Below are 492,558 nucleotides of genomic sequence, written 5' to 3'. Positions count from 1 at the left end.
GAAGTAAACAAATTTTTCATAACCAACTATCATGGTTATTTGTATTTCCTCACAATTTGTATCCAATTCACACAATGATCTATGCACAGAGTGAGGTGGCACAGTGGTTAGCACACTGGACTCGCGTTCGGGAGGACGACGGTTCAAACCCGCGTCCATCCATCCTGATTCAGGTTTTCCATGATTTCCCTAAATCGTTTCAGGCAAATGCTGGGATGGTTCCTTTGCAAGAGCATTGGCAACTTCTTTTTCCACCCTTTCCTAATCCGATGGGACCAATGGCACTGCTATATGGTCCCCTCCCTCAAATCAACCAAACAAGCAACGATCTGTGCATCAGTTATTATTCTATCACATTAGGTGTATCTCATATATCAGCAGTTGCAGAACCATGTGTAATAGCAGTGACGACACCTACAAACTTTGCACCAACAGAGCTCTCTGTTGTTCTATAACAGCATTCTAAGAGAGCAGGTGAGGAACCATGAAGAAGCATTTTTCAGTGTGAAGCATTACTAACCTCATTACTATGCCTAATAAGTACCATATAATATTATCAGCCCAATCCTCTTCTGATAATTAGTATTAGTACATGACTCAGATAGTTAACAATAATGTAACACAACACAGTTCATTCATATTTATTATTATTAAACACATGATGAACAGCTTGCTTGTAATGTGATTTTAAAGATTTCACAACCAAGACTGGTAAGCTGCATAGACTACAACGACCTCACAAAATTGATGAACAGCAAAAACCAGTAACTAAACAACTAGGAACATAGACGTCTGGCATCGAATGCATGGCTACATCTACATCTATACTCTGCAAACCACCATGAGGTGCACAGCAGAGGGTACATCCCATTGTACCATTTATTAGGGTTTCTTCCTGTTACATTCATGTATGGAGTGCAGGAAGAATGATTGAAACTTCCTGGCAGTGGCAAGTGCTCTACCAACTGAGCTACCGAAGCACGACTCACGCCCGGTACTCACAGCCTTACTTCTGCCAGTACCTCGTCTCCTACCTTCCAAACTTTACAGAAGCTCTCCTGCAAACCTGGAAACATCCCCCAGGCTGTGGCTAAGCCATGTCTCCGCAATATCCTTTCTTTCAGGAGTGCTAGTTCTGCAAGGTTTGCAGGAGAGCTTCTGTAAAGTTTGGAAGGTAGGAGACGAGGTACTGGCAGAAGTAAGGCTGTGAGTACCGGGCGTGAGTTGTGCTCCGGTAGCTCAGTTGGTAGAGCACTTGCCCGCGAAAGGCAAAGGTCCTGAGTTCGAGTCTCGGTCGGGCACACAGTTTTAATCTGCCAGGAAGTTTCATATCAGCGCACACTCCGCTGCAGAGTGAAAATCTCATTCAGGAAGAATGATTGTTTGAATGTCTCTGTGTGTGCAGTAATTATTCTAATATTATCCTCATGATCTCTATGTGAGTGATACATAGGGGGTTGTAGTATATTCCTAGAGTAATCATTTAAAGCTGGTTCTTGAAACTTTGCTAACAAATTTTCTTGGGACAGTTTATGTCTGTCTTCAAGAGTCTTCCAGGTCAGTTCCCACACATGAAACAAATCTATGACCATTTGTGCTGCTTTTCTCTGTACACATTGAATATCCTCCACCTGTAAGGGTCCTACACACTTGAGCAATATTCTCAAATTGCTCACCCAAGAGACTTGTAAGCAATTTCCTTCATAGATTGATTGCCCTTCCCCAGTATTCTACCAACAAACTGAAGTCTACCACCTACTTTAACCATGACTGAACCTATGTGATCATTCCATTTCATATCTCTACTAACTGTTAACCCAGGTATTTGTATGAGTTGGCCAATTCCAGCAGTGACTCATTTATATTATAGTCATAGGATACTACCTTTTTCATTTCGTGAACTGCACAGTTTTATAATTTTGATCATTTAAAGCAAGCTGGCAATCTCTGCACCACTTTGATATCTTATCAGTATCAGACTGAATATTTAAGCAGATTCTTTCAGATAGTACTTCTTTACAGATAACTGAATCATCTGCAAAAAGCCTGATTTTACTATTGTCTGCAAGAACATTAATGTACAAAATGAACAGGAAGGGTCACAATACACTTTCCTGGGGTATCTCCATCTCTGAGTGACTGACATGGAAGTTTATTTAATGAATAACAGATGACATCAACTACTGCTTTGTGTATGACAACTCTACAAAAATGTACGTAGTACAGAAGTGATAAAACAGGAAAATATGAGACTGTTAAATTCAGATATTAATGAAAAAACAGAAAAAGTGAAAAATTACAAAAACAAAGTAGGCAGGGAAATGATCTTAATTAACTTTAAGCTGTATAACTAGAACATGGCAAAATAATGTGTACTATTTTATGATGTTGAAGTTTTAACATGCACTGGGAATTCAAAAACCCACTAAAATTTTTCTAGAATGTTAATTTCTGTAACTTGAATTTCATAACCTAACCTTTCATTTTAAGAAAGTCATAGATTTTTTTAATCTGAAAAATCATGGCTACAAAGCTACAACATTGTGATGTGATTTTGACAGGATTGCATTTTAAGATTCGAAAATTTTGAATACAAATAACTTTTGAAGTATCTGATATTTGTAAAAATGAAATGTATGTTTGGAAAAGGAAAATGAGGGCTTTGAACTGTTTATGAGAGTTTGGATTCCTTACTTGCTACCCGTCAGACAGCAGTATGCAGTTAATAGTCCATAGTGACCTGAATGTACATTTTCTAAGGGAATCTGATAGGAAAAATAATCTTGAAACCTTATTTGGATCGTACCATATGATCTCAATAATTTCCTTTCCAATATGGGTGCTTAAAGACAGTTAGATCATAATTGACAATGTTTTCTTCAGTGAAGCTCAAAACAGGAAAATAACTGTTTATCTAGCAACAAATGCTCTCTCTGATCATAATGCAAAATTAGGATAAATAAGATTGAGTCTCACAGTACTGATATTCCTCAGTGGAAATCAGTTTGAATAATTAATGACTCCAGAACAGTTTTCTAAAAACAGCTAACAACAGATGGCCTGGGAAGAAATTTATAATGAACCAAATGTTAACATAGAATTTAATCTATTCTATTGTAAATTCATATCATTATTTGAAAATAGGTTTCTGCATAAGGCAATAAGAAAGGACATTAAACAGCCATGTTTAAAAAAAAAAAAAAAAAAAAAAAAAAAAAAAGAGAAGTGGAGTTCTAGAGGAAAGGTTGTGAAAGGAAAAGGGCTAGAGGAAAGGATGTGAAAGGAAAAGTGAAATGTATCTCTGGGCAAGAACAAGCTAGAGATCCTGCATATTTGCATGTTACAAACACTACGCAGAGCCAATAAGAAAAGTTATTAATAAATCAAGGAACATGCACATAATGTCAGAATCAGTAATTGTAGCAACAGATTTAAGTCTATATGGAATGTAGTGAAACAAGATAGGACAACCAGCCACAGAACAGGAAGACATCACTATTGACCTGAATGGAAGGGCTATAAATAATGAGTCACATGCAGCAAATATATTTAATAATCGTTTCTTAAATATAATAGAAAGTATGTGGACAAAGAGTTCAAGAAATAAACCACAGCAGTAAGCTCAGAAAGCAGTTCCCTTAAAATTAAATCATATGACTGTATCACCAACTTCTCCTCTTGAAATGAAGGAAATTACATATTTTCTCAAAAATAAAAGCTCATCTGGATTTGATGGTGTTTCCGACAGAGTAGTAAAGATTTGTTCCTTTATAATGAGCCCTGTCTTATTTGATATATTTAATGCATCCCTTACTCAAAGCACTTTTTCAGAGAACTGAAATAAGCTGTTGTTAAATCCCTCTCTAAGAAGGGTGACAGGAGAGGTGTCAATAATTACTAATTTCACTAAAGGTATTGTTTTTTTAAATTTTTGAGAAGGTGATGTTTTCTAGAATAGTATCTCACCTGAGCAACAACAATATCCTGAGCAAATCGCAGTTTGGGTTTCAGGAGAGTTTCTCTACAAAGAACACATTCCAAGTTCACTCAGCAAATATTACACACATTAAATAATAAAACAACAATGGTTGGTATTTTCTGTGACCTATCAAGGGCATCTTACTGTGTGAATCTCAATATCTCCCCAGATAAATTCGAGTTTTATGGGATTGATGGTATAGCCAAGCAGTGAGTATCATATCTAACCAAAATAATATAGAAAGTTATACTTAGTAATTCTCCCAGTGTCGTCTGTGGACATTATTCTGATTGGGGAGAAATCAGGTACAGAATTCCCTATGGCTCAATCTTAGTTCTGCTATTATTCCTTGTACATGTAAATGACCTTCCATCTAATATACAACAAGCGGAATTAGTTCTTTTTGCAGATGACACTAATATTGTAATCAGTTCATGCATACATACAGCAATAGAAGAAATGGTGAACAATGTTCTTAAAAGTATCATTGACTCATTTTCTGTGAATGGTCTGATCCTCAGTTTTAAAAATACGCAATGTATTCAGTTCTGCACATCTAGGGATGGTACACCAATGATAAGTGTAACACGTGGTGAGGAAATAATAAGTAGGGTGGAAACTTCAAATTCTTAGATGACCATATTTATGAGAATTTGAACTGGAAAAAGTCACATTTTGGAACTCCTAAAACAAATTAGTCCAGCCAGATTCACACGTATTATCATTGGGAATCTTGGGAGAAACAAATCAGTAAGCTGACATATTTTACTTATTTTCATTCAATAATGTCACACGGAATAATGTTATCAGGTAATGAATCTTCAAGGAAGATATTCTTCATTGCTCAAAAAACATGCTGTATGAATATTGTGTGGTGGTCACCCATGATCATCTTGTAGACATCTGTTTAAGGAGTTAGGCATTTTGACTACTGCTTCACAGTGTGGCGATTATCGATTACCAATGACTCTGGGACTCTTGTCGTTGTTTCAAATGCTCCGCTATGTTTCATGTGATTGTGCATTAATGAAGTGTATTTGGCTATAAATGGTTGGTTATTTCTATCCATGGTATTCATTGGCATTGGCAGAAAACCCACATTGGTTACCTTGAGTCACATGAATAAACTTCAATTTGTGCATTACTTCTTATTAGTTCCATGCCAGCTCAAACAATGACTCAATCGCCAGCTTTCCTGACAGTGGAGGATGTCACTAACAAGGAAGTGACTTTCGATTGTGAAGTGAAATGTTTTTTCTGTGGGTGCTACCAACACAATGAGAATGCTTGTTTCTCAAGTGATTTCTCTGCTGGAATAGATGACTCAAGCCTCCTCTGTCACAACACACTGGTTGCCGCACACACCTGCACTGATATCTGCTACTGGATTCAACATTCACCAGAAAGTTTCATCAGTATGAGATTGTACTTTCCACCCTTCAGAGTTTCTACCTCACTCCACTATGGACCACTCAGCTATGAAGTTTCAGGGTCTACATGCATGGCTGTCCTCTCCCCATTCTGGTCGGCTATTACACATGTCACACACCTTCAATGCTGACTTTCTTGCTTACTGCACTCTGCCATTTAATGTGCCTAATTCCAAAACACTCGAGCTGTAGGGATACCCCTACAGCTACCCTACCTATCACGCTGCACAGACCTCAGGTAATGTATCAGCTGTGCTTCCACCCCACCATTCAGCACTTAGTCACAATTTCATGCCTTCCTTCAGGAATCCATTCACATTGGTCATTAATACTTCCGCAGCTTCCACATCAGGTTCTGCTCATGGTCATTTGCTGCTCCCCTCCTACACAGACCATGGACAATGGACCTCTGGCAGCAGACTTCGCACTGCTGCTTTCTTTTCACCTGCCTTGCTTCATGATTCTTCCACGCCAGCCACAGTGTGTTAATTGTATGGCCATACAGGCCCTTCTCCACATGACCTGTGAGTGCTGGGCATCATATCACATCAACACAAGTGCCAGACTTTCATAAGAACATAGTGCCTGTAGCTGTTGCACAATTGAAGCCAGTGGATGCCACTTCTCCAAAACCTCACATGGTTTGTGCCATACAGCCTCTGCTACAAGCTCTGCCTCCAAGTTGTTTTCTGAAGCTGCTGCCAATATAAATGGATAACACTGTGATGTAATATGTTGGACATAAATGGTATTGTAGATGGTGGCATTGATTATGTTTGTTTGGTGAACCATCTGCATGACCACCCAGATCTTATTAGTGACCTGTTGCAAAACCCACCCTATCATAACAAATATGCTTCTGCTCATGCAATCCTCATTGAGCGGCTTCCACATGGTGGCAGCAAATGCAATCCAGAGCATTATTTACCACCTGTGGCTACACTTACATGCTCAGGTCACATCAGAGGTCGTGCTTGACTTGGTGCAGTGGGCATTGTGGTTATCTGAACTGCCACAGGAAGTACAATTACAATTGCTTCCTCATACCCCATCATCACATGAGGATAAACTACAGTTGGCTGACCAGGCATATGCCATTATTCGGCACCACCACCTACTTCTCTCATGCAGTGCAGCATTGCTACTGAGGTTGGTATGCCAGCACCTATACTTCCTCTGTCGGCTGATAGAGGGTGGACACTGGCTTGTCTTGGGCAATACAATGAACTGCATCCATCTAGCAGCCAGCAATTGGAACCACTAGCCACTTCTCACTGAACTTTCCCAACTATAGCCGAGCTACCACTTGCCCTCCTCTGCTCCCTTCTCCCTCTGCCACGGGAGGCATAGCAGTCCCAGCTGACCCACACACAGCACCCTACCCAGTGTATCCACTATACTGGTTCCATACAACTTTTGTAGATGATGCCCCCAAGTGCCAAATCCCCTGTGCATTCCCAAATGCTTCACATGGGCTGCAGTAGGTACCACGGCTCTCGAGGATGATGAAGGGTGCCTACAGACATTGCATTCTGTTCAATCTTCTACTCCACAAGGCAGTCTGTATGCCTTGGATTTATGCTCGCATTGTCATTTCCTTGCCGACACTGGAACTGATATTAGTGTTGTTCCACTTTCATTCACTCTAGCAGTCCTGATACCAACTAAACCTTTCCTTCAAATGGCAAACAAATTCACACTTTGCATTGACAGCATGGTTATGTTACCTATTAAACTCATACCTGATGAACCATTCATGTGGTCCTTCCAAGTGGCCAAAATCGAAGACCCAGTGCTTGGAATTGATTTCCTGATTCATTTGTGCCTCTCGCCTGACCTCCTATCATCTGCTCTAGTGCACCACGCTTCAGGTACACATACTGCAAGCTCAGTCACTCCCTCAGCTACCCCACACCCTTATCTCACTCTCTCCCTTAGCCCTCCAATGATGCTGATGCAGCTCTCATCGAGTGCTCTTATCTGGCGAACTGCCTTGCTGCTTTCATCACTTGGTTCCAATCTCAGCACTCTGCAGTCAATGACCTTCATGCTCGCAATTCAGAACTGAACTGCACCATCTCGATGGCAATGCAGGCCCTTGCTGATGTGTGATGCCTCACACACTGCCTGTCTATATTGCCTTATTTCAAAATTAGCAAGGCACCTCTTAAGACTCTGGTGCACCCACCTTGTTGAACCACACTGATGGCATCTCAGGTTAGTGACTCTGGTTTGCTACTGACTCCTGCTCAAGACGTCCCCTTGTCATGTTCATTGGTTCAGATGAACACTATTATGAATGGGATGACTCACAAAATGTCACAACAGTTTTGAGAATCTCAAAATAGCTTTAAAACATGCCATCACTTTCATCCACCCTTTGCCAGATGCTTGTGTCTCTATTATGGCAGACGAAAGTGATTTTGAAATGCATGCAGTTCTTCAACAGCACATTGGTGACACAACTCAGCCACTTAATTTCTTTTCCAAAAATGTATCTATGTCTCACTGTAAATGGTTGGCTTTTGACAGGGAACTTCTTGCAGTGTACAAGGCCAGCAAATATTTCTGTGTAGACATTGTAGGAAGAAACTAAACAATGTTCATGGATCATTATCTCATTACAGATACTACTCACAATCCTGCCATTGACATTCCTCCACATAGGTTTCAGCAGATGTATCTCATCTGTCAGCACACAACAGACATGTGATATACCTGTGGCTCAGAAAATGTAGTGGCTGATTATCTGATTATCTGACACATGTCAATGCTGTTTCATCTCCTATTAATCTTGGTAAACTGTCCCAGTTACAGGACAACAATATCAGACTTTGGAACACACACCAGGCCTCTTTTATTTCTGTACAGATAGTTTCTTGCAACCTACTGGGCTTGGTCAGGCTGTTTTAGTGGGATACATCCATGGGTGTTGCTTGTTCTGTTGTCCCAGCTGCTTAAAGTCACCAAGTTTTTGCTGCTTTGCATATTCTTTCATACCCTGGCCAGGCATGAAGAAGGACTGCCATGTGAGCTCATGCCTGAGTACATTTTGTCAGTTCAGCAAAGCTGGCAGAAGATATACACAGCTCTCTCTATGGAAATTTCACACCCCAAGAGTCTGTTTCCAACATGTGCATCTAGGTCCCTTCAGGCTGTTACCACCTCTGATAGTTTCAGATATATCTTGTCCATCTTTACTTTGATATATCTTGTCCATCTTTACTTTTTACATGGTGGGTGGAAGCAATCCCTCTTGTGGTCATTATTGTGGATTCGATTCTGTAGCATGAGCATTTTTATGTTTCTGGATAGCTAGATTTGGATGCCCTACATCCATCACTACCTATCAGGGTAGGCAGTTCGAATTGCTTTTGTTTAAGAAACTCTACACACTCTGTGGTGTGGATAAATTTCACACTACAGTGTACCACTATCAGAGCAATGGGCTCATTGAGCTTTGGCACAGGACACCAAAAGCAGTCCTCATGTGCCATGGTGGTGACTGGTTTGACACCCTTCTCTATGTCATTCTAGGAATGCGCACGGCTTATAAAGCAGACCTCCAGGTATTGCTTGCTGAGGTCCTATATGGCAAGACATTAGACCTCTCAGCTGAGTTTATCTGTTACTTACCCAGTGGTATAAAATGTATGACACACAGCAAAGGAAAATCTGAAAACAAACTGAAAAATTTCTCTTCAGTTCCACAGAAGTATTCCTATTATTGTGATGTATAAAAGGTGGTGGATAGAAATTACTAACTCATTCTGATTTATTGTGAAAATGATCCATGGAACATGAAAGTAATTAACTAATAAGCTCTGGAATCTTGAAACAATTATTAGCAGTGAAGCATTGCACCAAGATGGAGTCCATACTTCATTTAATTTCATTCTGGCTTGCTAATAATTATTGAATAATTGATTTCCTGAACTAATGTGAGCTTTAATTATACAAATTCAGATACAACAATGTGATAGGAAGCCTATATTGACTATTTTATTTGCATACTATTAATTTTACGAGCTTATGTGAACTTGAATTATGCACCAGGGGACGGTATATGCACAAATTGAGTACCAACGTGGCCCACTTTATGGTGTATTTTTGATGGAAAGAGGTATGTGATTGTCAGAAAGCATCTAGACATGTTGGAAGAGTAATACTGTCACTGGTTCTGTAGCTTACGATCCAGATTTCCTCTGAGAACACACCTGCCCTCCAAGTGTGAGACCATCTGTTTTCCTGGTTGGGGGAAGATGTGAAGTAGTGTGAAGTATTCTTAGATCTTACAAACGTTCTTCTTTGAGTTAGACAGAGGAATGTGAGGCAAGGTGCAGGAATTCACTTTATTAAGCTCCCTTGATATTTATAGAAAGAGATCCAACCAAAATAATAGTTGCTCTTTTCTGAACCAAGGCTATAACTAGATTCACCTTCTGATTTCCAGGGAGAAGGCATAGTGGCTGGGCACTTGACAGAGGCCAATGTGAGTACTCAATAAAAGTGATGATGTAGCTAAAATCTTGATAAACAAAACAAAAGTTACAAAGAAGCTACCACACTATTCTGTGCATTACATGCTGTTTTAGACTAAGGGCACCTTAAGCATAAGTGTTTCATCCCAGTAGCAACTGTAACACTGTCCATTGGTGATAGTGATGGGAAAACAGCTTTGCAACTGGTGTCAAGTTTCATGTAAGTTTCCAAAACACTAACCATTTGTGTTTGCCTGTTCCTGACAATAGTATTACAAGCACAGAGGGCCACTGGGTCATGAAAAACAAAGTTCTGTTCTAAAGTGCTCTAAAATATGGTGGAATTTTGTGAGGAATGAAGCAACATGGAAAACCCTGTGGCAGGACTATGATTTGGCTCTCTCTGCTTTGTAATTGTACTTGGGGACCTGCTTTGTTCTTTGTATTGTTTTAGGATGGCACAGTGCTTCCAAGTGAAAGGTTTCCTGTTGAAAGAAAATGTATTCTGATTGTCCCAATGATAAAAACCTTTCCATAAAAACAAGTGTTTTCCCTTCTTTAACTTTGTTATGGAGAGAGTGCATTTTACACTCATGCTTTTTGTAAATGACAAACTGTTCGGTGTTGCAGGACGCCAGCTCTTCAGTTAACAGGCTGATGCACAATAGGCAAGGTAAGGGCATTTAAGAGTGGCTTGATAAGCACACTTTCTGGGCACTAACAAAACCGCATTGTTAGATGCTTTGATCACTTAGCCTACCTCACAGGATGAAGTACACTGTGGTGTAATTTGACATTTCAGCAAGCAAACACTAATTCATTGTTTTCATATTTTATGCTAACTATGAATAAATGTTTCCACACCACATGGATGCGGAATTTTGTGTCACAAATGTACAAGTCATATGAGTGAGTAATTGACTGACCCATTACCAGTGAACTGGAGATCTATTCTGATGTGGTTAAAAAAACTATAGTGAGCACTTTTAGCTATTTTTGGGAAATATAGCAAAGCAGCCACTAGGGGCTTTTGATGAGAATGAGCGAACAGGCAGCTAGCTGTGTCACAAAAAGCTATCTGTTCCTTGTCTAGCAGGCAGGGCTTGCATCAAAACATGCTGTGTCTGGGGAAATATTCACTCTCACATTCCTGAGTTACTGATTGTCACAGGTTTTTCTAGAGTGGCATCACAAAGGAACTCCAGGGGGTCTTCTAGGCCTTCATAACTGCTAGAGTATAACAGCAGCCACTGTGTTGTTACAGGCAGTTTTGCTGGTCATATCAGTGCACTATCATCCTCTACATCATTGCAAAACATCAAAGCTACCTTTTCTACTCCTGCTATGTTTTGTTGGAAAAGTTGCAGTGGCTAGCCATGATGGGCACTCCAGTGGATATGGAGCTTCCATCTTCAGAAAATGCAGATGCACTAAAGGGAATCACTGCCAGGGTTGACTATACAGAAAGACCTTACTATAAAAGGATGTACTGAAAGTGAGAATGTTGACAAATCTTTTGGATCACAGTTAGATGATACCCATGTTCTCACTGAGGAAGTATAACATAAAAAGACACAGAAGGCTTCAGTGATTGGCAAGCCAAGTTCTTTTTAATGTCAAGCAATTTTCAGATTGAACTTAAGTCTGATTCAGAACATTTTTGTTATGTGATAGCTGATTTGCAAGACGAACTAAAAGCCAGTACTGAAAAGTCTTATGAATTAGTTACTAATTTTAAAGTGAAGTCTCACAGTCATTTAGAAAATTAACCATGAGCCTAAGTAAGCAATTTTCTGAACATAAAGAGCAGTTGGAAAGCCTGATGTCTGAAAAAGTTATTGCTTCGGATAACAAGTTGTCTTCAGAAATTACTAACATAGGTGGAGACCATACATATGTAGTACAATCTTTGAACAGGAAAGTACCAAAATCTTTTGAGCCATTCAGGAACAATTACTAAACTTTCACATCAGATTGTGAATGACACCAACTCAATCATGAATTCTCTATTGCTAGTTTGATCATCAATTTGCATATGTGCTTTTGCATGATCAGAATGAAAAACTTACTTGCCATGTTTGGGGATCTCACCATTGATAACACAAATGTGAGATAATAAGACTCTCTGGTCAGTGGTTGAGTTCCTGCACGGAGAGTATCTTTGATGATGTCAGTCTGTCAAATGCTGTTGTAATGAGTACATGTATCTCTTGGTATCTCCATATTAAGCAATAAAGTGCACATGAGTTCCATTAATCTGTTCTCTGCATTTCATTACGAGCTTTCTGATCAGGAATTCTCACAATGAACAACAGCACCTACAAATGAATCCGTGTACTTTGCCTGACAGCCTTTACTATAACAATGAAGTTGTGGCACAGCTGCCACTCCTGTGAACAACAGGTACAAGAAAGTGACTATCATAGGCTGTTTAATGTTTTTCACTACCCGGATAAGCCTACATTATATGTGAAACGTGAAAGTGACACCCTACCATGTCATATGGTGGACTACACCAATGAAAAATATGTACACCAACAATGTGTAACCCCTAATGACCTCCTTATTGAATTTGGTGATGAGTTCACTGCTTTTTTGCACCTACAAGACAGTGTTACACTAACTGCTCCAGATCTTACACAGCAGTTCCTTGCACAAGTTTACCTGTTCATTCACATCAGATACAACCAAACTGAGTCCTCAGAGTCTGTTCATAAACTCAGGTGGGGCCAAAGAGATGGGTTTTGTAAGAAATATTTTTTTGTTAATATGTTATTTATAGCCGACAAAAAAAAAAAAAAAAATTAATCATTACTTTGGGGCTGGTAGGTGGTGGTGTGGAAATGCTGGACACCACATATGCAGTGCAACTCATTGAAAAATCCCATTCAGAACTGCTGCCTTCAGTCAGTGGTGACGACAGCAGGGCAGCTGAAGTAGGCTGTTCAAGTATCTGTGAAGGTTTGGGCAGTGGTTTCCACTGTAATATTGGTAACAGCTATGGCCTCCACACATCTAGTAACCCACTCAATGATGGACAATATTTAGCAGGACCCTCAGGATTTGGTTAGAGGTCTCATGGAGTCCGCATGTGCATGTAAAAAGCATCCCCTTGGAACATGCCAGAATGGATGGTAGTGTGACATCCAGTCTTGGCTTGTTGGTATGAGACACACATGTTGGCCCGTAGTTTACAGTCCCATTTGATACAGGGGTAGACAAAACATTCAGTGAAAAGAATGATGGTTGTACATACAGCTGGGTGTGCAAGGCCATGTAACTTGTCAAACACCAGGCGTTGGGACCAGAATGTGTGTCCTGTCAGTAGAAACATTGCAGAGCAGATAATCATCAGTGCATGCAGTTGTCAGCATGGAATATTAAGACTAGAAGTTGTATGCTGATCACGTCTTCTGAGAATCTGACAGTTTTTTTGAGGACGAAAACTTTTTGAAGAAGAAAACTCGCTGTCATCAATGTAGTCACTGGGTACCAGTAGTGAGATAAACACACAAATACACTTCATAACACATGCAAATTATTCTCACATATGAGACACACATCTACACAGTGAAAGTCAGAGACCAGGCTAACTAGTCATCTGTGCTGCTAGACTATGCCTTCACTGCAGAGGGGTCATTGTTGCTATAGGTCATAGTCCTTACATTCATCAAAATATTATTTCCGAAATGCTAACCATGTCTTTATTCACCTTATGCACCAGCATTTGGATATTACTTTTCCAGTGTCATTGCCTGCTGTTTTCACATTGTTCCTTTTACTCACAAGGTGACAGCAACTGGTCTTCATCACTGATTTCATCCTAATTTATGGCATACGTAGGGCTTGGCCAGAAATGAAAGTGAGGGAAATGGGACCTCCAGATGGCCAAGTGTGTAGAAAAAATAACAGTTTTGGTGTGGATTGGGGGAGAGGGGAGGGGGGGAGAGGGGGTAAGTGAGGGGGGGGGGGGGCAAAAGACATTTATGGTAGAGTAGTTTCCAGGTTATGACTGGCACAGTGGAAAGAGTACAGAATGGTAATCTGGGGGTCATGCAGTCAAATTCCTATTTTCTAGTTCTACATTACTTACACTACAAATAATATGAAATTATGCTTGCTATATTGTATTTATTAATATTTTCATGGACAGCTTGAAAAGGAAAGCCAAGGAAAATTAGAGACTGCAAATAAATTTCCAAGAAAGGTGTGTACTTAGAGTGTCCATGAGAACTCTGCTCTCAGCAGTTGCACGTGAACAATAGGTTCCCAGTGCAGGCAAAATTGGCCCATTGGCATTGGGGACTATAGAGTACATTCGCTTTCTAGCTTTGGATGGAGTAACATGAATTTTTTGGAAATATTGTGAGAACACAGTGAGAATATTGTGAAAAATATCAAGTCAAACTAAAATGTCTTGTAGTACACCTTGAAATGTTGGTGCGTCCGGAACACTGGTAGAAGAAGAACAGGAGCCACATGATGATTGCGTCCACAGCAAAGCATCGAAGTGACGATTGAAAATGGTGCTGGATTATCTTTGGGCTGGAAATGATCCGATAACATCAGAAAGTTCCACAGTAATAACTGAAGAACACATTCAAATTATAAGTAAAATACATGAGACTGTAGTGGAAGTGAAGAAGTGGAGGATGATTCTTGTGTAACGTAAAATTTGGGAAAAAGTTTTTGCATAGGAATGCAACCCCATGACCCTTAGATCACCATTCTGTACTCTTTCTGCTTTACCAACCACTGTTGGAAATTACTCTAACATAAACAGCTTGTACCTCGTATGACCCACTTCAAAAACACTACTTTTCTAAAAGCTTGGCCATCTGGAGTTCCCACTTCTGTCACGTTCATTTCTGGCCAAGACCTGCATACACCACGAAATTTGGATGAAATCAGTGATGAAGACTAGGTGCGATCACTTTGTCAGTGTACATCATCCATTCCACTGCAAGATCATTTCATATGCACATTCTTGACTGCTCATAAATTCAAGACACATTTTCACATACAATTCCTATCCAGTATACACACATGCTAATAATACACATATTGTAATTCATTTTTAACTGTGGGGCCAAAAATTTTGTGTTTTGAGGAAACTTCTACATCTCCAAAACTATAAATGTCATTGACTTGAAACTTATATGCCTTTCTATACAATTTCATTACATACAGTTTCATCAACACTGGTTCATGGAAAAGGATAAAAGTGGAATCACAATCTGACATGTGATGTAGCCATAGAATGCCAGATGACACATTTCATAGTGGGAAACAGCCACCTGGGCCTCCCTGCATACAGCACAATACTGCCTCTAATGGTTGATTTACACAGGCCACAGAAACTGTATACTGCCAGCAACTCTTCTGGTAAAATGATTTGCATCCACATGTCAGCAACATTGGTGGACCAGAAATGTTTACACGGGCCACGATACTGCCACAATATAAATGAAACCGAGATACTGGTAGTGAGTAGGCCTACTGCTCTCCTGCATTTGCATCCCACAACACAAAAATTTAACAAGGTAAGTTGGGCTTTGTGGATGCTCTCTTTTAAAAGTAAGCCATCTGCTATGGCAACATTAATTCTACAATAGATTCTGGATATGACCCTTTCTTGAGTATTGAAAACATGATTTAAATTTATCACACAAGCAGTTGGTCCACCAGCTGATAAGACTGAAACCAATATGAAAGCTCTATACCAGTTGACAACCTGATTGTCTGTCACGCTTCAGTATTTGGTTACTGGTGATTCATACACAGGTTTGATGTATTAATTTAAAGTGCACTTCTCATCGATATGCCTCTTGGTACTAGACTTTGCAATGCTTTACTGGAAATACACAAGGAATCAATCATTTATGTTAATATTTTATTGTCAGTTACCAGTACAATGGTAGAACTGTGATTTACATAAGTTTGGTACATGTATGACCAGTGTTATGGGGTGTGTAAAGTAGTGTATACTAAAACAGTAATCAATAATAGGACATATGACAAGTTGCTGCCTTTGAACACAAAATACACATGATGTTGCTTGAAAGAGTTTAACAGACTTATTCTATGTTTAACAGAATTCTGCCCACTGTTGCAGATCTGCAAGCTATTGTAGCAGCAAGAATGCCCTTTTTTCAGATTGTTATTTTTGTGTATATTAATTTCTATGTTCCACGGTGCTGGTCATAGATGTGCATTTCAAACTTACTAGCCCACTTCTACATGCCTCTAGACAACAAGTAAATTGAGTGCCTTTGTATACGCCTGCCAACTGTTCAAATTGAAATGAAATCATATTGCTTCACTGCACAGATTACACAGCTTGCCACTGCAGCACTGTTGATGTGACAGTGAGAGCGAAGTATTTACAGATATGGACAGAAATATATATGGCCTGGCCACAGTAAATATTCCCCACCCTTGGTGGAGAACAACAGCAACACATCAGCCATACCTCAACAACTACTTGCAACAGCCAGTTCTAGAAGCAGTACTGCAGGGCCATATCATAATATTGCTATGTATTGCAGCTACATTACATCATTGTTGGCAACACTACTGCAGACACACACTACCATAGCATATGGCCTATATAGACACACCTTGAAAATGAATTAGATCTTGATATTCTAAAGGCGCAGCAACTGCTATGAACCCACCTGTTGAGGTGTGAGTGGTGAAAGGTGCACCAGTAACCAGTACTGGACTAGACAACAAATACAAATATGGGTGATATGAATTGGCTGCAAGCCAGCCAAGAAAGAATGAACCTGGCAGACTAATGATGACCAGTGAGTGCTCTGTATGACTGGTCGATGGTGTGACAAGGAGCAGGAGAAATATTTGCAATTTATGCATTACCATCATGAGGACAAGCTTAATGAGAATCTAGTTAATGAATCTGAGGAAAGAATTTTAATAGCTATTAATTCCTTTTCTCATTGAAAGCCCACTGCCAAAGCAATAAATCACACTGGTGCAAACCTTAGTGTACTTTCTCTGGAGCTGTGTGGCATAATCAAGGAACTCTGGAAGGTTTTGATCACCAGTATGTGGTGTAAAGGTAGCTGGTGTGTCTGGAATGTGGAGTTAGCTTTTAAAAGAGATTTGCTTAGTTAAAGTGATAGGCAATGCTACAGTAGACAAAGCATTTTTTGGGGCCTGGTTTGGTGGTAGATTACACTGTAGAGACAGATTTTTTTGGGGGGGAAGAAAGTTTATAAAATGTGTCTAGTAAGTCATAGTATGGTAGACAATTTAACTAAATCATCACTAGTTCATAATACATTTTATAAGCAAGTTAAAGTACATGTGGTAGGTAATGAATATGGGCCGTCAGAAAACGCAGGTGGAGTAAGCTCTGCAGATTTGATTGTAGGCAATCAGTCGCAATGTCAATGAAGATAATCACTTAAGCTCTCAGAGCCATACCGAGATGGATTCCTATGTGCTCCAATATGTTGATGTTTTTAAATAAACGCCAAGTACTATAAAAAAAAAAATGAGTGACACAAATTGGTTGCAAGCTGCCTGAGAAAGAATGAACCTGGATAAATAAGTTGGTCAGTGAGCATTCTAGGTTGGCAGTGTGAGAAGGGACAGTAGCAAACATACAACTTATAAATTACCAACATGAGGACAACTTTGTCTCCAAACTGCAGATAAAACAATATGAACAGTTTTGCTGTCCTACACTGTACCACTGTCCAAATGGCTAGCTATTGAGACTATTTTGTCACTGGCAGTATTCAGTGTCGTGTGTGTGTGTGTGTGTGTGTGTGTGTGTGTGTGTGTGTGTATCACATGTTATTAGTTAATAGTTTATGTCTTATTTATAAGCTATATTCAAAAAGGAATGAGCTGGAGGCTGTAAAATGAAAACCACTGAAAGGAACTTTATATCACCGCCTGTGGAATAAGTTGCCATCTCTATACGAGTGGTGCTGTCCCTAATTCACCACTAGAGGGACACAGGTGCATACCCACATGAAGACAGAGTAAGTATATTAACATGTCGACTATCCAATGCACCGCATATCCTTCACAGTTCTGGTAGTCTCTGAGGCAATGGCTGCTGCCATGACTCATCAGTTTAGAATAATACAGATATCTACCTGCTGGACAATAGCATCAATATTGCAGCGTGTCATTTCAGAAAATGTGTATTGGCCAACAACATACATCCTTGGCTGAATTGCTTGTTTCATGCCTTGACCTCTGTAACAGACATGCAGTGATCTCTGTACACTTATGCCATTCTTTGATGAATGTCCATTTGTCGCAGTCCTCTTGCTGTTAGGAAACTCAGTACACCCATTTGCTCTTCTTTTGAAGCCTCCATTTCAATATTTTTGGCACTACTGAGTGCACTTGACCGTCAATGCATGCACATGAGAGTGCGCCAATGCCCTACTAGCAGAAACTTTAGGGCCTCTGTGCTCTTATAGTGACCACACCTTCTTCTGGAGGCAGTGATACTGTGATCCTTTTGGTGGTTTTCATTTTACAGCCTCCAGCTCATTTAGAACTACTATGAAACTGCATTCCCGATACAGAAACAGAGACTGAGGTCTAATAATAGAAACAAATCTTGGTTAGGAACTGGAACAAAGATTTAAACCAAGAAAAAGAGAAAACTATATGATTTTATAAATACACAGTAGGTAGGCAATGAATTTATGCTTATTACAGAAAACACAAGACAATACTTAAGAAAAATGTAAAGGAAGCAAAAATGAAGGCAATTGGTCTAAACATTCAGTCTGCTGGAAACAAGGCCAAAACAATGTGGAAAGTTGTGGACCAACAGACAGGTAATGTCACTACCAGAAATGCCAATATTGCACTATGTTAAGATGGAGAGAGCCAAGACAAGTAGCAAATACCTTCAAGAGCTATTTTACAAACACAAGTGGGCAACTGATCAGTGAGATTATTCTAAGTAACCAAAATACAACAGCATCACCACATACGATCAAAGGCTCTGCTACCTCATTCAATTTGCAACCAACGAATGAAGAAGAAATACTGAAGATCATAAAAACCTTAAAAATAGGAGTAGATGGTATACCTGATGAAATAATAAAAAGACATAGTGAACTCATTGTAAAACCACTAATGTATTAATGCAATAGTTCACTGGCATCAGGGACTTTCCCTTCTTGTCTAAAAATTGCAAAATTGAAACCAATATATAATAAAGGAAACACAAAAGAAGTTGGTACTTACAGGCCAACTGCCCTCTTGTCTGCCTTCTCAAAAATTCTAGAGAAGGTCTTCCGCAAAAGACTTGCAGCCTTTATGGAAAAACATCAAATCCTGTTCATAACACAACGTGGGTTTAGGAAGGAGTACTCAACCAAAAGTGCTGTCTATGAATTCCTAATCGAAACAATGTAAAATCCAGGATGGAATGTAACAATATTATGAGAAGGAAAGTTGTTACTCACCATATAGCGGAGATGCTGAGTTACAGATAGGCAGATTTTCACACTTAAAGCTTTCAGCCAATGGCCTTTGTCAACAATATACACACATACATGCACACACACTCACGCAAATGCAAATCACACACACGACTGCAGTCTCAGGCAACTAAAACCACACTGCGAGCAGCAGCATCAGTGCGTGATGGGAGGGGTGACTGGGAAGGGGAAAGGAGGAGGGGCTTTTCCACTACTTCCCCCCCCCCCTCCCCAACTCAACTCACCACTGCCCACCACCCTACCTGCAGCACTTCACTGTCCACCATCCCCACCATATTATCGGTCCCCGCCCCAGTCTCCTCCTTTCCCCCACCCAGTCGCCACACCCATCATTCACTGGTGCTGCTGCTCGCAGTGTGGTTTCAGTTACCTGAGACTGCAATCATGTGTGTGAGTTGCATTCGTGTGAGTGTGTGTGTGTGTGTGTGTGTGTGTGTGTGTGTGTATGTGTGTGTGCGTATGTGTGTCTATTGTTGACAAAGGCCATTGGCCGAAAGCTTTAAGTGTGAAAATCTTTTTGTAATTCGTAAGCAAAATTTACCACAACGTGGACTGTGATGAATATATCACTGGTGTATGCCTTGACTTGTCAAAAGCATTTGATATTATAGATCATGAAGCACTCCTACAGAAATTAAATGAACTAGGCATTAGAGGCATACCTAATGACCTTTGCAGATGGAAACCAAAAGTGGAAATACAACACACTGATTGCAATAAAGTCACGAACCATTACTCAGACTGTGACATTCACCTGCTTTATTTCTTCGTTGATAGTCCTTGGTATCGATGTACTGCACCACTATGCTGGCAGAAAAATAAAATGGGGGGGGGGGGGGGGGGGGGGGAGGAAGATGGAAGTTCAACACTGACTACTGTAAATGAGGTATCCAACAGTTGCACAATTGCGTTTCACAGTTCTTTACTTTCACTGTTCACAGCCCCCCCTCCCCGATATTACACATTTATATTGCCAGTTCACTATTGGATAATGTTGATAAGCCTCATTAATAGGTTGGAGGCAACATCAGCATACCGCTACAATAGTTTGCTGTTGAACATCTATGAGCAATACAAACCTAACCACACAGTTCACAGCTACTACAGAATAATACGGTATGTGTGACAGTATTTTCAAATAAATTAAACAGACACTGTCATTAATAATTGTTCTAACACATGGCCTATTTGTGTTACATTTATTCCACTAATAAGTTGATGCATTGTGGTTAATGTAACCAATACGTATTTCACAGCTGAAAATCTGCCGTGACTGACTGACTGACTGACTTGGGACCAAAATCGGTCCTTTATACATCTCACAATAATAGCACTGAAACTATACATTGTTCAGTGTTTAAGTTACAGAAATTACAATTAAAACATAACTCATTCAACTAACTGAATACATTGAAAAATTCCTTCTTTTTAACAGTTCCTTCTACCTCAGAGGTTAGGCTGCTGAATTATTTGTTTAAATAATGAAATTAACAGATATAGTTACACAGGCAATACTTTTGACAAACCTGGTAATTATTTTGGAATTAATTAAGGGGTGGCTTTGCTAACATGCTTTCGAATAGAGCCAAATAAATACTTTAAGAATCCTAGTAGTTCTTCTTCCAAATGTTTATAATTAGTACAGAATGTATATTTGTTTATAAGTCAACAATAGGATCTAAGACAAGAAACAATTACTGATTTCATCCTATAATTATCTGTAGCAAAAGATACTAGAAGTGTTCAAAATAAATTAGGAGTTTAGCTACATACACAAAACTAAGCAGAAAATTAGATCTAGTTCTATATTCCTTAAAACTGAGGGCCAATCTTTCTCTTTTATGGAAATGCAGATTATACTCATGCATGTTAATGGTAATTAGGTAAAAATGAAAGTAAAATTCTTCTGCCAGAAGAAGGGCCACTGGCTCCAAAAGGTTGTAAACATTAAATCTTTTTGTGTGTGTTCTCCTGCCGCCACTTGGAAAGCTGTAGATAGAATTGACCTGACAAAGTTTCTTGGGCTCTAGATCCAGGGTAACGTCATGTGGGGAACTCATATTGACAATCTCAGCAAAAATTTCAACTCACTCTGCTATATGGTGAGGATCCTTGAAAGCTGCTGTAGCAAAACTGCCTAAAAAGTGTGTACTATGCAAGTGTCCAATCAATCCTGAAGTATGGATTCATTTTCTGGAGAGCTTCTCCAAACACCTTAAAGCTATTTAGAATCCAAAAATGAATCATAAGAATCATTGAAGGTGCCAAACACAGAAAATCTTGCAAGCCACTCTTCAGAAACTTGCAAATCCTCCCACTTCTATGGCTTCATATACAGTATACGAAACCATAGCATTCACACAGCAGTAAGTGACTGAAAAGTCTGCACTCTTCCTCAGAAATGAAGATGTACACACTCACAATACAAGGCAAAAACTGGAACTCCACATTCACCATACAAAAATGAAGCTCTGCCAAAATGGAGTTCTGCACCTTGAAAAAAGTTACACACAATCAATAAACAGTATAGCAGGGTTCAGGTGCATGTAATTGATCACTGCTTCTACAGTCTGAAAGAGTTTTTTGATAAATAATAATGTGCCAGTATGAATAATAAGTTACCAGTCTTATCCAATGAAACCAAAGTAACATTGTAACCACTGAACAAATACAAATAATGTACCAATAATGAGTAGTGTTATTGTAAGAGATTAATTATGTTAAAATGATAGAAATAATATAGTGTTAAATGATGTCCATCATCTTATGTACATTCTATGTACCAACAAGGTCTCATGGACAAATAAATAAATAAATAATATCAGAGATTATTTGGAGGATAAGGGAAATGTATCATGGAAGTGTGAGCTGTGTGAAAGTGGGAGGAGAGAGATCAGCTTGGATTGAACAGAAGATTGGCTTGAGGCAGGGAAGTGCACTTTCACTATTACTCTTCACTGTAGTGATGGATGATATAATGAGTACAGTGGCACAAGTAATTGATGAAAGGAAGATGAAAGCTATGGTGTTTTCATATGATCTGATGATTTGGGGAATAAGGAGGAGGAAGTACAAGATCAGTTGGACGTATGGGAACAAACAGTACAAGAATATGTGATGAAATTTATTATGAGTGAGATGATTATCACAACAAGAAAGAAGGAGAGAAGAACAACTGGAATAACAATTGGTGGGGAACAATTGAGGAGAATGGTGAGTTTCAAGTAACTAGGAAGCCTGATACAGGAAGATAGAAAAAATGACAGGGAAATAAACAAGTGGGGGAGAAAAGCAGAAACATTTTGGAAGAGTGTCATAAACCTGATATGGAACAAGGATGTACCCCAAATCATTAAAAAGGTTATATACCAGTAATACTATGTGCCAATCCTGACATATGCATCAGAAACCTGGGTTACGAAAGGAAGAGAGAAAAGCAAAGTACAAGCTAGTGAGATGGAATTCTTGAGAAACAGTATTGGAGTGACCAAGATAGACAGGTTAAGAAATGAGAGGAGCAGAGAGATAATGAAGGTGGAACCATTACAGGAGGAGATAGAGAAATTGAGGCTGAGATAGTATAGACATGTTAAGAGAATGGAGGAGAAGAGGATACCCAGGAGGATACAAGAGAAGAATATGAAAGGAAAGAGACCAAGAGACAGATGGCTGAAAGAAGTAGAGGAATGCGTACAGATGAAAGGAGAAGACTGGACCAAGGTGAAGACGGAGAGATGGTGGGAAGACAGAGGACAATGGAGAAGCCTATGTTCCACACAGACCTGGCCAGAGGCTGGAAACTGTCCAAGATGATGATGATGAACAGAGACTAATGTGGCTCTGTGGCAAAGGGGGCTGCTCGTATTTTAGCCCATGAGTAGGGTGGAAAACTTTTTCTAAAATAAAAAAAATAAAATAAAGAAAAGGCATGTGGTTAAGCGCCAGTGCATGAGTCCAATGGTCTCAGATTTGATCCCTAATCAGCTCTTGCATTTTTATCTGTCACTTTTATCTTCTTTCATCTATAACAAAGCTTGTTAATGTGAAAAATGCAGAGTTGCAGTATGATTTTGAATCGTGTAGGTTATCCTATAACAGATGGGATAAGTAAGTTCAGAAGTTGGAGGAAGGGGATGGAATACCACCTCTAGAAAGGCCATCCCTAAATCACTATGGTGTTCCAACCAACCTTTGGGTTAGTGGCAACTTTGCCTTATCAGAGACTATAAGGTACAGATAAAATTTATTCCTCAGAGAGAGACAAAGCCCTAAAAAAACACAGCAAACTTACCATTTCTCTAGCAAAGGGTTTCCCAATCTGTGTTCTATGGAAAGCGAATAAGTGCTCCAAGGAAAGCTATTAGTAACATGATGCTTTTCTTTGACATTTTTCCGATACTAATTATTTAAAAAAAAATTTATTATGAGTTATTTGTTATTAGTTATGATTTAAAACTGAATTATTCACCGAGTAAGATTAGTTTTTCTAATTTTTTAAAATTTTACGAACCTTAAAAGTAAACAAAGTGTTCCATTAAAGTACCAGGATTCTAAAACTATTCCATCAGAGAAAAAATTTGGGAATCCTTGGTCTATGGAGTGTCAGCATTGTGCCATGCTTTCCACACAGACTGGTGGTAAGCAAAGAACCTTACACGAGTTAGTACTATTTTGTAACGTGATTTATATTTACCCAGACACTGATGTACACCTCGTTGGTGTATGGTATAAATGTACCAATGTGTGAACTGTGAGTATGTTGTGAGCACAATACAGTATCACTGCACTGAACATTGTAGCACTTTGTGCAATAAACTAAAACATTTACTACAGGAGTAATTAACTTGGCCTAAGAGCCATGGCGCAACAATGGCAACACGGAACCGACAATTTCTCAACGTAACTCTGTAGAAGATAGCAATTGTGTGAACTCAGACTGCGTATAAATAGTGAGAAACAACTAAGTATGGGCAAGTTTAAGGTCCAAACAATGCAAATGGCTGTTTGTGTGCCAGGCTGAGAGGGGTGCCAGAGGTGCTTCTGGTGCCAAGTTTGTACACACAGTGGATCACAATTTGTAGCAATGATGACCCATTTTCATCCTCACCCCATTTAGATTTATTTTTAAAGGCCTTTCCAAGAACCCAAGGAATGGCAACTAATATATGATGGAAAGGGAAGGGGGGTGCAAAATGGTATGTCATTTTCGTGGAAAAATGGATCTGAGGGAGGGGGGTGGGGACCAAATGATGTGTCATTCAGTGCAACATTTTATCGATCACAGTATTTTTGTATAACTTACCAATTTTGTTTCAAATGTCTGCTGCTCCACCTACTTCCATTACTTTGTACTAAAAGTAACCATTTTATTACCTCTGTGATTTCTAGTTAGTATTTCAGTTGTCTTTCCAACTTCGTACACGCTCTTAAGCTTGTGATTAGCCTTTAATAGCTTTGGTTGTAAAGAGAGCATCTTGCGAGTGTGATTTATGTTGAACAATGCCAGGTCATGCAAATATCTTGATATTTTCAAGTAAATCTGCAGTAATAAATTAACATTGTTTTTATTTATTATTAACACTGCATTTTCTTCTGGCATGATCTAAACTTACCCACTGCGTTAGATGCAAGAGATTTTTTTTTTTACTGGTCTCCCCATTATCCTGACTGACAGTGTATCTTTGTACTAGAATAAAAATTGGAATTTCACTCTAGAAGGGCACAGTTAGTATACATATTCACTTTTCCAAATACTCAGTAAATATAGATGTAAAATGTCATTGTGTCTGTTGCGATGTGTAGTTTACCTTGCGCCCAATATTTTCAAGAACTGATAAAAAGTGATGCTAAGTTACCCCAGTTGACTCAGGAAATGTTAGCAACAGCCCCGGACATTTGCACAAGCCCCGCCCATTTAACCCCTCTGCACCTACCCCCCCCCTGCCACACCAACCAAGAGCGCATCAATATGTGACTCAGGAAACGTTAGCGACAGCCCCGGACATTTGCACAAGCCCCGCCCATTTACCCCCTCTGCACCTACCCCCTGCCACACCAACCAAGAGTGCATCAATATGATCTTTGGCAGTCCTCGTCGCTGTCATTTTCTTGTTCGTGGTTTTTTTTTTTTTTTTTTTTTTTTTTTTTTTTTTTTTTTTTTTACCGCGGTTGTTCATACTAGCAGTGTTGTGCTGTTAGTACTTCTTGGCAGTTTGTGTAATACTGTCAAAATGAAACATAGATATGCACTCTCAATAAAGTTATCATACACAAGGTACATAATCTTGTCTGTTGTGACCAACTGCTGTCAAAACTGATATCTAACAGATATCAAAGTACGATAAGATGTGTTGGAATGACACTGACGAAATTATGTACATATTTTAACAATAGGCAGCTCTAAAGCTCTCAAACACTGAAGAAGAACTCAAAGTAATCTTGTGTCTGCTATAAGCAAGCACTCATAACAGTTCACAAGTAAAAATTCACCCATTACACAGGCAAATATTAATGAAGAATGTCACTGTATAAATATCTGACTGCTTGCATTACACATTTCTACATTATCCCACTCTTATATTCTTTAGTCTTCATGAGGTAATCAGAAACAAACCAAGACATAGGCTTTGCCTTGTTTATGCACAACATTGACTTTAGACAATCGATATAATGGACAGCATCCTTGGCAATACTACCAATTAATATTTCTCAGCAGAATTTCTTACACTACATGAGGTGACAGAAATTTTTCGCTCACTGCAGTTAACAAATATCACATTTTTTGATATAGTGCAGATGAAAGCTCATGAAATAAAAAAGACAGTGTGGATACCATTTTTATTTTTCTTTCTTATCGATGATTTTTCAACTCGCATATTAATTAACATATTTCTAATTCTTTTCACAATGGTACCGGAGAAACTGTAATTCATACTAACTACTGATTTTCTCCCTTGTTATGACTGGCATATCTGTGATACGAACAACTGATGTTGGAACATGCGGCAGACCATGGGCGCAGTTTAGGATATGAATTGGTGTGGAGGGGGGTGATTGGGTGGGACTTGTGCACCGTCCGGGGCTGTCGCTAACATTACGTAGTTGACTCTAATACTACTGTAGAATTAAAAAACAAAAACCTATTTTGTTTAAAAGACGTTCTGACTTCTAGGGATCTCGTTGACATTTCCAGAGAAGAACTGAAAAATGAGTGGGCCCAAGAAGGCATTGTTGATGTGCAAAAAAATATATAAATAATGAAAAGGGTGAGTGGCAGTGTAGTGAAATCAGACTCTTTTACACTTACGTTCAACAGCACAAAACTTCCAAAGCATGTCAAGGCAGGTTTCCTTCGCCTCTGTGTGCAGTCTCATTTCCTCAACCCAATGCACTGTTTTAAGTGTCAGCACTCTGGGGTCACTACAGTCGGATGTGAGGGGAAAAGCCACTTGTGGCAAATGTGGGAAGGCTGCCCACGAAGGAGATGGTTGTTCATCTCCTGTGCCAACTGTTCTGGGGACCACTCTGTCTGGAATAGGGACTGCAGTGTCTTTCTTGAAGAAAGGAAGGTACAGGAAATAAAGACAACTAAATGAATCTCAGATGGAGAGGCCAAAAAGATCTGTAAGGCCATGCAGTCCCCGATGTTTGTTACCTCCTTTGCTCTATTCTCAAACAGCCAGTCCCAAAAACCAATGCTACTGCACAAATGGAGGTTTCCAGTGTCAGCACTAGTATCTGGGTCTGCCAGTGCACAGTTCTGATGCAGTTATTTTGAAGCTCATACCTCCACCCAGGACTTCAGACAAGGCTCTGTTTGCCACTATTGCGGAGCTCCTGGCCCCTTCAAAGATTCAGCCTGGTCCACCAGCCAGTGCTGCTACTACCACATCCATGGTTGTGGCTCCAAAGCCCACTCAGGACAAAAAATCCAAGACAAAGTGTCAACCACTGACAGTGACGGGAAGTCAACTGTCTGGCGATGTTGAACTCATCCTGTGTGATGTATCTCTTGTATTGTATTGTATTATATTGACCCAGGCAATCATAGTATTGTACAGTTCTACATATGATATTGGATAGGTCAATACAGCATATTTGCAAGTAATTTTTACAAATTGATTTTTACATTATTTTGTAGTGAGGAAATTATCTATCTTAAACAAAATAGTCAATACAAATCATAGAATTGTATGGTTGTACATATGATACTGGACAGGTCAAGAGAACATATTTGCAAGAAATTTTTAATAAATTGATTTTACATTATTTTGTAATGAGGAAATTGTCTATCTTTAACAAAACAGTAAATACAAATATTGTATAGTAAAATGCAAACAGCCAATACAAATGTAATAGTAAAATAATCCAGTATATTTCATAGACATGCACAGTATATAATAATCCAGTATATTTAATAGACATGCACAGTATATAATTTTCAGACGTGACTGAACATTTGTTATAAAATTGTTTACAATATTAACACCTTTAAAAAAAATGATCAACTGCGTAAAAGCATTGGTCCAAGAGATATTTTTTAACTTATGTGTGAAGGCTCTTGGGTTCTTTGTTGCTTTGATTTCATTTGGTAAATTATTATACATTTGTATCCCAACATTTAAAACAATTTTTTGGTAGCAGGTAGTTCTGGACTGAATCATATGTAGGTCAGATTGCTGCCTTGTTGCATATTTATGAATATCTCCATTGAACTTTAATGTGAATTCATTGTTTAACAGATATGACTTTACAAATGAGACGATATTATAAATGTAAGCAGAGGGCAGTGTCATAATGCCATTTGTTTTGAAATGTTGTCTGCATGATTCATTATGTCTTAGGTTACATATTATGCGTATTGCCTTTTTTGCATTTTGAAAATATTTCCACCCCCAGGTGAGTTCCCCCAAAATATGATTCCATACTGTAATGTAGAGTGGAATAAGCACAATTTACATGTTTGAGAACAGATTTTGTGACTGATTTTTTGAGTATCCTTAAAATGTAACACACAATTGATAGCTTTTTTGAGATATAATTTGTGTGAGTCTCCCACTTAAGATTTTCTTCAAGCCATATGCCAAGAATCTTGACAGAGTCCACACACATAAGCTCTTGGTTATTTAGAATCACATTGGGCATTTCTTGTTTTTGGGATGAGAGTCTGAAGTTGATATACGTTGATTCTTCATCAAAGATAATGAGCCTTGATGTTGGATTGGGGCAATCATCTCCCACCAAAGCTGTACCCCCACATATGGTAGGCTCCACTCCCAGGCAGAAAGATAGGGTGAAAGTGCAACCCGCATGATAACTGGCTCCTACCCTCCTGTGGAACATTAACCAGTTCTGGACACATGTGGAGGAACTGAAGCTTCTGCACAGGAATGCCCAATGTGCATCTGTTTGCAGGAAACATATTTTAAAGTGTCTGATGCTCCTGTCCTACTTTCCTATACAATCTATCACAAGGATGACCTAACTGGGGAAAGGGCCAAGGGAAGGACTGCTGTGTTTTCAAATAACACACACCACTCCTCTTCTATCCCACTGGCTACTGACCATCAAGCAGTTGCAATTGAAATTCATACATGTTGAGAGATCACAGTTTCTTCACTGTATTTGCTTCTGCCTGATGCAATAGAGTCTGAGGCACCCAAATACCTTACAGAACATCTCCTCCCACACATTTCACCTTTGGAAGACTTCAGTGCTCGTCATGTCTTGTGGGTCTCGCCCTCTACTTGCTCTTAGGGTTGAGTATTAGAGAGCCTTGTGGCGTCTAATGAGCTGTGCTTCCTGAGCTCTAGTATTCCCACTCATTTCTGTGCTGCAATTTGGTCATTGTCAGCCATTGGCCTATCTCACTGCTCTCCAACCCTTGCAGATGGTGTTCAGTGGAAAGTCACTGACAACCTTCATTCCAATGACCACTTCCCACTTTGCATTAACCCACTGGATGGAGGATTGCTTCAAAAGAATGCACTAAAATGGATGATCAGTAAGGCTAACTGGATGCCGTTCAGGCAGCTGGCTGTCTTTGAACATCGTGACAGTGTTCAGAAATGAGTGGACCACATCATACATCACACGCTGACTTTTCCATCCCAAAGTCCATTTGTCATTTCAGAAGGCGACCTGTATCTTGGTGGACAGATGAGAGCCATTCAGCAATCCAGGACAGGCGTGCAGCTCTTTGAAGATTTAAATATCACTCTACAGCAGACACCCCCATAGCCTTTTGAGTCATGAAAGCCAAGGCTCGACATGTAATTAATGAGAGCAAGAAAAGCTCATGGCAGGCGTTCCTGTACTCAATGAACTGTCTCCTTGTTCTGCTAAAGTATGGGAAGCCATCCAGAGTATTCCAGTAAACACAGTCATTTACTAATAGCAGCAGTGCTGAAACAGGGATCTCTCCAAACAACACCTGGAGACATGGCAAAGATGCTGGCTGAGAGTTTTGCAAAAACTACTGCCAATGCAAGCTAGGATTCAGCATTTGATTGCTACTGTGCAACTGTCTACAGCGGCATGTTGGACTTCAGATTCAATAGTTCTGAGTCCTACAACTCCTCTGTCTCCATGATGGAGCTGGAATAGGCACTGTCTGAGACTCTTAACACTGCACTCGGTCATGACTAAATCCAGTACTGTGTGCTTCGACATTTGCCAGCGGCATCATAGGAAATCTTCCTCAAATGTTGTTATATGGCAGACCTGCAGCTTCACCAACTCGTGGAGGGAAGCAATTCTAGTACCTCTCCTTGAACCAGGAAAGGACCCCACATTTACCAGTAATTACAGGACTATCATCTTAATGAGTTGTGTAGCAAAGACCCTGTAGGGAATGGTTAATCAGTGTGGTCTGGTTGTTAGAGACCAGGCAACTTCTTAGCCGCTTTCAGTGGGAATTCCGGAGATTCGGTCCACTGTAGACTGCCTGACATTGCAAGAGGCGGCTGTTCAGCAGGCTTTCCTAAGTAAACATCACTGAATCAACATATCCTTTGATACCAGTAAAGTGTACGATACTACTTGGAGACTCAGTATTCTTGCACATCTGCATCAATGGGGCTTTTGTGGCCACCTCCCCATCTTCCTAAAGTCTTTTCTGTCTCAGCAGTTATTCAGAACCTACGTTGATGAGATGCTGTCCAACTGTTTTGAGCAGGAGAATGGTGTCCTCAGGGCAGTGTTTTAATTGTTACCCTCTTTGCCATATCACATCTACAGTAAGAAGTTCTGGACAGTGCTTCTTATTTGTGTTCCTCCTTCAGTGCCGCGAAGCAAGCTGTCAGTTTCAGCTTACATTACAGATGTTAGAGGTGTGGGCTGGAAAGATGGGTATTTAGTTTTCTGCAGATAAGTGTGTCATTTTAATCATTCTAGTTGTATTTTTAATCTATCTGACTTGCATATGAGGGTCACCATTCTACATCTTAGAGACTAATAGAGGTTTCTGAGCATCATTGTTAACTCCAAATTGTTGTGGTTTCCACAGCTGACAGACCTGAAAGCCAGATCTGTGGAGACACTGAACATTACAAAGTGCCTTAGCCACTTGGGGAGTGTTGCTTGTCCACCTCTGGAATGCCTTTTCTCCAACCATCCTCAAGCCACAATGCCATTTGAGATCCGTGTGTCACATCTGCTGGAGTCACTCATTGTGAAGCAAGTACAACCCCAAATCCAGGGTTTTAACTGTCGGGCACCCTGGTTGCTGCACAGGTCTAGACTAATTTTAGATTTGGTGGATTACTGGAGAGATGGCACTCTTGCTACAGCTTTTGAAATGAGCACCACAACTATGTACCTGTCTTTACAGGCAGATCTAAGCAGGATGACTCTGTTGGCTGCTCTGTTGTTTTCCCAGATCTTGTTCTCAAGGACTGACACCTTCGAGACTTCACCATCTTTGGCACAGAACTAAATGCAATCTTGAGGCACTAGATCAGATGAGACATTCTTCCAGTGCTAAATTTCTTGACTGTTCTGATTCTCAGAGAGCTCTTCACTCTCTATAAGGTTTGTACCCAGCAGATAAAGTAGTCCAGAATATCCAGGATGCTCTCCTCCAAATACAGTGACTGGGGAAGGAGGTGTCTTTCTGCTGGGCACCAGGGTTCATGGGAACTGTGGGGAATGAAAATGTGGATCTAGCAGCCAAGCAGGCATCTTGTGATCCTCAGTTATTTCAGTGGGCCAACCCCCTGCGTGCTATCACCTCACTGTTGAGGTACAAAGTCATGTGTCAATGGAAAGATGAGTGGCTGGAAGTAACAGACAATAAGCTCCATTTAGTGAAGCCCACAACATGGCCATGGCATACTTCCTGCCAGCCACGTCAGTGGGACGAGGTCCTCTTTATTCATCTTTGCATAGCTACGGCCCTATGATGCTTGGCTTCTTGTGCTAGTGCGAGGTTCCTCCAATGTTTGGTGCTTGTGGTGTCCAGATAACTACACACCATATTTTATTGGACTGGGTTTTACATTCTGACCAGCAGGCTGAAGCAGATTTATCGATGGATGTGCCCTCTATTTTAAGTAACATTCAACCAAGTATGGTTTGTGTTTTAAAGTTTATTGAATTGTCCAACATTTTTTCCAAGATTTTAGATGTTTTTAATGTGTTAACAGGGTGACTGGATCACCTGTGATTTTTGTAAGTGGCTAGCTTCTTTGTCACTTTACTTGTGTTTTTATCTCGTATATAGTTACTTTTACTTTTTCTCTGTTGTTTTAGTGCGTGTGAGATAGAATGATTTTTTAGTCAATTCGAGTGGTTGAGTGTCGAACAGTTTTGAAGATTTTAACCACATTCAATTGTTTTCGTGCTTGTAAGGGTGCTGATAACTTCACTGTTGAGTGCAATCACAAATCCAGTGATATAAAAGACCCGGCAGATAGTAAAGTTATATTTGAAAATTTGATAGAAATGTTCCCGCTGAGGAACTTCTATTCCATAAAAGAATTGTTATTTAGAAACTTATAGATTATTGAATGAAAAAATGTTACACTGGCACTGCTTATTTCTGTTATTAAACTACATAATCATTTCTGTTAGGTGAACCCACCAGTATATGGACAGTGGCTCAGTGGCTGTACTTGCTTCAGTTGTTCATATACTGAAATTTGAATGATACATGAATGGTTTAGCATGACCCCTGAAACGTGACTTGGAAAATCATGAAAAAAACATAGCACAGTGGTTGAGTGCCACACCTTGGAGACAAAGGTCTGAGGTTAAATTTCTGATCAGTTCTAGGAGTTTTATCTATCACTTATCATTCCTTTTCCACTGGTGACACGAAAAATGTTAAAATGTTGACAAGGGGACCATACCTACATGTCATCACCAATTTTGTCGAGATTTAAGGCGTAAGCTGGTCAGAAATGAAAGTGACAGAAATGAGAGCTCCAGATGATCAAGCATATATATATATATATATATATATATATATATATATATATATATATATATATATATATATGACATGCTGTCTGCTTGTGTCTGTATATGTGTGGATGGATATGTGTGTGTGTGCGAGTGTATACCCATCCTTTTTTCCCCCTAAGGTAAGTCTTACCGCTCCCGGGATTGGAATGACTCCTTACCCTCTCCCTTAAAACCCACTTCCTTTCGTCTTTTCCTCTCCTTCCCTCTTTCCTGATGAGGCAACAGTTTGTTGCGAAAGCTTGAATTTTGTGTGTATGTATGTGTCTGTTTGTGTTTCTATTGACCTGCCAGCGCTTTCGTATGGTAAGTCACATCATCTTTGTTTTTAAATATATATATATATATATATATATATATATATATATATATATATATATATATATATAGGATTTTAGACACAGGTCGGGCAAGGCATGAGCTATTCACATTAGTGTTGTTTCTAGGCAGCAGCTGGTGCAATGGGAAGAGGACAGAATGGTAATCCAAAAGTTGTGGTATTGATTTCATATGTAGAAACATTTTTATTTTCACTTTTATGTTATTTACACTTCAGATAAATTGAAACAATGTTCAACATATTCTTTTATATTAATATTTTCTCAAAAGGCATGAAAAGGAAAGGCAAAGGAAAATGTGGCATTGCAAATAAATTTTTAAGAAAGGATTGCACTTACAGTGTCCACAAGGACTCTGCAAATAACTTTCCAAGAAGAGATTGTAATTAAACTGTGAAGGAGTTCGTATTCCATTAGTTTCATTTTGACATTTGAGCAGCCCATGGCAGCTAATGCAATCCTGCAATATCTGTTTTACTACCAGCATAGCGAGTAGAAGAAAAAGTGTGCCATCTCCGCTAGTTCACAGGTTCTGCCACAAGATGTTAGTTGCTCCGCTTGTGACTCACGGAAATACGTGTTATTACACCAAACACTGCACATGAATTTATTCATTCAAAAAATTTATCTAATCATATGAAAAGTTGATGGATTTAATTAACTTACCTCAGTAAACATCAGTTGTCAGTTAGTTTGAATAGTTTCTGGGCAGTCTTGGAAGTTTTGGAAGACTTCAACTCCTTCCGAATTTGTTCAATGCCAGTGAAAAACCGGCATTTCATATAATGAAGAATCAGCTTGGGAATGATGTCCATCACGTGATCTTTGCAGTATCCAACGTTAGATATTTCAACACTTATGTGGTCCAAACTATTGAGGCAATCATAAAAAAATGTCACCCCATAAACTGTCCTCACGGAGTTTTACCGAGGCTATATTTTCCACCTGCATAAGAATACTGAAGACGCCTTTTGATGGATATGCGAGCAATGTCTTTTCTGTAGATGGGCTGTAATCTCTAATAGATGTAAGTAAAGAGAATGGGATATCAGACGAATTTCCACTTAGAAGGCATAAACACTTATGGCATTTTATGGCTTTTATTGCTTGATGCACCACATAACCTGCCAGATGATAAACTAAACATTCCTTTCCTGTGGTGCTTTCAAGACTCTCCAGAATATCTTGTGGATTGGTATGAGCCTCTGTGAAGTTATGTGGAACACACAGCGGTTTTTTAATTACATCTTCCATTTCCAGAACTCTGTCTCTGTTCTTTTGCTGCAAATGTCTGGCTAACATCTGCATTTGGGGTACGTATTACATCATTGAAAATTCACATTTATGTTCGCAGTTTCCGCCAGAAGATAGGGCTAGTTTTACAGGAATGTAAATGCACTGTAACGTGTGCAAGCTCAAGAAGTCTATTACTGACGGGTGGTCATTGCAACTCAGAGACCTTACGATACCGAAATGAAGTTTAAGAGGGTCCTGATTAAATTTTGCAGTCAAGACATAGCTGAAACCTTTTTCCCACAAATATTCAGATATCTCCAATGTACTTTCAATGGTTACTCTTAGAGACTGGAGAGTTCTTTTGGAAGCAAAGCTTCGGCGAGAATGCTTTTCGATTTCATTGATGTTTTGTGAGCCTCTGAGTTTTTGTACAATTTATCCTTAGGAAACAAAGAATTAAGTGCGTCCACTACATTGTTCATACATTTAGTAAATGATTCCGTTGATTCACTGCCTTTGAATCCTGTTGCTTTAATTGCCCTGAAGAATTTTATGCCGTTGGCTACTGAGTTATTGAATAACTGCAGGGCTAATCTTACATTCATTTGTTGAAATGACGTAAGGTTCAAGTGGATGGAAGTTAACTTGTGGCAAACTTTTAATCCGGCCAATCCTAGGATATTATCTTCTTGATAGACTCTGCAATAAAAATTATAGTTGATGATATCATTCTTTTAATTTTATTACAGAAAGTTATTTCTTACACACTTTATTGCATGAACAGCTTCTGAAAACGCCCAAATTCTTCTGGTCTTGTCGACAGGATTTGATATAGAGCAAGTTACTTTTTTTTGCCACAAATTCCAAGACATTGCTAGACCTTTTTATTTGGTTGACTGCCATCACAAGTGAATGCAATAATTTTTGTTCCGGCTTCTTCCAGCTGGATAATCCCTCGAATTGATATCTGCAAGATGACGTTGCCTGGAGTTCCATTGTGACTTGCATACACAGCAACAGGTTGGATCCAGTTATGCAACTGAGGAGCAAACATGAACATGAGAGCATGATTGACAAGATTATTCTTACAGTTGTCCAGAGTATACTCTCCTAAATTGACAAAACCATCAACTTTCAGGGAATTGTTATTAAATTGTAGTTCTTCTTGGAGCTTAATTTCATCAAAAATCAGCACACCTAAGCATTTGTTTTCATCTTGTTCTTCCCAAAAATAATTCTTAATGGCCTCCACATTATGTGTATTGATTCCATATGAGCATCTAAGACCCTTTACTAAATTTCGAAGACGTGTTTCAGAAGGAAGTGGCAACAAACCATGCTTCAAACAATGTCTGTATCCTTTGGGTGACTTAATTTTTAAGAGCATGCTGTCCAGAAGAAACGTGTCATCATACCACATTCCCTTAGTGCTTTTTAATTGGCATTTCTTTATCATAGTGTCTACTATCATTTTCTGTTTCTTACTCAGTTCAGAACAATCTAGGAGATTTGATTGAGCTGTCTTACACTTTTCGTATGAGAGCTGCTTTCACAGTAGATGGATTTCTGCATTCGCTATTCTTAGTTTATTACATAACTGTGCAACTTCTTACACTTTAATGTTCTCTTTCATGAAATGAGCACTGCACCTGGTACCTTCCATACATTTTCCTCGACAGATGAAACACTGAGAAACATTGGAACTTCTTGTCGAATATTTTCTTTACAGCGGCTACTCTTTTGTGAATATTTTACTGGTGGTGGTTTTCTTTTGTGTAATATTTTCGATAGATATTTTAGAACATTTTGAAATAAATGAGGAACTGCCCCTGATTTTAGAGACCACATTTGTCTTGGAATTTTAACTTGTTTACCCTCAATGATATACACATCAGCTTTCATAATAATTATAATAAGTTCCTCACAGAAATGTGAATCACACACCAAACAACTGTGAGTTAGAATTCTGTCTTTCCGAGGAATTGCTCTGACCCATTTTGCAAATTCTACTTCGTTTTTTTGAGGCCTAAAAAATGTTCACCTTTACTTTCTCAATAGCCAGATTTGCACTCTGGAACAAAACAAGCCAGCATTTTCTATCCTTCTTCAAATGCGAGTAACTATATCCCTAAACACCACTTATTCACCACAGACTTCAACTCTTCAAAGTTCACTCACAGCACCATAAATACACTCACAAAATAAGCACAGACAATAGTGAAACACACCTTCAGATAAAACAAAACCACATGAACTTGAGTCTCAAGTGACAGTGCTGCTCATTGTTCCCATTGTCCTATGCTGCCTGTGTTAACGGGCGGGGAGACAGCACACCTTCTCTTCTACTCGCTATGCTACCAGATAAGGAATCTGATCAAAAAGCTTAGCAACTACTTTTATCTCATTGAGAGAGAGTGAGAGAGAGACAAGAAAAGGAAGAAGAAATAACATTCTGAGAAGACTGCATCAATTATATATCACCAGCTGTCCTCACAGATATTTGGCCAAATGATGTGTTATGCAAGATTTGCTGCCAAATTGTGTGAAGAGAGAGTTCCTTCTTGAATGAAACCAAGGTTGTTTCTCTGTACAAACTCAGAAACAACCACATAACTGTAAACATGCAGCATTTATAACATGTGCAAGATGCAGAGAAAATTACTGCCTACCCTGTTTCAACCAAGAATATCACTTCCAGAATGTGTAAGTCAACTATAAAATAATAAAAGTAGCTAATTTTGCACACTAATTCTTGTGTACTCCTTACAGTTCCTTTCTGGAAATTTATTTGCAATCTCAAATGGTTCAAATGGCTCTGAGCACTATGGGACTTAACATCTGAGGTCATCAGTCCCCTAGAGCTTAGAACTACTTAAACCTAACTAACCTAAGGACATCACACACATCCATGCCCGAGGCAGGATTCGAACCTGCGACCGTAGCGGTCACTTGGTTCCAGACTGAAGCGCTTAGAACCGCTCGGCCACACTGTCCAGCGCATTTGCAATCTCGAACTTTCCTTTTACTGTGCCTTTCCTTCTCATGCTGTATGTTGTTGTTGTTGTTGTTGTTGTTGTTGTGGTCTTCAGTCCTGAGACTGGTTTGATGCAGCTCTCCATGCTTCTCTATCCTGTGCAAGCTTCTTCATCTCCCAGTACCTACTGCAACCTACATCCTTCTGTATCTGCTTAGTGTATTCATCTCTTGGTCTCCCTGTACGATTTTTACCCTCCACGCTGCCCTCCAATGCTAAATTTGTGATCCCTTGATGCCTCAAAACATGTCCTACCAACCGGCCCCTCCTTTTTGTCAAGTTGTGCCACAAACTCCTCTTCCCCCCAATTCTATTCAATACCTCCTCGTTAGTTATGTGATCTACCCACCTAATCTTCAACAATCTTCTGTAGCACCACATTTCGAAAGCTTCTATTCTCTTCTTGTCCAAACTATTTATCATCCATGTTTCACTTCCATACATAGCTACACTCCATACAAATACTTTCATAAACGACTTCCTGACACTTAAATCTATACTCGATGTTAACAAATTTCTCTTCTTCAGAAACGATTTCCTTGCCATTGCCATTCTACATTTTATATCCTCTCTACTTCGACCATCATCAGTTATTTTGCTCCCCAAATAGCAAAACTCCTTTACTACTTTAAGTGTCTCACTTCCTAATCTAATTCCCTCAGTATCACCCGATTTAATTCGACTACATTCCATTATCCTCGTTTTGCTTTTGTTGATGTTCATCTTATACCCTCCTTTCAAGACACTGTCCATTCCGCTCAACTGCTCTTCCAAGTCCTTTGCTGTCTCTGACAGAATTACAATGTCATCGGCGAACCTCAAAGTTTTTATTTCTTCTCCATGGATTTTAATACCTACTCCAAACTTTTCTTTTGTTTCCTTTATTGCTTGCTCAATATACAGATTGAATAACATCGGGGAGAGGCTACAACCCTGTCTCACTCCCTTCCCAACCACTGCTTCCGTTTCATGCCCCTTGACTCTTATAACTGCCATCTGGTTTCTGTACAAATTGTAAATAGCCTTTCGCTCCCTGTATTTTACCCCTGCCACCTTCAGAATTTGAAAGAGAGTATTCCAGTTAACATTGTCAAAAGCTTTCTCTAAGTCTACAAATGCTAGAAACGTAGGTTTGCCTTTTCTTAATCTTTCTTCTAAGATAAGTCGTAAGGTTAGTATTGCCTCACATGTTCCAACTTTTCTACAGAATCCAAACTGATCTTCCCCGAGGTCCGCTTCTACCAGTTTTTCCATTCGTCTGTAAAGAATTCGTGTTAGTATTTTGCAGCTGTGACTTATTAAACTGATAGTTCGGTAATTTTCACATCTGTCAACACCTGCTTTCTTTGGGATTGGAATTATTATATTCTTCTTGAAGTCTGAGCGTATTTTGCCTGTCTCATACATCTTGCTCATCAGATGGTAGAGTTTTGTCATGACTGGCTCTCCCAAGGCCGTCAGTAGTTCTAATAGGGAAATATTTATAAATACAGTATCTTGAATATTATTTCAGTTTACTTGCTGTGTAACTAACATAGAAAGTTAAATTAAAGAAAAAACTTTCTGTTTACAGATTTGATCCCACAGCCCTTCCACTATGTCAGCTGCTACCTGGAAATGGCTAATATAAATGGCTCACACATCACCTGACCCATGCCAAGAATACTGTTTTTTCTAAACACTTGGCCATCTGGAGCACTCACTCATGTCACTTTCATTTCTGGGAAGCCCTGCATATACCATAAATCTGAACGAAATCTGGGAAGATGAGTAGGTGTGGTCAACTATAATTGACAGAGAAGTCTTCTCAGAGATTGGAGAAAGGCAAGGGCATACCACCTTCAGTAGTCCAATAGCTAGTAAAGCACTCAATAGAAGGTAAAGCACTGTGGTGTTACAGCTTTTAGGCAAGCACATTTAAAAACATATGAAATTAGGAACCTGAAAATTGACACATTCCATGTCATTATGAAATATGATGCAACCAACCCATGGAATTTGTAACTGTGTAAGGTTTATCTGATTACTGAACAACAGTATTACTTAACTTTATGAAATGTTATAGTGTTATATTACTGTTATTTATAAAATTGAATGTAGTCTCAACAAGCTGCCACAGATCTATTCTGTGCTCAGATGAAAGGTATACTACTGTTGTTGTGGTCTTCAGTCCTGAGACTGGTTTGATGCAGCTCTCCATGCTACTCTATCCTGTGCAAGCTTCTTCATCTCCCAGTACCTACTGCAGCCTACATCCTTCTGTATCTGTTTGGTGTACTCATCTCTTGGTCTCCCTCTACGATTTTTACCCCCCATGCTGCCCTATAATACTAAATTGGTGATCCCTTGATGCCTCAGAACATGTCCTACCAACCGATCCCTTCTTCTAGTCAAGTTGTGCCACAAACTTCTCTTCTCCCCAGTCCTATTCATTAGTTATATGATCTACCCATCTAATCTTCAGCATTCTTCTATAGCACCACATTTCGAAAGCTTCTATTCTCTTCTTGACCAAACTACTGTGGTGGTTAAATTGTGCAGGTTAAGAGGAAGTCTTTATCTGAGTCTTGTTTACTCAGAGTGTTTGGAAATTCCCATTACAGACTTCTAAGACTTGTAGAGAAAAGTGAGTACATAATATTCTGAATGTTCAGAAACATACTGTTTCTGTTCTATGACATGCAAATGTTTAACTCATCCACTTCTGCTTGAAGAACTGAATTAGGCATTACTCACTATAATTATTGCATAACAGTTTGAAAGGAAACATAATGAAACATCTACTTATCACTGAAGCACATTTATTTGTTTTAACACATTACATAATTACATCATTCCAGAACAAAAGAGAATCCAGTATACTGTATGTACAGAACAGTATTGATGCATTTCAACAGCAGGTTGATATGGCAACCACCAACATTCATACAGACATTGTAACTAAAAAGCCTGTTGTTGTACACACTCTCCATCCCACCTGGTGTCTCTTCAATTTCTAGTGCAGCAGGCAGAACTTGTGACAGCAGATCTTCCTCTGTCTCTACAGGAGTCTTTGTAAAATAAACTTTGCATACAACACCACAAAAGTAGTTCATAGGAGTTAAATCCCGTGATCATGCCCTTCATCTGTTGAGATGTCTCTGAACCACATGTGAGAAGTGCAGTGGTGCACCATCATGCTGAAATCACATTTCCTGATGAACATTCAGTGGCACAGCTTCCAAGCATGGATCCAATATGATGTGTAGGAAGATCAGGTATGCAGAATCAGCTAACTCGAGTTGAAGAGGTATGGTCCAGTCACGACTGTCCAGAATACCTGCCCAGGTATTAATACCAAACCTGAACAAGCATGGCATGAGTGTCTTTGTCTGTCCAGACATGGCTGTTTCATACATTCAGAAACAGTCCCTAGTGAACTTATGATCATCTGTGAACAGAACACATCATGGAAACAGGAGTGTGTCGATGCAGTGGTGCAGGAACCACATGCACTAGGCAACGCGTTGTGGAAAATTGGCTGGACTCATAGTGTATACCCTTTGTAAGAGGTACAGATGCAATTATTGCTCACGCAGAATGTCTCAGATGATACTGTGACTAATTCATTGACAAGTTCTCTTCAACATGATGCAGTACATCTTCCTCAAATTAGGGTGTGCAGTATTTCTGTGGAGCACCACAGTTCTGCCTCCTCACAGTGGAGGTACCTGTTTCTTTGAGCTGTTATGTAATTTTGGCAAAAGGTTTGTGGGATGGTGTACTACATCGTGGAGAACATTTGTGATGCAGCCGATTGGCAGCTTTTCCATTACTGTGAGCTTCGCCATACGCAAGGGTCATATCTGTGTATTTCAAAGATGTGTACCAAACAATGTTGACTGTACTCGAGATACACAGGCACTGAACAGGTCCAGCAGCAAGGCAGATATTAAATGACACCAGGTGACCATTTGATGTAGTACACATCATTCTGTCTACGCTACTGCATCCAGGAAAAGCAACTCTGAGACTTTTCTCTTTACCTCAGTGGACGTGCACGCATTACATATCTGAACTGGAACTGCTGTAGGACAGAAAATGGTACATTTATGTACATGGGTTCCTATTCAAAATATTATGTACTCACTCCCCTCTACAAGTCCTAGAAGTTTATAGTGGGAATTCCCGAACACCCTGTAGCTGCAGTATGCCATGGTGTTGGTTCAGGCCCTTCTTGCAGTGTCATAAGGGCATGTGTGACAGAAAACTCTGAAAAGGTTCATATATGCCTTTATTGTTTGTCACTATAAAAGTCACTGTTGCAGCAAAGGGATTGCCATAATTTCTCATGAACATTGCGAAACCTAACAAATACAAATGATGCTGCTATTGCTTAAGAGAGAGTAAATGTCACTACACACTGCCAGATAACACTAGAATAGTTAACCTTGATCAGCAGATTAATTTCTTGGTTGGAAGTTCTGAGACATGGCTTTGATGTAAGTCAAAGGGCAGGTAATAGACGACACAGTCACATTGATGTGTCCACCACCTATGTTCAAGTCAATGTGCAATAATCACTTACGGAGAGCTGGTGGCAGAACTAGCTGTGGAGGGTGGATGTGGAAGACAGTGCAGTCTTCATCATAATGTGAAAATGGAATGATTTATCTGACACTGAAAAGGGCATGATCATTGGCTGCAAACATTTCCAAAATGGCTAAATTTGTGAACTGTTCACATGCTGATATGGATGAAGCATACCATGCAAGGCAAAATGGGGCTATCAAAAACTGCTGGTGAGGCAACTGTGGTGTACCATGAGCCACGGATGACTAGGGTGAATGACAGCTACAGAGATGTGTACAGGTGAATAGATGTGCAACTGATGAGCAGCTGACCACCCAGGTGACCCAAGTGACTACTGACAGCATCTCTTCAATGCCTGTTCAGCAAACATTGCTATATATGGGGCTCCACAGCAGGTGGCTGGTACCTGTACCTATGATAACAGCTGTTCATCAGCAACGAAGGCTTGAATTTGCATACCAATACTGCAACTGCATGCCAACTGAGTGGTGGCAGGTGGCTATCTCAAATGAATCATGTTCTAACCTCCTCAGACAGGTGGCCATTGGTGTGTATGGTGTCAGATGTCTGAAATCAAACACCCTGCAATGATCGTCAGAATGATCCATGCCAGAGGAGGGTGCGTTATTTTCTAGGGAATGTTTCCATGTTATTCCCTGGGTGATTTTATCATTCTGGAAGGCACAGTGAATCAATACAAGTATGCATCTATCCTTGGGGACCATGTACACCCCTACATGCAGTTTGTTTTTCCTTAGCATGATTGGGATCTATCAGCAGGACAATGCACTGTGTCACATAGCTCACAGTGTATGTGTGTGATCTGAAGAGCACTAGGATGAGTTAACCATACTCCCATAGCCACAAAGCTCCCAGAATTTAAACTTAATCAAGAATCCATGGGAGAACCTCAGTTGGGCTGTTCATGGCATGGATCCTTAAACAAGAAACCTTGTGCAGCTGGCCACAGCACTGGAATTGGTATGGCTCCAGAATATCATTGAGTCTCTTCATCCACATCTCAAAGCGGTCTACACCGCAAAAGATGGTTATTCAGGCTTTTGGCAGGTGGTCATATTAATGTGGCTGAACAGTTAGAACCCATTGAGAATAAGGTACTGAATGAAAGCAACTAGATGAGCTTCAGGTGTATCAATGTCTCTAACAGTGTATGCCTTTCTGGTGGAAAAAAAATGTTAGATTTCAGTTTCTGCTCAAGCACCTAAATAAAATTTCCAATGATATTCCATATCTGTATTCTGAATAATAGCTTAGAACACATCACCGCTTTTTATTATGTATCTATTTTGACAATTTAAAATACCACTTGTAACTAAATTATGTATAAGGAGATGGCTGTATTCAGTCTGCTGCCATTAAGTACAAATTACTTTTCTGTGGGTGATGTACTTACTTTACCTATAGTAGTATTTGGTACTGGTCTCATATAGCGTAACACATATGAGTATTTAACAAAAATGTGTTGTCTTGCTCACAAACAGTAAAACCTTATTTCCGTTTTGTGACAGTGGAGAGTGATGTACATTCACTGTCACATGTACCACTTCAGTATGTATGAACTTATTGATTTAACAATTGTCTTCTTGCAGTCATCAGTGTGAAGACTGGTTTTTGCAGCTCTCCACACTAGTCTGTCATGTTCAATATCTTCACCTCTGCATAACAGGTGGAACCTACAACCACTTGATCCCATTTGCTACAGTGAAGCTTTGGCCTCACTCTACAACTTTTATCCCCCCCCCCTCCCCCCACACACTTCACTCCACTGCCAAATTAATTCTTCATTGAAACTGCAGGGAATGTACTATCAGACTACCCCTTCGCTTTGCGAAGTTGTGACATACAGAACTTTTCTCCCCACTCAGAATCAGTACCTATTCATTAATTACCCAATCTACCCATCTAATCTTGAGCATTCTTTGATAACGCCACATATCAAAAGGTTATATTCTCTCTATGTCTGTACCATTTACTATAAAAGTTAAACTTTTGTATAATGCTCCACTATAAACAAAACTTTCATAAATGACTTCTTAATGCTGAAATTTATGTTCTGTAATGCAAGTCTCTTTCCCAGGAGAGCTCATCTTGCTATTGAGAGTCTATGTTTCATGTACTCTTTACTTTATCCATTCTTGGTTAGTTTTCTTCCCAATTTGCAAAACTCATCTGATTTCAGCAGTTCATTTCCTTATTTAATTATCTCAGTATAACCTGACTCAATTCATCTACACTACTTTACCTTTCTTTTACTTTTGTTGGCATTCAACTCATAACCTGTTTTCAAGACACTTTACATCCTGTTCAACTGATCTCCCTATCATTGCCATCTCTGACAGAAATACATCGTCTGTAAATGTTAAAGTTTTCATTTGTCCCTCTGTACTTCAATTCCTATGCTGCCTCTTCAATGCACAGACATGGAAGATAGGATACAATTCTGTCTCAGCTACTGCCTCCCTTTCATGTTATATCACTTGTAACTGCAGTCTGCTTTCTGGAATTCCCAATAACTTAAGAATCCCAGAGGCCATATTTCAGCCATCATTCATCAAATCTTTTCCTAAGTCTACAAATCTATAAATGTAGGTTTGCCTTTCTTCAATTTGCCTTCTAAGGTAAGTTATAGGCCTGTGATTACTTTGCATGTTCCTGTATTGCTCTAGAAGGAACCCAAACTGATTTCCCCTGATATCAGCTTCTGCTAGTTACTCTGCCCTTCTTTAGGCAATTCACATCAGTATTTTCCAAACATGACACAAACTGAGTTTTGTAACTCAAACCCATATGCACCTGCCTTCTTGGGTATCAGGATTACTGATTTAACAATAAATCTTAAAAAGGAAGTGGGCATGGGACACAGGGTAAAATGGTAAATATTTTGCTACTAACAGCTCTACAAAGAACTAATGACTTAAATGAACTCTCAGTAGTTCATTGTATTTCCATGTTCCATTCAATATAATGTTACACAAGCTTGAAAAACCTTGTAATATTTACTTGCAGTTGAGACAGGACAGAATTTTTGACAAAGTTTATCATTTTTACAACTATCCTTCAATCTGTTGTAATTAATTGCACAAAACATTTATGAATCAAACATTTACTTCTAAAATTTTACTAACCAGTTATTTTTTTCTTGTCAGCTATAAATAACACATTTACAAAAAAGGCTATACTTGTGAACCAAAGTGTGGAATGTTAAATAAGATTTTTAGGTATTTGATCCTGCATTTTACATCCAGTTTATTTTATTTGTTGCATTTTATAAAACATTAACGTAATGCAATCAGTTGCATATATGATTACAAAAATATTTCATTGAAAAATATTTTTATAAGTACTCCAATAATGATCATCCTTCCTTCACCAATGTCTTCAGTTCACCACATGTAAATTGTGCCTGTATACCATTCTCAAGAATAGCAACAGTTTAATTTATTAAAAAGAGCTATAACAGTGTTCATAAAATGGAACATGACAGTTTGCAACCGTAGTTAAATCTGTGAAAGTTTGGTCTTAACATCTCTTATATCACACAATTAATTATGTTACACATTCATACAAGTTTTGTGACAATGCACTTAAATCCTGAGAGTTGAGCATAAAAAAATAAGTACATAAAATATTTCATTATTATAGAGTAAAAAATACAGCTGTTACTTTGTTCAGTGCCACCATGACAGGCATGGAGTTCATAAACAGTTTCAAAAGCTAATAATATGACTTCTCAAAGCAATCAACCATCATATGATAGAAGCTTCACTGTTGAGCAGTAAAATGATTAAAACCAAAATTCTGGAAACTGGAAGTAGATTTTGGCGTAAATAATTTTCTGGAGTCAACCTTCTTATGTTAAAACTGAGTACATACAATTTCATTATAACTGAGTTTTGTATAAACAACAGCAGAAGTAAAAATGAACAAGTATTATGAACATAATAGCTCATAGGATTATCACAACACATCAACACATGAAGACATCTCTTGTATGAGATAATTCCACAAACAATCACCTCTATTGTCTTTAAAATGCCTAATAACAGTCTTCACAGTAATTGTACTTTCATTACATCAAGGAATACTGAAATATCATCCTCTCATCAGTATGGAAGTCATTCATCTCACAAGAAATCTTAGCCCAACCATTCACTTCCACTTTAAAATACATATCACTCTTGTCTCAAATTACATTCATGAATTAAAATGTAAACTCATTTAACACCTTTTAAATAAAACAAATCATTTTCACCTACTGAAAGATATACAGTCTGGTAGGAACACATTTAGACCAATGCTGTCAAGCTTTTCTCAGTGCTTTTTCAGCTTTCTTTCTTATAACATCATCTGACCTCATATCTTTCACTACTGCAAATAAATCTTACATACATTGTCCTGCCATCAGATTTCTTCATCTCATCTACATTTCTCACAAGATTTTCAATAAACCTTGCCAATTTGAGAAATATTTTACTATTGCAAATTGAGAGCAACTAAGGCTCTTTTGGTTTGTGCAACATTTCCTTCATATGTTACGTTTCTGCTACCTGAGGCTCTTCATTTTTCTTGGTTCTCGAATGAAGATATACAACTATATATTCAATCCCCCAAGCAATTATGCACAGGAAGACACAGACTGTTTGCGCATGTATACACAGTGGATAGCTTCCTGTTGCATCTCGAATAACACCTGAAACAAAAATAAGTATTTTAACTGATAGGTACTCCACTCATCTTAATTACATCATTAACAGGACAGCTTGTCTTAAAAACAAATGTCATTTTCTCACCTTAGTTTACCACTGTTGTCAAAATTATTGAGCATGCAGTATTTATATTAATGTTAACAGCACAGAACATTTCTTAGTAGTTGTCTTAAATTGTGTGCCACAGGTATAGCGGTTCTCTGGAATTTGTTTCACCCTACATACCTTTTACTTTCTGTATGTGCACAATATTTAACATAGCTTGTAAGAAAGGAACTGATTTGAACACTTAACTAATATGCAGAATTCTTTTTCATGATCTTCTCCATTATTTTAGGCGGAGATTTATTTTTGCAGGTCTGCAGTTGATGAAGTATTTACTTTGGAAATATAAATTCCATAGGTACACCTTGTTTTACATTAAATTTTTATTTGACTAAAAAGTTAAATATACATAATTAAATGAAATAAAAACAAAATTTGTCTGTGGAATATTTATTTACAAAACAAATGCAGAATTCTTGTACTAGACATCACAATACATACCCCACCCTCCCCACCACCTCTTTTCCCAGAGATATTGGATTACAATAGAATAGATACATTGATGTTAGTGAAATGACTTTGAAGAAAGTAGAAAAGTAAAAAATTAGAACTTACTTTCATTTATAAAGTAATACAATAATTGTTGTAAAGTGTCAATACTTATATATAGTAAAGCAAATACATTAACTCCCAAAATAATGAAACCATGCTAAATAAAAAAGATCAAATTTACTGGTACTGGTCAAATACTGTGTCCCTCCTAGCACTGTGACATAATGTATTTTCTGAAATGAAACAATGTGAGAAATACAATTGGCCAGGGATGTACAGAAACTGTGGTGCTGTTGCCATCCATTAAAGTCTAAATACTCTAAAAGGTATGAGGTTTAGAGCAGTTAAACCAAGTTTACCACCACTAATTGTACCTCTAGTTTTCACTTCAGTAGGAAAAACCTACATGTACCATTTAAGAAAAAATGAACTTTGTGTTGAAAGTGATGTTTGTTCAGTTTTATAGATTGTACATTCCTGCACATTGTGTGTGCCCCTTACATAGCTACATCCCTGACCCAATCTCTCTTTCACATTTTGTTTCACTTACAAAAAATGAGGGTTGCCCAGAAAGTAATGCACCCCATTTTTTTCTCAGCCAAAAACAATGATATGGATGTGAAATATTAGTTATGTATTATTTACAGTCTCCTGAGTGAGCACACCAAATTTCTGTCAATTATGACAGATAGCGTGCTGCAGGACAGTTTCAAAATGGCGTCTCTAGGTGATGTACGTTACAAGAAATGTGCTGTCATTGAATTTCTCACTACAGAAAAACAAACTGTGCAAACAAACTTGTGCAAAGTCTATGGAGAATCTGCTGTCAACAGAAGTACAGTTAGTTGTTGGGCATGGAGTATGACGTCATCAGAAGGTGGTTCGGCGGAGCTCCATGATTTGCAGCGGTTGGGGAGACCATCCACAGCTGTCATACCTGACATGTTGCAATGAGCTGATGTCATTCATGAGGATATACATTATGACTCGGCACTGCATCTGTCAATCAGCAAAGGAAGTGTGGATGGAATTATCCACACTCTTGGATATTCAAAAGTGTGTGCAAGATGGGGCCCATGGTGTCTAATGGTGGATCACAAATCACACAGAAGAAACATTTGTCTTGATTGGTTGCAATGTTTTGAAGTTGAAGTTGATGAAGAGGCCTTCTTCTCCCAGATTGTGTCAGGTGATGAAACCTGGGTTCACCATTTTGAGCCCGAACAAAAATTACAGTTGATGGCGCCAATCCCACTCCCCACAGAAGAAAAATTCAAAGCAACTTCTTGTGCCAAAAAGGTCATGATCACCGTGTTCTTGGACTTTGAAGTTTTGATTCTCATTGGTGTGATGCCAATAGGCAGTACCATTAATTCAGAAGCATATGTCAAAATGTTAACAAAACTCAAGAGGTGCTTCTGGCGACTTTGGCACCACAGCAACCAGAGGTGTTTTGCTGCAACAAGATAATGCTGGGCCCTACACAAGTCTGAGGACTGCTAAAAGCATCGCAAAACAGGGTTGGGCAGTGTTACCCCATCCACCCTACATGCCCTGACCTAGCCCCCTTGGATTACCACTTGTTTGGGCCATTAAAGGATGCCATTCATGGAGGACATTTTGAGGACAATGAGGAGGTGATTCACACAGTGAAGCACTGGCTCTGCCACCAGAACAAGGATTGGTACCAACAGGGCATACATTCCATTGTTTCACACTGGATGAAGGCCATAGAGCAGGATGGAGATTACATGGAATAATAGGGTGTGTAGATAAAATACTATTCTTTCGCGTGTGTAATTCTCATTATGTTCAATAAATAATTGTTGAAGAAAAAAATGTGGTGCATTACTTTTTGGGCAACCCTCATATATGAGATTGCAGAATAAGATGAGACACCCTGAACTATGAGCTGATGGGAGAAAAAAAACTCTATTTCCATTAAAAGCTCAAATTCTTTTCTGAACACTAATGTACTTTGTGTTTCTCCAAATTCCAAGCAATCTTCCTGGATGTTAAGCACTATTTTATTGTGATGTGGAGCCAAATACTGATCAACTTCATACTCTCCAATGAACAACACAGTGTCTTCACTTCAAAAGCTGCCATCCACTCCATGCCAATTGCTCCCTTCCCTACAGCCTAGACACTCCTGCTGAATAAACATGCTCCGACAATGAAACCCTCAGTACCTGTTTCAACAACCTCTCTCCAGTATGGTTTCCTTTTCCACAACTATGCTACTCATCTATTCAAAAACAGTCACTCCCTGCCTCACCCTTGTTAGCAGTACTTACTACTACTCGACAGGACACCCTCTTCATACCAAGTATCATCTTAGTCTTGATGTCTCAAAACATTAACCTGGCAGTGCTATTCCTTTCTCAAGTTTACTGTACTTCCCTGATCTCCTATCCACACCAACTACAGTGTACTTCTGTCTTCCTCATGCTGTTGTTGTTGTCGTATTCAGTCCAAAGAATGGTTTCATGCAGCTCCCCATGCTACCCTATCGTGTGCAAGCCTCTTTGTTGCCAAATAACTAATGAAATCTACGTCCTTCTGAATCTGCTTACTGTATTCATTTCTTGGTCTCTCTGTATTATTTTTACGCCGCCCCCCCCCCCCCCCAAACACACACACACACACACACACACACACACTCTTCCCTTCAGCACTAAATTGGTGATCCCATCAGGTCTCTGAAATTTCTATTCTCCCCAATTATATTCAGTACCTCCCCATTAGTTACATGATCTTCTCTAATCTTCAGCATTCTTCAGCATTACCACATTTCAAAAGCTTCTATTCTCTTCTTGTCTAAACCATTTATTGTCCATGTTTCGCTTCCATTCATAACTATACTACTCCATACAAATACTTTCAGAACAGTCTTCCTGACACTTAAACCTACATTCAATGTCAATAACCTTCTTTTCTTACCCTTGCCAGTTGACATTTTATATCCTCTCTGCTTCTGCCATCAGCAATTTTTTTTTTTTTTGCCCAAATAGCAAAACTCATCTACTACTTTAAGTGTCTTGTTTCGTAACCTAATTCCCCCAGCACCACCTGATTTAATTCAACTACATTCCACTGTGCTTGTTTTACTTTTGTTGATGTTCATCTTATATCCTCCTTCCAAGATCATGACCATTCTGCTCAGCTGCTCTTCCATGTCCTTTGCCATCTCTGAGAGAATTACAATGCCATCGACAAATGTCATAGTTTTTATTTCTTCTCCCTGGACTTTAACTCCTAGTCCTAATTTTTCTTTGGTTTCTTCCATTGCTGCTCAGTGTGCAGATTGAATAGCTTTGGAGATAGGCTACAACCCTGTCTCACTCCCTTCTGAACCACTGCTTCCTTTCCATGCCCCTTGACTCTTATAACTGCCATCTGGTTTCTGTGCAAGTTGTAAGTAGCCTTTCACTCCTTCTATTTTATCTCTGCTACCTTCAGAATTTCAAAGACAGTATTACACTCAACACTGACAAAAACTTTCTCTAAATCTAAGAATGCTATAAATGTAGGTTTGCCTTTCCTTGACCTATCCTCTAAAAGAAGCCTTAGGGTCAGTATTTCCTTGAATGTTTCTACATTTCTCTAGAATCCGAACTGACATTCCCTGAGGCCAGGTCCTACCAGTTTTTCCATTCTTCTGTAAAGAATTTGTGTTAGTATTTTGCAACCATGACTTATTAAACTGATAGATTGGTAGTACCCAGATCTTTCAGCCCTGCTTTCTTTGGAATCGGAATTATTATATTCTTCTTGAAGTCTGAAGGTATTTTGCATGTCTCACACATCTTACACACCAGAGGAAAGATTTTTTTCATGGCTGGCTCTCCCAAGGCTATCAGTAATTCTGACAGAATATTATCTACTCCCAGGGCCTTGTTTCGACTTAGGTGTTTCAGTGCTGTGTCAAATTCATCTCGCAGTATCATATCTCCCATATCAAGTTCATCTATGTCCTCTTCCATTTCTCTAATATTGCTCTTAAGTACATCTCCCTTGTCCAGACTCTCTATACACTCCTCCCACCTTTAACCTTTCCTGAGGTCTATGGTTCATGGTTGGGAGTCTTTCTCATAATGTTCACAAATTCCTTATCAGTCCTTATAATATTCTCTGACTGTCATTGATATCCAAATATTGCAGCCCCCTTCCTACAATTCCCACAGTGAAATCTGATCCATGAGACTACATATTGCTGCCTGCTACAGCTCAACTGCTGTCAAGGATATAACATTAAAAGCAGAAGCATATGTAAAACTACTCATATCAGTTACCAGAGCACATCTACACACTGCACAGCTTTCAGTCAGGAAGACCACCTTCAAAATGGCAGGAGATGTAACACCCCTCCTTGGTTTATCTGCTATTCTTCATTCTCCTAAACCGAATTATTTCAACTTTGGTGATCAGACATTTATGATGGGTGCATATTTTGCTGACTGTGTACCTGACAGTAACATGGTTCTCTTAATACAACTCATATTTCTGTTTGCATAGACATAAAATCATGAATGAGTGATTTGAAACAAGACAATATATACAAATAAGGTGATATACTGTTCAGCAACACATAGAGGAATTCTGCGAAGTGCACTCACTTACACTAATGGCTATTCATTGCTTAGTTTACTTCAGAGTTAACCAGTACTTTGTTATACAATATGTGTTTCTGGCCTGAAACAGCTTTAAGAATTTATTAACCATTCTTGCCTTTACAACCATTTGATCTCTTGGACACATTGGGGCAGCATCAATCTGTCTGCTCCCTGAAGTTGTGTATCGCACTGTAATGAACTCTGTTGCTCATATTTACTGAACTGAATCATAGCCTAAAGAGTGTTTCCATAAGAGCATGCAGAAATGTAACAGGACATAGAGAATGCTCCTCTGAACAATTTGAGGTAGGGAACCTGCAGTCGGAGAAGCCAACTTAAGGAGATACAGAAGTAAAGGTGCCTACTGCTTTGTCTAGCATTACCATTTTCCAGCTTATTTACAACCAACATGTGTACAAGTTTACATGTACTGTGCTGTTTATTTACAAGTAAATTCTTTATTTCCTGCAAGGAAACAAGAAGGACAAGCCTGATTACCAGGGAGTCATGATGCAGGTTTTGTTCACTTTACTTGTCCGTAAGATGTCTCTGTTGTATTTACATTGTCCCATGACAGAACATGCTATGAAACAACGGCAGACCCATTCATTACTCAGTGGCATTCAGAGGTGTACAGTACAATATGATTTAGCAGTACTGGTACAGTTTCACATAACTCACTGATATGCATGTTGTGTATGGGGAGGTATGTTGCAATGCTCTCACTGCTGAAAGGCCATACAGGGAATAATTTCCTAACTGACATCATCTGTCACAATGAGTGTTTATTTCTCTTGATCAATGAATGTGGGAGACTGGTTCATTGGAAAGAAGAAACGAGGGACCTGGCATGATGAAGACAACTCACACATCCGATTTTGAAGAGGAATTGCTGGAACGAGTTGCAGTAGACCCCACTAAAAGTGATTGTCGTACTGCATGTGAAATGGGTGCTACGCATACTAGCATGTGGCAAGCACTCCATGAACAACAATTACAACCATATCACCCACAACAAGTCCATGCAATGCTTGTGACTGACTTTGCACCAAGGGTTGCATTATGTCAATGGGTGCTCCAACAATGGATTGATCAATCAGATTTCCTCCAAATTGTGCTGTTTACTGATGAGGCCTCATTTGATCATGATGGTGTTTCAAAAAGCAGGAATAGGCATGTGTGAGATGAGGAAAACCTTCACGCTGTAGTGGAGTCACACCATCAAGTACGTTTTGCTGTGAATATCTGGGCCAGCATTGTAGGCTACAATCTCAATGGGTATATCTTCTACCTGGCTGTCTGAATGGCTACCAGTAATTGAGGTTCTACCTGAGTTGGAGAATGTACCCTCGGCTGTTCATGAGAGGGTGTGGATACAACATGACAGTGCACTGTCTCACTTCAGTGTGGAACTGCAACCATCTCAATGCTGTATTTTCTGGTTGCTGGATTAGAAGGGGAGCTACTATTCCATGGCCTGCAAGGTAAGATAACCTGAATCCCTTTGATTATTTCCTATGGGCATATCTAAAGTCAGTTATGTATGAGGCCCCAGTGCATACGGAGATGGAATTAGTTGCCAGAATTGTAGCTGCCTGTGATGTGATTCAGAACGCACCAGAATCTTGTTCACCAATGTCAGGCTTGCACTGATGTAGTTGGCCATCAGTTTCAGCACATTTTGTAAGGTACAGTGCAAATGGTACATTCATGGTGTGAGTGATGGTATTTGCAGTTAATTGCATAAATGAAACACTACAGAGTAATGTGATTTTGTTGCTATCCTCTCCTTAAGCTGGCTTCTCCAACTCAAGTTCCCTACTTCAAATTATTCAGTGGAGCATCCTCTCTGTCCTATTAAATTTTTGCACATCCTTAAGGAAACATCCGGTGTATGTAGTTTTGCATCAAGTGGGATCTTTATAATTGATTGAATCAAAAATGGATCAAGTGTATCATTGTCCAGAACATTTCTCACCAATCTCACACTGAATTACCAGGAACTCTCTGTTTCATTGGCATTACCACACTCCCTGATGGCTGCTTATACACTATTTTACCTTTTTACTTAGAACAAAAAAATTTAAGTAAATTAATACTCCACTACTAGTGCACAAGGATGTGCGCACATCCTGCCATCAAAGGTTGGTAGAGATTAGTAAGGGTTCAATTTTACCACAGCATGGCTCATTCAGTATAAGTACCTTTACAAACTCACATTCACTACCTATTTACTGAACATGATAAACAGCATAAATTGAGAGACCTCAGACCCTGCCATATGAATTGTGCCATTTGAATTCTTCCAGCCAGCACGTTTTCCTAACTCTCAAGACGTGATCTTCCTCTCCACCTTAACATCATATATTGCCACCCTCATGGACTGAACTCAAGTTAGCCTATTCCTCTCTCCTTTTAGTGTTTGATGGGATTTTTGGACTTCATTTTTTTCACTTGAGTTGTCCCCTTTTCTGCTATTTATCACACTTTATTTGTTTTATTCTCACAAATTTCCATTTTCTTTTCTTTTATATCTGTCTTTATTGCTCACCCTATATCTCCATTTTATCACCTTTGCACTGAAATTTTGCCAGCTGTTACTGGAGTACTAACTCATGTTTTGTTTTTCTCAAACACTTTTTCCATTATATTTGTCTCCTTTTGCTCCTCATAAGAAACTGTTCTCTCATAACCTTGGTTCTAAGTGATCTGTTACTGGAGTACTAACTCATGTTTTGTTTTTCTCAAACACTTTTTCCATTATATTTGTCTCCTTTTGCTCCTCATAAGAAACTGTTCTCTCATAACCTTGGTTCTAAGTGATCTATCACCTACAACATCCCCAAAGAATTTTCTGTTTCTTGTCCTTGACAAGGAAGAAGTGGCTCTGAAAGTTAGGAGTGCTGTCATTGTTTTGATTTATGTGGGTCTATTAGCTGTACTGTCTTATAAACATCCGAAATATTTTATATTAACTAATTATCAGTGTACTTATTATACATACCCAGAACTGGACCAAGAGCAACAATAAATATTCCTTTTCCAACCATATGAAGACCAAAACCTGCTGGTAATTTCTCCAGGCTGCAATACTCTGAAATAGTCAAGTTGAAGTTGATGAGAGCTGCCCCTCGCAGAAATCCATTCATTACTAGTGCCACCATTAAAGGAGCGTACTCTGTTTGCTCTGCTAGTGCTGCAAATAAGAAATACAGATATTCATTGTAATGGATATCTTGAAGTTTGATGTCTGTAATACGAGGGCTATCCACAAAGTACATTACGTTTTGGAACTAAAAATAAATAAAGTATTGGAAATTGTTTTTTATTATATACAGATGAAAGCGACACTTAAATACTACTTTTCTACATAGTTGCCATTTAAATTAAGGCACTCATCATAGCGATGGGCGAGCTTGGAAATTCCTTTGTTGTAAAATTCGGCCACCTGCGCCTTCAACCACGTGGTTACCTCTTCTTGAAGCTGTGCGTCGTCATCAAAACACTGCATAGCCAACCACTTCTTCATTGCTGGGAATAAGTGGAAGTCACTCGGTGCCAGGTTGGGACTGTACAGCGGATGAGGAAACAACTCCCACTTAAAAGATTTGAGAACTTTAAGAGTGGCATTTGCCGTGTGGGCCCGGGCGTTGTCGTGAATCAGCAAGATCTTTGAGCCCAACTTTCCCCTGCGCTTTTTTGCATTGCTCTTCTGAGGTTGTGCAGAGTTTGGCAATACCTTTGAGAGTTTATTGTAGTGCCTCTTTCCAGGAAATCCACAAAAATCACACCTTTTCTGCCCCAAAAGAAGAGGTATCCACGTGGTTAAAGGTGCAGGCGGCCGAATTTTACGACGAAGGAATTTCCAAGCTCATCCATCGCTACGATAAGTGCCTTAAATTAAATGGCAACTATGTAGAAAAGTAGTATTTAAGTGTGGCTTTCATCTGTATATAATAAAAAAAATTTCCAATACTTTATTTATTTTTAATTCCAAAACGTAATGTACTTTGTGGATAGCCCTCGTATGTACCTAAGGTTAAGCATTTCAATTGTAATTTAAGACATTTAGCTACAACGGTTTCCAAAATTAAATTAAATTTACAAGACCAACAATGACAGGCAAAATGTAAGCCAGTTGACAGGAAGGTTGGATATGTTGTTATTAAACGAATCAGAGATAAGGAAGGGACGAAGTGAAGATAGAAGCGTAAATGATATAGAAGTAGGGAAGAGTGTAGAAAAGCAGTAATAAGATGCAGACATCTAAGAAGAAGCAGCAATGGAAAGGTGTATTAATTAAAGAAACTATAAAATATCAAGGAGAGAAAGAAAGAGACAATAAATAAATGTAAAAATAGTGGCAGAAACAAGAGAAAATGGGCAAGAGAGTAAGAGGAATCACACCAAGATAGTATAGTTTGGGATGCCATCAACATGCTGTAAGGTAAGCTTCCATTTGCACAATGGTTAGGTACTAGTGTGAAGAAAGGATGCCAGTTAGCTTTGTAATGACCTAGGCACAAAGGTCAGTAGTGTTGCATAACAGAACATGCTCTGCGTGGTACACTGTGCAAGTAATGACTATCTGTCTGTGTCTACTCATGTCACTGATGGATAAAGTTATACAAACTGTCATAGCTAAAAACTCTCTTATTGGTGCTAGTTAAAAGCTGTACTGTTTGTCTAAAGGAAGAGGATGTATGAGGCTTACTCCGGTTCACTGATGCTTATAATTAAAATGTCCACACTATAATCCCATCCTCATGCTTCAGTCAGACTTTCAAAAACTCCTGACAGCTGCAGGCTTCTTCTAAGAGTTCATCTGCAAACTACTGTCCAAAACTTCTTGAATATTTTAAAAAGAGTAACCATTTTCTGCACTGACTGTAATATGAGCCCTCTCCATTTCCACTCCCCACATTAGCAGTTGTCACTGAAGTAATCTCTTTCTACATTACCATTGCACACACACAAAAAAGTACAGAACCTGTAACATACCCCTTTCATGAAACTCCATATTCCCGTCAATGACCACAGCAAAACAAAAATGTTATAGACCTTATTATTACTAAAGTATATACTGTAGCTGTAGGATCTTGTGTGCCTCCCCTTGGCATGTTTGTAATAGAAAATTAATACATATACACTAGAACTTATATACTTCATAATTTCAATTTTAAGAATGATTTTAATGCTGCACTTTTTGCTTTAGTTAATACTACCAGCTAGTTTTGACTAATATTTGGCTCAGACATCACCAATATGAGCTAACAGATCCAGCACTAATGCCATCACATTAGAGAAATACTTTTGCTTCATAGTAACATCTTCCAAGCACAGAGCACACAAATTCCTGTCCATGGGGAATCAAATGATCAATTGCATCTTGTGAACCCTTCAAACTGGCGCACAATTACTCTATCAGATTTAATCCAGGCGCCTTTGTAGGCCAACTGAGGAGATGTGTTACAATCCTGCGGAAAAAAAAAAAAAACTGGGCAAAAGGTACCTAAAGTAAAGCATCAAGTGCTCCTTCTCAACAGGTAACACTAAAATTTGTGGTGATGAAGATACCAATAGCCACTGAGGTGTGGTGTGGACAGGTGAACAGACCTACTGAAACCGGACCACACCTGATAGAGATCATAGTCTTAAATTGGTAAATTTAACCTACATTGATAAGAAACTACAAATCATTACAGTCAACTCTCTCAGGGGGCAGAAGTATAGCAACTCAGAAATAATGTTCTTTAAGAGATTTTCATGACAGTAATTCCCTTCACTCAATCATTATCAACTGTGTCACAAGGGTCAGTGAATCAAATCCAGGCTTGAAGTTGAACTTCAGTTGAGGATAGGTGCTTCACAATACTCTATATCTTTAGTTTATATTGAAACGAACCTCTACAGAGCTGGAACAGGTGCACAAGAAAGTATCAAGGAAAATTTCTCTCCATCATGAATCCAATATTTTATAAATCCACTCATGTAGTCCCATCTGACAATGGCTCCAAAGTAGTGAAAATGTGTACAATTTCAATATCGTTAAGGCAGTCACATGATTTTATGGGAGATGGAGACTATTTTTAGTTCATATAAGAACATATTTACTGCTGCAGACTGCTCTTGGAGAAAGAGTTGCTCTGTTATCTCGTAATGAGCAATATTATACCACATATTCACAAATATTGGCTGAACTGCACTAAAAATCTTAAACATGTGAACATAGGCTCTCTAATACCTATGATAACATATCCTGATAGAGAGATGTTAGGGCACATGGAAAAGACACCGATAAAAGCATTTGACCAATAAAAACTTCTTTCTGTCTGGACAAAGGGAAGTTTCTTTAGGTTGTTATTTGGATTAATTTCTTGTAGTAGTTTTAGCTTGTATATAGAGAACCGACTCGTGGAGATAACATCTTAGACCTACTGATAACAAACAGACCCGAACTTTTCGACTCTGTAAGTGCAGAACAGGAAATCAGTGATCATCAGGCCATTGCAGTGTCCATGAATATGGAAGTTAATAGGAATATAAAAAAAGGGAGGAAGGTTTATCTGTTAAGCAAGAGTAATAGAAGGCAGATTTCATACTGCCTAACAGATCAAAACGAGAATTTCTGTTCCGACACTGACAATGTTGAGTGTTTATGGAAAAAGTTCAAGGCAATCATAAAATGTGTTTTAGATAGGTATGTGCTGAGTAAAACTGTGAGGGATGGGAAAAACCCACTGTGGTTCAACAACAAAGTTAGGAAACTACTGTGAAAGCAAAGAGAGCTTCACTCCAAGTTTAAACACAGCCAAAACCTCTCAGACAAACAGAAGCTAAATGATGTCAAAGCTAGTGTAGGGAGGGCTATGCGTGAAGCGTTCAGTGAATTTGAAAGTAAAATTCTATGTACCGACTTGACAGAAAATCCTAGGAAGTTCTGGTCTTAAGTTAAATCAGTAAGTGGCTCGAAACAGCATATCCAGGATGATGATGGCATTGAAACAAAGGATGACAGGCGTAAAGCTGAAATACTAAACACCTTTTTCCAAAGCTGTTTCACAGAGGAAGACCGCACTGCAGTTCCTTCTCTAAATCCTTGCAGAAATGAAAAAATGGCTGACATCGAAATAAGTGTCCAAGGAATAGAAAAGCAACTGGAATCACTTAACAGAGGAAAGTCCACTGGACCTAACGGGATACCAGTTCGATTCTACACAGAGTACGCGAAAGAACTTGCCCCCCTTCTAACAGCCGTTTACCGCAAGTCTCTAGAGGAACGGAAGGTTCCAAATGATTAGAAAAGAGCACAGGTAGTCCCAGTCTTCAAGAAGGGTCGTCGAGCAGATGCGCAAAACCATAGACCTATATCTCTGACGTCGATCTGTTGTAGAATTTTAGAACATGTTTTTTGCTCGAGTATCATGTCGTTTTTGGAAACCCAGAATCTACTCTGTAGGAATCAACATGAATTCCGGAAACAGCAATCGTGTGAGACCCAACTCGCTTTATTTGTTCATGAGACCCAGAAAATATTAGATACAGGCTCCCAGGTTGATGCTATTTTCCTTGACTTCTGGAAGGTGTTCGATACAGTTCCACACTGTCGCCTGATAAACAAAGTAAGAGCTTACGGAATATCAGACCAGCTGTGTGGCTGGATTGAAGAGTTTTTAGCAAACAGAACACAGCATGTTGTTATGAATGGAGAGACGTCTACAGACGCTAAAGTAACCTCTGGTGTGCCACAGGGGAGTGTTATGGGACCATTGCTTTTCACAATATATATAAATGACCTAGTAGATAGTGTCAGAAGTTCCATGCGGCTTTTCGCGGATGATGCTGTAATATACAGAAAAGTGGCAGCATTAGAAAATTGTAGCGAAATGCAGGAAGATCTGCAGTGGATAGGCACTTGGTGCAGGGAGTGGCAACTGACCCTTAACATAGACAAATGTAATGTACTGCGAATACATAGAAAGAAGGATCCTTTATTGTATGACTGTATGATAGCGGAACAAACACTGGTAGCAGTTACTTCTGTAAAATATCTGGGAGTATGCGTGCAGAACGATTTGAAGTGGAATGATCATATAAAATTAATTGTTGGTAAGGCGGGTACCAGGTTGAGATTCATTGGGAGAGTCCTTAGAAAATGTAATCCATCAACAAAGGAGGTGGCTTATTTTGGTTGCATGCATTTCTTACTCTTATTTTGAACAAATACTTTAAAGTTTTGACAAAATTTACAGACTAGCCAAGGTAAAATTATCACAGGAATAAAATTATCAGTAGTAGTAATATTTATGTTCAAAACCTACTGCATAATTCTTCCATCTGATTTATGTGACTTTTTCCTCTCTTATTTTTACATTCCAAAATAACAACTGTAATGAAGCATACTATTACCACATTCTCTCATATTTCTCTATATTATATTAATTTGTGATGATGTACTCTCTAAGGGAACATAACATGTACTTTGAATTATGTTTCACTTGGTTTTAATATTTTTTACACAAATGAATAACCTATTTGTTTTTTGTCACCAAAAGAAGGCATGATGAATAAATGCTTCTGCTTGGTAAATAGGGTATGATTCCATCCTAATATATGTAGATAATAGCCAAAATTTTACTTTTCTAAGTTACTGAACTTGCATTGTTAATTTATTACACATTGCTGGGAATCTGGTGTGTTCTGTCTGGATTGCCTGCAGCCTACAATCCAGCAGTAACACTGAAAACAGAACTTAAACTTTGTAATACTCATTTAAATACTACAATATAGTATTGTGGTTGTAAGGAGTAAACAACAACGTTAATAATAATAACAATAATAATGATAATAATAATAGTAATAACATCAATACCTACCAGACCTTGCAAGTCCAAGGAAAACAGTTGCAATCATAAAGACACTTCGTCTCTGTACTTTAATCCGGTCACATATTGGTGGGAGAACCACACGTGCAAATATATCTGCCACAGCTGTCATTGATAAATAGAATGCTGTATCTGATTTGGAATATCCAAGATTTGCAAGGAAAAATGGCACAATCATTTTGAAGTTCAGTTCAGCCACATAAAATATAGACAATCCAAACAAAATGTTCAGGAATATTGGATCTTTTAGAAGATCTAAGTCCATAAAATTTATAACTCTCCTCCAGTAACTTCTCTTCTTAGTTGCCTTGATCACTTTGGGTTTTGTTGCTTCCTTTATATTCTTGTTTATATCATTCTGTTCATTTTTTTGAGTTTCAACTTTGGGCTTAAAAGTAATATAATCATCTTCATCTTCATCTTCACTTTCAAGAGGCTGTGAACAAAAATGCTTTATTGTAACTACACTTAAACTACACTGCTCTAAAGTAAAGGATCTTGCTAATGATTATAGGAAAGTAAAACCAATTTCTTAATTTCCCGATGAAGTAACAAAAATCAACATTTATCACATAAAATGATTGATTTTGTGATACACATAAATGAAAATTAACAATATTTGTGGCAGAAGAGAAGCTTTTACTGAGAGACAACTGATTATATACAGATCAGATTTCTAGAAGTCTGTAATGCTTCAGAATTCAACTATTTGTTGCTGGTTGCTACCTGTGATTATTTTTACACCATGTATCTCTCCTGTTCTTTTTTCCATTCAACGTAACAAAATTATGACAAATAATATGGTTTATGTTGCCTGAGACTGCAGTCATGTGTGTGTGTGTGTGTGTGTGTGTGTGTGTGTGTGTGTGTGTGTGTGTGTGTGCGCGCTTCTGTCATCTGTTGTTCATGAAGGCCTTACTGGCCGAAAGCTTTATTTGTGACAGTCTTTTTGTTGTGCCTATCTGCGACTCAATGTCTCCGCTATATGGCAAGTAACAACTTTCCTTTTCATAATATTTTTACATTACATCCTTGATTTTCCATTGTTTGATAACAAAATTATGAGATACACTGACTACTCACTGCTGCAGGTAGATATATATAAAATTACATGAACTATCCCGGGTTTATGAACTATTAATTCTTTCCTTAGAGGGGAGAGAGATGTAGTTTCAAAAGGTTAAGAATGTGGGGCAGGTCCCTCATGCCCCAGATTTAGAGTGGCTCTCCTGGTGTGAGGATATGAATATTAGTCTACTACTAATTTTTTCCTCCTGAAAGTAAATAGCTGGCTGCAGTTCTGTCTCAATTTTATAGCTTTCCTGATTGAATTTTTCTTTTGAAATTATAAAGAAATTCAAAAGCTGGAGATATGAAACTTCCTGGCAGATTAAAACTGTGTGCCCGACCGAGACTCGAACTCGGGACCTTTGCCTTTCGCGGGCAAGTGCTCTACCATCTGAGCTACCGAAGCACGACTCACGCCCGGTACTCACAGCTTTACTTCTGCCAGTACCTCGTCTCCTACCTTCCAAACTTTACAGAAGCTCTCCTGCGAACCTTGCAGAACTAGCACTCCTGAAAGAAAGGATATTGCAGAGACATGGCTTAGCCACAGCCTGGGGGATGTTTCCAGAATGAGATTTTCACCTGCAGCGGAGTGTGCGCTGATATGAAACTTCCTGGCAGATTAAAACTGTGTGCCCGACCGAGACTCGAACTCGGGACCTTTGCCTTTCGCGGGCAAGTGCTCTACCATCTGAGCTACCGAAGCACGACTCACGCCCGGTACTCACAGCTTTACTTCTGCCAGTACCTCGTCTCCTACCTTCCAAACTTTACAGAAGCTCTCCTGCGAACCTTGCAGAACTAGCACTCCTGAAAGAAAGGATATCTGGAAACATCCCCCAGGCTGTGGCTAAGCCATGTCTCTGCTATATCCATATCAGCGCACACTCCGCTGCAGAGTGAAAATCTCATTCTGGAAGCTGGAGATATGTTTATCTGTCACCACTGCTCCAGAAGCTCCTGTTCAATTGTGAGTCATTACATACTCTTCACCTGTCTCAAATTGCGTTGATGTTCACTTTTTTACTTTCATTTTAATCTCGAGGTTTCAAGTTTGAATAATTCGTTGGTCATGGTAAAGGGAAAGTTGGATAGGTGTTAAAAAGAAGGAAGAGTTATGTCACATTCTGGATTACATTTAGATTTCTAGACCCAAGAAAGTCTATCTATTATGCCTCTTTCATTGCTGAACCCTATTGCTGTAACATTCTCTCTGATGTCACTCTTTCATTGTTGGTCTATAGAAAAAAATCTTAATTATACTGTTGACTGATGGAAAATGCAAGAAGATGTGCAATATGTATGTGAAAATAGATTCAGTGATCACTAAATACAAAGGACCAGAAGATACTCAAAAGATAAAATCTGCCATCACTTTTTGACAAAGTCTTTCTTCAGAGCTTAAACATTCCCCCCCCCCCCCCCCCCCCCTCTCTCTCTCTCTCTCTCTCTCTGTCTTTCTCCCTCCTCTCTCTTTGTGTGTGGGTGGTGGGCATGCGTGTGTGTGTGTGTGTGTGTGTGTGTGTGTGTGTGTGTGTGTGTGTGTGTGTAGTCATGTCTGAAGAAGGACTTTGACTAAAGGCTAAACAAATTTCTGGCTTTACTACAGTTCTACCCATTGCTAAGCATTCCTCTACTTTGTGAGCAGAAGTCTATCCTCTCCCACATATTTAATATTTATAAGGAGGTATGTTAGTTAGTGAACAGATTTATTGTTAATCTATGTAACTGATTTAAGTGTATTGAAGAGAATAGCAATAATGTGTTTGAAGGATAACATTGATAGTCCAACACAAGCAGCCATCAAATCTAATTTATCCAAGAGGGGTAGGATTCTAAAATATCCATTCTTATGTAACTCATTACATGAAAGTAGGATTGATAGGGATCTACTCTGTATATTTCCTGAAAGATAGATTAAATTAACACTTTATAGCTAAACACTTTTCGTTAGTGTATCCTAAGTGAGTTTTATACTATTAATATGAATGGGGTTGCCACTTTTTTTAAATTTAACAAACAGGTATATGTTCCTATGATTAAATGCAGCATATCCACTATAAAAATGCCACTGATTAATACTCCTAAAATTGGAAAAACAGGAAAAACTTTAAAAAATAAATAAAAAGCATTTATACATTTCTTCAACACTGGTGCCAACAATAACACTACTTGGTTACAAAACATCATGTCTGATCATATTTATTGATTTATTACGTTATATTCATGCCATCTACTTTTTAATGTTGCCCGGAATAATTAAAGTTGAATGTTATATTTTTTGGGTTATTTGGGTAAAGTGTACCCAAAAGTCAGCAGTCAAACTGCCTAGCACACATTGTGCTGTGTGCCATCCCATAGAATTTTAGAAGCCCTGCAACTCTTGGAGAAGAAATGTTTTCAACTTTGAACTTTGGACTTTGTATATAACAAAAGTAAAGTAATTGGACAGAAAATAATCTACTCAGCAAGTGGCAGAAGGGGTACATACGTATAGAAGGTATTACATACGCAATCTTTTGGAGTCAGTGACTCCTTCTTCTGGCAGAAGGGTTGAAGGAGAAGGAAGAGGAGTGAAGGAAAATGACTGGTGAGGTTAAGGAAAACGGGTAGAGTTTGGAAACGTTACCCAGAACCTCCAGTGAGGGGAGACTTACCAGATGGGATGAGAAGTGCTGAGTGACTTTTACAAACTCTACCCCTTTAAACCTCATGAGTCATTTCCCTTAACCCCTCTTCATTCCCCTTCAACCCTTCTGCCAGAAGAAGGAGCCACTGGCTCCAGAAGCTTGCATATGTAATACCTTTTTTATATGTGTTCTCCTACCACTGTTTGAGTAGACTTTTTTTATTCAATTACATGTTGTGTACTGTGTGAATAAGTCATGCAGCTGAGGGGAGGGGCATCCTTATGGGAATTAGGGACAGATGTCAGGGAGTGTACAGCAGCCAAGATTAATGTATTCTGGGAGCTGGTACTGAAATCCATGCACCAGGATATTGAAACGTCTCTCTCTGCAGCTCAATAAGGCCTGCATGAGGAAGTGAAAGAGAAAAAATGAGAGATTTCATTTTGACAATGTTCTGCAAAGGACTGCATCTCCATTGATCACAGGGCAGTACTGAAATCATCTCCACACAGGAAACAATATTGCATTTCTGCGAGCAGTCTGAAAACCAAACAAATCTATTCTTCTTTAGATTGCCTTCCGCAGCTTTGATACAAGAATTTTTTTATTTTTATTCATACCATTAAAACTTTATCAGATCTCTCATGGTATACATTAAAATGAAAATGAACAAGTTATGCCACAGTTCCTAAAACCACAACATTTTCCATCATGATCAACAGACAGGAGTTGCATCAGATGTTACATGCTTCTTTAATTTAATTTTTCTTTAATTTTATTTGTACAGAAACATTTGAAAACTGTGATAGCATTTCAATTTTTGTTTTGCTAACCTCAGTTTCAGTTCATGTCTCATGAACGTCTGGAAAGTAACTTTGGTACTTATGGAAGCCATTACATGTGACTAGAATTTCTTTATGTTTTGTAAAATGTCTGTTGTTAAGATTTTGATACACTAGTCATTGGCCTTTAGACAGCCAAACACACTACATTCAGTGTTTCTGTATCTCCAACCCCATACATTGTATTCCACATATTATGAAGTAGTCAGCATTTCCTTAGAAAGTTCTTTACAGTCACTGAATACTATGGAAGGTCCCTCCCATCATGATCCATTTTACTTGGTGTGTATCTGTCCAGTGCCTGGTGGTACGAGATGTTATTACAGTTTACATATGATAAGTATCAGCATCCTCCAATTGCACATTTTTCAGAACTAGCACCTTTGTGTTTAACATCATACACACAGTTTGAGCTCATTTTCAGAAAACAAATATCTCCAACATTGTTATCTATCTCTTAAGCATGAGAGATTCCCCAGTGATACGTCAAGCTGTTTCAAACAGTACCACCTTCATTATCACACCTTGGTGTCCTCAAAAACTAGGAGACTTCCTTCAAGAGGGGAATAAAAATGTGCTGTACCTTTTTTTATTCACAACGGGACAAAATGTTTCAATGCCATGAATAAATCAGCAAGGCATAAAATATAAGTCATACACCACTAATGTTACAAACACATGATTGAAACACATTAATACAAACACAAGAATGTATACCACTAGCATTTGGCTGAAAAAAATGGAAAGTGTGGTGCCGTTCAATCTTGTGTATGGAAATTATTGTAATTTTTTTTTTTTTTACCTCAACAACTAGCAAAAACTAAAGCTACATTCTTACTTCGGCACATTCCTAGAGCTAAATTGGAACAAAACAAGGCCAACTACGAAGCTCATGATCGACATAGCAGCAAGGAGAGGTTCTCTGTTAGGCTACATTTTGCTGGGCCCATCCATCACTTATGGCCATATCAATTTCGGCTGGCCAGTCTTCAGCAACAGTATTGATAAACTGTGGGCTTACGTGGAAACTGCCAGACAGCCAATAACGCACATTGTGTAGAAGCCTCTCACATCGGGTTGTGGTATCTGCACTAATACTATTTTATAGGCTTTGGTGTCTCTGTACTGGGCTTATGAGGGAACACTGCCTCTAAGCACACTGCTATTGTGGATTTCAGGAAGACCAGGTCAGAAAGCCTAAGCAACTGCAATCTCTTCAGGTTGCAGCAAGAATGAATTAGACAAACTTGAAAGTAGAGTATTTATATTTGTCATTCCTTAATGAAGTTACACTGTTTTTGTTGTAGAAACTTTGTCTTGGACATTGGCACAATAACAAAGCTCATTAGCTGGATAGTGTTGGCATCACTGCCTGAAATGGCATGCCGTACCATTAAGTTTTCTTTCACTTAACTTGTACAAAAAATAATGAAAAGGATCAAATATAAATCAAATCAAGCAAAAGTAGCCCCCTGCTACAAATTTATCTAATGCAAATGGGAAGCATTGCTGTTGTTGGATGATTAGTCATGGAGACTGGCGGACAAGTCAGAGTGAGGATAATAATCATACAGTCTGAAGTGGCGAGCAGTTCATTATTACTGGCAGGTTGTAAATGTGGCACACCAGAGTAAGTAATTGCTAACAAAATTAAGAAAGTGAAAAATATATATACACAGTGCAGTATCAGATTTCTTCTCTCCATGAGAACTGTGACCATTTAATAGTTTAGTTGTGCTACTTTTACTCAGTTTTGGTATTATTTTCATCAGACTTTGGAATGATGACAATTTGTCACTGTCAGTTTAATAGTAGTGCCATATTTTTATTTGCAAAGCAATACACAGAACATATTATGGTTTCATAAATATCCGATGCCTTTTATGCACTAGAAAAGGAGACTTGAGTTTTGGAATATCACTACTGGTATCCAAGTTTTAATTAAATTGTTTATTAGGGTTACTATTCTGTACAGCATTCCATCTGGATATTTCTGAATGGTGACCATTTTTGATTACATGCTTACTGTAGCTACAGCTATTCAAAGTAAAATGTTGTGAAGTTGGCATCCCTGAGAGTTCCACACAGAGATCATGATTTGTTCTTCCCAATCCAATGTGGATTTAACATGGATGGGATAATAAACCTATTATGCCTTCATACGTACTCTAAGTTTTTTTTCTTCACAACTGTAGTAAATGTCATATTGAGCTATAGCGCTGACCTATAGTCCTCAGTTAACATCTATTAGCAATATTGTATCAATGCATTTTGTGAGACAGGGAGCATATTTCTTCAAACGTCTACCAGTTGAAATTGTTCTACAAACCTGTAACACCATGAATTAGATTTAAGAAATTACTTCTGTAACAGGCTTTGTTATTGTTTTCCATATGTGCTGAATACTTCTTCTAATCCCTCATAATAATGAATTGAAGCATTATTTCTGCACTTGTGAAACCAGTTTTAAGGAGTATCTCCCATAAATGGCCAAGGAAATAAAAAAACTGTGCATCGATAAAACACTGGACTCACCGTGGGACAGACCATCTTCAGGCGATTCCACATTTTTACATGTACTGGTGTACCACTTTGCAAAGATCATGCCAAGAACGAACAAAGCCACAAAAAGGAAGGAATCTGGTAGTATTCATGCATGTGCAGCCTACAGAAAGCATCGCAACTGTGATCCAATGTTGCCATTCTTCACATCCACTGGCAGAAGTTCAAATCGAAAGAAATAGGTGAAATTCTAGATGAAGCACAAAAAATCTGGTGCTTTTAGGTTAAATATAGATTAAAATCTGCACAATACAGTGAGTGAACATGATGAGTGCTTATGCTTCTGTGTGTGCATAGCGGAAATAATTGAAACAGAAAAAATATGCATTTTGTGATGAAATATTGTATAATCCTACAAATATGAATAAAAAGCAAAAAGCAGAAATATCGACAAAGTTCAAATGGAAGACAGCTACTACCACTCACCACAGAGGAAAGCGGGCGATGTCGTGGCTGCAGAAAGGTAAACAGAGAGATAAATCACAAATCTCAGCCATTCACTTTTCACTGCAGATTAGAACAGATCTCAAGCTGGTAATAGGATAAACATGTTATAATGTGAAATGTGGAAACAGAGTTTGAATGTTGGATGATGTACAGGAATAAAATTATTAGTGAGAAGCTTTAGAAAAAGTTTGCATGGAGATTTCCAGGAAGAAAACTACTGCCGGTATGTACTGGAACAATAAGGTAACCTCATACAGAAATTCGTGGGAAACAAGAAATGTAATTATAGGAAAAAGATCATTTGTTAAAAGTTAATACTGTGGCAAGCAAAACAGACCATTTTCTCTCTCACACAATTGAAATTCTTGAGTCAGTAAATAACAAAATGTCATGTATTGGAATTTTCTGTGCCTTGTCAAAGGCCTTTGACTGTGTAGATCACAACGCTTATTTGTATGATTTGTATTATTTGAATGGTAGCAAAGATAGGTGGATTGAATCATATCTACACAATATAAAGCAGAAGATGATTCTTAATGAAACTGATGGGGCACACTAAAATGTGGAGTACCACAAGGACCCATTTTGGGACCAATACTGTTTCTTACCTTCATCAACAATCTCTAACTTTGTACAAACAGTGAACTAGAAAATAAATGTAATGCTTTACTTGTAGGCATCTTCTACTGGTTTTAGTCGAATGAATTAACTCAAATATTGAAAAAACTCAACATATGAAGTTTTGTGCATCTTGACAAGAGAATGAAGTAATCCACTCTAACGTTGATAACCAAAATATATTAAATTGTGAATCCGATAAGTTTCTCAGCATTCTAATTTATGGCATGTTAAATTGGTATGGGCATATACTGGACATTCAAAAACGATTCAGTGTGGCAGTGTATGTCCTTTATGTAATTACCTCTGTTAATGATATGAATGCTATCAAAGCTGCTTATTTTGGCTATTTTCACTTGATAATGTCATATGGTATACTTTTTTGGGGTAGTCAACTTTTAGCCAAGAAATATGTTTATTGCACATAAGATAACAGTTAAAATCGTGAGTGGCACTCATCTAAGATATTCTTGTAGAAACTTGTTCCATGAGCCCAAGACATTAACGACCACATTTCAGTACTAATTTTCTTTGATGATTTTTGTCTCTAATAACTATGCTCTTTTTACATCTAATGGTGCATACCATGACCACAACAAAAGGTCAAAAATTGGTTTAGATATGGATCTAAAACATCTAACTCTTGCACAAAAAACTGTTCACTATTCTACCATGAAAGTTTTCAATTCTTTTCCATCAGGTATCAAAGTCCACAGTAATGTACCGTCTACATTTAAACCTAATTTAAGAAAATGCATTATGGATAAGTCATTCTGCTATCTTGATGAGTAAATGAAGCTTAATCAATGATTGCGTTTGTAAATTTGTATTGTTATTCATATTTGTATTTTGAGACTTTCAATTTCTAATATGCTAGCCACTATTCATCTTTCTGGCTTTATGATGGTCAATGCATAAATAATTTTTTTTCTGTACAGTATCTTAAGTTATTCTCAGTAATTTACATTTTGGTCACTGTAAATTTTTTGCTGTATTTCTATAATAAACCTGACTCATTCCACTTCCTTGTTATTCATTTCAATGTGGATTTATGGAATTAAAAATAAATAAACAATAAAATCCTTTTACCTAGTGATAACATATTGCGTGTGTAACTGTAGGCTTATGGTCTGACACAGGTGGACAATGAGTGCTTTTAAAATACATTCTTGTTTCTGAATTGTCAGCAATGATTATAGAACTAAACCACAGATAGAGTGAAAATTGACTATGACATACAGCCCATTGCTACAGAAGAGCACAAAATGGTCAGCTGGGATCAGAGTTCATATCAATACGTTCCCACATACAGGACATTATTTTTATTTGTTTCAGTTTTTATGACATTAGTATACTTTGGCCATCAGTCTGAAATAGGCTGCAATTCACACATTAATATGATTTTCAAAAGCATAGAGAGAAATAGTCGGAAAACACAGGTAGCAGTATGAGCTAAGCAAGGAGTATCTTAATTAACAGCGGAAACTGATGCAGGTGAAAGTATACAAGAGCATAATACAAAATTTTCCAGTAAACATGAACTCACAAACAAGCCATTTGAGAGGTAACTGCAAATGTGTAGTTATGACCCATCACTGACTCCAAAATGAAATACTGTATGATCCTAGTGCAAATTAGGAAGGTCTTTCTAACTGGACTGACGTTTCACATTTCGTCTACCTCAACAAGAAATACAGTACAGTGCTATTTCAGCAAGGTACATGTTTCAGTTTACACTCATGCCTTTTAAAGGAGGTGTTCCATGTTTTGTCCTCACATTTGGACACAATACTGCACTCATTTCTGCAGTGAGTCATGAATTCTTTTAAACACCTCCGGATCATCTTCAAAAGCTTGACAACACTGTACATTTTCCTGCCCCAGTTCTTTAGCCATATCAGTGGGAAGAGTGAGTCCTGAACACTTCAGTTTTGAGATGAACCCATACAGAAAAATCCAGAGGAATGAGATAAGGTGATCTTAGAGATCAAAGTAGATGCCTTGAAAGACTTAGCTGTCTTAGACCACAAGCCTTACATCAGCAGCAAGATGTTCCAATGCCCCATAGTGCATGTACCACATTCTACATCTACATCTACATGCATACTCCGCAATCCACCATACGGTGTGTGGCGGAGCGTACCTCGTACCACAACTAGCATCTTCTCTCCCTGTTCCACTCCCAAACAGAACAAGGGAAAAATTACTGCCTATATGCCTCTGTACGAGCCCTAATCTCTCTTATCTTATCTTTGTGGTCTTTCCGCGAAATGTAAATTGGCGGCAGTAAAATTGTACTGCAGTCAGACTCAAATGCTGGTTCTCTAAATTTCCTGAGTAGTGATATATGAAAAGAAAGCCTCCTTTCCTCTAGAGACTCCCACCCGAGTTCCTGAAGCATTCCCGTAACACTTGCGTGGTGACCAAACCTACCAGTAACAAATCTAGCAGCCCGCTTCTGAATTGCTTCTACGTCCTCCCTCAATCTGACCTCATAGGGATCCCAAACGCTTGAGGAGTACTCAAGAATAGGTCATATTAGTGTTTTATAAGCGGTTTCCTTTACAGATGAACCACATCTTCCCAAAATTCTACCAACGAACCGAAGACGACTATCCACCTTCCCCACAACTGCCGTTACATGCCTGTCCCACTTCATATCACTCTGCAATGTTACGCCCAAATATTTAATCAATGTGACTGTGTCAAGCGCTACACTACTAATGGAGTATTCAAACGTTACAGGATTCTTTTGCCTATTCATCTGCATTAATTTACATTTATCTATATTTAGAGTTAGCTGCCATTCTTTACACCAATCACAAATCCTGTCCAAGCCACCCTGTATCCTCCTACAGCCACTCAACGACAACACCTTCCCATACACCACAGTATCATCAGCAAACAGCCACACTCTGTTACCACCCTATCCAAAAGATCATTTATGTAGATAGAAAACAACAGCGGACCTACCACACTTCCCTGGGGCACTCCAGATGATACCCTCACCTCCAATGAACACTCACCATCGAGGAAAATGTACTGGGTTCTATTACTTAAGAAGTCTTTGAGCCCACATTGCACAAGGGGCTTGGGTAAAATTTAAGCCCAATTCAATGGGGACCTGATTGGAAGTTTACATTTCAAATACATTTGTATTAACTAGGGCTGTTTTTCATACTGTAATCAGCAGTGGCTTGTAACTGTACATTTACAATTATATTGCTAATTGCTCATTTGTGATTCCACATTTACTGGAGGGCTTTTGCTTTTATTACCATACTAGTTGAATACCAGTGTTGGCTGGGTATATATGTATTAGTCCACCTCCTCATTCTGCTTTTCCCCCCCCATCTTCTCCAACCCCCTCTCTGACCATCTCCTCCTGCCCCTCCCTCTGTCCATCTGCTCCTCCCCATCCCTCTGCCCATCTGCTTCACTCCTCCTCTGTCCATTCAATCCTTCTCCATCTCTCTGCTCATCTCCTTCTTCCCCCTCTCTATGTCCATCTCCTCCCCCCCCCTCTCTATGCCATTCTTCTCCTCTTACCTTTCTCTGTCCATTTTCTCCCCTCTTTCTGTCCATATCCTCCTCTATCCCTTTTCTGTCCATCTTCTCTACCCTCTCTGTCCATCTCTTCCTCTCCCTCTGTCTGTCCATCTCCTTCTTTACCCTTTCTCAATCCATCTCCTCCTGCCCCTCTCTCTGTCCATATCCTCCTCTTCCATTTTTCTGTCTATTTCCTCGTCCCCCTCTCTTTGTCCATCTGCTCCTCACACATTCTCTCTCCATCACCACATTGTCGTACCCACCTCACCTACACAGTATTTCTTTCTAGATACTGTAGAAAGTAGCACTTGTGGCATCTCTGGCACGGAGAACCCTATCTTTGACTCCGACCTCTTTGAACTGCTTTGTTCTCTGTGTCTCTCGGCACACAACTTGTAATGCTATGTTTTGTTCTTCTTGCTTCGTGTCTAATGAATGCATTTACTAAATTTAAAGTGTGTTATTACTGATCAGCATTATGCGATAACCACAAACTTGTACAAGTTTGGTTGAAACCGATCCAGAAGTTTAGGAGTAGCTTTTTCCCTGCAGTTTTGAAGGGGTTCTCACAAGTTCCATTTTTTTCACCTATCTTTAATGTATTTCACATATATATGTGTTTCACACGTATCTCTAGACTCTGCAGCTTTGTTTCCACGTAACTCAATGTTCGTGATGTCATACCTAAATTATGTGTTGTACAATCACATAATTTTGCAGGTATGTTCAGTAGTATATGTAAATTTGTCTTCGAAAAATGTTACAGAGAGTGTTAGTAGTAATGAAGTAATACATTAAAACATCATATCTGATGCAGCAGTCTTACTGCATGACAAGTGAAAATGTAGTATTTGACAAACTTTTTCCTTTCATCATTCTGTGGCGGTTGTAAGCGAGAAAGAGTCTCGTAAAGGTCTGAAAGTATGTTCCATTCTCAGTCAGACTTGCTTCTATGTCGACACTATATTTAGTACTTCACAGGTGGACACTTTTATTGTGATCTTCAGTTCTCCAACGCTACCTGAACACATCATGGCAGGTCTCCTCCGACTTAGGGTTCGACCCTATGTACCTAACCCTATCGATGCTGCAGATGCCAGCATTTCGGCCATACAATGCTGAGTTGCAGAGGCGAAGCAACTTGTGGGAAGTGTGGAAAGGCAGCCCATGATGCTGGGATGGACTGTCCATCTCCAGCAGTTCGTATTAACTGCTCTGGAAGCCACCCAGTCTGGAGCCGAGCCTGCCCTGTTTTTGCAGAGGAATGCAAAATTCAGGAAATCAAAGTGACCAAGCAGATCCCATACGCAGAAGCCATAAAAGGACTATCAGGTGATGAAACTCCTGTCTTTGCCACTTCTTATGCTTCGTCAGTGCAGAAACCTGTTACTAAGGACTCAGACGACATCCAGTGTTCCATTATACACATCTAGCACTTATACTGTAATTGTATGTGCCAAAGTAAAGTGAAAGACATAGCGATTCAAACAGCTACGATGGAAGAGACCAGTAATGCTTCCACAGTGCACAGCTCAAAGGCACCCCAAAAGCAGAGTGTCCCTCAACGGCAAGTTTCTTCGAAGAAAAGTGGCTCTCACTGCCCCCTATCCACCTCACCCTTTCTGGGAAAGGGAGCAGGGAAAGGATCCCAACATTTGGGTCGAAAGCTAACATGGGCGCCATCAGACGTCATTCTGGCATGTCTGACTGATGATGAGGACATCGTGGATTTTGATGCCTCATCACCAGACCCCGTCAGTTCCAAAACCCCGCCTCTCTCTACAAGCGCCCCACCACCTTGGTGCAAAGACAGGGGTAAATGAAGACCACATTGACGAAATGGCTCCCATACTTCAGTGGAATGCAAATCGATACAGGACTCATCTGGCAAAATTAAGACTTCTTGTACAGGACAGACCCTTTTGCCTCTGCCTTCATGAGACTCATTTCAAAGAGACTGTCACAGCTGTACTTGGAGGTTATCACCTTTATAGAAATGACGACCTTACTGGAGACAACGTAAAATGTGGGGTTGCAGTGTTCGTAAAGGACACTTTTCACTCCTCACCTATTCCCTACAACACTTCAAGCGGTTGCTGCTCGGATAGTGACCCATGTTGACATAACAGTGTGCTCTGTGTACTTACCACCCCATGAGCCTCTTGATAGTGGGGTCCTCACTCAACTTCTTGATGAACTACCCTGACCCTTTCACGTTTTGGGGGACTTCAATGCACACAGTGCATTATGGGGTTCTAACGCCACATGCCCAGAGGATCGAGTACTTGAAGATATGCTACACACAACAGATCTTATACCGCTGAACATGGGTCAAGCCACACATTTTAGCACCGCTACAGGTTCATATACCACCATAGACCTCTCCTTCTGCTCGCCTGCTCTTGGGGACACTGCTCAGTGGGCAGTGGACGATGATCTTCATGGTAGTGACCATTTCCCAATCTGGATCAATCTGCCTGATGGAGCAGACCCTGAAAGAAAGCTACCGAGATGGTTATTCAAGAAGGTTAACTGGATGCTTTACAGGCAGTTAGGTGTTTTCGAGCGATATGATGGCGTCCAGGACTGGGTGGATCACATTACAGCTGTGATACACCATGCTGCCGATGCATCCATCCCAAAGTCTGTGGAAGTGCCTATGAGGCGACCTGTTCCTTGCTGGAACGATGAGTATTGTTTTGCAGTCAGGCAGATGAGGGCAGCTATGCGCAGATTCAATCGATGCCCTACAGATTCGAATCTTGCATACTTTCGAATGGCGCACGCAAAGGCGAGGAGAATAATTTGGGAGAGTAAGAAGAGGTCTTGGCAAGAGTTCTTGAACTCCATCAATAAGTCCACATCCGCAAGTAAAGTATGGGAAGCTATCAGGAGGATTTCAAGGCACAACTCTCCACCGCCAATAGCAGCTGTACCAATACAGGGGTCTCTTGTAACATTGATGAGGGATATAGCTCAGACAATGGCTGAATCATATAAATCCATTATAGCCGATTCCAGCCAGAATCCCACCTTCCATCAATATCGGGAAGTCCAGGAGAAGGCTGATCTTGATTTCTGTTCCACCAACATGGAAGAATACAACCAGCCTTTCTCTCTGTGGGAGCTGGAGGCTGCATTGTCAGTTGGTTGTGATATGACCCCTGGAAACGACCTGATAACCTACAACATGTTGCAACATTTGGACCGACGGTCAAAGGATGTCCTCCTTCATCTCTTCAATAAAATTTGGATAACTGGCGACTTTCCCAACTCGTGGAAGGAATCTATTTTAATCCCAATTTTAAAACCAGTAAAGGATCTGACAGACCCTGGTAGTTATCGTAGTATTAATCTGAGAAGCTGCGTAGGAAAGACACTGGAGCGTGTGGTCAATTGACGCCTTATCGGTCGGTGTTTTCTTCGGTTTGAAAAAGGTCTACGACACTACCTGGAGGCATAATATTTTGTCGCAGCTCCATCAGTCGGTATTCGGCGGACGTCTACCGAGCTTCATACGGTCCTTTCTCTCAGACAGATATTTTAGATACAGGGTTGGGAATGCTCTGTCTGACCATTTTAAGCAGGAGAATGGTGTCCCTCAAGGGAATGTTTTAAGTGTCACAGCTTTCGCCATTGCAATCAATAGTATTACAACCACAGTGTGACGTCCAGTACTATGTTCCTTGTTTGTGGACGACTTCTCCGTCTTCTGTGCATCCTCCAGCCTCGCCACAGCTACTCGGCAATGGCAACTAACGATCAGGCGGTTGGAGGAATGGTCTTGCACAACAGGTTTTAGATTCTCATGAGAGAAAACAGTTTGTGTTGATTTTAATCGTTCCCACTATCTGTTTAATTTGCCCGTTTTAGAACTGGGGGACACTGCTCTCACTTTTAAGAAAAAGGTGAAGTATCTTGGTCTTCCCTTTGATGGGAAGTTAACATGGTTGCCAAACCTTAAAGAACTGAAACTGAGATGTCTCAAGGCGTTAAACATTCTTAAATGTGTCAGTCATAGGTCTTGGGGAGCCGACAGAGCACGTCTGCTCTAACTTTATAAGGCCTTTGTGCGACCGCGGCTTGAATACGGATGTCAGATTTATGGGTCAGCAAGGACTTCATACCTTAAAATGCTGGATGCAGTTCACCACGAGGGCATTAAGCTGTCGACAGGGGCCTATCGCACGAGCCCTGTTGCTAGTTTGTGTGCGGAGGCTGGTGAGCCTCCGCTGTCTATTCGACGTCGTCTTCTCGCGATACGCCAAGTATATAGGGAACTGTCTGTTCCTACATCGCCAGCATCCAGTTACGTTGTTCAGCCGCCACTGGAACGGCTGTTCGATCATCGACCACAGGCAACACGGCCATTTGGGATCCGTGCAAAGGAGAGCCTTGAGTTATTACAGGTGGGGGGCATTAAGGTCCTAAGCTAGGGGTAGAGTAGGGCGTCCCCTTGGCTACTACCAAGGCCCAGATTGCTTTTAGAACTGACTGCTTACAAGAAGCATTGTACCCCAGACTATGTTTTTAAAATTAAGTTTAATGAAATTTTATGTAGCCACCCAGATTTTACTATCATCTACACGGATGGTTCTAAGCAGGGAGATGTTTTCGGTTGTTCTGTTGTGTTCCCCGACACTATCCTCAGGATAGGGCTCCCAGAGCAATTTTCAGTTTATTACGCGGAACTTTTTGCTATCCTGAGGGCAATGGAGCAGATGAGAAGGCGTCGTGACAAAAAATTTATCGTCTGCTCTGATTCTCAAAGTGCCATTCTCGCTGTTGGACAGATGTACCCAGCAGATCGGATGGTGCAACAGATACAGGACGCTCTCCTGTTGCACAGACAAAACAAGGAAATCATTTTTTGCTGGGTTCTAGGGCACATAGGCATCCAGGGAAATGAACTCGCTGATGTTGCTGCTAAGGAGGCTTGCTCCCTTCCTCCTCCTGCCCGCTCTGTTCAGTCGCTCTGCGGGATGTCACTTCATTTGTGACCAAGAAGGCTTACATGTTAGTGGGAGTCCCTGTGGCTGAAAGTGAGGAACAATAACCTGCGTTCCATCAAAACTTCAGTGCGACCATGGATCAGCTCCTTCTGCCCGCGATGGTGTGAAGAAGTAGTCCTTACTCGGCTTAGAGTGGGACATTGTCCACTGAGACACGGCTTCCTCTTGCGTCGTGGGGAGCACCCAGTATGTCAGAGGTGCGGGACACAGCTGTCAGTATGACATCTTTTAACCGAGTGTGTTTTATATGACGACCTGAGGGTTGAACTGGGTCTCCCACAAGATCTTCCCTCTATTTTAACTGATAACGAGTCGAGTGTTGTTTGTGTCTTAAAATTTTATGCGATGTCCGGAATTCTTCCCAAAATACTTGGTGTGCAATCTTAATGTGTCACAGAGTGGCTGGGTCACGTTTTATTTCTAAGTCGTCATCCAGCCACGCTTATTTGTCCCTTTGTTAACAGCATCTTTACAAGTATTTTCTCCATGATTTCATTTAGTTATCCCGCTGTGTCTCGCTGGGGTTTTATTACGGGCTTTTCCGAACCTCACCTTCCTGGTGTTGCTTTACGTTTCCTGTGGTGGGATCAAACGTAGTTTTCCAGATTATTGATCTCCTTCCATAGATTATGAAAATCGTCTTCGGCATAACATTAATGCAAGGGCGCTGATGACCTAAATGTTTAGTGTCTTCCACCAAAAATCATCACACCATCATCATCATTAAAATGTAGTAAGCGATAAACTTTTTCCTTTCATCACTCTGTGGGGGTTGTAAGCGAGAAAGAGTCTCGTAGAAGTCTGAAATTATGTTACAATTCTCATTCAGTCTTGAAACTTCCTGGAAGATTAAAACTGTGTGCCCGACCAAGACTCGAACTCGGGACCTTTGCCTTTCGCGGGCAAGTGCTCTACCAACTGAGCTACCGAAGCACGACTCACGCCCGGTACTCACAGCTTTACTTCTGCCAGTACCTCGTCTCCTACCTTCCAAACTTTACAGAAGCTCTCCTGCGAACCTTGCAGAACTAGCACTCCTGAAAGAAAGGATATTGCGGAGACATGGCTTAGGCACAGCCTGGGGGATGTTTCCAGAATGAGATTTTCACTCTGCAGCGGAGTGTGCGCTGATATGAAACTTCCTCATTCAGTCTTGCTTCTATGTCAACACGATATTTAGTACATCATAGATGGCCAAGTGGACGACATACTTTCTGAATTTTGAAACAATTTGTCACTGCTTTTAAAGATATGTGGTTTGTTTTTACTGGAGTTCAGATTATTTTGTCTATTCTGGTGGAAGCCATAACCGTTTACAGCGAGTTGGTTATCGTAGTGGCCGGAGTGCGCAGATCTTAAATATTCAGAACATACCGTCCAAAAATGTTCTACGAGCGAGATCACATTGTTGCCGTTTCAGAACTACTATCTGCTTGTCTTTTAATATCCACAGTTGGCTAAGACCTAACTTGAAATTTAATGATTATAAAGAATCCGCCTCGATTGCAATCATTATAATCATTAAATTATTCACGATTGCTGACGCGCTGCAATGTTAAAAGTTCTCAAGTAACTTGAAATTGCTTTGTTCTGCTTCTTAGCCTCGTATCCACATGATAGATCAATACACGTATCGTCAAGCTCACGCCTAGTGTAATAACCGAAGAGTGGATGTGTGCAAGCATGCTGTGACTACGTTGTCACACTCCCCTACATGGCAGTACGTAGAGTGCATAGTATTTTTGTCATCTGTCCGGCTACTTCCATCTATTTTTGATCACCCACTGGATCTGTATTCTCGCATTCAGTAATTTCTTTCATGTATGAACTACCGTTCGTGCATTTCTTTATCTTCGTCAATTTCTTTTATTTTCATTTCTCCTAGAAGCTAAAAAGAGCTGTTTGATCTTCCTTTTCAGTCACTGAGTTTACTCGACACCATTCCGTGAAAATATTTGATTCGCGTGTTCTTCTGGTTAGGTCAAAATAAACTTTCCATAGTTCATTGGCAGTGTTTTTTTAATATTTGTTACATCTGCTTTGTAGTTTCGTTTAGAGATCTATGTTTTTATTTGTATTTCTAGTGTCAGCACTCGTATGCAGGCGTCATTTAATTGACAGGTAACATCACATTCAATTTTTAACGGGTGGTCGTGTTGATTTTAATCTGTGTTCTACTTTCTTGATTCATACTCTTCTCAAATTTTCAAGCATTTGCATTGTTCATTTAATGCCTGTAAAATTTCATTGTATTGTAAACAAATTCGGGCAGCTTTGAATCTTCATTTCTTCCAGTGTCTCCTCAGCGGATTTCCGTCATTTCTGGTTGTTCCATAGTTTTCTGTTTCAACTGAATTCCACAGCTGTAGCGATGCTGCACATTTTCCTCCATCCTTCTCTCTACGTGGTTCACATACCACTAAGATCAACTACGTCGGGCCATGTGCAGCTTCTGGCACCCTTGCAAACGCAAGTTTCCTTTTTGGAAGAAACCATAAATAACTGAAAATATGCAAATATGCGTAACATTGAATTAAGAAAGTATAGACTTGCGCCTTATTTGCATAGATGCTGTAGCCATTTGAAGTTGCTGGGTGAAAAGCGAAATCAACAGAGCGCCTAAACTATAGCACAATAGATGTAGTGATCGCTCACCTTATCTATGGAGACTACACTATGAAAGGTGTTGCGCATTGAGCAGAAAAATTGTTTGATTGCTGTCAGAGTCCTTATTAACTGAGAGTTGATATATCAACAACATTAAAAAATGGTTCAAATGGCTCAGAGCACTACGGGACTTAACATCTGAGATCATTAGTCCCTTACACTGAGAACTACTTAAACCTAACCAACCAAAGGACATCACAAAAAATTCAGAGCAAGTTTTTATTTTATTTCACGTAGATGATATTACGTAGTCAACCGTCTGGCATACAGTGCTGAGTAAAGGTTTCTTCTAGAATTCTCAATCGTTACTTTCTTTAGCCACAAACATCCAAGTCGCTACTACAACACGAGTTTTCTTATGTCATCTAACAGCTTTCTGTTAGGTCTTTCGTCATCTCTTGGAATCCAGCAGAGAACATCTTTGCTCGGCCGATAGGTTGTGTGTCCTTTCCACTTATGTTTTATTTTCGTTAGTTATAGTTACGTCTACAACTATGGACGATGTCTGACGATTGACGTTAGTAGTGACAGTGCATATGAGAGAACGAAAGCTCCTTTACATTTGTAAATGAGTATCGTAGCCGGTCCCTGGTTGCAGCAAGGCGTAGGACAGGTATTAATGAGTAACTAGAAGATGTTTTGCTCACTGATGGATCGAAAATACCACTCATCTCTGTAGAAGCTACATTCTGTGTTGAGGCAGATGGGCAAAGTCGACCCTTCTTGCTACCTATAGAAACGTCTGTGCTAACAGCTAAGTTATTTGCTTTGTTACAGGCTATACTGCATGCTACAGAATTAAACGTCTATAAATTCCATGGATGTATAGATTACATCAGTGCTCTGTCGTCCCTTGCAAGTGCACCTTCTGGGAAAACCACGAATTATGTAGCGCAGGGTTTTCGACTTGTTTATTTAATCGTATGGCAAGGGCCCCCGTCGGGCAGACCGTTCGCCGACTGCCGGACTTTTAATTTGACACACTTCGGCGACCTGCAGTCTGATGGGGATGATGAGGACAGCACAACGCCCAGTCCCAGGGAGGAGAAAATTCCCCGACCCAGCCGGGAATTGAACCCGGGCCCAGAGGATTGACAATCCGTCGCGCTGACCATTCAGCTACCGTGGGCAGACAGGATTTCCTACGACATCTTACGAGATCGAGACACCTCCATACATCGTTCTATTTCCAATGGATAGCGGGCCACATCGTCACAAGGGGACTATGAATGCATTGACCAGCTTACCGAAAGGAGAAACAATTCGAACCCACTATGACATCTACTCTGTACAGAAATTACTATCGGCAGGTTGCAGTTAAGGCAAAAGAGGAGTGATAAACATTATGTAACGAGCACATTAAACGGAAAAGAAAGATATGTGCTATTCAACATACCTCAAGGTTCCATAATAATGATGTTAAACTGAAGAGATTAAGAGCAGACGATATAACTACCAAAAAAAGTGAAACACCTCAAAGTTAATATCCCCTCCAAATTGCGATTATGGTACAACTGAAGATGACATCCGGGACTTTGTATTGTAATGTGTGTAATATATAAAAAAAGTAAACTGTATCTGAAGCACTGAGTATTGTTGATTAATTCTCTCGAACTAATTCCATCAGACCTGTAGATGTATTTATAAATTCTTAAAAGAAGATCTATAACGATTAGCGTGACTACTCAAAACAATTTGAAACAAAATAAATACATATACAGGGTGGTCCCGAATTCATGGTACAAACTTTAATGGTAGGTGCAGGACATTGTAACAAGGATATATTGTATAGGAATGTATAGTCCCAGGTGACGCGGTGAGGCGTAAACAGGGGAAATAACGGCCGAAAGGAAAACGAAAGATTTTATTGAAATCGTTGTTGACAAGTGTCATGTTTACAGTAAGTGTTCAAAATTGCGTCCACCATGAGCGATACATGCTTGACAGCGTCGGTGCAGCGATTGGCGTACACGTTCAAAGATGCCTGGTATTTCACGCACACCTGCAGCAGCTACAGATATGCGAGCAACGAGATCCTCATCTGAGTCAACTGGAGTCTCATAAACAAGACTCTTAAGATGTCCCCATAAAAAGTAATCGAGGCAAGAGAAATCAGGAGATCGGGGTGGCCAAGGGACTGGTCCACCACGCCCAATCCATCTAGCACCAAACGTGGCATTCAGGTAATTCCGTACAGCAGTGCTGAAGTGTGCTGGCGCTCCATCGTGCTGAAACCACATGCGGTTACGAATGGCGAGCGGAACATCTTGCAGCAGTTCTGGTAACACTTCTTGCAGAAAAATAAGATAGCTTTCGCCACAGAGTCGCGTGGGTAGTAAGTATGGCCCAATCAAAAAGTCGTTCACAATACCAGCCCACACATTAATACCGAAACGTTGTTGATACGCATGTGGACGCGTTGCATGTGGATTATCTGTTGCCCACACATGGGAATTGTGCGCATTAAAGACACCCTCGCGTGAAAATGTCGCTTCATCTGTAAATAGCACATGACCTACGAAATCCGGCTGCAACGCACATTGCTGCAACAACCACTGGCAGAAGTTCACGCGAAGAGGATAATCTGCCGGATTCAATGCTTGTACTTTTTGAAAATGGAAGGGGTGTAAGCGATTTTCATTTAACACTCTGCATACAGTCTGATGACTCACATGTACGTCACGCGCAACAGTTCTTGTGCTTGACTCGGGTCTATCAGCCACTATGTTCAAGATGCGTTCTTCCAGTCTTGGAGTGCGTACAGCTCTTAATCGACCAGCGTCATGTCTGTTGACGTCGAACGTACCTGTTTCACAAAGTTGACGATGTAACCGTTGAAAAATTCTATGATCCGGCATTCGTCGATTAGGATACTCCGCGCGATACATTCGTAACGCAGCTCTGGCGTTACCATTTGCACGGCCGTACATGTAATGCATGTCTGCTTTTTCTGCATACGTAAAGTCACACATCGTCTACGGCAGCACAATTGTGAATGGCGCTTGTCCCTACTGCGATACATCATGTTCATCTACTGCCCTCTACCGGCAGTGACACCAACCGATCACTCCATTTCTCTTTCCCCTGTTTACGCCTCACCGCGTCACCTGCGACTATACATTCCTATACAATAAATCCTTGTTACAATGTCCTGTACCTACCATTAAAGTTTGTACCATGAATTCGGGACCACCCTGTATAATAAAATGTTCGAAGTAGAGAGGATATAAAATATAGACTGGCAATGGCAAAGAAAGCGTTTCTGAAGAAGAGATATTTGTTAACATCAGGTATAGATTTAAATGTCAGGAAGTCGTTTCTGAAAGTATTTGTGTGGAGTGTAGCCATGTATGGAAGTGAAACATGGACGATAAATAGTTCGGACAAGAAGAGAATAGAAGCTTTCGAAATGTGGTGCTACAGAAGAATGCTGAAGATTAGATGGGTAGATCACATAACTAATGAGGAAGTATTGAACAGAATTGGGGAGAAGAGGAGTTTGTGGCACAACTTGACTAGAAGAAGGGATCGGTTGGTATGACATGTTCTGAGGCATCAAGGGATCACCAATTTAGTATTGGAGGGCAGCGTGGAAGGTAAAAATCGTAGAAGGAGACCAAGAGATGAATACACTCAGCAGATTCAGAAGGACGTAGCCTGCAGTAGGTACTGGGAGATGAAGCAGCTTGCCCAACATAGAGTAGCATGGAGAGCTGCATCTCAGGACTGAAGACCACAACAACAACAAATAAAATAAATAAAAACTTTGACTGGTCTTAGAATTTTAACTGAAAAAAAAACAGAATTGATGACAAATATAAATGCGTGTTGTCTAATTCAGATCAAGGCATTTTTAACTGAAAGCCTACTTGGCTTAATAGTCTTTTTGTTGTGCCTATCTGTGACTTAATATCTCCGCTGTACGGTGAGTAGCAATCTTTCCTTTTCATGACACTGACAAATATAAAAGTTGGACCAAAATACACAGAAACACAAGTAGGAAAAATAGAAGAAGTTAAGCAATTTAAATACATCAGGAAAATCATACAGCAGAATGGACTAGAAAAATTTGCAATAGACGAAAAAGTTAGTACAATGGGAAGAGTATATGGTTAAAAAATAATATCTACAACGAGAAATTCAACTCTAGAATTACAATGCTAAGACACTATACCACAGTGGTAAGACTAGAACGTTTATATGCATGTACGTGCTTAACAATGAACTATATATTGGACAGAACAGAGATAATTGCAAGTCAGATTATTTGAAAAATTAATGGGTGCAATACAAACTGAAGACTACATTTCACTGGAAAATGGGAAGTTATGAAGAAATATAGCAAAGTATACAGAAAATACTGGAGGTGAAGATTAACCTTATTTCAACTTCTCTACCGAATGAACAAGAACAATGTAGATAGAGAGGTACAAATTGACACACATGCTTGGACTGACATGGGGTTTTATTAGAACCAAACAAATACAAAAGTTCAAAAATGTCCGACAGATGGAGCTTCATCTGATCAGAATAGCAATAATTAGCATAACAAAGTAAGACAAAGCAAAGATGATGTTCTTTCCTCAACAATAACTGTAGTCGAGGAATAATGTTGTGAACAGCACTGTAAAGCATGTCCGGAGTTATGGTGAGGCATTGGCGTCGGATGTTGTCTTTCAGCATCCCTAGAGATGTCGGTTGATCACGATACACTTGCGACTTCAGGTAACCCCAAAGCCAATAATCACACGGACTGAGGTCTGGGGACCTGGGAGGCCAAGCATGACGAAAGTGGCGGCTGAGCTCACGATCATCACCAAACGACGCGCGCAAGAGGTCTTTCACGCGTCTAGCAATAGGGGGTGGAGCGCCATCCTGCATAAACATCGTACGTTCCAGCAGGTGTTTATCAGCCAGGCTGGGGATGATGCGATTCTGTAACATATCAGCGTACCTCTCACCCGTCACGGCAGCAGTTACAAAACCAGAATCACGCATTTCTTCGAAGAAAAAAGGCCCGATAACGGTAGATGTGGTAAATCCAACCCATACCGTGACTTTCTCGTCGTGAAATGGAATTTCCACGACAGTTCTAGGATGTTCGGTAGCCCAAATTCTGCAGTTGTGGGCGTTGGCAGACCCTCGGAGCGTCGGTCCACAACACGTTACTCAACCAATCGTCATCTTCCGCCATCTTTTGAAACGCCCACACTGCAAATGCCCTCCGCTTCGTTAAATCGCCAGGTAGCAGTTCATGATGCCGATGTATTTTATACGGATAGCATCGGAGTGTACGCCTCAGTGCCAACGAAACAGTAGTGTATGGAATGCCGGTGCGACGTGCGACTGCACGAGCGCTGACTTCCCCGTGCATAGACGAACCCGCTACAGTCTCCATTTCTTCCTGAACTGTCTCAGTAGCATTACGCCTTGTGCTCGGTCGGCCACTACGGGGTCTATCGTCTAAAGAACCCGTGGCTTCGAACTTCGAAATCATTCTCGCCACAGCTGCATTTGTCAACGGACCTTTACCCGTTCGAATTCCCTTCCTATGGCGATAGGAACGTAGCTCTGAACTAGCACATTCCCCATTCTGATAATACAGCGTCACTAAAAGCGCCTTTTCAGGTAACGTCAACATGCTGCGACTGCTGGCGCATCTGATTCTCTCTCTATCTTTTTTTTCTTTATTGTTATTTTTAAACCTGTTTACAGACAGGCCAGCAGGAGCATACTACGGCGCTCTTTGGCCTCAGAGAAACACAGAAGATACAAATGAAGGCAATTAGAGAAAAAAATATGGTGGACATATAAACGGAGACAAACACTTTTTAAAATACATAGAGCCGTTCACGGGCGTAGAGTCCAAGATAAAATTTGTTCAGACACTGGGACACATACATAGACGAAAATTGTCACACGTGAACGTAGGTGCACAAAACGAATAACACTGAACCACTTAAGCACAAAACGACGGCACACACAGAAACACGAGGCGTTGATCTCCGGCGCGCGAATGTTCACTAACTGTGTAAGAGTCCGAGGACCTGCCAAGAGAGGAGGAGGAGGGGGGGGTGGGAGAGGGGAGAGCAGATGCCATGGGCAGGGGGAAGCGAGGAAGGGGGAAGGGAAGCCCAGGGGAAGAGGGGTGGAGGAAGGGGATGATGGAAAAGGAAAGAGAAGGGAGGGAGGGTGCCTAAAGGAAAGGACACAGGAAGTGGGGGGGGGGATCAAAGTTGATAGGAGGGGTAGATGGAGGGGAGGAGGACATCATCAGGGAGGGGGAGCTGGCGGAAGCCACCTTGAGAGAGGGTAAGGAGGGTGGAGAGATGGAGACCGGGTGGGACGTGGGAATACAGGCGCAGCAGTGGGTGGGGGTGGGAGAGGATGGGCGAGACATGCGGGTGAGGAGGATCGAGTTTGTGGGAGGTGTACAGGGTCCGTATCCTTTCAAGGAAAAGGAGGAGGTGGGGGAACGGAAAGAGATCGTACAGGATCCGCGTGGGGGAGGGGAGACGGATGCGATAGGCGAGGCGGAGAGCATGGCGTTCAAGGATTTGAAGGGATTTATAAAAGGTAGGGGGGGGGGGCGGAGATCCAGGCCGGATGGGCGTAACAAAGGATAGGGCGGATGAGGGATTTATAGGTGTGGAGGATGGTGGAGGGGTCCAGACCCCATGTATGGCTGGAAAGGAGCTTGAGGAGACGAAGTCGGGAGCGTGCCTTGGCTTGGATTGTCCGGAGATGGGGGGTCCAAGAGAGGCGACGGTCGAGGGTGACGCCAAGGTACTTGAGGGTGGGGGTGAGGGCGATAGGATGGCCATAGACGGTGAGATAGAAATCAAGGAGGCGGAAGGAAGGGGTGGTTTTGCCTACAATGATCGCGTGGGTTTTGGAGGGATTGACCTTGAGCAACCACTGGTTGCACCAAGCGGTGAACCGGTCAAGATGGGATTGGAAAAGGTGTTGGGAGCGCTGCAGGGTGGGGACAAGGGCAAGGAAGGCGGACGGGGGGTGACGGCGGCGGCATGTCCGCCGTATACAACAGGGACATTCTCTCTCTCATTACAGCTCGTTTTATACACGATTGTCATGTGCAGTCACTGACGTTTTGCTGTCCAGCGCCATCTGTCGGACATTTTGTAAACTTTTTTTTGTTCAAATAAAACCCCATGTCATTCCATGCACGTGTGTCAATTTTTACCTCTCTATCTACATTATTCCGTGGTTTATTAGGTTTTCAAATTTATACTGACTTTTTGATCACCCGGTATAAACAACATCAAAGAATCGGAAATAACGGAAAGAAACTTCGTTAAGAATCAATTACTAAATTTTTAGGACTTTTGAGGCAGATAAAATACAAATTAGGAACAATGTGGACAGAAAAAAGACAACATGGGGAGAAGGTAAAATAGGACTGGAAAACAGGAAACAAGAAAGACGAAGAGGATTTCAGTTGGTAGAAATGTTTCGACGGCGGTGGTGTTGGCGCTTACCGTGTGTATGTGCAGGGAGCTGCCGTGGAAGTCCATGCTGGAGATGTTGGAGATGATGGAGGCCTTGCGCTTGCGCGCCGCCTCCATGTTGGTGAGCGAGGTGATGCGCGGCATCTGCGAGCGCGGCCTCACCGTGCCCCCGGCAGCCACGACCGCCGCCACGGCACGCGCCAGCTTCTCGTCCGCCTCCGACGTCACCTCGATCTTGGGCGCCGAAAGCAGCGCCGTCTGCACCTCCTCCTTCTTCTTGTCCTGCGGGACCTGCGCAACAGTTACATCGCTTTATTCAGGTCGATCCACTCCGGGTGTCAACGAAATGAAACAGTGCGGGAGGCAACGTCACTCTGCAGAGATGTTCACACAAGTGATCAGAAATGAATTCCGTGCACTCGCTCTGAATTCGCCAGCGGGTCCTATGACGTCATCACCGAACTCTCCGTCTTCGTACGTTAGGAGACACCACTTGCAAGTCTCAGCCACTGCTCATTTACAACAGTGAACTCGTCTATTGAGTTTTGTCTCGTGCAAGTGGACGCTACCAGCGTACAAGGGAGTGGGTGTACGCGAGTACAATCGAGAAATTGCGGCTTTGCCGCTATTTACGCAACTGTTATCCAAAAAGATTACCGTATGAAACTGACGAACCAAAGAAACTGGTACACCTGCCTAATATCGTGTAGGGCCTCCGCGAGAATGCAGAAGTGCCACAACACGATGTGGCATGGACTCGACTAATGTCTGAAGTAGTGGGTTGGGTTGGGTTGTTTGGGGGAAGAGACCAAACTGCGAGGTCATCGGTCTCATCGGATTAGGGAAGGACAGGGAAGGAAGTCGGCCGCACCCTTTGAAAGGTACCATCCCGGCATTTGCCTGGAGCGATTTAGGGAAATCACGGAAAACCTAAATCAGGATGGCCGGACGCGGGATTGAACCGTCGTCCTCCCGAATGCGAGTCCAGTGTGCTAACCACTGCGTCACCTCGCTCGGTCTGAAGTAGTGCTGGAGACAACTAACACCATGAATCCTGCCAGGCTGTCCATAAATCCGTAAGAATACGATGGAGTAGAGATCTCTTCTGAACAGCACGTTAAACGCATCCCAGATATTCTCTATAATGTTCATGTCTGGGGATTTTGGTGACCAGTGGAAGCGTGTTTCTGGAGCCACTTTGCAGCACTTCTCGACGTGTGGGGTGTCGCATTGTCCTGCTGGAATTGCCCAAGTCCATCGGAATGCGCAATGGACATGAATGAATGCAGGTGATCAGATACGATGCTTAAGTACGTGTCACATGTCAGAGTCGTATCTAGACGTATCAGGGGTCCAATATCACTCCAACTACATACGCCCCACACCATTACAGAGCCTCCACCAGCTTGAACAGTCCCCTGCTGACATGCAGGGTTCATGGATTCATGAGGTCGCCTCCATACCCGTACACGTCCATCCGATCGATACGATTTGAAACGAGAATTGTCGACCAGGCAACATATTTCCAGTCATCAGCAGTCCAATGTCGGTGTTTACGGGCCCAGGTGAGGCGTAAAGCTTTGTGTCGTGGAATCATCAAAGGTACACGGGTGGGCCTTCGGCTCCGAAAGCCCATATCGATAAATTTTCGTTAAATGGTCTGCACGATGACACTTGTTGATGGCCCAGCATTCAAATCTGAAGAAATTTGCGGAAGGGTTGCACTTCTGTCACGCTGAACGATTTTCTTCAGTCGTCGTTGGTCCCGTTCTTGCAAGATCTTTTTCCGACCGCACGATGTCGGAGATTTAATGTTTTACCAGATTCCTGATATTCGCGCACTCGTGAAATGGTCGTAGGCACCGACTATAACAGCACTTTCAAACTTACTTAAACTGTTGATAACCTGCCATTGTAGGAGCAGTAACCAATCTGACAGCTTATATAGGCGTTGCCGACCGCAGCGCCCTATTCTGCCTTTTTACATCTCTCTGTATTTGATTACACATGCCTATACCAGTTTATTTGACGCTACAGTGTATATACCAATATAATAAATGATCGGTTAACAGCGAATTACGCAAATATATATGTTTTAATCTTCAGAGTTTCGAAGCTGCTCACATGTTCTTTTTCTCCGTCTTTTCTTTCTCTTTCTTCAGTCCGCTTTACCCCTGGTCGATGGTATCCTCATTTTCAGGCAGTATTTCCTATCTGCTAAATTTTTGTCTGTATGAATTTCTGCTTTGAAATTCTGAAGGTAGCATAAGTAAAATACAGGGAGCGAATGGCTGGTTACAACGTGTACAAAAACCAGACAGCAGTTATAAGAGTTGAGGGGCATCAACAGTGGTTGAGAAGGCGATGAGACAGGGTTGCAGGATGTCCCGAATGTTATTCAATCTGTATATTGAGCTAACAGTAAAGAAAACCAAAGAAAAATTTGGAGTATGAATTAAAATTCAGGGGGAAGAAATAAAAGCTTTGAGTTTTGCCTATGACATTGTAATTATATAAGGGACAGCAAAGGATTTGGAAGAGCAGCTGAACGGAATGGGCAGGGTCTTGAAAGGAGAATACAAGATGAATATTAAAATATGTTCAAATGTGTGTAAAATCTTATGGGACTTAATTGCAAAGGTCATCAGTCCCTAAACTTACACACTACTTAACCTAAATTATCCTAAGAACAAACACACACACCCATGCCCGAGGGAGGACTCGAACCTCCGCCGAGACCAGCCGCACAGTCCATGACTGCAGCGCCCTCGACCGCTCGGCTAATCCGGCGCGGCGATGAATATAAAAAAAAGGATAATGGAATGCAATCGAATTAAAACAGGCGATGCTGAGGTACTTAAATTAGGAAACGAGACACTAACACTAGTAGATAAGTTTTGGTATTTGGGCAGCAAAATAACTGGTGATGGCCGAAGTAGAGTGCCTATGAAATGTAGGCCGGTAATGGCAAGAAAAGTGTTTCTGAAGAAGAGAAATTTGTTAACATCGAATATAGATTTAACTGTTGGGAAGTCTTTTCTGAAAGTATTTGTCTGGGGTGTAGTTAGGTTCGTAAGTGAAACATGGACGATAAACAGTTTAGACAGGAAGAAAATAGAACCTTTTGAAACGTGGTGCTACAGATGATGGGAGTTGCTGAAAAGAACTGACGAGAAAAGAAATTTGTGGCACAACCTGGTTAGAAGAAGGGATCGGTTGATAGAACACATTCTGAGACATCAGGCGATCACTAATTTAGTATTTAGTATTGGAGGGAAGTGTGCATGTGTGGGGGGCGGGGGGGGGGGGGGGATGAAGTCGTAGAGGGAGACCAAGCGATGATTACAGTAAGCAGATTCAGAAGAATCTAGGTTGCAGTAGTTACTACGAGATGAAGAGGCTTGCACAGAATAGAGTAGCATAGAAGTTGCAACAAACCAGTCTTTGGACTGAAGACCACAACAACAACATGAGTTTCTGCTGAAAATGTCTGATAGACTGGCAGATGCAGAGTGTGGTTGTATATATGTTTGTTTGTATGTATAAAACTTTTTCGATCATCATCATCATCATCATTTAAGACTGATTATGGCTTTCAGCGTTCAGTCTGGAACATAGTCCCCCTTATAAAATTCCTCCATGATCCCCTATTCAGTGCTAACATTGGTGCCCCTTCTGATGTTAAGCCTATTACTTCAAAATCATTCTTAAGCGAATCCAGGTACCTTCTCCTTGGTCTACCCCGACTCCTCCTACCCTCTACTGCTGAAGCCATGAGTCTCTTGGGTGACCTTGCTTCTCCCATGCGTGTAACATGACCCCACCATCTAAGCCTAACTGCTACATCTATAGAGTTCATTCCCAGTTCTTCTTTGATTTCCTCATTGTGGACACCCTCCTGCCATTGTTCCCATCTACTAGTACTTGCAATCATGCTAGCTACTTTCATATCCGTAACTTCAACCTTATTGATAAGGTAACCTGAATCCACCCAGCTTTCGCTCCCATACAACAAAGTTGGTCGAAAGATTGAACGGTGCACAGATAGCTTAGTCTTGGTACTGACTTCCTTCTTGCAGAAGAGAGTAGATCCTAGCTGAGCGCTCACTGCATTAGCTTTGCTACATCTCGCTTCCAGTTCTTTCATTATGTTGCCATCCTGTGAGAATATGCATCCTAAGTACTTGAAACCGTCCACCTGTTCTAACTTTGTTCCTCCTATTTGGCACTCAGTCCATTTATATCTCTTTCCCACTGACATTACTTTCGTTTTGGAGATGCTAACGAAAGTAATTTCAGTGGGAAAGAGATATAAACGGATTGAGTGCCAAATAGGAGGAACAAAGTTAGAACAGGTGGACTTTTTCGATGGCTACTGTAAATTTATTTTAATATTTAGTCTCTATTCAGAGAACAGCTAACAATTTCATCAATATAGACACACTTTCGTCACGTTATCGAGTATGTGGAGACAGTACAAGAAAACAGGACGTGAGGATGAAGTGTATTCTCCAGATGGTAATTAATCACTAAAATAAATTTGCAGCAGTCTTGGCCGGCCGGAGTGGCCGAACGGTTCTGGGCGCTACAGTCTGGAACCGCGCGACCGCTACGGTCGCAGGTTCGAATCCTGCCTCGGGCATGGATGTGTGTGATTTCCTTAGGTTAGTTAGTTCTAGGGGACTGATGACCTCAGAAGTTAAGTCCCATAGTGCTCAGAGCCATTTTTTTTTTTGCAGCAGTCTTCGAAAAATCTGTAAACCCGTTATTGGCCCATAAATAAAAGTTGCCTTGACCGAAAGAATAGGCGAATAGCGCACTCTAGATGGCACTTCGCATAGCACAGTTTGAATGGTGGATGCGTTGTTCTCAGATGCGGTTGTTGATACAAAAAATCAGAATATAGTAGAGGATTTAATGAACTAGGAGTGAATGAGCTTATTAATGGCTAAACTGAGTTTCTTGACAAATGTTGTACTACAAATTTTCTACACTGCTGTCAAATGAAAGAATAGGAAAAGCGACGCACAAATATTTCAAAACATCGACATTCCTTTCAGCGAGAAAATATATACTTACAAACACATCAAGATTTAGAATGCAATGCATAAAACCTTTTCACATTATGTTTTATGCATCGGTTTGTTTATTGAAGAGACTAGGCCAGTTGCTAATGAGTAATTTCACAAAACTGGACTTAGAGGATAAAATCTGCTCACTGGATAAATATTGCGTGAGGGAATTACAAGAAAAATTAATTGCATTTATTACTTGGGCGACACAGTGTTCTGTAACAGACCGGGATATTTTCCACTTGCCCAAGCTAGCACAAAAAGTAGACCGTAGCACGAAGTTGTTTTCCAACGAGTCATTTAACCAGCAGTTCGACTATGTATTGTTAAAGTTTGTGCAGCCTTTAGGATCTGTTTGCAAAGTTTTAACAGGCTGGCCATATTTCTCTATGGTTACAGTCTGTCGAGAGTTGGTACAAAACAAAGCACGCCTGTAGAAGAGTATTTGGGAGAAAATCTGTAAATCCTCCACGAAATGCGCTACAAACATTACAAGCGTTGCGCAACATGCGTCTACGTAAACGCGAAATAAGTTTTTTGGCAGTCTGCTTCGGCTTGATTACGGTCTTTTAAGCCTAACACTAATTAGTAGCTAAAGTAATGCGGGTTTTTCATTTTCAAATATATTATTTAAATTCACTGAACCGGAAAGAGTGGATCGATGAGGGTGAAATCAGTGATGATGCTATGGTATGAAGTGATACCTGTGTAAACCGTTCAGATATGCTGAATCTGCGGTATAATGTATAAACATTGACAACTGAAAATTTGCGTCAGATCAGGACTCGAAATCAGATTTCCCACTTATTGCAAGAAGTCGCCTTAACAATTATGCGATCTGGGTTTCCGTAACCACCCTGATTCCAAGACATTACCACCATGCGTTTCCCCCTGGGGTACATGAGGATAACGCTATCAGTGGAGGACTGACTCACCTCCAGCAAACATGGTACTAATACCGTGTTATGACGCTTCTAGCCTCGGCGAGCAAGGGAGTCCACAGGTTTCTTCAGGCACGCCATATAGAGCTGAAACCACTCATTCATGAAAGGATCCCATCGAGCTATCATATTGCGGAATGTCGATTTCTACGTCTCACCTACTGTACCAAAAAGTCTCAGAAATTTTTTATGGGATTAAAATAGGCGGTTTAGCGCACCGTCGATGTCTTCGCCCAACAAGGAACGTCTGCTAGCAGCCTTGTGAGTACAGCTGTGCCTACAGCACACACATAACGAGGAAGTAAAAAAAGGGGCAACATTGGTCACCAGGCATGTTTAAACATTCATCCTGGTCCACGTTCACGATAACCAGAAAGAGTGGGCCCAAGCCATGGTTCGAAAAGCCCTCCTTAAGTACATTTCCACACTATAACTGCGCAGCAATTAGATTATTTTTTATTCTCCGCTAAAACACAGTATGTTCGGAAATTTGCTATCACCTGATGTAGATTACCTTGGAACAAAGTTGGTAGAACACAAGTTGGCAGAATTGTTTTTCTACATCTACGTGATTACTCTGCTATTCACAATAAAGTGCCTGGCAGAGGGTTCAAGGAACCACCTTCAAGCTGTCTCTCTACCGTTCCACTCTCGAACGGCACGCGGGAAAACGAGCACTTAAATTTTTCTGTGCGAGCCCTGATTTCTCTTATTTTATCGTGATGATCATTTCTCCCTATGTAGGTGGGTGCCAATAGAATATTTTCGCAATCAGAGGAGAAAACTGGTGATTGAAATTTCATGATAAGATCCCATCGCAACGAAAAACGCCTTTGTTTTAATGATTGCCACTCCAATTCACGTATCATGTCTGTGACACTATCTCCCCTATTTCGCGATAATACAAATCGAGCTGCCCTTCTTTGTATTTTTTCGATGTCATCCGTCAGTCCCACCTGATGCAGATCCCACACCGCACAGCAATACTCCAGAATAGGGCGGACAAGCGTGGTGTAAGCAGTCTCTTTAGTAGATCTGTCGCACCTTCTAAGTGTTCTGCCAATGAATCGCAGTATTTGGTTTGCTCTACCCACAATATTATCTACGTGATCGTTCCAATTCAGGTTATTTGTAATTGTAATCCCTAAGTACTTAGTTGAATTTACGGCGTTCAGATTTGTGTGACTTATCGTGTAATCGAAATTTAGCTGATTTCTTTTAGTACTCACGTGAATAACTTCACACTTTTCCTTATTCAAGGTCAATTGTCACTTTTCGCACCATCCAGATATAGATGTACATAGATATGCAATTGTTTTTAATTTGTTCTACTGTTGCGTAACATTTAACTGTTAGGTCTAGTTGATGAAAGCTGTTAAATGCAAAGTATAGTGCTTCGATGTGTGACTTGCTTTTAAATTACGATTATTTCAACTGTCGAACGTATTTTTCTTGTTAAACATGTGTTTCGACAAGGCACAGACTTATTGCGGGAGGCAGTTGCTGAAAAAATTCTGGGAACATGTGCACCACATTTTAATGTGGTTCTTGGATGTATTGAGAAATTTCGAGAGACAGGATCAGTGTTACATGCCGAACGAAATGGAAGACCAGCAAAAATAAACGAACGGTAGCTGTTGGATGTTTCTGACTCTATGCAGCAAAGCAAAGCAAAATCATTGCGGAAGTTGGCACAAGAAGATTTGTCTGGCTTGCAACCGCACGTAAGGCGGTTAGAAAAAAACGTTGATATTATTGGAAATTTATGAAAGTTCCTATGGGACCAAACTGCTGAGGTCGTCGATCCCTAGGCTGCCACACTACTTAATCTAACTTAAACTAACTTACGGTAAGGACAACACACACACCCATGCCCGAGACGGGGGGGGGGGGGGGGGAGCTGCGCGAACTGTGGCAAGACGCTCCAGACCGTGCGACTATCCCTCACAGCATTGATATTGTTCCCGTGTAAACTGACAGCAGTGCAACAACTGAAGACTACCGTAGACGATTAACAGTTTCTCAAACTTTACTATGTTTGCGTAATATTTGATTGTATATGTCGCAGTTTGACGTGGGGGAGTGGCATCATCTTCCGCCGGCAGAATGTCTGCGAGGTTCGCAACACGACTAGTCCACGGCGGCGGCAGCGGGTGGCGCCTAGCGGCGTTATTGATCACCGGCGCCTAACCTTGCCTCGCGTCGGCCTGCCTAGCGCTCGCTAGCCTCACCTGCAAATCAAAAGCCCCGCACCGACAGCTCAGTCTCCCAGAAACTTCTGGCAGTCATTGAGCACACTACAGTCACAGCCCAATGTGCCGTATCACTTCAACTTAAGAAAGCTGCGCAACTGCGGATTATTTGCACCATAAACATTGTCGTACTCATTAAATTAACTAAATAACTTGCCCACTATAATGCGAACCATACAGAAGCATAAATTTTGCTTCACAGCCTGGTACTGAAACGGAATAACACACACGCTTCAAGAAAGGTAGTGGGACAAAATTTTTGGAAAAAGTAATGTACTTAAGAATGGTTGAGCAGGAGGAACGGCCAATATTCATGGATATCATAGGAACGACCAATCGAGGCAAAAAAGTCTAGTAAACCTATCAGAGTTTTTAAGAGCTGTCTAAGGCATTTGAATGTGCAAATCACAATATTCTTTTGGAGAAAGTTAAAGTTTATTATTTTCGAGGTGCAATGAGTAAATGGCTCACGTCTTATGTAACTAAAAGGGAAGAAAAAGTTCGTGTTAGGTAGCTTATTAGCTCCCATGATGAGAGAGAAGGAAGTACCTGGTATTCACCTTTTGGATCTGCAGCTCTTGTCCTTTCTTTCCGCACTTGCAGTTAAATTATAGGATATGGGTTACGCCTTTTTGCAAACGCACTGCTTTTTGTTTTTACCCAAATATGTTTCAGTTCCTCTGAGCCATCACAGGGGGTTTTTGTTTATTGAAAACCGTAAAAAGATTTGATTTAACAAAGTAAGGACTAAGGAAAGCTTTTGTTCTTTTTGGTTCTTTACCGTGATTTTACATTACCTTGTTTTGCAGGACCAACTGTACGGTGTCTGCACTCATAGCTTGTCGTCAGCAAACGATGTAAATGTAAATTTCATCAACGAGTTAACACCTCCCTTAATTCACTAAAAAAAAGTGATTTTGGCGTGTCAACAGGTTTTGCGCATGTATTTGTTACTACTTACGTTTTGTTGTGACTGATACTTCAAAGTACATTAATAGGTGTGTGCAGTGTCCTCCGAATTCAAAAGAAGAAATTCATAAATAGGACACTAGGATAAAAAATAGTCTCCACTATTCAAAACTTAAGTTTAATCCTGCGCAGAATAAAGCAAAGTGTGCAGTCAAAAATACTTGACCACCATCCTCGCGAATTAAAAGAGCTGGCAAAAAATGAATGACAATTCTTTCTACCCCACATATGTATTTCCGAATAGACAGTATGTATGTGGTTGGGCTCCGTTTTTCAAATTTTGTTGTCGATTAAGATTTTTCAAATTTGGCAACTCAGCAGGATCAGATCATCAGCGAGGTGGCTCAGCTGGATGTGGCATACCTGAAGAAACTTGCAGACTGCGTTCATCTCTGAAATGGGGCCATTATCAGTTCTAGAGGCGGAGCTCCGATGAGTTTATTTACTTCCTTCCTTACGCCGATACAACATCGTTTCACTACCTGTATTTTTGAATGTGTATCTGGGCTTCGCAAGTACCTTAACTCTGGGGAAATAAATCTCAGTTTTGCACAGCACAAAGGATGCTACTAGCGGAATCTGCCCAGCAGATTGTAAGGTGTCAGGCAAATCCAACACCTTCCATGAAAACCCTGACATGATAAGCAAATCCAGTAGTATGTCACATAGCTCCGAATAAATCGTGACATTAAATTAACCAAAGTAATACGAGTAACGAGCGAGCAAATGGAATACCACAGACTAACACAAGAATGCCTAAATGAATGTAATATCTTCCCACCGTGAGACAGACGCAGTTCCGAGGGGAGAAACGAGAACAGAAGCCGAGAGCAGAACCGTGTTAAGCGAGAAGGCCCTACGATAAGGGACGGACAGACACCCACGCCGGCCGGTGTGGCCGTGCGGTTCTAAGCGCGTCAGTTTGGAACCGCGTGACCGCTACGGTCGCAGGTTCGAATCCTGCCTAGGGCATGGATGTGTGTGATGTCCTTAGGTTAGTTAGGTTTAAGTAGTTCTAAGTTCTAGGGGACTGATGACCTCAGTAGTTAAGTCCCATAGTGCTCAGAGCCATTTGAACCATTTGAACAGACACCCACGTCGCCAGCTAACTGCTAGGACCACACCACCCGCAATTTTTTTGACGTGAGACTTTTTCGCGTCTCTGTTAAGTTAGGACCACCCCCCCCCCCCCCCCCCACCCATGTTAAAAGCTAGAGCCCTCCAGAAGAACAGTATAGATCTTACGATAACACAAAAAGGGCCACACCACCCGCAAGTTTTAGCGTGAGACTTTTACGCGTCTCTGTTACGTTAGGACCATCCCCCAGCCCATGTTAAAAGATAGAGCCCTCCAGAAGAACAGTATAGATCTTACGATAACGCTAAAAGGACCACACCAGCTGCAAGTTTTAGCGTGAGACTTTTTCGCTTCTCTGTTACGTTGCAAACTTTAAAAACATTGCCCCACCACGAAAAGTATAACGTTTCTCATTGGATGGACAGAATTTTTGTAGGCAGAGCTTAAGGTTAACATTGAGACCCTGATTGGTCAGATGAAAACACAGCCAGATAGTTTTTTTTTAAAACCAACTTCGGTAAATTATAGTAAGGAGAAGTTAGGAGAGAGTTGCTAGAGAGTTGCTTCCGAGACAGCTAGGTGAGCGGAGCTGTGCTGTCCGCCGCCCCCTGACGAACACCGACAAGGTAATGAACGCACACGATGCCGCATTTTTGAGTGCATAAGGCTTCACTCAGAACTGCAGAAGTCTCATCTGTTACATCCCCTTTACGTAATACTAGTGTCGATCGTCAATTAAAGCTCATGGTGTTCACATTTGCCACTTCAAGTAAAAATCTGAAACGTGATGATTTCTGTTATATAGTTATTGAGAAGCCACATCAGCCACTGTAATTTACGACAAGTTAGATAAGTAATTAAAGATAATTGAGGGTCACTGTAGACCATTTTGATAGTTTTCTCTTTTGTGAAACTTAATTTAAACCTAGATTATAGATGTGATATGGCATAGGTCATCCTTCAATCCATTGTAGAACTTGGAAACCCATTCAGCGAATATTCGTTCACATTTTTGTTGAACGCAGTTGGTTTTTACCATCCTGTATTAAAACATTTCCTTTTATCAATAGTGCAATTTATAAACGATGTTTTGTGAGTAGAATAAAATTTCCAATGGTAAACTTAACTGCTTTTTCGACGTTATTTTACCAGCTAACTAAAAATAGGAAAGCCCTGAACCCATTCCACTAAATTTAGTTAGTGTTAAGATTCTTTTACAGGGAGTGCAGTGGAGCTGACGCTGAAATCATTAAGTATTTGGTTATATCATCGCTAGTCTCACTGAACTCTTCTGAATTCTACATGTCATGTGTGGTCTGGCGTCTCCTTACCAGCAACAGGTCCCAGGTTCAAACTATTCAATTCCCTAAAAAACACCCTCAGAGCGTCGTTGCGCGAAAGTGGTAGGGAGACACGATATAGAACAAACAGACACCACGCAGAATGTTTAGAAGATGTAAGAAGAGACTCAGTGGAGAATTCAGTTACTGTGTGTGTGTGTGGGGGGGGGGGGGGGGGGGCATTCCTCCCGTCGGGTAGACCGGTTGACTGGTGAAATGTTTTTAGTTGACGCCTCTTCGGCCACTTGCGTGCCGATGGAGATGATACGATGATGACAACTCAACTCCCAGTCAACAACTGGGGAAAATCTCCAACGTGACCGAGAATCGAACCCGGGCTGCACTCATGGCAATCTGCCGCACTGACCAGTCAGCTATGTTGGCGAACAATTCAGTTATTGATAAGAATGGTAGCAGCAGAGTGAAATAGCGTCGTATTGAACAAATTGTAAATTAGTGACCCACAAGGCACACCATTTTCATAGTCCCAATCGAACACACAAATTTAATTCTCGTACCACTGAAAATCTGAATGAAACAAGTATCAGTGCCAGTGGTGTTGAAAAACTGTTGAAATCGTTAAAATAGAACAAAACTCCTGACCAAGATGGAATCCCTGTCAGATTCAGTACTGAATTAGCGGCTAAGTTAGCCCCTCTTCTAAATGTAATCTATTGTAGATCCCTCGAACAAGAAACGGTGCCAAGTCCTTGAAAAAAGGCAAAGTCACACCCATTTACAAGTAGGGTAGCAGAAGTGATCCGCAAAACTACCGCCCAGTATCCTTGACGTCTATTTGTAGCACAATCTTAGAACATATTCTGAGCTCAAACAAAATGAGGTACCTTGACCCCCCTAATGCCAACCAGCATGGACTTCGAAAACATCGATCATTTGAAACACAACTCGCACTTTTCTCACATGACATATGTGAAACCTTTGGATCAAGGCAACCAGGTAGATGCAGTATTCCTTGATTTCCGAAAAGCATTTGACTCAGTACCGCACCAACGCTTATTGTGAAGAGCACGATCATGGCGTATCAAGGGAAATCTGTGACTCGAGTGAGGACTTTTTGGTAGAGTGGACACAGCATGTTATCTTGGATGGAGAGTCATCCTCAGATGTAGACTTCGGTGTGCTCCAGGGAAGTGTGTTGGGACCATTACTGCCCATATTGTATATTAATGACCTCGCAGACAATATAGTAAAATCAGCCTTTTTGCAGATGACGTAGTTATCTACAATGAATTACTATCCGCAAGAAGCTGCATAAATATTCAGTAAGGTATTGACAAGGTTTCAACATGGTGTTGAGATTGGCAACTTGCTTTGTATGTTAAGAAATGTAAAATTTTGCACTTCACAAAACTAGGAAACGTAGTATCCTATGACTATAATTTCACTGAGTCACTGTTGGAATCGGCCAACCCACACAAATACCTGGGTGTAACACTTTGTAGGAATATGAAATGGAATGATCACATTTGTATATTAATGACCTCGCAGACAATATTGATAGTAAAATCAGCCTTTTTGTAGATGACGTAGCTATCTATAATGAATTAGTATCTGCAAGAAGCTGCATAAATATTCAGTCAGGTATTGACAAGGTTTCAACATGGTGCTGAGATTGGCAACTTGCTTTATATGTTAAGAAATGTAAAATTTTGCACTTCAAAAAAAGAGGAAACGTAGTATCCTATGACTATAATGTCACTGAGTCACTGTTAGAATCAGCCAACCCACACAAATACCTGGGTGTAACACTTTGAAGGAATATGAAATGGAATAATCACATAGTTTAAGTCTTGGCTAAAGCAGGTGGTAGACTTCGTTTTATTGGTAGAATACTGGGGAAGTGCAATCAGTCTACAAAGTAGATTGATTACAAATTAGTTGTGCGACCGGTTCTAGAATATTGCTCAAGTGTGTTGGTCCCGTCCAGATAGGACTAACAGGGGTATTGAACATGTACAGAGAAGGATGGTCACAAGGTTGTATAATCCGTGGGAGACTTATAAAGGTACTGAAGAAACTGAACTGGGAGACTCTCACGTAACTGTCCCGAGAAAGTCTATTAGTAAAGTTTCAAGAACAGCCTTTAAATGATTATTCTAGGAACATACTACACGTCACATAGGGGACGTGAGGATAAAATTAGAATAATTACAGCACACACAAAGGCATTCAATCATTCTTCCCGCGCTCCATACGTGAGTGGAACAGGAAGAAACCCTAATAACTGGTACAATGGGACGTAGCCTCTGCCATGCACCTCACGATGGGTTGCAGAGTACAGATGTAGATGTAGAACACATACATTCATTCTATCATAAAATTTCTCCGTGCTCTCTATTGCTTCGCGTGTTACGTCAAGCAATGTGACGTGACTGTGTAAGAAAAAAAATGGTTCAAATGGCTCTCAGCACTATGGGACTTAACATCTTAGGTCATCAGTCCCCTAGAACTTAGAACTACTTAAACCTAACTAACCTAAGGACATCACACAACACCCAGCCATCACGAGGCAGAGAAAATCCCTGGCCCCGCCGGGAATCGAACCCGGGAACCCGGGCGTGAGAAGCGGGAACGCTACCGCACGACCACGAGATGCGGGCGACTGTGTAAGAAGGGCCTGTGACATGTGGTCCTTTCAATGTGCTTGTGAATGATCTACTGCTCCCCATCGTTACCGCTAATGCCTCGTTGAAATTATATGTAATTATGACCGTCAATAACCTTTTTTTTTAAAAAAAGAAAGACACGGTGTGGTTCGTTTCACTAGTAGCAGTTAAGTTAGCGTTGTTGTTGTTGTGGTCTTCAGGTCTATGGTTTGATGCCGCTCTTCGCGGTAGCCTATCCTGTGCAATTCTCCTCATGCCTTGACAATCACTGCACCCTACATCCATTACGACCTGCTCACTCTAGTCAAGCCCTGGTTTCATTCTACAAGTTTTATCTACAATAGTTCCCGCTATTACCAAATTAACGATTCTTTACCCTGTGTCCTATCAACCAATTACTTCTTTGAATGAAGTTGTGCTGTAAATTTATTTTCTTAACCGTTAGAGTGAGTAGTTCTTCAATATTATCCGAGCTACCCATCTAGTCTTCAGCATTCATCTGTAGCACGATGTTACAAAAGCTTCTGTTCTCTTGTCAGAACTGATTATCGTCCAAGTTTCACTTCCATATAACACTGTACTCCAGGTAAATACTTCGGAAAATACTTTCTAATGCTTAAATTTATACTAGCTGTTAGAATACCACCATTTTTCGGAAGAACTCTTCTCGCTCTTACATGTCTGCATTTTATATCCTCTCTACTTTGGCCGTCGTCAGTTATTTTTCCTCAAATGCAAAACTTGTCTATTACTTTAAGTGTCTCACTTCCGAATGTAATTCGTTCAATATCAATTTCATAATTCAGTTAAGTTTGTTTTAAGTTTGATGATGTTCAAAAAAATGGTTCAAATGGCTCTGAGCACTATGGGACTTAACTTCTGCGGTCATCAGTCCCCTGGAATTTAGAACTACTTAAACCTAACTGACCTAAGGACATCACACACATCCATGCCCGAGGCAGAATTCGAACCTGCGACCGTAGCGGTCGCGCGGTTCCAGACTGTAGCGCCTAGAACCGCTCGGCCACTCCGGCCGGCTGTTGATGTTCAACTTTAACTTATATTCTAGACACTATTCATTCCGTTCAACTAAACTGCGAAGTCCTCTGCCGTCTCTGACCAACTTACAATACACTCCTTAAATCTCATACATAGATACATTAATCCTGTTGATGTTCAACTTTAACTTATATTCTAGACACTATTCATTCCGTTCAACTAAACTGCGAAGTCCTCTGCCGTCTCTGACCAACTTACAATACACTCCTTAAATCTCATACATAGATACATTAATCCTGTTGATGTTCAACTTTAACTTATATTCTAGACACTATTCATTCCGTTCAAATAAACTGCGAAGTCCTCTGCCGTCTCTGACCAACTTACAATACACTCCATAAATCTCATGCATAGATACATTAATCCTCGTTCCATAGATCATGAATACGACATTTCGTAGTGATGTGGAACGTGTTACTTTAACATAAATTTTATTTAGACAAATTAATTAATTAATTTTTTTACAGTTACTGCTTCGTATCTAAGAATTCATCTATTGAGTAGAAGGAGTTCTCATTCAGAAATTCTTTTAATTTGCTTTTAAATGATGGTTGGCTGTCTGTCAGACTTTTAATACTATTTGGCAAATGACCAAAGATTTTTGTGGCAGCATAATTTACCGCTTTCTGTACCAAAGCGAGATTTAATTCAGAATCGTGAATATCATCCTTCCTTCTAGTGTTGTAGCTATGCAGTTCGCTGTTATTTTTGAATTGGGATGGGTTATTAATGACAAATTTCATTAGTGAATATACGTATTGCAAAGGTACTGTGAATATCCCGAGTTCCTTAAATGAATGTCTGCAAGGTGATCTTGGGTGGGCTCCAGCTATTATTCTGATTACACGCTTTTGTGCAATGAATACTTTCTCTCTCAATGACGAATTGCCCCAAAATATGATGCCGTATGAAATCAGTGAATGAAAATAGGCATAGTAGGCTAATTTACTGATACGATTATCACCAAAATTTGCAATAACCCTAATAGCATAAGTAGCTGAACCTAACCGTTTCAGCAGATCATCAATGTGTTTCTTCCAATTCAATTTCTCATCAATGCAAGTTTTATTTCTTCTCCGTAAAATTTAAATGTCTCCTTGCCCATAGCAAAGACTGAATAACGTCAGGGACATACTACAGTCTTGTCACACTATCTTCTCAGCTACTGCTTCCCTTTCATATCCAACGACTCTTACGACTGTAGTCTGGTTTTGTACAATTTGTATATAACCTTTTCCTCCGTATATTTTATCTCTGCTACCTTCATAATTCTAAACAAGTTATTGCAGTCAGCATAGTCAAAAGCCTTCTCTAAATCTACAAATTATATGAACGTAGGTTTTCCTTTGTGCATTCCACCTTCTAAGATAAGTTGTAGGATCAGTATTCTATCGCGCGTTCCTACATCTCAGCAGAACGCAAACTGGTGTTACCTAGGGCTAGTTTCTGTCTACCGTTTCGCTCAACTGTAAAAGATTCGTGCCAGTATTTTGCAACTGTTATACCTATCAGCACTTGTCCTCTTTAGCAACGGCCATGAACAACCTCAAAAATTCAACAACTCGACTGTCGCACGAAAAGGAAAAGCGCCTCAGAGATGTTCTGAGACAGAATAAAAACGAATAGTAACGATGTTACTTACGGGATGGATCTGAATTTATTGCATGCTGGTGTCAATTAACGAGTAAGTATCTTCTCGTCACTGATTCCGCCGTCCTCGCATCAATGTTTACACAGATCTAATGTTCGGTTATTTGTTGGTGCAAGCGCAGGGTATTTTCCACAGCTCGTCGATTGGCTGCGAACCGAGGACCTCACGGAGAGGCCTGGGGCGCCTGCAGCGGGGAGTATCGATTTCCTGGGATTTCCAGTACGTCGTTCGTCACTTGTCGCCGCTGGCCGTTGCTTGTTGCCCGATTTACACGACAACTGAATTTAAGGCTGTCTGCTGCGCTTTCAGGCGCACAAAAACGTTTCTGCTGAAAGAAACTCTTTTAGAACTGTTGCGACAGTTTGAAGCTGGGGCTAGTATCGAGAACGCGTGATTTCGATTGAAATCATCGGCACTGACTGTAAAGTCAATTGAAGACGCATTCTCAGGTTGTAATATACTGATTATTCCTTGCTACAGTAGTGTTATCTTGAAGCTGTGAGAAAGGAGGACAGGCGCTCCAAGGCGTGGAAGCAGAGACGTTGCTGAGGGCAGACGAAAGTAGGAGAGATATTGTTACATGAAGTAAACCGTAAGGGGAGAGCCTCGCGAAAATGCAGACGCCCCAAGACGCGGTCCCAGGGCGCTAGTTACTCTTTAAGAAATTAACGTGTAACTTCATATGCCGTCTAGACACTGTGGTAGGTTGCCACCGTAGAACTTTGTAACCAACAGGCACGTACTAGTGTATAAAGCCAGCTTGATACCAGCCGCGAGAACAGCAACGTCAGCAGGCTTACAAGGGTTAGAAAGAGAGCGAAAACGCCAAAGAAAACTGTTGACCTAGCAGTCCCTACTCCGGGGAGCCCGAGGGGCGGGGCTAAATGACGTATAACAATAATGTTGCAAGCCTTATTTGGGAGAGCAGATACGTTTAGCTTTCAGCTGAACAATGTTCATACCAAATACGGACTTAGTGCAACTGCATTAACATCCCCGCCTTAGGAGCAGTACAGGGGACCTAACTAAACCGTGATTGGCAGGCGCCTGTAAGAGACCTGCAGGATTGGCTGGGTGGCTTTAAGTGGGAAAAACAGAGCCCCCACCCGACTCTTTAAAACCCCTAGAATCCGCATTTTGGCGGAGTTCTCAGTCAGACGATCTGGGCGCCGAATGCGCGTCCGTCGACTCCAGCCTCGGTCCATCTCCGTGTAAGTCTGCTCTCTCACTTGGAGTGCCTCAGTGAACAGGGTCACATTCAGTATGTTTTGTTTTGCAACTAAGTTGTTGCCATGAGATGCTGCTAGTGTTTGATACTGTGGCTAGGATCTACTCCTGGGACTTCTGCACTGCGTTCTGTTGTAACAGTGTTATTCATGCTTTTTCTAACCCTGGAACTAGCCTCCAGTGAATTAGTTAGTCCTGTCTAGAATAAACAACTATTTCAAAACCCTGTTTGTCCAAGAGTCTCCACAACGAGTTCCCTACCAAGACTCACCACCTGCATTTCTAGTACATTCCTGTTCCAGTGTTGGCTCAGATTGAAGAAAACAATCAAATGTCTTCACTGTGAATTGTCCTTCTGCCTTCTGCTCTGTATCGCTCGGGAGCGCAGGCTGACCAGTAACACATTTTCTCCCTCTCCCATCTATGTCAGGACGCAACAAGGTGATAGATTCTTTTTAACAAGCTATAGAACTACTCTTCATCATTCACGTCAGGTTATAAACAAATAGCACGCTAAAGCGATAGTGTGATTGAGCGGCAGAAGGCAAGGAAAATTGGAAATTTTTCAACTTTCGTTCAGATGGTTCAAATGGCTCTGAGCACTATGGGACTTAACTTCTGAGGTCATCAGTCCCCTAGAACTTAGAACTACTTAAACTTAATTAACCCAAGGACATCACACACATCCATGCCCGAGGCAGGATTCGAACCTGCGACCGTAGCGGTCGCGCGGTTCCAGACTGTAGCGTCTAGAACCGCTCGGCCACTCCAGCCGGCCTTTCGTTCAGAGGGCTGGGGTAAGTGGACAGGATAGTATTATGCTTATTATGGGGACCTGTTTGCAGTAGGCTACAGCTAGATACGCTGTACATGTTATTGCAGGAGCTGGATCATTCAGAGTAACAGTTATTGAACTATATGAAAAAAACGTAAATTAGTTGTAAATTACGGCGTGCACACACTTTATTCAATATGTAAACGTCACTACATATATTCGGATTTAGGATATGACATGTTATATGCCTGCCATCATTGACCCGCTGTAGTGTCGGGACATCGATACTGTCGATGATTTCCTGAATAGCTGTTTTCAGCTCAGCAAGGGTCTTGGGGTTATTGCTGTACACCTTGTCTTTAATATAGCCCCACACAAAGGAGTCGCATTTGTTCAGATCTGGAGAATCTGGTGACCAACGAGGCTCATATCAGTGGCCTCTGGGTACTCCATAGCCGGAATGCGCTACCCAAAGTTTTCCTCCAGGACATCAACACTTCTGCTTCCATGACGTCGAGCTCCGTCTTGCATGAACCACATCTTGTCGAAATCAGGGTGACTTTGGATAATGGGGACGAAATTGGCCCTTAAGACCTTCATGTACCGTTCAGTAGTCACCGTGCCATAAAGTAATATCGCACCGATTATTCCGTGACTGGAAATTGCATACCACACAGTCACTCGTCGAGGGTGAAGAGACTTATCGATCGCGAAATGCCGATTCTCAGTCCCCCCAGATGCGCCAATTTTGCTTATTGACGGACCCATCCAAATGAAAGTGGGCTTCACTACTAGGTCAAACCATGCATGCGCATACTAATTCCCATCATACCCCGCGGCCAACCGTGCAGTTTGAACCTGCTAACGCAAACCTTTCAAAAGTTATGACGATTTTATTTCGTATATTTCAATAATTGTCACCCTCTACGAGGGTATATTGGGGGAAAGTGGAATGGGACTCGATTTGGGAGTATGTGGTGGTGACATTCAGGTAAACCGCACAACGAGTAGTCAGTGTGACTTAGCCATTTGAGTTGGCGGGATATTTTGCGAACAGTTGTAGTGAAACGGATAGTGTCTTCTGTAGTGGGGTAGAACGGAGGGAGTTATTAGGAAGCACATGGGGAAAGTCGTTTCTATTTTGTGTGAGCTGATTTTGACTTGCACTTGTAGCAGCGTGGGGTACATTTCAAATATTATCCTGGGGTGGGGATTTCCAAGTTAGGACAACGCTTAAGGACGTGATTGGATTTGAAACGGGGACGGGTTAGTGGAGCAAAGACACCCCCTTGCAAATTTTCCGCGATGCTTCGTCTTGACATCCTCTCGTAATCTACTCAGGAGATTTCGGTAGTGTGCTGCTGTGAAAGGTATGCCCTTATGAAAAAAAAATATTCAGCATATAAGTGCCCGACGATTGTTGGGTCTCTGCTCACATTAGTGATGTGGATTCACACAATTCCAATGTTCACTCTGTTCCCAACCCCCGTCCATGATGATTAGGCAGTTAAAGAAAGCATCTGGTTTAGGTTGAAACATTTACAAAAAAGGTTGCGTAATGTAATTTTTTAAATATGTTCATTAAAACTTGATCTACGTCTCGAATCAGGAAACGGCCACAGAACATACATATTTACATGAAGGCTTCCAGAAAGCTAGTTAGAGGCACCTTTTTTTTATTTTTAAGTGGAACAAGACGGTGATCTTCGAATGGCCGAGTAGGTATTCATATATGGTGTAGCTACGAGGGAAACTCCACATCGCACCCTCCTCAGATTTAGTGGTACAGATAAGATGGTCCATTGGATAGCCCATCAAAAAGTGAACACAGTTGAAGCATGAAAACAGAAATACCCCGAATAACTGAAAACAGATGAAGCATGAAAACAGGAAGAACGTGTACTGAACTGCGGGAAAAAAGAAGAAAAATGGAAACAGTGAACGCTCCAACTTAAAGAGGTGCAATATCGAATGAAACTGAAGTGGAATGGCGTCTTGGTTATGTGGTCACGGTGTTGGACTGTGTTGGGGGAGATCAGGGTTCAGACCTGCGTCATTCCTTACTGTTTTTCACGAAATTACGAACTCTCTGTCTGGTTATTGACGTGTCTGCTCGCTATATTCAAAATTGTGTCCGTGTCGTGGTGTAACGTCCGTTTGCAACAGCGAGGTGTAAGGTAGGGACCTCCAGACGCACGTAGCTCCTACTTGTTCTACACAGGTACCACACGTTATGACTCTTGCGTTCCGTTTTGGGAGCTTAGAGTCTTGCATTCCTTCGTTGTAACGTAGTTCACACCTGTTTATTTTTTGTTTTCATTTCTGTGAGAGTTCTATGAGACTCCTCGACTGCTCTCACTATTCATCACGTTTACTCGCGACGGTACTATATTCTTACCACGTGACTCACATTCTATAACCAGTGCATAGTACGACAGTTGCCAAGACTATAGAAGGGGAACGGACACCTCAATGACCGGACAGAAAGTTCATAAATTTGTGAAAAAATAAATGGGGCATGCGGGAGGTTTGAACACAGATCTCCTGCTTTGCAGTCCAACACCGTGACCACACAAGCATGACGCCTCGGTTCTTGCAAGTCCCTCGATGATGCACATCTTAAGCTTGGGCCGTTTACTGTTTGTGTTTCGCTTGTTCTTTCAGAGTTCAGTACACCTTCTTCTTGTTTTCATGCTTGATCTGTGTTCAGTTTTTGACGGGATATCCACTGAGTAATTTTACCACTAGATCTGAGGGTGGTGCGATGGGGAGTTATCCCAGTTAGAAGTTTCTTTGTTATTTTACCCTGTCAGTTTTTGCACCTCCCGTGTGCCTGCGCCCATAGCAGGGGCGTACCTCACCACTCCCTCGGTACGGACTGGAACAAGTTCCCACGGTCCAAGTATAGCAGCAGTAGTGGCGCACTTTTGAGACAGCACGGAATGCCCGCCACGTGGAGGCACACACAAAGCGGCTGCACGCCAGTACCAGCGAGCTACGTCGCCACGGAATCGACCAGCTCGCCTTTTCGCTGCAGCTGGCTGCACTGCATTCCGTTTCCCTGTCTTAAAATGTCTGACTGGCACTGTTCGGCAAGGTCAAGGGCAGCGCGCCTTCTGCATCCACTAAACAAATGCTGCTGGTTCTTGCACTAAGCTACACTACTGGCCATTAAAATTGTTACACCAAGAAGAAATGCAGATGATAAACGGGTATTCATTGGACAAATATATTATACTAGAACTGACATGTGACTACATTTTCACGCAATTTGGGTGCATAGATCCTGAGAAATCAGTCCCCAGAACAACCACCGCTGGCCGTAATAACGACCTTGATACGCCGGGGCATTGAGTCAAACAGAGCTTGGATGGCGTGTACAGGTACAGCTGCCCATACAGCTTCAACACGATACCACAGTTCATCAAGAGTAGTGACTGATGTATTGTGGCGAGCCAGTTGCTCGGCCACCTTTGACCAGACGTTTTCAGTTGGTGAGAGATCTGGAGAATGTGCTGACCAGCGCAGCAGTCGAACATTTTCTGTATCCAGAAAGGCCCGTAGAGGACCGGCAACATGCGGTCGTGCATTATCATGCTGAAATGTAGGGTTTCGCAGGGATCGAATGAAGGGTACAGCCACGGGTCGTAACACATCTGAAATGTAACGTCCACTGTTCAAAGTGCCGTCAATGCGAACAAGAGGTGACCGAGACGCGTAACCAATGGCACCCCACTCCGTCACGCCGGGTGATACGCCAGTATGGCGATGACGAATACACGCTTCCAATGTGCGTTCACAGCGATGTCACCAAACACGGATGCGACCATCATGATGATGTAAACAATACCTTAATTCATCCGAAAAAATCACATTTTGCCATTCGTGCACCCTGGTTCGTCGTTGAGTACTCCATCGCAGGCGCTCCTGTCTGTGATGCTGCGTCAAGGGTAACCACAGGCATGGTCTCCAAGTTGATAGTCCATGCTGCTGTAAACGTCGTCGAACTGTTCGTGCAGATGGTTGTTGTCTTGCAAACATCCCCATCTGTTGACCCACTGATCGAGACATGGCTGCATAATCCGTTACAGCCATGCGGATAAGATGCCTGTCATCTCGACTGCTAGTGATACGAGGCCGTTGGGATCCAGCACAGCGTTCCGTATTACCCTCCTGAACCAACCGATTCCATATTCTGCTAACAGTCATTGGATCACGATCAACGCGAGCAGCAATGTCGCGATACGATAAACCACAATCGCGATAGGCTACAATCCGACCTTCATCAAAGTCGGAAACGTGATGGTACGCATTTCTCCTCCTTACACGAGGCATCACTACAACGTTTCACCAGTCAATGCCGGTCAACTGCTGTTTGTGTATGAGAAATCGGTTGGAAACTCTGCTCGTGTGAGCACGTTGTAGGTGTCGCCACCGGCGCCAACCTTGTGTGAATGCTCTGAAAAGCTGATCATTTGCATATCACAGCATCTTCTTCCTGTCGGTTAAATTTCGCGTCTGTAGCACGTCATCTCCGTGGTGTGGCAATTTTAATGGCCAGTAGTGTAAATGCCTGGCGAGGTCTTAATTCATACGGAAACGCATTTATAGCGTCCGACACGACAGTTGTTACGCGCGAGTGCGGAGGAGTTTTAAGTGTCTGCGTAGTGTGTGTACGTTGCAGCGTCGCGTGCTGTAACAGCTGAATCGCGGCTGTCAAAGAGTTCCGCACCCTGCCGCCAGGAGCGCCGTTTTCTTTTCCACACGCGTGTGCTTGTGCTTTCTCGATGCGCGATGTTTATTCCGGCGTTTTTTATGTTCCATGTTTTTGCGTTTCATATTCTGTACTGTCATTCTCGGTTACAGTTCAGGTAGCTTGCTGCACGCATTGAATTAAGAGTTGCTGTCATACTTAAGTGTTTGGCACCAGATTAATAAGTAGTCGATCAGTTTGAATTACACTGGTCCCGACTCGTTTGTTTGGATGTCTACTGTGTGAATATCAGATCCACTGAGAAACTTTCACAGGTTGTTGAGAGATTTTTTCTGAGTATTTTGGTGTAAGGAACCCTTGTCTCCGGTTGCTGGTTACACAGTGATATCTAATTACGATTTATAATTATGACTTACTTGCTGAGAAGGCCGGCATCACCAGGGTGTTCATTTTGCCAGTTTTCTATTAGAAACGGAAACAAAAGATAAGCTATGTGTGTAGTGCAATATCGAAAAAAAATCATTTCCAGGTATCCGTGAAAATACCTCTGAAGCTATGAAAAAGTCGTACAAAGAAATATGTATAATGTACAAGTGTATAAGTACAGCTGCTTCGAGTCTCCACAATGCGATTTTATAGACGTCTCTGTGGTAATGGCTCTTGATAGCTCTACAAACGGCTATTGTTTTCGCTTACAGCCATCTGCACCTCGGAGTTGTAAGCTATCAAAAGCGCTGCCAAGTTCAGGTATTTCCTTAAGTTGATTCGACTGTAGGAGTGTCTTAGTAGTAGAGAATAAATTTATTAGAACATCACGTCATATCTGTTGAACTATGTGTTGCTCAATGATGTGTTTGTGTTTGTACATTCTGCACCTGCGAAACGTGTTGCGAATAGAGTAATGAATTTAAAAGTTATGCAGAATGCGGCAGTTTGTCACTCATTTCACTGTTTATGGTGTCATATCTCCTGAAATGTGACAGATAGGTGATTCTTAGACCGACAGCAAGTGTTAGCTGACAGTAAGGAGTATGCGTACCGAGCTTCGTTGAAACCAGTGTGGTGGTTTAAGAGGAGATTTTTACACTGAAGATCCGAAGAAACTGATACACCTGCCTAATATCGTGTAGGGCCCCCGCGAGCACGCAGAAGTGCCGCAACACGACGTGGCATGGACTCGACTAATGTCTGAAGCAGTGCTGCAGGGAAGTGACAGCATGAATCCTGCAGGGCTGTCCATAAATCCGTAAGAGTACGACGGGGTGGTGATCTCTTTTGAACAACATGTTGGAAGGCATCCCAGATATTCACAATAATGTTCAGGTCTAGGGAGTTTGGTGGCTAGCGGAAGTATTTATACTCAGAAGAGTGTTTCTGGAGCCACGCTGTAGCAATTCTGGATGTGTGGAGTGTCGCAGTGCCCTGCTGGAATTGTCCAAATCCGTTGGGATCCACAGTGGACGTGAATGGATGCAGGTATGAGATAGGATGTTTTCACACGTGTCACCTGTCTGAGTCGTATCTAGACGTAACAAGGGTCCCGTATCACTCCACTGCATACGCCCCAGACCATTACAGAGCCTCCACCAGCTTGAACAGTCCCCTGCTGATATGACGTTCACAGCAGAGATCTCAGTACACTAGTGAACCCTACCAGCATTGCCCTGCTGGAACTGTCTTACTTGCTGAGGAAGCCGGCATCACCAGGGTGTTCATTTTGCAAATTTTCTATTAGAAACGGAAACAAAAGATCATCTATGTGCGTAGTGTAATATAGAAAAAAAATCATTTCCAGGTATCCGTGAAAATACCTCTGAAGCTATGAAACAGCCGTACAACGAAATATGCACAATGTACAAGTGTATGAGTATAGCTGCTTCGAGTCTCCACAATGTGATTTTATAGACGTCTCTATGGTAATGGCTCTTGATAGCTCTAAAAACGGCTATTGTTTTCGCTTACAGCCATCTGCGCCTAGGAGTCGAAAGCTATCAAAAATGCTGCTAAGTTCAGGCGTTTCCTTAAGTTGATTCGACCGTAGGAGTGTCTTAGTAGTAGAGAATAAATTTATTAGAACTTCACGCGTGACGTTTTCATGCATCCCATTGTTTATGACGTCATATCTGTTGAACTATGTGTTGCTCAATGATGTATGACGTTCACAGCAAAGAGCTCAGTACACTAGTGAACCCTTCCAGCATTGCCCTGCTGGAATTGTCCAAATCCGTTGGGATACACAGCGGACGTGAGTGGATGCATGTGATCAGAAATGATTCATACGCACGTGTCACCTGTTTGAGTCGTATCTATACGTATCAGCGGTCCCATATCACTCCACTGCATACGCCCCAGACCATTACAGAGCCTCCACCAGCTTGAACAGTCACCTGCTTATATGACGTTCTCAGCAGAGATCTCAGTACACTCATGAACCCTTCCACCATTGCCCTGCTGGAACTGTCCAAATCCGCCGGGATGCACAGTGGACATGAATGGATGCAGGTATCAGACAGGATGCTTACGCACGTGTCACCTGCCTGAGTCGTATCTAGATGTATCAGCGGTCCCATATCACTCCACTGTACACGCCCCAGACCATTTCAGAGCCTCCACTAGCTCGAACAGTCACCTGCTGATATGGCGTTCATAGCAGAGATCTCAGTACGCTAGTGATCCCTCATTGAGTGTCGTTGAATGCGTGACGTAGACAGGGCGAGGCTAAACTCGACAGCTCTCATTTGTGACTCCAACTGCGGAAGCTGGCGCGCGCTCTGCACTGACCCTGGTGACGACGATGGCGGTGGGCACTGCGCCCTTCTCGACGTCGACGGCGGCGGCGGCGGCCGGCAGCGCCAGGGGCGGCGGGTGGGCGGCGGGCCGCAGGTGCCAGCGCACGGGCTGCAGCAGGGCGGCGCCGGCCACCGAGTGCAGCGCGATGCCGCCCAGCACCAGCACGGCCCCGCGGAACTGGAACTCGGCCAGCAGCAGCTGCACCGCCTGCGGCATCAGCATCATGCCCACCGCAGTGCCCGCCATTGACAGCCCGATCGCCTGCCCGCGGTACTTGCTGAAGTAGTAGTTGAGCGACACGAACGTCGACGACCACGCGAAGCCCACGCCCAGTCCTGCGAGCAAACATTAGCGAGCTGCTTAAAAAAAGGAAAAAAAACTGCCACACGTGGCATTTAGTGGGGATTCAATATTTTTCTTAATTTATGACCAGTTTTGAGCTTGATGGATTGCTATACAGGGTGTTACAAAAAGGTACGGCCAAACTTTTAGGAAACATTCCTCACACACAAAGAACGAAAATATGTTACGTGGACATGCGTCCGGAAACGCTTACTTTCCATGTTAGAGCTCATTTTATTACTTCTCTTCAAATCACATTAATCATGGAATGGAAACACACAGCAACAGAACGTACCAGTGTGACTTCAAACATTTTGTAACAGGAAATGTTCAAAATGTCCTCCGTTAGCGAGGATACGTGCATCCACCCTCCGTCGCATGGGTCCCTGATGCGCTGATGCAGCTCTGGAGAATGGCGTCTTGTATCACAGCCGTCCACAATACGAACACGAAGAGTCTCTACATTTGGTACCTGGGTTGCGTAGACAAGAGCTTTCAAATGCCCCCATAAATGAAAGTCAAGAGGGTTGAGGTCAGGAGAGCGTGGAGGCCATGGAATTGGTCCGCCTCTACCAATCCATCGGTCACCGAATCTGTTGTTGAGAAGCGTACGAACACTTTGACTGAAATGTGCAGGAGCTCCATCGTGCATGGACCACATGTTGTGTCGTACTTGTAAAGGCACATGTTCTAGCAGCACAGGTAGAGTATCCCGTACGAAATCATGATAACGTGCTCCATTGAGCGTAGGTGGAAGAACATGGGGCCCAATCAAGACATCATCAACAATGCCTGCCCAAACGTTCACAGAAAATCTATGTTGATGATGTGATGGCACAATTGCGTGCGGATCCTCGTCAGCGCACAAATGTTGATTGTGTTAATTTTCAATTTGATCACGTTGGAATGAAACCTCATCCATAAAGAGAACATTTGCACTGAAATGAGGATTGACACATTGTTGGATGAACCATTCGCAGATGAGTACCCGTGGAGGCCAATCAGCTGCTGATAGTGCCTGCACACGCTGTACATGGTACGGAAACAACTGGTTCTCCCGTAGCACTCTCCATACAGTGACGTGGTCAACGTTACCTTGTGCAGCAGCAGCTTCTCTGACGCTGACATTAGGGTTATCGTCAACTGCACGAAGAATTGCCTCGTCCATTGCAGGTGTCCTCGTCGTTTTAGGTCTTCCCCAGTCGCAAGTCATAGGCTGGAATGTTCCGTGCTCCCTAAGACGCCGATCAATTGCTTCGAACGTCTACCTGTCGGGACACTTTCGTTCTGGAAATCTGTCTCGATACAAACGTACCGCACCACGGCTATTGAACCATGCTAATCCATACATCAAATGGGCATCTGCCAACTCCGCATTTATAAACATTGCACTGACTGCAAAACTACGTTCGTGATGAACACTAACCTGTTGATGCTACGTACTGATGTGCTTCATGCTAGTACTGTAGAGCAATGAGTCGCATGTCAACACAAGTACCAAAGTCAACATTACCTTCCTTCAATTGGGCCAACTGGCGGTGAATAGAGGAAGTACAGTACATACTGACGAAACTAAAATGAGCTCTAACATGGAAATTAAGCGTTTCCGGACACATGTCCACATAAAATATTTTCTTTATTTGTGTGTGAGGAATGTTTCCTAAAAGTCTGGCCGTACCTTTTTGTAACACTCTGTATATGCGTAATGACAAACTCTATGACCGCTACGGTCGCAGGTTCGAATCCTGCCTCGGGCATGGATGTGTATGATGTCCTTAGGTTAGTTAGGTTTAAGTAGTTCTAAGAGCTAGGGGACTGATGACCACAGCAGTTAAGTCCCATAGTGCTCAGAGCCATTTGAAACTCTATGACTTGAAAATGGTGTAAAAGGTCGAAAGCTGGCTCGTAATTAAATAAACATCAGTACAGTCAAATGGCGGTGTGTTCATTTAAAAATGATTCTATGACTCTTGCTCAGCAACATCAAAAACAGGTTAACAATAAATACGAGGGCATTCGAGCTCTGAGGTCTCCGATCTTCTACGGACTTGGAGCAGACAGAAAAGACGCATTCCTTCTGTGTGGTACCGTCCAGAGATTATGGTGTGACACAAAAGTCGTTAGTGAGGGCTCGCTGCAATCCGCATTGATGTACGGAAGGCGCTCCTGAACACCACGCCTCCCCTCTCAGCAATAGCAGCTTCCTGACACTGATGTCAATATAGAACCGAGCACGCAAGAGCCCAACCCAACTTCGAGACCTCAGCTACAGCAGTCTATGTCAACATGTTCAAATGTGTGAATTCCTAAGGGACCAAACTGCTTAGGTCATCGGTCCCTAGACTTACACACTACTTATGCTAAGAACAACAGACACACCAATGCCCTAGGGAGGACTCGGACCTCCGGAGGGGGGGCCACGCAATCCGTGACATGACGCCTCAAACCGCGCGGCCACTCCGAGCGGCAGTCTACGTCATCTCGTAGGATAATTACAGTTACAGTTTCTCATGAATTTTACTTTTGCAAACGTCAAACATTGTACGAGGGCTATTGAGAAAGTAAGATCCGATCAGTCGCGAAAAGGAAACCACAGTGAAAAACCTGACGGAACTTTGCACAGATGTCTTCGGCAATGTCTCTTGTAAGTCTGTCGATCGCGTCACATCACTCTTTACAGTTCTGAGCGCACGGTGAGCGTGTAAAGATGCCTAGACAAGTAGTGTCTCCTGCCAAGTATGGAAATGGATATGAGCGTTTGGCGTCATTGGTCGGGAGGCCCCTTGTCTACATCTACATCTACATCTACATTGATACTCCGCAAGCCACCCAACGGTGTGTGGCGGAGGGCACTTTACGTGCCACTGTCATTACCTCCCTTTCCTGTTCCAGTCGCGTATGGTTCGCGGGAAGAACGACTGTCTGAAAGCCTCCGTGCGCGCTCTAATCTCTCTAATTTTACATTCGTGATCTCCTCGGGAAGTATAAGTAGGGGGAAGCAATATATTCGATACCTCATCCAGAAACGCACCCTCTCGAAACCTGGCGAGCAAGCTACACCGCGATGCAGAGCGCCTCTCTTGCAGAGTCTGCCACTTGAGTTTATTAAACATCTCCGTAACGCTATCACGGTTACCAAATAACCCAGTGACGAAACGCGCCGCTCTTCTTTGGATCTTCTCTATCTCCTCCGTCAACCCGACCTGGTACGGATCCCACACTGATGAGCAATACTCAAGTATAGGTCGAACGAGTGTTTTGTAAGCCACCTCCTTTGTTGATGGACTACATTTTCTAAGCACTCTCCCAATGAATCTCAACCTGGTACCCGCCTTACCAACAATTAGTTTTATATGATCATTCCACTTCAAATCGTTCCGTACGCATACTCCCAGATACTTTACAGAAGTAACTGCTACCAGTGTTTGTTCCGCTATCATATAATCATACAATAAAGGATCCTTCTTTCTATGTATTCGCAATACATTACATTTGTCTATGTTAAGGGTCAGTTGCCACTCCCTGCACCAAGTGCCTATCCGCTGCAGATCTTCCTGTATTTCGCTACAATTTTCTAATGCAGCAACTTCTCTGTATACTACAGCATCATCCGCGAAAAGCCGCATGGAACTTCCGACACAATCTACTAAGTCATTTATATATATTGTGAAAAGCAATGGTCCCATAACACTCCCCTGTGGCACGCCAGAGGTTACTTTAACGTCTGTAGACGTCTCTCCATTGATAACAACATGCTGTGTTCTGTTTGCTAAAAACTCTTCAATCCAGCCACACAGCTGGTCTGATATTCCGTAGGCTCTTACTTTGTTTATCAGGCGACAGTGCGGAACTGTATCGAACGCCTTCCGGAAGTCAAGAAAAATAGCATCTACCTGGGAGCCTGTATCTAATATTTTCTGGGTCTCATGAACAAATAAGGCGAGTTGGGTCTCACACGATCGCTGTTTCCGGAATCCATGTTGATTCCTACATAGTAGATTCTGGGTTTCCAGAAATGACATGATACGCGAGCAAAAAACATGTTCTAAAATTCTACAAGAGATCGACGTAAGAGATATAGGTCTATAGTTTTGCGCATCTGCTCGACGACCCTTCTTGAAGACTGGGACTATCTGTGCTCTTTTCCAATCATTTGGAACCCTCCGTTCCTCTAGAGACTTGCGGTACACGGCTGTTAGAAGGGGGGCAAGTTCTTTCGCGTACTCTGTGTAGAATCGAATTGGTATCCCGTCAGGTCCAGTGGACTTTCCTCTATTGAGTGATTCCAGTTGCTTTTCTATTCCTTGGACACTTATTTCGATGTCAGCCATTTTTTCGTTTGTGCGAGGATTTAGAGAAGGAACTGCAGTGCGGTCTTCCTCTGTGAAACAGCTTTGGAAAAAGGTGTTTAGTATTTCAGCTTTACGCGAGTCATCCTCTGTTTCAATGCCATCATCATCCCGTAGTGTCTGGATATGCTGTTTCGAGCCACTTACTGATTTAACGTAAGACCAGAACTTCCTAGGATTTTCTGTCAAGTCGGTACATAGAATTTTACTTTCGAATTCAATGAACGCTTCACGCATAGCCCTCCTTACGCTAACTTTGACATCGTTTAGCTTCTGTTTGTCTGAGAGGTTTTGGCTGCGTTTAAACTTGGAGTGGAGCTCTCTTTGCTTTCGCAGTAGTTTCCTAACTTTGTTGTTGTACCACGGTGGGTTTTTCCCGTCCCTCACAGTTTTACTCGGCACGTACCTGTCTAAAACGCATTTTACGATTGCCTTGAACTTTTTCCATAAACACTCAACATTGTCAGTGTCGGAACAGAAATTTTCGTTTTGATCTGTTAGGTAGTCTGAAATCTGCCTTCTATTACTCTTGCTAAACAGATAAACCTTCCTCCCTTTTTTTATATTCCTATTAACTTCCATATTCAGGGATGCTGCAACGGCCTTATGATCACTGATTCCCTGCTCTGTACATACAGATTCGAAAAGTTCGGGTCTGTTTGTTATCAGTAGGTCCAATATGTTATCTCCACGAGTCGGTTCTCTGTTTAATTGCTCGAGGTAATTTTCGGATAGTGCACTCAGTATAATGTCACTCGATGCTCTGTCCCTACCACCCGTCCTAAACATCTGAGTGTCCCAGTCTATATCTGGTAAATTGAAATCTCCACCTAAGACTATAACATGCTGAGAAAATTTATGTGAAATGTATTCCAAATTTTCTCTCAGTTGTTCTGCCACTAATGCTGCTGAGTCGGGAGGTCGGTAAAAGGAGCCAATTATTAACCTAGTTCGGTTGTCTAGTGTAACCTCCACCCATAATAATTCACAGGAACTATCCACTTCTACTTCACTACAGGATAAACTACTACTTGTGGGGCAGGTCCGGCCGCCTTGGTGCAGGTCTTATTACATTCGACGCCACATTGGACGACCTGCGCGTCGGATGGGGATGAAAGGATGACGAAAACCGCACAACACCCAGTCCCTGAGCGGAGAAAATCCTCGACCCACCTGGGAATCGAACCCGGGCCAGTGGGACGGCAATCCGTCACGCTGACCACTCAGCTATCGGTGCGGACTCCTGCCAAGTATGTGTGCTTGCAACAGATTTCGCCTGATGTTATGCGACCCACATAACATAATTGTCATGCGTATCCTTCTTAATGACAATTCTCGGCCGTACACTTCAAGGGCAGTGAGGACGCTCCTGCAGCGTTTTTGATCGAAAGTGTTTGGTCACCCACCATACAGACCGGATGTGCCTCTCTCACATTTTCATCTCTGCTCGCATGAAACGAGCTATGAACACAACATTTTGGCATAGGCAACGAACTGTGGACAAGCTTAGAGAAATGGCGAAATGCACAGGCGGCTGCCTTCTATGACGAGGATATTGGGAAGTTGCTACAACGCTAAATATCTAAGTTGAAGCAGTGCCTATGTAGTTGGAAGGTGTAGCTAGCTGTTGCTGCTAAAACATTTTTGATTTTCACAGCAGTTTCCATTTCGAGACCGACTGGACCCTCTAATGGTACTTTGACTACCGCGCCTCCGCCAATACAAAGATATAATTCACGATCGCGCACGCAGAAGAGCGCTGCGACAGCGACCGACTTTTATAAATAATTTTGTTCTTTTTTTTACTTTTGCGTAGGTGTTTGTTTTTTAACAACTAATTGATGACTCTCTCTCTCTCTCTTCTCTTCAAACGAAAGACGTATGTTTTTCGCCGCTGTGTTGAATGTGCTTTTGGGTGGAAATTAAAATTATATTACAAAACGAGGTTGTTCCAATAGTGATTCGAGGTGGTTATCGCCAAATTTGTAAATTGATCATGACAGCGCAAACTTGAAGAAGTTTTCAACAGACGGAGAAAAGTGAAAGACGGGTCGTCCTACAAGAGAAATTAGGAGGACAGCCATGAAGACTATATTGTAATTAGTACTGCGTTTCTAACAAGGTTATAAGGTAAATTTCAATTAGTTTCTGATGCTATTTCCGTACAGTCGCTTTTTGTAGTGTTGCCGACCCGGTCTGCCATGCACGGTCAAATTACAGCACTATCTCAATCAATAATACGAAGTCCGCCTTATCCGTAACTTATTCCATCAAAATTCAAAACCCAATCAGATTTTCTATTTTATATTTTCCGCGGCAGAACCCCGAGGAAAGGAGACACTACAAACTTACTTTCCGAACAGCCCTCGTACCTCGAGAAAACAGTTTGTTAATAAGTGCATCGAGTGATGCTCCATAGTAATGGCAGTTGTAAATTATTAAGTAATCCTACGGAAAAGAACTGTGTCTGAGTTAAGTAAATCTTTATTCATTTATGTAGAGAAGTGAAGGAATATTTCATACGTTCTAGTGATGAACCTACTCCCAAAGCAATCAGAGAACCCACAGTTACTACCGGACGAAAGTAATTTCGTCTAGTCACAACATTCTGTATTTGTGACCCACTTGACACGTGGTACACGTCTCGCTTATCGAACGCGATGTACAACAGTTTCGACAAAGATTAACTCTAATGTGCCGAATCAACTCCGGACATAGTCGTCGATAAACGGCAGGCGAGAAACGGGCTGACCCAGTAACCCGAGCTAGTATGTGGAATAGGCAAGAGTTGTCGTACGTGATGCGGCCAGAGTGTAGGTAATAGCATCGAGCGAGGAAACACGTGAGCCTGCCCGAGCCTCGCTGTGCTGGCATAGCTATGCGCCTCTGGACACCATAGACTGTCGTCACGTGACCCACTTCGGCTCCAGAGGTTGTATCCATCGCCTGGACTGCCTCTCACGTACACTACTGGCCATTAAAATTGCTACACCAAGAAGAAATGCAGACGATAAACGGGTATTCACTAAACAAATATATTATACTAGAACTGACATGTGATTACATTTTCAGGCAATTTGGGTGCATAGATCCTGAGAAATCAGTACCCAAAACAATCACCTCTGGCCGTAATAACGGCCTTGATACGCCTGGGCATTGGGTCAAACAGTGCTTGGATGGCGTGTACAGGTACAGCTGCCCATACAGCTTCAACACGATACCACAGTTCATCAAGAGTAGTGACTGGCGTATTGTGACGAGCCAGTTGCTCGGCCACCATTGACCAGTCGTTTTCATTTGGTGAGAGATCTGGAGAATGTGCTGGCCAGGGAAGCAGTTGAACATTTTCTGTATCCGCAAAGGCCCGTACAGGCCCTGCAACATGCGGTCGTGCACTATCCTGCTGAATGTAGGGTTTCACAGGGATCGAATGGAGGGTAGAGCCACGGACCGTAACACATCTGAAATGTAACGTCCACTGTTCATAGTACCGTCAATGCGAATAAGAGGTGACAGAGACGTGTAACCAATGGCAACCCATACCATTACGCCGGGTGATACGCCAGAATGGCGATGACGAATACACGCTTCCAATGTGCGTTCACCGCGATGTCACCAAACACGGATGCGACCATCATGATGCTGTAAACAGAACCTGGATTCATGCGAAAAAATGACGTTTTGCCATTCGTGCACCCAGGTTCGTTGTGGAGAACACCATCGCAGGGGCTCCTATCTGTGATGCAGCGTCAAGGGTAACCGCAGCCATGGTCTCCGAGCTGATAGTCCACGCTGCTGCAAACTTCGTCGAACTGTTCGTGCAGATGCTTGTTGTCTTGTAAACGTCCCCACCTGTTGACTCAGGGATCGAGACGTGGCTACACGATCCGTTACAGTCATGCAGATAAGATGCCTGTCACCTCGACTGCTAGTGATACGAGGCCGTTGGGATCCAGCACGGCGGTCCGTATTACCCTCCTGAACCCACTGATTATGCTAACAGTCATTGGATCTCGACCAACGCGAGCAACAATGTCGCGATACGATAGTCCGCAATCGCGATAGGCTACTATCCTGCCTTTATCAAAGTCGGAAACGTGATGGTACGTATTTCTCCTCCTTAGACGAGGCATGACAACAACGTTTCACCAGGAAACGCCGGTCAACTGCCGTTTGTGTATGAGAAATCGTTTGGAATCTTTCCTCATGTCAGCACGTTGTAGGTGTCGCCACCGGCGCCAACCTTGTGTGAATGCTCTGAAAAGCTAATCATTTGCATATCACAGCATCTTCTTCCTGCCGGTTGAACGTCGCGTCTGTAGCACGTCATCTTCGAGGTGTAGCAATTTCAGTGGCTAGTAGTGTATATTGCAGACACAGATGACACCACTACACGGTACACAAAACTCTAGCGCACCCCTGGTCGAACAGTGCACCGGTCGCACCCGTGCCTAGCGCTCTGAGTTCAACAGGGAATGGAGATGAGGGGTGAGAAGGAACAGGAAGAGGCTGCAATCAGACGCCGCTGGATCAAGCAGTCGCCTCGTCAGACGCCAAGCACTTTGATAGCAAGGATACTTGTGTTACATTAAATTTCTATTCTGCATTAGGAATACGATGGCGTCTGCGCCATTGCCCAAAAAAGCAAAAAAGTCCAGGTGTCGCATCATTCAATGCAGAAAGGAAATTCTTTACTTTTCGCATCGTTTGAAGGCGATGCAGACTACTTAATATGCCACACGCTATTATGAGATGGAAAAACACTCACTGGAACATCATTACAACACAGCCACAAGACGATGTGACACCCTTGTCTTCTGACGAATGAGACTGAGTGCAGGATGAAGTGAAGGTGGCTATTAGGGAAGAACTGAATTCGGGGAAAGTAGAGTTGTGCCAAATCTTTTATGGTCGGCATGAACTATTATTTCAATTCATTACGTCTCTTAATTTAAGGAGAGAATCATTTGGTAACGTACAGGGTGACAGTTACTAAACTATATAAAATAAAATCGTGATAACTTTTGAACGATTTGCGTTAGGACGTTCAAACTATACGGGTGGCCGCGGGGCGTGATGGCAATTACTATGCGCATGCATGGTTTAGTTTACTGACGAAGTCCACTTTCATTTGGATAGGTTCACGAATAAACAAAATTGGCGCATTTGAGGGACTGAAAATCCGCATTTCGCGATCGTGAAGTCTCTTCACTCTCAACGGGTGACTGTGTGGTGTGTAATGTCCAGGCCGGCCGGAGTGGCCGAGCGGTTCTAGGCGCTACAGTCTGGAGCCACGCGACGGCTACTGTCGTAGGTTCGAATCCTGCCTCGGACATTGATGTCTGTGATGTACTTAGGTTAGTTAGGTTTAAGTAGTTCTAAGTTCTAGGGGACTGATGACCTCAGAAGTTAAGTCCCATAGTGCTCAGAGTCATTTGTAATGTCCAGTCACGGTATAATGGTTCAAATGGCTCTGAGCACTATGGGATTCAACTTCTGAGGTCATTAGTCCCCTAGAACTTAGATCTAGTAAAACCTAACTAACCTAAGGACATCACACACATCCATGCCCGAGGCAGGATTCGAACCTGCGACCGTAGCGATCTCGCACGGAATAATCGGTGCGATATTCTTTGATAGCACGGTGACTACCGAACGGTACTTGAAGGTTTCTGAAGATGATTTCATCCCCCATTATCCAAAGTTACCCTGATTTCCACAGGATGTGGTTCATGCAAGACGGAGTTCGACCCCATCGAAGCAGGAGAGTGTTTGATGTTCTGGAGGAGCACTTTTTGGGACCGCATTCTGCCTCTGGGGTACCCAGGGGCCGCTGGCATGGGCCTCGGTTGGCCGCCATATTCTCCGCATCTGAACACATGCTACTGCTTTTTGTGGGGCTATATCAAAGACAAGGTATACATCGATAACCCCAAAACCATTGCCGAGCTGAGAACAGCCGTTCAGGAGGCCATCGACAACATCGATGTTCAGACACTTCCGCGGGTCATGCAGAATTTCGCTATTCGTCTGTGTCACATCATCGGCAATGATGGCAATGATGGCAGGCATATCGAACAGATCATAACCTAAATCTGAATATTTGTAGTGACGTTTACATGTTGAATAAAGTGAGTGCACGCCGAAGTTTGTAAATAATTTACCTTTTTTCAAATAGTTACCCTGTATATATCACCCTGTATATGGCGGACCATATTGATGCTCTCAGACAAAAATTAATGCAGTCGAAAGTTCAGCTTCAAGTTCGTGACATGGCACAGTTGTGGACAAAACGAACGAGACCCCTCACCTTTTCGTTATGCTGATCCGCACAGCTTTAAAGTCTGCTGCACAGCATAACAGGCAAGGCGACGAAGTGCTGCCAACATACTATGCACAGGTGTGAAATTGAAAAACTGTCCGAACTTTGTCAGACTGTTTTCAATCGTGTGTAAGGCTATATTAATGGTGATTAGTGTGTTAAACACAACACGTAAATATAAGATATAAATGAAACAACAAACGCTAATTAGTATGAACTGGACAAATAAAAATGAATTTCAGCTTATCGAGATAACATAAGTGTTTTAGTAAGACGAGGTACCCCAGACAGTTACAAATTAGCAAAATATTATGCGCATTCGGCCGCGAAAAGGTCTGTGTCAACCTTCAGACCAATCATACTGGACTACCGTTGCTGACCTATCAAGAAAATGTGCAAATTTAGCAATGCGTGAAGATTCATAACGAAATTCAGTTAAAAAACATTCATTGCCACACTTAAGTCAATTCAATTATTGATAGAAGCGGAAAAGTAGGCAAGAGTTTCATATTGACATCCACAGGGCGCCAGTACAGAACACAGATAACAATAAAACGTACCGAGGGCCCAAGAATTTCTTACAATTGCTTTACTGATAGTCTATCAGCCTCCATCGACATTAGAACCGAAAATAAACCAGACCTCCCTTGCAGTAGCAAATACCTTTCACTACACTAGCAGACAACCCAGGCAAACAGCCCTCTATTATTACCCCAGATATGAATAAGCCACCAATTTCAAATGAAAATTGCAAAATGTTCTGCAGTTTCTGTTGCATAAAGCATTCTCGACTCAAAAACATGAATTTTCTACCTTTATGTCAACGCTTATGTGACAATCATTTAGGATGTTTATCGAAATAACAAAATACTGTTATTAGCGAGTAAATTTAATAGGATAATTCTGCACCACCCCAGGAAATAAACTGCGACATAGCTGCAAAACGTGTTATACAATGTTTCGAGTTCTCCATTAGACTCGGCAGAGCCTGAAAACGTTCATTAGCCCAAGTGTTTCTTAAGCTAGCTAGCAATGGGAATGCTCGCACTTCTAAAACGCGGTGGCATTAATACTGGGGTCTGAATTACCACATGTATCGGCAAATGGATTTTATTTGCATTCCTGTAAATGTGATTTGGATCGGAAGCGTAGCTACGAGTAATATGCTGATGTATCGACTGCAAATAGGATATTTCGAATAAAGAGTAGGAGGAATTATTTATGCAGCCGTCATCTTCAGTAACTGTCGTAGGTATTTTCGTGGTTAGGATTTCGTCACCTAAATCGGTAAAAATGGAACCCTACTAGTCTCACTTTCTTGACCGTCTATCTGTCTACCCAACCCTTAAAACCAGTTTACCTCGAGTACGGGTAGACATAATAAGCCGAAATGTATCGCACTTCCTGCGGTATACGGTCCCTTGGTGGTGTAAAAAAGTGAGCTCCTATGTCAACGCAATCTAAAGATATGGCCGTTTATGTAAAGAAAACTTACGCGAAAGGTCAAAGAATGGCTCTAAGAACTATGCGACAAAACTACTTATGTAGTCAGTCCCCTAGACCTAGAACTACTGAACCTACAAAACCTAACACATATCCGTACCCGGGGAAGGATTCGAACTGACCGCGCAAGCAGTCGCGCAGTCCGCGATATGACGCCTTTGAACGCACGGCTAACCCGCGCCGGCAAGCTATTAATATCATCTGGTGTTGCTAAAAAGTTATTCACTTCTGGTGAATGATTTTCTGCGTAGTTCACTTAAGATAGAATAACTAAAATATAGGCGCTGCAGTCTGGAACCGCAAGACCGCTACGGTCGCAGGTTCGAATCCTGCCTCGGGCATGGATGTTTGTGATGTCTTTAGGTTAGTTAGGTTTAACTAGTTCTAAGTTCTAGGGGACTAATGACCTCATCAGTTGAGTCCCATAGTGCTCAGAGCCATTTTGAACTAAAATATATTTGATGTTACGGAAGAGGAAGGACGCCTAATTCGTTTCCCATTGTCTTTATTTATGATGTTAGATTCGCAATCTGAGCATACGTACTATCCATAACCGCATTTTAGCGCCAAATCATAGTCACAGGTATGCGAATACAACAAGTTGGCTTATACTTGAGGTATTTCGTTTCCCACGATGCTGTGGCGTCTTCGAAGCGCGAGCTATCTCAGCACATCAGCTGAGCTAGTGTAATGGACAATGGGAACACGTAGAATACGTCTGACAACTATGTGACCATCGATTTACGTTCTTGAGTGGTTCATAATTTTGTTTGTAAAGCCACTCGATATTTTATGTCCTTTAAATTACATTTGCTACATGATTCGCCCTGAAGACGTAGGAAATGTGTATTATTTGGTTCAGGAAGCACGTTCCAAAAGAAATTGCTGCTTACAATGACATTTATGTTGCGTATTAGTCGTCTTATCCATCACATGGACAACGAGGATACTCTGTTTTGCTACAGTTGTTTCACAGCTTAGTGGTATTGTGTGTTGGTGGCGTTGCCAGTTTACATACTGCACATGTAACACACAATAAAAGTGTTGGACGCCTACAGTGACCAGTCTACTTGAAAAATGTTTGTTGTCATCGGAATTTATGTAACTTGCTCTTCGATTTCCAATCTGAGAGTTTGTGGAAAAATGTTTTACCTTACTAGTCCTAGTTTCAAATATTGTCTGACTGAGAAAACGTAGGCATGAAGGAGTCAGTGAAAGCAATTATTCGCTATTATGGCGAATCCACTGGACACTTGAATTCTCTGTATTGATTCTGAGAGTTTTGTTATTCCTCTTGTTATTTACTGTCTCAATGCCATCCGTGAGAATAAAATTAAAGGTAGTGGGATTAGGTTGGCTCTGAGCGCTATGGGACTTAACATCTATGGTCATCAGTCCCCTAGAACTTAGAACTACTTAAACCTAACTAACCTAAGGACAGCACACAACACCCAGCCATCACGAGGCAGAGAAAATCCCTGACCCCGCCGGGAATCGAACCCGGGAACCCGGACGTGGGAAGCGAGAACGCTACCGCACGACCACGAGATGCGGGCGGGATTAGGTTCCTGATCTATATACTGTGTATTAATATTCTGCGCTGCTACGTAAATTTTTTGGGGTTATATTCTTTACGTAAAACAGAGTATTCAGTCCTAGGATCGACGATAAACTTCCGACATACAATTACAGAATAGTGGCATATCGATTATGGCTCCTCACCATCAACAGTAGTTGTTACCCATAGTTTTGTATTTGCTGTTTGACCGTCGTCACCCTTTAGAGACCAACCTGATCTTTCCACAATGCCATTTTTTACTTGCTTCTTAATATGTCCTATAGCTACAGATTTGTTGAAAATATTAACTGTTAAATACGCTATTCCACAAAATGGCTCTAAGCACTATGGGACTTAACATCTGAGGTCATCAGTTCCCTAGACTTAGAACTACTTAAACTTAACTAACCTAAGGATATCACACACAGTCATGCCCGAGGCAGGATTCGAACCTGCGACCGTAGCAGCAGCCCGGTTCCGGACTGAAGTATTCCACAAATTAAAAACTTCCAGTTATTCTTTATATCTTGAAACTTATTGCCGTTCACTTTCAGTGAAGAAAAGATACGTAATAATAAAATGAAATTATAGGTTAGAGTCTCAAAGCGTGCTGTGAATGGTTAAAATGAAATGAACTAAAAGTCATCTCCTTGTCCAAAACACGTTACTGTTCCAGAGCAGTTCGGCACCTCTCAAAATTTTTTGCATCTCTGATGTTTAGCCACATGTGGGCAAATAGTGGGTCTCATGAAGCAGCACTGTTTAGCCGTCACAAAATAAAACCTAAAAAAATCAGTAAATAAAACTATTCTTCTACTGTTGCTCCGAATCGCATATACTAATGACCCTATGCTGCGACAACGACTCGAAGTCTATTGGGTATCTGATTTTTCTCTTCTTTTTCGGGCCTCCTTACCTCCCCTTCTAGCCCAACCTTCGCTCTCCAATTACGCCTTCATCGGCGAGCTTCTCCTCAATATTTTTCATTTGTCCTGAATTGATTTTTACCCTTCTTGCATATACACGTGTGCCATGTATTTTTTAGAGACTGCTTGAAGATATGTGAGTATTTCTTCTCTTACGAAATTAAATATTACATATCTTGTTGTGAATTAATTTGTTTGTCCAGATTCCACTTACTGCGTTTCCTTAAAATTATATAAAATATACATCTGTAAAAAAAAAGTAACTTGGAACATCTATTGCAGCTGATTGGTTAAGGGCTGAAAAAAAAAACACCTCTGCTGATGCTGCTTAGTATCGCGTATAGCCTCCTTCGGATTCTACAACGGCTCGAAATCTGTTGGTCATTGAGCCCACAACTCTAGCCACATAACTAGGAGATTCAAGTAACTCATTCCAAGCGTCATGAATCACATCAGAAAGCTGCCGGCGAGTCGACGTTGACTGTCCCTTTTCCCGTATTACTCTGACAATTTTTGCCCAAATATTCTCAATGGGAATCATGTCAGCTCCTTTAGGAGCCATTCCATTACAGTAATATTACTATGGTCGTCGAACCACCTCTTAAGCACACGTGCCATATGAAAGGCGAGCGATCTTGTTGGAACATGATCTGATCATCGCCAAATTTTGCTGTCACAGAAGGCAACATCACGTTCTCCAGAACTGATATGTAACTGCGCGCATCGAGCCTTCCTTCCACTTCCCACAGGAGCCCACACCCTTCGGCCGATATTCACGCCCATACCGTTACCGACTCCCTGCCACTCCTTCGGCAACTGTAAATATATTTTGGATTATACCTAGAACCTTTTGGCCGGTAAACAAGTAATTTTCCGGCTGATGCCATCGAGAAAACTTTTTCGTCCGTGAAAATCACTCGCCTCCAAAACTGGAGAGGTTTGTGGACATTTTCAGTAGCAAAAGTAAGGCTGGCTCCTCTGTGGGAAACAGTCAATGTCTCTTTCACAACAGCGCTTCTTGTTCTCAGTCCACCTTCCCTTAAGCGTCGAGTGACGGTCTTACTGCTAACATTGAGACCCAAAGTCTGCTGAATTTGTCGTGCGCTGACAAATGGGTGGTTCTCACTGAAACGGCGTATCTGCCGATCCTGAGTTGCTGTTTTTTTTAGGCGGCGGCCATGAGGCCTTCCATTTAGGTTAGCACTTTCTTTCTTTGGTCTAATCCACCTGGCTACCGTCAACTTGTGAAGACCCATAGTTCTTGCTATATAGCCATTTGAAAATCCCTCTGCAAGGAGTGCTATTATAGTGCCCCTGTCTGCCTCAGCCAGATGGGCCATTTAGCGTTGACTGAATGATTCGTCGCGATTAATATCTGTTGCGAAAACAGCGCTGAGCCACGACTGCAGCCACAACGCAATGGCCAAGTATGTGTAACACGGAAATCGATGGCATAAAAAGGAGTTCGCAAACCTGTACCCGTGTCATTACATAGTGGAGCAACTTAGAATCTGTAATTTTTCTCAGAAGGGACTGGTCCGCTCTTGTCATGTCTTATTCTGATAAATATTACATGAAATGAAATGTTTACGTTTTGCATATACGGCAGGCCTAACGCAAGAAACATTTCTGAAATATCTGAGGCAACCTAAAGAAAACTCCGTGAATTTTAGCTGTAGAAGGTTGCCTTATAAGAAGGAAAACGTGTTTATCCTCGCTCACCGTGTTTCCAAGCGGCGCAGTTTACTCTGAGGCATACATAGTTCTCGCCGGGCGTAAGAAGCGACTCGACTAACGAGGGGAACTCGCCAGGTGCCATACGTTGATTGTCCGGAAACTTTGCTCAGTGAAGGAAAGGGCGAACTAAGCGAACATGTGTTTCGGCTTATCTGCAGACACTCGACCGTTTTCGAGAAAACGACGGTCAAAGTTATCAACGCGCTGTTGCTGCAGTGTAGACACTTTTGGCGCCCGAGAATGCAATTGAAGCGGTGGCTCAGTGGCTACCGTCGTTCCTTCGTAACTTTGATTCTCTAGTTGGAGACCATACTGGTTTTTTATTATAATTTTTTCCTCCCTCTCTATCAGAATTATCTACGTATGTTTTTCCCAATTTATGTCGAAATAATGTTGTCGTTATTCGTCAGTTAACTTTCTGTGTAATTAATGAATTAAAAAGAAAATAAACGAATGAGAAAATAATGTGAAATATTTTTGAACCTCCTTACAGCCTGTAAGGTTGCAAGGACATTCACAAATATTTCACATAATTTTCTCATTCGTTTATTTTTTTAACTTCTTTCATTACACAGTAAATTAATTGACGAATAACGACAACATTGTTTCAACATAAATTTGAATAAACTTTCGTAGATAATTCAGAGAGTGGGGGATGGGGGGGGGGGGACAACCGGGTTTCGAACTCGCAGTGCAAAGTTCTGAAGTCGCGACGGTAGCCGCTGAGCCACCATTTCAAGTGAATCCTTACATGCTAGAAGGTATCTACACTATAACAATAGCGCATTGAAAACTTTGACCGTCGTTTTCTCAGAAGCGGTTGTGTGTATGCTGATAAGCCGAGACAGGTGTTCGCTTATTTTATGCTCTCTTTCACTGAGCGAAGTTTCAGCAAGATCGGGGTATGACACTTGGCGGGCCTCGTTAAGTGGCGTGCGTTGCGATTCAGTAGACAGAATGCGTCCACTTTCCTCGACTACTTATTGACATGTTTGGAAACTTTCGTTCTTGTAGTGGCAGTTTGCATTATGAGGGCTGGTTTTCCTGATAACGATCTACTAATGGACTTTGCTCCTAATTTACGTTACTGTGTAGTAGACCTATTGAAACGACTAGAACCAGAAATGTTTGTTTATTTGGATAGTCCGCTTCTTAGTTGCCATATTTCGCTATAATATTTTCCTTTATTTCAAAACGGCAACTTCAGATGACCACTGCAACTTGGTAACATCAGTAACAATTTAATGCTTTGAAACAGTACATGTGGTGTACGAGGAGTGTACTCTGTTGAATGAGCAATACATTAAACAATAATTAACTTTCGGTTACATGACAAAACACACATCGAAATAATGTCAGTTCATCTCAGTACCCCGTAAAACTTAAACTGGAACGATCACAAACATCCTTTGTGGGGAAGGCAAACGAAATACTGCGTTTCATTGGCCGCACACTAAAAATACGCAACATGTCTACTGTAACACTGCCTACACTTCATTTGTCCGTCTACTGCTATAGTATTCCTGCGCGATATGGGATCCTTGACAGACGTGATTGACGGTGCACGCCAAAAAGTCCAAGGAACGGTAGCACGATTTGTAATGTCACGAAATAGGAGCGAGAGGGTCCCAGATTTAATAAGCGAGTTGGGGTGACATCCATGAAAACAAAAGCGTTTTTCGTTGCCGCGAGATCTTTTGCGAAATTTCAATCACCAACATCTGTTCTGAATGCCAAAACATTATTTCCTCGGGAACTTGCACAGGAAGAAATGACCACAGTAATAATGTAATTCAGGGCTCGTAAGAAAATATTTAAGTGGTCCTTTTTCCCGCACGCTGTTAAAGAGTGGGACGGTAGAGAAATAGTCCGAAGGTGGTTCGATGAACCCACTGCCAGGCACATAAGTCTGGATTGCAAAGAATTGCTGTAGATGTAGTCATCTAGTTGTAACAACGAAATTATGTTGTAATTGCGACATGTGAGTTACATTTGATTTGAACAACGAAGCTGTTTGCTGTTTATTTATTTTTTGTTCATTATTTTCAGCCATAGACAAACACACAGGTGCGTTAAATTGATGCTGAAATAAAGTATCATGCATGGACCAAGAACAATAAATTCTTAACTACTTGTTATGGTACTGCAGTATCTGCCAGCGTCTTCAGAAGTGGATATCGCATACGACGTTTATAGGGTGTTTATAAACGGATATTGCAGACGACTTCCAACAAAATTTGAATGTAGCTTCTTAAAAGTTCCGTAATAAAACAATCTGAGTTGCTGGCTAATACAGTTCATCCTCACTAGACAGTATATATTATCATTATATATGAGGTGAAAAAGATTTCGCCGGGTGCGCTTCAGTCACGAACCGTTCTGCTGCTGCAGTCGCAGGTTGGAATCCTACCTCGGGCATGGATGTGTCTTAGGTTAGGTAGGTTTCAGTAGTTCTAGGTCTAGGGGACTCATGACCTAAGAAGTTTGGTCGCATAGTTCTTAGAGCCATTTGTTGTCCTTCCGCGTAAATTTTCTTTCCAAAAATTTCCGTATCTTTTAGATTGCGTTGACATAGAAGCTCACTTTTTTTCACCAAGGGACCGTATACCGCAGGATATGCGATACATTTCCGCTTATTATGTCTACCTATACGCGAAGTAAACGGGTTTTAAGGGTTGGGTAGACAGATAGACGGTCAAGAAAGTGTGACTAGTTGGGTTCCAGTTTTACTGATTTAGGTGACGAAATCCTAACCACGAAAATAGCTACGACAGTCACTGAAGATGAGGACCGCATAAATAATTCCCCCTACTCTTTATTCTAAATGTTCTCGTTGCAGGCGATACATTAGCGTATTACTCGTAGCCACGCTTCCGATCCATATCACGTTTACAGGAATGCAAATAAAATCTATTTGTCTATACACGTGGTAATTCAGATCCCAGTATTAATGCCACCGCGTTTTAGAAGTGCGAGCATTCCCATTGCCAGCTAGAAACAGTTCGGCTAATGAACATTTTCTAGCTCTGGCGAGTCTAATGGAGAATTCGCAACATTGTATAATACGTTTTGCAGCTATGTCGCAGTTTATTTCCTGGGGTGGTGCAGAATTATCCTACTAAATTTACTCGCTAATAACACTATTTTGTTATTGCCATTTTCATTGCGAAATTACCGGCTTATTCAAGTCTGGGGTAATAATAGAGGGCTGTTTGCCTGGGTTGTCTGCTAGCGTAGTGAAAGGTGTTTGCTACTGCAAGGGAGTTCCAGTTTGTTTTCGGTTCTAATCTCGATGGAGGCAGATAGACTATCAGTAAAGAAATTTCAACAAATTCTTGAGCCCCCAAATACGTTTTATTGCTACCTTTATTCTGTACTGGCGCCCTGTGGATGTCAATATGAAACTCTTGTAGAGTTTCATACTTGTTACTGCCTACTTTTTCCGTTTCTGTCAATAATTTAATTGACTTAAGTGTGGCACTGAATGATTTTTAACTGAATTTCGTTATGAATCTTCACGTATTGCTAAATTTGCACACTGTCATGGTAGGTCAGCAACGGTAATCCAGTATGATTGGTCTGAAGGTTGACACAGACCTTTTCGCGGCCGAATGCGAATAATATTTTGCTAATTCGTAACTGTCTGGGGTACCTCGTCTTACTAAAAAAACTTATCTCGATAAGCTGAAATTCATTTTTATTAGTGCAGTTCATACTAATTAGCGTTTGTTGTTTCATTTATATCTTATATTTACGTGTTGTGTTTAACACACTAATCACCATTAATATAGCCTTACACACGATTGAACAGTCTGACAAAGTTCTGATAGCTTTTCAGTTTCACGCCTGTGCATAGTATGTTGGCAGCACTTCTTCGCCTTGCCTGTTATGCTGTGCAGCAGACTTTAAAGCCGTGCGGATCAGCATAACGAAAAGGTGAGGGGTCTCGCTCGTTTTGTCCACGACTGTACATTTCCCGAAACTCAAGGCAGTCAAGTGAGTCGCTGTGTTTCAGTAATTGAAACAAATATGTCGAGTTCTCAATGAAATTTCAAGACCTTGCGTGACTGAAGCCCGATTTCGATTTATTTCTCAGACCGTACTCGCTTTTAGTTGAAACTACCTACCTCATTGCTTCCAACTTGAGCTGATATCCATACAGAGCAGCCGGCCGAAGTGGCCGCGCGGTTCTGGCGCTGCGGTCTGGAACCGCGAGACCGCTACGGTCGCAGGTTCGAATCCTGCCTCGGGCATGGATGTGTGTAATGTCCTTAGGTTAGTTAGGTTTAACTAGTTCTAAGTTCTAGGGGACTAATGACCTCAGCAGTTGAGTCCCATAGTGCTCAGAGCCATTTTGAACCATACAGAGCATCACCCGGTCCAACGAGCTGTTCATCAAGTCCAGGAGTTTTTTCCACTTTCATATAAACCCCACATTCAATGTCCTCGACTGCGCAGACAAGTCGCTAAAGTCAATTCAGTGTCTGCTTCAACATGGCGTCTGCGAAAATTTTTTTATGTTATGAAACTGACAAAATGCTGCCAACCTTGAAGTTTAACAGATATTAAACTGTGTAACGTCATGTGTTTGACTGTCTTCCGAAGCACAGCCAGATATCCTAAACTCGATAGGTGTTTAACTTTATAAACATCACAGATTAGTGTTAAAAGCCTGTACAGAAAGCTTGTTGTAGTTCTGCTCGCCGTATTAGCATTATTTAATGTGCTCATTTAATTAATTAATAACATTAATGTTTTAACAGCAAACTAAGATTGTGAAAATAAACAGTAGCGATAATATCGTACTTGTAATAGTATTCTGCCATATTCGCCTCTTAGTAGTCGCACTGTGTTGCAGACACGTGTTCCTAAATTTCCCAGCATGTGTAACCTTCATCATGTAACGGTCTCAGTCACACACCTGCTCAAAATGGCGCAGCGAGGGGGGAAACCGGGGCGCCGAGCAGCAGAAATGGGAACATTTTCGTAACAAGAACATCGGATAACCATTAGTTTTCTCCCCGAGTGTTGTGTGACACCCACAGGAATTCATCGCCAGCTGATTCGGACGAGCGGTGATATCGTCACGAATGTACATAAGTGGGTAGTAACTTCGTGTGACAGTGAACCAAAACAGTCTCGAACAAATCAGTGAAAAACCGGTCTAGATCACGATGGTACTTTATTAAAATGACGGTTTCGGCCTATACTTAGGCCATATTCAGCAAGAAGCTGACGATGCGTACAACAAACAGTTGACCAATAGAGTCGTTTCAGAGACTGAGGTTAACTGGCTGTTGTACGCATCGTCAACTTCAGCTGATGGTGTTGTCTGAAGATGGTCTAAGTATAGGCCGAAACCGGTCATTTTAACAAAGTACCATCTCGTTCTAGACCGTTTTTTCACTGATTTTATATACATTACAAGACCGCTGCCTCCCGAAAATGTTACCAAAAATTTTGCAAAAGAGCCTCGGCCTCGCAGCAGGGGGTCCCACATCATGGTCACACGAGTCGAAACAGCTCTTTTGAAGGATTACCAATCGAGTGTGAAAGGTATCGCTTCCATGGTGAGCACTCCTTCGGGATCTGTGCACACAATCCTCCATTACGACCTCAAAATGTGGGAAGTCTCCTACCGGTGGGTGCCACGAAAGCTGACGGACGGTTGCAAGAATGTGCGCCTGGAAATTAGCCAGGCGATGTTGTCACATGATGATGGCATGAATGGGGCTCTTTTTTCATCAGTTATGATAATGGATGAGACATAGATACCGTTGTCAATCTTGAAACGAAGGGTCAGTCAGCTCAGTGGAAGCACACAGATTTATCACATTAAAAAAGATTTCGGGTAAGGACTAGTGTTGCAAAATATGATGAACGTTTTTTGGGAGAGTGATGGCTTAATATGAACTCATTGTGTTCCAAAGGGCAAAGGACGCTCCAGTGACCGGTGCAAGATACAAAGATGTTTGATGAACTAGCTCCTTCGAGGATTGCGAGTATACTGTCGGAAAGCGCTGCAGTTGTGCTGGTTCACCAAGACAATTCACCAGCGCTCAGGGGGAACATATGCAGAAGTTTCTTCGTGAACACTGCCTTCAAGTAGTTTTTCATGCTCCTTACTCATCTGGACCTGCTCCTAGCCTCTATCCGAAGACAGTCGTCGCACATTCTTCACACATGCCATTATTCCATCAACGTAGTCAAAATAGACTCCTAAACAACCGGTCGCAATGACCGTGGAATTATGTCGTCGATGTTGTGGAATGTGTGTATATGACTGCAGGGAGATTGCGTTTAGAACTCTATTTTCTGAAAAAATTCATCCTAATTCCAGAAAATGTTATGCAGTTGTCTGTATATCATACAAAATTTTCTCGGTGTTCTAACCGTCTAAAACGAGATACAAATACAGATTTCGGAGGTACTCGTCATCTGCTGCGTCGGGAAGTGACTGACTGGCCTGAAAATTAGCCACGGCATAGCCTAATACTCATATAACAAGAATCATCCAGAATGTAAATACGAGCTGTGAAAGCTTGCATTGAATTACGACACAAGTGTAGTCAGATATTTAAAAATTTATGTGGTGTAATTGTGTTGCAGACTGCATAAATTTGGTCAACATGTACCAGAGGAGTAAGAACGATTGTGTTGCCACGTGAGCATCTGACGAGCTGTCAGCAGCAGCCTGATGGTCCTCATTTTGTGAAGATGTCTTCTACATAAAGCCTAAACTGGCCATTAATTAAATATTATTGCTATCTAGACCAGGGCTTCCCAACGTGTGGTCCGCGGACCCCTTAGGGGTCCGCCGGCTCTTTCTAGGGGTCCGCAGCCCTCCTTCACCAAATCGTGTAAAATAATGAGTAAAATTATTGAATAAAAACGTGAAAATTAAATTCATCACTATTTCTTTTCGTGTGAAAAACATGTGTACTTTTACTTCAGGTCGTATTCCCACGCAGCCTTAGTGCCGGAAAATGCGGCTTCTCTGATCCACTGTTTCGCAAGAATATGGGGGTCGTTTGTGCGCCGGCTCACGGCGCTAGATGCGCTGAAACCTTTTACGCATGCGCGGAGCGAGCTTTGTCGTCCAATCACAGCGCTCGCTGGCACGTATGCGGCCCCAGGCATCATTAAATGTTAAACTTGCTTTGTCAGTGCACTACCTATTTCATAAGTCGATTTTTGAACAGTTTATTACTTCTAACATGGATCCGTGGCTGAAGTCAGGATCATAGAAGAAGGGTGCGGTTTTTCCATCGCCTTCACAACAAGGGATGTTTCCAGTTGAAATGAATGATGAGGGAGGATGACCAAAGGAAGAACAATCACAAGAAGCTCCAAAGACTATTGATACTTCGGGGGGGGGGGGGGGGGGAGGGGGGGGGGGAGAGGTGGAGGTCATTGGGAACATCGCACTTGCATTAAGAAGCTTTCAGCTCCCATGGGTTTCGTCCATGGGTTTCGTTCTGAAATTTATAGGTTCTGTGCTCTTGACTGACTAGGGGTCCGCCATGGATTTTAGACTGTAGAAGGGGTCCGCCAGCTGAAAAGGTTGGGAAGCCCTGATCTAGACTATTGTTTTAACCATTTTGCGTAGTTGATGGCTCGTATTTTTCAGTCCTGCCACACTTATACAGGGTGTCTGAGAAATGTTGCGACAGATTTCTATAGGGTGTAAAGGGTGTCTCGAGGAACAAATAGAGGATGGGAAGCCGTGTCCAGAAATGTCATCCAACGACGTTATTTTGTACACTGACAGACCATACACGAAACTTCTTGCCGTGTTGTTTGTTACTGATGTGGCCGAGCTGTTCTACGCGCTTCAGTCCGGAACCGCGCTGCTGCTACGGTCGCAGGTTAGAATCCTGCCTCCGGCAGGGATGTGTGTGCTGTCCATAGGTTAGTTAGGTTTCAGTATTTCTAAGTCTAGGGGACAGATGACCTCAGATGTTAAGTCCCAAAGTGCTCAGAACCATTTGAACCATTTTTTGTTTGTTATTCATTGATGGCGACTGATTGCCACGATCGGCAGTTGGGATGAAGGAGCTAGCTATTGTGTAGACAGCCTTGTCTCCTATGAATATGATGTGTTTCCTCGGTGGATGATGGTTTCAGGAATGGATTTCCACTCTGCAATTTGCTTTTTTCCTTGAACCCTCTAAAATCTCCATCGTTTTTCGGTATATGGTAGAAATGTAGAATGCAGACGGAAACCTATGCACGAATTTGTCATTTACTGAGGCAACACAGCATCACATTCACAGGAAACAAGGCGTGCCTACGTAGTAGCTAGCTCCATCTTCTCCATATTCGATCGAGACAATCAGTCGCAATCACTGAATTACAAACAACATTGCGAGACGTTCCCCCTGCAGGCCGTCAGCGTACAAAGTCATGTTTGCCTAGTGGCAGGCGCCGGCGGCTACAGCTTCGACGCTCTGTAGCGTCGTTGGATGACGTTTCCGCACGCGGGTTTCTATCCTCGATTTGTTCCTCAAGGCACCCTTTACACCCCATCGAAGTCTGCCGCAACATTTCGGGACGACCATACGTATTAAAGCAATTATATCAATCCAATGAATTTATACACTACTGGTCATTAAAATTGCTACACCAAGAAGAAATGCAGATGATAAACGGGTATTCATTGGACAAATATATTATACTAGAACTGACATGTGATTACATTTTCACGCAATTTGGGTGCATAGAACCTGAGAAATCAGTACCCAGAACAACCACCTCTGGCCGTAACAACGGCCTTGATACGCCTGGGCGTTGAGTCAAACAGAGCTTGGATGGCGTGTACAGGTACAGCTGCCCATGCAGCTTCAACACGATACCAGGGCAGCAGTCGAACATTTTCTGTATCCAGAAAGGCCCGTACACGACCTGCAACATGCGGTTGTGCATTATCCTGCTGAAATGTAGGGTTTCGCAGGGATCGAATGGAGGGTAGAGCCACGGGTCGTAACAGATCTGAAATGTAACGACCACTGTTCAAAGTGCCGTCAATGCGAACAAGAGGTTACCGAGACGTGTAACCAATGGCACCCCATACCGTCACGCCGGGTGATACGCCAGTACGGTGATGACGAATACACGCTTCCAATGTGCGTTCACCACGATGTCGTCAAACACGGATGCGACCATCATGATGCTGTAAACAGAACCTGGATTCATCCGAAAAAATGACGTTTTGCCATTCGTGCACCCAGGTTCGTCGTTGAGTACACCATCGCAGGCGCTCCTGTCTGTGACGCAGCGTCAACGGCATCCGCAGCCATGGTCTCCGATCTGATAGTCCGTGCTGCTGCAAACGTCGTCGAACTGTTCGTGCAGATGGTTGTTGTCTTGCAAACGTCCCCATCTGTTGACTAAGGGATCGAGACGTGGCTGCTCGATCCGTTACAGTCATGCAAATAAGATGCCTGTCATCTCGACTGCTAGTGATACGAGGCCGTTGGGATCCAGCACGGCGTTCCGTATTACCCTCCTGAACCCACCGATTCCATACTCTGCTAACAGTCATTGGATCTCGACCAACGCGAGCAGCAATGTCGCGATACGATAAACCGCATTCGTGATGGGCCACAATCCTACATTTATCAAAGTCGGAAACGTGATGGTACGCATTTCTCCTCCTTACACGAGGCGTAACAACAACGTTTCACCAGACAATGCCGGTCAACTGCTGTTTGTGTATGAGAAATCGGTTGGAAACTCTGCTCATGTGAGCACGTTGTAGGTGTCGCCACCGGCGCCAACCTTGTGTGAATGCTCTGAAAAGCTAATCATTTGCATACCTCAACAGGTATGGGAAGGGGAGGTTGGCAAAACTTATAGGTGACAGCATAGGTGGGGGTGGTTGGATCACTCATGGGAAAATTCCGGTAGTTGTGGGTGTTAGAGCTGTACCTTTTTTAGATTGAAGTCAGCTGATAGGTATTCCTGCTTAAGGGAAGTCTCTCTAACAAAGAAACCACTTTCTACAAAGCTTGGGTATCCGATTAATGAGGGAATTAGTATATTTCATCAAAATATACAAGGTATTCGAGATAAAGTTAGTGAACTGCTTATAGATGTTGACTCTGAAATTATTGGTATATCTGAACACTTCTTAAATAAGGAGATAATTCAGAGGCTTCCTTTACCAGGATACAGGTTGGCTGGCAGCTTTTCTAGGAGCTCTTTGCGGTGTGGGGGAGTAGCCATGTATGTGAAAAACGGTATCCCATTTGAGTCAATTGATGTTTCAAAGTACTGCACTGAAAAGGTGTTTGAATGTTGTGCAGGTGTGGTTAAATTTAGTGGAGCTAAACTTCTTACTGTTGTTATTTATAGATCCCCAGACTCCGATTTCACAACATTTTTGCTAAAGCTAGAGGAGGTTCTTGGTTCACTTTATAGGAAATACAAAAAGTTAGTTATATGTGGTGACTTCAATATTAATTGTATAAGTGATTGTGCAAGGAAAAGGATGCTGGTAGACCTCCTTAATTCATATAATCTTATGCAAACCGTATTCTTTCCAACGAGAGTGCAAGGGAACAGTAGAACAACCATAGACAATATTTTTGTTCATTCGTCATTATTAGAAGGGCATTCTGTTAGCAAAAAAGTGAATGGCCTTTCAGATCATGATGCACAAATTTTAAGTCTAAAAGATTTTTGTGCTTCAACACATGTTAAATATAGTTACCAACTTTTTAGGAAAGCTGATCCAGTTGCTGTACAGACTTTTGTAAACCTTATCAAGGAACAAGATTGGCAAGATGTTTATAGTGCTGATACAGTAGACGATAAATATAATGCTTTCCTCAAGACTTTTCTCGTGCTCTTTGAAAGTTGCTTTCCGTTAGAACGTTTAAAACAGGGTACTAGCACAAACAGGCAGCCTGGGTGGCTGACTAAAGGGATAAGAATATCTTGTAGAACAAAGTGACAATTATATCAAAACGTTAGAAACAGTCAAAATCTAAATGCAGCAGCCCATTACAAACAGTATTGTAAGGTGCTTAAAAAAGTTATTAGGAAGGCAAAAAGTATGTGGTATGCAGATAGAATAGCTAAGTCTCAGGATAAAATTAAAACCATATGGTCAGTCGTAAAGGAAGTGGCTGGTCTGCAGAGACAGGTCGAGGATATAGAATCAGTGCGTAGTGGGGATGTCCGTGTTGCTGATAAGTCGCATATATGTACAGTACTTAATAATCACTTTCTGAATATAGCAGGTGAACTAAATAGAAACCTAGTCCCAACAGGGAATCATATAGCGCTCTTAGAAAAAAGTGTTCCGAGACTGTTACCTGAAATGCTCCTCCATGATACTGACAAGAGGGAGGTTGAGTTAATAATTAAATCACTAAAGACCAAGAACTCTCATGGATATGACGGGGTATCTAGCAGAATACTGAAGTATTGTTCCACGTATATTAGCTCAGTACTTAGCCATATCTGTAACTTTTCCTTTAGCAGTGGTCGGTTTCCTGACCGATTAAAGTACTCGGTAGTGAAGCCACTTTATAAAAAGGGAGACAGGGATAATGTTGACAATTATAGACCTATTTCTATGCCATCGGTGTTTGCTAAAGTTATCGAGAGGCTTGTATATACAAGGTTACTGCAGCATTTAAATTCACATAATTTGCTGTCAAATGTACAGTTTGGTTTTAGAAATGGCTTAACAACTGAAAATGCTATATTCTCTTTTCTCTGTGAGGTTTTGGACGGATTAAATAAAAGGTTGAGAACGTTAGGTGTTTTCTTTGATTTAACGAAGGCTTTTGACTGTGTTGACCACAAAATATTACTGCAGAAGTTGGAACATTATGGAGTAAGGGGAGTAGCTTACAATTGGTTCGCCTCCTATAAAAACAGAAAGCAGAAGGTCATCCTCCGCAATATTGAGAGTGGTAATGATGTTCAGTCCCAATGGGGCACTGTTAAATGGGGCGTTCCCCAAGGGTCGGTGCTGGGGCCACTGCTGTTCCTTATTTATGTAAATGATATGCCTTCTAGTATTACAGGTGATTCAAAAATATTTCTGTTTGCTGATGACACCACCTTGGTAGTGAAGGATCTTGTGTGTAATATTGAAACATTATCAAATAATGTAGTTCATGAAGTAAGTTCGTGGCTTGTGGAAAATAATTTGATGCTAAATCACAGTAAGACTCAGTTTTTACAGTTTCTAACCCACAATTCAACAAGAACTGACATTTTAATCAGACAGAATGGGCATGTTATAAGCGAGACGGAACAGTTCAAGTTCCTAGGCGTACGGATAGATAGTAAGCTGTTGTGGAAAGCCGATGTTCAGGATCTTGTTCAGAAACTAAATGCCGCTTTATTTACCATTAGAACAGTATCTGAAATAAGTGACATTTCAACACGAAAAGTAGTATACTTCGCATATTTTCATACGCTTATGTCATATGGTATTATTTTTTGGGGTAATTCTTCTGATTCAAAAAGGGTATTTTTGGCTCAAAAACGGGCTGTTCGAGCTATGTATGGTGTAAGTTCGAAAACCTCTTGTCGACCCCTATTCAATAGTCTGGGAATTTTGACATTGCCCTCACAGTATGTATTTTCTTTAATGTCGTTTGTTGTTAGCAATATTAGCTTATTCCCAAGAGTTAGCAGCTTTCACTCAGTTAATACTAGGCAGAAATCAAATCTGCATGTGGAATGCACTTCCTTGACTCTTGTGCAGAAAGGAGTGCAGTATTCTGCTGCATCCATTTTCAATAAGCTACCACAAGAACTCAAAAATCTTAGCAGTAGCCCAAACACTTTTAAGTCTAAACTGAAGAGTTTCCTCATGGCTCACTCCTTCTATTCTGTCGAGGAGCTCCTGGAAGAGATAAAAAATTAAGCAAATTCCAGTGTTACATTCTTGATTTTCTTTATTTAAACTAACGACTTGTTTCATTTTATCTGTTTCTACAATCGTGTTATAATTTCATGTATTGACTCGTTCCATGACCATGGAGACTTCTCCTAAATGTGGTCCCACGGAACAATAAATAAATAAATAAATAAAAAAAAAAAATCACAGCATCTTCGTCCTGTCGGTTAAATTTCGCGTCTGTAGCACGTCATCTTCGTGGTGTAGCAATTTTAATGGCCAGTAGTGTATTTTTAATAATAAGTTTAGAACGGATTAAACATGATTTTAGTATTCCCGTGTGTGTTGTTGTCATATTTAGTCCTTGCTGACTTTTTACTTTATTACTAACTCTAACCACGCTCGTCTAGTAAAACGTTTTAATACAGTGGTTAATGATTTGGATACTGGGCACTCAGACAGAAGTATCATCATTATCATGTGACTGCTGTTATGCCTATTCTGTCACGAAAGTGGAGATGGACAAAACAATACCATGGATGCTATAATGTACATGTAAAATTACGCTAGCTTTCATTTTACTTTTTTCAGTTTTTTAATTGGTATTTTTGTATCAGTTGTAGTGAATCTTATAATAAATGCTTCATGTGTGTGCCATTGTCTTTAAGGTGCAACTCAAGCCATCGAACCATCGATCACTTGATGCTGATGAATACTTAATTTTGTAAACGCTCGTCGTCAGTTTCGTAAAGGCCTCGTCGCTACTGCTGTGAAGCCCGAGTTGTCACTGCTGTCACGGTTGGCCAAGCCTGTGAGTTCGTGAAACGGCTTCTGGTGCATTACACCGCTGAGACAATTTCTCCCAGCGACTATTACACAGCTATGCACCAGGCTTAAGCTACAGAATAGGAGAACAAAGGTTCTACAACATTCCAACAAATTAGTAACGAAGTCACACAAACAAGTTAAAAGGTTTATTTATCTTTTTGACTAGTTTAATAATTAAGTCTGCAACACTGCTTGTAATATAACACAAAAAAGGCCCTCAATGGCTAAGTGCAAATAATCGAAGGTCGTGGTCCTGTTGTAGCGTTCTCGCTTCCCGCGCACGGGGTCCCGGGTTCGATTCCCGGCAGGGTCAGGGATTTTTCCTACCTCGAGAGGGCTGGGTGTTGTTGTGACGTCTTCTTCATCATCATTCATCCCCATTACAGTCGGAGGAAGGCAACGGCAAACCACCTCCGCTAGGACCTTGCCTAGTGCGGCGGTGCGGGTCTCCTGCATCGCCCCTACGCTCCTCGGACTATGGGGCATCAGCATCATCAGACCTCACATTACATAGCAAATGCAATTACAACAACTGTGTGTTCCCTGTCCAAGTCAGTCCTGGACGACGATCTATGACCAAGTGGGTTAGAGTTGCTCATCTCTCTTCCGAGTAGGCTTCCGTCCGTTGTCGTCCGAACGTTGACGTATCGGACTCGGCCGGCAATTGGCCGACGCGAAGTCGACACCTTCATCCCCAGGGCCGCTCGTGGCTCTGGTAGAACTTGCGCCAGTGGCGAGTCTCTATGGCACTGCCACCAGCTCGCATCTTCGCGCCTGTGGTGCTTCTTCCCAGGCTGTGTCTTGTTCTGACGAATCAGCACTTCACATTTGATCTTCTCTATCTCTTCCACCAGTCCAACTTGGTAACGGCCCAGAATGATGGGCAACACTCAAGAATCGGTGAAATATATGTTCTGTAAGCTACTTCCTTTATTGAATTGCATTTCCTTATTATTCTTCCAATAAATCTCAGACTGCTATCTGCTTTTCCTACAGTATGTTTCATGCGGTCTTTCCACTTTACATCGCTCTGTGTAGTTACTCCTAGATATTTTACGATAGTTACTATTTCCAGTCATATGCTGTCAATAAGTAATCGAACGGTAATGGATCTCTTCGACTGTTTATGCACAATACATTACATTTAACTATGTTCAAGGTCTAGTGCTAGATCCTGAACCAATTATCAATCCGCTTCAGATCTTCTCACAATTTGCTACAGTATTCTGTATGTGGCACTGTGCTGAGATCGCGGTGGCGCACCAAAGTCAGTAACGCGAATCGCTACCACAGACATTAGCAAGGGTTCGCTGCAATTCACGACGACATATGGAATGCGCTCCAGAAGAGCACGCCTACGTTTCAGCAATAGGAGCGCCCCCACTTCGAGGTGAGTATAGTGTGGAGAATGCAAGACCTGAGCCCAGTCCGAGAGCACACTAGAGCAGTCAACATCAGCGTCTAGGGCAGTGATAGTTAAAGTTTCTGATGAACAGTATATCCGTAATGGTTAGCTTCTGTACTGCAAGAGAACAGTTTGTTAACCTGTGCATCAAGTGGTGTTTTCGCAGTCAATGACAACTGCAAATATTCTACGTTATCCTTTGACAAAGAACTGTCGAAAGCTCAGTAAATCTTTTTATTCGTTCACGTAATGAAGTGAATTAATATTTCATCTATTGTAGTTAAAAACGAACCATCTCCCAAAGCACCCGAACAACCCACAGTTGTGGATCGACCATTGTAGTTTCGTCGGGTCACAACACTGGGACTTGCACCTTTCTACACTCCTGGAAATGGAAAAAAGAACACATTGACACCGGTGTGTCAGACCCACCATACTTGCTCCGGACACTGCGAGAGGGCTGTACAAGCAATGATCACACGCACGGCACAGCGGACACACCAGGAACCGCGGTGTTGGCCGTCGAATGGCGCTAGCTGCGCAGCATTTGTGCACCGCCGCCGTCAGTGTCAGCCAGTTTGCCGTGGCATACGGAGCTCCATCGCAGTCTTTAGCACTGGTAGCATGCCGCGACAGCGTGGACGTGAACCGTATGTGCAGTTGACGGACTTTGAGCGAGGGCGTATAGTGGGCATGCGGGAGGCCGGGTGGACGTACCACCGAATTGCTCAACACGTGGGGCGTGAGGTCTCCACAGTACATCGATGTTGTCGCCAGTGGTCGGCGGAAGGTGCACGTGCCCGTCGACCTGGGACCGGACCGCAGCGACGCACGGATGCACGCCAAGACCGTAGGATCCTACGCAGTGCCGTAGGGGACCGCACCGCCACATCCCAGCAAATTAGGGACACTGTTGCTCCTGGGGTATCGGCGAGGACCATTCGCAACCGTCTCCATGAAGCTGGGCTACGGTCCCGCACACCGTTAGGCCATCTTCCGCTCACGCCCCAACATCGTGCAGCCCGCCCCCAGTGGTGTCGCGACAGGCTTCGAATGTAGGGACGAATGGAGACGTGTCGTCTTCAGCGATGAGAGTCGCTTCTGTCTTGGTGCCAATGATGGTCGTATGCGTGTTTGGCGCCGTGCAGGTGAGCGCCACAATCAGGACTGCATACGACCGAGGCACACAGGGCCAACACCCGGCATCATGGTGTGGGGAGCGATCTCCTACACTGGCCGTACACCACTGGTGATCGTCGAGGGGACACTGAATAGCGCACGGTACATCCAAACCGTCATCGAACCCATCGTTCTACCATTCCTAGACCGGCAAGGGAACCTGCTGTTCCAACAGGACAATGCACGTCCGCATGTGTCCCGTGCCACCCAACGTGCTCTAGAAGGCGTAAGTCAACTACCCTGGCCAGCAAGATCTCCGGATCTGTCCCCCACTGAGCATGTTTGGGACTGGATGAAGCGTCGTCTCACGCGGTCTGCACGTCCAGCACGAACGCTGGTCCAACTGAGGCGCCAGGTGGAAATGGCATGGCAAGCCGTTCCACAGGACTACATCCAGCATCTGTACGATCGTCTCCATGGGAGAATAGCAGCCTGCATTGTTGCGAAAGGTGGATATACACTGTACTAGTGCCGACATTGTGCATGCTCTGTTGCCTGTGTCTATGTGCCTGTGGTTCTGTCAGTGTGATCATGTGATGTATCTGACCCCAGGAATGTGTCAATAAAGTTTCCCCTTCCTGGGACAATGAATTCACGGTGTTCTTATTTCAATTTCCAGGAGTGTATAACGATCTCCTTAGTCTGCAAACAGCCTCGCGGAGCTTTCGACGTTATCATCTAGACCATTTGTATGTGTTTTGAGGTACTGCTGAAAATACATTTACATCTGTGATTCTGTTTCGTTAAGAACGGCGTGTCAAGGTTTATTGGTAACGAAATCCTGAAGCTAACCGCAAGTCTGGTCCGATATTTGGTCAGCTCGTATTTTTTTCATTAAACGACTGTGCGGAACCCTATCAAAGGCCTTCATGAAGTCAAGGAAAGTGGCGTCAACCTGGAAGCCGATGTCTCATGGAGGAGCAAAGCGAGTTGAGTTTCGCAGTATCTCTGTTTGTGGGAAACCATTTTGATTTTTATAGGGGAAATTTTCGTTCTACGGAAATGTCATAATAAATGAGCATAAAACTGTTCCATAATTCTGCAACAGACTGACGTCAGAAACATAGGCCTATAACTATGTGCATTTTTCCTAAGGCTCTTCTTGAAAACGAGAAGGACCTGCGCCTTTTTCCAGTCGCGAGGTACCTTTTTTTCCCTCCAGCATCCTCTGATACACTACTGCTAAACGGGGAACAAATTCTTTCGCATGATGTCTGTAAGGCCTCACAGGTATCTCATCCGTTCCAGATGCCTTTTCCGCTATGGAATGATTTTAGTTAATTTTCTCAATATCTGCCATTTCAGCATTCGTCCGATGATTGAAAGGAGGATCTTCCATGGTGAAACAGTTTCGGAAGACCTATTTCAGTGGTTCGGTCTTCTGTCTGTCATCTTCCGTCCCAGTGCCAATATGATCATTGTGCGACAGAATAGATCCGTTTACTGGTTTTACACAAGCGTTTTTAATCACTCCAGTTAGCAAAATTTTACTTTAAAATTCATTGAATGCTTCTAGCATTGATCTCCTTCCGCCCGCTTCTTTCAGCTTTTGTTTGTCAACAAGGCTAAGACTTCACTTAAATCTGCGATGAATCTCTTTGCGCTTTTGTAGTATCTTATTAATACGGCTATTACACCACAGTGGGCCTTTCGATCCCTTTAAAATCTGCCCGGAACATACTGGTCTAAGGCATGCTGAACAGTACTTCTGAATTTTTTTCTTTTGTGCTCCACGTCTTCGTCCTCAGGGCAGAATATCTGATGTTCTCAGCTCAAATACTCTGCAGTGCATATCCTGTCCAAACAACTGCTGTAGTCATTGATGTTCTCATAGCCTTATGCTCACTAATGACCTCTCTACAGCAACTGGTTCGAAAAGTTTTGCTCTGTTTGCTGCTAGGAGTTCCAAGAAATTGCTGTCACGTGTTGGCACTCCTACTATCCGCCGTAAGTAAACCATTCACAACAAACTCACGCGAATCCCTGTCTTTGGCAGCAGTTTTGATCTCACGAGTCCCATTCATTAGCTGGCAAATTGAAGTAAGCCTCTGTTACAAAAGCATAATAGGAAGGTGACTCGCGATATGCTGCAAGTTCTCTCTGAAGTGCTGTGCCACCACAGCTCCTGATGCAGATGGTATTTTAAAAGTACCGTTACCGTGCTTAGTCCATCTTTGATGTTCAACTTGACCCAGTTTACATCTTATCCGGAATCCGTGATAACCTCACTAGATATACTGCCTAACACAAAAAAGTGAAGCCCGCAGAAGAAGGAGACGAAAGGGAATCAAACTTCACGGGCTGAGAGCGTGTGTGGTGTGATTTCAGTGATTACAAAGCCGAGCTAGATTTACAAAGAACTTGAGGGTATGTGCCCACTTACCAGTATGACGTTGCACACCATATGGCGTGGATGCACGCAGTGATTCGGTTGACATGTGTGTCAAAAAGCCGTTGTCTCCCTTCTTGAGGCAAGCTGGCGCACAGCTGTTGTAACTGGTCTTTCATATCCTGGATATTGGCACTGCGACACAGTTGATGTCCAACCTCTTCTCACATTTGTTCTATCGTGGACAAATCTGGGATTCTTGATAGCCACAGAAGTATCTCAACATGGCACAGAAAGTTCATAGAGAGAAGCACCATTTGTTGAAAAAGGGCACCACGATACTATCACAAGAGATGTAATAACACAGGATGGCCGTGAAGAATCGTTATGCCGTCAGAGTTCCCTCAGTTATTACCAGTCGTGATCCGAAGTTATACCTAACGTTCCCCACACCATAACGCCAGGAGTATCATCGCTGGGGACTGATGACCTCAGGTGTTAAGTCTCATAGTGCTTAGAGCCATCTGAACCATTCGAGCCATCTAGAGCCAGTATCATCGCTGTGCCTCTCCAAAACATTTGAAAAATGGGACGTCTCCCCAGGTCCCATCCATACTTGCCGACGATGTTCTTCTCCGGCAGTGTAGAACCGCAGCTCAACGCTGAACACAATGCGACGCCATTAACCGCCAGTCCATCCTTCCCGTTCATTTCACCACTCCAAACGCAGCCTTTGTGTTGTGGTGTTAACGTCAGTCTGTCTGCTGCTAGTCTCTGACGAACTGTGCCGAATGACACAGAATGCCTCACGGAGTCCATTACTTGCTCTCGTTTGGTAGCCGTTGATATGAAGGAGTTACGATGTACTTGGTCCACTATACTGCAGTCCTGTCTTGTGATGATGAAATGTGGTCAACTAGAACCTTGAGGAGGAGCATGCCTCGCTTCACGTTCCCACACCGTCCAACATTGGGCCAAAGATTAGTGAACACAGGGTTGTCACAGCGAGATTGAATATCGTAACCCCCAAATCCTCCGAAAATAAACGAAAAGTACACCTATTCAGAAAAGAAGATTAAAGTTCACTTGACACCTTCCTGAGAGACAATCTCCATTCCTTCCAAATTAACAATGTAAGTGTAGACCAGATGTGGTTTGAATTCGAAGAAATAGTATCGACAGCAATTGAAAGATTATACCAAATAAATTAACAAACGACGGAGCTGATCCTAATTGGTACACAAAACGTGCCAGAACACTGTTGCAGAAGCAGTGGAAAAGACATGCCAAGTTTAAACGAACGCAAAATCCCCAAGATTGGCGATCTTTTACAGAAGCTCGAAACTTAGCGCGGACTTCTACGGGAGATGCTTGTAGTAGTTTCCACAACGAAACTCTGTCTCGAAACCTGGCAGAAAATTCAAAGAGATTCTGATCGTATGTGAAGTATGCTAGCGGCAAGACACAACTAATGCCTTCTCGGCGCGATAGCAATGGAAATAATACAGACGACAGTGCTGCCAAAGCAGAGTTACTAAACACTGCCTTCCGAAATTCCTTCACCAAAGAAGAAATAATTATTCCAGAATTCTAATCAAGAACATCAGTCAACACGAGTAACGTACAAGTAGATATCCCCGGAGTAGTGAAGCAACTTCAATCACTTAACAATAGCAAGTCTTCCGGTCTAGATTGTATACCAATTAGGTTCCTTTCAGAGTATGCTGATACAATAGCTGCATACTTAACAATCATATACAACCGCTCTCTCAACGAAAGATCCGTACCCAAAGACTGGAAAGTTGCACAGGTCACTCCAATATTTAAGAAAGGTAGTAGGAGTAATCCACTAAACTATAGGCCAAAATCATTAACGTCGATATGCAGCAGGATTTTCGAACATATATTGTGTTCGAACATTATGAATTACCTCGAAGGAAACGGTGTACTCACACAGTCAACACGGTTTTAGAAAACATCGTTCTTATACAACATAACTAGCTCTTTACACGCACTAAGTTTTGAGTGTTATTGACAAGAGATTCCAAATTGATTCCGTATTTCTGGATTTCCTGAAGGCTTTTGACACAGTACCGCACAAGCGGCTTGTAGTGAAATTGCGTGCTTATGAAATATCGTCTCAATTATGTAACTGGATTTGTGATTTCCTGTCAGAGAGGTCACAGTTCGTAGTAATTGACGGAAAGCCATCGAGTAAAACAGCAGTCGTTCCCCAAGGTACTCTTATAGAGCCTTTGCTGTTCGTTATCTATATAAACGATTTAGGAGACAATCTGAGCAGCCTTCTTAGGATGTTTGCAGATGACGCTGTCGTTTATCGACTAGTAAAGTCGTCATAAGACCAAAACAAATTGCAAAACGATTTAGAAGTATGTATGGTGCGAAAATTGGCAGTTGACCCTAAATAACGAAAAGTAGGAACTCATCCACACGAGTGCAAAAAGGAAGCCGTTAAACTTCGGTTAGACGGTGAATCAGTCAAATCTAAGGGCCGAAAATTCAACTAAGTACTTGGGAATTTCAATGGCAAATAACTTAAATTGGAAAGAACACGTAGAATATGTTGTGCGGAAGGCTAACCGAAGACTTCGTTTAATTGGCAGGACACTTGGAAAATGTAATATATTTAGTAAAGAGAGATCTAGTAAAGAGACTGCCTATACTACGCTTGTCCGACCTCTTTTAGAATACTGCTACGCGTCGTGGGCTCCTTACCAGATGGGATTGACCGAGTACATCGAGATAGTTCAAAGAAGGTCTCACATTTTGTATTATCGCGAAACAGAGGAGAGAGTGTCACTGAAATGATACAGAATTTGCGGCGGAATCTTCTCACGAAATTCGAATCACCAAGTTTCTCTTTCGACTCCGAAAATATTTTGCTGACGACGATCTATATAGGGAGAAACGATCATCATGATAAAATAAGTGAAGTCAGAGCTAGCACGGAAAGATGCAGGTGTTCGTTTTTTCCGCTCGCTATACGAGATTGGAATAATAGAGAATTGTGAAGATAGTTCGATGAACCCTTTGCCAGGCACTCAAATGTGATTTGCAGCGTATCCATGTAGATGAAAACGTAGATGTAGACTGTCACATCTGAATGCCCCAAAAATCTGGATGTTGCACGATTCGACCAGCAGCCGAATGGCGATCCACAATTGGGCCCATTCCAAAGTCTGTCAGGTGCTGATAACGGTGTCTCACACTAGTACACAGCGCCTGTGTGACCTTCACAGTCGTCACCCAACATCTGACTTTTTTTTTCTTTATTGCCAATTTAAACCTTACACAAGGTAGGCTGGCAGTGGCAACTGTACGCCGCTCTTCAGCCACAGGTAGTACAAAGAGAGAAAAACAGTGAAGGCACAGAAGTAACATAACATAACGGTGGACAAAAAACGGTAGACACAGTAATGAAAAAACACGAAGCCATTCACATGCGAAGAAAAACAAATAAACTGTCAGCACTGTACACAAACACTGATGAGTGAGATGACACACATGAATGATGGAGCGTGGGTGGTGAAAAACACTGAAGCACAAACATGACGGCACACACACAAAACCGATGGCGATGATTTTCTGGCGCGCTATTGTTCACGCAATGTGTGCGAGTCCAGGGACCTGCCAAAAGGGGAAAAAGGTAGGGGAGGAGGGAGAGGGGAGATGCCAGTGGCAGAGGAGATGGGGGGAGGAATGAAGGTATGGGGGGGTAGGGGAAGCCCGGGGGGAGGAAGTGAGGAGGGAGAGAAGGGAGAGAGGGTGCCCTAAGGAAAAAACACAGGAAGTGAAAGGGGAGGATCAAAGTTGATAGGAGGGGTAGATGGAGGGGATGAGGGCATCATCAGGGAGGGGGAGCTGGTGGAAGCCACCTTGGGAGAGGGTAAGGAGAGTGGAGAGATGGAGAGCAAGTGGGACGTGGGAATACAGGTGCGGCAGCAGATGAGGGTGGGAGAGGATGGGAGACACAAGCGGGTGAGGGGGATCAAGTTTACGGGAGGTGTAGAGGATCCATATCCGTTCGAGGAAAAGAAGGAAGTGTGGGAACGGAATAAGGTTGTACAGGATCTGTGTGGGGGAGGGGAGATGGATGCAATAGGCGAGGCGGAGAGCATGGCGTTCGAGGATTTGAAGGGATTTGTAAAAGGTTGGAGGGGCAGAGATCCAGGCAGGGTGGGTGTAGCAGAGGATAGGGCAGATGAGGGACATATGTGAGGAGGATGGTGGAGGGGTCCAGACCCCATGTGCGGCCAGAGAGGAGCTTGAGGAGACGGAGTTGGGAGTGTGCCTTGGCTTGGATTGTCCGGAGATTGGGCGTCCAGGAGAGGCGACGGTCAAGGGTGACGCCAAGGTACTTAAGGGTGGCGGCGAGGGCGATAGGACGGCCATAAATGGTGACATAGAAGTCGAGGAGACGGAAGGAAGGTGTGGTTTTGCCTACAATGATCGCCTGGGTCTTAGAAGGATTGACCTTGAGCAACCACTGGTTGCACCAAGCGGTGAACCGGTCAAGATGGGATTGGAGAAGGTGTTGGGAGCGCTGCAGGGCGGGGGCGAGGGCAAGGAAGACGGTGTCATCGGCGTACTGGAGAAAGTGGACGGGGGGTGTAGCCGGCGTCATGTCCGCCGTATACAAAAGGTATAGAAGAGGAGAAAGGACGGAACCTTGGGGCACAGCGGCAACATCTGACTCTATTCACGCACCATTTATACCCCACCAGGTCTTATGACAACACCAATGATGTCTGGTCGCCGTTCTACCTGTCACAGTGAACTGCACCAGTAACCGTTTACATACCCAGTGATGGTAAGTACGTGTACAAAGCTACGTTCTCATTCGACCATGTCTTTCGTGGGCTTCACCATTTCCAATTCTTTGCGGCAGTAAATACGCCACCAGCGCTAGTTGTTTCTCCTCGCGCGGTCCCAGCAACTCGGCGTAAACACACGGAGCGCGCCTGTCGGCGGGACGTATCTCGCGCCGCAGCTGCCCGCGGCTTATCGCCAGGACGGCCGCCACGCGCTCCACGCTCCACTTCCGCACAAACAAGGCGGCTGCAGGCACGTGGTCGCCGGCAGGGAGCACACACCACAAGCAGAAGGCTGCCCTCTGTGTGGGACAAACCTTTCAGCTGTCCTAGCTGCGCACTCAGGTTTCAGAATAACGAAGTCACGTCTCTCTCCCTTCTTTCGCAGTGACAGTGTTCTGTCATTTGCAGCGACCAGAAAGGCTACAGGAACTTAGCTATTCCCGTTTTCTTGGCGCTCACACATCGACATCTTACAGTACAGTAATTTTACGTCTCTTCAACCGTTGTACGAGGATTAATACTTGTTTGACATCTACATTTACAGTGATGAGCCAAAGCATTATTATCACTTCCCACCGCAATTTTGAATGTCGTCTGGTGACATCGAGTACGCGTGACGCAGACAAGCAAAGTACGCGTCCCACTAGAACTAAGCCCCCCCCCCCCCCCCCCGCGAAAAAACTCGTGACGTCACACTAGGCGCCTTGTTGAATGTCAATGGAACGATACCCACTAAAGATCTCAGCTTTATCGTGTGCTATCGAGGGCTTGCGTGCGTTTAAACGCGCACTCGGGTATCATTGAACTCGTCGGAAACTGTCACTCGCTCCCCGCCGGAGACGGCCACTGACACACGTTAAGACCTGCAGTCTCACGTGCTGTGACATACGCGGTGCGGCCTGTCTTTCTCGTGGGCCTCGGGAAAGTATACAGGGTGGTCTATTGATAGTGACCGGGACAAATATCTCACGAAATAAGCATCAAACGAAAAAACTACAAAGAACGAAACTCGTCTAGCTTGAAGAGGGAAACCGGATGGCGCTATGGTTGGCCCGCTAGGTGGCTCTGCCATAGGTCAAACGGATATCAACTGCGTTTTTTTAAATAGGAACCCCCATTTTTTATTACATACTCGTGCAGTACGTAAAGAAATATGATTGTTTTAGTTGGACCACTTTTTTCGCTTTTTGATAGATGGCGCTGTAATTGTCGCAAACGTATAAGTACGTGGTATCACGTAAGATATGGTCAGAGCGGACGGTATTTTCTTCGTGATACACTACCCGTGTTAAAATGGAACGTTTACCAATTGCGGAAAAGGTCGATATCGTGTTGATATGTACTATTGTTATCAAAATACCCAACGGGCCTCTGAAATGTATGCTGCTCGGTATTCTGGACGAGAACATCCAAGTGTCCGGACCGTTAGCCAGATAGTTACGTTATTTAAGGAAACAGGAAGAGTTCAGCCACATGTGAAACGTCGGCCACGACCTGCAACAAATGATGATGCCCAAGTAGGTGTTTTAGCTGCTGTCGCGGCTAATCCGCACATCGGTAGCAGACAAATTGCGCGAGAATCGGGAATCACAAAAACGTCGGTGTTGACGATGCTACATCAACATCGATAGCACCCGTACCATATTTCTATGCACCAGGAATTGCATGGCGACGACATTGAACGTCGTGTACAGTTCTGCCACTGGGCACAAGAGAAATTACGGGACGATGATAGATTTTTTGCACGCGTTCTGTTTAGCGGCGAAGCGTCATTTACCCTCAGCGGTTACGTAAACCGGCATAATATACACTATTGGGCAACGGAAAATCCACGATGGCTGCGACAAGTGGAACATCAGCGACCTTGGCGGGTTAATGTATGGTGCGGCATTATGGGAGGAAGGATAATTGGCCCCCATTTTATCGATGGCAATCTAAATGGTGCAATGTATGCTGATTTCCTACGTAATGTTCTACCGATGTTACTGCAAGATGTTTCACTGCACGACAGAATGGCGATCTACTTCCAACATGATGGATGTCCGGCAAATAGCTCGGGTGCGGTTGAAGCGGTATTGAATAGCATATTTCATGACAGGCGGATTGGTCGTCGAAGCACCACACCATGACCCGCTCGTTCACCGGATCTGACGTCCCCGCATTTCTTTCTGTGGGGAAAGTTGAAGGATATTTGCTATCGTGATCCACCGACAACGCCTGACAACATGCGTCGGCGCATTGTCAATGCGTGTGCGAACATTACGGAAGGCGAACTATTCGCTGTTGAGAGGAATGTCGTTACACGTATTGCCAAATGCATTGAGGTTGACGGACATCATTTTGAGCATTTATTGCATTAATGTGTTATTTACAGGTAATCACGCTGTAACAGCATGCGTTCTCAGAAATGATAAGTTCACAAACGTACATGTATCACATTGGAACAACCGAAACAAGATGTTCAAATGTACTTACGTTCTGTATTTTAATTTAATTTATTTAATTTAAAAAACCTACCTGTTACCAACTGTTCGTCTAATATTGTGAGCCATATGTTTGTGAGTATTACTGTGCCATCTATCACAAAGTGGTCCAACTAAAACATTCATATTTCTTTACGTACCACACGAATATGTAATAAAAGTGGGGGTTCCTATTTAAAAAAACGCAGTTGATGTCCGTTTTACTTATGGCAGCGCCATCTAGCAGGCCAACCGTAGCGCCATCTGGTTTCCCCCTTCAAGCTAGACAAGTTTAGTTCTTTGTAGTTTTTTCGTCTGACGCTTATTTCGTGAGATATTTGGCCCGGTCACGATCAATGGAACACCCTGTATACACGAAGAGTACAGGGTGTTTGAATAAGAGCATGCAAAAATGTAACAAGACATAGAGAATGCTACACTGAACAATTTTGAGGTAGGGAATCTGGGGCCGAAGAAGCTAGTTTAAGGAGTTATGGAAGTAAACTTGCCTGCAGCTTTGTCTAGCATTACTGTTTTCCTGCTTACTTACAACTAACATGCGTATACGTTTACACTTACAGTGCTGTTTACCGACGTGGAAATTCCTTATTTCCTGCAAGGAAACGAGGAGGACGAGACTGAGCCGGCCGGGGTGGCCGAGCGGTTCTAGGCGCTACAGTCTGGAACAGCGTGACCACTACGGTCGCAGGTTCGAATCCTGCCTCGGGCATGGATGTGTGTGATGTCCTTAGGTTAGTTAGGTTGAAGTAGTTCTAAGTCCTAGGGGACTGGTGACATCAGAAGTTAAGTCCCATAGTGCTCAGAGCCATTTGAACCATTTTTTGAGGACGAGCCTGATTACTAGGAAGAATTTCCGGCTCACTGGATTGGAAGGGGAGGTCCTCTTCCATGGCCTGCGAGGTTATCTGGCCTGAATCGTCGTGATTATTACCTAAGCGGATATCTAAAGTCACTAGTGTATTAGACCCCACTGAATACAGAGATGGAATTTGTTGTTGTTGTTGTTGTTGTTGTGGCCTTCAGTCCTGAGACTGGTTTGATGCAGCTCTCCATGCTACTCTATCCTGTGCAAGCTTCTTCATCTCCCAGTACCTACTGCAGCCTACATCCTTCTGTATCTGTTTAGTGTACTCATCTCTTGGTCTCCCTCTACGATTTTTACCCTCCACGATGCCCTCCAATACTAAATTGGTGATCCCTTGATGCCTCAGAACATGTACTACCAGCCGATCTCTTCTTATAGTCAAGTTGTGCCACAAACTCCTCTTCTCCCCAATGCTATTCAATACCTCCTCATTAGTTATGTGATCTACCCATCTAATCTTCAGCATTCTTCTGTAGCACCACATTTCGAAAGCATCTATTCTCTTCTTGTCCAAACTACACTCCTGGAAATTGAAATAAGAACACCGTGAATTCATTGTCCCAGGAAGGGGAAACTTTATTGACACATTCCTGGGGTCAGATACATCACATGATCACACTGACAGAACCACAGGCACATAGACACAGGCAACAGAGCATGCACAATGTCGGCACTAGTACAGTGTATATCCACCTTTCGCAGCAATGCAGGCTGCTATTCTCCCATGGAGACGATCGTAGAGATGCTGGATGTAGTCCTGTGGAACGGCTTGCCATGCCATTTCCACCTGGCGCCTCAGTTGGACCAGCGTCCGTGCTGGACGTGCAGACCGCGTGAGACGACGCTTCATCCAGTCCCAAACATGCTCAATGGGGGACAGATCCGGAGATCTTGCTGACCAGGGTAGTTGACTTACACCTTCTAGAGCACGTTGGGTGGCACGGGATACATGCGGACGTGCATCGTCCTGTTGGAACAGCAAGTTCCCTTGCCGGTCTAGGAATGGTAGAACGATGGGTTCGATGACGGTTTGGATGTACCGTGCACTATTCAGTGTCCCCTCGACGATCACCAGTGGTGTACGGCCAGTGTAGGAGATCGCTCCCCACACCATGATGCCGGGTGTTGGCCCTGTGTGCCTCGGTCGTATGCAGTCCTGATTGTGGCGCTCACCTGCACGGCGCCAAACACGCATACGACCATCATTGGCACCAAGGCAGAAGCGACTCTCATCGCTGAAGACGACACGTCTCCATTCGTCCCTCCATTCACGCCTGTCACGACACCACTGGAGGCGGGCTGCACGATGTTGGGGCGTGAGCGGAAGACGGCCTAACGGTGTGCGGGACCGTAGCCCAGCTTCATGGAGACGGTTGCGAATGGTCCTCGCCGATACCCCAGGAGCAACAGTGTCCCTAATTTGCTGGGAAGTGGCGGTGCGGTCCCCTACGGCACTGCGTAGGATCCTACGGTCTTGGCGTGCATCCGTGCGTCGCTGCGGTCCGGTCCCAGGTCGACGGGCACGTGCACCTTCCGCCGACCACTGGCGACAACATCGATGTACTGTGGAGACCTCACGCCCCACGTGTTGAGCAATTCGGCGGTACGTCCACCCGGCCTCCCGCATGCCCACTATACGCCCTCGCTCAAAGTCCGTCAACTGCACATACGGTTCACGTCCACGCTGTCGCGGCATGCTACCAGTGTTAAAGACTGCGATGGAGCTCCGTATGCCACGGCAAACTGGCTGACACTGACGGCGGCGGTGCACAAATGCTGCGCAGCTAGCGCCATTCGACGGCCAACACCGCGGTTCCTGGTGTGTCCGCTGTGCCGTGCGTGTGATCATTGCTTGTACAGCCCCCTCGCAGTGTCTGGAGCAAGTATGGTGGGTCTGACACACCGGTGTCAATGTGTTCTTTTTTCCATTTCCAGGAGTGTATTTATTATCCATGTTTCACTTCCATACATGGCTACACTGCATACAAATGCTTTCAGAAACGACTTCCTGACTCTTAAATCTATACTCGATATTAACAAAATTCTTTTCTTCAGGAACGCTTTCCTTGCCATTGCCAGTCCACATTTCATATCCTCTCTACTCCTACCATCATCGGTTACTTTGCTCCCCAAATAGCAAACCTCCTTTACTACTTTAAGCGTCTCATTTCTTAATCTAATTCCTCAGCATCACACGACTTAATTCGACTACATTCCATTATCCTCGTTTTGCTTTTGTTGATGTTCATCTTATATCTTCCTTTCAAGACACCGTCCATTCCGTTCAACCGCTCTTCCAAGTCCTTTGCTGTCTCTGACAGAATTACAATGTCATCGGCGAACCTCAAAGTTTTTATTTCTTCTCCATGGACTTTAATACCTACTCCGAATTTTCCTTTTGTTTCCTTTACTGCTTGCTCAATATACAGATTGAACAACATCGGGGAGAGGCTACAACCCTGTCTCACTCCTTTGCCAAGCACTGCTTCCCTTTCATGTCCCTCGACTCTTATAACTGCCATCTGGTTTCTGTACAAATTGTAAATAGCCTTTCTCTCCCTGTATTTTACCCCTGCCACCTTCAGAATTTGAAAAAGAGTATTCCAATCAACATTGTCAAAAGCTTTCTCTAAGTCTACAAATGCTAGAAACGTAGGTTTGCCTTTCCTTAATCTATCTTGTAAGATAAGTCGTAGGGTCAGTATTGCCTCACGTGTTCCAATATTTCTACGGAATCCGACATGGAATTAGTTGCCACAATTATAGCTGCTGTGATGTGATTCGAAACACACCACGGATATCTGTCAGGCTGCGTCAGAATCTTGTTCGCCGATGTCATGCTTGGATTGAGGATGATGGTCGTCAGTTTCAGCACATTTTGTAAGATACAGTACAAATGGTAGGTTCATTGTGTCAGTGATGGTTGTGGCAGCTAACTAATGTAAATAAAAAAGTACACGGTAATGTGATTTCATTCCTATCATCTCCTTAAGCTAGCGTCTCCGACTCCGGGTTCCCTACCTCAAATTGTTCAGTGGAGCATCCTCTATGTCGTGTCAAAGTTTTACACGGTCTTATGGAAACACCCAGTAGATGCATGGGGAATCGTTGTAGTGACGATAGGGTCCGCAATTGTGGAAATCCACTGATATAGGCGACACTGGAAAAGGGCAGGTCGTTATCAACCGTGAACGAGCATCTCGAAAAGGAAGAAGTCGTCGAGTGTTCACATACTACTGCCGTGAGTAGTTATGGAAAGTGGTTGATACACAACAAAACCGGAGGTAGGTGGCAAGGTACTGGACGTCGAAGAATCATCAGAGAACGTGGACGCCGGAAACTTGCTCCTTCTGTATCCTAGGACACGTGATGACCATTGGCAGATATGGCGACAGAGTACAATAATAGTGCAGGGAAAAGTGTTTTGGAGCACACAGCCTAAATAGAGCACGTTGTTGAACATGAGACCACTTGCATCTCTTCATGCTTGATGTTTTCCCCAATGGCGATGCCACGTTCCAGCAGGGTGACTGTCCGTGTCACAGGATCACTATCGCGCTACAGTGGTTTCAGGAAGATCATCGGCGACTCACGTTCATGTCTTGGCCACGAAATTCTCCCGGTTTGAACCTGATGGAACACTTGTGAGACGCTTTCGCTTGACAGCTGCGGACTCACAAACCACCGACCCGTAATTTGTGGTAACTGTATAACCTGTGCCACATACGTCAGGAAACCTACTAAGGACTTGACGAAACCTCGGCACGCAGGATCGCTGCTGTATTGCGTTGCAAAGGTGGACCAACAGGATGTTAAGCAGGGGTCACATTTTATTCATCAGTGAATACACACGATATGTCGTAATTAACCGCGATTATGTCCCCATATGATTGGGCTCAATCATGCTGATCATGAGTCAACACACGACCAACATTTCTTACTGAGTGCGTGTTTAGAGGTACTAGTTGATCCGTCAATACATCACCAACATTTCTTTCAAAATGCATGTTTTGGAGAATACTAGTTGATCACCTCATTGGGTTACTCATTCAGTCTCTGCTGACGTATCTACCAGGACTGCTTGAGGACGTGTCCCTTGCGAAACATTGGGGAACGTGATACGTATCTGATGGGACACTGGTACATTTTGCTGCTCATGAAAGACGACATCTAACGCGCCAGTATTGTTCAGGATGGAGATGTCGAGCAGACCCTGTACTTTTGCCTCCAAGACCACTTGGCCACCTACGGAGTTTTCTGCCTGAGATCATCTCAAAAATTAAATATGCTGCACACGCACGGATTCAGTTGAAGAAATGGAACTGGGCAGCGCACTCAAGCTTCATAAAATGATAGGGAGGTATTTATGATAGAATGCATAAGGTACTGCAGCGACGAGTGCTGCTTTGCAACCAAATACGAACACCGCAATAAATAGGAGTATACAGTAAACTGTAGCGTGTGACGTACTGGAGTGGCCATGTATCTCTTGTAGAAGTAGACCACGGGCGAAATTTAAATCCATTTAGATTTGGACTTACTGTAATCGAAAAATTTACCTTTCAATTGCATTTTTACTGACTAGGACAATATTTCGTACATTGGCTCGTAACCACACATTCTCAGTTATCTCGGAAACTCATGTTTAATGGAACGTTTTTGCTGCTATTATTGTACACTTTCAGCTGTGCCAGTTTTCGATATTAATTGTGATACATCCAGTGTACAGGCTGTAATGGGTATAAGTGGACATATGTCAATTGGAGACTGAGGATGATGTCCTGAACGACATTATATCAGTATTAACGTCATTCGCAGACTAATAATTATAGCTAATACATTCCACATGTTTTTAGCTTGTACAGTACCTCCAAGTACATGTATTAAGAGCAACCCATTAATGCTTATTCCCTCCTGAGAAGCAGGTCAGGTGTTGAAGTGAGGACGCGTAGACGCATAACGGGTAGTCTATACTGCCAGGCATCGTTCACTTCGCTGTCCAGGTACGGCCATGCAGAAAACATCAGATCATAAAGTTTGTGATGTGTTTGTGGGAAGACTGTTCAACACAGAGAAAAAACAACCGACACACTGATGTGTGTAGATATTAAAATACAACATATAAAAATATCTGCACTTATACCCCAAATATCTTGTATATAGAATGTGATCAAAGGGACCACGAAACTTATTATTAATGTGGAATGCGTCCACCCTTCGCCTCTGTGACGACTTGAACTCGACAAGGTGTCTGAATATCTGTGAAGGAATGTTAGCCCATTCTTCCTCAAGAGCCGAAAGCAGACAAGATAGTGATACTGGTTCTGGGGTCTGGAGCAAAGTTGAGGTTCTGACACATCCCAAAGGTGTTCCATTGGGTTCAGTTTCGGACTCTAGGCAGGCCAGTCCATTTCAGGAATTTTGTTGTCCACAAACCATTGTCTCACAGGTGCTGCTTATGACAGGGTGCAGTGCATTGTCATGCTGATATAAACAGTCTCTGAAGTGTTCCTGCGTACAGTTACGCAGTACACGATACGGTAAAATGTGTTCATATCCTTCCGCATTTAGAGTTTTCTTCAGTGCAGTACGGGGACTGCACCCTAACCACGAAAAACACACTCATACCGTAACACCACGCCCGCACTTCACTATTGGCACTACGAGCGGGGCGGTCGAAGGGTTTCTATCCTAACAAATAAAGAATGACAGAAATTTAATAAAACCAATTTACTTTTCAATATAATACCCGTATAGACTAATACACTTGCGGGCACGCTCAGATAACTTCTGCAAACCATTCAAATAAAAGGTCTTCGATTTCGAGTCCAGCCAAGCGTTTACAGCATCATCACTGCATCACTGTCAAATTGCAGTCCTTTGAGGTCTGTTTTTAGGTTTGGGAAAAGAAAAAAGTCTGATAGAGCCAAATCTGGAGAATACGGCTGATGACGTAACAATTGCGTTGCCCTGATGCAAACCTCCGCGCGCTAATTTTCCGCACGTTTTTTCTTTATCTCTTATCTTAAACGGCGCAGAATGGTGCAATAGTATGATGTATTAATAGTTACGCCCTTTTACAAGTAATCCCCTTCTGCATCCCAGAAGACCGATGCCATCACCTTTCTGGCTGATTTTTGCACTCGGTTCTTTTTTTTTGGGGGGGGGGGGGAGGGGGGTAGGGGATGAAGGATGTTTCCATTGTTGTGACTGTTGTTTCGTCAGTGGAACAAAGTGATAAACCCACGTTTCGTCCATTGGCACATACCTTGCAAGAAAGCCGTCTTCATCCGCTTCAGATTGGCAGGCGATTTCTTCACAACACCGCGCACGCTACCGTCTACGATCTGCATTCAAGTCTTTGGAGCCCACCGACATGAAACTTTCCGCATTCCCCAAATATCCACAACAATGTTATGAGCACGCCCGTGGGAGATTCCAAACGTAGTTTCAATGTGCTGCAACGTTGTTAGACGATTCTGCAAAGTCGTATCGTGAATTGCAGTCACTGTTTCATCAGTGGCAACGGTGACTAGAGATGGGTCGTTCGCGAACTACCGGGTCAAAAGGAACCGTTCACCAAGATGAACGGAACGAGCAAGGTAGGAATTCTAAGGATCGGTCTTTCATAGTTCATTTCGGTCGCGGCTTCCTACTTACAGTTCCAGGGAACGGGAAACGGTCGGTCTCGTTCCCGCAACGGCGCGTCGGCCGGTCTCGTTCCAGTCGGTCTCGGTCTCGGTCTCGCTAGGCCGGATGCGTCCTTCTTCGCATTGCCGCTCGTCGCAGTTCCACTGCCGACTGGTCCTAGTTAGTTCGCTATCGAGTTGTTGCTCGTTTCGTTCACTGCGCACGCCCATTCTAGATCTGTTTCAAACCTTTTTTGAACTCTCGACTTCCGATTCTTTTCGTATTCTATTCAGCGTCCACGACCAGTAATTACACTCCTGGAAATGGAAAAAAGAACACATTGACACCGGTGTGTCAGACCCACCATACTTGCTCCGGACACTGCGAGAGGACTGTACAAGCAATGATCACACGCACGGCACAGCGGACACACCAGGAACCGCGGTGTTGGCCGTCGAATGGCGCTAGCTGCGCAGCATTTGTGCACCGTCGCCGTCAGTGTCAGCCAGTTTGCCGTGGCATACGGAGCTCCTTCGCACGCCGCGACAGCGTGGACGTGAACCGTATGTGCAGTTGACGGACTTTGAGCGAGGGCGTATAGTGGGCATGCGGGAGGCCGGGTGGACGTACCGCCGAATTGCTCAACACGTGGGGCGTGAGGTCTCCACAGTACATCGATGTTGTCGCCAGTGGTCGGCGGAAGGTGCACGTGCCCGTCGACCTGGGACCGGACCGCAGCGACGCACGGATGCACGCCAAGACCGTAGGATCCTACGCAGTGCCGTAGGGGACCGCACCGCCACTTCCCAGCAAATTAGGGACACTGTTGCTCCTGGGGTATCGGCGAGGACCATTCGCAACCGTCTCCATGAAGCTGGGCTACGGTCCCGCACACCGTTAGGCCGTCTTCCGCTCACGCCCCAACATCGTGCAGCCCGCCTCCAGTGGTGTCGCGACAGGCGTGAATGGAGGGACGAATGGAGACGTGTCGTCTTCAGCGATGAGAGTCGCTTCTGCCTTGGTGCCAATGATGGTCGTATGCGTGTTTGGCGCCGTGCAGGTGAGCGCCACAATCAGGACTGCATACGACCGAGGCACACAGGGCCAATACCCGGCATCATGGTGTGGGGAGCGATCTCCTACACTGGCCGTACACCACTGGTGATCGTCGAGGGGACACTGAATAGTGCACGGTACATCCAAACCGTCATCGAACCCATCGTTCTACCATTCCTAGACCGGCAAGGGAACTTGCTGTTCCAACAGGACAATGCACGTCCGCATGTATCCCGTGCCACCCAACGTGCTCTAGAAGGTGTAAGTCAACTACCCTGGCCAGCAAGATCTCCGGATCTGTCCCCCATTGAGCATGTTTGGGACTGGATGAAGCGTCGTCTCACGCGGTCTGCACGTCCAGCACGAACGCTGGTCCAACTGAGGCGCCAGGTGGAAATGGCATGGCAAGCCGTTCCACAGGACTACATCCAGCATCTCTACGATCGTCTCCATGGGAGAATAGCAGCCTGCATTGCTGCGAAAGGTGGACATACACTGTACTAGTGCCGACATTGTGCATGCTCTGTTGCCTGTGTCTATGTGCCTGTGGTTCTGTCAGTGTGATCATGTGATGTATCTGACCCCAGGAATGTGTCAATAAAGTTTCCCCTTCCTGGGACAATGAGTTCACGGTGTTCTTATATCAGTTTCCAGGAGTGTAAAATGTATTTTATAATTACGAATTTCAATAAACAGCAGAAGAAATACTTGTAAAGAAGCAAGATTTTGTTGTTGTTACACATGCAAAGGAAGTCGGGACGGCACACATGAGTGGCCATTTTCCGTCTTTTTTTGACCCAAGGTAAAAGAGCATGTTCATTGTTATGGAAGGCAGACCGACTTAACAACCGAATGAAGCCCGCGATCCATAATCGAGTGTCTGGTGTCACATTTTTTAAAGAGAATATGATAACTTCTTAACTATTATTTCAGTGGTACAGGGTGGTGCACGAAAAATCGGCGCCAAGTACTAGACTGCTCATAGTCGCCCACCAATCGTCATCTGTTCTTTCAAAGTTGTTGTTTGCATTAGATTATTTGTTATTTCGTCACTGCCTCATTATTACATCTTTATCTATTCTGCTCGTAGCGGTCAACAAATAGTGCGTAATTGGCGAGCAGTCTGTACTAGGGGCCGGTTTTTCGTGCGCCACCTTATATTATTTCACTGCGATCAGCCACATAACGCTACAGAGGGCTAAACTAGATGTTTTGCAGAATCAGGAAAATTAGAAGTTTGTGACAATTCTGTACTCCAGGGGGAAGGGAAGTGCCCCCTCTTGGCGCCTTCCATCTTCAGTCACCGATGCTACTAATTTTGAATTTTTCATAAGAACCATGTACCAAGCACAAATGAACGGCGAACGAGTAAAAATGAACTGTTCCCAAAAAAGAGGGATCACCAATCAACTAGTTCCCAAGGATGAACGAGTTTGCCTATCTCTAACGGTGACAGATCTTCTGCTCCTTGGCGCATCTCCCACACTCGTTCTCCCACGTTTGAAGTTGGACACCCAGGTTTTCGCTGTTGCATAAGACGGAGCACTGGCTTTAATTGTATTCCACATGTCCTCCTCAATTGCCTCGGGCGTCATTCTCTTCAAATGAAGATATTCGATCACAACACGGTTCTTGATTCTCGCGGTATTCGCCATTTCGCTTACTGTACGGCAAAATAACGAACGTGGAGCAGCTAAATTTGACTTGCATACCCACAAAGGGTCACCATAAAAGTGGGTAGTGTTGTTTGTCCGAGACATTACGGTAACCATCTCGGGCTATAAACTTTTCGACCGCGGCTCGTATACATAGTTGTTTGTCACTGACAACTCCAAATCATTCGTTTCCAGCCATCCACTGTCCAGTGCCGCAATCGTTGCTCAGCACTGACTGCAGAAATGCGTGGCCTATGAGGAACTGCTACAGCACTGCATTTCTTCTGACGCCCTATGCACAGCCATTGTGCTAGCTGGACTTCTGGTAGCACTTTGCAACTCACGTGTGGTTGCATCCGCTGATTTCATGCGAGTTATTGCAACCAACCTCCGCGATGCGTGACGGTCCCTGTTCTGCCTGATCCCGGTATACCTGTGACTGTTCCTTCGCGTTTCCACTTCGCAGTCACATTACCACCCGTCGACTTGTGTCCTTAACGGATTTGTTACACGGGTGACATGCAATCGCTAGTCCACATTCGAAGTCGCTGACCTCTCCTGATCGACTCAATCTGCTGTCACTGCTTCTTTACTGACAACAAAATACTGTCTGACTCCTGTAGTGGTTGGTCCACCTTCCGTGACATCTAACGGTCAATTCCGCATTACACACGGATCACATAGTGTTGATGCGCCCGCTAAACCCGCTGGGCAGAACAGGTGATTAGGATTGTGGAAAGGGCCAAATAAGGTTGGGGTTGATAACACATTTCCAACCAAAGCGGCACATAGCCGAACTTTTACGACTACGAGTTTCCAAAATGCAATTTTTTCACAGCTGAAGACCTCCAAACAAGAAATTTAAAAATCAACAAGATAAAAAATACAGTTGAAATAGCAAATAAAATAATTAAAATATATTTTTGTTACAGCTAGGCTGAAAGCCTCAAGGCAAAAATGGACAGACAAACATAAGCAAGATGCAATACAAACAGCTGAAAGCCCACAATCAAATTTTCAAGATTTTAAAATAAATTACCACAACCTTTCAAAGGGAGAAGGCCGCAATGTTTAAGCTTGAAAGGTAATTTTAAGAATAAGGTTCCAAGGCTGCAACGTTTAAGTTGAAAGATAATTTTATAAGTAAGGTTCCAAGGCTGAAGGATCACAATTAATTGTCCAAAATTAAAAAAAAATACAACCATATGCCTTAAGTTTTATATAGCTGAAACCGGACTAAAAGAAAAGACAACACAACGGCAATAACCTTTCAGCAAATATCCACTTGCCGGAATTCAAAAATACTTACATAAAACATAGTAAAACGAAGAATTTTTTATTTATCATTGACTACGATAGATTGTAAACAGACAATTAAACACCGGCGAGAAAGACAGTAAAGACGACAGCACTCAGATGCCTCCATGGGGGTCGGTCTACCCTTGTTGACATAGGCGAGACAGGTAGTTAGCCCAACTACACTTGATCCGTCGGAACCCAACCAAGGAACAGCCACGGACCGACCGACAAACGACTTGCTTGACACCAAACGGTACATATGAATTCAAACACAAAATATTACGGGCATGATTATCCACAATCAAATACGTATATGTATTAAGCTGTCAAAACTACACATCGCTTTGGTCAGCGACAACACATGAGGAAAGGACACTGCCTGAAATTACGTTAGTGGCCAGGGCAGGTAACCGGAACACTAAGGGCCAGAAGGCAGAAAATTCCGCTGGTGCACTTGAATTGTAGTCAACCAGAATAGTTAATTGCACAGCATGGCGGCTAAATATCGGCAATAAAAGCACTCGATGTGGCTCACAGAAAAAACCTCCCCAACAGAAACCACCGAAACGAACCACCACAACATGAACGGACGTGGCTTGGGTAGTTAAACCATTACTCAACTTTGACGTCCTGGGTCGGTGAACCACGAACCTCGCAGCGATCGAACAGCTCCACACACGCTCCGACACTGCACAGGGACCGCCAGCAGACCCAGCCGACTGCACCGCGCGGAGATAACTTTCCTGGTCCACAGCAACCGACCGACTGCCCTCAGAATGCCGATAACATCTAAAATAGTCGTCAGTGGAAATAACGCCAACTACACACACAACCTGACAAACAGTTGCACGAAGACCTGAACGAGACCCAGCAGTAATTAAGCATGCACGAAGAGAAATCGGAAGTCGATGCACATACACACAGCCGACTATGAACGATCGGCGAGCCAAAACGCGTCGTCCGGTAGGACCGTGGCCCGGCTCAAGTGATGAGTGGCAGCAATGGTCGGGCGAGCCATGTCGACGCAGACGTCACTGCTGCTCCAACCCGACTGCACAAGTGCCGCATTGCAAATCCCTGACTGGCAGGTCCTGACTGCACTCCAGACGCGTTCCAACTGACTGGCAGCCCGAACTCGCGACCCGAACTGCTTACAACAGACAATAACCGGGAAGTAATAGCAGTCGAGCAAAGATACTACGAGAGGGGATATATCGATACGCGCTGATAACGCCACTTACGGTCAGGCGAAATTAACGCAGTGAGGTGGAAGTACTTTAAAATACATGATGGCGGGAAAACGAGCCACGCACGGCTCATGTGTATTCCGCTAGCCGTTCTGTAGTCCTTGACGTAGGGTACTACACGCAAATATTAACGATTTTTTGTCCCACTCCATTCGAATACTGAATAAGCGGAAAGGACTGTCTTTAAGAGTTAGAGAAAGCCTTAATAGATTCAGTGGACTAAACTTTTAGAACGCGCCCGGCTAGCCGCGCGGGCTAATGCACTGCTTTCCGGGCGGGAAGGCGTGTCGGTCCCCGGCAAGAATCCGCCCGGCGGATTAGTGTCGAGGTCCGGTATGCCGGCCAGCCTATGGATGGTTTTTAGGCGGTTTTCCATCTGCCTCGGGCGAATGCAGGCTGGTTCCCCTTATTCCGCCTCAGTTACACAATGTCGGGGATTGCTGTGCAAACACTGTTCCACGTACGCGTACACCATAATTACTCTACCACGCAAACGTTTGGGGTTACACTCGTCTGGTACGAGGCGTTCCCGGAGGGGTCCACTGGGGGCCGAACCGCACAATAACCCTGGGTTCAGTGTGGGGCGGCGGAGGGGTGAAGTGGACTGCTGTGGGGTTGTGAACCACTGAGGCCTACGGTGGGACGAAGCCTCTCCGTCATTTCTGGGTCCCCAGTTCAATACACTGTATATAATACACACAAACTTTTAAGCGTTCTGATGAAGTCTGGAGTCAACTGGATAGGAGACATCCCACAACTATGACATAAGGCGTAAAAGTAAAAATAGGACATGAGATGACAGAAGGTATTAAAATTTTAGAAGCATTCTTTCATGCAGAGTAAATAGCGATCGCAGTAAAATATTAAAATTCGGTAAAACAGTGTCGACCGGAAACGATGTTTGCTGAACAGTTGATCTCTGAGTTCTTATGGATCTTGCTCCGCCCGCCATCATCAATCGCCGTCATGGTGTTTACGGCTTGAAGATAGTCCAAATTATAGACGCAAAGCGGTTGCCAACCAAAATAAACAACTGTTGCGATAGACACTGTTTTACTGAATGTTAAGAACAAATTAAATTTGGGAGAAGGGCCAAACAGGGCTTAATGTTAGTTGGTTGTTTATGTATCTACAGATCATTTACAGAATGATATTAAACATGTCATCTTAACTGAAAACGGAAATCATCTTAAAATAACGGCTACTTCATGTGTACAGTAACATTATCTGATGTAAGTTTAAATTAACATTTGTTGTTAATTATGTTATGTTGTGTAAAGTGTTTTAACCATAATTGGAAACAAATTTATAACTAACCTAAAAGAATACTTTTACACTATTCATTTGTGTTTAATCACTGGTCACAACCCTCACTGTTCACAAATACAGAATGCACTTCGCTATACCACGCCTCCCCCCCCCCTTCCCCACACACACACACCCTGCTGGCTGGCACTAGGGCCTTATTCAACACTGAAGAGCCAAAGAAACTGGTACACCAGCATAACATCGTGTAGGGCCCCCGCGAGCACGCACAACTGCCGCAACACGACGTGCCATAGGCTCGACTAAGTCTGAAGTACTGCAGCACGGAATCGACACTATGAATCCTACAGGGCAATCCATAAATCTATAAGAGTACGAGAGGCTTGAAATCTCTCCTGAACAGCACGTTGTGAGGCATCCCAAATATACTTAATAATGTTCACGTCTGGAGAGTTTGGTGGCCAGCGGAAGTGTTTAAATTCAGAAGACTGTTCCTGGAGCCGCTCTATAGCAATTCTCGACGTGTGGGGTGTCGCATTGTCCTGCTGGAATTGCCCAAGTCCATCAAAATGCGCAATGGATATGAATGAATGCAGGTGATCAGACAGGATGCTTAAGTACGTGTAACACGTCAGAGTCGAATCTAGACGTATCAGGGGTCCTATATCACTCCAACTGCACACGTCCCACACCATTACAGAGTCTCCACCAGCTTGAACAGTCCCTTGCTGTCATGCAGGGCCCATGGATGCATGAGTTTGTCTCCATACCCGTATATCTGCTCGATACAATTTGAAACGAGGCTGCCTGCCGGGGTGGCCGAGCGGTTCTAGGCGCTACAGTCTGGAACCGCGTGACCGCTACGGTCGGAGGTTCGAATCCTGCCTCGGGCATGGATGTGTGTGATGTCCTTAGGTTAGTTAGGTTTAAGTAGTTCTAAGTTCTAGGGGACTGATGACCTCAGAAGTTAAGTCCCCTAGTGCTCAGAGCCATTTGAACCATTTTTGAAACGAGACTCCAGGCAACATGCATGTTTGAAGTCATCAACATTCCAATGTCGGTGTAGACGGGCCCAGGTGAGGAGTAAAACTTTGTGTGGTACTGTCATCAAGGGTACCCGATTGGGCCTTCGGCTCCAAAAGACCATATCGATGATGTTTCGTTTAACGGTTCGCACGCTGACACTTGTTGATGGCACAGCATTGAAATCTCCAGCATTTTGCGGAACGGTAGCACTTCTGTCACGATGAACGATTGTCTTCGGTCGTCGTTGGCCCCGTTCTTGCAGGATCTTTTTCCGGCCGCAGCGATGTCGGAGATTTGATGTTTTACCGGATTCCTGGTATTCATGGTACACTCGTTAAATGGCCGTAAGGGAAGATCCCCACTTCATTGCTATCTCCGAGATGCTGTGTCCCATCGCTTGTGCGCCGACTATAACAGCACGTTCAAACTCGATTAAATCTCGATAACCTACCATTGTAGCAGCAGTAACCGAGCTAGCAACTGCGGCAGACAGTTGTCTTACATAGGCGTTGTCGGCCGCAGCGCCGTATTCTGCCTGTTTACATATCTGTGGATCTGAATACTCATGCTTGTACCAGTTCTTTTGGCGTTTTTGTGTATTATTATAGGATGAGACACCAGCAGCATACGGCGGCATAACTTTTACATTGCCTTTTGCGACACACTGAAATACCTCGAACTAGCACTTGAACGACAACGACAACTAATCCCATTTACTAACCATGCAATAAAAAACTACTAATCGGCCGAAGATAGTGACTGCATCGTTCTAAAATCCTCCGTACCTATAAATCAATGATACGCACCATCCTCTGCTATACCACAGCGGTATGAATTTTCGCCCGTCCAAATTTCTATCACTCCCTATTGGTGCTAGAACGCCACGCACCCCGAACAGCTATTCTTAACCACTTATCTTCCCCTACACGAATCCTTTATCAACTTATAAAATTCCCTACCCTTCTCTTCCATACTGAACACCTCCCAATATCCTACATTACCTGCTAACTTTAAGCTAATGCCCCCGCTATCCTAACCTAGCATCTGCGTCGCATACATCACCATATTCCCCCGAACACTACACCTACATACTCTCCACATCATGTCCCAATGCTCCTTTAATCACCCGCCCTTACCCGACCACGAAAACCGCAATAGTATATACGTGCCCTGTCAGATTTAGCAGCAACCGCCCTTCTCCCTTCGTCAGGGTTTCCGTGCACACCACTCACCTCCACACACATTCTAACACTCGGTTCGGAACCTCATCCTTCATGATCCTCCCAAATCCCTCAATCAAACATCAATCCTTATCAAGTCAATACTACACAAGATTCACAAGCCAACAAATCCCATAATATCCTTGCCACAAGCAGTCTACATAAACTTGACACTTCATTTATCTAGTCTATTCATTAAACAGATGTCTGTCCCCGGTAGCTGAGTGGTCAGCGCGACAGAATGTCAATCCTAAGGGCCCGGCTTCGATTCCCGGCTGCGTCGGAAATTTTCTCCACTCAGTGACTGGGTTTTGTGTTGTCCTAATCATCATCATTTCATCTCCATCGACGTGCAGGTCGCCGAAGTGGCGTCAAATCGAAAGACTTGCACCCGGCGAACGGTCTGCCCGACGGGAGGTCCTAGTCATACGACACGTAAACAAACAATAAATCAACCTTTTACCTTTTAACCAACGCATCTCATTATTTATTTATTTATTGATTTATTTAACCTGGCAAGATTAGGGCCATCAGGCCCTCTCTCACATCTAACCAGGCATTCTACTTATCTTACATTCATACGTTTTAGTAGGCATGTTAAACTACATCTAGTCCAAAAAGTGAAATAAACAATTAGAAAGGTACACCTGGAAAAATACATACATATAGAGTTTATATTCGTAGATCATAAGTACTGTTATTGTGGGGTCACCGCCAGACACCACACTTGCTAGGTGGTAGTTTTAAATCGGCCGCGGTCCATTAGTACATGTCGGACCCGCGTGTCGCCACTGTGTGATCGCAGACCGAGCGCCACCACAAGGCAGGTCTCGAGAGACTGACTAGCACTCGCCCCAGTTGTACGGACGACGTAGCTAGCGACTACACTGACGAAGCCTCGCTCCTTTGCCGAGCCGATAGTTAGAATAGCCTTCAGCTAAGTCAATGGCTACGACCTAGCAAGGTGCCATTAGTAACATTGCATGTATCTAAAGAGTCTCACTTGTATCGCCACAATCTCCAGATGTACCAAAAGGATGGATTAAAGTTAAGTATTCCATAAGCTACGTACTTTTCTTTATAGCATTCATTACGTATCCTGTTTCAGACCTCACGCCCATCTGCGTGAGCGTAGCGCGTGCCTTTCGGCTTCCTCTCATTGTGTCTAGGCTGTCTTGTCTAGACACAACAGTTATAATTAGACATTATTGAAGAGACAAATTTTAGATAGGAGTGCTGGCAGCAGGGAGTATGAGGGAGACTCATGGTTTTGTGAAAACATTCATTCTTTAAGGCCATGTAAAAAATTGTTATATGTTTTAAATTTTTTAAATCGTTTGGCTGAGGAGCGGCGAATTGTTACCGCTGACAGCCCACCATCGCCCATGTGGCGTATGGGGGATGAAATGACAATAAAGGAAGGGGGAAAAAAAAGACTCTTTACTATCAGTGTGTCAGACTAGCTCCGAAATGGACGGTCGGTTTACAACTGAAATGTTAGCAAGTGTCAAAGTGTAGTTATGGCCGAATTCCTGTAATTTTATGGATCAATTAATGCGCCATGAAAATTCGCAATACCTTAAGATATTGTTTTTGGGATCTTTCCTGTTAGATTTCTACATTAATGACTTCTCGAATTATACAAGGTGATTTTTTTTTTCCACCGTGTACAAACTCTAGGGATTGATCGATGAGACGATACGGAAACAAAAAAGGTCTAATGAACTTATGTCCGGAAATGCATGGTTTCCATGCTAGAGACCATTTATTCACTCATACATTGTTGCAGAGACTGCAGTCGAATACGCGCTGTACTGTACCATTCAGCCACAGTTACAGTATACATGGTTTCCTCCTAGAGGGTGGTTCAAAAATGGCTCAAATGGCTCTGCGCACTATGGGACTTAACATCTGAGGTCATCAGACCTCTAGAACTTACAACTACTTAAACCTAACTAACCCAAGGACATCACACACATCCATGCCCGAGGCAGGATTCGAACCTGCGAAGCCGGCCGAAGTGGCCGTGCGGTTAAAGGCGCTGCAGTCTGGAACCGCAAGACCGCTACGGTCGCAGGTTCGAATCCTGCCTCGGGCATGGATGTTTGTGATGTCCTTAGGTTAGTTAGGGTTAACTAGTTCTAAGTTCTCGGGGACTAATGACCTCAGCAGTTGAGTCCCATAGTGCTCAGAGCCATTTTTTTGAACCTGCGAACGTAGCGGTCGCGCGGTTCCAGACTGAAGCGGCTAGAACCGCTCGGCCACTCCGGCCGGCTAGAGGATGGTACTGTTCCTCGTACGTCATGCCTTAGCGCCCTGTCCTGTCATAGAAATTGGTAACGTTGTGTACGATTCACTTCTCTTGCTGACTCACCTTGTGGTGGGTGTGATACGGGGTTGTACACAACGGTTCTGTATTCGAATCGGGAGCTTGGCGACATGGCGTTTACTTACGCAAAGGCAAATGGCAACGGGCGGTTGGCAGTAAGGTTGTATCAGGAGACCTATCCCCGCTGACAACAAACACAGCATTCAATGTCTGCAACAGTGTTTCGCCGTCTGTCTGAGACAGGGTCGTTTCAGGAAGCGGGAAATCGTGAAGGAGGTACCCGAAATGTTCGGACACCAGACTTGGAGGAAATTGTGATTAACAGTGTGGAAGGCGGCCGCCGTGTCAGTACCAGGCAGTTGGCCCAGCAGTACAGGGTGGGCCAGTCGACAGTGTGGAACATTCTCCATGACAGCTGTCATTACCCTTATCGCTTATAGCGAGTGCAGGGCCTACTAGCGACAGATTTTCCACATCGGGAGCAATTTTGTCAGTGGTTTCTTTATCAGGCAACCACGATTCCGGGATTTGTGTCATCCATCCTATTCACAGATGAGGCCACATTTACGCGGAGCGATATCTTCAGTTTTCATAACAGTCGGCTTTGGGATAGTATGCAGAACCCCCATGGTACAGGGTGATTCAAAAAGAATACCACAACTTTAAAAATGTGTATTTAATAAAAGAAACATAATATAACCTTCTGTTATACATCATTACAAAGAGTATTTAAAAAGGTTTTTTTTTTCACTCAAAAACAAGTTCAGAGATGTTCAATATGGCCCCCTACAGACACACGAGCAATATCAACCAGATACTCCAACTCGTTCCACACTCTCTGTAGCATATCAGGCGTAACAGTTTGGATAGCTGCTGTTATTTCTCGTTTCAAATCATCAATGGTGGCTGGGAGAGGTGGCCGAAACACCATGTCCTTAACATACCCCCATAAGAAAAAATAGCAGGGGGTAAGATCAGGGCTTCTTGGAGGCCAGTGATGTGCTTTGTCACGGGCTGCCTGGCGGCCGATCCATCGCCTCGGGTAGTTGACGTTCAGGTAGTTACGGACAGATAAGTGCCAATGTGGTGGCGCTCCATCCTGCTGAAATATGAATTGTTGTGCTTCTTGTTCGAGCTGAGGGAACAGCCAATTCTCTAACATCTCCAGATACTGTAGTCCAGTTACAGTAGCACCTTCGAAGAAAAAGGGACCAAAAACTTTATTGGCTGAAATGGCGAACAAATGTACAACTAAATGAAACTTTATAGCTCCCTTAATTCACCGACAGACAGTGCTTAGCTCTGCCTTTTGTCGTTGCAGAGTTTTTAATTCCTAAAGTTGTGGTATTATTTTTGAATCACCCTGTATGATGACAGTGAATCATCAGTATCGGTGCAGCCGGAATGTGTGGGCCGGGGTAACTGGAGACCGTATTGTGGGACCAGTTTTCTTTCCACGCCGCCTAACAGGTCGGAGATATCGGCGTTTCTTGTTCAAATGTTCAAATGCGTGTGAATATCTAAGGGACCAAACTGCTGAGGTCATCGGTCCCTAGATTTACACACTACTTAAACTAACTTACGCTAAGGACAGCACACACATCCATGCCCGAGGGAGGACTCGAACCTCCGGCGGGAGGGGCCGCGCAATCCGTGACATAGCGCCTCTAACCGCGTGGCTAATCGCAGTATCGGCGTTTCTTTCGAGTGACTCTGCGCGCCCGGTTGAAAGAAGCGACACTGATGATTGGAAGCGTTATGTGGCTACTACACCGTAGTAGCTGCAAAATACTAACTCGAATTCTTTACAGACGAATGGAAAAACTAGTAGAAGCCGACCTTGGGGAAGATCAGTTTGGATTCCGTAGAAATACTGGAACACGTGAGGCAACACTGACATTACGACTTATCTTAGAAGAAATATTAAGATTCTAGCATTTGTAGACTTAGAGAAAGCTTTTGACAATGTTGACTGGAATACTCTCTTTCAAATTCTAAAGGTGGCAGGGGTAAAATACAGGGAGCGAAAGGGTATTTACAATTTGTACAGAAACCAGATGGCAGTTATAAGAGTCGAGGGACATGAAAGGGAAGCAGTGGTTGGGAAGGGAGTGAGACAGGGTTGTAGCCTCTCCCCGATGTGTTTCAATCTGTATATTGAGCAAGCAGTAAAGGAAACAAAAGAAAAATTCGGAGTAGGTATTAAAATTCATGGAGAAGAAATAAAAACTTTGAGGTTCGCCGATGACATTGTAATTCTGTCAGAGACAGCAAAGGACTTGGAAGAGCAGTTGAATGGAATGGACAGTGTCTTGAAAGGAGGATATAAGATGAACATCAACAAAAGCAAAACAAGGATAATGGAATGTAGTCTAATTAAGTCGGGTGATGCTGAGGAAATTAGATTAGGAAATGAGGCACTTAAAGTAGTAAAGGAGTTTTGCTATTTGGGGAGCAAAATAACTGATGGTGGTCGAAGTAGAGAGGATATAAAATTTAGGCTGGCAATGGCAAGGAAAGCGTTTCTGAAGAAGAGAAATTTGTTAACATCCAGTATTGATTTAAGTGTCAGGAAGTCATTTCTGAAAGTATTCGTATGGAGCGTAGCCATGTATGGAAGTGATACATGGACGATAAATAGTTTGGACAAGAAGAGAATAGAAGCTTTCGAAATGTGGTGCTACAGAAGAATGCTGAAGATTAGATGGGTAGATCACATAACTAATGAGGAAGTATTGAATAGGATTGGGGAGAAGAGAAGTTTGTGGCACAACTTGACCAGAAGAAGGGATCGGTTGGTAGGACATGTTCTGAGGCATCAAGGGATCACCAATTTAGTATTGGAGGGCAGCGTGGAGGGTAAAAATCGTAGGGGGAGACCAAGAGATGAATACACTAAGCAGATTCAGAAGGATGTAGGTTGCAGTAGGTACTAGGAGATGAAAAAGCTTGCACAGGATAGAGTAGCATGGAGAGCTGCATCAAACCAGTCTCAGGACTGAAGACCACAACAACAACAACACCGTGATGCTCCAGCCCACTTCGCCGTTAGCGTCCGGTCGCACCCCAATTGTGCCTTCGCTGGTCGATGATGGATCGGACGAAGGGATCCAGTTGCGTGACCTGCTCATTTACCCGTGCGATTTCTGGTTATGGGGCCATCCCAAAAGTATCGTGTATGCAGAGCCCCTATCAGATCTGGAGACATTGGGGCAGCGTATTCATGCTGCCTTTGACATTGTTCGGATGTAGTCTGGCAGACGTGAGCGTATGAGTCAGAACATGCTACAGGGTGCATACGCATGTGTTGAGGCACATGGAAACCATTATTAACACATACTGTAACTGTGGCTGCATGGTACAGCGCGTATTAGACCGCAGTCTCTGTAACAATGTGTGACTCAATAAATGGTCTCTAGCGTGGAAACCACGCATTTCCGGGCATAAGTTCATGAGACCTTTTTTGTTCCGTATCGTCTCAGCGATCAGTCCCTAGAGTTCGTATACTGTCGTTAAAATCACCCTAGTATACCATATAAGACAGTACTATATGTCAATGATAAGACACTAATAATTGCAGTAGGGAATTTAGAGAGTGTACTACAATAGGTAATATCAGACAATGAAGCAAATGACTAGTCATTGGTGTCAGTCAAAACAGCTGAAGAAAAAACTATTAATCGCAAGATAGCTGAAAACACCGAACTCACTTGGACTGATCGCTGATCAGAATTCTCTTGAGAAGGACACATAAATTATGTGTTCAGCAAACTAGCTCGTGTAATAGTTTATTCCACAAATTAAGAGCAAACAGTTGTTACTTTACTCATACTTTGCTTTTTTCCATTCTTATCTGCAGCGTGGAATATTGCTACGGGGTAATTACCAGGAGCTAAGAGAATATCAGGTGGTAGAAGCAAGCAGTCATTTGTGTTGGGATTAGCACCAATGGGGACTTGCAGAAGCTACTTTAAATATCTTCGCATAATGAAGGTGCGTAGCTTGTGCATATGTAACTGTTTAATATATGCTAGAGAAAATGTGGTGAAATCCAGCGTGCTATGTGATGTGGATGTACACAGTACAAGGAACAGTCACTTGGATTTTCCTTCTTCAAGCTTTTTCTTAAGTGATAACCAAAACGTGCTTTTAGTTTTTATTTAAGCTTTTTTACTTTCTGTGAGGCCATATGTAACTGATTATTCCGCGAAATGCAAGTCCACTGTGTAGTTCGACAGAGCTAATTGTTTGAAAAATGCTGAAAGGCGAATTAAGATTCTGATTCTTATACAAGACTAGCAAATATTAAAGAAATGGGGGACTGGAAAATTGTATGAACACATTTGACATCAACGAGAATAATAATGTGTTGTGTGACAAACTCACAGTTAACTATAGTTCTACTAAATTAATTTGTGTAAGTTCCTTGAATACTCCTGTACCCTGGGGAGCACATAGAATCAGAAAATCATGCAAAGTAAGCATTAATGAACACGAGTGGTATGTGGTTAATTCAGAGTACGGATTGAATTATAAAATTTTGAGCAAATTCAAAGGGTCATCAAAACACACGTATTTTCAACACAAAAACGTTACTCTAACATAGAAAAATTGGAAAAATGAATCAGGAAATGATTCAAATGGCTCTGAGCACTATGCGACTTAACTTCTGAGGTCATCAGTCGCCTGGAACTTAGAACTAATTAAACCTAACTAACCTAAGGACATCACACACATCCATGCCCGAGGCAGGATTCGAACTTGCGACCGTACCGGTCACGCGGTTCCAGACTGAAGCGCCTAGAACCGCACGGCCACACCGGCCGGCGAATCAGGAAACTAAGAAAATTTCTTCAGAGTGGAATAATGAACTGATCAAAGACAGCTATAAAATTCCAAACAGTTTCAACTTGTTTTTGGTAGCAAGTTATCAGTTTGTGGTCGTGTGGTTAGCAATACTGACTCTAGATCATGGGGAACCGGTTTGATTCCTAGCAGGGTCGAGGTTTTTCTCCGCCTGGTGCTGTGTATGTGTTGGTGTGCTTACATCATCATCATCATCATCATCGAGGCACAATCGCCGAAATGGCGTCGGAGTAGAAGACTTGCTCCAGGCTCCCGAACTCTCCAGAAGGGAATTTTTTAATATGCAGGCGATTATTTGGGTCTGAAAACTGTTGGTGGATAGCTACACTTCCCAGGGAAAGCATTCCATAACAAGTCCGATAAATTTCAACTTCCGTTTTAGCTTTGTGCTTAATTTATTTTTTACACGTTTTTGTCCACATAAGCAGATCAGTTGCTACCGCTGCTTTACATATTAGTTCATTTTCCGAACCAGAACTTCGTAACACACTGGCGTTCGAAATACTAGGTGAAATTGCTTGGTAAATGACTCGTGTGTAGCGGGCTCGAAAAATCGACTGCAGGTGTCATCTCTGTCGATCGAGATCGTCGGCGATTATTGCTCGTGTGTAGGGCGTCTCTTCACAGGAGACGGCGGTTGCCAGGAACGCTCCGCGCTTGCGTCAGCGAGGCATGCTGGGAGCTTTGCATGGCGCGATCAGCTGGTCGCCACGTGCGCGCATGCGCGTGGGCGAGGTCAGTGCGGAGTCGGGCCGTCTGGCTCCGACAGTGGCGGTCGCGTCACGTGACCTTGACTCGGACGCGGCTGTCAGCTGTTCCAGCTGCTGGCACCATCACGGGCGGGGTGTTGGTTTTGCGGGGGGGGGGGGGGGGGGGGGAAGGGGGGGGGCGGACCGTGCCCCGCGGGCGGCCTACTTGCCAGCATCTGGATCGCGCCAGCCCGGCTGGTGATTTGCGAAAAGCGGTGCGGGTGATTTTCCATGCGCTTTCATTACCCGCTCGAGGGGCACTGGTACCTAAATACCTCGTTTACATCCAAAAGAATGAAAGCGAATACAGTCTAGCGAGCGTTCGTAGAATGTCTTGCTGGCGCATCTCTGTAATATCAGTGTGAAAGTTTAGTTTGCGATGGAGAAAGAGAGTAATGGGCACCTTAGTTTTCAGTCCTGAAAGACCTAAACCGAAACTAGGCACCTGGAGTAGATAATATTCTGCCAGAATTACTGAAGTCCTTGGGAGAGTTAGTCATGATAAAATCATACCAACTGCTATATGAGACAGGCGAAATACCCTCCAACTCAAGAAAAGTGCAGTGACTTCAACTGCAAAGAAATCAGATGCTGACAGGTGCGAATATTATCGAACCATCAGAACCCATGAAAGCTGCCTTATTGTTATTATTATTATTTTAACTGATAATCGATACACACATTTCACTTCATACAACGCTAGTTACAATCATGAATGAAGCGAGTACGTCATTTTGACAAAGCAAACAAAATGACTTAGGAAATTTTTTTTAGCAAACGTGGAACTTCGCACGGAATTAACTCCCCCCTTTAGGATTACTCTAAAACCTTGCATGTACGTCGGTTGACGCTATTAGCTGGCTTCGCATTGTAGCTAAGGGAGAAATTTATAAACGGGACAATCTGTCGAATGGCCAGCATTTAAATTCTGCTTATTTGCAACTGGAGACATTCATGTTAGGTTCTGTTTTGTGTTTCAATGGCTGTTAAATCTCATATGTTTCCTGATGTCTGGAGCGACAAGTGAAGCACTTAAAGATTTTATTCAAGTACGTCTAAGGAAGAAGCCTCCATAAAGTACGAATAATGTAATGTAACACACACATACGATTACTTAATAAAGTGTATTTGGTCTGCTGAAATGGATGTAGCATAATCAAGGGAAAAGTTTATTTAATTATTAAGGTGTTACATTGAAAGCTCTTAAAATAACACCGATAATTCTATGGAGTAGTTACAATTACCTTGAACGCAGTCCACAAAAGCAGGTCTTTTGTATATGTTTGGTCAACTTTAATCAGCATAATAATGCATATTCGTATTTATTTAGCCTGAAAGAGGTTATCCTGCTGTTCATTTTTAAGAAAAATAAGTACAAAGGCTTTTGCATCTTCATTCCGTTCCTACCTGACAGAGGCAACGATGTAATGAAATTATCCTCTTTCTCGCATGAACTAAAATCCACCTGATGATTAAGGCACACCCTTCGAAATGCATTGTGCAAAAGGAAAAAAAAAATGTCACAGTGATTAAACAGGTTTTCTTAATCCAAATATTCATTCGAGCACACTCGCAACACAAGCACCATCAGTGAGCAAATTGATATTTCTCTTTGTTCGGTACTTTGTGCGCTGAATCTGAAGTGCCTATTCTATCAGCGAAAGCACGTCCACTCCTGTCGACTTCACCGCTCCCGCAAACACGTCGATAACAACAGCAGTTCGCATACTAAACGGCAGGTGAATGTCCTCTTCACTTCGAGGTCTGAAGCGAAGCGCACGAGAACTTCCTTTGACGGTTCACTGAAAGCTCCAGAATCAGTGAAACTCTAGTGAGCACCTGCGCATACGAAATGAACACGCGCAGATGGAAATGAATTGCGCCTTGTGAACCCGAAACGGCGAAACGCCTTTTGTTGTTGTGGTCACGTTACCTCGACGCGCAAGGGGTAATAAGAGCAGCGAGCGAATTTAAGGGATGGCACTGAGGTAGACTTTTAGTTTGAATGCGTAAATTGAAATTTACTCGAAGTTTTTATCTTCGTCTACCTCTACATGATTACTGTGCAATTCATAATTAAGTGCCTAGCAGAGGTTTTACTGAACCACCTCTAAGATACTTCTCTACCGTTCCACTCTTGAACAGCGCGCGGGAGAAACGAACGCTTAAATCTTTCCGTGCGAGCTTAGATTATTACTTTTATTTTATTACGATCATAATTCCACCCTATGTAGGAGTGCGCCAACAAAATATTTTCACTCTGAGGAGAAAGTTAGTGTCTGAAATTCCACGAAAAGATCTTGCCGCAAGGAAAAGCGCCTTTCTTTTGATGATTGCCACCCCGATTCGCGTATCGTATCCATAGCATCCTCTCACCTATTTCGCAGTAATACATACATCAAAAAAAGTTTTGCATCACTTCGGTTCCGAGAGTTCCGGAACCTGTACAGAAAACTGGAACGGACGTCAACATAAACATCGTTTCGGCCCTTTTTATTGCTAATGAAAACCACACAATGCATGTTGTACCACCATACAGCGAGACCTTCAGAGATGGTGGTCCAGACTGCTGTACACGCCGGTATCTCTAATACCCAGTAGCACGTCCTCTTGCATTGATGCATGCCTGTATTCGATTCGGCGTAGATCCCTCAGAGTGGTTGATAGGCCACGTCGTCCATAAACAGCCCTTTTCTATCTATCTCAGGCTTGTTCGATATAGTTTATGTCTGGAGAACATGCTGGCCACTCTAGTCGAGCGATGTCGTTATCCTGAAGGAAGTCATTCACAAGATGTGCACGATGGGGGTGCGAATTTTCGTCCATGAAGACGAATGCCTCGCCAATACGCTGCCGATATGGTTGCACTAACGGCCGGAGGATGGCAGTCACGTATCGTACAGTCGTTACGGCGCCCTCCATGACCACCAGCGGCATACGTCGGCCCCACACAATGTCACCCCAAAACAGCAGGGAAGCTCCACCTTGCTGCACTCGGTGGACAATGTGTCCAAGATGTTCAGCCTGACCGGGTTGCCTCCAAACACGTCTGCGACGATTGTCTGGTTGAAGGCATATACGACTCTCACCGGTGAAGAGAACGCGATGTCAATCCTGAGCGGTCCATTCGGCATGTCGTTGGGCCCATCTGAATCTCGCCGCATGGTGTTGTGGCTGCAAACGTGATCCTCGCCATGGACGTCGGGAGTGAAGTTGCGCATCATGCAGCCTATTGCGCACAGTCTGAGTCGTAACACGAGGTCCTGTGGCTGCACGAAAAGCATTATTCAACATAGTGGCGTTGCTCTCAGGGTTCCTCCGAGCCATAATCCGTAGGTCCCGGTCATCCACTGCTGTAGTAGCCCTTGGGCGGCCTGAGCGAGGCATGTCATCGACAGTTCCTGTCACTCTGTATCACCTCCTTGTCCGAACAACATCCCTTGGGTTCATTCCGAGACGCCTGGACTCTTCTCTTGTTGAGAGCCCTTCCTGGCATAAAGTAACAATGCGGAGGTGATCGAATAGCGGTAATGACAGTCTAGGGATGGTTGAACTACAGACGACACGAGGAGTGTACCTCCTTCCTGGTGGAATGACTGGAACTGATCGGCTGTTGGACCCCTTCCATCCCATAGGCGCTGCTCACGCATGGTTGTTTACATCTTTGAGCGGGTTTAGTGACATCTCTGAACAGTCGAAGGGACTGTGTCTGTGATACAATATCCACAGTCAACGTCTATCTTAGGTTCTGGGAACTGGGGTGATGCAAAACTTTTTTTGATGTGTGTACAAAACGAGCTGCTCTTCTTTGTAGTTTTTCGATGTCCTCCGTTGTTCCTATCTGATTAGGATTCCACACCGCACAGCAGAATAGGGCGGACAAGCGTGGAGTAAAGCAGTCTCTTTAGCAGACCTATTGCATTTTCTAAGTGTTTTCCCAATAAATCGCAGTCTCTGGTTTACTTTCGCCATAACATTATTTATATGGTCGTTCCAATTTAAGTTATTCGTGATTGTAATCCCTGAGTATTTAGTTGAACTGAGCGACTTTAGATTTGTGCGTTTTATCCTGTAACCGAAATTTAGCGGATTATCATTAGTGCTCATGTAGATGACTTCATACTTTTCATTATTTAGAGTCAAGTGTAATTTGTTGCACAATACAGATACACTGTATAAATCGTTTTGCAGTTTGTTTTGACCGTCTGATAACAGCATCATCTGCAGGCAATCAAAGACGGCTGCTCAGATTGTCTCCTAAATCGTTTACACAGATCAGGAACAACAGAGGGCCCGTAAAACTTCCCTGTAGAACGTAAGATATTACACTTGTTTTACTGTACGACTTTTCGTCTGTTACGGCGGACTGTGACCTTTCAGACAGGAAATCACGAATCCTGTCGCACGACTGCGGCGATACCCGATAGGGGTGCAATTTGATTAGAAGTCCCTTTTGAGGCACGGTGTCAAAAGCCTTCTGGAAATATGAAAATATGGAATCAGTTTGACATCCCCAATCGATAGCACTCCTCATTTCGCGAGTATAAAGAGCTAGCTGTGTTACACAAGAACGATTTTTCTGAATCTGTGTTCACGTTTTGTCAATAAATCGTTTTCTTCGATATAATTCATAGTGTCCGACACAGTACATGTTCCAAAATCCTACTGCAAATCGAGGTTCGGGATGTGGGTCTGTAATTCAGCTGATTGCTCCTAGTTCCTTACTTGGTGTGACTTGAGCTACTTTCCAGTCTTTTGGTACGGATCTTTCTGTGAGCGAGCGGTTGTATATGATTGCTAAGTATGGAGCTACTGTATCAGCATACTCTGAAAGGAACCTGACTGGTATACCTGCAACCTCAGGTCTTGCCTTTATTAAGAGATTTAAGCTTTTTCGCTGCATCGAGGATGTCTACTTCTATCATCAATCAAATAGGAGATATACTCCAGTGAAATTGGATGTCTCTGTTTGAAACACCGCGTAATTATTGTGTAAAGGGTACACGTTCTGCCTTTCCAGTCCCACCAATAGGGGCAACGCTGCAGAAAATTTTACGTAAAACAACTTTTATGTCGAGTTGAAAGAACCAGCGAAAGCAGTTAATGAATAAGATTTTGACTTTGAGAAGAGTGACGCAAAAACACTCTCAGACAAAAAAGTGATGCGTCCAGAGGACAGGAACGGATGCAAATGTAAGTCGCTACACATACACGCCATCGGCGGGTACGTAACTGATTAGGAAAGCAATTCTCTGCGACAGGTAGAACGGAAACTGGAGCGCATCAGTAATGTTGGTGTTTAGTGTTGTTACCAAGCCTGGTAGTGTGTATAAGAGGTGTGGTCAGTGTCAGACGTTAAGTGATCACTGAAGGACGTGGAGTTGAAGCGTACTGGTGTGAGTCAGCGTTTTTAGCACTTGAAGAGTTTGAAAAGGGCCTCATTGTGCGTCTCCATTCGCCGACTGGTCAAATCTTGCAATACCCAGATGTGTGTGTGGTGGCAGTGGTCCGATATTGTAGGACATGGGAATGTGAGCGCAGGCATACTCGCTGTCAAGCCTCCGATCCACCACATCTGACCATTACATTACATTTATACTTGTTCCATAGAACATGAATATTACATTTCGTAATGATGTGGAACGTGTCAGTTTAACATAAGTTTTCTGTACACAATACTTTTTTTTACGGTTACTGCTACAGATCTAAAAATTCACCTATTGAGTAGATGGAGCTGTCATAAAGAAATTCTATTAATTTCTTTTTAAATTTTGGTTGGCTATCTGTCAGACTTTTAACGCCATTTGGAAAATGACCAAAGATTTTTATGGGACCATAATTGACCCCTTTCTGTGCCAAAGTCAGGTTTAACCCAGAATAATGAAGATCATCCTATCTTCTAGTATTGTAACTATGCACTAATGTAATATTTTTGAACTGGGACAATAACAAATTTCATAAGTGAATATATATATTGCGAAGGTACTGTGAATATCCCGAGTTCCTTAAATAAACGTCTGCATGGTGATCTTGGGTGGTCTCCAGCTATTATTCTCATTACACTGTTTTGTGCAATGCATATTTTTTCTCCTAATGATGAATTACCCTAACATATGACGCCGTATGAAAGCAGTGAATGAAAATAGGCGCAGTAGGCTCATTTACTGATACGTTTATCTTCAAAATTTGCAATAACCCTAACAGCATAAGTAACTGAACCTAACATTTTCGGTATATCATCAATGCGTTTCTTCCAATTCAATTTCTCATCAGTGAACACACCCATAAATTTTGAATATTCTGCTTTAGCAACAGACTTCTCAATGTCTATATTTATCAATGGCGTTATGTCATTTATTGTACATAATTGCATGAACTGTGTTTTCTCAAAATTTAGTGAGAGTCCATTTGCAGAGAACCACCTAATAATTTTCAGAAAGACATTATTTACAATTTACTCAGCTAATTCTTGTTTGTTGGATGTGATTACTTCACTTGTATCATCAGCAAAAAGAACTAGCTTTATGTCTTCACAAATATAGAGTGGCAATTCATTAATATGTATTAAGAAGAACAATAAGGGACCCAAGACTGAACCCTGTGGGACACAGTTCTTGATACTTCCGCATTTAGAGGACTCTGTTGATTTTTGCAGACTATCTGTACTGTTAATTTCAACCTTCTGCATTCTTCCAGTTAAATATGAATTAAACCATTTGTGCACTGTCCCACTCATACCACAATACTTAAGCTTACCTAGAAGAATTTCTTGATTGACATAGTCAAAAGCCTTTCAGAGATGCAAAATATCCCAATGGGCGATGTTCGGTTATTCAGAGCATTTAATATTTTATCAGTGAAAGCATATAAAGCAGTTTCTGTTGAAAAGCTGAGAGGATCGTTGAATAATCCACCAAGCGTGATGTAACCCCTTCATACATTTGCTTGTCATCTGAGAACAACTCCAGACAACATTCTGTCTCATCCAGCACCATTAGCCGGAGACTAGCTGCAGCTGGACTAGTGAATTGCCGTCGCATACGTAGGTGAACGTTAACACCACAACGCGAACGACTGCGTTTGAAGTGGTCCCATGTCTAGATGGAGTGCTGATGAATGGTAAGCTATCGGGTATGATTTCAGCTCACAGCCGGTAGTGATTGAGGCAGCCCTGATGCCACAATGGTACATCACACGCATCCTGCGTCCTTATGTGTTAGCTACCGTGCGACGCTATCATGAAGATATTTTTCAACAGGACAGTGCTGGTCTACTTCTACATCTACATACACACTCCGCAAGCTACCGTACGGTGCATGGTCAAGGGTATCTTGTACCACTGCTAGTTTGTGCTTTCCTGTTCCACTTGCAAATAGACCGACGGAAACACGACTGTCTATATGGTCCACACGTCTCCGCACGAACTTTAATTTCTCGTATCTTATCTTCGCGGTCCTTACACGAAATTTACGTTATCGGCAGGAGACTCGTTCTGCAGTCTGCCACAAATATATGTTCGCTAAGTTTTCTCCATAGTGTACGGCGAAAAAAAGTCATCTCCCGTCAGGGCATTCTGATTTGAATTCGCGAAGCATCTCCGTAGCACTTGGTAGAGCAGACCTACCAGTAAAAAATCTAGAGTCTCGCCTCTGAACTGTTTCGACATCTTCCTTTAATCCGATCTCCTGGGGATCCCAAACACTCGAGCAGTACTCAAGAATTTATCTCATTTACAGGTGAGCTACGCTTTCCTAAAATAATTGCAGTAAACCAAAGTCGACCAATCGTTTCCCCACTACTGCCCTTATGTGCTCATTCCATTTGATATCGCTTTGCAGCGTTACACCCAGATATTTAAACAAAATGACTGTCTCAAGGTAGCAAACCACCAATGCTGTGTCGGAACATTACCGGGTTATTTTACTCTCTCATCTGCCTTAACTTACATTTTCTACGTTTAAAGCAACCTTCTATTCACCACACCAACTAAAAATTCTGTCCAGATCATCTGGTACCCTCCTACAGTCACTCTACGACACCTTCCAAAAATGGTTCAAATGGCTCTGAGCACTATGGGACTATGGGACATCTGAGGTCATCAGTCCCCTAGAACTTAGAACTACTTAAACCTAACTAACCTAAGGACATCACACACATCCATGCCCGAGGCAGGATTCGAACCTGCGACCATAGCGGTCGCGCGGTTCCAGACTGAAGCGCCTAGAACCGCTCGGCCACAACGGCCGGCTCGACACCTTCCCATACATCACAGTGACACCAGCAAAAAGCCACAGACTGCTGCTCACGGTGCGTCAGATCATTAATTCATATAGAGAAAACTCTCACATGGCACGTGTCTCTGAGAACTGCCTGCGTGATGTTGAGGTACTTCCATTTCTAGCAAGATCCCCAGATATATCTCCAATACGAAGAGTGTACGACCAGCTCAGACGCCAAATCCGTCCCATTGCCAGTATTCAGGATATCATGCACCATTTACGACATTTATGCGCCGACTTGCCTCAGAAGAGGTTGGAACTGCTTTATGACACCATTCTCAACTAAATCAGCGCACACATCCACGCCAGTGCGGGTGCAACGTCTTACTGATGTGGGCTCATGCTGTCAAGTTCTGTATGTAAAATCGACTCCACTTTGTAGCCACTGAAATGACGTCACGTACCCTCTGAGCCCATGAAGTGTCATTTCGTTTCGCCCTCCCATTCTGAATTCTCAACGTTTTTGTCAGGTAGCGCATAACAGTAAATTGTGTCACGCTGCTTTGCTTCAGCTTTGTTTTCTGAGTGAGCAGGAGTTAGCGGGTACTACACGGCTGGGGCTTACCTCCCACGATGGAGTAGGTGGCGAGGATGTGCGCCATGCTGTTGGCGGGTGCGGTCAGGATGAGCCCCACGGCGCTCAGCACGCAGCCCACGAGCGCCACCTTGCGGTACGAGTAGATCTTGATCAGCGGGCCCACGAACAGGCCTGAAACACAACGAGAAAGTGTCCGTGGGTCAGTACCTGGAGCTGCGCTGCTGACGGCGGCGTCTTGTACCTGTGGGAACTGACTGGGGCGTGACTGCAGAGGATGTTGTGTGGAGAAGGATGTGGGACGACTATGTGGGATGGAAATTATAAATAGCATGTACTTGTTACGTGATGCGTGAGATCGCAGCCGGAGCGAGAAAATGGGGAGTTCGTGCCTTGTTTGGGATGAGATGGGATGAATGGGTCAAGGTTGGAACGAAGGGTAGGTATCAATGGATTATTTCATTGTCTGGGGCATGGAAAATATTGGCGAGGAGGTTACATTGAGAAGGTTGTAAGATGACTATATGAGATGCAGCTGGTGGATAGGGATGTTGTGGTAGGAGGCCAATGCCAGCTGAGCAAGGGGTGTTTGTTTGCCACAGAATGGGTAGGGTAGGTCATGGTAATAACAAAGACTAGAGTTCAGGAATGTGCCCATTGTCTTGGGTGTGAGACGTAATGAAGTTATATGGAGAATGGTGTGGAATGACTGTATGGTATGGAACTGATGGGCAGGATATAAATTTTAGGAGATGAGAGGGACTCCAGCTAGGCACGGAGATGATGGGTTCGAGCCTTCATCTGGGATGAGATGAGAAGAATGGGTCAGAGTTGGATCGATGGGTGGATTTCATGGATGAGTTCATGGTCTGAGGTGTGGAAAGTATTGTAGAGGAGGTTATATTGAGAAGGTTGTGAGGTGACTAGGCGAGACGAAGCTGGTGGGTCGGGATGTTGATGCTAGGAGATCGATGCCAGCTGAGCAATGGGTGTTGGTTTGGCATGGGATCGGTATGCTAGGTCATAGTAATGACGAAGACTAGAGTTCAGGAATGCGCCCGTTGTCTTGGGTGTGAGACGTAACGAAGTTATATGGAGAAGGGTGTGCAATGACTGTGTGGGATGCAAGTGATGGACAGTATATAAGTGTTAGGAGATAAGTCGTGTTCGAGCCTTCGTTTGGGGTGATATGGGTAGAATGGTTTAGGGTGGGAAGGAAGCGTAGATTTCATAGATGAGCCCGTGGTCTTGAACGTGGGAAGTATTGGAGAGAAGACTATGTGGAGAAGAATACAGGATTTATTTATTTATCGTATGGCATTATTAGAAATCACACTAATGAACATAAGCAAAGAGTAAATCCATAAAGAGACATATAGCTTACAAATTGAGTTAACGGAACAATCAGTCTTACTCAGAAAGTCTTCAAATTGTCCCGTGTAGGCACACAGTGGAGGTGTCTGCACTATATGCTGGATTGTCTATCATTCTGCTATCTGTCGTACGTCGGAGGTGTGTTCAGATTTCGTTTATACAATGAGTAGCACGTTTTTCGTGGTTGGTTCTAATTCGTTTCAGAATTACTCTGGAATATCTTGCGAGGTCAAAGCAAGTCGTTCTTTTCAGCGGTACATCGAAATTTCTTCAGATCCGCAGTTATAGTACCTTCCCAGCCTACTGCAGTATTGCTCAATATCAAAGTTCTTATTTTCTAAGCATTTAACTTCCACAAATGGTGGTTTTATGGAGCGGAATCGTTTGATTTTTATGTTATCAGAAAACGAATGAAAACAAAGTTGTTGTTTGTATTGATTTTTTTAAAAATTCTCTAAGTGTTCATTGTCTTCGGAGTTGTAGTGGAGGTATTTGACTTAGGACTGGTAGCCAGACCGTGGGAGTACTCTCATTCGTGGCCTAAATCATTAGCATTGTGTGGTTTAGTTCGATATCTATTTTCTTGGTACGGGTGCTGATAACTCAGATGGGGCAGCAGTATTTTGCTACTGAGAAAACCAGACCTAAAGCTGTTACTCGTAACGCGGGTGCCGAAGAGCCCCATGTCGTGCCACATACCTTATGTATCATATTATTTTGCAGCTCTGATTATCAGGCGCCACTGATAGCTTAACGTTCCTTGTAGACTTAGTAGTTTTATACTGCGATTTAAGGTGACATTGCTGAAAGGAATTTTAAGTTCCAAGTGTGCAAGTTTATTGTTCAGGAGGAAGCACGAAACCTCTGTCTTAAACTGAATGGAATGGAGCCTCCTTTTACACAGAAAGTTACTCGTTTCAGCCAAGTCATTTATTAGAACATCCTCCGCTTTCTTAATTTTTTTGTGTTCTGTCGCTAGTGCCCAATTATCAGCGCATCCAAATTTAAGAGATGTTGTTGAAGGCATACTAGCATTATAAATGGTAAAGAACACAGGACCTAAAACAGAGTCTTGAGGAAGATCATTATTCAACTTCATTTGCTTGTTCCATTTAGTACAAATAGTCAGTTGGAATCTTCTATTGCAAGGCATATTTTCTAGCAGTCTTGCAATCACACGACGGGGAATAATATGAAGGAAGTTACGTGTAAATAATTTTGTTTAAGGACATCATATTCACCGTTGACTGTAGAGATAATTTATTTCACAGCTGAGATTTCAGCCTTAAGATCATTATAAGGTGGTATTACAAATGATTTTGGTTCAACAGACGTCAAACATTAAGATGCGCCTCAGCCAACGGCGAATATGATGTCGTTTAGAAAAGTCTGCGTGACTCTTTACCCCAGGCATGAGAAGCTAATCAGTATTAACTCTTGTTCCCAATCTCCATACCGTGTCTTAAATCTAAAAATTAACAAATGATTCAGTTGGTCCTGAAGCCCGCCTTCAGTGTAAGTAGTTAAAGAGAGAACACGGAGTGAGCAACTTCTGTTTGGTAGCAAGCCGGCTTTCCCAAGGGGAATTGATTCCAACATTTCATGGCTAATCTGTTGAGGGTGATACCTTCTAAAACTTTGTAAATTTTGTACGCTATGCTGAGTATGACAAATAGACAACAGCCAGGTTATGATTTAATCGGCCCCACATACCATAAAACATGTGGTACAGCAATATATGTATGGAAGATGGGGGATGGTTATGTGGGGAGGAACTCATGTGTCAGATGTAGGTGTTAGGAGATAGGTACCAGCTGAGCAAGGAAATTGTGGTTCAAATGGCTCTGAGCACTATGGGACTTAACATCTGAGGTTATCAGTCCCCTAGAACTTATAACTACCTAAACCTAACTAACCTAAGGACATCACACACATCTATGCCCGAGGCAGGATTCGAACCTGCGACTGTAGTGGTCGCGCGGTTCCAAGGAAAGAGTGGGTTGGAGGCTTCATCTGATAAAGGTTGGGTACGTTACGGTTAGAAGGAAGGGTAGATTTCATGGATGACTTCATGGTCTGGGAGAGCAAGCAAGCGAAATTACATTGGGAAGGGATATGGAATGTTTGGAGATGTTGACAGAGGCGCAAGGATGGAGGACACTGACTAAACTGAAATTCACCTCAATTTTGTATATCTACATCTATGCCCTATAAACTAATGTGAAGTACGTGGCAGAGGGTACTCCCTGCTGTCTCACGAATTAAATTACTGCCTGTTCCATTTGCGTACATGTGCATGTAAATAGATGTATACTACTCCTTTTGGCAAGACAAATAGGAAAAGACCTTCCATTAAGAGAAGTACAGTAGAAATACATACTTCCCTTAATGTAGGCTAAGTGACAACAACGAATCTCAGTTTAGACCATTGTATAGCCATAGTTTGCAAGTACGTCTTCACAGTCGCAGTGCTAAGTCATATACTAATAATGGTGTGTGCACACTTCGGTTTTATATTATGCCAAGTATGACATCAAAATTGTATGAGTTTTTTGCTACTATAGCTGTTGAATCAACAGCCTGACAGATGTACTTGTGGAGTTTTTGTTAGAATGCTGTTCAAATGATTATTCCAGTGAGCTGGAATTTCTTGGAAGTTATTCTTAAGTAATGCACTAGGAAATTGTGTAAATAAATTATTATAATTATTATTATGATTATGTTAAAACGTTTTATAAATACTGCTAATGTTCATGTTCAGCATTTTAAAAGCGGAGATGACGAAAACTAAGGTTTGGAGGGGACGGGGAAACGATAACAACCCGTAACCCCCTACCAGATCAGAACCCTGGATCAGCACCTGCTCCCATTTCGTCTAAATGCTCGATTTTGCAACGAGACATGGGACACGGAGAAGCAATTCGTCGTCTGTATGAGGTGCATGTTCTGCCGCGACATGATCACATAGGTGGTGATGGCGATAAAGAAATGCATGAGACACTACTGCATAGGATCTGTCTTTGAGTCTTTTCTATCGTATGCTATTCCCTACGTAATTTCACTGCACGTCTTCGAGCGGCGCTTATGCCGTGCGCACTGTGAATACTGCACGTCGCCGGACATTCATGCGTGGTGGGTGGCCTACATTTCAGTGAACGCTTCTCTCGCTCTATTGCCCGCGTCTGACCGGTATTGCGTCAGCCGTAGGCGGCGTTTCACTGCCGACAGCAGAAATCAGGACGTTTAAGCGAACACTTTGTGCTGCGACCCAGTTTTTCTTCCATCTGTCAAAGCAGCCGGCAACAGAAGCCATATTGTCAACGCAACTCAATACACTAGCGTCGGCGCGTCAGTGACGGCCACGTTAAATCTGCCTTCACAGAATTACCGATCGAGGTGGCACTGAGGATAAAACAAAGACTCGCATTCGGGATTACGTTGCTTCAGATCCCCCGGTCGACTATCCTGGTATAATTTTCCACTGTTTCACTAAATCACTTAGAGTAAATTCCACCCTATTTTCTTTCACACCTTTCACTGAACCAAGCTTATTGTCCGGTCTCTAGTGACACCGTCGTAGGCAGGACTCTAAATCGCAATATTCCTACCTATCTCGTTCTGTTGTGTACAAAAACTGCCCGCGATGTTAACATTATGATCCAAAATCTTGGAGAAAGTGACTAGTTCCTATGTTATAAAAACAACGTATGCTTGAGCAACTGCAACAAAATTCCGAGAAATCCCCACAGTTGATGACTTTATAAATAAAAAGTGAAATGTTTCTGGGATAAGCACAGATCAGATTTCTTAGTTTGACAGCTATAACTCAATGATTTATTTTGTGACAGTGTAATCAAGGAAGCTATAGATATCCTAAGTACGTGATAACAACCTCGATAAAGACGGCAGTTTGCAGCTGTGTGAAAGTGGAACCCAGCCGTCACCAGGCTAAAGCAGCGAGCGCGGCAGACGCAAGGAAAAAACCATTGCCTTGTATGGGGATGCACTGAGCACCAGTGACGTCGGTATTACGGTTGCAAGAGGACGAGGCCTGCAGCCACACGGCTGTCGAGTACCACTTGACAGTGGCGAGGGGCATTCTGGCGGGAGATCGTGGATGGATTACCACATGACGATGCCGGAAACTGTGACTAGCAGAAAAGGACCTGCTTCGCTTGGTCTTTTACTCCATCTGTTTTCTGAATTGGAAAAAAATAAATTAATCATCTCATTCGTATATCATGAAACTTATTCGAAGTGTATGCTTATGAACTACATCTGGCGCTATGCTTTCGCGAACATAAGGAATAAGTTTTGCCGTTGCCCAACAAGCGAAGAGGGTACGTAGAGCTGTCCGTGTGATAAATAATATTCTTTTAAATTCGCTTCACAACATTGGGATGTTTGCCCTTGTGCATTATTGATAGCCATACTCCACACTAATCTTACCAGAAATAGAAGGCTTTAAAAGCTACGTGGTACGTTAGTTGAAATAAGTGTAATCGTGGTATTGCTCTTTTCCGGTTAGTATTTCCGCCTCTTTATTGTTTAGAGGCTTATGTGATAGGTTATACCGACAATACTGAGCGAATTTAGGAATTCTCTTGGTAAGTTTACACTTTCGTCTTGGTTCATCATTGTATCAATGGATTTAAATATTTTTTCCCCCTTGGTATCATGTTCTGTATCCGCTGATTTATTTGTTGAACTATGTTTTTCGTTCCTAAAATTGTTCGCTTACATAATATTCTTTGTTTACATAATTTCTCTCCACAAGCGAATTTACTTTCTCTATGAGTTGTTCCTCTGTCTGTACTGCGTTTCACAACTCATATTTTGAGACGATTTTGCCAGAGCGGATCAATGGGACATGTGCCGTTTCCAAGTTTTATGTTAGAACATCGTTAACATTTGAGAACATTCGCAAAAACTTGAGAGCCTTATAGAAAAATCTCGAAGTTTTCCACTTGAAAATTATGTTGATGCGATTTATATGAAAATCTTGTATTTTCGGTGCTCCACCTTATCTGATAGAGACATCTTGTTGAGCACCATGACCTGCATTCATTTGCGAGACCGATATTCAGGCGTATATCCCACCTATCATCAGTGCCATATGCTGTCTACAACACATCAAACGACCTATCCATCACGTACAAAATCTTTTTAATGGTTATAGATTTTGAAGTGCAGCTCATAGAATACAAAAAGGTTTATACACATATATATTCTCGATTATTGCTCTTTGGGAGAGAGTGTGATCTTGACTCAATCACAGCTTCACTTCCTTTCCTTCTTTTTTTTCTCCTCAAGACTTCTTCATTAATTCATTGTATTTTTGTCTTTCTTTCGTTCGTCTGTTTTTTCCCTGTTGTTTCTTCCGTTGAGACTTATTCAAGTGTCCTGTTTTTTATTTTACTTCTGAATTGTTTTCTGTGCTCTATTTCTCCTTCTAAATATCTCAATTGTTAAAGGCCTTTGTGTTTCTTTCAGCCAATTAATATTTCATTTGCTTGCATTAACGACGTTAATATTTTTCTTTGAGATTCTGTTTTAGAGTTCCTTGGCGGGTCATTGGACCAAGTGCCGTCTCTTAGGACACCGTCATCACCCGTGCGTCTTTTGTCTCGTAGTCATTACGTTAATCAGTGTGTATGCCTTATTCCTTGATTTTATTGACAACTTCGGAGTCTTTCTGAAAGTAATGTAAAGTCAGTGACTGAATCTGAGACGGGCTTGTGAACCGCAAAACCTGCGCCAAATTTTTTCGGTCCTGTGTTGATATACACTGCAAGTTTTCCTCAATAGAACTCCTAATTCTCGGAGTCGAAATTATTTTCATCTGTAGACCGGGTTTCTTGCAGTGTCATAATTTTGATGCTAAATCTATCCAGGGTATCCCTTAGCTGTTTCAGTTTCCCTGGTTTCTATAAAGTTTTTACATTCAGTACCAAAATGGTTCAAATGGCTCTGAGCACTATGGGACTTAACATCTATGGTCATCAGTCCCCTAGAACTTAGAACTACTTAAACCTAACTAACCTAAGGACAGCACACAACACCCAGCCGTCACGAGGCAGAGAAAATCCCTGACCCCGCCGGGAATCGAACCCGGGAACCCGGGCGTGGGAAGCGAGAACGCTACCGCACGACCACGAGATGCGGGCACATTCAGTACCCCTATGAAAAATTTTTGTTTTCTTCGAAAACGTTTTGTGAAGCTCCGATACGTCTCTACTTGGCATGTCTGGTCCCCTATGAGAGGAACTGGAATCCTATCGTTTGACTCGGGCCAGGAGTAGTGGAATTCCTTCTTGTTGGTCTGCCTTGACCGCTTCAAGTTGAAGATTGTTTTTGAGCCGTATGCGCCTAGCTTATAGTAAATCGTTTTGGCGATGGTTTTGCTGCGTCTTTTACCACCTCGGTTAGCTCGATTGCTCTCTCGACACTTCCCGTCAGAGGGATTCTTGTGCAGAGAGCTGGAGGCTACTTGAGCGCGTGCTCGCTGATGCGGAGCGTGGTGGCAGGGACTGGAGCAGTCGGCTGTGGTGAGTTCAGTGTTGCCGTCACTGGAGTAATAGTGTGGGACGCTTTGCGATTGCAAGAGGCAGGTGTGCCTCGAAGAGCTCTGTCAGCATGGTGAAGAACAGGTCAAGGTGTTGTTACGTGGTATTCTGGAGTTCTCTGGCGCGAAGCCTTGTGGAGCCCGCAGTGAGTCGGTGACACTGTGGCTTTCTTCTGCCGGGGTCTCCAGAAACAAGTGAGAATTATTGCGCTGTTTCCGCCGGCCGCGGTGGCCGAACGATTCTAGGCGCTTCAGTCCGGAACCACGCGGCTGCTACGGTCGCAGGTTCGAAACCTGCCTCGGTCATGCATGTGTGTGATGTCCTTAAGTTAGTTAGTTTTAAGTTGTTCTAAGTCTAGTGCACTGATGACCTCAGGTGTTAAGTCCCATAGTGCTCAGAGCCATTTGAACCATACTGTTTCCGCGTTCGGGTTACATCTGGAATCCGACTAATGTATTTATTCTCCCGTCAAATTTTGTATAGTGTTGGTCGCGTACTGTTAAGCTGTAAATCAGCAGCTATTGTGTGTAACACATACCACCAATTTGATCCTTGTTTAGCGTATACGATGGCTACTCGCAAAAAAGTTCCGATCGATCATGAAATTTAAACCACTGTGAAAATTCGATGAAGCTTTTCACATATATGTTGGTTAGTGTCTCTAGTATTCCAGTCGATCGCGTCATGTCGCTCTTTTCAGTTCTGAGCGCACAGTGAGCACGTAAAGATGCCTACAGAACGGTGCCCCGCGCTTAATACACTGCTGGCCATTAAAATTGCTACACCAAGAAGAACTGCAGATGATAAACGGGTATTGATTGGACAAATATATTATACTAGAACTGACATGTGATTACATTTTCACGCAATTTGGGTGCATAGACCCTGAGAAATCAGTACCCAGAACAACCACATCTGGCCGTAATAACGGCCTTGCTACGCCTGGGCATTGAGTCAAACAGAACTTGGATGGCGTGTACAGGTACAGCTGCGCATGCAGTTCAACACGATACCACAGTTCACCAAGAGTAGTGACTGGCGTATTGTGACGAGTCAGTTGCTCGGCCACCATTGACCAGTCGTTTTCAATTGGTGAGAGATCTGGAGAATGTGTGGCCAGGGCAGCGGTCGAACATTTTCTGTATCCAGAAAGGCCGGTACAGGATCTCCAACATGCGGTCGTGCACAGTCCTGCTGAAATATAGGGTCGTAACATATCTGAAGAGCCACGGGTCGTAACATATCTGAAATGTAACTTCCACTGTTCAAAGTGCCGTCAATGCTAACAAGAGGTGATCGAGACGTGTAGCCAGTGGCACCCCATACCATCACGCCGGAGGTTACGCCAGCTTCCAATGCGCCTTCACCGCGATTTCGCCAAACACGGATGCGACCATCGTGATAATGTAAACAGAACCTGCATCCATCCGAAAAAATGACGTTTTGCCGTTCGTGCACCCAGGTTCGTCGCTGAGTACTCCATCGCAAGCGCTCCTGTCTGTGATGCAGCGTCAAGGGTAACCGCAGCCATGGTATCCGAACTGATAGTCCATGCTGCTGCAAACGTCGTCGAACTGCTTATGCAGATGGTTGTTACCTTGCAAACGTCCCCATCTGTTGACTCAGGGATCGAGACGTGGCTGCACGATCCGTTACAGCCATGCGGATAAAATACCTGTCATCTCGACTGCTAGTGATACGAGGCCGTTGGGATCCAGCACGGCGTTCCGTATTACCCTCCGGAACCCACCGATTCCATTGGATCTCGACCAACTCGAGCAGCAATGTCGCGTACGATAAACCGCAATCGCGATAGGCTACAATCCGACCTTTATCAAAGTCGGAAACGTGATGGTACGCATTTCTCCTCCTTACACGAGACATCACAACAACGTTTCACCAGGCAACGCCGGTCAACTGCTGTTTGTGTATGAGAAATCGGTTGGAAACTTTCCTCATGTCAGCACGTTGTAGGTGTCGCCACCGGCGCCAACCTTGTGTGAATGCTCTGAAAAGCTAATCATTTGCATATCACAGCATGTTCTACCTGTCGGTTGAAATTTGCGTCTGTAGCACGTCATCTTTTTGGTGTAGCAATTTTAATGGCTAGTAGTGTATGAGGGCCTAGTGAGATATTTCGTCTAATGTCTTGCAGCCCATATAACGTAACTGTCATACAGTTCCTTCTTCGTAACAATTCTCAGCCGCATTCTGCACGAGCATCAATGAAGATGCTCCTGCAGCGTTTAGGATGGGAAATGTTTCATCACCCACAATACATCCCGTAATTGGCTTCCGCTGAGTTTCAACTATGCTCACATGAACCGCTGCCCATGATGACAACGCTTGGCGCAGACAACGAGCTGTAGATAAGCTTAAAAAATTGGCGGAAAACACAGGTGCCTGCATTCTATGACGAGGCTATTGGTAAGTTGGTACAACGCTACGACAAATGTCTAAGTCTGAGCGTTGACAATTCCACTTCGGTTTTACAAAGAGTACTCTACTTCATTGGTTCCTTACTTAGCTTACATTTATCATGAATACCTTTCCCAACGTAAAGTCCCGAGCGACTGAAAAGAAGCGCAGGTGACGCCTGTATATAAGAAGCGTAGTAGGATGGATCCTCAAAATTACAGACCAATATCCTTAACATCGGTTTGTTGCAGGATTCTCGAACATATTCTCAGTTCGAATATAATGAATTTCCTTGAGACAGAGAAGTTGCAGTCCATGCATCAGCACGGCTTTAGAAAGCATCGCTCCTGCGACACGGAACTCGCTCTTTTTTCACATGATATCTTGCGAACCATGGATGAAGGGTATCAGACGGCTGCCATATTCCTTGGCTTCCGGAAAGCGTTTGACTCGGTGCCCCACTGCGACTCCTAACTAAGGTGCGAGCATATGGGATTGGTTCCCAAATATGTGAGTGGCTCGAAGACTTCTTAAGTAATAGAACCCAGTACGTTGTCCTCGATGGTGAGTGTTGGTTGGTTGGTTGTTTCGGGGAAGGAGACCAGACAGCGAGGTCATCGGTCTTATCGGGTTAGGGAAGGACGGGGAAGGAAGTCGGCCGTGCCCTTTGAAGGGAACCATCCCGGCATTTGCCTGGAGCGATTTAGGGAAATCACGGAAAGCCTAAATCAGGATGGCCGGACGCGGGATTGAACCGTCGTCCTCCCGAATGCGAGGCCAGTGTCTAACCACTGCGCCACCTCGCTCGGTGATGGTGAGTGTTCATCGGAGGTGAGGGTATCATCTGGAGTGCCCCAGGGAAGTGTGGTAGGTCCGCTGTTGTTTTCTACCTACATAAATGATCTTTTGGATAGGGTGGATAGCAATGTGCGGCTGTTTTGTGATGATGTTGTGGTGTACGGGAGGGTGTCGTGGTTGAGTGACTGTAGGAGGATACAAGATGACTTGGACAGGATTTGTGATTGGTGTAAAGAATGGCAGCTAACTCTAAGTATAGATAAATGTAAATTAATGCAGATGAATAGGAAAAAGAATCCCGTAATGTTTGAATACTCCATTAGTAGTGTAGTGCTTGCCACAGTCACGTCGATTAAATATTTTGGCGTAACATTGCAGAGCATGTAATGGCAGTTGTGGGGAAGGCAGATAGTCGTCTTCGGTTCATTGGTAGTATTTTGGAAAGGTGTGGTTCATCTGTAAAGGAGACCGCTTATAGAACGCTGGTGCGACCTGTACTTGAGTACTGCTCGAGCGTTTGGGATCCCTATCACGTCGGGTTGAGGGAGGACATAGAAGCAGTTCAGAGGCGGGCTGCTAGATTTGTTATGGTAGGTTTGATCATCACGCGAGTGTTACGGAAATGCTTCAGGAACTCGGGTGGGAGTCTCTAGAGGAAAGGAGGCGTTCTTTTCGTGAATCGCTACTGAGGAAATTTAGAGAACTAGCATTTGAGGCTGACTGCAGTACAATTTTACTGCCGCCATCTTACATTTCGCGGAAAGACCACAAAGATAAGATAAGAGAGATTAGGCCTCGTACAGAGGCATATAGGCATTTTTCCCTCGTTCTGTTTGGCAGTGGAACAGGGAGAGAAGATGCTAGTTGTGGTAGGAGGTACCCTCCGCCACGCACCGTAGGGTGTATTACGGAGTATGTATGTAAATGTAGATGTAGAGAAGTGGGTGGAAGGTGTAGCTTACTGTCGTAAAGAAAACGTTTCTGGTTTTCAGAGGGATTTCCATTTTGCGAGCGATCGTTCCTCACTTTCCGAATAGCCCTCGTTTAAGTGCCGTTCCTTACTTTTTTATGTGTAGTTTTGTAGTAACAAATTTAAGTTTCAGGTTTTTCCATCGATATTTTCTACTATGTATAATGCACTGTAGATGCCATTTTGGTGACTGATGTTTTTAAAAAAAAGGTACGGAGCAACCATTTGACAATGGGGATTGTACGTGAGTGTTATTGTTTGGATCAGGCTTTTACATTAAGTAATATGGTTTTCTTAATTTGTCAACCCGTTGTACGTTAGCCAATTGTAATTATTATTTCGCTATTCAAGTTCTGTGTACTGTAGGGACTGTTAGTTACAGAAATTTGATGTTTAGTTCAAAGATGCCATTACTATTTTTTGAACTGTCTGACTGTATTGAGTTCCTTGTAATGCAGCAAACCTGCTTGTGTAGGCAGATACCATTTCGAAAAGGCACTGTGCCTGCGATTAACGTTATTTTGCATTTTTGTACTCAGGCTTTAAATTTTAAGAACTCTCCACTAATTGAAATTATGTAATTACTACTGCATTTTTTCACAATCTGTTCACTGCATTGAATTTTGGCAAAAAGCCATTAACAGGGTCTAATAATTTGAGTTATATTTGCTATTTAATATTAACTTGATCAGGTGGAAATACAGTAATTACATTACGTCAAAATTTCGTAAGTACAGTTACGTTGCTCTTCTCAGGACTCAACTTGTATATCAAATAGATCTATCATTTTATAGTTGTTATCTAAAGTCTTTGAAACTCAGTTAGGTTCTGACACCTCTTTTGCTGATCTGAAGTCAGTGTGTGAAATTTGTGGTTACAGCTTGGTTTCTCATGTGGATCACCATCGAACTGTTGTTTCTTGCAGCATGATGTCATCAGAAATTGTAATATGAAGTACAGAGCATGTGTAATTGATACGTGAAAGTTAAAACAAGATCTTTGGGTTTTAATACTGAAGTCTGATTTTATGTGTAACATATTATTTTCCGCAAAATGTGTAATGTAATACCGGCTCAGCGCCTTACCGCTTACTCCCCACCCCCCGCTCCTACCACTTTAATTTTTTGGTGATGTGGTGATGTCCGATGAAGATCACAAGATTGTAAAACGTAATTGCTGAGATCAAGCCGTATGTCTAACAGGCGCACCAACTAGATGAACAAACGCTGATCAACAGTCGCTGGCATATCAGATCAGACACTGATAGGTTTTGTGATAGCATTTAGTCCGTCCTGGAGATTTAATTTCTTCTGTACCACCCACATATGGGAGGCTTTCTCCTATCCGACAGCGTGGGAGGCACCCAATGGGGGATGGAACAAAAAAAAAAATGGCTCTGAGCACTATGGGACTCAACATCTGAGGTCATCAGTCCCCTAGAACTTAGAACTACTTAAACCTAACTAACCTAAGGACAGCACACACATCCATGCCCGAGGTAGGATCCGAACCTGCGACCGTAGCGGTCGCGCGGTTCCAGACTGTAGCGCCTAGAACCGCTCGGCCACCAAGGCCGGCGGGGATGGAACAGCCTCACAGGAACAGTACATGTTTGGGCTGATTTCGTGCACACATTACAAAAACGAAATTGCGGATATATGCCGAAACACTAAATTAAAAGTGCCTGATGACTCTTAGGAGAGACACATGTATTCTTCTTCGTTTTGTTTTAGCGATGTGAGGACCACGTAAACTTGGGACACCTTTATATTTCTTCTGGTCTATATCCTGTGCAACATTCTTACTTCACAGTCTTCTTCGCTCTTCTGTAGATGTTTTTCTCCTGTGTTTAATTCTGTCCTATAAACCCATGACAGCCCAGATTTTTGATTCGAAAGTCACCGTGTTGTAAATCTCTGTTTCCTGTGCTCCTGTTTCTTCCAGACTGTTTTCTACCTATGGGATCCAGTACACTTTGGTCCTCTTGTTCACAAGAAACTTCAATAACTGACGTGTCACCCTGCCTTGGGCGATTATAAGGATGTGTCCGAAGAAGATAGTGCTTTCCCAGATGATATCTGAATTCCTCTCTACTGTGGTATGCTGTTTTTGGTTCGCTCACCTTCTGTATTTACCGTCTCGTCTTCTTCGAGATCCAACTATCCTCCTGAGAATCGCTTGTTCCACAAGTCCTAGTCTCATTTGCAACTCTGTTCTTATGAGCTTTAGACTTGTTGCTGTATGTACGGCTTCAGGGTGTAGCAGTGACCGGTAATGTTTTAATTTTGCATTAGTCGAAAAGTTCTTCTTGTTGTAGGCATTCATAGTGAGTTTGTACGCAAAACTATTTTTTTCTTCATTTCTGTGGCCATAGTGCCCGTAGCTGCATTCCTATTATTAAGAATATTTAAAATCCGTTCCTGCAACCACTAAAAAAATTCATATTTCTACCTTTGGCATTTCATTTTACTGGTAAAACGAAACGTGCGTGGTAATATAAATATGAATTTTTTAGTAGCTGCAAAGATGAATTTTTAAGTACTTTCCATTATTTTCAAATTCGTATTCCTATAGCTCCTATATGAGCTTGTTACTTGATATTAATGTTATTTTGGAATTTCTTTCCATCATAAATGTTAGTGTTATCAATAAAATATAACTGCTTTCGTTGCATTTTTGTTAGCATCACTATCTAAATATCTTGTTATTTTCTTCTGTGACAAAATATATTTCATTGTGGAACGTCATATGAGAAATGTTAAAAAAATAATGTATTTTTTGAGCGAGTTTTATGTATTCATCTATAACAACTTTATCCCCTACAAAATAGCCCCATTAGGTATTATAAACTTATAGCAGTGCTTTTTCAAAGGCCCAAAACAGATCTGGAGCTCTATCCTTGGGATAGCATTAAGCTCTCTCAGTGTCTAGTCTCTGCTTGTGAAACGACAGCACTTTTAGATTTGCTTCATTTTTGGGAACGGGAAAAAGTCACATGGGAAGACGTCTGACGAATATGGAGTCCGAGGCGTCATTATAGTATTGTTTTTGGCCAGAAATTAAAGAAACAAGCAACAAAGTGTGATCAGGGTCAGCATCGTTGTGCCAAAGCCGTGAATTGTTTCGTCACAAATCCGGGTGTTTTTTCAGACCGCTTCATGAAAGCGGAGGTGAACGAACTCGTTGTTCGTTAGATCTCGTGGCAAGAACTCAAGTTGCAGTATGCCGGTGAAATCGAAAAATACAGTGGATATATCCTTCCCATCTAATGGCACTTGTCGAACTTCTTTCGGCTTTGGCGATTCAGAATGCTTTCACCTGGACATGGAGCTTTAGTTTCGACGTTATATATACGTAAACCCATGTTTCATCACGTGTTACGACGCGTGTAAGTAGTTCTGCATTGTCACTGACTTCGTTCAGAAACTCTTGGACGACTTGCCTTCGCGCTGCTTTTCTTCGAAATTCAAAAAATTTTTCTCTCAAATGTTTTATACCCTTAACCACGAAAACCGACAGCCTACCTTTAATCTGGTCTACGCTTCGCAACGCCATGAGAAGTCCCCTGGAAATACATATGATTCGAATTTCAAGTTAAACTGTAAGTCTCTCTCCCCCGTACGATAACTACGGCAGATTAGGGGAGTGGATTAGGGACACGCAAGTCTCTAAAGTAGTGTCCAATAGAAAGACTTTCACGAGGTGAGCCACAGGAAACATCGTGGATTCTACCAGGAAGCATGTAATCTGTTTTGACAAATGGCAGCAGATTAAATGTCCGATATGGCTAACACTGTGTAGGTAATTCTCAGGCATATTTACCAACACAACCACGAAAAAAATCTCGCGAATCGGACTATGTTATTGTTCTTGTTGGTGGTGGTGGTGGTGGTGTTGTGATCTTCAGTCCAGAGACTGGTTTGATGCAGCTCTCGATGCTACTCTATCCTCTGCAAGTCTTTTCATCTCCGAGTAACTACTGCAACCTACATCCTTCTGAATCTGCTTAGTGTATTCATCTCTTGGTCTCCCTCTACGATTTTTAATCTCCTTGCTTCCCTCCAGTACCAAATTGGTGATCCCCTGATGCCTCAGAACGTGTCCTACCAACCGATCCCTTCTTCTAATCGTGCCACAAATTCCTCTTCTCCCCAATTCTGTCCAGTACCACCTTGTTAGTTGCGTGATCTACCCATGTCATCTTCAGCATTCTTCTGTAGTAACATATTTCGAAATCTTGTATTCTCTTCTTGCCTAAACTATTTATCGTCCATGTTTCACTTCCATACATGGCTACAATCCATACAAATACTTTCAGAAAAGACTTCCTGACACATCTGTACTCGATGTTAACAAATTTCTGTTCTTCAGAAACGCATTCCTTACCATAGCCACTCTACGTTTTGTATCTCCTGTACTTCCACCATCATCAGCTGATTTGCTGCCCAAATAGCAAAACTCATGAACTACTTTAAGTGTCTTATTTCCTAATCTAATTCCTTCAGCATCACCTGATTTAATTCGACTACATTCCGTTACCCTCGCTTTGCTTTTGTTGGCGCTTTGCTTTTGTTGATGTTCCTCTCCTATCCTCCTTTCAAGACACTGTCCACTCCGTTCAACTGCTGTTCCAAGTCCTTTGCTGTCACTGACAGAATTACAAACATTATAAAATTCCCATTACTTTTCAAGCATACCTCGTACATCTTTGGATACGCCATTTAGAGATTCAACGTTGACTTTTAATCATCGGCGTGTCATTACTTGCCTCCATAAAATTAACATGAATGGTTTTCTCTATAAAGCGTCGCAGGTGGACACCCTCCCTTGGGAGCGAGACTTTGCCCACCCCTGCGGGTTGGAGACTGGGAGGGATGCGGTCCCACTATACACCTGGAGGGCCGGATCGCCAGGTATAAGCGGGCAGGGAATAGGGAGAGCGAAACATCGCCGACGTTTGACAAAACGGGACACGGTGCTTTCGGCAATATGCTCAGTGCGTCGCCGGGTATTTTGTTCAGTTCAAACAAGTTGCGGTAGACGTTTAACAAAATCAAATAATCAGATAGAATTTTGCATTTTCGATTTCGTTTGTTTTTTATGTTTTCCCTTACACTAATGATTCGAAAACAACAGTGCTGGCTTTGAAAATCAAGAAGCTTTGCAGTACGAATGAATACGTGTAAATCATTTGAAGTTTTTAATTCTTAAATGATTTTTTTATCCGTTTACTCTCCTGATTTAACTTTCGAAAGCTCATAAAGGCTACGCTTCGGAAACTGGTATAAGCATGCGTATTCAAATACAGAGATATGTAAACAGGCAGAATACGGTGTTGCGGTCAGCAACACATATATAAGACAACAAGTGTCGGACATATTTGGTAGATCGGTTACTGGTGCTACAATACAGTATCTCCGAGGTAACGATAAAGTGGGTATTTTTCCGTGTGAGCATGTCACGAATGTACGCGAATATCAGGAATCCAGCAAACAATCAGATCTCCGACACAGCTGCGGCGGGAAAAAGACCCTGCAAGAACGGGACCAACTACGACTGAAGAGAATCGTTCAACGTGACAGGAGTGCAACCCTTCCGCAAACTGCTGCAGATTTCAATGCTGGCTCATCAACAAGTGTCAGCGTGCGAACCATTCAACGAAATCATCGACATGGGCTTTCGGGGCAGAAGGCCCACTCGTGTACGCTTGATGACAGCACGACACAAAGCCTTATGCTTTGCTTGGGCCCGTAAACGTACGAGTCTTGTTTCAGATTGTATCGAGCGGATGGACTTGTACGGGTTTGGAGACAACCTCATACATCCATGCACTCTGCATGTCAGCAGGGGACTGTTCAAGCTGGTGGAGGCTCTGTAATGGTGTGGGGAGTGTGATACGTCTAGATATGACTCTGACAGGTGGCACGTACGTAAGCATCCTGTCTGATCACCTGCATCCATTCATGTCCATTGTACATTCCGACTGACTTGGGAAATTCCAGCGACTCCTCACACGATCAGAATTGCTACAGAATGGCTCCAGGAACACCCTTCAGAGTTCAAACATTTACGATGGCCACCAAACTCCCCAGATATGAACATTTGAGTATATCTGGGATGCCTTGCAACGTGCTGTTCGGAAGAGATTTCTACCCCCTTGTGCTCTTACGGATTTATGGACAGCCCCCGAGGATTCATGGTATCTGTTCCCTCCAGCACTACTGTAGACATGCCACGTCATGTTGCGGCACTTCTGCGTGCTCGTGGTGGCTCTACACGATATTAGGCAGGTGCACCAGTTTCTTTGTCTCTTTAGTGTAAATTTATAGAAAATTTTGAAGGATATTTCTTAGATATAAGAGGAGAAACAAGACAGAAAAATTTCTAGGTAACATGTTCGCAGATAACTTTCGAGAGCGTCAGCTGAAATGTATTATCCACGGTAAGCTGTCACCTTCATTTATCTCGTCGGTAGGCGTTTCAGTAGGTTACATCAGTGTCATCAAGTGAGCTTGTACAGAATAACGTGAGAGACCGTTCGCCCATACGTTTCACTGCGCAACATGCGACACAGAAATTTTTTTGTGTGTCAAAAAAATGTTCAAATGTGTGTGAAATCTTATGGGACTTAACTGCTAAGGTCATCAGTCCCTAAGCTTACACACTACCTAACCTAAATTATCCTAAGGACAAACACACACACACACACACACACACACACACACACACACACACACACACACACACACACACACCCATGCCCGAGGATTCATGGACCAGTCGCACAGTCCGTGACTGCAGCGCCCAAGACCGCTCGGCTAATTCCGCGCGGCTTTTGTGTGTCAACCACCCACGTTATATTGACCTTATTTAAAAAAAAAAATAAAGGAAGAAAAGACGTGATGATGGTGTAACACCCGGAAAGCCCACCGGAAAAAATATAAAAAAAATGACTGTTTACAAATATTTGTGAATATCACAACAGTTAATTCAGGTTTAACCTAAAATATTCGCATTCAAACAGAACTTTTATTTCATTTGCTCCCAGTCTGGAGAACCAACCCGGTATCCGTATATACAGTGTGAAGTAACTTCTAATTTACCGCACTAAATGCAGGTCAGCCTCAGTAATATCTCGTGTGACACGAACATTTTGGAGAGATATGCATATGCACAAAAGATATTCATCCTAACACTATAAAAAACATAAGTTACTTACCGAAGTCTGTTTCATTTGAGCGACCATACCCGAAAACTAAACAAAAATGTTAGTTTTGTTTTCAAATAATCCTTTCATTGTTTAAGACGTGCGAAATGAATCAATTGTGACTTTGTAACGGTTGTTCACGGCTGACAGAAAATAGTTTCTCGTTCGTAATTGAGGATTTCATAAGGAAAACGCAAACAAGAGGAATGCGGACAGGTGCTTGTTAGTCATCTGTTTGTGCTTCCACCCCGTTAAGGAGGCATAAACTCAGTTACAAACCAAATGAATGCTTGAGCAACTCTGCATTCCTCAGGTCGCCAATGAGCGGAATAAAACAACGTTTCAGGCCCGCTGTAGCCGGCTTTCGCTACGTCCACAGGTAGCAAGCAGTGCGGCAGTGGAGTTACTGCTTCGGTTTCCGAGCTACCGGACAACGTAGCGCTGTAATTGACAGCTGATTGTTCGGCGGCTCAGTGCATGTCAGACTGCATATGAAAATGCTCAATTCTCCCAGGAACCCATCCGTCACGTTTCGTGTTCTTCAGTTACGGTAACGATTTGTGCGCGTGATAAATTCTGAGTGCACGTAACCCGCATCTCGTGGTCGTGCGGTAACGTTCTCGCTTCCCACGCCCGGGTTCCCGGGTTCGATTCCCGGCGGGGTCAGGGATTTTCTCTGCCTCGTGATGGCTGGGTGTTGTGTGATGTCCTTAGGTTAGTTAGGTTTAAGTAGTTCTAAGTTCTGGGGGACTGATGACCTAAGATGTTAAGTCCCATAGTGCTCAGAGCCCCTTTGCACGTAACCTTATTAATGTCAAACTGTTGCACAAACCTAGAACATATTCTGAGCTAAAACGTAATGTGTTATCTTGAACAAAATCACTTTCACTACGCCAACCAGCCAGACAAAACTATCCCGCTTTTTTCTCAGATGACACTTGAAAGCCATTGACCAGCTTGATACTTCTACCTGCTCCTGAGAAACAGTGTTTTTCACAGTCGAACATACAGATGGACAACAAAGCGATGCTACACTGAGGAGCCAAAGAAGTTGGTACACATGCCTAAGATCGTGTAGCGCCCCTGGCGAGCACGCAGAAGTGTCGAAACACGACGTGGGATGGATTCGACTAATATCTGAAGCAGTGCTGCAGGGAAGTGACAGCATGAATCCTTCAGGGCTGTCCATAAATCCCTAAGAGTACGAGGGTCTTCTGAGCAGCACGTTGCAAGGCATTCCACATATGTTCATGTCTGAGGAGCTTGGTGGCCAGAGGAAGTGACTCAGAAGAGCGTCTCTGGAGCCAGTCTGTAGCAATTCTGGACGTGCGGGGTGTCGCATTGTCCTGCTGGAAGTATTCAAGAGCGTCGGAATGCACAATGGACATGTCAGAGTCGTATCTTGATGTATCAGAGGTTCCATATCACTCCCGCTGCATACGTCCCGCACCATTACAGAACCTCCACCAGCTTCAACATTTCCCTGCTGACATGCAGGGTCCATGGATTCGTGAGGTTGTCTCCATACCCGTACACATCCATCCGCTCGATACAATTTGAAACGGAGACTCGTGCGACCAGGCAAAATGTTTCCTGTCATCGACAGTCCAATATCGGGGTTGACGGACGCAGGTGAGGCGTAAAGGTTTCTGTCGTGCAGTCATCAAGGGTACATGAGTGGGTCTTCTATTCCGAAAGCTCATATCGATGATGTTGCGTTTAATTGCTCGCAACGTCGGCACTTGTTGATGAGCCACTATTGAAATCTCCAGCCGTTTTCAGAAGGGTTGCACTTCTGTCACGCTGAACGATTCTCGTAAGTCGTCGTTGGTCCCGTTCTTGCAGAATCTTTTTCCGGCGGCAGCGATGTCGGAGATTTGATGTTTCACCTGATTTCTGATATTCGCTGTACACTCGTGAAATGTTCGTATGGGAAAATCTCCACTTCATCGCTGCCTCGGAGATGCTGTGTCCCATCGCGCGTACGCCGACTATAACACCACGTACAAAGTCACTTAAATTTTGATAACCTGCCATTGTAGCAGCAGTAACCGATCTGCAACTGCGCCAGACACTTGTTGTCTTATACCCGGCGTTGCTGACCGCAGCGCCGTATTCTGCCTGTTTACATATCTCTGTATTTGAATACGCATGCCTGGTTCAAATGGTTCAGATGGCTCTGAGCACTATGGGACTTAACTTCTGAGGTCATCAGTCCCCTAGAACTTAGAACTACTTAAACCTAACTAACCTAAGGACATCACACACATCCATGCCCGAGGCAGGATTCGAACCTGCGACCGTAGCAGTCGCGCGGTCCCAGACTGTAGAGCGCCTAGAACCGCTCGGCCACTCCGGTCGGCATACGCATGCCTGTACCAGTTTCCTTGGCGCTTCAGTGTACAAGCGTTCCGTTTTAGCGATGGAGGGACGTAACCCAAAAAATGACGTATCTCGCACGCGTTATGGACTGAATTCTACTCTCCCGCCTTTAGCCAGTCGCGGTAACGACGCTGTTCTGTAGCAGGCAATGTCGTACGGTATTCAGCGGGCTCGCAAAGTTTTGAACCTCGATTTCTCGAAAACACTTGAGAATTTCGTAGCGCTAGAGGAGATTTGCCGGCCGAAGTGGCCGTGCGGTTAAAGGCGCTGCAGTCTGGAACCGCAAGACCGCTACGGTCGCAGGTTCGAATCCTGCCTGGGGCATGGATACTTGTGATGTCCTTAGGTTAGTTAGGTTTAACTAGTTCTAAGTTCTAGGGGACTAATGACCTCAGCAGTTGAGTCCCATAGTGCTCAGAGCCATTTGAACCATTTGAGGAGATTTCGGCACATGTAAATATGGCCACTATCTGTTCAAATCTATCCGGACACCCCTGCGTGATACGGAACTGACCACTGAAAGTGACGAGAGACAGACCCGAGAGTATCAAAGAAAGCAGGGAGTGTTGCGTTGTCAGTAGCGAAGCGGTAACAGGAGTACGATTCGCTCAGGAGGGCTCAGCTTCTTGGAACGTGGGCCAGTGACTGGATGTCGCCTGAGTAACAGATCCATCAGGGACATGTCAACCTTTCTCAAGCTGCCCAAGTTAGTCAGCTTGGGTCTAGCTATGGTGATGATGTGACTGTGAACTGGAAACGTGAAGGAACAACCACAGTTTCACGGAAACGAGGCATACCTCATGCAACGACGGAATGTAGGATCGAGCATTGCGGAGAGTGGTTGTAAAAGACGAAAAAAAAATCAGTGGAAGGAATCACTCGTGAGTTCCAGGGTGCTACCAGGAGTCCAGCTAGCACAGTGACTGAGCGTAAGGTGTTATAAAGAATGGGGTGCAGTGGTTGAGAAGCTCCTAACAAACCACACATTTCCGTTGTCAGTGCTGAACGACACTCGAGGTGGTGCAAAGAGCTACGCCACTGGACGCTGGCAGTTCGGAAACGAGTGACTTGTAGTCATGACTCACGTTGTACCCTATGGTAATACGATTGAAAAGATTTGTAACGGGACATCCTCCTCTAGCATTACTTTTCTTCAACAGTACTTGTCGAAACCAGAAATATTTTTCGAATTTTGGAAAGGTCAGTATTATCTCAGTTGCTCTACTGAAAACTCTCATATTGTTTTATGCACAGTATGTTATATTTCAAGCTAAAATTTATGAAAAAGGAATTACTTTACAAAATATTTTAGTTTCGATGCTATAATTGCTAAGTGCTAGTTATGAACGTAGTGTTAAATTTTTTTAAGAACCATTTGAAATTACGAATTATTGGCACACTTAAAATTTGTATTATTACATACGCAATCCTGTACTGTTTACTAAATTTATTTCTAGATTCATTTATGAAATAATTATCGAAATTAATAATGTAACGGAGCCTAGTAGAAATTCATTTGTTAAGAAAAATCGTAAACCCTTTGCAATATTGTTATGTCCGTAGTGTGTAGGAATCGTAAGCTTGCCTCTGATGTGATCGAATGTATTTTTGTATTTTTGTGCGAAAAAAGTAATTTCGACTTTGTTACTTTGAAAAATCAAAATACTGTCTGATATACTAAAATGTGAGAAAATATATTTACGTATAAAAATGCTGCAATAACAATCTTCATTTTCATTTAGTTCAAATCAACCGTGAGGACCTGATGTGAGATTTTCAGCTTCAAGAATCAGACCCCTAGATAAGAAGAACTGGAGCCAGTCAACATGAGAAGCTAAGTAAACTAGAAAGTTTATTATAATCTTACTCCTCTTTAATCTTCATAAAAGACGCTACCTGTCATCATGTGTAGTGTCAACAGTGCAGTATGGAGTTCCTGATGTTATGGTATGGAGGAGTTTTTTGTGGTTAAGATGTTTTTCTTCTTTTTCTTTATTGGCAGAAGCGTAATACGCCGCACTGCAGCCTACAGATAAAGTTAAGAAACATAATGAGGAGATATAACAATAAAAAGAGGTCATAAAACGGCGACTGTTTAAAACTGGTACATGGCAAAAAAGTTGGGAAGAAAACATAAAAAACAAGGTGGTCAGTGATGCTGATTAAAAACACTTAGGAAATAGAGAGGTACAATTAAAAAACACGGCGACAGTCTGGTTTCTGTTCGCAACACTTTAAAATGGGGACGCACAACACTGAACACTGACGGAATACCCTGCACTATACAGTACAAAGGCATATGGGTATGGGGGTGTGGAGGACTCGGACAGATGAAGGGGGGAAGGGGGGAACTGATGGAGGGAGAGAGCACAGAAAAAGGGGGGAGCAGGGTGGACACGAGCAAGGAGTGAGGAAGACAGTGGAGGGGAAAGAAAAAAGGACTTGGGGGGGGGGGGAGACAATGGAGTCAAAGAGTGGGTAGGTGGAGAAAAAACAGGATGGAAGGGGGGAGAAGGAGCCCAGGAGTAGGACAGAGGGAGGGAGGGGTAGGTGAGGATCATAGATGATAGGAGGGATAAATGGAGGATGAGAGGGCATCATCTGGGAGGGTGAGTTGATGGAAACCACCTCAGGAGAGGAGATCAAGAGTGTAGAGGTGGAGGGTAGGAGGGACACAATGGTGAAGGTACAGCAGCGGGCAGGAGTTGGAGCGGAGCAACCAGGGGATGAGGGGGATCAAGTCGGCAGGAGGTGTAGAGGACGCAGACATGTTCGAGGAAAAGAAGCAGATGGGGGAAAGGAATCAGGTCATAGAGGATCCACGTGGGGGACAGGAGGTGTATACAGAAGGTGAGGCAGATTGAATGGCGCTCGAGGATCTGGAGGAACTTATAGAATTTGGGGGGGGGGGGGGGCAGATATCCAGGTGGGACTGGCATAACAGAGGATGGGATGGATTACGGATTTGTAGTTGTGGAGGATTGTGGAGGGGTTCAACCCCCATGTCTGGTCAGAGAGGAGTTTAAGAAGACAGAGGTGGTTGTGGGCTTTGGATTGGATAGAGCGGAGAAGAGGGATCCAGGTGAGGTGACGGTCAATGGTGAGTCCAAGGTAGGTGAGGGTGGGGGAGAGGTGGACAGAACGAGTGCAGATGGTAAGGGAAAAATCAAGGAGCCAGAAGGAGCGAGTGGTACAACCTACAAGGGTTGCCTGAGTCTTGGAAGAATTGATTTTGAGGAGCCACTGGTTACACCATGTGGCAAAAAGGTCAAGGTGATTCTGGAGAAGGCGTTGGTACTGTTGAAGGGTAGGAGCAAGGGCAAGGAAGGTGGTGTCATCGGCATACTGCAGGAGGTGGACAGAGGGGTTGGGGGGGGGGGGGGAGGGTTGGGGCATATCTGCAACATACAGGAGGTAGAGGAGAGAGGAGAGGACAGAGCCCTGGGACACACCTGCAGAGGGATACAATGTGCAGGAATCAGCGTTATGGATAGTAATGTAGCAGGGGCGGTGGGAGAAGAAGGAGGCAATTAGACAGATCTAGTTGATAGGAAGGGAGTAGATCCAGAGTTTAAACAGGAGACCAGGTTACCATACATGGTTGTAGGCCTTTTTGAAGTCTAGGGAGACCAAAATGGTGGAGCGACAGGAGTTAAGCTGGAGGGAGAGGAGACGAGTGAGGGATAGGAGTTGATCATCGGCAGAGAAGGAAGGTCGAAAGCCACGTTGGGTGTTGGGGAGGGGGTGGTATCGGTGGAGGTGGTGATGGATGTGCCGGGTAAGGATGGATTCGAAGAGCTTGCTGAATACTGAGGTGAGACATATAAGGTGATAGGAAGAGGCATCAGGGGTTTGGAGAGCATAAGGATATGGGAGGTTTCCCACAGGTCAGGATAGAAGCCAGTGACAAGGATATCATTGTAGAGAGCGGCAAGGACTGCAAGAAGGAGGGAAGGTAGTATTTGAGATGGCAGTAGGTAATGCGGTCATGGCCGGGAGCAGTGTTGCATTTAGTGCAGAGTGTGAGGCTGATGACCTGTGTAGTGATGGGAGTGTTAAGTCTGATCTGATGGTGGTGTGTGGCCCAAGTACTGGAAGCTAGGAGGAAGGGGAGGAGTGGAGGTATCCATACATTCTATGACGCCAGGGAAGAGGGAATAATCAAATTGGGGATCATCTGGAATGGAAAAGACGTTGGATAGGTGGGAGGCAAAGTGTTTGGCCTTCCTGAGGTTGTCAGGAAAGGGATGTCATCAAAGAGGAGAGGGTACTGCAGGGTGGGGCAGTTCCCAGTAAGGTGGTGGAAAGCAGACCAATACTTGGAAGAGTTTATCGGGAGTGTGGCATTGAGTTGTGCGCATGTCTGTCGCCAGGCACAGCGTTTCTTCACAGTAAGCATGTTCTGGATGTGTCATTGTAATTGCCAGTGGCAGGTGAATGTGTCCCGGTCACGAGTGCGGAGGTAGAATCTGTAGAGGCAACGGGATTCACAAAGGAGAAGGATGGCCTGTGGGGGGCAGGGCCAGGCGGTGAGGGTGGATGGCTTTAGTAGGGATGTGGGTGGCAACAGCATCAGACAAGGTCTGGTGGAGAAAGGTAGCAGTTCAGGAAATGTCATTGGGAGATTGGAGGGTAGGATCGTGGCTTTCGACCTGCATGTGTATTGAGTCCCGGTAGGCATCCCAGTTGGCACAGGAGTAGTCATGGACAAGTTTAGAAGGAATGTCCAAGCGAGGAATGGGGCAGGCATGGCGACCACCAGAGATAGTAAGGAGAACAGGGGCAGGTCACTGTCAATTAGGTCAAGGACATTCACGGTGACATCCCAAGGAGGTTGGGAGAGGCTAGGATTATGTTGCGAGTAGTGCTGGATTAGGGTCTGGTGTGTTGGAGGAGGGGAACCAGATCTCCCTGGAGGGTGGTGATAAACCAGTGCCACCGCTGGAGTTCGGCAGGAGTATGGCTGTGGATATGAGGTGTACAACAATCACGTAGATGGAGAAGGTTCGGTCAATGTTGGCCAGGTAATCGTATGGGGTTGGCGTATGATGGTGGATGTAGATGGTGGCACATATGACGGTACGGGTGGGGAAGAAGAGGCTGAGGGTGAGATGATCGGCAGGATTGTTGAGGAGAGGTTGGGGCCGAGCAGGGAGGTGCTTGAGGTGGCCAATAGCAACCCCACCACGCGCCTAGGGGTACGTTAAAATGTGATCCCTTCGTGCACTTAAGAAAACGCTAAATGTGGAAGGAGAAGAACAAATTTCACGGAACTGTGTACTCCGCACATCAGAGGAACAGTAGGACAATGACTGTAGCACATGACAATGCACCTTGTCATAAAGCAGTATGTGTGAATCAATGGTTTGTGCACATTAATATTCCTGAAATGGAATGGTTTGCCCATTGTCCCAATCTGAAGACAGTGGAACGCCTTTGGGATGAGCTAGAACGTTGTCTGCTGTCCAGACCCTAATGTCCAACATCACTACTTCATTTGGCTTCTGTACTTGAGGAAGACTGGGCTGCCATTCCTACAGAGACTTTCACAAACTATCTTGCAAGATTATACTTATTTCTATCTTTAATTATGATGGTGTAAGTCGGGTTTTTACATTCACGCTGGGAAATTCGCTCTTCACACCATAGTATGTAAACACTGTCATCTTCTGCCCACTTAAAGATAAAAAAATGGTTCAAATGGCTCTGAGCACTACGGGACTTAGCATCTTAGGTCATCAGTCCCCTAGAACTTAGAACGACTTAAACCTAACTAACCTAAGGACATCACACACATCCAAGCCTAGAACCACACGGCCACCGGGGCCGGCTTCAAAGATAATGTATCCAGCTTGTGTAATAAAGAATCTCACTATGTCTTCTCATGACATACCACAGATCGCATGGTGCTAACTAGGATGCCTTTATGATGGTCTTTGACGATCGTTTCACTCATGTTTATGTCAGTGGCTGCTTAAAACAGGTTAGCTAAGTTTAAAACCTATGATTTGATCATCTATTTTATCCCACAACCATATCAGGTGTAGAAGTCATGCTAACTGCCAGTAAATTAGCCTATTACACAAATGTTCTCGCATTTAATTTTGACAAAATTGGTTTATATAACTGAAGATACATATTTCGATGATATCCCTCCAAAACCCAGGCGATCATTGTAGGCAAAACCACCCCTTCCTTCCACCTCCTTGATTTCTATCTCACCATCTATGGCCGTCCTATCGCCCTCACTCCCACCCTTAAGTACCTTGGCGTCACCCTCGACCGTCGCCTCTCCTGGACTCCCCATCTCTGGACAATCCAAGCCAAGGCACGTTCCCGACTCTGTCTCCTCAAGCTCCTTTCCTGCCGTACGTGGGGTCTGGACCCCTCCACCATCCTCCACACCTATAAATCCCTCATCCGCCCTATCCTTTGTTACGCCCATCTGGCCTGGATCTCCGGCCCCCCCCCCCCTACCCTTTATAAATCCCTTCAAATCCTTGAACGACATGCTCTCCGCCGCCTCACCTATCGCATCCGTCTCCCCTCCCCCATGCGGATCCTGTATGATCTCATTCCATACCTCCACCTCCTCCTTTTCCTTGAAAGGATACGGATCCTGTACACCTCCTGCAAACTCGATCCTCCTCACCCGCTTGTCTCGCCCATCCTCTCCCACCCCAGCCCGCTGCCGCGCTTGTATCCCACGTCCCACCCGGCCTCCATCTCTCCACCCTCCTTACCCTCTCCCAAGGTGGCTTCCGCCAGCTTCCCCTCCCTGATGATGTCCTCCTCCCCTCCATCTACCCCTCCTATCAACTTTGATCCTGCCCCCCCCCCCACTTCTGGTGTCCTTTCCTTTAGGCACCCTCCCTCCCTTCTATCTCCTTTTCCCCCCATCCCTCTTCCTCCATCCCTCTTCCTCCGGGATTCCCCTCCCCCTTCCACCTTTCCTCCTATCTCCTCTGCCCATGGCATCTCTGCTCTCCCCTCTCCGTCTCGCACCCCCGCTCCTCCTTTCTTGGCAGGTCCCCGGACTCGCACACGTTACGTGGACTTTCCCGCGCCGGAGATCATCGCCCTCAGTGTCTCGTGTGTGCCGTCGTGTTTAGTGTTCAGTGTTCACCGTTGCACTCCATCGTTCAACTGTGCCATCGCCATCTTCAGTGTTTGTGCGTCGTTTCAAAAGTTTGCCATGTGGATTATCGTCGAGTGTGAACGGCTCCGTGTTTGTCTTCATGTGCCTACTGTTTTATTGCCCACCTTTCTGGAACTTATGTGTCTTCTTACTGTTTTTTTCTCATTTGTATTCTATGGCTGAAGAGCAGCGTAGAATGCAGCTGACAGCCTGCCTGTTGTACAGGTTTTAAAATAACAATAAAGTACAAAAAAAAATTCGATGATGACTTATGTTCTACTCAAGTCTAATGGTTTTAAATATGTAAGTAAGAGAACAATTCATATTAATCATACATAAATTCAACTATTTACCCTGCTGTTTCTCTGGTACTTGCGATTTTATTGTGCTTTAATCAGCTGCAGTTGTAACAGTTGATAATGGTCTAAGTGCAAAATCTAGATTGTGGAATAAAACCTATTGTACGGTGATATGGCGGTTATATATTTATACCTTTAAAAACAAAAGTTCGGTGACCTGATTGAAATTCTCCTCAGCAGAATTCAAGCCGTCATAAAAGCAAGGAGTTCACACCCCTATTAATCTCCACTAATAGTTGTTCGGCTACATTTGAAGCAATAGTGTATTTATTTATTATTTATTTACACGAATAGTTCCGTAGGACCAAATTGAGGAACAAATCTCCAAGGTCATGGAACGTGTCAGTACATGAAATTACAACATAAAAGTAATAGCAGATATAAAAATAAATGTTTATGAACCCGAAAAAAGTCAGTCCATAAGTTCGAGTAAAGGCAGTCAACAATACAACAAGAATCATCTTAATTTTTCAAGGAACTCCTCGACAGAATAGAAGGAGTGACCCATGAGAAACGCTTGAGTTTCGATTTGAAAGCGCTTGGATTACTGCTAAGATTTTTGAATTCGAGTGGTACAGTCAATAACAGATGGGCAAAATCGACGACTCATTGGGCGCATAGTTCCTCTGTAAGCAATTCAGAGAGAATCACGCGGAAAACAGGCCAGTAGGCAAGTGTGTCCACTTAAGACGCTGTTAGCGCCTCGGCCCGTCACAAAAAACAGGTCCTCAGACACGGCCGGCTGTCAACATCTGCTTATGTCACGTGGGTGGGGCGTGCCGTGTCGAGTGAGCCGTGACTCCTGTCCCGTGGTACACAGCACGCAAAGCGCACGCGTTAGCTGAGCGCCGTGCGTGTACGTTGCGTCACGGCCGCGACACTTGTGCTCCCGTGGTCACTTCATTAAGCTGCGTTCCACACGCATCCTTCTTTTGTTATGTGCGCATGCACCTGACTCTTTCTGCAGAGCGGTCCAGCTACGGATTTCGCGAGTGCGTGTTCTGTCGAATAGAGATGATGCTGCGGCTGGGCACACGGTACTCGAACTCGAAAGGGCCCGAGGTTTCCCGATATGCCGTAGAGCTCGATACGCAGTAGAGCACTCGTCGAATAATGTCACGTGACTTTCGACTTGCCCGGCGCGTGTGCCACCCATACGTGAGAAACTGCTAACCAGTCTCATCAGGTAGCTGCAGCTCTGCTTAAAAATTGACAATTTCGTGAGGTACACGAAAAAATAAATAGTTACCACATAGAATATACGGATACATAATCCCAGGGCCGACTGTACATAAGAAGGGTAGAAGGACGAATCCTCAAACTTACAGACCAATATCCTTAACATCGGTTTGTTGCAGGATTCTCGAACATACTCTCAGTTCGAATAGAATGAATTTCCTGGAGACAGAGAAGTTGCTGTCCATGCATCAGCACGGCTCCTAACTAAGGTACGAGCATATGGGATTGGTTCCCAAATATCTGAGTGGCTCGAAGACTTCTTAAGTAATAGAACCCAGTACGTTGTCCTTGATGGTGAGTGTACATCGGAGGTGAGGGTATCATCTGGAGTGCCCCAGGGAAGTGTGGTAGATCCGCTGTTGATTTCTACCTATATAAATGATCTTTTGGATAGGGTGGATAGTAATGTGCGGCTGTTTGCTAATGATGCTGTGGTGTACGGGAAGGTGTCGTCGTTGAGTGACTGTAGGAGGATACATGATGACTTGGACAGGATTTGTGATTGGTGTAAAGAATGGCAGCTAACTCTAAATATAGATAAATGTAAATTAATACAGATGAATAGGAAAAAGAATCCCGTAATGTTTGAATACTCCATTAGTAGTGTAGCGCTTGACACAGTCACGTCGATTTAATATTTGGGCGTAACATTGCAGAGCGGATAGTCGTCTTCGGTTCATTGTAGAATTTAGGGAAGATGTGGTTCATCTGTAAAGGAGACCGCTTGTAAAACACTAATACGACCTATTCTTGAGTACTGCTCGAGCGTTTGGGATCCCTATCACGTCAGATTGAGGGAGGACAAGGAAGCAATTCAGAGGCGGAATGCTAGATTTGTTACTGGTAGGTTTGATCATCACGCGAGTGTTACGGAAATGGTTCTGGAACTCGGGTGGGAGTCTCCAGAGGAAAGGAGGCGTTCTTTTCGTGAATCGCTACTGAGGAAATTTAGAGAACCAGCATTTGAGGCTGACTGCAGTGCAATTTTACTGCCGCCATCTTACATTTCGCGGAAAGACGACAAATATAAGATAAGAGAGATTAGGGCTCTTACAGAGGCATATAGGCAGTCATTTTTCCCTCGTTCTGTTTGGGAGTGGAACAGGGGGAGAAGATGCTAATTGTGGTACGAGGTACCCTCCGTTACGCACCGTATGGTGGATTGCGGAGTATGTATGTAGATGTAGAGGTGAACCGCGTCACAGCTCAGGGCTGCAAATTTCTGGGAGCGACAAAATCTTATGATATAATGTGGTTCCAAAAGGATGAATTAAGCAAGACAATGAAACATTTTACATAGAAGAAGTGTGAAAATAACGCAAGTAATTTTTACCGGAAATTATCTGCGGAGATGTGAAACAGATGGCATATGAAGTCCTGGCTTACTGGTGGCAGTGTTTCCAACTGAATTTTCTCGCGCGTTACACAACACTTGTCGACAGAAGCGAGAAACTTTATACGAGTGCGTGCTGAAAGCTCTATTAACATTCCAGATTTTTATTCTTCACGTCTACATATTTCCAGCTCTGTCTCTAGAGGGATACTAACTGTAGCGTGTAACATGGCGGTGTGTAAGGTAACTATGTAGTTCTGTGGGGAACAGCACGCTGTAATCGATTTTGGAATTCGACGAGTTCATCCACACGTGGAGCACCGTCTCCTGCGGCATGACAACGCCAGACGACACACAAGCACTGCGACTTCTGCAATAATCCGACGCCGTTGGTTCACCGTTATCGATCACCCACCACACATTCCTGGCTTGGATCCCACTCGATTTTTGTCTGTTTTCACAATTTAGAATACGCCTTCGAGGACTTCACTTTGATAGTTACGAGACAGTGCAAGTGAAAGTGAGGTTGTGGTTCTGTGAATAAAGCTAAACCTTCTACACTGACGGTATCAACAACCTGGTCTCTCGTTAGGAGAAATGTTTTCGGCGCCAGGGTGACTATGTTGAGAAGTAAATTGGCAGACATGAAGAATAAAGATGTAGAAAGTTAATAACGTTTGTTTTACTAAAAACTCTTTAACAGTTTTCACATTAAAAAAAAATTCGGAGGTATTACTTTTCAGAAGTAAAGATAAATTTCAACTTAACACTTGCTGTACAGTAACTTCAAAAACCTAGTAGTAGTATCACTAAAAAAAAAAACACTTTCTAATAAATACACTACTGGCCATTAAAATTGCTACACCAAGAAGAAATGCAGATGATAAACGGGTATTCAGTGGACAAATATACTAGAACTGACATGTGATTACATTTTCATGCAAAAAAAATGTCTCTGAGCACAATGGGACTTAACTTCTGAGGTCATCAGTCCCCTAGAACTTAGAACTACTTAAACCAAATCAACGTAAGGACATCACACACATCCATGCCCGAGGCAGGATTCGAACCTGCGGCCGTAGCGGTCGCATAGTTCCAGACTGTAGCGCCTAGAACCGATCGCAACCCCGGCCGGCCATTTTCATGCAATTTGGGTGCATAGATCCTGAGAAATCAGTACCCAGAACAACCACCTCTGGCCGTGATAACGGCCTTAATATGCCTGGGCATTGAGTCAAACAGAGCTCGGTTGGCGTATACAGGTACAGCTGCCCATGCAGCTTCAACATGATACCACAGTTCATCAAAAGTAGTGACTGGCGTATTGTGACGAGCCAGTTGCTCGCCACCTTTGACCAGACGTTTTCATTTGGTGAGAGATCTGGAGAATGTGCTGGCCAGGGCAGCAGTCTATCATGTTCTGTATGCAGGAAGGCCCGTACAGGACCTGCAACATGCGGTCGTGCATTATCCTGCTGAAATGTGGGGATTCGCAGGGATCGAATGAAGGGTAGAGCCACGGGCCGTAACACATCTGAAATATAACGTCCACTGTTTAAAGTGCCGTCAATGCGAACAAGAGGTGACCGAGACGTGTAGCCAATGGCACCCCATAACATCATGCCGGGTGGTACGCCAGTATGGCTATGACGAATACACGCTTCCAATGTGGGTTCACCGCGATGTCACCAAACACGGATTCATCCGACAAAATGATGTTTTGCCATTCGTGCACCCAGGTGCGTCGCTGAGTACACCATCGCAGGCGCTCCTGTCTGTGATGCAGCGTCAAGGGTAACCGCAGCCATGATCTCCGAGCTGGTAGTCCATGCTGCTGCAAACGTCGTCGAACTGTTCGTACAGATGGCTGTTGTCTTGCAAACGTCCCATCCGTTGACTCACCGATCGAGACGTGGCTGCACGATCCGTTACAGCCATGCGGATAAGATACCTGTCATCTCGACTGCTAGTGATACGGGGCCGTTGGGATCCAGCACGGCGTTCCGTATTACCCTCCTGAACCCACCGATTCTATATTCTGGTAAGAGTAATTGCATCTCGACCAAAGCGAGCAGCAAATTCGCGATACGATAAACGGCAATCGCGATAGGTAGGCTACAATCCGACGTTTATCAAAGTCGGAAACGTGATGGTACGCATTTCTCCTCCTTACACGAGGCATCACAACAACGTTTCACCATGCAACGCCGGTCAACTGCTGTTTGTGTATGAGAAATCGGTTGGACGCTTTCTTCATGTCAGCACGTTATAGGTGTCGCCACCGGCACCAACCTTGTGTGAATGCTCTGAAAAGCTAATCATTTGCATATCATAGCATCTTCTTCCTGTCGGTTAAATTTCGCGTCTGTAACACGTCATCTTTGTGGTGTAGCAATTTTAATGGTCAGCAGGGTAAATAAGTAAAGGATAAGTAAAATGTGAACTGTACATGTTTCGCTTCTCTTTCACTGCCTGGTCCTCCATGCCTGGTTCTGGTCTTAAAGACGTATTCACGTCAAAAAAAAATGAAAGATTAAGTGTGATATGTGAAAGCAGACATCATGGATGATAGATTTTGTCAAAAACGTTGACTATGTCTGAAACCGCAACGAGTATTTGAAGTCCCCTGCAGAAATATTGAGTCATGCTGCCTCTATAGCGACCATAATTGGGAAAGTGTTGCCGGTGCAAGATTTTGTGCGCGAACTGACTTATGTCCCATAGATTTTCGATGGGAGTCATGTCGGGCGATCTGGGCGGCTAGATCATTCGCTCGAATTGTCCAGAACATTCTTCAAAGCAGCCCTATCAAATGTTGGGGTTTTTGTGGGGGAAGAGACCAAACTGCGAGGTCATCGGTCTCATCGGATTAGGGAAGGACGCGGTGGGAAATCGGCAGTGCCCTTTCAAAGGAACCATCCCGGCATTTGCCTGGAGCGATTTAGGGAAATCACGGAAAACCTAAATCAGGATGGTCGGACGCGGGATTGAACCGTCGTCCTCCCGAATGCGAGTCCAGTGTGCTAGCCACTGCGCCACCTCGCTCGGTCTATCAAATGTGTATCCCACAAAAGTTCCATCATTGTTTGGGAACATGAAGTTCATGGATGGCTGCATATGGTCTCCATGTAGCCGAACATAGCCATTGCAGTCAATGATGTTTCCAGTTGGACCAGAAGACGCAGATTATTTCATTTACAGACAGCCCACAGCACTATGTAGCCACCACCAGCTTGCGCAGTGCCTTGTTGACAAGCTGGCTCCATGGCTTCTTGAGGTCTGCGCCACTCTCGAACCCTACCATCAGCTCTTACCAACTGAAAGCGTGACTCATCCGACCAGGTCACAGTGTTCCAGTCGTCTAGGGCCCAACCCTTATGGTCACGTCCCCAGTAAAGGCGCTACAGGCGATGTCGCGCTGTTAGTAAGCCGTCTGGAGCCACAGCCAGTAAACGCCAGATTTCGCCGCACTGTCCTAATGGATACATTGGTTGTTTGTCCCACATTCGTTTCCGCTGTTATTTCACGCAGTGTTGCTTGTCTGTTAGCACTGACAACTCAACGCAAACGCCGCTGCTCCTGGTCGTTAAGTGAAGGCCGTCGTCCATTTCACTGCCTATGGTGAGAGGTAATGCCTGAAATTTGGCATTCTTGATACGATCTTGACAGTTTGGATCCCAGAACGCTGAACTCCCTTACTATTTCCGAAATGAAACGTCCCATGCGTCTAGCTCCAACTATCATTCCGCATCCAAACTCCGTTAATAACCGTTGTGCGGCTATAATTCCGCCAGAAACCTTTCCACATAAATCACATGAGTACAAATGACAGCTTGGTCAATGCGCTGCCCTTTTGTACCTTGTGTACGCGATACTACCATCATCTGCATATGTGTATATCGCTGTCCCATTATTTTTGTCACCTCAGAGTAAATGTCAATGAACGACCACATTTTAGGTGGATTTTCCCTGTTCACAATACTTTCCAGTATAATAGCGTTCATATACACACGTGGATATAGGATTCAAATCTCAGGAAAGGGTAGACAAAAGTAAAGAATTACGCCGAGAGGAAGCGGCTATTAAATAAATAACAGAAAAGGAAAACATGAGAGAGAGAGAGAGAGAGAGAGAGAGAGAGAGAGAGTGAGAGAGAGTGAGAGAGAGAGAGAGATGGAAGAAGCAAGAGGCAGAACGACGAATCCAACATTTCAATTTGAAAATAACGAAGTTGTTGTGTATAATTTCTTGCTAAGAATTTTTCTTTTAGTGCCGTGTCCCGAAGAACAGTACGAGAATTCTGAATGGTGCTTTAAATGAATGTTAGAAAGCGATATACTATGAAAATAAAAGAACTCTTATTTAAATATAAGGTTTTACTTGGTTCATATTTGACAGAACGAGCATGCTTTGCTTGATCCTAGATACCTTGTAAACACTTATAGCAGAGTAAGAAGAGGACGCCACACTTCTCTATCACAATGTGTGATTATCCGGTGTTCCCAATACTGCATCGTATCTGCTTGGCACCGATTCACAGAGAGTGTGAATGAGTTCTTGGGGAGCTGCTGGTAATCGTTGAACAGAGCGGCCTCCATCTGGTGCTGGTCCAGGTGCAACCCGTATATCAGTCATATCCCAAGCATGGCTGGCGGAGATGTAGTTCCCTCCAAATTAGACTGCTGGACGGATGGATCGAAATCAGTCCTCAGAAGGCGAACTTCTTCAACCAGAAAAAAGGAACGAATCGCCAATGACTCCCGCATGTTGCGGGACAAATGTGAGAATCATCAAAGTCTCTTCGGGTTTGCTGCCAGATCCTAAAATCAACTTGACTCGATATTTCGGCGATCCAACTGGTCGACATCTTCAGGAAATGCTGCTTCTGCTGGTGAGTCCCGCTGAGAAGTGACGCCAGGCTGCAAATCGACGTCCAATATAGGCCACCGTTCAGCAGCAGCATTTTCCTGAAGATGGCGACCAGTTGGATTGCCGAAATATCGAGTCAAGTTGATTTTAGGATCCGGCAGCTAACCCGAAGAGACTTTCATGACTTACTACACCGGGAAAGCCTACGTAATCACAAATGTGAGAATCTCTCGCCACAGGTGCCGAGATGGTACTCACATACCACTTGCAAATCGCCTGCTGTTAAACAAATTTCATGCCGTGCTGTTTAAGACTTTCTGGATGTAATAACTGCTTCATTGGTTCACGGGCGTTGCGTCGGATGGTGTGGAAGCGACACAATATTTCAAAGAAACAGCTGCTCCTCACCTTCCTGAAGATGATGAGCAGCTGTCACGTCGAAATATTGTGCAGCTTCCACACCACTGTCCGACGAAACAGCCGTGAATCAATGAAGCAAATTTCACGCTGCCTATTCATGCGTGCGTCGATATGCAACTGTGTCTCTCAAAGAATCTGTAAGTAGAAGTATAGTAGGGTTATGAGCGCAATTTTGAAATCAAACTGATATGAAAATCAATTAAACTGATCAATTAATCACGAATAGTGCATTTGTGCTAGATGTTGTCAGCTGTACTACATTTACAGCCAATTTTAGAACAGGATTTGGTTGCTGCGATATCTTTTAACGAAATTTCAATCTCCCACCTACGTAGGGCGAGACAGGTTCTCACGATTTGTTTCATTAACGCTAGTATGATCTAGCACGTATTAGGGGGGGGGGGGGGTACACTTGTGCTTCTTTCCGCCCAGGAGGACCACGGTTCGAGTCCGGGAAAGGATACCACCAATTTTAATTTCCCGCCAAAATTCGAAATTCCCACCAATAGGGTGGAGGGGGGTGGGGGAGGGGGATGAGGTGACTGGAGCACACATGCAGCTGAGAAAATGCGTGACATCATTCGGGGGCTGGGTGGGCGTGGTCGTGGGCGGAAGGGGGGGCGGGGAGGTGATTAATTGATCGATTGAATTAATTTGCATATCAATTTGGTATCAAAATTGCGCTCATAACCCCACTCTACTACTCGTTCTGTTCTCATCTAGCCATCAGATGGAATAGAATATCACTGAGAGAAAGCTGTGAGCTATGTCACAGCAACACGTCAGAGCTTTGAAATCAAACGTTTGAGATGCTTTCAGTTAACACTGATACGTGCGCCAACCTGCTATAGCACTGAATTTGAATCCCGGATGTGATGACATAGCCGGCCGGGGTGGGCGAGCGGTTCTAGGCGCTACAGTCTGGAACCGCGCGACTGCTGCGGTCGCAGGTTCGAATCCTGCCTCGGGCATGGATGTGTGTGATGTCCTTAGGTTAGATAGGTTTAAGTAGTTCTAAGTCTAGGGGACTAATCACCTTAGAAGTTAAGTCCCATAGTGCTCAGAGCCATTTGAACCATTTGTGATGACATACCGCTATATCCAATGTCTCGGAGTCGTCCGCAAAATGAGCACAAAGACTCTCTAGAAAGTGCGGAAGTCGTCCGTAATCACACGTGTACGGAGATGTAACATTATGAATTTTCTGCGGGGGTCAAGACACCTCAGATAGTCTCCCGCATTCACATTCGTTAGTTTCGCCAGCTAAGGACCGCCTGTCACATGCCGACCAAACCTAGATGCAAGGGTTAAGCAGCAGGTAAGACTGTCACCACAACAAGATTTTTTGGTTTTACGTACGTAGACTTCGCTAGCTCACAACCAAACTGTCACATTCCGTGTGAAAAGCCGCTTATCCCAGGCGGACCCCAAAGCTCCACAGAAGTATCTGTCGGCAGAAGTGTTACAATTCCGATTCTCTGCATCTAGTACGCAGGCTCGATACACAAGAGCTCACGAATGCCGCTACATACAAAAGACTGGTGGGTTGCAGGCCCGTGAACATTGGGGACAGGGAACTGGTTCGCCTTCACCTCTCACAAAACCTTACACCTTAAATTGACACACACAAGGAGGCATTGTGAAGTGATCCCCGAGGATTTTTCAGTGTGGTTTATTAATGCTGTGCTTTAGGGTTTCCACGCGAGTTGTTTATTCCATTTTCCAGCGGGAAATTGCGACGATCTACCCAGCTGTCTCATCAGGTACTACATGCTGTGACCTTATCCATCCTCCAACAAAGGTCATGTGTCATGACAGTAGAAACTTCAAATGGTTCAAATGGCTCTGAGCACCAAGGGACATAACATCTGAGGTCATCAGTCCCCTAGAACTTAGAACTACTTAAACCTAACTAACCTAAGGACATCACACACATCCATGCCCGAGGCAGGATTCGAACCTGCGACCGTAGCGGTCGTGCGGTTCCAGACCTAAGCGCCTAGAACCGCTCCGCCACACCGGCCGGTACAGAAGAAACAGTTAATAATTTTAATTACATATCAGGTCATAAAATGTTAATAATTATAATTACATGTTAGATCGTGTCTAGAAGTGGACACATGGTTTCAGACACATTTAATAGACGGATGAGAAACAGGATTAGATAGCGAGTCCCAAGGCAACCGAAAGCTGTTTGCTTCTCAGCGGCTAACCAAACATGCTAGTGAGGGTTTTTGTTGATGGTTCGCCAAGATGACGAGGGTCGAGGTCACAGGGGTCAGTGGTAACTTTCCGATGCACGTAATGCAGGAATTTCTAGTGGAAGTTGAAATGGTAGTCAAACATTATGATGATCATATGTCGACGAAAGGTTCCAAGGGAATATTCACGACAGATGTTACGAAGAATCAATGTTGAAGGGAATAAAAGCCCAGAGGGGGTAATTAAAGGAGAGGAGGGATTCAGCGAGTAGTGAGAGCAGCTGGAGTGCAGCGACGGTCCTCAGCAGCACCTGACGGAGGAGTAGACGAGAAGACTGTGAGAAGACTGGTGGACTGGTGGACACATGGGAGCTGCAGGCTAAGTAGCAATTAATATATTGAAAGATCCGCCTCAGTTGAGAGAATTTTCTGGTCTTTACCTAGGTTTCGGCTAGAATAAGCTAGCCTTCTTCAGGCTAGATTATTCTAGCCTAAACCTGGGTAAAGACCAGAAAATTCTCGCAGAGGCGGATCTCTCAATATATTCTTCTATCACAGTTGCTGACGGGGCTTCAAAATGTTCAAATGTGTGTGAAATCTTATGGGACTTAACTGTTAAGGTCATCAGTCCCTAAGCTTACACACTACTTAACCTAAATTATCCTAAGGACGAACACCCACACTCATGCCCGAGGGAGGACTCGAACCTCCGCCGGGATCAGCCGCACAGTCCATGACTGCAGCGCCTGAGACCGCACGGCTAATCCTGCGCGGCTGACGGGGCTTCAATATGCTAAAAATTCCAAGTAGCAATTTTTAGTATTCATTAGAAAAGCATTGAACAGAGTCTATCTGAATCTGTCTCGAAGAATGAAGTTAGAGGAATTTCAGTGAACAGCAGGAGTGTTACTGATAGGTACTTGTCTGTAGTACTATAGCGTAAGTAGCCCTTGATTGATAGTGAATTACTTCAGAGTTCTGACTATTTATGACTAAGAAGTGGCCAGTAGATGAGTGGCAGTGAAAGCACTCGCCTCTGATAAAGGTCTTTCCTGGTGATTATGGAAAGTATCTAACATTCTGTTAAGGGGTTTTGGCCTGACACCTCAAGAAACAAATGTTTTGGTTAGAAAAAAAATGAATTGTGCAAAACTGGTTCAAATGGCTCTGAGCACTATGCGACTTAACTTATGAGGACATCAGTCCCCTAGAACTTAGAACTATTTAAACCTAACTAACCTAAGGACATCACACACATCCATGCCCGAGGCAGGATTCGAACCTGCGACCGCAGCGGTCACGCGGTTCCAGACTGTAGCGCCTACATCCGTTCGGCCACCCCGGCCAGCTGAGCAAAAGTCATACCTCGTTACTTCAGAAGATCAGTCCTGCAGGTCCACGAGAATTACCAACCTGTTGTAACCCAACACCCATCCCAACCAAGAAGAGGTCCTCCCTCTCATGTCCGTTATGAAGGTTGACAATCAAGCTAACTAAACCCATATTGTCGTTAACGTCCTGACTGCGCCACGCAGATAATACCGAAGCCAAAAGAAAATAAAAAGTTTGGTGTAGGGATACTGTGCGGGGACGCGACAAATGTTAAAGATGATCTAGGTCGCCGAAAGCAGGACGTATGAGTCCCGTGCGAATGTGGGATGTCTTACGCTGGGTAGACTATCAGAACAGTCGAGCTGGAGATAGGGCAGAAACGACACACCCGACTAAAACAAGGATGCAAATCAGCTGCCGCCAAACACTGCCTCGAGTGTAATCTTGAAATGAAAAACGTCGGCACAGTTATGGGCGGGACCCAAGCGTTACCGTTGCGTTGTTGCTCTTCCCAGACAGCAGCCCATTCGAGCAACCCAGTTGCGAGTTTGCCTGATGTCGCTCGTACTTTAGGAACTTGGGCATGGCTCTGTTTAAAAAGAATACTTCGATGTGGTCACACGGTCGAGCCGCGCACGTCTGCTTTCAGGCCCCGCAGCTAATTCGCTGCAAATAATAACCTGCAGCTGTGATTCTGCAGGCAAAGAGTCTATGCACTGGCTACAACTTCGAATTAATAAAATCCACAGAAAAACAAAATAAAAGTTAAATGGTTATCACTGTTAGCATTCAACCGCGATTCTTATACACATATTTTAACAACGCGTTTCAAGAGACAATGCTCTCATCATCAGGTTGTAAAGTCTATGTCATGAAATTAAACGGACTAAAAAGACAAAATACCATCACAAACAGTTGGGATGTCCATATAGTAAAACAGAATTGAAAGTATATTTGACTGTGGGTCCTCGTCTTACATTGAAGTTGTTGACACAAGTCGATGGCCGTCCCATAGCTACCAAGTATGCTGTCGCGCTGTGCCGGCTCGGGAGCTGTTGTGGACTGACGTGCCTAGGTGTTGTGGCGTGGTTACAGCCGTGTGCTTGACGGTAACGCTATGCTATTGGGCGCCTTATTTCCTTATTGCATTGGTCTGCCATCGTTAGCCTCTCGCAACTCAGTGACATGCTACCAACTTAAAGTGGCATACCTACCCTAAAATAATTCTAAAAACCCGCTAAAAAATCTCATTTCTTTAAAATTATCTCGTGCATTTAGAATATTGCTTTGTTTCTTTTCATGGATAGCTATCTCGAATTCCTCTAGTAAATCAAGTTTCCTCCCTTTCTTTTCTACCTGCAATATTTCCACGTTATCTTCTATGCTATTATGGGGATGGCGTGTTTCGTATATATGGTTCGCAACAGCTGATTTGTCATAATTTCCTAACCTGAACGCATCTTTATGTTCTTTATACCGGATCGCGAATGATCTTCATGTCTCCCTATATATTTTGCATCACAAGTTCTGCACTGAATCTTATAAACTCCTGATCTTTTAAACTTATTTCTCTTCTCGCCAATATCGTGCTTAAGGCTATACCTCACTAGGTTATTAGTCTGAAAAGCTATTTTAACATCGTATGGCTTAAAAATATTTGCTGTCTTTTGTGAGACTGTTCCGTAGTATGCATCGTGATAATTTTCTCTTTCTCTCCATCAGGTTTTTTCTTTTTGTCCTTATTACTTTTCCGTAACAGTTTTTTAAGCATATCTATTCTGTAACCGTTATTCATCGCTATTCTCTCAACGGTATTAATTTCAGTCTCCCTATATTTTTCGCTCATAGGTATATTGACTGCCCTATGCACGAGACTACGGAAAGCAGCTTCTTTATAAGCCTGCGGATGGCATGAATCATTCGGGATCACTGCATGAGTCGTAGTTTGTTTTCTATAAACGGAGAACGCATGTTTGTTGCCCTGCTTTTTTATATTCAGGTCCAGGAACTGTAAACAATTGTCAGTTTCATACTCCACGGTAAATTCTATTTTATTATGTGCGTCGTTGAACTTTTTTACTATTTCCTCAATGTCCTCACGAGAACCATCGACAAGTAACAGAGCGTCGTCAACATAACGTTTGTAATAAACAATTTTATCCATAATGTTATCGTCAGAATTTAGAACTTTATCTTCAAGGTCGTTGATAAAAATGTCCGCCATTGTTCCTGAAATACTGGACCCCATGGCTAACCCATCGTCCTGAATGTAAAATTTGTTATTAAACGTAAAATAATTAAAAACTTCTAATGAGCTGTAGGAGTTCAATAAATTCAATTGTCTCTTGCGTTGAAATTTTACCGTATTTAAGGAAATTTCTCTTAATGATTTCTATAGTTTCGTTAACCGGAACACTGGAGTATAAGTTCTTAACATCGAACGAAACCAAACGGGAAGTGTCAGTGACTCGCGTATCTTTAATTTCACCTATCATGGTCACACTACCACGCACCGAATAGTTACTTTTATACACGTAAGTCTTTTTCAGAATTTGGTTCAACAATTTCGTTATTTTATATGCTGAACTATTTCGACCGTTAACAATCGGACGAACCGGATGCAGATGTTTATGTATCTTCACCTGTGATCTTAATTTGGGGGGCGTTGGATTCGTGATAACACATCTTCTTTTTTCGGCTTCTGTCAGCAGGAAGTGTGTGCGTTTAAGAACATTTTTTAGTTTAATTTGGAAATTGGCTGTTATGTCTTTAGGAATTTCCGTACTGCCATTTTCGACCAAAAACGCTAAGGTCTTCTTAAACGCACACACTTCCTGACCTTCTTTGAACTTTCTCGACGTACTCCGTCAATCCTGTCTGACAAGGATCCCACACGGCGCAGCAGTATTCTAAAAGAGGACGGACAAGCGTAGTGGAGGCAGTCTCCTTAGTACATCTGTTACATTTTCTAAATGTCCTGCCAATAAAACGCAGTCTTTGGTTAGCCTTCCCCACAACATTTTCTACGTGTTCCTTCCAATTTAAGTTGTTCGTAATTGTAATACCTAAGTATTTAGATGAATTTACAGCCTATAGATTTGACTGATTTATCGTGTAACCGAAGTTTAACGGATTCCTTTTAGCACTCATGTGGATGACCTCACACTTTTCGTTATTTAGGGTCAAGTGGCAATATTCGCACCATTCAGATATCTTTTCTAAATCGATTTGCAATTTCTTTTGATCTTCTAATGACTTTATTCGTAGATAAACGACAGCGTCATCTTCAAATAACTGAAGACGGCTACTCAGATTGTCTACCAAATCGTTTATATAGATAAGGAACAGCAAAGGGCCTACAGCACTGCCTTTGGGAACGCCTGAAATCACTTCTGTTTTACTCGATGACTTTACGGCAATCACTACGAACTGTGACCTATATGACAGGAAATCACAAATCCAGTCACATGACTGAGACGATATTCCATCAGCACGCAATTTCACTACAAACCGTTTGTGTGATACAGTGTCAAAAGCCTTCTGGAAATCCAGAAATACCGAATCAGTCTGAAATACCTTGTCAATAGCACGCAACGCTTCATGCGAATAAAGAGCTAGTCGTGTTTCACAAGAACGATGTTTCCTAAAACTATCTTGACTGTGTGTCAATAGACCGTTTTGTTCGAAGTAATTCATAATGTTCGAACACAATATGTGTTCCAAAATCTCATAGAAATTCTAGGCGGGCTGTTAGCTCGCCTAGGTACGCATAGTGTTAAACGGCGTAGACGCTACGTTTCTGTGGCAGCTTACTTAAGGAGCCTATCGAAGTAACTGTCTCAGAGAACCTAGTAAAGCAGGACAGAGATATCAATTTAAACAATGCTTGGGGAACGGCGTTCAGTTTATTCACATGTCGCCGGCTGCCTCAACCACCAGGGCCGGGAAACGCTGAGAGGATGTGCGTTTCGCGGAATAACACTGCTGGCTCCGAACTCGACTATAGATAAGGGCTAGATGCAAACAATATTTGAGTCTGGTTGGAGTCCAGCAGCCAGTACGCATAATAACACAGAGCACAGCGTCTGCATATAGGGCTGATTCTGTCGTCTACATATACATCTACATAGATACTCTTCAAGTCACCGCACGGTGCGTGGTGGAGGGTATCCCGTTCCACTACTAATCACTTCTTTTCCTGTTCCACTCGCAAACACAGCGAGGGAAAAATGACTATCTACATGCTTCCGTATGAGACCTAATTTTTCGTAATTTACGTTCGAGGTCCTTACGCGCAATGTATTTTGGAGGCAATAGAATCGTCCGGCAGTCACTTTCAGATGTCGATTCTCTAAATTTTCTCAATAATGTTTTTCGAAAAGAACGTCTCCTCCCTTGCAGGGGTTCCTATTTGAGTTCCCGAAGCATCTCCGTAACACTTAAGTCTTCTTCGAATCTGCCGGAAAAGAATCTGGCAGCCTGATTCTGAATTTCTTCGATGTTCTCCTTCAATCCGACCTGGTACGGATCCCAAACACTCGAGCAGCACTCAAGAACAGGTCGTACCAGCGTCCTAAATCCAGCCTCCTTTACAGGTGAACCACTCTTTCCTAAAATTCTCCCAATAACCGGAAGTCTACCATTCGCCTTCCCTACCACAGTTCTCACACGCTCGTTCCATTTCACATCGCTTTGCCACGTTACGCCCAAATATTTAAACGACTTGACTGTGTCAAACAGGACACTATCAATTACACTAGTAATTACAGGTTTGATCTTCCTACTCATCCGCATCAACTTGACTTTTTCCACATTTAGAGCCAGGTGCCATTCATCACACCGACTGGAAATTTTGTGTAAGTCGCCTTCTATCTTCCTGCAGCCACTCAACTTAGATGCCTTACTGGACACTACGGCGTAATCAGCAAACAATCCCAGACTGGTGCCCATCCTGTCCGCCAAATCATTTATATATACAGAGAACAAGAAATAAGATCGGTCGTATCACACTTCCCTGGCCCCTCCTGACGATACTTCTGTCTCTGACGAGCACTAGCCGTCGAGGACAACATACTGGGTTCTTTACTTAAGAAGTCTTCGAACCAATCACATATCTGTGTACTTTTTCGATATGCTCGTACCTTCCTCAACAACCTGCTATAGGGCACCGTGACAAATGCTTTCCAGAGATCTAGAAACATGGAATCTGCCTCTTGCCCTTCATCCATTGTCCTTCATCCATAGTTCGCGGTGTATCCTGAGTGAAAACGGCAAGCTGAGTTTCGCACGAGCGATGCTTTATGAAACTTTGCTCAGTCGTGGACATAAGCTTCTCAGTCTTAAAAAGTATTAGGTAAAATGGAATCAATTAGACGTCTGAACACCCGAAAACACACGGTAAGAGGCATTTGAAACATTTCGTGTATGTGATAAGCTGGTACGTTGTTAATGGCTGCTTGCCATGCTTGATGTACAATAGAACTGAAGAAAATGGTACCTGATGTACGGATAAGGCGTTTGTGGACCACTGCCGATATAACAAACACTATCAGATCACACAGTGAAGGCTTTCATTACCGGATGTCGTAGTTGCTGATGAATCTTCCGGGCTGCATCATTGTGGTCCGAGAAAGTTTTCGGTTAGTGATATTTCGTCCAGACTGCGCTGGACATCTTCGGAATTGCTCCAAGCGACACTGAGTCTTGCCGACTGTCAGGAACGGAGAAGTTCCTTCGAGCACGGCTATACAGCCCAGAAGACTCATCACCAACTACCAGATCACTTGTATGGGAACACCTATTAGTGGACATTAATGTCAGGTGTGTCAACGCTTCGCCTTGAACTCAGCTGGGTACACTTTCAGTGATGCGTCTGAATGTCCGTGGAGGAATGGCAGCCCATTCCTCCTCAGCAGCCGAAACGAGAGAACGCAGTGACGTGTCTCTGCGGCGAAGCCGACACTCTGACTAGTCAGGACTCTGGGCAGACGTCCACTTTGCACTGACGTCGCTCTTTACGCCACCTGGAGCGCCTCTTAACATTGACTACAGAAACCTGTGGCTTGTGAGAACCCTCGAGTATTGCACTCCATTGTTTTTAACTCCTTATGCACGGTCACTGTGGTAGCTGAACAGCTGATAGCAGTTTGGAATTCATGGCTGATTCCTTCCGCTGATTTCGTGCTACTTTTTGCAGCCGCCTTCTACAATGTTCGACGGTCCGTGTTCGTGTGTACGTGAGGTCTGCCCGTTGTTGGTTTGGCTGCGGTTCCACTTCATAATCACATCACCGACAGTCGACTAGGGCAGCTTTAGAAGGGTTTATGTGTGCCTTATTGATCTGTTAGTCAGGCGACATCCAGCGAGTAGTTAGCGTTCGAAGCCCCGGAACTCTGCTGACCGACCCATTCTGCTCTTACTGCGTCTCTACTGACAATGCCCGCTGCCTGTATGAGATTTTCACTCTGCAGCGGAATGTGCGCTGATATGAAACTTTCTGGCAGATTAAAACTGTGTGCCGGACCGAGACTCGAACTCGGTACTTTTGCCTTTCGCGGGCAAGTGCTTTACCAACTGAGCTACCCAAGCACGACTCACGTCCCGTCCTCACAGCTTTTGTTTGAAAAATACTGTAGGCTGAAGAACAGCGTACTAAGCTGCTGCCAGCCCGCCCCCTTCGGGAGGAATCGAAATTCAATAAAGGAAAAAAAAAGAGATGAACAGTACCTAGCCCTAAATGGCAGCTGACCGTAAGTGTGGAAAAATATAAGTTGATGTGGATAAGTGGAAGATAAAACCTGTAATGTTCGGATACAGTATTAAGTCCTGCTTGACACAATCAAGTTGTTTAAATACATGGGCGTAACGTTGCAAAACGATATGAGGTGGAATGTTCATTTGAAAACTGTCATAGCGAAGGCGAATGGTCGACTTCGGTTTATTGAGAGAATTTTAGGAAGGAATGGTTTACCTGTAAAGGAGATTGCATATAGGACACTGGTGCGACCTGTTCTTGAGTACTGATCGAGTGTTTGGGATCCATACCAGGTTGGATTGAAGAAAGATATTGAAGCAATTCGTAGGCAGGCTGGTAGGTTTATTACAGGTTGGTTCGAACAACACATAAGTGTTACGGAGATGCTTTGGGAACTGAGATGGAAATCTCTGGAGGGAAAGTGACATTATTTCAAGAAACACTATAGGTATAATTTAGAGAACCGGCATTTGATGCTGACTACCAAACAATTCTAGCGCCGCCAACATACATTGCGGATAAGGACCATGAAAATAAAATACGAGAAATTAGGGCTTATAAAGAGGCGCACAGACAGTGTCGTTTTTCCCTCGCTCTATTTTTGTGAGTGGACCAGGAGGGGAAATGAGAAGTAGGGGAACAGGGTACCCTCCGCCATGCATCTTACGGTGACTTGCGGAGTATCTATGTACATGTAGATTCCATATCCCTGCAATAAATATATTTTATGTCATTACTTTTGTACACACTAATCCTGAGGTAACGGAAGAAAAGCATTTCAAACCTACATACAGCACTAGATACAAAGATAAGTAATTAATTAAATTCTTCCTGATTGACAGACGATCACGTCAGACGACACAAAGGCACGCTCTCGCCAGATCTACACTGATGAGCCAAAGACACTGGTGCACTTCCCTAATATCGTGTAGCGTACCCGGGAGCACGCAGAAGTGACGTAACGCGACGTGGCATGGACTCGACTAATGTCTGATGTAGCACTGGAGGGAATTGACACCATGAATCCTGCAGGGCTGTCCATAAATCCGTAAGAGTACGACGGGTTGGAGATCTCTTCTGAACAGCACATTGTGAGGCATCCCATATATGATCAATAACGTCCATCTCCGGGGAGTTCGGTGGCCAGCGGAAGTGTTTAGAGTGTTTCTGGAGCCACTCTGTAGCGATTCTGGAAGTGTGGAGTGTCGCATTGCCCTGCTGGAATTTCCCAAGTCCGTCGGAATGCACAATGGACACGAATGGATGCAGGTGATCAGACAGGATGCTTACGTACGTGTCCCCTGCCAGTGTCGTATCTAGATGTATCAGGGGTGCCATATCACTCCAAATGCACACGCGCCACACCTTTACAGAGCCTCCACCAGCTTGAACGGTCACCTGCTGATATGCGGGGTCCATGGATTCATGAGGTTGTCTCCATACCGCCCGCATCTCGTGGTCGTGCGGTAGCGTTCTCGCTTCGCACGCCCGGGTTCCCGGGTTCGATTCCCGGCGGGGTCAGGGCTTTTCTCTGCCTCGTGATGGCTGGGTGTTGTGTGCTGTCCTTAGGTAAGTTAGGTTTAAGTAGTTCTAAGTTCTAGGGGACTGATGACCATAGATGTTAAGTCCCATAGTGCTCAGAGCCATTTGAACCATTTGTCTCCATACCCGTACACGTCCATCCGCTCGATACACTTGAAATGAGACTCGTCCGACGAGGCAACATGTTTCCAGTCATCAACAATCCAATGTCGGTGTTGAGGGGCCCAGGCGAGACGTAAAACTTTGTGTCGTGCATTCAACAAGGGCATACGAGTGGGCCTCCGGCTCCGAAAGTCCACATCGATGATGCTTCGCTGAATGTTTCGCACGCTGACACTCGTTGATGGCCCAGTATTGAAATCTGCAGCAATTTGCGGAAGGGTTGAACTCCTGTCACGTTGAACGATTCTCTCCAGTCGTCGTCGGTTCCGTTCTTGCAGGATCTTTTTCTGGCCGTTGTGATGTCGGAGATTTGATGTTTTAACGGATTAATGATATTCACGGTATACTCCTGAAATTGGAAAAAACGACATTTTGTCTACGGAGTGCGTGATTGATTCTCTTGTAAAATTTTTTTGTTTATTTATAGACACAATCACATGCTTATGATACAGTCGCAACCGGTTTCGGCCATACAATGACTGTCTTCAGATGCTGCCTCCACCAGCATACACTGAACACAGGTTCATGCGTTGACAACGCCTTTAGCATCTGAAGATGGTCATTGTAGGGCCGAAACCAGTTATGACTGTGTCATAAACATGTTATTATGTCTATAAATAAACAAAAGAAATTTACTCGTGAAATTGTCGTTCGGGAAAATTCCCACTTCATCGCTACCTCGGAGGTGCTGTGTCCCATCGCTCGTGCGACGACTATGACACCACGTTCAAACTACCTTAGATCTCGATAACCTGCCATTGTAGCAGCAGTAACCGATCTAACAACTGCGCCAGACACTTGTTATCTTATATAGGCGCTGCCAACCGCAGCGCCGTATTATGCTTGCTTACGTATCTCTGTATTTGAATACGCTTGCCTATACCAGTTTCTTTTGAGCTTCAGAGTAGATAAACGAAGACAGCGAAGCGCGGGCAGCGGGGGGTACTCACCGGAGAAGTTGATGGTGGCGTCGTAGGCGCTCATGATGACGGAGGCGCCGGTCGTCTCGACGCCCAGCTCCCGCAGCTCGTCGCCGAACAGCAGCCCGAAGGACGGCTCGATGGAGCGTGTCGCCAGCTGCGGGCATAGAACACAAAAAAATGGAATTCGAATCGGGAACAGATGCCAACATGAGTAACGTAGAAGTAAATATCCTCGGAGTAGTGAAGCAACTCAAATCACTTAATAAAAGCAAGTCTTCTGGTCCAGTCTGTATACCAGTTAGGTACAACCGTTCGCTCGACGAAAGATTCGTACGCAAAGTCTGGAAAGTTGCATAGGTCACACCAATATTCAAAAAAGGTAGTAGGAGTAATCCATTAAATTACAAGCCCCTATCAAAAATGGTTCAAATGGCTCTGAGCACTATGGGACTTAGCTTCTGAGGTCATCAGTCCCCTAGAACTTAGAAAAACCTAACTAACCTAAGGACGTCAGACACATCCATGCCCGAGGCAGGATTCGAACATGCGACCGTAGTGGTCTCTCGGTTCCAGACTGTAGCGCCTAGAACCGCTCGGCCACTCCGGCCGACACAGGCCCATATCGTTAACGTCGATATGCAGCAGGATTTTAGAACATATATTGTGTTCGCCCGCTCCCCCCCCCCCCCCCCCCCCCCCCCCATGAACCATGGACACCTTGCCGCTGGTGAGCCAGACAAACGTGTGATTCCTGAAGAGGGGCACCAGCCTTTTCAGTAGTTGCAGGGGCAACCGTCTGGATGATTGACTGATCTGGTCTTTAAACACTAACCAAAAGGGTCTTGCTGTGCTGGTGCTGTGAACGGCTGAAAGCAAGGGGAAACTACAGCCCTAATTTTTCCCGAGGGCATGCAGCTTTACTGTATGGTTAAATGATGATGGCGTCCTCTTGGGTAAAATATTTCGGAGGTAAAATAGTCCCCCATTCGGATCTCCGGGCGGGGACTACTCAAAAGGACGTTGTTATCAGGAGAAAGAAAACTGGCGTTCTACGGATCGGAGCGTGGAATGTCTTATCCCTTAATCGAGCAGGTAGGTTAGAAAATTTAAAAAGGGAAATGGATAGGTTAAAGTTAGATATAGTGGGAATTAGTGAAGTTCGGTGGCAGGAGGAACAAGACTTTTGGTCAGTTGAATATAGAGTTATAAATACAAAATCAAGTAGGGGTAATGCAGGAGTAGGTTTAATAATGAACAAAAAAATGGGAGTGCGGGTAAGGTATCAGATAGATTATATAATGGTAAGGCAGAGCTTTAGGAACCAGGTTTTAAATTGTAATATATTTCCAGGGGCAGATGTGGACTCTGACCACAATCTATTGCTTATGAACTGCAGATTAAAATTGAAGAAACTGCAAAAAGGTGGCATTTTAAGGAGATGAGACGTGGATAAACTGACTAAACCAGAGGTTGTACAGAGTTTCAGGGAGAGCATAAGGGAACAATTGACGGCAGTGGGGGAAAGAAGTACAATTGAAGAAGAATGGGTAGCTCTGAGGGATGAAGTAGTGAAGGCAGCAGAGGATCAAGTAGGTAAAAAGATGAGGGCTAGTAGAAATCCTTGGGTAACAGAAGAAATATTGAATTTAATTGATGAAAGGAGGAAACATAAAAACCCAGTAAATGGAGCAGACAAAAAGGAATACAAACGTCTCAAAAATGAGATCGACAGGAAGTGCAAAATAGCTAAGCAGGGATGGCTAGAGGACAAATATAAGGATGTAGAGGCTTCTCTCTCTAGTGGTAAGATAGATACTGCCTACCGGAAAATTAAAGAGACCTTTGGAAAAAAGAGAACCACTTGTATGAATATCAAGAGCTCAGATGGAAACCCAGTCCTAAGCAAAGAAGGGAAAGCAGAAAGGTGGAAGGAGTATATAGAGGGTCTATACAAGGGCGATGTACTTGAGGACAATATTATGGAAATGGAAGAGGATGTAGATGAAGATGAAATGGGAGATACGATACTGCGTGAAGAGTTTGACAGAGCACTGAAAGACCTGAGCCGAAACAAGGCCCCGGGAGTAGACAACATTCCATTAGAATGTAAACTTTCACGGCCGGAAATATCATGTCCATTATAATTATCCGGGCTGTTATGCCGTGGTCGGTTGATGAATTCTGAGGTGATTCCCAACGTTTCGTCTCCGACTGCGGGAGGCATCTTCAAGGGGGTCCGTAGCTTGATGGAAGGTCCAACACACACAGTAGCGAGCCAGTGTGTGTGTTGGACCTTCCATCAAGCTACGGACCCCCTTGAAGATGTCTCCAGCAGTCGGAGACGAAACGTTGGGAATCACCTCAGAATTCATCAACCGACCACGGCATAACAGCCCGAATAATTATAATGGACATGATTCCATTAGAACTACTGACGGCCTTGGGAGAGGCAGTCCTGACAAAACTCTACCATCTGGTGAGCAGGATGTATGAGACAGGCGAAGTACCCTCAGATTTCAAGAAGAATATAATAATTCCAATCCCAAAGAAAGCAGGAGTTGACAGATGTGAAAATTACCGAAATATCAGTTTAATAAGTCACAGCTGCAAAATACTAACGCGAATTCTTTACAGACGAATGGAAAAGCTGGTAGAAGCCGACCTCGGGGAAGATCGGTTTGGATTCCGTAGAAATATTGGAACACGTGAGGCAATACTATTGTAAACCCTTTGGAATAGTGTTATTTCCGCAGAGTGTGAGAGCCGTAAGTTGCCTCTGATGTGATCCGACGTATTTTTGTATTTTTGTGCGAACAATGTAATTTGAGCCTTGTTAACGTGAAAAATCAAAAGACCATATGATATACTAAAATGTATGAAAATGTATTTACGTAAAAATAAAAATTCTGCAACAACAATCTTCAAATTTATTTAGTCCAGTCTATTCGAGAGGACCTATAATGTGAGATTATCAGCTTCAAGAATCAGACCCCTTGACAAGAAGAACTGGAGCAAACTCATCATGACAAGCTAAGTAAACTAGAAAGTTTATTATAATCTACGCTCCTCACATATCTTGATCAAGTACTTTGCTTATTAATGTGGACAATAGTTGGAAGTAGGAAGGAGGGGTAGATTACAATTGGGAACTATTGAACAGGCAGTGTGAGAAATATATTGCGATAAATATAAATTTGTGGCATAAACATGTACTTTAGAGATAAGACATAAAAATTCAAATGAAGTTTTATAAAGTAACACTGCGCCCTCCACTACTCTACGAATAGATATGTCTTACCTCTGGATACTATCGAACTAACTGTCGATATACCCTGCCTGAATGGAGCCGTGTGTCTGCCTCTATCCGCATTTGGCGGATGAATGCTCGCTTGGGTGCTATTTGCGTGACGTAACACGGGAGCATAATATGCCGGTGTTGTGTGCGTCTGGCCATACAGCTGTGTTACTCCTCTCTCTGTATGGCTGTGTACTGTATTCACCAAGCAGACACGGTACTAATCATATGCATATCCAAGCTTGTAGCGAACTTCATGCAAATTTAGCGTTTGTAGCACGCTGCCTTCATGGTGTTGCAATTTCGATGGACGGCGATGTAGCAGATGGCTGTAATTAAACTCAGGGTGTTCCGAGTGCTGTAGTGCGGGCTGTATACACCTTAGGACGCTGAAATATCGTGGGTATGGTCATTAATCGGTGCGATCGCGGATTATGTTGAAAAAATAGTAGTTCCACTTTCTGCGACAATGTGAAAATAACGCGCTGTAAGCAGTCAGAATTGAAATGTTTCCCGTTTTGACGTCAGTATGCGTAAAGGTTTAAGAAGTGGCTTATAAGTTGATTGTTGGCCCGATTCTTGAATATTGTTCATCAGTCTCGGATCCCTACCAGGTAGGACTGATGGAGAAGATCCAAAGAAGAGCGCCGCGTTTCGCCACGGGATCGTTTGGCTGGCGAGGGAGTGTTACAGAGATGCTAAATATATTCCACTGGCAGACGCTACAAGAGAGGCGTTGCGCACCACGGTGAGATTTACTATTGAAATTTCGGGACAGCAATTTTCAGGAGGAGTCGTACAAAATATTAATTCCCCCCACGAACATCTCACGTATTGACCACGAGGAGAAAATTCGAGAAATTAGAGCCAATACAGAGGCTTACCAACAATCATTCTTCAGAAGCACTATTCGCGATTGGAACAGGGTTGGAGGGATCACCATTAGGTGACCTACGGGGTATGATGTAGATGTAGAAGAAGATTGAAACTTTCCGTACGTTACGAAACGCAGTGCATATTGAGAAGAAAGACCGTGCACTGCTGATAAGAGTTGTTTTATCGGAAAGGCAGCAGAAGCAGCGCTGCATTGCGGGAATATCACCTACAGAAACAACTGTGAAGAGGCCCCAAGTCAATAAATATATGGTCAAGAAATTTGAAGAAACAGTTGAGTTACATGGTGCAGCAGGGAGTGGGAGGCGGCCTATTTCCATCGCAGTTGTTTATGAAGTTACTGTATGTATAATTTTCTGTGTAGCACATGACCCAAGTTCTGCAGCCAGTGCTCAAGCTGTGTTACGGGTTGTCTCTACCCCAGCCATCAGTTCAAAAGATTTTGCGGCAACTTTTACGCTGGTATCCGTAAAAGTCTCAGAATGTGCACCAAATGAAAGCCCAGATAGGCTACGAGGTCGTGACTTTGTCCTTCGTTTTTTGACACGCATGGAAATGGATGACATGTGGCTGGAGAATATTCTTTGGGCAGATGAGGCACATTTTATTCTGTGCAAATGTAAAGAACAATCGAATGTGGTGTTCTAATACGCTACATATTGTGCAGCAGCATCCACTGCAAGCAGCTTATGTGACAGTGTGATCTAATTTCAAAAGCTCCTTCATTCTCAGTCCATTTTTCTTCGAGGAGATGAAACTTCGCGGGCGTGTCAGGCGTACAGTGAGGTCTGCATGTTATAAGGGCCTCATTGTGTAACACTCGATTCCAGCTTTGCAAGAACGCAACTGTGTCCACACCACTACTTTCATGCAAGAGGAGGCGACGTCACGTGTCTCTTGCCAGGTGAAAGATTTTCTTTGAGAAACCTTCCGTAACAACCGCATGATCTCTAGTCACTTTCAAGATTTGTGGCCTTTCAGATACCCCGATCTAAATCTGCATGACTTCTGGTTGTGGGGATATCTGAAAAATCGTGCTTTTCGGGGATGTTTCCAGACTCTTCCTTATCTCAATGATAGCACGCAACCACCACACATTGCTGTGATTAAACTGCGAGCAACCATCGACCATACTGTCTTACGGATGCAGAATTTTTCTGAGTCGGGAGACCATGGTGAACACATGTTGTAACTTGTGCCTATATCCTATAAACGTGCCAGAACCACCGTTATAAAATGTTCGATTGCTTCTCCCCTTTACCTGCACCCACACCACGTTATGACTGCTTACGACGCCATATTTTCAACTGGTGGCACAAAGTGGAACTATTATTTTTTCAGCATACTCCGCGATGGGAGTGATTAATGAAAATACCTACAATGCTTCAGCGTCCTGCGATGTATACGCCCGCACTACAGTACTCCGAACACCGTCAGTTTAATTATAAGCACGTGCTACTTCCGTACTTAATCGTGGACACTGGCATGAAACTTAACCAGAACACAATCCTGTTGTTCTGTTCTTTATTTCATCAGCTGATCTGTTTCCTTCTCCTCCTTTTAATCTTAACGTGCATAAATGTGAGCTAATGTTTTAAGGCTTAGTAAGTTACAGGTAATGCATCAAACTCGCCATATTAAAAATATACAAGTTGTGGATGTTGCTCTTTTAATTTTGTCATTTTAAGGTTGTGCTATTAGTGTGAGTCACACAGAAATTGATGTAAAAGGAGAAATACAATAATGAATCACACTCATAAATACCAAAGTATGCTATAATTTACAGCACTTTAAGGTCATGAAGTAACAGAGCAATTGCTAATATTTCTTGTCCATGAAAGTACTGCAGTCAGTAGTCTTCAGCAAATGTACATATGTAACGAGACAACGCTGTGATGTACACGTTCTTCAAAGCAGAATTATTTGGTGTTGTCAGTTGCTGAGCAAAGGTGCAGTAGGAACTAAATTTTGTCATTAATTGTGCCGTATCTATTCACCTGTAAAGCGTTTATCTTTCTTATGACTGATGGCGATCATGTATTAAAACTGTGGACGTTTGTCTCATTCAATTGACGCAGTTTCACAATACGTCTGTTGGATGCAGTCAGATAAGTCAAGGCCAGACTGCCATCGATTTCTCTATCGAGCTGTGGGTGCTCTATTCAAAAGTAGCCACGACCTCTAGGAAAGCCGCCGCCTACTTCAGATTTTTGCATTGTGTATCCCAGCCATTAAAATCACATCAGAGTTACTCCGCCAAATTTTATCTGGGATTACATAAGCGCCTAGTTTCAGGAGATTGAGCTCTGCCTGACAAAAAATCTGCAGCACCCACAAGAGATGGTCGAATGCGAATGTAACTTCGTGGACGTACTTGGAGGATACGTAAATGATTAGTGTTAGAGTTCTCTGTGACAGGAGAACGGCTACCAGAGCGCATTAGTGTTTAGTGTTGTTACCAGACCTGGTAGGGTGCACAAAGGGCGTGAACGACGTCAGGTTTTCAGTGACTTCTGTGAGGTACCGGGGAGTTATAATTAAATTTTCTCTATTTAACACGCTACAACATGGAAACTAATTAGCGTACGAGTACCAAACTTGTATTGGGTGTATGATTTCCATCCGTCAGAGCGCCACCGTCCAGTTCCAAATATGGACACCAGGTGCCGTGATCAGCCATCGTGATTCATATACTCACCCACCTGACCAGTCCCAGTGCACTTGTTGACGTGTCAACATGAGCTTGGACAAAAGGAGCAGGGCATTATTGGTGAAGCTCTATTATGAAAACAACAGTAATGCTGCAGCTGCAATTCGACAATATCGCCGGCCAGAAGAATTATGGAGGGGTCTTCTTCCTCCACTTTCTGCGCCGAGTATGATGAAGAAGTTCGAATCAACTGGAGAACTGGGCGTCGCTCCGGGAAGAGGTAGACGACCGATTTCACCGCAGGTGGTTGATGAAATCTCTCCCCTCTGGCAAATCCCGATCGTCTGGCAGTGAGCGTGCCGTGTCACGACAGTTGAACATCCCGTGGTCCTCTGTGCGGAAGGTGCTTCAAACCGTTCTCAAATGGTATCAGTACAAGATCGACATCTTACAGCAGCTTGCATCACAGGACGCACAACGGCGTGTTGACTTCGCGTTCCACTTGATTGAAGTTGACGAGGGCTGGCGCTGAACCATCCTACGGACAGACAAAGCTCATTTTTGTCTGATGGGTGAGGTGAACACACAGAATTGTCGAGTGTGGTGATCTTCACCTCCAGTCACTGTGCATGAAGTGTGGTGAACGTGTCACTGTATGGTGTGGCTTGACGGCGACGTTCATCATTGGCCCATTCTTTTTGAACAGGATGACGCTCAAGGACGAAGATGTGCAGTGTGACGGGCCAGTGTTACTGCGATATGCTTCGCAAGCATGTCATACCCGTCCTACAGGAGAGAGACGCACTAGGGTTAATAGTTTTCGTGCAAGATGAACTCCCACCGCACATCGCTCGTGAAGTTCACCTGCTTCTCCGAATCACGTTTGGAAACGATCGAATTATCGGCCGATCGTTTCCAAATGTTTGCCCGGCAAGATCACCTGGTCTCACTCCCTGTGCTGTCTGGTTGTGGGGCTACCTGAAGGACAGGATTTACCACAGCAACATTCACACATGTGCTGATCTGAAATACAGCATATCAAAAGAGGTAGCCAGTATACCTACGGACGTGCTTCGTTCTGCTGTGCAGAATGTTCAAAAATGTCCAAATGGCTCTGAGTACTATGGGACTTAACATCTGAGGTCATCAGTCCCCTAGAACTTAGAACTACTTAAACCTAACTAACCTAAGGACAGCACACACATCCATGTCCGAGGCAGGATTCGAACCTGCGACCGCAGCAGCAGTGCGGCTCCGGACTGAAGCGCCTAGAACCGCTCGACCATAGCGGCCGGCTTGTGCAGAATGAAATCGTTCGTATTCAGACTCCTCTGGACACTGATGGACGCCATACTAAGACCCTACCCTTTTGTAGCAGTAATGGTACCGGTATGTAATGGTGTGATGTACCGTAGCAGCAACATTAAAACTGTTTCAGCTAAATTGATTCTGTGTTATTTCTCTTCCCCATGTTCTTGACGTTAAAGCTTTTAAGTTTGATCTCCGTACGATAATTAGTTTCCTTGTTATAACGTGTTAAATAGGGAAAGTTTAATTATAACCACCCGGTTCATGGAGATGCCGGAGAAGCGTGTGAGACTGCGTTATCTGTCCCTGAAAGAGTTTAAAAAGTGCGTCGCTGTGGGTCTTTATGTAGCCGGCTGGTCGAATCACGCCGTATCCAGATGTGTGGGGCATTCGGATGTGACAGTGCCCCAATGTTGAACTGCTTGGAAACGTGAGTGCAAGCATATTCGTCTTCAAGGTTGTAATCCGACCACCACAACCGAGGAATGCATCAAGTACACCTTCTCCCTTTCACATCTACACCTGCCATTCTAGAACAAGTAATGTATTCCATGCAATATTCCGTGTCATTTCGCACCAATGGAGACTAGCAGTAGCTGTGCTAGATGATGATGTTTGGTTTGTGGGGCGCCCAACTGCTTGGTCATCAGCGCCCGTCCAAATTCCCAATCTGTACACAGTCCCATCTAGCCACTTTCACGAGTGATGATGGAATGATGAGGACAACACAAACACCCAGTCCCCAGTCAGAGAAAGCTGGACTAGGGAATTATCGTCCCTTGCGTAGGCTGCCGTTAACACCACAGCACAAACGGCTGCGTCTGGAGTGGTGTGATCACCGGGAAGCATGGACTGCTCATGAATGTCTACGCCTGTGTTCAGCGATGAATCATTGTTCAGCACTGCTCCGGGGGAACATCGTCCGCGACCTGGGGACAGGTCCCGCTCCGCCAGCGTTTTGGAGAGGCCCAGTAGGGGCTTCTGTTTGGACCATAGTGTGGGCAACCATCGGATATGACTTCACGTCTTGGCTGGTAGTGACTGAGGCAACTCTGACGGCATAACAGTACGTCGCGGACATCCTGCGTCCCGCGTGTTACCTGTCATGTGACATTATAGTGAGGCCAATTTTCAACAGGATAGTTCTTTTCAACGCAGAGGACGTCTCTCTATGAACTCTCTGCGTCGTACTGAGGTAGTCCCGTGGCCAGCATGATCCACAGGTCTGTATCCGATGGAACATGTGTGGGACCAACTCTGTCTCAGTGCCAGTATGCAAGCTATCAAGGAACAGCTACGACAGCTGTTTGGCCAGCTTGGCTCAGGAAAAGATAATTCTCCTAACCAAATCAGTGCACGCATCTAGGCCAGAGGGGGAACAAATATCTTCGTGACAAGTGGGACTGTACTACTAAGTTGTTTGCAAATCTGAATCGTTTTTTTGATCATAGAAATAACATCACCTGAACCCATGAAGTTTCACTTCGCATCCTCTTCCTATTCTGGGAGCTTCATCTGGTTTTTTATTTTTTATTTTTTTCTCCAGGCAGAGTAATACCTCTCTATATTTATATGGGATTTCCAGCTGGAGCGTAACGTCGTCTTGACACAATATTTCGGAGGTCCACCTAGCCACCATATTCAGCTGAGTAAGCCGTCTCACTAACTCGCCGTGCGCAGCTCATGGTCTCGCGGTCGCGATCTCGGTTCCCGAGCACGGGATCCCGAGTTCGACTCCTGGCGGGGTCAGGGATTTTCACCTGCCTCGAGATGACTGAGTGTTTGTGTTGTCCTCATCATTTCATCATGAAACTGGCGAAATTGGACTGAGCGCCCCAAAAACCACACATCATCATCACTAACTCGCCAGAACTGAAATCAAACCGCAGTAGCGGCTCCTTTAAACATCGCCTTCAGGTCCACTGCGCGTGCGCGAACTTAACTGCGCTCTAGCGCATGGCACAACTGCGCACCGATAGTGTAAAGTCGCGAAAACCATAAATCGATATCAAACACTGTTGCCACCATTGATTCAAACACTGTTGCCACCATTGATTTCGAGTGTCAAACAAAAAAGGGTTGCAACTATTACTTAAAGAATACAACTTATCTCTGTTTACAATATCGTCAGGTAGCCGGAATTAGGCAGCTTCTTTCAGTACAGAGTCCCAATAACGCCACGCAGAGGCAACCACATGTGTCGCTTCGCACAACATTTTACGTCCTTCAGTAAGACAATGTTTCGCAACATCAGATTCTTCTGGCAGAAATAAACGCATGTGGCAATGGTGCTCCGCCGGCCGAAGTGGCCGTGCGGTTCTAGGCGCTGCAGTCTGGAGCCGCGAGACCGCTACGGTCGCAGGTTCGAATCCTGCTTCGGGCATGGATGTGTGTGATGTCCCTAGGTTAGTTAGGTTTAACTAGTTCTAAGTTCTAGGGGACTAATGACCTTAGAAGTTGAGTCCCATAGTGCTCAGAGCCATTTGAACCATTTTTGAATGGTGCTCCACGCATCGATCCTGGACCGTACGAATCGTTTGTGCGGTATAGACTTTCTCGCAATGGCAGGCAATTTTGTCAACACCGGGCTTCCTCAAATCCAATACATCCTTCACTAAGTCCAGCAGCGCTCTAATTTTAGCTGGCCGACAGAATACACACTTAATACCAATAATAACGGAGCCAAAGTGTAATACCCCATTTTTGCTGTGTGGATGACAAAGCAATTCGTGCTGTAGGAATTTTGAAGGGAATGATCGGCGAGAAGTGGAAAAGAAAGGGACTGGGTATTTTCTGCGGATCTATCCTTTTGCTGGAGTATCCCGCCGGATCTCGCCGATAAGCTTTGGCCTGGAGAGCTCGAGGATTTTCCAGCTGGTTTTCAGTAGCGGCATAGCGCGTCGTGGTGGCAACAACGCACCACTGTGGCCGAGGACGCTAACACACTCCTGTGCGGTGGCACTCCTCCTGGAGGTAAGCTAGTAGCCGGCAAGGTAGCTCAGCGTGTTCGGTCAGAAGGTTAGCTGCTCTCTGTAATAAAAAAAATAAAAAAAACTGAGTGAATGAATCAACGATGAACTTGAATGGGTGTCATGGGACGCCCGCCCCGAACAAATGCAACGAACAATAATAAACAAAATGAGATTACAAAAATAGATGCTAACACATCTCTGTGCGGTGGCACTCGTCCAGGAGGTAATCTGGTTCGAATCCTGGTGGTGGAAGAAATTTTTAATACCAGATTTGGCCGGTAGTTGGGGGAGAAGTGGAGGCCTGAAGTTTATGACCGCCAGTCATTGCGCCAGTGTCCTGGTTTAAATTCCAACTCTCTCCGCAGTGTGTCATGAAGTGAGGGAATGTGACATGTTGATGGTGACCCGTCCGTCGGATGGGGACGCTAAGCAGGGCAGCCTCCCTGGAGCTCTTAGAGGGGAGTGGACTGTGTGCCGGTACCGTGTTTCACCCTCTGCCTTGTCTCATCACCAACACCTCACGAAATAAGCATCAAAAGAAAAAATTACAAGGAACGAAACTCGTCTAGCTTGAAGGGGGAAACCAGATGGCGCTATGGTTGGCCCGCTAGATGGCGCTGCCATAGGTCAAACGGATATCAACTGCGTTTTTTAAATAGGAACCCCATTTTTTATCACATATTCGTGTAGTACGTAAAGAAATATGAATGTTTTAGTTGGACCACTTTTTTCGCTTTGTGATAGATGGCGCTGTAATAGACACAAACGTATAAGTACGTGGTATCACGTAACATTCCGCCAGTGCGGACGGTATTTGCTTCGTGATAAATTACCCGTGTTAAAATGGACCGTTTATCAATTGCGAAAAAGGTCGATATCGTGTTGATGTATGGCTATTGTGATCAAAATGCCCAACGCGCGTGTGCTATGTATGCTGCTCGGTATTCTGGACGAGAACATCCAAGTGTCCGGACCGTTAGCCAGATAGTTACGTTATTTAAGGAAACAGGAAGTGTTCAGCCGCATGTGAAACGTCAACCACGACCTGCACAAATAATGATGACCAAGTAGGTGTTTTAGCTGCTGTCGCGGTTAATCCGCACATCAGTAGCAGACAAATTGCGCGAGAATCGGGAATCTCAAAAACGTCGGTGTTGAGAATGCTACATCAACATCGATTGCACCCGTACCATATTTCTGTGCACCAGGACTTGCATGGCGAGGACTGTGAACGTCGTGTACAGTTCTGCCACTGGACACAAGAGAAATTACCAGACGATGACAGATTTTTTGCACGCGTTCTGTTTAGCGACGAAGCGTCATTGACCAACAGCGGTAACGTAAACCGGCATAATATGCACTATTGGGCAACGGAAAATCCACGATGGCTGCGACAAGCGGAACATCAACGACCTTGGGGGGTTAATGTATGGTGCGGCATTATGGGAGGAAGGATAATTGGCCACCAATTTATCGATGCTAATCTAAATGGTGCAATGTATGCTGATTTCCTACGTAATGTTCTACCGATGTTACTACAAGATGTTTCACTGCATGACAGAATGGCGATGTACTTCCAACATGATGGATGTCCGGCACATAGCTCGCGTGCGGTTGAAGCGGTATTGAATAGCATATTTCATGACATGTGGATTGGTCGTCGAAGCACCATACCATGGCTTGCACTTTCACCGGATCTGACGTCCCCGGATTTCTATCCGTGGGGAAAGGTGAAGGGTATTTGCTATCGTGATCGACCGACAACGCCTGACAACATGCGTCAGCACATTGTCAATGCATGTGCGAACATTGAAAGGCGAACTACTCGCTGTTGAGAGGAATGTCGTTACACGTATTGCCAAATGCATTGAGGTTGACGGACATCATTTTGACCATTTATTGCATTAATGTGGTATTTACAGGTAATCACGCTGTAACAGCATGCGTTCTCAGAAATGACAAGTTCACAAAGGTACATGTATCACATTGGAACAACAGAAATAAAATGTTCAAACGTACCTACGTTCCGTATTTCAATTTAAGAAAACCTACCTGTTACCAACTGTTCGTCTAAAATTGTGAGCCATGTGTTTGTGACTATTACAGCGCCATCTATCACCAAGCGAAAAAAGTAGTACAACTAAAACATTCATATTCCTTTACGTACTACACGAATATGTAATAAAATGGGGGTTCCTATTTTAAAAAAACGCAGTTGATATCCGTTTGACTAATGGCAGCGCCATCTAGCAGGCCAACCATAGCGCCATCTGGTTTCCCCCTTCAAGCTAGACAAGTTTAGTTCTTCGTAGTTTTTTCGTTTGACGCTTATTTCGTGAGATATTTGGCCCGGTCACGATCAATGGACCACCCTATACTAGACTCACCTACACTTAATATACACTTAATAGGTACACGTTCGCACACAGGTCTCATACTTCTAGGAGGAAAGGTGCTTCCAGGCGCGAAGGATGGCGAAAGGCTTTCCAATTAGGCGGCTGAAGCTGCCCTTTGGGGTCTCCCAGCCATTCATGCCACACAAATTTACTTTTAGCAGGAAACCTGAAAAAAACTGTTGGGGGCGGTTTCCATATAGGGCAGCGCGTGCGACTGTGCTCCTGCGGTGTCGCGTCACGTGCGTTCCTACGTAGCACACCGTGTGCGAGCTGTGTACAGTCACCAATGGCGCAAATACGGCACGGTGTTATTGAGGCTTTCGTGACTTATTTAGTTTTGTGGAGAAGAAAAAGAGAACGGGAAAGAAAGAAATGTCGTTACTGGGTTCACCCTCTACTCAGAGGCAGAGAAGAAGAGGGAGAATTCCACACAATATTTAACCGGCTCGCTGATAATCCTGCGATATTCATGAAGTATTCTAGAATGAATTTCACTACCTTCAAGAATTTATTGCAGTTTCTTCTTCCTAAGCTTCAGGAGAAACACACGTAATGGAGAGAGTGTATTTCAGCTGAGGAAAGACAGGCTGTAACACTAAGAACTTCCAATTGCACATGACACAAATTTCCTTTTTCTCAGGTCTTCAGTGTTACAATTTCTTTTGTATTAACAATGCTGAATATCTTTTTTTTTATTTCCGCAGTGTTGAGATTGGAAAACATCATTGTATCTGTTATATCTTCGAAAAAATGCCATTAGTTTTCCCTTCGTCTCTGGTACATGCGGCGGTTGCCGGGACCGACTCCTGGCTCTTGCAGAATCAGTCAGTGCGGTTTCCGAGTGCCACCAGCGCTTCAATGCGAGATTAAAGTCCTCTGGCTTCTGTTTATCTGGCCAGCACGCCTTTATATTGTACAACTTGCGGGAGAGGAAGTACTGGGGCTGTACGGAGGCTGGAACTACCTCATCATCCTCTTTCTTTTTCTACATTTACATCATGTAGGGAACTTAGAACGTTGGAAAAAGTCACACAGTTTTGAAGAAACGATATTAAGAACTGCACTTGATCTTTCAGTCTCCGTTTATTTATCTTCTTTGCAGGCTGGCTATATGTGGGTTTGCCTCTAACAAGAGTTCGAATAGAATACGACCTCAGTAGCGCCTATTTTCTTGTGCATTCATCACCTACAGGTAAAGGAAATATTATACCTGAATGTGAAAAACATTACCACTGTTACCTTTGTAAGTAGGCTGTTTAGGTTTTTATGTTGGTAACGTGCTCTGTATCAATATCGCTGACTGCGCTGTGTGCAGTCTGTGGCTGGTTGGACTCACTGTTGGAATATTCGCTAGTGTAGCGTTGGGCAGTTGGATGTGAACAGCGTGTAGCGTTGGGCAGTTGGAGGTGAGCCGCCAGCAGTGGTGGATGTGGGGAGAGAGATGCCAGAGTTTTGAGAGCGGACGATTTGGACGTGTGTCCGTCAGAAAAAGGAAATTTGCAAGACGGGATGTCATGAACTGATATATATACTCCTGGAAATTGAAATAAGAACACCGTGAATTCATTGTCCCAGGAAGGGGAAACTTTATTGACACATTCCTGGGGTCAGATACATCACATGATCACACTGACAGAACCACAGGCACATAGACACAGGCAACAGAGCATGCACAATGTCGGCACTAGTACAGTGTATATCCACCTTTCGCAGCAATGCAGGCTGCTATTCTCCCATGGAGACGATCGTAGAGATGCTGGATGTAGTCCTGTGGAACGGCTTGCCATGTCATTTCCACCTGGCGCCTCAGTTGGACCAGCGTTCGTGCTGGACGTGCAGACCGCGTGAGACGACGCTTCATCCAGTCCCAAACATGCTCAATGGGGGACAGATCCGGAGATCTTGCTGGCCAGGGTAGTTGACTTACACCTTCTAGAGCACGTTGGGTGGCACGGGATACATGCGGACGTGCATTGTCCTGTTGGAACAGCAAGTTCCCTTGCCGGTCTAGGAATGGTAGAACGATGGGTTCGATGACGGTTTGGATGTACCGTGCACTATTCAGTGTCCCCTCGACGATCACCAGTGGTGTACGGCCAGTGTAGGAGATCGCTCCCCACACCATGATGCCGGGTGTTGGCCCTGTGTGCCTCGGTCGTATGCAGTCCTGATTGTGGCGCTCACCTGCACGGCGCCAAACACGCATACGACCATCATTGGCACCAAGGCAGAAGCGACTCTCATCGCTGAAGACGACACGTCTCCATTCGTCCCTCCATTCACGCCTGTCGCGACACCACTGGAGGCGGGCTGCCCGATGTTGGGGCGTGAGCGGAAGACGGCCTAACGGTGTGCGGGACCGTAGCCCAGCTTCATGGAGACGGTTGCGAATGGTCCTCGCCGATACCCCAGGAGCAACAGTGTCCCTAATTTGCTGGGAAGTGGCGGTGCGGTCTCCTACGGCACTGCGTAGGATCCTACGGTCTTGGCGTGCATCCGTGCGTCGCTGCGGTCCGGTCCCAGGTCGACGGGCACGTGCACCTTCCGCCGACCACTGGCGACAACATCGATGTACTGTGGAGACCTCACGCCCCACGTGTTGAGCAATTCGGCGGTACGTCCACCCGGCCTCCCGCATGCCCACTATACGCCCTCGCTCAAAGTCCGTCAACTGCACATACGGTTCACGTCCACGCTGTCGCGGCATGCTACCAGTGTTAAAGACTGCGATGGAGCTCCGTATGCCACGGCAAACTGGCTGACACTGACGGCGGCGGTGCACAAATGCTGCGCAGCTAGCGCCATTCGACGGCCAACACCGCGGTTCCTGGTGTGTCCGCTGTGCCGTGCGTGTGATCATTGCTTGTACAGCCTTCTCGCAGTGTCCGGAGCAAGTATGGTGGGTCTGACACACCGGTGTCAATGTGTTCTTTTTTCCATTTCCGGGAGTGTATATAACGAGTTTTGAACACTATTAACGTAAATATACTGTTTGTTCTCTATCAAAATCTTTCATTCGCTGACTATGCCTATCAGTAGGTAGTGCCTTCAGTAGTTAGAATCCTTTATTTAGCTGGCAGTATTGGTGCTCTCTGTATTGTAGTAGTTCGAGTAACGAAGATTTTTGTAAGGTTTCTGATTCATGAAAGATATAGGTTATTGTTAGTCAGGGCCATTCTTTTGTAGGGATTATTAAAAGTCAGACTGCGTTGCGCTAAAAATATTGTTTCTCAGTTAGTGATGGTCAGAATAAGTGAAGAGAGAACTGTCTGAGTACGTTCAGTTTTGCTTAGCTGTTTGAAAATCAAATAACGTAAGAGCTTTTCCAATACGGTCATTCTTTACATACAAACTAGAAGTTTCACCTTCATCAAGTGCAACAAAAGGTAACACGAGCATTAAAACAAAACCCACACGTAATGCATTTGTTGTGATTCTCACCGATGTACTCCATATATTTCCTTTGGTAAGAGTATTGTCGGAATCTTTATGCGACAAATCGTAGAGCGGTGGATGCTGCTGAACAAGTATTACAAGCTCCTCACCCATGTTTACGAAAAACACGCAGAGCATAGTGTGATGTCCGACGCGACACGAGCGTTCGAGAGAGGTTCGTAGCCGTTCTGGCGAAGCCGGAAGAGCCGAACACCGAACGACCGCGAAAGGGCGACATACCGGCGCCTCGATTTGGTTTCCATATGACGTACTGGGTCCCGACTAAGCACCTGTCATCTGTCATTGGACCGCTCTCCCGACGGGTAGCCTAGAGCGAGACAGGCGTACGGCATGGATACGGCAGCGACGCACCAGGCTATGTCGAAACGAGCTACTTGACGCCTAAGCAAAGTGAATAGAAGAGTTAAGTCGTGATCGCATGCTTCGTAACACAATCGGGGCACAGTCAAAACACAGTCCGAACACGGTACCCTATGTGGAAACCGGTCCGTCCACATAGTGAACGTGTGTTTCGATGTGAGGCACGGCAAACGTGGTCTCCAGCGTGGTGCACGCTCAGAAACGAGCTGCAACATCACACGGAACGTGCTCCTCGACCCGATCTGCGACCACAATGATTGTCAGGCACGCCAATCACACAGTTCCTTTACAAAAACGGACGCGCGTAAAATAGGTACATTACTTGGGTCTTCGCGAACGACGAAGGTAAGCGGAGAAAATCAGTTTTGACAAAAATATTATACCGTACTTGATAATGAAATGTGTTCTGGTATTACTTCTCTTGCTGTCTCTTCTTTTTCTAATGTAACGTGAATTCTTTACAGACGAATGGAAAAACTGGTAGAAGTCGACCTCGGGGAAGATCAGTTTGGATTCAATAGAAATGTTGGAACACGTGAGGCAATACTGACCCTACGAATTATCTTAGAAGAAGGATTAAGGAAAGGAAAACCTACATTTCTAGCATTTGTAGACTTAGAGAAAGCTTTTGACAATCTTGACTGGAATACTCTCTTTCAAATTCTGAAGGTGGCAGGGGTAAAATACTGGGAGCGAAAGGCTATTTACAATTTGTACAAACCAGATGGCAGTTATAAGAGTCGAGGGACATGAAAGGGAAGTAGTGGTTGGGAAGGGAGTGAGACAGGGTTGTAGCCTCTCCCCGATGTTATTCAAAATGGTTCAAATGGCTCTGAGCACTATGGGACGAAACTGCTGAGGTCATTAGTCCCCTAGAACTTAGAACTAGTTAAACCTAACTAACCTAAGGACATCACAAACATCCATGCCCGAGGCAGGATTCAAACCTGCGACCGTAGCGGTCTTGCGGTTCCAGACTGCAGCGCCTTTAACCGCACGGCCACTTCGGCCGGCCCGATGTTATTCAATCTGTATATTGAGCAAGCAATAAAGAAAACAAAAGAAAAATTCGGAGTAGGTATTAAAATCCGTGGATAAGAAATAAAAACTTTGAGGTTCGCCGATGACACTGTAATTCTGTCAGAGACAGCAAAGGACTTAGAAGATCAGTTGAACGGAATGGACAGTGTCTTGAAAGGAGGATATAAGATGAACATCAACAAAAGCAAAACGAGGATAATGGAATGTAGTCGAATTAAGTCGGGTGATGCTGTGGGAATTAGATTGCGAAATGAGACACTTAAAGTAGTAAAGGAGTTTTGCTATAATAACTAATGATGATCGAAGTAGAGAGGATATAAAATGTAGACTGGCAATGGCAAGAAAAGCGTTTCTGAAGAAGAGAAATTTGTTAACATCGAGTATAGATTTAAGTGTTAGGAAGTGGTTTCTGAAAGTATTTGTATGGAGTGTAGCCACATATGGAAGTGATACATGGACGACAAATAGTTTGGACAGGAAGGGAATAGAAGCTTTCGAAATGTGGTGCTACAGAAGAATGCTGAAGATTCGATGAGTAGATCACATAACTAATGAGGAAGTATTGAATAGGATTGGGGAGAAGAGAAGTTTGTGGCACAACTTGACCAGAAGAAGGGATCGGTTGGTAGGACATGTTCTGAGGCATCAAGGGATCACCAATTTAGTATTGGAGGGCAGCGTGGAGGGTAAAAATCGTAGAGGTAGACCAAGAGATGAATACACTAAGCAGATTCAGAAGGATGTAGGTTGCAGTAGGTACTGGGAGATGAAGAAGCTTGCACAGGATAGAGTAGCATGGAGAGCTGCATCAAACCAGTCTCAAGACTGAAGACCACAACAACAACAACAACAACAACAACAACGATTAACATATTGCACTTCGTCAAAAAATGCTTCGACATCCTTTCGAAGCTATTAACTCTGTCATAAGGTATTTAACTTTTTCAAATACTTAAGAAACAACCTTAACTGAGCAATATTTATTGCGATAACTGTTCCTTTTATCATTACACAGAACCTGCTCCTGTTTCAGTGCGTCTGTATAGTAAAACGCACATATCCGCCCCTGTTCACACTAATACCAAGTTGTCCTGCCTGTAGTAAACACTTTATTGAACTGCGAGGGGATCAGCCAGCGACTTAGATAGCAATCTTGCATTTCGTTTGTCCATGTTTCCTAGCACGTTCACAAAATCGAACAAACTCACTCCTCATAGGAGAGCAGCACACTGGACTCTCATTCGGGAGGACGACGCTTCAAATCCGCCTACGGTCATCCTGATTTTGGTTTCTAGTAATTTCCCTAAAAGCGCTTCAGGCACACGCCGGGATGGTTCCTTTGCAAGGGCTTGGACGATGTCCATCCGCTCCCTTCCCTAATGTGAGCTCGTGCTCCGACTCTAACGACCTCGTTGTCGACGGGACGTTAAACAGTAACCTCCTCCTCCTCCTCATAGAAGAGCATTCTTATTTATACATAACATCGAATATTTCAGAACATACTTCTATTAAACTAATAACACAGGTCTAGAATCTCTTACAAAATACATTACTTGCAGAAAGCAAGAAGGAAACTGACGAACTTACCGTTCACAGCCCGCATCCCTATACAGTATAGTACAGCCTATAAACGTGATTTGAGTCTAAAAATGTTGATCTTACGATACCCTAAGATCTTTACCGGCTGTCTGTCATTAATGTTAGTTGAAGTTGCGTGTTCTGGCCCTAAACAGCCCAATCGGGTTCTGACCGACCGCCGTGTCATCCTCTGCCAACGGCTTGCAGTATGGAGGGACATGTGGTCGGTACCCTACTCTCCCAGTCGTTATGGGGTTTCTTGACTTTGGAACCGCTACTACTGGACCGAGCAACTCCTCCGTTGACCTCAGGAGGCTGACTGCACACTGTTCCACTCTTACCACCGACGAAAAATCCCTGGTAGTGCCGGGAATCGAAACAGTCCCCCCGCCCCGATCACATTGCAGTCAGCTGTACTAACCAGTCGGCTACAGAGTCGGACCGTTATCTCATTCTCTGACATTTAATTATAACAAAATGTACCAAAAAACGGCGCATTTCTGATAAGCCTTCAAGGCACCGGTGACGTGAAACACCATAATTTCATAGCACGGTAATTATAATATGAAAAGCAGCAAATATGTAAAGCCTTTAACCACCAATACGTCGTTTACCATTAATTTTATCATTGCAAATCGTTCCAGAAACGAGGCACTGTCGAGAAACCGTCTGTGCTGGTGATATAATTTATCCTTTATAGCAACGATAACTGTGTAATATCTGCTCCATATTTAACTGGTGTGGCAATGACGGCAGCTATGACCATGGCAGCAACAAAGGAGGTAGTATCTGGTGGGAAAAGCAACTCCAGAGAGCAGCGAAGCTTGACCTGAATCTATACGTACTGTATAACACGTCAAGACTTTTTACTTTTAAATATCTTTGTAACTGCCAGATACGTGAAAAGCTAATTCCCTTCTTTTATTTACATTTCTAACTGTGCCCGGGACATATTCGCCTTTTTCTGTCCTATGATACGAACATTTTTCATTCCGGTTGCCAACTTTTACTCCACCATAATTTTGACATCAGACCGCCATAGCTTGGCAACCGATGCAGGTTTTTGTTGACACAGATGACGACTGATGTGGTGTAGATTTTTCCATAGTCCTTCGAACCACGCTACTTACATCGAGGCAACGGATAGAACTTTCGAAAAGCAACAGGAAGACCATTAATTACATGTATTTGTCTACCTTCTTACATAATTTGAACCGATTAGCACAATTTTTAAACGCAGAACTGGCGCAAATAAAAAAAAGGAAAAGAAAAACTAAAAAACAACGTGTTTCTTGCACGTAAGTTCCGAGTGAAGCTATATCTTTGAAAGCAAGGTATAAACTTTTTAGTAAGAACAAGTTTTTTTATTTATTTGATTTATTTTAAACCGTTTCCGTGTATTCGATTCATCTAAGAATGAGTTTTACGTTCTACATTTAGCTCGACTTTAAAGCATCGTATACTGACAACGGATAAAGATTATTGGCAAAAAAATTCGTTTTGACTTTATCCATTTATCTACTCTCGTATAAAGGTTGAAACGATTCGTACAGGTATAAGGTATAGAGGCGGTGCACTTTAGGAACCTCTCAGAAAGGCGTGTTTCTTGCACCAAAAATCCAAATGAAGCAAGATTTTTTCCAGACGGTTAAAACTTATCTTAGAGCAAGATCCGAAACACTGGTGAACTAAATCTGAACCATCAGTGTCGCTCCAGTCTGGAATTATTTAAAGGTAATTGTTTTTGCACGTAAAATCAGAACGGTGCACATAAAAATGGTGCCATTTGTTCAGCATTAATTTCAGTCCAATAAAATGTATTGATAAACGAATTAATCTCTTCGCACAACTTGCCTGGGCGCCAGCTCTTCTTCGTCGTTAAACCCTTGCTTAATATACTGCGACAGAGCTACAGTAAGACAGGTGTTAGAATGCCTGTTCTACTGGTCGAGGCTAAACCAAAATGCTTTTATCTCATGTTCCTATCTCAAACAGGAACCGAATACCAAGACTGCTCCAAACCGCGTTGTAACGATTACAGTCCCCTGTAGCGTTAATCTGCCTGTATGTGAAGTTGAATGTCGGAATCTGCTGTAGGGATTTTGATACGATTTACAGAGCAGAGATACTGATTCACGAGGGAGGTTTGCGTATGTCGTGAACAAGTAGTCCGGCGTTAGGTACTTAATGCTACCTGTTCGAAGCCGGGACGAGTAGCTTGTTATAAAGTAGAAAGTAGGAAGTATGGAGAGAAAATATTCAAATGTGTGTGAAATCTTATGGGACTTAAGGAGGGTAGGACGTCAAACGGGACGACTTGGAGCAGGAGAGACACTACAGGAATTTTTAATTTCCACTGTCTATACTTTTAAAAATAAATTCATAAAACTTCGTCAGAATGACCAGAAAGGATTCAGGATTTACACTTATAGTGGTGGAAGTTCAAAAATATAAGAAAATAATTTATTTTTTTACATTTGTGGTTCACCTTTTGTTCACTTACCATTGGCTTCATTTGTTGCTAGAGGTACACTTTTCTTCATAAGTAAGGGAGATTCATCGATAACTTTTGCACAGCATACAAACTATACTTACAGGTGTATGAAACTCTAGAATTTTCCAAATCTATTAAAAACTGTAGTAAAAATTGAGATAGTTAACTATAAAATTTCAGTTTTTTCTAAACATGAAGTTTAAAATGTAACAGCACATTCATTTTTTCATAAATTAAACGATTTCTAGAGTTGCATACACCTGTAAGTATGGTTTGTACGCTGTGCAAAATCCGTCGAAGAATCTCTCATACTTATGAAGAAACGTGTACATACGGCAACAAACGCAGCCAATAGTAAGTGAAAAATTGATGAACTTTCACATGTAAAACAAAATTAATTTTGTTATGTTTTTGAACTTCCACTGCTATGAGTGTGAATCCTGAATCCTTCCTGGTCATGCTGACAAAGTTTTATGAATTTATTCGTAAAAGTGTAGACAGTGGAAATTAAAATGTCCTGCGGTGTCTCTCCTGCTCCAAGACGGCCCGTTTGACTTCCTACCCCCCTTAACTGCGAAGGTCATCACTCCCTAAGCTTACACACTACTTAACCTAAATTATCCTAAGGACAAACACACACACCCATGCCCGAGGGAAGACTCGAACCTCCGCCGGGACCAGCCGCACAGTGCACGACTGCAACGACTGAGACCGCTCGGCTAATCCCGTGCGGCAAAAGTATGGAGAGAGCAGTGGGCAGTAGGATAGTTAACATGTCCAGTGAGACCAGCCTTTGAGAAAGAGAACGAGGTGGGAAAGAATATGCACATCGCACAGTGGGAGGCCGTCCCTGGCAGCAGACAGCACTGCGGCGGACAGCCTGAGGAGCCATCTCGCGTATCACCCGGTGTGACCCCTGTCCCCCCCCCCCCCCCCTCTCTCCGCCTCATCTCCCATCCATGCTGGCAGACGGCGGCCAGACGCTCTGCTGTTGTGAGCGGGGAGGGCAGAGGGGAAGGGGTTGGCTGCAGGGATGGAGGGGAGTGGGTGGGGGCGCCCTCCGTATCGATCGCGCCTGTGCTGTCGCGCAACAGCAGGCCAGGACAGGGCGTGGCGTCAAGCAGCGACCTCCAGCGATCCCATACATGGCGCGATCTCATGTCTTTCCCGTCCATCCAGGCTCCCTACATAGCTACCTTCTCCAACTCGACAAAAGCGCCGAGCAAAGTAACGCACAGATACCAGGCACCATCCGCTATGGCCTTTCCAGTTATTTGATAAATTTTAAATTTACCAGACACTACAATTTTGCATCCCATCTAATAAAAGAGACCACCACCAAAAAAACATGTAGACCTCAAGATTCTGAGAGGAAACAACACTATCAAAAACTCACAACAGTGAAGAACTACCACATGCAAAAAACAATAATACACTACTGGCCATTAAAACTGCTACACCACGAAGATGATGTGCTACAGACGCGAAATTTAACCGACAGGAAGAAGATGCTGTGATCTGCAAATAATTAGCTTTTCAGAGCATTCATATAAGGTTGACACCTGTGGCGACACCTACAACGTGCTGACATGAGGAAAGTTTCCAACCCGTTTCTCATACACAAACAGCAGTTGACCGGCGTTGCCTGTGGAACGTTGTTGTGATGGCCTCGTGTAAGGAGGAGAAATGCGTACCATCACGTCTCCGACTTTGATAAAGGTTGGATTGCAGCCTATCGCGATTGCGGTTTATCGTATCGCGACATTGCTGCTCGCGTTGGTCGAGATACAATGACTGTTAGCAGAATATGGAATCGGTGGGTTCAGGAGGGTAATACGGAACGCCGTCCTGGATCCCGACAGCCTCGTATCATTAGCAGTCGAGATGACAGGCATCGTATCCGCATGGCTGTAACGGATCGTGCAGCCACGTCTCGATCCCTGAGTCAACAGATGGGGACGTTTGCAAGACAACAACCATCTGCACGAATAGTTCGACGACGTTTGCAGCAGCATGGACTATCACTTCGGAGACCATGGCTGCGGTTATCCTTGACGCTGCATCACAGAGAGGAGCGCCTGCGATGGTGTACTCAACGACGAACCTGGGTGCACGAATGGCAAAACGTCATTTTTTCAGATGAGTCCAGGTTCTATTTACAGCATCATGATGGTCGCATCCGTGTATGGCGACATCGCGGTGAACACACATTGGAAGCGTGTATTCGTCATCGCCATACTGGCGTATCCCCTGGCGTGATGGTATGTGGTGCCATTGGTTACACGTCTCGGTCACCTCTAGTTCGCATCGACGGCACTTTGAACAGTGGACGTTACATTTCAGATGTGTTACGACCCGTGGCTCTACCCTTCATTCGATCCCTGCGAAACCCTACATTTCAGCAGGATAATGCACGACCGCATGTTGTAGGTCCTGTACGGGCCTTTCTGGACATAGAAAATGTTCGACTGCTGCCCTGGCCAGCATATTCTCCAGATCTCTCACTAATTGAAAACGTCTGGTCAATTGTGGCTGAGCAACTGGCTCGTCACAATACGCCAGTCACTACTCTTGATGAACTGTGGTATCGTGTTGAAGCTGCATAGGCAGCTGTAGCTGTACACGCCATCCAAGCTCTGTTTGACTCAATGCTCAGGCGTAGCAAGGCCGTTATTACGGCCAGAGGTGGTTGTTCTGGGTACTGATTTCTCAGGATCTATGCACCCAAATTGCGTGAAAATGTAATCACATGTCAGTTCTAGTATAATATATTGTCCAATGAATACCCGTTTATCATCTGCATTTCTTCTTGGTGTAGCAATTTTAATGGCCAGTAGTGTACAAGAAAAGAGAGTCCTGAATGAAAATGCAACACTGTGCAACAAGACACTGTTTGTAACACTCAATGAACTATACGAAAGCACCTCTCCACATAGAACATAACAAGCAAATAATCTCAAATATAGGAAAAAATGTTCTGTTTCCTCGGTTTCCTCCCCATCTCTGTTCCCAACTCTCTCTCTCTTATTCCGCACACACACTCACACATACACATTAGATACATTCTGCCCTCTCCCAGCAGCCACGCCACACTACGTCCTACGAAACATTCAAAATTATCGCCGCAACAAACACAAGACCAACGGTGAACGAGTGAGCAGCGACAATAACATAACACCTCTCACTGAATATGGAGTCGGAAGTGTCTGCTCAGATCACGTTTCGCCACATCTTGTGAAAGTACATGTGAGGTGAACTAGTGAGCGAAAATTTTGTGAATAATTATGTGGGAACAGTACACTGAGTAGGAGTTCATCGAGACATCAACCAGAGACACGCAACAGGACGAAAATTGTAAGTACAGAAAAGGACATGACCTGTACCCACGAAACATTTCTTCACAAATACCCAATAACTTTCTTCAAGGCTAGTTTGCAGATGACATGCTGTAAAAAAAAAAAAAAAAAAAAAAGACGGAGAAGGGCACAAAAACCGATGTATAATAATGCAGTTCATTTAGCGATGGAACTTCAAGGTGAGCGTAAAAAAAACGCAAAATGCAGATATCGTAATTCTTAGGCCTACAATAGATAAATTACTACAAATTTGATATTGTACAGGGTGTTTATAAATGAATATCGGGGTTTTAACACTTTATAATATTTATTGAATTAAACTTACAGTTACAAATGATATGTCAAATGAAAGAGCAACTCAAACAGTTTTACCAAGGACCTTATAAGTGTTCAATGTGAGCATCATTTGTCACACTGGTTGAACTTCACTCTAACCAAACGCTGGATAGGCCGCAAGGGGCCCAATGACAGGGCTTGGTTTGCATGGCCTCCACGTTCACCCGACCTAACGCCATACGATTTTTTCGTTTGGGCTTAATCAAGGATCGTGTGTACCTGCCTCCGCTACCAACAGACATCCCTGAATTAAGAAACCGGATTGAAGCAGCTATTGCTACAATCACTGAAGACACGTTTATCAACGTTTATGAAGAACTCGGCTATGGACTTGATGTGTACCGTTTGGCTAATGGTGCTCACATTGAACATTTATAAGGTTGTTGGTAAAACTGTTTGAGTTGCTCTTTCATTTGACACATCATTTATAACTGTAAGTTTAATATAATATATATTATAAGCGTTAAAACCCCGATATTCATTTAAAAACACCCTGTACTTTACAGAAATAAAAAAATTGATCCACAGAAGATGAGACACATGTGTCAAAACACGTATGGGTAAACAAAAAAGTAGATTAATTGTGTTTGCATAAGGCTGATTTTCAAAACAACCGAGTTTTCAGGCAAAATATACTGCCTGACAAAGAAGTAATGCACCCAGAATAGGAGGAGAAAAACGAAATGAAACTCCACAGCGTGAGAGCGTACATGATGTTATTTCAGTGACTGCAATATGTAGTCAAATTTACAAATAACTTTGCAATATGAGCCCACTATTCAGTACGACATTGCAATGATGTTGCGAAGGGCATCATAAAGCCTTTATATTGTATCCTGAGGCAAAATAGACAAAATTGTAGCATCTGGTCCTTGATAACATGAGAATAGCTCTGGTACAGAATTGCAGAATTGACATCCAAACTCGTCCTACACATGTTCTATCTGGGATAGATCCAGATCCAGGATGTTCGTCCAGTTGTTCAATTGTTGGGTGGTTGGTTGGTTGGTTGGTTGATTCAGGGGAGGGGACCAAACAGCGAGGTCATCGGTCCCATCGGATTAGGGAAGGACGGGGAAGGAAGTCGGCCGTGCCCTTTCAAAGGATTTATCCTGACATTTGCTGTAAGCCTTTGTATTCTCCCCTGAGGCAAAATGGCCAACAACTGTAGCATCTGGTCCTTGATAACCCGAGAATAGCACTGGTACAGAATTGATATCCAAACTCGTCCCACACGTCTTCTGTCTAGGACAGATCTAGGCCCAGGATGTTCCTCGAGTTGTCCAATTGTTGGTTGGTTGGTTGGCTGGCTGAATTGGGTGAGGGGACCAAACAGCGAAGTCACTGGTCCCATCGGATTAGGGAACGACGGGGAAGGAAGTCGGCCGTGCCCTTTCAAGGGAACTATCCTGACATTTGCTTGAAGCGATTTAAGGAGATCACGGAAGACCTAACCTAAATCAGGGTGGCCGGACCCGGGTTTGAACCGTCGTCCTGCCGAAAGCGAGTCTAGTGTGATAACCACTGCGCCACCTCGCTCGGTCCCAGGACGTTCGTGATGTATCCTTGTGAAGTCAGTGTTCTTTCAGTCATTACGAGCAGAGACTAAAAATGATCACCAAGGGTTGCCCATACCATGACCTCTGATATGCCACCACTGTGTATGTCCAAAGCTTTCGAAGAATGTCACTGCTACCCAGGTCGTCAACAATGGGAATCCCAGGTACTGCAGGACGGCAATTCGCTGCCGAACACAATGCAGCACCAGCCAACAGAAGTTCCTGCTCCCTGGTCACACGACCACTTCAAACATAGCCGTTTGTGTTGTGGTGTCACTGGCAGTCTTTGTATGGAGCGGCAATTCGCTCGTTCGGCTGCTGCCAGTCTCTGACCAGTGGTGCGAGATGACAGGGAGTCCATTACTTGTTCTCGGATGGCAGCCGCAGATGTGAAAGGGTTACGATGTGGTCGCAGGTGATGGACCAGACCCTTGACGAAGAGAACGCCTACCGTCACGTTCCCGTGACGTCCAACGTTGGGCCACTGTCACACTTGAATACCCCACAAATCTGGATTCTGCACGATATAGCCAGGTGACCGAATGGAAAAACACAGTACGTTGTGCTCGACAGCGAGTTTTCATCAGAGACAAGGGTATCGTCAGGAGTGACCCAGGGAAGTGTGATAGGACCGCTCTTGTTCTCTGTATAAATAAATAGACTGACAGGGCGTGCTGCAATCTGCAGTTGTTTGCTGATGATGCCATGGCGTACGGCAGGGCTTCCCAACGTGTGGTCTGTGGACCCCTTAGGGGTCCGCCGGCTCTTTCTAGGGGGTCCGCGGCCACCTTTCACCAAATCGTGTAAAACAATGAGGAAAATTATTGAATAGAAATGTGAAAATCAAATTCATCACTATTTTTTTCGTGTGAAAAACATGTGTACTTTTACTTCAGGTCGTATCCCCAAGCAGCCTTTGCGGTTCCTAAGCGAGAACGTATACTCAGTTTAGTGCCGGAGAATGCGGCTTCTCTGATCGACTGTTTCGCAATAATACGGGGGTCGTTTGTGCGCCGGCTCACGGCGCTAGATGCGCTGAAACCTTTTACGCATGCATGGAGCGAGCTTTGTCGACCAATCACAGCGCTCGCCGGCACGTATGCGGTCCCAGGCATCATTCTTTGTCAGTGCACTACCTATTTCATAAGTCGAGTTTTAACCAGTTTATTACTTCTAACATAGATCGGTGGCTGAAGTCAGGGTCATTGAAGAAGGGTGCAGTTTCTCCATCGCCTTCGCAACAAGGGAAGTTTCCAGTTGAAATGAATGAAGAGGCAGGACGACCAAAGGAAGACTTTACATACATTTGAACATTTTTCTTCTGATTTCACGAAAAACCACACACACACACACACACACACACACACACACACACACACACACACACACACACACACACACACACACGACTGTTACGAAATATGCGTGCTCCTTACACAACAGTAGCCAAATGGTGGAAGTGAACAGACCATAAGTGGCAGCTTGTCAACAGAGAACAGTTTAGACGTGAGGTTGATTGCTCTTCATGTGAAATTTCAATTACCAAGTAATTTTAATCAGGCTATAGTGTGTTGCACAAAGGGAGTAAATCCACTAGTAAGTGTCTGGATACAGTGGGAATTCAAATTGGATCGTTAATTTCAAGTTATTTTCATTCATCTGTAAACCAAAGACTATTGATTCTACAGGGAGGGGGGAAGGGAGGGTCATTGGGACCATGGCACTTGCATTAAGAAGCTTTCAGTTCCCATGGGTTTCCCTCTGAAATTTAAAGCTACTGTGCCCTTGACTGGCTAGGGGTCCGCCATGGATTTTCGACTGAAGAACGGGCCCGCCAGCTGAAAAGGTTGGGAAGCCCTGGTGCACGGTATGTTGAGTGACTGTAGCAAGATACAAGACGACTTAGACAAAATTTCCAGCTGTTCCTAAATGTGGGAAAATGTAAGGTAATGCGGGTGAGTAGGAAGATCAAACCTGTAATGTTTGGATACAGTATTACTAGTGTCCTTTCCGACACAGTTAAGTCGTTTAAATATCTGGACGTAACGCTGGAAAACGATATGAGGTGGAACGAGCATTTGACAACTGTAGTAGGGAAGGCGAATTGTCCACTTCGGTTTATTGAGAGAATTTTAGGAAAGAGAGGTTCACCTGTAAGGGAGACCGCATATAGGACGCTAGTGTGACCTATTCTTGAGAACTGCTCGAGTATTTGGGATCCACACCAGGTGGGATTGAAGGAGGACATCGAAGCAAATCAGAGGTGGGCTGCTAGATTTGGTACCAGTAGGTTCGAACAACTCATAAGTGCTACGGAGACTCTTCGGGAACTATAAATGGGAATCTCTGGAGAGAAGGCGACGTTCCTTTCGGGGAACACTTTTGAGAAAATTTAGAGAACCGGCATTTGAAGCTGACTGCCGAACGATTCTACTGCCGTCAACAAACATCGCGGATAAGGACCATGAAGATAAGATACGAGAAATTAGGGCAAACACTAGGGCATATAGATAGTCATTTTTCCTTTGCTCTATTTGCGATTGGAAAGGGGGAGGCAATGACCAATAGTGGTACATGGTACCCTCCGCCAAACACCGTACGGTACCTTCCGGGTTATCTATGTAGATGTAGAATGCGGCCGCTCCAAAAATATGTCAGGTGCCGCTAACGCTGTCCCACACGAGTAACCGGCCTCTTCGTCTTCTTCACAGTCATTACTCAACATTTGAAGCTGCTCACACTCTTGGCCGGCCGCAGTGGCCGTGCGGTTAAAGGCGCTGCAGTCTGGAACCGCAGGACCGCTACGGTCGCAGGTTCGAATCCTGCCTCGGGCATGGATGTTTGTGATGTCCTTAGGTTAGTTAGGTTTAACTAGTTCTAAGTTCTAGGGGACTAATGACCTCAGCAGTTGAGTCCCATAGTGCTCAGAGCCATTTTTTTTGCTCACACTCTTTATGTACCCTACCAGGCCTGCTAACAACACTAAACATAACTAATATTATTGCACTCTGACGGTCGTTCTACGTGTCACAGAGAATTGCACCTCAAAATCATTTACATACCTGCCAATGGTGTGTACATGTATCATGTTACACTGACATCCTAAGATTTCTTACTGCTTTACTTTTCTTCCGTGAGTGTATTAATCCCCCGATTAAAACGGCACAATAATTCTTTTAGAACGCTGTAGGTTCTGTAGGAATGGTACCGGAGCGGTCGTGTAACTCTCCGCAAGACGTTGAGTCAAGGCATTGAAGCGCAATGTTCAGGTGTTGGCCAGTTGTACGGAATCAGATCAGTAATACTAGTCGACGTGGAGATGTGACAGAATGGCAGAAAGAGTTATCGTGTGTGGACGTGCCCATGAGCACACTATAATTTTCCTGGTGCATCAAAGCGCCTGTAAGGCATGTTGTACCACTCGCAGAGATGTAACACTGCAGGAGAACTGTTGTCATAGAAAGAGGTCCTCACTCAATATATGATTATGTAATTGCTAATAAAAAAGTAAGCTCTCAGATTCGAGATACATTTCTATTTAGAGGTAATGATATAAATTCTGATCACTTCCAAGTTAGTTCAAAGATTGAAATGTGGGCAAGATGACGGAAACAAACAAATGTAAAGAAAACTCTAGGCCAAAACTTGAACTTTAAAGTTCGCTTCCTGCAGGAGGAAAGCATTAAGAATTTACATCAACAAACACTCACAAGGGAACTGCAAACGGTTGAAACTAAAGACAAAATTGAAGAAGACTGGGGAATATTAAAATCAGCAATACTAGAAATAGCTGAAGATGTGCTAGGGAAAATTGAAAAATTGTTCGGCAAATATGAAATACAGTATGTGCGAGGAATATTAAAGAAACACAAAAGAATATAACATTCAAACTTATGAAACATATTAATACTACAGTAGTAGAACGAGAGCGGAGAAACCCCACTCTCAATTGTTTCCAAATTTATTCAAGATGGCGGATCAAAGATGGCAGCAATAGATGTGGTAAAATCGTATTAATGTCATGGCGGGAAGTTCAAATTTTTGGCGTGAAGATAGGTCAATTAGGCTGCCTCCACTAACATAACCCCCTCCCTGACCCCTCCTCCATCACCCACCCCTTCCCAGACAAAATGGTGGGAAAAGGACTCAGCCTGTGCTGGGCTGGTGAATAGGATGAACGTAAGTCCTTATTTTCAGTCTTTATTTAAACAACTTGAGGCAGTAGCTCCATCCAGTGTGTCTACCATGAGGTCTGGAGTCCTACTGACCTAGTACACAGTACTGCCATCAGAGTGTACTTTTATCACATGGTGGTAAGGGCGAAAAATGGCGGGAAATGACTCAGCTATGCTGGCCTGCTGGTGAGAGGATGTAGTGTACTTTATTTATTTTGGAACAATTTATTTAGGGACAGGTTTCACGTAATTTATTTATTACACTAATATAAAACACCAACTCTGACGTGCTTGGGGTCGCAATTCACAGCCTACAGACCCACAGACTACTCGTAAATCACCGAAATAATGCACTACACTGAAGTACAGACATGCAAACAACTCGTAAATTGTAAAAATAATGCGTGTATAATGCTCTGCAACACGCTTGCTAATCGTCAACTGTCGAAATCATGCATTGCACAGCCTACAGACCTGTTCACAGAGTAATCCAAAACACACACAAAAACAGCTCGTATATCACTGACATAATGCATATATAACGCTCTGCCAAAACGCTCACAACGTTTAAACAGCCGAAAATAATGCATTGCACAAGCGCTCAATACACTTAAAAAACGCTTTCGAACTATAGTCAACCGCGTCGTATCAGCGAACTGCTCCCCTACAGAAGTCCAATGCGTGCACGACGAGTGGTGCACTCACACTGGTACCAACACGAGACACCTCTGGGCACGTGACTGTACCATTGCTTGTGCGATACCTGTGGATATCGACATCACAGGTCGCACTATAGAAATCCTTTCCAGGATAACATTGACTGCTTTCTCCCTAGCGATCCTAACTGGACATGCGAGCTGCATCTAGCCAGGCAAGCATGCTTACCACCCCAGCGTGGCTTACGTATCAGCGCAAAATGTCCACATGGTGACTCACCATCTAAAAGCTTTTCAATGCTATACTGACATCACATCGCTAAGTAAAATAAGAGCCAAGTCGACCTCTCGGAAATTGTATAGTGTCCCAGAAATAGTTAACGGTCGGTTTTGTTGGAGCTTTCGTGATCTCTGAGCTTGTCTGCATGGAAATTCTTACCCTAACAGAACCTGTTTACGAAAATAATGCAGAATAATGGCAACTGCATTCCTCCTGATGATCCTAACATGGCACTGCGTCCATCACGTCTTACCCTTCCTGGAAATCATTAAGGCCTGCTTTCAACAAACATCTGCCATCTTCTCACCACTATGTAGGGCTCCTATGTCCCAGTACAAAGGATGTCTTGTGAATGAAAGTAGCATTATGATTGGCTCTTATTGAATTTACCCACCGAATTACTGATACCGCTGGTGTGGAAGCACCGTCCGCCTTTTTTCTCTTTCTGTAGATGAGACTATCAGCAGCAAAAAACTATTTTGTAGAGATCACCATATTGCACCAACAATTAAACCCTGTAAAGTGGCCTACAGATCATCAAATACGGAAAGACTCTTGCTCAATTATACTGATCTGCCACTGAGGACAGGATCTTGAATATTAGAGCGTGAAACCCATCTCCAATCCAGAAATATATCACCGCATACCATGTCAATGTTGTAAACATACAATTCATATACTAAGCCATACAAAATCGCCCCTGTTACATAATTTGTATAGCTATCGGCCGCCAGAATCTCGTACGTATTTCGTGAAGACAGACAGCATAAGCACATGCATTGTAGGTATACTCCTCCCTGCACTAGATATTTCCCGCGAGGTTGGGCAGTCATCCACTTCCGATGTGTGACCAGAGCGACCTCACCAGACTGAGGTCACTCTCAGAACTGTTCTACAAATTCGGGTTTGGTCCCCCTCGGCCAAAAGCATTACTACTTATGGCCCTGATCTGCTTGCTTTCCTACACGCATCCTATTTGTCTCACTTACAGCATGGATGGTTTGAAAATGCACACAGGTTTCCAGAGCTAGTAACCATCAAGAAATAAAAAATAGGTACTTCTCAACTTTATTTCACTTATTAACACTATTAGCAGAAACAGCATCAGTAGTAGAAGTACAGCCAGTATTTTAGTTCTTAGTCAGTATTATTAATCGCATTGTCAATGTAGACAAATTATTTTAATGTTATTTGCCATGTTATAATTGTTATTTCTTAGGTAATGATGATGTGAAAAATATACTGTGTGTGTGGAACCTGGTCCGATATAAGAGAGGGCCTGATAGCCTTAATCAGATCAGGTTGAATAAGTAAATAAACAAATAAAAATGAATAAATAAAATTTGGGAGAAAACTAAGATTGAAAACTAGCGCTGGCACAACAATTTCAGAAGGACAATGAGGTTTCAGGAAGGAATATTCGAGTAATTATAACGCTTTTATTATAACACAAATTATAGAAAAACATCGGGAAATCAGCTTGGAAATGAATTTGGCGTTTATTGATTAAGAGAAAATGTTTGGTAAGGAAAGAAGACCCCTTTTGTGTAAAATATTAGAAATAAAAAGTTTTCGTAAACATCTTACTAATGCCGTAAAGAGTCTATATGTTAATACAGAAACAGTTTTGAAACCAGGTTCCAATGAACTTTTAATGAAGCAATGAATTTTTAATGAAGCAAGGTGTTCATAAAGGATGTAGACTACCACACAATTTATTTAGTTTATACATTGATGTATTTATGAAGTGAAAAGATGAGGTACAGTTAGGAACTAAAATAGGATCTAGCATGTCGATGAATACTGTATTGTATTCTGATGACCAGGTACTTGTACAGGAAACAGAAGATAGTTTACAAAGAGCAGTTTATAAATTGATCCGAAGCAGAGTATTCTACAACTTATCTATAGCTCCATATAAGGCAGAGATAATGGCTTTCAAAGGAAGAATCCGATCAGATCGAAAATAACGATAAGTAAGAAAAATTAGAACAAGTAACACACTACAATGATCTAGTGTGTAATTCTAGTTTCAACTATGACAAAGACATTGAGAAGAAGGTTAATAAATTTCCAAGCTGTCTGCGGAAGAATTGGAAGAACATTGGGAAGAAAAGAAAGAAAGGAAAACGAACAAAAGTGTATAATGTTATGGCTGCACTTTTGTTTATGGTTCTGAATCATAGACAGTAGCAAAAAAAAATAATCACGTATACAGGTAGCTGATATGAAGTTCACGAGATATGTAAGGGGCTGTAATAAAATGGATAAAATAAGGAATCAAACAATGTGATCACATTTGAAAATCTTTGCAATTAATGACAAGATACAAGAGGAAAGAATGAGATGGACCATGTTTACAGAATGATACTTGCAGACTACTTACACCGACTCTTGTACTTCATTTCTATCGATGAAAATGCGCCATATCACTGGTTCACTGCTATTCACGAAAGGTTCGAAGAACATTCTAGACAATTCGAGTGGATGATCTGGCCACGCAGATTGCCCGACATGAACCCCACCGAACATCCCGCACCGGCAACACTTTTGCAACTGTAGACGGCTATAGAGGCAGCACGGTTCAGTATTTCTGCAGAGGCCTTTGAACAACTTGTTGAGTCCATGCCATGCTGAGCTGCTACTCTACGCCATGCAAAAGACGTTCAACATGATATTAGGAGGTATCCGACGACTTTTCTCACCCTAGTGTACTTTCCTGGTTTGACGAACATTCACTCAGATATCCTATCATATTTCGACTGGACTGCTAACTCAGCCTACCGGTAGGTAGTTGTGTGAGTGGAGAACGAAGCGTACTGGTGGTTTCAGTAGACTTCATTCACGTCATCACCTACCGATAAACACACAGTCAGCATATTACACTTCATTGTAAGAGCAATTTCACAATCTTCGCTTACAACACAATTCAACAGCCATCTGCATTTCGTCACATTTTCCAATAGGGAAAACAAATCTTTCTGCTTGCAAACTACTAAAGGCATTTAAAAGCTAAATCTCTTTTTCCTTTAAAACCACTCTTCGACACACGACTCTAAAAATTTACATAACAGACATATTATCAGTTGGCTTCACTTATACTGAACCCTTCACGTAGCATCAGTGTACCTATCGGATTAAACTTTGATACACTTAAATGGTGGCAACGTTACATCAATACCTCTCACATGTATTCCGGCACCTGTTTTACAATCTCGGCGCTATCATCACAGTAAGTACTTAAAAGCAATCAAAAGGTGGCAATCTTCGTAAATTAAACTTTCAATCAAACATCACATTCCTTTACATCCTAACAGGACACAAAAGTACGACATACGTAGTCTACACTGCGATATAAAAATAAGTCGTTGTTTTACGCTGTTACCAAAAATCTCGAAAAGTTCTTGACCTATTAACTTCAAATTTTTACACACTGCTATAATAAATATTAGTTACATATATAGCCTGTGTCCGTAAGAATGTTTATTGAATCATCATGTACAAATCTGAAGTAAATCCGTCAAGAACTTTTCGAGATTGCATATATATTTTTGTACTCGATATATGTTTGAAACGTTATAGCCTATGTCCATATCAATGTTTATTACGGTATTGCACAAAAATTTAAAGTAAATCGGTCAAAAATCGCGAAACGTTCTTCATTTATTTAGTTCAAATGTTTACGTGGTATTCTCATAAACAATGCGGCGCACAAAGGCTACGTATTTAGTAATATATGTAATATATAATCACATATAACATATGAAAGGGAAACATTATTAACAGTAATCCAGAAAAGTTCTTGACCGATGTATTTCAAACTGTTATGCGACGCTCCAATAAATGTTCAGCATAGTCAGCAAAAATCTCGAAGATTTCTTAACCGTCTGCTTCAAATTTTTGCACAATACTTTAATCAACATTGAGACGGATTCAAGCTAAATTTTTTAAATAACGGTGTACGGGCTTTAGAACTGACTATGAGAAAGAAAACATTACTCTGTGCCGTGAAAATGTACAATTTCCACGCAGTCGGTTTTAACAGAAAACAGAGAAGCTGTATTTATGGCTAACGTCGTGACCCCACCCATTCGTAAATTAAAAATATCCTAAATACTCCACGTCAGTTCCCTGCCCCACTCTCTGTGCGTCTCCTGTGCCCCCCTCTCACTGCCCTTGAGCCTTGTTCATTGTTTCTGCCAATGGGGAAACTGATGTCGCTTAAAAGGAATGTGCAAATCAGTAGGGATCATTGATATACGGGATATGAAAGAGACCTCTTCAGCTGTTGGTTCCCTAGGATAATAGTTTTGCTTTAGCCCATACTATGATTTGTACAATACTGTAATGTATACAACGTTACACTCTCAGTCTCTACACAGTGATCATATCAACTGAGACCTTGATGTATGCTTTTCATTATGTCTTTCTCTGTGTGTTAGGATAGCATGATAGTATTTAAAGAAAAATTATTATGCTACATGATGACAGTGGAGATAAGATTTAGCTTCCTTTACGTTATTTGTCACATTTTGTAATTGAATAATGTACATATTGATATATCTTCATAGGTATATCTTCAGCATAACGAGATCTTTGGGATGTGATGCCAAGTCGCTTTGTATATGTTGTCATCTCACATGAATAGGACAACTGTTGCGCTTGTAAACGTTATGAATGAGTTTTTTTAATCACGTGTTTCATGTGGATTAAAACATTCAGTGCTTTTTGTTTCAGTATTCATCACAAATGAAATGTTTTAAGTGATTTTCGTAAGTATATTATTATTTGATTGCTAGGCGTCAGTTTTTGTTGTCTTAATGCTGCACTAAAAATTGGAATGTTGTGTTGTTAGGTACCAGATGAGGGCTTACGGCCGAAACGGATAGTACTAATAAAATTCAGTTAATGCAGTTCAGTGTCATGAGCTTTTTGAGACATACATCGACTGCTGAAAACTGCCTGAAAAAATCCTATCTGGAGCAGCTAGTGCAACGTAACGATCAGTAACCCCCTCCCCCCAAGTTGGTTGCTCTACAGGATTTAATCATTGATTAATGACTTCATCTGGATGTTGCGTGCCTGCAGGAGAATGATGCTTAATACATTAGCAGCTTACGTGAGTTATTGACGTGTAATGGGCGATCCGCGGTAACTACACGCTATGAAATGATATACCGTATCAAGCACACTGCGTCGTCTACGCCCTTCCTCTCAGGACGTAATCTTTCCTTCGTCTAGACGGTTCTCACAAAACTTCAGCTCCTTCTTGTATACCAGAGGTCACTGCAGAACTAATTGGGACGGCTTGCCGCCCAAGATGCCCGACTCAAAAGTTAATAACTTCACAGCGACTTGTGTCGTGTCTCTCCCGACGAGGAGAGATAAATCTTTTCGCCGTGAGTAGCAGTAATACATTTCTAATTTATATTTTCTTCTCAAGGAAATGGTTCAAAGGGCTCTGAGCACTATGGGATTTAACTTCTGAGGTCATCAGTCCCCTAGAACTTAGAACTACTTAAACCTAACTAGCCTAAGGACATCATACACATCCATGCCCGAGGCAGGATTAAAAGCTTCGACCACAGCAGCAGCGCGGTTCCGGACTGAAGCGTCTAGAACCGCTCGGCCACAGCGGCCGGCTATTTTCTTCTCCTAAGTTGTTGTTCGCAGAGAACGTTTTGAAATGCGCGTGTATTTAATTCGCTGTAGTCGTAATTTTGTCTTTCTGGTACTCTTTTGAAGTAACGAGTCTACACGGCATGGCGATTCACCTGTGTGTTCGTAGATGTCCATTAACATCAGTGGCCAGTTTCCATATCAAAAGTCTGCGTTACTGCGCTAAACTAGCGTGATATTTCACTTTATTATCCCTTCTTCTCAATGTAGGACATCATCATCACTATGTAGCACCGTTCTCCTAACATCACCATCTCCTCCAGTATGCAATTAGGCTGTCAAAGAATGTTGTTTTTCTTCTCAGTATTGTGTTAATCAGTATCCTTTTCTCCTTAGTTTTTTTTTTCTTTAAGGGTTCCATAGCCTAATCAGTAAAAACCTTTATATGATTACTTTGTTGTCCGTCTCTCTGTTTGATTGTCTGTCTTTCTGTGCGACTCCTGAGAGGCCTTTTTCTCAGGAACGGGTAGAGGCAGCAAATTGCGGTCCCTTAGCAGTGTGAAAGCTGTAAGCTTCTAAGTTAATGCAATCAAAAAGATGCACCACTTATGTCAAATTTTTCTATACTAATTAAAACCTATTGGGTACTTCCCGTTGACCTAGATTCATGGAGACGACGAGGCAGCTACAGTTGACCATTAGAGGCTGGAAACCTGTGCCCGGACAACTGGTTTTCGGTTCTCAGCCGAGAAGACTACGAGGTGCATTCAAGTTCTAAGGCCTCCGATTTTTTTTTTCTCCGGACTGGAAAGAGATAGAAACATGCGCATTGTTTTAAAATGAGGCCGCGTTCATTGTCAATACGTCCCAGAGATGGCAGCACCATACAGCAGATGGAATTTTACCGCCAGCGGCCAGAATGAGAACTGTTTTAAATACTTAAAATGGCGACGTTTTCCTTACTTGAACAGCGTGCAATTATTCGTTTTCTGAATTTGCGTGGTGTGAAACCAATTGAAATTCATCAACAGTTGAAGGAGACTTGGTAATGGAGTTATGGATGTGTCGAAAGTGCGTTCGTGGGTGCGACAGTTTAATGAAGGCAGAACATCGTGTGACAACAAACCGAAACAACCTTGGGCTCGCGCAAGCTGGTCTGACGACATGATTGAGAAAATGGAGAGAATTGTTTTAGGGGATCGCCGAATGACTGTTGAACAGATCGGCTCCAGAGTTGGCATTTCTGTGGGTTCTGTGCACACAATCCTGCATGACGACCTGAAAATGCGAAAAGTGTCATCCAGGTGGGTGCCACGAATGCTGACGGACGACCACATGGTTGCCCGTGTGGCATGTTGCCAAGCAATATTGACGCGCAACGACAGCGTGAATGGGACTTTCTTTTCGTCGGTTGTGACAATGGATGAGACGTGGATGCCATTTTTCAATCCAGAAACAAAGCGCCAGTCAGCTCAATGGAAGCACATGGATTCACCGCCACCAAAAAAATTTCGGGTAACCGCCAGTGCTGAAAAAATGATGGTGTCCATGTTCTGGGACAGCGAGGGCGTAATCCTTACCCATTTCGTTCCAAAGGGCACTACGGTAACAGGTGCATCCTACGAAAATGTTTTGAAGAACAAATTCCTTCCTGCACTGCAACAAAAACGTCCGGGAAGGGCTGCGCGTGTGCTGTTTCACCAAGACAACGCACCCACACATCGAGCTAACGTTACGCAACAGTTTCTTCGTGATAACAACTCTGAAGTGATTCCTCATGCTCCCTACTCACCTGACCTGGCTCCTAGTGACTTTGGCTCTTTCCAACAATGAAAGACACTCTCTGTGGTCGCACATTCACCAGCCGTGCTGCTATTGTCTCAGCGATTTTCCAGTGGTCAAAACAGACTCCTAAAGAAGCCTTCGCCGCTGCCATGGAACATGGCATCAGCATTGTGAAAAATGTGTACGTCTGCAGGGCGATTACGTCGAGAAGTAACGCCAGTTTCATCAATTTCGGGTGAGTAGTTAATTAGAAAAAAAAAATCGGAGGCCTTAGAACTTGAATGCACCTCGTACACGTGTCAGTTTTAATAGTGCTCGTTGGAGTTTTAACCAACCAGTTCTCACAATGGGGAACACTATTTTCCGTTTTCGAGACACTGTGCGTTTTTTGTGTTTAATATTTGACTCGAAATTAACTTGTCTCCTACACCTGAAACACTTACGAACAAGAGGCTTACTGTCATTGAATATTTTGAAATGCCTTAGCGGAAAAACATGGGGAGCTGACAGGTCCCACCTGCTGAAGTTTTTAGGGCATTTGTTCGATCATGTTTAGATTGTGACAGCGTGGTCTACGGATCGAGCCGTCCTTCCTAATTCAGGATGTTAGATGCTGTCCACCATGAAGGCATTCGCATATCGACTTGAGCCTTTCGGACCAATCCAGTTCAGAGTCTGTGTGCAGAGTCTGATGAACCACCACTCTGGATTCGATGACGTATCCTTTTGGCTCGACAGGCGCTGAAAATCTCAGCGTCATCTCAATCTTTGACATTTATTTCAGTGGTCCAATCCACCTTTGAACGGCGGTTCAGGAATTGGCCCCATGCTACCCAGCTATTCGGTATACGTGCTACAGACTGTCTCAAGGATCTGGATCTGTGTCTCTCAGGCATCAAAGTACACAGAAAGGGATGGAACACACTGCTGTCTTGGCGTCTTCAGAGGCTCAAAGTGATTTTAAGTTTGACACAGAACAAGAAGTACTACAGATTTTGTTTTTACAGCTTTTCGTCTACTTTAAGTACGTACCATAGTTTTATTGTTATTTATAGATATGGATCCCAGCAGGAGAATGCTCTCGATTGTTCTGCTGTTTTCCCTGAGAGGATTTTTACAGTGCGTCTTCCAGAACAATTTACAAATTATGATGCGGAGTTGTATGGCATTCTGATGGCACTGGAGAGGGCTCACAGACATCACCGTACAAGGTTTCTTGTCTATTCCGACTCTCTTCGTGCACTGCAAGCACTTCACCAATTGCATCCAGTAGACCCGCTGATTCAGCTCATCGATGAGTCCTTACAGGTGCTCCAACACTGTAGCAAGGAGATCATCTTTTGCTGTGTACCTGGCCACACCGGGATACATGGCAACGACACGGCCGACAAAGCCGCCAAGGAATCATGTTGGTATAATGCTGTCCACCAATGTCCCATCCCGTTGCACGCCATCATCTCATTTTCTGACAGATGCATCATGCAGACTGAAAGGTTGCAGGTGACAGACAACGAACTACGGTTGCTCAAATCGACCACAAGGCTTGGCGGACTTCATGTCAGCCTCGCCGCTAGCAGGAGGTTCTGCTTACCAGAGTGCGCATCGGGCATAGCCCTTTAACTCATGACTTCCTCCTCCGGTGGGAGGATCCACGACTCTGTGAAGTTTGCGGCGTGCCACTTTCAGTTCAGCATATTGTGTCTACGTGGGTCCTATATACCGATATTAGGGCAGCCCTCAATCTCGTTGGAGATCCGCCAATTATCTTCGCAGATTCCGATACCAGTGTTACACGGGTGGTGAAATTTTGTGAACTGTCAGACCTCATCCCTAAATTGGCGGGCAAGGGCGGCAGACTTTAATACGTTATAAACTGCTCCGCATGTGGGGACAGCCTTCGTCCCCACCGACGAGATTTGTATCCTGACATTTCGTCAGCGCGCTGACGACTATGATGTCGAGCGCCCCCTCAACCCAAGTCATCATCATCATCATCATAGAATCATGAAATTTGACAAGAAGCACGATTTCACAGCAAAAGCAAAGGAAAATATCCGCCAGTTGTTCATTTTCGTAATTGTAGTAAATAATAACATTTTTTTTTTTTTTTGCCATTTTCTCTCGGTCTGTTCATCTGTAAAGATTCCTTTCTCTCAGATATGGGTGAAGGTATCAAGTTGAAATTTATGTCAAATACTAAGATTCCTTGGCGGTGCAAATAATTTAAGATTATAAGTCAATGCTGTCAAAACATGAATCCACAAATGTCGAATATTTTGATAGTCCCAAACTCATTGATTAAAACCTATAGATGAACTCTCAACGATGTGAGCAGTCGCTAGAAAGAACATTGGTTCGGATTCCACGTTAAACTGTAGGTCCCCTTTTCCCGGTTTGATAACTGGGGTAGTTGGCGTCCAATAGGAAGACTTGCGCCACGCCACTGAGACACAAGAAATTATTATTATTATCTACATCCATAAATTGAGTTTGAATGGAACCCTAAGAGTTCGTGTTCTACTCGCAATTGTCCGGCTTTTTTTTTAGTGTTTAAGATTTCCTTTCAGCCGAGAGTGTTTTTGTGGGTCTTCCCCGTATCCACATCTTTATTGCTTCTAATTTTTTTTCTTTTCTTGATCTCCCAGAGTCCACCCTTCACAATTATAGATTAAAAATGTTGCAAATAAATGTTCTGATGAATTTCTGTCTTGTTTATACATCAATCTCGTTGTTTGTTGATAAATTACTCTCATTTATGAATGCTTGTTCAGTCACTGCAATTCTTATTTTATACCCATTATACTTTTATTGTCATCTGTTACTGTAATTCCAACTAGCAACATTTGTTTAGTTGCATCAGCATTTCATTTCCTTATTTGTTTGACCAATTTATACATCAGCATTATTTTAGTCTTGTTGGCCTTCATTTTCAGTTTGTGGGTATCCAAGGCGCCAGACAAAATGTTTACCATATAGTTCATATCCTTTCCACAATCTGATAAAACCATTGCATCATCAGTATACAATATATAAGGGCTTATTTCAATAGTGGTATAAGTCTATTACCTCCACTTTTCCCTCTATAATGCTTCTGACATTAATGATCCAAACAAACAGAAAGAAAGGTTCATTTCTACCAAGAAGCCATATGCTTGAATATTTCTGGTATCTCAACTGCAGATTTTTCAGCAGTCATTTAACTTTAGGGCTCTGTATCTCAAAATGAACAAAAATGGACTTGTACCACTATTGAAATAAGTCCTTCATATGTGGTTAGCAGTAATTAATTTTGCTACTTTTCATTCTTCGTGTTTCACTTCCTACAAATAAACTGAATAAAAAAGGAGAGACAGTAAAGCCTTGACCGACACCTCTTCTCGTCCAAACTCTTTCTTAGTACCATTGACATCTGGTTTTTCTGTATATTGACAGTCAATCTAATATCTGTCTAGTCTATTCCGATTATATTCAGATTTTCAAACACAGTATCTTACAGACCACTGTATCAAAAGCCTTCTCTAGGCCAATGAATGCGGCATACGTTCTCCTGTTCATCTCGTCTTCTTTCTAAGATTATTCGTAGCGCGATTATAGCTTCCCTGGTTCCTTTTCCTTTCCGAAATCCAATATGGACTTCTCCCAAATGTTGATTAATTTTAGCTTTTAGTATTTCCTTAACAATATCGAGTGGAATTTTTTTAAGCATGACTTAGTAATTCAAAGGTTCTACAATTTGAACAATCATTGGCATTATCTTCCGCGGATACTTTCATTAAATTCGTTGTTAGTGTTTCATCCTCATAAATTTGTACAGCTGTTCTTTCTCCGTATCTCCAGCACACTTTAATAACACAGCAGAGATGTTATTTCTTCCAGTCGCTTTGTTGTTGTTTAAGGTATTTAAACCACTATTGAATTATGAGCTGGTAGTTGATGGTCGTATGAATTCATTTTCCACTGCTTTTATCGTTCTTGTGTAATACTAATCATTTGTGATATTTTCTTTGGCGAGTCCTCTATTCTGCCAATCTCTCTACTTTACATTAGTTCTTACGAACAGTAATGCACACAAAGAACATAATGGAGCCCTGTAGGTGCTCGCGATTCCCCGTAAAAGCCTTCTGCTTGTGCTACAGCTGCCCCTGAACCCACTGAAAGCGGTGGAGACAGATACAATGCGTGGCCTGGGAAACTCCATTAACTCGGCGAAAGGCAGGAGGATTTAACAGCACTCGCAGCGACGGTGCATCCGCGCTCTTCTTTTTGCTCATTCTCAGGATAGACGATCAGAAAGCGGCTTTGCTGTCGCCGGAGAAGACAGGACGGCAGTTCCACATCAAAGGCGCCGCCATTACGCCGCGACGGCCTTTGGTAGTGGGAGGAACAGTGATCCTCTCCGGCGCACACAGACGTGGGCGGTAACTTTCCTCGAACTTAACAGAAGAACGACACGGCAGTACGAGCGTGGCGGATGCAGCGCCGCCGCAAACAGACAGGCATATAACGAACTGCCAAAAAGCGAATAACAGCGTCTGTCCAAATATCCAAAGGTCACAGCCAACGAAGAGCGCAAGAGTTCTGCACCCTTGACACACCAATGAACAAGCAGAACGCCGCAAGTCCTTGTGTAATGACAAGCCCTGTGTACAGACGTGATAACCAGCGAAGATTACCAATAGCTACCGTCCATTTTTCATGTAGAATTTCTGAAAGTGTTATTCTAGCTTAACTGTGTGAGTTATGATTTACAGTGATTTCGCAAAGCTTTAAAGTGAGTACAGTAGAGTGAGAACAAAATTTTTTAGGAAGTGAGAACGGTTTCTAATGCTTTATTACTGCTTGCAACCGATCGACACACAAGTAAGATTCGTTACCGGATATTTAGGCCTACGTCTGAAGGACAACATTCGAACAACCAAGCCGTCTGCATACGAACCTCACTCCCGGACTCCTGCTTTTACAGGTATTCTATTTATTTATTTACTTTGATCTTGAAAATGTCACTGCAGTGCAGATTTGATAAATGTGCACGTCTCAATTATACACTATCGTAAACTAGACATATCGAAAACTAGACATAACACTGATGTATTGGTAATATATACGCAAACCACTGTTAAGTACATGGGATAGGGTATTTCCCTGCACTAATTTATGCCTCGTCCCATTCCGTGATGAGCGCAATATGAATGACTGCTTAAATGTCTCAGTGAAAGCTGTAATTGCTCTACTCTTGTCTTCGCGGTAGCTACGAGAGTCATATGTAAGTGGTTCAAGTATACACCGCCCGTCGGAAAAGTTCCGTGACTTATAATAAACACGGTGGCAACTTGAACTACGTGACACCTCGTTACATATCTGGTCTTTCTTTAAACCAAAATTTATTCGAACTGGCCATGAACAATTCCCATATTTCATATAAAATTGTAAATTCCCGTTTTAAAGTCGAGAAAATCAAATAAAAGAGTAATAAGCCCCAATGGACTAGAGTATTGCCAGGTGTAGAAGAATGAAACCGGAATTAGGTTGCAATAATTACACGTCTGTTGTTTGAAACTGATGAAAAATATGTCATTCAAAATAATAGTCATTGGTATTTATACGTTTCTCCGGCAAGCTATGAATGCCACGCAAAAAAGTAATTCTTTTGAACGAACCAGTCAGCCAGCCATTTTCGTACATATTCACACGAACTGAAGCGTTGTTTAGCGAGAGCGTCTCCCAGTGATGCAAATAGATGATAATCGGACGGAGCCAAGCCTGGAGAATAAGCCGCATGCCCTAGTATTTCCCAACTGAACGCCTCGATCATTTCCCTCACCCGTTTTGCTATGTGTATTAGGGTGTTATCATGGAGCAACGTGACTCTGTGTTACCTTTTTCCATATTCCGGTCGTTTTTAACATAATGTTGGCTTTAAATCGATATTTTTCTGTTGGTAGCGATCAGTGTTAACCGTTTCACCAGGTTTTAGCAGCTCATAATAGATGACACCCTTCTGATGCCACCAAACACAGAGCATTGTCTTCTTTCCAAAGCAATTTAGTCTTGCAGTGGATGTCGATGGTTTGCCTGGATTCACCCATGATTTACGATGCTTAGTATTCTCTAAATATCTGGCTAGCACCATTTCACAAGTGGTCTTTCGATTTGCTTGCTGTTTTTCATTCGGTTTACGCGGAACTCATTTTCCCACTTTCTGCACCTTTCCCATAGCTTTCAGCCGAAGAGAAGCGGCTTTTGCGTCACATCCAATTATTCCGCGAGTTCCTGTTGAGTTTGAGTATCATCTTCACCCAGTAAGGCCTGAAATTCGTTGTCTTCGAACTTTTTTGTGATTTCCCGCGCTCGTCGTTTCTCACGTCAAAAAGCACCACTTTTGAATTTCTTGAACCACTCGAAGCACTGTGTTTCCCCCAAAAGCATGTTCGCAAAAGCTTCGACAACCATTCGATGCGATTCTGCAGCAGTTTTCTTCAAACGATAATAGAAAATCAATACTGTCCACAAATCGTAGTTCGTTGGTATAAAGATCGACATGTTTATGCGTTTGAAACAAATACCGATTTATGAAACTTGGGTCACTGTGTGTTGACATTCGTCGTCAGCCTTTACAGTAAGCAGATGGCGCTGCAGACGCGATATCGCGGGCCCTACACTGACGGCTAGCACCATCTATAGGAAAAACACGGTTCCACATTTCTTCACGTGGTGTATGCAAAGTAGCAAGGGGCTTTATTCTAAGAGTATCTAACGAACGTCCCTTATATTTCGCAAGTACTACATAAACCCAACGCACCTATTGTTGTCTTTAGCGTCTAGGAGACTATAACGTTTCGCATTTTCTAGCATTTGGGAATCTTTGTGTTCGAGATTTTAGCGTTTGAGTCCTGAGTATTCGCGTATCTTAAGCCCATGCGCCATTGCGTGAAATAGTTAACTTCATTGGAAGCTGGGCTAATTAAAAATAAATATCTGTTCGTTTAATTGATCGTCAAAAGTACGAAAACTGACAGAAATGAGATAACGCTAAAATCCAGCGAACATGTCAATCGATAAAAGATCGATATCATTAATTTCTATTTAAGGACTTCAGTTGTTGCCGAAGCTACTATTCAAACGTAGCATCGCAACTTGGCTTTCGATTATAGACCCTGTCGGGGCATTTATTATCGAGTTAAAGTGTGATCATTCATTGTAGTGAACGATATCAAAGAAAATGTGTTAATAAAAATCGAGTTAAGGAAAAACTATAGTGTCCTACGATTTCGAACAGAGTATCACGATAAGTGAACTGTATGTTGGATTATCTCTGGACAATAATAATAATAATAGTAATAGTTTATTACACATTAATATTAACAGGAACAATTTTCAACGGACTAAACATCGTGCTGTGCTAAATGAACCCTGTGTCTTTTGAAGGAATTAATTCGGTGGTACATATGCTACGCTAATCAAAGATATCAATTAGGCTAATTTCGAAAGCGATCGCCAGTAACTGTTAATGAAAATCTTTGGGAACAATCGCTAAACAACGCAGCGAGCCGATAGTAATAATTTGAATCTAAACTTATTAACGGGAGAGACTTTAAAAGATTTGTGTAGCCCCGAATATAGACTCAAATTAGTGTAAAGAGCGGACATTATCAACAAATAGTGACTGCAGTAACAGATACTGTTGTGTCGCTTCGCTTTCACGTTATGTCGACGAGGTGAAGAATACTGGCTGGATATAGAAAAAGGACATTAAACTTTCGCCGATCGTGGAAGCGCCAGTAGGCAGCAATAGGAGGCGCCACAACTAACAACAGTAAACAACAGACGTGCATTCGACCAGTCACTTATGAGCAGACAGCGTTAAATAGTGGACGCGCTGACGAAGTGTGTCAACAATGATCTGTCAGAAACTGTAATGGAGCAATATCTCCAAATCAAGTGTTCAATATATCCATAAGAATGTTTTGAAGAAGACAAAAGTGTATGAGAAATTTGTCCAGCGTACCTTGAATCTGGAACAAAAACAATGACGCGTGCCGGCCAGTGTGATCGAACGGTTCTAGGCGCTTCAGTCCGGAACCGCGCGATCGCTACGGCCGCAGGTTCGAATCCTGCCTTGGGCATGGATGTGTGTGGTGTCCTTAGGTTCGTTAGGTTTAAGTAGTTTTAAGTTCTAGGGGACTGATGACCTCAGATGTTAAGTCACATAGTGCTCAGAGCCATTTGAACCATCGACGCGTAGACAGCTTCTGCGACTTGATGGAGATGCAAAACGCGGACAGTTCTTTTCTGAAAAAAAAAAAAAAAATCATCATGGGTGACGAGAATCGGTGTTATCAATAGGAACCTACAAGACGACGAAGAACAGAAATTCACATGAAGGGTGAGCGCTTTGACGACATAACCGAAATTCAAGCCAATGTCATTAGTGACTTGAACAACATCCCAAACAAGATCTTTTCTGACAGTTTCACATGGCTGTATGTACTTTCTGCGCGTTGTACTTAAGTAGGGGGTTGGGAGTATGTAAAACACGTGAAGCATTAAAACCACCATCTTAATTTTCCGTTCTTTTTTATTAATCCCGTCCGAAAAGTTTTTGCATTGATGGGACATTGCTATATTCGTGACTCAATACTGTTTCTCGAAACTTTATAAGCAGGCTTCCGAGGGGTAGATGGAGGTGCCACTTAAGATTTTTTCAGCATCTCAGTGAGGCTCAGCTGTGACCCAAACAAAGTTGTGACCATTCCTGGTGTCCTCGTCTGTGAACGATGTGCTGTCCAAAATTTTCGGAACTGGTGCTGGCATCTGTTGAAAACCTTACCTTTGGACTAAAGGTCACGATGACCGTCAAAGTAGTTCCCATCCACACGTACGCATCGGTCCCAGTGTTTCTGCCACTGGTCAAACGTTTTCTGGAAGTCTTGTTCTTTGAGGGTGTTTATCATCGACAGCGATGCTTCTTGAACCCTCTCTAGAGTGTCGAACCGACGGAATTTCAACTTGAGTTTCAGTTTTGGGTATAGCGCCAAGTCGCAAGGTACCAAATCTGGCGAGTGTGGTGGTTGGGGTACAAACGCCGTGTTGTTTTTGGCCAAAAAGGTCTTGGTGAGCAAGGACGTGTGACAAGGGGTGTTGTCGTGACGCAGCAGCCAGTTCCCTTGACGCCAACGTTCGGGACGTCGTCGCCCCAAGTTTTCACGGAGCCGTCGCAAAACGTCACAGTAGTCTGCGGAATTCACTGTTTGGTTGGGTGGGACGAATTCTTTGTGCACAATGCCTTTGGTATCAAAGAAAACTATGATCATGCTCTCCACTTTGCTCTTCACCTGTCTCACTTTTTTGGGTCTTGGAGAGCCCGGTCTCTTCCACTGGGACAATTGTTGCTTTGTCTCTGGGTCAACCAAACACTTGTTGAATCATTGCAAGGGTCTCCGTAGCACTTTTCCCGAGACTTGATACACACGCGCTGTTCTGTTCGTGGATGCATCGTAAAATCGCCACGCACCAAACACAGAGTATTACGGAAATCACTGTGGACACGCAGCACGTCCTCCCAGCTGAATGCGACTCCGCACACTGACTCATCAGATATGCAGCTCTCGCCACCTAGCCGTGCAAAGATCTACTTCTCCTACTTTCCAGATGGCAGCACGAATCCCGAAAATTTTGGATTCCATCTCGTACTTTCCATATCCCCTGTTAGTCCTATTTGGTATTCATCCTACACACACTTGAGCAGTATTGTAAAATGGGCCTCACTAGTGATTTGTAAGTAGTCTAACTTGTAGACACATTGAAGATTCCCAGTATTCTAAGCAGTGAAACGAAGTCTACTACCTGCTTTATCTACGACTGAGCCTCAATGATCATTCAATTTCGTCTCGTTACAAAGTGTTACACCTAGCTATTTGTATGAGACTGCTGATGGCAATTGTAACGCATAGCTATTGTGGTCAGGGGTACTGCGTTTTTACGTTTTGTGAAAGACTAAATTTTAAATTACTGGACATTTAAAACAAGTCGACAATCTCTACACCACCTTCACACCTTATCCAGATATGACCAAATATCTGTGCTACTCTTTTTAGACAATACTTCAGTGTAGATAACTGCACTGTCTGCGAAAAGTTTGAGGTTACGGTTAATATTTTCATATGGTTATTCAATGAGACATGAACAGCAAGGATCCCTCAGTGTCTCAGATTACTTCTACATCTGAGTCTCTATCGAAGATAATATTCTGCGACCTGCCTACTAAGAAATTTAGCTTGATTCCGCCTCATCTACGTGACTGCACTAAACCATTTTTTTTCCAGAATGTCAGGCGAGTAAAGCTCGAGTTATCTCCAGCTGTCCAATGGCTACACGTTCTGATATGAGAACTGTGTCTAAAGGCATGTGATCGCTTACTAGATCGCAACACAGGAGACGAACGACCACGCACTTTCAAATTTCTGTAAGCTTCCGTATCAGTGGAAAAACTTTACCGATCACTAACTCCTCTCTTCAAACTTGCAACACTTACGAAACTGTTTCAACATTCAGGCGCTTAAAATCATCCTCAAGGGTAAATTACAGGCAGCTTTATTGGCCAATTCCCGCTTACGTTAATAACACTGCCTTGCCCAACGCAAGTTCTTGGAAAGGTTATTTGTCAAAGGTGCTGGGAAGTAGTTGTCACGGGAAATTCGCTAGCAGATGAATCAGCGAAGTATGCCGGACCACAATCCGTTTGAGATGATTACAGGAACTCTAAAGCGCTCAGCTCCAGGCTGGACAAAGCCCCCTTGCATCCGATACCGGAAACCGACTCTGGTGTCCACAATAGCGAAAGAACGAGACCACGGGCGCGCTCTGGAATGGTGTGCTAGAGTGTCAAGTGATTGAGCTTGACAGGAGCGTTGACCAACGTTAAAGGGAGCGTCGGGCAACAATAGAAGTTCTTCGCGAGCGGCATCCACTTGGAAGACTACATGTTCCTGGTGCTGGGGACGGCAAGAGAATGGGACTGGCGGTGTTCTGTATTCAGAGTACTTTCAATAAACACTGGAGATTTATATACGATTCGCACTAAGATTTCCAGAACGAGTTTTCACTCTGGAGTGGATTGTGCGCTGATATGAAGCTTCCTGGCAGATTAAAACTGTGCAAGGCAGGAGATGACGTACTGGCGCATGTAAAACTGTTACACAGGGTCGTGAGCCGCGCATGGGTAGCTTATTCCATAGAGCTCTTGCCCGCGAAAGGCAAACGTTTCGGTTTCGAGTTCCGGTCAGGCGCACGGTTTTAATCTGACATAAGGTGCCCGGACTTGGCCCTACAAGTCATTTTGTGACATACGGTATCTATACCTACGTTCTGCATATCTCTGAAGTACATGGCGGCGTATCATATTTATTTCTCATAAATTTTTCTTCCCATTCCATTCTATTCATGGCTGGAGCGTGGGAAGAATGATTTGTAGGCCTGGTCCTTGATTGCCTGTTTATTGTTTGTGGTCGATGTTGATGGCCTACCTTCTCGATAAGGGTCACTTCCCCTCTCCCCCCTGCGTGACCTTGCTCAGATTGTTGGTACCATTTCACAGCGGCGAGAATCGACATTTGGTCCATACACCGCCAGAATTTCACTGTGATTCCGTTTCCACTGCAGACCTTTGGCTCACCTACTTCACCTCTGGAGTAGGTTTCCAGCTGCAGCACCGTGAGACTCGCATACTGTGGGCCAACTGTTACCCGGACCGGTGCAGCACTGTGCCTGCCGCAAACCCGGAATATGTTCTCTCTTCTTACCAGTCTTGTTGCGCAATGGTTTTCTGCGTGAGACGACATGTGTAATTCATTTTCTAAAATCCGTACGTATTTTATAGAGATCTATGCGCATATTAGATCAGTTTTATTTAACATTTTTTTTAACATCAGTGTCCTGACTCGGCTGACGCGACCCGCCATGGTATGCTGTGCCGTTATTCGATGAGTATTCAAATACAGAGATATGTAAACAGCCAGAATACAGCGCTGCGATCAACAATGCCTATATACTCGTAAGACAAAAAGTGTCTGGCGCAGTTGTTAGACCGGGTACAGCTGCTACAATGGCAGGTTATAAAGATTTAAGTGAGTTTGAACGTGGTGTTATAGATGGCGCACGAGCGATAGGACCCAGCATGTCCGAGGTAGCGATAAAATGGGGATTTCCCCGTACGACCATTTCACGAGTGTACCGTGAATATCAGGAATCTGACATCGCTGCAGCCGAAGAAAGATTCTGCAAAAACGGGAGCAGTGACGACTGAAGAGAATCGTTCAACTTGATAGAAGCGCAACCCGTCCGCAAACTGCTGCAGATTTCAGTGCTGCGTCATCAACAAGTGTCACCGAGCGAACCGTTCAACGTAACCATCGATGTGAGCTTCCGGAGCCGAAGGCCCACTTGTGTATCCCTGATCACTGCATGACACTAAGCTTTACGCCTCGCCTGGGCCCGCCAACACCGGCACTGAACTGTTGATGACTGGAAACACGTTGCCTGGTCGGACGAGTCTCGTTTCAAATTGTATCTAGCGGATGGACGTGTACGGATATGGAGACAACCGCATGAATCCACGGACCCTGCATGTGAGCAGGGGACTGTTCAAGTTGGTGGAGGCGCTGTAATGGTGTGGGGCATGTGGAACTGTAGTGACGTGGGGCCCGTGATACGCCTGAATACGACTGACAGGTGACACGTACGTAAGCATCCTGTCTGATCGCCTGCGTCCATTCATGTCCATTGTGCATTCCAGCAGGCCAGCTGGCCACCAAATGCCCCAGACATGAACATTATTGAGCATATTTGGGATGCAAAATTGTTAAGGCTTTCGTGACCACTTGTTGACAAACTGCCTGTTGGATTCTGTCTCGGGTTCTTCGGCCGACCTTCATCTAATGATTTTACTGACGGTTCGCCAGCACCAGTGGCTGGCATTGTCAAAGCTTCACCCTCCACTGCCGGTGGTGAACTGGAGCCGAGCTCGCGACCACAGACTATATGTACCTGGCGCGCCAACATCCGACGGCTTCTCCGCGGCCATTTCCGGTGCGGTTCTCCTCTCGCTACCTGCGACGGTCGTTCGCTGCAGTACGGGAAGTCAGGTTCCGTTTACCTTAAGGCTTTCCTCTTTCTTGCTGAAGCTGTTCGCGTGTTTTTGTATTTTTACAGCTTCTCTGAACAAGCGCGTGTGATAGTGCTTCTCTATAGCCAGAACTTCCGTGTCGCCGTATTTTATTACGTGGTCGGTCTCAGTGCGTGCTCTGCCAAGGCCGATTTCTCCACCTGCCCCAACCTGCAATGTCGCTTATGTTCTTTGATCCTGGTGTTCATTGATCGTCCAGTCATTCCGACACAGACTTTTCCGCATGTGCATGGTATACAGTATATCCCTGACATTGCAAGTGGGTCCGTTTTCTCCTTTGCCGATCTAAGACACTCTCTGATATTCCTTGTCGGTTTGAAAATCGTCTTTACGCCATGTTTGCGCAACATACGGCCGATTCTGTCCGTCACTCTGGGAATGTATGGCAGAAAGGCCGTAACCGACATTCCTTTTTCTGATTCCTTACTTCGCCGAGTGTTTGGCTCTGTTACAATTCTAATATAATTTGTGGAGTACCCATTGCTCCTCAGAACACTTTCCAGGTGTTGCATTTCGCGTCTGAGGTGCTGCGGCTCACATATTTGTTCTGATCGCGTTACGAGCGTATTAATCATGCCTCTTTTCTGGCTCGGGTGGTGGTTTGATAGTTTGTGCGGGTATCGGTCCGTGCGTGTCGGTTTTCGATACACGCTGTGTCCCAGGTTTTCGCCATCCCTTGTGACCAGCACATCTGGAAATGGCAGTTTTTTTTGTCCTTTTCTACTTCCTTGGTAAATTTTATGTTGGCATGGAGGCTGTCCAAGTGAATTAGGAAGTCACTGAGCCGTTCTTAACCATGGCTCCACACAACGAAAGTATCATCGACGTATCTGTACCACACCTTAGGTTTGCAAGTCGTCATGTCCAGTGCCTGTGCTTCGAATTGTTCCATGAAGAAGTTGGCTACCACTGGACTAAGAGGACTACCCATGCCGACACCTTCAAGCTGTTCGTAGAAATCGCCATTCCACGTGAAATAGCCCGTGGTGAGACATGCATGGAAGAGCTTTGTGATGTCTTGCGGGAAAATGGAACCGATGTACTCCGGAGCGTCACTGAGTGGCACTTTCGTAAACAAAGAAACAACATCAAAGCTGGCCAGGATGTCGTTTGGTGCAAGTTTAAGTTTATTCAGCTTCTCAATGAAATGTCCTGAGTCCTTTATGTATGTGTCAGTCTTCCCCACGTGTGGCTGGAGCAGAGAGGCCAAGTGTTTTGCCAGTTTATATGACGGTGATCCAGGAGCGCTAACAATCGGTCTTAATGGAACGTTGTTCTTATGGATCTTGGCTAATCCATACAGCCGAGGAGGTAGGGCTTCTGTGTTGCGCAGGTTTCTCTGTATGTCCGCCGGCAGAGGTGACGCCTTGATTAATCGATTCGTATTCCATATGATACGCTGCGTCGGATCTGCGCTTAGTTTTCGGTACGTCGTCGGATCTAATAGGTCTCGGATCTTTTGCTCATAATCTTCGGTCTTCATTACGACGGTCGCATTTCCCTTATCGGCAGGCAGTACCAATATTCTCTTGTCGGCGTTGAAATTCTTAATGGCTTGTACCTCTTCTTTCATCAGGTTGCAAGATGGTGGTTTTTCTCGGCGCAGCATCCTGGCTGTTTCAGTGCGTATTTCCTCTGCCCTTTCACAAGGAAGGGTCCGAAAGGCCGCTTTGGTGTTGGCAATTATGTCCTCCATAGATATAGTTCTCGGGATGATAGCGAAATTCTCTCCTTTTTGAAGAACAGACACTTCCTCTTCGGTCAATTGTCGTTCAGTGAGGTTGGCCACTGTGTGTGACATGTCGGAAATCGCCTTGTCGGTTTGCTTCCGGCATCTTTCAAACTTTTTCTTCTGTCACTCGGTGCAGCGCTCGAGTTCGTTCTGCATGCTACTTTGGGTGATGCTGTCGATCTTGTCCCAGTCGTCTCGATGCATTCTGCTACTTAGTTGATAGAAAATGTCCAAAAGTTCCTGATCCGTTCTTGTCAAGTCTCTCCGTGTCGTATGAAGTCGCTCACGAAGAAAAGCTCATTCCATTCTGCCTTAGATACGATGCGCTTTGGCGGTGGTGAATGGGCGCTTACATTTCAAGAACTTAGGCACCGTGACAGAAAGTCGAGAGAGGCCATTGTACCGACGCCTTGACCAACGACGGAAAAAGAAAGCGCGATTGATGTAGGTATTTCAGTCTTCCTCTACAGTTTTCAACCTCTACATCTCCCTCTAGCACCATGGACATGTTCTATCATGCTGTATCTTCTACTTGTCAGTGTTTTCCATGTATTCCTGTTCTCTCCAATTTTGCGCAGAACCTTCTCATTTCTTATCAGTCCACCTAATTTTTAACCTTTCGATAGCACCACATCTCAGATGATTCGGTTCTCTTCTTTTCCGGTTTTCCCACAGTCCTCATTTCGCTACCATACAACGCTGTGCTTCAAACGTAAATTCTCAGAAATTTCTTCCTCATATTAAGACCTATATTTGATTCTAAGCTACTTCCTTTGTCCAGGAATGCCCCATTTGTCTGTGTTACTCTGCCTTCTTTTTATTCTCTTTGCTTCGTCCCTCATGTGTCATTTTCCGACCAAGATAGCAGAATTACTTTACTTCGTCTATTTCGTAGTTCCTAATTTTGATAGTTGTTTAACGCTAATCTGATTTCAGCTATTCTGCATTCCTTTCGTCTTTTTGCGGTGTACACTCAGTCCTTAATATGCGCATTAGACTGTTCATTGCATTTAGCAGATCCCGTAATTCCTTTTGACATTGACTGAGAATAGCAACATTATCAGTGAATCTTATCCTTTCATCCTGAAGTATATCCCACTGCCAGCCGGGGTGGCCGAGCGGTTCTAGGCGCTACAGTCTCGAGCCGCGCGACCGCTACGGTCGCAGGTTCGAATCCTTCCTCGGGCATGGATGTGTGTGATGTCCTTAGGTTAGTTGGGTTTAAGTAGTTCTAAGTTCTAGGGGACTGATGACCTCAGAAGTTATGTACTCAGAGCCATTTGAACCATATAGCCCACTCCTGAAACTTCCTTTTACTTCCGTTATTTTCTCTTAGATGTATAGGTTGAACAGTAGGGGTGAAAGACTACATCTAATCTGAGCACTTCGTTCTTAGACTCACATTCTTACTTTTCCTTTGTGGTTCTTGTTCATGTTGCGCACTTTTCGTCTTTCCCTATTGCTTAACCTATTTTCCCGAGAATTTCGAACATCATGCACTACTTTACATAGTCGAAGGCTTTTCTGGATCTACAAACTCCAAGAAAGTGTCTTCATTTTTCTTGAGTCTTAACGTAATAACTGCCTCTCTGGTGCCTTCGCCTTTCCTAAAGCCGAATTGACCGTCATCTGGCAGATCATCAATTTTGTTTTCCATTCTTCTGTACAGTATTCTCGCCAGCAACTTGAATCCACGAGCTGTTAAGCTGACTGATTGCACAGTAGTTCACGCATTTATCTGCCGTTGCTATCGTCGAGACAGTGTGGATGAAATTTTTCTGAAAGTGTAGTGGTATGTCTCCAGGATCATAATTTGTACTCACCAACTTGAATAGTCGTTTTGTTGCCACAATGATTTTAGAAACTCTGAAGGAATGTTATCTACTCCTATCTTATGTGAGGCAAATCTTAAAAAGCTTTGTTAAGCTCTGACTGTGATATTAGTTCTCCTATGTCTTCCATATCGATACCCACTTCTTCTATCACATCAGACACTTCCAATCCCTAGTAGAGGCCTTCAACATACTGTTTCCGTCTATCCTGTCTCTTCTATGCGCTTAACAGTGGCACCTCCACTGCATTCTTAACCTTGAAGTCATTTACATTTATTTTGAAAAGTAAGTAAGTGTCCAGTGTGAATGCTAGTAAAACTCAGAAACGAGTCCCGGTACGATCAACGGAGTTATATGGCGGGGTAGCCCTCTGTCCTCCACCCACGAAGAAGGTTCCCATTTTTACTTAAAGGGCGTGCTTTTGAAGATATAACGGCTGAGAAGTTTCGCCCTCTAGAAATTTCTAAAACATTCCAGAACATTCAAAGTATTCGAGGGCATTCCACAACACTCCAGAATGTTCCGGAATGTTACAAAATGATCCGGTATGTTCTGGAATCTTCGGGAATAAACTGGAACATTCGGGAAGATTCCAGAATGTTCGGGAACATTCTGGAACATCCAGGTCATTGTGGAACGTTCCAGAACACTCTCGAACGTTGTGGAATGTTTTGAAACATTGTGGACCATTCGAAGCCTTTTTGATGTGTTGTGGATTCGCCACTGGTGGGGCCCCCCGGTGGTAGGGGTATATAAAGCAAGATCCGTCGTGGGTTCGAACGTCAGTTTCGTATCAGTGACGGCGGGAAGAACCGAAAAAGTAGTGCAGTGAGTGAATAAAAACGAACAGTGAAGTGTCAGTAGCCAAAGTGATATAGTGACTGAATATAAATCGAAAATAAAGTGTGAAAACTGTACTTAGTGTATCTGTTAGTAAAAAGTTGATTTGATTTATATTGTGCCCAAACTTAAAAGAGGCGGAGATCTTGCCAGTCCCGAAGCAAAACGGCGAAATCGAAAAGAACAGCGAATTATCCTTGTATTCCAACTAACACAAAATCTCTGATCAACTCAATGAGCGAAGCCGTCTACCCCAGCTAGTGATTTTATAGTACTCGTTTGGAGCAAATCTGAAGTTTCTCTTAGCTCTAAATATTTCTTCGTGAAGTATTTGCACACTGAGCTTCGCGTATGTGACAGTATTTCAGCATCTGCCCCCCTTCCACCCGCTCACCTGTTCCAGCAGTCGTGCCATTCACCTGTCTCGGGAGTCCAGCGCTAATCCAGGCAGACACCTGTTGCTTGGCTTAACAGCGGGCAATAGGCTTGGACGCTTTGGATTCTCTCCGTAACAGGTTAAGAATTTGTAATGGAGCGACCAGACATGAATACTGCGCATGCACGGTGTTGTAAAGCGACGTCTCGGAGAAAGGGCTGCTTCTTTAAGCTCGGGGCGGTAAAGCGAGGTCGTAGATTCAATTCTCGCCTCGAATACGGATACCAATTTCAACTCGTTACTCACGAGGACCACCAAATGACAGACCAATGCTACACTATTCACAATAATACGAGGTCCATCATATAAAAGTCTCCGACAGGAAGTATTCTTAAACGGACGGTGTAACGTGATATCCATCACTAACTGTTGCATCCTCGTGTTCACTAACTGTTGTGCGTAGCATTTTCTGTTCTGTTGAGGAATTTGCGATTTGTGCGATACTCAAAGAGTTTTGTGAGGTGGCTTCATCACAAACGTACGGCTGCAGTTGTTTAGAATGCCGAAACGGTTTCACGACTGACTGTTGTGCGTAGCATTTTCTGTTCTGTTGAGGAATTTGCGATTTGTGCGATACTCAAAGAGTTTTGTGAGGTCGTTTCATCACAAACGTACGGCTGCAGTTGTTCAGAATGCCGAAACGGTTTCACGACTGTGCCGCAGTTGCTGGACATACCTGGCAGAAGTCATGTCGAGGACCTGTCTGACAGCTGCGTGTGGGGTAAAGATTCTCGCCCCAAAGAAGGATCACGTAAACATCTAACTCCACTTTAGCCTCGTAAGGGAAATTTTGAAGATGTATTACGACGAACAAAGAAAAAATGAACCAAAAAACCGTCGGTGGATGCACCATCCCTTCGGTTAAAAAGTTCTGTCTGTAATCCTAGGAGCGAATACATAAACGGAGATACGTTGTGTGTATGACACAGAAAAAAATTGAAATGCTAATACGAGACGAAAATTTAATAGTCATGGGTGTCTGGAATTCGACAGTAGGGAAAGGGAGAGAAGGAAACATAGTAGATAAATATGGATTGGGGCTAAGAAATGAAAGAGGAAGCCGTCTGGTAGAATTTTGCACAGAGCATAACTTAATCATAGCTAACACTTGGTTCAAGAATCATAAAAGAAGGTTGTATACATGGAAGAATACTGGAGATACTAAAAGGTATCAGATAGATTATATAATGGTAAGACAGAGATTTAGGAACCAGGTTTTAAATTGTAATACATTTCCAGGGGCAGATGTGGACTCTGACTACAATCTATTGGTTACGAACTGTAGATTAAAACTGAAGAAATTGCAAAAAGGTGGGAATTTAAGGAGATGGGACCTGGATAAACTGACTAAACCAGAGGTTGTACAGAGTTTCAGGGAGAGCATAAGGGAGCAATTGACAGGAATGGGGGAAAGAAATACAGTAGAAGACGAATGGGTAGCTCTGAGGGATGAAGTAGTGAAGGCAGCAGAGGATCAAGTAGGTAAAAAGATGAGGGCTAGTAGAAATCCTTGGGTAACAGAAGAAATATTGAATTTAATTGATGAAAGAAGAAAATGTGAAAATGCAGTAAATGAAGCAGGCAAAAAGGAATAGTCTCAAAAATGAGATCGACAGGAAGTGCAAAATGGCTAAGCAGGCATGGCTAGAGGACAAATGTAAGGGAGGGGCTTATCTCGCTAGGGGTAAGATAGATACAGCCTACAGGAAAATTAAAGAGACCTTTGGAGAAAAGAGAACCACTTGTATGAATATCAACAGCTCAGATGGAAACCCAGTTCTAAGCAAAGAGGGAAAAGCAGAAAGGTGGAAGGAGTATATAGAGGGTCTATACAAGGGCGATGTACTTGAGGACAATATTATGGAAATGGAAGAGGATGTAGATGAAGATGAAATGGGAGATACGATACTGCGTGAAGAGTTTGACAGAGCACTGAAAGACCTGAGTCGAAACAAGGCCCCTGGAGTAGACAACATTCCATTAGAACTACTGACGGCCTTGGGAGAGCCAGTCCTGACAAAACTCTACCATCTGGTGAGCAGGATGTATGAGACAGGCGAAATACCCTCAGACTTCAAGAAGAATATAATAATTCCAATCCCAAAGAAAGCAGGTGTTGACAGATGTGAAAATTACCGAACTATCAGTTTAATAAGTCACAGCTGCAAAATACTAACGCGAATTCTTTACAGACGAATGGAAAAACTGGTAGAAGCCGACCTCGGGGAAGATCAGTTTGGATTCCATAGAAATGAACATCAAATGAAGATGAACATAAAAAAAAGCAAAACGAGGATAATGGAATGTAGTCGAATTATGTCGGGTGATGCCGAGGGAATTAGATTAGGAAATGAGGCACTTAAAGTAGTAAAGGAGTTTTGCTATTTGGGGAGCAAAATAACTGATGATGGTCGAAGTAGAGAGGATATAAAATGTAGACTGGCAATGGCAAGGAAAGCGTTTCTGAAGAAGAGAAATTTGTTAACATCGAGTATAGATTTAAGTGTCAGGAAGTCGTTTCTGAAAGTATTTGTATGAAGTGTAGCCATGTATGGAAGTGAAACATGGACAATAAATAGTTTGGACAGGAAGAGAATAGAAGCTTTTGAAATGTGGTGCTACGGAAAAATGTTGAAGATTAGGTGGGTAGATCACGTAACTAATGAGGAGGTATTAAATAGGATTGGGGAGAAGAGAAATTTGTGGTACAACTTGACTAGAAGAAGGGATCGGTTGGTAGGACATGTCCTGAGGCATCAAGGGATCACAAATTTAGCATTGGAGGGCAGTGTGTAGGGTAAAAATCGTAGAGGAAGACCAAGAGATGAATACACTAAGCAGATTCAGAAGGATGTAGGTTGGAGTAGGTACTGGGAGATGAAGGAGCTTGCACCGGATAGATTAGCATGGAGAGCTGCATCAAACCAGTCTCAGGACTGAAGACCACAACAACAACAACGACAATACGATGTACATTCAGAGAGTTAAATTCTGTTTCTATTTCTTTCCCCAGAAACGCTACAATCGCACTTTGGCCTATGTGCAGTAATTGCTTTGAGTCGAGGAGATGCCGGTGACACCATTTTCAGTTCTCTCTGCGTCGTTTATACTATATACTGCTTTTTCTTAGAATGGCAAAGTTGGTTAAAAATACTGCCGTTTGTAAGGTTGTATAAGTAATTCGTTTTCTAAGTGCGAAGAACACTAAACTGATCTGAATTTATCGACAGATTTGCAAGCTTTACGGAGGAAATGAGATGAGTGATTCAGTGGTAACGAGATGAGTCCGACAGCCCAGTGAAGGAAGTGATGGATGAAGAATGTGGCAGGCAGTCATGTTTGGTTAATCAAGAATTGGTTTGTGCAGTTGAAAAACTCGTAAAGGAAAACCGTAATACTGCAGTATCAGCAATTTCTAAGAACTTTGTGCAAATTTCAAGGTCACCTCTGGCGTATGGCAAAAGCTGTCAGGCGCCGATGCCGCACTGCCACACATCGCTGTCGGGCTGGTTGCCAGATCAGCCCCTGCAACTAAAGGACGTTCCGACTCCGCCATTTGCAGCGCGACCTGCTGGGGGCCCTCGCGTACACAGGACCAAATCGCAGAGAGCTTGTGAATCAGCGAGAGAGTTCGCTCCTGCCACGAACCTTTTGCTGCATCCACTAATGTCACGTACAGCCATCGAGGAGGAAGTGTACCTCCGCCGTGCGAGTATTTAGCACCGCACCAGCGCCGATCACGGCAGCTTCGACACAGCCAGCCAAGAGATGAAGTGAGGTCCGGATCCAGCGCCTCTTCGACCGCACGGAGCCTACGCCGCCAAGGGACATCGGAAACGTCCTCGCGGGCATGTTGGTATTCTGTCAGATTCATCTGCGAACTCTTACAGACAGTAACGTACATGTTAGTCTCTTCCAACGTGCTCTGCCCAAGGTTAGAAAGGACTTAAACATTTGGTAGCCAAACTAGTGGAGAAGAAGTGGAGAAGCTTTCATTGTGTTGTTTCCTCAACAAACTCTTGTATTCCAAGTACTTGTGTTTAGCCGTGTTCTTATTATCCTGTTACGAACTAGTAACAAAGTTTGTTACTTGGCCGCGCGGAGTGGCCGCGCGGATAGAGGGGCCATGCCACTAACTGCACGGCTCCTCCCGCCGGAGGTTCGAGTCCTCCCTCGGGGATGGGTATGTGTGATGTCTTTAGCGTAAGTCAGTTTAAGCAGTGTGTAAGTCTAGGGATCGATGGCCACAGCAGTTTGGTCCCTTAGGAATTCACACACATTTGAACATTTTTTTGTTACTTGTTTGTGATGGTCAACCATTTGCGTTAAACCCATTGTGTTAGTAAATATAGAGGATGAACGACATGCTCGCGTATTTCTCGCGCAAGTGTTCGAAGTCCAGAATATTGCAACCTCACCATGACTTTCTTTCTGAAAAACTGAATTTTCGAAAACTGTGTGCTCGTTGGATGCCTAAAACCTCTTACAGAGCACAACAAGAACAGTGTCTGATTAGTGTGAAAGATGGCTGTACAAGACAGCTTCCATTTCCGAACGTGTGACGCTACTTAATTATCCTGCATAAGTTGCGCACATGGCTTTTTTGTGTCTGCTTAATTGGTAGGAGAACATGCAGTGTGTGCATATATTTATTTTGTGTGTCAGCCATCGTTCTCGCCATATACGAGGGTTGTAACTTAAGTAGTGGCAACTATTTATTCACAACCGATACAAAAGAGTTAAATGTTTGGACCTGTTACTGTCCTTCACGGTAGTCACCAACGTTGTGTAGAACCCGTTGCTATCGATGTGGAAGCCGTAGTATACCGTTATCAGAACCTGTTCAGTTGATTGTGTGAATGGAGGGGTCTACTGCCTGTCGAATCTCTGGAACAGTTCTGAAGCGAATGCCACGAAGTGGTTCCTTCATTTTCGGAATGAAATCAAAGTCACCATCACTTGCGACCAGCTTTGCGAAAGAAGCGGCGACAATTTCTGCGCAACCCACCCATCACTTTGCACGACAATGCGCGGGCGCATACAGCGCAAGCTGTGGCTGCTCTGTTCGGTCGATGGGACTGGGAAGTACTGTACCATCCACCATACTACCCGAACTTAAGTCCTTATGACTTTGATTTGATTCCGAAGATGAAGGAACTACTTCGTGGCATTCGCCTCAGAACTGTTACAGAGATTCGACAGGCAGTAGACCGCTCCATTCGCACCATGAACAGAAGAGGCTCTGCTAACGGTATACTACGCCTTAAACATCGCTGGCAACGGTTCCACACAACACTGGTGACTACTTTGAAGGACAGTAACAGGTGCAAACATGTAACTCTTTTGTATCGGTTGTGAATAAATAGTTGCCACTATTTAAGTTACAACCCTCGTACATTCCGTTTCCTCAATGCCTACACAGCATTTCGCAAAGTAGTACTCACGCTTGTCTTCAGATTCATTCATGGATGTGTCTAGTCTTCAACCTGTTCCAATTTCCTAACGACACACGTTCATAGGACTTTTTTAGTTTATTTTTCAATCTAGAATCACCTCACAAATTATGTGACGTTCCTCCCGAATCACTCAGTACTGAAATCAGCGAAGTGCTTTGGTGCTACAGTTCTTGGACATAAGACATATTTTTAGATATTGTGGTTAACCTAATTTCTCATTCCGACACGCTTTCAATGAAACACCTTTACACTCGTTCATTCAGGTGGTAAATCAGAAAAGCTGCATTTCTAATAAAGCTGCTACTGCATGATGAAGTAAGAATTTAACACATGGCAAACAAACTTGAGTGAAACGTAATTGCCGGCCGGTGTGGCCGTGCGGTTCTAGGCGCTTCAGTCCGGAACCTCGTGACCACTACGGTTGCAGGTTCGAATCCTGCCTGGGGCATGGATGTGTGTGATGTCCTTAGATTACTTAGGTTTAAGTGGTTCTAAGTTCTAGGGGACTGATGACCTCAGACGTTAACTCCAATAGTGCTCAGAGCCATTTGAAACGTAATTTCTGGACGGTTAGTAAATTACTGCTTGTATAGCAACACTAAGTTGAACGAAAGAGTTCAGAAATGGAAACTAGCAACTGATGTAGTTACATTTCATGTAATTCGTCGTCTCATGAAAGCTCATCAAATAAAAAAAAGAACAACAAATTGATTCTACAATCAATTAAATACACACTCACTTGAAGAAATTATTTGCGGGCGACCAATTAGGGGAACAAAATATCATTTGGAAATGTAATACTGCCATAAAAACCTGGACATAATGCTGTGAAGCAGCTCGGGGCGAACGGATTTTATCCTCATCGCCGAGAAAGACACGACTCTCGTTGTTGTGGAGTTATTAACTTTCGAGGAGGGCTTCTGCTGCGGCAAAGCGCTCCAATTAGGTCTGCAGTGTCCTCTGGCAAACAAGAAGGACTGGAAGTTTTATGAGAGCCGTGTAGATGAAGGGAAAACTACGTCCCGAGAGGAGATAGCGCGCTGGATGCTATTCAATTTGCAAGGTACTGCAAAACATTTGATTACGTGTAGTTCACTGTGAACAGTTCACGATATCATCACTGACACATCGCCAACAGTGTGATGTGAGCTGAAAGAAACAGAATACTCGAGGGGAGACTGAACCCTAAAACTTCAATTTTTTTCATGGAAAAATTTTAATGCCTATTTCACATCTTTTGAGTGTTTACTCTTAGATGCCAAAACGATTTGGCTGTATTGGAATTACAAGTACTAAGTCAAGTACCAGGACGTCACACTGATAATACAGTCGTCTTGGAACGGATGTTGTGGTCAAGAGTAATACGTGTCTCTCAGAGACTTGAGAGGCACTGGCGGCGAGACGCAAAATGAAAATGAACGTCAAAGTATTTCAAACAATTCTCATGTCTAAAAGAAGATACTTTCGGATCTCGTAGAAGCTGTTTCTCAGGTCAGTATGAAGAGTGAAGAAAGCAGGAGTCCCAGAACTCCTCTATCATCCTTCCAGAAGAAGATCTACTTATGCAGAGGTCAACGATGCAGTTCATGAGATGCTGGCTGGAGAAGGAAAAATTCAAGAAGAAGGCAACCCTGGGCTTGAGATTACAAAAAATAGTAGCCTTACAGTAGCGGGAAGGGAAAATTGGTGGTGCTGGTGGATTTTACTGTATGTGCCTTGTACTAGAATTGACTTTGTAATGAAATTTTAAAATCTATTTTCTTGTAAGTTTGCTTTTATAAATTCAAGGTTGACTTTTTTATCCTAAATATTTACCAATCTCAATAAAATTTTTGCAGGAACTAGTCTAGAGGTATCTGCATACGGTATTAACATTATCGAAAATGTAGTTTATTTTGGTATCATATTTATGTACCGACAATTAAAGAAAATTTATGGTTGAACCTTGAAAAAACACTGAAAGTAAATTAATAATATGTTTCGTAAAATGAATGGACAGAACTGTTGAACTATGTCTTGAGAATGTACCTAAGCAGTATTGAATCAGATAAGTTGTTCTGCAACAATAACATTAAAAATCATATTAAAAATTCAAAACTCAAAAACAAATGAAGTTGTGGACTTAAAAACTTGGTTACTGCTACATCTTGATATGATAGATATGATTTTTACTTGGCTGAAATATCCGAAGACTTTCCGCAAAATTGGATGATTTATTCAAGAGAAGGTGCCACACAAACTGAGCGAGTTAAGTACGCATGGGTCCACCTCTGGCCCTTATGCAGGCAGTTATTCAGCTTGGCATCGATGACAGAATCGTTGGGTGTCCTTCCGAGGGATCCCGTGACAAATTCTGTCCAATTGGCGCGTTTAATCGCCAAAAGTCCCGAGATGGTTGGACAGCCCTACCGATGATGCTCCAAACGTTCTCATTTGGGAAGAGATCCAATGACCACGTTGGTCAACTTGGGTTTTGGCAAGCACAAGCAGTAGAAACTCACGCCGAGTGTGATAGGCGTTATTTTGCTGAAATGTAAACGCAGGATGGCTTGTCCTGAAGGGTAACGAAACGGGGTGTACAATACTGTCTAGGTACCGCTCTGATGTAATCGTGACGCGGATGACAACCAAAGGGGTCCTGCTATGGAAAAAAATGCCACACCAGACTATCACTCCTGGTTGTCTGGCCGTATGGCCGGCGACAGTCAGGTTGGTATCCTACCACTGTCTGGGGCGTCTTCAGACATGTCTTCAACTTGAAATCTCCGTGAATGGAGTACAACTGTCTTTACTGATGAGTGCCGCTTCGAACTGAGCCCCGATGGCTAGCGAAGGCATGTCTGGACACTCCCCAGACAGTGATGGGATATCAACCTGACTGTCGCCACCCATACGGTTCGACAACCAGGCGTAGTGGTCTGGGATGTCACTTTATTTCATTAGCAAGACTCCTCTGGTCGTCATCTGTGGCACCTTTACAGCACAGAGGTTCGTCGACAGTATTCTACGCCCCGTTTTGTTACCCTTCGTGATAAAGCATACTGGGTTTGCATTTCAGCAAGATAATGCTCGTCCACACACGACGAGAGTTTCTATTGCTTGTCCTCGTGCTAGCCAGAACCCACCTTGACCAGCAAGGTCGCTGTATCTCTCCCTACTTGAGAACGTTTGCAGCATTATGGGCAGTGCTCTCGAACCATCTCGAGACTTTTGACGATCTAACCCGCCAGTTGGCACGATATCCTGCAGGACGACGTCCAACCACTCCATCAATCAATGCCAAGCCGAATAACTGCGGCCAGAGGTGGACCAACGCATGATTGTCTTGCTCAATTTGTGAATCTCTTTCTCTTGAACAATTCTTCCAATTTTTCTGATATCTTAGCCATTTGTTTGTCTGTTCATATACATCACATCCACGGATTTTCGTCCCAAACGGATCATTCCTTCTTGGTGCGTCATTATTTTGTTTTAGCGTGTACAAATGACCTAGTGGATAATGTGGGAGTTCCATGAGGATTTTAACGGATGATGCTGTTGTATGCAGAGAAGCTAGAAAATGGAATCGAAACGCGGGAAGGCCGAGAGAGGATCGTCACTTGGCTTCTACATCTACATCTACATTGATACTCCGCAAGCCACCCAACGGTGTGTGGCGGAGGGCACTTTACGTGCCACTGTATTACCTCCCTTTCCTGTTCCAGTCGCGTATGGTTCGCGGGAAGAACGACTGTCTGAAAGCCTCCGTGCGCGCTCTAATCTCTCTAATTTTACATTCGTGATCTCCTCGGGAGGTATAAGTAGGGGGAAGCAATATATTCGATACCTCATCCAGAAACGCACCCTCTCGAAACCTGGCGAGCAAGCTACACCGCGATGCAGAGCGCCTCTCTTGCAGAGTCTGCCACTTGAGTTTATTAAACATCTCCGTAACGCTTGGTGCAAGGACTGGCAATAGATCCTCAACATCAACAAAATGACGTTGCGCATAAATAGGCACAAAGACCCCTTACTATATGATTACACGATTGCAGAACAATCATTGGAAGCAGTCACGTCCACGAAATTTCGTGGAGTGTGCGTCCGGAGCGATTTCAAGTGGAACGAACACATGAAACTAACCGCAACTGTGGCGGATAACAGACTCATACTCAGTGGAACAATCCTGAGAAAGTGTAGTCCACCAGGAAACGGGAGTGCATACAAAACCCTTGTTCAACCAGTACTTGAAGATGGCTCGTCAGTCTGGTTTCCACACCAGATAGAATTGATAGAGAGATTAGAGAAGGTCCAAAGAAGAGCAGCACGTTTCGTTACAGGTTCATTTAGTAAACGTGAGAGCGTCACGGAGGTGCTCAGGAGGAGAATGTGACAAGTACCATACCCCGATTTTCCAGAAACTTTGCTGAGTAGAAGAGGAAGCAAAATAAGCGAACACGTTCACGGCTTATCCGTAGATACCCGACCGTTTCTGAGAAAACGACCGTCGAAATTGCCGAAGTAGCATAGATGCCTTTCATCGCGTTCTTACGTTCAGGCCAACTGGTGGCGCAGTGGCAGGCGTAGCGGCCTCTTAATAACGAGTCCCGTGTTCGATACTCGATTATTGTTTTTATTATCTGACTTTCATTTATCTACCTATGACCTTAGAAGATTACTACACGAATGTCTCTTATCAACGTAGGGGATATGAAGGCTTTATGTTAACTGTAAAAATTGCAACTGTGATTCACTATAAGTGTCATACATTTATTATATACAGAAGAGCCAAAAAAAATTACACACACATATATTTCCGCATCTGACTTACGAAGTTTGTAACCTAACATCAAACCTTTTCGTGACAGGAATATGCATTTCCTCTCATTCAAGAAAACAAATAAATCATGTATTAAGACGAATTACACCTGAAGATGGATCCACAGGGTCCGAAAAGCGTGGTGTACTGAATAAAACAAGAAAAATTGCGACTGAAGGCGATTTTTAATTCATACTTCGAGTGAATTGAGTATAGTCACGTTTGAAGCTGCAAAATACGGATAAAAATAAAAAATAATAAAAAAACTGGTATACCTGCTTAATGTCGCGTAGGGCCGTCGCGAGCACGCAGAAGTGCTGCAACACGGCGTGGCATGGACTCGACTAATGTCTGAAGAAGTGCTGGAGGGAACTGATACAATAAATCCTCTAGGGCTGTCCATAAATCCGTGAAAGTACGAGGGGGTGGAGATCTCTTTTGAACAGCACGTTGCAAGGCATCCCAGATATGCTCAGTAATGTTCATGTCTCGGGAGTTTGGCGGAGAGGATGTGTTTAAACTCAGAAGAGTGTTCCTAGAACCATTCTGTAGCAATTGTGGAGGTGTGGGGTGTCGCATCGTCCTGCTGGAATTCCAAATTCCCTCGAAATGTACAACGGACGTCAATGGATGCAGACAATCAGACAGGATGCTTACGTACGTGTCACCTGTCAGAGTCGTATGTAGACTTGTCAGGGGTACCATATCACTCCTACTGCGCAGGGCCCACACCATTACAGAGCCTCCACTAGCTTAAACAGTCTCCATGGATTGATGAGGTTGTCTCCATACCCGTACACGTCCATCCGCTCGATAAACTTTAAAACGAGACTCGTCCGACCAGGCAACATGTATCCAGTCATCGACAGTCCAACGTCGGTGTTGATGAGCCAAGGGCAGGCGTACAGCTTCGTGTCGTGTCATCAAGGGTACACGTGTGGGCCTTCGGCTCCGGAAGCCCATATCCACGATGGTTCGTTGAATGTTTCGCACGCTGACACTTGTTGACGACGCAGCATTGAAATCAGCAGCAATTTGCCGAAGGGTTGAACTTCTGTCATGTTGAACGATTCTCTTCAGTCGTCGTTGGTCCCTTTCTTGTAAGATCTTTTTCCGGCAGCGATGTCGGAAATTTGATGTTTTACCGGATTCCTTATATTCACCGTACACTCGTGAAATGCTCGTACAGGAAAATCTCCACTTCATCGCTACCACGGAGATGCTGTGTCCCACCGCTCGTGCACCGACTGTAATACCACGTTCAAACTTAAAAAGATAACCTGCGATTGTTGCAGCCGTAACCGACGTAACAACTGCGCCAGACACTTGTTATGTCATATAGGCGTTGCCGACCGCAGTGCCGCGTTCTGCTGTGTACATATCTCTGCATTTGAATACGTATGCCTATACAAGTTTCTTTGGCGCTTCAGTGTATAACATATGTGTTACGGTATTTTCACGGATTACAATCATTTTAAATTATCGTATTCTTGTATTTCATTCTTCTCAGTTCTTATATTCTATTCTCATGTGTAGTCTTCAGGAAGATTTGATCAGGATCAGGGTCGTATGACTAGGGTCTCCCGTCGGGTAGATCGTTGGGTGCAAGTCTTTCGATTTGACGTCACTTCAGCGACTTGCGCGTCGATGGGGATGAAATGATGATGATTAGGACAACACAACACCCAGTCCCTGAGCGGAGAAAATCTCCGACCCAGCCGGGAATCGAACCCGGGCCCTTAGGATTGACATTCTAGCGCTTGCAGTTGACTATGAATCACGATACACCATAGGAATTTCACCGAAAACAATTTAAAATAATTTTTCCTTTCATTTATTGTGGTCTTTTAATTCGTTCACCATACATACGAATACGAGTAAGGACAACATTATTTCAATATACATTGAAAACCATTTGCTTAGAAATCTTCTATGGACATGGGTAGATACATGAAAAACAAAACTAAACACAAAATTAACCGCAATTCGAATACGGGGCGCTAAAATGTTAAACTGCGAAACTATCCACTGTGCCACCTCTTCGGTCAAACTACTTACTCGCTAAAAGGCACGTCAAGTACGTCGAAAACTTTGACCATCATTTTCTCAGAAATTGTCGATTGTCTATGGTTAAGCCGAGACACGTGTCCGCTTATTTTGATCCCTCTTCCACTGAGCGAAGGTTCTGGGAAATCGGCTTATGGCACCAGCCTTGTTTTCCTCGGCAGCCAATTCAAGTGGCAGACGCCGCAAGAGAGGCGCTCTGGATCACACAGTGCGGTTTACTGTTAACGTTCGGAGAACGTACGTTCCTAGAAGCGTCCACCAGTGAAACGCCCTGCTTAACCCGCAGGATAGGACACATAGAATAAATTGTGGAAAGGGGTCAAAATAAGGGGCTGTCAGTTACACTCGAACATACAACTTTATTATTTGATTAAACATTACAAGAACCCAAAAAAAATTTAAACCCATATTTTTAATCTTTGGGACTTAATTAAAAATTAAATTTAATTAAAAAACGGCTGAAGGCTAATAATTTAAAGCGCAAGCATAATCAGAAATTTAAAAGGCAAGCCTTGTCCTAAAACAGTTCTTTAGTTAGGCTGAAGTAAACAAGTTAAATTCAAATCGGCAGAAGGCCGAACACTCAAAACTCCAAAACATTAATTTTTTTAAAATACCAAAGTCCTTACGTGAAACAGTTCTTTAATTTAGGCTGAAGGCCTTAAGAACAAATATCTAAAACTCAAACCGGCTGAAGGCCGAAAACCTAAAAATTCAATAGGTTAAACTAACCAAGTTAAATTCAAATCGGCTGAAGGCCGAAGACTTAAAAAATTCAAAAAAATTTTAAATGCCAAAGAGCTTATGTGAAACAGTACTTTAAACTAGGCTGTAGGCCTTAAGGGTAAAACAACTCTAATTTAAAACACAAAACCGGCTATAGGCCATACAAGTACCAAAAACAAGAACAAATTAAAAAAAAATGGCAGTACCCACAAGGGCGCCCAGACGTTCCAGGTTCGGCCTGTAATTCAAACACTAACGCTCGCTTAGGTGAGACAGGCAGTCGGGCCAACCATTCACGATCCGACAACAACCCAACCGACCGACAGTCAGCGGCCCGACCGACAAGATAACTTCCACTTCACCCGATCAGGCCACAACAGAGAGTTCAACGGACCAACGTAGAAGATATTGGCGCCCACAACCAACCATACACGGAGCTGTCAAACTACACACCGTGCTGGACAGCAACAACACGATGAGGAAACTACACTGCCTGAAATTTACGTCAACGCCCAAGGTAGGTAACCGGAATGTTAACGGCCACAAGGCAGAAGTTTCCGCTGGTGCACTTCAATTCAAATAACCAAATACAGTGAAACTCCACCAGAGGGTGGCTAGAATTTTCCAACTTGGTTGGGCTGGGTTATTTGGGGGAAAAGACCAAATTGCGAGGTCATCGGTCTCATTGGATTAGGGAAGGGCGGGGATGGAAGCCGGCCGTGCCCTTTCAAAGGAACCATCCCGGCATTTGCTGGAGCGGTTTAGGGAAATCACGGAAAACCTAAATCAGGGTGGCCGGACGCGGGATTGAACCGTCGTCCTCCCGAATGCGAGTCCAGTGTGCTAACCACTGCGCCACCTCGCTCGGTTTTTCCAAGTTGAAAACCGCGTTGTTGCTCGCGGGAATATTCCAACAGCCGATAACGAACTCCAAACGACACATTGTGTACAGTCTTGACTTGTTGGTAGGTTAAATCAAAACTCAACTCTCGTGCCCAGGGTCGGTGAGCCACGGACCTCATAGCAATTGTAACAGCGCCACACTCTCCGACACCGCGTAGAGACCGCCAGCAGGCCCCGGCCAAACTACGCCCCGCCGAGAATTCCTCACTGCTCCACGCCAGCCGACCGACTCCTCAGAGGCAGTACGCCGACAACATTTAAAATAACTTGTGAGTCAAAATCACACAAGTTACACACAGTTTCACGAACACTTGCACGAAGAACTAGACAATGCCAACGGCAGTGACTGTACAATAACACGGACGAATCATGAGCCGGCACACACAGCCAACCCATAAGCGATCGCCGGCGAAATACACGTCGTCCGGCAAGACCCCACTCCAATCATGTCTGTCGGCAACCGTCGGGCGAGTCAAGGCGGTCCGGACCTCGCTACCGGCGCGCCCCGACTGAACTTGTGCAGCGTGACTACTCAAACACTGCCATGTCCGAACTCCGGCTGGCACGTTCCAACTGACTCGTCTACACACGACGACCGGGAAGTAATAGCAGTCCAGCAAAGATAATACGGCAGGGTTTATATCGATAAGTGCTGCTGCTGCCGCTCACAGCCAGGCAAGCCAGCAAGTCAGTGACACCAGTAATAGAAATTAACATAACGAGGTGGCATAACGCTCAAAACAGGGTTTTAAGTAATAGATGGCACGAACACGAGCGACGCACGGCTCAATCAGCATATTGCTTCCTCCTATGTACGTCTGGAGAAAGACCATAGAGACCACGAACGCAACATTAGAGAGGTTCGAGCCCACACGAAGCCTTGCCAACAATCGTTCTTGCCACGAACCATTCGAAACTGGAACATGAAAAGTTGGAAATGACCGTGGGTCACGAAGTGCCATCAGCCACAGACCGTAAAGTGGCTTGCAGAGTATAGATGTAGAAGTCTCTCGACAATTTATTGGGGTTGCAATTTTGAAAGATATTGTCAAACTAAGTACTAAATTCGTTTACACTACACGTTGTCAGATGCTCGGTGTTATAATACAGATGCATATGCTGGTACTACTCAGTTCATACAGCGCAAGTCACATAAACACAGGGACGAGGGCTGAATATTTTACGACAGCATGCCTAAACCTCATGTACCTGGTTCCCCCGCGGCTGTCGTGTTGCTTCTCCACCGCCAAGCAAAGATTTGCTCGTACAGCGTGGCAGGTTGGGGAGACAATCACACATTGAGATCCAAGTTTAACTGGTAAAGTCCAAACATATCTTGATAATCAGCAACTTAAATTTTGTGCTGGACTATTTACAACTAATGTATCAAACAATCGCTGTAGTAATTTATTGGCATTTCAGCCACGTAGACCATTGGAATGTAACGAGATCTTTTGTCGAAACATAAAGGACTCAGTTAAAACGCTTGGAGCACATACGCACAAAATTCACTGTTTAGAAGTGTAACACAGTCGTTGCAGTTAGCAAAATGGTTCAAATGGCTCTGAGCACTATGGGACTCAACATCTTAGGTCATAAGTCCCCTAGAACTTAGAACTACTTAAACCATGCCCAAGGCAGGATTCGAACCTGCGACCGTAGCAGTCTGCAGTTAGCATTACTCAGTTCTAGTGACGTAATTAGTTATGCGCCTTAAGATAGGTAACCCAACTTACATAATGTGCAGTTGGATGTGGATGGTCCACAGCTCGTGGTCGTGCGGTAGCGTTCTCGCTTCCCACGCCCGGGTCCCGGGTTCGCTCCCCGGCGGGGTCAGGGATTTTCTCTGCCTCGTAATGACTGGTTGTTGTGTGCTGTCCTTAGGTTAGTTAGGTTTAAGTAGTTCTAAGTTCTAGGGGACTGATGACCATAGATGTTAAGTCCCATAGTGCTCAGAGCCATTTGAACCATTTTTTTTTCTATTTTTTTTATGTGGATGATGTAATGTGTGTTGCCTACCTTAAGGGGCATGAATATTTATTTATGTATTTTTTCAACTGCCAATGTTATTTTGCCGACCCTGCATATGAATGTGTTTAATTTTAGACCGTATAATGCATTTTACTGTTGACAGCAAGGACGCAGGATGATTTTATATAATATCACACAACACTGAGAATAGTGCCATACAGGATGCTGTAAATAACTTTATGATAGGCTACCTGATGATGGTCAGGTTATCAAAACCACTAACTTATGAAGATTTACCTCATCAGCAGCTCTTGGGCGTTTCGAAATATGAATTGTTCTCTTATCTTTAGGAAGTTTATATCGAAAAATTTATTATTTTGCGCAAATAATTTTTGACGTCTATAGATGGGCACTCAGCAGACAATGGCAGTCAACCATCTAAGCTCGACGGCCAGACTGATACATCTGTAGAGGAGGAGGGCATGTGTTGGCAATGGAGTTAATCTCTTCCCTTCTCTCATGTCCATTCCCAGTTACAAGGACACACCATTACAGTAGGTGCAACCATTAAGCACAGCTAGCCCCCTAAGTGGCGTCGAGTTTAAAGGCTTGGACTGAGGCATGGGTAACGGAATAAACCAACAGTCACAACACTGAATACTGGCTATAGGTCGGCAGTTGATAGTGTCTGGCGAAATCGGTTGATAAGAGACATAGTGAGGCATGGCGGAATTGTCAGTTTGGTGATTGAGGAAGCAGGTTCAAATGGATGTTGGCAGATGTAGTTATTGGGAGATGAAGAGGTTCGCACAGGGCAGAGTAACATGGAGAGCTGCATCAACCAGTCTTGAGACTGAAGACCACGACAACAACAGAACCATGAAGTGCACTCGCCACTGCCATTATTTCAGTCAGTACTACGATTGTGAAGACTGGTCTGTAGAATATGGATGTGAAAACTTATAAATGAGGGGGGGGGGGGGGCAGGGAGTTCTGTTTCTTTATGTTGTTTCCACATCTAGAAGTTTGATGATAAGTGGATCTAGAGCAGGGCTTCCCAACCTTTTCAGCTGGCGGACCTCTTCTACAGTCGAAAATCCTTGGCGGACCCCTAGTTAATCAAGAGAACCCATGGGAACTGAAAGCTTCTTAATGCCAGTGCCATGTTCCCAATGACCCCCCCCCCCCACACCGAAGTATCAATAGTCTTTGGAGCTTCTCGTGATTGTTCTTCCTTCGGTCGTCCTCCCTCCTCATTCATTTCAACTGGAAACTTCTCTTGTTGTGAAGGCGATGGAGAAACTGCACCCTTCTTCAATGATCCTGACTTCAGCCACGGATCCATGTTAGAAGTAATAAACTGGTCAAAAATCGACTTATGAAATAGGTAGTGCACTGACAAAGCAAGTTTAACATTTAATGATGCCTGGAGCCGTATTCGTGCCAGCGAGCGCTGTGATCGGTCGACAAAGCTCGCTCCGCGCATGCGTAAAAGGTTTCAGCGCATCTAGCGCCGTGAGCCGGCGCACAAACGACCCCCGTATTGTTCCGGAGCAGTCGATCAGAGAAGCCGCATTCACCGGCACTAAACTGTGTATGCCTTCTCACTTAGCAACCGCAAACGCTGCTTCGGAATACGACCTGAAGTAAAAGTACACATGTTTTACACGCGAAAAAGAAAATTGTGATGATTTGATTTTCACATTTTTATTCAATAATTTTACTCATTATTTTACACGATTTGGTGAAAGGTGGCTGCGGACCCCTTAGAAAGAGCCGGCGGACCCCTAAGGAGTCCGCGGACCACACGTTGAGAAGCCCTGATCTAGAGCCTTCGTGAAAATTTTAATTACAACATTATTTGTTGCGACTGCAGTTTCGTCATGTTGTCATTTTCGAGCATTGTTGGACATTATAACCCAGTCAGCAGTATAAACTTGTGATAATTTGTGTAAGAGCAGTTGCATGAGATGTTGTGAATTTATCGGCTGTTTCATATACCATACAGGGTGTTACAAAAAGGTACGGCCAAACTTTCGGGAAACATTCCTCACACACAAAGAAAGAAAATATGTTATGTGGACATGTGTCCGGAAACGCTTACTTTCCGTGTTAGAGCTCATTTTATTACCTCTCTTCAAATCACATTAATCATGGAATGGAAACACACAGCAACAGAACGTACAAGCGTTACTTCAAACACTTTCTTACAGGAAATGTTCAAATTGTCCTCCGTTAGCGAGGATACATGCATCCACCCTCCGTCGCATGGAATCCCTGATGCGCTGATGTAGCCCTGGAGAATGGCGCATTGTATCACAGCCGTCCACAATACGAGCACGAAGAGTCTCTACGTTTGGTACCGGGGTTGCGTAGACAAGAGCTTTCAAATGCCCCCATAAATGAAAGTCAAGAGGGTTGAGGTCAGGAGAGCATGGAGGCCATGGAATTGGTCCGCCTCTACCAATCCATCGGTCACCGAATCGGTTGTTGAGAAGCGTACGAACACTTCGACTGAAATGTGCAGGAGCTCCATCGTGCATGAACCACATGTTGTGTCGTACTTGTAAAGGCGCATGTTCTAGCACCACAGGTAGAATATCCCGTATGAAATCATGATAATCGAGGAAGTACAATACATACTGACGAAACTAAAATGCGCTCTAACATGGAAATTAAGCGTTTACCGGACACATGTCCACATAAGATCTTTTCTTTATTCGTGTGTGAGGAATGTTTCCTGAAAGTTTGGCCGTACCTTTTTGTAACACCCTGTATACGCTATAGAGCTGGTGAAAGAATTATGTAAACAAAAGAAAACTAAAATCTGTCGAAACAGGCCTTGAAGGCCCAACGGCACCGACCGGCCGCCGTGTCATCCTCAGACCTTAGGTGTCACTGGAAGCGGATATGGGGGTGGCACGTGGTCAGCACACTGTTCTCCCGGCCGTTGTCACTTTTCGTGACCGGTACCGCTACTTGTCAGTCAAGTAGCTCCTCAATGGGCCTCACAAGGGCTGAGTGCACCCCAACTGCCAACAACACTCGACAGACCCGGACAGTGACCCATACAAGTGCTAGCCAAACCCGACAGCGCTTAACTTCAGTGACCTGACAGGAACTGGTGTTGCCACTGCGGTAAGGTCGTTGGCACTGATGTAAAAAGCTTGTTGTTCAGAATGTCCTAACCTTCTTCACTCCACATTGGCTACGATTTCTTTGTTGATTTGCCATTCGACATAACCGTGCCATATCGGTGTCTACGTAATTGGGAAGACAAAATGATGAAGTGTTCTGATGAAGCGTCTCAGAAAGATAGCTGCGTATGGTTCGGAGGGTACATTTTTTTCGTGCGCGGAGAAATGTGAAAGAATGAGTGAGCTGACTGACGAATGTAAAAGAAAAGGGAAATAACATTCAACGTGATGACTATCGTTCTTCACTTAACTCCAAATTGTTCTGTGTCTGATTTGTAGCTAATTACAATGGTCAACAAGTCTACTTCTGGCATGTTGGTATATCAAGTGCTATTTAGTTTTGGGTGCAGAATAAAAATGTACCCTTAGAAATGTGGTATCAATTAAGGTTTTCGAAATATTTGATGTTATTAAGGGAAGTCTTTGTTCTGAAGAAGCTATTTGTATTTTTGAAATAAACCCCTTACTTCATGCCTTTGCTCTGTTATTCTAATGGCATCGGCATCGTCTGCCGTGTTTTATTTGAAATGTGAACTAACGTATTTTAATATGGTTTAGACTGGCACAGCGAGAGAGAACTGCATAAGGGTTGGTTTTTATCATTTTACGTACGGAATTTACATCTGTGAAAGTAAATTATAACGTCATCTGACAATAATACCAAACATAACACATATTTTTATGTTATTTATGTGGCTTCTGCTAACTAGTGATGTATATGCAGGTTGTGTCCATTACCTCTACGTTCGTAAGGAACCATTATTAGAGAAACCATGATTCTTCCTCCACACTATTGTATGAAAGATAAGATGTGAGACTACAGTTTTCCACTGCGATGGAGGTAGCTTGAAAGTAATGCGAGGTGCGAAATTAGCTAAGACCACAAAAGCTTGAAACAGAGTGTTTATTTCAAAAACAAAAACAGCCTATGCCAGGTAATGAATTTGCTCAATAAATTTGCGACATCTATGGACCCACACAGGCAAAGGAATATTATATATTTGTGGAGGTATGTTCCGTCTACGCAACTAATTGAGGCAGTTTGTTTATTGCCATATGCGTTTCGCTTCTTTTATTTGTGAAGCTTCAGTGGCCTGTGATACATGTTTCTTTTTACACATATAATAAATGTGTAATGTGGTAATTACAGTTGTTACTATGTTACATTTTGTCATGTTTTTCTCTTAGTTTTCTCCCAATTCTAACCTAAAAAACAAAAGAGAAAGTGACGAAATGTAACATGGTAACATATTGTAACTACCAAACTAAACATTTGTTATATGTATAAAAAGGAACATATATTACAGGCCATTGAAGATGCTTCACAAATAAAAGAAGCGAAACACGTATGGCAACAAACAAACTGCCTTCAATTAGTTGCGTTGGACGGAATATACCTCCACGAATTTTGAAGCAACTAAGGAACGAAATACAACACAAAAAAATGACGAGAATATTAGATACTACGTACCATTTTTTCACATTTACAGTTAATTTTGTCATTTTTTTATGGGACTGGCAACACGTCAAAAATCACTACAATGTCAAGGAATGGCCTACGAGAAAAATTTTCGTTCAGGGAAAGGAAAACGTTAAGAACAAATCGTTAGTCTTGCCGATTAACATCACACTGGCTCCACTTGGTATTGTTAGGACTGTTGAAGAATTTTTCAAATTCTCTTGATAAATAGGGTGCATATTTCAGTCATTTCGAAGCAGTTTTTCTTGAGTTCAGTGGATCAAGTGTAAATGAGAACTCTGATGCTAAACTTGCGAATATCCAGTTACACGCTCAGATTTCGTTCAACGCCAGTGTCACACCTTTTTGTGCAACAGAAGATAAGGGAACTATGTTTCCACAGTGACTAAATTGTTGGAAAACTACAAAAAAATGGTGTGTAGGATGTCACTAAAAATACGCCTTTTACATTCGCAGCTTGATTTTTTTCACACAAAACTTCCGTTTTGATAGCGATGAACAAGGTGAACGCTTCAAGCAAGAGAGTTTAACCGTCAAGGATTCTGGAACTCTCCAATGATGAACAATTACTGTTGCTTTTTATTTAGATATAGCGGAGAGACTCCTTAGGAGAAAAGGACCCTCATGTCATTTATCCAAATAAACTGACGTTAAAATTCTGTATTAAAATTTCTGATTGTTATTATTATTATTTTGAAAGTATGTGACCTTTTCCATAGAATCATGACTGTTTCGATGTTTTTTTGTAAGTGAATAATTTTCGGGTTCTGTGCGTCGTATCTTTGCTTTCATGAATGTTCATCATATGTTAGAAATAAGGCCGATAGCATTTTACTATTGTTTTGTATTTTATAACTGTAATGTGATAGAGGAAATCAGGTCGCACCTCTGAATTCAGCATTCCAAAATTAGAAAATCAGACCATTTAGGAACCAGATGTAGAAAATAGAACCAACTTGTTGACCAGTCTTGTTGCAAAGAAGCCTCCAAGCTCCCTTATCGGCCTCGACTCACAGCGAAGGGGCCTCACCAGTGATTGGAGAGTTGGCCTGACCTCCACGGTGAAACCTCACGAAAGCCATCGAACAGACACGTATCATGGTGGCTAAAATAGGAAAGGTCTACGTACGCTTACACTGCTTCTCGGCGCCGAAACACCTCCGCCAACACGCAACGCAAACTGGGAGGACGACGTAAACAGCTGATCTAAAGTATTTAGCTGTTTTCAGTGAAAACTGTAGAAGGCCCACGTCAAATTCGGTAAACAGCGCACGTAATCAACGCGCAAATATTACTCCGCAAACCTTTCTGTCACCCACGAGTAACAGATCTGCAGCTACTCAGTACATTGATAAGAATAACCCACGCCTACAGCGATCATGGCCTATTAAACGACACTAACTTCAAAGCCTTCACCGAAAATTATATTTTTATTTCGTGCACTAGATATGGTCCAAACATTATGTGTATCGTCAACAATATCCCACATACACCGAAGAGCCAAAGAAACCGGTACACCCGCGTAATATCATGTAGGGCCCTCGCGAGCACGCAGAAGTATCGAAACATGACGTGACATGGACTCGACTAATGCCTGAAGTAGTGCTGGACGGAACTGACATCACGAATCCTGCAGGGCTGTCCATAAATTCGTAAGAGTATAAGGGGGTGGAGATCTCTTCTAAACAGCACGTTGCAAGGCGTCCCTGATATGCTCAATAATGTTCATGTCTGGGGAGTTTGATGACCAGCGCAAGTGTTTAAACTAAGAGGAGTGCTCCTGGACCCACCCTGTAGCAATTCTGTACGTGTGGGGTGTCGCGTTATCCTGCTGGAATTGCCCAAGTCCGTTGGAATGCACAATGGACATGAATGGATGCATGCTTACGTACGTGTCACCTGTCAGAGTCGTATCTAGACGTATCAGGGTCCAATATCACTCCAACCGCACACGTCCCACTCTATAACAGAGCCTCCACTAAATTGAACAGCCTCCTGCTGTCATGCAGGGTCCATGGATTCATGTGATTGTCTCCATACCCTTACACGTCTATCCGCCCGACACAATTTCAACTAGACTGGTGCCGGGCGCGGTGGCCGTGCGGTTCTGGCGCTGCAGTCCGGAACCGCGGGACTGCTACGGTCGCAGGTTCGAATCCTGCCTCGGGCATGGGTGTGTGTGATGTCCTTAGGTTAGTTAGGTTTAAGTAGTTCTAAGTTCTAGGGGACTTATGACCTAAGATGTTGAGTCCCATAGTGCTCAGAGCCATTTTTGAACTAGACTCGTCCGACCAGGCAACATGTTTCCAGACATCAATAGTCCAATGTCGATGTTGACGGTCCCAGGCGAGGTGTAAGGCTTTGTGTAGTGCAGTCATCAAGGATCCACGAGTGGGCCCTTGGCTCCGTAATCCCATATCGATGATGTTCCGTTGAATGGTTCGCACGCTGACACTTGTTGATGGCCCAGCAATGAAATGTCTAGCAAATTGCGGAAGAGTTGCACTTCTGTCAAGTTGAACGATTCTCTTTAGCCGTCGTTGGTCCCATTCCTGCAGGATCTTTTTCCGGCCGCAGCGATGTCGAAGATTTGATGTTTTGCTGGATTCCTGGTATTCACAGTACACTCGTCCAATGGTGATACCGGAAAATTCTGACGTCAACGCTACGTCGGAGATGCTGTGTCCCATCGCTCGTGCGCCGACTATAACACCACGTTCTAGCTCACTTTAATGTTGATAACCTGCGATTGTAGCAGCAGTAACCAATCTAACAACTGCGCCAGACGTCTTATATAGGCGTTGCCGACCACTTCGTCGTATTCTGGCTGTTTACATATCACTGTATTTGAATAAGCATGTCTATACCACTTTCTTTGGCGCTTCAGTGTATAAACACACGTTACATTACATCGCAATTACGTACAAATTTTAAGTGATGTAGACACTTGCACTAACTGAGATAAAAGGGCGAACCACATTAGGTTCACTGTATCGGCTTTCAGACATTCCTAGTCACAGATCCTACATAGGGACAGTAAGAAAACCATTCTGTACATTTCTGCGCAGACAGGAGAACTACATAACGCCAAGTAAACTCACAGGTAAATTCGTGCAAAAAGTAAATTGCAGAAAACTGTCTCTTTAAATAATGCTCTTTAATAAAATGAAATGACGCGGTTGACGGTTTCGAACAACAGGTTTATCATCAGACACCTGTTCGCCTGTATGACTTCATTTAGCTTACGCTGACCACAAGGGGTCGACTGTTTTCGTTTGTATGAAAGTTTCTTGAGATGACGTGCTTTACAGCAAAATGCGACATTAGAAAAATGACTGTTTTACTGTAATCAGATGTAACGATGAGCTAAAAACAAAAATAATTTCTGGGATAAGATATGAGTTCAGTTTTTGTTACTTACATCGAATATCCTGTGTTGTTCTGAGGAAGTTTATGTTCAGCGAAATAATAAGCAAAATTCAACCCTTTTCAGAACTTTGAGAGCACAAGCACAAGCGCACACACAAACACACAAACACACACACTTCGATATTACGTCTGTCCACATTGATGTTCATACAGGCTGACAATTATTGAACTATATGAAAAAAAACATAAATTAGTTACAAATTACGGTGTGCATACACTTTATTCAGCATTTAAACGTCACTACAGATATTCGGATTTACATTATGACATGTTCGATATCCCTGCTATTATTGGCGATGATGTGGGGCAGGCGAATAGCGAAATTCTGCATGAGCCGCTGAAGTGTCGGAACATCGATGCTGTCGATGACCTCCTGAATGGCTGTTTTCACCTCAGCAGTGGTTTTGAGATTTTTACTGTACACTTTGTCTTCAGTGAAGTGCAACAAAGGGGTCGCACGTGTTCAAATCCGGAGAATATGGCGGCGAATCGAGGCGCATACCAGTGGCCTCTGGGTACCCCAGAGCCAGAATACGGTCCCCAAAATGCTCCTCCAGGACATGAGACACTCTCCTGCTTCCATGGGATCGACCTCCCTCTTACTACTCCGTGTTGCTCTGTGACTGGACAACGTACACCACACAGTCACCCGTTGAGGGTGAAGAGACTTCTCGAGCGCAAAATGCGGATTCTCAGTCCCCCAATTGCGCCAATTTTGCTTTCTGACGAACCCATCCAAATGGAAGTACGCTTCGTCGCTAAACCAAACCATACCGCGTACTAATTCCCATCATGCCCCGCGGCGAACCGTGCAGCTTGAACTTCCTGACGCAAACCGTTCAGAAATTATGATGATTTTATTTCATAACTGTCACCATGTATGTAAAGATCACGACTTACGGAGATAAGAGTTGCAAAGGATGCTTTTGTCAGAGGCGTTAACACATTCACATTCTGTTGTATTGTAACATTCATGTGCCTTGAGTGCCGACACCAGCTTGCTTACCAAGATTTGATGATGGCAAGCGCTGGAGTACTGAAGAAGAAGTCTGTCTACCAGTATTCTGTTTGCCTGACAGCAACAACTAAAACCTCAGAAACTGACTCTCAAATACACTCCTGGAAATGGAAAAAAGAACACATTGACACCGGTGTGTCAGACCCACCATACTTGCTCCGGACACTGCGAGAGGGCTGTACAAGCAATGATCACACGCACGGCACAGCGGACACACCAGGAACCGCGGTGTTGGCCGTCGAATGGCGCTAGCTGCGCAGCATTTGTGCACCGCCGCCGTCAGTGTCAGCCAGTTTGCCGTGGCATACGGAGCTCCATCGCAGTCTTTAACACTGGTAGCATGCCGCGACAGCGTGGACGTGAACCATATGTGCAGTTGACGGACTTTGAGCGAGGGCGTATAGTGGGCATGCGGGAGGCCGGGTGGACGTACCGCCGAATTGCTCAACATGTGGGGCGTGAGGTCTCCACAGTACATCGATGTTGTCGCCAGTGGTCGGCGGAAGGTGCACGTGCCCGTCGACCTGGGACCGGACCGCAGCGACGCACGGATGCACGCCAAGACCGTAGGATCCTACGCAGTGCCGTAGGGGACCGCACCGCCACTTCCCAGCAAATTAGGGACACTCTTGCTCCTGGGGTATCGGCGAGGACCATTCGCAACCGTCTCCATGAAGCTGGGCTACGGTCCCGCACACCGTTAGGCCGTCTTCCGCTCACGCCCCAACATCGTGCAGCCCGCCTCCAGTGGTGTCGCGACAGGCGTGAATGGAGGGACGAATGGAGACGTGTCGTCTTCAGCGATGAGAGTCGCTTCTACCTTGGTGCCAATGATGGTCGTATGCGTGTTTGGCGCCGTGCAGGTGAGCGCCACAATCAGGACTGCATACGACCGAGGCACACAGGGCCAACACCCGGCATCATGGTGTGGGGAGCGATCTCCTACACTGGCCGTACACCACTGGTGATCGTCGAGGGGACACTGAATAGTGCACGGTACATCCAAACCGTCATCGAACCCATCGTTCTACCATTCCTAGACCGGCAAGGGAACTTGCTGTTCCAACAGGACAATGCACGTCCGCATGTATCCCGTGCCACCCAACGTGCTCTAGAAGGTGTAAGTCAACTACCCTGGCCAGCAAGATCTCCGGATCTGTCCCCCATTGAGCATGTTTGGGACTGGATGAAGCGTCGTCTCACGCGGTCTGCACGTCCAGCACGAACGCTGGTCCAACTGAGGCGCCAGGTGGAAATGGCACGGCATGCCGTTCCACAGGACTACATCCAGCATCTCTACGATCATCTCCATGGGAGAATAGCAGCCTGCAGTGCTGCGAAAGGTGGATATACACTGTACTAGTGCCGACATTGTGCATGCTCTGTTGCCTGTGTCTATGTGCCTGTGGTTCTGTCAGTGTGATCATGTGATGTATCTGACCCCAGGAATGTGTCAATAAAGTTTCCCCTTCCTGGGACAATGAATTCACGGTGTTCTTATTTCAATTTCCAGGAGTGTAGTTACTAATACAGTTTGCATATGACAGTGTTCTTTAATTGCACTGTGCTATTCGTACAAAATAAGCTGTGTGACGGCGAGTTTGTAAAAAGTAAATGCGTCGTGTCTGTGGCCGGCATACTTTTTTTTTCCTTTGACTTGTTTCAGTATCGCATACTGAAAGTAGGCTGTTTAGGTTTTTATGTTGGTAACGCCACGTAGCGCTCTGTATGAAAATCGCTGACTGCGCTGTGTGCAGTCTGTGGCTGATTGAACTCGTTGTTGGAATATTCGCTTGTCTAGTGCTGGGTAGCTGGATGTGAACAGTGCGTAGCGTTGGGCAGTTGGAGGTGAGTCGCCACCAGTGGTGGATGTGGGGAGAGAGATGGCAGAGTTTTGAGAGCAGACGATATGGACGTGTGTCCGTCAGAAAAAGGAGATTTGTAAGACTGGATGTCATGAACCGATATACAGGGTGTTACAAAAAGGTACGGCCAGACTTTCAGGAAACATTCCTCACACACAAAGAAAGAAAATATGTTATGTGGACATGTGTCCGGAAACGCTTTCTTTCCATGCTAGAGCTCATTTTATTACTTCTCTTCAAATCACATTAATCATGGAATGCAAACACATAGCAACAGAACGTACCAGCGTGACTTCAAACACTTTGTTACAGGAAGTGTACAAAATGTCCTCCGTTAGCGAGGATACATGAATCCACCCGCCGTCGCATGGAATCCCTGATGCGCTGATGCAGCCCTGGAGAATGGCGTCTTGTATCACAGCCGTCCACAATACGAACACGAAGAGTCTCTACATTTGGTGCCGGGGTTGCGTAGACAAGAGCTTTCAAATGCCCCCACAAATGAAAGTCAAGAGGGTTGAGGTCAGGAGAGCGCGGAGGCCATGGAATTGGTCCGCCTCTACCAATCCATCGGTCACCGAATCGGTTGTTGAGAAGCGTACGAACACTTCGACTGAAATGTGCAGGAGCTCCATCGTGCATGAACCACATGTTGTGTCGTACTTGTAAAGGCACATGTTCTAGCAGCACAGGTAAAGTATCTCGTATGAAATCATGATAACGTGCTCCATTGAGCGTAGGTGGAAGAACATGGGGTCCAATCAAGACATCACCAACAATGCCTGCCCAAACGTTCACAGAAACTCTGTGTTGATGACGTGATTGCACAATTGCGTGCGGATTCTCGTCAGCCCACACATGTTGACTGTGAAAATTTACAATTTGTCCACGTTGGAATGAAGGCTCATCCGTAAAGAGAACATTTGCACTGAAATGATGATTGACACATTGTTGGATGAACCATTCGCAGAAGTGTACCCGTGGAGGCCAATCAGCCGCTGATAGTGCCTGCACACGCTGTACATGGTACGGAAACAACTTGTTCTCGCGTAGCACTCTCCATACAGTGACGTGGTCAACGTTACCTTGTACAGCAGCAACTTCTCTGACGCTGACATTAGGGTTATCGTCAACTGCACTAAGAACTGCCTCGTCCATTGCAGGTGTCCTCGTCGTTCTAGGTCTTCCCCAGTCGCGAGTCGTAGGCTGGAATGTTCCGTGCTCCCTAAGACGCCGATCAATTGCCTCGAACGTCTTCCTGTCGGGACAGCTTCGTTCTGGAAATCTGTCTCGATAGAAACGTACTGCGCCACGGCTATTGCCCCGTGCTAATCCATACATCAAATGAGCATCTGCCAACTCCGCATATGTAAACATTGCACTGACTGCAAAACCACGTTCGTGATGAACACTAACCTGTTGATGCTACGTACTGATGTGCTTGATGCTAGTACTTTAGAGCAATGAGTCGCATGTCAACACAAGCACCTAAGTCAACATTACCTTCCTTCAATTGGGCCAACTGGCGGTGAATGGAGGAAGTACAGTACATACTGACCAAACTAAAATGAGCACTAACATGGAAATTAAGCGTTTCCGGACACATGTCCACATAACATCTTTTCTTTATTTGTGTGTGAGGAATGTTTCCTGAAAGTTTGGCCGTACCTTTTTGTAACACCCTGTATATATTATGACTTTTGAGCACTATTAAGGTAAATACATTGTTTGTTCTCTATCAAAATCTTTCATTTGCTAGCTATGCCTATCAGTAGTTAGTGCCTTCAGTAGTTAGAATCTTTTATTTAGCTGGCTGTATTGCTCTCTGTATTGTAGTAGTTCGAGTAACTAGATTTTTGTGAGGTAAGTGATTCATGAAAGATATAGTTTATTGTTAGTCAGGGCCATTCTTTTGTAGGGATCATTGAAAGTCAGATTGCGTTGCGCTAAAAATATTGTGTGTCAGTTTAGTGATGATCAGAATAACTAAAGAGTGAACTGTCCGAGTACGTTCAGTTTTGCTCAGCTGTTTGAAAATCAAATAACGTTTTTCCAGCACTGTCATTCTTTACATAGAAAGGGAAAGTTTGACACCTCATCAGGTAACAGATTGTCGTGACATGACCTCTGCTTAAGGATATTCCGTCCTAGTGTCTGCCACGGCCTAAGGAAACTTCCCTGTTGGAAGCTTTTGCTGACTCCAGGAGCCGTAGCACGCGCCCAACTCCAGCGCTCAAAAACATCCATCTGTCTTTACGTGTCTGTTCTCGCTGTCGAACTTGAGACATCCGGATGCCGAAATTGCGAGGAAAATATTATTAAGTTATCTGCATTAGATTTCAGGAATGACGATTTCGTTTATTTGTGTGCTGTTCACTTGTCCTACTGCATTTCGACCTGCTTCCAATCATCCTTGTGTTCCTGGATACAATCCCCATACTAGTTTATCATTCAACCGAGAAAGAGAATATAACTTTCATTTCAAAGTTACAATCCAAATCTGAAAGGTAATTTATAACACACGTGTACAGTGATGAAACACGGATGTACTCATCGAGGCCACGAGGTCCCGAGTTCGTGTCTCGGTCCGGCACACAGTTTTAATCTGTCAGAAAGTTTCGTATCAACGCACACTCCGCTGCAGAGTGAAAATATCATTCTGGAAACATCCCCCAGGCCGCGGCTAAGCCATGTCTCCGCGATATCCTTTCTTCCAGGAGTGTTAATTCTACAAGGTTCGCAGGAGAGGTTCTGCGAAGTTTGGAAGGTAGGAGACGAGGTACTGGCAGAATTGAAGCTGTGACGACGGGTCGTGAGTCGTGCTTGGGTAGCTCACTTGGTAGAGCACTTGTCCAAGTTAGACAAAGGTCCCGACTTCGACTCTCGGTCCGGCACACAGTTTTAATCTGTCAGGAAGTTTCATATCAGCACACACTCCGCTGCAGAGTCAAAATCTCATACTGTTGCGTTATAGGCTGATCATACACTGATCAGCCAAAACATTACGACAACAGGCCTAATAACCGGTATGTGCACTGTTGACACGGACAACAGCAGCAGCGCGTCGTGGCGTGGAAGCAATGAGGCCTTGGTAGGTCGCTGGAGGGAGCTGGCACTACGTCTAAACACACAAGTCACCTGACTCGCGTAAATTCCTGGGACGTGGGCGATGAGCTCTGACGCCACGTTCGATCACATTCCACGTGTGTTCGATCGGGTTCAGATCTGGCGAGTTGGGGGGGGGGGGGAGGAGGGGGAGGTAGCACATCAATTGGAACTCGGCACTGTGTTCCTCTCATCACTCCATCACACTCCTCGCCTTGCGACATGGCGCATTCTCTTGTTGAAAAATGCCACTGCCGTCTGGAAACATGATCGTCATGAAGGCGTGTACGTGATCTGCAACCAGATCCTTGGCCGTCATGATGCCTCGCACGAGCTCCACTGGACCCATCGATGCCCTCGTGAATGTTCTCCAGAGCATAATGGAGCCGCCGCCTGCTTGTCTCCATGCTGCAGTACAGGTATCGAAAAGCTGTTACTGTGGAAGACGACTCCAGGCCGGCCGCGGTGGTCTCGCGGTTCTAGGCGCTCAGTCCGGAACCGCGCGACTGCTGCGGTCGCAGGTTCGAATCCTGCCTCGGGCATGGATGTGTGCGGTGTCCTTAGGTTAGTTAGGTTTAAGTAGTTCTAAGTTCTAGGGGACTAATGACCACAGATGTTAAGTCCCATAGTGCTCAGAGCCATTTGAACCATTTTTGCGGAACACGACGGATTCTCTCCCTCCCACCGGCGTGATGAAGAAGGTATTGGGATTCATCAGACCAAGCAACGCTCTGCCACTGCTCCAACATCCAGTGCCGATGGTCACGTACCCATTCCAGCAATGAGGCCTTGGTAGGTCGCTGGAGGGAGCTGGCACTGGAGACTAGAAAGCTACTCTGTAGGAATCAGCATGGGTTTCGAAAAAGGCGGTCGTGTGAAACCCAGCTCGCGCTATTCGTCCACGAGACTCAGAGGGCCATAGACATGGGTTCACAGGTAGATGCCGTGTTTCTTGACTTCCGCAAGGCGTTCGATACAGTTCCCCACAGTCGTTTAATGAACAAAGTAAGAGCATCTGGACTATCAGACCAATTGTGTGATTGGATTGAAGAGTTCCTAGATAACAGAACGCAGCATGTCATTCTCAATGGAGAGAAGCCTTCCGAAGTGAGAGTGATTTCAGGTGTGCCGCAGGGGAGTGTCATAGGACCGTTGCTGTTCACAATATACATAAATGACCTTGTGGATGACATCGGAAGTTCACTGAGGCTTTTTGCGGATGATGCTGTGGTGTATCGAGAGGTTGTAACAATGGAAAATTGTACTGAAATGCAGGAGGATCTGCAGCGAATTGACGCATGGTGCAGGGAATGGCAATTGAATCTCAATGTAGACAAGTGTAATGTGCTGCGAATACATAGAAAGATAGATCCCTTATCATTTAGCTACAAAATAGCAGGTCAGCAACTGGAAGCAGTTAATTCCATAAATTATCTGGGAGTACGCATTAGGAGTGATTTAAAATGGAATGATCATATAAAGTTGATCGTCGGTAAAGCAGATGCCAGACTGAGATTCATTGGAAGAATCCTAAGGAAATGCAATCCGAAAACAAAGGAAGTAGGTTACAGTACGCTTATTCGCCCCGTGCTTGAATACTGCTCAGCAGTGTGGGATCCGTACCAGATATGGTTGATAGAAGAGATAGAGAAGATCCAACGGAGAGCAGCGCGCTTCGTTACAGGATCATTTAGCAATCGCGAAAGCGTTACGGAGATGATAGATAAACTCCAGTGGAATACTCTGCAGGAGAGACGCTCAGTAGCTCGGTACGGGCTTTTGCTAAAGTTTCGAGAACACACCTTCACCGAAGAGACAAGCAGTATATTGCTCCCTCCCACGTATATCTCGCGAAGAGACCATGAGGATAAAATCAGAGAAATTAGAGCCCACACAGAAGCATACCGACAATCCTTCTTTCCACGAACAATACGAGACTGGAATAGAAGGGAGAACCGATAGAGGTACTCAGGGTACCCTTCGCCACACACCGTCAGGTGGCTTGCGGATTATGGATGTAGATGTAGATGTCTGGACGTGGTCTCACCTTTCTTCCGGCACGTGTTGAAGACACTCACCACAGCATTCCTCAACACCCGACAAGTCGTGCAGTTTCCGAAATGCTCGTGTAGAGCCTCCTGGCCACCACAACGTGTCCTCGACCAAACTCAGATAGATCGCGCCTTTCCCATTCTACGCACGGAGAGCACGCTCACTGATACCACATGAACCTTGCGTGTATCCGACTAGCAGTCACTCCTCGCCAGGTGACGCTGTTACTCCCTGCGCGGGTTTCTACCGATAGTAGGTCAGTAGTCTGAATGTTCTGGCTGATCAGTGTGAAACTTCCCCTTAGAACAATTTATGATTGACTGAACTGATAAACCTCTTACATTATTTGCTTTTCAAACAGCTGAGCAAAACTGAACGTACTCAGACATTCACTAAAGTGACACACAATATTTTTTAGCGCCGCGCAATCTGACTTTCAGTAATCCCTACAAAAGAATGGCCCTGACTAACAATAACCTATACCTTTCATGAATTCTTACCTCACAAAAATCTTCATTACTCAAACTACTGCAATACAGCGAGCGCCAATACTGCCAGCTAAATAAAAGAGTCTAACTACTGAAGTGACTAACTACTTATAGGCATAGTTAGCAAATGAAAGATTTTGATAAAGAACAAACAATGTATTTACCGTAATAGTGTTCAAAAGACATCATATATATGTATCAGTTCATGATATCCAATAATACAAATTTACTCGTTCTAATGGACACACGTCCAGATCATTCGCTCTCAAAACTCCGCCATCTCTCTCCCCACATCCACCACTGCTGGCGGCTCACCTCCAACTGCGCAACGCTACGCGCCGTTAACAGCCAACTGCCCAACGCTACAATGGCGAATATTCCAACAATGCTCACCAGCCACAGACTGCACACAGCACAGTCAGTGATTTTCATATAGAGCGCTACGTGGCGTTACCAATATAAAAACCTAAACAGCGTAACGTCCCCTTAGAAAAATTAATGATTGACTGTGCTGATAAACCTCTTACATTATTTGCTTTTCAAACAGCTGAGCAAAACTGAACGTACTTAGACATTCACTAAAGTGACACACAATATTTTTAGCGCAACGCAATCTGACTTTCAGTAATCCCTACAAAAGAATGGCCCCGACTAACAATAACCTATACCTTTCATGAATTCTTACCTCACAAAAATCTTAGTTACTCAAAGTACTGCAATACAGCGAGCGCCAATACTGCCAGCTGAATAAAAGAGTCTAACTACTGAAGTGACTAACTACTTATAGGCATAGTTAACAAATGAAAGAGTTTGATAAAGAACAAATAATGTATTTACTTTAATAGTGTTCAAAAGACATCATATATATATATCAGTTCATGATATCCAATAATAAAAATTTACTCTTCCTAATGGACACACGTCCAGATCATCCGCTCTCAAAACTCCGCCATCTCTCTCCCCACATCCACTACTGCTGGCGGCACACCTCCAACTGCGCAACGCTACGCGCCGTTAACAGCCAATTGCCCAACGCTACAATGGCGAATATTCCAACAATGCACACCAGCCACAGACTGCACACAGCACAGTCAGTGATTTTCATATTTCTACGTGGCATTAAAAACCTAAACAGCCTACTTACAAGTGTATGAGTACAGAGACAGACATGTACGCTGTCGTAGACTAACTCCAGGTTATCGGAAATAATGTGGAAATAAAATCCTAAAGCTACATAATTTATCTTACAGGTTGTTAGTGCTACGTGCATGCATGGGTAAAACGAAAGCCGTATAGGATCGCTTCGTTGTCGGTCTGTCTCGTGACTGTTAAAAATTGCAAGAAAAGGTTGCCGTATCAAATTGAAATTTATGTCACGTGCTGAGAGCCATGGTTCCTTGGCGGGGTAAAAACCTAAAGCTTCTAAGTCAACGCAGTCGAAATATACAGCCATTAATGTCACATATTTTAGTACTCGCAAATTCACTCATCAAAACCTGTGGGGCGCTTCCCATTGGCCTAGAATCACGAAATTTGAGAAAAAGAAAGTCGTCACAGGACAACCAAAGGAAACAATCCGGAAACTGTGTACTTGTAAATATATCACAAGAAAAAAATACACCTCTTTTGTGATTTGTTATCCGACGTCAAGATTTAAAAAATCAGTATTTCCACAGTTAGGTTGGCTGTTTCGCAATGATGTAAGTCAAACACCTGGCAAGGAATGACGTTTTTGCCCTTATGACGCGTTTCGGAACATCCAGGAGCGATTACTGCACATCACAGGGTGACAGTTATTGAACTACACGTAATAAAACCGTCATAACTTCTGAACGGTTTGCGTCAGGACGTTCAGACTGCACTGTTGGCCGCGGGCTTGATGGGAACTAGTATGCGCACTGGTTTTTGATTTAGCGACAAAGTCCATTTTCATTTGGATGGCCCCTTCAATAAGCAAAATTGGCGCATTTGGGGAACTGAGAATACGCATCTTGCGAGTAGTCTCTTCACCCTCAAAGTGTGACTGTGGTGTGTGCAATGTCCAGTCACGGAATAGTCGGTCCGATATTCCTTGATGACACGGTGACTACCGAACGGTAAAAGATGAGGGTTTTGGAAGATGATTTCATCCCCGTTATCCAACATGACCCTGATTTCGCAAGATGTGGATCATGCAAGACGGGATTCCATTCCATCGAAGCACGGAGAGTTTGTGATGTCCTGGAGGAGCACTTTCAAAAATGGTTCAAATGGCTCTGAGCACTATGCGACTTAACATCTGAGGTCATCAGTCCCCTAAAACGTAGAACAACTTAAACGTAACTAAGCTAAGGACATCACACACATCCAAGCCCGAGGCAGGATTCGATACTGCGACGGTAGCGGTGGCGCGGTTCCAGACTGAAGAGCCTAGAACCTCTCGGCCACAGCGGCCGGCGAGGAGCGCTTTGAGGACCGCATTCTGGCTCTGGGGTACCCAGAGGCCACTGGCATGGGCCTCAATTGGCCGCCATATTCTCCAGATCTGAACACATGCGACTCATTTTTGTGGGTATATATTTAAGACGTGTACAGCAATAACCCAAAAACCATTGCTGAGCTGAAAACAGCCATTCAGGAGGTCATCGACAGCATCGATGTTCAGACACTTCCGATGGGTCATGCAGAATTTGTCTATTCGTCTGCGCCATATCATCGCCAATGATGGCAGGCATATCGAATATGTCATAACTTGAATCCGAATATCTTTAGTGACGTTTACATATTGAATAAAGTGTGTGCACACCGTAGTTTGTAAATATACTACTGGGCATTAAAATTGCTACACCAAGACGAAATGCAGATGATAATCGGGTATTCATTGGACAAATATGTTATACTACAATTGACATGTGATTACATTTTCACGTAATTTGGGAGCATAGATCCTGAGAAATCAGTACCCAGAACAACCACCTCTGGCCCTAATAACGGTCTTGATACGCCTGGGCATTGAGTCAAACAGAGCTTCGATGGTGTGTACAGGTACAGCTGTCCATGCAACTTCAACACGATACCACAGTTCATCAAGAGTAGTGACTGGCGTATTATGACGAGCCAGTTGCTCGGCCACCATTGACCAGACGTTTTCAGTTGGTGAGAGATCTGGAGAATGTGCTGGCGAGGGCAGCAGTCGAACATTTTCTGTATCCAGCAAGGCCCGTATAGGACCTGCAACATGCGGTCGTGCATTATTCTGCTGAAATGTGGGGTTTCGCAGGGACCGAATGAAGGGTAGAGCCACGGGTCGTAACATATCTGAAATGTAACGTCCGCTGTTCAAAGAGCCGTCACTGCGAACAAGAGGTGACCGAGACGTGTAACCAATGGCACTCCATACCATCACGCCCGGGGATACGCCAGTATGGTGATGACGAACACACGCTTCCAATGTGTGTTCACCGCGATGTCGCCAAAGACGGATATGACCATCATGATGCTGTAAACAGAACCAGGATTCATCCGAAAAAATGACGTTTTGCCATTCGTGCACCCAGGTTCGTCGTTGAGTACACCATCGCAGGAGCTCCTGTCTTTGATACAGCGTCAAGGGTGACCGCAGTCATGATCTCCGAGCTGATAGTCCATGCTGCTGCGAACTGTTCGTGCAGATGGTTGTTGTCTTGCAAATGTACCCATCTGTTGACTCAGGGATCGACACGTGGCTGCACGATCCGTTACAGCCAGGCGGATAAGATGCCTGTCATCTCGACTGCTAGTGATACGAGGCCGTTGGGATCCAGCACGGTGTTCCGTAATACCCTCCTGAACCCACCGATTTCATATTCTGCTAACAGTCATTGTATGTCGACCAACGCGAGCAGCAATGTCGCGATACGATAAATCGCAATCGCGATAGGCTACAATCCGACCTTTATCAAAGTCGGAAACGTGATGGTACGCATTTCTCCTCCTTACACGAGGCATCACAACGACATTTCACCAGGCAACGCCGGTCAACTGCTGTTTGTGTATGAGAAATCGGTTGGAAACTTTCCTCATGTCAACACTTTGTAGGTGTCGCCACAGGCACCATCCTTGTGTGAATGCTCTGAAAAGCTAATCATTTGCATATCACAGCATCTTCTTCCTGTCGGTTAAATTTCGCGTCTGTAGCACGTCATCTTCGTGTTGTAGCAATTTTAATGGCCAGTAGTGTAATTTTTTTTTTTTTCATGCAATTCAATGACTGTCGTCCTATAGATGTGGCGTTTGATATTGTATGTGAAACAAATATTCACAGACTAGTCTGCGAAAGTTTGTTTCAAAGACAACTTGAAAACTCATATCAACGTGCAGTAATCGCTCCTGGATATCTGATGATTGACAATTCCGAAACGTCTCTTATGAGGCATAGTCATTCCTTGCCTGATATTTGACTGTCACCGTTGCGTCCTGGTCAGCCTAAACGGAAAACTACTCACGATTATAAAGTGGTCGCAACTTTACGTCACATTTTTATGATTGAAATCAGAACATTCCCGAAAAACTTGGAATGCCAGAGACTGATATCTTGCCGGTATTAATAACAGGCAAAAATGATCGAGATCTCGACTCCCGGAATGGATGAAGTGTCCACCTGCTTAATTAACTTTGTACGAACCCCTCAGTGGACGAGTTCTGCTCGCATGTGACAAGCTTTTTTACAATGTTACGTGTTGCTGCTTCACTCTTCATCTGTCTTATTGATCGAATTGCATTCCGCATCCCCCCTTCGCAACCCGTTTTTTCTCGTGGAAACCATGCTAGCATCTGAATTTTCTCATACGTCTCATTCAATTTCTACCCTTAACAGGCAAAAATATCGCAGCTGGGAAAATAACTGGATAAAGTCGAGCTAGCTTTCGCTAAATGAGAGATGATGTTTCCGAGAACGGCACACGCTAACTAGCTTAGCGTTGACCTGCCAGATAATGCGGCGTCACCGGCGCGTTTAGAAATGTCACTAATCTCTCCGAATAAAATTGAAAAAGCTTTTTGTGCAGGATATTTCTGAATAAATGCAGTTTGTGGTTCCATGCACGCAGCACGTAGCGCAGAGTGCCTACGCTTCTGTGCGCGTGTCGTATTCCATTAATTTTTGTCGAAAACAGAGTGATGAAATATGGCACTGAAGTGAGACGGCTAGTTGGATTTCTGTGTCACGAACACTAGTCAAGTTCACTCATTATAGACCCAATTGGGCAAAGGTTAACTGAGAGAGAAAACTGCCAAATGTCAGGCAGAGAAAACATCGTTTAATATCATTTCCGCAGCCCGCCATCTTTGTAAACGAATAGCAATTAAGAGGTGTCCGCCCATCTCTTTAAGGGGGTCAAGTACCCGTGTAGCGAAATCGGCGGGCGATTCACGCTTGCTGGTTCATTCCGCAAACGCGTAGCCATGTAACCGCATGTTCTCATTTTGTTACTAAATCGTAGGCGACTTGTTAGCATATTGTGAATGCCAGTTGTCTGGTGTGACATCACATGTCGATACGTATCACGGCACCTTTCAAAGTTCCTGTAAACGCAAATATTTTTCAACGTTTGGTGATCTAAATTATAAAGGTCGTCTGCACACAGCACCAACACGTATCTCTTTTCTTATTAAGAAATATGCAATAGGAATGAGGCAGTTCGGAAGACTTCTTCTTCCGTGATTCACGTATCACAATAGAGACGCTTTCGAGTACTGTTTTCGAATAAGCGTCGAAGAGCTACGATCGATATCTTTCATTTTGATCCGTCGTTAAGCGATGGGAAGAACGGATGCAGGACAGTAGAAAACTGGTTTTGCGTTATCACTATATTCAGCAAAAGGTATCGCCCTGTTTTTCGATTTGTGAGAAGTGACTGTTTCACCTGCTAGTTGTTTTTCACCATACTTACTAAATTACCCTATTTACTCCCGACATAGGACGGTTATCAAACTTTTTATTAATGGAGGCGATATTAACGGAGTGACTGTTTACAGTAAACAGTACGGCACAGTATGACGAAGTGTTGTAATTGTGCAGAGACCTTTAACAGCTATGTTAATGGAGAAGAAATCCTCTAGGAATGCAAATTTCCTATGTATAAAAAAGTACATAAAAATGAATTAAAAGAGATTGCAATAACTAGAGGGGAATGACTGTTCTTTCCTCTGTGGATACAACTGTTTACACGAATAATAAAGCAAAGAATACAATAATAGGCAGAAGATTTGGAAGAGTAAAGTGGATTTGGGGTTAGTAGACAAGCGTAGGCAATATATCGATGATATGGGACAGCAACCTCGTATGTCAAAAAATTCAGTTTCACAGGAGAGTGAAAAAATGTTATTATCATGAAGATAACAAGCATATGTAAAATTCTATCATTATAATACATTTCACTTCTAAAATATCAGATGAAAAAATATTGGAAAATAGTAATTAAAAAATAGTAATTAAAAAAATTGACATACGATGTTACTGTATGAACAAACTGAAATAGAAGGTTTAAGTCCAATACTATCGATATTCTGTCTCAAAGGGCTTGCAGGAAAGTAATAGGAAACAGAAAAGAGATGCATACAGTATTTATTGATGTGAAGAAGTCTTAGGCCAGCGTGCCAATTATAAACTTATGGTAATCAATGAAAGACAAAAAAGTTTCTGCGGTTTATATTAATCCAGTCGAGCAGCCTTGTAAGGATATCAGTAACTAATGTCGAAATAGGGCGGAAGAGTTGACAGTGAACAAAAGATTGAAACATGATTGTTGTATCTCTCCTGTGTTGTTAGATATACAAAAGTAAAGCAACAAACGGAAATTTTGCAATGTTATTTTGCCAAAAACAGTGTAAACATGTGATAGTAAAGCAGAAACGAAGAACATAGAACGTAAACGATTGCAACATGCATAACAGTAGACAAAAATGTTCTTCGTTTTTTCCAACTTAACGGATTTGCACACACATTCGGACATCTGGTTAACATGCTCAGCATGGGATGCTACCATGCCTGGCTGCAATGCAGGCCTGACAAAGACGAGGAATGCTGTCATTAGTCTCGTGTTGAGGCGATAACGCCCATTCTTCCTGCAGAGTTAGTTGCTCGCAAGTCTTGGAGAGTGGTTGGTGGATGCTGACGTGATACAATCCGCCTCCCTAGCGCATCACAGACGTGCTCTATGGGATTCAAATCGGGAGAGCGAGCAGGCCACGCCGTGCGCCCAATATCTTCCGTTACCAAGAAAACATCAACCACCCGTGCTCTAAGAGGTCGATCATTATCGTCCATCTACACGAAGTCTGGACCCACAGCACCTCGCAACAACCGCACATAAGATCCCAAGATCTCGCCGTGATACCTGACACCATTTAAACCTTGCCGATTCACCGGTAAAATTTCATGAAGAGGTGTTCGGGTGGTCAACATTATCCCTGCCCACACCTTTACGGACCTCGATATCGGTCTCTTCCCACAATTTTTCGATTCCGAAATCGTGTTCCACGTTCCCTCCGGATGCGGATGCGTCGAGAATCCAGATCAAACGGGGACTAGTCAGCTTAGAGAACATTACAAGAATAGCTAAGAAACAGGTCAGTACACACAAAATAACTGGTTTTCCACAACACTACCACAACCCCCAGTATATATTGCTGCAATACGATGTTCACTTTTTAGTATTTGTTTACTAACAGCCGCTCAGATGTTTGCAGATGACATGCTGTTCGTTAAGTAAAAAACGGCAACAGGAACAAAAAGCGCACAGAAAATTGGTCGCAGACAGCGACAATAATTGCTTAAAACATGTTGTAACATACAATAAATAAGGTAGTATAAAAGTGCCCATAGAAACCAAAGAAAAATTTTGAGTAGGATTTAAAATCCAGGGAGAAGAAAGAAAAACCTTGAGATTTGCCGATGACATTGTAATTCTGTCAGAGAGAGCAAAGGAACAGTTGAACAGAATGGACAGTGTCTTGAAAGGATGATATAAGGTGAACATCAACATAAGCAAGACGAGGACAATGGAACGTAGTCGAATTAAACAGTTGACGCTGAGGGAATTTGATTAGGAAATGAGATACTTAAAGTAGTAGATGGTTTTTGCCTTTTGGTCAGCAAAATAACTGATGATGGTAGAAGCAGAGCGGATATAAATTAAAGACTGTCAATGCAAGGAAAGTGTTTCTGAAGAAGAGAAATTTGTTAACATCGAGAATAGATTTAAGTGTCGGGAAGTCATCCCTGAAAGTATTTGTATGGAGTGTAGCCATATATGGAAGTGAAACGTGGACGATAAATAGTTTAGACAAGAAGAGAATAGAAGCTTTTGAAATGTGGTGCTACAGAAGAATGCTTAAGATTAGTCAATGAGGAGGTACTGAATAGAATTGGGGACAAGAGGAATTTGTGGCACAACCTGACTAGAAGAATGAGTCGGTTGGTGGAACATGGACTAAGGCATCAAGGGATCACCAACTTAGTACTGGAGGGAAGCGTTGGGAGTAAAACTCGTAGAGGGAGACCAAGAGATGGATACACTAAGCAGAACTAAAGAACAGTATAAGCATTGTATATCGATAGTCAGAGGTGCAAAAACAACGCATAGCTCTTTTTAATCAATAAAATACGCTTGTCCGCAGAACCCACGGTATTGCTGTTGAGAGGGTTAATTCTTATTTTCACCTGATCAGCAGGTCAGGTGCTGAAGTGTGGACGCTAAACGATTAGTCTATACTGATATGTGCAGTCCACTTATTGGTGCAGTTACAAACGTGCAGAAAAGATCAGGTTGTAAAGTTTGTGTCGTGTTAGTGGGAAGACTGTTCGACACAGCAGCCAACACACTGGTGTGTGTATATATCGAGGTACCACACATAAAAATATCAGCACTTATACCCGGCACACCCTGTATATAAAATATGTAATAGCGAAATTTTGTTAGCAAAGATGAAGGTTGTGTTAACTGCTTCTCGGTTTATGATTGGAAGTACTATAGGATGTGACATTGCAATCACACTAAACCAAGTATACGAAGTTCTGTCTAACTGCCTTCTTCAAAGACCACAAGAGTAACTGGAAAACAAAATTGGTGAATGCCAAGGTGGCTTTCGCCCCAGTAGATCCTGCACAGAACAAATTTTCAATCTAAAGACCGTGCTTATAATACACAGCAGTCAGAAACAGCCCAATAATTTGCACGTTTTGAGGTGTTGTGCCTTATATCGCTCCTGTCTAGAGCCTGTGTATCACAGAACACCTGTATATCGGTAGAATGACTCATGCGTGCACAGTGACAGATGGTCTGAAGCGGGTTCAGTCGAGTGCGTACTTCTAATTTTCATCTGCTAGAGGACGGGAGGACTAAACAGAAAGAACTATACTGTAGTGAAGAATTTTGACCACCAGGTAGCGCACAGAGACATTCAAGAAACAGGTCAAGAGAATGTTTTTGTGAATTGTTCTGTTTATTTCTTGAAGGATTTTTTGTTTATTTCTGTTTGTACAGTTTTGTATATGCTTTTAGTAGTGTGAATGATGCGTGAATCTGGTCTAAAGTAAAAAGGTAGATCTTTGTTCTACTGGTGACGCTGTACGAACTAGTGTGAGAAAAAGTTTTAAGGCAGTATGAATGCAGACGACGGGGAATGTCGTATCATAATATGTTAGGTAAGTTTATTTTAAAAGGAAAGCCATTTAGAGTGGAAATGAAAGTAGTTAAAGTAGGAACAAAATATCAGAATGTTACATATTTATTTCGGGAAAAAGTATAGTTCGAAAGTGTGTATTTTGTTGATGGTTAATCATGAAAAGCGCTGACTAACGCGGGACAATAATGTTTTTCTATTGGCCTTAAAGAAAACTGACCAATCAGAACGGAGTATTCTTCGTGCGTCTTTTCTCTTGGAGATAGAGAATGCTTATAGCAGTCTAGGGGTCCGAGCCCAGCCTTTGAATGGTACGGTCGTGTGTAGTATGAGCTCCAAAGTAAGTTATAGTTTGCCTGTTTTGGTTGTGCTACATGCTTAGAAAGTGCTTTAAAGCGAAGGTATATTTATTCCAGTGTGTTTTTCTTAGAAGGGACAGATTTTTTAATTAATTTTGTGTGTGAGAAAAGACAGTAATTCCGCGTGGCATATTGAGCAGATTGGTGCCGAAGAACTGGAGTGCATTAGATACTGATAAACTTAATAGTACGGCGAGCATCTTCATTTAAAAACAATCCGTGCTCAGTAGGTGTTCAGATTTCGGGAAATACGTTACCATAAACTTGCTAACGTGAATTAAAGGGTTTCTGCATGACAAGATTAGCACGGGCTTGGGGGGGAACATGTACATCTCACGGTTCTATATTTACCGAACTTTTGCCTGTATTTTCACATTTCATTCCAAATTAAGACCTTTTCCCGATTCTTAAAATACACTCCTGGAAATGGAAAAAGGAACACATTGACACCGGTGTGTCAGACCCACCATACTTGCTCCGGACACTGCGAGAGGGCTGTACAAGCAATGATCACACGCACTGCACAACGGACACACCAGGAACCGCGGTGTTGGCCGTCGAATGGCGCTAGCTGCGCAGCATTTGTGCACCGCCGCCGTCAGTGTCAGCCAGTTTGCCGTGGCATACGGAGCTCCATCGCAGTCTTTAACACTGGAAGCATGCCGCGACAGCGTGGACGTGAACCGTATGTGCAGTTGACGGACTTTGAGCGAGGGCGTATAGTGGGCATGCGGGAGGCCGGGTGGACGTACCGCCGAATTGCTCAACACGTGGGGTGTGAGGTCTCCACAGTACATCGATGTTGTCACCAGTGGTCGGCGGAAGTTGCACGTGCCCGTCGACCTGGGACCGGACCGCAGCGACGCACGGATGCACGCCAAGACCGTAGGATCCTACGCAGTGCCGTAGGGGACCGCACCGCCACTTCCCAGCAAATTAGGGACACTGTTGCTCCTGGGGTATCGGCGAGGACCATTCGCAACCGTCTCCATGAAGCTGGGCTACGGTCCCGCACACCGTTAGGCCGTCTTCCGCTCACGCCCCAACATCGTCCAGCCCGCCTCCAGTGGTGTCGCGACAGGCGTGAATGGAGGGACGAATGGAGACGTGTCGTCTTCAGCGATGAGAGTCGCTTCTGCCTTGGTGCCAATGATGGTCGTATGCGTGTTTGGCGCCGTGCAGGTGAGCGCCACAATCAGGACTGCATACGACCGAGGCACACAGGGCCAACACCCGGCATCATGGTGTGGGGAGCGATCTCCTACACTGGCCGTACACCACTGGTGATCGTCGAGGGGACACTGAATAGTGCACGGTACATCCAAACCGTCATCGAACCCATCGTTCTACCATTCCTAGACCGGCAAGGGAACTTGCTGTTCCAACAGGACAATGCACGTCCGCATGTATCCCGTGCCACCCAACGTGCTCTAGAAGGTGTAAGTCAACTACCCTGGCCAGCAAGATCTCCGGATCTGTCCCCCATTGAGCATGTTTGGGACTGGATGAAGCGTCGTCTCACGCGGTCTGCACGTCCAGCACGAACGCTGGTCCAACTGAGGCGTCAGGTGGAAATGGAATGGCAAGCCGTTCCACAGGACTACATCCAGCATCTCTACGATCGTCTCCATGGGAGAATAGCAGCCTGCATTGCTGCGAAAGGTGGATATACACTGTACTAGTGCCGACATTGTGCATGCTCTGTTGCCTGTGTCTATGTGCCTGTGGTTCTGTCAGTGTGATCATGTGATGTATCTGACCCCAGGAATGTGACAATAAAGCTTCCCCTTCCTGGGACACTGAATTCACGGTGTTCTTATTTCAATTTCCAGGAGTGTAGTTACATTGTGTGCAGCCTGGTGTGAGTTGCTGTACGGTAGGTTTCTGCTCGATTTCCCTACCGGCGATCTGGTGCAACGAGTTCACAGTGAGGTGCAGCCAATGGACGAACGTAACCGCGCCGCGCAGTTTGTTGACTTTAAAAAGGCATACGACTCAGCTGACCGACAAGCACTTTATGAGATCCTTGAAAAACAAGAGTTAGATCCAAATATTCTTAACCTCATCAAAGAAACATTGACCGTTTAGCAAAGTATGACGGAATAGCGTGGAAACCATGCATTTCCGGACATAAATTGCTTAACTGTATTTTATTCGAGCCTATCATTTCCGGTGATCTGATGAGTTTATTTTCATATTCGGAGTATCCACTTAATCTTGTAAAGTTGAGCAGTGTGTTTAAAACATTCAATGCGTAATCATATTAACTGCAATCCATAAGTTTTGGTCACTTGTAATAATTGTTTGCAGATCGCAGTTTAACGCCTGCACCCTGGAAGTGACATGATCGGCGGAGCCTTCCTTTACACATTCACAGATTGGTGTGTTCCTACATTCAAAGATTGCAGATGTTTGAGATATGGACGATGACCAATTAACAGGTGTACCACACCTCAAGTAGGGGCAGCGTCGTGCAGTCTGGGCCTGCTCCCAATGCTTGGTAGTGTGCTGCATATCCGCCTTGCAGTGCTTCTAGTGTCCACAACCATTACGTCAATATGGGCGCCAGGAGCGACCGCCCTACACAAGAATCTCTGCCAACAGCAAATCGCAGATTCATCGATTAGCGCACAGTGTACGCAATTCGTTGCCTGTGCTCGCAGAGTAGAAATACAGCTGAGCCCGTTGCCAACATCAAACCGGAATTACCGTGTCACTTCAGCAGTAACAGTGTTCGTGTACATTTTAGACGAAGAGGAAACTTCAATATTACACTCATATTCCGTGTTGTTTGCACATTTATTTATTACCAGGAATGTTAGAATCATTATTGCTGCTGCGAATGCAAATCGAAGTATGTCGAAGTAGGGAAAGATAATTTACACAGTCATGTTATTATTATAGCTATCGAAATAATAAGACCCTCTTTATGTACTGAAAAATATCGTAGGGCTAATTTACGGGACTGTATGGCCAAGCGCTAGATCGATAGCGTTGCAGTCACTCAGTGTGTACGTTTGTGTAACTACCAGCTGCAGGTAAGATTTGTGCACTCGTATGAGTCAGTAATTACTTAATATTCATACGGGTTTGATGGGCCCGCCATGAATGCCTCTCCTAATCCAACCTTTTCATTGCAGAGTAGCACTTGCAAACTACGTCCTCCGTTATTTGCTGGATGTATTCCAATCTCTGTTTTGCTCTACAGTTTTTATCCTCTACATCTTCTCTTCCTCTAGTACTAAGGAAGTCATTCCGAGATGTCTTAGCAGATGTCCTACGATCCTATCCTTCTTCTTTTCAGTGTTTCCCACACGTTCAGTAACTCGCCGATTCTGAGGGAACCTCCTCATTCCTTACCTTATCAGTCCACTCAATTTTCTGCGTTCTTCTGTAACACCACATCTCAAATGTATGTACTCTCCTCTTATCCGGTTTTCCCACAGTCCACATTTCACTACCGTACAATGCAGTGCTCCAAACGCACATTCTCAGAAATTTCTTCCTCAGATTAAGGCCTATGTTTGATACGGTTTGATACAGTTCCCCTTAGTCGTTTAATGAACAAAGTAAGAGCATATGGACTATCAAACCAAATGTGTGACTGGATTGAAGAGTTCCTTGATAACAGAATGCAGCATGTCATTCTCAATGGAGAGAAGTCTTCCGAAGTAAGAGTGATTTTTTGATACAGTTCCCCACAGTCGTTTAATGAACAAAGTAAGGGCATATGGACTATCAGACCAATTGTGTGATTGGATTGAAGAGTTCCTATATAACAGAACGCAACATGACATTCTCAATGGAGAGAAGTCTTCCGAAGTAAGAGTGATTTCAGGTGTGCCGCAGGGGAGTGTCATAGGACCGTTGCTATTCACAATAAACGTAAATGACCTTGTGGATAACATCAGAAGTTCACTGAGGCTTTTTGCGGATGATGCTGTAGTATATCGAGAGGTTGTAACAATGGAAAATTGTACTGAAATGCAGGAGGATCTGCAACGAATTGACGCATGGTGCAGGGAATGGCAATTGAATCTCAATGTAGACAAGTGTAATGTGCTGCGAATACATAGAAAGATAGATCCCTTATCATTTAGCTACAATATAACAGGTCAGAAACTGGAAGCAGTTAATTCCATAAATTATCTGGGAGTAGGCATTAGGAGTGATTTAAAATGAAATGATCATATAAATTTGATTGTCGGTAAAGCGGATGCCAGATTGAGATTCATTGGAAGAATCCTAAGGAAATGCAATCCCACTGCTTCAATATTGCTCACTACTGTGGGATCCGTACCAGATAGGGTTGATAGAAGAGATAAAGAAGATCCAACGGAGAGCAGCGCGCTTCGTTACAGGTTCATTTAGTAATCGATAAAGCGTTACGGAGATGATAGATAAACTCCAGTGGAAGACTGCAGGAGAGACGCTCAGTAGCTCGGTACGAGCTTTTGTTGAAGTTTCGAGAACATACCTTCACCGAGGAGTCAAGCAGTATATTGCTCTCTCCTACGTATATCTCGCGAAGACACCATGAGGATAAAATCAGAGAGATTAGAGCCCACACAGAGGCATACCGACAATCTTTCTTTCCACGAGCAATACGAGACTGGGATAGAAGGGAGAACCGATAGAGGTACTCAAAGTACTCTCCGCCACACACCGTCAGGTGGCTTACGGAGTATGGATGAAGATGTAGATGTAGATACTTGTACACTCCTCTTGGCCAGGAACGCCATTTCTGCCAGCTCTAGTCTGCGTTTTATGTGCTCCTTGCTCCGACCGTCATGAGTTATTTTGCTGCCTAGTTAGCAGAACTCCGTAACTTCACTACTTCGTGATCACCAATCCTGATGTTAAGTTTCTAGCTGTTCTCATTTCTGCTACATCTCATTACTTTCGTCTTTCTTCGACTTACTCTCAGTCTATATTCTGTACTCATTAGATTGATCATTAGGTTCAGAAAATCCAGTAATTCTTCTTCACTTTCACTGAAGATAGCAATGTCAACAGCAAATCTTATCATTGATATCCTATCACTATGAATTTTAATTCCACTCTTTAAGCTATCTTTTATTTCTGTAATTGCTTCTTTTATGGTACATTGAACAGTAAGAGCGAAAGACTACAACTATGTCTTACACCCTTTTTGATCCGAGCACTTCGTTCTTGGTCTTCCACTCTTATTGTTCCCTCTCGGTTCTTCTATATATTGTATATTACCTATATTTCCCTATAGTTTGCTCCTATTTTTCTCGGAATTTCGAACATCTTGCACCATTCTACACTGTCGAACGCTTTATCCAGATCGACAAATCCTATGAGCGTGTCTTGATTTTTCTTTAGTCTTGCTTCCGTTATCAACCGCAGCGTCAGAACTGCCCCTCTGGTGCCTTTACCTTTCCTGAAGCCAAACTCATTGTCGTCTAACACATCCTCAATTTTCTTTTCCATTCTTCTGTATATTATTCTTGTCATCGACTTGGATGCATGAGCTCTTAAGCTGATTGTCAGCCCTTACAATCTTCGGAATTTTTCCGAACGTCAGATGGTACATCGCCAGATTTCTTCATTCTACACTCAACCGTGAATAGTCGTTTGTTGCCAATGATTTTAGAAATTATAATGGAATGGTATATATCCCTTCTCCCCCATTCGAGTTTAGGTCTTCCAAAGCTCCTTTTAAATTCTGATTTTTGCACCGGATCCCCTATGTCTTGTATATCGACTCCTGTTTATTCTTCGGTCACGCCATCAGACAAGTCTTCCTCCTTATAAAGGCCTTCAATCTACTCTCTCCACCTATCCGCTCTCTCCTCTGAATTTAGCAGTGGAATTCCAATTGCACTCTTAATGTTACCACCTTTGCTATTGATTTCACCAAAGGCTACTTTGGGTTTTCTATATACTGAATTGGTTCTTCCGACAATCATTTCTTTTTCGATTTCTTCACATTTATCATGCAGCCATTTTCCCTTAGCTTCCCAGCACTTCCCATTTATTTCATTCCTAAGTGACTTGTATTTTTCTGTGCATGAATTTGCTTGAACATTTTTGTACTTACGTCTTTCCTGGATCAAATGTTCAAATGTGTGTGAAATCTTATGGGACTTAGCTGCTGAGGTCATCAGTCCCTAAGCTTACACACTACTTAACGTAAATTATCCTAAGGACAAACACACACACCCATGCCCGAGGGAGGACTCGAACCTCCGCCGGGCCAGCCTTTCCTGGATCAACTGAAGTATTCTTCGCAGTTACTTCTTCGAACCTATGGCTTGGTTTCCTAATTCCATGATTGCCTTTTTTTTTAGATATGTCCATTACTCTTCAACTGAACTGCATACTGAGGTTTTTCTTATCGCAGTGTCTATAGCCACAGAGAACTACAAGCGTATTTCTTCATTCCGTAGTATTTCTGTATCCCAGTTCTTTGCGCATTGATTCTTCCTGTCTAGTGCCTTAAATTTCAAGCTACTGTTTATCATTATCAAACTGTAATCTGATTGTATATCCGTTGCTAGGTACGCCTTGCAATCCAGTATCTGATTTCTGAATCTCTGACTGATATGATGTGATCCAAGCGAAGTGTTCCCGTATCTCCCGGCCTTTTCCAAGTATAGCTCCTCCTCTTGTGATTCTTGAACAGGGTATTCACTATTACTAGCTGAAACTTATTGCAGAATTCGATTAGTATTTCGCTTCTCTCATTTCTGATACCAAGTCCATGTTCTACAGTAACCCTTTCTTCTACCCCTTCCCTCACAACCGCATTCCAATCCTCCATCACTATTAGACTTTCATATCCCTTTACGTACTGTGTTACCCTTTCGGTATCCGCACATGCTTTTTCTGTCTCTTCATCTTCGGCTTCCGACGTCCGCATGTATACCTGAACTATCGTTGTCGGTGTTGGTTTTTGGTTTTCTGTCGATTCTGATGAGAACAACCCCATCACGGAAGCGTCACAGTAACTCACTCTCTGCCCTACATTTCTATTCATAACAAATTCTACTCCCACTATACCATTTTTTACTGCGTGGATATTACACTATGGTCATCTGACCAGAAATCCTTGTCTTCTTTCCATTCCACTTCACTGACCCTCACTATATCTGGTTTGAGCCTTAGCATTTCCCTTTTCAAATTTTCTTGCTTCTCTAACACGTTGAGTTCTGACGATCCACGCCACGACTCGTGGGACATTATCCTTTCGTTGGTTATTCTTGTGATCATCTCCCAGTTGGCAGTCGCCTGCCGAATATCCGAATGGAGTGACTAATCTGGAATCTTTTGCTAACGGACAAAACATCATGACACTTTTTCAGCTGCAGGCCACACGTCCTGTGGGTACACGTTATGTGTCTCTAATTCAGAGGTTTCTATTGCCATCTGCATCCTCATACCGTTGATAATTGCTGATTCTTTCGCCTTTTGGGGGCAGTTTCCCACCCCAAGGGCAAGAGAATGCCCTTAACCTCTGTCGGTTCCTCTGTCCTCTTTGATAAGGCCGTTCTCAGAATGAGAGTGACTTCTTATGCTGTCAGTCTTCGGCCACCATTGGTGACGATTTTTATTCTATATTTAAACGGTGGTGAGGTTCGAACCGGAGACCGAGGACGTTTTGATTACTAATCAGAGACGCTATTCCTAGACGCTTCGTTACTTCTGAGCTTAGTTTAAAATTGTCGCAATAGGAAAATGTGATTCTAGTGCCTCTGATGTGGGGAAAGACTTAGTGCTATTAATAGACAACTCCGCAAAACTTAAGGACCAGATAGATAATGTACCATACCATTTCAACATGACCAGAAGTCATCATTTGGGTGACTTCAAAAGGGTAAAATGATCGGGAGACTGGACGAAGGACGAAGTGTGCCGTCTGCACTGTAGGAATCTGTTATTGCCCACAACATTGTTTCACGTACATCGGAAGCGTTGCAACCCACAGGCACTGCTGCACGCAGATGACCGCTGCGCTGTGCAACATACAAGAAGAGACCCTTGTCAGAGAATGGGTGGAATTGCAACAACATTCAACAGGACTGCAACGTATCCAATCTTACGCTCCACAGTGCCACAACGACTGCATGAGCATGGGCTCTTGGCCTGAGACCAGCACGATGTGTTTCGTTGACAGACGTACATCGGCAGCACTGTTTGTGTTGGTACCAGGGACGTAGGGACTGGACGAAAGAGAACTGGCGTTGTGATTTCTTCTTGGATGAGAGCAGATTCAGTCTGAGTAGTGATTCTGGATGTACCCTCACATGGCGAGAGATGCTAACACGTAATGCACCAAGGAATATTGTCGAATATGGTCGTTATCTTGGTCCAGATGTTACGGCGCGGGGAGCATGTGTGGTCGTACTGACCTGCAAATCTTTGAACAAGAAACACTCACTGGTCAAAGTTATTGTGACGTTGTACTCCTTCACCATTTGTATCTTTCCACGGTGCATTTGGCTTTGACTTTGTTTTTAGGACGGCAATGCGCGATAGCGTTGAACAGCGTATGTGGAGCAACTTTTCGAACAAAAGGGTATTCCGCGAATGGACTGGCCGGCCTCCCCCCCCCCCCTCCCCCTCTTCCTCCCGCCCCACGACTTAAAACCCGAATGCCAGACATTTGCCACACAGGACATTTGCCACACCGGACATTTGCCACACATGCCCCTTCGCCAGGTAGCTTGCCTTCGCCAGGTAGCTGGAGTAGCGATCCCTCAGGTAAGGGACGCCCTTCCCCGCACTACCTCTGTCCGCTTTCAAACCGCCGTCTCCACATCTTACTCCATACAACCAGTACGTAAGGGACCTTCTTCTTTGACATCTTGGCCAAATACAGAGCTTCTTTTCCGAAATCGAAATATTTATAACTTTTGGGAAACGAAAGCAATACCGGCGATTATGTCAGTATGTAATTAGTTCTGCCAAGTATAAATATAGATTCCTCTGTCTACACGGTAGCTTCCTTTCACGATGAAACGAGAATGCGAATGTACGCTAATCATTTCTTTCTGATCACTGCATTTGTGCCTACTTTAATTAGTACAACTGCATACCCAAAAGACAATAGGGAAAGAATAAATGGGTTTGTGAATGTTTGAAAAGAAGAACGACGTACTCCATGTTAATTTACTCTCTAAAAACATTAGTTCAAAAAATGGCTCTGAGCACTATGGGACTCAACATCTGTGGTCATAAGTCCCCTAGAACTTAGAAATACTTAAACCTAACTAACCTAAGGACATCACACACATCCATGCCCGAGGCAGGATTCGAACCTGCGACCGTAGCGGTCACGCGGTTCCAGACTGAAGCGCCTTTAACCGCACTGCCACACCGGCCGGCTAAAAACATTAGTTAATGAAGAGTAGCGGGACAATGTTCAAAACGTAACTGCTGTGTTCGGATGCAGGCTGAGTTGGCATCCCTTCGCTCCCAGCTTCAGGCAGTGTTGGCTTCGGTCACACAGCTTGAGGCTGTTGCCAATGGGCATCACTGTGGGGGTCGGGATGGGGGTTTGTCGGGGACGGCCAGCTGGTCCCACGCATCCCCTGATCGGACTACGACTGTGGTTGCCCGGGATACTGCCCGCATTGAGGCTGATCCCTCACCTGTGGTAGAGTGGGAGGTCGTTTCAAGGTGTGGCAGGGGGCGAAAGACATTCCGGAGGGCTGAACGGAAAGCCTCTCCAGTTTGTCTGACGAACCGGTTTCAGGCTCTGTCTCAGGCTGATACTGATCTTCGGCCTGACATGGCTGCTTGTCCTGTTCCAGAGGTTGCCCCTCAGTCTGCAAGATCCGGGCAGTCGCAGAGGGTGGGCTTACTGGTAGTTGGGAGCTCCAACGTCAGGCGCGTAATGGGGCCCCTTAGGGAAATGGCAGCAAGAGAGGGGAAGAAAACCAATGTGCACTCCGTGTGCATACCGGGGGGAGTCATTCCATATGTGGAAAGGGTCCTTCCGGATGCCATGAAGGATACAGGGTGCACCCATCTGCAGGTGGTCGCTCATGTCGGCACCAATGATGTGTGTCGCTATGGATCGGAGGAAATCCTCTCTGGCTTCCGGCGGCTATCTGATTTGGTGAAGACTGCCAGTCTCGCTAGCGGGATGAAAGCAGAGCTCACCATCTGCAGCATCGTCGACAGGACTGACTGCGGACCTTTGGTACAGAGCTGAGTGGAGGGTCTGAATCAGAGGCTGAGACGGTTCTGCGACCGTGTGGGCTGCAGATTCCTCGACTTGCGCCATAGGGTGGTGGGGTTTCGGGTTCCGCTGGATAGGTCAGGAGTCCACTACACGCAACAAGCGGCTACACGGGTAGCAGGGGTTGTGTGGCGTGGGCTGGGCGGTTTTTTAGGTTAGATGGCCTTGGGCAAGTACAGAAAGGGCAACAGCCTCAACGGGTGCGGGGCAAAGTCAGGACATGCGGGGACCAAGCAGCAATCGGTATTGTAATTGTCAACTGTCGAAGCTGCGTTGGTAAAGTACCGGAACTTCAAGCGCTGATAGAAAGCACCGAAGCTGAAATCGTTATAGGTACAGAAAGCTGGCTTAAGCCAGAGATAAATTCTGCCGAAATTTTTACAAAGGTACAGACGGTGTTTAGAAAGGATAGATTGCATGCAACCGGTGGTGGAGTGTTCATCGCTGTTAGTAGTAGTTTATCCTGTAGTGAAGTAGAAGTGGATAGTTCCTGTGAATTATTATGGGTGGAGGTTACACTAAACAACCGAACTAGGTTAATAATTGGCTCCTTTTACCGACCTCCCGACTCAGCAGCATTAGTGGCAGAACAACTGAGAGAAAATTTGGAATACATTTCACATAAATTTTCTCAGCATGTTATAGTCTTAGGTGGAGATTTCAATTTACCAGATATAGACTGGGACACTCAGATGTTTAGGACGGGTGGTAGGGACAGAGCATCGAGTGACGTTATACTGAGTGCACTATCCGAAAATTACCTCGAGCAATTAAACAGAGAACCGACTCGTGGAGATAACATATTGGACCTACTGATAACAAACAGACCCGAACTTTTCGAATCTGTATGTACAGAACAGGGAATCAGTGATCATAAGGCCGTTGCAGCATCCCTGAATATGGAAGTTAATAGGAATATAAAAAAAGGGAGGCAGGTTTATCTGTTTAGCAAGAGTAATAGAAGGCAGATTTCAGACTACCTAACAGATCAAAACGAAAATTTCTGTTCCGACACTGACAATGTTGAGTGTTTATGGAAAAAGTTCAAGGCAATCGTAAAATGCGTTTTAGACAGGTACGTGCCGAGTAAAACTGTGAGGGACGGGAAAAACCCACCGTGGTACAACAACAAAGTTAGGAAACTACTGCGAAAGCAAAGAGAGCTCCACTCCAAGTTTAAACGCAGCCAAAAACCTCTCAGACAAACAGAAGCTAAACGATGTCAAAGTTAGCGTAAGGAGGGCTATGCGTGAAGCGTTCATTGAATTCGAAAGTAAAATTCTATGTACCGACTTGACAGAAAATCCTAGGAAGTTCTGGTCTTACGTTAAATCAGTAAGTGGCTCGAAACAGCATATCCAGACACTACGGGATGATGATGGCATTGAAACAGAGGATGACACGCGTAAAGCTGAAATACTAAACACCTTTTTCCAAAGCTGTTTCACAGAGGAAGACCGCACTGCAGTTCCTTCTCTAAATCCTCGCACAAACGAAAAAATGGCTGACATCGAAATAAGTGTCCAAGGAATAGAAAAGCAACTGGAATCACTCAATAGAGGAAAGTCCACTGGACCTGACGGGATACCAATTCGATTCTACACAGAGTACGCGAAAGAACTTGCCCCCCTTCTAACAGCCGTGTACCGCAAGTCTCTAGAGGAACGGAGGGTTCCAAATGATTGGAAAAGAGCACAGATAGTCCCAGTCTTCAAGAAGGGTCGTCGAGCAGATGCGCAAAATTATAGACCTATATCTCTTACGTCGATCTCTTGTAGAATTTTAGAACATGTTTTTTGCTCGAGTATCATGTCGTTTTTGGAAACCCAGAATCTACTATGTAGGAATCAACATGGATTCCGGAAACAGCGATCGTGTGAGACCCAACTCGCCTTATTTGTTCATGAGACCCAGAAAATATTAGATACAGGCTCCCAGGTAGATGCTATTTTTCTTGACTTCCGGAAGGCGTTCGATACAGTTCCGCACTGTCGCCTGATAAACAAAGTAAGAGCCTACGGAATATCAGACCAGCTGTGTGGCTGGATTGAAGAGTTTTTAGCAAACAGAACACAGCATGTTGTTATCAATGGAGAGACGTCTACAGACGTTAAAGTAACCTCTGGCGTGCCACAGGGGAGTGTTATGGGACCATTGCTTTTCACAATATATATAAATGACTTAGTAGATAGTGTCGGAAGTTCCACGCGGCTTTTCGCGGATGATGCTGTAGTATATAGAGAAGTTGCTGCATTAGAAAATTGTAGAGAAATACAGGAAGATCTGCAGCGGATAGGCACTTGGTGCAGTGAGTGGCAACTGACCCTTAACATAGACAAATGTAATGTATTGCGAATACATAGAAAGAAGGATCCTTTATTGTATGATTATATGATAGCGGAACAAACACTGGTAGCAGTTACTTCTGTAAAATATCTGGGAGTATGCGTGGGGAACGATTTGAAGTGGAATGATAATATAAAATTAATTGTTGGTAAGGCGGGTACCAGGTTGAGATTCATTGGGAGAGTCCTTAGAAAATGTAGTCCATCAACAAAGGAGGTGGCTTACAAAACACTCGTTCGACCTATACTTGAGTATTGCTCATCAGTGTGGGATCCGTACCAGGTCGGGTTGACGGAGGAGATAGAGAAGATCCAAAGAAGAGCGGCGCGTTTCGTCACTGGGTTATTTGGTAACCGTGTTAGCGTTACGGAGATGCTTAATAAACTCAAGTGGCAGACTCTGCAAGAGAGGCGCTCTGCATCGCGGTGTAGCTTGCTCGCCAGGTTTCGAGAGGGTGCGTTTCTGGATGAGGTATCGAATATATTGCTTCCCCCTACTTATACTTCCCGAGGAGATCACGAATGTAAAATTAGAGAGATTCAAGCGCGCACGGAGGCTTTCAGACAGTCGTTCTTCCCGCGAACCATACGCGACTGGAACAGGAAAGGGAGGTAATGACAGTGGCACGTAAAGTGCCCTCCGCCACACACCGTTGGGTGGCTTGCGGAGTATCAATGTAGATGTAGATGTAGATGTAAAACACGTTCACTAAATAGAGATAAGAATATCTATGATTGACATGTCATCTAAAGTCGGCTTACAATTTTAAAATGTTAGACATAAGGAAATGAAGTAATACAGAGTACTACACTTCTAACGTATGTTGTTGTTCTACATTGTTTAGCTGTGGTATTCACAGGGTCACAGAGAAAGCATCTTAGGTTCTGGAGGGAAAAGCCGTAGTTGTAATTATCTGTACTACAACAGAAACAAGAAGGACAACTTAAGGAAAAATAATGTAAGCTCACAATCAATTTTGAAGCAGATAGTTCCTGTGACTTAGTATGGGCAGAGGTTATATTCGACAACCGGAATAAATTAATAACTGGCTCCTTTTACCGACCCACTGTCTCACATGAAACACTTGCTGAACAGTTCAAAGAAAGGAAAACTCGAGTCTCATCACAAATAAGTACCCTACTCATACAATTATAGTTGACAGTTACTTCAATCTACCCTCCGCATGTTGACAAAAATACAAAATGGCTCTGAGCAAAAAATGGTTCAAATGGCTCTGGGCACTATGGGACTTTGCCGAGGTCATCAGTCCCCTAGAACTTAGAACTACTTAAACCTAACTAACCTAAGGACATCACACAACACCCAGTCATCACGAGGCAGAGAAAATCCCTGACCCCGCCGGGAATCGAACCCGGGAACCCTGGCGCGGGAAGCGAGAACGCTACCGCACGACCACGAGCTGCGGACCGACAAAAATACATTTTCATACCCTATTGTAAATAGAAAACAACTTCCGTAATTGTTCTAAATGCTTTTTTAAAAATTATTTTTAACAATTAGTTGACGAGGCCATTCAAATTGTAAATGGTTACGCCGGCGGCGGAGGTCTCGCGGTTCTAGGCGCTCAGTCCGGAACCGCGCGACTGCTACGGTCGCAGGTTCGAATCCTGCCTCGGGCATGGATGTGTGTGATGTCCTTAGGTTAGTTAGGTTTAAGTAGTTCTAAGTTCTAGGCGACTGATGACCACAGATGTTATGTCCCATAGTGCTCAGAGCCATTTGAACCATTTGTAAATGGTTACGAAAACACACTTGAACTCTTAGCCACAAATAATCCTGAGCATCACGACGGATACAGGAATTAGTGAACACGCAGTCGTGGCGAGGCTCACTTCCATAACAAAAAAATTCACCAAAACTAAACGCGAAATATATCTATTTATAAAAGCAGCTAAACATTAGGGTGACGTCTTTCCAAGAGGTAGTCTCCAATCCTTCCAAACTATGTAAATTAAGACCATATGTGGCTTAAGTTCAAAGAAATAGTATCAACAGCACTCGAGATATTAATACCAAATAAATTAATAAGAGACGGAACTGACCCCCCCATGGTACACAAAACACGACAGAAAGCTGTTGCAGGAGCACCGCAAAAGGCACGTATAATTTAGACGAACGCAAAATCTCCAAGATTGGTGAAGTTTTACTGAGGCTCGAAATTTGGTGCGGATTTCAATGCGAGATGCATTTAATAGCTTCCACATCGAAACTCGCTCTAGAAATGTCGCGGAAAATCCAAAGAGATACTGGTCCCCTGTTAAGTAAACCAGCGGAAAGGCTCAGTAAGTACCTTTACTGCGCGATAGCGATGGTAATGTTACTGTAGACAGTGCCACTAAAGTGGAGTTAGTAAATGCATTTTCCGAAATTCCTTCACCAAAGAAGACGAAGTAAATATTCCAGAATTCGAAATGAGAACAGCTGGAAACATAATTTAGTAGTAGATATCCCTGGTGTTGCAAAGCAACTGAAATTACACTGTCAGTGACAGAGGAAATGATCAAATATCTTTTCAAAAAGTCTGTAAAGTATAAGAAAAGTAGGTCTAATACATTTGTTTCTGATGTTCTTTAGTAACAATTAATTTTCAGTAGTAAGCTCCTTACTTTTATGACCTGTTTAAAGATAATCAACAATTTAGTAAGAAATTTTAATTTTTAAAGGACTATATTCAAATGTACTTAAGTAGATTTACATCTACTATAAATGTTTGCAGCTAAACTTAAAAAAAAAATTTGAGGTGCCAAAATTGTCAACCTTAGGATCAGATCAGTTTTGGGATGTCAATTTTAGGTGCAATTCAAAGGTTAAGTTCCCATTTTCTTTCACAAAAGCGTATACTATCAGTTTAAGAAACCATGATATTTTAGGTGATAGTTGCGATTCTGAAGCTTCAGAAAATTATTTTAGAACTCACAATTATTTAATAGTATGGCCATAATATTGGAAGGTAGAAAAAAGTTATCTTGACGTGATAACAATAGGAATACTTTTGTGAGTCTTGAAACACTTTTTAATTTTTACATTAAAGGATGATTCGCATCACACTTTTCACAGGCTTTGGACCGTGAAAATGATAAATGACCATCTACCATTCTGACGTGTGTAAAATCAGCCTAAACACGCTGAACTAATGTACACTCTATTTACAATTACAACTTAATATTAGCTCCGATAATTCTGCTTCAATGTTTTAATAATTTTATCTTAGTAATCTGCGAGGACTCAGTAATCTTCATAGCTTTTAATACATTTTTAACGTATTTTAGTCCAGTTTCTGCATATGGGCAATGGCTTTCAAGCAAGGCCTAATGTTGCCAGTCTCTTCATAATTCGTTACGATTCCCTCTATCCTGTTACTTCTTTTTCCTCTTCTTACCTTTAAGATTCATTTCCAATTTCATGTACATGCAGTTTGTGAGCTCTGCTTCCTTTTTCAAGCACTCCACCAAATAGTTGATTCTAGGGTGAGGGTTTCCAATAATACTATTTATTTTGTTTTGCCACCCTTCAACAGCATTCGTCGTTCGGTGCCTTTTTCCGTAACAGTCCCACATTTCTATTGCGATATCCTCATTCTCTAGCCAGTTATCCACAAAGTAGTCAAGAAAATGAGAGAACCTTCTGTTATCAGGAGCTTCTGCATGAATCTCAATCCATCCATTGCTTACGTCCTCCGGTTTTACAACTGCCAGCGCTGCACACACGCTGACGTGGAGTCTTAAATCCTCGTTCTAGCGGTACTCCTCAGTTAGACCGAGAACTTTGTTCTTCTCCATAAACTCTTCTTCACATGGAAATAGAGTCCATATATTTCAGTTGTGGGAAAAACTTGACGAATGGTCGATATCGCAGCTGCCTCAAAGTCCACCTTTACTTGTTTAGGACACCACTCAGACACTGCCTGTTTTATCAGACGAACATATGTGTCTTTCTTCTTAGTAGGGAGCAGTGCAAAAACAATAGGAAGAATGTTTGTTTCTTTAATCGGGCCTCCTAAGTCTACGTGTATGGTGAAGGTCTGTACAAACTGCTTGCTGCATCTCTTAAATGTTCCATCCATAAAAAAAATGGGCACATGTTTTTAAAATTTATTTTCCTTTGCTTCCACTAAAAATCATTATTCTCGCCTCTAATCGATCGTCTTCCAGAAGAAAACTACTGCCATCTCCCAATTTTTATACATCTTCATGAATATCAATTTCATAAGAGTTCTTAGGCTGTTGTTGGTTCCCCCGCTCTTGACTCCGTCGACGACGCATGGTTCTCTTCATAGATGCTGAATTAGGCATCACTGTAACAAAGTCACAAACTGTATTATGTAGATTTCCCGTTTCATCCGCGTATATCTCCGATAACTGATTAGTTTCTTCTCGAGACCTTCTCTCCGCCCTTTCCACTTGCTTTCTCACTTTCAGAGCTGCATCGTCAGGTGGTACACAGAGATGTTCTAATACGCTCAACACTTCTGCGTTCCTCGAAAGCAGCTTTCCCTTGCAATGATCCGCTTTTCGGGGTAAACACATCCATGTAACAACACCTTCTATAGAATCCCTCTGTTTAAGACACGCGTAACCTTTGTAATGAGCAGGAGGCCTGCCCTTGTTTGTTGTAATATCTTCCATACTGATGTCACGTTCGGAACTTCGAAAGCAAACTGGGCGGCCGGATGAGGAGGAGGAGGAGGAGGAGGAGGAGGAGGAGGAGGAGGAGGAGGGGGGGGGGGACAAGGGACCCGACCCTTCGGAGCAGGTAAAACTGTGGAAAATGTCCAGTGTGGCAAATGTCCAGACACCCTTAAAACCCATCAAGCACGAGTGGGATGCCCTGGTCAGACCTATTGCAACATCTCCGCATACACCAAATCTTCTTCTTCTTTTGCTACTGGCTTCGTCTCGCACCGTGCACAGGGTTGGTAGAGTTAAGTACAGATTTGGCATTGGTAAATTTTTGAATGGGTGGCCGGATGCCCTTCCTGCCGTCACCGCGTACCCCCTGGGACGGAATAGTGTACCCCAGCTGTCTGCGTCTAGAGTAAACCATGAAAGAGTGCGAGGCGTTTAAATGAGTCGGGACGAGGCGACCAGCCCAGTATTCACATAGTGGGATGTGGAAAATCGCCTAAAAACCACATCCAGGCTGGCCGGCACACCGGCCCTCGTCGGTAATCCGCCGGCCGGATTCGATCCGGGGCCGGCGCGCCTCCCCTAGTCCAGGAAGCAGCGCATTAGCGCTCTCGGCTAACCTGGCGAGTAGTAGATGCACCAAATAGCTGCTTATAATACGTAAATTTTATTTACGAGACACTGGTTCGGCTTTATCGCCATTTTCGAGTACCTGCGATTACAATGTTGATGAGAACAGGTATGGCTATCATTTGTATTGAAGTAGCTGTATTGTACTCACGTCTAGGTTGATGTGACATCCGTATTATGTCGTTAGTGGACTGTTTTACAACTGTCACTGTTTTAATAAGATGGAAAATGGTGTCAGGATGTCGAAAATAAAATGTTAGTTACGACTTGACAGTAGTTTGACAGTTCCATTCTTATGACGCTATATGTTCACAAACATTGTGCAGATGAACAGCGGTATTATTTTATTAACTAGAATATGTTCTGCAGGAACACGCAAATCGATAAATCGGAACTAACATATGCAACAACCAAAGACAATCGCAACAAATTCTAGTTAATAAAACAATATCGCTGTTCATCTGCACAATCTTTGTGAACATATAGCGTCATAGGAGTGGAACTGTCAAACTACTGTCAAGTCTTAACTAACATTTTATTTTCGACATCTTGACACCATTTTCCATCTTATTAGAGCAGTGACAGTTGTAAAACAGTCCACTAACGACATAATACGGATGTCACATCAACCTAGACGTGAGTACAATACAGCTACTTTAATATAAATGACATCCATACCTGTTCTCACCAGCATTCGTCTTTTGAAGCGATCCACGAATCGATCCAATTTATGACTCCTTCATGAGATCGGAAGTGTTGGTCAGCCAGGCCATGCGCCATTGATCTCTAAACAGGTGATAATCAGAGAAAGCAATGCCTGGAGAATACGGCGGGTGGGGTAGGACTTCTCACTGAATTGCGGCCCTTTATCTTTTAATGCTCTGCTCAAATGCGTTAATTGCGTTCGATAACGAACACCTGTGATTGTTTCACTTGGTTTTAACACCTCATGGTACACGACGCCGAGCTGGTGCCACAAAATGCAGAGCATGATCTTGGAACCGTGAGGATACTCTTTGGCCGTATACGTGCAAGCATGGCCGGGATACCCATGATTTTTTTGCGTTTAGGGTTATTGTAATGAACCCATTTTTCGTTCCCGTCAGAATGCGATGCAGAAATTCCTTCCGTTTTTGCCTCTGAAGCAACTGTTCACAAACACACAAACGCTGTTCAACGTCTCTTGGTTTCAGCTCACACGGGACCCAAGTCCCTTCTTTCTGAATCATGCCCATAGCCTTGAGACGTTTTGAAATGGCTTGCTGTGTCACTCCCACTAATCGTGCCAGTTCTTCTTGAGTGTGCCACGAATCTTCACTCAGCAATGTCTCCAATTCTGCATCTTCGAAAACATTCTCTCTTCCACCACTATGCCGGTCTACGGTGTTAAAATCACCGTTCTTGAAGCGTTGAAACCACTCACGACACGTTCTTTCACTAATAGCGTCCTTACCATACGGTACTTGAGAGCATTCGGTGAGACTCACCCGCTGTTTTCTTTATATTGCAACATAACAATTTGTTCAAATGGCTCTGAGCACTATGGGACTTAACATCTATGGTCATCAGTCCCCTAGAACTTAGAACTACTTAAACCTAACTAACCTAAGGACAGCACACAACACCCAGCCATCACGAGGCAGAGAAAATCCCTGACCCGGCCGGGAATCGAACCCGGAAACCCGGGCGTGGGAAGCGAGAACGCTACCACACGACCACGAGATGCGGGCTGGAACATAACAGTGACACGTCCCGCAAATGACGAGAATTAGGCTCGTAAACTGACATTTTCAATCAAGAAGAACTTTATGATTCAGACACAAATCGACTAATGTTTGAATGATATTATGCCGACCGAGGTCCAAGCTAACTGCCTGACGTCTGCGATCTGTTTCTTTCGACCGCTACTTACCGTTGTCGCCACCTATCGGCAAACGGCGGATGCAAAGTTGTACACCTTGTAACATTTTATTTTCAACATCTCAACATCATTTACCAACTTATTAAAGCAATGACAGTTATAAAACAGTCCACTAACGATGTCACATCAGTCTAGATGCGAATACAATACAGCTACTTTAATATAAATGACAATGACATCCACACCTGTTCTCGCCAAAATAGTAATTCCAGGTACTTGAAAATGCCGATAATGCCGAACCATTCTGCCGTAAATAAAAATTACTTATTATAAGCAGCAATTTGGTGCATCTACTCTAATAATCATGTCGCTATCAGACATACATTATGCTGCTGGCCCAAAAAAAGAAAAATGGTCGACCATCAATCAGTTCTCAGACACACAGGAGGAGGGATGGAGGCACTACCGTAAGAACTACTTACCAACCTTTTGGTCAGCATGGGAGCACCTTGTAGGCCACACCCTGTCGTGGTGATCACGCTCGCTATTAAGAACCATGTCCCGCCTTTTGGAATGTCCAGGACACCATCATAAATCGTGGTGAATGCAGTAAAATTATTAAACTTCCTGGCATATTAGAACTGTGTGCCAGACCTGACTCGAACTCGGGACCTTTGCCTTTCGCGGGCAAGTGCTCTAACCAAGCTGTGAGGACGGAGCGTGAGTCGTGCTTGGGTAGCTTGGTTGGTAGAGCACTTGCCCGCGAAACGCAAAGGTTCCGAGTTCGAGTCACGGTCCGGCACACAGTTTTACTCTGCCAGGAAGTTTCATGTCAGCACACACACCGCTGCAGAGTGAACATCTCATTCTGGAAACATCCCCCAGGCTGTGGCTAAGCCATGTCTCCGAAATATACTTTCTTTCAGGAGTGCTAGTTCTGCAAGGTTCGCAGGAGAGCTTCTGTACAGTTTGGAAGGTGGGAGACGAGGTACTGGCAGAAGTAAAGCTGTGAGGACGGGGCGTGTGTCGTGCTTGGGAAGCTCAGTTGGTAGAGCACTTGCCCGCGAAAGGCAAGTCCCGAGTTCGAGTCTCGGTCCGGCACACAGTTTTAATCTGCCAGGAAGTTTCATATCAGCGCACACTCCGCTGCAGAGTGAAAATCTCATTCAGTAAAATTATTGTCTTTCAATAAGTCATTCCTCTTTGTCTCATTGAGCATTTGTTTCAGTTACTATCTGTTCTTTCTATACATGATACAACTTTCATCCGCCTATATTACTTGGCAGTAACACGTCTTGCGAAATGTACTTTCATACCTTAGTTTTGCACACCCCCAGGATGAACAACAATTAGACAGTCGAAAAAAAAAACAAAGAAACAAATGAGTTCCATCTCTAGACATATTCTAATGTGTGACAAATCGTTAATTTTCTACGTATCGTAACTCCAGATTCGATGTTTTTGGGGACATTTGGCGTTCTAGGATCCATTTTGGAATTCGGCATGAGCATAATTTATTAAAACAGAAACTCTACGGGTCGGCCAAGAAGTGCAGAAAAATCAGCAACGCTGGCTAAGTCTCGCTATTAGAGGGAGTCCCTGAACCGGCGCTACCGACTACAGACGTCCAGCAGTGAGTCAGCCTCTCGGCGTACGCTACGATCTGTTTGCCCCTGTTGTGACGTCAGAGCCGGTGTCACAGGCCGGCCGGCACAAAAAAATATCACGTTGCCCGGTTGTGCAACTGTTTTCGTCTGACGCAACGCAGCACGTGCTAGCATGGTCGACGTGACCAACGGCATCTGTCGCGCCGAATCTCTATCTGCCATTGTCTGGCCCTTCCTTCCGGATATCTGTCATTTACCGCTCACCGGGTGTCTTTGGCCCTTCACACGGGACAATTGTCAACCTCGTGTGTCGCAGATTTAGAGTAATTTGAAGTTCAAGGGGAAACTCTGCAAAAGGAATTTTTTGCAATCGTCGGTGTCGCATGGAGCTGTGTGACCTCAATTCAGTCATGTGTACTCCATCTACATCTATATGCATGCTCTGCAAGCCACTATTGCGTGCATGGTGGAGACTTCCTTGTACCATTACTGTCCCACTTGCAAATGGAGCGAGGGAAAACGACTATCTACATGCCTCCATAAGAACCCTAATTTCTCCATCTTATCTTCGCGGTCCTTACGTGAAATGTAGATTGGCGGCAATATAATCGTTCCGCAAATAGCAGTTCTCTAAACTTTCTCAACAGTGCTCCGCGAAGAAACGTTATCTTCCCTTCAGGGATTCCCATCTGAACTCACGAAGCATTTCCTTAGTACTCGCGTACTGATACAACCTACCGGGAAGAAATGTAGCAACAAGCCTCTGAGTTTCTTGACTGTCTTCCTGTAATCCGACCTGGTGGGCATCCCAAAAACTCGACCATTACTCAAGAATGGGTCACACCAGTGTTCCACACGCGTTCTTCTCTGCAGATGAACCACACTTTCCTAAAATTCTCCAAATAAACCGAAATCGTCCATTCGCTTTTCCGAACTTACGTTCTCGTGCCGTGTCATATCGCTTTTAAGCGATACGGCTAGATATTTAATCGTCGTGATTTTATCAAGCAGCATACAACCGACACTGTATTTGGACATTACAAGATTGTTTCTCCTACTCCTGGTCCAGTTGATATGGAAGAAGGAGACACTGCCAGAAGAATGAAAATTAATTATAATATGCCCAATATACAAGAAAAAAAGCAAAATGTAATGTGGTAAATACAGAGGAATCAGCTTGTTGAATGTAACTTATAAGGTACAGTCGATCATTATCTTCAGAAAATTGCAACCATTCATGGAGAACAACATACAGGAGCATCAAGCTGGCTTTCGACTAAACCGATCGACAATAGATCACATTTTCACACTAAGACAATTGTTTGAAAAACACTGGGAATATGCTAAAGATATCTACAGCCTGTTCGTCGATTTTCAATGTGCATATGACAGCATCCATAGAAATGCAATTTGTGACTTCAGAATCCCTGAGAAGCCAGTGAGAATGGTGCAAGCTTGTACGGAAGGGTCGAAGGCAGAAGTACGTTTCCGAGGAGCCACATCAGAAACATTCGAGATTGAGACAGGCCTCAGACCAGGGGATGCTCTCTCATGTGCTCTGTTCAATGTCATCAGAGAGAAAATAATAAAAGAGTGTAGGCAATAGGAGTGGGCTGGAGTAGAGATGGACGGTAACTTCAATTGTCTCGCATATGCAGATGACATAGTACTACTAAGTGAATCAAAGCATAAGTTGAAAGGAATGTACCAGGAAATGGACAATTATGCACGGAAAGTAGGGCCCAAAGTGAATCAAGACAAAACAGAGTTCATCAAATTAGGGCGAAGCCAAAAGCAGGAAGAATTTCTTGAGGTAGATGGCAAGCGGTGAGTACACCAGTTCAAATACTTGAGTTCTTGGTTTACCACGGGGAAAAACATAAAAACGGACATCATGGAAAGAATAGCAGTGGGAATGAAATGCATTCATTCCCCTAGAGAGACGCTCGGCTCTAAATCGATGTCAGGGAACACTAAGATGAAATATGTCCAGCAGTAATGTACGGTTCAGAAACATGGAGCATGACTACGCGAGAAAAAAGTATTAATATTTGAAAGAAGAGTCATGAGGAAGATATGGGGACCAGGTTTAGATAACGAAGATTGGAGGAGCAGGAAAAACGAGGAAATCTAGCTTCTGATGCAACAACCAACTATCTTACAGAAGATAAAGAGCAAAAGAGTACAACGGATGGGCCATGTAGGCCGTACGCCAGATGGAAGACAGGCGAAGATAGCGCTAGAGGGGAAACGAAACACCGAACGCCCCATTGAGTGGCCAAGGCAGCGCTGGATGGACGACCTGACGAAGGACCTAGCAGTCCTGGGGACTGAAGACATCTGGAGGAACCGAGCATAAAACAGGAAGGAATGGAGGCAGTTTGTGGAAGCAGCGCGTGGACTGCAGGGCCTGTGATCGCTGGATATCTATCTGTTTACCAGGTTGTTTCTCCTACTCGTCTGCATTTTTCTACTTTTACCGTAAACTGCTATTCATCACACGAAATAGAAATTCTAATTCATGCTGTACCCTGCTACAACAACGACACTTTCCCTCGTAGCATCGCCTCGTCACCAACGTCACGGAACGTTATAGAAGGAAAACCGCCGTGCCCTTCCAAAGGAACCACCACGGCATTTGCCTTAAGCGATTTAGGGAAATCACGGAAAACCTAAATAAGGATGGCCGAACGCGGATTTGAACCGTCGTCCTCCCGAATGCGAGTCCAGTCCGCTAAGCGCTGTGCTATGTCGCTCGATCATTAGATAAAGTGTTAAGCGCCAGTTGCTTCTCTGCCCGGACATGTTTCCGGGTAATAATATTTTGTGTAATCATTGACATTTTCGCACCCATTTCCTGACCTATTTCCCGATGTGTCTGTTTCAGGTTCTTTACTCTTCTTTCAGTCTCCTTTATTCATATTTTCTCTCGTTTGGCAGCACAAGTATATGGCTTTTGTAAGGAATTCGTTTCCACTGCGTGTGGGGGAAGTGAAGTGAAACTCGCGGACAGAAGCTGTTTGTACAGTTGTATCACTGTACGAGGATCTTCGCGCAGTCGCGGTTGTCGTTTTCTGTGGGACATGAGTCCAGCGTCAGCTTCTGGCTTTCCTCTTTCTTGCTGAAGTTTCTTGAAGGCTTCTCGGAACTATCGGGCGTGGTAGCTCCTTCCGTGGTAACGATACATATATGTCAAATTTTTTAATAATATTACATATATTTGTCAAATTTTATATAATATTACTTATCATTCGACATATGTCCATTTCCGTGGTCATGATGTCGAAGATCGTTTCGGTATACATTCTATCGCAAGTACGTACTATCCGTTAAATCCTTGATGTGAAACGGTCCCGTTTGTCTTTGTCCGATGTGAAGGACTCACTTGGTCGGCCTATGTACTCTTGGTATGTCAGTTTTCGCACGATTCTCTCCTTTACCGTACGTAAGTCAGTAGTTCTTGCAAACAGAATGTCATCAGCATGTTATGTCCTTAGAATCCTATCATCAGTGTGTAACAAGCATGTCTTTTAGTTACATACCATTTATATGTACACTCAATTCTTAGCTATGGCATTCTTTATTGAGGATCAAACGCACAAAATATGAACACAATTTTCAAACTCCCGAAAAGAGCCATAAGAATAATAACCAAAAATACTAGTCGAGCTCATTGTAAAGATCTGTTCAAAACACTGGGGATTTTAACTGCTCCATATGAAAACATTTCCAGTCAGTTGTACATGTCAAAAGTAACATTGGTAATTACTACACAAACAGCTCTGTCCATGACGATGCAACAAGAGATAGACTCAACTTACATTTACCAAGGAAAAATAAACATAAAACTCAAAACAGCATGTTCTACCAAGGAATAAAACTGTACAATAAATTACCAAAAGAGATTAAAGAAATTGCAAAAATACACTTATTTAAAAAGGCAGCTAAAAAACACCTGTTATGCTATACATTTTATACATTGAAGGATTACTTAGCTAAAACAAAGTAGGGGTTTGATAAAAATGTTATACAAATAAATAAATAATAATAATGATTATAAAATATCCGACATTCCACATAACACATTCACACTATGTTCTTTTTCCTTCTTTTTTCATTTTCTAGAAAAGTTTACCCCCAAGCTATGCATAGCACAATACTAACACCTCTTCCTCTTTCTGAGCTCAACATCTCACTCATTATAGAGGGATGCTGACTCAGTTTTTCAGGATAGCGAATAGGAAGTTGCGGTACAGAAAATGGCCCAGCGATCACCAGCGTGTGTGTGCGCGTGTGTGTGTGTATGTGTGAGTAGTGAGTGAAGTGTTATGAAACAATGTGTGTATATTGTGTGCAGTGACTGATAGTGGGATATGAGTGAACAGTGTGGCATTACATTATTTAATAAGTTACTTGTAAAAAAAGTATTGTACACCAGGAGTAAGTCTAATGATTGTCTCTAACTAGAACCCTGTAAATATATGTGTTTACGAATTAGCTCATTTTAAATTGATCTAAATTTGTAAATACTTTGACAAGTCCTACATCCTAGTAAAAAGAGGTCTACGGATGAATAAAGCTACCACTACTACTACTACTACTATTACTACTACTACTACTAGCTTGTGGTAGAGCAATTAGCACTACTGCCTCTAGATCGCAGGGTCGAGAGGCTTCCATCTAGCGGCCGAACATCCCTAACTAGGATCTCGCACCCAATAAAGCCATAAGGTCCTTTCACCGTACGTGTGTATGGCAAAAAAGTCGTTTATGTATAAGGCGGCAGGCAGACCCACCGGAATGCCGTATTTTCAACTTCAAACTCATGGTTCACCAGGTTTTAAAGCCCTGCATCCAGCATCCTGGTACGAGGGAAGCCTCTGGTCAACAGACGGACTTACCAACCAGGCACTTAAGACGATGACTATCCACAGGATGTTATAGGCCTGAAGGCAGTATTATAGAATAGGAAGAGGACGTACATGAGGATGAGATGTGATATATGATATTGGGACAAGAATCTGATTGAGCAATGGGAGACCTAAGTCGAAACAAGATCCCGGGAGCAGACGACATTCAGTTGGAACTGCTGATAGCCTTGGGAGAGCTAACAGCGACAAAACTCTTCCATCTGGTATGCAAGATGGATGAGACAGTCGAAATACCCACAGACATCAAACAGAAAATAATAACTCGAATTCCAAAGAAATCAGGTGCTGACATGTGTGAATATTACCGAACTATGAGGTTAATAAGTCATGGTTTCAAAATACTAACACGAACCCTGTACAGAAGGATGGAAAAACTGGTAGAAACAAACCTCGTACGAGATGTTTGGATTCCGGAGAAATCTAGAAACACGTGAGGCAATTTTTGGAAGCCTTTTTGCATTGTTATAGACATTGCTCTCCTCCTGAGAATGCCAAGTATTTACACTTACCCTTCGAATTATCTTAGAAGATAGGCTGAGGAAAGGCAAATCTACAATTATAGCTTTTGAGAGACTGGAGAACACTCTTTTAATTCTGAAGGTAGCAGAGGTAAAATAGATATAGCGAGAGGCTATTTACAACTTGTATAGAAACCAGGCGACTTATGAGTCGAGGGGCACGAAAGGGAAGCAGTGGCTGAGAAGTCAGTGAGACAGGGTTGTAGCCTATCGCCAGCGTTATTGAGTCTGTACATTGAGCAAGCAGTAAGGGAAACCGAAGAAAAATTTGTAGGAATTCAAGTACAGGGAGAAAACGTAAAAGCCAAGGTTTGCTGGTGACATTGCAATTCTGTCAGAGATAGCAAAGGACTTGGAAGAGCACCTGAAAGGAATGGACAGTGTCTTGAAATCAGGATATAAGACGAATATCAACACAGGCAAAAACGCGAAACAAGGATAATGGAATTTAGGTGAATTAAATCAGGCGATGCTGAGGAAATCACATTAGGAAACGAGACACAGTAGTAGATGATTATTGGTATTTGGGCAGCAAAATAACTGATGATGGACGAAGTACAGAGGATATAAAACCTAGACTGAAAATGGCAAGAAAACCGTCTCTGAAGGAGAGATATCTGTTAATGTCGAATATAGACTTAAATGTTAGAAAGTCTTTTCTGAAAGTATTTCTGTGGAGTGCAGCAATGTACGAAAGTGTAACATGAGCGATAAAAAGTTTAGACAAGAAGAGAATAGAAGCTTTCGAAATGTGGTGCTATAGAAGAATACTGAAAATTAGGTGGGTATATCACGTAACTAATGAGTAGGTACTGAACAGAATTGGTGGGGCAGGAAATTTGTGGCATAACTTGACTAAAAGAAGGGATAGGTTGACAAGAAGCACTCAAGGAATCGTGAATTTGGTACTGGAGGAAGGTGAAAGAGTGGGAGAGGGGGGAGGTGGAGGAGGGGGTGCATGGGAGACTGTAGAATGAGACGAAGAGACCAATACAGTACACAGGTTGCAATAGTTGTTAGGATATGAACGGGCTGGCGCAGGATAGAGTAGCGTGGAGAGCTGCATCAAACGTGTCTTCGCACTGAAGATAACAGCAACTCAGATGTAAAATAGAGGTTTGGAGGTTTTTTTTGTGCATGAGAGTTCTATTATTTAAAGAATTGTGGATTTGGGAGAAGGGGGAGGGGTTGTTGCTGGTTGTAATCTATTGCGGCTGATAAATACTGGGCTCCGTTCAGTAGTCGTAATTCTGGCTGTGTCTGGGCTCAGCGTGACGTCAGCAGGGGGAACACCCCTCCACCCCCCGGTGGCTGTTGCGAGATATCGATCGGCGCATCCCAGTGTCAGGGGCGCTCAGCTGAGCGGCTGGTTGGGGCAGGGGGAGCGGCGGCCGTGACAGTGGTGGGGGAAGCCGTAGCTGTGGTAGCGGCTCGGGGTGGGGGTGGGGGGGAGAAGTAGGGGCGGGAACCGTGCCCGTGGCCTGGCCTGCCCTGCCCCACGGCGCCAGCTTGTGTTAGGTTAGGCCGCGCCGCGCACTTGCACGGCAAAACATGGCTCCCAAGTCTGCCCGCCAACTTTGGTACTCCGGGGGATTCTGCGGGCATCTCGGCGCAGTGCTACTGTCTTGTATTGAGGGGTTACGAGATCCCGCCAACATAGGGCTTCGTTACAGCGACTTTCGAGAGAGTGGCGTTCTCAACATGTCTACCGAGCGGGGTGGCTCAGTGGTAAACAGAAGAAGGAAGACGGTTTAAATCCCTACCCGGCCATAATCTTTTTACGCATCTCATGGTTTCCATAAATCGTTTAAGGCAATTTCCGGAATGGTTTCTCTGAAATAACACGGCTGATCTCCCCCCTCCCCCTCCAGCTTTCCTGATTGAATTTTGTACATAGTCTCTAATGACATTGTTAATGATAGAACGTTAAACGTCAGTCTTCGTTTTTTTCTGAAACATACCGCATTTAACATTTATTTTCTATCAACTATGCATCTGAATCATTTTGCAACATCTGGAGACGTTAAAAGGCACTGCTTTTGAGCCTCTTCCGACCTCGCATTAAGAACGCATGGCTTCTGCGGATCTTTTACGATGTTAGTCAGTTTGAGTTCTGGAGAAATGTAGAAATATTAGAGGCAACACTGACTTTACGGTTTATCTAAGACAGTAGGTTGAACAAAGACAATCCTATATTTATTGCTTTCATAGATTTGGAGACAGCTGTTGACAACGTCGAATGGAATGCACTCTTTGAAATTGTGGAGGTAATAGGGCTAAAATACAGGAAGCGAATCCGGACTGTAGGGTGGACCAATGAAGCTATGTGAGCTCTTCTCGGATGCGCAGATTTCTATAAGGCCCTGCGTTGTCATAGAGAAGAAGAGTTTCGTTTGCATTTTTGTGGCGATGTACACGCTGAAGTCGTTTCTTCAATTTCCTACACTCTTCAGAGTTGATTGTTGCACCATGAGGGAGGACATCATACAGAGTAACGCCTTCAGAGACCCAGAATGCCGTTGCTATGACTTTGCTGGCAGAGCGTGCGGCTTTGAACTTCTTTGTTCGGGGGAGAAGCGGTGTGGCGCCACTTCTTGGATTGCCGCTTTGTTTCCGCCCCGATGTGACAAACCCATGTTTCATCCCGTGTGACGATGTTCGACAAAAAATTGTCAGTATCAGCCTCGTAACGCGTAAGCAATTCCGCACAAATGGTCCTTCGGCGCTCTTTATGATCCTCTGTGTGGAACTCAGCGGGCACACACATCTGAGTATCCAAAATGGTGGACAAGTGTGTCAAAACTACCAACACAGACGTCTAGTTGAAGAGCAGGCTGTTTGATAGTTATCCGTCGATTACCTCGAATGAGAGTGTCCGCACGTTCTAGCATTGCAGAAATGACAGCAGTGTGCTGCCGGCCGGCACGCGGGAGATCGGACAGGTTTGTGCGACCTTGTTGTGATAATGAAATACGCGCCGCCCAACGATTCATCGTGCTTTTGTTCACTGCCAGTTCTCGGTAGACATTCTGAAAGCGCCTACAAATATCTGCGATGCTCTGGTTTCCCGGCAAAAGAAACTCAATGACAGCTCTCTGCTTAAGCGCACCTCCCTTACCGACTTCATGTTGAAGGCTACGTGTAGCTCCGCCACTTATCGGAACTTCATGAAACTATAGAGCTCGATCCGGGATATTCCAAGATGCCCCACAACAAATTCCACATTTTTTCAACCGAAATTGTCCGAGAAAAAAATGTGTTGCATTACTTACTGGAAACCCGTCGCATTGCAACAGGACTAGTGGTATTATCAGGAAACACCCTGTGAGCTGCGTTTGTCGACATCAGTATAAGATTATAGCCCTTTCAGAATCTGTGAAGGATGATCTTAGTTTGCGTAAGATGAGTCTCTGTCGTATTCTTTGCAGTTACGGCATGTCATGGATTTCTCAGATCTCAGGGACCGTGGAGGACCTGTGTGTATGCGCTAAACTTCACACACGCTTACAAAAGCCGATCAAATCAGCTGTTGCAGAACATTCCCTTGGACCGGTCATCCTAAGGAATATAAGAACGTGGAGATTCTGGTGTGCACTACGAGCTATTGGAGTAGTGGAATTGAGGAAGAAGTTGAGATTAAACTTCCTGGCAGATTAAAACTGTGTGTCGGACCGAGACTCGAACTTGGGACCTTTGCCTTTAGCGGGCAAGTGCTCTACCATTGAGCTACCCAAGCACGACTCACGCCCCGTCCCTCATAGCTTTACTTCTGCCAGTATCTCTTCTCCTACCTTCCAAACTTTACACAAGCTCTCCTGCGAACCTTGCAGATCTAGCATTCCCGATAGAAAGGATATTGCGGAGACATGGCATAGCCACAGCCTGGGGGATGTTTCCAAGCACTTACCCGCGAAAGGCAAAGGCCCCGAGTTCGAGTCTCGGTCCGGCACACAGTTTTAATCTGCCAGGAAGTTTCATATCAGCGCACACTCCGCTGCAGAGTGAAAACCTCATTCTGGAAGTTGAGATTAAATTAGCAAGTGACCTTATAAATAGAGAGACAGGTTTAAATAGTTCAAATGGCTCTAATCACTACGGTGCTTAACATCTGAGGTCATCAATCCCATAGACTTAGAACTACTTAAACCTAACTAACCTAAGGACATCACACACATCCATGCCCGAGGCAGGATTCGAACCTGTGATCGCAACAGCCGCGTGTTTCGGACTGAAGCACCTGAACCGCTCGGCCACTGCGTCCGGCGTAGAGAGACAGGATTTTGCTCACGTCCTGCTTGGAGTCCTGCTCTCTCCCTGGTCATACAACCAAGGGATCGAGTTAATGTTACTTACAGACTCGTTGGTAATTAAGTTTCGATTTTGATGCATTTTGACGTTGGTACTCTTTGGTTGTGTGATGTTTTTGTGGATATACCGTTTTGTGGACCTTGCTTCAGCGTAGCCCCGCATACAGTGGTCTGCCGTCGCTTCTCTGCCCTGAAAATTATGGGGCGTTCGTCTGTCGGAATACTGCAATTGTCAATGACGTCACCTTGTTGCATTCCAGTAAGTTATCTGAACTATATGTCGTATGAAGCTGAAGTTTCAGTTATATCTTACCGGTAAAAACTGAAATTAGCTGTTCGTCTTTTTCAAACGTGGCTACATGACTGACGCTTAACAAGGAGTTGACAGAGCATTATTCACAGGAGGACAACTTCACCAGTCTTCTCTTGTGGGTCGTAAGGGACCGTCGAAGATACGTATTGCGAGGCTGGTTTGGCGAACTAGCTTTGAAACGTGCTTCGGCGAAAGGTGAGCTAATAAAAGAGAATACCTGCCCATAAGAACACGTGATGATTGTTGGGCCGGCCGCTGTGACCGAGCGTTTCTAGGCGCTTCAGTCCGGAGCCGCGCTGCTGCTACGGTCGTGGATTCGAATCCTGCCTCGGGCATGGATGTGTGTGATGTCCTTAGGTTAGTTAGATTTAAGTAGTTCTAAGTGTAGGGGCCTGATGACCTTAGATATTAAGTCCCATAGTGCTTAGAGCCATCTGAACCATTTTGATGATAGTTGTCCATTAGTTCAGATTACTTTCAATAACTTTTCTTACATCTTGACCACACTTTTATTTTTCTAACACCTTACGTGTTTCGACTTTCCGTCATTTTCAAAGGCTACAAAATACAACACAAAATTGGTATCAGAAGGTGCGAAAATATGATACATTTCACACCATTGATAAGAGACATACTACAGTGACTAGAATATGGCTTCCTAGCTTACCAGTGTTGTGTCAGTCATATAAAATTGTTTATTAGATACATCCCATCGACATTCCCAATCACGAGGCAAGTGCAAACTGCTACTAAGAGAAAATTTTGGAAGCCATGTGAACTCAACCGCTAGCCGGCGCTGGGTACGTGGTTGACGCTGCAATTTGTTTTTGTTTACAACCCCAATTAAATCGTTTCATCGCATCATCGTATAAAACAATTTCATCAGTAAACGTGGAAATCAATTTACAACGTTTTTTTAAAAAAATAATTACTTAACAAAACAATGTAACAGATTATTGAGTGGTCGAAACTAATACATTGGAAGAACGCTGATTGATTCTGTGGCCAACTGTCTGTTAAAAAACAAATCTTTTATTTTTTTGGCAACTTATAGCACATAAACTACTATCATCAGTAAAAGTTCATAAATATTTAATACATGTTAAAATTATAAAGCTCACTAGAGGGCTGGAAGGGAATTTGTTAAAGTTGGCCCACTTAAAATAACGTACATAAGATCTCCTGTGGTTGAGTGACCAGAAAACTGTTTTCTGTGAATAACAAACATTGTAGAGCGCCATGACGCAGTTAAAGAAGGGGGAGGGGTGAAGGGCTCAACAATATTACCCTTGACATATTAAAAAATCTTCTAGAACTGTTTGTAATGCTGTGACTGCAAATGTTATGAAGTGACAGCTTTGAATAAAATAACACGAAAGCGTTGACGTGAAACAGTGTATCTAATGAACAATTTTATATGACTGACATAACACTGGTAAGCTAGGAAGCCATATTGTAGCTACGATATTGATGGAAGCTGAGTAGAGGAATTAAAATTTGTGCCACAGCCGATACTTGGACCAAGGTCTCCTTACTTTCTAGGCAGGAACACTGACCATTACACCACCGCAGTACTATGACTAACAATACTGCACGGACTACCTAAGTCTCTGGCATCGGAATAGTACCCCAGCGTTGGGCGTAATGGGGAAATCCTGTACCTCAGGTGATCAAGTAGATCTTGTAATTTATTATGAGACATATTCTAGTGGTTGTACTAAGTCTCTTATGAGTAGTGAAATGTACGATATTTTCGTATGTGCTGTTACCAGTTTTGGGTTGTATTTTGTAGCCTCTAGAAATGACGGAGTCGAAACTCATAAGGTGTTGTTTGAAAAATAAAAGTGTGGTCAAGACGTAAGAAAAGTTATGAAAAGTGCATCTAAATGGCTGCGTCGTCTCTCAGCATTTTCTCAGAAACTGTAGTAGTAGTAGTTTTATTCATCCGTAGACCTCTTTACAAGTATATAGGACATGTCAAAGTATTTACAAGTTAAGCCCAATTTAAAATGAACTAATTCGTATACAAATACATTTACAGACTTCTAGTTAGAGACAATGATTAGATTTACCCCTGGTATACAATACTTTTTTTACAAATAACTTCTTAAATAATGTAATGCCGCACTGTTCACTCATATCTTACTATCAGCCACTGCACACAATATACACACATTGTTTCATAACACTTCACTCACTACTCACACAAACACACATACTGGTGATCTCTGGGCCATTTGTTATACTGAAAAACTGAGATAGCATTCCTCTATAATGAGTGAGATGAGCTCAGAAAGCGGAAGAGGTGTTAGTATTGTGCCATGCATAGCATGGGGGCAAGCTTTTCTAGAAAATGAAAAAAGAAGGAAAAAGAACGTAGTGTGAAGGTGTTATGTGGAATGTTGGATGTTTTATAATCATTATTATTATTTATTTGTACAACATTTTTCTACCAAACCCCTACTCTGTTTTATCTAAGTAATTCTTCAATGTACAAAATGTATTGCATAACAGGTACTTTTTAGTTGCCTTTTTAAATAAGTGTATTTTTGCAATTTCTTTAATATCTTTTGGTAATTTATTATACAGTTTCAATCCTTGCTAGAAAATGCTGTTTTGAGTTTTATGTGTATTTTTTCTTGGTAAATGTAAGTTGAGTCTAGCTCTTGTTCCACGGTCATGGACGGAGGTGTTTGTGCAGTAATTACCAGTGTTATTTTTATAGATGTGTACAGCTGAAGAGTAAATGTAATCACATGGAGCAGTTAAAATTCCCAGTGTTTTGAATAGATCTTTACAGTGAGCTAGACTACTATTTTTCGCTATTATTCTTATGGCTCTTTTCTGGAGTTAGAAAATTGTGTTCATATTTTGTGCATTTGTTCCCAAATAAAGAATGCCATAGCTAAGAATTGAGTGTACGTATGAATGGTATGTAACTAAAAGACGCTGCACGTTACACACTGATGACAGGATTCTAAGGGCACAACATGCTGATGACATTCTGTTTGCAAGTACCTTTGTGTGTTCGTACCATTTCAACTAAGAATCAATATTCATTCCCAGAAATTTTGCATTTGTTACACAGTCTATAGCGGTGCCATCTACATTTAATTTGACACCGTCATGTGCCCTCTTCAAATTGAAATTCACGGCGTTAGTTTTCTTTATGCTGCAGCTGATACTTCGGTTTACTCTCACGTCAAGAGTGCCAGCGGCGCCATTGTGGGAAAGGAGGAAGCATCGACAGGGGGCGACGTAGCGTTGTGCGGATGCCGGGGCGGCGCTGCGTTATTCGCTTCAGTTCGACTCGCCTCAGTTGGCTGTGACGGCTGGCCGAATGCCATTATGACGCACAGTGGAGCCCGCGATCGATTGCCGGGACTCCAGCCGTCACAGGTGAAGGCAGCGTCGGGCGCCGGGAACTCGGAATCCGCCAGGGACTGGAGTGTAGAGCGAGCTGTGGTACTCGCTGTACACTGGGGACTAAACAAAAACTTCTAATTTTTGTGTCGTCTCGCTGTCACTGTAGGCTTGTACCATGGGAAGCAGGGAGAGGATGCTGTTTGGTGGCAGGTAACCTCTTCGTATTAGCAGGGTTCTTTATGAACATAAAGAGCTACTTAAGCTTCCATGAGCTGTGATTGAAGCTCTTCCGTAGTATTCCAAGTCAGCCTCACTGTTGGTGAAGTACAAGTCCCGCTGGTAGCTATGTGCTGCCTGCAACAGACACTCTTATTAAGACTGCGACTGTTTGCGACTGCAAGTAACTCGACTCGGTGACTCACTGAAGTAACTTACTGGGCTCTCCGGTCCGCGGCGGTGATCTAAGTACTCGCGGTCGAGAGGGCGTTGGCGGCGCGTTCCTTGCGAGTCTGTCTTTGGCCTCTCTCCTAATAGGCGCGTCTACTATCTATCTTCTCGCAACCTCTTTACCTCCCGGTGTACTGGCGACACCTCACGCCAGCGCACTAATAATGTTCACGTAATAAAACTTCCAATAAGTAGGGTAGCCTGAAGACATCATTTTACAAGAACTATGCAGCAATACTGACCCTACGACTTATCTTGGAAAATAGATTAAGGAAAGGCAAACCTACGTTTCTAGCATCTGTAGACTTAGAGAAAGCTTTCGACAATGTTGACTGGAATACTCTCTTTCAAATTCTGAAGGTGGCAGGGGTAAAATACAGAGAGTGAAACGCTATTTACAATTTGTATAGAAACCAGATGGCAGTTATAAGAGTCGAGGGGCATGAAAGGGAAGCAGTGGTTGGGAAGGGAGTGAGACAGGGTTGTAGCCTCTCCCTGATGTTATTCAATCTGTATATTGAACAAGCAGTAAAGGAAACGAAAGAAAAATTCGGAGTAGGTATTAAAATCCATGGAGAAGAAATAAAAACTTTAAGGTTCGCCGATGACATTGTAATTCTGTCAGAGCCAGCAAAGGACCTGGAAGAGCAGCTGAACGGAATGGACAGTGTCTTGAAAGGAGGATATAAGATGAACATCAACAAAAGCAAAACGAGGATAATAGAATGTAGTCGAGTTAACTCGGGTGATGCTTAGGGAATTAGATTAGGGAATGAGACACTTAAAGTAGTAAAGGAGTTTTGCTATTTGGGGAGCAAAATCACTGATGATGGTCGATGTAGAGAGGATATAAAATGTAGACTTTCAATGGCAAGGAAAGCATTTTTTGAAGAAGAGAAATTTGTTAACATCGAGTATAGATTTGTCAGGAAGTCGTTTCTGAGAGTATTTGTATGAAGTGTAGCCATGTATGGAAGTGAAACATGGACGATAAATATTTCAGACAAGAAGAAAATAGAAGCTTTCGAAATGTGGTGCTACAGAAGAATGCTGAAGATTAGATGGGTAGATCACATAACTAATGAGGAGTTATTGAATAGAATTGGGCAGAAGAGGAGTCTGTGGCACAACTTGACTAGAAGAAGGGACCGGTTGGTAGGACATGTTGTGAGGCATCAAGGGATCACCAATTTAGTATTGGAGGGCAGCGTGGAGGGTAAAAATCGTAGAGGGAGACCAAGAGATGAATACACTGAGCAGATTCGGAAGGATGTAGGCTGCAGTACGTACTGGGAGATGAAGCAGCTTGCACAGGATAGAGTAGCATGGAGAGCTGCATCAAACCAGTCTCAGGACTGAAGACCACAACATCATCAACAACTATGCAAGAAAATCAACGTCTCTCTTGTTTGCTCATAATCGCTACGAGAAAAATTCGCCAGGTTTATGTGATCATACTAAATGACTATGTCAAAGATATCTAAAATTCGAAGGATGACACAGCGATTCAGTAACCGACAAACGCTGCACACAACCTTAATTATTCACTAACGAGTACGAAGTCAGCAGCAAACGACGTTTTCAAAACTTCTCATTGACTTCTCAAGATTGAAGTCAGCTTGAACGTGGTGTTATAGTCGGCGTACGAACGATGAAGAGGCGATTTTCCAGTACGAGCATTTTACGAGTGTACTGTGAATGTCAGGAATCCGGTAAAACATCATATGTCCGATATCCCTGCGGCCGGAAAAAGATCCTGCAAGAACGGGACCAACGACGACTGAAGAGAATCGTTCAACGTGACAGAAGTGCAACCCTTCTGCAAATTGCTCCAGATTTCAATGCTGGGCCATCAACATGTGTCAGCGTGCGAATCATTCAACGAAACATCATCGATGTGGGCTTTTGGAGCCGAAGCCCCACTCGTGTATCCTCGATGAATGCATGACGCAAAGCTTTACGCCTCGCCTGGGCGCGTCAACGTCGACTGGACTGTTGATGACTGGAAACGTGTTGGCTGGTCGGACGAATCTCGTCACACATTGAATCAAGCGGATGGACGTGTACGGGTATGGAGACTACCTCATTAATCCTGCATGTCAGCAGAGGACTGTGAGAGCTGGTGGAGGCTCTGTAACGGTGTGGGCGTACCAGTTTCTTTGGCCCTTCAGTGTAGATCCCGAACAGATCAAACACGATTTCTAGAGGGTTAACATCGAGTGACTAAGCGGACTAGTCGAAATGCCACGGGGTGCCTCAGTGTTCGTCAGACGAGTAACGTGTGCGCGCAGCTCTCGGAACACGACTGTTGTCAGAAGACACTTGTTCACAGGGGACGTTGACATAAACATCTTGGGTCATGTTCACAGTAACATGAACGAATGCACCCAAGCCATGGTACGAAAAACATCCCCGAAACATCGCAGTACTACCTCCGGCCTGAACCACACCACCCACACACATAGCGGCTGGAGCGTCTCTTTCGGCCTTCTCGACTCGTCGCATCAGTGGAAGAGAGGCGACATCGCGACTCTCCGGACCACAGCAGACGCCTCCAGCCAGCTACAGCCCAGTTTCTGTGCTGTCTGGCCAATTGAAGGGGCAACGACAGACTGACGGTTGAAAAAACTCGATTTTTTTTATTACGGAGTTATATATATATATATATATATATATATATATATATATATATATATATATATATATATTGAAGAATTATTCCCCAAAATGTTATGCGTGAACTCCTAAAAAGAAACGAGTTTGTGACACTTTGAAGCAAAAGCGAATGGTGAATTGAAAAATTATAAACACTTAAACGCCACTGTCACAAGTAGTTATCGATGCCTTCACCCCTATTTATAACGATTTGAGTAAACCTGATTGGAGCGTCGTTTGGGCGGTTTTACTTACAATGTTAACGAGAGTTTCAATAGTCTCATTTGGATTTTTAGACATCATAGTTGTATGGAGATAAACAGCGATTAATTTACTTATAATTAGTTATTGAAATGATAGTCACAATCGCATTATTTATTTTGCCGCCAACCGGTTTCAACCAGCGATGGGGTCATGTTCAGGGCAGTTTACACAATTTGGTCGCTCGCTGGAGTCGTCACCCTACCTGTTCGATAGTTACCGTCCGTGCACAGACAGGGTGACGACTCCAGCGAGCGACCAAATGGTGTAAATTGCCCTGAAGATGACCCCATCGCGGTTTGAAACCGGTTGGCGGCAAAATAAATAATGCGATCGCGACTGTCATTTGAATAACTGGTCTCATTTGGAGATACGCTGCAAAAATAACACCAAGCCGAAGCGAAATTGCCAACATTGCTTCAAATTTGGCCGTATGTCTATTCAGTGTAGACCATACTGCATCAACGCACATGTCAAATGGCCTTCAAATCAAAAATGAAATGCGTCGATTTTGTGAAGATAGAGACGCCAGTGGCAATGCCCTCAGCGACGAAAAGGGCTTTGAGGACGAAAATGAGGGCTTATCAGGTCAAAGCAGCAGAAAGCAGCCATCCACTAGCCGGGGCGATAGTTGTTATGGACCAGGCATCGATGATACCCCGTAAAAGCTTTGTCCCTTTTTTATATGATAAATACTTGTCAAACTTTAAACGCGTTTCTCTCAAAATCATGTTTTTCGGCATCGTTGTCGTCGTCTACACTACAATTTTCACCCGATTTTAATGATTTTTGGTCTCTGTTGAAGCAAACTGAATTCTCTTTAGTTCATCGTAGTCGATTTTTTTTTTTATGTTGATATTTAGTATTTTTTTCGGCCAAAAAGGTGAGGTCCAAAAATAGCCATTTTTTTCAAATGTCTGTAATTTTGCCAAAACCATTTTTTTGCAAATCCCTACGATGAACTGATAATACATCTGTAAGGATCATGGTAATATGTTAATTTCACGTTTCAGATAACCACAACTGGAGTTACAGCGACAAACGCCGACCTACCTCCTTTCAGACCTGCTCCAGGAAAATTCAAATTACACGGTGCAGATATTAATATTTTTTTCAATTAAATGATACCAATAAAATCTTCAGTGTACGTTTTATTCATTACAGCAAACCCCATTTGTCTGCTACATTCCAGTACGGAGAAAAAACTGCTGAATTTGAGCAATATATTCGTCTGTCACCCTATCAAGAGGGGCAGCTCTATGTAGCGCTGTGAGATATGGCTTTTTGCGAATCACACGACTCCCAAACGCGTCTTCCCTTGGCATGTTGATTCCCACACATTTCGCGGTCGGAAACGACAGTTCGCAACGCGATGAGCAGCTGGACGATGTTCTTGACAACGTTTAACACTGCTGACAACTCACGGACGATTCGACCCTCTTCTGAAGACATCATGGGGCTACAACTCCATCAAACGTTAACACACCCCTTCGAAGCGAAGCGCGGCCGCAGTTTTTGCTCTCGTATACTGGGTGGAACCACTAGAGATCCTTGAAATCCATTCGACGAAATATGACGTGATCTGCCTAAATCAGTAAAACGGAAAGATCAGCACGATTCGTTCGAAACGACCTTGCGGATGTCCTTATTATCCTTATCTATACTGGTGTCCAAAATTAAAGCAACAAACCGCTAGTTCCTGTGTCTAATTCACGATATAATCATACAAACTGTCAACAGATGTCCGTACGATCGTCTTCTGCACAAAAGATGCCATTCCAGCCAACGTACAACCACGCCAATCATGACTTGACGGCGCCTATCAAACGGGGTAGTGTTTGCCAGGTAGTCATACATCATCAGTCGCTGTGTGCACAGTCACAGACTGTGCAGTATGGCACAGAGAAGACGCCAACGAGACTCTCTACGGTGGAGGACCATGGGAAGAATGGAGCAGGACAGTTGCAAACTAATGTGGCCCGATACCTTAATGTGGACCGTCCTGTTGTTTTTCGGATGTGGTGACAGCTTATGGAGACCAGGGCGGAGCCGACCACGTGTAACACCAGAAAGAGAGAACCGTTATTTGGCTGTAATGGCACGACGTTACCGCCTTAGAACTGCACGGCCAGTGGCATCTGACCTCGCAGCATCAACTGGATGTGTTATATGGAGGCAAACAGTGCACAGGAGACGTCAGCAGAGTGGCCGTTGTTGTTGTTGGAGACCTGCTGTATGTCTACCTCTGACGCTCCTTCGCAGAAGCGAACGTCTAGAGTGGAGCCGTCGACATGCCACCTCGACCTTCGAACTGTGGGCAAATGTTATTTTCACAGATGAATCCCGATTTGATCTGGACAGCGATTCTCGATGGACCTGCATCTGGAGCGCACGTAGAACACGATTTCGGGACCCAACCGTTGTGGGAAGAGGCTAACATTAAGGATGATCCCTGGTGTTGTGGGCAGGGATAATGTTCACTGCAAGAACACTTCCTAAAGAAATTGTAATTTTAAATCGGCAAGACTTAACTGCTGTCAGGTATCGAGACGAGATCTCAGGACCTCATGTGAGGCTGTCGCGAGATGCTGTAGGCCCAGTCTTCGTATTGCTGGACGATAATGCTCACATCATAGAGCACGGGTGGTTGATGTTATCTTGGAAACGGAGGATATTGCACGCATGCCTTGGCCTGCTCGCACTCTCGATTTGAATCCCATAAAGCACGTCTGGGATGCACTAGGGACACGGGATGCATCTCGTCAGCATTCACAACCATTCTTCAAGACTTGCGAACATTGCTGCACGAAGAATGGGCGTTATTGCCTCAACATGAGACTGATGACATCATTCACAGCATGCCCCGACAATTGTCAGGCGTGTATTGCTGCCAGAGAGGTGGTAACACCTCATACAAAACAGTTGTCGGAATGTGTGTAAATCCGTTAAGTTGGAAAAAACGAAGATCATTTTTGTCTATCGTTATTCATGTTGCAGTTGTTTATGTTCTGTAATCTTTTTATTGTTTCTGATTCTCTGTCACCTGATTATACTGTTTTGTGGCAAAATAAATGCAACCTTGCAAAATTTCGGTTTGACGCTTTAATTTTGGACACCAGCGTATGCATTTGGGTGTCATCCTTAGTGACCTAACTTCCGACGGAAGAGAATCTCCGCAACATAACCATGAAGAATACGTAGAAGGAAGTTGGACAATGCTGCAAAGGGTGTTCATGCTTTCCTACCCCTCCTTCTATCACACCAAAGGAGGTTATGAAACACGAGGGCTGTAAAAGCAAAAACATCTTCCTTTGCGGTACATACCCAAAGGGTTAAGGGGTATAGGTCGGCCCAGGAAACGACGAAGCTAAGAAGTTCATGCCGGAACAGGTTTCTCACCCCTGATCCTTGAATGTAGATGACTATAATGATGATCATAATCAATGATGATAATAATTAACATTATGACGGCGTGCATAAAAATTGATGTTTCCCTTCATGAGACATCCACAACTGTTATTCACTGTCAGTTATAAACTCCGCTACAGTTGTAAGAAACAACTGTATCGGATATTATCACTGGCAATAACTGATCATCCATTCCAGACACAGCCGAGAGAGAAGTTTTTTTCTTTTTTTACTGGTTCGAATTCGATGCGGTCCGCGGTCCGCCGCGAATTCCTCTCCACTGCCAACCTCTTCATCTCAAAGTACTACTTTCAACCTGCGTTCTCAATTATTTCCTAAATGTATTCGAATCTTTTTCTTCCTCTACAGTTTTTGCCGTCTACAGCAACCTCCAGTGCCATGGAAGTCTTTCCCTGCTGTTTTAACAGATGTCTTATCATCGTGTCTCTTCTCCTTATCAGTGTTTTCCACATATTCCTTTCCTCTCCGATTCTGCACAGAACGTCCTCATATCTTACCTTATCAGTCCACCTAATTTTCAACATTCGTCTGTGGCACTACATCTCAAATGCTTCGATTCTCTTCGGTTCCGGTTTTCCCACAGTCCATGTTTCACTACCATACAATGTTGTGCTCTAAACGTACATTCTCAGAAATTTCTTCCTCAAATTAAGGCCAATCTCTGATACTATTAGACTTTGCCTGGAATCCTCTTTCTGCCAGCTATAGTTTGCTGTTGATCTCTGCGTGATCCGTCCGTTATTAATTACTTTGCAGACTAGGCAGCAGAATTCCTTCATCTGCTTCGTGACTATCAATCCTGATGTTACGTTTCTCGCAGTTCTCATTTCTGCTACTTCTCATTACTGCTGTCTTTCTTCGATTTACTCTCAGTCCATATTTTGCTGTCATCAGACTGCTTATTCCATTCACCAGATACTGTAATTCTTATTTACTTTCACTGAGGACAGCAAGGTCATCAGTGAATCGTATCATTGATATCCTTTCACCTTGAATTTTAATTCCACACCTGATCCTTTCTTTTATTTCCGTCACTGCTTCTTCTATCTACAGACTGAACAGTAGGAAGGAAGACTACATCCCTGTCTCACACACTTTTCAATCAGAGTAGTGAGTATCATATACAAAAATTTCTTATGTTACACTTTCTGAGTTGATCCACATCCACGAGAATCATTTTTGGGTACATGGAATGAAAACTAAATGTAATCTAAGCTAATCTAAACGGGTCTGCGATTGTATCGAACTTTTCCCTAGAGGTGTGGTACATCCCGTTATCCTGAATGGAGAGTCATCTTCAGACACTTGAGTAGTACCTGGTGTGTCCCAGGGGTGTACTATAGGACGTCTGCTCAAGTCATCATATATATCACATCGGACCTACACAGGACAGGGTGCAAATACCAAGAACAGGAGAATGAGCAGAGGGTTCCCGGAGTGGCCAGGGAATGTAACAAGAATACCGAAAAATCTAAGATGGTAAACGCTCTAAGAAAGGGGCCATACCTTAAGTACTTTAACGTCGAGAATACATGCAGCTGTGGAACGATTTCCGCCTGACGTCATCGGTTCGACACGACACACATTTGCGGCAATAGCGTGACACAGAGTTGGACTTTCCCTACGACCTATGACTCACTGAATAATTCTGTACTTAAACCTCAAGTCGGAGAGGACAAAGAGAGTGCCTAACAAAGCGCCCACATATTTCGCTCAGAGGACCCGGAATGGTTTCCACAGTATGTGACGAGGAGAGTGTACTACGATCGCGAATCACAGTTTATGATATAGACTGAGTGATCCATTGGAGTGAGAAATGATAAAACAATTTACTGTGTGCCCTATATATCGAGTTTTATTCTTCACGACTTTGCTCGAAATCATTTTGGGACATCTAAACTCTATTGAGCCATTGTCCCTCAAAAGGTTCTTAGAAGCCATGGAAGCAATCTCCCAGTCCAGACTATACACCAGTTAGGTTCCTTTCAGAGTATTCTGATGTAATAGCTCCATATTTAACAATTACATACAACAGCTCGCTCGACGAAAGATCCGTACCCGAATATTGGAAAGTTGCACAGATCACACCAATATGCAAGAGAGGTAGTAGGAGTAATCCACTTAATTACAAGCCCATATCATTAACGTCGACATGCAGCACGGTTCTGAAAAATATATTGAGTTCGAAAATTATGAATTACCTCCAAGAGAACTGTCTATTGATACCCAGTGAATACGGATTTAGAAAACTTCGTATTCTGAAACATAACTAGCTCTTTACACACACGAAGTGTTGAATGCTACTCACAAGGGATTTCAAATTGATTCCGCATTTCTAGATTTCCAAAAGGCATTTGACACTGTACCACACAACCGCCTTGAAGTGAAATTGCGTGCTTGTGGAATACCGTCTCAGTTATGTGCCTGGACTCGTGATTTCCTGTCAGAGAAGTTGCAGTTCGTAGTAATTGACGGAAAGTCATCGAGTAGAACAGAGGTGATTTCTGGCGTTCCCCAAGGTAGTGTTATAGGCCCTTTGCTGTTCCTTATCTATATAAGTGATTCAGGAGACAATCTGAGCAGCCGTCTTAGGTTGTTTGTAGATGATGGTGTTGTTTATCGCCTAGTAAAGTCATCAGGAGATCAAAACAAACTGAAAAACGATTTAGAAAAGATATCTGAATGGTGCAAAAATTAGCAATTGACCCTAAATAATGAAAAGTGTGAGGTCATCCACATGAGTGTTAAAACGAACACATTGAACTTCGATTACACGATGAATCAATCTAATTTGAAAGCCGTAAATTCAATCAAACACCTAGGAATTAGAATTGCGAACAATTTAAATTGAAAAGATCACATAGAATATGTTGTGGGGAAGGCAAACCAAAAACTGCGTTTTATTGGCGGAGCACTTAGAAAATTTAACAGATCTACTAAAGAGACTGCTTACACTACGCTTGACATAAAAGTTTTCTGGGTATGGTACCGCGTCAGAACGTAAAAAAACTACTGCTGCTGGAGAAGAACCAACGTTTCGGCCACGGTTAGAGCGGACTTCTTCTGGGTCTAAAGGTACGTTCTAGCTACGCAGTGTCCTTTATATTTTGTTGTTACTGTTCACTGCGCATGCCATTACGTCAGAATTTTAAAAATTAGTCAGGAAACCGTTCGAGTTCTACTACGTACCAAGCCACCGAAACACAATCTTAACCGAGAGGAAAGGGCAGCTATCAGGGAACTGAAGAACAACGACGAAATTGTGACATTAACAGCAGACAAAGGCAATGCTACGGTCGTCTTAGAGACTTTGCAGTAAGAAGACAAGATGAAAGAATTATTAAATGATCCAATCTACAAAGAACTAAGGCCGGGCCCTACGGCGAAGATAATTCGAAAGGCGCATGCCACGATTAAGGACTCGAGAATTGATGCTGACACAGCCAAGGGTCTTATTCCCAGAGTACCAGCTTCTCCTAGAATTTACGGTGTTTCAAAGATACATAAGGATAGTTACCCTTTGAGGCCCATAATGAATGGGATCAATTCGCCTACTTACAATTTGGCAAACTATAGGTTTAATAATGAATAAAAAAATAGGAGTGCGGGTTAGCTACTACAAACAGCATAGTGAACGCATTATTGTGGCCAAGATAGACACAAAGCCCATGCCTACTACAGTAGTACAAGTTTATATGCCAACTAGCTCTGCAGATGATGAAGAAATTGATGAAATGTATAATGAGATAAAAGAAATTATTCAGGTAGTGAAGGGAGACGAAAATTTAATAGTCATGGGTGACTGGACTTCGTCAGTAGGAAAAGGGAGAGAAGGTAAAAAAAAAAAAATAGGTGAATATGGATTGGGGGGAAGAAATGAAAGAGGAAACCGCCTTGTAGAATTTTGCACAGAGCATAACTTAATCATAGCTAACACTTGGTTCACGAATCATGAAAGAAGGTTGTATACCTGGAAGAATCCTGGAGATACTAAAAGGTATCAGATAGATTACATAATGGTAAGACAGAGATTTAAGAACCAGGTTTTAAATTGTAAGACATTTCCAGGGGCAGATGTGGATTCTGTCCACAATCTATTGGTTATGAACTGCAGATTGAAACTGAAGAAGCTGCAAAAAGGTGGGAAGTTAAGGAGATGGGACTTGGATAAACTGAAAGAACCAGAGGTTGTAGAGAGTTTCAGGGAGAGCATAAGGGAACAATTGACAGGAATGGGGGAAAGAAATACAGTAGAAGAAGAATGGGTAGCTCTGAGGGATGAAGTAGTGAAGGCAGCAGAGGATCAAGTAGGTAAAAAGACGAGGGCTAATAGAAATCCTTGGGTAACAGAAGAAATATTGAATTTAATTGATGAAAGGAGAAAATATAAAAATGCAGTAAATGAAGCAGGCAAAAAAGAATACAAACGTCTCAAAAATGAGATTGACAGGAAGTGCAAAATGGCTAAGCAGGAATGACTAGAGTACAAATGTAAGGATGTAGAGTCTTGTCTCACAAGGGGTAAGATAGATACTGCCTACAGGAAAATTAAAGAGACCTTTGGAGAGAAGAGAACCACTTGTATGAATATCAAGAGCTCAGATGGCAACCCAGTTCTAAGCAAAGAAAGGAAGGCAGAAAGGTGGAAGGAGTATATAGAGGGTTTATACAAGGGCGATGTACTTGAGGACAATATTATGGAAATGGAAGAGGATGTAGATGAAGATGAAATGGGAGATAAGATACTGCGTGAAGAGTTTGACAGAGCACTGAAAGACCTGAGTCGAAACAAGGCCCCGGGAGTAGACAACATTCCATTAGAACTACTGATGGCCTTGGGGGAGCCAGTCATGAAAAAACTCTACCATCTGGTGAGCAAGATGTATGAGACAGGCGAAATACCCACAGACTTCAAGAAGAATATAATAATTCCAATCCCAAAGAAAGCAGGTGTTAATAGATGTGAGAATTACAGAACTATCAGTTTAATAAGTCACAGCTGCAAAATACTAACGCGAATTCTTTACAGACGAATGGAAAAACTGGTAGAAGCGGACCTCGGGGAGGATCAGTTTGGATTCCGTAGAAATGTTGGAACACGTGAGGCAATACTAACCTTACGACTTATCTTAGAAGAAAGTTTAAGAAAAGGCAAACCTACGATTCTAGCATTTGTAGACTTAGAGAAAGCTTTTGACAACGTTAACTGGAATACTCTCTTTCAAATTCTGAAGGTGGCACGGGTAAAATACAGGGAGCGAAAGGCTATTTACAATTTGTACAGAAACCAGATGGCAGTTATAAGAGTCGAGGGGCATGAAAGGGAAGCAGTGGTTGGGAAAGGAGTGAGACAGGGTTGTAGCCTCTCCCCGATGTTATTCAATCTGTATATTGAGCAAGCAGTAAAGGAAACAAAAGAAAAATTCGGAGTAGGTATTAAAATTCATGGAGAAAAAGTGAAAACTTTGAGGTTTGCCGATGACATTGTAATTCTGTCAGAGACAGCAAAGGACTTGGAAGAGCAGTTGAACGGAATGGACAGTGTCTTGAAAGGAGGATATAAGATGAACATGAACAAAAGCAAAACGAGGATAATGGAATGTAGTCAAATTAAATCGGGTGATGCTGAGGGGATTAGATTAGGAAATGAGACACTTAAAGTAGTAAAGGAGTTTTGCTATTTGGGGAGCAAAATAACTGATGATGGTCGAAGTAGAGAGGATATAAAATGTAGACTGGCAATGGCAAGGAAATCGTTTCTGAAGAAGAGAAATTTGTTAACATCGAGTATAGATTTAAGTGTCAGGAAGTCGTTTCTGAAAGTATTTGTATGGAGTGTAGCCATGTATGGAAGTGAAACATGGACGATAACCAGTTTTGGCAAGAAGAGAATAGAAGCTTGCGAAATGTGGTGCTACAGAAGAATGCTGAAGATAAGGTGGGTAGATCACGTAACTAATGAGGTGGTATTGAATAGGATTGGGGAGAAGAGAAGTTTGTGGCACAACTTGACTAGAAGAAGGGATCGGTTGGTGGGACATGTTTTGAGGCATCAAGGGATCACAAATTTAGCATTGGAGGGCACCGTGGAGGGTAAAAATCGTAGAGGGAGACCAAGAGATCAATACACTAAGCAGATTCAGAAGGATGTAGGTTGCAGTAGGTACTGGGAGATGAAGAAGCTTGCACAGGATAGAGTAGCATGGAGAGCTGCATCAAACCAGTCTCAGGACTGAAGATTACAACAACATCTAGCCTGCAAACTAAGACGTCTAGTTGGCAAGACGGATTATTTCTAGACTTCGAAGTATACAGGAGAACAGAGGACACACTGGGGCGCAGAGTATATCGCAAGCCTACACATACAAACAGGTATCTGCACGCCCAATCCTACCACCACCCAGCGCAGAAGAACTCTGTCAACCGTTCTTTGGAAATCCGTGCGCAGCGCCTAAGTGATGCTCAAAACATCACACCTGAGTTTAAAAGGCTACGCACAACGTTTCTAGCCAATGGCTACAGTCATCAGTCGATAAACACAGCCTTGTCAACGAACACAAGAAAGAAAAGCAAGAAATAGACAAACTGCAGCCAACAGTACGCTTACCTTATGTGAAAAATGCTACGGACTGAAAAGGCAAACACCTTCGCCGCGTTGGAGTGCAGCCTGTCGTCTATAGTGATAGTAGGATCCATGACGCGCTAGGCTCCACTAAGGACAAAGTGGATGTATTACACACTGCAGGCGTTTACAAGGTGGAATGCGAATGTGGAGAGGCATACATCGTCGAGAATGGTAGGCCAATAGCAACGCGCAATCGGGAAGACGAGCGATATATTCGTCTAGGGCAACACAACAAATCTGCAGTGGCAGAACATCAGCAAGATCCGGAAAAGAAATAAAATTCAGCGAAGCCTTTGTGTTGGCCAGGCAGCCGGTTATGACGAAACACAAAATTAGAGAGGCTATCGAAATACTTAAACAGCCTGAAAGGCTGGATGGACTCAGGCTTGCCCCATCTTGGCTGCCAGCAATCAGAGCCCAACAGACCGCACTGTCAACGCGAGGCACGAGCACTACCGGCGAGTAACTGCCGCTGCGCGGCCGACGCCCAGCCCTTGGTAAACAGCAGCCAACTTCTCATTCGACGGTGACCACCAATCATGAACATAACACAAGAGCCAATAGACAACAGAGATCACGTTCTCCCTACACCGAAATAATCTATTAAAATAAAGTCCCCTCTCCTTCTTCCTTAAGTGACCAATGAAACTACCTACCTTTTAAAATTCTGACGTAATGGCATGCGCAGTGAATAGTAACAACAAAATATAAAGGACACTGCATAGTTATAACGCACCAGTAGACCCAGAAGAAGGCCGCTGCAACCGTGGCCGAAACGTTGGTTTTTCCCCAGCAGCAGTATTTTTTTTACATTATGACGCGGTACCATACCCAGAAAACTTGTATGTCGACAGACACTGGCCGCGGAAGCCTACGCAATTATATTACACTACGCTTGTCTGTCCTCTTTTGGAATACTGCTTCACAGCCTGGCACCCTTCCAAGATAGAATTAACAGAGTACATCGAGAAAGTTCAAAGAAGAGCTGCACGTTTTGTATCGTCCTGAAATAGGGGAGAGAGTGTCACTGACAGGATACAGGATTTGGGATTGACACCATTATAAGAAGGTCGTTTTTTGTTGCGGCAGAATATTCTCATGCAATTTCAATCACCAACTTTCTTTTTCGAATGCGACGATATTTTGTTGACGATCATCAGAATAAAATAAGGGAAATCAGAGCTCGAACGGAAAGATATAGGTGTTCGTTTTTTCCGTGCGCTGTTCGAAACTGGAATAATAGAGAATTATTGCGAAGGTGGTTCGATGAACCCTCTGCCAGGCACTTAAATTTGATTTGCAGAGCATCCATGTAGATGTCTTTCATGGGCAAGTGCTCTGCCAACCTACCCAAGCCCGACTCACGCCCCGTCCTCACAACTTTACTTTCGCCAGTACCTCGTCTCCTACCTTCCAAACTTTACAGAAGCTATCCTGCGAACCTTGCAAGACTAGCACTCCTGGAAGAAAGGATACTGCGGAGACATGGCTTAGCCACAGCCTAGGGGATGTTTCCAGAATGAGATTTTCACTCTGCAGCGGAGTGTGCGCTGATATGAAACTTCCTGGCAGATTAAAACTGTGTGCTGGACCGAGACTCGAACTCATTCCAGGATGTGCCTGAAACGCTTAAAGTAAACATCGGGACGATCCGTTGCAAATGATCAAACGCATTTCCTTCCTTGTTCTTCTGCATATTTACACACATCAAAAAAAGTTTTGCATTATCCAGCTTCCCAGAACTCCTGAAGATAGACGTTGACTGTGGATATTGTACCACAGGCACAATCCCTTTCAATGTTCAGCGATGTCACTAAATCCGCCGCCGGTCGAAGTGGCCGTGCGGTTAAAGGCGCTGCAGTCTGGAACTGCAAAACCGCTACGGTCGCAGGTTCGAATCCTGCCTCGGGCATGGATGTTTGTGATGTCCTTAGGTTAGTTAGGTTTAACTAGTTCTAAGTTCTAGGGGACCAATGACCTCAGCAGTTGAGTCCCATAGTGCTCAGAGCCATTTTTGAACTAAATCCGCCCAAAGATGTAAACAACCATGCATGAGCAGCGCCTATTAGGCGGAGGGGGTTCGACAGCCCATCACTTCCAGAAATTTCACCAGGAAGAAGGTATCTGGCTCGTGTTATCGGTAGTTCAACAATGCCTAGACGGTCAATACCGTGGTTCGACAGCGTCCGCATTGTTACTTTGTACCAGGAAGGGAAGTGTCCAGGCGTCTTGGAGTGAACCAAAGCGATGTTGTTCGGACATGGAGGAGATACAGAGAGACAGGAACTGTCGATAACATGCCTCGCTCAGGCCGCGCAAGAGCTACTACTGCAGTGTATGACCGCTACCTACGGATCATGGCTCGGAGCAACGGCGACAGCAACGCCACCATGTTGAATAATGCTTTTCGTGCAGCCACAGGACGTCGTTTTACTACTCAAGCTGTGCGCAATAGGCTGCATGATGCTCAACTTCACTCCCGGGGCCCATGGCGACGTCCATCTTTGCAACCACGACAATATGCAGCGTGGTACAGATGGGCCCAACATCATGACAAATGGACCGGCCAGGATTCGAATCACGTTCTCTTCACCGATCAGTGTCTCATATGCCTTCAACTAGAGAATCGTCGGAGACGTGTTTGGAGGCAACCCGGTCAGGCTGAACGCCTTAGACAGCGAGTGCAGCAAGATGGTGGTTCCCTGCTGTTTTGGGGTGGCATTATGTGGGGCAGACGTACGCCGCTGGTGGTTATGAAAGACGCCGTAACGGCTGTAGGATACGTAAATGCCATCCTACGACCGGTAGTGCAACGATATCGGCAGCTTATTGGCGATCTCCTTCTTACATGGCAGACGCTCTATCCATCTGAGCCACCGAGGACACAGATGAATTGCGCGACTGCAGCTTTTCCCTGGAATAAATGATGACTAACTGAAACCCTCAGCTGCCAATCACATAACTGAGACGATATTCCATAAGCACGCAATTTTACTACGAGCCGCTTGTGTGTCAAAAGCCTTCCAGAAATCTAGGAATACGGAATCGATATGAAATCCCTTGTCAATAGCACTCAGCACTTCATGTGAATAAAGGGCTAGTTGAGTTTCACAGGAACGATGTTCTCTAAACCCATGTTGACTGTGTGTCAATAGACCGTTTCCTTCGAGGTAATTCTTAATGATCGAACACAATATATGTTTTAAAATCCTGCTGCATATCGACGTTAACGATATGGGCCTGTAATTTAGTGGATTACTCCTACAACCTTTCTTCAATATTGGTGTGACCTGTGCAACTTTCTAGTCTTTCCAATTTCGAGGTTATCGTCATGAATCGCGGTGACTTCATTGTAATTGTTGTCTTTCAATTACTGTGTCATTTCTGTTCTCAGCACAGCGTATTTCTTGCAGTTACTTCGTGTACTATACTGTAGCAGTTCTTTCTAACAAGGGGAACTCCACATCGTACCTTCCTCAGACTTTAGTAGTAAAATGGCCCAGTGGATAGCTCATCAGAAACTGAACACAGATCAAGCATCAAAACAGGGAGAAGGTGTACTGGCTAGTGAATAAAAAGCAAAATAGAAAGAGCGAACGGCTCAAGGACAAGAAATGGAATATAGAGCAGGCCGAAATAGCAGCGGCGCAGTGCATAAGTGGTCACGGTGTTGGACTGTAACCAGTCGATAGAGGTTCAAAACTCGCTCGTGCCATTTATGTTTTTTTTCATAACATTATGAACTGTAAGTTCGGTCGTTGAAATGTTTCTTCTCTTTCTGTAGTCTTCGCAGTTGTCATACTATACATTGGTTATGAAATACACTCCTGGAAATGGAAAAAAAGAACACATTGACACCGGTGTGTCAGACCCACCATACTTGCTCCGGACACTGCGAGAGGGCTGTACAAGCAATGATCACACGCACGGCACAGCGGACACACCAGGAACCGCGGTGTTGGCCGTCGAATGGCGCTAGCTGCGCAGCATTTGTGCACCGCCGCCGTCAGTGTCAGCCAGTTTGCCGTGGCATACGGAGCTCCATCGCAGTCTTTAACACTGGTAGCATGCCGCGACAGCGTGGACGTGAACCGTATGTGCAGTTGACGGACTTTGAGCGAGGGCGTATAGTGGGCATGCGGGAGGCCGGGTGGACGTACCGCCGAATTGCTCAACACGTGGGGCGTGAGGTCTCCACAGTACATCGATGTTGTCGCCAGTGGTCGGCGGAAGGTGCACGTGCCCGTCGACCTGGGACCGGACCGCAGCGACGCACGGATGCACGCCAAGACCGTAGGATCCTACGCAGTGCCGTAGGGGACCGCACCGCCACTTCCCAGCAAATTAGGGACACTGTTGCTCCTGGGATATCGGCGAGGATCATTCGCAAGCGTCTCCATGAAGCTGGGCTACGGTCCCACACACCGTTAGGCCGTCTTCCGCTCACGCCCCAACATCGTGCAGCCCGCCTCCAGTGGTGTCGCGACAGGCGTGAATGGAGGGACGAATGGAGACGTGTCGTCTTCAGCGATGAGAGTCGCTTCTGCCTTGGTGCCAATGATGGTCGTATGCGTGTTTGGCGCCGTGCAGGTGAGCGCCACAATCAGGACTGCATACGACCGAGGCACACAGGGCCAACACCCGGCATCATGGTGTGGGGAGCGATCTCCTACACTGGCCATACACCACTTGTGATCGTCGAGGGGACACTGAATAGTGCACGGTACATCCAAACTGTCATCGAACCCATCGTTCTACCATTCCTAGACCGGCAAGGGAACTTGCTGTTCCAACAGGACAATGCACGTCCGCATGTATCCCGTGCCACCCAAGGTGCTCTAGAAGGTGTAAGTCAACTACCCTGGCCAGCAAGATCTCCGGATCTGTCCCCCATTGAGCATGTTTGGGACTGGATGAAGCGTCGTCTCACGCGGTCTGCACGTCCAGCACGAACGCTGGTCCAACTGAGGCGCCAGGTGGAAATGGCATGGCAAGCCGTTCCACAGGACTACATCCAGCATCTCTACGATCGTCTCCATGGGAGAATAGCAGCCTGCATTGCTGCGAAAGGTGGATATACACTGTACTAGTGCCGACATTGTGCATGCTCTGTTGCCTGTGTCTATGTGCCTGTGGTTCTGTCAGTGTGATCATGTGATGTATCTGACCCCAGGAATGTGTCAATAAAGTTTCCCCTTCCTGGGACAATGAATTCACGGTGTTCTTATTTCAATTTCCAGGAGTGTATGAGTCATGTGGTAAGAATACGTTACCGTCGCAAGTAAATGTGATGAATAATGAGAGCAGGTGAGACACCACACAGACGTCTCACATAAATGAAAACAACATATAAACGGGTCTGAACTACGTTACAACTAAATTATTCCAGAGTCAAAACTTCCGAAACGGAACGCAACTTCAAAAACGTTAAAAACATATGTTTTGACAGAGTACAAGGAAAGCTGTCTGATTGTGAAACTGTTGCGTTCATTTGTTACAGCTTATGTGACAAACTATTATGTTTTCATCATTTCCTTGGGAGCAATCACATTCACATTTACACGAACACCTAAATTGGGGAAGGAGGCATGCGTCACTCACTTACCAGGCGTACAAATTAGATGCGTCGATAAGAGATTCCTATAATATGACTCATGTACTCTCACTAATGTCATGTATGACTCACCAGAAGTTTTCCTGTGGAGGATTTGGTTGACTTGTCGCCTTGTCATTAAACATTTACGGTTCCTATTCGAAAGCCAATTCCATTCGGTTGCTAATAGAGTAGTTGTGTAGAATCAAATGTCGTTACAGGACCCTACCTTACACCTTGCTCTACACCACGCCACACACACAAATTTTAATACAGCGGAAAAAAAGGAGGGAGATGCGAACTCGGATCGCCCGCTTGGCCCGCTTTATGGCGCCGCTACTCTTTCGGCCTCATCCGTAGCTCATGGTCTAGGGGCTAGCGTTGCTGCCTCTGGATCACGGCGTCCCGGGTTCGATTCCCGGAGCGGCAGCCGGCACGGTAGCTCAGCGTCTTCGATCAGAGGGTTAGCTACCCTCTGTAACAAAAAAACTGAGTGAACAGATCAACGGAGAACCTAAATGGGTGTCATCGAACGTCCGCCTCTAACAAATTCACCGAACACTATAGAACAAAATGAGAATAAACAAAAAAAGATGGTGTTTGTGTTGTTCCCATCATTTCATCATAATCCTCATTCGTGGTGAACGTGGCTAAAATTGGACTGTGTAAAGATTGGAGCATTGTATGGGCGCTGATGACCGCGCAGTTGAGCGCCCCACAAACCAGGCATCATCATCATCATCATCTTTCGGCCTTATTAATATTGCACTTATAGTCGTTGGGCCGTTCATTGTTTCTACTTTGCTTTTTTTTCATAGTTCAGTAAACCTTCTTTCAGTTTTCGTGCTTGATCCGTGTTCGATTTTTAACAGGCTGTCCGCTGGGTGCTCTTGCCACTAAATATGAGGGAGGGGGGGGGGTGAGATGGGGAATTTCCCTTGTAAGTATGGTCAAAGTTTTATCGAGTTATTTTACTTGGTAGTGGCAGATCTTGCAAAAATTACCTTCATCCTTTAGTTTTGCACACTAGTGTATTTTTCTGGAGCTTTATACGAACGTGAAACATGTATTGAGGAACAGTAGAAAAAAAGAGTAGAATCGTCTCTGATTTGGAGCTAAAGGGGAATTGTGAAGGTGAGAGTGGCTGATCGGATTCTTAATAAAGAGGTACGGCATGGAATTGGCGAGAAAAATTAACGTCAGAACTTGAATAAAAGAAAGGATCAGTTGATCGGAAACATTCTGAGGCATCAAGGAGTCGTCAGTTCGGTGATGCGTGGAAGTGTGACGGGTAAAATTTGTAGAGGAAGACCAAGCATTTATTATAGTAAGTGGATTCAAGTGTTTGTAGGTTTCAGTAGCGTAGACCGTGTATACTTTGACCAACGTGGTTACTTCGAATGGTTCAAATGGCTCTGATTACTATGGGACTTAACATCTGTGGTCATCAGTCCCCTAGACTTAGAATTACTTAAACCTAACTAACCTGAGGACATCACACACATCCATGTCCGAGGCAGGATTCGAACCTGCGACCGTAGCAGCAGCGCGGTTCTGGACTGAAGCGCCTAGGACCGCTCGGCCACAGCGGCCGGCGTGGTTACTTCGACCACTCAGACGCCAAAAGTTATTCAACTGTCTATCGGCTCTCATTTGGAATCTTAGTATATTCTGTTTGGTGTTAAAGTTCCATCAATACACTCTAAAAGGTGCCGTGTAATGAGAATGTTCTTGCGCTAAAGTTCGTGAACGTATTGCAACTTGCAATTTTATACGAAAAGGTGTATTAAAATCTGGTTGTGCAAAATCCACCGATATCATTTAACTGCAAAGCCATCGGTGTTTTCAACTATATCACGTACGTTGTTCGATTAATTCTCAAAACATACCACAGATTAGTCTTTTGTTCACATGTATATATGTATATTTATGAGGTCATGTGCACGATTTCTATGTTTTGGAGTTACTTTCAGCCTGGTCATTGTTAGTAAGAAATACAAACATTAACCTTCCGTATACAGACGACGACTCATTTGTTTTTGTTAATTTGCCTACAACTAAGAAAAACAAATGACAGTCATACGAGGGTTGTCCAGAAAGTAAGTTCCGATCGGTCGCGAAATGGAAACGACTGGGAAAATCCGGTAAAGTTTTGTACAGATGTGTTGGGCAGTGTCTCTAGTGTGCCCATCGATCGTGCCGCGTCGATCTTTTCAGTTTTGAGTGAACAGCGAGCACGTACAGATGCGTAGGGAATAGCGTCTCCCGCCAAGTATGAGGGCCTGGTTAGAGAATTCGCCTGTCATGCAGCCCACATAACACAACTGTCGAGCAGTTCCTTCTTCATGCCAATTCTCGGCCGCACACTGCAGGGGCAATGAAGACGCTCCTGCAGCGTTTCTGATGATAAGTGTTTGATCACCCACAATACAGCCCGTAATTGGCTCCCCCTGAATCTCATCTCTGCTCACAGAAACCGCTGGCTATGAAGACAAAATTTTTCCACAGACAACGAGCTGCAGACCAGTGCAGATAACTGGCCGAAAGCACAGGTGGCTGCTTTCTATGACGAGGATATTGGAAAGTTGATACAAGACTACGACAAAACTCGAAGTTGGAGCGGCGACTATGTAGAGCAGTAGGTGGAAGGTCTACCTAACCGTTGCAAATAAAAGCCCGCATCTCGTGGTCGTGCGGTAGCGTTCTCGCTTCCCACGCCCGGGTTCCCGGGTTCGATTCCCGGCGGGGTCAGGGATTTTCTCTGCCTCGTGATGGCTGGGTGTTGTGTGATGTCCTTAGGTTAGTTAGGTTTAAGTAGTTCTAAGTTCTAGGGGACTGATGACCATTGATGTTAAGTCCCATAGTGCTCAGAGCCATTTTTGCAAATAAAACCTTTCTGGTTTTGACTGTGGTTTCCATTTCGCGACCGATCGGAACTTACTTTCTGGACAACTCTCGTATATCGTTCAAATTGCAAGCTGTTATGGTTGAGGCAGTGATTCAGGCATAACATATTATGTCAAATATCTTCAAAGACAAGCAATCAATTTTGTTTGGCAACGAGTGGCAGATAACGTCTGAGTAAGTGAACAATGAATAACCTTAGCTCTAGCTGCATCGGATGTTTTGAAACGAGGCATTAAGATGGACGAAATTTAAGGTATTATACTCCACTAAATTTGGAGTTATATCTGTGGTACTCCATCCTGGCACCTTTCATTATATTTGTAATTTTTATAATGGACGATAGTGATTGATTTATGTTCCGTTTTTCTTTTATGTAGCTTAATGAAGTATTTAAGAAAATTTTAGATTAATATACTTGTTGTTAGTGTAAGAGATTGCAAAAATTTAACAGGACAAAGACGGTGCTTCACTGAACAATTCGAGGCAGGGGACCTGGGGTCGGAGAAGCCATCTTAAGGAGATAATGGGAATAAAATCACATTCTTACGTACTTTTTTATTTACATTAGTTAACTGCAAATACAATCATTGACATAATGAACGTACAATTTATGCTGAAACATACAAAATATGCTGAAACTGAAGGCCATCACCATGAATGCAAACATGACATAGACGTAGGCAAACAAGACCTTGACGCATCTTGACAAATATTCCTGGTGTGTTTAGAATCAAATCACAGATAGCTACAATTCTGAAAACTAAATTCCACCTCCATATCCACTGTGGTCTCTTACATAAGTGGCTTTATGTATCCACGTAGGAAATAATCAAGGGGATTCAGATCAGGTGACCTCGCAGGCCATGGAATGGGACCTCCCGTTCCAATCCAGTGACCAGGAGATTCTGTATCGGTACTGCTCCATTTTATTGTACTGTAACTCTGTGAATAGCAGTGAGTAATGATAAGGTCTGTCGTTGATAACTGGGAAAATGTAAATACGATACAACAAAGCCACTTTATGTTCAAGTAAAGTAAACAAAACCTGCGTTATGATTTCCTGGTAACCAAGCTCGTCCTACTTGTTCCTTGTAGGAAATAAAGAATGTGCATGTGAATAAACAGCACAGTACTTTAAACCTGTATGCATGTGAACTGTAAATAAGCTGGAAATCAGTACTGCTAGACAAAGCGGTAGACAAGTTTACTTCCATATCTCCTTAAGCTGGCTTCTCCAACCCCAGGTTCCCTGCCTCAAATTGTTCAGTGGAGCATCCTCTACGTCACTTTACATCTTTGTACACTCTTATGAACACAAGCTGTATTTATGAGTGGTCAAATTTTCATTGTGTTTTTGATTATCTATATCCGGATCCCACTCCAGCTACGGCCGGGTCTGGGTGCTGACGAGTCCTCTCCTTTTGGCTCGGTCCTCCAACCACTTTTCTTCCACCACTTGCTGCCGGGTCACACCTCTCCTTTCAACAGATATTCTCACTCCCATTTTCCACCGTGTTCTTGGGCACCCTTTCCCATCCATCTTTAGTTCTTCCATAATTTTGGGGAGTCTCTGCCCATGCATCCTCTTAACATGCCCATACCATCTTAAGGGGGGTTGGACGTCAAATGGGGCGACTTGGAGCAGGAGAGGCATCACAGGACATTTTAATTTCCACTGTCTATATCTTTAAAAATAAATTCATAAAACATTATCAGCATCACCAGGAAGGATTCCGGATTCACACTAATTGCAGTGGAAGATTGGAGACATAACAAAATAATTTTTTTTTTACGTGTGAAATTTCATCATTCTTTCACTTACTAATGGCTCCATTTGTTGCTATAGGTACACTTTTCTTCATAAGTTAGAGAGATTCTTCGATGAATTTTGCACAGCATACAAACCATACTTACAGGTGTATGAAACTCTAGAATTTATTTAATTTATGAAAAAATGAATGAGTTGTTATATTTTACACTTCATGTTTAGAAAAAACACAAATTTTCTAGTTAAGTACCTCAATTTTTACCACAGTTTTTAATAGATTTGTAAAATTCTAGCCAGCCAGAGCAGCCGTGCAGTTCTAGGCGCTATAGTCTGGAGCCGAGCGACTGCTACAGTCGCAGGTTCGAATCCTGCCTCGGGCATGGATGTGTGTGATGTCCGTGGGTTAGTTAGGTTTAATTAGTTCTAAGTTCTAGGCGACTGATGACCTCAGAAGTTAAGTCCCTTTGTCCTCAGAGCCATTTGAACCATTTTTTGTAAAATTCTAGAGTTTCACACACCTTTGAGTATGGTTTGTATGCTGTGCAAAATTCATCGAAGAATCTCTGTTACTTATGAAGAAAAGTGTGCCTATAGTAACAAATGCTGCCATTAGTAAGGGAAAAAAATGATGAAATTTCACATGTAAAAAAAATTATTTTGTTATGTTTTAGAACTTCTACTGCTGTGAGTGTAAATTGTGAATCCTTCCTGGTCATGCTGACAAAGTTTTATGAATTTATTTGTAAAAGTATAGACAGTGGAAATTAAAATGTCCTGTGATGCCTCTCCTGCTCCAAGTCGGCCCATTTGACATCCTACCCCCCTTTTTCAATTTCTTCTCTCATACTTTCTTGTTTAACGTCCTTTCTAATCTCTACATTCCTTACTCTGTCCATTCTTGTTTTTCCCTTAACTGCCCTGAGAAATTTCATTTGCCCTGCTTGCAGTCTGCTCCAGTCTCTTTCTGTCATTGTCCACATTTCTCCACCATAGCTGACAATAGGAAAGTAATAATTCTTATAAGGAGTTTTGCTTTTTCTGAACCTTCCTTATTCCAAATCAGGTGATTTATTATTTGGTAGAAATTGCCTCCCTTCTGTAACCTCCTATTAATTTCGTTAGTTATTCTTCCATCCCTAGATATTGCACTCCTTAAATAAGCGAAACTTTCTACCACTTTGAGGGGTTCTCCATTCAAGGTGATATTTCCGTTGATCCCTTTCTCTCTTCCAAATACCATTACTTCACTCTTATCTTTTTGATAGTATTGACCACAAATGGAATGGTAGCTGGCAGTTTTGGCGGAAGTATAGGCCAGTCATTGTACCCTCAAATCCATGCTAACTTTGACCACCTACAATTTTATCCATTACTTCCTCTGAATTTTAGAAAATGTTTTGCACTAATTAGTATGTAATCTACGCTGCCGTAAGCTGTCGCCAGCACTTCGATCGGAAAAGAGGCTGCGAGAAGATCGATAGTAGGCACCGGAGCAAGCGAGCCTGTCAGGAGAGAGGCCAGAGACATACTCACCAGAAACGCGCCGCCAACGCCCTCTCGACCTCCAGTATTTAGATCGCCGCCGCGGACTGGAGGACCCAGTCAGTCATGCAGTGAGTCAACGATTCGAGTCACCAGTCGCAGCCCAGAGGGAGTCGCAGTTCTCAGCCTCTAGCTCAGAGTCAGTCAGTACCATGCGACCAAAGTAGTGTATGCATAGCGGACTAGCCGGCAGCTGATGACCGCGCAGTTGAGCGTCCCACCAACCAAACATCATCATCATAGCGGACTTGTACACAGTGTGATCGAAAGTATCCGGACACTCCCAAAAACATACATGTTTCACATTAAGTGCATTGTGCTGCCACCTACTGCCAGGCACTCCATATCAGCGACCTCAGTAGTCATTAGACATCGTGAGAAGCAGAATGGGGTGCTCCGCAGAACTCACGGACTTCGAACGTGGTCAGGTGATTGGGTGTCACTTTTCTCATACGTCTGTATGCGAGATTTCCACACTCCTAAACATCCCTAGGCCCACTGTTTCCGATGTGATACTCGAGTGGAAACGTGAAGGAACACGTACAGCACAAAAGCGTACAGGCTGACCTCTTCTGTTGACTGACGGAAATCGCCGACAGTTGAAGAGGGTCGTAATGTGTAATTGTTGTTGTTGTGGTCTTCAGTCTGGTTTGATGCAGCTCTCCATGCTACTCTATCCTGTGCAAGCTTCTTCATCTCCCAGTACCCACTGCAACCTACATCCTTCTGAATCTGCTTAGTGTATTGATCTCTTGGTCTCCCTCTACGATTTTTACCCTCCACGCTGCCCTCCAATGCTAAATTTGTGATCCCTTGATGCCTCAAAACATGTCCTACCAACCGATCCCTTCTTCTAGTCAAGTTGTGCCACAAACTTCTTTTCTCCCCAATCCTATTCAATACCTCCTCATTAGTTACGTGATCTACCCACCTTATCTTCAGCATTCTTCTGTAGCACCACATTTCGAAAGCTTCTATTCTCTTCTTGTCCAAACTGGTTATCGTCTATGTTTCACTTCCATACATGGCTACACTCCATACAAATACACTCCTGGAAATTGAAATAAGAACACCGTGAATTCATTGTCCCAGGAAGGGGAAACTTTATTGACACATTCCTGGGGTCAGATACATCACATGATCACACTGACAGAACCACAGGCACATAGACACAGGCAACAGAGCATGCACAATGTCGGCACTAGTACAGTGTATATCCACCTTTCGCAGCAATGCGGGCTGCTATTCTCCCATGGAGACGATCGTAGAGATGCTGGATGTAGTCCTGTGGAACGGCTTGCCATGCCATTTCCACCTGGCGCCTCAGTTGGACCAGCGTTCGTGCTGGACGTGCAGACCGCGTGAGACGACGCTTCATCCAGTCCCAAACATGCTCAACGGGGGACAGATCCGGAGATCTTGCTGGCCAGGGTAGTTGACTTACACCTTCTAGAGCACCTTGGGTGGCACGGGATACATGCGGACGTGCATTGTCCTGTTGGAACAGCAAGTTCCCTTGCCGGTCTAGGAATGGTAGAACGATGGGTTCGATGACGGTTTGGATGTACCGTGGACTATTCAGTGTCCCCTCGACGATCACCAGTGGTGTACGGCCAGTGTAGGAGATCGCTCCCCACATCATGATGCCGGGTGTTGGCCCTGTGTGCCTCGGTCGTATGCAGTCCTGATTGTGGCGCTCACCTGCACGGCGCCAAACACGCATACGACCATCATTGGCACCAAGGCAGAAGCGACTCTCATCGCTGAAGACGACACGTCTCCATTCGTCCCTCCATTCACGCCTGCCGCGACACCACTGGAGGCGGGCTGCACGATGTTGGGGCGTGAGCGGAAGACGGCCTAACGGTGTGCGGGACCGTAGCCCAGCTTCATGGAGACGGTTGCGAATGGTCCTCGCCGATACCCCAGGAGCAACAGTGTCCCTAATTTGCTGGGAAGTGGCGGTGCGGTCCCCTACGGCACTGCGTAGGATCCTACGGTCTTGGCGTGCATCCGTGCGTCGCTGCGGTCCGGTCCCAGGTCGACGGGCACGTGCACCTTCCGCCGACCACTGGCGACAACATCGATGTACTGTGGAGACCTCACGCCCCACGTGTTGAGCAATTCGGCGGTACGTCCACCCGGCCTCCCGCATGCCCACTATACGCCCTCGCTCAAAGTCCGTCAACTGCACATACGGTTCACGTCCACGCTGTCGCGGCATGCTACCAGTGTTAAAGACTGCGATGGAGCTCCGTATGCCACGGCAAACTGGCTGACACTGACGGCGGCGGTGCACAAATGCTGCGCAGCTAGCGCCATTCGACGGCCAACACCGCGGTTCCTGGTGTGTCCGCTGTGCCGTGCGTGTGATCATTGCCTGTACAGCCCTCTCGCAGTGTCCGGAGCAAGTGTGGTGGGTCTGACACACCGGTGTCAGTGTGTTTTTTTTCCATTTCCAGGAGTGTACTTTCAGAAACGACTTCCTGACACTTAAATCTATACTCGATGTTAACAAATTTCTCTTCTTCATAAACGATTTCTTTGCCATTGCCAGTCTACATTTTATATCCTCTCCACTTCGACCATCATCAGTTATTTTGCTCCCTGAATAGCAAAACTCCTTTACTACTTTAAGTGTCTCATTTCCTAATCTAATCCCCTCAGCATCACCCGATTTAATTTGACTACATTCCGTTATCCTCGTTTTGCTTTTGTTGATGTTCATCTTATATCCTCCTTTCAAGACACTGTCCATTCCGTTCAACTGCTCTTCCAAGTCCTTTGCTGTCTCTGACAGAATTACAATGTCATCGGCGAACCTCAAAGTTTTACTTCTTCTCCATGAATTTTAATACCTACTCCGAATTTTTCTTTTGTTTCCTTTACTGCTTGCTCAATATACAGATTGAATAACATCGGGGAGAGGCTACAACCCTGTCTCACATATGTGTAATAGGCAGACATATATCCAGACCATCACACAGGAATTCCAGACTGCATCAGGATCTACTGCAAGTACTATGACAGTTAGGCGGGAGATGGGAAAACTTGGATTTCATAACCAACACATCTACATCTACATGACTACTCTGCAATTCACATTTAAGTGCTTGGCAGAGGGTTCATCGAACCACAATCATACTATATCCCTACCATTCCACTCCCGAACAGCGCGCGGGAAAAACGAACACCTAAACCTTTCTGTTCGAGCTCTAATTTCTCTTATTTTATTTTGATGATCATTCCTACCTATGTAGGTTGGTCTCAACAAAATATTTTCGCATTCGGAAGAGAAAGTTGGTGACTGAAATTTCGTAAATAGATCTCACCGCGACGAAAAACGTCTTTGCTTTAATGACTTCCATCCCAATTCGCGTATCATATCTGCCACACTCTCTCCCCTATTACGTGATAATACAAAACGAGCTTCCCTTTTTTGCACCCTTTCGATGTCCTCCGTCAATCCCACCTGGTAAGGATCCCACACCGCGCAGCAATATTCTAACAGAGGACGAACGAGTGTAGTGTAAAGCTGTCTCTTTAGTGGACTTGTTGCATCTTCTAAGTGTCCTGCCAGTGAAACGCAACCTTTGGCTCGCCTTCCCCATACGTCTGTGTGCGAGATTTTCACACTCCTAAACATCCCTAGGTCCACTGTTTCCGATGTGATAGTCGAGTGCAAACGTGAAGGAACACGTACAGCACAAAAGCGTACAGGCCGACCTCACACAGGTCAATGAGAAACGATGACTCGCTTGGTGTAAGGAGTGTAAACGTTGAACGACTGAACAGTGGAAAAACGTTTTGTGGAGTGACGAATCACGGTATACAATGTGGCGATCAGATTGCAGGGTGTGGGTATGGCGAATGCCCGGTGAACGTCATCTGCCAGCGTGTATAGTGCCAAAAGTAAAAATCGGAGGCGGCGGTGTTATGATGTGGTCGTGTTTTTCATGGAGGGGGCCTGCACCCCTTGTTTTTTTGCGTGGCACTACCACAGCACAGGTCTAAATTGACGTTTTCAGCACCTTCTTGCTTCCCACTGTTGAAGAGCAATTCGGGGATGCAGACATCATCTTTCAACACGACCGAGCACCTGTTCGTAATGCACGGCCTGTGGCGGAATGGTTACAAGATAATAACATTCCTGTAATGGACTGGCCTGCACAGAGTCCTGACCTGAATCCTATAGAACACCCTTGGGATGTTTTGGAACGCCGACTTCGTGCCACACCTCACCGACTGACATCGATACCTCTCCTCAGTGCAGCACTCCGTGAAGAATGGGCTGCCATTCCCCAAGAAACCCTCCAGCACCTGATCGAACTCATTCCTGCGAGAATGGAAGCTGTCATCAAGGCTAATGGTGGGCCAGCACCATACTTAACTCCAGCATTACCGATGAAGGGCGCGGCGAACATGTAAGTCATTTTCAGCCAGGTGTTCGGATACTTTTGATCACAAAGTGTACTTCACCAGCAAGGACTATTACGTAGACCTTGTACTACAGAAACTAGATTAAGATAAGAACTTTCCGTTCTGATTAATAAAAGAACCTATCAATAAATGCGTGCAGTGTGTTATGGAAGAGGATACTGGCCACGAAACAACATACTCTCCTTGCTTTCCGTGGTACAGCTCTACACTGGAAACGAGACGACACAAAACAATTCTTTCATACAAGTCTTTGTGTTCACTAACATAAACATCGCAGAAGCTAAAAAAAAAACAGCCATGATACATTTCAATCTGAAAACTGGTCAAGGTGTGCCCTGTGTACAGTAGTTGTGCAGAGATGGAGAGGACCAATTAGCGTCGAAAGAAGTTGGACCTTGATTTATTTTCAAAGAATATCCTTAACAATTTATTTTATTCACTAGCGATTCATCAAGAACATTAACACATTCAATCACACTATGTAAGCATGGAAGTAGTTGCCAGGGAGTAACTGATGAAATCATAACCAAATTCCTTTTAACAAATGGGAATTTTATTCACTTTAATAGTGACTAAAAGCTGTTTTAAATGAAACAAATTTAAAATTGTAATCAGAAAGCACCCTCTATACATCAAAGTTACAATTTATTCAGCGGCAGAAAGAAACAAGTTTTGACTTTATGAGCTTTTGGCCAAAGAAACCTTGCCGCTCCCTTTTGACACGGCCTGTAGTTACGACCGCTCAAACAGCCTCTGAAAGACTACACTGCTGCAAATCTGCAACACACCAGATAACTTTAAACTAAGAGTTTTAACAATTGACACAAGCACACAAACTATGCACGCCCCGTACGAGGGATGGAAATGGTACAAAACACTAACAATTAAAATGTGCAATTCGATTTTAATTTCTAAGAATAGTCTTACGGTGAAAGGGTGGCAACTTTATATACTAAAATGTTCATTTAAATAAAAGTCCATGAAAATCAATCTTATATAAAATTCTACAAGGTTGGCCAAACAATAGTTAAAATGCTCTACAGTACACAGATACCACCTCTCAAGATCATAGGCAATAATATCAAAGTTTCCAAAGATCAAAATATATTTCAGGTTCTAGGCCGTTACACTCCAAGCAATAAATTCGTTAATACACCAAATCCGACAAACATGACAGAGGCAGCAACTAACGTACGGTAGATTGATAGGGAGATTACCGAACAACCCGAACCGCAGGTTGCTCTAACCCATCCCTACTCCACAAGGGAAAACCGGACCACCCAATTATTAAACAACCTCCTCCCCGCGGGTGGACAAACGGAGAAGAATGGTGGGACGACCCCAAAGCAAAACGGCTGGTGACCTCACCAAGAAAACAAGTAGAATTTAACAAGAGTAAATCAAACAACTTATCACCCATCACTTAACTTCTAATAAACTGCGATTTCTGGAGAAGACCTGGCGCAGCACGCCTAAATCGCTTTTCGGAACCGTCCGCTGACAGCCGCTTCAACGGACGCAGGAAGGCGCGTCGATCTCCCGTCTCATGGCTTCGCAGCTCGCACCGGCTAGACTAATGTCGTGGGTCGACTCCTGTTGCTCTCGTGTCGACCGCGAAGTCACTACCCCTCGCTATACGCCGCGGCCCACTGGATTCACGTGGTGACCTCACATGCGCCGACATTCAAGACGGACAAGTCATCTTGTGTCTCAGTGCGCGACCGATCAACCGATCGATCCAACCGCCAATGACCATTGCCTGAGCAAACCCGAGCAGCCTGGCGGCGTAACGCGCAGACTGAGATGCAGGAACTAGGCCCCGACAGGGCGACCACTCGCCGAGTTCTCTTACTGGCGGTGTGGAAAGACTCTAATTTTGCCGGCTTTAAAGGTTGATCCGAACAACAGGCATACTAGCACTCCGAACGACAGACAGACACTAACTGCCCAACAAATGCGGACGAGAGACAGACTAGCAAGTTGGGGACGAGAGACTGACCCACACTGACCGACTGGCGAGTTTTTTTTTTTTCCTTTACTGGATTTCAATTCCCCCCGAAGGGGGCGGGCTGGCAGCAGCTTAGTACGCTGCTCTACAGCCTACAGACTTTTTAAAAACGGAAGAAGAAAAGAAACAAGAAAAACAGGCGATAAAACGGTGACTTAAAGTGTAAAATGGCGGGAAATTGTGGAAAATTAAAACAGAAAGCAAAGGGGATGGCAATGTTAATAAAATACACAGGAATCAGACAAGTAACATAGTAGACACACAATTAAAAAAACATGGCGGCAGTCTGGTTTCTGTTCGCAAGAGATAAAAAAATCACACCCAGCAACAGTATGATGGCCGTTCGCAACACTTCCGAAAAGACCCACAACACGGAACACTCACTGTAAAACACTCACGATAAAATACTGCACGAAAATGTCGGCACAAAGATGACACTCCCTAGTCAAGGGCAGATGGGGGGGGGGGTGAGGACCTGGAGGAGGGGAAAAACAAGGAGGGAGGAGAGGAAAAAACGAAAAGGGGGTGGGGAACCAAAGGAGGGAGAGGACTCATAAGGGGGGAGAGGGGCAGGGCAGACGCGACAGGGAATGAGAGGAGGCAGAGGAGGGAAATGCAAAAGGACTCGGGGGAGAGAAGGGGGCAGAGAGAGGGGAGGTGGGGAAAAAAGAGGATGGAAGGGGGGGGGGGAGAGGGAGCCCGGGAAAAGGACAGAGAAAAGGAGGGGGTTGAGGATCAGAGTTGATAGAAGGGATAAATGGAGGGAGAGAGGGCATCATCCGGGAGGGGGAGTTGATGGAAGCCACCTTGGGAAAGGAGATGTAGGGTGTAGAGACGGAGGGTAGGGGGGACACAACAGTGAAGACGTGGCAGGGGGCGGGGATGGGAGAGGAGAGGAGCAATCAGAGGGTGAGGGGGATCATGGCGGCGGGAGGTGTAGAGTATGCGGATATGTTCGAGGAATAGGAGCAGATGGGGGAAAGGAATGAGTTCATAGAGGATCCGGTTGAGGGACGGGAGGCGTATACAGAAGGCGAGGCGGAGTGGACTGGCGAGCTCATATGGCCCCTTAAATGCACGTGAACAGGCAACCTTTCCCCTTTTCCACCAGTGGGAGACACCAAAGCTCCGATTGCCACAGTGGCGCCACCGCCAGAAACGGAGGGCGACTGCTTCACACTACGCGCTGCGGCGCGCTCTACAAAACAGCAATTTTTACCACGGCTCAGAGGTATTAATGTACACTCCGAGCTCGAAAGCACGAAAACAACAGCAGTGTGTGACAGCGTGTACTGATTGCGTTACGGGATTGACTTGGCAAGTTGGAGGCCGCTGCGGTGCAGTATGAGTGGATGAGCAGCAGGTTTGCGGGCGCCGGCGTGCGGAAGGTCGTCCGGAGGGCAGCGGAGGAGGCGAACCGAGGCGGCGATCAATGAGTGACGGCGGAGGGTCAGGGCGACACCACACCACACCAGCAGCAGCTCAGGCGGCGGGGGTGGGACGGAGTACAGCGGCACCGGCGAGCCGTAGGGCGTGCCGGAATTTCCTGCATCACTGCGAAAAAAAATTGAGCACACGCACACCTGCCAGCATCGCAAAACGCGGCATGCACTGAGGTGACAAAAGTCGTGAGATACCTCCCAGTATCGTGTCGGACTTCCTTTTGCTCGGTGTACTGCAGCAACTCGGTGTGACATGGACTCAAGTCGTTGGAAGTCCCCTGCAGAAACATTGAGCCACGCTGCCTCTGCAGCCCTCCGTAGTTGCGAAAGTGTATCCAGCGCAGGATCTTGTTCGCATAAGTAACCTTGCAAGTATGTCCCATGAATGGTCTATGCGACACATGTAGGGCGGTCTGAGTAGTCAAATCGTTCACTCAAATTGTCCTCAATGTTCTTCAAACCACTCGTGAACAACTGTGTCCCGGTGACATGATATCGTTGTTTGGAAATATGAAATGAATGGCTGCAAATGGACTCCAAGTAACCGAACATAACCATTTACAAACAATGATAGGTTCAGTTGGACCAGACGGCCCAACGTATTACATGTAAACACAGCCCACACCATTATGCAGCCACCACCAGTTTGCACAGTGCCTTCTTGACAACTTCGTCCCTGGCTTCGTGAGGTTTGCGCCACACTAGTACCCCACCACCAGCTCTTACCAACTGAAATCGGGACTCATCTGACCAGGCCACAGTTTTCCAGTCGTCTAGGGTCCAACGGATACGGTCATGAGCCCATGACAGGCGCTTGTACCGGTACATCCTCTTCTAACATTACATCTACATCTGCATCTACATTTATACTCCGCAAGCCACCCAACGGTGTATGCCGGATGGCACTATACGTGCCACTGTCATTACCTCCTTTTCCTGTTCCAGTCGCGTATGGTTCGCGGGAAGAACGACTGCCAGAAAGCCTCCGTGCGCGCTCGAATCTCTCTAATTTTACATTCATGATCCCTCGGGAGGTATAAGTAGGGGGAAGCAATATATTCGATACCTCATCCAGAAACGCACCCTCTCGAAACCTGGACAGCAAGCTACACCGCGATGCAGAGCGCCTCTCTTGCAGAGTCTGCCACTTGAGTTTGCTAAACATCTCCGTAACGCTATCACGGTTACCAAATAACCCTGTGACGAAACGCGCCGCTCTTCGTTGGATCTTCTCTATCTCCTCTGTCAACCCGACCTGGTACGGATCTCACACTGATGAGCAATACTCAAGTATAGGCAGAACGAGTGTTTTGTAAGCCACCTCCTTTGTTGATGGACTACATTTTCTAAGGACTCTCCCAATGAATCTCAACCTGGCACCCGCCTTACCAACAATTAATTTTATATGATCATTCCACTTCAAATCGTTCCGTACGCATACTCCCAGATATTTTACAGAAGTAACTGCTACCAGTGTTTGTTCCGCTATCATATAATCATACAATGGATCCTTCTTTCTATGTATTCGCAATACATTAAATTTGTCTATGTTAAGGGTCAGTTGCCACTCCCTGCACCCAGTGCCTATCCGCTGCAGATCTTCCTGCATTTCGCTGCTATTTCCTAATGCTGCAACTTCTCTGTATACTACACCATTATCCGCGAAAAGCCGCATCGAACTTCCGACGCTATCTACTAGGTCATTTATATATATATTACTTTCCCTCAACAGTAGTTATCGATACCAGTATTATTTTTCGACTTTTGAAGAGGTGAATATTATCTCAATTGCTTTTCTGAAAACTTTCATGTAATCTTATACACAGTATGTTACATTTCAAGCTAAAATTTATGAAAAGGAATTACTTTATAAAAAGTTTTAGTCTCGATGTTATATTCGATAGGTACTAAGTTCTGAATATATAGTGAAAACAAATTTTTTTTTTGAAACATTTCAAATTACGAACTATTGGCACACTTAAAATTTCTATTATTAATTACGCAATACTCTACTGGTTACTATGTTTATTTGTAGATTCATTTACGAAATAGTAATCGAAAGTAATAATGTAACAGAAACTAGTAGACATTCATTTGTTAACAAAAGTTGTAAACCCTTTGGAATATCGTTATTTCTGCAGACAATGAGAATCGTAAGCATGCATCTGGTGTGATCAGACGTACACTACTGGCCATTAAAATTGCTACACCAAGAACAAATGCAGATGATAAACGGGTATTCATTGGACAAATATATTATACTAGAACTGACATTTGATTACATTTTCACGCAATTTGGGTGCATAGATCCTGAGAAATCAGTACCCAGAACAACCACCTCTGGCCGTAGTAACGACATTCATACGCCTGGGCATTGAGTCAAACAGAGCTTGGATGGCGTGTACAGGTACAGCTGCCCATGCAGCTTCAACACGATACCACAGATCATCACGAGTAGTAACTGGCGTATAGTGACGAGCAGGTTGTTCGGCCACCATTGACCAGACGTTTCCAATTGGTGGGAGAACTGGAGAATGTACTGGCCAGGGCAGCAGTCGAACATTTTCTGTATCCAGAAAGGCCCGTACAGGACCTGCAACATGCGGTCGTGCATTATCCTGCTGAAATGTAGGGTTTCGCAGGGATCGAATGGAGGGTAGAGCCACGGGTCGTAACACATCTGAAATGTAACGTCCACTGTTCAAAGTGCCGTCAATGCGAACAAGAGGTGACCGAGACGTGTAAACAATGGCACCCCATACCATCACGCCAGGTGATACACCAGTATGGCGATGATGAATACACGCTTCCAATGTGCGTTCACCGCGATGTCGCCAAATCCGGATGCGCCCATCATGATGCTGTAAACAGAACCTGGATTCATCCGAAAAAATGACGTTTTGCCATTCGTGCACCCAGGTTCGTCGTTGAGTACCTGATTTGCAGCAGACTATCTGAATAGTCGAGGAGAGGTGCAACCATCATCGGAGACACACTCCGCGAAAACAACCCAGCAGCGTCAACGGTAACCGCAGCCATGCTCTCCGAGCTGATAGTCCATGCTGCTGCAAACGTCGTCGAACTGTTTGTGCTGATGCTTGTTGTCTCGCAAACGTCCCCATCTGTTGACTCAGGGATCGAGATGTGGCTGCACGATCCATTACAGCCATGCGGATAAGATTCCTGTCATATCGACTGCTAGTGATACGAGGCCGTTGGGATCCAGCACGGCATTCCGTATTACCCTCCTGAACCCACTGTTTTCATATTCTGCTAACAGTCATTGTATGTCGACCAACGCGGGCAGCAATGTCGCTTTACGATAAATCGCAATCTCGATAGGCTACAATCCGACCTTTATCAAAATCGGAAACGTGATGGTACGCATTTCTCCTCCTTACACGAGGCATCACAACAACGTTTCACCAGGCAACGCCGGTCAACTGCTTTTTGTGTATGAGAAATCGGTTGGAAACTTTCCTCATGTCAACACGTTGTAGGTGTCGCCACCGGTGCCAACCTTGTGTGAATGCTCTGAAAAGCTAATCATTTGCATATCACAGCATCTTCTTCCTGTCGGTTAAATTTCGCGTTCGTAGCACGTCATCTTCGTGGTGTAGCAATTTTAATGGGAGAGGGGGGAGGGGCGGAGAGGGGCGTCAGCGGGAAGAAATTTCTAACACGCGACTTTAAACCTTCGCTAGGCTACCCTGGCAGGCTAGACTGTCATTTAAACCACTGTTCAAAAACACTGCAACCATTACTACGCATGTATTTAATTGGCAATGACAGCAACGTAATAAAAACTTGTGAGACACACAAAGAAAATTGACATTAAATCCCAGCTAAAACAAGTTTGTGCCAAAAGCAGCAGCAGTGCACAGCGAGCATTAAGAAATGTACTGGATAGATGGGAATACAATTACTCATCAAGGTACCAGATGATTTGAAATATATGTTAAATACAGATTCACTCGAAATATAAATTTCAATACATGAACTGTATCACCGCTTCTAATCAAAGAGTGAGTACACGAACTTCAATATACGTAATTTGCAATATGTGCGTTTTCAGTTGATTGCGTCAGTTATAGAATACTGTCAATGTTTTCACATGCCTCCAAAATATTAATATAGTCAAGAGCAAGATAAACATATTGGAGAAGACCAGTTTAGATTTAGAGACTACAGAGGAAGATAAAAAGCAATTTTGGCATTGCACATGCTATTGAAGAGATGAATGGATAGGAATAGATGGGAAAAAGTTTATGGCAGTGTGAAGTGGAAGCTTCTCTTTAGGACTATGAAGAAAATAAGAACGGACTGGAAGGGCAGAAGAATGATTAAACAATTGCATCAGAAAACACGAAACTAAATCTCAATAAGATAGAAGAAGAGGTCAGGATTACCAAAGGGATTAGACATCATGAATGTCCATTATCTCCGTATTTATTTAATGTGTTCATTGAGAAAGCTATTCAGATCATGAAGGAGAAGACAGATAATAGAAGGCAATGGTGAAAAGATACACTCTATAATGTTTGCTGGTGACATCGTGATAGACTTAGAAAAAGTAAGGAACAAAATTCTACAGATGTTATCAGACACTCTTAAACTACGTAAATTAAAAGTAAACAAATGGAAAACGAAAGTAATGGTAGTACGGAAAAACATGGAAGAAACTAAAGCAGTTTAAAAATGCATGATCAGGTGATCAGATTGATCATGTGAAACAATTTTGTTATCTCGGTAGTATAATCACAGAGGACAACAAATGCTTAATGTTAGTGAAGGATGGCATTTTGACAAAACAGACACTTATGACAAAGGAATGCATTTTAACCAGCAAACATATAAATGTAGAAGTCAGAAAATACTTTGCAGAAACAGTTGTACTGAGCAGACTGCACTATGGAGATGGAAGTTGGGCTCTAGGTGAACTGGAAAGGAATTGACTTGAAGCTGCTGAAATTTGGAAATGTCGGAAAATGACAGGAACGAGCTGAACGGGAAGCAAAAACCAACCTGGAAGTCTTCAGGGAAGTCAACGGAGAGAGAAGATTGTCAAAGGAAATGGAAAAGAGAAAATAAAATTTGTTGGGCATGTCACTAAACTGAACACTTATCATTAAAACTCTTAAAGGGGAAGTTCTGGGAAAGACAACGGTCGAGGATGAAGTATTTGGAAGACACCGAGAAGGGAACAGGATGTGGCAATTATATGGAAATGAAACAAACACCCAATAACAGAAGAAAGTGCTTGCATCGACAAGGCATTAACCTTTACACTTGGTATTGACATGTAATCATTATTTGAATAAAAATTAATTTTTAATATAATACGTTTTTATATCCGACTAAAAAGTCTAAAATAATTTTACTAATACCATACACTTCATTAACCGCATACCGATAGCGGGGCGCAGGCAATGGATAATGGTTAGGAGGTGAACTATTCATGCATCGATTACGTGTCACATGTGTCCCACGTTTTCCGTTATATATCTTGAAAGTTCTTTCATAGCTATTAATAATTCACGATCGCAAATTTTCAGAACGATCTGTATGCGGCTAGGGTAAAGCATTTACTTTTTAGAGCGATATAAAAACATATTACATCAAAATTTTATTTTTATTTAAATAACTATTTTCTGCTTTTTAGTCTTGTGTGTGGGAAATTTTTCAATCGATTTCGAACTTGTTAGTCAGACTACAGCAGAGACATGCGGTAAACGTCTGGCTTGTTTCAGTTTTTCTTCAGCTGAGTCAGGCGATATATTGCTTCATCCTTCGAATATCACATGAAAAGACAGTCGAGACAAAAATCTGAAAGATTCCCCACACAGAGGCTTACTAGCAACCATTCGCGACTGGAACAAGACAAGGGGGGGAGTGGCAGAGGAATACAAAGTACTGTCCTCCAGACACCAGACAAGAAACAAGGTTATATCTAGTTCTGAGCTAAGTTGAAAATTTCACGTTGGGAATCGACAGTAGTAAATAAATTGCCCTCTGTTACAAAACAGACAAGAAAGTGAGTTAATACGACATTTTCATCCAGTTCTGAGCTACGTCGAGTGTTCCAAGTCTCTAGCTCATTGCGAAATCAATTGTACAATTTGCACCAAACAGACGAACAGACAGACAAGAGAGCTAGTTAATAAAACCCTAGAAAAATGAATCATGCACGGTAAAATTACTGTGACAGTAACACGTCTTTAGCACCGCTTTTCCAGATTGTAATTGAGTAGTGTGACTGGTTTGATAGAAGTTGCTTCAGGAGTTAAAGAGATGCACCTGTAAATCGAGTGAATTGTCGCAGACACTTTCGCAGCAGGTAACTGACACATCTCGCCTGCAGGGGCTGTGACGCAATCTGCTAAGCACAGCTGTCGTGCGGGAACTCCAATAGGACAGGCGGTGCTGTACGTTGAGCTTCATTGCCACCCAGTTTCCACCCCCACCCCCTAAGTGGCTCGGCCCCGTCATTACAGCATTGTCATAGAGTTCTAAGCCAAGTTTAAAATTTCAAGTCGGTAGCTCAAATAAGAAGTTAGTTTAAAATCAATTACAAATTTGTACCTACAAACAGAGTAGAGAGCGACATAATAAAAATAATTACAGATGCTTGTTTTTAAGTTTTAAGTTATGACCAACGTCATCTTGTACACTGTGATGCATATGATCTACAGGCAGCAACTTTACCTTCTGATCTTATGTCAAAGCGGTAGGTGGTTCAAAACAAAATGTCCAGACACTCTGTGCCGGCCGAAGTGGCCGTGCGGTTAAAGGCGCTGCAGTCTGGAACCGCAAGACCGCTACGGTCGCAGGTTCGAATCCTGCCTCGGGCATGGATATTTGTGATGTCCTTAGGTTAGTTAGGTTTAACTAGTTCTAAGTTCTAGGGGCTAATGACCTCAGCAGTTGAGTCCCATAGTGCTCAGAGCCATTTCCAGACACTCTGTAATCAAAATGGTATTGAAACAGAGGATGACAGACTAAAGGCCGAAATACTAAATGTCTTTTTCCAAAGCTGTTTCACAGGGGAAGACTGCAATGTAGTTCCTTCGCAAGATTGTCGCACAGATGACAAAATGGTAGACATCGAAATAGATGACAGAGGGATAGAAAAACAATTGAAATCGGTCAAAAGAGGAAAGGCCGCTGGATGGGATACCAGTTCGATTTTACACAGAGTACGTGAAGGAACTTGCCCCCCTTCTTGCAGCAGTGTACCGTAGGTCTCTAAAAGAGCGTAGCGTTCCAAAGGATTGGAAAAGGGCACAGGTCATCCCCGTTTTCAAGAAGGGACGTCGAACAGATGTGCAGAACTATAGACCTATATTTCTAACGTCGATCAGTTGTAGAATTTTGGAACACGTATTATGTTCGAGTATAATGAGTTTTCTGGAGACTAGAAATCTACTCTGTAGGAATTAGCATGGGTTTCGAAAAGGCGATCGTGTGAAACCCAGCTCGCGCTATTCGTCCACGAGACTCAGAGCGCCATAGACACGGTTTCACAGGTAGATGCCGTGTTTCTAGACTTTCGCAAGGCCTTTGATAGTTCCCCACAGTCGTTTAATGAGCAAAGTTACAGCATATGGACTATCAGATCAATTGTGTGATTGGATTGAAGAGTTCCTAGATAATAGAACACAGCATGTCATTCTCAATGGAGAGAAGTCTTCCGAAGTAAGAGTGATTTCAGTCAGGTGTGCTGCAGGGGAGTGTCGTAGGACCGTTGCTATTCACAATATATATAAATGACCTTGCGGATAACATCGGAAGTTCACTGAGGCTTTTTTGGATGATGCTGTAGTATATCGAGAGGTTGTAACAATGGAAAATTGTACTGAAGTGCAGGAGGATCTGCAACGAATTGACGCATGGTGCAGGGAATGGCAATTGAATCTCAATGTAGACAAGTGTAATGTGCTGCGAATACATAGAAAGATAGATCCCTCATCATTTAGCTACAAAATAGCAGGTCAGCGACTGGAAGCAGTTAATTCCATAAATTATCTGGGAGTACGCATTAGGAGTGATTTAAAATGGAATGATCATATAAAGTTGATCTTCGGTAAAGCAGATGCCAGACTGAGATTCATTGGAACAATCCCAAGGAAATGCAGTCCGAAAACAAAGGAAGTAGGTTACAGTACGCTTGTTCGCCCACTGCTTGAATATTGCTCACCGGTGTGAGACCCATATCAGATAGTGTTGATAGAAGAGATAGAGAAGATCCAACGGAGAGCAGCGCGCTTCGTTACAGGTTCATTAAGTAATCGCGAAAGCGTTACGGAGATGATAGATAAACTCCAGTGGAAGAATCTGCAAGAGAGGCGGTCAGTAGCTCGGTACGGGCTTTTGTTGAAGTTTGTAGAACATACCTTCACCGAGGAGTCAAGCAGTATATTGCTCCCTCCAACGTATATCTCGCGAAGAGACCATGAGGATAAAATCAGAGAGATTAGAGCCCACACAGAGGCATACCGACAAACTTTCTTTCCACGAATAATACGAGACTGGAATAGAAGGGAGAACCGATAGAGGTACTCAAGGTACCCTCCGCCACACACCGTCAGGTGGCTTGCGGAGTATGGATGTAGATGTAGAAATAGGTGGTTAGCGGTGACTACTGCAGCTAGCAATCCAGTAGAGGACGTTCTCGTTTGCACTGGAGTTTCGTTGCACACCGTTACATTAACCCGTTACATAAGCGAATAAAGATTATTAAGGTGGCCTAAGAGATCAGTCAGTGAAATAAAGGTGTATACGATATGATTAATTAAGTTATGAAATAGGGAACTTCGGCTATGATCTCCTGGGGTATTGTGTTTAGCACACGTTTGAATTACACTGTTGCTTTGGTCACAGAATATTACTTTCCTATGAACGATGATCCTACACATAATGTACACAATGTTATAATCAGAACCTGAAATAGTTCTAGCAGAGCAGTTGCAGGCAAATAAACAGTTGGTTATATCACATTATATCTCAACCTGCAATTGATACATTGAAAACTAACTTCCGAGTAATGCTATAGGCTACAACAATGTTCCCACGTCGGAACTCAGACAGGTGCAGCCCCCAGGCCATTTAGTCTATCTTACCCGGACGGCTTCCGCCAGCAAAAGACCGCCATCTCTCCTTGCATGCTCTCATGCTCTGTCCTGAGTATTGTCACGTGACACACTACTCTAGTCAAATTAATACCCAAATGATCATCTTGGGGTTGAAGCTCTTTCGTCCGTGTTTGCTTTAACAATACATACGTTTTTGGGTGGGGTCCGCCTTTACAAAAACATAATTTTTGTTTTTTATCCGAAACAGTTGTAGCATCATCAGGGGGCTCTTATTTTATGGCTGTTAAAGATAAAGAATGTTCTTTACTGTTTCTATACATGCGAATATTAGTTTTTAAAAACCGTAATTACAGATTCTTGAAGAAATACATAAAATTATGAATTCATTCCTTTTTATCACTCGGTGTGCTTTTCCTGATGTATTGTGTTCTTACAGTGATTGTTTTCTTTCTCATTTTGTCTTCTGCAACCATGTACAACTTAATGTAGACAAATTATTTAAGCAAAAATTACGATTTGCAAACTGTTATGGCTTTGCATAAAATTAATTGATTCAATGTGGAAGGTTGTGTGTGTGTATTTATATTATGTTTCGCTTACGTTTTTTTTTTTTTTCTTATCTTCTTCACTGTGACGTTCTGTATATTGAGCTGTCACTGTCACTGTTCCACTGTTTACCAGCTGTAAAAACATGATGGTGGACAGTGGAACAGTTGAAGGTATATAAACAAGCGGGCTGACAGTGGAACAGTTGCAGGTGTTCCTGGCTGTTGTTCTGAATCTTTCAGGGGTGTCTGTGAATTTTTTGTATGTGAAAAGGGAGAGGGAGAGAGAGAGAAAGAGAGAGAGGGAGAGCGAGAGACAGAGAGAGAGACAGAGAGAGAGACTAGATTAGAGAATTTTTCATTATTATTATTATTTTGTTTTTGTATGCATGTATGTGTGGGTGGGGTGTTGCCTCTATAGGTTGGTGTTATCTAATAATTCTTTGAGGGCAGAGAAGAGAGTTCTATTGTAGAGAGCTCTTCGCAGTGGAAGTCTGTTCTCTGCCCCCAAAGAATTATTAGATAACACCTACCTATACAGCTCCCCCCCCCCCCCCACACACACACACACACACAAACAGAATACATACATACACAACAAAATAATAATAATAATGGAAAACCCTCAACATACTCTACCTACCCTCTCTCTCTCCCTTTTCACACACACACAAAATGCACAGACACCTCTGAAGATTCGGAACAAGCGCCAGGAACACCTTCAACTGTTCCACTGTTGCGCGACCGCTACGGTCGCAGGTTCGAATCCTGCCTCGGGCATGGATGTGTGTGATGTCCTTAGGTTAGTTAGGTTTAAGTAGTTTTAAGTTCTAGGGGACTGATGACCTCAGCAGTTAAGTCCCATAGTGCTCAGAGCCATTTGAACCATTTGTTCCACTGTTAGCCATCTTGTTTTTACAATTTCAACTGTTCCACTGTCCGCCATCTTGTTTTCACAGCTGGTAAACAGTGACAGTGACAGCTTAATATACTGAACGTCACAGTGAAGAAGATGTGAAAAGAAGGAAACGTAAGCGAAACATAATATAAATACACACACAATAATATAAAAATACACACACACACACACACACACACACACACACACACACCCTTCCACATAGAATTAATTAATTTCAGGCATAGCCCTAACAGTCTGCAAATCGTAATTTTTGCTTAAATAATTTGTCTACATTAAGTTGTATATGGTTGCACATAACAAACTACGAAAGAAAACAGTCGCTGTTAAAACATAATACATCAGGAGAACTACACCATGTGGTAAAAAAGGGGTGAATTCATAATTTTATGTGTTTCTTCAAAAATCTATAATTACAATTTTTAAAAACTAATATTTACATTTATACAAACAGTAAAGAACATTCTTTATGCTTAAGAGGCATAAAAATAAAGCCCACTGATGATGCTGCAACTGCAGTGAAATATATTTGGGATAAAAAACAAAACTGTTTTGCTAAAGGCGGACCCCATCCAAAAACATATGTAATACTCATATGCCTGGCCATCCTTCGATTACAAACATTTTCTTATAATATTAAAATATTTCTGCCAAATACATTACACAATTATTGTTGTCACATACTATTATACTTTCTTGTCACAATTATTTTTTTGAAACATTACACGACCGCAATCACTCGTCAGAACAACTACTTTATTCTTTCTTGCCCGTTTTGCATCATGTTATTCAAATTCTTCTAAAATTATTGATACGTAAATTTACTACTAAATAATCACAGAAAATTAAATGTCGGTACAGATTACCCACGCAGACGGCTAATAGATTTATCTATTTGTGGATAATTTCGTTTAGGGAACACAGTTTCACCACTGCTTGCCATATCCACGAGAGCTCCACAGCAGACGACAATGCCAAAGACACCAAGTTATGCTACTACTATACAGTAATTTCATCACCTGTTACCTTACAGATCTACACTACTGGCCATAAAATTGCTACACCAAGAACAAATGCAGATGATAAACGGGTATTCATTGGACAAACATATTATACTAGAACTGAGATGTGATTACATTTTCACGCAATTTGGGTGCATAGATCCTGAGAAATCAGTACCCAGAACAACTACCTCTGGCCGTAATAACGGCCTTGCTACGCCTCGGCATTGAGTCAAACAGAGCTTGGATGGCGTCTATAGGTACAGCTGCCCATGCAGCTTCAACACGATACCACAGTTCATCAAGAGTAGTGACAGGCGTATTGTGACGAGCCAGTTGCTCGGCCACCATTGACCAGACGTTTTCAATTGGTGGGAGATCTGGAGAATGTGCTGGCCAGGGCAGCAGTCGAACATTTTCTGTATCCAGAAAGGCCCGTACAGGACCTGCAACATGCGGTCGTGCATTATCCTGCTGAAATGTAGGGTTTCGCAGGGATCGAATGGAGGGTAGAGCCACAGGTCGTAACACATCTGAAATGTAACGTCCACTGTTCAAAGTGCCGTCAATGCGAACAAGAGGTGACCTAGACGTGTAACCAATGGCACCCCATACCATCACGCCGGGTGATACGCCAGTATGGCGATGACGAATACACGCTTCCAATGTGCGTTCACATCGATCGCCAAACACGGATGCGATCATCATGATGCTGTAAACAGAACCTGGATTCATCCGAAAAAATGACGTTTTGCCATTCGTGCACCCAGGTTCGTCGTTGAGTACACAATCGCAGGCGCTCCTGTCTGTGATGCAGCGTCAAGAGTAACCGCAGGCACGGTCTCCGAGCTGATAGTCCATGCTGCTGCAAACGTCGTCGAAGTGTTCGTGCAGATGGTGGTTGTCTTGCAAACGTCGCCATCTGTTGACTCAGGGATGGAGACGTGGCTGCACGATCCGTTACAGCCACGCGGATAAGATGCCTGTTAGCTCGACTGCTAGTGATACGAGGCCGTTGGGATCCAGCATGTCGTTCCGTATTATCCTCCTGAACCCACCTATTCCATATTCTGCTAACAGTCATTGGATCTGGACCAACGTGAGAAGCAATGTCGCGATACGATAAATCGCAATCGCGATAGGCTACAATAGGGCCAATCAAAGTCGGAAACGTGATGGTACGCATTTCTCCTCCTTACACGAGGCATGACAACAACGTTTCACCAGGCAACGCCGGTCAACTGCTGTTTGTATATGAGAAATCGGTTGGAAACTTTCCTCATGTCAGCACGTTGTAGGTGTCGCCACCGGCGCCTACCTTGTGTGAATGCTCTGAAAAGCTAACCATTTGCATATCACAGCATCTTCTTCCTGTCGGTTAAATTTCGCGTCTGTAGCACGTCATCTTTGTAGTGTAGCAATTTTAATGGCCAGTAGTGTAAATACAGAAAGGAGAAAGTCGTTTTTGGGGCCGCTTGCATCTTTGCGACCATGGTGCGAAGCTAATGAGAAGGCCAGTGCCGGCTTTTTAAACGTGCTGACAAGCCAGCCAGTTGGCCTGGGTGTGGCAGACAGCGCGGCGCTAGCTGTTGGGGGGGGGGGGGGGAGGGGGGCAACCGCACCTCCCACCTCCCCCCTGCCCACCCCCTCCCCGCCCCTTGGCCGTACAATTTCCGGCGCTGCCCTGGAGACTGGCAGAGGGCCAGCAGTCAGCAGGCAGAGCGCGCTCGCTGCTACAAGTGCCCTCGCCGTCTCGAGTGCGGCCGGAGCCCTTGCTCTGCCCTGCCCTGCCCTGCCCTGCTAGTCCTTATGACGGCAGTTGGGCCCGCTCTCTGCTCACTGGGTGGCGTGTCCGCGAGGCGCGGCAGCAAGCCTGCGCAGCGAGAGACCCAGCCGCTGCTTCTTACTTACTCGAAGGGCTAGACAGCCACAGGTCGACACCTGTGCCGTGCCCCAAAGGAGCGACAGCTGGCAATGTTGAGAAATCAGCTCCACAGCGGCATTCACTAGACCAGGGCTTCCCAACGTGCGGTCCGCGGACCCCGTAGGGGGCCGCCGGCTCTTTCTAGGGGGTCCGCGGCCACCTTTCACCAAATCGTGTAAAATAATGAGTGAAATTACTGAATAAAAATGTGAAAATTATATTCATCACTATTTTTTTTTCGTGTGAAAAACATGTGTACTTTTACTTCAGGTTGTATCCCCAAGCAGCCTTTGCGGTTCCTAAGTGAGAACGTATTCACAGTTTAGTGCCGGAGAATGCGGCTTCTCTGATCCACTGTTTCGCAACAATACGGGGGTCGTTTGTGCGCTGGCTCACGGCGCTAGATGCGCTGAAACCTTTTACGCATGCTCGGAGCGAGCTTTGTCGATTAATCACAGCGCTCGCTGGCACGTATGCGGCCCCAGGCATCATTAAATGTTAAACTTGCTTTGTCAGTGCCCTACCTATTTCATAAGTCGATTTTTGACCAGTTTACTACTTCTAACATGGATCGGCGGCTGAAGTCAGGATCATTGAAGAAGGGTGCAGTTTCTCCATCGCCTTCACAACAAGAGAAGTTTCCAGTTGAAATGAATGAGGAGGGAGGACGGTCAAAGGAAGACTTTACATACATTTGAACATTTTTCTTCGGATTTGACGAAAAACCACACACACACACACACGCGCACACACACACACACACACACACACACACACACACACACACACACACACACACACACACGAGTGTTACGAAATATGCATGCTCCTTACACAACAGTAGCCAAACAGTGGAAGTGAACAGACCATAAGCGGCAGCTTGTCAATAGCGAACAGTTTGGACGTGACGTTGATTGCTCTTAGAGGAAGGCAGCTTCATCGTGTGAAATTTCAATTACCAAGTAATTTTAATCAGGCTATAGTGTGTTGAACAAAGGGAGTAAATCCACTAGTAAGTATCTGGATACAGTGGGAATTCAAATTGGATCGTTAATTTCAAGTTGTTTTTATTCATCTGTAAACCAAAGACTATTGTACTTTGGGGGGGGGGGGGGAGGGGGGGAGGGATCATTGGGAACATGGCACTTCCATTAAGAACTTTTCAGTTCCCATGGGTTTCCCTCTGAAATTTAAAGTTACTGTGCCCTTGATTGACTAGGGGTCCGCCATGGATTTTCGACTGAAGAATGGGTGCGGCATCTGAAAAAGTTGGGAAGATCTGCACTGGACCGTTTATGGGACAACGATGTGAATCCCGCGCAGAGTGCCTCCCCAAACTTTCTTCAACCACTCCAGATCTTCGAATGCCACGCAATCCCTATAACCTTACGCATCTGCCTATCCTACATAATTACTCTTAAATTCACAATTAAGTTCCTGGCAGAGGGTTTATCGGATCACCATCAAGCTATTTGTCTACCGTTCCAAACTCGAACAGCGCGCGGAAAAAACGAATACTTACTTCTCTCTGTGAGGGCTCTGATTTCTCTTATTTTTTTACGATGATAAGTTCTCCCTACTTAGGTGGGTGCCAACAAAACATTTTCACTCTCTGAGGTGAAAGTTGGTGATTGAGGTTTCACGAGAATATTCTGAAGCAGCGAAAAACGTATTTGTTTTAATGATTGCCAACCCAGTTCACAGCTCAAACTAGTGGCGCCCTCTCCCCTATTTCACAATAGCACAAACCGAGGTGCCCTTCTTTGAACTTTCTCGATGTCCTCCGTCGGTCCTTCCTGATGCAGAACCCACACCGCACGGCAACACAGCAGAAGAGGACGGACCAGCATAGTGTACGCAATCTCCTTAGTAAACCTGTTACATTTTCTAAGTGTTCTGCCAATAAATCGCAGTCTTTGGTTTGCTTTTCTCACAACATTTTCTATGTCTTCTTCCCAGTTTAAGTTGTTCGTAATTGTAATTCCTTGGCATTTAGCTGAATTTACGGCCTTTAGATTTGACTGATTTATCGTATAACCGAAGTTTAACGGATTCCTTTTAGCACTCATGTGGAAGACCTGACACCTTTCATGATTTGGGGTCAATTGCCTGCCTAGTCACTTCAGTCTGGAACCGCGCAACCACTCCGGTCGCAGGTTCGAATCCTGCCTCGGGCATGGATGTGTGTGATTTACTTAGGTTAGTTAGGTTTAAGTAGTTCTAAGTTCTAGGGGACTGATGACCTCAGATGTTAAGTTTCATAGTACTCAGAGCCATGTAGAGCCAATTTTCGTACCATACAGATATATTTTCTAAACCGATTTGCAATTTATTTTGATATTCTGATGAGTTTACTAGACGATAAATGACGGTATCATCTTCAAACAATCTAAAACGTCAGCTCAGATTGTCTCCCAAATCGTCTACATAGATAAGGAAAAGCAAATGGCCTATAACGCTACGCCAGAAATCACCTCTGTTTTACTCGATGACTTTCGTTAGTTACTGCCAACTGTGATCTCTCTGACAGGAAATCACGAATCCAGTCACATAACTGAGACGATATTCCATAAGCACACAATTTCACCACAAGTCCGTTCTGTGGTACAGTATCAAGAGTCTTTCGAAAATCTAGAAATACGGGATCAATTTGAAATCTCTCGTCAATAGCACTCAACACTGCGTGAGAGTGAAGAGCTAGTTGTGTTACACAAGAACGATGTTGTCTAAACCCATGTTGACTCTGTGTCAATAGACCTTTCGTATGGAGGTAATTCATAATTTTTGAACACAATATACACTACTGGCCATTAAAATTGCTACACCAAAAAGAAATGCACATAATAAACGGGTATTCATTGGACAAATATATTACACTAGAACTGACATGTGATTAAATTTTCACGCAATTTGGGTGCATACATCCTGAGAAATCAGTACCCAGAACAACCAGCTCTGGCCGTAATAACGGCCTTGATACGCCTCGGCATTGAGTCAAACAGAGCTTGGATGGCGTGTACAGGTACAGCTGCCCATGCAGCTTCAACACGATATCACAGTTCATCAACAGTAGTAACTGGCGTATTGTGACGAGCCAGTTGCTCGGCCACCATTGGCCAGACGTTTTCAATTGGTGAGAGATCTGGAGAATGTGCTGGCCAGGGCAGCAGTCGAACATTTTCCGTATCCAGAAAGGCCCGTACAGGACCTGCAACAAGCGGTAGTGCATTATCCCGCTGAAATGTAGGGTTTCGCAGAAATCGAATGAAGGGTAGAGCCACGGGTCGTAACACAGAGTGCTGTCAATGCGAACAAGAGGTGACCGAGACGTGTAACCAACGGCACCCCATACCATCACGCCAGGTGATACACCAGTATTGCGATGACGAATACACGCCTCCGATGTGCGTTCACCGTGACGTCGCCAAACGCGGATGCGACCATCATGATGCTGTAAACAGAACCTGGATACATCTGAAAAAATGACGTTTTGCCATTCGTGCACCCAGGTTCAGCGTTGAGTACACCATCGTAGGCGCTCCCGTCTGTGATGCAGCGTCAAGGGTAACCGCAGCCATGGTGTCCGAGCTGATAGGGCATGCTGCTGCAAACGTCGTCAAACTGTTCGTGCAGATGGTGGTTGTCTTGCAAACGTCCTTATTTGTTGACTCAGGGATCGTGACGCGGCTGTACGATCCGTTACAGCCATGCGGATAAGATGCCTGTCATCTCGACTGCTAGTGATACGAGGCCGTTAGGATCCAGGACGGCGTTCCGTATTACCCTTCTGAACCCACCGATTCCATTTTCTGCTAACAGTTATTGGATCTCGACCAATGCGAGCAGCAATGTCGCGATAGGCTACAATCCGACAATTATCAAAGTCGGAAACGTGATGGTACGCATTGCTCCTCCTTACACGAGGCATCACAACAACGTTTCACCAGGATACGCCCGTCAACTGCTGTTTGTGTGTGAGAAATCGGTTGGACGCTTTCCTCATGTGAGCGCGTTGTAGATGTCGCCACCGGCGCCAACCTTGTTTGAATGCTCTGAAAAGCTAATCATTTGCGTATCACAGCATCCTCTTCCTGTCGGTTAAATTTCGTGTCTGTAGCACGTCATCTTCGTGGTGTAGCAATTTTAATAGCCAGTAGTGTATGTTCCAAAATCCTGCTGCATGTCGACGTCAATGATACGGGCCTATAATTTAGTGGATTACTCCTACTACCTTTCTTGAATATTGGTGTGACCTGCGCAGATTTCTAGTCTTTGTGTACGGTGTTTCGTCGAGCGAGCGGTTTGTATGTGATTGTTAAGTGTGGAGCTATTGCACAGCATGTTCTGAAAGAAATCTAGCTGGTATATAGTCTGCACCGGAATACTTGCTTTTGTTAAGTGATTGATTAACAATTCCGAGGATATCTACTTCTAAGCTACTCAGGGTTACGGTGCTCTCCCCTAACAAAATACAAAATAAGGAAAGGTATATACACAAAACTTACTGCGTCATCTACTACGTACAGTATAGGAGCAGTTCGGAAAAGATGACTTTTTTGATCGGTGCGACAATGCTCTTTGCTATAAACCAGCATCTCTCAACCAATGGTTTGTGGACATTCGTGAAACGGGCTGGCACGTACACGGCTCCATCCGAATCGAGTGGAACACCCCTGGGACGACTTAGAGCGTCTACTTCGCTCCAGACACTGGCATCCAACCTCACTACCTTCACTGATTTCGCCTCGTCGGGAATAGTGGGGCGAAATGGCCCCGTAGACATTGGGACACCCCACTGAAAGCGTCCCCGTCGTCATAAACGCGAAAGTTGGACATTCCACACGTCAACTAATAGGTTCCCAGATGCTTTTGATCAGATAGTATGTATATACTGTAACTTACATCCATCTGATCCTGTTTTACCAGAGACAAGCTGCTTTCTTCCCCCGCATCCCCCCCCCCCCCCCCCCCCCCCACACACACACACAACAGAATGTCTACTATCTAGTCATCCCTTCTTTCACTCACTTTGTGGAGCAAATTTCTTTTCTTCACAATTAGATTCTGTACCTCACAATTAGATATCCCATCCATCCATCTAATCTTCAGCATCATTCCGTAGCATTACATTTCAGGAGCCTCCGATCTATTTTTAGCTGATCTGTTTACCGTTCATGTTCCGTTTCCATATAAAGCTACGCTCAAGACAAATTCATATTCGACGTTACTATTTTTCTTCTTGCTATTGCCAGTCTGCATTTTATATCCTCTAGACTACAGCCATCGTCACATATTTCACTGCCCAAATATCAAAACCCGTTTACTGCATTTAGTCTGTCATTTGCTAATGTAATTCGCTCAGCATCGCCTAGTTTAATTCCGTTGCATTTCATTAGCGTTGTTTTACTTTTGTTGATGTTTGTAGTATATCATTATCCATTCCATTCAAATGATGCCACCCTTGACAAAATTACAACGCCATCGACAGACCTCTAAGTTTTCATTTCCTGTCTCTGCAATTTATTCCCTCTCCAAATGTCTTCTCGTTTTTTTGAAGCTTGGTCAGTACAAAGACTGAATAACATCGGGCATAGGCTACAACCGTGTCTCTCTACGTCAGCCACAGAATCTCTTCGACGTCCTTTAACTCCTGTAACTGAAGTCTGGTCTCTATACAAATTCTGGATAACTTTTCGCTCCCTATATTTAATACCTGCTGCTTTCAGAATTTGAAAGGGAATATTCTATTGTTAAAGGCTTTATCTAAAACTACACATGCAACAACATACATTTGCCGTTAATTTCATCTTCTCAAGTGTCATAAGGTCAGTATTTTCTAGAATCATGACTTATTAAACTGACGGTTCAGAATTATTCATAATGGTCACCCTTCCTTGGAACTATAATTATTACATTGCTCTCGAAGTCTGGGAGTATTTCGTCTGTCTCATATATATCTTGCACACAGGATGAAGCAGATTTTTTCATGGCTGGCTCTCTATTATTCTGATAATCTCCAGATGTCTCGTCTCGTTTTGACTTAAGTCTTTCAGTGATCTGTCTAATTATTCTACCCTACATCTTCATCTGTTTCCTCTTCTATCTATATAATACTGTTTTCAGTTTCGTTTCCCTTGTCTCGGTGCTTTCCAAGCTTTCCTTCTTTGCATAGTATTAGCTTGCCAGCTCAGTTCGTAACATGCAAGTGTTTCTTCTTTTTCCTATAGGAGGCGTCTACCTTTCCCATCGTCATGCATTCTTTTACAGGTTTATATATCTGGTCCAGCCATTCCTGAACTTGCCATCATGCACTTTGTCATTTTAATGATGTACACGTCTGTATTCGCTCCTAATTCATGTACTTAATTTTCGTTACTGGTGAACTATAAACGTAATAATTTAGTTACAGAGTTCTGCTTTATTTTACAACACGCAGAGTCATACGCATGTTACAGTCCTCCGTGAGATCAGTCAACTCTGGGTGTAACGTTAAAAGTCGCTGAAAGTGAATAATTGAGTCAATGTATCCAGTATATTCAATATATCCAATATACTCTTGTTCACTAACAGCAGAACTGAAAGTTTTCTTGAAATTACTGCAGACAGTCGCCTTTTGTTTTGTTCTCCAATTTTAGTAACCCATTATCGGTCCATCATCAGATGTTACGTGTTTATTGATTGTCTTCAGCAGTGTAGGAGTCGTGTGAAGTTATTAGTATCCGTTGGTTCGTTGTTAGTACACACGATACTCTGGAAAACATAATGAATGTTAATTTTACTGCACTTTACACAGGTAGCCACAGGAAACACGCTCCACCTGCATTTTTTTTAAGTATTTGGTGCATATTGTGTGCACCAACAACCAACCCACATTACTGCAGACAGTCAATAAAAATGTACCAACTGATGATGGATTGCTAGGCGAATAGAAACTGGTAACGGAATAATAAAATTGAAGAACAGAAAACGACAGGTTGCAGTAATTTTACGAAACCATTATTCATCACAGTCGCAGTGATGCTCGCCATTTCATTAGGGCTTAGCTTCAGCGTGTAAAAGTGCTTTTGTAGTTGGCGGCTAAGCAGAGCGAAGACCATATCTGCGGCTTCAAGCAGACAGCACATCACGTGAGGATATCGACGCAGCCGTCGGAAGTGCTGCCGCGCACGGGAAGTGCCAGTACTGCAGAAGAAACCTCTCCTCGTGACATCGACACGGCGGGATAACGAGAAGCTGGCAATGCGTTGGTGCAAAGAAAATAGTGAGTCAAGGCAGTGACTCCGAGTTACTCGAAAACCGAGTACTTTCAGAGAGGGGCGAGGGAGCAGTTAGTCCGAGAGCCACGAGTTCTGATTTTAGGCAGATGCAAGGAAAGAAAAATAGATTGTAACATTCCGTCAGCTCGAGGTCATTAGCAAGCTAGCACAAGCTTTGGGAGAGACAAGAAGAAGAGAAAGTGAAACTTCATGGCAGATTAAAACTGTGTCCCGAACTGAGACTCGAACTCGGGACCTTTGACTTTCGCGGGAAAGAGCTCTACCAACTGAACTACCCAAGCATGACACACGCCCCCTCCTCACAGTGATTGAGGGTCTGAATCAGAGGCTGAGACGGTTCTGCGACCGTGTGGGCTGCAGATTCCTCGACTTGCGCCATAGGGTGGTGGGGTTTCGGGTTCCGCTGGATAGGTCAGGAGTCCACTACACACAGCAAGCGGCTACACGGGTAGCAGGGGTTGTGTGGCGTGGACTGTGCGGTTTTTTAGGTTAGATGGCCTCGTACAAGTACAGAAAGGGCAAAAGCCTCAAAGAGTGCGGGGCAAAGTCAGGACATACGGGGACCAAGCAGCAATCGGTATTGTAATTGTAAACCGTCGCCGTCGAAACTGCATTGGTGAAGTACCGGAATTTCAAGCGCTGATAGAAAGCACCGAAGCTGAAATCGTTATAGGTACGGAAAGCTGGCTGAAGCCAGAGATAAATTCTGCCGAAATTTTTACAAAGGCACAGACGGTGTTTAGAAAGGATAGATTGCATGTAACCGGTGGTGGCGTGTTTGTCGCTGTTAGTAGTAGTTTATCCTGTAGTGAATTAGAAGTGGACAGTTCCTGTGAATTATTATGGGTGGAGGTTACACTCAACAACCGTGCTAGGTTAATAATTGGCTCCTTTTACCGACCTCCCGACTCAGCAGCATTAGTGGCAGAACAACTGAGAGAAAATTTGGAATACATTTCACATAAATTTTCTCAGCATGTTATAGTCTTAGGTGGAGATTTCAATTTACCAGATATAGACTGGGACACTCAGATGTTTAGGACGGGTGGTAGGGACAGAGCACCGAGTGACATTATACTGAGTGCACTATCCGAAAATTACCTCCAGCAATCAAATAGGGAATCGACTCGTGGTTGATAACATCTTGGACCTACTGATAACAAACAGACTCCAACTTTTCGTCTCTGTAAGTGCAGAACAGGGAATCAGTGATCATAAGGCCGTTGCAGCATCCCTGAATATGGAAGTTAATAGGAATATTAAAAAAAGGGAGGAAGGTTTATCTGTTTAGCAAGAGTAATAGAAGGCAGATTTCAGACTACCTAACAGATCAAAACGAAAATTTCTGTTCCGACCCTGACAATGTTGAGTGTTTATGGAAAAAGTTCAAGGCAATCGTAAAATGCGTTTTAGAGAGGTACGTGCCGAGTAAAACTGTGAGGGACGGGAAAAACCCACCGTGGTTCAACAACAAAGTTAGGAAACTACTGCGAAAGCAAAGAGAGCTTCACTCCAAGTTGAAACGCAGCCAAAACCTCTCAAACAAACAGAAGCTAAACGATGTCAAAGTTAGCGTAAGGAGGGCTATGCGTAAAGCGTTCAGTGAATTTGAAAGTAAAATTCTATGTACCGGCTTGACAGAAAATCCTAGGAAGTTCTGGTCTTACGTTAAATCAGTAAGTGGCTCGAAACAGCATATCCACACACTCCGAGATGATGATGGCATTGAAACAGAGAATGACACGCGTAAAGCTGAAATACTAAACACCTTTTTCCAAAACTGTTTCACAGAGGAAGACCGCACTACAGTTCCTTCTCTAAATCCTCGCACAAACGAAAAAATGGCTGACATCGAAATAAGTGTCCAAGGAATAGAAAAGCAAGTGGAATCACTCAACAGAGGAAAGTCCACTGGACCTGACGGGATACCAATTCGATTCTACACAGAGTACGCGAAAGAACTTGCCCCCCTTCTAACAGCCGCGTACCGCAAGTCTCTAGAGGAACAGAAGATTCCAAATGATTGGAAAAGAGCACAGGTAGTCCCAGTCTTCAAGAAGGGTCGTCGAGCAGATGCGCAAAACGATAGACCTATATCTCTGACGTCGATCTGTTGTAGAATTTTAGAACATGTTTTTTGCTCTGTAGGAATCAACATGGATTCCGGAAACAGCGATCGTGTGAGACCCAACTCGCTTTATTTGTTCATGAGACCCAGAAGATATTAGATACAGGCTCCCAGGTAGATGCTATTTTCCTTGACTTCCGGAAGGCGTTCGATACAGTTCCTCAATGTCGCCTGATAAACAAAGTAAGAGCCTACGGAATAATAGACCAGCTGTGTGGCTGGATTGAAGAGTTTTTAGCAAACAGAACGCAGCATGTTGTTATCAATGGAGAGACGTCTACAGACATTAAAGTAACCTCTGGCGTGCCACAGGGGAGTGTTACGGGACCATTGCTTTTCACAATATATATAAATGACCTAGTAGACAGTGTCGGAAGTTCCATGCGGCTTTTCGCGGATGATGCTGTAGTATACAGAGAAGTTGCAGCATTAGAAAATTATAGCGAAATGCAGGAAGATCTGCAGCGGATAGGCACTTGGTGCAGGGAGTGGCAACTGACCCTTAACATAGACAAATGTAATGTATTGCGAATACATAGAAAGAAGGATCCTTTATTGTATGATTATATGATAGCGGAACAAACACTGGTAGCAGTTACTTCTGTAAAATATCTGGGCGTATGCGTTCAGAAGGATTTGAAGTGGAATGATCATATAAAATTAATTGTTGGTAAGGCGGGTACCAGGTTGAGATTCACTGGGAGAGTCCTTAGAAAATGTAGTCCATCAACAAAGGAGGTGGCTTACAAAACACTCGTTCGACCTATACTTGAGTATTGCTCATCAGTGTGGGATCCGTACCAGATCGGGTTGATGGAGGAGATAGAGAAGATCCAAAGGAGAGCGGCGCGTTTCGTCACAGGGTTATTTGGTAACCGTGATAGCGTTACGGAGATGTTTAGCAAACTCAAGTGGCAGACTCTGCAAGAGAGGCGCTCTGCATCGCGGTGTAGCTTGCTGTCCAGGTTTCGAGAGGGTGCGTTTCTGGATGAGGTATCGAATATATTGCTTCCCCCTACTTATACCTCCCGAGGCAATCACGAATATAAAATTAGAGAGATTCGAGCGCGCATGGAGGCTTTCAGACAGTCGTTCTTCCCGCGAACCATAAGCGACTGGAACAGAAAATGGAGGTAATGACAGTGGCACGTGAAGTGCCCTCCGCCACATACCGTTGTGTGGCTTGCGGAGTATAAATGTAGATGTAGATGTAGATGTACTTCCGCCAGTACCTCGTCTCCTACTTTCCAAACTTCACAGAAGCTCTCCTGCGAACCTTGCAGAACTAACACTCCTGGAAGAAGGGATATTGGGGAGACTTGGCGTAGCTCCTTTCTTCCAGGAAATGCAGATGATAAACGGGTAGTCATTGGACAAATATATTAGACTAGAACTGAAATATGATTACATTTTCACGCAATTTGGGTGCATAGATCCTGCGAAATCAGCACCCAGAACAATCACCTCTGCTCCGAATAACGGTCTTGATACGCCTGGGCATTGAGTCAAACACAGCTTGGATGGCGTGTACAGGTACAGCTGCCCATGCAGCTTCAACAAGATACCACATTTCAGCAAGAGTAGTGACTGGCGTATTGTGACGAGCCAGTTGCTCGGCCACCAATGACCAGACGTTTTCAATTGGTGAGAGATATGGAGAATGTGCTGGCCAGGGCAGCTGTCGACATTTTCTGTATCCAGAAAGGCCCGTACAGGACCTGCAACATGCGGTCGTGCATTATCCTGCTGAAATGTAGGGTTTCGCAGGGATCGAATGAAGGATTGAGCCACGGGTCATAACACATCTGAAATATAACGTCCACTGTTCAAAGTGCCGTCAATGCGAACAAGAGCTGACCGAGGCGTGTAACCAATGGCACCCCATACCATCACGCCGGGTGATACGCCAGTATGGCGATGACGAATACACGCTTCCAATGTGCGTTCACATCGATGTCGCCAAACACGGATGCGATAATCATGATGCTGTAAACAGAACCTGGATTCATCCGAAAAAATTAAGTTTTTCCATTCGTCCACCCAGGTTCGTCGTTGAATACACAGTCACAGACGCTCCTGTCTGTGATGCAACGTCAAGGGTAACCGCAGCTACGGTCTCCGAGCTGATAGTCCATGCTGCTGCCAACGTCGTCGAACTGTTCGTGCAGGTGGTTGTTGTCTTGCAAACGTCCTCATCTGTTGACTCAGAAATCGAGTCGTGTCTGCACGATCCGTTACAGCCATGCGGATAAGATGCCTGCCATCTCGACTGCTAGTGGTACAATGCCGTTGGGATCCAGCACGGCTTTCCGTATTACCCTCCTAAACCCACCGATTCCATATTCTGCTAACAGTTATTGGATCTTGACCAACGCGAGGAGCAATATCGCGATACGATAAACCGCAATCGCGACAAGCTACAATCCGACCTTTATCAAAGTCGGAAACGTGATGGTGCGCATTTCTCCTCCTTACACGAGGCATCACAACAACGTTTCTCCAGGCAACGTCGGTCAGCTACTGTTTGTGTATGAGAAATAGGTTGGAAACTTTCCTCATGTCAGCACATTGTAGGTGTCGCCACCAGCGCCAATCTTGTGTGAATGCTTTGAAAAGCTAATCATTTGCAAATCACAGCATCTTCTTCCTGTCAGTTAAATTTCGCGTCTATAGCACGTCATCTTCGTGGTGTAGCAATTTTAATGGCGCCTTAGCCCCTACAGAAACTTGAGAGAACGGGTTTAGGGATTGGTTTCGGAGGATGGTAGGTGTATTCAGTGTGGCGAAAATTACTTCGAAAAAATCGAATAAATAAATCTGTATTGCAAAACTTTCCCAATACCCTCACAAATGATGGTTTGGTTTGAAAATAAAGCAATCATGGCCACAAGAGCCAGAAATGTTACATCCCGTAGGGAGAATTGCGTCTGATGTAACAGTGCTGAAAGTTAGTGGGGGTGGTTTCCCGCCGGCGGCCATGTTTTAGCGCTCGGCACGCTGCGGTGCATTTGCAGCGCCCCAGGGGAGGTGGCCTCATTGGCACCCCCGGTGCCCGGTAATGGCTGCACGGAACTACTGCAGCGGTGCCGACCGGGCAAATGCCACGCACTAGGACGAACTGCAGGCGCAGCGGCCGTTTTGGAACACCCAGGACTCCATGTACGCCAAAGAAATGGCTTCTGGGCCAACACCCTATACGCAAAAATTAAAAACCAAATTCTCGTAAGGAAACATTGGCACGGCTGTAACTTTACCAGCATCCACATGACACGGTTACGAAACTTCAGCGTTTGTTCTTGGTTGCGGCTTGTAACAGTACTAAATAATTTTCTCTTCCAAACACATTCTACAGATACCGGTCTCATTACTGATAAATCGTTCGACACCACTCTTTATCGATATTCGTGTAATTCTCAGCTTTTGCTGGGTTGCTTCCTGTTATTGTATTTATACATTACTTCTATATCCTACTGGATAATTTTGAAGATATTCGGCATGCATCTTATGCAAAATGGTGTGCAGTCCGAAAACTAGTTATCCTGGTATCCTTACATTTCATTCAAATATAATTGGTCAAAATACTAGTTATAAATAGTAATTCAAATTATGCTTTGTAATAACGAATGAAGTTAAACGTTTGAACGTACACGCATCTATGTCACAGTTTACAATCCAATATCAGCGAAACATCTCTGAAGTTATTTTTGTATCATGATTGTGTTCGGTGGTAAGTTGGTACCAAGTGTGGTGAAGAGAGTTGTTGCTGAGTTGTGGTTAAGTTACGGACTGTATTCGTATTGTAATGATCTAGTAAGAACTGTTTATGCTATTAATGTACGTTTCTCAAGATTTTGACAAATTATATGCAAAGATATGTGAGCTCTTTTTTTAATTTTTTTTTTTTTTTACAGTGAAGTTCGTAGTAAGAAGAGTGGAATTTAAAGAAAAGTATTTCATATATAGTGCCTGTTTTCTCGGACATGTCCGAAAGAACAGACACAGTTTCGATACCAGAGCCATTATGAATCAATAATGGCACAAAGGAATTAATGACATTAGTTGCCAGTCGGCACTGATTTAAATCAGCTGGGAAAGTTGAGAATATATGTCGGACAGGGAGACGGTACTTCGTATAGTCGCGATGACCACTGTATCCGAATGGCGCAGTGGTCATCGCATCTGCCTTAGTAAGCAGGAGACCGCGGTTCGAATCCTGGTCCGGCACAAATTTTCACTTTACCACATGGATTTTAATCAGTGCCCACTGGCAGATAATGTAATTAATTCCTTTGTGTGTTGAGAAAAGTATTTATATCATTTCGTAGCAACTCGACCACATTTTTGTAGTATCTGAATGGAACTTACCTGTCCCTAGACACTGAAGACGCAACAATATAACTTCAAATTATGTTTTCTTCTGTTTTCTACCACGGCTACAGACATAATATTCACGTCATTGCAATAAATTTGGTCTGCACATAATACGCAAACTTAATAATTCATCTTTACAATTGATTATTGACAATGGCTGTACAGTGCTGGTGGCTGTAGAGGCTCCAGATGGTTGGCGTTACGTACTTCCGTGTAGGTCAGTCAACGCGAATGTAACGAAACGGGTCGAGCCACAGATAAGTTACTTGAAGCCGAAGACACTGATACTTGAAACTCCCTGGCAGATTAGAACCGTTTACCGAACCTTTGCCTTTCGAGCGCAAGTACTCTGCCGACACAAGTATTTACTTTTCCACCCTGATAAAATTGTAATCTTTCTTTTTGTTCTTCATAGCCAATAAATTATGTTTTTCTCTACTATTAGGACAACGGAAAAAAATTTAAAAGGATATAAAACGTAAAATTAACTTTCTCTTGACAAGTTGTTTTACATATCAACCTTTTTTTTTAAGAATGTAAGTCCTGATTAAAATATCTTAAGAATGGAAACTGTAAATGGCAATCGAGTCTTCTAGCTTAACTAAATACCAGCGTTTTTTGTGTGTTTAGGTTGTCAACCTAAAATGTCTTTTGCGGTTAAGAAAGATTTATGTACGTTCTGAAGGTGAAACTCTCACATTTTAGAAAGTTGTTGTGATAACTTTTCTTAGTATTTCAGAACTAATACTTCACTTCGTTCTTCCTTTCATATGACTGCATATACTGTATCTATAGTTTATACCTTGTTCCCTGTTTTGGACTTGCTAGTATTGCCTAGTAAACAGGAGACCCGGATTCAAGTTCTGACCATGGCACAAATTTTAATTTATTTATTCAGCTTCTATCCTTATCGTAGATAAAGTTGAGACTAACATGTCTCCACTAAAATGTTATTCTAATCTAATTCACTTAGCATCAGCTAATTTAATTCGACAGTATCCTATTATTCTTTTTTGCTTTTGTTGATGTTCATCTTATATCCTCCTTTCAAGACATTGTACATTCATTTGAACTGCTCTTCCAAGTGCTTTGCCGTTCGTGACAGAATTATAATGTCATCGGAAGACCTCAAAGACTTCAGCTCTCTCTTCCAAATTTTTCTTTTGTTTCCTTTACTGCTTGCTCAACGTACAGATTGAATAACATGGGAAATAGGCCACAACCCTGTCTCACGATCTTCTCAACCAATGCTACACTTTCATGTCATTCGACTCTTATAAATGCCGTCTAGTTACTGTACAATTTGTAAATAGCCTTTCTCTCCCTCTACTGCTAACTTCAGCATTTGAGAGTATTCCAGTCAACATTGTCAAAAGCTTTCTCTAAGTCTAAAAATGCTATGAATGTAGCAATCCATGCTGATTGGCGTGGAAGAGGTAAGTCTGTCCGAGATATCTCATTCTCTTTGAGCCCAGAATATGTTCTAGGATTCTACAACTAATGGTTGTCAAGGATACTGGACGGCACCTCCATACAGATAGTCTCCGAATTTTACTCTGTCCAACGTGGCCTCCAGATCTTTCGCCCATAAAAAACGTTTGGTTATGATATCTTGAACGTGACTGCGGCTCAGCAAGTGTACAAATTTGAAGAGGTTGAGAAAAGTCAGCGAACCAATTGCAAACCAAAGGTTTATTTAGCCCTTGACCCAAGTTTCGTTATTTCTAAAAACATGTAACATGTTCCACTGTTTCTGAAGAACATATTTTTAGAAATATCGTAACCTAGGTCAGGGGCTAAATAAATCTTTCGTTTGCAATGGTTTCTATGATTTTTCAACCTCTTCAAGTTTGGTTATGAGTTTGCGGAGAGCCTGACACTCCACAATGTGGAAACCACAGCGGCAGATCAACTTAGGCGCGAGTTGAAGCAGTGACGTATGCATATCTGTCATCCAACCTCGGTTCGCCTCAGTGCCAAGCCGCATCAGAGCCGTTGTCACTGTCAAAGTTGGCATCCCTGTGGATGAAACATCCAACCCCGTATACCTCTAAATCACCAACTTCATGTATTCTACTTAATATACCACATACACACACTAAATAAAATTCCGTTTTTTGCTGTTTCTCCTGAATAAAATTCTATAAGGTGAGCAGCGTATTTTGAAATACATAACTTCATACAACAATGTGCAAAACTTAAAAATGAAAGTAACTGACGCATCATGTGTCACTGGAAAGTAGCATAGCTCGATGAAGCTTGGACTGCACTCAGAAAAGACTGCTAGTTAGTTAGTTAGTTAGTTGGTTGCGTGTTCCATTGATCAATTGGACGGTACGGTAGCCGTTTTGATGTGGAACGTGTCAAGTGCACAAGAAATGCACATATGAAACAAAATTTTTAAATGTATGTATATATTACAATACAGAGTTAAAGATTAATATTTCTATTATTTACCCCATTCCCTTAAATGGCACAAAATGCATAAACTATATTTATAGATTTATTTATTCCTATTCAAGAATTCATATATGGTGTAGTAGGAGCTGTCAAGGAGATATGATTTCAATTTATTTTTTGAAGCTATTACTGCTGTCTGTCAGACACCTTATTTCTTCTGGCAATTTGTCGAAAATTTTTATAGCAGCATATTTTGCCCCTTTCTGTGCCAAAGATAGGTTGAGCAAAGGATAGTGTAAGTCTTTCTTTTTTCTGGTATTATAATCATGAATATCACTGTTGTTTTTGAGGTGGTCCATGTTGTTGAGAACAAATTTCATTAGTGAGTAGATGTATTGTGAGGCTGTTGTAATAATTCCCAATCTTTTAAAAAGATACCTACAAGATGGGCGACTATGAACCACACACATTATTCTAACCACTTTCTTTTGAGTAGTGAATACTTTTTGCCTAAATGTTGATTTACCACAAAATATTGTTCGGTATGACATGAGAGAGTGAAAGTATGCTAAGTATGTTAGCTTACTAATTTATATACCCCCAAAATTGGCAATTATTCTGATCGCAGAAGTTGATGAACCTAGTCGCTTTAGGAGATCCAAAATATGAATTTTGCAATTAAGATTCTCATCTATATGTACACCCAAAAACTTAGTATGCTCTACCCTGTCTACTGACTTCTGTTGATGTGTTATATTTACTGAAGGAACTGCACTTTTTGCAACAGAAAATTGGATGTACTATGTTTTTCAAAGTTTAGAGGAAGCCCATTTGCAGAAAACCAATTAATGACTTTTCCAAAGACCTTATTTGTGTCACTTTCAACTGGACTTTCTCTTACTGGATTAATAATGATGCTTGCATCATCAGCAAACAGCGTCAGTTCAGCTTCCTGTTTCAGATAGGATGGGAGATCGTTCACATATATCAAGAACAGAAGGGGACCCATGATTGAACTTTGTGGAACACCTAATGTAATTTCACCTCAGTTAGATGAAGTGGCAAACTTATTTAAATCATTTGACCCATATAAGGAAACTTTTTGCTTCCTGTTCTGTAGGTATGACTTAAGCTATTCCATTTGTACCATAGAATTGTAATTTCTGTAACATAATGTCATGGTTCACACAATCAAATGCTTTGGAAAAGTCACAGAAAATTCCTATTGGTGACATTTTACTATTTAAAGACTCTGTTATGTGGACAGTTAAATTGTATATTGCTGTCACATTGGAACAGCATTTTTGAAACCCGAACTGTGATTTACTAAGTATCCCATTACTGTTGAGATGGCTAACCACTCTTGAGTACATTACTTTCTCGAAGATTTTTGAAAATTCTCTAAGCAGGGATACTGGCCGATAATTATTGACATCTGTGGTGTCCCCCTTTTTGTAGAGAGGCCTGACAATGGCATATTTTAACCTGTCTGGGAAAATACCTTGAGTAAGTGACACATTGCATATGTGACTCAGAACAACTACAGAATAGTACAGCAGCTAACAAAAAGTACTCAGTGAAACGAACAGAAATGGTATTTTCATTCGATAACAACTACAGTAACTCATCACGATTTATGATGGTCACATGGATATTAGAAAATATGGGAGATGGTTCTTAATAGGGTGTTTGATCACCGTGGACGGCAATGCGTGGTCTGGGAGTTGTGGCAGGCCGTTCCATTCCCTCACCAGCGCGGCTGGCAGTTGCTGGAGGGCCGTGACGAGCGTGAACGTGCTGCGATACGTCTGCATTCTCCACGTGCTTCACGGGACTTCAGTCGGGAGAAAGTGCAGACCAGTCGATTTGCCGAATATCATCTCACAAGCGACGACATGGAACAGTGATCCAAAAATGTAGATTAAATTTCTTTTATTTCACGTCTATGGTCACAAACTTGTAGTTCGTCAGATTACTGGTTTCGGGCAGTAATGATCATCTTTAGATCTTCAGTCAAAATATCCACGGGTGTGCTGCCGGTCTATAGTGTCCAACGGGCACAATATTTCGGCGATCATACATGTCGCCATCATCAGGTGAACTGACGGACTGAGCTCCTGTGAACGTGCCGGCACGGAGATCCGTACGCTATGGCTGCTCAGAAGGAACTGGGTTCGGTCGCGGCGGCGGCCGATTTAAATACCCTCCGCCCGCGGCGCGCTCCCTCCGCCGTCCGCGCCCCGCGCCACGGTCGCGCGGTGGAACAGATTGCGACGGCGTCTGAGATGACGTCGGAGTGATGGCTCTGTCCGCCGTGGTCGTCACAACTATAAGTTTGCTCGATTTACTCTTGATTAACCCGATCGCTGGTTCCCAAGCCTTGCTAAGATTATAGCCACAGTCACGGTTTATGAGGTCGTCATTGGTGCGAATTTCGATGGCCTCTCTAACAACGCTGTCCCAGTATCTCGACGTCTGTACCAGAATCCTCGTGCGGTCGTATTCCATGGCGTGATTTTCCGACAAACAATGTTCAGCGACCGCCGACTTGCTCGGATACATCAGACGAGTGTGCCTCTGGTGTTCACGGCATCGATCCTCGACGGTACGCATCGTCTGACCAATATACGACTTGCCACATTGACACGGAATCTGGTACACGCCGGCCTTCCTCAAACCGAGGTCATCTTTGGCGCTACCCATCAGTGCACGAGTTTTATTTGGAGGACAAAACACAGTTCCGACCCGGTGTTTCTTCAGAATGCGTGTGATTTTCCCCGAGAGTGCGCCTGTGTATGGAATAAATGCAGTGCCTACCTCCTCCCTCGTGACTTCATCCATCTCAACAGGTTGTGCTGCAGTGGTTGGGCGGAGAGCACGTTGAATCTGCCACTCTGAGTACCCATTTTTTCGAAATACAGTTCTCAGATGTTCCAATTCCTGGGGTAGACTCTCTGCGTCAGAGATAGTGCGCGCCCTATGTACTAGAGTTTTAAGTACCCCATTCCTCTGTGAAGGGTGGTAGCAGCTGTCTGCGTGCAAATAGAGATCAGTGTGCGTAGTCTTGCGATACACCCCATGACCTAGGGTGCCGTCAGCCCTTCTCTTGACCAAGACGTCAAGGAAAGGTAATTCACCCTCCGTTTCAGTCTCCATAGTGAATATGATGTTGGGGTGTACGGAGTTTAGATGTGTAAGGAAGTCAAGGAGTTTATCCATACCATGTGGCCAGATGACGAATGTGTCGTCCACGTAACGGAAAAAGCAAGTAGGTTTCCATACGGATGACGACAGGGCTTCCTCCTCGAAGTTCTCCATGTACAAATTCGCTACCACCGGTGAGAGTGGGCTACCCATGGCGACTCCCTCCGTTTGTTCGTAGTACTCTCCATTAAAAAGAAAATACGTGGAAGTCAAGACATGCCTAAAAAGTTCAGTGGTCTTTTCGTCAAACTTCTGACTAATCAATTCTAGTGACTCTCGCAGGGGTACCCTCGTAAACAAGGAAACGACGTCAAAACTCACCATGATATCTGACTCATCCAACCTGAAGCTGTCAAGGCGTTTAACAAAATCCACGGAATTACGGATGTGATGAGGGCCTTTACCCACATAAGGACTTAATATTCCCGTCAGGTATTTGGCCAACAAATATGTAGGTGCCCTGATGTTGCTGACAATGGGGCGTAATGGTATCCCCTCTTTGTGAACCTTCGGGAGTCCATATAGTCTAGGCGGTACCGGACCTTGGGGTAACAATTTCTTAGCGTCACCCTCCGGTAAATCTGCGTCCGCACGAGGATTCTGGTACAGACGTCGAGATACTGGGACAGCGTTGTTAGAGAGGCCATCGAAATTTGCACCAATGACGACCTCATAAACCGTGACTGTGGCTACAATCTTAGCAAGGCTTGGGAACCAGCGATCGGGTTAATCAAGAGTAAATCGAGCAAACGTATAGTTGTGACGACCACGGCGGACAGAGCCATCACTCCGACGTCATCTCAGACGCCGTCGCAATCTGTTCCACCGCGCGACCGTGGCGCGGGGCGCGGACGGCGGAGGGAGCGCGCCGCGGGCGGAGGGTATTTAAATCGGCCGCCGCCGCGACCGAACCCAGTTCCCTCTGAGCAGCCATAGCGTACGGATCTCCGTGCCGGCACGTTCACAGGAGCTCAGTCCGTCAGTTCACCTGATGATGGCGACATGTATGATCGCCGAAATATTGTGCCCGTTGGACACTATAGACCGGCAGCACACCCGTGGATATTTTGACTATCAAATACGCCGGGAGAAACTCAAGAATCACATCTTTAGATCTGTTTCATAAAAACATGTCCTAATATACTGTAGCCGTAGTGGCATCGTAAAACGCTGAACACAAACTCAGCGCCAGCATCGTCACACATATGTAAGTAATACTAGGGTCGTCTACAAAGTAAGTTCCGTTTCTATCCGCGGCAGCGCTCCGATCGCAGTTCCGAACATGTGCGGCAGTTGCTCTGACTCAAGGAGAAGACATGTGCGCCATTTTCAGATCGCTGCTGCCGACGTGTGCTTTGTAGTGCTTCTTCATAGTGTTAGCCGTAATTGAAAATGCCGCCGCGTGTGAAATCAGATCTGTGATTCGTTTTCTAAATGCAAAGAGAGTTAAACTAAAGGAGATTCCTCGGCAAATCTGCGAGGTTTACGGACAAAATGCTATGAGTGACTCAATGGTTAGAAGATGGGTCAGACTCTTCAATGAAGGACGTGATGAAGTGCACGATGAAGAACGAAGTGGACGCCCGTCTGTGGTTATTGATGAACTGGTTCACACAATTGAAGAGAGGATTGAGCACAACCGTAAGTTTACACTTAGTGCCCTTGCTATGGAAGTTCCGCAAATCTCACGATCACTAATTCATGAAATTGTTACTGAAAAACTGAAATTTCGAAAACTTTTCTCACGATGGGTACCCAAAATTCTTACTGAAAAACACAAAAAACAACGGATGGGCAGTGTACTTCAGTTTTTGACACGCTACAATGAAGAAGGCGATGGCTTTCTTTCTCGGATGGTCTCGGGGGATAAACTTGGGTATCGTACGACGCTCCTGAAACAAACCGGCAATCAATGAGATGGAGGCACACTTCATTCCCAACGAAGTTAAGCTTAAGCAAATTTTGACACCTTGAAAAGTCATATGCACCGTTTTTTGGGACAGAAAATGCATTTTGCTAATTGATTTCTTACTACGAGTCCAAACAATCAATGCCCATGGTTACTGTGAGACCATTAAGAAATTGCGCCCCACAATACAGAACAAGCGCCGAGGATTATTGTCAACAGGTGTTTTTTTACCACGGTAATCCCCGACCTCACACGGCGAATGTGGCCAAACAACTCTTACAGGAATTTCACTGAGACGCGTTTGATCATCCTCCGTACAGCCTGGACCTCGCTCCTAGCGACTTTCATCTCTTCTTACACCTAAAATCTGTCTTTGGTGGTCAAAACTTCAGCGATGATGACGACCGGAGATAACATGCTACCACATGGTTGAATACACAGGCGGCAACCTTCTATGAAAAAGGCATACAAAAACTTGTGTCACGCTACGACAAGTGCCTACAAAATTTCGGAAGCTATGTAGAAAAGTATTTAAACAGTTGTTGATTTTTGTACAATAAATATATTTTCTGTATCTGTACAGGTTTGTCTTATATAACCAAACGGAACTTACTTTGTGGACATACCTCGTAGTATACACAAGCGTCATCTTGTCAGCCGCACTGACTCTTGTATATACTACAGCATTATTTATACATGTGTGACGATGCTGGCGCTGATTTTGTGTTTAGCTTTTGACGGTGCCACTACGGCTCCAGTATATTAAGACATGTTTCTATAAAACAGATCTGAAGATGGTGATTCCTGATCGAGACCGATAGTCTGAGGAGCTACAAGTTTGTGACCATAGACGTGAAGTAAAAGAAATTTATTCTGAATATCCTCTCGTTCGAAGAGCGCCTCTATCAGCGCTGTCGCGCATTGTCCTCCATAAAAATGGAGTCAAGGCCGAATGCATCAGTGATCAGACCCATATTGGGAAGGAGTACAGTGTATCAATAACGTCGACCTGTGAATGCACCGTGTTCAAAGATCTGGATGTCGGTAAGCCCATGCAACATTATACACCCCCACACCATGACAGCTTGTGTACCACAACGATCACATTCGACAACGATCCTGGGCGTATGACGTGATCCCACCCCTCTCCATTTGAGTATACGTCCAGCAATCCGCGACCGTAACGAACAGCGCAGGTGGAGAGCCCTTGGAACGAGAGGATATTCGGCGAATAGACTACCCTGCCCGTTCTCCCGACCCAGATCTCATCGAGCACGTGTGGGGGCCGGCCGAAGTGGCCGTGCGGTTAAAGGCGCTGCAGTCTGGAACCGCAAGACCGCTACGGTCGCAGGTTCGAATCCTGCCTCGGGCATGGATGTTTGTGATGTCCTTAGGTTAGTTAGGTTTAACTAGTTCTAAGTTCTAGGGGACTAATGACCTCAGCAGATGAGTCCCATAGTGCTCAAAGCCATTTGAACCATTTTTGAACCACGTGTGGGGTGCATGGGGCAGACGTACCGCAGCACGGCCACGTACACCAGCGACCATCCAGCATCTGTCAACCGCACTGCTGGAGGAATGGACGCCCTACCACGAGAACTCCTTACCAACCTTGGGAACATGTTGCAGAGCATCGTTCGTGGTGACAACCAACCCTATGTATGTCCATTATTCCAGAGATGGTTGCGGGACTCGGCTGTTCGCTACAGAATGTCAAATAAAACGCCTTTCAGCCGTCTAATTTTCCAAACTTATTTTATTTGGCTACCATTTTCGCCGATTTACTACGCCATCTTCAGGCCCCTGACCGACGTGTAAGAAAATTTCACCTCGCTTCTGGTCAAAATAGGGGCCAGCATTCAAATACTAGTATCTATAGATTTCTGCTTGCTACATCTATAATTTGAATGCTGGTCCCTGTTTTGACCAGAACCAAGGCAGAATCTCCATACATGTGGGTCAAGGGTTTGAAGATGGCGTAGTAAATCACCAAAACTGGTAGCCAAATACAATAAGTTTGGAAAATTACATGGATGACATCCTGTTAAGAACTACCTACTGCCTTTTGTAACGTCCATGGGACCATCATAAATCGTGGTGAACTCAATGTAAAACGTTATCTTTGAATGAAAGTGCCATTTCTGTGTATCCCATTGCGCATTTTTGACAGTTACCTACTTTTGTAGTATACTGCAGCAGTTCTTTCTACGTATGCTGTAAGTTTCATCGAGCTATGTTGCTTGACAGTCGCACATCATCCGAAAATCACTTTCGTCATTATGTTTGGCACAGCAGTGTATTTAGACATTCTATCTGCTGTCTTCAGCTTCAACAATGGACTAATAAAATTTCGCCAACAGAGCGGTACATCCTGGCATTTTATAAATATTCTATTCTGTTTTTGACGGAACATTGATTTTCCTTGAATTGATTTTAAAGTGACAAGCGAGGTTGCAAGCGTCAGTTGCGCCAGCGCATACACGGGGTCTGCACGGTACTCATCTCTGCTTCTACAGCGAGGAATCACCCGACGTGCGTAGACACGCCGGACATTGAGCGAGAATGACAAGTAATTTTCCAAGAGACAACCGCTGGCAGGCTGGATTAGTCTTGATGGTTGCGTGACGTCAAAGGACGGTCCGAACTCGAGATGAAAGGAGAGTGGGAGGAAAAAAAATCTCCTTGTGATGGGGGAAGGGGCGGAGGGGGCGACAGAAGACAGTCGTAGGGTACCGCTTCAGGGAGGCGTTGCGGAGATTATTCCAGGCATGGTTCCAAAGCTTCACAACCCGTCGACAACGAATACTGTGGGTCTGATCGTGGCTGACCATGATGCGCTGAATTCTGATTTGCTAGGTAGCGAGAACTTTGCAACTGTAGAATCTTCCGTAAGTGGGGTTCTTGTGATCTTGTTCTTGTGTTAACTCTATTAAATTCTCTGCTTTTTTGTTAGTCCAAGATTAACTGGAAACATTTGATCTATATCTAAATGAATGCTTCAGGCGGAAGGCTCTTTGGTCATAATAACCCAGATTTTCGCGTAATATAAGTTGTTCTGATGTAACATCAAACGCGCATTTTGCTACAACATAAAACTAGTTGAAATTATGAAACTTCCTGGCAGATCAAAACTGTGTGCCGGACCGAGACTTGAGCTCGGGACCTTTGCCTTTCGCGGGCAAGTGCTCTACCAACTGAGCTACCCAAGTACGACTCATGCCCCGTCCTCACAGGAGATCTTCTGTAAAGTTTGGAAGGTAGGAGACGAGGTACTGGCGGAAGTAAAGCTGTGAGGAGGGGGCGTGAGTCGTGCTTGGGTAGCTCAGTTGTAGAGCACTTGTCCGCGAAAGGCAAAGGTCCCGAGTTCGAGTCTCCGTCCGGCACAAAGTTTTGAACTGCCAGGAAGTTTCATATCAGCGCACACTCCACTGTAGAGTGAAAATCTCATTCTTAGTTGAAATTATATCTTTTTTCATATTAACATATTGCTTGCTTTTACTTTATCAGTTTACATAGTGTGATTCAGGTTTTCGCATTTGGTTTCCTGCTTAGAAATTATCTCCAAATTACTAATATTTAATAGTCACTAGTCACAAGCACCTCCCATAGACAGTTACACAAGAGGTCCAGTGGGATATAGCTTCCTTGAAATAAGCCCACAAGGCTTTATACGAGTGCACTGCGTCAACTTACTTTTGACACTTTGTTTCAAAAGCATTGTCAAGCAACTGAGGTACACTAATCCAAGCATGAAGTCAAAACACGTCGTCACAGGTAACTTGTTCCACATAAAAGGCAATGTTTTAATTTATGCTAGTTAGTTAAAAAGATGGATAAACATGTATCAAAACTTTAAAAATACTTTGTCTTGTGAAAATCCGATTCCAAACACATTGTGTTCAATTTATTATTTTGACATTTCAACAGTGGCTTTACTTTTCGTATGGTTTTAGTCCTTCTACCCAAGAGGTATCCCGATTCAATAAACATATCAGAAAACATAATTTGGCCGGCCAGGATGGTCGAGCGGTTCTAGGCGCTACAGTCTGGAACCGCGCGACCGCTACGGTCGCAGGTTCGAATCCTGCCTCGGGCGTGGATGTGTGTGATGTCCTTAGGTTAGTTAGGTTTAAGTAGTTCTAAGTTCTAGGGGACTGATGACCTCAGAAGTTAAGTCCCATAGTGCTCAGAGCCAAAACATAATTTGCCTGCAAACACAACCGGCAATCTTTGAGGGGCCCAAAATATTATTTTGATCCTCCGAATCTTGCTTATATTTGACATTCAATGTTATTTCAACCTGTATGAAGGATAATTTAAATCAAAATTTACTGTGTAATTATAGTGTAGGTCGACATCTTAAGAATGACGTCACAAGTTCCTGTTATAAAAATCCCTGGTTCATCTATGTGTTATACAAAATTATGCAAAATTATTTTTTGTTTTTCAATCCTCAGTATCTCCCGTTTCTTAAAATATCAAAAATGGTTGAAATGGCTCTGAGCACTATGGGACTTAACATCTGAGGTCATCAGTACCCTAGACTTAGAACTACGTACGTAACTAATCTAAGAACATCACACACATCCATGCCCGAGGCAGGATACGAATCTGCGACCGTAGCAGCAGCGCGGTTCCGGACTGAAGGGCCTAGAACCTTAAGATATCAAATAAGTTTCAACGAGGTAGTATTTAATTTAAAAAAAATGGTTCATATGGCTCTGAGCACTATGGGACTTAACATCTATGGTCATCAGTCCCCTAGAACTTAGAACTACTTAAACCTAACTAACCTAAGGACAGCACACAACACCCAGCCATCACGAGGCAGAGAAAATCCCTGACCCCGCCGGGAATCGAACCCGGGAACCCGGGCGTCGGAAGCGAGCACGCTACCGCACGACCACGAGATGCGGGCAGTATTTAATTAAAGTTTGATGATGACCTGAAGCTGTATCGAATTTCTTCCTCGCCATTATTCAAAGTTCGGAACCATAACAGGGCAACGACTGTGAATGCAGAAACATACAACCCATATTTTCTAACTTCTGCGCTAGCAGCTTGTTTCCCATGTAATATTAAAATTTCGCATAATCTCCGAGGGTTACCATGTACAGTCCGATCTACTTTAGAAGGATTTAACTCACCCCATGCACTGCAATGAGCACCTAGTGCGGAACATGCCCAGCGTTATGTAAGACACAAATGAATTCGTTGATTTCACGTACACACACATGTATCTAACAAACAGAACGTACTTTCGGCGTGGATGGACGTAATTGGTTTAGCGCTGAGCTGAAAATGGTCGTTTCCTTTGAACAATTGCTTGACAACTACACATCCAAGACTGTGTTCCTTAAATACCATTTTTATTTTGGAAACGTCTCGGCACAAACAGTCCATGTAGAACCACGATGTGACTCTGTCTTTAATGTCCTCTGTAGCTCATTTGGCAACTTATGAAAATCGCTCTACGATTATAAATGAAAAACACGATATCTTGTATGTTCTAAAGTATTGTTCTACAGCGGAACATATTCACTATTGTACTTTTCATTTATAATTATGACGTTATTCCAACAACAAGAGACGGAAGACTCAGTTATCTATTATCATCTATACAACCATTCTGTCCGATCCTCCCTTTACGTGCTCTGCTCTTGCCCTACGCCACAAAACTCGTCGCCGGTCGCTGTGGTCTAGCGGTTCTAGGCGCTCAGTCCGGAACCGCGCGACTGCTACGGTCGCAGGTTCGAATCCTGCCTGGGGCGTGGATGTGTGTGAGGTCCTTAGGTTAGTTAGGTTTAAGTAGTTCTAAGTTCTAAGGGACTGATGACCACAGATGTTAAGTCCCATAGTGCTCAGAGCCATTTGAACAAAACTCGTCGTCTTCACACAAAATGTCTCCACCCTCGTCAGGTTTGCAGTTACTTACGAGTAAATGGAGTCGAAACTGGTACATAAAATGCACTAAACTAAACAAAATATATACACTTTGTGATCAAAAGTATCCGGACACCTGGCTGAAAATAACTTACAAGTTCGTGGCGCCCCCCACCAGTAATGCTGGAATTCAATATGGTATTGGCTCACCCTTAGCCTTGAAGACAGCCTCCACTCTTGCAGGCATACGTTCAATCAGGTGCTGGAAAGTTTCTTGGGGAATGGCAGCCCATTCTTCGCGGAGTGCAGCACTGAGCAGAGGTATCGATGTCGGTCGGTGAGGCTTGGCACGAAGACTCCGTTCCAAAATATCCAAAAGGTGTTCTGTAGGATTCAGGTCAGGACTCTGTGCAGGCTAGTCCATTACAGGGATGTTATTGTCGTGTAACGACTCAGCCACATGCCGTACATTATGAACAGGTGCTCGACAGTATTGAAAGATGCAATCGCCATCTCCGAATTGCTCTTCAACAATGGGAAGCAAGAAGGTCCTTAAAATATCACTGTAGGCCTGTGCTGTGATAGTGCCACGAAAAACAACAAGGGGTGGAAGCACCCTCCACGAAAAACACGACCACACCATAACACCACCGCCTCCGAATTTTACTGTTGGCACTACACACGCTGGCAGATGACGTCAACCGGGCATTCGCCATGCCCACATCCTGCTCTCGAATCACCACATTGTGTACCGTGATTCGTCACTCCACACAACGCTTTTCCACTGTTCAATCGTCCAATGTTTACGCTCCTTACACCAAGGGAGGTGTTGTTTGGCATTTAGCTGCGTGATGTGTGGCTTATGAGCAGCCGCTCGACCATGAAATCCAAGTTTTTTCACCTCCCTCCTAACTTGCAGTGGATCCTGATGCAGTTTGGAATTCCTGTGTGATAGTCTGAATGGATGTGTGCGTATTACACATTACGATCCTCTTCAACTGTCGGCGGTCTCTGTCAGTCAACAGACGAGGTCGACCCGTACGCTTTTGTGTTGTACGTGTCCCTTCACGTTTCCACTTCACTATCACATCGGAAACAGTGGACCTAGGGATGTTTAGGAGTATGGAAATCTCGCGTACAGATGTATGACACAAGTCACACCCAAACACCTGACGACGTTCGAAGTCCTTGAGTTCCGCGGAGCGCCCCGTTCTGCTCTCTCACGATGTCTAATAACCACTGAGGTCGCTGATATGGAGTACCTGGCAGTAGGTGGCAGCACAATGCACATAATATGAAAAACGTATGTTCTGGGGGGTGTCCGGATACTTTTGATCACATAGTGTATGAACTGAGCGAAGTTCTAGAAAACATTATATTGGCTGTCAGGAAAAGCCGTACTCGCCACGATCTCCTTTCTACATAATAATAAATCCCTCTCAACATCTTTAGCTAACCGCTTTTCCAACCACTTTAACATCTTATTTCACCTCAACTTTGATCACTCCATTGAGCCTTATATGTATGAACGCTCGAACATAAATATTTCACTTCTCTCATGAGACCTGCAGTTACCTATACAGCATTCCATAAATAGGACTTCAAAAAACGTTCTAGAGCCTACCACGAAACCCTTGACATCCTTTGCAATACCACACTTTACACACGCGCCGTCAGCAGCAGTTTACAATACCCTTACTTTTCCTAAATTTTATGGATATCCCTCTCTCACCACATCCTATTGATGATTTAGCCTCACTTCTGTTTTTAGCTAAATTCTTCAAATTATCTCTACGATACGAATCTGTCAACATATTGCAGTAGCTATTACCGAGGTCTAATTTGGCTTCCATTCTAATTATCTGAGAATTGCCTCAACCGTACCCCCTTTACACCCCTCCAATTAAAAACGTAAAACCACCATTTTTATTTCCCTTGACACCCAACGAGCATTTATCCAAGTATAGCTCTCTGGTCTGCTCTTCAAATTACAGACTTACGCAGTAGCAGATGTCTATATCACACTAATAGCATACTTCCCCTATCAGCGTCTTACACATGTCAGAACTGACAACTGCTCCCGGATATTCCACTCTACTGCTGCCGTGCCTGCAGGATTTCTCCTGTCCCCTCATCTGTATAGCCTCAGACATTCCTAAAACCTCACCGCCATCTACATCGTCACTGTGCTGATAATACTAATCACCTAGCTACACACCGTACACGCCAAATCTCTGATGCTTCTCTTCAACGATATCTGAATCTCGTGGTTTACAGGAATAGCAAAAGGGTACTTCAAATACATTTATAAGCCGAAACATGTGACCACTGCCCACCGCAATTTTGGATGCCGCTTGGTGTCGTTGCGGGCACGTGGCGCGGTAGCCAAAGTATTTAGGTGGAGCAGACGCGGACGGGGGATCACACTGGCGAAGATATGGGCTGCAAATGGGGAAATCCATTGAGATAAGCTACTCTGACAAAGGGCAGACTATTATTACACAGAGAATATGAACATCTCGAAAATGGCTAAGTTGGACGAATGTTCACGTGCTATTGTCGTGAGTATTTACGGTAAGAGGTAGAAGGACAGTGAAACTAGCCCTAGGCCCTAAATAATTGGACTCCACGGCTCTTCAAAGAACGTGCGGTTCGGAGGCTTGTCTGCTCTGTAAAGTAGGATAGATGGTGATCTGTGGCCTTTTTTCACACGATATCTTGCGAACCATGGATGCAGGGCATCAGACGGCTGCCATATTCCTTGACTTCCGGAAAGCGTTTGACTCGGTGCCACACTGCAGACTCCTAACTAAGGTACGAGCATATGGGCTTGGTTCCCAAATATGAGAGTGGCTCGAAGACTTCTTAAGTAATAGAACCCAGTACGTTGTCCTCGATGGTGAGTGTTCATCGGAGGTGAGGGTATCATCTGGAGTGCCCCAGGGAAGTGTGGTAGATCCGCTGTTGGTTTCTATCTGCATAAATGATCTTTTGGATAGGGTGGATAGCAATGTGCGGCTGTTTGCTGATGATGCTGTGGTGTACGGGAAGGTGTCGTCGTTGAGTGACTGTAGGAGGATACAAGACGACTTGGACAGGATTTGTGATTGGTGTAAAGAATGGCAGCTAACTCTAAATATACACTCCTGGAAATGGAAAAAAGAACACATTGACACCGGTGTGTCAGACCCACCATACTTGCTCCGGACACTGCGAGACGGCTGTACAAGCAATGATCACACGCACGGCACAGCGGACACACCAGGAACTGCGGTGTTGGCCGTCGAATGGCGCTAGCTGCGCAGCATTTGTGCACCGCCGCCGTCAGTGTCAGCCAGTTTGCCGTGGCATACGGAGCTCCATCGCAGTCTTTAACACTGGTAGCATGCCGCGACAGCGTGGACGTGAACCGTATGTGCAGTTGACGGACTTTGAGCGAGGGCGTATAGTGGGCACGCGGGAGGCCGGGTGGACGTACCGCCGAATTGCTCAACACGTGGGGCGTGAGGTCTCCACAGTACATCGATGTTGTCGCCAGTGGTCGGCGGAAGGAGCACGTGCCCGTCGACCTGGGACCGGACCGCAGCGACGCACGGATGCACGCCAAGACCGTAGGATCCTACGCAGTGCCGTAGGGGACCGCACCGCCACTTCCCAGCAAATTAGGGACACTGTTGCTCCTGGGGTATCGGCGAGGACCATTCGCAACCGTCTCCATGAAGCTGGGCTACGGTCCCGCACACCGTTAGGCCGTCTTCCGCTCACGCCCCAACATCGTGCAGCCCGCCTCCAGTGGTGTCGCGACAGGCGTGAATGGAGGGACGAATGGAGACGTGTCGTCTTCAGCGATGAGAGTCGCTTCTGCCTTGGTGCCAATGATGGTCGTATGCGTGTTTGGCGCCGTGCAGGTGAGCGCCACAATCAGGACTGCATACGACCGAGGCACACAGGGCCAACACCCGGAATCATGGTGTGGGGAGCGATCTCCTACACTGGCCGTACACCACTGGTGATCGTCGAGGGGACACTGAATAGTGCACGGTACATCCAAACCGTCATCGAACCCATCGTTCTACCATTCCTAGACCGGCAAGAGAACTTGCTGTTGCAACAGGACAATGCACGTCCGCATGTATCCCGTGCCACCCAACGTGCTCTAGAAGGTGTAAGTCAACTACCCTGGCCAGCAAGATCTCCGGATCTGTCCCCCATTGAGCATGTTTGGGACTGGATGAAGCGTCGTCTCACGCGGTCTGCACGTCCAGCACGAACGCTGGTCCAACTGAGGCGCCAGGTGGAAATGGCGTGGCAAGCCGTTCCACAGGACTACATCCAGCATCTCTACGATCGTCGCCATGGGAGAATAGCAGCCTGCATTGCTGCGAAAGGTGGATATACACTGTACTAGTGCCGACATTGTGCTTGCTCTGTTGCCTGTGTCTATGTGCCTGTGGTTCTGTCAGTGTGATCATGTGATGTATCTGACCCCAGGAATGTGTCAATAAAGTTTCCCCTTCCTGGGACAATGAATTCACGGTGTTCTTATTTCAATTTCCAGGAGTGTAGATAAATGTAAATTAATGCAGATGAATACGAAAAAGAATCCCGTAATGTTTGAATACTCCAATAGTAGTGTAGCGCTTGACACAGTCACGTCGATTAAATATTTGGGCGTAACACAGCAGAGCGATATGAAGTGGGACAAGCATGTAATGGCAGTTGTGAGGAAGGCGGATAGTTGTCTTCGGTTCATTGGTAGAATTTTGGGAAGATGTGGTTCATCTGTAAAGGAGACCGCTTGTAAAACACCAATACGACCTATTCTTGAGTACTGCTCGAGCGTTTGGGATCCCTATCAGGTCGGATTGAGGGAGGACACAGAAGCAATTCGGAGGCGGGCGGCTAGATTTGTTACTGGTAGGTCTGATCATCACGCGAGTGTTGCGGAAATGCTTCAGGAACTCGGGTGGGAATCTCTGGAGGAAAGGAGGCGTTCTTTTCGTGAATCGCTACTGAGGAAATTTAGAGGACCAGCATTTGAAGCTGACTGCAGTACAATTTTACTGCCGCTGACTTATATTTCGCGGAATGACTACAAAGATAAGATAAGAGTGATTAGGGCTCGTACAGAGGCATATAGGCAGTCATTTTTCCCTCGTTCTGTATGGAAGTGGCCGGCCGAAGTGGCCGTGCGGTTAAAGGCGCTGCAGTCTGGAACCGCAACACCGCTACGGTCGCAGGTTCGAATCCTGCCCCGGGCATGGATGTTTGTGATGTCCTTAGGTTAGTTAGGTTTAACTAGTTCTAAGTTCTAGGGGACTAATGACCTCAGCAGTTGAGTCCCATAGTGCTCAGAGCCATTTGAACCATTTGTATGGGAGTGGAACAGGGAGAGAAGATGCTAGTTGTGGTACGAGGTACCGTCCGTCACGCACCGTATGGTGGATTGCGGAGTATATATGTAGATGTAGATGTAGATGTAGATCTCTGCCTAAAGAGCACAATGCTGGGGCACGCACAAGTGTTTCGCAGCAAACCGTTCCTCATACATAGTTGAACATGGGGCCCCACGGCACAGCAACCATACGTGTTCACACGTTGATCCAACTACATCGTCAATTCCGACTGCAGTAGACACTATCTGAATTCGACCGTCGATCAATGGAAACGTGTCGGCTCTATGGCTGAATCACATTTTTGCTACACTAGGTCAATGGTCGTCTTCGAGTGAACGGCGTCTTGAAACGTTCAGCGCGCCACGGATGCAGGCTATGATAACACTATTATGCTACGGGAGGTTGAGTAAGGTCTGTGACAGTAATCGAAAATATGCTCACAGCCTCGAACCACCTGCAACCCTTCATGCTTGAGTCTTCCCCAATGGCGATAGCCGGCCGAAGTGGCCGTGCGGTTAAAGGCGCTGCAGTCTGGAACCGCAAGACCGCTACAGTCGCAGGTTCGAATCCTGCCTCGGGCATGGATGTTTGTGATGTCCTTACGTTAGTTAGGTTTAACTAGTTCTAAGTTCTAGGGGACTAATGACCTCAGCAGTTGAGTCCCATAGTGTTCAGAGCCTAGAGCCCAATGGCGATATCATCTTTCAGCAGTGTCTCGGAGCCAGAAACGTGCTGCAGTGGTTTGAGGAGCATTGTAGCGAACTTACGTTGGTGCCTGAGCGACCAAATTCGCCTGATGTAAATCCTATGGAACCCATCTGTGTCGCTATCGGGCACCATCACCGCGTACGCAACTCAGCGGCCCGTTATTTTCCCGAATTACATGACCTGTGTGTAGACATCTAATGCAACATACCTCAGCAAACCTACCAGTGAACTGTAGAATCCCTGATATGCAGTATCACTGATGTATTTCGTACCGGAAATTTTTTTCTTTATTTTTATTTGAAAACCTGTACAACAGGCAGGCTGTCAGCAGCACTCTACGCTGCTCTTCAGCCATAGAATACACAATGAGAATAAACAGTGAGAAGACACGTAAGTTACAGAACGATGGGCAATAAAACAGTACACACATAGAAACAAACACGGAGCCGTTCACACTCGACGATAATCCACACTGCAAACTGTTGATACGACGCACAAACACTGAAGATGGCGATGGCACAGGTGAACGATGGTGTGCGACGGTGAACACTAAACACTAAACACGACGACACACACGAGACACTGATGGCAATGATCTCCGGCGCGCGAAAGTCCACGGAGCGTGTGCGAGTCCGGGGACCTGCCAAGAGAGGAGGAGGGGCGGAGGAAGAGGGAGAGGGGAGAGCAGAGATGCCATGAGCAGAGGAGATAGGGTGAAGGGAGGAAGGGGGAGGGGAAGCCCAGGGGAAGAGGGATGGAGGAAGGGGGATGGGGGGAAAAGGAGAGAGAAGGGAGGGAGGGTGCCTAAAGGAAAGGACACAAAAAGTGTGGGGGGGGGGAGAATCAAAGTTGATAGGAGGGGTAGATGGAGGGGAGGAGGACATCATCAGGGAGGGGGAGCTGGCGGGAGCCACCTTGGGAGAGGGTAAGGAGGGTGGAGAGATGGAGACTGGGTGGGATGTGGGAATACAGGCATGGCAGCGGGTGGGGGTGGGAGAGGATGGGTGAGACAAGCAGATGAGGAGGATCGAGTTTGCGGGAGGTGTACAGGATCCGTATCCTTTCAAGGAAAAGGAGGAGGTGGGGGAAGGGGATGAGATCATACAGGACCCGCGTGGGGGAGGGGAGATGGGTGCGATAGGCGAGGCAGAGAGCATGGAGTTCAAGGATTTGTAGGGATTTATAAAAGGTAGGGGGAGGGGAGATCCAGGCCGGATGGGTGTAACAAAGGATAGGGCGGATGAGGGATTTATAGGTGTGGAGGATGGTGGAGGGGTCCAGACCCCACGTACGGCCGGAAAGGAGCTTGAGGAGACGGAGTCGGGAGCGTGCCTTGGCTTGGATTGTCCGGAGATGGGGAGTCCAGGAGAGGCGACGGTCGAGGGTGGCGCCAAGGTACTTAAGGGTGGGAGTGAGGGCGATAGGACGGCCATAGACGGTGAAATATAAATCAAGGAAGCGGAAGGAAGGGGTGGTTTTGCCTACAATGATCGCCAGGGTTTTGGGTACCAGAAACGGACAAACAGGTTATTAAGCAGGTGGTTGCAATGTTTTGGATCAAAGTGTAAATTCATAAGAAAGCAAAACTGCTACATTGTCTCGCATCTCGCGGCGATTTCTTATTCTCAATTTTCAGTGTTCATGATCGAATAACCAGTACCTTCTATTAACACTAGAAATACTAGAAACAAATGCAGTTGTCTTCGTTTTCTGCTTCTGTCTACCATTCTCAAATCGCATTCTACCAGGTGTAGAAGTATGAAACGGGAATTTCCCTGTAGATGGTGCTAGCTGTCAGTGTAGGGCCCGCGAGACCGCAACACACAGTAACCCAATTTCCATAAGTCGGTATGTTTCAACCCGTAAAAAATGCCGAGTTCTGTGCCTACGAACTAAAGTTTGCGGACAGCATTGGTTTTCTGTTATCATTTGAAGAAAACTGCTGCATAATCGCATCGAATGCATGTCGAAGCTATTGGCGGCTAGCGAAAATACCATGTTTCGAATGGTTCAAAAAATTGAAAAATGGTGATTTTGACGTGAGAAACGGCGAGCGTGGGAAACCACCGAAAAAGTTAGAAGACAACGAATTGCAGGCCTTATTGGATGTAAATGATATACTCTGGAGGAACTCGCGAAACAATTGAATGTGACAGAGAAAGCCGTTTCTCTTCGGTTGAAAGCTATGAGAAAGGTGTAGAAAGTGGGAAAATCGGTTCCACATGAACTGATCGAAAGACAGGAAGCAAATCGAAATACCACTTGTGAAATATTGCTAGCCATATACAAAAGAAAGGTGTTTGTCCATCGAATAGTGTCAGGTGATGAAAATGGATATATTTTGAGAATCCTAAGGGTGGTAAATCATGGGTGAATCCAGGAAAACCATCGACATCCAGTACAAGATCAGGTCGTTTTGAAAGAAGACAATGCTCTGTGTTTGGTGGGATCAGAAGGTGTCATCTATCATGAGCTGCTAAAACTTGGCGAAACCGTTAACACTGATCGCTAACAATGGCAGATGATCGAATTAAATTGAGAATTAAGTGGCAAAAGACCGGAATATGGGAAAAGGCAATACAAAGTCACATTGCTCCATGATAACGCCCCATCACACACAGCAAAACGGGTTAGGGGAACGATCGAGGCGTTCAATTGGGAAATACTAGGGCATGTGGCTTATTCCGCAGACTTGACTCCGTCCGATTATCATCTATTTGCATCACTAGGACACGCTCTCGGTGAACAACGCTTCAGTTCGTATGAAAATGTACGAAAATGGCTCGCTGACTGGTTCGCTTCAAAAGAACGTTTTTTTGGCGTTGCATTCGTAGCCTGCCGGAGAGGTGGGAGAAACGTGTAAACAGCAATGGAGATTATTTTGAATAAAATATTGTTTATCAGTCTTAAACAACAGACGTGTAATTATTGCAACCAAATTCCGGTTTCATACTTCTACACCTGGTACAGCAACTCATCAATTGCCCACCAGCTCATCTTCCAGGGCGCCTAAAAAAGTAGTACATCAACCGCAAAACTCAGCGTACGACGCCCCACCTAACGATCTCCACCATTCACTCACACCCGGGTTTTACGCAGCTCCATGACGTATCCGCTCTGCCACACCGTAACTTCAACCAACTGCCACTTTCCAATCCTGAAATTCGTACCGAAATATAGCCTACCCTACCTGCAAATCATAGACAGTAACCCACCATTCCAGGCTTCTCCCAGTGTATCTTGCCGTTTCTCCCTTATTCTACCTTCTTCCCGTTAAATACTATACGACTCCTGTAGTAGTTCGTCTTCCCATTACTATAACTATCTTTTCATTTCTACTGTGGACGTTACTGCTATTCACGCATCACCAGAGGCGTACTTACATCACAGCAGGCTCCACCCCCACCATCTTGTGCCGTTACAGTTTACGCTCAGGTTAAAGACTTACAATCACTGGCTGGCCCAGTAGCCATGATAGGATGTCAATGTAGCCTCATACACGTACACACAATCGCCGGCTATGTGAATGATTATAGTTGCAATTGTGTGTGGCAGGTAGAAGGCCGGCCACAAGAGTACACTGGTGGTGTTCGTGTTCAGTGTTGTTACCAGGCCTGATAAGGCATAAAAGTGGCACAAACAGAGTCAGATGGCGAGCGACCACTGTGACGGACACGGAAATGCCGCGTACTCGTCCGAGACAGCATTTTCAGCACTGGCACAGATTGAAAGGGATCTCCTTGTGGGACTCCATTTGGCCGACTGGTCGAACAGTACGCTATCCAGATTTGAGGGGCATTCGGATGTGGGAGTGACCCAAAGTTGGACTGGATAGGAACGTGAGAGCAGTCATATTCGTCTTCAGTGTCCCCGACGACCACGAATCACCACGACAAGGGAGAATAGCCACATTTGCACGAAGCACGTCGAAATCCTTCCTCATCTGCGCCTGCCATTCGAGAACAAGTAACGGACTCCCTGAAACGTTATGTCATTTCGCACCATCAGTTGGAGACTAGCAGCAACCTAGGGAACTAACGTCCCCTGCATAGACTGCCATTACCACCACAACACCAACTGCTGCGTTTGGAGTGATGCCCTGACCAGGAACATGGACCGCTGTGTTCAGACATGATGACCTTTTAGACTCTGAGAAGCTCATCTGCAGAAACCAGCACGGTTTTAGGAAACAGTTGTCATGCGAGACACAGCTGGCCCTCTTTGTGCAACAAGCTCTAGATACCGTCTCCAAGGTTGATGCCATATTTCACGACTTTCGAAAGGCGTTCGACTCAGTTCCGCACTGTCGCTTGCTCCAAAAAGTGCGCGCTTACGGTCTACCCGCTGACATATGCGGTTGGATAGAAAGTTATCTAACAGACAAAGAGCAGTATGTCGTCCCAAATAAGGTGACTTCAACAGAAACAAGTGTAACATCAGGTGTACCCCAGGGCAACGTAATAGGTCCGCTGCTTTTACGATTTACATAAACGATCTGGTTGATGGTATTGATAGCGGCATTAGACTCTTTGCCGATGATGCTGTAGTCTACAGGAAAGTGGTATCACAAGAAAGTTGTGATCCAATCAATGAGGATTTGCAGAAAATTAATGCGTGGTGTAATGACTGGCAGTTATCTCTCAATGTTAGTAAGTGTAACCTGCTGCGTACAACAAGGCGAAAATCCCCATTAATGTACGAGTGCAAAATAAATGCTCGGTCCTTTGAAGCGGTAACATCCGTCAAGTATTAGGGTGTGACTGTTCGAAATGATCTCAAATGGAATGATCGGATTATGCAAGTAACGGGCAAGGCGAACTCTAGATTGCGGTTTATTGGTAGAATCCTGAAGTGATGCAGTCCTTCAACAAAGGAAATTGCTTACAATACGTTAGTTCGTCCAGTCTTAGAGTATTGTTCGTCTGTATGGGACCCTTACCAGTTGGATCTGATTCAAGAGATTGAGAAGGTCCAAAGAAGAGCGGCAAGATTCAGTGACTGGTACATTTAGCCATCTCGAGAGCGTTACAAATCTCATAGAAAGTTTTAAGTGGGACACACTTGCAGATAGACGACGCACTAAACGGAAGGGGCTGCTCACTAAATTCCGAAATCCGATATTTCCGAGGATGTAGAGCATATATTATGACCACCAACTTTCAAGTACTGCAATGATCAGCATTCAAAGATAAGGGAAATTAGAGCTCGTACTGAGGCGTTCAGATAGTCGTTTTTCCCTCGCGCGATCCACGAGTGGAACATAGGGGGGGGGGGGGGGGGGGGGGGGGAGAATATGACTTTGGCGCGAATTGTGCCCTCCGCCACACACCGCTTGGTGGCTAGCGGAGTATATATGTAGATGTAAATGTAGAATGGGGTCGCATTGTGTTCGTCAATGAATCGCAGTTGTGGATCATCCTGAACGGCCATTGCCGGAGACCTGGGGAGAGGTCTCACTCTTCCAATGTTTTGGAGACACACAGTGATGTCGCAGCTGGCGTCATGACGTGGGGAGCCATGGGGTGTGACTTCGGGTCACAGCTGGTAGCAGTCCAGGGAACACTGCGCCCTCATTTGTTTAATTCTCTCCGACATTCTCGTCGTGCTATCTTCCAAAACGACATTGCTCGTCCGAGCGTGTCACATGTCTCCCAGAACTGCCTGGTTGATGCTGAAGTACTCCCGTAGCCAGCAACATCCCTTGGTCTGTCGCCAATAGAACATGTGCGGGGGCGACTCGGACTTCACCTCAGTGCCAGTATCCAGGATATCAAAGACCAGTTACAAGAGTTGTGGTCTAGCCTGCCTCAGGAGAGGAGGGTTCGAAACAGAGGTAGTGGACGAATCCAAGCCAGAGGTGTCAACGTCATGCCGATAAGTGGGCTCACAGGTCAAGTTCTTTGTAAATTTTACTCGATTTTCCAATTACTGAAATATATCAAATAAACAGCATCAGATACCATCTCAACTTGTGAAGTCGTATTTCGTTTCCTCCTCCTATTCTGGGTGCTTCATACTTGAACGTAACGTCACAAGATGCTAATGGAGGTGCTCCTGTGATATAAGAGCGCTGAAGATGACGCATAAAATGCAGTAATGGTCAAGACGATCACAAAAAAGTTGCTTTTACAATTAGATGTCAATTGGGCTTCATGAAGAAAATTATAATGCCTGTTCCACAAGATGGATTCTGCTATAAGTACCTTTCTACGAAATTTCCATTTTTTCGGTGAAGAACAGTTGCACATTATGGCACCCTCCTGAAGACTTCTCGTATCCACTCTGAGCACCGGTACGTCTGAAATGTTTTACTTGGCCACCTACAAGAAAACAGCGTGATTTCATTGCTGGACGTCGCGCTTCTAACCTCCACCGTGGAGGCGTCAAAAGAAGTGGTGAGATGTCTACGTCGCAAAGACAGACAATTACCAGGTTTCGACAAATTGATCCTTTAATTGTGTTCAGTAGTGTACCCACATCACTCAGACCTCTTCATGTTGGTCCTATACTTACACTGTTGATGTAACTGCAGTCATGAAAATGCCTGCACCTAAGTAGGAATGGGAAGGGCACGTCGGCAAAATTTATTGGTGACAGTGTAGTGGGTAGTGGTGGGATCACTCACGAGAAAATTCCTGCAGTAGTTGGTGTTACAGCTGCACCTTTTCTTAGTCTGAAGTCAGCTGACAGGTGTCCTGCTTAAAGGAAGCCTCTCGAACAAAGGAATCACCTTCAAAGACAGTCAAGTATCCAGGTAGTGAAGGAATTGGCATATTTCATAAAAATATAACAGGTATTAGAGATAAACGTAATGAACTGCTTATAGATTTTGACTCTGGACATATTGGTATATCAGAGCACCTCTCAAATAATGTGACGATTCAAAGGCTTCCTTTACCAAGATCCAGATTATCTGTTTTTCAAGGAGTTCTTTGCGGAGTGGGGAGGTGGCCACGTACGTAAAAAAATAATATTCTATTTGAGTCCGTAGACGTATCAAAGCACTTCACTGAACAGGCATTTGAATGTTGTACAGGGACAGTTCAAATTTGTGAAACTAAACCTCTAATTGCTGTTATTTGTATGTCCAGTATCTCTGACTTCAGAGCATTTCTACTCAAGCTAGAGAGGGTTCTTGGTCGACTTCATAGAAAGTACCAAAAATTATTTATATATGGTGACTTCAATATTAATTTTTTATGTGATGTGAAAGAAAAAGCATGTTGGAAGAACTCCTAAACTGATACGATGGAGACTGTATTTTTTTCAGAGTGCAAGGGAACAGTAGCACAGCCGTAGACAACATTTTTATTAATTCTTCATTACTATATGGGCAAGGGTGAATGGCCTTTCAGACCATGATGCACAAATTTTAACGCTAAAAGGTTTCTGTACTAAAATAGTGGTTACATACAATTTCACACTATGTAGAAGAAGCTGATCCAACGGCAGCAGAGAGTTTTTTAAACCTTGTTAAGGAAGAAGGGTGACAGCGTGTTTCTATTACTGACAACATAGATGACAAATATAATGCTTTCCTTAACACATTTCTCATGCTCTTTGGAAGTTGCTTTCCATTAGAACGTGCAAAACAAGAGTACTAGCAGTAAAAGGCAACATGAGTGGCTGTCTAGTGGGATCAGAATATCACGTAGAACAAAGTGGTAATTGTTTCAAAATGTCAGACATAGTCACAATTGAGCTAGAGTAGCCCATTACAAACAGTACGATAAGGTGCTTAATGTTATAAGGAAGACACAGAGTACGTGGTAAACAAATAGAATATGTAATTCACAGGACAAAATTGAAATCATATGTTCAGTTGTAAGGGAAGCGACTGGTCAACAGCACATGGTGGACAATATAAAGTCAGCTCGTAGTAAAAATATTTCTGTTACTCGTAAGTCAAATATAATTACAGTATTTAATAATCATTTTCTGAGAATTGCTGGTGAATTAAATACAAATTTAGATTCTACAGTGAATAATACCACTCTCTTGGAAATTGCCTTTCTTAGACTAATACCTGAAATACTCTTCTGAGATACTGACAAACAGGAGGCTGAGACAAAAATTAAATAACTTAAGACTCAGGACTCTCATGGATATGATGGAGTATCTAGCACAATACTAAAGTACTGCGCTGCATGCGTTAATCCTGTCCTTAGCCACATTAATTTTTCCTTTAGGAATGGGCAGTTTCCTGAACGATTAAAGTACTCATTAGTTGTGCTGCTTTATAAAAAGGGAGAAAGGGATAATGTAGACAATTTTAGATCTATTACCATGCCATCAGTGTTTGCTAAAGTTATTGAAAGGGCTTTGTATGTAAGGATAACTGATCATTTCATTTCACATAATCTGACGTCAAATGTGTAGTTTGATTTTAGAAGTGGCTTAACAGCTGAAAATGGTGTATTCTCTTTTCTCTGTGAGGTATTGGTTGGATTAAGCAAAAGGCTTCGGACGCTAGTCATTTTTTTTGAAGTAAGGCACTGATCTGTGTTGATCACGAAATTTGCTCTTGCTGTTGCAACATTATGGCATACCAGGAGCAGCTCACAACTGGTTCACCTCTCACTTTATGACTAGACAGCAAGAGGTCATTTTCCACACTATTGAGAATGGCTCTGATTTAGGGTCTGATTGGGGCACGATAAGGTGGGGGGGGGGGGAGGAGGGAGGGAGTGCCCCAGGGATAAGTGCTGGGGTCACTCATGCTCCTTACTTATATAAATGATATGCCGTCTAGTGTTACAGGTGATTGTAAAATATTTATGTTTGCTCATGACATTAGCTTTGTAGTGAAGTATTTTGCGTGGAACGCTGACACTATTTCAAATAGTGCAGTTCAAGACATAAATTCAAGGCTTGTAGAAAATAAAATAATGCTAAATTACTGTTTCTAAGACACAATACAACAAAACCTAACGTTATAATTACACAGGACGGGCATATGATTAATGAGCCTGAATAATTCAAATTTCTATGTATCCAGGTAGATAGTAAACTGTTGTGGAAAGCTCACATTCAGGATATTTTCCAAGGACTTAATGCTGCCATTTTTACTATTAGAGCAGTATGTGGTTCAAAATGGTTCAAATGGCTCTGAGCACTATGGGACTTAACATCTGAGGTCATCAGTCTCCTAGAACTTAGAACTACTTAAACCTAACTAACCTAAGGACAGCACACACATCCATGCCCGAAGCAGGATTCGAACCTGCGACCGTAGCGGTCTCGCGGTTCCAGACTGAAGCGTCTAGAACCGCTCGGCCACCCCGGCCGGCAACAGTATGTGACATAAGTGATAATTTGACACGAAAAGTAGTCTGCTTTTATTTACTTGTCTGCTTATTTTCATTCACTTACGACATATGGTATTATATTTTGGGACAACTCTTCCCATTCTCAAAGGGTGTTTTTGGCTCAGAAATGGGCGGTTCAGGCAGTAAGTGGAGCAAGTTTGCGAACCTCTCGTCGACCCCTGTTCATTAGCCTGGGTATTCTGACGTTGACCACTCAATGCGTATGTTCTTTAATGTCATTTCTTGTCAACAATATCAGCTTAGTCCTGAGAATTAGCAGCTGTCACTCCGTTAATATTAGGTCGAAATGCAGTATACATTTGAATCGCACTTCCTTAACCCTTGTGCAGAAAGGCACGCAGTATTCTGCTGCATCCATTTTCAATAAGCTACCACAAGAATTCAAACATCTTAGCAGTAACACACGCGTTTTCATATCTAAACTGAATAGCTTCCTCATGTGTCACTTCTATTCTGTCAAGGAGTTCCTTTAAAAATTAAGCTGGTTCTTGTGTTATATTGTTGACTGCGTTTATTTAATCTTATGGCTTGTCGCCTTCTTAAAACTAAAATAACTGAACTCCTCCTGAACAGGCCATGAAGGCCCAACGGTACCGATCGACCACCGTGTCGTTCTCAGCCCACAGGTGTCACTGGATGCTAATATGGAGGGCCATTGTGGTCAGCACACTGTTCTCCCAGCAACATGTCAGTTTACGAGACAGGACCCACTACTTCTCAATCAAGTAGCTCCTCAGTTTGCCTCACAAGGGCAGAGAGCACCTGACTTGCCAACAGCGCCCAGAAGACTGTATGATCACCTGTCCAAGTGCTAGCCCAGCCCAACAGCACTTAACTTCGGTGATCTGACAGGAACTGATATTGCCACTGTGGCAAGGCCTTTGGCTTGTCGTATTCTTAGGATTCATAAACATTTTATTTTATCTGTTATAGCTTTTCTTTTGCAATTTTATGTACTGGCACGTTCCATGACCATGGAGGTTTGCTCCTCTTTTTGGTCCATTGGAATTGGGGCGTGTAAAGTAAAATTATAAAAATATGTCACCCGCCTCATGTCACATTCCCCTCAGCTGCGGACTATAGGCAGACTACAGGCAAGTAGACTACAGAAGGTAGACGGGTATAGACAGCAGGTTAGTACTCACGTTGACGACACTGACGCCGAGCACGACGACCCAGCCCCAGCCGCCGTCGGGCGCCACTAGCCGCGGCGCCCGGCGCTCTTCGGCGGCGATTCTCTGCTTCTCCGCCGCCGCCGCCGTCGCCTTCTTCCTTTTCCGCTCGGATCGCTTCCGCCGGTAGGCAACCAGGCGCTCCGTCGTCATCTTGTCCTTCTCGTCCAACATCCTGTCCTTCTCGCCCGACATCGCCTCTTTTTCAGCAGACATGTTTCCTGGAAAAGCAAATACATACTTATGCAGTCATAACGATGTATTGTAAGCCGTTTAAAAAATACCAGTGTGTAGTGTGTAGGCATCTGATGTATTCTATTTACTTCTCGAAAAAAAAAATACAGGTTGGTATTCATACAGAAAGACAAATGAAGCGTAGAAGGAGCAGCCAGCGGAAAACTCACCAAGAGAGGAAGAGTGTACAAGAATCAACCTGTTCATTTATCTATTGACTCTCATGGCGGGTTTGCTTCAGGATGGAATTAAGAGGCCGGCCGAAGTGGCTGTGCGGTTCTAGGCACTACAGTCTGGAGCCGAGCGACCGCTACGGTCGCAGGTTCGAATCCTGCCTCGGGCATGGATGTTTGTGATGTCCTTAGGTTAGTTAGGATTAAGTAGTTCTAAGTTCTAGGGGACTGATGACCTTAGAAGTTAAGTCCCATAGTGCTCAGAGCCATTGGAACCATTTGGAATTAAGACCACAAAGAAAAGAACTAAGACTACTCACCCTGCTAATGAACCTCTGCCACAATATGTTACTACACAACTGTTTTCCCATTGGGTTGGTTCAAATGGCTCTGAGCACTATTGGACTTAACTTCTGAGGTCATCAGTCCCTACTACTGAAACCTCGAACCAGCGACTGTAGCGGTCGCACGGTTCCAGACTGTAGCGCCTAGAACCGCTCGGCCACCCCGGCCGGCTAGAGGGTGGTACTGTTCCTCATACGTCATGCCTTAGCGCCCTCTTCCCATTGGGAACTAAGCTCTCCAGAGGAAATATGAGTCACCCCTTTAAAGAGCACACTTGTCCATTTGGAACGTTGTAGGTACTGTACCAGGTAGCAGGCAGAAACGTGGTCCTCTACCGCTGTCATATGTCACGGCAGTGCCATAATATGTGTGTATGCCATTCGGCTGTAACAAATCAACAGAGTAAGATGGATAAACATGGAGATCTGATAAAATGACGGAAAGAAGCTATCGCGCCTGAATGTTCTCGTGACCTCACCGTGAATGAAGTGTCCTGATTTGTTAGTGTATCAACGCAGACCGTCCAATGTATCAACAGGATTTGATGTATGGCACATAGCTGACCAGCACAGCACAAGAGTCGTGGTGATAAAATGTTGCTAACCCAGAGGAACCGGAGATGAGTGTCGCACCTTGGCATTGACAGTCGGCTTCAAATCTAGCCAGCAATCTATCAGTGGATGTAGGCCCATCTCAATCAGTTTCCAACCAAATATTGCAACGGGAACTGCATGCAATGTAAATTTGGAGATTGATTGTAACCTCTCGTCTATATACGGTATAATTACGAAGTCTATCAAAATAAAGATGTCAGAGAAACTAATAACAGAGATGGAGGTTTCAATTCAAACAAAGCTTGATGTCTGACAGTTAAATATCAAGAGCTTGCTGGCTATCACTCATGCCAGAACTGTGTTTCCAGGAATTTCAGTGCAGGCTCTTAACATCAAAGGAGCATCACACAAGGGCATAGTGGGTATCAGTATTCGAACTCAGGTATAAATAGTGGCGTGAGACCAACAATAGTTCACAGTCTAGTTGGAGTACAAACACCAACAAAACTCGCACCATTTGAAGAGCCGGCCGTGGTGGCCAAGCGGTTAAAGGCGCTACAGTCAGGAACCGCGCGACCGCTACGGTCGCAGGTTCGAATCCTGCCTCGGGCATGGATGTTTGTGATGTCCTTAGGTTAGTTAGGTTTAAGTAGTTCTAAGTTCTAGGGGACTGATGACCTTAGAAGTTAAGTCCCATAGTGCTCAGAGCCATTGGAACCATTTGAAGAAGACGAATGGCCTAGTCGTCCAAATATTGTGCATAAAATGGAAACAACAACTCGGCAGCATTCCCAGAAGCTCACCATCAGTCTGTTTTTACCAGAAGACTTTAGTTTTATGTGCTGGCAACCAACCTATTCCCTGGTTTATAATTTAATTCAAATAAATTATGAAGTTTCGAACGTTGTATTTGTATTTCACGATACTTGGACAAACTGTTGCAAGATTTGTAAACAGATGGAAGGCTACAATCCGTTTCCAGGTGTCCACTGCAAGCAGTTCCCTTCTTGTTGTTCGGTTGGAGAGCAGCATTCACTGACAATTTCCTGTCAGGTTTGAAACCAGTAGTCACTCTTAAGGCGTGATCATCGTCTTTGGTCCCTGTGGGTAAGCAGTTTTTTTCCTCCACTATTCTTATGCCATGTTAAATGGCTGTATACTACACAGCAGGGATCAGGAGGATCCGGATGCTTTTTAAAAAAATTTCAAGGTCCAGAAGAAAGGCTTCATGTTCTTTACTAATTTTCATTTTTATTTTCACTCACAAAATAAGATGAAATACACTAGGCAGGTATATTTGTATTTAAAAATCCAGAAAAAAAGCTTGTAGTCCTTACTGATCTTTTTATTTTAATTTTCATTCTCAAACTAACATGATATACAACAGACAGGCACATTTGTATTCAAACTTCAGAAAAAACGTGTATTCACTACATTTTTCTTTCAGTTTTCACTCTAAAAATATAGACTGGTTTATTTGTGTAAAATACACTACTGACCATTAACATTGCTACATCACGAAGATGACGTGCTATAGACGCGAAATTTAACCGACAGGAAGAAGATGCTGTGATATGCAAATGATTAGCTTTTCAGAGCATTCACACAAGCTTGGCGCCAGTGGCGACACCTACAACGTGCTGACATGAGGAAAGTTTCCAACCTATTTCTCATACACAAACAGCAGTTGACCGGCGTTGGCTGGTGAAACGTTGTTGTGATGTCTCGTGTAATGCGTACCATCACGTTTCCGACTTTGATAAAGGTCGGATTGTAGCCTATCGCAATTGCGGTTTACCATATCGCGACATTGCTGCTCGCGTTGTCGAGATCCAATGACTGTTAGCAGAATATGGAATCAGTGGGTTCAGGAGGGTAATACGGAACGCCGTGCTGGATCCCAACGGCCTCGTATCACTAGCAGTCGAGATGACAGGCATCTTATCTGCATGGCTGTAACGGATCGTGCAGCCACGTCTCGATCCCTGAGTCAACAGATGGGGACGTTTGCAAGACAACAACAATGTGCACGAACAGTTCGACGGCGTTTGCAGCAGCATGGACTATCAGCTTGGAGACCATGGCTGCGGTTACCCTTGACGCTGCATCACAGACAGGAGCGCCTGCGATGGTTTACTCAACGACGAACCTGGGTGCACGAATACCAAAACTTCATTTTTTCGGATGAATCCAGGTTCTGTTTACAGCATCTTGATGGTCGCATCCGTGTTTGGCGACATCGCGGTGAACGCACATTGGAAGCATGTATTCGTCATCGCCATACTGGCGTATCACCTGGCATGATGGTATGGGGTGCCATTGGTTACACGTCTCGGTCACCCCTTGTTCGCATTGACGGCACTTTGAACAGTGGAAGTTACATTTCAGATGTGTTATGACTTGTGGCTCTACCCTTCATTCGATCCCTGCGAAACCCTGCATTTCAGCAGGACAATGCACGACCGCATGTTGTAGGTCCTGTACTGGCCTTTCTGGATACAGAAAATGTTCGACTGCTGCCCTGGCCAGCACATTCTCCAGATCTCTCACCAATTGAAAACGTCTGGTCAATAGTGGCCGAGCAACTGGCTCGTCACGATACGCCAGTCACTACTCTCAATGAACTGTGGTATCGTGTGAAGCTACATGTGCAGCTGTACCTGTACACGCCATCCAAGGTCTGTTTGACTCTAATGCCTAGGCGTATCAAGGCCGTTATTACGGCAGAGGTGGTTGTTTTGGGTACTGATTTCTCAGGATCTATGCACCCAAATTGCGTGAAAATGAAATCACATGTCAGTTCTAGTATAATATATTTGTCCAATGAATACCCGTTTATCATCTGCATTTCTTCTTGGTGCAGCAATTTTAATGGTTAGTAGTGTAATAAATGGGAGAAATTACATTGTCAGTCTTGAGCCAATTTCTTAAATTTAGTTTCTCGTGGGGAGCAGCTTTTGTGAATCGTGTTTTCAAGGTGTATGGCCGTCAATCTTGAGCAATACTTGTTCTCAACAAATTAATTTTTGAAAATGAAATTTCACGAATATATGTGGAATGAGACATTGTAGCCAGCGGTTATAGTTCCATACGTTTGCAAGGAAATGTCTTTCTGCAAGTGTATTACCTCCATTTGAGGTAAAGTTTTAGAAAGGCACAACTTCGCAGCCACATCCGTCTATTCTGCCGTTGGAAAACCTCAAAAGGCGATCTTAGAATCGCGACAGCTTTTCCATCTCTGAAAAGTCTTGTAATCTTGCTGCAAATTCCATCTTAATATCTGACATAAAATTTGAGAATACTGAAATGTCTATTTCAGAATTTATTTTGTATTAAAAATTGTTAAAAAGTGAAAAATTTCTTGGTCTCAAAAGTCTTTTCAAAGATATTCAGCTTGCGAAGGAGAAAAGACACACTTTGTATCACATCACATATTAATTTCCGATTTCCTTGTAGTTCGGTATTGAGCGCATTTAAATGTTTCAAAATGTCTTTCACGGGAGTCACAGCTAGAGTACAGTGTACCTTTGCTAGGAGTTCCAAATGGTTTCTTTTTTCTTGTGAATTCAAGTTTTCTGACAAAGATGTTACTTCCCTTTTATTTGCCAAAAAATTCAGCCACTTGACCTCTACTGAGCCAAGGAAGATTGTTGTCCTGCAGTAAGTCACAAATCGCCGAATCACACTCAGCAACAGATTGTTTGAGCTGTCTGTGCTGAAGAGCAGAACGAGGCCTCATAAAATTAATCAACTTGATCAACCTGTCCATTACTCCTTTCAGAGTCACACTAAGTTTTCCAGGAACGGCTGCCTGGAGAAATGTGCATTGATAAGATAGTGGCACAGCATTCTTATCTTTAATTCTCTTTACTGGTCTTTTTTCTTCCCGATCATCACTGGGGACCCACCAGTTGAAAGACAGTTTTATCATAACTAACGTTTGATTTTGTTCTTGAAGTCATCAAAATTCTTTAATAAATCTTCTCAACAAGTTTTGCCTTTCAACAGCAATATTGTTAGCAATTCTTCTCTAAGTCCTTTACTTTCAATATCCAAAAATCGCACGAAAATGGACATTTGTACTTCATCAACAACGTAGTATGATTGTTCTAGTGCTAAGGTGTAGCAAGGCGCTTCCTACAGAAGTCCGAGCACCCAGAATTTCGGTTCTTCTTGTATTACTTCATGCCGACAATGGAATACCTTGGATTGTGGCAACAAGATCCCTTTTCTCTTCAAAAAGCGCCGCTGCCACTTCCAAAATACATTGTTTTACAATCACAGAGTCTGAAAATGGCTTCCGGTGTTAAGTCAAGCGTCCAACATATACGCACCCCTGGTGCTGCAGATTTTTCTTGCCCAACATAGAGCGAACTAGGAAGGCCATGCTTTGGACTGTTCATGACTGGAAATAAGCTGCCCGGTCGGACGAGTCTCGTTTCAAATTGTATCGAGCGGGTGGACTCGTACGGGTACGTAGACAATTTCGTGAATGTATGGACCCTACATGTGGGCACAGGGCTGTTCAAGATAGTGGAGGCTCTGCAATGGTGTGGGGCGTATGCAGTTTGAGTGATATGGGACTCCCGATACATCTAGATACGAATCTTGACAGGCGACAGGTTCGTAAGCATCCTGCCTGATCACCTGCAGCCATTCATTGTGCGTTTCGACGGACTTGGGCAATTCCAGCAGGACAATGCGACATCTCAAACGTCCAGAATGCTACAGAGTGGCTCCAGGAACACTCTTCTGAGTTTAAACACTTCCGCTGGCCACCAAACTCCCCAGACATAAACATTATTGAGCATATCTGGGATGCCTTGCAACGTGCTGTTCAGAAGAGATCTCCACTCCCTCGTACGGATTTATGGACAGCCCTGCAGGATTGATGGTGTCAGTTCCGTACAGCACTTCTTCAGACAGTAGTTGAGTGCATGCCAAGTCGTGTTGCGGCACTTCTGCATGCTTGCGGGGGCCCTACACGATATTAGGCAGGTGTACGAGTTACTTTGGCTCTTCAGTGTAAATTCGCTCTTTATAAAAGTAGCGGCGCCCGGCACACAGCACGAGCCGACGCACAGCAAAGGAGCTACTTCCGTGACAAAGAATATGCTGCGGCACACCAAAGTAGCCGTGCAGCAAAGGAGGTGCCTCGTTGTCAAAGATCGCCCCTTCGAGTGAACTCGCTGGAACTTTCACAGGGTAGCTTTAAGGTTACGCTATCGTTCGAGTTGCGAGCGCAAAAAATGGTGTTTAAATGAACGTGCTTCTCCGACTTAATAGAGCTTTCAGAGGTTGCCAGAGTCTGAAATTGATTTATTAAATTTCCTTCTTCGTTAAATGAAATTCTTGTGTTGCATTCGTGTGTTCAGAGCCTTTATGTGGGTCAATATGACACGCTGCGCCGGCCGACCATATTGCTCCCTTCCGCTCACTCTCGTGCGCTGCACAGCACAGCCTACATGTATTTAATCTATCTGTAATTACCAGTGAATAATTCTAATTCAGCAGTTAATTGTAGACTACTAAAAAAAATATAGGGGTGGCGTTCAAACCAATTGCTATCTACAGAAAAATCTTTTTTTAAACTATTTTAGAACGTAATTTATGCTTTCAAAATATTTTTGGTCAGCCAGTTTTTGACCTTCCGCTGTCCGGACCTGGACCACGGTCCGCCAGTTGCCGATCGCTGCTGTACACCATTCCTCGTTCAGACTTTGTACCGTCTCGTTGATACACGAACAAATCTGGAAAATTTATTCACAGTGTGGTCGTGGGTACGTCCAGACATAATACGTTGTTTCAGACATTTTGTCTGGTCTCCATATAGACCCATCTTACTGAACTGCTTTGTTACAGTTGGCTGGCACGGCACAAAACACACATCGCCACTGCCGCAACTTAAGTCACCGGCGGAGGGTTTTATTTGTGCCTGGTACCAATTCTACACTTCCTACAATGCTCCAAAGGGACAAGTGTGCTCTTGTAACGGTGGTGAATAATATCTACTCTCGAGAACTTCGTTCGTGGTTGAAGAGCAGTTATGTAGTAATAATGTGACAAAGATTCATCAGTAACGTGAGTAGTCTCAGTTCTTTTCTTCGTGATCTTAATTCCATCCTAAAGCAAACCCACCAACTCAAGTCCATAGAGAAGTGAACTGGTTGCAGTCCCCAGATATCAAGTAATTCTGCTTTTACTTCAACACTCTTCCTCTCTTGATGAGTTTTCAGCTGGCGCCTTCTTCTGCGCTTTGCTTGCATTTCTGTTCAGATACCAACCAGTCTATTTGCAAGAGGTAAATATAATACATCATGTGCCTATGCACTAAACACAGATTTTTTTTTCAAACAGAAACTCATGTTTAAAAGTTGTATTAAACATGCGTATATTGATTGCTTCGTTATTTTAATACATTATACTTAACACCCACACTGGTGTCAGACTTGCTCTAAGCATTGTCTGTAACACCAAAGATGTGATCGTTTTCTGCTGTCTTGTTCTTCTTCCTTTGCTGACAAATCAAACTGTGGTGGCAGCGGAGATACAGTTTTTCAAGTGATCCATTATTGATTGCAAAATATTCTGTGTTAAAAAGTAAAAAACCTACTTTGAACTTCATAACCAAACATATGATCTTATTACCGGGCAAGCAAGGTGAAATATGAGTGATTAGCATACAAATGTAGGGAAAGGTAATGAAACTACTTTCACATGGGACGTAAAAATTTTACACCTATAAAATGTGGACACCACTATGATGTACAAGAAAGCTCGAAAATTTCTACTCGGGCTTCGGATCATCTTCAACATCAACAGATACAAGGTTTAAAAAATAAATAAGCTAGCAATGATTGTGGCGTATTTCGCAAAACAAACTGTCAGTCGTTACTAGTTAGACAAGCTGTGGCGTTAGCTGAAGATGGTTCTGTGATAGGATCGAAACCACTTATGGTGCATTTCTGCACGTTTTAATGTAGTTGTTGCGAGTAGGGAACATTGTGTCGTTTATTACTCTCATAAAATTCGGCAGTTCTCTGAAATCAAGGGTGTCTGAAATTATACTGCAGTAACTTATTTTCCAGTTGTACGCAGAATGGTTAATACTCATTATACTCTCTAAGAGGTTAATTTACGCAGTACATATTGGGGCTACAACTTTGGTTCTTTTGGTTTTTCTCGAAGTTCAAGACTTCGTCGTGAAAAACGTGTAAAAACTTTACGATTCTTGGGTTGGGTTGTTTTGGGAAGGAGACCAGACAGCGAGGTCATCGGTTTCATCGGAGTAGGGAAGGACGGGAAAGGAAGTCGGCCGTGCCCTTTCAAAGGAACCATCCCGGTATTTACCTGGAGCGATTTAGGGAAATCACGGAAAACCTAAAAATCAGGATGGCCGGATGCGGGATTGAACCGTCGTCCTCCCGAATGCGAGACCAGTGTCTAACGGTTTTTATGATTCAAAGTATTAAGCCATCCCTAGCCACTGCTTTCTCCCATCTTTCGGGCAGTACACGAATCCCGCGGCGGAAGAACTGGGAGTCTTTTGAGGATATCCACGGATCGATCGAATTATGCACTTGTTCACAGGACCAGATATGCTGATCTACCAGGTTCGGAAAAGGCGGTAGTCACAGGAATCAGGTGGGGTAGGACTTTCCAAGTACGTTTTGACGGTTTTGCTACATGCGAACCAGCACTGTCGTGCTGCAAAATCACCTTTTCATGTCTATCACCGTGTTGTGGCCGTTTGTCTTTCAGTGCGCGCCAAAAACGCATCAAGTGCTTTCGATGACGAACTCTTGTGGTTCTTTCCGTTGGTTTTAGTAGCTTCGAAAACCTTTCCTCCTCCACCACCATGGCCGGCCTGAGTGGCCGTGCGGTTCTAGGCGCTACAGTCTGGAACCGCGTGACCGCTACGGTCGCGGGTTCGAATCCTGCCTCGGGCATGGATGTGTGTGATGTCCTTAGGTTAGTTAGGTTTAATTCATTCTAAGTTCTAGGCGACTGATGACCCCAGAAGTTGAGTCGCATAGTGCTCAGAGCCATTTGATTTTCCACCGCCATGCCGGTCGTCTACGTCAAAATCAGCGATCTTAAAGTGCTGAAACGATTCTCTAAACGTTCTTTCACTAACAGTTGCCTCACTGTAAGTCTTAGCCAACATTTTATGAACCTGAGCCACAGATTTCTTCGTGTTAAAGCAGAAAATTAAACCTTCCCGAAAATGAGAACTGAGCTCCTACACTGATACATTCAGTCGAGAATAACTTCATGATGCAATCACAAATCGACAAATATGTTGAAGTTCAAATGGTTCAAATGGCTCTGAGCACTACGGGATTTAACTGCTGTGGTCATCAGTCCCCTAGAACATAGAACAACTTAAACCTAACTAACCTAAAGACATCACACACATCCATGCCCGAGGTAGGATTCGAACCTGCGACCGTAGCGGTCTCGCGGTTCCAGACTGTAGCGCCTAGAACCGCTCGGCCACTTCGGCCGGCTATGTTGAAGTCGTTATATTTACAAATGCCTAAGATTATTGTATGAGACTTAAGACCTACTAAATGTACCATATTTGCCGCTACCGCTACTGTCATCTATTGCGAAAACAGCGGAAGCAAAGTTATAGTCCTAATACATTCTACAGCCAAATCTACACCCATACTCTGTAAAACAAGGCGAAGTGCATGGCAGAGGGTAAGTCCCATTGTACCAGTTTTTAGGGTTTCTTCCTGTTCCATTAATGTATGGAGCGTGGGAAGTATGATTGTTCCAATGCCTCTGTGCGGGCAGTAATTATTCTAATCTTATCCCCACAATCTCTGTGTGAGCGATACGTAGGGGTTGTAGCACATTGCTAGAGTCATCATTTAAAGCCGGTTCTTGGAACTTTGTTAGTAGAGTTTCTCGGAATAGTTTACGTCTATCTTCAAGAGTCGTCCAATTCAGTTTCTTTAGTATCTCTATGACACGCTCCTACGGGCCAAAAAAACCTTCATGGTCGCTTCTCTGTATACGTTCAATATCCCCCGTTAGCCCTATTTGGGATGGACCCCACACACTTAAGCAATATTCTAGAATGGATCGCGCAAGTGATTTGTAAGTAATCTCCTTTGTAGAATGAATGCCCTTCCCGAGTATTCTACCAATAAACCGAAGTCTACCACCTGCTTTACCCACAACTGAGTCTATCTGATAATTCCATTTCATATCCCTACAAAGTGTAACATCGGGGTGTTTGTATGAGATGACGATTCCAGCTGTGTCTCACTGATATTACAGCCACAGGATACTACGTTGGTTCGTTTTGCTAAATGCACAATTTTACATTTCTGTACATTTAATGCAAGTTGCCAATCTGTGAACCACTTTGATATCTTATCAAGATCTGAGTGAATATTTAAGCAGTTTCTTTCAGACAGTACTTCATTATAAATAACTGCATCAACTGCTAAAAATCTTTGGTTACTAGTAATATTGTCTGCAAGGTCATTAATATACAACATGAACAGAAAAGGTCTCAACACACCTCAAGTTACTTCTACATCTGACGATGACTCTCCATCCAAGACAACATACTGCGTCCTTCCTACCAAAAAGTCCTCAATCCAATCACAAATTTCACTTGATACCCAATATGATCATACTTTTGACAATAATCGTAGGTGTGATACTGAGTCAAACAGTTTTCGGAAATACTGCATCTACCCGTTTGCCTTGATCCAAGGCTTTCAGTATGTCATGTGAGAAAAGTGCGAGTTGGGTTTCCTATGATCGATGTTTTCGGAATCCATGTTTTTTGGCATAGAGGAGGTCAATCTATTCAAGATACCTCATTACATTTCAGCTCAAAATATGTTCTAAGATTCCACAACAAATAGATGTCAAGGATATTGGACGGTAGTTTTGTGGAATACTTCTACTACGCTTTTTGTAGACGGGTATGACCTCTGCTTTCTTCCAACTACTGCGCACTGTTTTTTGTTCGAAGGATCTACGATAACTATAGTTATAAGAGGAGCTAACATTCTCACATAGTGTAGAATTAATAAAACTAATTTTGAACGAGATCAATGAGGTTTATAATATAACGTTCACTTGACCTCGACAGGTACAGAACACTTGCTCGAATAGACAAACGGAGGAATGAGGTAGCGTAAGGAAGGGGGGGGGGGCGGGAAAGCACGAAATGGGAAGAGGGGAGAATCATCGTTATTGACGGTACCGATCGGGCAATTCCCTTGACAAAAAGTGAAATATAGCATACATCCTTTGTTACTTTTATATACTACGGTCTGCAGAAGACTATTATCGACCACAATTACTGTAGACAGAAACTCTTTATTGCAAAATATGCATATCGTAGACGTGTGTCACTACAATTCTGAAGAAATTCCGGATTGTTCACTTTCCGTGTATACAATTACATGCACGCCATGAGTCCATTACGAGGGAAATCAACGTGTTAAGTTGGAATTTTTACGGAAAACAAACCGACACATCACGCAAGGCAAGTAAGCGGAACTGAAAGACACAAAACCAACGAGGACTGCGGTAATTCTGGGAAAGAATGAAAGTATGTACGGACAATGGCTGTCACTCTTTGGCCACATCACAAATCCTTTTCTACGTTGCATAGTTATGTCCGAGAGTTACACTAATTGCCTTTTGTAAATCCGAACTATTCACGTAGAGCTAATTAAGAATAGCAAATAAAAGAGAATACTGTTTATTGTGTGACGGAAATTTATTCACTTCCCTATTCCATAAATCCACTCCTCTGTAGTGGAGTAGAGAAATAATATTTTTTGTTTGTGGCTAAGTTAAATTTAAATTTGCTGTAAACCAAAATCCAGCACTGTGCAAGTTTGAACATTAATTAATACGGCCTAACAACGACAAATATAAATGAATCCTTTAGTTCAAATCATATACGCACATTACCGACCGAAAGCTCTGCACATACCGCTGAAGATTCATTGTCGTTTTAATTCTATACAGTAATATGATTTCAAATGATTTGGATAAAAACTGAGAGTCAACTCTGATACGAATTAACATGTCAGTGCGTCTGACCTGGCGTAACTAAATTAGTACAGATATTTTTATACGCGGTACATTAATATGTACACACATCAGAGGGTAGGTTAGTACGTTGTTTTTTTCTCTGCATCTAACAGTCATCCCGCAAACAACCCACGTAATTTACTACCTAGGCCGGCCGCTGTGACCTAGCGGTTCTAGGCACTTCAGTCCGGAACCGCGCTGCTGCTACGGTCGCAGGTTCGAATCTTGCTTCGGGCATGGATGTGTGTGCTGTCCTTAGGTTAGTTTGGTTTAAGTAGTTCTAAGTCTAGGGGACTGATGACCTCAGATGTTAAGTCCCGTAGTGCTTGGAGCCATTTGAATTTTACTACCTGATGTTTTCTGCATGGACGTAACTGCACCACTAAGTACACTACACTTGTCAGTATAGACTAACCATTTTGCATCCACGCATCCACAATTCAACACGTGACCTGCTGCACAGGGGAAAAAGAGCATTAACGTCTTGCTCTTGCCACCTGTACTTGAGGTACTAACCAACCTAAAAACATACGACTTGTAATAGCTATTATTATTAGTCTCCAAATGACGTAAATGCTGATGTAACGTTGTTCAATACACCATCCTCAGACACCAATAGAAATATCTGTACTTACGCTCCTAACACTCCGTATTTATATGAGTGGGTAAAATAAAAAGTCCCCAAAATCTTTATAAGACTGACATGGAACTGATCTTTGTTAATGAAGAAATCTAAAATGTTAGAAAACGTGATTTCGATAAGCCAACCCAGCTAGCTGTCATGTCTGCGTCTCGCACGAGCTCTGAACAGAGTACTTCGCTGTGTCCTTAGGACTGAGCGAGTGAGAGGGAGAGAGGTGTTTAGTGGCCGGTTGAATCCAACGCAAAATGGCGCTCATGATAGAACGCGAGTGTTATACGAAGCACAGTTCGTAGTAAACGAGTGCAGAACCGTTTGCACAAGGGTTTAAGACTGGCAATGTTTTTGAAAAAAACCGCAGAAAGTCTGGAACGTAAAACTTACTAGCAAAATGGCCTGAAACGGGCTCCGTAGCGAATAACGAATGTAAGTATCCGAAAGGAGTTCCAACACCACAAAACACTGCTCCAGTGAAAGAAAGCCCGCAACGAAGTCCGACGGAATGTCAACGTCGTTTATTTGTGCCGAGTGAGAATCAAGAGAGAGTCGCGTCGAAACATTCGCAAAAATTCGCTGTATCCTTAGAACTTTACCATCGCGCAAGAGTTAATACAAACGAACTTTCGCGTGCTAAGTTCTGCTGGCGGCTTCTGAGTGTGGAGTGGAATCAGGATTTCTCAGTTTTTCATTTCTTGGGGTGAGGCCTTTTCAGCGGATCTGTGTATGTAAACTCACACAGCATGCGCCATTATGCTTCGGAAAACCATCATCAGTACTTTGAAGAGCCGTTGCATAATCTCGAGAATGGCATTTGGTGCACAATGTCTGGTGTCGGCATCTAAACATGATTCTTTCACCAAGCTGTCAATGCTAGTCGGTATGTCCAGAAACTGTTTGATCCCTGTACTGATCAACTCACATAACACGAACGACATGTCCGAAAGAACAGATACCGCATACATCAGATTCAGCATGCACTCAACAAGCCGTTCGAAGCCCCTACACAAATATCAAGCCATGCTGCCTCTACAGCCGTCCATAATTGCCAAGCTATTGCCGGTGCAGAGTTTTGTTCACGACGTGACCTCTCGATTATGTCTCGGACGAGCTGCATGGCCAAATCATTCGCTCGAATTGTCTAGAATGTTCTTCAAACCAATCGTGCAAAATTGGGCCGGCTGACATGGCGTATTGTCCCCCATAACATGACGTTCATGAATGGCTGCAGATGGGCTCCAGGTAACCGAACACAACCATTTCCAATCAATGATCGACTCAGTTCCAAGTAAACACTGCCCACACCCTTATGGAGCCACCACCAGCATGCACAGTGCCCTGTTGACAACTTATGCCTATGGCTCGTATGGTATGCGCCACACTCGGAACTCGCCATCAGCTCTTACCAACTGAAATCGAAACTCATCCGTTCGGGGTACTGTTATCCAGTCGTCTAGGACCCAACTGATATGGGCACGAGCCAAGAAGAGGCGCTGCAGGCGATGTCGTGATGTTAGCAAAGGCGCTCGCGTCGGTCGTTTGCTGCCATCATCCAGTAACGCAAAATTTCGCCGAACTGTCGTAACGGATACGTTCGTCGTACGTCCCACATTGGTTTCTGTGGTTATTTCACGCAGTGTTGCTTGTCTGTTAGCACTGACTACTCTACGCAAACGCTGCTGCTTTCCGTCGTTAAAGGCCGTCGGTGAGTTGTCTGTGGTGAGAGGTAATGCCTGAAATTTGGTTTTCTCGGCACGCTCTTGACACTGTGCATCTCGGAATATTGAATTCCCTAACGATTTCCCTACTCGAAGGTTCCATGCGCCTATCTGCAACTATCATTCCGCGTTCAGCGTCTAACTCGCGTCGTGTGACTTATCACGTCGGGAACCTCTTCACGTGAACCACCTGAGTGCAGATGGCAGTTTCGGCAATGCACTGCTCTTTTATACCATGTGTACACGACACTACCGCCATCTGTATATGTGCGTATTGCTATACCATGACTTTCGTCACCTCAGTGTATATATAACTAGGGCTGGACGGTCCAATGATCCTTTCTGTGCAGATGCATAATACTCTTGAACTCTTATGGGAAGCAGCAAATCGCTGCGAGTAGTGGGTATATTGAGTAGAGGCACTATGTTAGTAGAGTGTGCATAAGTTAGTAATTTGAGTCAGTCAGAGACCGTGTCCAGATGGCTGAGGCTGTCGAGGCGACCATTCGTAAGAAACGAAAAAATCCGTCTTCGAGTCCCAGTCCGGCACAAATTTTCATCTTTCCCCACTGATGTATTTCAATGGCTAGTGGGACCTGACGTCTTCCTTTCCTTTGTATTACAAATGGCTGAGTCTGAAGTGGTGTCCTCACAGGTCAACGTGATCTCCAGATGAATGGCGTCGGATTTGCTCAGTGATGAATCACAGTCCTCCGTCACCCCAGGAGACCATCGTCGATGGCGACCTGAATAGAGGTTCCAATACCGCAATGTTACTTCTTGGATAATGCTGTGGGAAGCCTTCGTATATGACTAGATGTCACAGCAGGTAGTGACTGAGGGAACTCTGACAAGCACAATACTACATCTTGAACATATTGCGTCCTCAAGTGTTATCTCTCAAGGGAAGACATCATGGTGACATTTCTCTATGAACTGTCTGCATGACGCTGAGCTATTTATGTGACCAGCAAGAGCCTCAGATCTGTCCCTGACAGAACCTCCATGGGACCAGTTCAGACGTCAACTTCGTCCCGTTGCCAGTATCCAGGATTTTGGGTCAGGAGAGGGTACAACGACTTTATGACACCTTCCCAAGTGAACCAGTGTGTGCGTCCAGGCCAGAGGGGGGTTCAAGGTCACACTGACAAGTGGGCTCTTACAGCCAAGTTCTCTGTATTCCACGAGCGTTCGGGATTGCAGCCGGATCACGTTCACTTTTTGCCATAATATTTCGGGTGACAACCGTTCAGTCATCTACAGGTGAATTTACGCCACTGGAGACTGCATTTTTTAGTGGTAGGTTGTGGTACAGCGTCACCGGTGGTGTAAGGGTAAAATATTTCTGTCTTACAATGAAATTATTGAATTGCACGTTGAAGGCGTAACAGTGGGACATGAAGTCCCATACCACCCTCCAATGGTGGAAGTTGAAGGCTGCAGGCAGGTACTACTCAGGTAGTGATACTGGTGGTCGTACCATGGACGTCACATATTGAGTGGTCGTATCGAGACTGATGCATTATTAGTGGCTGTAACAGGGCTGTCGTTAGCCATGATTTGAATGTGATTCCTTGAGGGTGGCAAGAGGAAAAGGGTGTCGGCGCCAGTGCCGTGGAGACCTTGTGCCAAGTTTTCCATTGTCGTGCAGGACATCCACTTTGTCACACAGACGCCTTGCCCTCTTTCGTATGGACGTCTTTCCAGTTACCATTGTTACGCCTTCTGGAAGTTCTCCCTGTTGTTAGTCAGCCATGGTGCCGACCGAACTCGGGCCGACCTCCAGAGACGTGGACCACATCCGTCCTCAGCTCCGAACTGCTTCCTAATGGCTTCTGTCTGTTGCTGCCTGCGCTCCACTATTTATATCCGGCAGGAGGACGTTATTCACCCTCGGTGGTAGCTTTTTGTTATTACTCCCGCTGTATATTGCAGTGTAACTTATCGTGATGGCCTCACTTCCCCTTACTCAGCACTCTCCAGGCTTCGCTTGGCGCTCGGTCTGTGTGCGTCCTTGCGTCAGTCTGTTGGTAGACTGCTGCTGTCAGCAAGGCTGTCTGTGTCTGCCTACTTCGCAACGCCTCGGTCGCTGGCGTGCCTCTGTTTTGCCCTTCTCCACTGCGTGAAGCAACGCTTACTACACGTGTCTGCAACACCACGTTTGTGTCCTCATGGAGGTAACTACTCTTGTGAGGGGAGTGGCATGCAGGGTCCACCGCAGCAGCGTAATCTGCAGGCGCTGGTGGGTCTGCATCTGAAAGGCACTAATCGTGGCTCACGCGGAAGAGCCACAGGTGAGAGAAGGGTGGACACCTGTCCAGTGCAGTCGGAGCTTGGTGTCTCAGTTCAGTTCCATACTGTTGAACATTGGGTACAAGGCTTTTATCAGCTTCAGTCCTTCCTGGGTGACGTATTCAGTATGTCGATGAGAGAGCAGTGTTTTATCCATCCGGACACGTACACCTACATTCGGACCATGCAACCAGGATGGAGGATTGGGCGCAGCATGGTGAAGTAGACCAGAGTAGTTTTGGCGGCATTGAGGGCAATCTTCTTTGAAGGAGATCCGGTGACTGTTGCGTGCACCTGTCTTTGGAGACCAGCAGTGATCTGGTCCGTGTTGCGGCTGGTTATATAGAGCGCCGTATCGTTGTCGTATTGCGCCAGCTGGCAGTGCGGGATGACTGGCATATCTTTAACACGATTGTTAAAGAGGATGGGAGACAGCACAGAGCCTTGAGGGGCACCCATCGACATGTGACGCAAGCTCGGACGTTTTCCTTGCTAAGTAGCCAAGAAGGTTCTGTCGTGGAGGAAATCATCCACGATCTTGTTATAGATATCTGGGATGGTCGTCTTCAACACGAGATTGCCTTGCTAAATCCTGTCATACGCGTTTTGCAAGTCCATGAAAACCACTGGCGTCGACGTGATGGAGTTTAATGGACACTGCTGGTTCACGGTGTCGGCTTTATTGAAAAAACTGACCCACAGGCGCAGCAGTCACTGGAGCGTCCTCTATCAAAATCCGCGCTCTCTGCAAATGCTGTTCCATCTGCGGCGCGCAGCCCATGCGTAGAGGTGAAATTACACGTCCGCCCTCTGTCGGAACGCGCGCTCGCGGGGAACAAACGTCCGATGTCGCCATACATGTCATTACCAATAAACTGTCTTCTCTCAGAAGAAATTAGAGAGATGGCCGGGTCCCAAGCCTTGTCCAGTTTAAAGGCACCGTCACGATTTATAAGATCTTGCGCTAGACGCATTTCCACAGACTCTTTAATTACTGAGTCCCAGAAGCATCTCGCCGGGGCCAAGGTTTTTATGGCAGAAAAATCCATGGAGTGTCGTGTAGTAATATAATGCTCATCTACGGCCGACTTACTAGGCTGCGAGAGGCGAGTGTGGCGCTCCTGTTTAGCGCACCTTTCGTGCACTACACGTATCGTCTGACCCATCGCCAGAAGACTTCCGGTTTAAGTTCTGCTGACTCAGGTGCCTTTTTTTTTAAGTCTTCCATAAAAAAGTTTGCCTTGTAAATTTGACTCGATATTGTAATCACTGTAATAACATCATATTCCCTCCCAACTCGCGAAGTTTCATTTCTTTTCCTCCTCCCCTTCTGACTTTCACTTTTTTTGTCAGGCAGCGAAATACGGCGGATATCATTTCTGAATAATATGATGTGTTTAGAACTGCGATGCTGTTGTACCCATTATTACGTGAAAGAGCAGTCCAGTTAGCTTTTCCTGTATACATTGGCTCGCCATGCTCGACATTCAGCTCTCGCTGCTAACGTTTTTCCAGCGATGCAGCGGTTCGCCGCCCGGGCTCGGTGCAAGCAGTTTCGCGGATCCGATTATCTCTACGGAGAGCAGAGAGCGAATCTCAGGCGCTCCCTAAACTTTTAATCTCATTTAAGGCGAGAACCCCGCTGTGCCGATGGTGGAGCGAGATGCAAATGGAATCAGCTTCTTAGCGTTGCGAGGCCTTCCACGCAACGGCCCTTTTCCCATTAAGGGCAACCGGGAGTTCTGCGGAGATAAGTTTAAGTAAGAAGGACACTGACCCCGATCCTGTGACGTGCGACACCGCATGGAAAAAAACCGTAAAGATCTGAACAAAATTGAAAAGCGAAAGTAATTTATTTTTATTTCCTAATAATTAATTTACGGTCTCTACATAGCAAGTAAAACATAAAAATTTACGCACGCTTTAAAAGGTGCTATCTTCGTTCTACTTTGGAAGCTGGCCTGAAGGACGATCTGAATTTTTAATATCATATTCTCTTAACAAACGTAGCTGAAACAGAGAGTGCTCTTTTTGCTGTGGCATCAGTACTTATGCAGGGTGTTACAAGAAGGTACGGCCAAACTTTCAGGAAACATTCATTCACACACAAATAAAGAAGAGATGTTATGTGGACATGTGTCCGGAAACGCTTAATTTCCATGTTAGAGCTCATTTTAGTTTCGTCAGTATGTACTGTACGTCCTCGATTCACCGCCAGTTGACCCAATTGAAGGAAGTTAATGTTGACTTCGGTGCTTGTGTTGACATGCGACTCATTGCACTACAGTACTAGCATCAAGCACATCAGTACGTAACATCAACAGGTTAGTGTTCATCACGAACGTGGTTTTGCAGTCAGTGCAATATTTACAAATGCGGAGTTGGCAGAAGCCCATTTGATGTATGGATTAGCACGGTGCAATAGCCGTGGTGCGGTACGTTTGTATCGAGACAGATTTCCAGAACGAAGGTGTCCCGACAGGACGACGTTCGAAGCAATTGATCGGCGTCTTAGGGAGCACGGAACATTCCAGCGTATGACTCGCGACTGGCGAAGACCTAGAACGACGAGGACACCTGCAATGGACGAGGCAATTCTTCGTGCAGTTGACGATAACCCTAACGTCAGCGTCAGAGCAGTTGCTGCTGTACAAGGTAACATTGACCACGTCACTGTATGGAGTGTGCTACGGGAGAACTAGTTGTTTCCGTACCATGTACAGCGTGTGCAGGCACTATCAGCAGCTGATAGGCCTCCACGGGTACACTTCTGCGAATGGTTCATCCAACAATGTGTCAATCCTCATTTCAGTGCAAATGTTCTCTTTACGGATGAGGCTTCATTCCAACGTGATCAAATTGTAAATTTTCACAATCCAAATGTGTGGGCTGACGAGGATCCGCACGCAATTGTGCAATCACGTCATCAACACAGATTTTCTGTGAACGTTTGGGCAGGCATTGTTGATGATGTCTTGATTGGGCCCCATGTTCTTCCACCTACTCTCAATGGAGCACGTTATCATGATTTCATACGGGATACTCTGCCTGTGCTGCTAGAACATGTGCCTTTACAAGTACGACACAACATGTGGTTCATGCACGATGGAGCTCCTGCACATTTCAGTCGAAGTGTTCGTACGCTTCTCAACAACAAATTCGGTGACCGATGGATTGGTAGAGGCGGACCAATTCCATGGCCTCCACGCTCTCCTGGCCTCAACCCTCTTGACTTTCATTTATGGGGGCATTTGAAAGCTCTTGTCTACGCAACCCCGGTACCAAATGTAGAGACTCTTCGTGCCCGTATTGTGGACGGCTGTGATACAATACGCCATTCTCCAGGGCTGCATCAGCGCATCAGGGATTCCATGCGACGGAGGGTGGATGCATGTATCCTCGCTAACGGAGAACATTTTGAACATTTCCTGTAACAAAGTGTTTGAAGTCACGCTGGTATGTTCTGTTGCTGTGTGTTTCCATTCCATGATTAATGTGATTTGAAGAGAAGTAATAAAATGAGCTCTAACATGGAAAGCAAGCGTTTCCGGACACATGTCCACATAACATATTTTCTTTCTTTGTGTGTGGGGAATGTTTCCTGAAAGTTTGGCCGTACCTTTTCGCAGCATCCTGTATACTTTAAGACAAAAGGGAGAGAGAGAGAGAGAGAGACGACGCACCACAAAGGAGTTATGCGAATTGGTCACAAAACTGATATTCATACAGGTATCGACTGAAAACGCATAAGGGTGAACTTTGCTGGCCGATGGATCAATGTGTGACGCTGCAGCGCGATTTTACCGCGCATTTGTCAAAGATAGCAAGCAGGGGACATGTCGATACCAGGTCATAAAGTCTTTGCGAATTTCATTCTGTGCCCTCTGTTGGACAGTAACTATGCCTCGCAGACAGGCGTATGAACAATATACGCAGGTTCCAGTATTTGAGAAAGGGCGTGTAACAGCGCAGAATTTTAAACTACCACGAGGTTCGTAACAAGGTACACTCGACAGCGTAGTGAGAGTCATTCTGCAGATCGTCACCTGGGCTGTAGATAAATCATGTATGCACAGTATCCTTTCCTCCAGGAACGTAAGTCCTGCAAGCTATGCAGGAGAACTTCAGTGAAGTTGGGAAAGTAAGAAGAAAGGTACTCGAAGACATAAACCTGTGCTCGATCGGGACTCGAAACCGGCACCGTAGCGATTCGCAGGCAATGTTCTTAACGACTGAGCTATCTAGGTACGACTCATAACGTCCCCCAGCTCTTCGCCTCAGCTTTGCAGTTGGGTTGAACAAATTGCACCTCATCTGAACAAGGAACTTCTTCGATCTCCACGCAGCTTGTTCTAAATCACTCGTAGTACTGTCCTATTTCGATCTGGCAAGCCTTTATTTAATGCTTGTTAGGTGAAGATGTAGTCTTTAAGCCCAGCTATATTAGGAATGCAACGTACGCTAGTTTTCGTAACCTCAACCTCGAATGCACACACCCTGACTGTCATTTCCTGCGAACGTGAATAGCAGAGAATGGGTTGGGGGGAGAGAAGAGCACAGTCTGGTGGAGGGTGCAGAGACTAGATGGCGACCTGACGAGAGTGACAGGCGCAGCGTCGCGAAGTGACAAAAAAAAAAGAATGGGCAATGGAAGAGGAGAGGAGCGGCGTAGGGCAAAATGCGGGAGGGTGCATTGCCTATGGCGGCACACAGGGGACAGAAACTGCTGAGTGGGGGGGAAGTAGGTTGAGGTCAGGACAACTGCAGGAGTGCAGAATGTGTTGTAAGGATAACTCCCATCTGGGCAGTTCAGAAACGCTGGTGATGAAGGGGAGAATCCAGATAGCCCGGATTGTGCAGCAGCCATTGAAACCAAGCATGTTACCTTCAGCTGCATGTTCTGGTACAGAGGTGGTCCAACCCACTCTTGGCCGCAGTTTTGCGGTGATTGTTCATCGTGGTGGACAGCTGGATGGTGGTCATGTCACTATAAAAAGCTGTGCAATGGTTGTAACCTACATGGTATACGACATGGTTGCTTTCACAGGTGGCTCAGCGTTTGAACCTTTGATTGGGTGAGATAAGCCTGTGACTGGACTAGGAAAAGGAATGCTGTATGGGTGGACAGAACAAGTCTTGCACTGGGGTGTTCCACAGGGATATGATGCCTATGGCTAGGGGTTACGATTGGATGGCATAGGGGTAGACTAGGATGTTGTAGAGATTGTGTGGAGTACCGGGTAACTAGTGTTGGAGGATTGGAGGCGTGTGGGGGAAATGACACAGAAAATCTGTTTCCAGACTAGGTCTCGGGAAGTGTGCCTATCTGTGAAAGCCTTAGTGAGACTATCAGCCTCTACACTACGTGATCAAAAGTATCCGAACATCCCCAAAACATACGTTTTTCACATTAAGTCCATTGTGCTGCCACCTACTACACATGTAATCCATATCAGCGACCTCAGTAGTCATTAGACACCGTCAGAGAGCACAATAGGGCACTCCGCGAAACTCACGGACATCGAATGTGGTCAGGTGATTGGGTGTCTCTTGTGTCATACATCGCTAGGTTCACTGTTTCCGATGCGATAGTGAAGTGGAAACGTGTAGGGACACGTACAGCACAAAACCGTACAGGCGGACCTCGTCTGTTGACTGACAGAGACCGCCGACAGTTGAAGAGGGTTGTAATGTGTAATAGGCAGACATCTATCCAGACCATCACACAGTAATTCCAAACTGCATCAGGATCCACTGCAAGTACTATGACAGTTGGGCGGGAGGTGAGAAAACTTGGATTTCATGGTCGAGCGGCTGCCACACATCAGGCCGGTAAATGCCAAACGATGCCTCGCTTGGTGTAAGGAGCGAAACATTGAACGATTGAACACTGGAAAAACATTGTGTGGAGTGACGAATCACAGTACACCATGTGGCGATCCGATGGCAGGATGTGGGTATGGTGAATGCCCGGTGAACGTTATCTGCCAGCGTGTGTAGTGCTAAAAAAATTCGAGGGCGGTGGTGTTATGGTGTGGTCGTGTTTTTCGTGGAGGGTGCCTGCACCCCTTGTTTTTTTTGCGTGGCACTATCACAGCACAGGCCTACATTGATGTTTTAAGCACCTTCTTGCTTCCCACTGTTGAAGAGCAGTTCGGGGATGTCGACTGCATCTTTCAACACGATCGAGAACCTGTTCATAACGCACGGCATGTGGCGGAGTGATTACACGACAATAACATCCCTGTAATGGACTGGCCTGCACAGAGTACTGATCTGAATCCTATAGAACAGTTTCGGGATGTTTTGGTACGGCGACTTCGTGCCAGGCCTCACCGACCGACATCGATACCTCTCCTCAGTGCAGCACCCCGTGAAGAATGGGCTGTCATTCCCCAAGAAACCTTTCAGCACCTGACTGAACGTATGCTTGCGAGAGTGGAAGCCGTCATCAAGGTTAAGGTTGGGCGAACACCATACTGAATTCCAGCGTTACCGATGGAGAGCGTCACGAAATTGTAAGTCATTTTCAGCCAGGTGTCCGGATACTTTTGATCACGTAGTCTACATCTGCATCTACATCTACATAGATACTCCGCAATACACCGTACCGTGCGTCGTGGAGGACACCCTGTACCACTACTTGTCATTTCCCCTCCTGTTCCACTCGCAAATAGAGCGAGTGATGAAAGCTTGTCTGTACGCTTTTGTATTAGCCCTAATTTCTCGTATCTTATCTCCATTGTCCTTACGCAGTAGAATCGTTCGGCAGTCACCTTCAAATGCCGGTTCTTCACATTTTCTCAACAGTTCATTTCGAAAAGAACGTCGCCTTCCATCCAGCGATTCCCATTTGCATTCCCGAAGCATCCCCACAACACTTACGTTTGGTTGAAACCTACCGGTAACAATTCTAGCAGCACGCCTCTGAATTGTTTCGATGGCTTTCTTCAGTCCGATCTGGTATGGATTTCAAACACTCGAGTAGTATTCAAGAATGGGTCGCACCAACGTCCTACGAGATATGCGGTCTCATCTAAAAGTGAACCACTATTTCCAAAAATTCTTCCAATAAACCAAAGTTATTTTCCCTCCCTACGACAGTTTTCACATGCTCGTTCCACCTCATATCGCTTTACAACGTTACGCCCAGATATTTGAACTGCTTGACCGTGTCAAGCAGGACACTACTCTATCCGAACATTACACGTTTCGTCTTCCTACTCATTCGCATTAACTTACGTTTTTACACACATACGGTTGCTGCCATTCATCACGCCAACTGGAAACTGTCTGAGTCGTCTTGTATCTTCCTACAGTCACTCAAGTGCACCACGGCATCATCAGCAAACAATCGCAGATTGCTGCCCATCCTGTCCGCCAAATCATTTATGTATATATAGGACTTCCGTGGGCCACTCCTGACGAAACCCTTGTCTCTGATATACACTCGCCGTAGAGGACAACCTACTGGGCTCTATTATTTAAGAAGTCTTCGAGCCACTCACATATCTCAGATTTTATTCCATATGTTCGTATCTTCGTTAACAGCCAACAGTGGGGTACCGTGTCAAATGCTTTCCGGAAGTCTAAAAATATCGAATATGCCTGTTGTTCTTCATCCATAGTTCTCAGTACATCATGAGAGAAAATGGAAAGTGAGTTTCGCACGAGCGATGCCTTCTAAAACCATGCTGATTCGTAGACATAAATCTTTCATTCTCAAGGAAGTTTATTAAACTCTGAATATGTTCAAGGATTCTGTAGCAAACAGAAGTTGGGGATATTGGTCTCTAATTTTTCGGATCCGTTGTTTCAACTTCTTATATACTGGTCACCTGCGCTATTTCCCAGTCGCTTGGGATTCTGCGCAGGGCGAGAGATCACGATAAATGCAGGCTAGGTAAGGAGCCGATGCCGTAGAGTACTCTCTGTAAAATCAAACTGGGGTTCCACCCCGACCTGGTGATTTATTTGTTTTCAAACCTTTCAGTTGTTTCTCTACGCCAGGTATACTTAATTCTATGTCGTCCATACGGGACACTACCCAATGGCCAAATGACGGATTATTTGTACGGTTCTCCAAAAAATGTTCAAATGTGTGTGAATTCCTAAGGGACCAAACTGCTTAGGTCACCGGTCCTTAGACTTACAAACTACTTAAACTAACCTATGCTGAGAACACCACGCACACCCATGCCCGAGGGAGGACTCGATCCTCCGGCGGGAGAAACCGCGCGACCGCGACATGACAACTCAAATCGCGCGGCCTCTCCGCGCGGCTTACGGTTCTTCGGTGTGGACGATTTCTTGAACGTGAAATTTAAAACTTCGGCTTTCGTTTTGCTGACTTCAACTGCCACACCAGACTGGTCAACAAAGGACTCAATGGAAACCTTAGGCCCACTTAACGAGTTTACATACGACCAGAACTTTCTCGGGTTCTCTGCCAGATCTTTAGCGAAGGTATGACGCTGGTATTTGATGTATGTTTCCCGCATAGATCTTTTCACAGACGCTCGAATCTCTGCTAACCTTCTCTTGTCGTCATTTGTGCGTCCCCTTTTCAGTGCAACAGCCTCTGTTTTCTCTGCATCCGCCGAATTTCGATGTTAAACCACTCTTGGTCTTTCCCATCCTCTACTCACTTAGTAGGCACGTAACTCTCCAGACAACGATTTACAATCTGCTTAAGCTTTGCCCATAATTCCTCCAATGAATCCATAGACATCCCAATCTATACTCGGCAGGTTAAAGTCGCCTTCAACTAAGATTGCATGATCTGGATACTTACGCGCTATTAATCGTAGACTTTCTTTGAGTGACTCTAGAACTGTCACAGCGGAATCGTGTAGCCGGTAAAAACACCCAACAAAACTTAGTTTCACCTACATCTGTTTTACGGGACTAAATGACTTCACTGTCACACTCAACTTCGACTCAATAGAGACAATATTTTTGTCAAATGCAGTGAACACTCCCCGTCCTACGACCTCTGATGTGTCTTAACGATATACGTTCCACGACGCACTAAATATCTCAGAGCTTTCCACTTCGGGGTTCAGCCAGCTCTCGGTCCCAAGAATAATATCAGCGCGAGAACTTTCATGGAGGGTAGTAAATTCTGGAACTTTGTAACGAATACTTAGACAGTTTACTGATAAAATTGTGACAGTTCAAGTGTCTTTATTCTGAACGCCATTTGACTTCTCTTCTTTGAATCGACTGGCGAGTGTTCATTAGAGCAACTCAAGCTATCGTCTAGCCTAAAAAACCCTCACGTGCTCTTCACAAGTACTCTGCTACCCCAGTAGCTGCTTCCTCTGAGTATTGCACCCCTGACCTAGCATGGAGAGTCCTACAAATTCCCAGACGATAACGCAGCATACTGGGAAATATATGTACAAGGTGTTCATTTGAACTGAAGACTGTGAAATATGGTTCAAATGGCTCTGAGCACTATGCGACTTAACTTCTGAGGTCATCACTCGCCTAGAACTTAGAACTAATTAAAGCTAACTAACCTAAGGACATCACACACATCCATGCCCGAGGCAGGATTCGAACCTGCGACCGTAGCGGTCGCTCGGCTCCAGACTGTAGCGCCTAGAACCGCACGGCCACTCTGGCCAGCCTGTGAAATATCTCGGAATCTACACATCGGATCAAAAACGTTATAATTCCAGTTTCTTTGTCTCGGAGAGACAGTGCGAAGACATGGTCGACCGCATCAGAAACGCCT

The 492,558-nt window shown here is 43.7% G+C and overlaps 1 protein-coding gene and 1 pseudogene across 1 annotated transcript; both read right to left on the bottom strand.

Moving 5' to 3' along the window:
• Positions 1-45,118: 45,118 nt before the first annotated feature.
• LOC124606447 (monocarboxylate transporter 5-like) lies at positions 45,119-465,996 on the bottom strand. Its single transcript, XM_047138429.1, has 9 exons — positions 465,761-465,996; positions 239,916-240,042; positions 189,932-190,075; positions 114,328-114,553; positions 87,754-88,033; positions 68,388-68,414; positions 60,851-61,295; positions 54,979-55,170; positions 45,119-46,745 (listed from the first exon to the last, which is right to left on the bottom strand). Exons 1-9 carry the CDS (start codon positions 465,980-465,982, stop codon positions 46,588-46,590), a joined length of 1,821 nt encoding a protein of 606 aa, XP_046994385.1. The 5' UTR covers positions 465,983-465,996; the 3' UTR covers positions 45,119-46,587.
• On the bottom strand, positions 317,073-317,191 carry LOC124607778 (annotated as a pseudogene).
• Positions 465,997-492,558: the final 26,562 nt, after the last annotated feature.

This window comes from Schistocerca americana, chromosome 3 (assembly GCF_021461395.2).
Source record: "Schistocerca americana isolate TAMUIC-IGC-003095 chromosome 3, iqSchAmer2.1, whole genome shotgun sequence".
Taxonomy (NCBI): Eukaryota; Metazoa; Arthropoda; class Insecta; order Orthoptera; family Acrididae; genus Schistocerca; species Schistocerca americana.
The sequence above is the reverse complement of the archived record's forward strand: the minus strand, read 5'-3'. Positions and strand labels throughout refer to the sequence as shown.

What these genes read in the sequence shown, in the direction of transcription:
- LOC124606447 (XM_047138429.1), bottom strand. Translation starts at nt 465,982, where the DNA reads ATGTCGGGCGAGAAGGACAGGATGTTGGACGAGAAGGACAAGATGACG. An exon ending in CACCTACTCCATCGTGGGAG is followed by an intron (nt 114,554 to 189,931) that starts GTAAGCCCCAGC and finishes GTTTGCTCGCAG; the next exon opens with GACTGGGCGTGGGCTTCGCG. An exon ending in GCCGGCGCCGCCCTGCTGCA is followed by an intron (nt 88,034 to 114,327) that starts GCCCGTGCGCTG and finishes ACCTGAATAAAG; the next exon opens with CGATGTAACTGTTGCGCAGG.